The following is a 576,716-nucleotide window of genomic DNA, read 5'->3' on the forward strand; positions in this document are numbered from 1 at the left end:
TACGGCTGGGGTTTCCAGCCTTCCAGCCGGCGCAGACACACCCAGGCTCTGGCGGCAACCCGGCTCCCCTGCTATCCTGGGAGGAAAAGCTCGCTCTCCACCAGCCTCACCCACAGCACTGGACCCATTTACACAGTCTCTGGGGACCCATTTTGTAGCCAAAGAGTTTCCAGCTAAACCCATTCAGGGCATGAAGCCAGAGGACTCCTGTAACCACCTCCAAATGGCTTTCATCTTTTCTTCCCTCCAGCATTGTGAACACTCCACCAGGCCTGGCTAGTCCTCTAGGTAGGTCATGGGCTGCCCACAAAACCCAGTGGCTCTCCATTACCAAGGACGTGCTCAGGTGCAGGGCCTCATGTCATGCAACTCTATAGTACACTCGATAGGCTGTGGTTTGTCTTGTGTATGTGTGGTATACATGTGTATGAGTGGAGTGTATGTGTGTACATGTGTTACCCAAAGCTGAAATCTGGGAGTTGCAGAGGCAAGGTCTCTCACTATACTCAATTCTAGCTAGTTTAGCTAGCTAGGTAGCTAGTTCTAAGTTCCAGCCTCTTATAGGTGGCTAGCACACCTGTCAGACTTTTACATGACATGCTCTAGGGATCCAAACTCTGGTTGCCATGCTTGTGCAGGAGGCATTTTATTAGATAAAGCATGGTCTCAGCCCAATATTCTGATGTACTTAATTACAGTACATTCAAACAGTAGCCACCAACTAGCAGAAAGGGTTTTTAAAGTATTCAACCAAACTACCCACTTTGTCTCTAAGACAAACAAACGCTATGGAGCGGCAGACTGACCTCCTTGTTCACTCACTTGGGCATCTATCTGCTCAGCTGGCCCAGAAAGCAAAGGGTGCAGACAGCAACGTTTTAGTAAAGAGCGTGGAAGGATGACTTACTATCCGCACGTCTCTATCGGCCAGCTGTCCCTCAATGGCACTTTCATGGGTACCCTCATGGGAAGCAACAGTTGAGAAACACTGGCTTAGGAGGGAAAAGGCCTCCTACACTTGTCAATGACCCCTACAAACTGGTTTCCCTTAACCCATACTTCCCAAACTCCATGTTTCTGCCCCTTCCTACCTCAACTAGCCACATGAACTCTGAGCTCAGTTTCCTCTTCCACCCTCCAGCCCCTGAAGAATGACCAGGTCTGGTCCACAAGAGGATATTCATTGACAGTGCCAAGTGTTTGACCTCCTCTCATCTTTTCTGGTAAAATTCATGTAAGGCAGGGACCATGCCTTCAACAGCCTGTGGCCTCAGAGGCTAGCTTACTGCTCTGACAAGCAAAGCTCTTTAAGCCGTGGCTCCTACACATGATAACTTCTGAGCCATCAAACACTGCAAAACTGTTCCCTGCAGCATTGCTGAGCACACAGGACATACGCTGGGAGCACTGTCACCACTGCGCCTCAGGCTGTGTGAGGGAAGGGGCTGGCCTGCAAAGGAAAACGCTGCCAAACTCCCAGAAGCCACAGGGGCTAACCGGATTCCAGACAAGCAGACAGAAAGGGGGTGCACAGACAAGCAGTGAGCACACTGCCCCTCCCCTCCCCCACCTTTCCCAGAGGCCTAGAGCCAGAGCAGAGCAAAAGGAACTGTTATTCAGATTCGAGCGAAGGTAAACGGGGTACTTCAAACCACGCCTTTTGGATTAAGTTTTCACTTTAAGCCATCTTCTACAGCTTTTTGTGTGTACGTGTTCATATGTGTATACAGATGTGTGCACGTGGAAGCAAGAAAATGACATTGGTTGTCTTCCTCTCATTCCCTTTCCACTTTATTTTCTGAGGCAGTCTCTTGTAGCTCGTCAATTTAGTTAGACTAGCCAGCAAGCCCCACAGCCGCAACTTTGTCCATCTCCCCAGTAGTGGCATCACCTTTTACAAGGCACTGCAAACTCAGGTCCTTTGCAGCACTGTACCACCTAGACCACCTTCCTGGCCCAAACGACTTTCAGAAGCGCACTCCAAGTTGCTGCCAAAAGGGATGTGTCAGTTCCATCAACTTCTGGAGGCAGTACCCCAGAAAACTGCCTCTCTTTTCCACAGGAATCACTTAGTGCTCTTTGTCTGAGGCTGATTACTGTGGAGCCTTGGTCTCCCCATCCCTTGGGTTGAGGGAGAATCAGATTTCTGGTGACGTCACCATTCTGAAGCCAGACTGCCCAGTTTCAAATCATGGCTCTGGTTAATTGTCTGCATTTGGAGAAGTTATAGAACCTTGTAGAGGTGATAATTATTGCTATAATTACCAACCAAAGCAGAATATAATTTTACGGATCATTATGGAGACTGGAGGGATATGCCAGTACTACATGGGGCTACAGAACACCTACCTATGTGACAGTGGTCCTGTAAGACTGCAGCACTGCTGCCAATTTCCGATGGTGTGGTAGTACCATGGCACAACGCGCCAACCACACATCTGTGGGACAGGTACACAGGCCGACTGTGCTGCTGCTTACCTGAACACATATACACACTATGAACACTAACTAGGTGTAGAGTTGGCTGGGCCATTTAGGTTAGTACACTCAATGGCATCTGGAGATGAAAAAGGACATTTCTTAGAACTTAGCAGCCTGCTAAGTGGCCTGACTGTGCTAAATGCAATGATGACAACAAGCTGCACCAAGTAAATGCTGGTTCAGGGGCTGAGACGGGGCCGCTATGATAGGAGGAATGATAGGAGGAATCAAGTGGGAGAAAGGATCATCAGTTCAACTCAGAAGAAAGGCATTACCTGGGTGCTCCTCTCTGATTAGCATTTCTCAGTGGGGTGCCCCTATAGCCATCACATCTGCCATTGCTTCTGCCCCTGCAGCAGGAATGAGAGGTAAATGAAGACCTAAAAAAGCACCTCTAAGACAGAAAGATACAGTAATCACTTTGATGAGGTGACTGAAGCCGTGTATGCCCAGGCAATTCAAGATATGGTTTCCTCTCCTCTGTGCCCCACAGTTTCAACTGGGGCAGGGCACAGCCAGATGACCCCACAGCTCTGGCATTCTAGGATCCCATAGCACTAATGTGTCCATGACTTGTGAAGAGCTGTCACTTTACTGCTGTCCTCTCACTACACGGCTGAAATGCCACAACTTTCAAAAGGGCTTTGCAGCAAGCGCCTCTGAGTCGAAGCAGGATCAATCAGGCAGCAGCAGAAGCACATGGGGTCTAGGGGTCCCACTGCACCTTGCTTCACTGCTCACTTCCTATTGCTTCCTTACGGTGCTGCATGCTCACCCCAGGGTGCCACCTCAGCTTTCCAAGATGAAGATGTGTTTCCAGTTGGCAGTGGTAATTCTTCTCCTCCTCTTCCTCTTTTTTGTTTTTTTCGAAACAGGACTTTTTGTGTAGCCCTGGCTGTCCTGGAACTGGCTCCATAAACGAGGTTGGCCTTAAACTCAGAGATCGGCCTGCCTCTGCCTCCTGGGTCCTGAGATTAAAGGTGTGTACCACTGAACCTAGCTGTTGGCAATTCTTTTTATTCTACTTTGCAGATGACTCATGTGGCTCCAGATACCTGGCCATGGCCTCAGCCCGTCTCTCGCTTAACTTGTACTCCTGGTATATCAGAATCCTAGGGCAAAGAGTGCAAAAGATGATCACATGTGTGGATGATTGGAGCCTGGTTGCTTTTCTCCACACAGAGGAAACTACCGGGAGAGTAAAGGAAAGGGCAGTGCATTTTCTGAGCAGAATTCTAGACATCTATAGTAGTATCAAACTGAGTTGTCCCTCCTTCTCCAACTCCATCCTTTACAGACACAAAGTTCTATAAACTGACAAACCCCTAAAATGGACAACTAAAATTTAAGTTAAACCAACCAAACACTTTCACCATGGTTAGGCTTAAGCCAAGGTTACTTCGTCACATTAGCTGTTTTTCTGAAGAGTAGTGTGTTCCTGGAACATTCACACTTGGTGGTCAAGCTTCTGTAGCTCTGAATTGGCAATCCAGCCCCTATCTTTTGGGATATGCCATTCAACAATTATACTAGCATAGCTAGGCTATGAGGGTTTTCATGGTTACAATCTTGCCTAAAACAAAAACACCCATGAATAAGACAAGTGAAGAAATAAGTGGTGATGATGATGATGGTGATGATTTGAGACAGGGTCTTACTAAGCAGCCATGTTTGTCCAGGAACTTGCTATATAAACGAGGGTTACTTTGAGTTCACAAAGATGCTTTTGCCTCCAGGGTGCTGGAATTAGAGGTGAATGCCACCACTCCTGGCTAAAGTAGATTTTATTTCCTTTTTTCAATTTTTTCTTTATTTAAAGTACTAGACATGTTTCTGATAGTAATTTTAAAGGATGACAAAACTTCATTATATATTTTATTACAGAATTAGAAAATGTCAAAAAATATTGTTTGGAACCACAAAATATTAAATTAAAAAGGATTTAATAATTGATTCATCAAAAGGCATTCTAGCTGCTGTTAGCATACTTGCTTTCCTTAGATTATAAATTTTTATGATTTCAGCTGAATACTTTTGATCGTTTCCTTAAGACAGGATTGACTTATTTTTTCTTCAGTATTTCTGTCATTTCAGGAACCACCTAAAAAATAAACACAAAACCAAAACAGTAATTAAGAACATTGAACCCTCCCTCAGGCAGCCACAGAGGCTAAAATCATGGCAGCTCTCTGCTCAGCAACAAGTGCCACCCAGGCGCAGGCATGCCCTGCTCCCTTTGCCCCCCACCCCCGCGAGATGGCAAACCCTCTGTGCGGAGGGCTCACGAGGAACACAGGCTGTCAGAGCCTGTCACCGGTTGCCTAGAGCTAACTCCTGCCCAGATGCCATCTGGCATAACCACAAATGTTTAGGAGGCCCAGTTCTTTCCAGGGCTGGGAGCGGCAGCATCTTCTTACCTTTGTATTTCCCCAGCAGCCTCCCTCCTCTACAGTGCACCTCACTTTCCTTCAAGTCCTCACGCCAGTGTGACTACTCAGAACCACCACCCTCCTTTAGCACTTGCTTTTTCAGTCTTGCATTACACATTTCACAAACATTTTGTTGGCTTTCTCAACATGTTACTGTCACATGGTATATTCATATGAACCGAACATTTAGTATCATCACTTTTCATGAATATGAAGATTTTGTGTCAATGCTGTAGCTGGTCAGCAGACAAAAGAAACCACAGCAAATGCAAATGACTGAGCTAACGCCCATTCTAAAACACAACTAACTGTAACCCTGGGTCCTGTGAGGTTAGTGCCTGACTGCGTGGACAGCAGAGGAGAGCAGAGTGGACTGTGGGTGCACACAGACACTCTGAACACTAGCTGGGCCGCTTGTGTAAAATATCAATTACCCTGTCTTGCAAAGGGCTGTGGGCTGCCCTAGCTCACAAAGATCTCTGTTGACTGTCGCACTGATGAGTGCAACCTCTCAATTATTTAAGAGAGCTACATTTCCACCAGGTGGAAATAATGGGTTCCTACAAAATTTATTAAGGAAATTGTCGACATGTTGTTTCTTCCGAATGTCACTTTGTCTCCAACCTATTAAAAGGCCTGTGCTTACCATGGAGCCAGCAGGCACTCGCTCCGGGCAGCACTAGGTGCTGGCGCCACCTCCCCTGGCTTTCCTCAGTGGAGGAACCATGAGCTCATGCCAGTCATACGGTTGACATGCTCCCAGAACCTCATGTGGGATCAGTGTGTTGCACGAAAAATACGCCTTAACACAACATCTTTCCCCAGAAGGTCAAACATTTAGAACATTTAAATAAACAAACAAACAAATAAATAAATAAGCAAGCAAGCACCCCATAGAATGTCCGCTCATTACACTCCCCACAACAGACACAAGGGGACTTTCTCTTGCCATTGTTTATTAGTCTTAAAAAAAAATTAAACCAACAACAGACTTTACATGGATTCTATATAATCCTTTAGCAAAAAATGCTAAGTAGAAAGGCTGAAAGACCTGGATTCTTATTTTTATTGTCCTTTAGACATTGCACAGGTAGCCAGCCCTACTCAGGAAGAACAAGCCAGAGAAGACTGAATTTAAAAAGAAGGCAGTCTACTGCTATAAACATACGATGCGCACGTTCCCATTTGAGTTGGGGGAGTAGAGAAGTGTCTGCATAGTGGTTTCTCTTCAGTGTGACTAAGTGATGGCTGTGCAGCTCTGTGGACATGCTAAAAGTCAACAAACTATACACTGAGTTTGTTGCAACAATTCTGTTACTAGAGACATATTCTAAATGTGGTCATCTTATACCAGAATGTGGGAGAATGAAAGAAACAGCACTGTGTGCTCCAGATTCAGGGATCTTTAAGAAAGAAGAGACCAGTGTAGCCTAAGAAGATTCAGAACATCATACTAGAGGAGAAAAGAAATGTGGGGAAGAGATAGAGAGCAACAGAGATAAATACTACAGGTTCAAGAGGTAACAGAATATAATGGCTGTGGTGGGAAGACAGGTGGCATAACAAATCCAACCCATGGGAACACCTATGGTCTCTTCAGTAGATAGTGTGGAGCAAATGATAGCCACAGGAAAAGAATGAAGGTGGGTCCCTACTGTACACCATATACAAAAATGTACCCAAAACAGATCAATGACTATAACTATGAAGCTGTTAGAAGAAAACCTAAGAGTGAATCTTCATTACTTTAGGTTGACCATCGACTCTCAGATACAGCAATAAAAGCACAAACAATGAAAGGAAACAACAAGCAGACTGGACTTCAGCAAAAGCATCTGTATATCTGATAGTATCAAAAAAGTTAAAATAAAGTCAGGCACGATGATGGCACCTTTTATCCCAGCACTTGGGAGCAGAGGCAGGGGCAGAGCTATTGAGTTCAAGCTCAGCTTGGTCTACATAGTGAGTTCCAGACCTGCCAAAACTACAAAGTGAGACCCTGTTTCAAAAAAACACACAAAGCAACAATAAAACTATACTCAATGGAAAGAAATATTTGGAAACCATGTATTTGATAAGGGCTTTGTATTGAGAACACACAAAGAACTCTTACAAGCCAACAAAAAGATAAACAACCTAACCAAAGACTTTGGATGTGGCTTAGTATCTAAGTAAGAGCACTTGCCTAAAGTGCATCAAACCCTGGTTTCCACCTCTAGCATGAAAGAAAAGAAAGAGAGAGAGAAAGAGGGAAGAGAGAGGGAAGAAGAAAGAAAGAAAGAAAGAAAGGAAGAAAGGAAGAAAGGAAGGAAGGAAGGAAGAAGGGAAGGAGGAAAGGAAGGAAGGAAGAGAGGAAGGAGAGAAAGGACTTGGGTAGAAATGTTCAGTAAGCATCAGGTACTTGAATGTCCTCAACAACATTAGTTACTGGTGAAAGAGAAATTAAAACTATAACAGAGGTACCACTTCATCCCTAGGATGGCACTAATTAAAGAACAGAAAATTACAAGTGTTGGTGAGGCTGTGGAAAAAGCTTATACATTGCCAGCAGGAATGTGAAATGGTGTCATCTTTGTGAAAGCAGTCTAGAAGGTCTTCAAAAAGCTAAGATGGAATGACTGTATGACCAGGCCATTTTGTTCTGTGTCCATGCAAAGAAAATGAAGGTAGGGATTTGAACATATACTTGAAGCCCAATGATTACTACACTGTATTAGGAAAATTTTCTTTGGTATAAATAACACTTGATATATGTGTTAGGTATATGTAACACTTCTTGTTACATAGGTAACAAAAGATTAAATAACAAATAAACAAACAAACACAAAAAAAACCAGACAAGTACGACTTAACTGAAATTTAAAATGTTTCTACTCTCATGAAAGTGAAAAAGCAACTCAGAACGAGAGACCACACTGGAAACTACTCCTGATAAGGACCTTACTTCTAGCACAAACAACACTTACAACTCAAGAGCAAACGGGAAACAAAATTTTAAGACACTAGAGTCATTTCTACAGAGAGAATATGTAAATGGCCAATGAACACAAAAACAACAGTCAACATCATCAGCTGTCAGGAAAACACAAATCAAAACTGTAAGATGCCACTTCATATCCACAAGGACCTCTCTAACCAGAAAGACAAACAGTTAACATGCACTAGTGAGTGTCTAGAAGACTTGGAGCCACATGTCCTTCTAGTGGGAATGTAAACTGTACAGCTGTGATGAAAGCAGATTGACACAGACTCCTACAGCAATTCCACACGGAGAAAAGAACTCCAAAGAAATAAACATTATTGTCTGTACAGAAATTTACACACTGGTGCTCATAGCATCATTATTCACAATAACAAAAAAGCAGACACAACTGCGTGGACAAACAAATGTAGCCCTGAAATGTGCTATGGCACTATGGCACGGCTGAAACAAGAACTGTAAGCGCAGGGAAAGCAGCCAAAAACATCACAATATTAGTGACTCCAGCTATACAAAGAGGCCAGGATGGGCACGTCTGTGGACTGTAAGTAGAGCTGGGGTTGTACAGCACAGAAATTGTGGACACAGGGCTTCTCTGCAGTGGGATGGAACTATTACTGACATTACATTAGGTTCACTGTACAGCAGCATGGACAGACGGACAATCAACGGATTATGTACTTTATCTACATTTATTTGTAAGTATGAGGACGCATGCCTGTATGTGATCACGTGTGCAGAGGTCAGAGACAACCTTGTGGACAGGAGTGTGCACTCTCATTCTACCAGAGTCCCAGAGACCAGGGCGTCAGTTAAAGTGCCTTTACCTGTTGAGCCACCTTGCTGGCCCTAATTATACATTTTAAAGATATACTAAGAACTGTCTGAGTTGTGCATCTGTGTGGGGTCTGTGCATGTGAATGCAGGTGCCCACAGAGGCCAGACGACAGCACTAGAGCCCTTGGAGCTGGAGTTCCGAGGGGTTGGAAGCTCCCCGCTGTGAAGGTTGGGAAGCAGGCTCAGGACCTCCCCAGAAGCACTATGTGTTGAGCCATCTTCAGCCCTGAATGCTACATTTTTAAAGGGCAAACTTTACAGCATGATAATTTCATATCAGTAAAACCATTATGTTAAAAAAGTCAGGTGATATTTAATGTCCTGTCATTCTAATACCTTTTATGATATTTACCAATTACTTTGAACACCTACTTATATATCTGAACAGGAGAAAATACAAAAAGGTAGGCTGTTTTATTTACAAATTTATTACAAATTGCAGTAGATGCACTGTAATGAAATTTTCATTAGCATCTTTAAGGTAGGCAGTGTAATATATACAGTACTTATGATGAAGGTAACATCCAGCAAGATTAATCTGGCCAAGATTAATAATTTAACTATTATGAAGACAGAACAGAATTTGAATTAGAGCTCTTGGAACCATAGTAATTCCATTCTGTGTCCTATTTCAAAACTTCTGAAGTGTGAAGCTGCCTAGAGACAATAAAAATGTTCTCTTTTATGAGGGTGGGTATGAAGCTCAGTGGTAGAACTTCTAAGTCCCTGACTTAACCTATAGCTACACACACACACACCCCAGCACACCTTCCATCTCATTCACTAAACTCCCCTAACAGTTACACACCTAGGTCACCTCACCTACATGGACTCTAAATTCTTGACATAGAACCTCAGCATCATTGAAGTAGGGTTATATTCTTCCCAAGACAAGACCTAGACCCTTTAGAGGGTCCCCTGAGTGGAAGGATGGACTGTGCTGAACGAGAGCAGCCTCCTAGTTTTTCCAGGCAGTCTGAGCTAACGGTGTTGAAGGGTCTCTATCCATTCCTCACTGCCCTGAGTCAGGCAGGCCTCTTGCTGGGAACTGCCCTGCCTCTAGTCTCAGGCTGCAGCCCCTCCTAAGTGGCTCACACTCCCTCAATGTAGTTCCATGTTGTGGATTCCTATTCTAAGAAACCCATTTCTCCTAGGGCTGAGTGTCAACTTCCCTATGTGTGATTCTGCACAGACAGACCAGGGCAACAAGAGGAGGCTAGGCCAAGCATGAGCTATATACCTTTAAGTGTGGTCAAGTACATTTAAGGTGATCATCAACTATAATTTGCTAAATAAGTTCTATGACTAAAGCAGTCTTTCTCATCGGGAAGTGTCTTCCTACACAGGAAGTGGTAGGGTAAGAATGTTCACAAATGAAGTGTTTAAAATGGGCGGGGGAAGCCCCTGTTTTCCTTAAACCTGTCACATGAGAAAGACCTTAACTTTAAACCCAGTAAATAAAACATTCTTGTTGGGCCAGCTAAACTGGACTTGAGTGCCAACTCTTCCCCTGAAAAGGCTTCATGTCCTCAGCAATCCCTGAATGAGGAGCTTGATGTTCATTTCTTTAGTGTAATTGCCAAATGTGGTTCTAGGTTCTACCTACAGTGTGACATGACACTATGGTGATTTAGTATGTAATATATAAAGAGCCCTGTGGATATTTTACAATCTGGTTTCTTTGAAAGAAAAAAGCTATGTTGTATAGTAACATCACAAAGTTTAAGTTAGGGAGGCTACATTTTAAGTAGGACAAAAACATGTAATATATTAACAGCGTGTATACAGACACCCAACACACATTTTTGTCTACTCATTCATCCTTGACAAAGCCCACTGGATGACAATGTTGGTAATAGCAATCCCTCTTAAGATCAACTTACCTTAAATAAATCTGCGACTATTCCATAATCTGCCACTTGGAAAATTGGAGCTTCTGGGTCTTTGTTAATAGCCACAATTGTCTGTGAAATGAAAACATAGAGTTTGACTTTCATCAAGAAAATAATACACACTATTTGGTGGCTCCATTTTAACCTCCCTCTTACAATACACTAATATTCTTTAAATATCCATCAAGACTAATTTGGAGCTTCTATGCCAAAATTATATATGTATTAGAAGGTTTTGGATTGTATTGTAGTAAAATATCTACCACTTAGCCCATCTCAGAGTAAAGAGTTTAAAATTACTATCTTGTTGAAATTCTTTCTTGACTTAAGGGGGAAAAAAGGTTGATTTTAGATAAAACAGTAACAAATCTCTATCCCAAATCATAGTGTTTGTCAACTTTTGTTTCTTATATATTCTATTCTATTATTCTAAAAATCATCCTGGCTCTGTTCTGAGTATATAAAAGCTAATTATCTTGCCAACTTGCTAAAAAAGAAGAACTTTAAAAAATGTAAAAGTCCTTATATATGCATCAAATACATGTACTAAAACGAAAAAGTTACTGGGTTTCTTGTACAAACCACCAAAGATTAGCCTTACCACCTACAGATACATTCTTAAATATGAAAGCTTGTGGTGGTTACTCACAGGAGGCAGGGGAAATGGTTTGGTATTCCCATAGTTGTTTTGAATTGAACACCATTGCAATTAAGTAAAGTTGTGACTCAAATGTAGTATCATTTTAACAGATAGTAGATTATAAAAATTCAGATCTCTAGAGGTCAAATTTCTAACTACCTGTCATTGTGTTTTGCTGAAATGCACTGGTGTTATTTTGATGCAGTCTAACCTAAAATAAAGGCTTTGGAACATGTGTAATTCCCCTAGTAGGCCTCCTGACCGGGATGGTAGAACATGCCAGAATAACTGAGATTAGAGCTCAGAGAAGCCATGATGATGGCCACCCCAGAGACAACACATGCTTTTCACATGTGAGTCTCAAATCCAAACTTGCGAGGACAAGCACACAGGCCCGTTTTCACTGAGGTGCTTCTCTTCTGGGAATGTTTGCCCTGATTCACAGCTAGAAACAGAGGTTTATCTGATGATGGTTATCAATTCTCCTGGAGGTCACCTAGTCACACATTTAACACCTTAATCATCTGACAGCTTTTTCATCCCACTACATAAAAGTTAGCTTAAAAGAAAGAGCATATAACAATGATATTAAAAAGAGAGTGGATGGGTATGCTTTTCTAGATTACTGAAAGTAGTCTTCTTAAATTATCAACTGTAAAATTGCTATGATAAAGTATTGTTTGCTCTCAATAGCTCCTTGTAAATTCAACCTTTTCCTCCTTCTGTTTTAAATGGACACACTGTATTCAATTACACTACTGAACTATCACTATGCCCATAACTCAGTATATCAACTAATTTGCTACAATAATCAAATCTCACATTCAATTATACTACATGCTAATTAAAACTGCAGCTTACAGACAATGCAATTATCAGATTTAAGGCATTCTAATATCCCATTTTAGAATTTAATCAAAATTACCAATAGAAATCATTGGATCCCTACATAAGAAAGATATAATGGTATTTGATTATTTTTTTCTTTTTCTACCTTTTTTTTTTGAGTCAAGATCTATAGACCAGTCTTGCTTTGATATGATGATTTTTCCTGGCTTGGTTTCCTGGTTTCCTGGTGGTGGGATCAAAGATATGTGCCATCACATCTGATGGATTTTATTCCTTCAATCATTTAATCACATATCTGTTGACTGGGTGAAGAGATGTCACCACTATTTATTCCTCAACTCTGGTCTCCATGTTTCAGCTGTTCCCAGCTTGCTTAGACATACGCTATCAAGTCTGTTTTTTTTGTTTCCTTCAGCAACTAGTCCTGTTGCCAGGTGAGGGGAATTTTCACCAAAGTCTTTGTGGCACACATAATCCTTTATTTTGGAGAAGCAGTGTTCTAGACACATGTGAATTAGTCTAGACAAAAATGTATTGAAGCTTCTGGTACTGGAAAGGGAGTGTGTGTGTGTGTGTGTGTGTGTGTGTGTGTGTGTTAATGCATAAGTCACATTTTCCCCACTGGCACTGATGTTTTCAGAGCTGAGTAAAGAAACCTGCCATCCAACTGTGAAATCTGACTGGGTCTGAACCAATTCATTTAGAAGCTACAAAGAGACAGTGCATGTATTTCTTCAAGTTAGAACTTAAGCCTGTTAAAAGTTTTATTATCTTTTATATCCAGCTTCCATCTGAATGGATAAATGCAGGGTTTCAGATGCATCATGAAAGATAAGTTCATAATTCAAACTGTACATTGTTATGCATGAGTTAATATGTCATACTCTGAAATATATGTTCAGAGTTATTACAGAGGATTTCCAAATGGAGTCCAAGTAGTGAGTTAAAATCAAGTATTTGACTACACAGTGTACCTTCAACAATTACAAAGGCATTAAGATCGCCTGATATTGTAACCCAGTAGTTCTCAACACTCCTAATACTGTGACCCTTTAATACAGTTACTCGTGCTGTGGTGATGCCCAACCATACGATTATTTTTGCTGCTATTTCATTACTGTGATTTTGCTACTGTTATGAATTATAATGCAAATATCTGATATGCAGGATATCTGATATGTGATCCCCATATGGGTCACACCCCACAGGTTGAAAACCACTGTTCTAACCCAAAACGTGTCAGTCACACATTCTGAGCAACCCCAAAGAGAGCAGTTCTAATGGGGCATCAAGGTAGAGGGCCCAGCACAGAGGAATGGCAGTGTAGGTTTCAGCTGTGTCTTTTGATGAGCTGCCCTCCCCTAACAGTACACTTTAGGCAGGGGGTAGCAACTTCAGTCTTTTAGTTTCCAAATCTATATGAACGTGAAGTGTTCAAGTACATACACTAACCACATGTATGTAGAAATGTGAAAGCTTTTCCTTAGCACTCTAATCACAGCACACAATTACCTTGCTGTCCTTCATCCCAGCTAAATGTTGGATGGCTCCAGATATCCCAACAGCAATATAAAGTTCCTGAAACAAGAGACCACATTACTAATAAGCATTTATATTATGTAACACTTTTGAGGCAGTCTTGGGTATCTCAGGCTGTCTCAAACTCACTATGTAGTTGAGGGATGACCTTGAAGTTCTGGCCCTTTTGCCCCTGCTTCCCACGTGCTGGGATTACAGGCATCCAGCATGCCTTCGTTTACGGACTGCTGGAGTCGAGCCTTTGTTCACTATGGCTTTGTGCATACTAGCTTAGCACTCTACCATCTCTGGCCCTATATAACACTTTACAAAATATATACCACTGGCAATGCAAAAGATACGTAAAATGAATTACTCAACACGTACCACTTTAAAAAGTTTTTTTTATTATCATCATTTATTACAATTTATTCAATTTGGCTTTTTATACAATTTATACAATTTATCCTGGCTGTGTGCTGTGTCCCCCTCCCTCATCTCCTCCCAATCCCACCCTCCCTCTCTCTTCTCCCACTATGCCCTTCCCCTAGTCCACTGATAGGTGAGGTCTTCCTCCCCTTCTATTTGATCCTAGTCTATCAGGTCTCATCAGGACTGGTTGCACTGTCTTCCTCTGTGGCTTGGCAAGGTTGCACCCCCCAGGAGGAGGTGATCAGAGAGCCTGCCACTGATAAAGCTCCTGCTCCCCTTATTAGGGAACCCACTTGGAGACTGAGTCTATGGGCTACATCTGAGCCGAGGTTTCAGGTCCTCTTCATGCATTGTCCTTGGTTGGGGTATCAGTCTCTGCAGGGACCCCAGGGCTCAGGGTTTTGTTTTTGTTTTTTTAATGGCTCTGTTGGTATTCTTTTGGAGCTCTTGTCCTCTCTAGGTCTTTCTATCTCCCCATTCTTTCATAAGATTCCCTGCACTCTGCCCAAAGTTTGCTTATGAGTCTCAGTGTCTGCTTCGATACCTCGATCAGTAGAGTCTTTCAGAGGCTGTCTGTGGTAGGCTCCTGTCCTGTTCTTTGTCTTCTCCTGCTTCCAATGTCTATCACATTTGTCCTTCTGAATGAAGGATAGACCATCTTCCCTAGGGTCTTCCTCGTTGTTCAGCTTCTTTAGGAGTACAGATTTTAGTATGTTTATCCTCTAATATATGGCTAATATCCACTTATGAGTGAGTATATACTATGTGTGTCTTTCTGCTTCTGGGTTACCTCATTCAAGATGATCTTTTCTTAGTTCCTACCATTTGCCTGCAAATTTCATGATTTCCTTGTTTTTAATAGCTGAGTAGTATTCTATTGTATAAATGTACCACAATTTCTGGATTTATTCCTCCGTTGAGGGACATCTGGGTTGTTTCCAGATTCTGGCTATTATGAATAGAGTTGCCATGAACATGGTTGAGCAAATGTCCTTGCTGTATAGTTGAGCAAATTTTGGATATATGCCTAGGAGTGGTATAGCTGGATCTTGAGGGAGTACTATTCCTAATTTTCTGAGAAAGTGTCAGATTGATTTCTAAAGCAGTTGTGCAAGTTTACATTCCCACCAGCAGTGGAGGAGGGTTCCCCTTTCTCTACATCCTCTCCAGCATGTGTTGTCACTTGAGTTTTTGATCTTAGCCATTCTGATGAATGTAAGGTGAAATCTCAGGGTTGTTTTGATTTTCATTTCCCTGATGACTAAGGACACTGAACATTTAACATGTACCACTTAAATCATGCTTTTCTTCTCCAACTTTCGTACCACAGTTCTCTTTTTCTAGTGAGTTCCCAAAGTAGTGGTGGTATAAAAATAACATACATACACATCCTGAGCATTTACAATGCACCAAACACTGCTCAGCTCTCACAGCAACCATCCCAGTTTCATACTGGCACCTATGGCACTCACTTGGGTATCACAGTGAAACTCACATATGTTTTATCTATCCACTTACAGCAAGCACACACTGTATATTAATATATAAACACATACTTAAAATAGATTGTTTTGCTTGTTTGCCTTCTTACAAAAGGATATTTGTAAAAATGATAAGGACATACTCATTAAACTTCCTATTTATAAAGGCTAGAAATGCAAATTACTGTCAAGAGGTTCCAAGTATGCTATTTGCAGACAGATGCATGGATAGGTGTACATACACATGAATTAACTTATTGAAAGACTGGATGAGGTTTTTCCAGACCCCAACACAAAGGCTCCCGCTTGGGAGTTTCTGAGTGATGACGGCATCTACACCTATTTCTAACCCTTTCTCCCCAATAATTACAAGAAATCACAGTCAACTACTGTTCTATCCCCTTATCTTAATATTTTTTTAAAAGTACCAATGTTTGAAAATTAAAACTACCATCATGGAAGAGTGATTCAACAAGCGCTTAATTACAAGAGCTTGCTGTTCCACTTTGTCTACTAAGTATAATTACAATGTCAACTGAGAACCTTTCCCACCCATAAATTGGCATGCCCTGGCTTGGGTGGGAGGGGCACTGACCAAGTAACCAGAATGTCACTGCTTTCAGGTGAGTAACGTGGAGCAGCACTGGAGTGGCTCTGCACGCTTGCTTTCATTACAAGGCAAACACTTCAAAGCTACTGGCAGGGTCAGGTGCTCTCAGCTTGTTTTTTCTAATGCTTGTGATCTAATCTTAACAACTTCTCACTATATCAAGAACATTCATCTAGGATATAGGATATATATGGTCCTTCAGTGTTATATTTCATAAAACGCAGGTGTGTTTATGAACATGCATAAGTCCCTTTCCCTCCTGGGGGTCTCAGTCTAGTGGTGCTTTTCCGGGAGTACCCAGGACACTCAAGAGTAACGAGAACTGAATACCATAAGCACAGAGATCCTTCAGCTCTCATGCAGCCCCTCTAGAATGTTGGTAGCATAACCACGAGCCTTCTCTCTAAGAGCATAAAGTGTCCAACTGCTTCCACAACAGCATAGTGTCTCTATATAACCTGAAAGCAGTCTTGTCTCCACAAGGAGTCACTCAAGTTAAAAGAAGCTGAGCATGTTTGCTGAGTCAGCTGCACTAATCTTTCCCCACGTTATTCTTATAAAGAGACCATTTCTATCAGTTGTAAAAAAATACACACACACACACACACACACACACACACACACACACACACAGTGTTAATGTGACTTGGGAGGTGACAGTAAAAGCAATTCTCCTTAAAAGATTTTGTGTCTTGGATGAACGGCTCTAGAAAGGGAAGGTGAACAGCGTCACAAGTTCTGTCCCGAATAAACCAGCACTTGCACGGCTGGATTGCTGCATGTGACCACACCCAGCTGATGTAATTATTCAGACAGACAGTGTCTCACTAGTCCACTCTTTCTGATTACTCTTCTATGTAGATTCTCAAAGCAAGTATTGAAAAAGATCAATAGTCCTATAAATGACTCCTTTTGACATATAAATTAAAATTCAATGTCTTAAAAGCTCCATTTGTAGCATGAAATGCTAATAAAAATGTTAGTTCACTCTGGCAGTAAGTAAACAGAAGCATAATATAAGTAAGTCTACTTTGAACTTCTGCCTCTGTCAAATGAATCCCATTGCTTTTTACCATAAATGTATCAAGGAGACAAAAGAATCTTAGCCAAGGCCAACCCATGGCAGTTGCTTCAGGCTATGACTTTTCTATGACCAACATCAACAGCCTAACGGATCCACCGGATCCACCGGACCAATGGAACTTCATTTTGTTGTCTTGAAACCAGGTTCTCTCAGTAAAAATAAAAGCACTGAAATAAGTGTCAGAAGGAATTGGGGCTTTGGTCTGCTGTGCTGAGGCCTATGGCTCTCAGGAAGGAAGAGAAGCTTTCTTCTTCCTTTAAAAAAAACATGTTTAGGCAATTAGACTAATATCCTAGGATGCTTCCTCAGGCTTCAGAAAGCTTTTTTCTGTATTTCAGTAGCAATAATAATTAGTATGTACAGAACTCTACAGATGCTAATTTATGGAGTGCTTCAGTTACTGCTTCACAGCACAAGGCAATCCCTGCCCTGAGGCACTTTCCTTCTAAATGAGTAAAATAACTGGGAGAGAAAATGAGAGAAGATTTTGGAGGGGAGAACAGCAATTAAGGGTTCAAAAAGAGGTGGGATTAGAGACAGAAAGAGATACTGGGAGAAGGAGGAGGCATCTGAAACTAATCCTAGGGGCTTTAGTAAATGTAGGAAGAGAAAAGAAAAAAGAGACAGGCAGAGGAGAAGGAAAGAATTAGGGAGAGGAGGAAGAGAAGAGGGAGGGCAGATAGAAGGAACACAAGCAGGAATACAAAAAACAGAGCCACCACAGAGCTGGTAGCAGGATGGGTTGGTTACTCTGTTAGGAAATAACTCTGGTAAGTAGCAATGGGATAGAAGGACCAAAGTGATATGGGAGAGAGTGGCACCACTAAGCCTGGTCCAAAGAAAGCTTTACTTCTTTTACTTTTCACAAATGCTAAACAAAAAACAAATACCCTACAGCTACAGACCCATCCAAAGAATCCAGAGACTGAAGTCTCACAACAGATTGTGAGCCAAACACCAAGTCTCAGATGCTGCTTCAGACTTGCACAGAAGAGATGGGAGTTAATAACCCAGGCTCTGGAGACTGTTCGGATCCTAATCAATTATTTAACTTCTCTATGACCCTGCCACTTGCTCATCTTAAGACTAGGATCATAACACTTCCTACTTCTTAGGATTACTGTTGAGGTTTCAGTCTTTAGCACAATATCTGGTTTCCCAAGACACAATGGTGCACCATCTCTTAAAAGTCTGAAATCTGTTCAAACCTTAATTCTCTAATTTCACTGGTGACTTGGGTGAGCAACTGAGCGTGGCCTTAGGACTACTGTGTATGGTTAAACAGGTTGCACACTGAGCTACTCTGGAGAAAGGCACCATTTATGGAAGTCAGTAACAATCTACACTTATATTACAATAACTTTCCAACAGATGGCAGCACAGGAACTTGAGAAAAAGGATACTTTATAATTCAAAAGATTGAATGACATGAAACAGTCAAAATCCCCTGTGATACAAATAATAAAATTATAAGTGTACCAGATCAGGAAAAGGTTCAATGGTAAGGGTTAGCTTATGTTTTTCCTACTTTGTGTGTGCACAGCCTAGTGGCCAGAAGTCAGCACTGTGAGTTGTCTTCAATCTTTTTCCCTTTGACAGGGTCCCTCACTGAACCTGGAACTCAATTTCAATTTGGCTAGGTGGTTGGCCAACAAGCCTCAAAGATCATCCCGTCTCTACTTCCTCAGCACTAGCACTACAGGTATGCGATGTTTCACATGGCTTATCTTGTGTTACAAATACACTTTAACTTTTTCCCTTGGGTATCTCATATACTCATAATGTATTTTGATCACACCCGCCCCACTCCTTCTAGACCCTCCCAACCACACATCCTCTTTTTTAAGAGCACAGTAAGTCCAATCAGTGCTGCCACAGGACCATTCACCAGCGCCTGGGTAGCCTCTCAGAAGCCTCATCCTTGAAGAATTCTAATTCTCCTCCTCCAGCAGTCATCAGCTGCCAACAGCTCCTCAGGTAGGAATGGGGCTTGATCTTGTGCAGATCTTGTGCAAGAAACTACAGCCACTGTGAATTCAGGAGTGCAACAGTCCTATCATGTCCAGAAGACAGTATTTTGCATAGGTCTTACCCAATCTCTGTCTCTCACAATCTTTCTGCCCCTCCTTCTGTGATGTTCCCTGAGCCTTAGGGGCAAGAAGGTATGACACAGATATCTGACTTAGAACTGAGAAATCTATAGTCACTTATTATTCTCTGCATTTTGAGCTGGTATGAGTCTCTGTCTTAATCACCATACACTGCAAAAAGCTTTTCTGATAAGGGTTGAGAGGCACTAATCTATGAGTAATAAAGGTAAGCATTTTGAAACAATTTGATAAGACATCCATTCACTAATAAAAGTAAGTTTTCCTCCAGGATCTATGACTTCCCCAGCCACGGGTTCTTGGCCCAGTTTACAGGATCAGGGGATGAGCTGTGTTCTTTGGAATGAACCTTAAAGTGGTGGATTACCCCCTTCTCACCCTATAACACTACTGTACCGATATACATATCTTGCCATACCACACATTATAACTCACAGATAGCTTACTAGATAAGACTATTTTTTTGGTTGTCAACCTGGATAGCACCATCTGACACTATAAAAGCTAGCCAGAAGAGAAGAAGCTTCTAGACTAGTACTATTTGATTCCTTTGTGTCCTGTGATCCAAATATGCACATCTTCTGCATCAGGGTTGTACCAACAAACTCTGGTGAGTAACCAAGAACAGTAGAAATAGTTTGAAGTGTATGTATGAGTGTGAGTGAGTGAGATGGGGGACATTCCCCTGACCAACAGTTTAAAGGAAAGTATCCTATTGGGCCTTTACATGGATGCTGGGGTGTGAAAACAGGTCCTCCTGTTTGCACAGCAAGTACTTTATGCACTGAGCAATCTCCCCAGCTTGCTTAGCTGACTTTTCTATTGTTGATGCTGTTGAACCTTAAGTAATACAAAGCTGGAACTTCTCTGCCCTTGTCCTCAAGAAGCTTACTGTCTAACAATATAGCTTAAGCAAACTCATAATAAAGTAAGAGGACAATGAATGTGACAGTTCTGGTCTCCTGTGTAAACACTCACTTCTTGATTGACCACTGGGAAGGATAAAGGCCTTTAGGAGCAGAAACCAGATTTTGGGGGATGGGGAGAGCTGGGAAACAGTGTCTTTATCCTTCTACAGTCTATCTGATTTAGTCCTTCAAGCAGCATTTTTTTTTTTAATGGATGTAACTCAACACATATAAGGCTGACTGAAGAAGACCTTAGTACTTCCAGAGAATTCTAAGGACCCTGATGACTTCAACGATCAGTCAGGTCTAGCTTCTTTGGGAAGCCAGGAGCACTGACATCACTGATCCAGATCAGCTGGAACTCTCAGGGATGTAATCTGAGCAGTGCTTCTCCAGGGAAGCTGAGTGCAGAGGCTAAAGGGAACTGTCCCCTGCTTACAACACTGATTGGAGCCTAACACTATTAAGCCTGAAACAGAGATATTCAATAGAGATACCTTGTAAGCCACATGTTTAAAATTTTTAGCTGTGTTATGGTTAAAAAGAAACAGCTGAGACTAATTTTAATAATACAGTATCAACTTAGACTAACCACATTTCCAGTGGCAAAACCCACACATGGCTTACAAATCCAAAATAATTGTAGAAAGAGGACCTCTTCTTATGTTCTTCTATAACATTGTGTGTGGGGTTGTGGTCTAGAGATAGAACTGATGGCTGTTATCTGTTCCAAAAAGGAAGGCCAGCCATGTAGCAGAGGGACAGCAGCACAGTGCGGCCAACAAGAGGGGCCACAGGAGTCTGAACCAACCAACAAATATGCACTGGAATTCTGATAACACGGACCCCTCTGGGAAAACCAAAGGTAGATACAAATTCTACTGGCTTAATACAGGAAGTACACTCTACAAAGCATTTCTACAAATAGTAAATATTATTTCCTAATACTGTATATTATTCTAGAGGGACCAGAAGAATTTATCCTCAAAACCTTATGTATGCCCTCAAAATAAAGACCTGAAGAATCAAAAAAATTAGCATGAAAATTAAAAAAATACCTGGAATAAAACATCAAAAGTGCAGAGTATATCACAATGTGTGGGATTTAGCTAAAGGGATGGTTACAAATACATCAGCCATTTATGTCAGAATTGTTGTCTAATATTAAACTACTACAAGGAAGGTGGGGTGAAGTCCAATATAAATCCTTAACTCTGCGTGTGTGTGTGTGTGTATATATATATATATATGCATATATACATATATTTTATAATATATAAAGCTGAAATTGAAATTAAATTAGTTTATAATATGAACTCATGAATTTTTTTTCTTTTTTTCTGGAACTGGGACAGGGTTCTGCATGGAGCAACTTCAGATCTGCCTTACTTTAAACAATGAAGAATAAAGAGAATTAAACATTTACTTTCTTGTTTATATGAAATATGGATATGAGCAAGAGTGGTTATATCTGGAGTATTTGGAGCAGAAAACTAACTTGGTATTGTTTCTACTCAAAAATTTAATCAGGTTTTAAATTTCTTTTTACCAATAATCTCCCTCTCTAGATAGACATGGGGGAAGGAACATGAAAAACTACATTTTGCCAAAGGAAAAAAATTTAAAACACATTATACAAGTAGTTCTCATTAAATACGTTCAGAGTCATGTACTCAAAAACAAAATCCCTATGCTGCCTGAAACGAGCTTTGCAGAAGAGAAGAGCATTTGAACCTCAGCTCTCTTTATTCAATAGTCTGTAGGCAGAACCTAAGCAGCAACTGTCACACCTACACAGAGCGCAGGACACATGCTAGGTGAGGCTGGAAGTGAATTCATTTCAGCAAACAACAAATGCCTCTTTGAGGAATAGGTTGACTGAACTGTATTTTCTAATTACTGCAAGTCTTCTATGCATTAATGTTGCTATATATCATCCTGCTGTTCATTTTAAAAAAGCTAAACTATCTCCTTTGTTTGCCAAGTTTTGTTTAAGACTTCTTTTGGAAGAGGCTCCAAAAATGCAAAGACAACTATCTCTGGATCTTTTCTCAAGCAGCCCTCTGCCTATATGACCAAACTGTCAGGCACGGTTGTGGCTAAACTATACTTTACATGAATGGGAGTTGGTCTCAGTCTCACAGTAGAGCTGAAATTCTGTCTTATCCACGACCCTCCCATCAGGTTGACTCGTGGTACTGAGACTGCCTCAAGGCTGACCAGGACACAAGATTGCATGCCAATCACACAGATGTGCTGTTAGTGACACAGCACCCGCGCTGTTCTTTGTGTTATTTCACTGGCCTATAAGAACTCTACCAGAAAGAGACTGTTCCCGTTGTGTAAAGAGAAAGCAGAGGCTTAGGCAGGCTTTCTGAGCCACCTAAATTTAGACACACCCAGTGAAATCAGGCTCTTCGTTCCTAGCTTTAAGATATTTTTATACTTACTGCCTCATATTATCACCCTTTTCCTTCTTTTCTTTCCCTTCCTTCCTTCCTTCCTTCCTTCCTTCCTTCCTTCCTTCCTTCCTTCCTTCCTTCCTTCCTTCCTTCCTTCCTTCCTTCCTTCCTTCCTTTTTTCAGAGAGTGAATACTTATGATTCACTCTTAGGGCCAGAGGTATAACTCAGTCAGAGACACTTTGCCTACAAGTGCAATGCTCTGGGCTTGATCCCTAGCACTGAAAAAGTCTTAATAATAACACTCTCAACAAAACTCAAGTATCTAACCTAAAATTAACTACAGCCACTATTATCATTCTGGGCATTAGACTGCCCAGAATTCATTGTTTTTGACAATGAACACGTCATGCCCTTTGGCTCCCCTTTCCCATTCACCACCTCGCCAGCCCCTCTCTGCTCTCTCAAATGGTAAGCTTCTTAACCTAAGCCCTTTGACCCTCAAGTCAGCACACTATCTGCTATTCCATGTACACTAAATGTCATTACAGCACCCTACACGCTTCAAGTAAAGTCACCAGTCAGCTGAAACCGCAGCAAAGAACACACTTACCACAGAGAAAAGCGCTGGAACTTACAGGTCAGATGATTCTGACCCAACAGGTGGCAAGGCTCTGAAGTCACTGCTGTCTTTAGTGTTAATGATGCTTATTTAATTTGCTGATACTTCTTAGTTATGACAATCAATAAAGTCAGTATCTGTTCCCAAATAATCGTTACAAGAAAATGTCTAGTAGCAAAGCCCCTGAGTGGGTACTTCATGACTTAGTAGAGGGAGCTGGTGTTTGTTTATTAGGGAACACATAGCTGTCGTTTCTCAGTAACAGGTTCTCCAAACCCCTAAACTCACCCATTGATATAAATTCCCCATGGATTTTTTACAGTACTCTTTCTCTTCCAAAAGGGCCTTGGAATTGGCATCCTCTTCACAGCCTACTTACAAAACTCTGAAAGCTGGTCATGAACTCACAATGCCCCTGGCACTGCCTTTCAAATTGTTGGGTGATACCACCATACCAGGCTCAAAGCTTTATGAATTTTATTTATTTTCATTTTTACTTTTAACATGGATATTAAATTTTTATAATATAAGTGTTGAAAAATTAAGTATAAACAAGAAAAAAGAAAATTTGCTCTTTTTTTTTAGCTACAGGTTTCAGTTACACAGTATGTATAGAACCTGAAATGTTTTCACATCAAAATATGATTTAATTACCTTGCAATGACATGATTTTCCTTTACCTAATTTGTTTCTATACTAATTTACATTTCTTTCCATTTGGAGAAATATAATTTTAGTAAAATAACAGTAAGTCAAATATGGTCCTGTACACTGCCAAATCTACTTATGTGGTTAACTCATTAAAATGTTTTAGCATAAGGCACAGAATACTAAGATACATAATCAAGTCTATTACAAAGCTTTTTGATTTAGAAAGTCACATACAAAGTTTATTTTGATCACCAAACTGTCATCAGCAAATTTGTTTTGTTTTTTTTAATTTATTCACTTTACATCTGGATTGTAGCACCCTCCCTCCTCTCCTCCCAGCTCCACCTTCCCTCTCTCTCCCCTTCTCCCCCAGTTCTGCTGACAAGGGGAGGTCCCATCACCACCAACAAGCCACTCCAGCACATCAAGTTGCATCATGACTGAGCACACCCTCTTCCCCTGTGGCCTGGCGAGGCAGCCCCACCAGGGGGAAGTGACCAAATAGCAGGCAACAGAGTCCATGTCAGAGATAGTCCAAGCTCCCCTTACTAGGGAACCCTCGTGAAGCCTGAGCTGTCCATTGGGTACATATGTGTAGGGGGCCTAGGTCCAGTCCATGCATAGCCCTTGGTGGATCCTACAGACTCCATAAGCCTCCCTGGGCTCTGTTGGTCTTCTTGTGGAGCTTCTGTCCCCCAGGTCCTTCTATTCTCTCCCACCTTCGCTTTTCCTCAAGACTCCTCGTCCAATGTTTGGGTGTGAATCTCAGCAGCAGTTTTGATCCACTGCTGGGTGCAGTCTCTCAGAGGACAGCTATGCTAGGCTCCTATCAGCAAATTTCTTAATAAATCAAGTCAAAATATATATTTTACTTTTCTGTAGAATTGGGGAGCTGTAAAGGACCACTGTGATAATCTATTTCTTATATTTTAATCAATAAAAATAAATCTAGGCTACAGGAAACAAAGCTGGCTCTGGAAACAGACTCCAGCTTCTAAGCAGTACTCTTCCCATTACTAAGCTGTTCTCTCCACAAACTTCTAAAATCCAGGCCATTGCTTAACACAGTCTTTCTTTTTTTTTCCTGTCTTCCTATTTATTTATTTATTTATTTATTATTTTTCATGGCAGTGTTTTACTGTGTAGCCCTGGCTGTTCTGGAATTCGCTCTATAGACCAGGCTGGCCTTGAACTCAGAGATCCACCTGCCACCGCCTCCTGAGTGCTGTGATTAAAGGCGCCTAGCTAAAGAAGATTTTTCTTGATGTTTAATCTATTGCTACTTAGGTAATTTCTATACGAAAGCAATAAGCGCTACAAAGTAACAGGAGTAAAACTGCACGTCCACTCCTACGTCTAAGACCTACAAGTGACAACAGAGCAGCAGAGGGAGAGAGCCAACTCCACCAAGTTGCCCTCTGACCTCCACATGACACATCACATAGTGTTATGCGCCTACATAACACAAATAGACAGTCACAAGTGATAATAAAGCTATCCCCTTGAAACTTTTACACAATTTTCCACCTTCAAACAATTTAATTCAGGAAATGAGGGTGGGATGGGCAGCTCGACCAGTGATTAAAGCGCTGACCCCACAAGCATGAAGGATAGTTTGGATCCCTAAAAACCCAGGTAAGATGGCTGGCGGTCAAGGTGGCCCACCTGTAACTTCAGTCCCAGGAGACAAGCAGCAAGCCTCAGAACAAGCTGGCTACTGGGACGAGTCAACTCTAGATTTGACTGGGAAATTCTGTCTCGATGCAGAAGGTGGCAGAGCTATTGAGGATAATCTCTGACATCAATTTTGGGCCTGCATGAGCTTTTGTACCTACACATATGCACCCCTGCCCCCAAGACAACATAAAAAATGTGGCCCATCACGATGGCTCAGAGAGTAAAAGCACTTTGCCACACAAGCTTGGCAATCTAAGTTCAAACCCCATATCCCATGTAAAGTGGAAGAAGAGAACCAAATCCACAAAGTTGTCCTCTGACCTCCACATGTGCACCACAGCACACACAAGCCCACACTCGGACAATAATTATAAAGTTAAAAACATTCAAGAATCTCTGGTTTTAATATCTTTGAAAAATCTTCACATGCAATAACAATAGGGGAACCTGGGTATGGTCCTTCCCTGTACTGCCAACTTTTCTGTAAATCTATAATTGTTTTTAAAACCTTATTTAAAAAAATAATTTCACACTCCTGTTTGTATGGAGGTCAGAGACCAGCTTTGGGGAGCTGCCTCCCTCCTTCTACCGTGTGGGCTCTAGAGATCAAACTCAGGTCATCAGGCTTGGCAGCAAGTGCCTTTCCCCACTGAGCCATCTTTCTGGTCCACAAGCGCACCTGTTTCAAAAAGCAATCTAAGTTGGGAAGGTCAGCCAGAGTTATACAAATCCTCCTTTAAGCATCTTCACAAAGTGAAAGGAAACGGAATACAGCTAATACTATGGAGAAAGACAATGTCAGGACAAATATAATAAACCTCCAATACATCTGAGCTAACTAAAGAGCCTCTAAAACAGTTTTCAAAGTAACACTGCAACCCTTTAACACAGTTCCTCATGTTCTAGTGACCCCCAACCAAAAAAGTATTTCGTTGCTCCTTCATAATTGTGATTTTGATACTGTTATGAATCATAATGTAAATCTGCTATACAACCCCTGTGGGGGTCACAACCCACAGGCTGAGAACCACTGCTCTAAGATAATTTCACTTTAGGAGACAGATTGGGCTGGTGGCACATACTTGCAATCATAGCAGTGAGGGAGTAGAAACACAGTGATTGCTACAAGTTCAAGATCACCACTAACCAGCTCCAGGCCAGCCACGGCAATACACTGAGATCCTGCTTCAAAAACAACAAAGGAGCTGGGACATAGACTCCTGTCCTCTGGGGGAAGGGGTAAAAACTATTTCCAAAAATGCTGTTTGTCTTTTAATATTAACATATAAGTAGACTAACTTGTTAACCTTTTTTTTTTCCCTTTCCAGTTTGGTTTCCTGAGACAGGGTCTTGCTCTTAAGATACAGATGGCCTGGATCTATGTATCCTAAACCAGCCTTGAATGTGTAATCCTTCTGCCTCTGCCTCCTAAGCGAAAGCATTACAGCAATATGACACCATACTCAGCTTTAACTTTTTTTTTTTGGTACATTTCTTTGGCCTCAAAGTAAATCCAACTACTTAATTCCATGTGCTAAATCCACTGGCTGTATTTCCATCGGATACAGCCTTTTATCTTTGATATGCAAATGCACACATCAACTTGAAGCCACACACAAAAATAAATTCATTTTTATATGAAAGCCTCCAAACTACAGAGTGTTGCTTTTTCAGAATGGATATTTACAAGTTTTCTTCCTTTCAAGTTACCATATCAGGATGGGTAAAGTAGATTTGCTATCTACTCTAATTGATTTTCATGTCAGCTGTTAAATTAGGTTGACTATGTACAAGACATGCCAATTTATCATTCAGTAGCATGCTTTTAAGCAGATAAATGGGACAGAAAAAAGGGAATGAATGTATGCAATAGTTCCTGAAATTTAAATATTTTAACTTTATACAATAAAGTGGTAATGGGTTAAAAAAAAATCACTGTTCCAAGTCTTCTGGAATAAATGTAAAGAAATTAGCCTGACAAATTTTAGCTAAGAAAATTAACCAAAGATATAAATAGAACTGCTAATTTTTGGCAACTGCACAACCAAACAACGTATATAGGCAACCGCAACCTACAAATGCTATACCTTCTCTTTGTCACTTAAGCTTCCTTGTAGAGGCTTTGATCATCCAGGCCTTGTAATTACCTTTTAAGAAGCATGCTTAGGGTGTTTTCTGGACTGTGGGTCCACACAACATTTCTCTTTGTCCTCTTGGGGACAGAACATCAATTGCTTTCAGCCAAATGCACTCACATATGAATATTTTAGTACAATTTAATGCTTCTATACCAACCCCAAAGGAAAAGCGCATCAATTTGTGAACACAGTTCTCTTAGAGCTAAAAGCCAAGCTAGATAATGCAGTATGAAAGCGGTTGTCAATCTTCAGCTTTTTAGCAAGTTAGAGGGCAGCCCATCCCATAAACTCATTCCCAGTTGTATACAAATAACTCTATAAAGTTTGTTTCCACACTGACTTTTCAACTCTAGTGAATTTTCAAAACAAAGGGCAGAAACAAAACGTACGGTCTTTGTAAATTCTCCTAAACTGCTTACTCATCTGGTAACTTTGATTCTATTTACTTAATGTCAGAATTATAAACAGAAAGTTGATCTGTCAGTAAAAATATAAAAATACAGGCAAAGTAATCCACACCTCCCAGTATGCTGCACTAAGGCTAAGGACACAGTCCCTGGTGACAGCAGATTCTCTGATGATTACAACATGCCTATGTGTTTGGATGGCTGAGAAGGACCAGGTCAGCACCATCAAACACATCACTGAGAGCAATCCAGAAGAGGACCTATTCCTCGATACATCAAGACTTAAAAAGTCACATTAATAAAATCTAGTCACAGTGTAAACCTGAAACTCTGAGTCGGAACAAGTACTAAATGATAATAAAATCCAATGAGCCTGACAAATGTCAGAGAAATAACGATTGTTCATGATTTCAAGCAACAACAGAATCTTCTAAGAATCTGTAGGGCCTGGGAGGTGACCCAGAGGGTTGGAACATTTCCTGCAAAAACAAGAGGATTTCAAATGCACAGTACCACGTAAAAGCTGGGCATAGTCCATGCACCCTGCATCCTGAGCACTGGTTAGTGGTACAGGCAGATACCATGCTTGCTGGCTAGCCAACCTAGCTGCAAAGGGGGACTTCTGATTCAGTTGAGAGGACCTGTCTCAGAAACTACAGTGAAGACCAATAAAGAAAAACAGAAAGCATGTGTAACGCATACCTTATGCGTTAACATATGCAGGTACATACACAGCACACACACACATTATGCAAATATATAAAAAAGATTCTGTGATACTGTAAAAGAAGCTAGTGTACAACATTTGGAACATACCGAGCAGTTTTTTTTTTAATGTGATATACAGTCTCTCATTTAACCTTGTTTTACATTTCTTAACTCATTTATTATTTACAACTCTGTGAAACACGGATGATTATTACCATTATACATATCAGGACTCTGTACCACAAGAGGTTAAGTGATTTATCCAAGGTCAATAGAAAGCAAATGGTATGCTAAGAGCAGAGCTTGACTGGCATTTAGACTCTTTTTTTAAAATAATTTTTATTTTTTTATATTAATCACAGGTTATTTACTTTGTATTCCAACTGTAACCCCTCCCTCATTCCTTCCCAATCCCACCCTCCCTCATCTCCTGCCCCTTTCCAAGTCCACTGATAGAGGAGGTCCTCCTCCCCTTCCATCTACCTGACCCTTGCTTATCAGGTATCTTCAGGACTGGTTGCAATGTCCTCCTCTGTGGCCTAACAAGGTTGTTCCTCCCTCTCGGGCAGGGGAAGGTCAAAGAGCCAGCCATTGAGTTCATGTCAGAAATAGTCCCTGTTCCCCTTACTAGGGAACCTACTTGGATACTGAGCTACCATGGGCTACATCTGAGCAGGGGTTCTAGGTTATATCCATACGTGGTCCTTGGTTGGAGAAAGTCTCATAAAAGACTCTGGTGCCCAGACATATCAGCAGTTAAAAACAAGGAAATCATGAAATTTGCAGGCAAATGGTGGGATCTAGAAAAGATCATCCTGAGTAAGGTATCACAAAAGCAGCAAGACACATATGGTATATACTCACTTATAAGTGGATACCAGTCCTATAAAATAGGATAAACATAATAAAATCTGTACACCTAAAGAAGATAATCAAGAAAGAGGACCCGGGGTCAGATGATCACCCTCACTTAGAAAGACAAATGGGATAGATGTTGGAAGTAGGATAAAACAAGTAACAGGACAGGAGCCTACCACAGAGGCTTCTGAAAGACTCTGTCGAGCAGTGTATCAAAGCAGATGCTGAGACTCATAATCAGACCTTTGGCAGAGTGCAGGGAATCATAAGAAAGAAGGGGGAGTTAGTATGACCTGGAGAGAACAGGAGCCCCACTAGGACCAAATATATCTGGGCATTTAGACTTTTAACCAACCTTTCTTCCTTCCACGCGTCTTTATCCATCCCTCCCCTCTTCTCCTATTGTTTTTTTTTTTTTAAGACAGAGTCTCATGCAGTCCATCCTGTCCTAGAATTATGTACAGTCTGACCCTCTTGACTCCATTTCCCAAGTACTAGGATTAGAAGCCACTATGCCAAATCCCCAATCTGTGCATGTAATGCACGTGTCACTATTATTATTCAAATAAACAAGAATTTACATGAGTGTGCACTGAAAGTGTTTATAAATCTGAGTGAGACTATACAATCAACCCATCAGCTGTTCCTCAGCTCCTCCAAGACTGGATCATGTACCATGTCCACACCATATATGGAAGCGAAGAGAGCATACCCATCCATTTTGGGATTATTTTTTTTATTATTACTTTTTGACTCAAAGCTTTAGACAATGGTTAACAGCCATTTATTTCTAGTATTTCAGTAGCTAAGAAGACCTACCACCTTGCTTCAAATTACCCTGACACCATTGAACAGTTAGTAGAGCTCCTCCTCTCTAATATACAGAACATCTATAAAATATCTATTATAAAATGGATCAAATGTGATATATTCATGTAATGGGATACTATAAATCAATTAAAAAACAGCTGCCTTCATTTACATAGATAAGCCTCAAAAATAAGATTATCTAGGTAAAAAGAACCCACATAGTGTGTTGCTACTGCATATCAGTGCTCTTCAATATTTTTAGGTCCTAGCACACAAATCATGGTAACATAGTATGTTACACTGCAGTAAATGAATACAGTTGGTCATAAAGTCTATAGTTGAAAGGCTGAGAAGATCAGTCTCTGGCATACTTGAGAATCGTCCATAGCAGTCAAAGTTGTTTCCTTCCTTTCTTTCTCAGAATCCTGCTTTATAGCCTATGCTGGAACCAAACTACTCATGGAAATCCTCCTGCTTCATCCTCCTGAGTTCTAGGATTACAGGCACATAATCTGCTAGCTCTACACAGTACTGAAATTGAAAAGTTCAGTCATACACTATTTAGAGATTTGCACAAACACAGTAAAAGTAAAAATGAAATGTATTAAAACAATAATCATCAAATTTAGAATGACAGTTACTTTTGAGGAAAGACTATATATTCAAGGAAAATTTCATGATGTTTTCAATAATGTAACACGGCTTTTGGTTTTTGGGAGTGGGGTGGGGGAGGGGAGGTTCGAGACCGGATTTCTCCATGTAGGCCTGGCTATCCTGGAATTACTCTAGACCAGGCTGGCCTCTAACTCATGAGATCCATCTGCCTCCGCCTCCCTAGCCCTGGGAATAAAGGTGTGTTTCTTAAACTGGTTATTATTTCAATATTATATTATATTATATATGTTCATATAAATATATATAATTTTAGGTGAAAATAATAGGAAGTAAAGTAAATACAGCAAGTGTGAGCACTATTCCAAGCTCAGCTGTAGAATTTTAATCCAGGAACATGGCTACTCTGGTTAGAATACAGACACACATCTTTAGCACACTTTAGCACCACTTTTAATCCCTCTGGCTGGAATACAGACACGCCCTTAGCACACACCTTTAATCCCAAACAATGAAGGTAAAGTTAGTTTGTAGAAAGAAGCACCCATGTTTGAAAGTGATGTCTCATTGAGGAGCAGATAATGTGATGAATCAGACGAAGACTTGACAGATTAGGATATATCAACTCTCAGAAGAGAGAGGAAAGAGAGGCCTTGTTTTGTATACTTTTATAGCAAGTATATTAATTTTACTTCTTTTTGTCCCAGATTTTCTTTACCTTGAGCTTTTGGCTCTAATCATCTTGCAGAGGAAGAGGGCTGAGCCAGCACCTCTATACATTCACCACTTGACTTCAGATTCAGTCAGAATATTTTAATAAAATTCACTTGAAGGGTTTGATAACATAATTGCCAGCCTGCAATTTTACCATAACATAAGCCTAAATAGCAGACACAGAACCAAATAGTTTCTGCCTATCTTAGAAATGCACTTACTATACAATTGGCCCACAGTGAGGGGCATCATAAAAACAACCCTATAAAACTACTGTTCTATTTATAGTAAAGATATTGTTGAGAATGACAATCAATAGTGTCTTCTTTATATGGACTCGAGGGATATATCTCTCTGATCTTGATACCAAGCCAAATGATACTTCCCATGTACAATTAGTTTGTTTTACCTTTGGGACACTGTAAATCAGGGCACTGATCTTATTTCCTAATACGAACTGGCTTCTAGAAAGCCTAATGCCAAATTTGTTGCCCACATCTAGAGAGGGCTATATAGCTTTTTAATCTTTCTTCATTTGCCACCTAAAAAGTCTCAAAATTATTTGAAGTGTCACCTACCACAAAGAGATTGGAAAAGCTTGCCTGCCATAGGGAACAGGGTCATCAACAGAGAAAGCCTAAGACTGAAGTCAAATAAGAACCAAGCACCACTGATCACCACAACCAAGAAACCAAAGGCTAGAGGCATGATAGTGCATGTACTACTTGACCCAAAAGTAGATTCTGTATTGGGGGAAATCAGAACTAGTAATGGGTATGAAGATAAATGATAAAATTGGAATATTAAAATACAGAAAATGGGGGGATTGAAGAGATGGCTCATTGTTTAACTCACTGTTTAAGGACACTGGCTGCTGCTCTTCTAGAGGTCCTTTTTCCCAGAGTTCAATTCCCAGCAACCATATGGTAGCTCACAATGTCTATAATAGGATCTGATGTAATTTTCTGCTGTGTAGAGATACGTACAAAGTACTCATATGCACAAAATAGATAAATAAATAGATCTTTAAAATGCCAGAAAATCAGAATAAAAACACAAACAAAATTTGGATATAAAATATAAGTGTACTAGAGCTGGAGCTGGAGCAATGTTTCAGCAGTTAACAGCTACTCTTCTGGAGGACCCAGTTCAAGTCTCACCATCCACATGGTAGCTTGTAATTCCAGACCCAGGAGATCCAATGCCATCTTCTAGTCTCTGTAGCATCAGGCATGCACATGGTGCACATCTATACACACACACACACACACACACACATTAGTTAGAAAAATAAGGTAAAGCTGGGTGTATTGGCGCACGCTTTCAATCCCAACATTTGGGAGGCAGAGGCAGGTGGATCTCTGAGTTTGAGGCCAGCCTGGTCTACGGAGTGAGTCCAGAATAGCCAGGGCTACACAGAGAAACTCTGTCTCCAAAAACCAAAATAGATAGATAGATAGATAGACAGACAGACAGATAGATAGATAAGGTGGATAGTGATAGAGGAAGACGCTTGCTGTCCACTTACACAAACAGACCACACACACACACGTATACACATGTGCAGGCACACACATACACAAAGTAGTAAGTGTAAGAAAATAAATAAATGTAACTGTACGTCAGATGAGAATATTTTTAGTCTTAAAAAATTATACACAAAGGTATTTAGAGGCAAAAGCCACAATGTTACCTTACCTAATGTAAAAATGTTCAGAAAATATGTACATGTATGTACACATACGTATTATTGTATATACATGTAATATATTGTATTATTTTTTAGTTAATTTTCTAAAGTTGAAATTAACTCCAAATCAAAATTTAATTAGAAATAAAAAGCAGTCATTGTCACAACAGTACACTGTGAATTTTAAGTGTGAAGTTACAAGGACATTGGAAACTGTTTCACGCTTCGTAAATTGTTGTGAATGACAAAAAGAAAAAAAGCCATGTAACTAAATTCAAGGCATATGTGGAGTATTATATATTTTCTCAAATTAATAATAAAAAGTAAAACAATTATTTTATACAGATAACATTAACTTTGAATGTTCTTTTACTTGAAGCAGGGAACTCTTGGCTTCTGAACATCAGAAAAAAAACAGTGGTGATATTTCCCAAAGCTGTCACAAAATGTCAACAAGTCAAAATACTGAATATTCTAATAACAAAATGGGAAAAGAAATAAAGCCTTGAAATGTTCAAAAGTGGCAAAATAGACCCACTAAATAATAAACGAATGTGCTGTGTTTAGCTTTAAAAACAAAGAAGGCTGCATTAGTATTAGTGGAATGGACTTAACAGCACACAGTTCAAATGGGTGGGGGTGGGAAGAGATTTTGGATGTTCAAAAGTGTAATTCTTGCCAATAGTGGGATATGACTGCCAAAACCCAATGCAATATTAAGTAGCATTAATTAAAATATTATTTAGGGTGATAATAACCCAAATCCACACTAGTCAGCGAGCATATCAAGTAATACATTCAATTCTGGGCCTCAGGTTTCCTTTTGGCCCTAAGGGAATAGCTTGTATCAGACATCTTCCTGATAAAACATCATGTTTGGTTCAAATACAGATGGCAATTGTTTAAATATGTTGGAGATCAACAATGACAATAGAATTTGAGGAGCCAAAATTCTGTAGAGGAGGGAAGCATGCAGACATACTTCTCTTTCAACTGAGGTTTCTGCAATTTCTCCACAGGATAAAGACTAATCAGAAATTAAGCCCCTAGCTAAAAACCTGCAGTCTGACTAGTTGAAGAAAATACACAGAAGAAATGTAGCTGTCACACTAGCTGGAAGTGTGGAGAAAGTTCCAGAAAAGAGAAAACCATGGAGAACCATAGACTGCATATAAATGCCATTCACGACGAGAGCTTGCAGCAAATTAGAAACAGCAAAGAAGTTCCTTAGTTAGATGTCATATCAGAAAAACCAACAGGCACACCATAGATATGAAGAAAGTAAACAAAAAACTCACTACTAGAATGTATTTTAAAACTTCCATAATTTAATAATAAAAAGCAATTCAATTAATAAAAACAAACAACTTCAATATACACTTCAAAATACCCAGATGGCCAGTAATATAATAGTTGCCCTATAATCCTGCAGTCCCTCATAATGTGAAAGTAAGACTGAGAAACTAGGGCTGAAGGACTCATGAATCACTCATGTGATTCTAAACTAGTATCATTTACTAGAACAAACATTAATGAAATAACAGGCAAAATCCAAATGGAGTCTGACGACTTGATGGCATTACGTGCCAACGTTACTGTTCTGATTTGCTCTGATTTGAAAGGCTACATTGTGGTTATACAGGAAAATGCATGTATTTGAAGCTGGCAACTTATGCTCAAATGGTCACACACAAGTTCTGTTCTATACTTGCAAAGTGATTGTTTCCCAAAAAAGATTATAGAACCATGGTGTGTGTGTGTGTAAACATAAAACATACATATGAATATACATTTATGCCTGTAATGATCAATCTTCATTGTCAATTTAGAATCACCACGGAAACAAAACATGACTCTGTGAGTGCTTTTTCCAGAAAGGCTTAACAGGGCAGGGAAGGCCCACCCTGAGTGTGGGTGATACTACTATCCCACGGGCCAAGATCCCAGAGAGGATGAAAAGGAGAAATTGAGCTGAGCACCAGTATTTATCTCTGTTTCTTGACTGGATTCAGTGTGACCTTACTAAGCTCTTTCATGATTTCCTCGCTTTAATGGACTATACCCCTAAACTGTGAACCAAAATGTGTTCGTCCTTCCTTCCTTCCTTCCTTCCTTCCTTCCTTCCTTCCTTCCTTCCTTCCTTCCTTCCTTCCTTCTTTCAGTTGCTTGGTATTTTGTCATAGCAACAAGAAGAGGAACTAACACGATGCCCAACTAGAGAATTAATACATTAGGATCCTCTGAAGAGGTGTATGAGCTATGTTAAAGTTTTCAGAGCATTTAATGCTTAATCTCCTCATGAGCAAAATTCAATAGTTTTATAAGACTAATGTTGAATAAAGCTGATACAAGAAAAGATGCCACCAGCCACTCCCTGTACCCTGCTCCTGTTTAATCACTATGAATGCCCCCTTTCTGTCACAGTAAGTCTGCTTGTTACTTCAGGGTACACACTGAATTTCTCATAAAAGTAGTTTTGATTAGGAAGCTGTTGATCTTTTATGAATTCAAGCCTGAATGTGTCTACTCACATAAAACTGTACATGCAAGATTTCCACAAAAAATATATGTGTGCCACACCTAATTAAATGTCACGGACGGCTCCAGCTCATCTGCTCAATAAATCCACTTTCCCAGGCAGACTAATGTGGTTTGACAAGCAAGTCAGTCACACGGCGTTTTGACTTAATTTATGAATAGTTTTAGTGCTTATATTCAGTACTGAGACCCACTCTGCTTCAAGTAAGCTAAGTAACACAAAATATATTAACCAAAGAAGAAAGATTGCTTCATTGAACTTTGTGAAAATGAAACATTTCTGCTTATCAATTGAAAAAGAACAGGAAATCCTAGCATGAGAAAAAAATTCACAGTAAATATCTGAAAAATAATTTGTATGCAAACTATATAAAGAGGCTCTAGAAAGAGACAATAAAAAGATAAATGATCCAACTTTAGAATGACAAAATTGGTTATTTCAAAACAAGCTTCAAAGAGAAGACTTAAAAGAGTTGGGAGAAATTGGGGGAGCAAAAACACGATCAAAATGTTGTGTATAAAAAAGTTTTAAACGCTGATTTTAAAGTCACCATCTAATAGACCAGGGCACTAGAAGACTTAAATGGACATGATACAGTATCTTGATTTGAAATAACAAAAACATTTTGTTAGGAGTTACACAAAAATATTTTCCTCATGTAACATCAATCTAAACTGGTTGAAAAATGACTCAACACATTGCTTAAGAAATATGAACAGTCAGGAAAAGTTTTAGAAGACTCAACTTTCAATTCTACGTTTTCCTTTAAGCTCTGCAAAGGTTTTTAGAATACTGTATCTGGCTAGGTGTGGTGCATAAGCTGGAAATCCTAGCACTTGGAAGCTAAAGAAAGATGACTGCTGAGCTTTTGCCCAGAGAGACTACAGACTGAGATTCTGTGTCATCCTCTCAGCAAAAAGGAATATTCTAGTAGTACTTAGACGGAAGTATCTAAGTATCTCCTGAAATCCATGCGAATAGATAAAAATGTAGAACTAAACGAGGTGGTCAGGTGCACACAAGACTAGAACTATCATTATATTCTAATGACAAAGCCTAACTAAAATAGGCTCAATTAAAATAGGCTAGTTGCCTTAACAGCTTTTGTATCTAAAAGACTTTATGGACAATAAATCTCAGTGTAAGTTTATGCTATAATAGTAAAATAAGTTCGGGATGTAGCTCAGTGGACGAGCACTTGCCACACATAGAGTCCTAGGTTCTCCCTACCACACCATGCACACAAAATAACAACAATGGCAATGACGATAATAACACAGCATTTGACCTCATACTGCTTTAAATCTTTTTGCAAAGTAATTCCTAATTTAAAACTGCTAAGCATTTTATTAAAACCAAAAACCTCCAGACCTTGTGAGGACACATTCACCATCATAATGGCTAGCTGTGTAGGATCACTGAGTAAGATATAAATCACTGAAATTATTGCCCAACAAATATATACAGTGCTGATGCCCACAGAATTCTGCAGGGCATATTTTATTGCAATACTTACTGGCGCTACTATTTTTCCTGTCTGACCAACTTGCATGTCATTGGGAACAAAGCCAGCATCAACAGCAGCACGGGAAGCACCAACTGAAAGGGGAGGAAGCGTCATTATTTTCAAGCTCTATTATTCATCTAGTGAGATATTTACCAAGAACTACAAAGCATCCTAATATTGTACTCAAAAATTATTGTATAAAGGACTTAACTTTTGAAAAAAAAATCCTGATCAAGGATTTGAAACTGACCAAGGATTCTAAATACTAAGTACACACACATTTTTTTTTTAAACAAAGTAATTTCCATTGTGTATTATACTCACAATTTTTTTTTTTTTTAGACAGCATCTCTATGTAGCCCTGGTTATCCTAAAGCTCACTGTGTAGATTACACTGGCCTTGAACTCATAGAAATCCTGCTGTCTCTGCTTCCTGAGTACTGTGTTTAAAAGCATGCGCCACCACTCCAGGCACAAATTTCAATTTTTGAACTTGACTGGTTTCTGATGTTTTTAAAATAAAAATAATAAAGTATCCATAAATTCACATTACAATCTACAATACCCTACAATGTTTCTGTATTAATATCATGATTTTTGGAGAAATGCTGTATAATAACGTTACCTCTTATGAGCAGGTGAAGTCACATTTAACACAAAACTGAGGTTTAACAAGTATCATATTAAATTAACAAATAAAAATGTAACTGGTTTCCTCTCCACAAGGAGATCTATTTTGGGAGTAAAACCATTGCTTCTGGAAAGTGAAAGAAAGGGACTCAGGCATTTTTTTCTGTATACTGTTGCATTAATTTATTCTTCTTGTTCTAGTTCGCTGATAGAAGCTCAGATGACAAAACTTAGATCACCTTTCTTTTCTAATACATATTTAGTACCATACATTTCCCTATGAAAGCTCATCCTGATGGTACAGGCCTGGATTCCTAGCTACACGGGAGGCTGAGGCAAAGGATTACAAGGCCAGCAAGGTGATATGAGTGTGACTCTAGCTGAGACTCCTAATATCTGGGGTCATGCGACTGAAGAGGCCACCTTCTAACTAGACAGAGCTCCTAGTGGACGGAGGGGAACACCAATCCACCCACAAAAACTTCGACCCCAAATTTACCCTGTTTACAAGATAGGCAGAGACAAAAACAAAGCAGAGATTAAGGGAATGCCCAACCAACGACTGGCCCAACCTGAGACTCACCCACGGGAGACAGCCAACCCTGACACAATTAACAATACTCTGCTATGCTTGCAGAGGGATGCCAAGCCTTTGAGTGGCCCCTCCTAGCACCTGATGGAAAGAGATACAGAAACCCACAACCAAACATTGAGTGGAGCACAGGGAATCTTGTGGAAGAGTTGGGGAAAGGATAGAAGGTCCCAGAGAGGACAGGAATTCCACAAGAAGATGAACAGAGCCAATAAGCTAGGGCCCACGGGGGCTTATGGAGACTGAAGCAGCAACCAAGGACTGTACATGGACTGTACCTAGGCACCTACACAGATATGGCTGATGGGCAGCTCGTTCCTCATATGGATCCCTCCAGTAAGGGAAACAGGGGCTGACTATGACATCTGTTGCCTGTTTTTCCATCACCTTGCCCTGGTGTGGCTACCTTGCCAGGCCACAGGAGAAAAGGATTTGCTCAGCCCTGATGCAACTTGACATGCTGGGGTTGGGGTGGGGGTCTCTCCTTCTCTGAGGAGTAGGGTAAGAAGGATAGAGAAAACAGGGAGGAAGGGTGGGACCCAGAGGAGTGGAGGAGGGGGCTACAATTGGGATGTAAAATGAATAAGAATTTTTAAAAAAATTAAAAAGAGACTATCTCAAAGATTTGAAATTTAAAAACAAACAAAGTTGGGGGAGGGACCAGATAGGTATAGCTCACCTGCCATACAGGTATACAGCACCTGCCTAACACGTCAGCTCAATTCCCAATACTTAGAAATAAATTCTTCCCACCCCACACCACTGCTTTTACTGTACCCCACACTTTTTTTCCATTCAGTTCAAAATATTTCTTTTGAGATATTTTCTTTTACTCATATATTACATAGAAGTGTGCTGTTTAATATCTCCATGTATCCTGGGATTTTTCAGTTATGTTTCAGTTATTAACGCCTAGCTCAAGCTAAGAACAGACATCGTACATTCCCTACTACTTTAAATTTATGAAAGTGTTTTATGGTCCCAAATATGGTCTTCCTTGGTGAATGCTCCTGTCAGCTTGAGAATTCACTGTTGAGTAACACGATGACACCAACGGATGTTAATTCAATCCAGTTAACTGTTGAGTTGAACTGAGATTTCCTGTTTGTTCTATATATTTCTAATAGAATCATTGAACTTACAAGGTAAATCAGTAACAGAATCCCTTTTAGTTCTAAAGGATTACTCCACGAGTACAGAATTCTAAGTTGCTCGAAATTGTTCTCTCAATATTTGAAGACTTTTATCCCATTCTTATTTTATTCACATGATTTCTGAAGAAAAGTCAAATATACTTATCTTTGCTATTTTTATAGGGTAAGTCTTTTATTTTTTTTTTTCTCCACTTTGGTTTCTTTCAGGATTTTTATCTTCATCCTTGACTTGTTATAGCTTGCAACTTAGACACACATTTGGTGTTTTCTGAGCTTCCTGGATCTTTCCATGGGTATGATGTGAACTGGATGGAGCACTTCTCAGGCTTCACTGTATCAACCACTCCTGTTCTTTCCTTCCACCTTCCCATCACACCCATTTTTCTTCAGTTGTAGTTCTCTCTCTCCCTCTTTCTCTCCGTCTTTTAGGATTTTTGAGACCATGTTTCCCTGTGCAGCCCTGGCTGTCCTGGAACTCGCTCTGGAAACCAAGTTGGCCTCGAACTCATAGAGATCCACCTGCCTCCCAAGTGCTGGGATTAAAGGCTTGATTGTAGTTATTTTTTACTTTGCTTTTTATGGGGTTACTTGTACTTTTTGAGTGTCCCCTAGTTCCTGGGGTATTTTTAATTCTGTGCTCTTTTTTTTTTTTTTTTTTTTTGCTTTGCTTTTTAGCTTTAAGCATGTTTGTGGCATATCCTCAGGCTCAGAGATTCTTTCCTGGTCCTTCAAGTTTACTCTGTTCATAATATATAATCATTTCTGTTTCTCTGTGTGTGTGTGTGTGTGTTTAAATCTTTATCATTTTTTTCCAGTTCTTTCTCAAAATAAAACAAGGGATATTTATTTAGTAATGTGTATCAGAGCATGTGTGGGGTTGAAGAACAGGTAGCAGGAGTCTGCAGTAGGCTCTGAAGTTGGCAATTCATTACTTTTTGAATAGAAATCAAAACTAGATAGATTCCTAAGATTTAGCAAATGTAAAAAACTGCCACACACATACTTTGAAAATTATTAGGATGCCCGCTCCCCCTTTTCTGAAAAGTTTCAGCATTTATTGGTGGCTTAAAAAAAAAAAATTGCAGAAAGAATGAAATATTGGTCAAAACTAGAAATAATGATAAACAAAATAAGTCAGAGGCAGAAAAGTAAATATCTTATGTTTTTTTCTCATACAGAATCTAGATTAAAAAAATAAGGGCAAGGAAATAGAAAGGAAATGTATGGAAAGAGAAAGAAGAAAAAGAGGAAGGCAGAAGAGAAATAAGTAATCAAGGAAATATGATCAAAGTATGTTATGTACATGAATTGAAATGTCACAACCAAATGTGGCTTTGCATAGATGATAATATGGTTAAACAATAAAGCTAAGTCAATGAAGGAAAAACTAGAAAGCAAAATTACCTAAAGCTTTGGAGGACTTATATATAAACATAATGACAAATATTTCCAACAAAAAGAAGACATCATGTGACAAAGAAAGAGGACATTTACCTGCAGCATGCAGTTGGTCTGCCAGGTCGTACAGCAGCTTAAAGTTCTCTCCACTCTTCAAGCCCCGACCTCATTAAAAAATAAAATCAAATCAGGTATACACAAGTTGCACGCTGTAAAATGTTTGCCATTTTATATGCCCAGCCTAATGTCCGTATTACCAACTGCCACATTAAACACACCACCTCCTCTACAAAACCTTTCCTTGCTTTTATGAAGCATTCAGCACTGCACTTAATTAACTACAGAAAGGACACTATGATGTTTATAGTCTCTCCACTATAGTGAAAACACCTCACAATGCAAGATCCACAGCTCTCTAGGTCACTGATGTATCTGTAGTATTAGCAAACGCTTACTGGCATTTGGTAAATATTCCCTAAATGAAAGTTCCTGCTAGATTTTAAACTCCTTGATAGCAAACACATTCTTTTGTTTTCATCTCTCCAGGAAATAAAAATGCAACAGGCCCATCATAGAACAGATACAGGCTAATATTTCCTAAATATACAAGCCAATAAACAAGACAAACATCTTTGCAAACTATTAAATCATTTCCTCTTAATACCACTTGAGCAATAGATGCCTGTTGGTAACACAAATTATTTTTTTTAAATATTTAATTTGGAAAGATTTTAAAACCACATCAATCATCTTCTCAAAAAGTCAGTCAACAAACGACAAAGTAGCACAGTACACAAAAAGAGGTCAGCTGATGACACACTCAGCCTCTGACATTCACTGTGAAGGGCTTTCCAAGTGTTATCCACACAGACCTGAATAACACTGAAAGCCACTGAAAGTAGAATGGAGCAGGGCATTTATATGTGACTTTGAGATTGAGATTCCAACTGCTGTGTTCACAATTCAGAAGCAACTCAAAGGCCACAGAAAAATGTGGAAGTCTATAAACAAAGACACCATGTGGCAGAGGTGTGGGGATGAGACTTGTGCCCTGCTCCCTAGTGCCAGTGACAGATGTGTGACACTTCGCCCAAATTCTATTTATGGTCTAATTTCATACTCCTGGCAAAATATTACTAATACTTACAATTTACCAACTTCTAACATTTGTAAAGAAAAATTAAAACAAAATCAAACAAAAACCCTATGCTCCAGACTATAGATTCAGCTCAGAAGTTGAGAGTTTCCCTACCATGTACAAGGCCCTGGGTTCCAGCCAGGCATGGTGACACATGCTTGTAACCCAGCACTTCGAGAGGCAGACGCAGGCAGATCTCTGTGAGTTTGAGGCTTGCCTGGTCTACAAAGTGAGTACAGGACAGCCAAGGCTACATAGAAAACCCTGTCTCGAAAAACCAAAAACCAAAACCAAAACAAAACAAAAGACCCTGGGTTCCATCCCCAGCACCACCAAAAAATAGACAAAAAACTAGATAGAAATCATTCCTTTAATGACAGTGAACTACGTAGCTCTGCCATCTTTTAAATTACTAGTGCACTTACCACCAGATACCACCACTTTGGCACCAGTTAGTTCTGGACGATCACTTTTTGTCAATTTCTGGTCAAGCCACTCTGACAGTCCCGCTGGTGAAGAACTTGGTGCTGCATACATTGATAAATAAATTAAAAATGAGGATGACTTGAAGTTATATAGTAATAATTATTTTTAAGACCAACACACAAACACAAGTTCATGCACTTTCATGTTCCCAATCTCATTTTCTTTAATTATGAAGGCTTAAGAGGGCATTGGGGAAGTCAAACACTACCCATAAGTCCATCTGTATAAACCAGAATAGCCCATTCTTTCCAGTGTTCAATAAGATGCCACATGTTAAGATGTTTACTATTATTACATTTTTCTATTATGTTGAGTCACTCAAATATCACAATAGGAAACAGTAATGAGATTAAAAAGGTCCTAACGCAAACATAAAGATTAATCATAATTGATCCTCTCTCCTACTCTTTAATCTACCAGTCATTAAACTTATACCAAGATGATGTGAAACAGACATAAATTATAATTATTTATATAACCTTGGAATGAGTCACTTGAATTTTGTTTTTTTCCCTCTCTTTTGTAATTCTCTTTTTATTTTATGATTTTATCTATTCACTTTACATCCCGATTGTAGGCCCGAGTCAGCTGAATTTTTACTTTGCACTAGGAATTAAACCAGAGGTCGTCCCTTAGTCTAATAAAATCTATGAAGCAAAGAAACAAGAGATGCCCACCTGTCAAAAAGAGCGCATATCAACACTCACCCTTTTCTGAACTGGCACTACCGCCACTTGTTGCTGCAGCCTCAAAAGATGTTCCCCGAACAGAAAACACCTTCACTTTCTCATCACACTTCACTGTACATAATGCATTTCCTGAAACACATTTTATTATGAGGAAGGAATTTTAATTATAAGGAAGTATACCTCTCAGGCTCAGAATTTATTTTATGAAGACGAGGTAAAACTAAGCATGGACAACTGTTTCCTACATCTGCTAAGTATAGGAAAAGAGGAGCACAACAGTGAAAACCTTTCCCAGGGACTATGCATACACCTCCGGGTGTCTTTTCAAGCAAGAGAGTTAAGTTACTGTCTAGATTCAATAAGCTGAACAGGTGGCCACAGTAAGAAGGCACACCTCCTCTATAGGCAGAAGGAATGAAGCTTTTTTTTTTCCCAAACAAGTTAGTCAGTAACCTAAAAATAGGAGCTGCTATACGTTAATACAAACACAACTGCTATACACGCCCAAGAAAGATAACATGAAAGAACAATAGAGCATAAAAACAAGTTCAGAGGATCTAAAGGACTAGAGACACTTCATATTAGGAGTGATGTCACTATGACCAAATACTTGAATGTTACTAAAGATTTCAGGTCTGATTTAAGAATCAACCCGTTTACTAAAACTTTAACCAGAACAAAGGCAGTAACAGAAATTACTTCTTTCTCCAGCCCCACTAGAGATCAATGTGCTTAGAGATGATCAATCAACTAAAGAGATACTGAAATGATAATGCACATGGATGGAAAGAAAAGACTGAGAATACTATTTTTAAAAAGATTTTGCCTTTCAAGGTACTACTTACAAAATATAGCTATTTAAACAAGACCTGAACAATGACAACAGCAATAGACATGCTAATGTGGAAGGAGAAATCTCATGATTCCCACCCCTAGACAACAAACAACTTCTTGTTATTTTCTTGGTTATCCAATACAACTGGCTACCCAGTACAAAAGTAGCCAGCTCTGAAATCATATACACAACAAGCAAACTAAACAGAACCAGGGGGTTGTACTTAGACATCTGTGTGTGTGTGTGTGTGTGTGTGTGTGTGTGTGTGTGTGCGCATTGTAAAGCAAAAACAAAACAGGACATCAACTTGACATAAAGGGGAATGACACAGGAGGGAGTAGAGGGGGAAAGTGATATAATTACATCTCAATTAAAATTTAAAAATACACACACACACACACACACACACACACATATATATATATATATGGCAAGCTTGATTTTTATTAACCACTGGGGGAGAAAATCTTACTCCATAAACTGAAAGGCCTGTATAAAAGCACTGTGTACATGATAAATCTGATAGAATGCCATGTCAGGGTTAGTAGTAATTCTCAACTAAAGCATTTCTCAGAAAACCTTATGATGATCCATTTAATTATAGGTTGTTTCCAAATCCTATTTCTAAGATTTATGTATACTCTGAAAATTAACATGTTGATTAATTATCTTCCTTGGAACTTACCTGCATAGATAGTTCTCACAAATGTGTCAGGTGACTTGATCTCAATGATGTCAGAAACTGGGGCAACATCAAGTTTGGCTGCTACTCTGGGCAGAAGGTTCTATAAGAAAAAGAAGCAATAAGCTACACAAATGCAAGCTGACCAACATAACAATGGTAGCTTCTAAACCCCTTCAAAGAGGGGGTGTATCGTCCACATAAATTTTAACTGAAATTCAAATATTTTATACTTCACATGTATCTTTGAACAAGGGACATTAAGCTCAGCTTTTGAGGTAGTCTTTGAAATTAAGTGCCTACCATTACTCTATATTAAGTTAGAGAAGATTTATAGTAATAAGCTGATTAAAGCTGATAAATTATGGGATCTACCACCCTAATAAATATCAAGTACAAAGTGTGACAGTTATGGAACCCTGAATTTAAACAAGAGAAAGAGAAAAAATTAGAAGAGTAAAATACTGGAAAAGGTTTTATTATATACATTTACTAGAAGATATGAAAGAAACAGTTTTTACAGATGTTACCTTTGTCAAGTTTATGTTGCATAAACAGAGGAAGCACAGCAGCCTGTGTGTCGCACATAAAATGAGGAGCAGAAACAAGCATGCGTGCTCTTGTTGATACAAGCACATAACATTTTAAAGTAAACACTTATAACTTTATGCTTAGTAGCTAGCAACTTTAAGCAAGTCAAAATCTTCTAGAGTCTCAGTTAGCACTTCTCATAGAGGGGGGAGAGAATCTCCACATGGCTAGTTAAAATTCTATGACCCAGCCGGGCATAGTGGTGCACGCCTTTGATCCCAGCACTTGGGAGGCAGAGGCAGGAGTATCTCTGTGAGTTCAAGGCCAGCCTGGTCTAGAAAGCAAGTTCCAGGACAGCCAGGAATACAGAGAAACATGGTCTCAAAAAACAAAAATAACAGCAACAAAAACTCTATGACCCTAGGACTCTAAAGCAGAACAGAGTCACTTAGTGAAGACTGAACTTCCATGTTCTAGACTGAGGTTCTTTTAGATAACATAAGTAATTTTAAAAGTAAAGCACTACTTTTTATCCCGTGTTAACTTCTACATAGCTCATTCCATGACACCTCCCTGATTTCATGCACTGTTTCCAACAGCTATGCTTTCAAGATAATACAAAAAAAAAAAAAGATAATACAACAAAATAATTACAATATATTAGCTGTGACTAGCATGAATTTTTGTGGTAAAATAACTTTTAATATACATGCTGTATGACTCCTAACTAGGATTCTAAGCACCCTGAAGGTAGCAGGTTGTCTTCTAGTTCTCTTCTGTTCCTGTACTGTTTTTACTCACTGACCTCATATAAAGTGATGCTGTAAGTACTGACAGAATCAGCTTCCTTATATCTGCATCAGACAGTAATCCTCTCCCATGAATAGAGAACTCGGGCTTCGATTACTAAAAAGTACCAATGTTCATTTTCTTGCTTTTGTGGATCTTCCTTTCCATCCCCATTTCTACTACCCTTCTACCCCCAGGGTTTCCTTTCCACTTTCTCCTTACTTGTGTTCTATCACCCTGGCCAACTTCCTAAACACTCCCTCTTTTCCTCTGTCATCCACTTTCCACTTTCATGGCCTATAACGGTGTGTGTGTATGTGTGTGTGTGTGTGTGTGTGTGTGTGTGTATCTAGAAACTGCCTGCCAGAGAAAGAGTATGCTGTATCTGTCTTTCTGAGTCTGGGTCATCTCAATGTAAGAACTCCCAAATCCATGTTTTCCTGAAATTTTCATTATTTTTATTTTGTACGGCCATGTACGTACCAAATTTTCTGTATCTATTTATCCGTTGACATCTAGGTTGGTTCTATTTCCTTGCTATTACGAATAATACAGCAGTAAGATGTACACATACCTCTGTGGCAGGGTGTAAGCCTAGGAGTAGTACAGCTGGGTCATAAGGTAGTTCCACTTTTAATTCTCTGAGAAGCCTGGTTTGTATAATGGCTGTACTAATTTATACTTTCACTGGCAGTAAATAAAAGCTCCCTCTTCCTCTATATCCTCACAGAATTCTCTGTCCTTTGGTTTTTTTTGTTTGTTTGTTTTTTGTTTTGTTGTTTTTTTTTTTTATAATGGCTACCTTGATGAGGATGAAGTGGAACCCCAAGTTTTAATATGCATTTTCCTTATGGTGGAAGAGACTGAATATTTTGATGAGTACTTGAATACCCCCTCAAAGCCATGTGTTGAAGGCTTGTTACCAGCCTTTCCTGCTGCTAGAAGATGACAGAACTTTTAGGAGGTAGGACCTATGGCAAGACAGTTGGGAGTGTACCTCAAAGTAGGTATGGAAATGCTCACTCCTTTCTTCCCCCTCCCCTTCCCCTTCCTTTCTCTCTGATTCCTGGCTACTATGATGTTAGTAATTATGTCATGTACTTCCACCATGAGCCATGACTGCCTAATTCACCACAGGGCCAAAGTGTCAGGATGACATGATTGGTACCTCTAAAACCATGAGCCAAGATACATTCTTCCTTCTTTTGCTTTTTTTTACTGACAAAAAAACAATAAACACAATTCACAGGTTTATCACAGACCTACTATCATCTCCCTATGGAACTCCTCCTATGGGCTTCTCTTCACCTCAAATACATTTGTAGGTCAGAGCAGCAGCTATTCCAGGTTCAATTCCTAGCACCCACACGGTAGTTCACAACTGTCTTAGCTACTTTTCTATTGTGGTGACAAAACACCATTACTTAAGGCAACTTATAGAAAGAAAGAAAGAAAGAAAGAAAGAGAGAGAGAGAGAGAGAGAGAGAGAGAGAGAGAGAGAGAGGAGGGACGGAAGAAGGGAAGTAGTACTGGGAGGAGACAGAGGGAGAGGGCTACCGCTGGGATACAGAGTGAATAAATTGTAATAAAGAAAGAAAGAGAAAAGAGAAAGCATTTGATTTGGGAGTCATGGTTCCAGGGGTTAGAGTAGTGACTACCACAGCGGGTAGCATGATGGCAGCTGGCCAGCATGGTGCTGGAGCAGGAGCTGAGAGCTCACGTCACCATCGACAAGCACAAGGCAGAGAACAGCAGCCGGAATGGTGTGGGCTTTCTGAAACCTCAAAGTGCTCCTGCAGTGACACACCTCCTTCATCAAAGCCAACCTCCTAATCCTTATAGGGATCATTCTTACTCAAACCATCACAAGTGTCTGTAACTCTAGTCCCAGGGATTTGATAGCTTCTTTTGTCCTTTGACGGCATTACACCCACAGGGAATTCAGATATACATGTAGGCAAGACAGCCATACACATTTTGTTTTTTAATGAAACAGAACAGAATAAAAGAAAAGGGAACTGAGAGTTAAATTCCTGGGGTCCCATGCATGCTGAGCAAACACCACCTCTGAGGTATACCCCTGTCCCCTTTGTTCTTCCCTCCCTGCTTTTTTTTTTTTTTTTTTTTTTTATGTTTACTTGATATAGATCACTACTCATCTGTGATGGTTACTTTAACTGTCAACTTGACACAATGTAGAACCACCTGGGGCCTGTCAGTGGGCATGCCTGGAAAGGACCTTTCTCCATTACAGTAAATGCTGTGGGAAGAGGAAGCCCACTGTGAGCAACACCCATTCCCTGGGTTTGGTTCTTGAACTACATAAGTGTAAAGAAGGTTTGAGCACAAGTAAGCACGCATCCATTCATCTCTCTCTGCTCTTGACTGTGGGCATAATATGATCTGTTCTCTCAACTCCCTGACACTGTGACTCCCTGTCATGATGGATGTACCTTGGAATTTTAAACTGAATAGACCTTTTCTCCCTTAAAGTTGCTTTTGTCAGGGTATTTTATCAGTGTGTGTGCATGATCAGACTACAGCCCTCTTTAAGGATGTCCTAACCACATCAGAGTCTTTCCCGAATCCCCAGAGTATACAGACCTAGATTCTCTATTATGTCCATCAGCCATCCAAGTAAATCATCTTTTAGGATGAGTAACTAAACTGGGAGGTGATGGCACACACCTTTAATCCCAGCACTTGGGGATTAAAGCAGAGGCAGCAGAGGCAGGTGTTTGAGGGCAGCCTGGTCTATTGAGTGAGTTTCAGGACAGCCAGGACTACACAGAGAAGCCCTGTCTCAAAAAAAAAAAGTAACTAAACAATGTACACACATAAAGAGAATTCAATTTAACAATAGTTCTATCTGGTCCAAATTAGAAAACTTAGAAGTGGCAGGTCAATAAATTATAATAAAATCCTGAAAGAATACTTATCTCTGTGACAAAATCTGAAAATCTGAAATGACATTTAAATAGCAAATTGGATAAAATCTTGAGAGAATAAATCTTAGCAGTATCCCCTTAATACGACTAAGTCAGGGCTGGCTAGCTAAACAAAGACTTTTGCATTCTTGCCTCAGGGAGGCCCATCCTGTTCGAGGAGTGAGGTCAGACTCCACTTCTCACCTTTCCAAACGCTGATGCTCCAGCACAGATGTGTGTGTAATTGAACTGCTTCTGAGTTTCCAAAATCAATGGTGTCAGCTCCTCTGAGAACGAAACACATTTGGTAAAGGCATCTCATGCTATTTTCATAATCATACATTCGAGCAGAACAGGTTCAACATTTCCCACTGGAACACCTCACCTGGAAGGAGGCCTTTGTATGCATCATGCTGAGCCACCAAAACCTTTGCTACGCCAGCTACCTTACAGAGGTCCTGTGCCACCTGTGACAGAGAGAAGAGTGTCTCAGCATCCACTAAGAGAAACACTGAAGCACTGGTGAGTGCTAACCAAGTATAACGTCTTAATGGCCAAGTCTAAACATTATTTTTGTTTGTTCTGAGATGGTGAATGCCGCCCAACAGGCTCACAGTCCCTAGTTGATGAACTATGTGAAAGGATTAGGGGGTGTATCCTTGTTGAGAAAGGGTGTCAGGGTGGATTTGAGGTTTCAAAAGCCCACACTTAACCCAGTTCCTCTCCCTTCCCCTCCCTCCCCGATCAATCATTAAATAAGAAAATGCTCTACAGACTTTCTTATGGAGGCATTTTCTTAATTGAGGCTCCCTTCTCTCTGATGACAACTGTCAAGTTGACATAAAAGTAGCTAGCACAGCCAACAAGAATAATTTTTAAAAAATAATAAAAGTACTGCTTTTTTATTTTGATCTTGTTTTGCATTCTTTTTCCCCAGAAGGGCGTTGCTACCAGCCCTGGCTGGCCTGGTATTCACTATGTAGCCCAGGCTGGCTTGATCTTGCAGCAATCTTCAACCCTCGGTCTCCAGAATAATAGAATTACAAATACATGTCACCAAAGTAGGTTTTTTTAAATTATTCTTTTTTTTTAAATAAACATTTAATTTTTTTTGAAATTATGCATATGGGAGGGCATATATGTGCACAAGGTGTAAGATGCCCTAGAACTGAAACTATAGACAGATGTAAGCTGTCAACATGGGTGCTGGACATCAAACCTGGGTCCTTAGCAAGAGCAGTCTGTATGCTTAAACACTGAGCTATCTCTCCAGCCTTTCTTAAAAAATTCTTTATCAAAGAAAATTGTAAATCAACTGATTTTACTATGAACTGACTGACCTAATTAGTCCCACTACAAAATTCTGAATTAAAAAAACAAAACAAAACAAACAAACAAAAAAAAAAACAACTGGGCTAGAAAGATGGCTCAGCAGCACTTACTGCTCTCAAAGGTGACCTGGGTTCAGTTCTCGGCATCTCCATGGCAGCTCACAAAACTATCTGTAACTAACTCCAGCTCCAAGGATTCTAATAGCCTGTTCTGGCCTCCAGGGCACTGCATTGCCTGATTGCTATACAAACATGCTGACAAAACTCATATGCATAAAACAAAAATAAAACATTTTAATACTAATTGATGAACCCAAATCAGCATAGTCTTTTCCTTAAACTTAGCTGTAAACTATGTTTTTTCCTTGATGCTAACTTAAGTACATTATTTTCGGCAGAGAAAAATGAAAACTGGATGTGGTCCCCAGCATTTGAGAGGATGATGTAGTAGGATCACAAGCTATGCCAGCTTGGGATAGAATGACATCCATCTCACAAATCCAAAAGGAAACAGAAAAAGAAGGGAGAAGAGAAGGAAGAAGGGACAGCTCTGATGAGATCTTCATAGTAACAAAGCCAATGAAACTCTGGACTCAGGACCTGTTAGAAATGAAGACAGAACTTTTCTAATGTCAGTAGCTCTTCCTTTGACAATAATTTTCTGAGAGTATGACTAATAACTCCAAGAAATAGAAATATTTCCCATTTTCAACATGGAGTTTCTGACTACACACAGACTTACGAACAACAAAGCAAAGTGTTTTCTTATTTAACTTCTCATTTTTCCTGTTTGGAATCAAGGGATTCTGAAAAAGCTTTTGACTACTCTGAGTTTCTGTACACAGAAGGCAATTAACATTCTCTCTTTAAAGTAACTTTAATATGAGTGGTTTCTGCTTATCAGTCTCTTCTGCCATTCTGTCTTCCATTTGCTAACTCACTGACGAGTGGACACAGCAAGCTGAGCCTTTGACCCTCTTCCACAGACTAAAAGGCTCCACAGTATCCACTGAAAGGAGGCAGTGGGGCATACTCTGCCAGCTGGGTGATAGGTGGCACACCCACACTGTCTTACAGAGATGCACCAGTGTTAGCATCTCCAGTTTAAAGAAAATTCCTATTAAGAAACCAACTTAACTTGTCAGGCATGGAGACGCATGCCTTTGATCCCAGCATTTGGGAGGCAGACTCTGAGTTCAAGGCTAGCCTGATCCAGAGTTCCAGGACAGCAAGGGCCAGGGCTCTATACACAAAGAAATCCTGTCTCAAAAACAAAAACAAAAACAAAAACAAACAAACAAACAAAAAACTTCTTCTGCTTTCTTTTGCTTTCACTTATTCCTCCCTCCCTCCCTCCCTCTCTCTCTCTCTCCTCTCATGCTCTGCCACTGTCTCTCTGTTTCTACCTGTCTCTTTCTCTCTCCACCTTCAAGGCTTACTCAGGCCCTAACTCTTCTCTCCCTTCCTGCTCTCAAATAAACCTCTTTGTATCAGAAAAAAAGAAAGAGAGGAAAAAAACAAAACAAAACAAAAAACCACGTAATTCCAAAGTTGCTACACAGCAGCTTGGATATAAAGTAAAACATAATTTCTCATTGAAAAAATTTTTTAACTGTCAAAACTTCCAGTATTAAATAGAATAATCACCCTCAGTTTATGATTAACAGCTAAAGAAAACAATAGAAAATTAAAATCTGTCTACATTATCAGACATCTTTCTTAAAAATAAGAACATGACATACACAAGACTGCAACTGATTGAATATCAAGTATGTTAAAGTAATTAGTTAAAAATCACAGCAAACTAAATAAATCTAATATCTGCTTATATTTGAAAACTGAGCAAACAAACAAAAAATTAACCCTATCACCAGACATTGTGGTAAACAGCAACTGTATAAGATTCAATAATCCAATAATCAGCTGGGTGGTGGTGGTACACACCTGTAATCCCAGCACCTGGGAGGCAGAGGCAAATGGATCTCTGAGTAAGGCCAGTCTGATCTACAGAGTGAGTTCCAGGACAGCCAAGGTTACACAGAGAAACCCTGTCTCGAAAAACCAAGCAAAACAAACAGGCAAAAACAAAACAAAACAAAACAAAAAAACAAAAAAAACTAAGTAAAAAAGATTCAGTAATCCTCAAAAGAAAAGAGATAAAAGAAATCCACATAACCCCAAACCTGCTGAATATAGTCTTTTAAATACCAAGTTCATGCAAAGAATTAGAAGTGACACGAGCATTCTGAACTTGCATTACCACCTACTCCACATCAATAATTTAGTAAAATACATGACCTGCTAAAAAAGAAACATTTTCTTTCTACACTCACTCCTTCGTGAGGGCCAAGCTCCCAGTCAAGCTTAGCAACTCCCGACAAGGCGGAGGGGAACTGGGAGCTAAAGCTTTGTGGTCTTAAAAGGCTCTTATCTACTCAGCAGCCTAAGGTACAGACCCTGCAAACCACATTACAGAATAAACTTTCCCAAGAGTTAGCTTCCAACGCTGTCACTTAACAACCACAACAAAACCAACCTTTACTACCAGCTGTAATTTGGGAAGAATTTAAATTCTTCTACTAATTGCATATTAGCACCTCTGATACTTTGCCCAGATTGCCCACTTTCCTGAATTAGAAGCAATTAACAAGTATATTCATCAGATCAAAAGGGATCAGCTATTAACCTCTAAGGGGACTCAGATATTGCATTCTACTTGGTACCTGGTGCACAGGATGGTGCCAGTAGAACTAAATCAAGCATTCCAAATCATTTTGAAATATAAAATGCTTCATGAAAAAACCTTCTGGTTCTTCATTCATACACAGTAATGGTTATGCCACTGGCCATTTAATGAGGATTAGAACTCAGTCTGGGTTAGGGTCCTCAGCATAATTCTCTGTTGCCATCTTTCACAGTCTCTTGATGGAGATTATATTTGCTATGGCTGACCTTAAAAATCTCTCACCTTGTCACATTTGGTTCCAGCTACTAAGCAGGATACTTCCCCTCCAAGACGTCCAGCTGCAGTGATGGTATTTAGAGTAATGGGTGCTAGAGAGTCATTTGCATGCTCAGCTATTACCAAGGTACTCTGAAATCGGAGCAATGAAGCCTAAAAGAAAAAGAGAGCAATGTTAGTATAGTCTTTCAAGGTAACTGTTATTTAGCCTTTCAAGGTAACTGTTTTACCAAGGCACATGGGCTTTAAAGAAAACACTTTGAAATGCAATGCTCAGTTATATAAGGGTATTAATAAAATATTTCCTTGATGCCATAAATTAAGCTGTATCTACATTTAAAATATCAATACCTAACAGAACCCAAAATGCAAGTTTGTTTCTGTGGTAGCTAGTCTTATGTCAACTTGACACAAATTAGAGTTATCTGAAAGGAGGGAACCTTCATTGAGAAAATGCTCTCATAAGATCCAGCTGTAAAAAAAAAAAAAAAAAAAATCCAGATGTAAGGCATTTTCTTAATTAGCAATTGATGGAGGAGGGACCATTGTGGGTGGATCCATCTCAGGGCTGGTGGGCCTAGGTTCAATAACAAAGCAGATGAAGCAAGCCAGTAAGCAACACACTCCATGGCCTCTGTATCAGGTCCTGCCTCCAGGTTCCTACCCTGTTTAAGTTCCTGCCCTGACTTCCTTCAATGGAAGTAGAAGCCAAATAAATCCTTTCCTCCCCAACTTTCTATTTGGTCATGGTGTTTCACTGCAGCAGTAGAACGCCTAAGACTTACTTTTTCTCTCTTTCTCTCTTTCTTTCTTTCTCTTTCTCTTTCTTTCTTTCTTTCTTTCCCTCTCTCCCTCCCTCCCTTCCTTCCTTCCTTTCCTTCTTTCCTCCCATCCTTCCTTTTTTTTTAGATTTTTCTAGACAGGGTTTCTCTGAGTAGCCCTGGCTATCCTGGAACTCTCTCCAGGATAGACCAGGTTGACCAGGCTAGCCTCTAACTCAATGATCCTCCTGCATCTGCCTTCTGAGTGCTGCAATTAAAAGCATGGGCCACCACCACCTGGCTCAAAATGCAAATTTCTTAACATTAGAAAAATACTTATATCAAAACAATTTCCCCACTATGTCCAATAAATAACTGCTCAATTTAAAATCCTTAAATACAATATATTAACTGTCAAGCCAGGAATTGGACAAATTCTATCACCAAGTACATTCAGTTATATACCAGACTTCTAATAAGAATATTAAGACATGAGTATATTCAGAAATAATGGGTTTAAAATCAGTTACTGAAGTTGATTCCCATTGATGGGGGGGGGGGCAGAATCATTCCATATAAAAGTAACTAAGAATAGAAACCTGTTTTTAAAAGATGACATGAAAGGTTGGAGATGGCTCACTTGGCAAAGGCACTTGCCTATGCCTCGGGTCCTGAGTTCCACCTCAGGTTCACATGGTGGAAAGGCGGCACTGATCCTACAAGTTGTCTTCTGACCTCCATGTGTGTACTGTGGCATATACATGCACCTTCCACCAAAAGATGTAATTTTCAAAAGTTTTAAAGATATTAATCAGCAATTTTTGCTGGGGTTTCAACTGTTTGAATATGCTTTTGAATTAAAAGGGGGTGGGCTGAATGCAAACCTAGCCCTATCTAACAAAGACTATCAAACTACCACCAAGACACAGTTCATGGTCACCCACCATGGTTCCTTGGTTCAAACACCAAGGAAGAAAAAGAAGAGTGAACAAGAATAGTCCCCATGCTCAAAGATTTCATGGAAAATAAGACTTGTCCTTTTCCGTTTGATGGACTTCAGCAGGGGCCTGGAGTTGGCTTCTGGATGGAGAACGAGGGGGGCAGTTCGTTTCTCTCAAGGGCAGCTAGAGCACTTTAGGGAGATGCCCATGTGCTAAGCTGGGGTGTGGAAATGTGTTTAGGTCTTTTAGAATGAGATCGCCAGTGGCAGTGGAAACTCAGGGATTCCAAAGTCTGTGGTGATACAAAAGTGTTACAGCTCTTGGTTAAGCTGCTGTGCTGAGCATTGGTCAGCTTGCAGCTGAGACCCAGGTCTGGTGAGTCCCAGGCCCAAAGGGCTGGAGGGTGGACCCGGTGAGACTCAGCCTGGTGGGGAATAAATAAGGAATCTCAGGTGGCCATAGTGGAAGGCTGATGGTATCATGCAGCCAGTCTGAAATCAGGGATTTGAAATCAGGGATTTATAAACCTTGGGCGATGGGAAGGATTTCAAGGGTGAATGTGTTTGATTTGCTGGGGTCAGGGGATCAGGAATACTTGATTTACATGTAATGGTACAGTGCCTCCTTTTCATGCATTAGCATGGGCCTATCACAAGAAGGAAAATAAGAGTACTTCATTATCCTAGGAGAGAGGGGAAAATCTCCAAGTACAGTTGAAGGTCACTGCTTAAGACTAAGATCTTAAATGCAGGATGGGCATTTCTAGGAATTCCTAGATGTTTGCTGGAGTGGGTTTTCTTATCAGGTAAGGGTCTGGCCTGTAATCTGCTTCTCAGGTACTAGAATTATTGCAAGTACCAGCAAGCTTTGAAGAATAAGATTTGTTACAGCCAACTCACATATCTATTCATATAAACTACTTTACAACTAAATTTCTTCAGAAAGGAATTCAACTTAAAGTCAGGAATGTTTACACACATCTTAAGATGAGAGATGAAAAAAAAAAAAAGATTAGAGATGAATCAGCAGGGAAAGGCCTAGCTACCTGACTTCAAACCCTGGAACCCATGTAACACTAAAAGAGGGAACCAACTCTACAGCTGTCCTCTGACCCCAACAAACCTCTCCTGGGGCGGGGGCAGTGAGGTGGTGCTTGCTGCAACATGAGCTTGGCATCCTAAGTTCAATCCTTAGAACCCACATAAAGGTGGAAAGAGAGGACTGACTCCAGTCATCCTGACCACCACGTGGATGCCATAGCAGACATGCACCTCCCTTCTCACATACCACACACATATGCATTCATACATACTTCCTAATATTTAGAAACACTGCAAAATTTCCAAGTATTAGAAAGCATCCTTTTTACTACTGTAATGTGTAAATTGACCTCTAAAGAGTCATTTCAGGCCCAAGTCGGCCATTCTCCAGCACTGTTCACTGAGCCCCAGAGAATAACTGAAAAATAGCTAGTTCCATTCTGGAACAAAAGGTAAGAAAACTAACACAGTAGGTTAGTACACAGTTTAAATATCTGTTTCCACCTAACACTGTACCTTCCTTGTCTGGGTTTGGCAGGAAGCTTATTGAGGAAGATTCTAGAGAACAACTCCCTGAAGCCAAGGAGTGGACTGTGCAATAGGTTACACTGAACTGCACCATTGTGTAGAGGCAGCAGAATGCAGGGGAGCTCTAACGCCGACCTAAGCCCTGAGATCTGGAAATGAAAGCAAGGGGCTGTAGTCTCCTTTTTAGACTGTGTCCAGGTATTCCAGGACTTTTCCCTAAGTCCCAAGACCTCTTCTGTGTATTCTACATTACTTTACAAGGAATACACATTTTATTACTTATTATTTACTTACTGATTTATTTGAAGGTTTCTCTGGCTATTCTGTATGTCACTATGAAGACCAGGCTAGCCTTGAACTCACAAGTACTGTCTCTGCCTCCCAAGTACTGAGATTAAAAGGAGTGTGCCACCATGCCCAACTCACATGATTTTTAAACAGCTTCCCCCCGCCTTTTTTTTTTTCATAATATTGAGTACTTGGGAATTTCAAATTATGAACCCCAAGCCCCCTCACTTCCCAGTCCTCCTAGGTCTGGCCCCCACTCTTGGGACTGCTCACCAAAAGAAAAAAGAAAAGAAAGGAAAAGAAAAGAGGACCAATTTATGTGCCCATATACTCACTGGTGTATGTCAAACTCCCAGTGGCCCACCCCTTAAAGAAAACTGAGTTTGAGCTGGGCATGGTGGCACATGCCTTTAATACCAGCATTCAGGAAGCAGAGGCAGGAAGATTTCTGTAAATTCAAGACCATCCTGGTCTTCAAAACAAGTCTGAGACAGCCAAAGCTACACAGAGAAACCCTGTCTCCAAAACAAAACAGAACACCAACCCAACAACAATAACAACAAAGAACAAAAGCAAAAATAACAAAACACAGTTCTTCCCTACCTGTACCCCTACCGAAGCCATCAATTCTCCAGAGTTAGACTTCAGTACCCTTATCAGTTTTTCAGAGTTCTCTTTGATGACTTTCTGTAGAGGCTGTTATTTTAGGGGGGAGAAGGTTGCCACAGAAGCTGTCTATGTCCCTCTTTCTCAACTGAGTCTGCAGTCATCAATACCATGGCAAAAGTGCCTTCCTTGACTTTTACAGACTATGGGAGCATGGATCATGCGCTCCTACACGGCTTCTGGCAACAGTGCAACCACAAACATCCCTGGTGTCAGATGTCACTGACCTCAGCATGGTCTCCTGTGGCAGTATAGACCAGGGACATCAACGTGGCCCTCTGCCACTACATGGGCCAATGGATACCATCACAGCCCATGGCAGCAGTACAGGCCAAGGACATCAACATGGCCTCAGGTGGCAGCATAGCCATGGCCTCATTGGCATGGCGGTACATACCTTTAATCCCAGTACTCAACAGGCAGAGGCAAACAGGCCTGGCCTACAGAGTGAGTTCCAGGACAACCAGGGCTGTTACACAGAGAAAAGCCATCTCAGAAAAAACATGCACACAAACCTCCAGCTTCAACATAGCCTGAGGCAGCAGATTACAGATACCAAAGTGGCCTCCAGGGACAGCACTGACCAAAGGTCTTTTGAAGAGGTCCAATCCAGAAAACGAACCATTCTGCATCCTGGTCAGCCTGTAGCTGCTCAGAACCAGGGCTTTCATGCAACCGGGCAGCATGTTCAGGGGCCAAGTTGGAGTGCAAGCTCCAGGCTATTGCACACCACTCTGTCAGCCTTCATCGTGTGTCCTCTGGTCTCCCTATCCACTGCAGCCTTCTCTAGTTCTGCCTCTCCACTACTCACTCATCGCTCCATGCCTCTATCTTTCCCACCTCTCCATCAAATATTCCTTCATCACAGTGCACTGCCAACAGCAGTATGTCACATGGTATCATTCATTCATTCATTCATTTTGTCCAGTCAGTTCTGCATGCAAATATTCACTGAAAGGAGTTGTTGGTCTGGTTCAAGGATTCTGGTTACCGAAGCACCATAAATATTGGACCATTGCTTAGACTCTTGGATTTTCTGCTGTTGCCCAAAGTCAGGGTGATGCTGCAGCTAGATAGGGCTTTAGGGGCAGGTTCTGTGCAGGTCTTGGCTGCTGCACACCTCTCTGCCATCAACGTCTGCAACCCAAGGCTTGCCAGGCTCGTCCTTTGTGTTTGTAGCCTGTGGGCAGCATTGCTGCTCTGTGCCTTCTATCTCCAGCAGGGCAAGCAGCATAGGCCCCGGCTGGCTGGTGGGCCTAGGGCCAGCCTCATGCAGCAACGACCTGTTTCTACAGGAGCTCCAGGAAGCTGCACATCTCCCCGGGCTGGAATCCCCACTGCTCATCAGGAACAACTTTCATGCTTGTAATCTGCTGGCTAAGACATGGCAGTAAAGGATATAAATTCGTCATTCTCCAAGCCCAGCTCTGTTCTGCTATGTTTCCTTCAGATTTCATGAGTCCACATTTTAACGGCATCTTCTCATTAAGTTCCCCCCCCCACACTAGTTATTGCTGGCCCTGCAGACTCCTTTTCTGCTGCTATATCACCCACAGGGCCTCCATGGATCCCTCAGACCAAGACAAATCTCAGCAGCCACTGTCATTTTTCTCCTTCCCCTTAAATAGTTTTAAATATTCAAATTAATGTGATGGATATTTGTTTCTACTTCATCATCAGAAACACCATACTAAAAATAAAAACATGTTAACACACGACATGAACAAAATCAAAGCAATGGTAAGGTGATTGATTTAAACACACATTTTATTTTTAGATATTTCCGTGTATGTGTATGAATGTTTTATCTGCATGTGTCTATGTGCACTTCCTAGAAACCACAGAGCTCAGAGGAATCCATCACATCTCCAGAATTAGAGTTATGGATGATTGTGAGCCCACTATGTGGGTGCTGGGAGTCCAGCACTCTCACCCACACTGAGGCATCTCTGTGGCCCATTTAAAGAAAAAAGTATTTATTTTGTGTGTATACACACATATACCTCAGTGAGCATGTGGTGATCACAGTATAACCTAAGGGGATTAGTTTTCTTCACCACATAGGTCCCAGGGACACATCAAACTACAGTTGTCAGGCATGATGGCAAGCAGCTCTACTCACTGAACCATCTCAGTGGCCTACTTTTTTGTTTTTTGAGACAGGGTTTCTGTGTAGCCTTGGCTGTCCTGGACTCACTTCATAGACAAGGCTGGCCTTGAACTCACAGAGATTCACCTGCCTCTGCCTCTGCCTCCTCGAGGGCTGGGATTACAGGCATGTGCCACCATTTTTAGTCTAAGAAAAAATCCTAGCTGGGTGGTACAGCCCTGAAATCTCAGCTCCTAATAAGTCTAATATAGGAAGATCACATGTTCAAGGGCAGCCTGGGCTACAAAGTAATACCCTGTCTCAAAATAAAACATAAAAGAGGGTGGGTATAAAGTTTAATGGTAGAACACTTGCCTAACATCCTCAATATCACAAGTAATGTACTAAAACATTAGAGAAAACCATCATTTTTATTATGGTGTAGTAAGAAGCTTAACAAACCTCAGTTTGTTAAGACTATGCAATACCCTTTTAGACTTTCTCTGGCCCCCAAAGGATTTTATGCTTCCCATTTAAACATCTATTTATTCTTCCTACCCTGATGCCACTTACTGTGCCTGGCCTGTATCTTCTCCAGGCTACCTGCACCAAACAGGCAAGGACACGGCCCCATCTTCTTTCCCCCATGAATTTAGTATCTGCTTTGTAAGAGGCACTCAATGAATGTTAAGAGACTAAATGAAAAGGTTTTCCAAAGTATTTGAAAATTTGGAACCTAAAAAGCAACAATTCCTGGATCATCTGAGAGTTAATCACTGTATTAATTATTCTCAGTGATGTGACCCAATAAGAAGCAACTTAATGAAAGAAGGATTTGCTCTGGCTCTGGCTTAAGAAGGTAGAGCTCATTGTGGCAGGGAAAGATGGCAGAATTCACAGGACTGGGAGCATGCTGCTACGATTTGTTCCTGGGGCAGAAGAGAGAAATGAAAGCTGGTATTTGCAGGCTTAGATTTTTATTTAATGTTTTTAAATGCCTTTACCTCCCTTCCAACCCTCCCCCCCACACCTTAGGTAGAGATTAGTAGGGCCAGGGGTTATAGAGCTCTTTACTTCCTGCTGATAAAGGTTAATGGATTCTTTGGAAATTACCAAACTCAGGATACCAGCAGTCTAGCAAAGCAGCAGCAGCAACCCGCATCAACAAGGAAGCATTCAGTAGAAGCAGCTAGACACTGCCCAAATGGCATGAGCCCACCAAAGCGGCAAAACTCCGCCAAAGCATGAGCAGTTTACTCTGGAGCTTTTCTCTCTGCGAAGACCAGCGAAGAATGGAACCGTTGTAAAGTGTAGTAACACAAAAGCGTACAGATGCAGAAAGCATTGTTTCACGTCTGTGGGCTTTCATTTAACCCCTCTCAGAAGCCCACATGAGGATGTTTTGCAGCTCACAAAATCATGCCCCTCGTGCTAGGTAGCTTTCAGCTGACGAACATCACATGCCCTCTCACGGGGGCTATTTTCCGAGGGAACAGTTTTCCACTGGTTAAAAACATTCCCAGATCCCACACTTGGGACCAAAACAAAACTCACATTCATTCACATGACACAACTGAGTTTCCAAGAAACCAAAACCTTCCACTTCAGGTGCTCAAGTGGCTTTCTCCTTTTTCCCTGTTTTTTCCACTTAGAACCTCGGCTCATGGGACGCTGCACTTTCAAGGCAGGTGCTCCCGCTTCAGCTAAACAACTCTGTGAAAACATTAAGAGACAGACCCAAAGATATGCCTGATCAATGCCTCACATGTTTTGTTTTTAAAAAGGGTCTCAGTATATAACCCGATGGCCTGGGATTCAATATGTAGATAAGGCTGACCCCAACTCAGAAGATCTGTATGCCTCCGCCTCCTAAGTGCTGGAATTAAAGACTTGTGTTACCCCGCTGGGCTCCCTAATCCAATCAAATCCAATTGGCCATCACAAGCATCAAAACACATATAAGGATACCTAGGTAGCTAGTACATAACTTGCTAAGTCACTGACATAGATAACCCACCATGCTTCTTGGGAATGTATCTAGATACCAACTACATTTGGTTCCAAACAGTAAAATGTGGTTTTTTTTCTTCTGCAGGTCAGCCGGTATAATGATTGGTCCTCTCAAGCAGCATACTTCTTGAGTGCAGTGTTTAAACAGGTCATCACCGTCCCTATGCCTCTAAGAGCCAAGCTTATTACACCCACAGATCTCCCTGCTATCTCTCTTCTTTCTCTTCTTTACTCACAGCAAGCTGGCTTCCATCTCTACCACAGCATGAAGCCAATCTCTACCACAGCACAAACACTCTTGATTAGTTAGTCCAATGAACTCATCTTGGTCCTTCTGTTATTCAAATTCGACACTGCTAACTCTGCTTTTGCTTTTCAGTTTCTTAGCATTCTCATTACTGCAACTGCACAATCTAGTACCCCTAAAAACCTACTCATAAAGTAGTAAGAAGCATGCTAACCTATTTCTCCCCTAAGCACCTTTAAGAAAGCAAGTGGAACAGGACATAGGGTACAGATATGGAGGGGTAGGGGAACAGACAACGATTTAAAATTTGATTACCTTTTGCTTCTTAAAAAGCAAACAGAAAACAACAGAAATGAGCTATAAAATCTTGCCAAATACTACTTAAAGGGATTAAATAATAATTAAAGTCTCCTATCCCTATTTTAGCATAATTTTCTCATAATAAAACGTATATTACATTTATGTACTTAAACTACTTTAACCTCTTTAGTAATAAAACATAGTAGCTTTTAACGATGACTAGAAATGTCATATGACATTGATTATAATATTAAAAACAGCTGATTTACTTCATTTTAAAAACAGACAAGACTCTTAGTAGACACACTGGCAGGTAGCATAATTTTAATGAAATCATTTATGCAATAAATTTTGTTTCAGAATCACACCAAAATTGGCTCTCTTCTTTCAAACAAAATTTAAATTTGCATGTGAATCATAGAGTTCAATATCATTCATCAATGCTGGGCAATGGGCTCTGAAAAATGTCCTGTCCTTAATAGTTCACAGCTTCTCAATCATGACAGTCTTCCTGTCTGCCAGTGAGCAAAGGAACAAGAACACTTAAATGACCTTAAAGTGTTGCTTCACTTACTACATAAAAATTTTTTTTCTTTGCTCTTACTAATCTACAAAAATGTTTTAAACAAATTAATAAATACCAGTTCATACAATAACTCATCAAGAACACCAACTAACCGAAAATCCTTGGCTATTTTCCTGAGTGGACTATCTAGCTCTATAACTTGGCACAAAACTACCTTCACTGATTGGTGTCCTAACATATCTAATAGGCAGAGACAGGAGGATTACCATGGGTGTCAGGCCAGCCAAGTCTGGACAAGATCTTATTGCAAACAGACAAACAAAAACACCTTATTTTGGATGAGTTTGAGGATCTTCTCCAAAAGGACATTGCTTAGTGACACCAATCAGCCGAAACCAAAATGGCTTACATAGGAAATATGTTATTAGTAAAAACACATATTTGGGTTTTTTTCAAAGAAATCATAGCTACAGAGGTTTTGTTCCTGTTTGATTTTTTTTTAATTTAGAGCAGAAGCTGGAGAGAGCACTCAGTGGATAAAGTGCTTGCCCAGGAAGTATGAGGAACAGGGTATGAATCCCCAGAACCCATGGGGGGGGGGGGGAAGGCAAAGATTTGAGATAAACTATTTTGGCTGTATAGTATCATAAATTTATGTAATTTATATAGCCAGATTAAATTGGTTCCCACTTTATAAATACGGGAAGAACTTGAGTATCAAAATAAGGGTAGTAAGAATGATCTTTTAAACATGGATCCCTGGATCTATAAATATATAAATAGGCAAGAAGGGAAATTTTTTCCTTAGCATAGAATGCTAAGTAATAAACAAAGGAATCGTGGATTAGAAAAATCATGGTATTATTTCTCAATTAAAAATCAAGTGCTAAAACTAGTAGGTAAAAATCTGTGAGAGGGATGGAGAGGTGGCTCAGTAGCCATCTCTGATTAAGAGCACTGGCTGCTGTTCCAGAGGTCCTGAGTTCAATTCCCAGCAGCCATATGGTGGCTCATAACCATCTATAATGAGATTTGGTGTCATCTTCTGGTGTACATGCAGGCAGAACATTGCATACATGATAAATAAAATCTCTTAAAAATCTGTGAGAAACAGAGGCTTCACATAGTCCCCACTCTATCTATCTAATTAGTTTAAAATTACACAGAAGGATATTTACTTAACACTGGGAAAACCTGGCAAACAACTTCTTACCTAAGTAACTAAAGTTAAGATCTTCACTAATGGACAAACTAGTGTCCTGTACCTCCTAATACAATGTTCTGAGAGCATAAACCACACCTGACATACCTGCGTAACAGTCTACAAAACAGAAGTCCTGTGCTCCATAAAAATTCCAATGTCACAAAAGCCAAGTTGAAAGGCTGAGGAGCTTTTCTAAAAAAGACTAAATCGGCCTGAGAACCAGAGGAACTGGGGTACCTTAGAGGGGGTGCTTCAAATCCTTGGAGATTCACTTGCCTGTTTTTGTTGTACTATGAAACTAACAGAAGGCATGGCTCTACTACAGAGCCAGTTCCTTAGCCTCATCCTTGTAAGATACCTAGGGAACCATTTAGAATTAAAGAGTATGTCTAGGATGAATAGTTTAGAAAAACAATGTGTATGTACACTGAGAGGTAAGAGGAATGTGTCAACTGTTAACACCTGGTGAAATTTGAGGACCGGTTCTGGGAAATGTTTGGGGTTTTTTGTTTTTGTTTTGTACTATTCTGGCCACTTTTCTGTACACTCGAAAGTATTTTAAAATTTAAAAAGCTAAATATATGTTTTGTGTGTCCATGAGTGTATTCCAACCATTTGTTTGGTGCTTGCAATTCAAATCTTAAAAATACTAATGACTTCAGAGACAGTACCGTACTAAGTTTGACCTCTAATTTTAAAACAGGCCAAGGTCAGAACTCTTGGCAAATCACAACAAACGTTTGGCAATGTTGCCTATGTATGAATACTGGCTATGTGAATTTTCCCATTAGCTCTGCAAAATTACCAAATCCTAAATTCTCCTTACCACAGTTATGCCAGGCATAAAACTTATCCACAAAATTGCCTTCCAAGTACTGCATAGCTCTTCAAGTCAGTTTCTGGTGGTTGAAATTTCCCCAAAAACACGGTTTTCAGTTGCTTATTAAAGAAAGGGGGTTAAAAAAATCTCGTGGGAGAAAGACTAGGAACAAAGTGTTTTAATTTTTTTTACAAGGAGTGGCAAATTTTATGGAGCAAAGCAGCAACCCCCCCCAACACACGCACAAAGTGTTCAAACTTCCAAGAAGCCTGTGTGTCCCAGAGAGAAAAATCCCAGTGGTAGTGGGGGGGGGGGGGGAGGAAAGACACTAAAATAATAAATAGGAGACAAGTTGCAAGACATCAGGATAATTTCTAGCACAAGGCTGATGATACTGTTTCTCTAGCAATCTAAATGTAAATGAGAAAACCTACAAACTCCTTATTGACTTGGAATTGGTCAGCCTCCAACTGCTGTTCCCTTATGGCACTCACAAAAATGTTTTGTTTCGTTTTTTCTCCTTTCTGCAAGTCCTCGGGAAACAGACGAGTGGTAAACTTTTGTCACCACAGAAAAGGCATCGAAACCTTCGCACTGCCAACAGTTCCCTGACTACTGAAGGTCAAGACTGGACCCCAGGCTGATAGGCCCCAACCCCTCCGCCCTGCCCGGGCCAGCGGGCGTTCAGGGCAGCCAGGGGCGCCCGCCTTCCCAGCTACTCCCGGGAGGCTCCGCGGCGGCACTGGGGACGCAGATCCCTCCGGGCGCCAGACCCTGGAAGCCCCTCGGCGGCCGCGAGGGCCAGGGCCGTGGGAACCCCGGGCTGGGGACGACCCGGAAGCGGTCAAGGGCGGGGGCTCCTGAACTTTGACCCGGGTCTCCGACGCCGCACCGCCGCTCTACGGGGGTGGAAGGAGCCCGTGACCTTCGCCTGACAGGGTCAGCAGGCTGCGGCTCGCACGGCACCTGCTCCGCCCTTCCTGCCGGGACTCACCGCCCGCCGGAGCCGCCCAGGAGCCGCTGCTCGAAACATTGTCTCTCTCTGCTCTAGTCAGCCCAGCGGTACCCTCCGCCTCAGCGACCCGGAGCGCGCGAGAGCCGCCGCCGCCAGACACGCAAACGCTCGCGAGACGCGAGGACGCCCGCGGACGCCCTGGGCCGAGACTGCGGGCTCGCGCCTCCCGCCGGGCCATTGGACGGCCAGGCAGCCAATGAGGGGAGCGGAAAGTTAGAGGCGGGGCTTGGGAGTAGGGCAAAGGTAAAGGTGTGCGCTGGGAGGCTGGCGGTGGAGTGTTCCTAGGAGAACATACCAAAAAGAAAAAAAAGGAAACGTGGGCGCCACAAGGAGAGGGAAAGAGGATGGTAAGACCCCAGTGCAAACCCCGAGGTTGGTGTGCTGCACACGGCGCACACGGGAGGGCAGAACGGGATGGAGGCGAGCCACACCGGCAGGCGAGGTCTGAGGTACGCCCTGATCCCCCGCTCCTCCCTATCCTTGAGCAGCTCCATTTCCACCTCCTGGTGCCGGTGTTTGTGGCTGTTAACGCCTCTCGCTTTTTGGATGGGCCGGTCTAGCCGCCTTCTGGACTGCTCGGGATGACCTACGCAAGCCCTACCGCCCTGAAGTGAATTTCACTTTTAAGAGCTGGCTCACAGTAATATTTCTTCGCTAAGATTTTCCCTGGTGCCATGCAATGAATCTTTGTCTTCTTCACTCGCCTAGGTTTGTGAACCATGTGAGAACCCATCTTATACAAGACCACTCTTCATTTATTTATTTTTTTGAGACAGCGTTTCTCTGTGTAGCCTAGGCTGTCCTGGACTTGCTTTATAGACCAGGCTGGCCGCAAACTGCGCCTGGCTACAAGACCATTCTTGTGGAGGACTGAGACTGTCCACCTAAGCTGTCTGTGGAAGGACATCTAGACCATTTATCATTACTTTCTCTAATGGAACCCCATATTGGGTTCAAATCTAAATCCTACTGAAAGAAGAGAGAAGAATACTTTGAGTAAAATCCAAGAGGGTGTTTTTCTTTAAGGTTCTACATTTTATTACTGGACAAACCCAAACCCCAATTTAGACAGGACTACGTCTCCAGGTTAAAAATGTAAAACTTCATCTAGTAGGATTGATCGATGACCATGATTCAGTATAAATCTTCAGTCTTGTCATTGTGTGAATCCTTACAGACCTAGCCTTGTTCTCCTCCAGTGTCTTCTCTTGGAGTTGTACCTGATTTTGTTAACAGTTTTCATCCAAATCCATTGAGGAATAGGACAATTTTGCTTTTGTTTCTTGGCCAGGAATTGCTTGATTTGGAGAGTCTTGTGAGAAGACACGATGAGAAGTACAGTTAAGTGTACCCAAAAGAGATATTTTTATTAAAAAAAAATTAAATGAGATATGAACTACCTCTTTCCTGCCTCTATGGCAAGGCAAAACACCAAAAAGGAAGGCATCTCCCCTCCCCCATGGGATGTCTCTGGCACATCCCAGGCCCTAGTGAATCAGCAGCGGCTGTGCCCAGGAAAGGCACAATGCCCATGGGGTGTGATGGTTCCAGGCAGAGCAGGGCCAGTGCAAAAGGAGGCACAGAAAATGGCCCAAGTCTGACTCACTCTGAAGCAGGAGAATGTCCTTGAACTTCTAGAGGGAGAGTACAGATGGATGTTCCTACATTTACATGTATGTCAAGCACCAGAGAAATTTGTATGTGAAAGATTGATGTTATGACAATGTTCCCTCTAGGTGTTTGAATGCTTTTCTTTCCCACTCTGTTAGAGATGCTTTGGAGGCAGAAGGCCTAGCATCCATTAGCTAGCTTATGTATGGCTGCTTGCTATTAGTAGAAATAGTTGATTAAAGAACAAAGGAAGGAAGAGAGTAAAAGGAGAGAGGAGAGAGGAATTGCCTTCAGCCAGCCCTTGAAGTCTGATCTACTAATTTATGAACAGCTTCTGCAGGATTCCTTGTGGAAACAGGAGGTTGGTGGGATAATTTGCAGCTCTGGCTGGCAGCTGCCCTTAATGCTTCTCCCTCTGTTAGCATCTTCACTGAGCTTGAGCTAACCAGGATCCTCATACACTGACGACTGGAATCCCTGACCACCAGGCCTTTCTCAAGCCACAGTTACTGTGCTGCACTCAATGCTTAGATCACCATTGCTCAAGATAGCAGCTTTTCTTCCTGACTTCTGGGCCTAGAAGTTCCCAGATGACAGCTGTAGCTTAATAGCACTTATCAGTGCCTCACCCCCCCAAAAACAAACAAACAAACAAACAAAAAAACAACTCAGGACATATGGCTAATTGTGGTGCCTATTAACACACCAAAGTGTCTGCTGGCCTGAAGACTCACTCAGTACCTATGGCTCTTCTCCTCTGGCTCCCTACTCTAAACTTCTTCAGCTCATGGGCTTCCCTCCCTCCAGCTTCTCATTCCTATATAAACATGCCATTTATCACCATGTGTAATAAAGTGAGGACATGGGTGCTCAAATGTACGGTTGAGGAGAAGGTTGTAGATATGAGGAAGAATACAGCCAGGGACATCTGGAATAGTCTAGAGCAGGTAAAGAAAGTAGACTAAACATGGCCAGAAGACTGAACCAGACAGGGGCGGGGGTGTAGAGAGGAAGAGAAGAAAGGAGAGAAAGAGAACACAAAAAGATGAGAGAAGGTCAAGAGAGAGGGGCCCAAAGAAAACCAAGAAAGTGCCAAGAGGTTAGGGTGTAGAGGAATTTTAATCCAGCAATATGGCTGCTCTGGCAAGAGATCACATTCAAATACTTTCTAAGTCTGTGTGATCGGGCTGGAATGACACACCTTTAATCCCTCTGGCTGGAATACAGACGCACGGTTAGTACACACCTTTAATCCCAAACAATGAAGGTAAAGTTAGTTTGCAGAAGGAATCATTCATGTTTGAAAGTGACATTCAATTGGGGGCAGACACAGTGACAAATCAGAGAAAGATCTGACAGAATGAGTCTGAGATAGGATATGCCCAACTCTCCTGAGGACAGGAAAGAGAAACTACTTAGGAGCAGTAGAGTAAATCTCAGACAGTAGAGTAGGTACAGTAGAGAAGGCGACGTAAATCTGAGACAGTAGGTACAGTAGAGAAGACAGTACAGTAGAGTGTGGTAGAGAGTTTGTGGAGACGACAGGAAAGCTCCGGACTTCAGTGCAGTTTGCTGCAAGTCAGTTGAGAGGCAGTGCAGTGAAGTTGAGTTTGTGGCCTTTCAAGTTATGGGGTTCAGAGGCAGTTTTTAACTGGGAGAGTTACAGAGGTTGCAGAGAAAACAAGCTAGACACAGGTAAAGACAGGATAAGCCAGAGAATGAGAAGGAGCCAGAAGATTAGAACAGATTGCTAGAGTTAGTTTGAGGCCAAGCAGAGCAATTCAGTCAGAAGTGAGAGACACCAGTTTGAATCAGTCATCGTGGAGAAAAGTTTGAGCCAGAACAGCTGAGTTGAGCCAGCCAGCCAGCCAGAGTTCAGAATGAACAAGAAAGGATGAGCTCATTCAGCAGTATGTCTCAGAGGCTGAAAACATTCTAGGCTTAGATTAGATTGTATGGAGACTAGAAGCTTCCAGGGCTAGGCCTAGATTAGCAGATGGAGGCAGTAAACCTCGGAGATGAAAATTATAACAGGCAAATAAGATAATTTTACAATAGAGGGCCGCGTTTCTTTTGGACCTGACAAGACCTCCCCCCCCCCCCTTTTTTTTTTCTAGACAGGGTTTCTCTGCGCAGCCCTGGCTGTCCTGGAACTCTGTAGACCAGTTCTGGCTTTGAACTCAAGAGATTCACTGCCCTCTGCCTCCTGAGTGCTGAGATTAAAGGTGTGTGCCACTAGGCATGCACAATAGGACTCTTGGTGAGTCGTCTGGTAGATTTCTCCTTCAGAGATAAGACCTCTAGCCTTGTAGGGCCCAGGGGCACACCACCATAAAAACCTTCAATTCGTGACACTCTGAAAGATGTACCCTTTTCCTTGTAAAGTCCTGCCTGCAAGCTCCGCTCTAAGTGGCTCTCAGCAGGTTATCTACTATCTGTCAGAACCGGAGCAGCTGTATTATCATAAGGCACGACTTGGGATATAGTGATCCTTGACTCACTTCTGTAAATTATAACAAGCTCAGCTGGATCCCTCATTGCTCAGCCGATGGGAGTGCCCCCCTCATTAAGGGAGGGTTTCACCCCTTTGGAAACTTCCTCACAGACACCCCCTGAGGTATATCTTCTAGGTGATTCTAAATCCAGTCAAATTGACAACAAGATTGACTATCACAGATAGCCACCTCAGCTAAGCATGGTGGCACATGCCTTTAACCTCAGCCCTCAGGGAGGCAGAAGCAAGCAGATCTCTGTGAGTTCAGGGCCAGCCTGGTCTACAAAGTGAGTCCAGGACAGCCAAGTATACAAAGAAACCATGTTTCTGAAAAAAACAAAACCAAAAATAAACAAAAAACAAGCAGCCACCTCAAGAATTGTAAGTGGGATCCAAGCTCTTTCTGCCACTGTGATGGTACATTTGTGCCCTTAGGGCCGGCACAGGGTAGGTAATGACAAAAGTGAGTGAGCTAGCCAGGCATTGTTGCATTGGTTTCTCCTCCAAGATGGATTCTTCCATATACTAATTTTCATGCCTCCATCCTAAGCCTTCTTGTTCCTGGCTTTCCAACCCTCTAGTCTCTGCTTTTCTATCTGCATAAAGTGAGTGACCAAACATACCTTTATAAAGCTCTAGCTCTTCCTTCACCATTGTCTTCCAAGACTGTTCCTAAGTAAGGCAGTAGTGAACCTTCCCTCCATTTTTAGCCTGAAATCACATACTCAACAGGCTCCTCATAAGCTACTAAGGTTCCTCCTCTTGTTAGCAGAGTGTAAAGGATCTCCTTCCAGCCATAGTCTTTCCTGAGGCTGGTACAGCAGTGGTCATGGGGACGAAGCTACCAACTTTACAGATTGCCATGCTCTCTGGTTCTACTTGCACTCATTCCTAAATATATCAGTTCCACCCTAGAATAGATTGCCTCTACCTACCTGATCCTATAATTTGATGAACTGCAGCCTGGTTCATGATGGCTAACACCTGACATTTGGTCTCTTGATGTCCTCTGATCAAGCCCAGTATCACACCAGAAGTGTTTTGTTTTGTTTTGTTTTACTGTTGTTATTTGATGATATTTTTTTAGGCAAATACATTTCTACTTCGTATGTCGTTGTTTGACATATGTGTGCTACAGGGGTTTGTGTTGTGACATTCCAGCAGAGTTTGCCATAAAGTCTGCACTATATCTTTTAAAAATCAGGATGTAAACACACATGGCCAAGTAGCTGGACTGTCTTTAATGCAAACTAGATCCCTTGCACTGAGCTCCACTCACATCTGTCCGTCTTTTGTGTCACCTGGTATGTGAGCTGGGGCAGCATTTTTAGGTATAGAATAGACTGCATTCAGAACCCAAAGAGAGCACAGGGTTGTCAAGCATAAGAGTTCCTTCTGCATATTGGGAAGTACAAGATATAGTCTTTTGTCTTTTCATTTGGATGGGATAGCTAGCATGCTTCTGCTTCTGGACCCCTAAATATCTTACGATGCACCAAGCCCCTGGATCTATAGGGCTCTCTCTCGCTCTCTCTCTCTCTCTCTCTCTCTCTCTCTCTCTCTCTCTCGTGTGAGTTGAATGTCTCTGATGTGCTATCCACTTTTGTCCATTCGGCTGAAGTAAAATGACATCATGGTTGTGGTAGTTGTGCTGTGAGTCCAGATGGTGTAGATCTCTTCAGGCTGTTATGACAGATGCTGAATGTTAGCATAGCCCCAGAGCAAAACTGTAAATGTGTAGTGTTGCTTATTGTACGTGGATGCATGGTTCTGAATCTGCTTTTCTCGTAGAGATAAAGCTCGCTCGCCAAACTAGTGCCCATTAAAATGTATTTGGCACTATGTTCATCTACTGTTGCACGGATACCAGGTGAGACCTGGTGACTGCTAGACAACTACTACTTGAATGGGTTCGGGCTCTCTGTCCGTCATTATCCTCCAGGGTTAATCTCACTTTTTCAGGGATAATACTGGTGAGCTAAATGTGCAACAACCCTTAAATGCCAGTTCCTGATGTGTGTTTCATTGTGTACTATCAAGGAGATCTTTTCATTTTAAATGTGGATCTTGACTATTAGCAATTCCTAATTCCTGTGGTATTTTCATAGAGCAGTCTAACCACCCCTCAAGCTGTTTTCTTTGTAGTTACTATCTCCTCCCTTATATTTCTCAGAACGTCTGGTATATGACATAACAGAGCACACAACTCCAATTCAACACCAGTATAAGGTCTAGCATGTGGACTACTACCTTATGCTAAAGGCTGTCTGTGTTCAGCTGCCAGCTGTGGAGGGCTCCTCGGTGCCAGTGCGCCAAAGAGATAGACATCTGAGACCCCATCTTATATTACCGGCTTTTCCAGACACTTCCTGTAGTGTTTGTCTAGAAAGCACACTCTGAGAAAAGGCTAAAGTGCATATTAAGATATGGTCTATGATCCATAGAAATGTTAGGGAGATAATAGAAGCAGAATTGGGCAGAGGTAAAAGCTGGGTTGGTAAACTGAATGATAATCCAATAGAACATGAGTTATTCTGTTGTTAAACTAGATAACAAGACACTGTACATACATGCTAACAGATGTGGTATATGGGTACATTAGCAGACCAAGCACTTACCACAATAGTCTTCATAGACCAGCCGTCAGAAAAACTAGAAAAATGTCCTTAGGATAGAGACTTGGCTCAGTAGTTAAGAGCAGGCATTGCTCTTTCAGAGGACCCGGGTTTGATTCCAAGTACCCATGTCAGGCAGCTCACACCTGCCTATAACTCCAGTTCCAGGGGGAATGTAATAGCTCTGGCCTCTAAGGGTACCTTCATTGATGTGCACACACCACACACACACACACACATATATATATATACACATAATTAAAAATAATAAAAATATATTTTATGACAATCTGAATATCTATTTTTATTTATTCATTAAGTTTTTATTGATTCTTTGTGAATTTCATATCATGCACCCAATCCCACTCGTCCCACCCAATCCCACTTCATCCCTTTGTATTCACCCTCTATCCTTGCAACCTCCCCTCAAAAGAAAACAAGAAATTAAAAATAAATAAATAAATAAATAAATAAATAAGTAGCGTCTTGCCATGGAAGCTGCAGTGTGTTATGCTGTGTCACACAGTACAGCCTTTTGCCCAAACAGCTTTACTTGCAAATGTGCATTGCACTGAGTCACTGGTCTGGTTCCAGGCCAATGGCTTCTGCTGGACCATCAGTCCTGCATCCTCACTGGGCCTCCTCTCTGACACACTGTTGCTGCCTGTGTAATGGATCCTGCAGCCTCGATTCTGTAGGACCAGCCCTTTTGTGTATCCCAGCAGTTCTTAGATGGAGTAGTTGTTGGGATGGGCCAACTCAGTCCTCGACCTGAGCCTTGTTGGAAACTCAGTTGGTTATCCCACCAGCTCTCCTGCACCTGTACTGCCTGGCCATCTCTCCTGCTTCGCTCAGTCGAGGAGCGGGGCCATCTCTCCTGCTTTCAACAACTGGCAAAAAGTAGGACCAGCTGTCCTGTGTTCATACCATTGGGACCAGTTCTCCCAAGCTGCCCAGGGGAGGGTCAGAGCCAGCTCTCCCATACCCCTTCCACCAGGGCCATCATTCCAGCACTGGCCTGGTGAGGGGCAGGTCCAGTTGTGTGCAACCCTCCGACATCAAGAGGGCCTCAGGCAACAGTCCAGACAGAGACATCAGCCTGGCCTTTGGTGGTAACATGGGCCATGGACACTGACACAGACCCCTGCTGCTGCAGGGCCAAGGGCCCAGACATGGTCCTTGGCAGCAGCACAGGCCAGGACCTCCTCAGGCTGCAGTGCAGTCTACTCACATCAGGCTGTTCCTCCCCACCCTGAGTCATCAATTCTGTCTGTCTTCATGGTACACAAGCCGTTCTCATTCTCGCTCTCCCCCGTTTCTCCACCACATACTCAGCATAGAGGTGGCCACGGTGGGCAGGGGCCACAGTGGGCAGTGGTCACGATGGGCAGGCCATGCAGCAGGCAGGCCACATGGCAGGTGGACGCTTCTGGGTTTCTAAAAATGTTTTTTTAATATTATGTTTAAAAAAATAAATCACATGATCATCTCAACAGACGCAAAAAAGTTCTTTGGCAAAGTTCAGCATCCCTTCATGATAAAGCCCTGGAAGAAACTATTAATAAAAGGACAGAATCAACATAATAAAGGCTATAGATGGCAAACCAATAGCCAACAGTACTAAATGGGGAAAGTGGAAAGCATTTGATTTAAAATAAGGAACAAGACATGAATGGCTACTCTCTGCTCTTATTCAATTTAGTGTTCAAAGTTTTAGAAACATCAATAAGACAACAGAAAGAGCTCTCAAATTTATAAATACATTTCACAAAGAGGTAAGGCACAAAAATCAACTTATAAAAACTCAGTAGTTTTCTATAAACCATTAATAATTTTTCAGAAAAAATTCAATTCACATTAGTCTTAAAAACATGTAGAAGTAGCTCTTCTATGATGAAATCTTTCAGACACCAGAGGAACAAGACAGAAGATCCAAAGACTGAGTAGATCTGAAAATGGCTGTCACTGAAAGTACCAAGCTGATTCAACACATCTCCATCAAAACTCAAATGACATTCTCTACCGAATTAAGGATAATATTCCCAAAATTCAAATGGGAGCATGAAAAACCCTAAATAGCCTAAATAAAAAAACCCTAAATCTACACAGCTACAATTACTTGATTTTTGATAGAGTTGTCCAAAACGTACATTGAAAAACAGCCTTTTCAACAAGGAATAGCAGGAAAAATGGATGTCCGTATGTAGAAGGATGAAATGAGAACTTTATCTCTCTCTCTGAACAAGTTCAAAGACTTTAATGTAAGTTCTTAGGTGTTGAAACTTCCAGAAGAAAACATAAATGAAACACCCAAAGATACAGGCTTAGGCAACAGCTTTCTGGAAAGGACTCCAATAGCACAGGACATAATCCTAAGAACTGATGAATGGAGATGCACAGAACCAAAACCCCTCTGCACAGGAAAGGGAACAGCCACCAGAGTGAAGAGACAGCTCATTGAGTGGAAAAGGATTGGGGCTTGAGTTTAGCCCAGTAGCATAGCTCAATGAATGCTTCACTCCCCAGTGCTGCAGTAACAAAACAGCAATGGCCAGACAAACAATAACAATGGGAAAGAGTATTTGACAACGATACACAAGACCAGAATTAATAATCTAAGACATATATGAACCATAAAAATTTGACAGTAAGTAGACTGTCATAAATAGGCTAATGAATGGAATAGACTATTCTCAAAATAAATATGAAGGCTTTGTGATTCTGTCTTACCTCAGTCAGACTGGTTATTATCGCAAAAACAAGTGACAATAGATGCTGGTGAGATGTAGGAAAAGAGGAGCCATTTTTCACTGTTGGTAGAAATTGATAAACTTTATTGAAGCAAAAATATGAGTTAAAGCAAGACAAGTTAAAGTATATAAATGCAGGTGTATTTGGAGCATCTCTCTGCTGCCATGCATGGGGAGAGGCAGAGAGAGGGAGAGAAAGAGGAGGGGGAAGAAGAGGAGAGATGCAGGAAGAGAAAGAGAGAGAAAAGATGGGGGAACCATCTGGATTATATAGTGAAGTGGGGGGAGCCCCTGTCCCTGGGCTGGAGAGTTCAGGGTAGAAGCCAGGGTATGCCAGCGATGCCCTGCCTCAGGTAGGGACCAAGGGATTCTGGGAGAACCTGGAGATCAGGTCTGCCTTGATTGAAAAGGTACATCAGCTACTTGTCCCAATTCTGAAGTCCAACAGAAATGTATTCTGGTGCAGCCACTATGGATATCAATACACTTCAGATTGCTTCAAAACTAAAAATACAATGGCATTATGACCCAGCTCTACCACTCTTGGGCACCAACTCAAAGGACTTTAAGTCAGCACATCACAGAGACACTTGCTCACCCATGTTCACCGCAGCCAAGAAATGTAAGCATCAGCAAACGGATAAAGAAAACATGACATATGCACACAATTGCATCTTGTTCAGCTGTAATAAAAATGAAATCAGAGTGTTTGAAGGACAACGGATGGAACAGGAAATCATTCCATTATGGAAAAGAAACCAAACTCTAAACATGTATGTGAAAGAGAGAGGAGGGACTGAAAGAACATGAGAGGAGAAATTTTTAAGGAATTGGAGAGAGGCAGCATTATTCATAATAGCCCACAAGATAAAACGACCCAATGTCCTTCAACTGATAAAGTGAGATAAGGCCACACAGTGTAGTATTATCTAGTAATAGAGGGTAACACATGGATCTCTGGTGCCATGTAGACGACCTTCGAAAACATGATGCTAATGTCATAGTTAACTTACGCTGTTAAGGTGCCGTAAACCTGGAGTCATCTGGCAAGATGGATTCTCAGTTGAAAACAATTGCCTCCATTAGATTAGCCTGTGGCATGTCAGCAGAGCGTTTTCTCAATTGCTAATTGATAGAAGGTGGTCCAGCCTATGGTGGGCTGTGCCACCCCTACGCAGGTGGTCCTGGGCTGTAGAAGAAAGCTAGTGGAGGGGCTGGAGAGATGACTCGGAGCTTGAGATCACGGGCCGATCTTCAGCCAACTCGGCGTCATCTCTCAGCACCACTTGGTGGCTTACAATCACCTGCAACTACTGTGGCAGGGGACCTGGCCCTCTCCCCTGGCCTCCACAGGCATCGCACACGGAGTTCAGCCATACGTACAGTTCTCTCTCCTCTGTCTATCTGTAAGATTCCAGTTGGTTACAATCCACTCTATGACGGCTCCAGAATGTCTGGATGAGAGAAAGGCTCTGAGTCGTCCAGAAGCTCTGAACGGCTGACTTCCTGTTCTCACGGAGTGTTCGGAGGCTCGTAAAGAGCCCCTGGTCCCGGTTCAGTGGTCCTTCCTTCAATTTGGTGTGGGCCTTAAAGAAGAATATGTGTTCCTCCCAGTTCCACGCTCACGTGTGTTCTCAACATGTGATTATTTTGCAACCCATCCTGCCTTTCTAAACACAGGGAATGAGACTGGACTTATCTTTTTAACAGCACCTGCCAACAGGGTTCCTTTATTTGAGCTGAAAATAGTGCCAGGTGCTCCTGACAGCCATCTCAGGCGTTCGTCTAGGCTCTACTTTCCAGTGCGTGTGTTGTCATCCCTCCACTTGAGAATCATGACCACGAAGTCGAGCATTCATAGGTTATACAAACAGTTTCCCTTGGTATATTTTTAATAATTGTGAGTTTTATTATTACCAGATGTTGAAACCCAAACGGCAACAGAGTGACAGATTTAAAGCTGAGGTTATCTGAGCGGCGAGAGAAATGTAGTGACTGTTCTCTGGGAGATAGATGCCTGGGCTGGGATTGCAGACAGTGCTTTCTGGATTTAGCTGAGATGTTCACAAAGGCTCCTCCATCTCACTGGCATTCCATTCAGAACAGTAAATAGTAAAACAGGAGGCTCACGCCTTCTGCATGGGGGTGGGTGAAAATGTGTGTGATGGTGTGCTGTGCAGCTTGCTGCGCTACCCATTCCTTGCAATGGCAAAACACCTTTGGGGAATGAATGCAAGAAGAAAACTTTGAGCTCGTGGCTTTAGAGGTTATAGAGCGTGGTGCTGGAGGTTGGTCTGATGCGTGTTGCCAGCCCTCAAGATCTGCTTACACCTATCCTTGTTTTGTAAACCTGCCAAAGACATACCTGTTTGGTTTAGGACTGTACATGGGCAGGGCAGAATGGGGTAGGCAAGGCTAAGATTCCTGCGCTTGGAGAGGACAGGAGAATCATGGCAGAAAGACAGATGATGGGAAGAGAGGAGGAAGGAGGACACCATGATGGGTTAGTGTGGAGAAGGAACCACGTGGGCGCAGAGGAAGGACTGCACTGATGGAGAAAACACCAACATGAAAATATAAACAAGTGTTTATAAGATAATGGGTGGACAGTAGACCATATGAGGATGATTAGAGCAGATGGCATTGGATGGGGGCTGAGATGGGTGGTGGGGTTATTGAGACAGTGCAAGTGAAACATCTGCCTGGCCCAAGGTAAATAAGGCAATTCTAAAATCTAACAGGTGCCCACGCCTTATTGTTTGTCACAGTGGGTTGGCTAATACTGCCGTGATAAGCACAGGGCTAATAATAAATATTATATAGTCAGGGAGTCACTGTAAGGTCAGTGTGGTCCCACCTCTCTCTGAAGCCTTCCTTTAAAGGCTCATTCTTGTTATCTTTGAGAAGACTCCGGGACAGAGAAGTAGCTCAGTGTCCCGACACTTACCACGCATGTGTCAAGGCGTGGGCTCCATCCTTAGCACCAGGGAAAGAAATGGTAGTTAGGGTGCTTTCACCCAAAAGTCATGTGCAATACAGGACAGCTGGCACTTTAAAAGCCTGCAAATGGCCAAGAAAAAAATCTCCTAGATCGCTACCTCGCAGACTTTTCATTTTTTAGTTTTTTTTAAACTTTTTATTTTATGTGTATGAGTTTTGCCTGCATAAGCATCTATGCACTGTGTGCATGAAGGATCCATGGTGGCCAGAAGAGGGCACTGAATTTGCCTGGGACTAGAATTAAGAGGTGCTTCCGAGCCACGGAGTGGGTGCTGAGAATCGAACCTGGATTCTGTGAAAGAGCAGCCAGTGCCCTTAACTGCTAAGCCACCTCTCCAGTTCCTCATTTAACCTTTCAAGCAAAACCAGACTTATTTAACAAAATCTTTCCGCAGGCTGTTTGCTAACTTCTCGATGTCCCGTTATACCAGTGTCTTGGCTGTCTGTTTCTGTGATAAAATAGAGTGACCAAAGCACTGGGGAGGAAAGGGCTTCTTTCAGCTTACCACTCACAGGTCATACCCTACCGATGGGGAAGTCGGGGCAGGCTCTCAGGACAGGAAGCTGGAGGCAGGGACGGAAGCACAGACCGTGGTGGAATGCTGCTCACTGGCTTGCTCTGTTTGCTCTCTTATACCATCCAGGCCCACCTGGGCAGGGCGCCACAACCCCACGTGAGCTGTGCCGGCCTCTCGTCAGTCCATAATCAAGAACGTGCTCTACAGGCTTGCCTGCAGGCTAACCTGAGGGAGGCATTTCCTCAATTAAGACTTCCTCTTCCAAGCGGAGCATGGTGGTGCAGGCCTGTGATCCCAGCACTCGGGGATGCAGAGAGGCAGTGGAGCTCTGTGAGTTCAAGGATAGCCTGGTCTACAAAGTGAGTTCAGGACAGCCACAACTACACAGAGAAGCCCTGTCTCAAAAAAACCAAAGCAAACAAATAAAAAGTCAACCAGCACAGCCAGTGAGCCTCCTCCTCCTGCTCTTGCTCTTCTTCCTTCTCTTGCTCCAGCTTCTCCTCTCCTCCTTCTCCTCCTTTGCTCACACTGACATGCCCAGTCCGTGCGGTCATACCCATGGATGAGACATTGAACTCTCAGAGGAAACTTGGAGGTGGTTACTGCTGTGTTTCCTTCTTGTCACTGAGGTGCAGGTGGTTAAGAAACACCATTTTCACAGAGCTTCGGGAGTAGGAAAGCCTGGACCTCTGCCAGCTGCGCTCAGGGCATGAACCCCAGTTCCGAAGCCCTGAGACAGCGCTGCCGCCGTGCACACTCGGTCAGTGTGCACACCCTCCTATCTTTGTTCCCCTTTACGTCCTACTTGCTGGTATTATAAATGACATTTTAGTGTATGAGCCATGGCTAGATATTTAATTATGTGCATTTCCTTAGTATAGTTAGTATATTTCCTTAGTATAATTCTGGCAGGATTGCTAGATCAAAGAGATTAGAATTTGAATTCTTAGATAAATTTGGGTAAATGCTTTTAGAACGCTTCCTGCCTGACATAGCCTCTACAATCTCCCAAAGAGCCGAGTTTCCCACTTTTTGTCCACACAGACTTTTCAGGTTTTTGTTTTTTCAAATCTTTGTTAGTGTGAAAGACAAAACAAAACACAACAACAACAAAACACTAAAGTCAACCCCTATAAAAAACAAAACAAAACAAAAAAACCCAGTCAAGTCATAAAGCTAAAACCTTTTGCTTTTTTTGACTTCTAATGTGACACACGTACCTCCAAGTGACCCCCAATGAGCCATCCCTTATGTTCTAGTACGCTCGGTGATGAATACCATGAACAAAAGCAAGCTGGGGAGGAAAGGGTTTATTTCATCATATATTGCCAGGTCACTGTCCATCCTTTATGGAAATCAGGGCAGGGACTCAAGGCAGGAAACTGGAGGCTGAACACAGAGGAATGCCGCCTAGTGGCTGGTTCTCTGGCGCTTGCTGAACTAGCTTTCTCAAAGGCACAGGACCTCTCTGCCCAAGGGTGCTCCCGCTGTGGGCCGGAACCTACCACATCAGCCTTTAAGACAGTCTCTCACAGACAAGTCCATATGCCAATCAGATCGGACAATCCTTCACCTGAAGCAGTTTCCACATGACAAATGAAGCTATCTAGGATGCCTATGTATATACCCTTAAACGGTTGTGACCTTTCCCCTAATGAACAGAAGCTAAAGAAAGTGAAAGGATTTTTTCAGAAATTATTAGAATCTCTAATCAGTTGAATTTTTGTTAATCAAGGAGAAATTATATAAGATAAACACACCAGTTCTTTTACAGGGTCGCTCAAAGCTAGAACCGGTGTCTCTCTGTCTCTGCCTCTGGCATTGAAGATGCAAACTGACTGTCATAAAATGAACCGCAAGGACATGAGTTCTGACATCAACTGGGCTTTTTGTTTTTGTTTTTCCTGAGACAGGGTTTCTTTGTGTAGCCTTGGCTGTCCTGGAACTAGCTCTGTAGATCAGGTTGGCCTTGGGCTCACAGAAATTTGCCTGCTTCTGCCTCTGGAATGCTAGGATTAAAGGTGTGTGCTTCTGGTGGGTGCTGTCCCACCCAGTAAATTCTGTCACCAGTAAGTCTGAAGGAACCTGGAAGTCCATGCTTCCTCAGTCAGGTCTCAGTTTGAAGTCAGCTGCCTCCTGGGCTTCAGCCCTGTGATACCCAAGAATAGGAAACCCATCTCAGCAAAGCCCAGCTTTCCGACTCAGAAAAACTGAATTTGTGGTGATTTGTTATACAACCTGAGAACTAATACCACTCAGAAAGCTGCAGGTTTTCCATGTTGCTCAGAGGTTTTCTCCCTTCCAACCTATTGTTCCTCATTTTCTTACCAATAGTTGAATTCTTGGTGCTACTGACACTTCTGTCAGGACACCCACCTCTTGCCTGTCATAAACAGTGAGTACCTGGAGTCCGTGTCTCCCCGTCCTGAGCCTTCGTGATAGTGCCACTTGGAGAAGAAGCACACATACGCTTACATAGCACCTCATGTTCATATCATTCCTTGGAATCTTGAATTTATGCAAAAAAGAGTTACGTAAATGGTACACAAAGAAATCTATCTTCCAATGCATCAGCATTGTCTCCCAGGCTTGGGGTGAGGAGCTCAGAGTACAGGATTCCGTGCAAGAGGGTCTGGTACAGTCTCCAACATTAGGGTTATCTATTGGATAGTCATTTCCTTCCATTTAATAACTGTAAGTAAAAGGTCCAATTTTGCCTTTTAAAAGCATTACTTACTTTTTGAGAATTTCATACATGAGAATTATATTTATTTCATTCTGCTCCCATCCTCGCTCCCCTGACTCCTCCTGTGTTCCCCCCCTCCTTCATTCTCTTTTTTAGTTATTATTGTCCCGTATGTATACATACATCTTCATATGTCAGTAGAAGCTGCTGGGTCCACTTAGTGCTGCTCTATGTCCACGGCTTCAGAGGGATCAGAGGACCCATCCCTGGAGAGGAGTGCCTTTCCTGTCAGCAGCCAGTGGCTGCCCGTTGTTCTTCGTGTGGTGGCGGGGCCTTAAGCTTTCCTCCAGCTGCCCTGGTCATTTGGCTTTTCCTGCCTATCACTCAGTCTGCTTTCATCTGTTAACTGTTTCCACTGTTAGAACTTTACCATGCATTTAAGTCTCTGGTAAAAATAAAAATCGCTTTTCTCTTTGATAAATGTATATTGCTCCCTTCTCCTGAAGACTTTCACCTTCACTTTGTCCTCAGAATTATTTTCTCAAACTCCACTGGCAATTTAGTTATATTTGTGCTAGTTATAAATTAGTTATAATTGTTTTTATAGATGTATGTGTCTATTGATTAATTAGAGGGAAAAAACGATCTCCCACAAGTCATACCAGAACATGCTTTGTCATTCTTACAAATTTGCTTTCTTTCCTGGCTAAGAGAGCTTTTTTCATATTAACCTAAAATATTTCTTGTTGAATTAATGACAAGACTTTTAGTATTTTTGTTTAGAATATACTAACTCTAATAGCCAGGCGATGGTGGTACACACCTCTAATCCCAGCACTCAGGAGGCAGAGGCAGGTGAATCTCTGAGTTCGAGGCCAGCCTAGTCTACAGAGTTCCAGGACAACCAGGGCTACACAGAGAAACTCTCTCCAAAAATAATAAACAAACAAACAAACAAACAAATAATATATATACATACTAACTCTAGAATATGTTTATTCTTGTTTATTTCTGGATTATAAATGCAACCATGAATTGCCAAAGTTTGACACAAAGCAAAGTCCTGGGCTGAGGCCAGAGCTCAGTGGTGAGGAGCTTGGCATGGATGAGGCCCTGGATTCCAGTCCCTACCACAATAGATGAAAGTCATAAACTGTATGCCAGGTGGGGGTGGCCCACACCTTTAATCCCAGCGCTGCAGAAGCAGTCAGATCTCTATGAGCTTGAGGTCAGTCTGGTCTACAGAGCAAGTTCCAGGACAGCCAAGGCTATAAAGAGAAGCCTGTCTTGAAAAACCAAAAAACCCTAACCAACCAACCAACCAACCAACCAAAAAAGTTATAAACTGCCTGCAACACTGCCTATTTGTCAGTAAAGAAATAACAAATCTTATTTGTAAAATATAGACTAATTACATGCAACAAGAATTTTTTTCCTAGAGAGCTGGTCCCTAAACCTCTGTCAGTGTCCACTGAGTCGTATTTGTGCCTACACAGGTGAGCCTAAGCCAACATAGGGTTTCCTAGCTCCTTACTGGTGATTGCTTCAGAAATGGGCAAACCTGTTCCAGTCTGAGCTGTTGAGACAGAAAAGAGGCTTTTCTAGGTTCTGAAAACAAGGCATCTTTCCCCACTGGTTGCAGACAAGGAGGCATCTGCTTCTTCTGTTTTGGCAGCCATTTCGAGACCACACAGAAAAACAATTCTTATCGTGAAGCAGGTCTGTGGACAGGGAGCAGAGAAATACAAAAACCTGTTGCTGAGGAGGTTGAGACCCAGCCCACCCATCTCCTGGGCTGACCTGCGATCTGCTCCTGTTTGAGCCAAGCATTTCCTCTTTATATTAGCTTTAACTGGGAATTCTTTTCTACCCCCCAAGAAGCCTAGATGTATGTAATGTATGTAGTCCCAGCTAGTCCCCTACACACAGAGGGAAGGGAGCCACATGCCCCTTCTCACTCACCAGGCTTGCAGCTTTCTCTCTTGCAAGCAAACTCAAATCCCACCTCAGGCAGAGCCGGCAGGCCTTTCTCCGTGGCCACCCTGGTTTCATCTCCTACTACCCGCCCCATGTGAAATCCCGTGAGAGGCAGCGCCCTCCTGCAAGCTTTAAGCAGCCTCCTGGCCCTGGGCTGCTGCACTGGCTCAACTCTCCTCTGATGTTCTAGGTGTGTGATGATGAGGCCTCCGGTGATAAATCTCTCCTTTCTGCAAGCGGTGATGCTGCCGTTCCGCAGTGTGAGGCTGCAACAAGGGGAGCATTATGATTTCGTCCTCAACTGTAAGACATGTCTAAGGCAGCTATAAATAACGCACATTGTCCATAACTCAAGTTGATCAAAATAGAACACAGCGCAGGGATGCAGGGCAGGATCTGCTGCCTCCAAAGCAATCACACACTCCCAGCGGATGAGGCCCTGCCTGGAGTCCCTCCTGCGGCGGGCTAATGCCCATCCCAGTCTCACTAATCACTAATCACAATCTGGCTATGATTAGACCCTGGACAGTCGCCTCAGAGGAGAGGTGACAACCCAGATTCTGTTATCCCCTGCATTACCTGATTTGGGAACCCAAACCTCCAGGAGATGTTTGCAATGACAGGGTCTCTGGAGCGTCTCTGAGAACACTGCGCTGTGGGCCTTGGCTAGAGCCCAGTATTGGGTGCCACTGTATTTCCTGTTTTGATGCAAGGTGATGAATAGGCAAAATAAGACAAGAATCTCTGGTTCCTGTCAGGAGAAAAAAAAATCACATATTTAGTTTCTTGTAAATGTGTGTTGGAAAGAATAAAAGATATTCCTAAAAGCCATTAAAAGGACAATATCTTGATGAAGGGAAAGTCTTGTGTTGAGAGAGTTTTTCATTTGTCATAAACAAATGCAAGCACCTTTGAGCTTTGTTCTAATAGGCTCTCAAGTCTGCAAATTTTAAATCCAAACACATCCTGGAAACCCTCAGACCTTAGTGCAATAATCTGTTATGAGGTGGAGAGACAGCTCAACTGTTAAGAGTGCTTGCTGCTCTTGCAGAGGACCCAAGTTTGGTTCCTAGCACCCAAATTCCAGCTCCAGGGACTGTAACATCCACTTTCGGTTTCTGTGGGTTCCTGCACTCTTGTGACACACACACATAAAAATAAAACAAATAGGACTGGAGAGATGGCTCAGAGGTCAGAAACACTTGCTGTTCTTCCTGAGGTCCTGAGTTCAATTCCCGGCAACCACATGGTGGCACACAGCCATCTATAGTAAGATCTGATGTGCAGGCAGAATGTTGTATAAATGATAAATAAATCTTTAAAAAAAATAAAACAGAATTATTTTGTTACCCTCCTGTGTAAATAAAAAAAATTAAAGGTATCATTAATGCATAAGTTTATGATTCCAGGAATTTGAGTATAGCAATGTTGTTAAGTGGACATCCGAGCTGAGTCTGGACATACAGCCTTGCCTGCTCGGAGGGGGATCAGGAACCTCGTGTGGATTACACATTAGTGAGTTTGAGGCTGGACTAGGGTACATGAGCCCCTGTCTCGGAGAACAAAACTAAATAATGAAAACAAGTACCTAGCTCCAAGCCTGTCTGGTGCCATGGGTCAAATCGGGGGTGGGAGTCGGGGTGGAGCACGCCCAGGCGCCGAACTAGCCTGTTTCCCCCTTCTGGAAAGTTGGGGAACTGCAGCTTTCAAACCAGCGGCCACCGTTCCTCTCTATGGATGGTTCCTTTTCCAGGACCTATCCGGAAGCCTGGCTTCCAGTTCTTTGTGTGTTCCTCCATTTGCCTTTAGGGCGCGACTTCGAAGGAAACAGTGGTTCTGTGTGTGTGTGTGTGTGTATGTGTGTGTGCGCGCGCGCGCGTGTGCGTTCATTTGTCTCCATCTTCTGCAGTGACCCTGTGGTGGCTTTGTTATCCACCTCTCACCCGCATCCTCTCACAGTGACTGCCCCAAGGACAAGGGTGCTGCAGACTGTGGGTTTCTTGTTTGTTTAAACATGGAAGGCTTTTATCCCACGTCTGTCCACTCTAAACAAAGTGACAAACAACACAAAAACATCTGTCTGAACTGACCACAAGTTCATGACTCATCCCACTGCCTGAAGTGGGCCCGAGTCTCGGGCTTATCTCTCGCTTATCTCTCAGTCTTACTGTCCTGGCTTATGAAGGTTATTGATTTTGAGCTGCTTCCGCTGCAAGGCAGAGCTGGCTTCACGGAGCCACAGCCTCTGCAGTCACAAGGGCTCAGGGCTCAGCCATTAGGGTCCTGATGTCCTTGGTGTTGCTTAAGCAGGAGTCTGCAGTTCCACTTGAGTTGGGGTCTGTGGATTATGTGGCTGCTCTTGTTTAGGAGATGTCTGTGTTTTAAGTGGGTGTGACCTGAGACTTAGACCAGGCTTATTCTACAGCAAGAGCTCGGGATACGTCAGGGAGGAGAGAAGGGCCAGTCAGGGGGCACCTCTCCCTTCCCGGGGGGCAGAAGGGGTGGCACAGCAGAAGGGGAGGGTTTGTGTCGGTCTCAGGGGGCCTGACCTGCCAGGCTTCTTCTTTCCCAGCCCTGGCTGCTTCACTGGGGCGCGGTGCCCTCGGCTCCACTCCCTGGAGCCTGTGGTGGGAGCCATGGGTCGTAACGCCTCCCACAGTCTTTAGAGAAAAAGAGAGGTCTGTGAAAGTGGATTTGGAGGGGGTGTGTCAGGAGCAAGATGGTGTAGACCTCTGAGAAGTGCTCGGAGGTCTCAGACCTGGACCAGGGCAGACGGACATCCACAGGCAGGCACTCCAACAGAGACACCTGGGCCTGGCTCAGGCAGTCCGGCTTTCGGCTCCAGTTCTGACATTTACAGGCTGCACAGTGAACCTTAGTTTCCTTTCTGATACTATTTTGGTGTGGATTTAAGATTTCTCGGCAGCTAGCTCATCCAGATTGGTGGCATTGTGGAGAGGCGTTGGATCCTGGGGCTGTCTGACCTAATCAGTAGATCGTAGTTGGTGGGCTATTAGGAGGTGAGCCTGGATGGATGACAGAGGCCAGGTGTCCACGGAAGGCATAATTGCCCTGAGTTTGTCGCTGTCCCCTCCCTCCTGAAGCCACTTGTCCTGATAGTTTCCTCTGCCGCATTGCAGCCACAGAGCGACAGGGCTAACCGTGGACTGAAGCTGTCAGAAAAAAAAAAAACCAAAACTTTCTTCAGCTTGTTTTTTTGTCAACTATTTTGTTATAGTGATGAAAAGACATCCAGAGTGTAGATCAAGGCTCCTGCCCCCAGGAGCAGCTCCCGCTCTGCTCTGTTGGGCAGAGGTCACACTCACCACTCCCTCCGTGAGAGACTGGGAGGTAAAATGCTCCACGACCCCACAAGCAGAGCCTGGACACAGAGCCTGGTTCCGATACTCCTCCCTGTCAGCTGCATGACCTGGTCCAAGTTACTCACCTTTGCCTGCCACTGTCCCTCAGCTGTGACTTGGGACAGTAGGAGCATGGCAACTCATTACTAGGATTTCTCTGAAGAGAATCTCATCTTCCGGCCATGGAGACCGTGTTACCATGGCCTGGCATTCCTTTTTACATCTGTGACTCTATGGAGATCAAACAGGATGGCGGTGGTGCAGAGAGGAAGTTGTTTGTGTGGCTGCATGACGCTGCGTGTGCAGGCCGGCACATGCTACCTGGGTCCCTGGGCCAGACACCGCCTCTGCCCTGGGAGAGCATGAAGGCTCTCTGTCAAACAAGAGCCCACGACAGAGTCCTCAAAGGTGTGTCCTGCTTCCTGGTTTTAGGAGGAAAGAAACAGGAAAGGCAGAAAGGATGGAAAGACTGACTAAGCAAAAAACAAACAAACAAAACCACACACACACAAAAAACAGCCAAACAAAAAACCCAGAAAACAAGTAAAAGCCAGCTTGTTTTCCTGGCCTGTGTAGGTGACTCCCAAGTTTTGGGCAAATGCCAGGGACCCTGTTGCTCTTCCCCTCAAGCAAGGCTTGTTCTCAGGAGGGGACTGTTGTCATTATAAAGTGATTCGTTTCTCAGGGATCTTTTCAGCAGGGTCAGCTCTGGGCAGTTTTATCTATGAGGGAATGGAGGAAGGATTCAAGGGGTTTTCTTTGCCCTTCTTAGTCTTCCCATGTCACAGCCTGTGCTAGGGCTCTCAGGCCACGGCCACTGCTCCCAACAAGGACAAGAGGAAAGAGTCTCTTGGACGCCACAGCCAGGGATGTGGAGAGAAGACAACCCTGTTCCCTCTCAAAGGGGACCCCAGAGGCAGAGAAGCAGTGTTGGACCAGATTAAAGACACCCACGTATGTCACTGATGCCCATCTCATGCCAGCACTGCGCTCCTAGGGTAAAGGACCCAGGAGACCCACCTTACAGCTACAGAGAAACGAAGGCGGGGAGAGGCTCCCGACTCCTCTTGGGTTTCCGGTTGAGAAGGGGATTTTCTAAAGGCAGGAGAGGGTTAAAGGCAGAGCCCAGGATTCCTGCTGAGATCTGCTTCCCTCCTGACGCCACAGCCAGTACCCAGGAGGTTTGTGGGATCTTAAGAGTAATGGGAGCCAGGCGTGGCCCAGGATAGCCCTGGGGTGGAGGGTGAGGTGACAGTGTCCTGCTGTGCCTGGAGCTTCACCCGCAGCAGGCACAGAGCAGAACCCACTCACTGACATCAACAATAAACAAAGCCCACACCTAGGGCCGGCTGGTCCTCCCCGCCGCAGGCAGGCAAACGGAGCAAGCGCCTCCACAAACAAATCACTGACTGTGCTTAGTTAGACTTCACTTCGAGCAAGGCCCCCACAGACACCGTCCCGGCACGGGCTCCCAACAGAGACTGCCGCTACGGTTACCATCCCTACCACACACTGAGCGCCTGCTATGGTACAGGTACGGTTCTAAGGCTTTTCCCGAGATTAGTTTAATTTTTACAAAGCAGAGACAGCTGTTCTAAGTATAACCCATTTTCCACAGGAGGAAAAGTGAGCGAGGGAGAATGAAACGAAACGCCCGAGGTCACAGAGGCCAGCGCAGAGACCCGGGACCCCTTACTTTCCCTCACGGTTTGTGACTTACTAGCGCAGACACATTCATGGAAACTTAGCGCGGCCCCAGGCTCTGACAGGCTCACAGACAGCCAGAGCTGCTGGTAGGAAGGATGGGGAGGAGGTAGGTCTGTTGTTAGGGGTGTAGGCTGCCCCCAAACTCTGCGTCCAGTGAGAGCACTACAGCTGCAAAGGTGGAGACAGGGTCAAAGCCGCAGGAACCGGCTGTGGAGCAGCTGCTTCCGGTGCTGAAGCGTTCCCAAGGAGCGGTTTCTGTGCCCCCACGGCCTACTAACCCGACATTCTGCACAGCCTCCTCAATGCTCTCGGCTGCACCCATTTCCCAGCCCAGCAGCCTTCGGCGGTTAGCAGTTGGACCGCCGTGCCGAATCAGCTCAGGCCCAGAGGCCTCAGAGGTCCGCGTCCAGGGAGACTGGGTGGATGGACTTCATCCCAGGAGCCCACCGCACTCCACCTAGAGAAGCATCAGGTTTTCGGTGTCCTTTTAAACACGGGCTGGGAGGCCAACACTGGAGAAACACCGATTCACCGATACAATTCACCGATTTGTCTTCCAACCCTTTGAAACAAAACTCGTACCGATATTTTTTGTGAAGGAAAAAAAAAATCCCCCAATCCTAGAAGTTGTAGGTTTTCCAAGGATGAAAACGCCACCAGGAAGACGGGAAATTACCCCGGGCCCCACATTTGTCCCTGATTACTTGCGTTGTAATTGGTTTGTGAAACCCAGAATCAGAGTTCGTAAAAATCGTTTATTCTGGACGTGTAACACACCTCAGCAGCTGAGAAAGGAGGGGTGGGGGTCGCGTGGACTTCAGAAGAGCGCAGAAGACGGGGAGAGAGTGCGGCGGCCAGGGGCGAGCAGCACCGCGGCCCGCGAGCGTCGGGGCCCTTCGGGTACCCACCTGCAACCTCGGGTTTCTACGGGCGGCGCGGGGGCAAGTCCGCACCGAGGTTATCCGAACCCCGGTGGTCGGTTCCCGCTCCTGCTCCCCAGCCTGCGCCGCCGAACAAAGGCTCGGGCGCACAGGGCGAAAGGCGGCCGGCTGGACCGCGGACGGCCGGGACCCCGCGGATCCCCTGCTCTCCCTCACGTCCGCCGTCCCCCCGGAGTAATCTTTATAATTTAAAGATGACGAAAGAAGGCCACTGTAGGGGCAAGCGCGCCACCAGCCGCGCCCGGGTGTCCGCGGCCCTGCTGGGCAGCCGAGCGCCCGCGAGCCCGGGGGCAGAGCGGCGCTGCGGCGGCGCCCGCGGGGCGGAGGCCTCCAGGGGACTGCGGGGCCCGGGGCCGCGGGGGGCTGCGGGGGAGGGGGCTGCGCCCCATTGTTCGCCCCCAGCCAATCAGCGCCTCCCCGCCGCCTCTCGGCCAATCTCCCCGCGCCTCGGCCTCCGCCCCGGCCCTCCGCGCGCCCCCTCCCCCGCGGCCCCCGGGGCGGTGGGAGAGCGGGGTGACGCTACAGGTCCCGCCTCCAGCCCGGGCCCCGGGCGAGTGCGTGCTGACGTCATGCTGCGTGCGGGCCGGTGCGGAATCGCTCCTTCAACTCCGCGGGGCCCGAGTTAGTTAGCCAAGAGCCGAGGCTGGGCGCGCGACCCCGCTGCTCCTGCCCCCGGCCGCACGCTTGGCGCACATCTCGCTCTCTGCATGGTGGATATTATTTTTCATTATCCTTTCCTGGGTGCTATGGGGGATCATTCCAAGAGTAAGTCTTTCGGTGTGTGTGGGTGTGTGTGCGTGCTTAATATGCAGCGTTTCCAATGCAGAAGAATGTTTAGCGGATTCTACAAGTGGCCTCTATTTGACAAAATACTTGGGAGAATAAAAGGAAACGAACTAAACGATGCATTTCGCCTGCAACAGTGTTCATCCTTTGGAATCCTGTTTTCTTTTATAATTAGGCATTATGACCCAAGCCGGCCGGGCTGACCTCAGGCTGGGGATTTTTCCTCTTCTCTTTTCTGTGTTTTTTGGTAGGATGCTTAGGTTTGACTTAGGGAGATGGGTCTCTTCTGTTTGCTCGTCTTTCGGGGCTGGAGGTGTTTTCAGTCGCTTGATCTGAGGTGTTTAAATTGAGAACTGTCGGAGAGGCTGAGCGGGGACAGGGCTGATGGCTGCGGTGCTGGGACAAGGGTCGCTGTGAGCGGGAGCGGGCGGAAGTCCGGGCTTGGCCGCAGGGTGGACAGCGGAGTCGGGCGCCCGCTGTCCCCGCGCCGTCCTCCGGCGGGAACGGACGCGGCCGGCGAGGGTGCTGTTCTCGCTTCCTCCTCCCCGGGCCCTTCGGGAGCGCACGGCCCCTGCGGTGGCACCGCCGAGCGCGAGCGCGGGCCGGGCTGGGGCTGCGGCGGCCGGGGCCGGCCGGGGTCCGGCAGGCAGGCCTGACGCGGGCCCCGCGCCCTTCCCCGCCAGAGAAGCCCGGGACGGCCATGTGCGTGGGCTGCGGGAGCCAGATCCACGACCAGTTCATCCTCCGGGTGTCGCCCGACCTCGAGTGGCACGCCGCCTGCCTCAAGTGCGCCGAGTGCAGCCAGTACCTGGACGAGACGTGCACGTGCTTCGTGAGAGACGGGAAGACCTACTGCAAGCGGGACTACGTCAGGTGAGCTGGCGTGGCCCCGGGTTCGGGGCCCGGGGCTGGGGACGCGGCGGCGCGCCCGGGACCCGCGCTGACGCCGCCGCGCCCGGGCCCGCAGGCTGTTCGGCATCAAGTGCGCCCAGTGCCAGGTGGGCTTCAGCAGCAGCGACCTGGTGATGCGGGCGCGGGACAGCGTGTACCACATCGAGTGCTTCCGCTGCTCCGTGTGCAGCCGCCAGCTGCTCCCGGGAGACGAGTTCTCGCTGCGGGAGCACGAGCTGCTCTGCCGAGCCGACCACGGCCTCCTGCTGGAGCGCGCCGCGGCCGGCAGCCCGCGCAGCCCCGGCCCGCTCCCCGGCGCCCGCGGCCTGCATCTGCCAGGTAAGCCTCTCCCCGGCCCGCAGCCGCGCCGCGCCGGGGTGCAGCCGGGCGCCGGGCTTCCGACGGGAAGCCGGTGGGAGAGGCCCCGGGCGCCCGCCTGTGCGGCCGCGTGTGCCGGGGAAATTGCAGGCGTGAGCCTGTGAGCTTCGGGAGTCGTGTTCTTTGCGGCCCGGCCGGGCAGGACGCAGGGCAGCATCCGGAGAGTGGAGGGCCCGGGGTCCTAGGTGGTGCATGTCTGGGCTGTTTAGAATTCCTTTGATGAACCGGTTATCGTCAGGGAGCAAAGATGGTACCCCAGCGGAGCCTACGGGAGAAGGCTAGCCGCGCGGAAGAGGGGCCTGCGCTCTTGTCTGGAGATCCAGCGAGCGTAAAGCTTCAGGGAGTTTATTGACTAGAACCCTGCGGTGGTAGGTGTCCTGCCCGGGAGCTGCCAGGATCAGGGCCACAGGCAGGTGGAGAAGGGGCTCCAGAGACCCCAGCTCCGGGCGGCCGAGAGGTTTGCCGTTCGCCCCCGAGCGTCTAGACCTTGCCTCCCCGAGCTGTGTGGCCCCAGGCCTCCGCCCCTCCCCGCATCTCCAGTTCCACGCTGTGGAAGGAGGAAATTGGTCAGGGTGGGCTATTTGTAAATGTTTACCCAGACCTAGAAATGCCTAGAGGGGACACGAGCGTAAACAGTGCAGCTCGCACCCAATGGGTGTGTGGACCCGGCTGGAAGGGAAGCCGCGGAGTTGGTGTGGAAGGAACCCGAGCTTAGTTCGCCCGGGGGCTCCCCTTTGTTGTGAAAATGTAGGTCTGAGGCGGTTTGAGGTGGGTGCGAATGGCTAAGGTGCCCGGAGCGAAGGGGGGATTCGCGGGCTGACGCCCCCGGCCAGGCAGGCAGGAAGGAGCGGGTCCACGCCCGGAAGGCCTGTGCGGTCCCGACTCGGAGTCTCCCCCGGCAGAGCGTCCCGAGCGAGCGGCGACACAAGCCGCGGCAGGCCATGGCGCGAGAGTCCCCCAGGCCGGGTGGCTCGCTGCGCCGCGCGCCCCAGCCTCTGCCCTCCCTCGGAGGCCGCACTTCGATCCCCACCTCGTCCTCTAAGACCCCACCTCCCCCCAGAGGGCTCGGCCTGTCCGGCCGCTCGCAGTCGGCCTTGCCTAGGGTGTGCTAGTCCCGCAGGCCTAGAGCGGGGCTGCAGAGTCCCGAGGGCTCGGGGAGGTCGCCCCGCGCGGAGGCCGGGCCTGCCGGGACGGAGCAGAGGCCATCCTCTCCCGGGCTAGGGCGAGCGGATGGAGGGGAGACCGAGCCGCAGCCAGACGAACGGAATGAGAGGGGAACGAAATCTGGGGGTGGGGTGGGGCGGCCGGCCCGTCCGACCCGCTGCCCCCTCGGCCCTGCAGACGCCGGCTCGGGCCGGCCGCCCTCGCTGCGCACCCACGTGCACAAGCAGGCGGAGAAGACGACCCGGGTGCGCACCGTGCTCAACGAGAAGCAGCTGCACACCCTGCGGACGTGCTACGCCGCCAACCCGCGGCCCGACGCGCTCATGAAGGAGCAGCTGGTGGAGATGACCGGCCTGAGCCCGCGGGTCATCCGCGTGTGGTTCCAGAACAAGCGCTGCAAGGACAAGAAGAAGTCCATCCTCATGAAGCAGCTCCAGCAGCAGCAGCACAGCGACAAGGCGGTGAGGGGCTGGGGCGGGCGGGGGGCCCGTGCGTCCCGGGGCGTTTTCCGGGGCGCTTCACCGGGAGACCCGGGTGGAGCCACACTCCCCGCGTCCGCGGCACCCGCACCTTCCGAGGAAGGCTGGCTTTGGCTTTCGGGTCGAGGGGGCTGGTGGTGTCTCGTGTCGGCCACAGCCCAGACTGGTGAGGCCCTGGGCGCCGAGACGACAGAGTGGGGTGTGGGACCGCGGGGTCCTACATTTCTTGGGCAGGGATTGAGCGGGGCTTTTCGTTTGTTTGCTTTGGTTGTTGTTTGTTTTTGTTTTTGTTTCCTTCGCACGCCTGGCTAGGGAGGGGCACAGATGCCTCTGTTTCCCTGGCCTGGTGTGTGGTTTCTGGGGTGGCAGGTTGGTAGGCCCTGGGGCACCCCCGCAGCGGGGATTCGTTGTGCGCGTGATGCGCGCCTCCTCCTCAAACCAAAGTAATCCTCAAATCGCCCTCCAGAGCCAGGGGCTCCGTGCTCAAGCGGTGCCAGCGATCGGCCTGACTCACTCCCTGCTGTCGCTTGCCCCCTAGAGCCTCCAGGGACTGACTGGGACGCCCCTGGTGGCGGGCAGCCCCATCCGCCACGAGAGCGCGGTGCAGGGCAGCGCGGTCGAGGTGCAGACGTACCAGCCGCCCTGGAAGGCCCTCAGCGAGTTCGCGCTGCAGAGCGACCTGGACCAACCCGCCTTTCAGCAGCTGGTGAGGCCCGCGCTCTCCGCGGGAGGAGGGGGGCTTCTCATGGGACCCGGGCCCTGGGGACGGAACGGGCGGGCGGGCAGGCCTGCGGGGCCCGCCACCTCGCCGCCGCCGCTGAGCCTGGGTCTAACGTCTCCCCGCAGGGTCTGCCCTGCAGCTCGTCCGCGGGCAGCGCCGCGGGTCCCCAGCAGGTGCCGGGGCAGGGGCCCGGCCTGCGCTCACCTGAGTTCTCCTGCTGCCTGTCCTCCAGGTCTCCTTCTCCGAGTCCGGCTCCCTAGGCAACTCCTCGGGCAGCGACGTGACGTCCCTGTCGTCGCAGCTCCCGGACACCCCCAACAGTATGGTGCCGAGCCCCGTGGAGACGTGAGCGAGGACCCCTCCCCGCCAGCCCGCGGACCTCGCATGCTCCCTGCATGAGACTCACCCACGCTCAGGCCGTTCCGGCTCCGAGAGCCCTCCGGCCCCCGGGATCGTTGTTGGAGCGGCGGCGGCGACGGCGACGGCGGCCAGCAGCGCGGGGACGCGGCCCGCCCCCCGGGCCCGGGCGCCCTGCCGAGGGCTCTCCTGCCTTTCTGTAACTAGCATCGGGGAGTTCCCGGGTTCGCCGCGCCTCGCCCCGCGCCGCGGGGGACCGGCCTCCCCGCGGGGCCTTTCCGTGCGGGCTCCCGCCCCGACCTCGCCCGCGCTCCCCGAGGCGCTGCACCGGCCCCGCCGGCGAGGACGCGACGGCCCCAGGGACCAGGCGCAACCCCCACAGCGCATGACCGCCGGACAGGGTAGAAACCGGACTCAAACATGTCTTAAGTTATCAGTCGACGGAGGACAGTGAGAGCCTTTGCCGAGCAAACGTAAGTTATTGTTATTTATTGTGAAGCGAACAGTGGGACGGATATTTTGATCTTAATAAAGACATCTCCACCCCTGCCACGCCGCGCCTCCAAGTGTGCTGTTGGCGCCGCGGGAGCGGGGCGAAGGCCGCTTCGCGCGTGGGCCTCGTTTCGGCGCCCCCCGCCCTCGTGCCGCGGCGCGACGGGCGCCCGACGGGTGGGCCGGGCGCGGATTGGGCGCCGCCGGGGCGGGACCGACGCGGATTGGGCGCCGCCGGGGCGGGGCGGGTCCGGTGCGGCGTGAGCTGCGAGGCGTTTCCGGAAGCAGGAGCGCCCGGGGCCGGGGCCGCCGGGAGAGCGGTGCCCGGTGGTGGAGTAACTAGTTTGGGCCGCCCCGGGCTCTGCGGCGCGTCCTCCGCGTTGTCCCTGGAGTGGATGCGCGACGTGATCAATCTCGCTGCATTTATTAATTCCCCCGTCTAGACAGGGGAGAAGGCCGGGGCGGCTCCTTATCTGCGTTTGGCATCACCTGCAAGCGATACACTGAAGGAGCCACAACAAGCCCCCGCTAGGATCGCCGCTGCGGGAGAAAATAAGTCCACCCAGAACCAGTCTGGCGTGTCCTTGGTTTATTTTCTTTCCAGGCCCGAAATGGAGAGGGCGGGGGACGGCCCCTGGATATGTCGTGCCCAGGTCACTTGGTGTGACATTTCAAACCCCTGCGACTTGTTTTCTTGAAAACTGGCTTTAGAGATCGCAGGAAATAACCAAGAGATACTGAATCTCCAGCAGGCCCCCCGGGCAAGCAGAAGTTAAAAAAAAAAAAAAAAACAAAAAAAAAAAAAAAACAAAAAAAAAAAAAAACCGGCAGGCTCAGGTTTTACCCTCAACAAATATTTAACCCTTTGGCAGTCTGGGACAGTTCTTTCCAAAAGCCAGCATTTAGCCCTCCCTTCGCTGGTTCAGAAAGCTGCCAACTCACCATCCTGCAACAATCTGACATTTCTATTTCTATGTCCAAGTTTTGTGTTTTGAAGGCGTGCAGTGGCCATCCTAGCTTATAGGTAGCTACCAGTGACAAATGTTCCCAAGGGGAGCTGGGAGAGAGGATAGAGACCTCTGTTAGAAGCAGTTGCTTGGGCTGTCCTGCAGTTTCAACTCCCATTCCAGGAAAGGATGGAAGGCTTCCTTGTCAATTAAAGAAAATGAGAAGAGGTGGGGAAATCGAACCACATTTATAGTTTTCTTCCTGAAAGTCAAGGTGATACTAGCACTTAAAAACGGGAACATTCCCTTTCTTGGGGATTTAGGAAATGGTCTGCAAATGTACAGATAAGATACATATATACAGAGTTAATTAGGGCCAGCTTTACCACTCAAGGCTGGTTCTTTGAGGCGTTATCCCCTTTACTTAGACCATTCCGTCCCAAGCAGAAAAACAGATCTCTTTCTCTCTCTCTCTCCCTTTCTCTCTCCTCTCTGTCTCGTATCTGGTTGATTATTGAATAGGGGAAAAAAACCCTATAATAAATCTTACTTTTGGAAACTTGACTATCAGAATATTGTTTTTTTTTTACTTTTCTTTTTATTAAAAAGAAACAGGTCCTTAGGGAATTTAATTATTAGTACTAAACTTTGGCTTTTGACAGTGTGCAGTATTTTACAAACTATATCTACCTCTTACTATGGTCTTTTCCCTTATCATTCACAACTTCAACAAACTAACAACCCATTTTGACTTGACACTCTCCGTGTGCCTTTCTTACCATGGGAAAATTATCCAGGGAAAGTGGCGGTGGCACGGTGAAATCATCTCAAGCTTTTTCTTGTGTGATGCTCATATGATATATCACAAGCTTTCTCTCCCATTACCCACCTAAAAGAGTGTGTGGTGCTCGCAAGTTCCCAGGGGGAAAGGCTTTCAATGTCCTTGGCAAGCTAGAAGATCTACAGTTAGTTACATTAATAAATAGGAATTTCACTGGTTCCCAGGTCATCTTTAAACATCTTTTGTAATGAAGTAGGGATTTCCTGGTAAATTAAATTACCTGTGACAATTACAACTTTTGTGCTTTTACGCTAACGTTTAGCAGGAGACATCCAGATCTGTAGTAAAATTTCAGCTTGAGGAAAGGGGCTATGGGTGGAAAAATGGAATTATTTAGCGTGATTCATTTCAGAATAAGATTTCCTCAGAAGACTTAACAAATTTGCTTAGCTCTGTGAAATTGAGGCGGGGAAAAGATCCCAGAGGCAGACAAATTTTTGGCCACACAATTTGGTACACATTGTAAGGCTGCTGCACAATTCTGGGAAAATGAATTTTAATATTGAGTATGAGACAGAAATCAGCCTTTCAGTTTTGGATATGGAGTAAGTTAAAGCTCAATCTTGTCAGAGCCAGGAAGGCTGGGTCTAAATGAGCCATTGTTCTACCGCTACCCTCCCCAAATGCCAGACTCTGCCACTTTTGCCTTGGGGTGGGCTTACACTGCCATGCAGTAAGCTGTGTTCACCGAGACAGACAGAGAGAGAGAGAGAGAGAGAGAGAGAGAGAGAGAGAGAGAGAGAGAATTAGCCGAACAGAAGCCTGCTGGGGGGAGAAAACAATGGACGAGTAAGTTTTGCAGAGAAAAAAGTTCCCAATGGAGCTTCGATAAAAGCAGGAAATTCAGAGTTTATTAAGCCGATGCAAGGAAGATTAGAGGCTTTTAACTGTGTGTCTGATTGATGTAAAAGTAAACTTTCTTTAAAATGCTGAGGTTCAGCGCTATAATGAGGACTGTGTGACCAATTACAGGCTAGCACCTTGTTGATTGAGGCTTTGTGAGGAGAATGCAGATAAACAGAGCGAGGTTGAGAGTAGTGATGGGAGCCAGAAAGGGCACAGGGAAGTCCTCCACTCAGACCCAGACGCGCAGCCAGACAGCTCAAGGTCCAAGTTCCTTTGTGCCTTCAGTAGCAATCCCCAGCCAGGCGGGAACGCCAGGTGGGTCTAGCCTTGGTTAAGAAGGCCAGCACCTGAGGGGTGAGGGGGTCATCAGGTGGACTCTGGGGTGGGCAAGAGTCTGCCTCTTGGGAAGCTGGCTCTGTGCTTGAAGCTTGGGGAGGAGAGGAGAAAGACGGGTCCTAGCACACGTCCACCAGAGCTGGGAAGACGCAGATGTTTCTCACAGCTGCGAGAGGACTAAGGAACACAGAGGTTAAGGTTTGGGGCTGGGTCCTGACCTTGGCCACAAGGAGGCCGAGGTCCAGGTTCAAGGTCACAATGCTGGCGGCTGCCAGAGTCTGGCGGGGAGGGGGAGGGGCATTGCGGCTGAGGACCGGCAGGAAGGTCTGACATCTTTGGCTTTAGGAGTGTCTGGCTCTGCAGAGTTTGGGGGTAATTTTGTCATCCCGGGTGCAAAATTTGGTTGCGAATGTTGCTGTTCCTGGCGTCCGAGAAGCTTTTCCTTGCCGGTTTCGAATGCCGGTGGTGTGCCCCTGCTCCAGGAGGAAGCCACTGGCACCACCGGACTGCAGCGGGCGCATCCGGACCATTCGGTTACATGTTTAATTGCGAATTCTGGTACAGCTGCTGCGAGGTTAATCACAGCTGTCTCGATTATTTATGGCTTTCTGGCAAATTTCCGAGCAGATAAGAGGTATATTCCACCGTGAAACGTCTCGCAGGAAACCTTATAAATACTTGATGACCCTCCTGGGCTGTGCGGACCGCCCTCCGCTGGCTCCGTTCGGAACCGGCAACTTAGGCATCCCTCCCTCCATCCCCAGAGAAGGGGTACAGAGCAGGAACACCGGCAGCGCTCAGCAAGGCTGACGTCAGACCTCTTTATTTTCTTTCGGTTTGTAAAACAGCTAAAAAAAATTGAACACACAAAATTGCAGCACCATGAGGTTCCAAAAAGAAGTGCCCAGAAAAAGGAAGGTAAGATTTGAGTTGTTCAGCTTCTTGTGACAATCTAGGTTTTGGGGTCCATTTTCCACAGCCAGATCTTTCTCGGTAATTATTACCAAAGTCACCGCGGCTCAGCTCTGGGTGGGTTGAGGAGCCCTCCTCCCTCCCCCACCAGATGGCCAAAGCTTCGTGCCTTGATGGCTGGACTCAGAGGCCACCCTCACTGTTCGCTTTACTCCCATGTTGTCCCAAATTAATTATTTAAGAAGATGTCTGATGCTCCCAGATTTTAAAAAATTATTTTAGAGACTAAATTTAGCTCAGTAACGCTAAGAGTTCATAGTGCATTCTGCCATGAAGTTCCTGACCAGTGGTTGGGCGCTGTGATTTCAGACAGCCCCGAGGCTTACTCAAAGTGTTAGTTACACAGGTCTCAGCTTCAGGCTTTAGAAGAAAAACTTGGAGCAGGCTTTATAAATGAGTTAACACTTTCTCAAATTTGTGCTGCTTTAATGTGAAAAGTCAACACTGAAAACAGTTACTTAATTACAAGAATGATAGTTGTCTAATTTTACCCATATTACAAATGCAAATTACACAGCATGGTAGTAAACAAACTCCAGAATATTGTGCATAAATGAAACAAACTCAATTTGCAAAATTAGGAAGAACAGTACAGTATGTACAGTCTTTATAAACAGTGCAAAAAGGAACATATCTACAGCAGGAGAGTATAAACAAACCAGGGGTTCCTTAAGAAACAACATAAAACACCAACAATGGTACTCAAATACACAGTTAGCTAAAAAACATTTATTTTTTCTCTTTTTTCAAGAAAAATTGCCGGGCTTCTTCCCAGGCCTGCTGAGGAAATCTGTTAGCCAGTTCCAGGTAGTCTCCGGGGTTCCCACGTTTTCCTGAGGGAGACAGAAAATCTGAGACTAAAAAGTGACTTTTGAAGGCCTAGAAATTAAACTTACTTTGATATCAGAGTGCAAATGGGATCATACATTTCAAGTAAATCGCTATAGTATAAATGTTATAAATATGTATTTTAGCCACAATTCAGTTTGTGCTTCCAACATACTCAAACATTAACCTATATTTAAAACATTATGAAATATTTACCTTGGGACTCCAGAATAAGAAAATGAGTACAGTGACCCTAACAGGGTGACAGCGATGTAATCTTACTTCTGCACGGGTACATCTTATGTAAGTGGTCACTTTTACTATTATAATTAAATATTTGGCACTGGGGACTGAACTTGGGGCTCTGTAAACAAGGACCACCTCTCCCACTGAGTCACAAACCTGGCCTAAACAGTGACTTCTTTTTCCTAAAATAATCTATTTAATGTAAAACATGCATTTAGGTATAACTTTGCAACTGTTCAAAGCTGGCATTCAGTAGCTATCTAGCAGAGCAGAGGTGAACATCAGAGTTTTGCCGGCCCCCAGCATTTGGTGTAGCCCTGGGGCAGTGCACATGAAAGCCAAAACTGCCTCCCAGTGGTGAGAGCCTGGGAAGCCCATAGCTACTTTCACATCCAAGAGGTTGCCTGGACAACAACCTCAAAATGCTTGGCTGCATTTTATTGAGGACTTAATCTGTGACAAAGGTGTAAGCTAAATTGATGTCATCTTAAAAAAAGATCATTAATGTTTTTTGAGTCGGGTATCACTGTCCCCCTGGCTGGCTTATAACCTGCAGAGATCCACCTGCTTCTGCCTGTCGAGTGCTGGGATATTACATATATATCAGAGGCCGGAGGCACTGGATCCCCTAGAGCTGGAGTTGCAGGGGCTGTGAGCTGCCTGATGTGGGTGCTGGGAACTGAACTCTGGTCTTTGGTGAGAGCAGCAGGTGAGCTTGACAGATGGGCATCTCTTCAGCCCTCAAACCATTTCTCTTAAAGTCAGCATATTGTGAACTGTCACTAATTGTGCTCGGAGCAAAGCAGAGAGCACCTGTTCAGCTGCTGTTCTATGTGTGGAGCCTGCTGTACACACACAAGGAAGGCAAAGAAGGTGCCACCCCATGCAAGAAAGAAGGTTGAGACTTCCTCTGGCTTAGCTCAACCAAGCAAAGGGAGGCAGCTTCCGCTTCTGGAACTTGGCTTTCCAGACACTTAGATGGTGACTCATCGGAAGAAAAAGAATAAGTCTACATAGTTATATCAGCAAAAAGAAAAAAATGTTGCTTAATTAAAAAAATAAATACATTAGAATATTTGAAAAAGTATTTTCACATGCTTAAAAATTAAACAGTTGTTTTGTAAGAAATAGTAACAAACTGTACTGATTTCCTTTACATGTCCTAATAGCTTAAAAGAAAGAAAAGAAAAATGGCTGTGACTGCGCCAGGGCAGACCTGAACTTGCTCACTGACTGCTTGAAACAATGGTGCTAACTGAGATGCTGACTTGAGTTTCTGGGAAGTGGCAGAGCTTTGTTTACTTTTCTGAGTACCTGAGTCAATAAAGCCTCACATTTTTTCATGATATTGTAACAGTTCTGTTGTATTTTCTTCTGTGTGCTTTGCAACACCTGCCTACTGCAGATTTTATTTTATTTTGGTATGACAGCCAAATTGTCTACAAGGTGAGTGCCTTAGAGGATACTGTTGGATAGGACTGGGCCTCTGAGCGACCACTATAATACATTTTATTTCATTTTATTTTTTAAGATAGGTTCTCACGTAGCCCAGATTGGCCTCAAACTCACTGTATGGCCAAGGGTGACTTTGAAAGGATTCTCCTGTCTCTACCTCCGAGTGCTGGGATTATAAGCACATGCTACCATGTCCAGTTCTGAAGAACATTTAACACTGTCAAACTAATGAGGACCGGGGGAGAGTCTAGAGTGGGACTTCTCAAGCAGAGACTCTACCACATAGCCAGAGAGCAAGCTGAACTTCCCAGTTCCAGCCCGGGTGGCAGGACGTTTAAGAGGGTAAAAGTGAAGCGTAAAGGCTACATCTCTAACTCTGGTCATGAGCACACTTCAGCAAGAAGAAAATGAACAAATGCCTGTGACCCTTTACTTCCAGAGTTCTGCTAAGTGGCATTAATTTTTCTCAATGTATAGTTATTTCCAATTAAAACAGGTCAAATGCTTGAATTTAGGGGTGCAGCTACTGTCCTGCACTTTTATTTTGAACATGGACAGCGAACCCGTGTTGGGGCCTGGCGCATTTCTGAGTGCGTGCACGGGCCGATGGCAGTGCTACACGGCTGCATTCCCGTTAGGACTGGTCGGCATTTAATGGTTCTTGTAGCAGGTAAGGACACAAGCGGTCTGTGCTTTCCTTTATTTCCAGAGGCTTCTTTGTAGATTCTCATGATATAGCTGATTTCTTTACTCCTCAAGTGCTTGCTGTCTGACCCTCACATACTTGAAGTAACACAGGGATTCCCTAATTGTTCTGGAGGAAAAGAATGCAAACCCGTTCATTTAGCTCCCACATGCATGGGGCAGTCTCAGTAGGACCCACCTTTGGGGTGAGAAGACTGGTTATCCACATGACCCGGAGTCTGTGCAAAGTCCTGTGTGAGAAGAGAGAGGTGAACTGAGACCAGCGTTCTGAACAGAACTGCACACGGTCCCTCTAAGCATGCATCACAGCTGGAGGGATTATCTGGAGCACAGAAGAGCAGCAGAGACCGAGGCTGTGCCGCCAGATTCTTGGAAGGTGAAACTGAGTCTCTTCTGTGAACATGTCAAGGCCAGAGTGCTGTCTGCAACCACCCTGTACCCCCAAGCATGAAACCTAAGCCAAATGGACTATTTCAAGAGAACACCTTAAAGAGGCTTTGGGGGTGGGAAGAGAGGGTTGTGATCTTATTAATATAACTCAGGCTGGACTCAAATGAGTGATCCTCCTGCTTCACTCGGGCTCTTGAGTGCTTGCCTTATAGGTGTGTGTCATTATACCTGGCAAGAGTTTTAAAAACTGCAAATATCAGAGTCCTTATAATCCAGGACAGCCAGGACTGTTACACAAAGAAACCCTGTCTCAAAAAGCTAAGAGACAGAAAAGAAAAAGAAGAGAGAGAGAGAGAGAATTCTCCATCTAAACCTTAAATTTGGTCACTTTACTTTTAGATGGAAATTGAAAAAATGTAGTATATATTGCACACATCTTCAGAAGCCAACGACAGGCCATTTTAACATCACTTTCTAGTGTGTATACTCATAATCTATATATGGAGCTGGGCTTGGTGGCACATGCCTGTGATCCCAGCACTGAGGGAGGCAGAGGCTGGCAGATTCTGTGAGTTCGAGGCCAGCCTGGTCTACAAAGCAAGTCCAGGACAGCCAAGGCTACACTGAGAAACCCTGTCTCAAACAAAACAAAACAAAAATCTATATATGGAACCATGACACATTTATAAGTTAAAGTTCAAAATAACTCATTTTCCTGAGTATAATTACTTACAGAAAAAAAAGATTTAACTTTACTAGTCTAATAATGCCACCCCCCAAAAAAGTAATTTCTGTACCATTTAGTAAAACTGTATTAAACATGGTTTATATGGAATAGTTGATTATTACCCCCAAATGATATATGTAATATTTAATATAGATTTAATATAGATCTCATTTCTATTTCATTATTTAGTAAATAGTGTCTTTTGTTGTTTAGTGAATGGTATTATTCATTGTTACAATTCCAGCGTCTACTGCAGAGCCCGGAACAGAGTAAAAAATTCTAACAGAAAAGATCACCGTCTGAAAATACCTTAAAGTGTGTTTTATACAGAGCGGCTTTCTCTAATCCTGAAGTTCTAAGAAGCGATGAAGAGCCTGTGCTGAAATGATGGCTTCGCAGTGTAAGATTTTTGAGATTTTAATTTAATCATGAGCCAGCCAGTTTGAACTCATGCTTGCGGATCAGAATTTGTGAATTGAATGCATTTTCAGAATTTAGGAGCCAGACTCAAATGCCACGTCACTAAGCTGAAAGGCAGATCTTTCTAAGTCTTACTGACCTGGCTTATTAACTGATCACTGACAGAGAGGGAGGGAGCACTGACTGCCATGCAGTCGGGAAGTCCTTTGCTGTCCTCTGCAGCTCCTGGCAGCTGCACATATTCACACTCTGACAGAGAGAGCCGAACATTAGCCAGCACAGGGACAAGACACACAAACTCCGCTTTCTGTTTCACTGTTAGGAAGAACCGGAAGTGTGTGCAGCAGGGAGTGATTTTAGAGGGGAACATTTGAAAAAAAAAAAAAAAAAAAAAAAAGAGACAGTTTCTAAAATAATCATACACAAAGATACGACAGTTTGGAACTGTCACCTTGACTTTGCTCGTGCCAGCTCAGTGAGCTCATTTGTACGTGGCATTAACACTTTGCACAGCACTGATTCTGATTCCAATCCTATGGAATTTGGTTGGATCAAATACAAGGTTCTACCTCAAACTTTTAGATTAAAAAAAAAAAAGCAATCAAATAGGTTTTCTCTCCCCTATGTACACATATGCAAATCATACTTATTTGAAAATGTTCAAATAAACCTAAATTTTTATCTTCAGCAGTTATCCTCTGTCGCACGCCTAAAAACCCAACACGCGCAGCTGGAGCCTGGTGTCCAGCTCAACAGACTCCTTAGGCCCAAGTTTCCATTTTGTCAACAGCGAACAAGCTCTTTGCTTGAAATCCTCAGGGCAGAAGTATTGTGCACTCCACCCTAATGCCAGCTGTGTGACTTCAGGCTTTAGAAATGGGTTTTTTACACGCAGACATTGGTGGAGATTTAAAAGCAGCTTGGAGGGCGAACACAAAGCTGCCTCACGGTCACTTTTCAGTGTCACAAATTTGCCCACAAAACAGGAGAAGCAAGGAGTAGGTAGAAGTACCTGAATGAATGTGGCCAGTAAAACACAGCTCATGTCTTGCTCCAGAATGAGCTTGTTCTGATGGTTGTTGTGGCTAGCGGCGATAAGTGAAGGGAACAGCACTTTGATGAGCCTTGGGTCACTGAAATACTGGAAGGGCAGCTGGCAGAGCTTCTGTAGCACCGTGGGGTGGCGGCCCGACTGTACAATGACCTGCAACAGAGAAAGAGCTGGGTCAGCGCCCAAAACCCTGGCCTGGACCCCAGCCAATTGTTGTTGGTCTGAACCAGGGACCACGCGGAAGGAGGTAAAGAAAGGGAAGCGTACCTGACCAGAAGCCTTACCAGAGCTTAATGTAAGTGATATTTGAAAAGAGCCAAACTGTGTTTAAAAAAAATCTCATTTCTCAACTTAAGAAAAAGATTCCAAAGATTCTGTGATGAAGGGCACAGCTTCCATGGAAAGAGCCGCCCATAGAACGGATTTAGGATTCGAAGTTTTAGCAGAGAACCATCGGCCCTGCACTCAATCTCCCCTTCTTAACAAAGTAGGATAGAGCCTGAGGGCCCTGCCCACTGCAGTCTCTGCCGAATTTAGCTCACTGCATACACTGCATGCAGCTAGATGGATTCCGTATGTAGACAAGTCCTAGAGAGAAAAGGGCTGATTGTAGGGGAATGGACTGGTTCCAGCTAGTACAGGCACTAAAAGATCCTTCCTCCAATCCCTACTCCTTATCTTGGTTTCCATCAGTGCCATTGAATCTAAAAGGAGAACTGTTTAGATAAATGAGACTGTTGTCTTGAAGCAGTCTGGGTTTACAACTGTGTACACTTTAATAGGGCAATGCAATTAGTGGGCTGGCAGGGAAGCGCTCCTAATTCACTCCCTAGGCTGAAATGATAAACTAAGAAATGCCAAAATCAGATCTGTTTCAAGTAACTTTGATTAGACAATTCTAATATGAAAGGGCAGGGTGACCCAAAGCCCTCTTCGTAGAATGGGAGGAAACCCGGAGAAGGTTAGGGGTACTGCAAAAGCTGAAGGTCAGGACTGTAAATTGTACTCGGAAAAACACAATGTTACAGGTACACACCCAGACAGGACAGCATTCAAATTGAAACCAGAAGGACAGAGCGAAACAGCAGAGGCAGAAGAAACATAAATTACTGGGATTTACAAGTTTTCAAAGCACTTTTAACAATACTTTAAGAACACATTCTCAGCTGATAATGCAGGGTGGTTTAAGAACAGAATCAACAAAGTAATAGTTCACATATTTTCCTTCAATAGCTAAAATGACATCAAAAACCTTTAAAGAATGTTGATAGGGACCTGTTAATACCTTCAAATCCAAAAGGAATTTTAAAGACTCACACTGTGACAATTCTGCACATGGCTGTGTGATGCCATTTCTGACACCAACTGAGAAAAATGTGCTCCACCATCTACCTTATTGATAAAGTTTCCACTTAAATCTTTATTTTAATTATTATCTACATATTTTGTAACACAGCCAAATGGTCACCACTTTAGAATTTACAATGATGCCATTATTGAAACTCCTTCCCTCACCTCCTCTCTGGGCAAAAATTAAGAACTATTTTTTTTTCTTTGAAACTTCATTGTTAAAATGCCATTATTGGACGATTCAGTAATTTAAAAGGTATTAAAAGGGGCCAGTGTGGCTGGCACAGACACAGTGTTAACTCAAAGGCGTCAGCTCTCGAGTCCTGGTAAATTAGCAGAGTGTGAGAGTATCAGTTGAGCACGCTGCTCTCAGCCTCCTGAAGCGGTGTCCCCTGAGGACTGGACATGCCCTTAAGAAAGAGCACTGATTATCCATAACCTCTTTATAAAGTGCGTTTATAGATCTCGCCAGCAGTGTTGGTGACCCTGCTGAGTCACTACCTTTAAGTCTTTGAACCGGGGAAGATGCAGATGGGCACAGCACAGTTTGGCTGCCTTGTGTTAAGGAGCTGGAGCCCTAACACTGACTGTGGTGGGACCCAGCCTTGTTAGCTGTGAAGACTCTGGAAAGGCTGGTGCAACCCTTACCTACTCACACTTGGCTGTAGTCAATGGGACACTTCAGACACTGTGGGAAGGTACTGCCAGGAGGTCCAGAAAGTGCCCCAAGACCTGGTGGGCTAGTTCAGGTGGGCTTGTGGCGCAGAGTGTAATGTAGTGAATGCGAACCGTCAGCTGGATTCCGTAAGCGCTTCCCTTGGGGTTAGGGAAGGAAGTCTGGGGATACAAATTCCAGCACTAGGAGAGCCCCTAAAAGATATCAGGCTAAAGCCAGGCCTCGGTTTTGTTTCATTCCCCCACTCATTCCCATGGCTTAGCTGATCAGTTACCACCCTAGACTGCTTTCCAAACCTTCCCAAATCAGTTAAGAATTTAGTAGAACCATCATGGAACACAAGGGCCTTCCTGGATGTGTGTGACTAATCAGTTCAGACTCACAGTACAGGGTTTCTGTTGACCTTCCTGATGGAGTTGTAGCTGAGTCAGTAACCTTGCCTTTGTTCAGACAAACTGCCCAAGTCCTAAGATGAGTACTGGTCAGGACACACGTCCTACCTTTCAGGATACACTGGTTAACAGGGGATTCCTACAGAGCCTCCTTCCAGAGCGCAGTTGTGATATGAGTGCTCTGGCTCTCAGGTGTATGGCTCTCAGGTGGCTAAAGTCAGAGAGAGCTAGAGCTAGCAAGCCAGGAGCAAGTATAACCTCAGTAAAAGCGAGACGCTCTTTCAAATATGTCGTCTACTTTAAGATGCTGAGCTGGGCTCAAGACCAACAAGAGGAGTCTGGTGAGGTGACTCAGTGGGTGAAGGTGCTTGCCATCACCTGACAACCTGAGTTTGATACCTGGGACCCAAATGAGAAGGAGACATGGTGGAATGAAAGGACCAACCTGTGTAGGTTGTCCTGGGACTGTCACACCAGCACTACTGGCACACAAACACTGAGGCACACTCAGTGTGCACACATGTGTACATACACAAATAAACACATGAATGTAATAGATCCAGGGAGATGGGACGTGACCTTGATTTTAGGCACAATCATGAAATAGGTGCTTGCTGGGTATGGTGGTACATGCCCTTAATCCCAGCACTCCTGAGGCAGAAGGGAGGGGGAGGGGGGTTTCTGTGACTTCAAGGCCAGCCTGGTCTACATAGTGAGTTCCAGGATAGCTCAGACTACACAGAGAGACACTGTCTTGGAAAAAAAAAACCACAAAAAACCAATAAAACGAAATAGGTGCTAATCAAAGAGCAGGTCTGCCTTTACACACAGTAGAGTAGCCTTTGGCAAACTGTTCAATGGGTTTGGGTTTGAAAGTAGACAATGTTTTTAAAAGTATTTTCTTTGACATCCCTCTCCCTCTCATGAATAAAATAGCTCAATTTCACAAAGCAAACAAACAGCAGTATTACCATGCATCCCAATAACGAAAGGAAAAAAATGCCCAAGAATACTGGATTTTTAAACATTCTTTCTCATTGGAAGATTACATTTCTATATTTTAAATTTGAGAAAAATAGTATAAAAACTATTTGACTATATAAGAATACAAGGGAACAATTCGAGGCTTTGCAGCCATCCTTCCATTCTACTCTGGGGACAGCCATGGCAGCATGCTCCTCTGGTCTCTTAAGGAGAAGCCAGGGCCATATTTCTGCATTTTTATCCAGTTGCCTTGCTGACCCATAGGGTTTTCTTCAGTGTCTTTGGTGAGGAATCACTAATAAAGACAGCCCCATGATGACTATTTTTCTTGTTACCAGCCATGAATCTGCAAGTTGTAGCTTTAGAAATAGGAAGCAGAATTCCAGAAATGTGCAGGGAGGACCAGGAGGACCTGGACGCCAGAGAGAAAGGATTCCAGGTAAGAGGATTGTGCGTGTTTATGTGTGTGTGTGTGTGTGTGTGTGTGTGTGCCTGTGTGTGTGTGTGTGGGTGTGGGTGTCCAAGATAGACAAGTGAACTTGGTGGTTCTTAAATTTGTTTTGGATCCTGGCCACCTAGTAGGCCTCTGGTACCAACCAGTGAGTGCTAACTTTAGATATCATTTGTGGTATGTGTCTCATGCCAAGTGATATACTAAGCCATAGGAACAAAAGAGAATAAAGAGTCTTTCTCCTCATACACAGAGAAGATGCAATATGCTAGGCAGGAGTAGTCTGATGCAATATGCTAGGCAGGAGTAGTTTTGTGGGAGATGAGGTATTTATACTAGTGATCGTAATACAAGAAGTCTGGGGAGGATGCTGTAATTGGGAGGACACAGTTCCTTGCCAGATTCTCTAGAAGCTGTATTGACAGGGTGGACTGTACATGGAAGGCTGGATCTGACTGATGCAGGCACTTGGAAATTGTAGGTCAAAGAATTTTTGGTGGAGAGAAACTCACAGATTCAATATCAGATTGTCTTAGCTGACCACAGCAAGACACCATAGGCTAGAGGGACACAAGCAACACACAATTACCTCCTGCTGTTTCTCAGGCTAGAGGTCTGAGGTCAGGGTACCAGCATGGTCAGATCTCTTGACGACCTTTCCTGCTGCCTTGGTATGTGTTCACAGAGCCTTTTTTTGGCTTAGTGCATATGGACGGAGTGATACTTCTGTTAGTCTTGTCATAAAGCCACGGTCCAATGTCCTCAGAATGATGCTCCATTAGAAAGGCAACCATTACTCTGCAGGTACACAGAACTGAAAGCTTTCTCTGGGCTATGTCGCAGGCACAAAAGTGCTGGCTTTAGACAGCTATGGGTTCTAGGTCATGGTCAATACAACCGCTCAGCTAATTTACGTTCAGAGCCCTTTCTATGAAACTGGTGGATGGAAGCTTTCAAGGTTTAAATGCAGACCATTAATGTTTCCATGGCTACAAAGCATAGACAGTGTTGGGAATACTGGTTATCTCGCCAGTCCTCTGCTCTGAGTTTCCTGTTGGAGCAGGAGGAGAGCTTCCACACAGCCCAACAAATGCTTTCTAGCATTCCCCCAACCCCCATTTTCTTAGAGCAGAGAGGGTCTGGCAGAGGCCGCTTCAATCATCAGCGGGCTTAATGTCACCTGAGATGTCATTGCTGAGGTTGCTCCCTGGCCTTGCCTGTGCAGGACAAAGCTATGCAAACAGTGCTTGGGGTGCCAGCCAGGATCTTGTGGTGGTAAAGTCGTAAACGCATTCTGACAGTTATGAAAAGAAAATCCTTGCATAAGCATGATCCAAGAAACACAGGTAAGTGGGACAGAACAACAAAGGCTTAGCATTCTCTGTCTCTCTCTGTGTCTGTCTGTCTGTCTACATGAGTTTGAGGCTACTCTGCTAGTTTTGTTATTATGAAAACTGTTATTGGCTTCCAATTAATATTCAGGACGTACTTCCCTTGACACACTTAAGGAAGTTCTTAAGTGCTGGAAAAAAATCCCAAGCAGCACAGCTATGAAAGTCAGCTCAGCCAGATGCGGTGGTGTGCATCTGTGACTCCAGAACTTGGGAAATTATGGAAGGAGGATCAGAAGGTCAAGGTCAGCCTGAGCTGAGAAGTAGCAAAACTTCCCAAATCTCTCACCTACCACCCCAGGAGCAAACAACAAAATGTTTGGATTTTGTGATACTCTGAGCCACAAAAGATGTTTAGAAGGATGCCAGAACTGATATTCTCAAGGTCCTTTGCACCAGCTACAGAATTTTAGCCTCCCCTTTACAGAATGGGTAATACCGGTGTTTTATGAGGGATGAAAGATATTAAAGTTGTCTAAGGAACTGTACTGCCTGAACCTCAGTATCCTGCAGCTCAGCTGAGAACGTCAGGAGGCTCTGGGCCTAGCCCCTCTATCCATACCATCTGAGGTTGACTCTGAGGCAGCAGGGGTGATTGCTGTTATAATGGGGAACTCAAGCTTCATCAAGTCCAAGAGACTTGCTTTAAGTCCTAGGCCAGTTTGGGCTGGAGCTGGGCCTGGAAAGCTCCAAATGTTGGCTTGTTCTAGCTTCTCATGTCTGATCAGGGCACAGTGCTCACAAGGCTGGCCAGTCCTGGGGAGAGAAGCTCTCACTACCAGTTCTGTGCTTACTCCCATGACAGGCTGTCAGCCAGTGGTGTCTTGTGTGACAATACTGGCCCAGATAAAGATGAGCATGACCCCATGGCCATTCCAAACACTCTAAACCAACCAACATACACAGATTAAATTAACACGAAAGGCCTTTCTTCTAAAACACATGCTTTTCTTGGCTCAGTATCACATGACCAGTTCTTATCTATGTGCTGGGCTGTGCCAAGGGTTTGTTTCAAATGATCGGTTTTATTAATGTGAATAAGAGGAATGATTGGCGACAGAGCAGGACTCCCAGGAGTGAACAGAAATAAGCACTGTCTTGCTGTGGCTGAACACCTGGCCACCTTCTAGAGCATGCTTGTAGTGCTCCACTGCCTACCAACCCTGTCTCTCCCTCATATATATATATATATATACTCACACACACACACACACATATGTATATACATATATACACACATATATGAAGATGATATATAGTTATAAATTCCATATTAGACATTTAAATATATTTTAATGAAAATATCTACTCAACATCTTCAAATAAAAGTGAGTGGCACAATAACACATTTTAATAGTTTTATATATGTGGGTGTTTTACCTGCACGTATATCTGTATACATGTGCGGTTGGTGTTGGCAGAGGCCAGAAGAGGTGTCAAATCCCCTAAGACTAGAATGACAGACACTGGACCGGGTCCTCTGGAAGAACAGCTAGTATTCTCAATTGTTGAGCCACCTCTCCAGCGCTGTAATTTGCATTTCCAATTACAATGCTATGAGGATTTAGCTGTCCGTGGCTCCTCAGGTCCTCCATCCAGCTGCACTGCTCATTCCCCAGCAATCAGCACGGCTCCTCCTCTGTTGGGAGTCTCTGACAACTCCAGGGACTTGCCTCTTAGTAAATGTTTGATGACTTTCAGGTTCTTACTCACTTTATAGAGATAGTCTTGTGAACTTGAGGGAACATACTTTTTCAAATCCATACACCTTTATCTTTCTTCCAATGTTATCACTTTTTAGTAGATGTTGTTCTGGTTAAAACAGTTTGTAGAGTTGTTGGGCTGGGGGTGAGGCAAGTGTTTTTTCTGCAGCCCTCCTACCATATTTTTTTATGTTTTTAAGGCTGACACATCTGAATTCTTAATTGGTGAATTATCTGTGTAAATGAGAGTTCACACATCTTTTACCAGGGTGTGGCCTGATTGGCGACCTCTCAACTTTTGAGTACAAAACTTGTGACTTAGAGCAGCATCTGTTCTCTTTCTAAGCAATACTTACTCCAAGCCTAATCTTAGGCCTTAATATTTAAAAGTAAATGCTGTCACAGAAAATATGTCTAAAATATTAACACTTGGTAGGGCCCTGGTATAGCACTGTCAAAAATCTGAATAGAGAGAGGAGAAAAAAGACATAAAATAAGCAAAGGTAGGCAAGCAGTACTGAGGTTAGTCTGTAGACTTCAGCCCTGTGTGGCAATACGTGTCCCATTCATCCTAGGATCTAAGGAGAGTGGCTAGGAAGGTCGTGAGAGTCATACAAACATGGAAAGTGGCCTGACCTCCTCTCCTTTTGGAGGGCCCCCTTTCTCCAACTGTGACCACCTGGGCTACAGGCAGAGCAAGGGAGGAAGGAAAGATGCAAGCAGGCCTCTGAGCAGAGAGATGAGAAATAGGCATTTACCGAACATCTACACGGCTCAGCACTGGGTGAAGGCACTGACTGAGTCGGAGAACTCTGTATTCTTATACAGCAGACAATCTTCCTACATGATGCAGGCAGTTAGCGCAGGAAGTTCGCACACTCTAACACAATTCATGTTTCAGAAGCCAGCCTAGTAGAACAGGCTTTCTGGTCTCCAGTAGCTCAGAATAAACAAATCTGAAAAGAGTGCTGAAGAAAAGTAGATAAAACTGACAACAGAAAGAAGCAATGGGGACACAACTAAAAGAAGTAAGGATTAAAATTATTTCAGAAAATAAAAATTCAGAAAGTTGTCTGGAGCCACTTGATGTAAGAGGAAACATCTCTTTTCAATTTGGTCTTAAGAGCATAACTATATTATGGTAACAATATCTTGTTAATTATAATTAATTATCTTCACTTAATACTATATACCTTTAAAAATTATTTCCACAGACATGATGAGCCTCACATAGCTGACATTTCAGAAGGAGCTAATTCCTTAAGGCAGCAAAAATATACAATAAATCAATATAATGTAAAGGCAGGAAGTTAAGATATTTCCTTAAAAGTGACTGTTATGTAGTTAATATCAAACACATATTATGTTTTAAAGGTAATCTGATCACCTAAAAAATTCACTTACTCGGGGGAACATTTCCCTGACCTTATCGAAATGAGAACACGAAACAACAAAACTGCACAAGTGCTGTGTGGTTGCTTGTCAACTCCTCCTCTACACACTGGTTTATAATCTATAGGTGCTGGAATAAAACACACAGCGCTGGGAAATTCATCCACAAGAGAAAGGCAACAACAGCAACAAAACCAGCAGTTTTCAGGCTTAGACAGACTCAAGTGAACCCCCGTTGGTACAAGTCTCCAGACTGTGCTGAGGACAAGAACTACCCTTTGCCACTGCTCCATGTCATCATGCCTAGCAGAGTGCCTGGCAAACATAGCTTTTCCCCCAACTATCTGGGAAAAGAATGAGTTTTGACTTCTACGCCAAGCTATAAATTAGATTTGATTCTAAGTTATTTCAGAAGCTTGCCAAGGGTCTGCGCACTATAGGGCCTTCAAGGCCCTCAGCTAACACTGTCTTTGAATCTGTAACGGCAGAAGATAAAGCTATTTGGCATCTTGGCACAGTGGTAAAGGGAGTCAGGTGTGTGTGTGTGTGTGTGTGTGTGTGTGATGTGGAAGGGGGAAGTTTTGTCAATATGCATTGAAAGTTGTTCTGTCAAACTTAACACCAGACCAGTTCTGGCCATCGGTGTGGTGGGAAAAAAGTATATAGAGGAATGAATGCAAATAGTTAAATTTCCCAGGGCAAATTCCTTGTGCCTAAGAATTCCCAATTTGTTTTTTTCCCTTTTCTTGTCAGAGACAAGATGTCCTCAACTCAGGGGCAAAAATAGGTGTCTAGACATCTAAATTCATTAACACAGACAGCTGGGAGAGTCTGTAAATCATTGGAACAAAGAATATTTTTCTAGCAGAGCAGAAACAAAGTGGTTGGTGCATTCCTTTCTGCAAACCTGGGCTTGCACAATGCTAGAGCAAAGAGGTAGCAGTGGTAGTAGCCAGGTTCGTCAGTTACTGCTCTTGCCAGTTTGTCATACCTGGAACCAAGGCTCATGACAGCAGCAATGCAACAAGAACATCCTTGAGGCCAGAAATGTCTCCATTTTAAAAATGACATTTCCTAGACACACCCTTGTTCTTTAATCCAATGCCTTGTGGGGCAGGGTGGAGTGGTGGCTTTAACATCTCAGTAGAAAAATGAGAAGATGTGTCTACATATCAAATCACAGTGAAAGCAAAGAAACCCATGTGCTCCTTTGTATAGTCTTGCAATAATTTCCTCTCTTTCCAAGCTTGGCTCTTCCACAGATATTTCTGGGCTAGGGTTAAGTCTTACAGACCATATAAGAGGTCACAGCTTTTGCATAGCAGCCTTCTTAGTGGTGGTCCTGGATTCACTGCTGTGTAGCAGCAGTAGAGAATTCAGGAAGGAGGAAGAGAGAGGAGAGAAAATAAAGAGAGGAAGCCTGGGTTAAGAGAAACAAATTTACAGTAGTTGGGGACTTGGTCTCTTCTAAATACTAGGAACCAGGTGACCCTAGAGAAAGGGGTCTTCCCATGTAGAGAGGGGGAAGTGGCTGTCTATGTTCCATTGGGGAAAATGAGAAGGCCCTTAATTAGCTTCTTGAGGAAAGATGGTTATCTGCTAGTGTCACTAGCAGAGGAATAGGACAGAACCTCTGGGCTGGGTCGCTCACCCCACTTTTGCAGTGGAGAGTAATGACTCAGGACTATTGGTACCAGGTCCTGGATGAGAGGCATCCAGAGGTCTGACCACTAAGATACCCATTCTCCAAATACTAGACTGTGAGCCATGTGTCAGCTGATCAGCCACATGCTAACAGTATCAGGCTCCTCAATCTCCCAGTACTTGGTCATGACACTGGACCCACATGAACTGGGCTCTGCCTCATCTCAGGCTTAGCTCTTGTCCTCTTTCACTTTCTCAGTTTCAGCCACAACAGACTGCAGTTCCTTGTGCCTGCAGGCTGTTTCATACCTCAGTACCTTTGCCTATGCTCTTTCCTATGCATATGACCACTGGGTGACCCAGGAGCCTCATTTTACTTTTATGCACCAGCACAAGCATTGCATCTGTTGTGGAGTATCTCCATCACAAACCTGAGCGGTTTTTCTTTTTCTTCTTGAACTTCATTGTTCAAAACTTTAGCAACATGAGGGCAAAGACATGGTCTATTTTGTTTCCTACCATCATGTGTCTAGAATAATCCCCGGTGTATTCCAGGCAACTTGCAATGTTTGCTGAAGGAGTTCAACACTAATGGCACAGTGCCTGGCCTGTGGACTCCTCAAAAAATTGCGGACTGTAGGCATTTCTGCATCTCTTGGCAAGTGGTTTAAAACATGATGACTAGTAAATGTCTAAAGGGCCACTAAATTCTTTCCCCCAAGAATAAATCATCCTTTTGTCTTCTGTTGCATGACAGACCCTCTTTTTTGATTATTTCTCAAATCCTCTGTGAGGAAAAGAGCTATAGTTTAAAAGCAGCACATTTTAAATTACTTTCAAACATATCCTGCAGCAGAAGCTTGTGCTAGGTTGCTCACTTGGCCAACACTAAGAGCCGCCAGTTCTATGGTTTGCCAGAGATTATTCTTCAACCCTGCTTCCATTTTAATTTACATCTGAGAAGCAGGTCTGCTTGCAGAGCACTGACCTTGGAAACTATGCAGACTCATCATATCATGATCAATTTGGGTTTTTTTATGTGCATATATCTCCATATCCCATTTGCTGCTTGGATAGAGGAGAATGAGCGAAGGCTGCTCACTGCAAGCTCTGGACAGGGTATCGGGAGAATTAGCTCTTTTCTTCGGCCACAAGGGGCGTTGGCTAGACGATCTTTGAAGGCCTCCAAATTCCCAGACATCATCCTGTCCTGTGTTATGAGCATGCTCACATGGACACACCCTAAGCTGACCACACCTGCAGATACTACATGTAAACACGGTAAAAGGAGATGGGTTTAGAACATTTTTTTTTTCTCAAAAAGAAATAAAGGAAGTTATTTCATGAAACATGCCAATTCAATTCAAACCTCAGAGCCCAGGGTCTGATATTTAAAATCCTGCTTCTCTAAGAAAAATAAAGAACACATATGTATGACATACACAATACATACATACACACACACAAACACACATGGAGAGAGAGAGATAAAGAGAGAGAGACTGATTTTGCCCATTGCAAATGGCAGGGTGTGGGGGATGGGGAAGAGAGCTAAGTGGAAGCACAGAATCTCTTAACACCGTAAAAACAAATACTCCAGCGGCCCTTGCCAGCAGAGCTGGGTAAGCTCTGCCTCCCCTAAGCTGCTGTGTGGTGTGAGAACGGCAGGGTTAACAGATGCAGCGCACAGGCTGATAGGTTTTCTGGCCATAACCTAACAGCTGCCAGAGACTATGGGTGCATTCCATGGAGCATTTATGGGCTCAACAGCACTAGTCTATGACAATTTTATTTAATCATAAAAATATAATAGTAGTCAAATCTTTTTGTAGTTTCAGTTTACTGCTTTCTCAAGTAAAATAAATGGTCTCTCAGATTTCTTCTGCTTTCATCTCTCTGCTCTAAGAATAGTAGGATAAGGTTCCAATTAAGGCCCATTAAACGTCCACATTGATTCATGTGAGCCGTTTTCTAGTTTCTCTTCCTAACACAATCTCAATGCACCTCTCAGTAATCTCAGTGCTTTTCAGTTGGCTGTGAGGTCGTCTTCCCCTGTACCTACCTTCACTGCTTTCCAGACAAGCATATACCGACTAGTCAGGCAGGTTCAGCTGAACCAGCCATGGCTTGTTGGCCAGAGGCAGACTGACTATCCTGGGACTCCTTGGTGGCTGGGTCAGAGCAGTGTCTGTAGCAACAGCCCAGAGGCCCAGCTATGGGAAGAAAACCCCATGCTTTGGGGTCCGCAGAGGAACCTTGGAGACAGGAGACTCAGAGTTTTCTCCATCTTCTCAGCAGATGGGAGAACATACTCTGACAGCAGAGCTAACCTACTTAAGATGGTATTAAGTGTCAGAGCTGACTTGATGGATACAGGGGCTTTTCTCATTACGAGCGGGAATCTGGGGGAGACAACAATAGTTTCAACAATATCACAAGTTGGCTCTGGGCCAGGGAATGTGCTAATTACTAAGCAACTGATTTAACTCACTGTGCATAACAAGCACATGGCATGTTATTGATATGATATACATAGCACAGATAAGGATGTATACACCGGGAAGGTAAGTGGCTTGCCTAGGAGCACAGAGCTACAGAATGGAACAGCTGGTAATATAGTCAATCAATATACTCATGGTCAAAGCCCTATGTTCTTTTCATCAAGCTTTAAGAGCAAACTATTAATCCCTTAAAGCAGGGACATAATGAGGATTCCAGCGTATCAGGTACCAGGAGGTGGCAAAGGCAGCAGAAGACTATAGGGCCGTGATGCTTTACCCTGTCAGTCTGATTAGACTGAGAGCTTCTGAGGATATTAGTAAGCATTTGTGTGTCTGTAAGGGTGTTCCCGCAGATGACTAACTCAGGGTTGGGAGGACATGCCCTGAATGTGAGCAACACCCTCTCAGAGGCTGGGTGCAGACGACAGAACAGAATGGGAATAAGGAAGAAGACCACTAGCAGGGGTAGATCTCTGCCTCTTGGCTGTCAAAAAGTAAGCAGTGTCTACTTCGTCCTAATTGTCCACTAGGCCTCAAACCTTCCAAACTACTATTACTTGGGCAATGATAAGGTCTACAGTAATGACCCTCCCACGGCCTTGGACTCAAATCCCAGGGTTGGGAGGATTGGAGCTAGGATTGGAGCTAGGAGCTAGGATTGGAGCTAGGATTGGAGCTAGGATTGGATCTAGGATCTAGGATTGGATCTAGGATCTAGGATTGGATCTATTTTGTCATACTGGTAGAAAGTCTTGCCCACAATAGAAAATCAGGATCTAGAGGTGGGACTATTGCCGTGACTACCTGAGCCTGTGATCCCTGAGCCACTGGAACTAGTCTGTGGAGGAAATTTGGAGGTAGACTACAGAAGCCCTAGAATGTTGAAAGGTGAGCTCGGTGGTCAATTCTGGTAAGAGCTGAGGATGTTGACAGGAATGTGCAGATTATAGACTGTTATGAGGTTTCAGACGAGAGTCAGGTACTCTGGCAGGAGTTGGACCAGAAGCCCTGCGTGTTACACTCTGGCAGAGACTAACTGACATTATATCCATGGCAGGGGACTTTGTGGGATGAGGAGTTTAACGTGATGAACTAATGCATCTGGTGGAGGAAAGTTCGAGGCAGCCCAGCATTCAGGTTGGGGTGTGGGTGGCATTGACTGCTCTGAACCAAGTTTACAGGAAGAGTTGGAAGCAAAAAGAAGTGGGCAAAGTTCAGTCAAGTTTGTGGACTGGCTAGAAAAGAAACACATTTAAAGCTGCCAGCAAGGAAGGCATAGTTATTAAGGGAATTCATATTATTAAAAAGAAACTAAACACTTGGCACTAGGGCAAAGTAAAAATGTCTTAAAGATACTTCAGAAACAAAAAGGACCCTACCCTTTTCAAGGCAAGGAATATAAAAGGGTAAACTCAGTTGAAAGCTTTTGCTCTAAGGAGACAGCTTTGTGGCATCCTGTACACCCAAGGGTGGCCAGTCGTCCACCCCCTGGAATTTGAGTCCATTTTTCCCATGACCCAAGGCTGGGGGAGGGTCAGTACCATCTGACCTGGTGGCAGACCTTATCATCGCCCAAGTGATGCCGGTTTTTTTTTTTTTTTTAGACAGGGTTTCTCTGTGTAGCCTTGGCTGTCCTGGACTCTCTCTGTAGACCAGGCTGGCCTTGAACTCACAGAGATCCATCTGCCTCTGCCTCCCAAATGCTTCAAGCATGTGCCACCACACCCAGCAAAAAGCTTCTTAAATCAACTCATTCAAAGTCAGAGCAGATTTACTGTGATATTGCCACCAAGATAGGGAGAAAGAACCCACCTTAAAAGTAGAGCCACTGTTTCAGAGCACGAGTCAGACAAACTGTGACCTGGCTAACAAGGTGATATTTAATTTTTACAATGACCTCATGAGTTAGGGCCATTGTCTCGACAGCAGGGAAATCAACACTCAGATAACACATCATAGCCCAGATACTCTCTGTGAGAGGAGAGGATGAGGTAGGACCCTAGTCCTTTAACACTCCTCACAGTGCCACTTTTCAAATACAAAGGCGGCTACATCCTGACAAAATTGTTTTCTTTGGCCCTAGAAGTCAGCAGTTACAACTGTGACATTTCTTTTAGAAAGATAAATTATAATGCCAAAGAAATGGCTAAAGTAAATTTTAACTATTAAGTTTAGATTTGGTCAGTAAATGGAATATTTCAAAATCTAGTCATTTTGACCTTTTCTGTAAGATCACACATACAGAGAGACTTCTGCCATCTTGCCATCCAATATTTATTCAGGATATAGTTAATGTGCCTGGCACTGACATACGTACTACTAATGAGGACTTTGTTCTTAAGGTGTTTAACATTTTAGCAGGGTAAAAAGACAAAATGAAACAGATAAAATAATTGAACATTGGGGGTAACAAATAAGTGAAGGAAAATAAAGTATGGAAATTGAGAAACAGTGACTGCGTGTCTGGCCCATAGGTTAGAACCTTGGCAGATGCTATGATAACAGGACAGGTAAGAACAAAACTTTTGGAAGTGAGCACCAGAAATTATGGTGATTTCTGAGAGGAAGAAAGCAGCAAGGACGAAGGCCTGAGTAGAGAGTAAGGAACAGCCAGAAAACAAATGTAACTAAAGTAGTTGTGATTCTTATCCTTCGAAATGAACAGGGCTGGAGAGATGGCTTAGCAGGTAAGAGCACTTTCTGCTTTTTCAGAGGACTTGAGTTTGCATCCCAGGATCCATGTCATGTACATAACTACTTGTAACTCTACCTGTAACTCTAGCTCCAAGAGACCCTAGATCCTGTTCTGGTCTTCTCAACCACCCAGATACACAAAGTGTACGCACAAAGACACAGATACGGACACAGACGCACAGGTACACACACACACACACACACACACATTAACAAAATGAAAATAATTAAACTTATCTGAATGCTAGTCTGGTCACAGCTTAGCAATTCATCTTAGAAGTATAAGTATAAATTCATCTTTGCTAGAGCTGTAAGAAGCAAGAGCTTTTTACTTGCTGAGCTATCTTGCTGGCCTTCTTAATTCTTTTTATAGACAGTCCAGAGATTGGCTGTGACTTGCCCAGTGCCACACAGATATAGAAGGATACTAGTGAAGCCATTATGGCTCCTTTTGGGACTGATAATAGTAATATAAAAGTTTCTTATTTCGGGTGACCTTGAGTAAAGACTAGACCTTTATAGTCTATACCTGTGTATTTTATTTAAAAAGTTCCTCTATGGCCAAAAGCATAGATTCAGAAAAAAAATTGAATTATCATCATTTGTGAGTTAAACTGACAAAAGAGTCCTTCTAATTTTGGGCATACATGACAGCCCAAAAGATTTTTTAAGTGAGCAAAAGATAGGCCTGTGAACACTGCTGAACATCTGTCTTTGCACCTTGGGCAAGGGATCTGGGTTGGGCAATCCTTTGTCCATCTTCTGATGCTTTGAAGCAGGCCTAGCCTTAAAATGCACATGTAAGTTATTAATCTATGTCACCCTTGTGGCTAAACTAAACCACTGAATTAAAAATTGAGGCTTAATAACTTGCACAGGGTCACAGTGCTTAGGTGTCAAAGCCAGCTGACCTTAGAGCCTATGCTCAGAATCACCATAGCATTTAACTTTTTGTATGATTGAGTTAAGTTCAACATTTCAATTGTATATTCATCCAGAGCCTATTTAGAGCCTCCTCTCCTGCTACTGTGTCAGCCAAGGCAAGAATGCCTGGAGCAACTCTATTACTTATCAAGAAGCAATCCCCATAATGGTCCTTGCACAAAGAAGTGTGATAGTCTTAAGGTCTTTCTTTAAGAACTGAGGCTTGAGGCTGCATGTAGATTCCGGCATTGCCTGCTGTCTACTCCACTTTGTTCCTTGCAAGGCAGCCACTGTCAAGCCAGGAGTTTCTTAGGAACTCTCAGGTGGTTTGTAAAATAAATGAATGTGTGTATATATATATATATATATATATATATATATATTCCCCCCTTTGGGCTTTTCTTTAGACATGATGGACCCCATCTTATAGCTACCATAAGGAAGAAAATGTAGAAAGGTGAGTGCTGATGTGACAGGTGAAGAAGAATGAGTTGCTGACACTGGGAGAACAGGAAGGCCTTGAGTGATGGACGTTCTCTTCACTCTCAGCCCAATGCAGCACATGGGCTAGATGAGGTCAGTATGTACCAAGTAGGTGTGACCCGGGATGGATCACTTGCCTTTGAGAAAGACAAAGAGTGAGATAAGGATGTTTGAGCAGGACTTAGACCAGCTCTGAGTGCTCTAAAAGCTGGACTGTGATTCTGGAAACTGCCAGGCAAGCAAGCACTCTATTTCCGTATTAACTGCCATTCTTAAAACACAGCTGAAGCCAGGGATGTAAAGCTCAGCAGAAGAGCACTTGCCTACCATGTATGAGGCTCTGATTTCAAGCCCTACCATGGCAAACAAAATAACACAAAACTTCACAAAGGGCCGTGAGATGGCTCAGCCAGTGAAAGTGCTTGCTGCCAAGCCTGAGTTCCCAGAACTCACAGGGTAGGAGAGAACTGACTTCCATAAACTGTTCTCTGATTTATATGCATACACACAAATTAAAAATAAACTAAAATAAAATACAACAGCACAAAGAAAAGTATGAGGCTCTAGCTTAGTGGCAAATAACCTGTTAAGCTACTGCAACAAATGACAACCGAGTCTTTCTCAACTGAAGATGAAATAAAATGAATAAATTACTTATGTGTGCAGGGAAATGCCTGACATGAGTGTAACAGATTCCTTCAGAAATTATCATTAAAAAAATGGCAAGGCAGCCAGGTATGGTGGCACACATCTTTATTCCCAGCTCTCAGGAGGCAGAGGCAGGTGGATCTCTGTGAGTTCAAGGCCAGCCTGGTCCAGGACAGCCAAGGCTACACAGAAAAACCCTGTTTTGAAAAACAAAACAAAACAAACCCCAAACACCTTGGCTCTGATTCAACACTATTATATTTGATATGAAATAAAGTATTTTTACCACATATGCAAAGTTTTCTGCTCTTACAGAAACATTACAGTTTAACTGCAGAAAACAGAGACTTCTAATATTTTCCTGTCATGTAAGTATCAAGTTAGTGTATCTTTGTAGTGTGTTTGATTTTAAAAAATGCTGTTGGAGTTGCTGACTTTTGAGTTTCTTTTTTTTAAAAATAATTTATTTAACTTTATTTTATGTGCATTAGTATAAAGGTCAGATCCCTTGGAAGGGACAAATGGACAGTTGTGAGCTGCCATGTGGGTGCTGGGAATTGACCCTGTCCTTTGGAAGAACAGACAGTGCTCTTAACCACTGAGCCATCTCTCCAGCCCCTGAGTTTCTTAAAAAATCAAAAAACAAACAAACCGCTATGATATGAATTTGTCTTCAGGTTAGGACAGAATTTCCAGTAATTTCAAAGGCCCTAAGCATACTCTAAAAAATTTATGTTAGCTGGGCATGGTGGCCCACGCCTGTAATCCCAGCCCTTAGGGAGGCAGAGGCATTTGGATTGCTGTGAGTTCAAGGCCAGCCTGGTCTACAAAGTGAGTCAGGTCAGCCAGGACTACACAGAGAAACCCTGTCTCAAAACAACAACAACAAGAACAACAAGAACAACAACAAAATAACAAATACAATTTTATTTTTGAAATTATATTTAATTACATTTCTCCCTTCCCGTTCCTTCCTCCAAACCCTTCCATATACCCCTCCCTTTTTTCCCTCAAATTCGTGGCTTCTTTTTTCACTAATTGTTATTGCATACATTTATGTATTTGCATATGCATATATATTCCTAAATACAACCTGATGAATAATGTTACGTGTATGTACATTTGAAGGGTTGGCCTTGTAGTACTGAACAAACCAGTTGGTATGATCCTCCCTGTGGAAAGCTACCCTTCCTACTAAACACACTTTTTTCATTCTGCACTATGTATGTATATGAAGTGATGTCATAATACTGATGAGTATAAATATCAATCAACTTTGAAAACTGCTGAAGATGCTCTATCATCTATGGTATCAAATATTCAGTGAATATTAATTTTTATGTAAAAATAAATAGGCATACCCATCTAATTAGTATCACATTTGCCCCAATTTTTAGCAAACAGTGAAGTTGTATGCATACTAAGGATTGTTTTTAAAATAAATTTCTTTATGATTTGCTATCAGTAAATGTTTGCTTTCTATACCTATTTTATATACCTATTCACTTAGGGTCATGAAACAATTTCTTGGACAAAAAACTTTCCTGAGTTGAGAAAGTATAAAGCTCTGATCTGTGTTTATGGTACTATAGAGAGGCTGGACGGGCCAGGTGGGGAAAGTGATCTTTCCTTTCAATTATCCTAAGACTGTAGTTGGGGTACCTGGACTCCATCAGGCCTTTCCAAGTGAGACAGGCAGTCACTAATCAAAATCAATATGCAAAAGTGCTTACTCCCAGGACAGTAATATTCAGACAGTCACACAATCTTTCATTTGAGTTAATTTAATTATCAGACCAAATTTAATTATCCAATACAATGTAAATAAAGTGAGATTCTGACAGCACATATTAATTATGTTCATTATAATAATTAAATGGGAAAGAATTTAGAAAGTTACGAAATGTTATAAAACACAGGGAAGCTTTTGATTAAAACATCATTTTAATTAGACACTGTAAACCTATAGGAAACAGATGATTGGTTCCATCACGGACAGGGCATTACTTTTTATTATCTGGCTTACTCTTCTGAAGTGATCTGTGGTATCATGGGGCTTAGCCCTTCTAGTTAATTGACTAAGTGGCAGCAAGTTTAAAAAAAAAGGCCAGTCCTTTATGCAAAGCAGTTACCTAATCAAACACACTTAGGCTGCAAGAAGATTTCAGGCCCACAGTTTTGTAGAGAAACATGCTGTTTCCCTAGTAGGAAATAAAGACTTCTCTCTGGAAAAACATGCCCAGCGATTTAACATGAAACTTTCTCCCAGAAGGCTGAGAACAGGGGTGGATGAGAAGGACAGCATGGGGCGTGCCTGTGAGGTGAGGCTGCCCAGGTGACCAGATACAAGCTCTACAGACATGGACAATGGCGCAGAGCTTAGAGCTGGTCTTACCACGTCTCCTTAGCAAATGGTCACTTCCAAATTCCTGGGTTTGTGCCAGAGAGAAAGGGAATTAAAGAGTTCCACTCTAAAGGAAAGCAAACACACAGAAACTCCCCAGTTTCACTGGAGACAAGTAGTTGTCACTTCAGTGACGTGTGGCTGTCTGCCTTATGCTGTCCTCTATGTAGCCTAACCAGAGCCTGCCACAGATCCCCACTTGGGCTAGAGGACACATCAGATAAAACAACTGTGGCTGCTGACGGTGTGGACACATGCAAAGCCTAACAGGTCATCTATGAGAAGTCTGTTGTGTCTGCCAATGGTTCTTGTTCTCCTCAGTTCATGCCAGGGAAACAGAGGTACACTGAGCTTCAAATGACAAGGTGCCACCAAAGGCAGGCAGCTTACTAAGCTGCCTGCTGCTGACAGACACCAGAGGGGAGTAGAAGGATCTAAAATCCACAGGGGCGGAGAATCCTCCTGAAATCAGAATGCTAGTTTGTCTACGGTTCTAGTTGCCGAGTGTTAAGGGCATAGGCTCAAGACATTTTTAGGCAAGAATATCTATGAATAAGCTTTCTCATCCTCTCTTTGTTTATCAGGTGAAGTATACATAATTTAGCAGTCGAAACATTTTGCCCTGCAATTTAGCAACACACATACACACGTCACTGCTCTCAAGAAGTACTCTACTTTTCAAAAGTCACAGATCCAAAAAAGTAAAGGGGGAGGATTCATGTAAGATCACATAAGTAGGGTAGAAGCAGAGCTGAGCTAAAACTCAGGCTCTCAACTTGCTAAATTGTGTTCTGGGTTTATTTACACCTTCCTAGAATCCTTAGGGGCCTCTGGAACACACACGCACGCCCAGAAGCTCTTGGAATATGGAGGGCAAAGTGGTAGCTTGTAGCATACCGCCATCTCATACAAGCTGCCCAAGGCGTCCATCAGTGAGCACAAGTGGATGGCCTGTCACACACTCGACTTTCTCAAGTCTCCCAGCGCCTTTCTTTGTTTCCGGAGCTTTAACTTGCCTCTTAGAACACTGGTGCCTACCTAACCACCTGAAGCAGGAGTTAACTTTGTACTGATGGCTTCACTGTAGTGCTGAAGAGGTGAGAAAAAGCACCTGGGCACAAGAGCACCAACATGTCTACAGGACAAGGGTGATGCTTACAAATTGCATTGCTACAAACTTTTGCTTATCACAATTGTTATCCTTTGTATCAGTTTTTAATTTCTTTTTGTCATGTTCTGCTCTCTCCTCATAAACTGTGCATTTCAGCAACTCTCTCAGCGCTGAACCGGCTCTCTGATTCTGGTTTACTGATGACCAGTTTAGTACTTTGCCCTTGTGGGTGGTAAGGTACCAAAGCACAAGGTCTGGCTTTATTCACTTTTCTAATTTCATTTTCTGAGTGACATCATCTTTTAACAGTGACCTCCAAATCTTCCTGCATCCTTTTCTTCTTCCAGCGAGGCCTGATGGGGCAGTGGCTGCTGCTACCACCTCCTCCTTCACTTCTTTCCCCTCCTAACACCCATTTTCTCCTCTTCCACTCCCACTCCTATGTTCTCTCTACCCATTGCAGCTGCTTTTTCCTTACCACTTCAAATATATGTTCCCATGTCCATCTCTGTTCACTCTGGTGAGACCACAGACACTAAAGTGAAGATGGTGAAGGGGAGAACTGCTGTATGACCTAGCAGCAGCAAGAAAAGCTCAGAAATCCCACAGAATCCTGAATTCCATAAACTTACCATAATAGAGTTGGCTCATGCAAAAAGTTTCAAAGCATAGTTGCATGAGATACACTGAAAGAATGGAACCTCTTGGCATAGAACTACACACAACCAAACAGCACACTCACAAACTGCTCAGCTCTCTACACATGCAGCCATTGTGCCATGATACATGGCGCAAGTCACTTACATATAACAGGAAGTTGAAAGGTAAACCAAGAGTGTCCACACAAGGAAAAGCCATTAAAGATGATATTCTGGTGTAATATGAAATGCAGAAAGTAGGACATGAGTACAAATGCAATATGACTTCAACTACATGAAGTCATTCACTGAGAAGACTCTGGAAGGAAAACTGCTAGTGGCCATTTCAGATACTGAGACCAGAAACGACGGGGATTCCATTTTATTCTTTATATTCTCCATATCTTTTCATTAAAAATAAGGAATGCCTTGTGGTCATAACCATGAGAAGAAGCTTTAAAGTGAGATAAAAGTCATCCCATAGACTGACACACACACAAAGGGAAGAAATCCACGCAGGAGGGTCCCCTCAACCAATCTTTTCCTGAGTAGTTCTTTTTTCTTTCTTTCTAATTAAAAAATATTTTATTTATTTTATGTATATGCATGTTCTATCTTCATGTACACTTACATGCCAGAAAAAAAGGGCATCAGATCTCAATATAGACAGTTGCGAGCCACCATGTGGCTACTGGGAATTGAACTCAAGACCTCTGCAAGAACAGCCAATGCTCTTAACGGCTGAGCCACCTCTCCAACTCCTGAGTAATTCTTAAGAGCTTTGTCAACCTACTGGGCCTGGTCTTTAGAAACAACAAAAACCTGGCTGTTTGCAAGGGAAGAAGCTTCCTGAATATTTCCACAGTGGGAGGTGACAAACATTTGCTTACTGCCAACAGTGTGTGGGAAAAAGAAATAATATTGTTCCTCTACACACCGAGGTCTTCTACATGTTAATCACAGGAATGCTTTTTCTGAGATGGACTGCCCATTCCGTACCCTTCTTAAAGAGCGTGCCCTGAAGGCCCACTTTGCCGCCATGCTTCCTAAGGGTGAGTGCTCCTATGGGTGAGTGCTCCTAAGGGTGAGTGCTCCTATGGACCTATAAGACTGCCTTGTGCTCGCTATCGTCACAGACACGCAGCGGCAGCTCTCCGTGGGCGGCTCCTTGCCCAGGCTACGACAGTACACTGGTCTCTTGTTTTCCTCGTGTGTGTTCTTGGCTGGCAAATCTAATAGGCACATTTATTTGAGAGTCGCTTACAATGAAAACAGTGAGCTTAGAGTAAAAGTTAGTAGGACGTTCAGATCTTTTTCTGAGTTATAATCCATACAATCAAGTGTCTGTCTAGATAAAACAATATAAATGAGGTGCTTAAGTATTAGTTTGATATGTTAGTTGTGCATGATTTATTTAAAAAATAAAGTGAAAAGAGAAAGAAAGTGCCTCATTATCATCTTCTAATTTGTAACAAACATTCTACCTTCATAAAGCAGGAGAATGCAGTCATAGAAGCCCTCATCAGAAACCAAATAAAGCAGCCAGAAGCAAAACTATGCTTGTCACTCAATCAGGAGAAGCCAGAACCTTGCCGTCCTAGTTTCTGCCCCAAACCATCTGGAAGCTTCTGAACACGCAGGCAGAGCAAGGCCAAGGACAGCTTTATATGTTTTGCTCAGCGATCTGAGCCAAGAGATGCAGAAGCTTCCTTATCCCAGTAAAAGCACTGGAGTCCATATGGTGTGGGAGTCGAAGCTGGCTGAATAGGAGGGAATGGATGCTTCTGTGTACTTTAAGATGTTTCACTAGAAGACTTTACCTTTATAGCTCTAAGAGGAGGCCCTTGTGCTATCTGGAGCAGATCAAGTATCTTTTTAAAGATAAAGCCAGAAGCATATCCTGGGAGCCTGGCTAAGGGCCTTCACCTAGGACAGATGGGCTCCAGCAGGCTAGCCTGTCTTTTCTCACTTGAATACCCCACACCCTCAGTGCTGGGAGTAATCTAAGGTACCTTCCAGAGCCTCTTACCTGGTTATCTGGGTGGTTGACAGTGAAGTAGCCCACACAGACGATGACCTCATGAAGGAGGCTTTCACAGGAGACTTGACTGCAGTGGCCCAGCAGGGAGCTAGCCATGTGCCGGAATGCAAGGGACAAGCCCTCGGCCCCTACAATAGACTGACAGACAAGGAGCAGTTAGAACTCCCAGCCCAGGGAGAGCCAGGACTGCACAGCAAACAGCAAGACCGGGCTCTGCACACTCTTGTGTGGCAGAGGGACATGACATTTTCTTTCTCTCTTTTTTAAAACATTTGTAAGTAGCATGTATTTAATAACAGAGGTCCTGATTTTAGAACAATGGAGAAAAGAAACTAATGGTACAAGCTAGAGAGAAAAGCTAATAGCCTAGTTGTCAAATGTTTGTAGGGAAGTTTGCTTGAACCTGGAGCTTTATTTATTTTATTTTTAAAATTTCTATATGAATTTTTTATTGGAAAAAAATTCATACACTATTTTCATTTCCCCTTTCCAAACTCTCTAAGAATCTTCCTACCCAAGTCCACATGCTTTCTCTCTTTAAAAAACAAAAACAAAAACAAAGGAAGCTTCCCCAGACACACACAATGGAAACCAACAGTATCATGAACTTGCCTACGGTACTACGGATAGCAGTCAGTTCAGGGGTTCTTAATCTAATAAATGTCCCAAATAAATGTAATGTTTAACCTGAAGGACAGAAAATAGAGCAGAACAAATGCCCACAGCACACCTATCGAAACACTCTCCACCTAAAGCAGTTATTTATTCCATGCTTAATAACTTACATTTTCTCATTAGATAAGAATTCGTATTGTAGAAAATATGTAGAAATGTAAATACTAAAATTTATCTGTGAATGTGCTGTGTAAGCTAATTTCTAACATTTTTTTTTCTTAAGAGTGAAATCTTTTCTTGTGCACAGCAAAGACTCTTTCGTGTCTGTAGGCTCTGGAGACAGTGCCCAGGGGCCTCCCTACTCTAAGGAGATAGTCCATCACTGGGCTATGTCCCCCGCCTTTGTACAGGGATAAATACCCATTTCTAATTATTTACTTATGCTCTAAGAGAAAGAGAAATCTAAATAAGGATCTATTATTCAAATAAAGAGGGCTCTAAAACAAAGGCTACTGAGAAAATGTGAAAAACCAAACCAAATCAAAATAAAATATCCTTACCCCAAACTAGGGAGCCCTTCTGGGATTTTTTTTTTTTTTTTTTTGCTTCTGGGATCTTTTCTCCAGACAGGCTACGGGCTGTCAGTGGTGGGCGACTTGGGAGGAGAGGCTGAGTCTGCCTGTGCAGCCTGAAGCTTCTATTTAATAAACATGTCAAGCAGACGGAGCGACAGGAGGGCAAAGGGGAGAGGCGAAGCCCACAGAACACACTTGCAGCCCACACTGGAATGAGGCTCTGCTGCTGCCTGTGGGAAAGGCACTGTTTTACACTCATCTCTTTATTTGAGGTCTTCTTGGGTTTGAAACCAGGTCAGATGACTGTAGCTTGGAAATTCAGTTAGTTCACCATCTAGCTGCAGTGAAACATAGCCCTCCAGGTGGGCACTGCTGTAACGCTGTGACTGCTGCCTTTAAGAGTGTCTTCTGTCACAGTTCTATTGTAATGCTAGGACTGCTGACCTTAAGAGTGTCTTCTGTCACAGTTCTATTTCGCCAAGGCAACCCCCATCCCAAGTACTTTCAAGCCCCAGACATGTCAGGAGGGCCTTGTTCCTTTAAATCAAGTCTTGACACCTTCTCAGTTCAGCCCTTATTTAATTAGTTGCGTCCAGCTTGCTGTGACCTAGTGCCCTCTGTTTAACCTTCTCTGATAAGAGCAGGTCAAGGGGCATGTATGTTTGAATATAAAAATCAAACCATTTTTTTCAAGGAAACTATATTTCCTTTCTAGCTGGAATTAATTGCCAAGTCAGTACATTGATTTGTTTCTTGAGACCACCTTCAATTGTTAAAAACTGTCACTGCAAATGCAATATACAAGTATCACTGACCTCTAGGCCACCTGTGCCCATATGATTCCAGGGTGAACTCGCACTCTTTGTTGAGGGGAGAGATATTTTAATAGCCTTATTGGCATATGATGAAAAGGTTTTAGTGGATAACCCTTTTGTTGTTGTCACATGATAGGTTTTTCACACAAAACAAGCACACAGATGCATGGCTGTGAACAAACGGAGAGTAGCATGAATGCTACATTTGGCACTTTCTGATTCAACATCTGCCAGGAGGCTGAGTAAATGCTTTATCTTCATAAGCCACATAGTAAGGAACTCAGAAACAGCCTCCACAGAAACACCCTCCAAAGTGGGTTGTCAAAGGGCGGGCCTAGACGCAGAGACTACAGGGTTTCACGCCATGTGTCTGGGGCCTAGCAAAGGATGACTAGCACAGCACCACTGTGATGTAGATGTTTCATGAGGCAGATGTTTCTAATTTGCTTTAGATGAAGGTGCTGAACATAATACTCAGATGGTGGGACTGTTGAGTCAGTCAGGCTCCATCTCAGGGGTCTGATGAGCATGAGCGTCTATGGCACTCTGAATTCCTGTGATGGTGGGGGGTGTGAGGAGGAAGCCAACATCCTCCTCAATCATCTTGTCCTCACATCATCTTCTTCAGTAGCTTAGGCCACCTGCCTCATTTCAGTTTTCTTCTTTAGTTCCTGCTAGCCTTTAAGCTTCACTTCCAAGTTTTCTCAAGTCCGATCCCTGCTGAGATGCACATTTTCTTTCACTCCTCTGGAAATCTCTTTCCCCATCCTTCATGAAGTCTTATCTTTGACATAAAGCTGTCTCTATGAGCTAGACCATGAATATTTCTGATCATATCTATCATGAAAATAGTATTTTCTTCCCAAACTCTTTCACTATTGTACAATACAAACACTTGTAAACTTATCTGAGCTTTACATACTTGATCATCAGTGGTGTCTGTTTGGACAGATGTGTCACTTAGTTTGCCAAACAGTGGTGCAGGTCCTAAATGCTACCAAATATTTGACAATTCTCTTACTAAAGGTGGGACCTATGTCCCTCTTTCAACCTGGGAAGATTATGAGTGATTCAACTAGTATGTACGTATATACATATATATGTATACTCATATGCTTGTTGTTGTTGCTGTTATTTTTTGAGACAGTCTCATGGAGCCTGGGCTTGCCCCTAGCTCATTATGTAACCGAGGTCTTCAACTCCTGTCTTTTGTTGTTGTTGTTTTGCAGGACAGGGTTTCTCTCTGTAGCCTTGGCTATCCTGGACTTTGTAGACCAGGCTGGCCTTGAACTCATAGAGATCTGTCTGCCTCTCTCTGCTTTCCCTAGTGCTGGGATTCAAGGCATGTGCCACCATGCCTGGCAGGAACTCCTGTCTTCTTGCTGTCCGTCTTCTCCCCTTTCTTTCTTCTAACCGTTATCAGGCTTTTAAAATTATTGTTATTTTAAAAAGATATATTAACTTATATGTACACATGAGTGCTTGCAATTCATGTACATATGTGTACCAAATGGATACCTGGTGCCTACAGAAGCCAGAAGAGGCCGTGTGATCTCCTGAAACTGAATGTACATGTGGTTGTCAACTTCATATGGTGCTGCGAACTCAGCGTGAGCCTTCTAAGGAGCAGCCGGTGATCCTAGCCCTGAGCATCTCTCAGTCCCCTTAACATTATTTTTGAGACAAGGCCTAACAATGTAGTACATGACTACATTGCAGTACAAATTTGTAGTAATCCTGTGCCTCAGTTTCCAAGTACTAACTACAGTGAGTGTGCTTGATATATAGCTATATGGCTTCTGAAGCCAGGTCATAAAAGCCATGCAGCTGCTGTCTGGTTCTTTTGGAACATGTGCTTTTCAGAAGCTTCCTTTTAGGACCCTCCCTCTCAGGACTCTGGCATGATCTCTTGAGAAGCCAGTATCATCAAGATAAGCTGTATATAGGTACTCTGGCTGACTGTCCTACACAAACACAGTCTTTGAAGTGTCCCAGGCATCAACCATGAGTGAAGGAGTCTCTGGATAACTTCAGTTCCTAGTTCTACAAGGCACACTTACCTTCTCTCCCTTCTCCTCCTTCAGCCTTGTGATTCTCTTGTCATCAGGGAAGAGAGCCAAGCCATCCTGATGAACTAGGAAGAGCTCTATACAAACTGTGGACTCAGGGTCTGAGATCATAATAAAGCTGATCACACTGCTATTGTTTACTCCATTAAGCTCAAGTATTTGTTTTTAAATGCATAAAAATAACTGGTTTAGGTATGTACTTTTTCATAATCTGTGATAAAAAGGAAATCATTTTATTTGAGTCTAAGTGATTGGAAGACTGATGGGCCCTATATTCTGAGGTCCTCTGATAAAAAACAAATGTCATATGCAACCAAAATAAGAATCACTGGCATTTTCTGGAGCAGATAGCTCTCATTTAGGTGTGTCCGTAAAATTCTCCAACTGCTTTGGAAGCAGAAATACGTTAATCCGACAGGAGGGACTTCTGCTCTTGTGATGGATAAAGTAACTCTACAAAGTTAAAAAATACAAGTTCCTATGATACAACTCACCGTCTTCCTTTCTGAGCAGAATCCTAGGAAGACAGTGATTACCTGAATGTGGGTCATCAGTTTCACAACAGAGGTGCTTCTTCCAGTTCAGGGCAGTGGAGGCCACTATCTGCACAATGCAGCTCCAAAGCCCCTTTTCCTTTTAATAAGTAATTCATCTAAATTATGAGTTCATCATCTGCCAAGTTTGTTCCTTTTTTAATGAAATCAATTGACAGTTAATAAATGGACAGGGAAAATCTATTCCTTGGGGCCTGCTCTGTTCTACAGGTTCAGTGTTTTCGAAAATTAGATTTCCTACTAGAAAAAAGTCTGTTTTTAAGCTGTGGTATTTAAAAAAAGCCATTTTCTTTCTTTAGCTATAAAAAATTAATTTATAGGGGTTTGCACAGTTATATATAAATGAATTTTACTTTGGACACAAATCAGTTAAATCATCTATAGAGCATTATATCAATCAAAATAATTAATAAATTTTGGTTCTATTTCTATAAGAAATCATTAGTTTCCTTAATACTTAAAAGTTAATGGGATGATAATACCTTTACCTAAAGAATTCAAGACAGAAGATTTATAAGCAGTAGTGTGGCATAGGTTAAATTTAAGGAGAGTCTTGTTTCAGCTAAGTAAGACCTTAAGCAAATTATTTGCCAGCTTTTCCATCTGTAAAATGGGTACAATAATTTTTTTTGTAATAGTTATCAGAATAAATGAGAAAGCATGGCAACAGAAATCAGAAGCTTAATGAATTATATACTTTGCAATTCTATTTATTGCAATCTGGGATCTCAAATTCCAGAGAAGAACCTCCCATTATATATACATTAAAATATAAACTTTTTGGAGTCTAGAAAGATGGCTCAGCAGTTGGTAACACTAGTTGTTCTTCTAGGTTTAATTCTAAGCACCCATATGGTGGCTAGCAACTGTCTATAACTCCAGTTTTAGGGGGGATCTGATGCCCCCCCCGCTTTTACACATGGTGCATAGACACACATGCAGGAACATCATAGAAATGAAAATATATAAATCTGTGAAAGGTTTAAAAACAGATGAACTTTGCGGGGCTTGGGAGACAGGTCAGTGAATAAAGTGTTCACTGTGCAGGAAGGAGGACTATAAGCTCAGATTTCCAGCCCCAGTGTAAAAAGTCTGGCATGCTCACGAGCGCCCATCACCCTGTGCTAGGAGTGCGGGAGACGGGCTGATTCCAGGGGCTTGCTGGCCAGCAAGTCTACCATAAATGGTGAGCTCCAAGTTCAGTGAGAGACTGTCTCCAGTCTCAAAAAAAAAAAGGTAGGGCCAGGCATGCATGGTGGCACACACCTTTAATCCCAGTACTCCAGAGGCAGAGGCAGGTAGAGCTCTGTAAATCTGAGGCCAACTGGTCTATGCAGGAGTCCCAGCAAAGACTACACAGTGAGATACATAGTGAGACTGTCTCAAAAAAAAAAAAAAAAAGATGGAGAGGGAGTACTCAGCTTCCACATGCACATGCGAGGATGCGAGGACACATACAGACTCATGCATGTGCACACACATACTAACTTTTTGTTGATTTTAACATCGCCTGAACCACAGTTTAGTACCTGAAAAGCAGGCAAGTTAAGAACTGCGAAACTGTTGAAGAAACGTAAACTCTGAATGGCGACTTGGATGGTGTTCTGGGTGTAGCTGTCCTTGGGGCTGGCAGTGCTGGGCTCTGAGATGGAGCCGTGGAAGAGGATACAGTAGAGCATGTGTAGAACTCCAGCCAAGTCTGTGGCTTGAAGAGCAGCTGTCAGCCCTGTGGGATCCTGGTGATTATTGTCAAATATGCTGTAGGACCTGACAAAGAAACACACAACTCTGAGAAAGAGCTAGTTAAAGGATGTTATCATTTTTATTAGGCTAAATGGAACACAACAAGTCGACCGTTAAAAATAAACCATCTGAGTGGTGTAATGAGGTAACAAGAAACCCACAGAAACAAATGTAGCCTCCCCACTGAGGGACTGGGGGCTTCCCTTTCCTTCCCCCGGGCGATGAACCTCCTGCAGCAGCGCTAACTCAACACCTTGGAATTTGGCAGCCCAGGACAACCCCACTATCTCCAGGGCCTACATCTGGGCAAACTGCACAGTCTGTGAGAGCTCTGTGGACTCAGAGATGCAGAATATTGTAGTTTCCTTTTCTAGATCTTCAAAGGGAATCTTCTGAGGGTAAGCAGCTACCAGGAAAACACAGGCGTTCAAAACCCTGCAGTCCCACTGAGGGGAGATATTTTGAAGGCACTCAATACTGAAACAGTATTAGCGGGAGATATTGTGGAGGCCATAGTCCCCAAAACAGTCAGATTAGGTCTACCATGAAATCAGCTTAGTCACCAAGTTATGTACCTCTACTGATGAAACAGAAGAGGCAGTTCAGTGGTAAATGAATTCTTCAAGTCAATAGTTAGACAGCAAAGTTTTCCTAAATCTCTCTCATTCCTGAACTAAGGCATACAAAGCCTCAGGATCCAAGAGTATGCAGTCAAAGCATAGACAGCTGCCGAGTACTCACTCACCTCCGCACCCTCAGCTTCCAGCCAGAAACAACCAAGATTACTCTGAAGAAACGCCCCTCCTTACCTCACTGCTAGCGTGTTTGATGGGCCTTCCTTATTTACTCTAGCACAAGGGTGCCTAGGCCCAAGCTTAAGCTGTGCATTTTATTTCCCTAGCTGTTCAGCACATGACACACTCTGAGCTACCAGGCTACAGAGGGGCACTTTTGTCACTGTACTTCGAAAGGATTCTTACCTTAGCTGGCTCTGAGGAGATCTGAGTTTTGGAGGTGTGATAGACAGGGCCTCCATCTAGAGGGACGAACTCTAATGGCCCTCGGTTCTGTTACAAGCAGGTCAGTTACTCTCTCTTTTCATGGGACCTGACTTTTCTCTGAGAAGCTGTAAGGCTCTGCTCAGTGTCTTTCCTTAGTACTGTGCCATTGGTCCAGCCCTCAGCAGACGTCCCCATGCTGCTCTGCCGCCATGCAATGACACCCTTCCCTGTTCTTAACACTAACAGATTCTCCTTTACCATTTGTCGTCCTTCAAGCTCAAGTGTAGAAGGGAGAGAGGCACTCAAGATCTGTGCTTAGGGGCTGGAGAGAGGGCTCAGTAGTTAAGAGCACTGTCTGCCCTCCCCAAGGACCTGGGTTCAATTCCCAGCACCCACATGGCAGCTCACAACTGTCTGGAACTCCAGTTCCAAGGGATCTGACACCTTCACAGTAATGCACATAAAATTAAAAATAAATAAATAAGATCTGTGCTTACTTACCTCATTATCTTGCTAAGACATTCAGAGGATATCACTAATTAAGTAAGAACTGGAAGAGCTGGCTGGTGAATTTCTAGTACCTTGTCTAAAGGGATCATTTTATTGGTTTTAGTTTTGTAGTTGCATTGAAGTAGAGTTTTATTGATAACCCTGGTCTACATTATGTCTCAGATGCATTCTGTTTCAGATGCTGCTCAGAACAGAACCATAGAATATCACATATCCCTGCAATCCTTGTACCCTTCTTGTGGAATACTATTACCTCATGCACATACTGGCAGAATCTTCTCATAGTTGGTAGGGAAGGTACTACCCTCATGTACAATGTAACAACTATAACCTAAAGCAGATCACTTAAGCTTCCTAAGCAGCTGAGGCAGGGGCATGATACAGGGCTTATTACTTGTGATCTGCCAAAGGACCAGAACAAGATGTAACTAAAGCCTTTTCTTTAGTTAGAATTTTGTAAATAACTGAATATTGTTAAATATAATGCACTTTTGTATCATCACAAAAGTGTAGTATGTTACCTGAAAATTCAAATTTTAAAAACGACTTTTATTTGATGATAGGCACATTTCTAACACTTATTATAAAACTTGTTAGTGAATATCAGTTGGTCCTTACTTCCTGCCATTAAAGTTAAAAGAATTAGGGGTCAGACCCTAACTAAAGACATGAGAAGAGATTACTTTGTCTGCAGTTATTGTATAGGTTCCAAAAGGAGATCCATGTTTGGATACAGCTGACTGCTTGCTCAAACAGAGCAAGACAGAAGGCAGTTCTCTCCTAATCGGCTTTCAGAACCTTGAGAATGTGTGCCACTGGTGACAAGAGTTTTACTATCTACGAGTCTGAATGCTGACTTCCCCTTTCTGTGTCTGCTGAGTTCAACAGATTAGCGTATTCTAATGCAGACATTCAAGAATACAGCTTCATTGCTAAAAAACATTGTCATAACCTTTCTTAGCAATTACTAAATGACATGAACTTACTACTTTTTTTCTTCTGAAGACTAAATGCAAAAAAACCAACCAACCAACTAACCAACCAACCAACCAACCGACCAACCAACCAACCAACCAACCAACCAACCAACCAACCCAAACAAAAACCTTAAAGGAAAGGTCATCAGGCAAGGACTGATTTGACAGCTAATAAAACAACACAGTTTCAGTAAGGAGAGAAAAATGTTGGTAGAGGAAAATCAACCATGCATTTAGGGACCAAGTTGTGGAGATGGTTCAAAACTGCATATAATATTGCTTTGAGAAAAAGTATATTTCCCTTAAAGTGAGCTCATGGACTATAAAAAGGCTGTGAGGGCTTGTGTGGCTCTTGGCTTCCATGGACTAATGCAGAACTGCTGAAGGGACACTGGAAAATATTTACTTTAAGTTCTTATCAATCAATCAATCAATCAGTCAATCACTTAGTCACTCTATTTCTTTCTATATTGATTTATGTGTGTATACGCACACATGTACATGTGTGTATGCACTATAGCACATATATGGAGATCAGAGGATAACTTGTAGGAGTTGGTTTTCTCCTTCTACCACATGGGTCCTGGGTCAAGCTCAGGTTGTCAGGCTTGGAGTCAGTGCCTTTCCCTGCTGAACCATCTCACTGGTTCAGTGTTTACTGCTGAGTCAGCCTAAAATACAATTTGTCCATTAGCAGACTCCTGGCTCCTGTTTGGTCTTAACTGCTAGTTATCCAGTCTCTTTAATACCAAATGTTTATTTAAAAAAAAGGCTTTATGCATATCAGACAGACATTATAAAGTTTTCTTTAAAAAATACATGTTATTAAGAAAAAAAGACACAAAAGGGGGCAGGAAATTTGGGGGTAGTTCTGAGAGGAGTTGAGAAAAATAGGGGTGAATGTAATCAAAATACATTGTATACAAACCTTAAAAATGAATAAAAATACTTTAAAAATACAGGAAAGATGATAAAAATTAGATGTGAAGTTTGTATACCATACTTTAAAATTTAAAAACTCATCAATTTTTACCAGATTTTAAGAGGTTTTTATTTGGACTCCAGACTTTAGTGAAGTATTTATTTATGTTGCCGAAACTAGGTCTGAGTGAGAGTAAGTAAACTTATTCATCACTGCCATACAGTACCTGAAACCCAACACTGCTTTGTAGGAGTGTAGTGTTAGGTAAAAAAGTAGTAGTTTGCGTGGACATGAATTATGGGCCATCCACTACACAGCTGACTTCAACTAGTCTGAAATAGCCTAAATAGTGCATACACACACACACACACACACACACACACACACACACACGTTCTTTAGACTCTATAAACCCTCCCCTCCCATTTGTTCCTAGCTTGTCTATGTTTATCTTCCTGGCTTCAGCAGAGCTAGTGAGCATCCGGACTATTCCCACTGTTTCTGGAATTTTGTTTCATTCAACCTTGACTTCTAGAATCTCCGAGGCATCTTGTGAAACTTCCATTTCCATTAATCGCCACCTTTTTCCTTCTCTCCAATACATCATTCATACAGTACTTGTCAATGCTTCAAAATTTGTTGTTTTAGCAGGCCATGTTTCTCCTCAAAGGCTATTAATGACACTGTTGTCACCACAAGATAACAGAAAATAATTTATATTTTTACATTTTAACCTTATCATCATCTGGAAGGCATTACAACCACCACCAAACATTGGGTATTATTCATGTTTTTCTGTCTTTTTTGCTTATGCTATTTTCTGTTATTTATCTTTTCCTCAGATCTATATTCCTTATCTTTTCCATATTTCAGGTCCTGGACTAAATTTTAGCTACTCTAGACAATTATTTAATTCTTCTAAGCTCAGAGTGGCCTCTTCCTCCTCTGGGTGCCTCTGATGACGACAGTGGCCACCATTTATTGAGTGTTTACATGTGCCAGGCAGCCTGCTCAGCACACGCACTCACTGCAGTCTACTTTCCTTCTCATCTTTTTTTATCATGGATATTTGTATCTGCACCTTATTTTCCTCTTAACTTATTGGGCCCTTGAGAACATAATGGGAGTGCTGACTCATTTCTGCTTTCTCCCGAGTCTAGAACAGGACCTGGCATAGAGCAAGTGCTACATAAATATTTGTTCAATGAATAAATAGACAGGTAGGGAGGCAGAATTAAAAGTTTACTTTTGTTTGAACAAATGGTTTGGAAGGATCCTTAAACACTTGAGAAGCACTCATTTATATCCACATAATTAATGGGCTAAATTATAAATCATTCTGATCTTTTATGACATTGGATTCCAAATGCCATTTGGTAACAACTAATTTTGTTAGCATAGTTTGGATATGAAAATAGAAATGGAAAAACATATACATATCAACAAAATTCCTTTTTATAAAATGATTTTAAAATTCAGATGTCTCCTCCAGCCAATCATTATCAACCATGTCTTACAAGCTCTTCCCTCAGAGTCGAAAGGTTTGCAAGCATTACAGTATTAATATATATGTTTGCTTGTTTACTTTACTATTGCTTACTGCTTCTTGGTCCTCAATCACTACTGCACACCTGGAAGTGTAGTTATGAATTTGGTCAGTCACTGCAGGGTAAGTGAAGAGCTCCATGCTGACTGTGATTTAGAAAGCTCATTACTTTCTGGTCCTCTTAGTGCTGCTGAGGAACCCACACCTTAGAGGCTAAACTCAGTGGATTGTAGATTAGGATGCTGCCTGGGACCTGAAACTATCCTTTTCTTTTTACTTTCTGTAAGACCAAGAATGGAAAACTGATAGCAATAAAGGCTAAAACATAAGCATTTCTGAAAATCCTACAATAAATAGTTCAGCTTTTTTTGAGTGAGTAAGAATTACTGTTTGTATCTAATTTTCATTTTAAAATTCTGTAATAATCCTAAACTAAAACCAATTCTTTTATCACATTTTCACTTTTTACTTAAATAAAGACAAGTTTATTGTTCAAAATCAAGCCAGTATAGAAATCATGGGCCCATGCTTTCTACTCCCATATTGAAGCATAGATTAACAGCGCAAATTCTGACACCCAAATTGTCTTTCAGAACACCTAGGTAAAAATTAGAAGATTAAGGGCACAATAGGAGAGGAGGCCAAACGTGAACCTTCTCAATCTCCATCACAAAAGGCTGGCTGCTGGCAGACTGCAGAGTGTTTACTCAAAGCCTGAGCTATCAATTAGTTTCCTTAATTATCTCAGGCTCTGCCAGTTCAAGAGGCAACTTTTAAAGGCCTCTGAGGCTCTTCTTTGTCTTTTATTCCGGCTACTCACAAAAGGGCTTTAAGGACATGCCTTCCTTGACATTCTGGCTCTAGCTAGTCTCTGGTAGCCAAAACAGGCATTATGTAAACTATTACAATAAAGCAAAACCCACAGACCCTACTTCTCAGACTAGGCTGTGAGCTAGCACAGACATTCTAAAGCATGAAACAAAATGCTTGAAAGGGTCACTGTAGTTCATAGTTTAGAAATATACTTTCTATGAAGACAGGGAACAGCGCAAGTGACCTGTAAACATCAGACAGGAGCAAATCTGAGTGGTAGAATAGCCCCATACACTGGTCTGTGGTGTTCAGGAAATGCTGGGAGACAGAAAAATGACAAGAGTAATTAGGGATCATTTTTCCCACTTTGAGGATAGCAGCTTACACAAAAATCTACTAGAATATCCTGGACCTATTTTTATGTACAGGATACTCTGCTTTTGCAATAAGTTCTAACAGAAATTGCTAAGCAACTGAAGTTGAACAAAAATTATATTGAAGGTAACTAAGAATTTTTAGAAACTATCAAGAGTAAATTACTATCAACTACTTAATCTTTCCTAATTTGGAGACTACACTCATTTACTGTTCAAAACTCTAAGTCAGAAGCCTGAAGATTCACCCAGATCCTTCCCCTCATCTCTCGTATCAACAAGCCGTTTGCTATCTAATTTATTCTACCTCATCTTACTGTATCTGCCCTCTTTATTTTCACCGGGTCTAGAGGCACTCAAATTTTTCACATGGACTATGACAAAAGTCTCTTTGCTAACCCTCTGGCTACAGCCATCTCTATACTTTTCAGGAGTGCACATTCTAGAATAGAAATTTGATCCTGCTCAAACAACTCAGTGGCAGTAGGCCTCTGTTTTCCTTTGAGCCTCACAAGAACTAACATTAAGGAGCTCAATTAATGGCCCCTTATTCTCCATGAAACTGAACACAAAACGCTACAGAGTTTTAAATATCCATGTATTTTAGCTTGGGCTGTCCCCAAAGCAGGTCTTTACACAAGGATACAGGCATAAACGTATTTTTGTGTATCTGTGAAAAAGTCGAGCAGGTGAAAGGTTGCCCAAGGAATTATTAATAAATAGGCTATTGCTGGGAACCCTGTGAGACATGCATCAGAACTGTTCCAGTGAGGCGTCGGAAAGCAGGTTCACTGGTTCACTGAGGGTTAGTCCCCCCTCTCTGGCAGAGAACAACCTCAGGTGGAGAAACAGGACTGTCAGGTGGGCTAACAGCACGATACCACCTGCTTCACCATACTCTGTACTGCATTTCCCTTCAGCTTCACAGTTCAGCCTCACAGCTTTAATCTCAGCACTGAGGAGGCAGAGGCAGGCCAAATCTACGAATCTGAGGCTAGCCTGCTCTACATAAGGAGTTGCAGAGGGGCAACAAAGTGAGACTTGTTTTAACAACCCCCCCCCCCCCCGAATTCATTCTACTGAAGTGTTTCTTAACCTTCTCTGGAGGTGTTTTCCTTCCTCTGTGTGCAGTCTCTTTTGCTGTAGCCGATCATTTGTATGTCTGACTCTATCTTAGACTCTGGGCTCCTCACGGACAGTGTTATTAGTATCAAACCTAACATCCAACACAGGAGAAGCTCAGTGAGTGCCCCATGACAAGATCAAGATCAAATATGAAAGACAAGAATTCTTTTCTCCGTATATATAAATGAGAAAATTCAAATAAGTACATGTGTTAACATTCTGAGTAATATCAAGTCCGGTGTAGTGATAGAAATACCAATGCAGAAATCTTGAGTACTAACTCACATCAGTTTGGCTCAGTTGCTTTCCCTATGGAAATGAGACCTTTATATTTCTTTCAAGTGCCATAGACTTCAAATGACTGAATTTGTATAATCAAGAGGTAAAGACCACAGACTACAGAAACACATGCTTACCTTGGTGATGGTCATTTCAATTCAAAATGAGCCCAGCTAACACAGACAAAAATGCTGCCAAGTTTGAACTAGTGTGTACTACAGGTAGAAGGGTTTGCTGGGTAAGAGACAACCACGGAGAACTGACTGTACAGGGCAGAGGGCTCTAAGCTGGTGCCAATGTCCAGACAACTATTCCTATGTCTAAACTCTCTGCAGTGTGGTAATGTCTATTCCTGATTCTAGTCTAAGAAAGGCAGACTTCAGTTATATTCCTAGGCAGAAACAAACTGAAATACTGAACACTTTGCTTCCCTGAAATCTCAGACAGTTTTAATCTTCCTATAAATGTCTTGGAGGTGAGGGACTGGATCAGCAGTATTTGCTGAGACTCATAGCCAAACTTTGGGCAAAGTGCAGGGAATATTATGAAAGGGGGAGATAGAAAGACCTAGAGGGGACAGGAGCTCCACAAAGAGAGCAAAAGAAGCAAAAAAATCTGGGGAAAGGGGTCTTCTCTGAGACTGATACTCCCACCAAGAACCATTCATGGGGATAACCTAGAACCCCTGCACAGATGTAGCCCATGACAGCCCAGTCTCCAAGTGGATTCCCTAGTAAGGGGAACAGGGACTGTCTCTGACATGAACTCAGTGGCTGGCTCTTTGATCACCTCACTCTGATTTTGGGGGCGGGCAGTCTTACCAGGCCACAGATCACGACAATTCAGCCAGTCCTGATGAGACCTGATAGTCTAGGGTCAGACAGAAGGGCAGGAGGACTGGGAGAGGGGCAAAAGGGGAGAAGAGGGAGAAAGGACAGGATTGGGAAGGAATGAGGGAGGGAACTACAGCTGGGATACAAAGTGAATAAATTGTAGCAAATTAAAAAAATAAATTAAAAATACAAAGCTTAGGTGAGTTTAGGAATCCTATGTGTAATGGACTGAACCAATATTTATTTTAGAAGAAATGCCTTTCTAATTAAACACCATGTACACAGCACTTACATTCTGTATGCTATGATAAGATGGGTCAATTTTCTTTAAGAAGCTAGATTATTTAAGCTTCAAATAATGTTTTGTGACAAAACTTTAAAATATGTAATGAAAGAAAATTCAAAATACAAGTAAGTGGTATTTAGAATTTAATTTTAAGCAAACTACTTTACTGAATGTCTTTGCTATACTCCAGTGATATATCATAGTCCTATCAAAACACTAAGTCTCTGTGAGTGAATGACTCTTACTAACAGAGAAAAAGAACACCCAAGAGAGGCCATATCTTTTGTAGAGAACTTTTGCTTTTTAATTTATTAATTTTATTGTGTGTGTGAGTTCTGGACACTTATACACAACAATGTACAAGTGGAAGTCAGAGGGCAAGTTTTGAGATTTCTCTCTTTTAACCCTGAGGTCTGGGGATCAAAGTCAAGTCATAAGGCTTGTGTGGGTGTTAACCACTGAACCGTCCTGTTGTCCTGAGAATTATTTCTGAGGATACCTTTTGTTCCCTTTTAAAAAATTAATTATTATATCCCTTATCTCTTCCCAACCCCACCCTTCCTCCCTCTTCTCTCCCTATGCCCCTCCCCTAGTCCACTGATAAGGTAGGTCCTCCTCCCCTTCTATCCGACCCTAGCCTATCAGGTCTCATCAAGACTGGCTGCATTGTCTTCCTCTGTGGCCTGGCAAGACTATACCCTCCAGGGGAAGGTGATCAGAGAGCCTGTCACTGAGTTCATGCCAGAGAAAGCCCTTGTTCTCCTTAGTAGGGAATCCACTTGCAAACTGAGGCTACATTTGAGCAGGGGTTTTAGGTCCTCTCTACATTGTCCTTCTTTGGGGTATCAGTCTCTGCAGGGTGGCCAGGACCCAGCATTTTTTTTTTTTTTTTTTTTTGGCTTTGTTGGTCTCCTTTTTGAGCTCCTGTCCCTGTCCAGGTCTTTCTATCCTCTCCTTCTTTCAAAAAATTCCATGCATTCTGCCCGAAGTTTGTCTTGAATCTCAGCCTCTGCTTCGATACCTTCTGAGGATAACTTACAGGGTGGTGTTCAAGTCCATAGCAGTCCCTGGCACTTTGCTTTAAAAAGTAGAGACAAGAATGATCTAGGAGATTCACTGAAAGGAGATGAGTGGCAGCAATGTCATGGTGAGGCTGTGCTGTTCTGGGCAAATTGCCTGGTTTGGTTTGGTTTATGTTTTGTCACTGGCTCACTGACTGCTGGAGGACCATCTGCCATCTCTGGGTCTAAGTAGAAGAGGAACTGGCTGCATTCAGGTCTTTAGACAGTCAAGTTTATAACACCAGTGAAAAACCAGACTCTGACAGGAACATCCATCCCACCCTCAAAGAAAATGCAATACATGTCTCAATGTGGAAAACCAATGACAAGGGAAATACAGGAGAGGAGGCCAAGTGACTGCCACACAGCAGTGAAATCCAAAGACAGGCAAAACTTAAGAGATGCTCGAACACGTGGGTCTTACCTTCCAGTGACAGCAAAGCACAGCATACACAGCCCACGTAAAAATCCTGCAGCATGCTGCAGAAACGTGGCCATCTTGGGATTCTCATCCACGGGGCCTTGCACTGAGAGGAAGCAGCCATGCAGTCTGTCAATCAGACCCATGTTCACCACATAGCTAGTGAGAGAGAACAGTATGTCTCAGTCTGCACAGATGGCAATGTCTTTATCTTCCATGAGAAATCTTAGCACATCCAGGCCTGGATCCCTCAACATACAGACAGAACATAGGTTTGAAGAACAGAACTCAAGAACCAATATTCTTAGATTTAGTACTAAATAATCAGCCATTCTCTGATCATTCTTCCCGATCTGAAGACTCTGACAATAGGTAAAAAAAAAATCTGTAATGATCTCTATGGTCTTAACAAAGGACTAGGGAACCAAATTTACCACAACATAGGGACTTAGAAGACAAGTTGATGCTTTCCAGATACACTTTCAAAAACTAATTTATTCTTTACAGTCATACAAACATACCCACACACACCCACACACATATACACTACACTCTGCTCCAACTGACCACCTCACAATTTCTTATCCTCTTCTCCCAATAAAAACCCCTCCCACTACCATGTGTTTTGTGGTCCACTGAGTTTACCCAGGACTGTCCACATGGGCCTGCTACACAAATACTCTTGTTACCAATTTAAAGTTCTAATGCTAATTGTAGTTTCCCCATTAAAATACAATCACTGTTAAGAACATAAGAAACATTAAGACTCCTACTTGTCAAAATAAAAAGATGCATAACCTTAATTGAATCAGGAGGGCAAACTAGGAATGTTCCACAAAATAACTTGCCATGCCCACTGAAAACTGGATATCATAAAAAACAGAGATACTAAGAATGAAAATAATTCAAATTAAAGATCACTAAAGAGATATAGCAAGTAAGCTCAATGTGTGATACTAGACAGGACTGTGGACAAGAAAAAAGACATATGTAACGACACCACATATAAGTCACAGTCAGAGGACTTAGAGAAATCAAGTCATCCCCAGTGACTGGTTTTCACAGTGCTAGAAGGGTCTATGCATGCTACTGGGGAAGAGAAGTAGTCAACAATCTTACCCAGCTATAAACCCTGTGGGGTACAATAACTGGCCTGCCAATATATACCAACATTGTGCAAATGTCAGGAGGCTCACCGAGTACTTTCCCTAGTTAAAGCCCCCTCTAAAAGACAGAACTCATGCCTGGCAGCATTTACTAGGCCTCTGGGGCTAGTGAGGTCATTGCCCTAGGGCAGAACCTAATACTATTATTCTGCTAAATGGACATAGGCATAAACTGCCTTCTAAATTCTTATTTTTATGCCCATAGATTAATGCATTTAACAGCCCTGATCACAGAATCATTTTTTTTGTAGTAGATGGTGATTAATATAGAGATCCATAATTAGTCCATGTGTAGAGCATAAGAGACCATGGAGTGATGTTCTAACTGGGACACCTATACCATCCTTCTACCCACTGCAAGGCTTAGGGGTCACTGAAGAAGAGGGGATGGAAAGATCATCCTCAGCACAACAGTGTTTGTTAGACATGACAACAACGTTACACACGAACTCACAGCAGCTATGACAGCATGCCAACACTTCCATGAAATCAAGTCAGCCAAAATCCCAACATGATAGGGAAAGGGTTACTGGGTCCCACCCCTAGTTGAGGAGCTACTGGCAAGTGAGGGCTGCTGAGAGAAGGAGTGTCAGTTTTCTTAAGGGACGAGGCTGCTGACACCTTCCTGCTCCTACACTATGTGTATCCTATATACTGTAGCACCAAATGGATTTGAAACAAAAACACATGAAGTTGGGAGAAAAAAGTGGTGGTGGAGAGATAGAGGAATTGGGAGGGAAAGAATTAGGGAGTTTCCTCAGCTGTGACAAAGATTTACTTTATGTGCAACACCTACTTGGTTAGGCCCGCTGTTGTTCCTGTGAAACTTGGGCAAAACCAAATCCAACTCTTGAGAGTAACAAAATTCTTTTTCTCTACACTAGGGTACCTTGTCTCTTTTGTTGTCATCCATGAAACTGTAGCAGGTTAATAGTTTAGCTTGACAGAAAGGTACAATCTTTGACTGTAGAAGGAATCTCTTGTGTTTCGTATAGATGAAATTAAAAATCTCATGGCTTATGGCTGAGGCAGAATATAGGTGGGACATCTGTCAGGCAGAAGGAATTCTGGGTTAAAGCTAGGTGTGTGATGATGGCAAGCTGTGAGGAAGAGGAGCATATAGTACCTGAGCTCAGGTAACCAGCCGCATGACAGAATGTAAATTAGTATAAATGACTTACTTTAAGTTATGAGCTAGGCAGAAAAGAGCCTAGCCATATGGCTAACGTATTTGTACAATAATAAATAAGCCTCATGAGTCGTTATTCTGGGATCTTTCAGCAGGAGAAAAAAACCCACTTACAATATCTGACCTTTTATTATCTTTCCTTGACAAGCAATTAATATGGGCTAAAATATTAAAATAGTGCTCCATTTTAAGAATAAATCACACTTGGTCATCTTTTAATATGCTGCAGGATTTAACTGCTTAAAGTTTGTCAGGGATTCCTTTGCTACCTTCATCATAAGGGACACTGATGTGGGATTTTTGTCAGACTTAGTTATTAGTGTTTCTATTGACATCATAAAGTAAAGTGGTAAGTGTTATTTCCTCTTCTTTGAGAGAGAATCTGTGTGATTGGTAGCATTTTTTTTTTAAACTTAGTTTCACAGCCAGAACTCTTACCCACTGAGCAATCTCCTCAGTCCCTTGGTCTATCAGAATTCTTCATTTTTAAGGAGTTAGTAGTCCTTGATGTGTACACATATAATAGTCCTACAGTTTTACATTATTGTTTTAGGAGTTCCTAGAGACCCAACATAGATAATTTTGTAGGCACCTAATTTTCTACATTTAATCCTTTCAATTTAAATTTGTTACAGTAGGTTCTGTTTTCTACAACGAAATTCTGATTCATGTGATAGTGAGGAACAGTGTTCCACCTCAGTAATGAACAGCACAACGTAAATGAAGAGAATAGCCACTTATCATTTTATATCTATGAGAATTGCAGAAGCACGAATACGGGAAACGGGAAGTCCTACTTTTTGATGATAGAAATGGAAAATTATACATTTATTATGGAGAACAATGTGGTATTAACTGGTAAAGATTAATATTAATTTATCCTATTATCCATGAATGCCTCCTGTAAATATATGTCCTTGAAACTCTTACAAACACAGAACATGTCTACAAAGATATCAGCTCCAATTTTTAATGAAAAGTGAATGGGAGGAATCAGTTTCCTATGGGAACAGGTAAGTAAATATTATGAGCTTATTCATACAGCAGAATTGTAGAACAGCTAAAACTAGTAACATTAAAAACATGTTGAATTAATTGTAGCAATTAGTAATTGGCAAATACTATCAGAGTATTTATATAAATTTTAAGAAGTCATAAAATTTAAAGTAGAATATATTGTTTATGGATGTTCACACATACTCATACAGGCACATAGAACAGGCGTGGAAATGGTGTGTGCCAGCTCTAAGGTAATGACGTGGGTCTTAGAAGACAGTGAATGGGTAAAGGGTGACTATAAGGAGGTAGTCCTTGATGTGCCATTTGTTTTATTTACAATAAGAAAAAATCTAAAATCTGAGATTAATAAAGAAAAAAAGTTACCAGCTGTTGGAACACAGTATCTACAACATTGTTTCTGTGCATGTTGATATATTTTAAAAAACTAGAACATTTAAACGCTGAAAACAACATATTCGTGCCTGTTCTGTGCCAGGTAAGAAGAAAGAGACCTGTGAGGTCTCTTTGCTCAAGACCCATCTCAGGGGCAAGTCAGACAACAGCTCCAGAGACTGCAATGACACCTTTCCACTTAGCTTTACAGGTGACAACATTGCCCGTGAGGCACAGAGATAAAGTATGGTCTCCTGTGAGTTCCTATTTGCGAAGGTGAGGAAACAAATATGGAAATAAATACATGCTCTGTGTGCTATGTGAGGCATCCTCAAAGGGCAAAGTGAGCATGTTCCGTAAAATCATCAAAAGTGACTGATAAGATGTGAAACAAGGGGCTGGGCAAATCAATATTATAACTCATTATGTTCAAGAAAACAACTTTCTGCAATGTTGTTCAAGTAGGGGAAAGACTGCCAAGTGTTTGGGCTTGTGTAATCACCTCTTCAAAGCCACCCATTATCTGGCCTGACAGCAGAGCACTACTACTTTCCCCACAATACCGTCCTCCCTTAAGAAGGATTTGGTAACTTAGTAACATGTGCATTTTCTCCTAGAAGGTGGACTGGAATTGTGTGGAAGCATTAGGCTGGGCCTTCTGCCTCATCACAGTCAAGGCATGGGGCTAAACTGTCTGGGTGACAGGAATGCAGGGGCTGCTGCATCACAAAATAGCCTAGGGGAGATTGCTGGGACACAACAGCATTCATCAGCAGGGATGGCTAAATGCTACAATGACCAAAAGGACAGGAAGGAAATTGAATGGGATCAAGCAACTGAGAGAAAGGGCAGGGAGGGTAAAAGTCAAGTGCTCTAAGATAAATGGTTGTGGACCCAAAGGGCCTGGTGCTCTCTAGTAATAAATATGCTTGGGAAAGTGGGTAGACAGATGAAGGGGTAAGCAAAGGAAGTAATCATGAGTAAGAAAGATACTGAATGAAACTATTCCCCCAAAATCAGTACAAGCCAGAGGAAATTTATGAGCTGTAAAAGAAACAAATGCAGAGTAGGCCATTTTCTTTCTCTATTAACCTACCACAAGTTTCATAGAAAAACAAATTGCATGGATTTGGAATCCAAAGATCAGTGCAGACCACAGAAGGCTTGCTGAGTGGTGGAACAGTAACTGATTAACACCAGATGGAACCCTGCTGGGAAATTAAACATTCTACCTGATTCAAGATTCACAAGTAACAAAAAGTTCAGACACTAAAGTAGGAGTAAATTTCCCTGGAGCAAAAGAGACCTTTGAAGGAAGCAGGGCAGGCCCCAACAGGTGTCAGAAAAGGCCACATTTGTGTGGAGGAAAGTGTACAGATGTTGAGAGTCTAACTAGATGTGAGCTCCAGTCTCAGCTGTCCTCACTACTTTTTAACACATTACATAGTCTTCATCAAAGCACTCAACCTCCCCCAACAATTTCTTCATCTAGTCTAAATTAGAAGCTGTATGCTTGTAGAACTGCAGACTTCAACATTTTACCTGCAAGAAGTGCTCCATAAATGGTACTCTAGCTATATTAAGGCTGAAGTAAACATGTGACTGTGAGCGAGGAGCCCTCAGATACTTCTGATAGGAAAGTGTTGCTAGTGAGGAGTTGTGGGACTATGGGACCACATCTGAGAGTGGCAGCTGAGCTCTACGTTGTTTTTCCTTCTTTCCACAAACGATGGTATAGATCCTACGAAACATTTATGGACAATGCTGCAAAAACTACAGCTATCTCATGGGCCCTAACTTCATATTATTTTAAAATCTTTAAGAAAAAAAACATTTAAAGAAATGTAATGATTTACCTGATAAGGTCTTGAACTCGGCTGTTAAAAGCATCACCTTGCAAGGGTTTGTTTTTCATTTCCTGTGTTGATATTTTTGGTGTAGCTGGCCGGCTGTTTTCATCTGGTCGGTTGGCAATCAGACAGCTAAAAACCACAGCACCAGCTCTGAGAAGTCCAGTTGTCAAGCCTTCAAAAACTTGTTTATTTGTGTTTCTTCCCAAAACAGCATTATTTTCATCTGGAACATAAACCTAGGAAAACAAAAACAAAAACAAAAACCAGTAAATATGCTTTAGTGAAGTCATGAAAATTGGACAGAGAAGATATGGGATATTTCTAGAATCATAAATAATTTCTGAAATTCTACCCAAGGCAATGAGAAATTCAAGTGTGTTGGCTCTGAGGTTAGGTGTCCAGTTCAAATTTCAGTTTTGCCTTTATTAGTCAGGTGGCATTGGGAACATTATTTACTGTTCTAACTTTACATCTAGAAAACAGGGATAATGACATGCCAACATTACAGGTTCCTGAAAGGGCTAAATTAATTAATGTGTACAAATGCTTAGGCACACAGAACTAGTATTAAATCAACTATATTAAAATTTTGTATGAACTTAAATTTATACACTCATAACATTGTTTCATGTGAGAATGGATTCTTAAAAATACCTAATTTAACTCACCAATAAAACCTATGACCCCAAATGTGTCCTACCTATAAGAATTGTGGTGAGAAAAGTGGAGCAGAGACTGAGGGAATGGCCAACTAATGACTGGCCCAACGTGAGACCCATGGGAGAGAGCCCACCCCACACTATTAATGATTTTCTGCTATGACTGCAGGCACCTAGCATAGCTGTCTTCTGAGAGGCTTCATCCAGCAGCTGATGGAAACAGATGCAGAGACCCACAGCCAAACAACAGGCCAGGCTGGGGGAGTTTTGCAGAAGAGTGGGAGGAAGGATTGAGGGAACTGGAAGGGTCAAGGCCACCACAAGAAGACCTACAGGGTAAACTAACCTGAGCCAATAGGGGCTCGCAGAGACCGACCCACCAAGCAAAAAGCATGACCTCGTTCCCCTACATACATGCAGCAGACGTGCAGCTTGGTCATTATGTGGGTCCACAACTGGAGTAGGGCTGTCCCTGACTCTGTTTCCCATAGCTGTGCTGACTTGTTTGGCCTCAGTGGGAGTGGATGCACTTAGTCCTGCTGCGACTAGATGTGCCAGGGGTTGGTACCCGTGGGGGGGCCTTCACGTCTCTGAGGAAGGGAGTGGGAAATGGAGGGAGGGGAGTGTGAGAGTGGTGGAGGGGAGGGGGAGGGAGCTGAGATCCGGGTGTAAGGAAATTAAACAAATCAATAAAAAACTAATTTAAATATCTCTATTAGAATAAGGTTTGCATGCCTTATTAAAACATGGCAAAAAGTTCTTTTTCTAACACACGGGGTCACCTTGTGTCGTTCCTCAGGCACCTACAACCTTGTTTGAGATATGGCTGGTCTCTTATTGGTGGCAAGCTTCCAGGGATCCGCCTGTCTCGTCCTCCCCATATTGCTGTTGGCGTGATCACAGGCATATGCTATTGCACCTGGCTTTCTATGTGGGTCTTAGCCAAGCAAACTCAGGTCCTCATGCTTTCGAGGTAAGCACTTTACTGATTTGGCATCTTCCTAGCTCTTCCATGATGATTTTCATTTAATTAATTATATCTTTAATTTTGTAAAATTGGGTGTTTTAAACTAAAGAAAAATTCATTTTAAAGGACACTTTTAAAAAATATCTTGCATGACCTCTGCTTCCTCTGAGTTTTCTCTGTATTTTATGCGCAGCCTTTCTTTAAATATAAATAATCATATCTTGGAGACAATCCCCAGTAAGGCACTGAATAGCCCAGGTGGGCAGAGCACCCCCAAGATCATCACACCTGCGGACTTGGGCATGCGCAGGGCATAGCACTCCTAAGACAACTCCAGACACCCAGAGGCTCTTGATACTGTAAGATAAGCAAGTAAGTGGTAGAGAGATGGAAGGGAAAGAGATGCAGAAAGATGTGTGCACAATGAAGTGAGGAAGAAGCTAAGGCCACGGTGAGGTCCTGGCCTATGTTCCCATGGAGGGCCATGTCTAGGTCCATGGCCCTGCAACAGCAGGGGTCTGTTACCACCAAAAGCTAGGTACATACCCCTGGACTGGGCTGCTTCCTGGGGCCATGTTGATGTCTGATGGCTGTGTAGAGCTGGCCCCAACCCTTGCCTAGGCATTGTGGGAGAGCTGTCCATGAAGGCATGACAGCTGGAGAGCTGACCATACCCCGCACCAGCTGTAAATCTTGGAGAGTGGGCCCTGCACCTCTCCTGGGCAGCACAGTAGAACTGGCCCTGTGGGTGTTGCCCCGAGGGTCTGAGAGCTGGCTCTGTCCCTTGCTGGCTGTGGTACTAATGAGCTAGCTGGGGCAGTACAGGAAAGCTGGTAGGCTGACCATCTCAGCTATCACTCAGGCACATAACCAGGGCTTTGACTTGGCCCACCCAAACAATTATGTCATTGATGAACTGCTGGAGTGCAAGAAGGGGCCGGTCCTGTAGACCCCAAACTGTAGGATCTCCATGACACAGGGTAACAACAGAATATCAGAGAGGAGGCCCAATGAGGATCCAGGATTGATAGTGTAGCAGAAGCCAGAGGCCTGGAGCCAGACCAATGGATTCACTGCAATGCACATTTGCAAGTAAAGAAGTGGACAAAAGGGTGCACCGTGTGACAGACCGTGACATATTATAGCTTCCGTGAGGGTTTTTTTTCTCTTCTTTTGAAAGGGGGTTTGTCAAGAATGAAGGGTGGGTATAAGGGGACAGGGAGATGAGTTAGATTGGGGTACATGATGTGAAATTTACAGAGAATAAATAAAAAGTTAAAAAACCCATAGTGACCTTGATTTAAACAAAAAATCATATTAAAGATTCATGCCCAGGTATGTCAATCCACATATTATAGCCTGGATCCAGTAAAAATCTGTTTGACAAGAACTGTGTGGCAGGCTTCAATATGCCCTACTGGTAGATTCTAACTATTAAGATTTTTAAGCCTGTTGTCTTGGACCAATCAGTTTAACTATACAGAACTCTGTATTCTTCAGACCTGAAGTGTGCAACATGCTGCCCAGGAGGCAGAGGTTCCTAGAAGTCCAAGTGTCACTCATCTGAGAAAAGATTTAATTTTTTTAATCGATTCTTTGTGAATTTCATATCATGCACCCCAATCTCACTCACCTCCTTATCCCTTTGTACCCATCCCCTACCATTGCAACCTGCCCCCGCCAAAAACCAAACTAAACCAAAACAAAAAACAAAATCTTGCCAAGGAAGCTGCAGTGTGTCACGGTCTGTCACACGGTGCACCCTTTTGTCCACTTCTTTACTTGCAAATGTGCATTGCAGTGAGTCACTGGTCTGGCTCCAGGCCTCTGGCTTCTGCTGCACTGTCAGTCCTGGCTCCTCACTGGGCCTCCTCTCTGATACACTGTTGTTGCCCTGTGTCATGGAGATGCTGCGGCTTTGGGTCTGCAGGCCGCCCCCTTAATGTGCTCCAGCAGCTGGGGAGATGCTGGGGTGGGACAACTCAAAGCCCTGGACAATAGCTGGGTTGGGCAGCCTGCCAGCATTCCTGCGCCTGAGTCATTATAGTCGGCTCTTCTGCTTGCCCAGGTGAGGGGCAAGGATAGCTCTCCCATACCCATACCACCAAGGCTAGCTCTCCAGCATTGCCCTGGCTAGCTCACCCAAATGCTGCAGCTGAAAATGGGTGGGGCCAGCTCTCCTGCTGGAAAAAGATCATCACATTTTGGTATGGCTGGCTGGTGTCCCCAAGTCCTGAAAAACTGTCTCAAAATTTTCTGTGAGGGCTGGGGAGAAACAAATACTTGGATGCCCTCATAGCTCTTTTAAAACATTTTATGTGCTTATGTGTGTGCCTGTGTGCGTGCATTCGTGCTATATGCACTGAGTGTACACTGGTACCTGAGGTAGCCAGAAGGTAGTGTGCCATCTTCTAAAACTGGTACTACAGGGGCTGTTAGCCACCATGTGGATTCTGGGAACTAAACTCACATCCTCTTCAAGAGTAGTAGGAACTCTCAACCACTGGAATCTTCTCTCTTGCCTATAAACTGTCCTTTATTTACATTTCCAGACAATTCAACTCCTGGTTTATTTTAAGGTGTATGTGTGTGTGCATGTGTGTGCGTATGCATGAACATGAGAGCAGAGGCCACAAACACCTGATCTTTCTGGCTCTGGAGTCACAGGCATTTGTGAGCCATCTAGTGTGGGTGTTAGGAACAGGTGTCTTACTTACTGACCCCAGCTCCCAGTCCTACTCTTTTCAGGCCACCACATGCACCTTCTTTTGATGTCCTCCCTCTTGTTCTCTTTCTTCTCTTTTCTAGTATAGCCTTACAGCAGCCCCACACTCCCCTTCCTCCTGCCTTAGCCTTGGGAGGTCTGGGTTCCAGGCGTGGGCACTGTGCTTACAGTGTACTCTCATTTTCTGACATTGTTCGCAACACTCACTCTTAACCATTTGGGGTTTGGTGGTATAAATTTTCTTCTAACATAGCCGGACATAGTGGTGGCACATACCTTTAACCCAGAACTCAATGGGAAGAGGCAGGCAGATCTCTGTGAGTTCCAGGCCAGCCTGGTCTACAGAGCAAGTTCCAGGAAGAAAAAAAAAAAAAAGGAAAAAAAAAAAAACCTGTCTCAGAAAGAAAAAAAAAAAAAGTTAACTCAATAGAGGCAAAACTTTCTGATTCTTTCATATACTATAGAAGAATATGAGTAATCTATTTATTGGTAATGTAGGAGGGCTATCAATTTTTATAGTTTTGAACAAAATTATACTACTTCTTATCATGAAATGTTTAAAATAGAGCAGTATTTATGAATGAAGGTGTTTTTTAAAAGAAACCCTTTGATTATCCAGAAGTGTTTTATCTAGTAATTCTACCATTTAAGAATATAGTTAATAAAAAGGAAGAAAGAATTCTGAGATATAAAGTTAATGGCCCTTACTTAAATGGCTGTTTATCTCGCCTTTAAAACCTGCTAAACACATGGCGAAGGGAACAGAGCAGTACTCTCCCCACCCTTGAGTTTTTATTAGTTTCCCTTATGAAGGTTGTGTCTACGGGGGCATTTGATGACAATAACAAAAGTAAGTAACATAGGGGAAGGATAAAACGTAATGCTCGCTGTAGTTTTCAATGTAAGCATTATCCTTGCATCATCCATTTCATGTCAGTTTTGCAGATTAAGGAATCAAAGTTCAGAGATTTCAAGCAACACCCAAATTTCAGTTTTTTTTTTGTTTTTGTTTTTTTGTTTTTTTAAACAGAAGAGTAGGGCCTTGAACCTGGTCTGCTCTATTCTAAAGCCCACATCAGTATGCTTTTCTGATCTAGCACTCACTCCTTCTCCAATCAGGCATTTCTTTGAAGAGTTTGGAGAAGCTTTGTCTGTGGAGGACAGAAGTGAAAATTGGTCACAAGTCAAACATTGCTTCATTGATGTTTTTTAAAACCTAGTGAGTTCCACAAGAGCTTTACTGTTGGCTAAAGAAAAAGCCAATATTAAATGGTTGTTGTGGAAATACTGGCTGAAATATACTAATCTCATTGTTCAGAAGCTGTAAACGTCATTTGAGAAACAAATGTTTCTTTATCTGCCTCAAAAAAAAAAAAAAAGGTTAATGTAAACCACTTACCAGTTTTCATGCTGCTTCTATTCTCTCCCTATCTCTCTATAGTTGACAGCTTTTGAAACTTACAAATATAGTTTTTGCCATGGTTTCATAACGTAGCACAAAGAAGGCAGCCTCCCTTGTGAGGCTTGTTGGACAAACTCTGCAACCTCAGGCCCGGCTCTACAGAAAGAACTTCAATACACAAGACAGTATATAACTTTTTTTTTTTTTAACCACGATTGTCTGTTTTTCAAATGTCTACAATCTTTAAATCTGATTCAACCAATTTTCTATGTTTTTGCGTTTAGCACTCTCCCCCATCTCTATTTTCCTCCTTTGAGTATTAGCCCTTTTACTGATGAGAATTGGGTTGGCTACTTTTATGTCAACTCAACCCAAGCTGGAGCCATTTTGGAAGAGAGAACCTCAGTAGAAAGTGCCTATACCAGATTGGCCTGTGGGCTGACTGGAGCTCATTTTTTTTTTTTTAGCTGTATTTATTTATTTATGTATTTTTTTTTTTCAATGCAGTTTATTCAGGAACATTGAACAATCCTCGGACCCTGGGGAAAGCCAGCCCACAGCTTAAATAGCCTCTGGGTAGCCAACCCAGGCGTGCCACGGGGGCAATGCAGATAGGTCCACATACATGGAAGCAAGCCAGATCCTCGGCCTTAGCCAAATGTGGAGTTGTTCGTGACAGAGAGCACTCACCATCGGGAAGGTGGAAGGCGGAAACCAGCTCCATCTTTAAGGCATAGCATTCCGCAGCTCTCTACAGTTCCCCCTTTTTGTTTTAGACGCATCAGGCAAGAGTAGAGGTCTGATCTCTGATATTAGAAATAAATTGGGACTTTGTACAGATGTTCATTTAGGTGTCATCCACCCAAAGAGCATCAGACCCTTCTGATACCTTTTTCTCAGAGGCGGGACCTGGGGCATCAACCCGCATGCAATCAGACATGCTCTTCTCTGGGTCCAAAGCGGCTGACCCTGAGTGCAGTGCTTAGCCTCGCATCCTGAGCTTATCATTTTAGCTTTTTATGGTATCCAACCATGCTTGGGGAGAATGTCCTGCTTCAATGGTTGTAAAGGCCTGAATGATCATGGCTGCATCACACTGTTGTGAGACTCTAATCTTGCATATATACCACAGGCAAACCAAGGAGACCAACACCAGAAAGCCTGCTAACGCTCCCATGCCCGCCCATTCCTTCAGATGATTCATGGCTGCAGCAATCCATGATGATAATCCTGTGGCTAGTCCTGCGTCCACTCTGGTAGAATTTACTGTGACAATGGCCACTCTCAGCTGCTCCATCGTAGTATCGAATTCTCCAGTCCAATTACCTAAAATATAGCTCGACAATTGTTTAGACAGATTTGCAGCACAGGAAAAATTCTCATGTTGTATGCTAGTGACACAAAGTCCAGCATACTTTCATTGACAGCCAGGTTGAGTGATTTGCCATAGGGTATCAATTTGCTCCTGCAAGAGGTCAATCCTCTGATTGAACACCATCAAGCTTCCTTTTAGTTGAGCATTAATTCCTTTATGTACAACTAAGGCATGAGCTACATTGGCTAAATGATTATTCAGGGTCTGAGCAGTCTGCCCAGTATGACTCATGGCTAATGCCCTGGTGGTTGGAGCTCATTTTTTAAATTACTAATCCATGTGGGAGGGTCCCGGTCCTGCCTATTGTGAGCGGTGCTATCTCTCTGCAGATCGTCCTTGGGTGTATAAGAAAGCAGGATGAACAAGCCATGAGAGCAAGTCAGTAAACAGCAATCCTCCGAGGCCTTTGCTTGAGTTCCTATCCTGAGTTCCCTCAGTGATAACTATTACTGAAAGTATAAGCCAAATAAAAGAAATCCTTTCTTCTCCAAGTTGTTTTTTGTTCATGAAGTTTTATCCCAGCAATAGGAACCATAACCAAGATAAGATTAGTGTTTTCTGGGCAACATTTGGTTAAATCATTTTATTCAAATGCCCAAAGACATTTTCTTTCTCCCTCTGGATAAATCTTTTCTCTCAGTTATAATTTATGGCAGTGTTTCAATAGAAAACCGTATTTCAGCTAGGAAAAAATGTCAAAATTGCCAGAATTAAGAGGCTTAGCTTCAGTGGAACAAGACAACTCTTCAGAAAGTCGTCAAAAACAAGTTTTGTTACAAAGAAAAACAAGTAGAACTCTATCGACAAGGTACACACACTGCCGAAGACAATTATTCAAAGCAGCACACTACTTCCTTTCCATATCACTTGCAGAGGTGACATGTAAGCAGCTTGCCCTTCCTGGACACTCCAATAGCTGAGGATAGAGTTACAGAGACTTGTTATCAATTTGAATTCGCTTCCTACAGAGCAGCTAGCCCAAGGGCAATACTGTTCAACTACATCACACAACATTAGTTTTTTGTCCACCCCCACTGTCTAAGTCATAATGCACAGAATACTCTGGACGCCCTGAGTTCACAGACCTCTTAAAACCTCCACACGGACCCCTTAGCTTTGAGTCTTTTTCCACTGCTGCAATAGAAAAATTAGTTATTCCCATACCCTGTTTCCTGTATTAAGAGTTGCCTGTTTTGGGGAAGGAAAGATGCCTTAGTGGTTACGAACACTGACTGCTTTTCCAGAGGACTTGGGTTCAATTCTCAGCACCCAATTCTCTGTATGTAACTTTAAGACCTGACAGCCTCACAGAGACATACATGCAGGCAAAATACCAATACACATAAAATAAATAAATTCTTAAAGAATTGGCTGTTTCAACTTAACACCAGTCTACTGTGACTGTTACATATATTGGTTCCCATGTTGGGGTTGTTTACCCATCTCAGTTGTATGCACATTTACTATGCCTGTTTCTATGCCTCTCATAACTGGATTCCTATGAACACAAGGATTAAGCCCAAAGGTTCTAAATCCATACAGCTACCAAAACCACACTGAAGTATATTTGGCCAAAACAACATTTATGATTTTTTAGCCATGCAACCTATGACATTTAAAAACAGGCACCGCTGGGTCTAATAAGATACATTAGGTAGTGTAACAGATTATCTGTGTGCCACACATGGTGAACTACCTGTGACTGTGAAACTCTTTACTTCCTAGCATGTAAATGGGAAATTCCTAAATCAATTATTTAGCATTTTACACCAAATAATATCCCTTCTGCTCATTCACTAAAGATCCTGTAGACAGAAACATAATCCTTAACTACAAAAGGTTCTCCTGGCAACAACCAGGTTTTCTTCCATTGTTAAACTTTTATTAGTTTATTTACCTAATTTATTTTATTTTAAATTGAAATATAATTAGTTTCTGCATCCCTCTCACCTCCATCTCTCGAACTCATTCCTATTTTCTTTAATTATCATTATGTATCTTTATCTACATAAATGATAAACATTTAAACACAACCTGTTGAGTCTGTTTAGTGTTGCTCATATGTATACATTTTAGAGCTGACTGCTTGGTTCTGAATAACCAACTGGGGGCTCATCTCTGAGGAAAACTAGTTCTCTCTCTCTCTCTGCAGCTGTTAATTGCGTATAACTCTTCAAAAAAAAATAGCACTACTATCCTTCTAGGTGCAAAATCCAGATACCTGAGCTCTGTCTCTCTCTCTCATCCTACGTATCTAACTAAAAATACTTATCAAGTACACATCTTAACATTCTTCTTTTAAAAAATATCATTTGTTTAGTAGGTCAAAACAGACACTGTTATTTAAAATTAAATGAATGATTCTTAATTAACACCAATTATTAATATCATAGTAAGTAGGAACAATTTCCAAATCGTATCTTCTTAAACAAATTTACCCATTAGAATCTGAGTTAGCAGTGCTGATTTCTTGTTAAAAAGCATTGCTGAAGTTTAGATATTTCTGACCCCTTCTTTTGCACATGCCACCCACCCTCACGGATGAAACGACCATTTCCCTTCTCGGGACTATTGAAGTCATCTTCTAGTGCGTCTCTTGAACCCTCTAATTCACCTCAGGATAAGTATGTGATACTTACCTGTCACAAAATTTTCAGTAGTATCTTACTACATAGAAGATTAAAGTCCAAAATCCTTAATTTGGTTTACAAAGTCCAATATGCTCTATTTCCCATATATCACTGACTTCCTGTTCACTTCTTGTACATGAGTATTAAGCTTCAACACTCTGATTCACTGAGCTCAAGATCATTTTTCTTTCTCAGGATCTGTTCCCATAGCCCAGACCAACTTTCAACCTCTGTACTTTTGTCCCATTAATATTATCCTTCAGGGTTCAGTCTGAATATCATTTATTCAGAGAAGCCTTTTGATATTCCTGCTGGCTCAGACTATGTTTATGCCCACGCAAGATCTTGTATCTCTCGTCTCTGTAGCATGTATCACATACATTCAATTGCATGGCCTTTTTTTTTTTCTTAATTGGAAAATATAAGCTCTATGACTATTAGGACAAATTTTGGTTCACCACTTAGTTCCTAGAATATACTTTCTTGTAGATTATCTGTGCTTCGTAAAAGTCCTTCAAGAATCAACAATCCAATTACTATTACCAATTACTATTACTATACAATCCAATTACTATTTTTAAATGTTTTAGATAGAAAGGAATTTCTTAAGACTTAGAAAATAGCTAACCATAGAGTTGGAATTTGAACCCAGGTAGTTTTGAATTCACTGTATTTTACCTTTTAAACTTTTTATTGGTTTTGTGAATTTCACATTATACATCCCAAACCCACTCATCTCCCCGTTCCCTCATACCTGCCTTCCACCCTTGCAACCTCCCAAAAGAAAAAAAGAACCTTGTTGCAGAAGCTGTGGTGTATGACAGCATGACAGTGTGTTCCACAGCACACCCTTCTGTCCACATTTCTTTGCTTGCAGATGTTCACTGCAGTGAGTCGTTGGTCTAGTCTGAGGCCTCTGGCTTCTGCTGCACCATCAATAGTGGATCCTCACCAGAACTCCTCTCAGATATTCTGCTGTTGCCTGTGTCGTAAAGATCTGTAGTTTTGGGTCTGTAGGAGCAGCACCTTCATGCATTCCAGCACTGCACTGATGGAATAGATGTTGAGGTAGACTCAAAGCCCTGGATCTGAGCCTGAGAGGTATCTGAGCTGGTCGGCCCACCAGCTCTCCTGCACCCGTTTCATCGGATGCTCTGGCTAGGTTATCCAATGCTACAGCCAGCAAGGGGCAGAGCTAGCTTTTTTGCTCTTCAGCCCTTGAGGCCAGTTCTCCCACTGGCCAGGGGGTGAGGAATTATTGGTGGCACTGCAGAGTAGACAAGTTGCAGGGTCAGCTCTCCCACACTCATGCTCCAGGGGCGGCTCAACCATGCCCCTGCCACCAAAGTCAGCTCTACTGTGCTGCCCAGGTGAGGTGCAGGGTCTGCTCTCCAAAGTGCTGCAGCAGGTTGGGGGCTCTCCTGCTCCGATGGCCTAGGGCCAGCTCTTCTGCCTGCCATATCTATCTACCTACCTACCTACCTTTCATCTTGCCTGTTCCCAATGGTTAATTTATATAGTACAACATAAAATCTAGGAATTGGAATAGCTATGAGCACAATGAACACACAGAATTATCTTGGCACCATAAATACACCACTTTATAACAAGTAACATATGCTTTCTTTTTACTTTCATCTAGCAACTAATACTTTTTTTTTTAAAGAGATGTATTTACTATGTATACAATGTTTTGTCTGCATGTGAGCCAGAAGAAGACACAAGATCTCATTGTTGATGGTTATAAGCCACCATGTGGCTGCTGGGAATTGAACTCAGGACCTTTGGAAGAAAAGACAGAGCTCTTAACCTCTGCGCCATCTCTCCATCTCTCCAGGCCCCCTGCAACTAATACTTATTTTCATCTTTATGTAACATTTTTTGCTTTTGAGAGTATCATGTAAATGGAATAAATCAGCATGTGACCTTTGGAGACTGACATTTTAATTCAAAAGGATGCCAAGAGCTTGTGCATATGAGTAGCTCACTAGTGTTCACTGAATATTATACCACACTATGGATGTACTAAAGCTTAACAATTTCTCATTAAATAATATCCTTGTTGCTCTCATTTTGGGACAAAAAAATTAAATCACTCATACTTAATATATTACTGATGTGTGAGGGCTTATATTCATCACTTAATTCTTTGTTCATTCTGGGAATGCTTTGTTCAGTTTATGGCATCTATACATTATATCTTTGGGTAATTTGAGGCAGTCTCTCTTATGACCTCTTGATGTACTTTTCAGTCATATCTTTTTTCTCCTGTGTCTGATGACATGAATGTTAGATATTTTGTTACAGACCTCTCAGTCCCTGAGATTTGGTTCATGTGTTTTTTATGCTAGTATCTTCTTTATTTAATTTTTATTAAGTATGATTCATTTACTTTATATCCCAGCTGTAGCCCCTTCCCCTTTCCCCTCTCTATCCCATCCTCCCTCCCTCTTCTTCTCCTATGCCTCTCCCCCAGTCCAATGATAGGGAGGTCCTCCTCTACTTCCATCTGACCCTAGTTTATCATGTCTCACCAGGACTGGCTTCTTTGTCTTCCTCTGTGGACTGCTAAGGCTGCTCCCCTCTCAGGTGGAGGTAATCAAAGAGCCAGATACTGAGTTCATGTCAGAGACAGTCCCTGTTCCCATTACTGGGGAACCCACTTGGACAATGAGCTGCCATGAGCTACATCTGTGCAGGGGTTCTAGGTTATCTCCATGCATGGTCCTTATTTGGAATATCAGTCTCAGAAAAGACCCCTGTGCCCAGAATTTTTGGTTCTGTTGCTCTCCCTGTGGCATTTCTGTCCCCTCCATGTCTTTCTATCTCCCCCTTCTTTCATAAGATTTCCTGCACTCTGCCCAAAGTTTGGCTATGAGTCTCAGCATATGTTTTGATACTCTGCTGGGTAGAGTCTCTCAGAGGCACTCTGTGGTAGGCTCATGTCCTGTTCCCTATTTTCTCCCTCTTCCGATGTCTGTCCTGTTTGCCTTTCTGAATGAAGATTGATTGAGCATCTTACCCAAGGTCCTCCTTCTTGATTAGATTCCTTAGGTGTACAGATTTTAGTATGATTATCCTATATTATATGTCTAATATCCACTTATAAGTGAGTATATACCATGTGTGTCTTCCTGCTTCTGGGATACCTCACTCTGTATCATCTTTTCTAGTTCCCACCATTTGCCTGCAAATTTCATGATTTCCTTGTTTTAAATAGCGGAGTAGTGTTCCATTGTATAAATGTACCACAATTTCTATATCCATTCCTCTGTTGAGGGACATCTAGGTTCTTTCCGGATTCTGACTATTATAAACAAAACTGCTATGAACATAGTTGAGCCAATGTCCTTGTTGAAAGGTGGAGCATGTTTCAGGTATATGGATAGAAGTAGAGGTGGATCTTGAGGTAGCACTATTCTCAGTTTTCTGAGAAAGTGCCAGATTGATTTCCAAAGTGGTTATAGAAATTTGCACTCTCACCAGCAATGGAGGAGGGTTCTCCTTTCTCCAAATCGTCTCCAGCATGTGTTGTCACTTGAGTTTTTGATCTTAGCCATTCTGATGGGGGTAAAGTGAAATCTCAGGGTCGTTTTGATTTGCATTTCCCTGATGACTAAGGATGTTGAGCATTTCTTTGTTCGATGTTCCTCTATTGAGAATTCTCTGTTTAGTTCTGTATCCCATTTTTTAATTGGATTACTTGATTTGTTGCTGTTTAATTTCTTGAGTTCTTTATATATACTGGATATTAGCCCTCTGTCAGATATAAGGTTGGTTAAAATCCTTTCCCCATCTGTAGACTCTTGTTTTGTTCTGATGACAATGTCCTTTGCTTTAAAGAAAGTTTTCAGTTTCATGAGGTCCTATTTATTGATTGTTGATCTTAGAGCCTGTGCTGTTGGTGTTCTATTCAGGAAGTTGTCTCCTGTGCCAATGAGTTCAAGGCTCTTATCCACTTTTTCTTCTAACAGGTTTAGTATGTCTGTTTTTATATTGAGGTCTTTGATCCACTTGGATTTTAGTTTTGTGCAGGGTAAAAAGTATGGATCTATTTGCATTTTTCTACACGTGGACATCCAGTTAGACCAGCACCATTTGTTGAAGATGCTTTCTTTTTTCCATTGTATGGTTTTGGCATCTTTGTCAAAAATCAGGTGCCCATAGGTGCATGGGTTTATTTCTGGTTCTTCTTTTTGATTCCATTGATCCACCAGCCTGTTTCTATGGCAGCACCATGAAGTTTTTATTACTGTTGCTTGAGATCAGGGATGGAGATACCTCCAGAAAGATCTTTTATTGTAGAGGATTGTTTTAGCAATTCTGGGTTTCTTGTTATTCCATATGAAATTGAGAATTTTTCTTTCAAGGTCTGTAAAGAATCATTATTAAGGTGTATTTTCTCTGCTCTTCAAATTGGATATTAGGCTGTTCTGTTTTCAAATTTATATTTTCATTCTCTACATTCTATTACTAAGTCTTTACACTGACTTTAAAATTTTTCCTTCACTATCAGTTTTAGTTGTAATGTTTCTTTTTAATTATTCTTCATTTTTGTACTTGCTAAAACCATTTTCATTTGCTTATACATATTAATAATTACATGATGAAGTATTTTTATAATGGCTGCCTTAAAACCTTTGTGCAAAAAAAAAAAAAAATGTAGCCTCAATAAGCTATCTTTCTTGGTTGAGATTTCCCTAGTTCTTATCATGTTGAATGATTTTATTTTCAATGCAGCTTGAAAATTTTGGGTATTCTAAGATTCTGTGTTCTCTTCAAATCTTGTATTTTAGAAAGTGTCTTCCTGACATGATGTTAGCGGTGGGGCAAGACCTGCCATCTCATCACTGTCAGATGAGGGTGGAAGCCCAGGTATTTCACTGACCTTCACTGACATTCCTGATAGTAGTGATGCTGCCTTGTTATTTTGGGCTAAGATAAGAATTCACGTTAGTGCAAAGACACAGCATGTCACGTCTTCCTAAGTTATCTTCACAAGACAAGGACTGGGTTTGCTACCAAGGATGGGTGGTACCTTTACTAATATCTAACTTAGTTCCTGTTGATGAATCCTGGAAAGGGGGCAGTCTGTGTGGTTCTCATTTCTTTATTTCTGAAAAATGTGTATCAGTAAGACATAGAACAGATCAATACTTGTCAAAGCCAGGGAGAAAAAGTGACATTGACTTCAAAGGGAGCATTTACAGGGTAATAAAACTGTTCTAGATCTAGACTATAATAGTTCTCCAGTACGTAGGCTTTTGAATCTGGGTTTCTAAACCCAATGTTTTCAGGAATTCAGAATAATTAATTTATGTTTGTGTGTATCATTACTTCATTCATTTTTATTGTTAAGTGCACAATATATCCTATTCTGTTTATAACCTTACCTGTTGATAGATATGTATGTTGTTTAGCACAGTTAGTTATTTATGGATAGGACTTCTAAGATCGTTCTCGAAGAAGTGTTTGTGAAGAAATGTTTTAGTTTTTCTTGGATAAATAGCTAGGAATGGGATTGCTAGGATATAGCTAGTTAAGTGCACATTTTAAAGAACTTTCCAAACCTAAAGCATGTTTCTTTTTTTGTTTGTTTTAAATACAGGATCTGTTAAACTGTACTGCTAACATTTAAGAGGAAGGAAGTTGTCTTTCACGGAATAGGAATGCTGGAGCATAGGTATGGTAAGACTTTCAATTACTGCAGTCAGAGGTGTTAATGAGACCCAATGTTGCTGATTTTCTCTAAACAGAGTGCTTTTACAGGTGAGAATGAGCTGAGCTGGAGTAGAGGCTAACCATAAAGAATGCATTTAGTCCATTCTCAGATCTCATAAAACCCCAAGAGGAACAGGAAGGGCACAGAAACAGGAACTTAGCTGTGTGCACGACCACTTTAATGTCTGCTCTTCCTATTTCTTTCATTTACTAGGAAAACAATGCCCATTGCTTTCTACCTACATGAACTTGTATCTCCACATGAACACCATGATGCTGGACCGTAAGTGTCAGGAGGGCAGGCCAAGACTGAGTTCTTACAGGGTTCTGCGGAAGGCCTGAGCAGGGTTGCCTGTATTCACTCTTCTCATTTCCACCCACCCTGCACCCCAGACTCAACATGTATTACTCTCTTCTCCAGTCCACCTTCCTTTCCTAGCCCTGTCTTCACTGTTTGTTCTCCTGGTCTTCCTTTTGTTTAAGTCTTCCACTTTTTTTCACCTCTGAATTTTCTGAACATGTACACATGTGGGCCTTTGTATAACTCTTTACCTTCCTAGGTCCTCTGTTACTTGCTTCAGCTTTCTCCTAGTTTTTGCTTTTGGACAGTGGCTACCAAGCCATCCCCAGCTACATTAGCTAGGGGGCAACTGAACCACCTGCCATTGCTGATAGCCTCTTACTTTCAGCTGTAGTCATCCCCGTGCAGCCAGACCAGCCACATCTTACTACAAGATACCCGTATTACCTATTTCCCATCTGGATATTGGGAATGCCTATTTTTCCGACTTTCTGTGTTCTGGTTAGTTTGTACTGTCAACTTGACATAACCTAGAATCCTCTGACAAGAGGGAACCACAACTGAGGAACTGTGATTGGTCTATCACTGGCCTCAAACTCACAGAGCCCCACCTGCCTCTGCCTCCCAAGTGTCAGAGTTAAAGGAGTGTGACACCATTCGTGGCGTATACTTACATAAGTTATATTTCTTTACATTTCAAATATATCTCATGTAGATAATAACTGGTTCCTTCTTTTTTCAGTTTCAATAGTTTTTGCTTTATAATGAGGGTAAATATTCATTTATATATTTATTGTTACTTTAGGTCCTCTGTTTAGTTTTATGTCCACTGATTCATTATTGTTTTGTTTTCCTCCTGTTTTATTTTCTAGTTCTTATTCTCCTTTCTGTTGAATTTTTGGGTGTTTTAGAAGCCAATTTCAGTTTTATCTATTGAATTCTAAGTTAATTTGCTTGTAGTTTGCTCTAAAGGTATTAATACACACAATCTTAACTTTTCACTATACACTTGAAACTGATATTATGCAACTTTTTGAAAAAATGTAGAATAATAGGGCTGGAGAGAAGGCTCAGCTATTTAAGCACTGGCTGTTCTTCCAGAGGACCTAGGTTGAATTCCTACCATCCACATAGTGTCTCACTGTCTAACAGAGCATTCTAACCCCCTCTTCTGGCCTATGCAAACACTGTATGCAAGTGCTACAGGGACATGCATGCAGGCAAAATACTTACATAAAAAGAAAACGTAGTAATATAGATTCTCCCTGAATCTTTACAATATGTAGGATGATATGTACAATATCATGTGCAGCAAAAATGACAAATATTATACAACCCTGTAAGACAATGTTGACATTTTTGCTTTAAATTATGTTTTTAAAAATTTAGGTACTACAGACTTTCCATTTGTACTGCTCTTCATTCTTTCCTAAAGAATTTTCTTATCTAGCAGTGTGTGTGTCTGTGTGTGTGCATGCACGCATGCTGTTGGTGACTGAACCTGGGGTCTTACTACCAGTGAGCTACAACACAAGCCTAGTACAAGTGTGCTAGCAACTAATCTTGTGATGTATATATTTTCAATATAAAAATATTAAGTATATATAAATATGTGTAAATTCATAAAATTTCATTTTTACATTTATTTTTAGAACCTACAGCAACTGTGTGTGTGTGTGTGCGTGCATGTGTGTAAGGGGGGTCGTACAGACCACAGCATACATGTGGAGGTCAGGAGCAACCTGAAAGAGTCAGTTCTTTTCCTTTACTACAGTGGTCCCAGGGATTGTATTAGACTGTCAGGCCTGGGGCCAAGAACCTTTACCTATGGCAAATCTTAACACCCCTTGCATTTATTTCTGACGCATATCTTTGCAGATGTATAAATCAAGGACCGTAACATTTTTCCTTCAGCATTTGAAAGATGAATTTGTATTCTAATTACACTAGTAACAAATTATGGAACTTTGGTGAGCATCTTACCTCACACATCTCCCATCTAACTTTTGACATCCCTGTCATCTTTCTACAGCAGATGGACTGAACTCGACCAGAAGTTATGAAGGTCTCCTCTCTAGTTCTATAACTCTCTTTCAAGAAGATACATAGCTTGGTGAACACAAACTGAGCTTGTCTTTTGATGAAGGAAAAGGCAAGGTATATGAGACACCTAAGCAAGTGCCACATGATGAAGCAAAAAGGAAAAATGATGCAACTGGCATCAGGAAGAGTACAGATCCCTTCACTGCTGAGATTTCTGCACCCATGTAATTAACTATGGAACCCCTGTTCTGGTTGCTCAGGATAAAGAAAACAATTTGGCAACCAGGGAGTTCCAGGCCTCGCTGCTATAATGAAAGTCAAACAGGCACCTGGAAGGGTCTGCACATGGTTAAGTGAAAAACAATCTGAGACTCTAAGACTGCACTTATGCTTCCTTTGTTTGCATCCAGGGCTTTCCTGTCACCTGAAAAGCCCAACAGCTTCGTTGGTCAACAGTATCATATCAATTATTTAAGCTTTGTACATTACTTTTCAATTAACAGCCTCCTTAGCTCCAGAAAATACATACCTATAATTTATCAGCATATTTTTCTGAATATTTCAAAATAAAAGGTCACTATGAATCAGAAATAAGACTGCTAATAAAATATTTAATGCATTTAAAAACAGAAGGAACCATCAAGACGTTAAAATCTTTTAATTAAATGATTCTTTACTATATCCTACTCAAGTGACAATATTAAACATAAAATCAAAGTCACAAAAGTTTTTGCTGTTTCATTTTTATAGTTAATAAAGTAAGGACACAATTCAGTCTATAGCAGGAGTGCGGGACAAGCACTAGGAAAACAGGGGGTCACGATTCTGCCTGTGTATAGCTCTGGGGCCCCTTCTCCACATCAACCTGCTCCTCAGATTGTTGAGCTGCTCTGCTCCCATCCAACATTAAATGCCTGTCAGTTCACAGCACTGAGTAGCACCATCAGTGTTTTGTTTAATGGCATAAAACACAAAGCAATCCTCTTATAAATCTTAAGTATCTATTACAAAATTGTTGATTTATATAAACATGGTTGTGAAACATACCTTGAATTTTCTTCACTCATGACTGATGTCCTACTTAAACACATCTTATTGTTTTATAAGAGTCTGATCATTTTTGATACTTAATTCTGAAATTAATCCAGTATTTTAATTGTGTTGTGATTTGAATGTGAAATACTCTGGATAGGCAATTGTGTCTGAACACGTGGTCATCAGCTGGTAGAGATGTTTTGGAAGAACATTTAGGGTGGGCATTGATACTTCCTGTCCATTCTGTTTCCTTCCTTCTTCCCTACTGTGAAAAACTGCATCCCTTCAAACTGTAAGCCTAAGTAAATACCTGCTTATCAGGTATTTGGCCACAAGTAATAATTTCACTTGAAACTAGCCGTAAAGTCAGTATTCATTCATGTTGTGGCTTTTTAAGTCTTAGTAATGTTTTCTTTGTATATATCATTTTTTTAAAATCTACTCATCTATTGAGGGCATATAGGTTATTCCAACCTCTTGGCCTTGTGAATATACAATGAACATGACAATACAGGTTTTATTCAAGATCCCAATTTTAATTCTTTTGACTAGATGTTCAAAAGCTATGATCACATAGCAGTTCCATTAAAAACAATGATGGACATCAAACAGTTTTCCTCAGCGACTGTATCACCTCACGTTCCCAGTGATGCAGAAGGTTCTAGTTTAGCCATATCCTAACCGGTGACTGCTACTTTCTGATTTAAAAAGCAAGTGTGGCCATCTTAAAAGCGCGAAGTAATATATCACAGTGTTTTGGATTAGCGATTTACTAATCCTGGAGGATTAGCAAGTTAGATCATCTCTTCACATACCTGTTGTCTTTTAATTATCTTCTTTTAAGGAATGCTAGTTAAGCCTCTGATTTAAATTTGCAGCTTTCTTTGCTTAAGGGAGCTGTGGAATCTGTTGTAGAATTACTATAGTGAAATTTTTAGTGCATGTATTATTTTCTTCACTTCTAACTCTGGTTAGTTCTTTTAAATATATGTTTTATCTTTGTTGATAATCTCATGATACAATAACCCTGTCATGTCTAAAAGATACTATCTTGCAGTAGTCATTCCAACTTATTGGCTCTTATTCTCACAATCTTTTTTGACCCTTCTTTGTTGATGCTAAATGAGATTTAGGTGTAGAGGTTATGTTATAACTGTCTTCTATGGGTCTGGGCACTCCACCATAGTCTGTATTTCGATCAGTTAAGATTCTCTGGAATAGCCTCTGTCTTCTGATGAGGCATGAGGGCTCCACTTATTCAGATAATGCGTGAATGCCTCTCCACCTTATTTTTGAAACAGTTTCTCATTGAAGTTGTGGACTACTAATTAGCTAGGGCAATTGGCTAGCAAGCCCAATGAATCCTTCTGTCTTTGTGTTTCCAGTGAGGGGTTTTGATGGGTGCTAGGGTTCTGAACCCCTGTCCTGATGCTTATACAGCATGTACTTTACCATCCTGAGCCATTTTACCAGCACATTAGTGACTTCTTTAAGCAAAATTCTGTCTCATTTTCTCTTCCCTGTCTGGAACTTTCATAATGTATGTATTGGCCAGTTTGAGGGTCTCTGTAAGTCATTTAAGATGTCATCCCCCTTTTTGTTGCTCCTTCTCTTTTAGTTCTTCTTTCTAGATCATTTCAGACCACCTGATTTAAACTTGTAGCTCTCTTTGCTTAATGGAACTTGGAACATGTTGTGGACAATCACCACAGTAAAATTTTCAGTGCATTTATTATATTCACTTCTAAATCTGCTTGGTTCTTTTAAATATATGTTTTATCTTTGCTGATATTCTCATTTTCCCATCAGTATTTTTTCAAGTTTATAAACTATCTTTATAACAGCTGTTTGTTTGTTTGTTTTTCCTCAGTCCATGTGCTTCTGTTTCCTTAGGACCTTCATTTATAGATTTAGCTGGCTCTTTTGTTAGGACATGATTCTGTTTCTTTGTTTTGTTTTGTTTTGAGACAGGGTTTCTCTGTGTTTCCTTGGCTGTCCTGGACCTCACTCTGTAGACCAGGCTGGCCTCAAACTTAGAGATCTGCCAGCCTCTGCCTCCCAAGTGTTGGGATTAGAGGCATGTGCCGCCACTGCCTGGTCATTTTTGTAACTTTTGTTGAACTTTGTGCAATTGAAAATCTGCGTCCTCTTCTAGTCTGGCTTCCAAATGGAAAGATTCTAAAGAATAAACTGACACAGAGATTGTGGGGCCTCTGGAATCTCTTTTGGAAGATACAAACTTCTCTGAGTCATATGAATACCCTGTTAGGATGAAGATAAACACTTTTTAAGTCAGAAAGATATCTATGAACATTCTCTGGTTAATGTTCTAGGTATCCTTGCTGTCTCTTGTTCTCAGTAATCTCCACAGTAGAACCCCAAGAGAAGTGACTGAGATAAACGTAGTCCTTCAGGTAGTTCCCTGAAAGCTGGAATACTGAAGTAACTAATGGCTTCACTCTTCTAACTCCAGCAGAAAAGCTGAGAGTTGCGTGTCTTCTGAGCACAGCCTCTAAGGCACTTTGGTGCTACAGCTTGCTGTCTCTCTTGCCGTTAGATTCAGTAGTCCCTATCCATCAGGGCATGCTGGTTCTTTCCAAGCCTTTGGGTATGGAAAGACAGAAATCAGTCTGCTAGAACTTCTGTCTCCACTAACTCTGTCCTGGAAAAGCTGTGAGCTAAACCTTGGCATTGAGCTGTGGTAGTCTGACAAAGTATAATCTTGGGTAAAGTGAAAGGGATCTTTTTACTTGCTTCATCTCAGTGTGAATTCTCAGTCAGGTTGTATGGTGCACTGTAACTTCTTAATTGGTCTCTGGAGTTTCCATAAAGGTATACTGGCCAGTATATTTAGTCACTGTCTTTGTTGGGGAATGAGACATCAGGCTTCCTTTTCTGCCATCTTGACTTTTTTTTTTTTTTTTTTTTTTTTTGGTTAGCCTTTTTATTGTGTTCCGCTGAGTTTTTCTAGAACCCTTAAGGAGACATATGCCATTCTATACTCTGGGATGAACTAGACTTAGAGAAGATGTTTAATTACTTCATAGAGAAAGAAATCCACTTTAATATGTTTAAACCTTTCATGTTTCACTGAAGATACTATCCCAGTGTTAGCTTCCATTCTTAGGGAAAACTTGTCATAATGAACTGTCTTTTGCAGCACTCCAAATAAATTCCCACAAAGCATATCCTAAAAATACTACTTTGTCTTAACACTGCAAGAAGCATTACTTGTATTGTGTTATAAATGCTGGTTTATATATTTTAAAATTATGAAACCAGAAGTATAGAAACTTCATTTCTTTTTTTCTTTTTTTAAATTTTATTTTATTTTATTTTTTCAATGCAGTTTATTCAGGAACCTTGAACAATCATCTGACCCTTGGTAAAGCCAGCCCACTTTAAATAGCCTCTGGGTAGCCAACCTCAGCATGCCACGTGGGCAATGCAGATAGGTCCACATACATGGAAGCAAGCCAGATCCTCGGCCTTAGCCAAATGTGGAGTTGTTCGTGACAGAGAGCACTCACCATCGGGAAGGTGGAAGGCGGAAACCAGCTCCATCTTTCAGGCGCGGCATTACGCAGCTCTCTACAGTTCCCCCTTTTTGTTTTAGAAGCATCAGGCAAAAGTAGAGGTCTGATCTCTGATATTAGAAATAAATTGGGACTTTGTACTGATGTTCATTTAGGTGTCATCCACCATGAGTCATACTGGGCAGACTGCTCAGACCCTGAATAACCTTTTAGCCAATGTAGCTCATGCCTTAGATGTACAAAAAGGAGTTAATGCTCAACTAAAAGGAGGTTTGATGGTGTTCAATCAGAGGATTGACCTCGTGCAGGACCAAATTGATACCCTATGGCAAATTGCTCAACTTGGCTGTCAATGAAAGTATGCTGGACTTTGAGTCACTAGCATACAACATGAGAATTTTCCCTGTGCTGCAAATCTGTCTAAACAATTGTCTAGCTATATTTTAGGTAATTGGACTGGAGAATTCAATACTACGACGGAGCAGCTGAGAGTGGCCATTGTCACGGTAAATTCTACCAGAGTGGACGCAGGACTAGCCACAGGATTATCATCATGGATTGCTGCAGCCATGAATCATCTGAAGGAATGGGCGGGCATGGGAGCGTTAGCAGGCCTTCTGGTGTTGGTCACCTTGGTTTGCCTGTGGTATACATGCAAGATTAGAGTCTCACAACAGAGTAATGCAGCCATGACCATTCAGGCCTTTACAGCCATTGAAGCAGGACAGTCTCCCCAAGCATGGTTGGCTACCATAAAAAGCCAAAATGCTACGCTCAGGATGTGAAGCTAAGCACTGCACTCAGGGTCAGCCGCTTTCGACCCAGAGAAGAGCATGTCTGATTGCATGCGGGTTGATGCCCCAGGTCCCGCCTCTGAGAAAAAGAAACTTCATTTCTAGGCATATTTAAATTTACCTTCTCAAAATGCCACATGGCATAATAGTCCTTCCATCTGTCAACCTCTAACAAGCACCATTTTGTGCTGAACACTAAGAGTTTCTGATATCTTGTAAGTTCCTTTCTTCTCAGCTGCAGGCTTCTAGAATAAGGACTTGTGTTAAATTTTGTAACTGTGTCATCTGAACAGTACTAAAGAGGTCACTGAAATGAAATGTAAGAGTTTAGAGCAAATTTCAAGCAGCCAGAGGGTATAAAAATGTCTTCTAAAGCATTTGGGTTTATCAAGAACCAAGAAGTCTGAAGTGCCTAATATTTAAGTGTCTTATAAATTCTACTGGGTCACAATTAGCTTCTTTTATCCATTTTCTATCACTTCTGAACAATGTTGGTGACTACTCCTTACCCCTATTTAAGAGGTCTCATCAAATTAATGATCCGTATTTCAGTTATATGTACATGAAAACCACTTACGAGGACAGACAGAAATGCACTCAAGTTCTCAAATTACTACTAGAAACATAAAAGTAACCACCAAAATCCACCCTAAACTAGGAAACACACCTTTCTTCCTTCACGGCTACAAAACCAGTCACAGCACTAGGCAACTGACAATTCTAATATGACAAGCCTGTAAGAAACAGAAATAATCAGAATGAAAAAGGAGGGCTAAAATACGTTTGACAAAGCAGTTGTTCCTGGATCCAACCCGAGAAAAATTAACAGCAAAAGAAACACACAATGGGATGGAATCTATTACTGCAAAACTAAAAGTGTTTCTGAGTGATCACAAGCAAGAGAATATTCAAAGGAAGTAAGGACTTTCAAACAAGAGAGAAATAAGTTACTTAAGACTTTGGCTGATAGCTGGCACTGAGTAAATAAATGATACTAAGAGTCAGCTCAAGTGTCCCTTGTGACAGACCAGGTAGAATCACAGAATGTTTTCTTCCACCGTTCCACAGCTCTTTACAAAGAAGGTCATCCCACCATTTCTATATGATAAATCAAAGACTGTGATCTTCTCAAGTCAAGTGAATTTTAATCTGTAAATCTGATATATGCAGGTGAATTGAGAGGTAATTAATTCCTATAGGCAGAGCCTTCAGGAACGGGGATCAGTGCCCTCCGAGCAGGCAGCTAAGGAGCTAGTTTGCTCTTCTCTGCCAGGTGAAGCTTCTGCATAAGAGGACCTGCACAGGAACCTATGTTACCTGACCTTAGATGTCTAGCTTTTAGCACAATGTATAAAAGCTACACATCTACAGTGTTATGGTCAGAGCTGCCCAAGCCAAGATGTCACCTATCTTATCCCCTATGCAGGGATTTCCTAGAAGGCTGGGATCACAGCCTCGTTTTACTGTCTCAATCATTTCTATTAATAAAGCTTTTTCCCTTAAAAAGTATGATAGAATTTATTACTGTAAGATATTTTGTTCATTCTTTCATATTTCAAATGCCATTCTATTCAGTTCCCTGTTCTATTTAAAGCAATGTTCCCTCTTACAGTATCAACAGAAGAAATTCTTCCAAACTATTATAGTGTACAACTGAGGGGAAATATTGGGATTTAGTATTTTTCCTCATTCTCATTTTAAAATAATTTTAGATCAACAAATCCATTAAAAAAAAAGTAGACTAAGGCCAGGCCTGGTGACACATGCCTTTAATTCCAACACTCAGAGAGGCAGAGGCAGGCAGATCCCTATGAGTTCAAGGCCAACCTGGTCTACAAAGTGAGTTCAGGACAGCCGAGGCTACACAGAAACCCTGTCTTGAAAAACCAAAAACCAAAAAGAAAAAAAATGAAATGTAGACCCAGTTAACCCAGTGTCCCCCATTATCAATAAAACCACAGTACAATCATTGAGAAGTTAGGATTAAGTCACTAAAATGAACTGTTTTACAAAACTTATTTAAATCCCTCATTTCCCCCACTAATCAATCCCTCTTCCCCCCACCCCTGAATCATAGTCTCATCTTATATTTAATGGCTGCATCTCCTTAGTCTCTCCATATAGTGGTGGTTATCACATTAACCCTGTCTTTCACAGCACTGATATTGTTAAAAACTATCAGTCAGTTCTACTGTATAGGTGGTCCCTGAATTTAGATTTTTATAGATCTAGATTTGACTCCCAATTATGTGATTCTGATCTACAAAGCCTTAAAGTCAGATTCTCAGGGACTCAAATTTATTTGTTAAACAGGTAACAAGGACTTTTAAGACTATTCTGAAAATTAAAATTAAATCTGAGATAAAAGATATTAAGTCTTTCTGCCTATTCTTGAAGATTTTTTTTTTTTTTTTTTTTTTTTTTTTTTTTTTTTTTTTTTTACTATGAGAAAGATACTTTAGTAACTTATTTTGTAAATAAAACCATGCACAATTTAGCCTTGGATCCACACACAATGCCATCACTGTAAACAGTTGGCGTTATCATGTGTGGCAGTGCTGGTGGTCTGCATCTTTGCTTGCTGTTTCACACTGCTCTCTCTAATTCTTGCTGGCTACATATAAGGCTTCAGAGTCACTATGAGTTTTAGCTTGTGATCACTGATCAGTAAGGATTAATATAGTTACTCATACACAACGATCTATCAAATCTACTATCCTCTGTTAGGATATTGGGCATAGTAATAAGCTACTTGTCTTCATGGATTTAGTGGTAAAACAGACAAGTAAATAATTATAATTCAGTATAACCAGGTCTATGAGATGTGATATCTAGGGTTACATAAAAAAGCATTCTTAAACCTGGGATTGGGAAAACAGCTTTGTGATTTCATCAAGAAGATGCTCTTGTGTGTAAATTAAGGCCACAGAATGCAGAGGAAAGAAGGGAAGAAAAGGGACAAAGGTGTGGCATGGAAGGAGAGCAATTAGAACTAGGGGGGGTAGAAGCTGGCTTGGAAATCTCCTGTGTTGTAAACCTGCAGTGCCAATACTTCAGGGGCTCAGAAAACTCATCAGGAAACTTCTGGTCCCAGGGCTCCAAAGACTGCAGTTGGTAGACCTAAACCTTGGGATATTACACTGCGCTTACCTCATTTAACATCTGTGAATGGAGGTAAAATTTAAGGTGAAAATGGGCTGCTCGTTCACATCGTAAGTAAGTTTGCCCTTTCTCACAAGGACATTTCCTACATTTTCTTTTATGTGTAAATGGTCATGGAAAATTTCTTTTAAAATAGGCCCTTTGACATATGCTGATGAGAGGCTCTGAGGCCCTCTCAGTTTTCTCTTTCTGATACCCATTCCTGTGGCTATGGAGGTTTGGCATTGGATCCACCTGACTCCAGAGTCAAGTTTAACATATAAACTTCTGTTCTTCACAAGCGTTGCATAGCTGTTACTCATTAAACATTAGAACTTAAAAGACTCTGACACAAAATGTTCAATAACTCAGAGCTTTCACTGTCAGTTCCTATTGTACATTTGTAACCATCTTCACACCCCTTGACCCCTTTTCAATCTGGACAGTAAATGGGCTGAGTTCTTAGATTTTGCTACAGGAGTATTTCTCAAACCTTAACAGCTTCTTACTCAAGGCACTGATATTACATACCGTCAACTGGTGTATCAGGAGATCCATTAAGAAGGTAATCTTGTTACTAAACAGAACATCAGTGCAGTTTTCTGAACAGTTACTGCAGGTGAGGTTGTAAACATTGATTGCATTGCAGAGAGACCTAATAGGAAGGAAAACACCATTTGTAAAACCCAAGTAACTCTTCTCCCAACAATTTAAAATACATAAAGTCAATGGGACAGAAGGAACAGGCATGAGATGGAAGCTGATCTATAAAACCAACCCGAACCCTGTCAGGCACAGGCCCATCACCTCAACATAAAAGGGGGTTATTTTCATACAAGAGCAGTGCTCATTAGTACCTAACAGCTCTCACTAATAGCCATTAGCTACAGGGCAGACAATGCAAATAATTTCCCAGCTTTTCTGATAATGTCTTCATTTAAGACGAGATATGTGGGGTTTTTTTTTCTCTATGTTGTTGAGAATTTTTCTTTCAAGATCTGTAAAGAATTGTGTAAGTATTTTGATGGGAAATGCACTGAATCTGTAGATTGCTTTTGGTAAGATGGCCATTTTTACTATGTTAATCTTACTGAGCCATGAGCATGGGAGATCTTTCCTTCTTCTGATATCTTCTTCAATTTCTTACTTCAGAGACTTGAGGTTGTTTTTTTGTTTGTTTGTTTGTTTTGTTTTCCAAACGAGTCTTTCACTTTGACAGTTAGAGTTACAACAAGGTACTTTATGTTATTTGTGGCTATTGTGAAGGGTGTTGTTTCCCTAATTTCTTTCTCATCCCGTTTGTCTTTTATATACAGGAGGGCTACTGATTTTTTTGAGTTAACGTTTTATCCAGCCACTTTGCTGAAGGTGTTTATCAGCTTTAGGAGAAACCCAGAATAGCTAAAACAATCCTCTACAATAAAAGATCTTCTGGAGTTATCTCTATCCCTGATCTCAGGCTGTACTATAAAGCAACAGGAATAAGAACTGCATGGTGCTGGCATAGAAACAGACTGGTGGATCAATGGAATAAAAAAGAAGAACCAGAAATAAATCCATGCACCTATGGACACCTGTTTTTTGACAAAGAAGCCAAAACCACACAAAGGAAAAAAAAGAAAGCCTCTTCAACAAATGGTGCTGTTCTAACTGGATGTCCACATGTGGAAAAATGCAAATAGATCCATATCTAGCATCCTGCACAAAATTAAAGTTCAGTGGATCAAAGACCTTAATATATAACCAGAGACACTAAATCTATTAGAAGAGAAAGTGGGGAAGAACCTTGAGCTCATTGGCACAGGAGACAACTTTCTAAACAGAACACCAGCAGCTCAACACCTCAATTAATAAATGGGCCCTCATGAAACTGAAAAGCTTCTGTAAAGCAAAGGACACTGCAACAGAACAAAACAACAGCCTACAGATTGGGAAAAGATCTTCACCAACCCTATATCTGACAGAGGGCTAATATCCAGTATATATAAAGAACTCAAGAAGTTAAACAGGAACAAATCAAGTAATCCAATAAAAAATGGGATACAGAGCTAAACAGAGAATTTTCAATAAAAGAATATGGAATGGTGGAGAAACACTTAAAGAAAGGCTCAACATCCTTAGTCAACAAGGAAATGCAAATCAATGACTATAAGATTCCATCTTACACCCATCAGAATGGCTAAGATCAAAAACTCAAGTGACAACACATGCTGGAGACGATTTGGAGAAAGGAGAACCCTCCTCCATTGCTGGTGAGAGTGCAAATTTCTATAACCACTTTGGAAATCAATCTGGCACTTTCTCAGAAAACTGAGAATAGTGCTACCTCAAGATCCACCTCTACTTCTATCCATATACCTGAAACATGCTCCACCTTTCAACAAGGACATTGGCTCAACTATGTTCATAGCAGTTTTGTTTATAATAGTCAGAATCCGGAAAGAACCTAGATGTCCCTCAACAGAGGAATGGATATAGAAATTGTGGTATATTTATACAATGGAACACTACTCCGCTATTTAAAACAAGGAAATCATGAAATTTGCAGGCAAATGGTGGGAACTAGAAAAGATGATACAGAGTGAGGTATCCCAGAAGCAGGAAGACACACATGGTATATACTCACTTATAAGTGGATATTAGACATATAATATAGGATAATCATACTAAAATCTGTACACCTAAGGAATCTAATCAAGAAGGAGGAAAGGAGGACCTTGGGTAAGATGCTCAATCAATCTTCATTCAGAAAGGCAAACGGGACAGACATCGGAAGAGGGAGAAAATAAGGAACAGGACATGAGCCTACCACAGAGTGCCTCTGAGAGACTCTACCCAGCAGGGTATCAAAACATATGCTGAGACTCATAGCCAAACTTTGGGTAGAGTGCAGGAAATCTTATGAAAGAAGGGGGAGATAGAAAGACATGGAGGGGACAGGAGCGCCACAGGGAGAGCAACAGAACCAAAAAAATCTGGGCACAGGGGTCTTTTCTGAGACTGATACTCCAAAGAAGGACCATGCATGGAGATAACCTAGAACCCCTGCACAGATGTAGCCCATGGCAACTCATTGTCCAAGTGGGTTCCCCAGTAATGGGAACAGGGACTGTCTCTGACATGAACTCAGTATCTGGCTCTTTGATCACCTTTCCCTGATTGGAGAGCAGCCTTACCAGGCCACAGAGGAAGACAATGCAGTCAGTCCTGATGAGACCTGATAGGCTAGTGTCAAAGTGATGGGGAGGAGGACATCCTTTATCAGTGGACTTAGGGAGGGGGATGGGAGGAGATGAGGAAGACAGGATGGGACTGGGAGGAGATGAGGAAGACAGGATGGGACTGGGAGGAGATGAGGGAGAGGGTACAGTAGAGATTCAAAGTGAGTAAAATATAATTAATAAAAATAAATAAACTAAAAAAATTGGAAAAAAGAAATGTAAATGGCCAAGCTCCACTGCATACCCAGTAAACAGAAACTTGTATCTTAAAAAATTCTGCAGCCAGAGATGAAAACCACAGGTCTCAGAAACACCATTTGAGCATTAATCAATCAGTTAATTAATTCACCATATACTGCAGGTCCCTGACACTGATCATGCATTGTGCAATGGAGATAAGCCAGGGAAGCGTCACAGTGCTGATGTTTTTATTGGGAAAAAGAAGGTGAGGAGAGCCCCTGCTATAGCAATGTCTGATACAGTTGGATGTGACCACACAATTGGTGGATTCCTGGAAGTTGATTACAGCATAGTGCACCACTGAAGAGTACAGCTGCAGGGACCAGATACTTCCTGTTACCATTTAAGATTTTCCCAAGTTTCTAACGTAGCATTTCATCACTTATTTCACATGTTTAAAAACAAGAACATATGTACACTTCCTGTGACTGTCATGAGATTTAAGTGAGATAATATAGTACTCAGGTCACTACTTAATAAGTAGAACTCATTATGGTTACAAGAATAAGACTTCATTTTTTTTTTTCTGTAAGGTAAAAATAGGTGTTTAGGATTATAAAAATAATTATATTTGAGAAGGGTATGTATGAAGATATGATAAAAATGATAAGAGAAAATTTACTATTTGTAATGCCATTCTTTCTCTGATACTTGGTGTCTCCTTTAGCACTAGCTTTGAATTTTTAAAAGAGAAGCAGAATCTTGCTGAGAAGCACAAAACACAGACTAGAAAACAAGAGCTGTCCTGGCTGAAGTGGAAGATGGAGTGCTCTCCCTTCTCAAAGAACCGGAAAGCTTCCTTAGGCATATTCTCTTGGAATGCAGGGGATATGACTGCACTAAGATGCAGCTAAAGTGTAATTTTTGGGTAACTAAGGACAATCACAGTGTAACAGCTATGTAGGGAGTGTCAGCTTGGCTCCTTCCTAACGGGTGTGCCCTCAGATGGACCAGCACCCAGGGCATGTTCGGCAGCACTGTTTTTGGAGTCAGTGTCAGAAGTCTCCCAGTACTTTGCTGAGTCACATCCTCTGTGAATTCCTTTCTGAAAAAGGACAAACTGAAAAATGAATAATTTTTAGAATGCTGAACTTTGTTTTATCCACGGTCATAGCAATTTAGTTGAACCACTCTCTCAGTACTGTGTCCAACTTTCAATAGCATAATAATGTTCTTTGTTGTAAACTGCTGGAGAAAAGCTCCAGGTGATTTAAACAGAAAAACTGACAGGACAATTCTGTACATACTAGAATCTGGAGAATGCTTCTAGGTCTGATAACCAATTAAACACTATTAAGCTGGCCTAAACAAGCAAAACAAAACCAAAATATGACCTGGTATGATATGCCTCTCCTTGACTGTGACTTTGGGCTTTACAAACACTAGCCTCCAATTGTTAGACTAGAGTTTGGATATCCCTGCTTTATTTGTTAGCTCCAAAGTAAAAGCCTGGCTTTAAGCCTCAATCACCTGCCTGCACAGATGCATGAAGTCTGAAAGCAAATCTGCCTGCTTCTTTCATACTTGCTGGTTTCGATGAAATGGGTAAAAGGAACTGAGCGTTTTTAAGGTTTTCAAACACTGCCAAATTCAAACTGACTTCCACGAAAAAATTTTAAACCAATTTTTACTATGAGAAAGGCATCCCCTGCTCCATGTTATGGCCAATACTGACTACATCTTCAAAAATTTGATAGCTAAATAAAAAAAAGTTATTTTTTGTTTTATTTTTCTAAATAAGCATACAATGCAATGTCTTATTATATTTGTTTCCACATATAATTGTTCTGCAGAGCTGTCCCCTGGCGCCCTGCTTTAACTCTTCTACCCCTGGTCTTCACTTTCATGCGATACATACTCTATTATACACTGCATGAAAGTGTTCCTCCTCACGGTCCCCTTTCTAGTTTTAGGATTAATACACACACATACACACACACACACACACAAACACACACACACACACACACACACACACACACACACACACTCTCACATATAGAGCCAGGATCCACAAATAAAAGAAGAATATGCAATATTTATCTTTCTGGGTCTGGACCTTACTCAATATAAGAATATTCAGATCCAGCAATTTTGGGGCAATTTTTAATATTTTATTCTCTTCTGGTTCTTCTTCCTCCTCCTTTTATTTTTTGAGACAGAGTTTCACTTTGTATAGCCTTGGCTGTCCTGGACTCACTTTGTAGATTGCTGTGGCATTGAGTTTACAGGAATCCACCTGCCTCTGCCTCCCAAGTGCTGGGATTACAGAAATGTGCCACCACACCTGGCTTTATTTCATTTTTCTTGATAGTCTAATAAACTGCACAGTGTGTGTATGTACATTTTATTCATCCCTTCATTAGCTGATGTACATCTAAGCTGATTTCCTTGTTTCTAATTTTTGCTTTCTTTGTATGATTTAAAAGTACTTTAAGCTAAAAAATTAGGTACTTACTCATGTATTTTTAAAGTTATTACTAAGTGCTGATTCACTTAATCAGTGCACTGCAAATTTATTTTCTGTGATATATGTAACAGCTGCCTCAAGTCACTTTATCCCTACTTAGGGGAGTGATAAGCTTCCCTCCATATATTTGCAATGACACACAGGTAGAATATATTCCTTTGTTTCTTTGTCTAATTGATAATTGTCTTTATGCTAATATTGTAGTATATACTATATTATGTAAGTTAATGGCTGGGTTAATAAATAAATTATAGATCAAGTATTATGAGGCATAAGGAAATACACATAAAAAAGCAAACAACTTCTGGTATGGAGTGTAACTTCTTTTAACATCCTGTGTTCAAAAAAGAAAACATCCTCTCTGGTAAAGAAGAATGTGCATCTAAACAGCCTTATGTTCACTTAACTGTTCAACAAACTGTTTCTAATGAAGAAGAAAGGGAGAGGGAAGAAAAACTCGCAGGGTGAGAAAAAAATTTGTGTATGCAGTGAACATACTTGAAAGACAATCTTTATTTGAAGAGCACCTGGTTTAAGTGCACACTGCTCTGAACCCAGCTTGGGTGGTCTGTCCAGCAGCCCTCTCTGTAATTTTAAACGTGAATGACTTGAAGCACTTTTTGACATCAAACAGAAAGCCCCAACGTTTCCAAGTATCTTCTCACTGCACATTCTGTCAAGAGTATGCGGTGGTGGTGTTGGGGAGCCAAGATACAGACTTTCTTGCCCTGAGTATTCTTATGAATAAAGTTTCTTTTGTCAGAAAATTTTCTAAAAACACAGGTTAGAAAAAAGCATCATGAAACCAAGCCTTTTAGTGAGTGGTGCAGGAACACATATGAAAAAAGATTTAATACAGTTCAAGTACATACTGAGTAGATTAAGAATCACTTAAATGTAGGTCCTGACACAACAGTCATGGGATAGTTCAATACCATACTCTCATATGCAGAGAAGTCTAGCAAATTGAAAATCAGCAAAGAAATCGCAGAGCTATATTATATTATAGAGCAACTGGTTGTAATGGTATCTATATCTATGTCTTCTATAGAAGATGCCGCTTATCAGAGAATAAACATTTTTTAAAAAAGCAGGTGAGCCTTTCTCTACAATTGATCATATGAGAGGCAGTAAAGTAACCCTTAACAATATGCAGAAAAATAAAAACTAAATTTTAACTTATCAAAGCTACCATGGAATAGAACTAGAAATTAACAAGAGAAACCTCAGAAAACATATAAAGATATGGAGACAGAACATTTATGAAGCAACAGGGAATCAATAAAGAAAGAAAAAAAGGAAGTTAAAACTTTTTAGAACCTGCTGGGCATGGTGACAAATACCTTTAATGCCAACACAAGTACAGACAGGTGGGTCTCTGTAATTCAGGGCCAGCCTAGTGTACACAGCAAGTTCCAGGCTATATAGTGAGACCCTGTCTCAAACAGAACTCCTACAAGCAAATGAAAATGATAACAGAATCTTTTCAGAATTCCCGGGTTACAGCCACAGCAGTCCTAACCAGAAACTTAACAGCTGTAAATACATTAAAAACATTAGCAAGAGCTCAAAATAATACTGATGTGCCTCAAAACTCTAATAAAAGCCAGAAACAAAGCCAGAGGAATTAATGAAACAGAAAAGAATATATACTATCAACAAAATAAGAGTTACTCTTAAAAAATTGGTAAAACTCTTGGGCGTTGGTAGTATACACCTTTAATCTCAGCAATCAGGGGGCAGAGGCTGGTGGATCTCTTCGAATTCAAGGCCAACCTGGTCTACAGAGTGAGTCCAGGATAGCCAAGGCTACACAGAGAAACCCGTCTCAAAAAAACAACAAAAAAGGAAAAAATTCATAAGGCTGATGAAAGAATGAGAGACAGAGAGAGAGAGTGAGAGAGAACAGACAGACAGAAGGATCTAAACTCAACTTAATCAAATAAGAACTGAAAATTTGTTACAACAGACTCCACTGAAATCCAGAAAATCATTTGGGGATACTTTGAAAGCTTACATTTAAAAAAGCTGAAAAAGGAAGGAGAGGAGGACCTCCCCTATCAGTGGACTTGGGGAGGGGCATGCGTGAAGAAGGGGGAGGGAGGATGGGACCGGGAGGAGAGGAGGGAGGGCTTTATGGGGGGGATACAAAGTGAATAAACTGTAATTAATAAAAATAAATAAATTTTAAAAAAGCTTATTATGTAAAAAAAGCTGAAAAATATGAAATAGATTTCTAAACTACTAAAATTAAATTCAGAATATATAACGAACTTAGACTACTAACAAGCAACAAGAGTGAAAGTGAAGCAGTAATTAAGACTCTGTAGAGAAAAGCTCATGGCCATACGGATCCACTACTTAGTCTATTGAACATTCAAAGAAGCTCTAACACATCAAACTGCTTTACAGAATAGAAAGGAAAGAAACACTACCAAATTCATTATGGGGCCAGAACTACCCTGATATTAAACTAGATCAAAACTTTACAAGAAAAGAAAGTACAGAGTAATTTCCCTGATGAACATATATGTCAATAATCTCATACATGTATATGTATGTTTACATATATTTCTATATCTATATTATCTTAAAAGAAGTTCTGCCATTTGGCTTGATAATGCTTTTCATAAGAGTCACAGACTAACAGAAACTCAGTTTCAGGCACGAGAAACTTCCTTTCAAGTTGTTTGGTCAGGGTAATCCAACAGACACCCAAAACAATATAGGATATGGCTGTTTTCCATAGTTGTGCCCCAGAGGTGGAAGAGAATGAGTCCCTATTGTTGCAGTCACCACAGAACTCAGAAGATTCTACCTAGATCAGGCCTGCAAGCTTCTTGCCTGAGGACTAGTTTTTAATGGAATCAGAAAGTAGTGCTAATGCAAACTGACGAGAGGGTGTGCTGTCTATAAATTACAACAATTACCAGTATGGCAAGACAGCCCTCAGAGTGCAACACTGGACTCACACTTTAGCAGTAACAAACCGTTGTCTAAGTGGAAGCAAGGCTTGCTCAACAGGAAGGAAATCATACCTAGTACTGTATAGCCAGGCAACCACCAAAGGTTAACAAGGTTTTGTATCTTAGAAAAGAACCCACCACTGCTACCTTACTAGACCAGCTTCATTTCTAATTCCTTTCAAACATATCTGTGGGTAAGTAGAGTTCCCTCATCAAAAAAGCTTCTCTTTGCAACATGGAATTACAGAAAACCATTAACTGGTCAAAATATAAAGATCAAATGGTCTTGGGATGTCGAGCCCCAGTTGATAGGCTGACAATACAACTCTTATATATAAGGCTCAGGAAATAAAATAGAGGAGTGGCAGAAACACTGTAAGAGCCAGAGGACCAGACAATCTGTAAGTGAGACTGTATATCCTAAAAGTGACAAGAAAGATTCATCCATGACACCTGAACAACATGGTTGCTCAAGTAAGACCTGAACAAGGACAATACTGACAAACATGATAAATGAAAAAGAAAGATCTTATGGGGTTCTATCCCTAAACAAACCACAGGCAGCTAATGACCACCAAGAGAGGGAGAATGCTTCTCTCCTCAGATGAGTCCCTGAGCTGGTTATCCAACACCAAGTGGTAAACCCTGAAATTCTATTCATATAAGCAACACTAAACAAACTCGGCAGGTTGTATTAAAGGGAGGAAAGAGAAGAGGGAAAACGATGTAATTATATTTTAATTAAAATAAAAAATTCTCAAAAAACTCCCCATAATTAGGTTCAAGTGTACATTAAGAACGTCATACAACAAGACAGGTTGGTTTCATTCCAGGGATGAAAGCTTAGTTTAACATACGGAAATCAATAAATATAAAATACCATGTAAACAAATTTAAGGACAACAATCAAGCAAGTATTTTAATAAATGTACACAAGACACCTGACAAAGTTCAATGTACTTTCATGATTAAAATCTGGAGAAAATTAGGATCAGACAGAACATGTTTCGACATAATAAAGGAAGGAGTATAACAAACCTGTAGTAATCATACTAACTGCACAAAAACTGAATGAGTTCAGGGCACCCACTCCCAACTTTTATTCAAAATAGTAACCAAATCTTAGAGGAAGCAATTACTCAAGAGAAATACATATATAAAAGGAAGAAATCAAACTACCTCTACTTGCAGATAATATGGTTCTATACTTAAAGGGCCTTACAGATTTCATCAGAAAGTTTTTAGACATAACAGACACTTTTAAGTAAAGTTATAAGATATACAATTAACTTGAAAAAATTAGTAGCCTTTCTATATGACAATAACAAAACTGCTAAGGACAAAATTACCTAAAATAACCCAAACACAGCAGCTTCCAAAAAAATGAAATACCTAGGAATACACTTAAGCAAAGAGGTCAAAGTCCTTTACAATGAAACCTTCAAGACAGTAGAAAAAAAAATAAATTGAAAAAAAAAAACATCAGATGACAGAAAGAGCCTCATGTGCTTGGACTATATTTAATAATGTGAAAACTGGTTATGTCATCAAAAGTATCTACAGAATTAAAGCATTCTCATCAAAACTCAAATGACAATTTTCATAGCACTAGAAAGAAAAACCTAAAATTAGTATAGGAACACAAAAGATCATGGATACTCAAAGTAATCCTCTGAAGAAAGAATAAATAATCCTGGAGGTACCACAATATTTGACTTCAAATTATTCTTCAGAGCCACAGTGAAAGACAAAATTTTTATTGGTACAAAAACAGACTTCCAGAGGAATGAAACAGCACCCATTATAGAACTCCCCAAAACAAATTCAAAGAGAGTTATGGACTTCTAATATTTGACAAAAGCATAAAAAACATACATTGGAAATAGGCCTATCCAACAAATAATACTGGAAAAGTGGATATAGACACAGAAAGAACTGAAATTAGATCCACATTTCTCTTCGTCAGCACAAAAATCAATTCAAGATGGATGAAAGACCTTACCTCAAATCCTGAGATGCTGAAACTGCTAGGAGAAAACCTCTCAAAATACTGGCAAAGGTGAGGACCTAAGTTCAATCCCTAGATCCCACCTAAAAAGAATGGCAGTGTCCACTTGTAACCCTAGAGCTGGGTGGCAGAGAAAGGTAGATCCTAGCTAACCTAGCTTAATTAGCAAATCCCAAGCCAGTGACAGAACCTGTCTCAAAGGAGGAGGAGGACAGAGCTTAAGGAATGAGAGTGAAGGTTGGTACCTGTTTAGCCTGTGCACACCTGTGCATATGTACCTGTACACACACATATGAATACACACATGCACACAGCCTTTCTAAAAAAGATTCCATTATCACCTGAAATAACATCACAAATTGACTAATGGATTTCATAAAATTAAAAAGCTTTTTTTTGTATCACCAAAGTGAAGAAATGGCCTAAAGATTGAAATTTATTTCCTCAGATAAAGGATTCACATCTGGAATATATAAAGGGTGGCAAAAACCAGACATCAAATCATTAATTCAACAAATAGACTAATGAAGTGATCATGCAGTTCTCAAAGAATTATAATGGTTAGAAAGTATTTGAAAAAGTGTTCAACATCCTTAGCCATTAAGAAAATACAAACTATAACCACTTTGAGATTCTACCTCATTCCAGGCAGGATGTAAAATCTGGAAATAAATGACAACAGATGAAATTGAAGATGAAGGGAAAGAGGACCTCGCTTCACTGTTGGCAGAAATGGTGTAAACTGTTACAACTGCTATGAAAATCATCATGAAATCTTTTTATAAAATCAAGAGCAAAACTACTGTATGGCTCTACTGTATCATTTCTGGGCATGCATCTGTGACTTCAATTCCACAGTCATATGCATGTCACCACTGCATTAGTCACAAAAGCTAAGAAACAGAACTGGTCCATCACAGATGTGACACCTGCATACAATGGAACTGTATGTGTCTATAAGAAATGAGATCAGGACATCTGTATGAAAACGAGAAGAGGACATCTTGTTTCATTCTGTTAAATGAGACAAGCCAGTCTCAGAAACACAAATACTGTGTTTCTCGGAGAGGCAGACTCTAGACTTGAATTTATATATGTTTCTAAATGTGTGTGTGTGTGTGTGTGTTTGTGTCTATGTCTCTGTGTGTGTGCTTGCATGTCTAGGTCTCAAAATCAGAAAAGGAAATGTGAAAACAGAGGAAGAGATTTTATACGAGAAGGAGAAAGAGTATGTCTGACATGAAAGCACAAGGGGAACAATTTAAGAAAAAAGGGGAGGGGGACCAGCAAGATGTGGGAAGAGAGAGAATATGGTAAAGAGAGAATAAGAAGAATAAAATATACATGTATGCAACTACAATAACAAATATCATTATTTTTTATGTTAACTTAAAAAATTAAAAAGTTAAGCCAGTCATGGTGGTGAACTCCTGTAATCCCAGCACTTGAGGAAACAGAGGTAGGCGGAGCTCTGTAAGTTTGAGGCCAGGCTGGTCTACAAAGCAAGTCTAAGACAGCCAAGGCTACACAGAGAAACCCTGTCTTGAAAAACCATTAAAAAATTAAAAAGACATTTTCATGAATAGAAACACCGTAGAGTTCATGTTTTTTTGATAACTTGTAAAAAAGATGTCTCACCACTAAGAAACTTAGAGAAAGAATGATGTTAAAGTCTAAACAGAAAAAAGCTTTTCAATTTTGACATTTCTGACAAAAAAGAATTTAGATTTGTGACATATTTTGGTAGGTTTTTACTGACACTGATAATTTTGACAGTTGGGTCAGAGTACTAGTTGTGGATGAAAGATTCAAATCAGCAGCATTTGTCCTGTTCTGTTCTCTACATTGCGTTTTAAAATCGCATTTATTTCCCATGGGCCACCACGGAATTATGGTCAGAGGACAACCTGTGCGAGTCCTTTCTGTCCTTCTACCATGTGGGCTCCAAAGACCAAACACAGAGCCCCAGGCAGAGCTCTCTCAAAGGCCCAGACCCTGCTTTAACCAGTATATATCTACCCTGCCTCTCCCACACCCTGCTTTAACCAGTATACATCTACCCTGCCTCTCCCACACCCTGCTTTAACCAGTATACATCTACCCTGCCTCTCCCACACCCTGCTTTAACCAGTATACATCTACCCTGCCTCTCCCACACCCTACTCTGTGCTTTCAGGTGCTGGGATGGTGCAGACTGAGGGGGGCAGTGAATGACTTCAACACCTCAACAGCCATCCATTCAAGAAGGATCTTTCCAGGATGCTAATCCTGTCTGTTTACTAATCAACTTTCACTGCATCAACATTAATATTGCATTACATATATAATTAAATGTAAAATGTCAATGAAATTAAGCTTAACTTTAAAATAATTTTCCTAACTATAAGGATTCCTCAGAGCAAAGAGTAAGAAATTTTCAACAAGGTATGATTTTCAAAGGTTTTATTTTAAACTGATAATTAGATGCAAACAGAATAGGCAATTTCAGTATTCCATAAAGGCAAATTTTAATTTTAGATGAGAAATCAAATGTACTTAAAGCACTGACTGAATAAACCATTCTTTACTTACTCAAATTAACCTCTCACTTAGAAAGTACTACATTGAAAGGTTACAATACTGCATTAAAATTTTTAGGTTGAATAGCAAATTAGTATATTATTTTTCAATTCTAGTGCTAAGGCATTACTTTTACTGCTAATATTAATTTGATACAAGGCAGCTATTATTATAAAGTCTTTAAAAATGCTCTTAAATAGGACCCCATTATGTAATTTAAAGTTCACAATAAAACAAGCTGGCTCTGGAGGAGACCCCAGGTGGTTTGCAGTGCTAAATAGAAGATTAAAGTTGACACAACTAATTTCTTTACTTTAATCTTATTAGTGGTTCAACAGCTGTCAACTGTAACCATCTCTGCAAAAAAGCCTTTGAGACGTAAACAAAATACCTTAGTATGTCAAATAAAGAAATGAATTTATCAATCACTATGGCTAATTACTTTGTCTACTGGAGAAAGTTACTTTTTAAAAAATAAATTGCTATTTAATACATTATGTAACATTCCCACGTATAATCAGTTATGTTCTAAATCTGGTGAATAGTACTTTATTAACATCACTGAAGGTCTATGACATAGCAGAGAAGCTGGATGCAACATGGATCCCACCCTGTGAAAAGCTACATCTGGACTTAGAAGGAAAGTCTTTGATAAATTGATCCTAAAAAATGGTAGCCAATAAACAGAAATCTTTCACTTCTTTTTCTGAATATAACTGTTACATTTATCCTGAACGTGATGTTTTCTACACACAGTTACAAGTGATTTTGGTTCACCTACGTACCAGTGAGTCCAATTCCTAGCCTACAAGGTGAAAAAAAATGAATGTATAGACCATCTCCCATACAAAACACTCATACCCAACTACAAAAAGCGTAAACCCAAATCAATTACTCAAACAATGGTCTTCCCACATAATAGGAAGCTCTGCTTACCTGCTTGTCACATACCATGAGCACAGGACACTGTCATTTTGGAGTCCCTGTTTATCACAGTTTTTAAAGTTATGGCAATGAAATGTTCTCCTTTTATTAAAGCTGTAAGCATTACATTACACAATAGCACAAATACACAATTCAGCAGTACAGATAGCACCACTATCCCATAAATATCATTAGATAGTCAACCAAGGTCCTCAGATACTAATGCTTTAAATGATATCACCCTGTTTTGTTTTGCTGTATGATGTGATACAGAACATATTTATTAGTCTCATATTCTCTAAAGTGGTAAAAGGTGTTTGTTTTTTGTGACAGAAATCATACAGATCTCAGAATAAAATAAATTCAACAAAAACCGGTTGGTAAAGTTATTCTTTGGTGACACCAGGCAGGCAATATGGCACAGATGAGACAAGATGACAGTCTCAGTTCAGCTAATGTGATGATGGGGAGAAAAGCAGTTCTTTTAAACTTCTTTATCTACGTAAAATGATAGTTCGGTAGACAAACAGAGCCTACAGTTACTAGACACATGTGTTCTGTGACGGCCTCTGTGGAGAACGAGTGCCTTCGGCGGTCAGCTCACAGCTAATCCGCAGCACTGCTGCTTTCACCCAGCACAGGACCCAAGACCTTGTCATGTAACTTCTCCCTGTCACACATGAGTGTCATTCCTAGCAGCAGTTTGGTGCACAGCTGAACAGCTATCCTTCCTTGCATGAAGTATGCCTCACTTTTCAAATACGAGAGGAATAAAAAAATGGTTCAGTACCCTGAAACCTTGTGTCTACTGCTTGAACGCACCGTGTTTTAGGTAGATGGATAATATGGTTTCTTTGAGATGAACAGAATTGTAATAAAAAAAGTCTGTTCTGAAATGGTACAATCCAATTATTCATTTTTTGTTAAATGCTATAAATTTTTACATATTCATTAAACACTGTCTTATAAAATATAGTACTTATTTTCTCATTGTTAAAATTATGGCTAATTCTAATAAAAGTACATTATTAATGTACAAAAAGAGCTTTATGCTGTAACTGCAGGATTAAAGAGGCACCTCTCCAGCCCAAATTATTCCTTTTATGAAGTTTTTTTGAGATAGGGTTTCTCTGTGTAGCTTTGGCTGTTCTGGAACTTGCTCTGTAGACCAGGCTGGCCTTGAATTCACAGAGATCTGCCTGCCTCTGCCTCCAATGTGCTGGGATTAAAGATGTGAGCTACTACCACCTTGCTCCTTGTATAAAGTCTCATGTGTACTTCCAGGGCAGCTGTTTTGTAAATATAGTGATGTTTAGAGTTTATTACTTCTCATTTCCATGTCTATAAACTCCAAAGATAAAGGTCTGTCTCAATCTCATTTCTATGTCTGTGTGCACAAAACTGATCCTTAGAAAAAAATTCCTAGAACACTGTACCCTTGAGCATCAGAACAGGAAGCCTTAGGTTTTAACTGCTTCCATCAAACAAAGGCATTCCTCTCTTCCACTCTAAGATAACTTTATCACTCTCTGTACAAGCTCCATGAAAGGGAACAGAGGCTTTGAAAACAAAACTTGCAACAATCAAGAGACAGCCATTTTGAACATTCTTCTGCCACTGGAAAGAAGAAATGCTCCTTCCAATGAGATGCCATGTTCATCACCCTAACCCGAGAGTGGGCTAGGCATGTGCTTGCTGGTGATTATTAAGGTAAATAAAGTAATAATGCATGCAAAGCATCAGCCGTAGTTCTCGGTAGTAAGAGCACTCTCCATAATGTTAGCTACCATCTTATCAATTCAAAGGGCAAGTAGATAAAATACTGACAAATGAATAAATTAACATCGATGATGACTAGCTTTAATTATCAACTTGATGCAACTTGGACATCCTGAATTTCTATGTGTGACTGTCGACACTGGGTTGGCTTTCGGGCATATCTGTGGGGGACTGTTTTAACTAAGTGAATTATGTGGGAAGACCCTGCCCACCGTGGGTGGTACCATCCCTTAGGCAGCAAATCTTGAACTGAGTGAGTGGAGAAATGGTGCTGAGTACAAGCAAGCAAGTGAGCATGGATGCACTGACTTCTCTGTGCTCTTGAGAGAAAACATAATGTGACTGGCTGGCTCAAGCTTCTGCTGCCATGAGCTTCCCTGCAGTGAAGAAGTATTACCTGAAATTGTAAGTTCAAATAAATCCTTTCTCCCTAAGTTGATTTCCCCCCAGGTTTTTTTCTTTAATCATAGCAACAGACACGAAACTAGAATAATATCGTAAGTTTTCTTTTCCTATGAAAATCAACTTGTGATATTCTGTTATAAATTACCATTTTAGTAAGCTCTATTTAGTCTCATTCTAAGTTATTTTTTATTATATTAAAATACTTTACTTGATTTACTACAAGGAGATAAATGTATAAATGGTAAGAAAACAAAATGTACCTTTACTAATTTGTATGATATAAACTTATATATTTTTCTAAATGCCACAGTAGTGGGGTGGATCGTTTTTTCTTTACGGAAGGAAAATTTAAAAATATTAGGCCTACTGATATATTCTGATTCTAAAACTGTGGTAAGGATAATGACTAGGAATATAGTTCTAACATTTTATTTCGCCTTTTAAGTGATATCTAAAGCTCAGTAGTAATGCAGAATACTAGAAAGTCAGGACAGCAATGAATATAATAAATTCCCAAATGACAGAAAAGAAATTGAGAGATAGAACAAAGTATCCCACCCCAAATCCGTTGCCTAACGATCAACTAACAGAGCTGTCAAATGAGGAAGGCCACATGAGACGGAGATGCTTATCTCTGAAAATCAATACAAAGTCTGAACATTTGGAAAGGCCTGAACATTTAAAATTAGCTCAGCAAAATGGCTCAGCAGGTCAAGGCTCTTGCCATGAAGCCAGATGAAGAGAGTTTGATCCCGAGGACCCAAATAGAAGGGGAGAATAAACTGTTCCAAGTTGTCCTCTGGACTTCACTGCTGTGGTACACATACCTTCATAATGCATAGCCCCCCCCTAAAACAAATTGAATAAAAAATTAAGAGAAAAATCTTAAATATTACTTCCCTGTCCCTTTTGAGACAAGGAAGGTCTCATGTAGCCAAGGCTGGCCTTGAACTCATTATATAATCAAGATGGCTCCTGTGGTGGTTTGAATGAGAATGGCTTGCATGGTTACTCAACAGGGAATGGCATTACTTGAGAACACATAAGATGTGTGACCTGGTTGGAGTAGGTGTGGCCTTGTTAGAGAAATTGTGTCACTGGGAGTGGGTTCTGAAGTTTCAAAAGCCTAAGCTAGGCTCAGAGTCTCTATGTTCCTTCCTGCTGCTTGTGGATGTAGAACTCTCCGCACCATGTCTGTCTGCATGCTGTCATGATACCAACCATGACAATGGACTAAACTGAAACTTTAAGCAAGCCCCAATCAAATGCTTTCGTTGCCATGGTCATAGTGCCTCTTTACAGTATTAGAAAATTGACTAAGACAGCTCCTAAGAGATCCTCTTGACTTTGCTTCCTCAGTACTGGTATTATAGACATGTGCCACCATGCCCAGCTATATGCAGCTATGGGAATCCAACCTAGGACTTCATTAATGGTAATGGCAGGCAAGCATTCTACTAATTGAAGTACATCTCTAGCCCCATGATTGTTTTTTAAACAATATTTTTAGTAATTCTTTATTTCATACTATGTATTTTGAATATATTCACTCTCTTCCCAAATTTCACCATAATTTTCCTTTCCACCATCCCAATCCCATCCCATCCCATCCCATCCCACCCCATCCCATCCCATCCAACTTAGAAGTGGGAGCTAGAAAGACCTGGAGGGGACTGGAGCTCTACAAGCAGAGCAACAGAACCAAAAAATCTGGGCACAGGGGCCTTTTCTGAGACTGATACTCCAACCAAGGACCATGCATGGAGATAACCTAGAACCCCTGCACAGATGTAGCCCATGGCAGCTCAGTGTCCAAGTGGGTTCTCTAGTAATAGCAACAGGGACTGTCTCTGACATAAACTCAGTGTCTGGCTCTTTGATTACCCCACCCCCCCATGGGGGAGGCAGCCTTATCAGGCCACAGAGGAAGATAATGCAGTCAGTCCTGATGAGACCTGATAGACTAGGGTCAGATGAAAGGGGAGGAGGACCTCCCCTCTCAGTGGACATGGGAAGGGGCATGGGAGAAAAAAGGGAGGGAGCATGGGATTCGGAGGAAATGAGGGAGGAGGCTACAGCTGAGATACAAAGTGAACAAATTGTAATTAATAAAAAATTAATTCTTCCAATTCTATCTTCAGATCTTGAACCGTGATTTCCTTCACCTGTCTGACTGTATTTTCCTTCAATTCCTTCAGCTGTTTGTTTGAACATTCCTCTGTTTCTTTTACTTCACAATTTTTTACAGACCTTAAAAGAAAAATTCTCACCTTCATATGGAACAACAAGAAACCCAGAATTGCTAAAACAATTCTCTACAGTAAAAGATCTTCTGGAGTTATCTCCATCCCTGATCTCAAGCTGTACTATAGAGCAACAATACTAAAAACTGCATGGTACTGGCATAGAAACAGATTGGTGGATCAATGGAATCGAATAGAAGACCCTGATATAAATCCACATACTTATGGACACCTGATTTTTGACAAAGATGCCAAATCCATTGAATGGAAAAAAGACAGCATCTTCAACAAATGGTGCTGGTCTAACTGGAAGTCTACATGTAGAAAAATGCAAATAGATCCATACTTATCACCCTGCACAAAACTAAAGTCCAAGTGGATCAAAGACCTCAACATAAAACCAGACACACTAAACCGCTTAGAAGAAAAAGTGGGGAATACCCTTGAACTCATTGCCATAGGAGACAGCTTCCTGAACAGAACACCAACAGCACAAGCTCTAAGAGCAATAATCAATAAATGGGACCTCATGAAACTGAAAATCTTCTGTAAAGCAAAGGATACTGTCCTCAGAACAAAATGATAACCTACAGATTGGGAAAAGATCTTCACCAACCCTATATCTGACAGAGGGCTAATATCCAGTATATATAAAGAACTAAAGAAGTTAAACAGCAAAATATCAAGTAATCCAATAAAAAAGTGGGGTACAGAGCTAAATAGAGAATTCTCTGCAGAGGAATATTGAATGGCAGAGAAACACTTAAAGAAATGCTCAACGTCATTAGCCATCAGGAAAATGAAAATCAAAACGACCCTAGGATTTCACCTTACACCCATCAGAATAGCTAAGATCAAAAACTCAAGAGACAACACATGCTGGAGAGGTTGTGGAGAAAGGGGAACCCTCCTCCACTGCTGGTGGGAATGTAAACTTGTACAATCACTCCGGAAAGCAATCTGGTGCTTCCTCAGACAACTAGGAATAGCGCTTCCTCAGGATCCAGCTATACCACTCCTAGGCATATATCCAAAAGAGGCTCAAGTACACAATAAGGACATTTGCTCAACCATGTTTGTAGCAGCCTTATTTGTAATAGCCAGAAGCTGGAAACAGCCCAGATGGCCCTCAGTGTAGGAATGGATGCACAAATTGTGGTATATCTACACAATGGAATATTACTCAGCAATAAAAAAAACAAGGAAATCATGAAATTTGCAGGTAAATAGTGGGATCTGGAAAAGATCATCCTGAATGAGCTATCCCAGAAGCAGAAAGATGCACATGGTATATACTCACTCATATAGACCTATAATATAGGATAAACCTACTAAAATCTGTACACCTAAAGAAACTAATCAAGAGGGAGGACTCTTGCTAAAATGCTCAATTCCTATCCAGAAAGGCAAAGAGGCTGGACATCAAAAGAAGGAGAAAAAAGGGAACAAGTCAGGAGCCAGACACAGAGGACCTCTGAAAGGCTCTGCCTTGCAGACTATCAATGTAGATGCTGAGACTTGTGGGCAACCTTTGGGCAGAGTGCAGGGAATCTTAGGAAAGAAATGGGAAACAGTAAGATCTGGAGAGGACAGGAACTCCACAAGCAGAGCAACAGAACCAAAAAATCTGAACACAGGGGTCTTTCCTGAGACTGCTATTCCAACCAAGGACTATGCATGGAGATAACCTAAGACCCCTGCACAGATGTAGCCCATGGCAGTTCAGTATCCAAGTGGGTTCCATTGTAATAGGAACAGGGACTGTCTCTGACATGAACTGATTGGCCTGCTCTTTAATTACCTCCCCCTGAGAGGGAAGCAGCATTACCAGGCCACAGAAGAAAACAATGCAGCCACTCCTGATGAGACCTAATTGACTAGGATCAGAAGGAAGGAAAAGAAGTCCTCCCCCATCAGTGGACTTGGGGAGGGGCATGCATGCAGAGGGTGGAGGAAGGGAGGGGTTGCGATGGCAGGAGGGAGAGAACCGCAGGGGGGATAAAAAGTGAATAAAGTGTAATTAATAAAGAAAAAAAGAACAAAAGGCAAAAAAAATAATTAAAAGAAGATTTTTTTTTCCTTTTTCTTTCTTTCCCTTTTGAATCTAGTTTGAATTGCCTAGTTTAAGGAGTATGGTCTATAGTGGCATGTGATTGTCCTACAAGGGTTAGTCACCTCATTAAAGAAAACTGACTTCCCACCTCCCAGCAGGAGAACTAATAGCCCCTCAGCTAGTGGGGACAATCTGTGCCCACCGTCTCTATCCTCTGCTCAGGTCTTGTCTGGCTGGAGCTTAAAAGGAGCTTGTGCATGATATCATGATTTGTGATCATTTCTATCTGCAGCTTTCCTGGTGTGTCTGGAAAACAGTTTCCTTGGTGTTACCCATAAACCCTGGCTCTTACAATCTTCCTGAAACCTCCTCCATGGAGATCTCTGAACCCTGAGGGAACGAGTGTGATAAGACTATTTAGGGCTGAGAACTCATTAGTCTATTTTCTGTACTTTAAGAAGTTGAGGGTCTCTATGTTAATTATCATCTACCGAAATCGCGTATCTCAACCCTTCTAGGAGGAGGGTTGAGAGATATTCTATGCTGAGTATAGCAGCTGTCTCAGTTACTTTTCTATTGCTGTAAGAAAACATATCCAAAACAACTTATAAAAGAAAGCACTGAGTTTTTGGCTTATGTTTCCAAGGGGTCAGAGTCCAAGAACATCATGGAAAAACAGGTTGCTGACATGGTCCCAAAGCAAGTAGCTGAGAGCTTACTACTGGGTCCAAAAGCAGCAGCAGAGAGAAAACTAACTGAGGATTGTGTGGGGTTTTGAAACCTCAAAGCCATCCAACCTTCTAATTCTACCCAAACATTTCTACCAACTGGGGACGAAGTATTTAAATATATGAGCCTATGGGGACCATTCTCATTCAAACCACCATATTCTATTTCCTCACCACCATAGACTATTGGCCATGTCATAGATCATAATGCAAAAATGCACTTAGTCCAACAGCCAGTCCCCCACAGTCTTTCAGAATTAAGGGTATTTAAAATTACTGTCTCTTTTGTTAACCAAGGCACTCTTTCAATTGTAACCCCTTGTAAAATATAAAGCAAATCACATACTTCCAATATACAATGGCAGAGGATATACGTTATTGCTCTAAATGGGAGAAATAGAGCATAGTGAGGAAATACGGACAAAAGCAAGACAGACATAGCCAGGCAAACTCCAGATCCTGTAGCTCTATGTCCAATGTCCAGGGCTCAAGTGGCTCCGCCCTTCCAGCTTTGCTAACTGCAACACACTTCTCTCTTGGGCTGGTTCCATCCCATTTGCAGCTTTCCTTGGTGGTATCCCATAACTCTGGCATTTTCAACATCTTGTGATCTCTAACACAATCCAGGCTTCACCTTCACAGCTTCAGCAGTTGCCTCTCAGAAAACCATGTAAGGACTCTTCTACACATGCCTGGCTTTGGTAGCTTTTCTTAGCCTCAGAGGAAGACTCCACAGACCCTTTACTCTTACCATATGATCATAGGACCAAAGCAGTCAAGTTCTGCTGCCTGCTAGGGCTGGAGACAGACCCCCATCTTGACTTACACTTGTATAAGCATTTCTTTGTAGCTTTATAGGAACATATAATTCCTTAGGCCATTTCTTCTTCTAAATTGCAGAATTAGCTGGGTGGGATCTCAACCTGAGGGGATCTCAACCGAAGTGGATCTCACCATTCCCTTTATTTCATTTCTCATCTCTTTAGCACAAACCTTGCATCCAACATTAAGCTCCATGAAGCTCTTTTTCTCCTCAATGTACATTCTGTGTTTCTTTTTGCCCCACTTCCTCTTCTTCATTATAGACGTACCTAAGAATGATCACTAATAACTCCATTATAGAATCAGTATTAGGTTGTCTTGAACTCTTTGCCTAAGAATTAGTCCCAAACTCTTCAATTTAGCTGGAGGCAGATTATTCTTAGGACGAGGTTAACAAGTATCCACAATCTTTGCCAAAATCTCACGAGAATGGTCTCCAACACAGCTGCTACTGTTTTTCTCTCTGAAACTCTTGAGCTGGGCCTCACACTCCACACTGATCTCTACAGTCTTCCAAGTTCCTAATAGAAATGGTCCTTTAAGCTCTGCTTGCTTACAGCATTTAACTGCTTTCCTGGCCCAAAGTTCCAAATTCTTTCATATGTCTCCAAAGGACATCATGGTCAGACTTGTCATATCAATAATCCACTTCCGGTACCAACTTCTGTTTTAGTTACTTTTCTACAAACACCATGACCAAGGGAACTTATAAAAGAAGTCATTTAATTTGAGGTTCATTGTTCCAGAGGGTTAGAGTCCAAGACCATTGTGGCTGGGAACATGGCCACAGGCAAGCAGGCAGGAAGGCATGGTGCCGGATCAGTAGTTCCGTAATAGGAAGAAATAGAGAACTAAGTGGGAAATGTGTGGGTTTTAAAAATTTCACAGTCTACCCCCAGTGACATATCTTCTTCCACCAAGGCCACACACCCTAATCCTTTGTAAACAGTTCCACCAACTGGGGACCACATATTCAAATATATGACCCTGAGGGAGCCATTTCAAAGAACCACAGCAAGAAATCATGAGGAGTCATTTTAACACCATGTCCACTTAGCAGAAGTTTCAGGTTCTTCCCAAGGGACTACGGCCTACCAGGCACAGGTTCGTGGACCTTTAATAGTGCCAGGTATTGGTTTCATCTCATCACCTAGGCCTTGGACCCAACCAGATAATGGTTGGTTAGTCCTGTAACATTTGTGTCACTATTGCACTAGTGGTCATATTTTTAAAAAATGTTCAAAACCTTTAGCCATCAGGAAAATGTAAATTAAAGCTACTCTGAGATTTCACCTTATCCTAGTCAGAATGGCCGTGATCAAATGAACAATTGATAATTGATCTGGTGTGATGTGGAAAAAGGGCAACACTTAAATGCTGCTGGTGAATGCAACCTTGTATCACAGCTCTGGAAATTCTTCACAAAACTGAAACTAAATCTACCGCATGATCAAGACACACTGTATTCTTGGGTATATACCCCAAGGACTCTGCGTCATATCAGAGATCGTTGTTCTTTCATGTTCATTGCTGCTCTATTTACAATAACCAGGAAGTGGAAACACCCAAGATATCCATCAACTACTGAATGGGTACTGAAAATACAGTACATGTACATGATATAGTATTATTATTCTACTGCTAAGAAAAACCAACTTATGAAATCCCTAGTTCCATAATTCTTAATTTCACTTTAAGAAATCTTTAGGGTGCACTGGGACAGGGGAAGTACTGAAGAATGACTCTGAGATTGAGAGATAGCTTCCTGCTTTTACAGAGAAAAGAAGTGATTTTTAATCCCCAGTGCCCATAACAAGCAATTCACAATCAACTGTTACACCAGCTCCAGGTGATACAATTGCTTCTTCCTGCTTTTGTGAGTATCTGTACACATGTATGCACACACACACACACACACACACACAGATTCATATAAATAAAAATAAAATAAATCCTCAAAAAAAAAAGATGGAAGAAAATACTATTATCAGGAAGCCACATAACTATGGGGCAAAGCAAAGCTATGGAGTCACTATGGTCACTATGTGAAATAACTGAAATGTAAAGGGTGTTAAGAAAAAAGGAAGCAGGGAAAGGTTCATCCATGCACACACAACTCAGAGATGCTTGCCAGGGATACACCAGGCTTATAGTCAGTCAGTCATAGAACTCCGGAGTTCAAAATGGTGACTATTTATAGACAATGGCTTAAGTGTGATGCTTATCATGACGAAAACTAAATAATGCAGGATAGCCTGAACTGCCAGCTCTCTGGGTAAGAGTCATATAATAACACAGGAAGTGGAAAACAGTGACACAGAATGAGCTGAGATGAATAAAAGGTTCACGGAGTTGAGTAATAAGAACTAATCAGGGATGAGAAAGGAGATGTGGGCAGTCTGCGAGCAAATGGGGTACCAAGCCACCATGGACAGTTTGGGGCCACATTAGGAGTTTGTGCAGAAGAGTAGCTGGGAAGACAATGAGGAAGTATTTTTGAATTTATACACTAGTATATCTTCAGTAGCCTGCTCCACAGTTAAAGCTATAGTAGCTGAAGAGCTTTTCTCACTCTTCTGTGACTAAGCAGCACATACACTCCATTCTAACACTTTAGCGCTTATGATCTTTGAGTTTATGCTCAGACAAGGAAATTCAGATTCACTACAAGATGTCCATAGCTCCCAATGCTGATTTCTATCTATGGGCAGTATGAAGCTGAAAACTCAAATCTATCGGCAATGAAACAGGTTCTCATCCTGGCAAAGGGTCAGCTGCGGCTGACAGGTGAGGGCACGGGTGTAGACTTCCAGGACTCCTGGCTCCTTTCCAATGGGAGCACACTGCTACTCATACAGTCTTTTTAGGGACTGTGGAAACTCTCTTCTGCTCTATTAAGGAGAGACACAGATGAGCATAAAAACATGTTCTTTGCCTATGGCAAAAGAGGCTTTTAAGAAATAGCATTTAATTTAGGTTGCTAATTTGAGACCTCGGTCATGTGCCTTGAAGCCCACCAGAAAGCAAACTGCTAAAAACAAAAAGCAAATTTTAAAACCTCAAGATAAATTTAAGATAGGCAACATGAATTATTAATGATTATCAAAGCAGTGGACCAAAGGATCAGACGCTGTTTCACTTTTTAATCTTAAATACTTTTCACATGTCTGAATCCTCCTTTCCTCCTTCCTTTCTTGCCAATCAACACAGAAGGGACTCTTATCTCTCATACTCAGCAACTCTACCTAGGTAGACTCCATTTTGACAAGAAATGCCTCAAGATCATAGAAACCATTTTGCCTGCTGCAGCTATCTGATGTGGCACTTTCTACCACACAGAAAGATAGTACGAACTGAAGGCTATACATTCCCTTCAATTCACTCTACTTTGTCAGTAGAGCAAAGAAACCGATGCTAATTGTCAAGAAATGTACATTACTAACAAGTATCTCATACAGACAATAATTTAAATCAGGGAAAACTGCTACTTAAGATACTATCACCTAATAGTTGTAAAACACTTGACACAGCTTGCAGAGAGTTCTTACATACACTCTACCCAAATATGAAAATAGCTGCGAAGTGACCAAGGCACTTGCTGGGTAAACAAGTCCTACATTTGTGGGTTTCTGAAGCCAATGTGGCGAGTAGCTATTTTTTAATCTTACTAAGATGTACCTTAGGAAAAAATAAACAAATGGTTGTGCTTTTTATCCCTCCTCTGCATCCAAAGGAAGTGGAACGTTCTTTCTTTCTTTTAACAAATGCTTTATTGACATATAATAATTGACAAAATATTAGTATCTTCATTTCTGGGCTTCATGGCCACCTACAGACTGTGTCTTTGGAATAGGGAGAAAACAAAAAGATTCTGCATTCCCAGAACGGTAAAGCTGCCCCACTCAGTGCAGATCTATGTTCATCTAGTGCAAGATGCTCCATCCAAGCCCATAGGCTTGTTCCCTTTACTGACTTCTCTGCCTGGATCACTCACAGAAGAAACGCTGGCAGCATCAATATTTAGCAGCATGTTCAGCCTTGAACCCAACCATCTTATCAGCCCAGTAATTTCTATACAATTACTTCCACATAGAAGATACAGTCACCCCAATTTCCATAAGTGAGCGTTTCTTTCCTTTTCTCCCTTCCCCCTTTTTTCCTGAAGACTTGAAGAACATTTTTAAAACAATAAAAGGTACAGAGTGGGCTCAAGACAGTCCGAGCAGTTGTTAGCAAAGGGAGCCTGCTGCCGGCTAAGTTCCGGGGATGAAGGAAGGGACTGGATCCAGTCACCTAGTTCTCAGAGGAAGTTAGAAGGGTGAATGCAGAAACTACCCTGTTACTGAAGAGCCTGGGAAGGGGAAAAGTAACCTTTTCTCAGGAGTGTAGATAAAATGTTATCAAAACTCATTTAAACTACAAATTAGAATCTCTGTAAACTGCCTAGAAATTGTATATACTAACTGAAAACAATACTTCTGAAATAACACTTTCTGATATCATACCACAAATGGACAGAGACTAAAGTAGGACTTGACAAAACAAAACAAAACAAAACAAAACAAAAAAACAGAGATTAGACCCACATGCTACACAGGATCTTTATGACAAAGAACTATTTACCATTAGTGACTGAAGTGCAATTCAGTTCCCAGCAATTTGGCTGGGTCTCCAGACTTTGGCAGTCTTGGCCTCAGAATGTTCTTCCTGAGTTTGAGGATTTCCGTAGATTTCCAAGCTCAAGCCCAGAATATGGACTTACTTCTTTCACATAACACACAAAACGTTAGGTTTCTGTCACTCCTATTTCAGAGCTTCATCACTTCTTCTTGTTTTATTATTACAGTCAATCACTAAAAGATTTCCTTATAAGACTTTCTAGGCTCAATTTGAATTCTGTAAATGAAGTCAAGCACCCCTGTTTTTCTCCTTAAGGTAAGGTGTAAACTCTTGCTATTCAAGCCTAAGTATATATATAATTTTCCTGTGGTTCCCCCATAAGGAAACCACAGGGCAGAAATTACATACAAATGAAACGTGAAAGACAGATTAAGAAACTCTACTTACTTAGGAGGAATTCGTGAAACTGTGTTCGTGTTTGTGGCTGGAGCCACTACTTGAAGAATGTGTTCCAGGGCTGTTAATCCACCGGCAACTTGAAATGCAATCTGATCTGCCACATTCTAGACAGAAACACAAACAGAAGTTAGCCTAATATCCCAGGCATAAAATTCTAAGCAAATGAAGTATTCAGTTGCACAGTAGAGATATTTGCTGAATGATTTCTCAGTGCAGGAAAATGAAGGCAAACAGTGAATTTAAGACATGGTCACTCTGAGTTATGAAGTTTAAAGTCTGACAATGGGACAAATAAAAATCACGCCATTATAAATGACTGTCCTTAGTTAATTCTCTGAGGGAAGGCAAAGGTTTGTATAAGAATAGGTGGCCAATCTGTTTTGAGAAGACCAGGACATCCTTCTAGAGACAGGCAGAAAGAAGTAAGGGAGGTGGCCCGGCATAGCAGCAGGGAGATGACAAGACACATTTATCAGGAAGAGGAAATGTGTTATTTTGTAATCCTAACTCCTACCTAATTAGAGCAACTGACTTCCACAGAGGTTTTCTCCGCTGGAATGTTCTTCAGTAATACCAGACAATCTAACACTTTTGCTGTATGTATGTCTTTCTTTAGCTATTTTAGAGGATATTAAGATTTTAGAACTCAACCTATGATTACTAACAATCTATGATTATTCCTATATAATCTCTGAATTATATATAACTTCTCTAAGTTCTTTGTATTATTATGGCATTGGAAAAAGCCTTTTTCCATTATACTATTTTAGTTTTTAAGTACCATGTATGTAAGAAACAGGACAGAAACCTGTTCTGGCCCCTATACATATGCTGAAGTCCAAAACTCAGACAATAATAGCATTTAAGCTATTTGAAGAAATGATTAAATGAAAACAAAGCTGTAAGGGTTCTACAATGTGACTGGTACCCTAACAAAAACAACAACCACTACAACAACACAAGGGATATGCCTGCAAACAAACAAACAAACAAACAAACAGGCCATGTAAGGACAGAGTTAGAGCCCCTCGATGGGCAGGGAGAGACCGCAGGAAAAATCCAACCTGTGACAGCTGATCTTGAACTTTCTAGCCCCTAGAGATGTGAGAAAACAATTTCTGTTGTTTGACTACCTAGTCTGTAATTCTTTGTTACAGCAGCCCTAGAGATAAATACATTCATCTTCATTACCATACCCACTCTATCTCGTTTAGTAGTGTTCTACATTTCACAAGCTTGGATGCTTTTTGAAGTACTATGATGTGTGTGTGTGTGTGTGTGCGTGTGTGTGTTGGGGAAGGGTCAAATACAAGTATGTATTATTAGCTCTATCACACAGGTGTGCCTGAATCTTTTAATGCTCTGAACACTAATAACCTATCAATCAATGGCTCAGTTGATCTAGATTCTAGGAGTAAAAGCAACTATATATTCTAATGACTCATTTGCTATTTTTATTTGTGCTACAATAAGCTCACTTTGAAAACTAGGTAAATCAGACCTTTAAAATCAATAATTTAAAAAGATTAAAAATTAATAATTTATTATTTTTCTTTTATTTAAAGACATTTTAATAGATTATGTATTTCCTGTAAACACTTTTTTGTACAATTTTATTTTTAATTTTAATTTTATTTACATATTTATTTATTACCATTTATTCCCTTTGTATCCCTGCTGCAGGTCCCTCCCTCATCTCCTCCCAGTCTCACCCACCCTCCCTCTTCCCCCCACCATGCCCTTTCCCTGGTCCCCTGATAGAGAAGGACCTCCTCTCCTTCTATCTGACCCTAACCTATCAGGTCTCATCAAGGCTGTGTACAGTAACAAAGTGCACTAGATTTTAAAAACAAAAACAAGAATAAAAACATTTTAAAAATGGTTACACGTTAAAATAACATTTTGTTAATAGTTGAGTTAAACACATCATGAAAAGAATTTCACCTGATTCTTCCAATAGTTTTAGGTTTTATAATTTTTGGTTTTTTTATTGCAAGGAGTACTTTTCCATTAATAATAAATCAATTAACTATGTTAATTATAATAACTTATAATAACTAATAAATTATGAAAAATTATAAAACTCAGATTTTTAGTAATTTGTTTTATTTATGTAAAAAACTAAAATAATCCAATTAAAAATGGGATACAGATCTAAATAAAGAATTCTCAACAGAGGAATCTCTAATGGCTGAGAAGTACTTAAAGAAATGTTCAGCATTCTTAGTCAACAAGGTAATGCAAATCAGATTCCATCTTATACCTGCTAGAAGGCTAAGATAAAAACCTCAAGCGAGAGCACATGCTGGAGAGGATGTGGAGCAAGGGGAACACTTCTCCACTGCTGGTGAAAGTACATACTTATTCAACCACTCTAGAAATTAATTTGGCAGTTTTTCAGAAAATTGAGAATAGTTCTACCTTAAGACCCAGTTATACCACTCCTGGGCATACAACCAAAAGATGCTCCACCATACAACAAGGACATTTGCTCAACCATTTTCATAGCAGCTTTATTCATATTAGCCAGAAAATGGAAACAACCTAGATGTCCCTCAGCTGAAGAAAGGATTAAGAAAATGTGGTACATTTACACAATGGAATATTATTCAGCTATTAAAAATGATATCATGAAATTGATGGAACTAGAAAAGATCATCCTGAGTGAGGTAATCCAGTCCCAGAAGGAAAAACATGGTGTGTACTCACTTATAAGTGGAGATTAGCTATAAAATACAGGATAACCACGATGCAATCCATAGACCCCCAAAACACTAAGTAACAAGGAGGGACCAAGGGGGAATGCTCGAGATGGGAAAACAGAATAGACAATTGGGGTGGACGGAGGAAGAAGACTGGGTGGGTTAGGGGTGGGGAAGAAGGGATCAAGGGGGTGAGGACTGAGGGAGAGTACTGGGAGAGTGAACTGGAATTGGCAGTGAGGGGGCATCTCTAGGTCCCCTACGAAAGACTGCTTGTAACAGGTGATATGAAGCCTGAATTATCCATATCCTGTAACCAGGGGAGACTTAGAATGGAGTGATTGGGACACTAACCAGCCATAAAACCCCAGACCCACAATTTGTCCTGCCTACAAGATGGTCAGGGGTGAAAATGGAGCAGATATTGAGGGAATGACCAACCAATGACTGGCCCAACTTGAGACCCATGCCCTGAGAGAGAGAGAGAGTCCACCCCTGACACTATTAATGATACTCTGGTATACTTGTAGTCAGGAACCTAGTATAACTATCCTCTGAGAGGCTTCGTTCAGCAAGTGATGCAAATAGATGCAGAGACCCACAGACAAATATTAGGTATAGCCTGGGGAAACCTGTGGAAGGGGTAGGGGGAATGACAAAAGGAAGCAGTAAGGTAAAGGACACCACAAGAAAATCCATGGAATGAACCCACAGGGCTCACAGACACTGAACTAGAGAGCATACATGGGACTGACCTAGGCTCCCTACACACATGTAACAGATATGCAGCTTGGTCTTCAGGTGGGACTCCTAATAGCAGAATCAGGGCTGTCTCTGACTCTTTTGTCTGCTCTGGATCCCGTTCCCCAAACTAGGTTGCTCTGTCTAGTCAGTTCTACTGCAACTTGATATACCAAGACTGCTGGGAATCCAGGGCAGGCCTCCCTTTTATGAAGAAAAAAGGAGGGTGGGGGAAGTGAGAGAGAGGGACTGGAGGACAGGAGGGAGGGGAAGCTGCACTCGGGATGTAACATAAATACATTAGTTAATTAAATAAAAACAAAAAATAACTCCAAAACAAAAATGTTTTATTTATTTATTTTTGAGTGTTTATGTTGTGTTTTATGTATTAATTTCATCCATGATAAAACTATCCTTATTCTACTCACCCTCCTCATCTGTCACCTTTAAAGCCTCCTTTTCCTCTTTCACGTTCTTCTTTTCAGTTTCCTGGCCTCTGTACACACACACACACACACACACACACACACACACACACACATACATATATACACATATACTCAGGTATATATACACACAACACATACACACACATACGTTCTCTCTCTCTCAAGCTTGATTCTGTTTTCTTGCTATTGAGAATAGAACACTAATGAACATGGATATGCAAGTCTGTAGCAGGATTTAAATTCCTTTGGGCATATTCCCAGGAGTGGTACAGATGGTATGAATGGGTCATGTGGCAGCTCTACTTTTAGTTTTTAATGAAATCTTCTTACTTATTTCTATAGTAGTTGCACCAGTTTATACTCCTACCAAAAATAAATATGATTTACTCTTTCTCTACTTCCTTGTCATTTGTCATTGGTTTTCTGAATGACAGTCATTTGGACTGTGGTGAAATAGAATCTCAAAGTGGTTTTAATATCCATTTTGATAAGCTTATAACTTTGAACAGAGGTAATATATTCACTAGTTATTGGCTATTTGTATTTTTTTTAGAACTCTGTTGAGTTACTTCTTTAAATTTTTTAAACTGGGTTGTTTTCATGCTTAAAATTTTTTACTTATTTATATATTCTCGATATTAATCTTCTGGAAGATGAATATCTGTGAAAAGTTTCTCCCATCTCTAGGCTCTCATTTCATTAAACGTTTCCATTGCTGTATTCTATAGAAGCCTTTTATTTTTATGAGGTTCCATTGGACAATACTGCTTTAAATATTTAGCACAGAAGATGGGTCGAGCATATGCTTAAGAGTGGAACTTCTGGGTCACAACTATGCAGAACCCGTTTTACTAGTTATGGGCAAACAATGTTATAAACTGTTTAAATCAGTCTCTGCACATTCTGCAACACGCTGTTCATTTCAGTTAGTCCATATTCTTTCCTAAGTTTGCTTCTATCAATCTGTCTAACTTCAGTCCTCTCAAAAGTATGTGCTGATATTTTTGTGAGGTTTCTATTTGTCTTTTCTTTATACCCAGAGAATGAATATCTTTGTTTGTTGGCTATTTATGGCTTGGTAGTTTTCGAATTTCCTGTTATTTGGTGAAAATCTGAGGTTTTTTTTGTTTGTTTCTTTATTATTATTATTATTACTACAATTTATTCAATTTGTATCCCGGCTGTGTCCCCTTCCCTAATCTCCTCCCAATCCCACCCTCCCTCCTTCTTTTCCCCCTATGCCCCTCTACTAGTCCAGTGACAGGTGAGTTCTTCCTCCGCTTCTGTTTGACCCTAACCTATCAGGTCTCATCAGGACTGGTTGCATTGTCTTCCTCTGTGGCCTGGCAAGGCTGCACAACACCCCCCCCCCCCAACCCAAGGGGGACCTGATCAAAAAGCCAGCCACTGAGTTCATGTTAGAGACAGTCCCTGTACTGCTTTGTTAGAGAACCCACTGAGTCTATGGGCTACAGCTGAGCCGGGGGTTTTAGGTTTTCCCCATGCACTGTCCTTGGCTGGGGTATGAGTCTCTGCAGGAGCTCCAGGGCTCTTTTTTTTTTTTTGGCTCTGCTGGTTTTCTTGTGGAGCTCCTATCTCTTCCAGGCCTTTCTACCTCCTCCTTCTTTCATAAGATTCCCTGTACTCTGCCCAAAATTTGGCTGTGAGTCTCAGTCTCTGTTGCGATACCTCGATCAGTAGAGTCTTTCAGAGGCTGTCTGTGGTAGGCTCCTGTCCTGTTCTTTGTCTTCTCCTGCTTCCAATGTCTATCACATTTGTCCTTCTGAATGAAGGATAGACCATCTTCCCTAGTGTCTTCCTCGTTGTTTAGCTTCTTTAGGAGTATAGATTTTAGTATGTTTATCCTATATTATATGGCTAATATCCACTTGTGAGTGAGTATATACCATGTGTGTCTTTCTGCTTCTGGGTTACCTCACTTGAGACGATCTTTTCTAGTTCCCACCATTTGTCTGCAAATTTCATGATTTCCTTGTTTTTAATAGCTGAGTAGTATTCCATTGTGTAAATGTACCACAATTTCTGTATCCATTCCTCAACTGAGGGACATCTAGGTTGTTTAGCCAGAAGCTGAAAATCCGAGATCTTAATTAGATTTAGTATTCAGTTAAATCTGACAAATGCTTATCAAGTCCCAACTACTTCTTTTAAAATTTTTTATTTAACTTTTATTAATTACACTTTATTCACTTTGTATCCCCCCATAAGCCCCTCCCTCCTCCCCTCCCAGTCCCACCCTCCTTCCCCCTTCTCCATGCATGCCCCTCCCCAAGTCCACTGATAGGGGAGGTCCTCCTCTCCTTCCTTCTGATCTTAGTCTATCAGATCACACCAGAAGTGGCTGCATTGTCATCTTCTGTGGCCTGGTAAGGCTGCTCCCCCATCAGGGGGAGGTGATCAAAGAGCAGGCCAATCTGATTATGTCAGAGGCAGTCCCTCTTCCCATTACTATGGAACCCACTTGGACACTGAACTGTCATGAAGACCCAACTACTTCTATACCCCAAGAAAGTTCCCTCATTTCTCTTTTGCAGCCAAAACCTCCTCCATAGTAATATCATGATATCTCATTAATAATACTGTAAATTAGATCTGTCTATTATGGAATTTCATACAAATAAAAGCTGTGTTTTATATATGAATATTATTTGGATTAATTTGGTAGTAAGTATTTATTATAGTTACTAGTTTTAGCCCAATGGCACCATGAGACAGGAGAAATCAAAGAAAGATGGTGAAGAGACTTTGTATCAAGAAGTAAACACAGCTGAGCATGGGGGCACATGTCTTTAATCCTATTAGTTCAAGGCCAGCCTGGTCTACACAGCAAATTTCAGGATAGCTAGGACTACATAGAGACACCTTGTCTTTAAATGAAAAGTCTTTTGTATCACATACAAATTATACATACAATATCTAAAATAGATAAAAATATTAAAATAAGCAAAATACATCTGTAAAGCACAGTAATTAGCACTGAGGGCTTAACACATTTCAAAACATCCACTCTTTAAACTCTTATTTTCCTCCATTCTCACAGTGCTCAGGCCTTCAGATTCTGATAATCTTGTATCTGTTACATCTCTTGACTGCTGCCTCCTGTCCAAGCCTACTGTTCCCATATTCACTTTAGATTCGCATGTTCTCCTGCTCGAGGGAGGAGCCTAAATCATTACTGTAAATGGAGGGGAAAGGACTGAGTAAAAGCAGACCTGCTTAATGTATACAATTATGAAAAAACGGCCTCAAAGCCTTTTATGATATGCCAACATGGCTGTGATCTGAAGATCTTAAGCCACTGACTCTAATGGTTATTTAGCAGGACAAAACCCAGGAATTTAAAAAACTATAAAGGCCATTCAAAGACATCTTTTTACTCATATAACTGAAAATAGAAAATTTATCTTTTAAAGAAAATAAAGCAAAAAACACAATCAACTGCAAAATTAAAAAAACAAAAAATAGAAACAAGCCAGTTTCTCTAGCAGTCAAACTGATGCACACTTCTGAATTAGATATACAGTGAGAAATCTCTGATCTCTTCCAGTAGGCACAGTCAAATGGGCACTTTGCTTAGCATACGTCTAACCTCTTTCCTGCTCCACTGTCAACTCCTATGCACTTTATCGGTTCTCTTCTTCCCTACGGTCTGCAAGCTCCTTATGAGCAACTCACTTACCTCTCCATCCTAGTGGTAGAGAAGGGTAACTTGTTGGATAGGTGGCTCAACTAAATATTTGTCTCAGACAACGAAACACTCCATGAGATATGATGGATAAACTCAAAACAGAGGCTTGTCACTATAAGAAGGATGATGCCCCGCCCCTTGCCTCGTGGATCCCAGTCCTTAACACAGCAATACCAACAGCTCTTTTCCCTCTCTGAACATTAACAGTAGACATAATAATTTTACAATATCTGAGATTATTTTGTTGTTGTTGTTTGGAATTAAAGGCATGAGCCTGGCTTGAGATTATTACTTCTTTACCTCATAGGAATGGATACGGAAATTGTGGTACTTTTACACAATGGAATACTACTCAGAAATTAAAAACAAGGAAATAATGAAATTTGCAGGCAAATGGTGGGATCTAGAAAAGATCATCTGAGTGAGGTATCTCAGAAGCAGAAAGACACACATGGCATATACTCAATTATAAGTGGGTACTAGACCTATAAGATAGGATAAACATACTAAAATCTGTACACCTAAAGAAGCTAAACAAGAAAGAGGACCCAGGGTAAGATGATCAATCCTCACTTAGAAAGACAAATGGGATGGACATTGGAAATAGGTTCTAAAAAAGGAAATCAAGGTAGCTCAATTAAGAATCATTTCAAATGTTGAAATTAAAAGGATAAAAAAAGAACTTTTCAAGTATGTGGCATTAAGTGTATAAATGAAAAAAAAAACAACTAACTAACTTTCACACAATAACCCAGACAAATGTAGGAGCAGTAGATAGCCTTCCTGTCTATTCCCAAGTTTTGTCACATTAATTTCTTGTGCCTATCACTTGGCACTTGCTATTCTCTTCACATTTTGGCACCTCACTGCCCTAATAATGAGACACTCTTCCAAGCACTGTTTTATTCCTGTCTCTGTCTTCAGCATGCACAGAAATTGATTACCAAAATTACTTTCTCCATCAGAACTGCTGCCTCCTCAGCCTGTAGTGCTCACATGTCATCTTTTAAGCCTCTAAGACCCAGATGAAATGTTACTTCTTCCCGTGAGATTTTCTAATCCTTTCAACTAAAGTCAAAGTCTTCTATGTATTTAACTCTATTTTTGTGGCTATCATTTTGAATTTTATTTAAAGATATTTGTGTCTATGTGTTAAATGATCAGCTTAAATACTCTGGTCTCTGTGTTCCCACCTAGGGTCAAGCATGGGATATATACAAAAGCCTTAGCAAGTAAAGATTACTTCTTAGTTGAAATCACTTTATTCTAGGAGCGAACTGAGTGTACCTACTCCCTTTACCCCTTTTGCAAACACTCTGCATTTAGAATGGAAAGCCAGAGAATAATTTCACAAAGAGTTTTTTTAAAAAAGCTTTATAATTATGATTTGATTAAGAAAAAAATACCTGTAAGGACAGAATGCACTGCTCTCCTTTCTGTATCTGACATAACATCTTAATAGCTCTGCCTCCCCCTGCTCTCTCCCACCATGGACTGACAACTAATAGGATTAGTAGCTTCATTCTAATAACCCAGCTTAGTTAAAAGCCAGGAAAAAAAAAGATAGTCTCAATCTGAATTACATGGCCTGGGAATCCACCCAATTATTAAGTAGAGTAACTGTTATTAGCTCTCCTAATCAAAGGAGAGGCAGCTGCTCATCTCTGGTGACCTGCAAGGGCCGCTAGCCTTTGTACTTGACTTCTCTGTACACAGTGATTATGTTCTTTGTGATCATGGAAGAAGGCCTTCCTGGCTTTTTAGAGAGGCAGCAGATGGGGGAAGCTGTTTGCATGTTCATTAGCAGGATAGGTTAGGCATTTGTTCTGAGCATCTGTGGCACCTTAAGACCCATTTAAAGATAGTTCTGAGAAATGCGTATATTTGGAACTCAGCCCAATTTCTTTATAGACATGAGGAGCCTGGAAATGAAACTTTTTATGATTGTTCTCTGCATGCAAAGCTCCGCATACACTTCCAGAACACACTTCTCTACTCCCTTACTATCCTCACATGTCAATGCTAGCTTAAAAAGAAGCAAGCAGAATGAGCTGATATTCCCTCCCCCTGTTCTTTTACCCTTAAAGCTTTCAGCCAGTTTTGCTGGCTTCCCCACATTCTTATAATCTGAGTAAGTGCCTATGCTCAGATTTCTAGCTGTAGGTGCGAACACCAAAAGAACTAAGGTTCTAAGGGCAAAGAAATCACAAGACTGAAATTCTAAACTTGTGGGAATCTGGTGCCAAAAAGATTGAAATTCTAAAGTATATTTTGAAAGCTTAGGTAACATGGTGAGACTGAGGAAGTCTAGAGAAGCTTCGCCAAGAAGAGGGAACAACTACCTTGCGATGCTAATTAGAATGTGGACCCCTTAGAAAGCTCCCTCAGTGGGTGCTGGATTGTGCCATTTCTAACACATTTGGGCTAAGGGTGAAGGGAGTAGGGTGGGAGATGAAGAGACACTAATGGAGAATAACAGCAGGACAACAAAGGCATGATCAGGCTTTCTCTCTCTTCTTTTTAATTTTAATTTAAAAATTATTTTATTTAAGTTTATTTACATCCCAAGGGCAGCCCCTTCCCTCCTCTCTTCTCAGCCCCCGACTTTTCCTTTTTTGAGAGCTGTTGTGTGAAAGATGACCAAAAATTAGCATGGAGTTCATTGCTATCATCCACGATGAAGTGGTTTTTATCTTATTCTCAAGCTCCCCAAAGTGAACAGACACTGGGTTGGTCCTAGCACTCATAGTCTAGTGAGGGACAAACTTAAAAATTCACGCAATACAATAAGATAAAAGCAAGAATGAAAGGATATATATACAGAGTGGCCCAGACAAAGGAAATGATTACTTTGGTAATTTCTTTAATACTCAAATGGTGTCAATATGTGCAATTTTCTAAGTTATCACTCTACTACTTAAATAACAATGGGCACTAGGCATGGTTACACATGCTATAATCCTAGCACAGGTAGATGGAAACAGAAGGTTCAGGAGCTTAAGTCCAGCCTAGACTACACAGTGATTTTAGCTTGAAGCCTGCCTAGGTTATCTAAAATCCTGTCTTAAAACCAAAACCAAAACCAAAACCAAAACCAAAACCAAAACCAAAACACAGACAGACAGACAGACAGACAGACAGACAGACAGACAGACAGACAGACATACACACACACAGTCAAAACCCAAACACAATGGACTCAGGCTCAACTGTCCTGCAACAGTTTTGCAAACCAAACCATTTCTTCTTTCCTGGAGGTCAGTAAATCTGCACATCTCTGGAGGTTCTGATTCTCACTTCAGCAAGGTCTTGGTTGTTCTTTGGTTTGGGGGAGCAGCTGGCTTAAGCCTTGTGATGGGACACAAGGAAATAAAGCACAACCATATTAGAAGTGATTCTGCTAGCAAGCCCTGGGTCTGCTCGATTAGTCTAGAGGAAATGAAAGGAAGTAAGTAGCTAGTGATAAACAATGTCAGAGATTTCTACAGGGATTATTTGAAATCTTTCTAGTTTAGCATTAAAAAGGGCATATGGGAGAAACTGAGAAGGAAAAACACTCTAAAATATTCTCAGGAGACTACTTGATGCAAAATGAGGTTTAGGGAACTTCTAGGTATCCCTATGCTTTGCTCATGGATGAAAAGTGGGTAACATAAACACCAAAACTCTGTTATTCATCGAAATGTTCCAAACAATATCCTCCTGTGTGTAGAACAGTGTGATGGGTCTTTCTAAGATTTGTGTTCTTTCTTCTGGCCTTTGCTAAGGGAATATGAACAGATGTTTGCAGAATGGGTAATACTGTTCCACTGAATTCTTGTATTAGAGCTGAGCTTTGCTGCTACTTGTGGTGAGTGAAAATAAGGCTTTCCTAAGGGGATGAGATATTTTAAAGTCTGCTTATTTAAGGCGAATAAAACTCAGAGGTGTCATTAAGTCTGAAGAACAGACAACCATGATACATTATGCTTTGGGAAATACAAATATAAATCTCTTTCCCATTGCAAGCATACTTGAAAGATAAATTTGATGGCCAATTTATACTTTAAAGAGGCTTGTAAATCTGAATTGGAGATAGACTCTTGCTTTAATTCAATGTAAGTTTATATAACCACAACACAAAGAAATAAACCTATTGTATGAAACAGAATGTAAGGATGCTAAAAAGCAACTGTAGTGGGAGCCCACAAAGCCATTCTAGCAAGAATGGAGAAGTGGGGATCTGAAAATACTAGTAGAAATAATATACTGCATGGAAGAGGAGAGAGTGAGGCACAAAGAACATTTAAAAGACCAGTGCTCTAACCCCTGAGCTAAGGAGCCGTCATCTACAAGGAACATTTAGAATAGCCAACTTTGTGATATAGAAGATTGCAAAGTAAGTCTTTCCATATCAGATGGAGTATAGAGAAATTATGTACTCTGGACTGTGATCACCTTGTGGTAAGAAGTGGGTCTTACTCAATGTTTGAGGCTGTAAGCACAGGAACTATGAATGTAACTTATGGGATAACAGTTTGGGCCCCACAAAACATCAAAATAGTTAATTCTCTTTATTTCTCAGTGCTCTGACACATAAGGCTAGTTTCTATGTTAAGTGGTAACTGAGAGGATTAATTAAATTAATCTGCAAACATGTTTCCAACATCTTCCTTTTAAGTTTTAATTTTTCATATATTTTGATCATATTTTTCCTCTTTTCTAAATCTTCCCAGAATGCTTCCCTTCCCATCCAATTTCATGTTTTATTTTCTCTCTCTCTCTCTCAAAAAAAAAAAAAACCCTCCCAGACAAAACAAGAAAAATCCTCTAAATGACAAAAATTAACAACCAAAACAAACTAACAGCATCAATAGCAACCCTCCCCCCTCACAAAAACATGGAGTCTGTCTTTTTTGGCTAACTACACTTGGGTACTAGGCCTGCCCTGCACGTTTTTGTTTATTTAGTTTACACACATGCAACACACACTTGCATGAGCTTGTTCTTAGGGTTTGAATTCAGGTTGTCAAGCTTGGTGTCAAGTGCTGTTACCTGCTGGGACATCTCACCAGGTTTTTAAATTTCCTTTATACTCCTTAAGTAAGTACTTAGAATACTGTCATTACGTGAATATCAGTTCTACCTGATAAGACTTCTTACATTTTGCTTCATATTTTATTCTCAATTCATTAAAATGTCCAATGATAAATCTTCATAAATATCTATATCCACCAATCTACTAGCCTGTCTATCTATCTATCTATCTATCTATCTATCTATCTATCTATCTATCATCTGTCTACCCATCTACGTACCTTTCTCTTTCTTCTTTCCTTCCTTCCTTCCTTCCTTCCTTCCTTCCTTCCTTCCTTCCTTCCTTCCTTCCTTTTTCTTTCCAGGAAGAGGAGTTTTCTGTCTGTCTCTCTGTCCATCCATCTATCTATCTTTACAGAAAGGGTTGGCTTCAAAACTCTATGCAGCTGAGAGCTGAGGAGAGCCTTGAATTCCTAATCACCCTGCCTCCCCATGCGTGGCTTACAAGTTTGTGCTACTATAACTAGCTTAAAACCATGGATCTTCAATGTCCTGAAAAATATATTATGAGACCTTTGTGACATCTGAAAACTGTACTGAAGTGTGGTTCTCTAATAAATACCTCTCCTTTATCTAAGACTTCACCTACTTACTCTATTAGCCTCAGCTTTAATATTACTTACTGGAAGGGGCCTTGTCTTCTCTGACATTTGTTTATTTTGTTCAGTGTTCCTAAATACCCATGAGCAGCTCTATTTCTTCATAAGAGCAGTTTGTGGATGCATTTCGTCTACTGTCATATAAATTAAAGTGACTTACAGAAGTAAATCTCATTTTCACTCATGTCCTCAAGTGAGGACATTCAAACAATGTATTTAAGATATTTAGGTTTGTAGAGAAAATTTCAATCTAACAGTTTGACTTTCCAATTTACCTTGAAATCACCATCATTCTTCTATTGCCTTATTCTAAAAAGGCAAGCAAGATGCTATAGCCTATGGACTGTGAGGTAGTATGAGTCACAGACCATCTGCAATATGATAACTGTATTTCTTTCCTCAACAGAGGAGAGAAGGGTAGACAGAAATGTATTTAACAAAAACACACACTCTGAGGAGGTCATGGTCATCTCTGGAGCATCTGGTAGCTTTCAAAGCTTAAATATTTCTGGATGACAGCCAAGGCTTAGAAAACAATCACATGGTCATGCAGAAATCATTCTGCTATAGGCCATCCTGGACGGTTTTGATGACTCTGAGTCAGTATAGGTGACACAGGGCTGCTAGAGCTGGGATTGCTCTATTGAGAGAAAAAAAAAAAGTTCCCAATTTCTGTGTGCAAGCATTCAAGAGAGCAGTAGGACCTATGTTGTAATAGACAGTCCAGGAATCCTTTCCCGTGAATTCAAATAACAGAGAGAGGTGAGTAGGAGTCGCTGCTGGAGGACACCGCATCTAGTATAGGATGTCAGTCAGAAGAAAACTGCCTTTCCCATCAAAAGCATACTTCTGGTTCTTCCTTCCTCCCCTTCCAATTTCACTTCCCCTTCTTCACTGAAATTCTCTTATTGAATTGTGACAGCTAGTAAATGACAAATAAAGCATAATATGCCTTAAGTGCAGACCTCAGAAGCCAATATTCTACTGACAAAGATTTCAATGACAATTAAATGGGTTCTCACAGTATTTTAAATAATAATGAATTTACATAGAGGGGCATCAGGTTTCTCCCTTTTGTTTGACTGGCCTCTGGAGCCTATGATTGATACTCCTTATTTGGCACTTACACACCAAGTCAGAACCTGTGAGATTCTTTTAATGTCAGTTTACCCTTGAATTTTTGAAGGATTATATTATGATACTAGACCACTAGTTTGTTTTATATATCAAATCCTTTGTTCTTTTTTAAAATTTTCTTTATTGTTATTATTATTACTTATTACTATTTATTCACATTGTATACCAACCATAGCCCCCTCCCTCATCTCCTCCCAGTCCACCTCCCTCCCTCTTTTCCCTCTATGTCCCTTTCCTAGTCCACTGATAGGGGAGGTCCTCCTAGCTTATCAGGTCTAATCAGGACTGTCTGGGTCCTCTTTCTCTGTGGCCTAATTAGGCCACCTAACCAGAGGAAGGTGATCAAAGAGCTAGCCACTGAGTCCATGTCAGAGACAGCCCCTGTTACCCACTTTGTTCTTTTTTTTTTTTTTAAAGAACAATGCTTGATAAATTAGCTTTCCTTTCTCCCTGTACCTAAACCTGATTAATTTGCTCTTCCATATAGCTTTTAGTCAGCTAGTATTTCTTCCATTTCAATATGCTGGAATTAGAGGCGGTACTGTATAGCTTTTGTAAACTTGACACCAACTACAGACATTTGGAAAGAGGGAACCTCAACAGATAGGCCTGGGGCAAGTCTGTGGGCACTTTCTAGCTTAATGGCTGGTGTGAAAGGGCCCAAACCACTGTGAGTCATGCCATCCGAGAGCCTTCGGTTACCAGAGAGTGTAAACTAGGTAAGTCAAGAAGAGTAAGACAGTATTTCAACACCACTCATTTGTACCATTAATTTAGGTTTCTGATCATTAACCACTGTTTGCTAGAACACACGTTTTCCAGGACTCCCAAATGCGCCTGTTCTTTCGGCTTTGCCATTGATGTAAGGAAATAGTAACAGCTGAGTAATTCTATTCCCTGCATTAAATTGGGCCTCCTGTTTTACATATGCCATGATTTTAATTTCTTCCTTGCAATCCCCATCTATAATACCTGGATGCACAATATAACCTCGAGAAGTTAATCCATGTCTTCCCAAAATCATCCCTACTGTACCTGAAGGCAAAGGACCATAAACACCAGTGGTTATTTTGTAACATCCAACTCTTGGGGAGATAGTCTAAGAGACAAATCTGTGGCCAGATCCAAAGCCCTACTGCCTTTAGTGGCATGGGTAAAATCAGCAATTTTTAGTTTTGATCTTCATCCCTGCTTGTCACCTCCTGGCTGACCAAAGGAGGTCAGCTCATATTTTTTGCTGTGGGTCCTCGAGCTGACAGGCCCCTCCATCCATTTAACGGTGCCAAGAGGCTACCCTTTAAATTCCTTTTAGGTATATACTCATTACTCCAATGCTTTCCCTTCTTACAATACCCACAAATTCTGGGGAATGTGGGCACTTGAACATTTCAGCCAGAAGCCATTTTACCACAGGTAAAATTACTGTATTTCTCCTAGTTAATGTAGCTGCTATTTTGAGCTTTGAAGTCTCCAGCCTGACAATTTCTTTGGAAATGGCCAAAGTTGCCACAATTAAGGCACTGGGCATTTTGATTTCTGAGACTTCTAGCTACAGCTTGTCCTGTGATCTTGGCACGATGTTCCTGAGACAATACCAGTAGTCTCTCAACCATTCTTCTGTTGGGGCTTCTCGTGCTCTTAATGGTCTAAGTACTCTCTTGCATTCAGTATTTGCATTCTCGTGAGCCATTATCTGTGTCAATACCTGTATGGCTCTATTTAGAGTTGGACCAAATCTCTGTAAGAAGCTGATAAATGCTTCTCCAGGGCCTTGAATTACCTTAGTAAATGAGGTGGTTGTTTTACCAGGTTCCTCAACCATATCCCATGTTCTTAACACTGCAACATGACATTGTTCAATCACTACATCATCAGATCGGATTCGTTCTCGTAAGTCAGTATAACGGCTTTCACCAAGCAGTTGATATTTAACAATATTTATCCCTCTTGTTATATTTTGTTGTTCTATTTTTGTGGCTTCATTTGTCCACCATGATAACCATTGTAACTACTGACCAGTTTCTAACACAGTGGAGAGCGACCCTTTCTAGTCTTGGGGAATAAGCCTATTTTGTGTAGCCCAGTTAGTTAACATTTGTCTAACAAAATCTGAATGCATTCCATACCTCATGATAGCCTCTTTAAAATGCTTTACATCTAGCCTTTCAACTGGACTCCACATCATTTCACTGTCAGCCTCACCACCATCATTACCAGGCATATGTTGCACAAAGACTGGGAAAGCTGATGCTGCCTATGTAGCCAAAGGCTGTTCCTCTAGTGGAGCACTTGGCTCCAGAGCTCTTCTTCCTGTTCTTCTCTGCCCCTGCAGCACTCAGGTGCTCTGAACACGTGGTACATGGAGCGGGTGGTAAGGGCAGGGAAATTCCCATTTTTTTCAGTGGCTATTTGCTTACTAAGTGCTTCAACCTCTACCTGTAAACTTTCCTGTTGAGCTGCCAACTCTGTAATCCTTTCAAGAGCAACAGAATTGAGTGACACTTCCAGTTTTGTATCTCATCCATCATTCTTCCAATCATTTAAAAATCAGAATACAATGGAATACTACTCAGCAATCAAAAAGGAGGAAATCATGAAATTTGCAGGCAAATGGTGGGATCTAGAAAAGATCATTCTGAGTGAAGTATCCCAGAAGGAGAAAGACAAACATGGAATATACTCGCTTATATAGACCTAAAAGATAGGATAAACATAATGAAATCTGTATAACTAAAGAAGATAATCAAAAAAGCAGACATGGGGTATGATGATCTATCCTCATTTAGAAAGACAAATGGGATATGCATTGAACGTATGACAGGAGTCTACCGCAGAAAGCATCTGAAAGACTCTACCTAGCAGTGCTCCAAAGTAGATACTAAGACTCATAACCAAACCTTCGGCAGAGTGCAGGGAATCATATGAAAGAAGGGGAGTTTGATGTGGAAAGGATAGGAGCTCCACAAGGACCAAACGTATCTGGGCACAGGGTCTTTTCTGAGATGGACACTCAACCAAAGTCCATGAGAGGATAAAACCTAGAACCTCTGTTCAGATGTGACCCGTGATAGCTCAGTAATCAATTGGTTTCCCATAGTAAGGGGAACAAGGACTATTTCTAACAGGAACTCAATGACTGGCTCTTTGACCTCCCCACCTCCCAAGGGAGGAGCAGTACTGTTAGGCCACAGAGGAGGACTTTGCAGCCAGTCCTGAAAATACCTGACAAAAGGGAGTCATATGAAAGGGGAGGAGGTCCTCCCCTATCAGTGGACTTGGAAAGGGGCAGGGAGGAGATGAGGGACGGAGGGTGGCATTGGGGAGGGAATGAGGGAGACAGCTGGGATACAGAATTAACAAAATGTAACTAATGAGAAAAATAAAATTATAGAAAAAAAAGAAAACAAGGCTTTACGTAAATCAAATAAATAAATAAAAATCAGAATATAGGGAGAAAACAAAGCAAAACCAGAAAATTCCCTCTGGGAGCATTTTGGGAGAAAACCTGGCAGCAGCCACTGCTAAAACCTTTTAGTGACATCTTCATAACTTTGCTGTCTCCTGTACAGCATCAAAAACCAAGTTCCTAATTATTCCTAAGCCACATCTGGGTGTCAGTAGTTAGCTTTTTTTTTTTTTTTTAATCTTATCAACCATGTTGGGTACCACCTATAGCACTCTTTTTTATAAATTCTCTTTACTTGGGGTATTTAGGACTCTACCTACCTTCTATCAACCCCCCAACCTTAAGCAGAAGAGAGAAAAAGTTAGTGGGTAGAAGGGGCCAATGGTCCAATGGTCAGAACTGAAGAAGCTCCAGAAGGTGGATCTTCGGCCTAAAATCCCACCTAGCAGGCTGAAATGCTAAGTCAAAAGGGGCTCCCTGGCATTAGCTATTATCTTGGGCATCTGCTTAGCTGAAATGGAAACTAGTATTGCAGCAACTGGACTAAAAGCCTAGAGAGACCCTAGAGAGAAAGGATAATAGTTCTCTTTGGCTTACTACCCCTATATCCACCCTGAAGGGACCCCCACTCATTTTGATTTTTGTCTTTGAGCCTTGTATTTTAAATTGCTTGATGGCTCTCATGAAAAAAGATGTTTGGGAGCAATACACTAATGGTACTCAGATCCCATTGTAAAAAGGTAAACAAGGGGTCATACCTGGAAGACCCAAGATTGGGTCTTCAAATGATCATGGGAAGGGGGGAATGAGAGACCAAAAAGATTAAAAATTAGCAGCTATTATTAAGGCCTGAACTAAGTGGGTAGAGAAGTCCAGTAATGCCCTGAGGGGAAGAACCTGTCATACTGCATTCTTTCCCCACCCACTAGAGATACAGTTGCTAGGAAACTGGCCCATTCCCCTAAGGAGGAACACTAGACCATTAATGGTCTGGGGACCTTCCTGTAGCCAATCATTTCAAAATGTAGCATTTTGACCAACAGATGCTTGCCAGGCAGGAATCACCCCTACCTTGGGCATGCTGGGAGGGACCAGAATCTTTAAATTCCCCAACTAACCTGAGCACAGGGCTCTCGGCTCTCACTGCTTCGGCAGTGGGGGGGTGTGAGCTCGAGCTACAGCTTGTAATTTGTAATAAAAAAATCCTCATGTGGTTTGCAATGGACTTGGCTCCTGGTGGTGGTCTTTTGGGGTATCGCGATTTGGGCACAACACTGTGTTCAGCCCTTGAGTTCTAGGGCTATTTAAAATTGTTTGAATGCATATTGCTAGCTCTACCTCTTTTCCTGAAATGTTTGGCTGGCTTACCACCCTTTCTTTTTGATTGTTTCCCCTTATATTTTCTTTCCCCCTTTCAATGTTTCCTCTGTAGCTCTAATACAAATTCCTAGTCTGTTCAGTGTATTTTCTTTCCACTCCTACCCAGAGTAACTAATATCTTACTGTACACACTATCCTACCCATTGAGATCAAGCTAATCTCTGTTCTAAGTTGCTCTATACTGTACTAAACAGGTCATGTATTTCCCCAGGGGACTCCATTTTACAAGTAGCTTTTGACTTCATTTTGAGAATAAAGGATGACCACAGTCCACGCATACCCAAAAAATATAGCATCTGTCAGGCATGATACATGCAGCATAGACTGATACTTATTCCTGGAAGTATAAAGGGAGCTACCATAGAAGTTTAAACCATAAGGGCACAAAGTGCAATAAACTCCTATCAAAAAAAAAAAAAAAAAAAAGGCCCAAAAACTTACTGGACATGACAGACTAAAAAAAGGGTGCAACTTTTTCACATAACACTGCAAAAACATGGCCCCACACGAACCATCACTTGATACCTGGTGTGTGCATCAAGGACCAATACAAGAAGGACTCCTTGACTGCCCTTGGATCTTCAGCTTGTATAGGACCCATGCTGCTGCTATGGCCTGCTATAAGAGTACAACTTTACACCCCAGCAACTGCTGCAGCAACCCTTCTCTTAGACACTCACAGGCATCTTACTGAGACATTCTTTGTGACTCCATCGCTAACAGATGCTCAGATGCCAGAACCTTTTGCCTGGGGAGTTTATATTCAAAAGGGTATTGGTGTCTGCATACCCTTTAGAATCCCTTTTCCCACTTCCTTTCTGGGAATCAGAAAAGCCTAGATATGGGCTTGTATTTAAAATCCTCCCATGTAGAGAAAGACAAAGAGAGATTTGAGCGAGAGTCCAACCCAAAAGATAGTGTTGGCAGACAGTTGATTCTGGCTTCTATAGGCATACTCAGACACATATGCATGCGGACCTGCATGAACACATGCACTTCACCTCCATTACCATGCATACCATGCGTGTGCACACACACAAACGCAATAAACTCAACAAATCTAACTATACATCAAGAAGATCATTCACCAATAATAAGGCTTCATTCCAGGGGTGTGAAGATGGCCCAACATATGCAAATAAATAAATGTAATATTTCACATCAACAGACTCAAAGATAGAACTAACATGACATCATCCTCCCAGATCTGCCAAGGGCCTTTGCTAACGTCCAATGTACCTTTTTGATAAAAGCCATGGAGAAACTAGGACTAGAAGGGGGCATCTCATTGCAGTAAGGCCACATGACAGATACAGGCCCCACATATTATCCTGAAAGTCAGGGAACCCAGAACAACCTCACTACACAGGAATAACAAGGGCATCTACTTGGCCTACTAATATTCAAAACAGCCTTTGAAATAGCAAAGCAATGAGACAAAAGAAATAAATAAAAAGGATTAAGTGAAAAAGGAAGATATCAAACTATCCCTATCTGCGTACAATATGATTCTGTACATAAGAAATTATAAAAATTCTACCAGAAGCTCTTTGAAGTGATGAAGACTCTCAGTAATGAAAGAAATGAAAAAGACTCTCATTCACAATAGTTTAAAAAAAAATACAGATTTTAACTAGGATATGAACGACTTCTACAATAACTTTAGAACACTGAAAAAAGAAAATCAAAACTAGAAGATGAAAAGATCTGCCATTATTGTTCATAGACTGACAAAATTAATATAGTGAAAATGGGTATTACCAAAAGGGCTCTACAAAGTCAATGTAATCCACATCAAAATGACAGTGACATTCTTTGAAGAAATAGAAGATGCAATCCTAAAATTCATATAAAAGCACAAGAGACCTGGGAGGCACTTATGCAGTCTAAAACAAAAAGAACAATGGTAGATTACAGAGCCACAGTGACGAAAAGAGAATAGCCCTGATGAAACAGAGACTTGTAAATCAACAGAATAACATAAAGGATGCAGAAATAAACCTACACAGCTATAGTTACATGACTGTTAAATGAATGCAAAAGATATATTGGAGAAATGACAGCTTCCTCAATAAATGATGCTGAAAAAACTACCCACTTCTAAATGGATAAAAACCAAACTCTTAAATTCTAGAAATGTTAGGGGGAAAGGTGGAGGTATGAGCATTTTTTTTTTTTTAATTTTAATGTCTTCGGAACTAACACCAGTAATTGAAACTGGGATTATATGGAGTGAAAAGGCTTCAGTATAATAAAAGAATTATTGTGAAGAAACAGCCTTCATAATGGATTAAATATGTCTGAGCTATATATCTGACAAACAATTAGTACCTGGATTCTATAAAGTGACCCTCTGGCTTTCATGTTAGGTGCTAGGGACAGAGAAACCGATGTTCTTGCCACTGTGGGGTTTTCATCCTAGGATTCTCATCCCAAATAATTAATCTGTACTCATAAAGGGTAAGGATTATAAACATAGTAAAAGAAAAGTAATGAAGCATTACTCAATTCTCCAGTTTGAATCTTTTATAGAAAACACCCCCAAAATGTTAACATCACTTTAAGTTAACCAATTTATAAAAAGTGATTTTCATGAGAGCAAGGAAAGATATACAGAAGGTACAGAAGGAGGAAAGGTAAGGGAGAAATGGTACTTTAACTTCAAAAATAAAACAGTAATCTTCATTAGTACATCAGTAAAAAAGGATGGTTGGCCCCTCACAGATGTACCTGAGTAACATATACAACTGTAATTTATTTCTGCATGACACAAAACATACATGACACAGCAGTATACAAAATATGCAGAGAGAGTAGAGAAGATGAGTTTCCAAAGCTTTTCTGAGATTGTTATATATTTACCTAAGTCCTCATTTGAACTGGATGAGAAATTTATTAAACTTGCTTCTGGGGCACTTGATACAGACAGAAGAAAAGCCTTAAAATTCCTGAATCAAATGGACTTAGATGTCTAATCACAACTTGTCTATTCCCAGATATGAGGCTACCAATATGTTTATCACTGGCCCTGACTATAAGGATGTTAATGTAGTATTCATAAGTACCTATACCTTTTATAACAGTGACAGTAATATCAGCATAAATAACATAGGTAAAAGAATATATTGTGTTTCTGAAAAGTGATTTACGTAACATTTTCAATCATAGGAACAGAATATGAACGGATAAAACACTTGTCATTTACAGAGTTTTCTATTGAGAAAATCTAAAATGGATTTTGGCTTTTTAATGCTTATCTAAGTTTATATAAAATTTATGTCAAGAGGTATGTTCAGAATACCTAATAAGAACAAAGTGTGTATGCATGTGAGAGAGAGAGAGAGAGAGAGAGAGAGAGAGAGATCACTGAGACATGTCTGACTCAACCAGTTAGAATGGTGCTGTTAGTTCTGTCAACAAAGCAATGGTTCCTCTTCAAACAACATTTATTATTTTACTTTGCCAATTTATGAATTATCTAATTCATTTTTGTCTTCCATTCTTGAAATTCTGGCTTTCATTTTATTCTTTCTACTCAAGAGGTTTTCCACTATATTCTGTATTTGACTTAATGAGGTTTTCATTTATAAAATTTTAATCTCATTTATTGTCTCTTTTGTTTTATGCTTTTCTTTTTACATTCAGTGAGTTTAGTTTGAAATCAAAGGTAATTTTGATCACTGAAACATTTCAACAATATAGAGAGGGTTTCTATGTAGTGCTTACACTGTTCTAAAGCAATGTGACAAGTCAAGTGAATCAACCAATCTCTTTTAAGCAGTTTCATTAAATAAAGCACCATTAATATGAACTTTGGTGAAATAATGGCTGTTCTTAAAGATCTATTTTCTCTTAAATTAAAATAGATCTTCCAGAACACCAACCTACCAACAAAAGCTTCAATTCAAAACTTACCCTGTCTACAATACCTACAGGGAGGACAGAACAGATAAAGCAGGGATTTATTTGAGGGAATGTCCAACCAACGCCTGGCCTAACCCACGACCCACCCCACGGAAGAGAGCCAACCCCTGACACTATTAATGATACTGTGCTACACTTGCTGACAGGGGCCTATCAGAGTTATCTTCTGAGAGGCTCTACCCAGCAATTGTTTGAAATAGATGTGGAGACTCACGGCCAAACACTGGGTGAAGCACAGGGAGTCTAGTGGAAAGTGGGGTAAGGATAAAAGGACTAGAGGTGACAAGAGCTCCACAAGAAGACTAACAGAGCAAATCAACCAGGGCCTAGAGAAAGAAGCCTATGGAGTCTGAAGTACCAACCAAGGACCATGCATGGACTGGACCTATGTCCTCTACATATTTGTAGCCAATGGGCAGCTCAGCAAACGTAGGTCCACTAGTATGGAGACTGGGGGTTGTCTTTGACATGGACTCTATTGCCAGCTTTTTAATCACATCCCCATGATGGGACTGCCTTACCAGGCCATAAGGGAGGAAGATGAACTCAGTCCTCCTGTGACTAAAAGAGCTGGGGTGGGGAGTGGGTAGGGCTCCTCTTTTCTGAGGAATTAGGGAGGGGTTGGGGAAGGGGGGGGTGAGACTGGCAGGAGAGGAGGAAGGGAGCTACGACCTGGATGTAAAGTGAATAAATAAATAATTAAAATATAAAAATCTTCCAACCAAAATTATTACAATGTAACTGAAAAACATCATGACAGGCTTTGCTCTGTTCATCTCCAAGCATGGCCTACACAGTCAATTCTAAGTTATGAACAGCTGTCAGGCCAGACGTAAAAAGTTAGCAAAGTTACATTTTATGCCCATTTTATAAGTGTTTCTATCTCTTTATTGAAATCTTCTAACTTGTAGATTTCCTTTATTCATTCAGCTGGTTAAAAATTCTCTTTGAAAAATTAAAAAATAATAAAAATAAAAATTAATTCTCTTTGAAGTCACTTAGGAGTTTGTTTATATATTGTTAAATTTTGTTGAACATTTTTACAATTTTTCTTTTGTGTTCTTTGTCTGGGATTTCATTTAATTCACTCCCATTGCAAGCCATTATAATGTAATTGCTATGTTTTTCAAAGAAATCACACTGCCGTGATTTTGTTGTTGTGGTTGTTCTTGCATTTCTGCATTGCGACTTACACATCTGAATTAATTTTGTTAGTTGGATTAAAAATAATCAGCTGTATTTCAAATATTTGCAATGTTCATGTTGGAGACGAAGATATAGCAGGGCAGAAGTGTCGTCCCTCCAGTGACTTGGGGAGTTTTGCTCTGAACTCCATGTTCTTCCAGGGCATGGGTACCAATACCTTACGAGAGTAGAAGCCCATTTTGCAGATATTATAACACTTCACTAAAAACAGCTCTTCAACTAACTTTGAAAGTTTCAGGGGGTAAATTAACAAATTATGGTGTACAGTAAGACATTAATTATAAAAGGAGAAATGTAAAGGGAAATTGGTGAAATAAGTATTGCTATTAGATCAACTGAAAGAATATCAAGGAGAAAAAAGTAGATGAAAGGGAAAGTTGTGATACTGTTAGGAGTCACAGAGTTGAAAGATTATTTAAAGCTATGAAAGTAATAGTTAAGGAATAAAAAGAGGAGGGGATAGAGAAAAGTGAGGGAATGGGGTAGGAATTCCAGGGAAAGCATATGGGTTCTTCTTAACAAGAACAGTAGACAGTACAAAACAAAAACACAACAATCCAAAAGCCAAGCTGTTCAATCTAAGAACTAAAGCAGGACCATTAGGAAGACATCTTTCTGCATAAAAGACAAGATGGAATAAAAGTAAAATAGATAAAAACATGCATTACTCAATAACTTTCCTTACTACAGTGGGTTTTGGATGTCTTTTTCTCAGTGATATTTCATGTAACAAACTGCTGATGGGGAAGATGGTTTGCAACTTCAGTTCAGTGGTGTGAAACCACATATCCCAGTGGAGTTCAAACAAACTGCCTTTTAGATTGAGTTTCTGCTCAGTCCCCAGTAGGTGTCAGGCCTTCCTTGGCTTTTGCTTAGCTTTTTACCACAAAATGTTGCTTTTGGGAGCTTCCCATCAGTTACTTTTCCACATGTGCTAGATGGAATTCGTCCACTTTGGTTTCTAAGTCTGAGGCACTGAGACAGCCATGGCCATACTGCTGTCTCCTTTGCTGGCTGGGAACGTTGTCAGCTCTTGCTGCTGTCTTGGTGTCTGCTTCCACTGTCCCATGCAGCTCTAGCTGGGGCAGACCATGTGTTAAGAAAGTGTGGTTCCAATACAACCAAACTGCTTGCTGCAGGGTTCTCAGTTCCTGCACTGTCACCTGGCAATGACTGGACCTGCAATGAAAGACTCGCCAACCATACCCACATCCATTTCCATCCCATGGATTGGTTTATGTCTCTTCACATGTTGTGTCTTTAGGCAATGGTCACCTTTCTTGTTTTTAAACAGATGCTTTCATTAATTGGAACATACTAAATATACTTTTTCTTTTTTACTTGCAAATCAAAATCTACCTGTCAGGTAGTTTATTTTAGACTATTTTCTTGGGTAATTAGAATGTCCTAAGTCATTTGGGATATATTTTCTCGTGTCTTCAGGAGAATGAACCCAATCATTAGAACCAAAGAAGCGCTGGCTGAGGCATGTGACTGTCAGAGGACAACTTGTTTCCATTCTTTCCTTCTACCATGTGGGTTCTAGGAACTGAACTCGGTGTCAACTTTGATGGGAAGCACCTTTACCAACTAATCTATCTCACTGGCCTTTTTTTTTTCTTTGTGAAATTTAAATTAAAATATAATTACATCATTCCTGCCTTCCTCTTGCCTCTCCCAAGACAACCCCCAAATTAATGGTGGTGTCTTCTTCAAAAACTGTTGCTACATAAACATATAAACAAGCATATAAATACCACCTGCTGACTCTGTTCAGCGGTGCCTGCATGAGTGTGTTTCTAGGACTGACACTTGAGTATTGGATAACCTAATCAGGGGCTAATCCCTGGGGAAGACTAATTCTCCCCTTCTCAGCAGTTTTAATTGCTTGTAGCTCTTCATCTGGGACAGAGGATAGTGTGATTTCCTCCATCTATGTTGAGTTGCCAACTGGTATTGGAATTGTTCAGGTCTTGATAGGCAGCCGTGTTGCGATATCATGGCTGTAGCTTTTTGGTCAGTTAGAAGGAACAATCTTACAGCAGCCCTCCTGCCTAGACATTCTTTCAGCTCCCACTTCCATGCTGTTCCCTGGGCCTTGGCTGCAGGAGGTATGTTGCAGACCTACAGGTTAGGGCTAGGTACTTCATGATCAGCTAAGTATACATTTTCATTTTCTGAGACAAGGATTCATTTGCCCAGGCTGGCCCTAAATTCATGATCTTTCCACCTCAGCTTCCTGAGTGTTAGGATTACAAATGTACACCAGCACACCTGGTTAAAACCCTCTTTGCTGGTGACATTTCCTAAGGCACAACCTTAGTAAGTTTTTATGTTTACTGTCACCAGGGCTCCAGGTCCCATGAATGACCACTGTGAGGGTTTCTTCAGTAGAGCCACTGTACACTGTTTTTAGTTACTGAGTCGGCAGATGTTTGGTTCAGTTCGTGGTTGTGAAGCATTGGGCCCTCTCCTTTGTAAACACTCAAGCTTCCTATAAGCTGCTGCACTAGGTAGCATTTGTTTTAATTTTTCTTCAACGCCTTTTCATGTGTGGAAGAGACCTGATTTGACTCTAGCCTTGTGAACATGACTCAGTATAAGACATTTGGCATTCTTTTATTCAACAAGACTCCAAACACAATCATTAGTTTACAGATCCAAGAATGTGTCACAATTATGGCTTCTTTATGCTTCTACTGATTCCTTTTCAGATCTACAGAAATGACAATTTTGTTTTTAAACTTATGCTCTATATTTAATTTTATTTATTTTTATGCATTTGCAGTAAATAAAATGCACTGGTGAATGTTTTGTATGTGCTGGTTAGTTTTTAATTAACTCAACAAAAGCTAGAGTTGTATGAGAACAGAAAACCACAATTGAGAATCAGAGTGGCCTGTAGGCAAGTCTATAGGGCATTCTCTTCATTGATGATTGATGCTGGAGGGCCTAGCCCACCTGGGGTGATGCCACCCCTAGGCAGATGGGCCTGAGTTATAGAAGAAGACAGGGTGGGGAAGCTAGTAGGAAAAAGCCAATAAGCAACACTCTTCTGTGGACTCTGCTTCAGTTTCTGCCTCTAGGCCCCTGCTTTGAATTTCTCCTCTTATTTTCCTTCACTATGGACTATGATCAGAAAGTGTAGCTCAAATATAAACTCTTACACCTCCAAGTTGTTTTTTGGACATGGTGTTTCCCACAGCAATAGACTAGCTAACTGGGACACACATGCACTAAAAAGGAGTAGTGGGCCAGATCTGCTGCCCTAGGTTTAGTTTATGAATTCCTGCTTTTGTCCGACTGTTTATTATCAGGACTCTGATGATCTCTGTAGCATTATGTTTGCCATGTCCAATGCCATGCTCCAGATACTATAAATCACTAAGGTACCATACTCCCTCCATCTCTCTGGCCTTTCTTTGCAAGGCTGTTCTGAAACATTCTTTAAAATCTTCTTATTCCTCCAGGCATTTGAGAAACTTTAGCTTTACCATAAGTTAAATGTCTTCTTTGATGTCAATGACCAGACAATAGCTCTCATGGCATCTTACATTTAATTTTACTGACTCAAAATGTAATTACTAAGCACAGACAAAAATTCCTATTTTTTAGAAGTTTTATTCTATTTGGTGTGGAAAGTTATTAACAAAGTCATTTTAAACAGTGCAGGAGAAACCCTTTTAAGATCACATTTGAGCCAAGACCTAAAGATCAAGAAATAAGCCATGCAGCAACTGATGGAAGAGCTTTCCAGCAGAGGGATGGACCAATGTGAAGGACCGATTATGAAAGAGTGCTAACAGGTCAGAGGGATGCACATTCCGAAAGCTGCAGCACAGTGAGCGAGGACAGAGCGCTAAGTGATGAGGTCAGACACAGGTGGAGCATGTTCCCGTTCCCGAGGCCACTGCAGTATCTCAGCTTTTACCTAGACAAGGTAAAGAAGCACTGACGGGTACTGGGTCAGGGATGAAACCTGGCTCATGGACCACCCCTGACAGAGGAGCTAGGCACTGAACAGCTTATAATACTGTAGTTTTCACAGTTATCAAAGTGCCTTTTGGAAAGGATCTGAAGCATAGGCATTTACTGTTGCTGAAAAAAATGATCTCTTTACTAAGGATCTAGCTTCAATGTGGTTCTTAGGTTGAAAAACATGCTATATTACATAATAAAGACTATTATGCTTTTTGTGGAGACAAAAAACCTTCTGAAGTAAAAAATGCAGCATGTGTCACTATAGGACTTCATTGACTAAATTATATATATATAGGCTACAACCCGTCTTTTTGTTTCAATGACTAGGTGACTGTTTGATTTGTGTGAACTACAAATAATTCTTGGCTCTTAGGCATTTTATTTACTTTTCAGACATTGCACCTTTTTGAAGGGACAGTGTTCAGAGAAAGAGAAAACAATTAAAGCATCATGTGCTAGCTTCATTGACAGGAAGGATCTATGTCAAAGTGAGTATGCTACGTTTATTCAGCCCTTATAGTCATACTTAAGAGTATCTTGGGATAGCTCACTCAGGATGATCTTTTCCAGATCCCACCATTTACCTGCAAATTTCATGATTTCCTTGTTTTTTAATGCTGAGTAATATTTCATTGTGTAGATATGCCACAATTTGTGCATCCATTCCTCCACTGAGGGCCATCTGGGCTGTTTCCATCTTCTGGCTATTACAAATAAGGCTGCTACAAACATGGTTGAGCAAATGTCCTTATTGTGTACTTGAGAATCCCAGAAGCAGAAAGATGCACATGGTATATACTCACTCATATAGACATTTAATATAGGATAAACCTACTAAAATCTGTACACCTAAAGAAACTAATCAAGAGGGAGGACTCTTGCTAAAATGCTCAATTCCTATCCAGAAAGGCAAAGAGGCTGGACATCAGAAGAAAGAGAAAAGAGGGAACAAGTCAGGAGCCTGACACAGAGGACCTCTGAAAAGCTCTGCCCTGTAGACTATCAATGTAGATGCTGAGACTTATGGGCAACCTTTGGGCAGAGTGCAGGGAATCTTAGGAAAGAAGTGGGAAACAGTAAGATCTGGAGAGGACAGGAACTCTACAAGCAGAGCAACAGAACCAAAAAATCTGAACACAGGGGTCTTTCCTGAGACCCAAGGACTCCAACCAAGGACTATGCATGAAGATAACCTAAGACCCCTGCATAGATGTAGCCCATGGCAGTTCAGTATCCAAGTGGGTTCATTTGTAATAGGAACAGGGACTGTCTCTGACATGAACTGATTGGCCTGCTCTTTAATTACCTCCCTCTGAGGGGGAAGCAGCATTACCAGGCCACAGAAGAAAACAATGCAGCCACTCCTGATGAGACCTAATTGACTAGGATCAGAAGGAAGGAAAAGAAGTCCTCCCCTATCAGTGGACTTGGTGAGGGGCATGCATGTAGAGGGTGGAGGAAGGGAGGGATTGGGACGGGAGGAGGGAGGGAGGAACCACGGTGTGGGGGGGAGATACAAAGTGAATAAAGTGTAATTAATAAAGAAAAAAAAAAAGGAAGAGAGGGTTAGTCAGACTTAAGCAAGTAGGATGTTAAATGTAAGTAGAACGTGCTATTCTACATACGTGTTTTGATAGCTGTAGGCAAGTTACTGTGACGGGTTATAGAAAGAAGCTAGATGAGCCTGCCCAGACTCCTAAGAGTAGGAAGTGATGAGCTAGATTCTAGATGCTAGAACAAGAGGCCACGAGGAACCGGGGCAAGCCAGAGATGCTATAAAAGGGTACATGAAAACCCAAAAGTCGGGGCTGCAGAGATGGATCAATTGTCAAGAGTACTCGCTGTTCTTGCAACGTGGGTTCAATTTTCACCATCCACATGGTGGCTCACAACTGTTTGTAACTGCAGCTCCATGGGAATCAATGTTCTTTTCTGGCTTTCTCAGGCACCAGACACAGACATACACGTAATCAAAACACCCATACACACAAAATAATAAAGTAAAAATTTTTAAATCTCAAAGTACATTTTTGTGATGAGAACATTATATGTAATGTGAAGAATATGTCAATAAAAGCTTAAATAGACAAAAAAAGAGTATCCTGTTCTTTGAATGCTTTTTCCCAAACAACTGAATTTTATGAGTATTTGTAACCTAAGTTTGGCTTCTGGGTTTGCAGCGCAGGAACTTGAGAACATGTTTTCATGGCTTATGTCTCTGGAAATCATCATGAGTGTATGTTACTTATGGACAGATTGAGTATCCCATATCTAAAATGCCTAAATGACAGAAAATTTTCAGAATTCAAACTTTTTTCAGATTTTGAAATAATTGTGTATGCATTATGAATTGTCTTAGAGAAAACAAGTCTATACATAATCTGAAAATAATTCTATTAATAGTTTTTACCAGAATTGTGTTAGTTCACTTTCACCTGATGTGGCAACATATATGACATAAACAACTCAAAAGCAGGAAAAGCTTATTTTGGATCACATTTTCAGGTGTTCGGTGTATCACGTTGGGCCTGTGGTGAGACAGACCACCATGGTGGAACACATTATTGAGCAAAGCCATTCACCCAATGACAGCCAGGAAAACAACAACAGAGAGAGGGAAAGGAAGAGGGAGACTCCTGCCATTCTCACCAGTCTGTAAGAGCCCAAGATCAGGAAGCTGAAGTCTGCAAAGTGACTACTGCATAGAAAACGCTGGCTGAGAGGGTTTCCAAATCTGCCAGATCACGAGCCGAGGTAAGCACTGAGGCAGGCGCCAAGGCTCATCTTCTAGCATTGCTTGATTCACACAGAAGGCCGCACCATCAGCAGAAGAGGCAGATGGTTAATGCTCAAGTGCTCCAAGATTGTTTTCCCCAGTGCCCACTTTTTTCTTTCATTCAGCATGATTTTTCTCTTTTGAATATCCAGCTTCAAAAGGACTTTTTGTTTATTAACTTCATCATTCATTCATTTTCCAGTAAGTACTCTAGGACCTAAAGCACTCATCAACTCTATGACATTAAAGAAATGGAATAAATTACAAGGTTTCTGAAGGAAATGCACCTCGATACAATACTGAAAGCAGCAAGCAGAGATAAATAGAAAAAATGCGGGCCTATAAGAAACACACCACCAATAAATGAAGAAATGATGGAAGGTACAAGCATCATACATGATGTTCCTGTTCCTTAGAGGAACAGGAAAGGAAAGATTAAGAAAAGGAGGCCCATGAATGCTAGCCACATATAGCAGAAGAAAAATGCCCTAAATTAACTAATTCACTATTTGACCCTATTATATGCAGAATACTGTTTTTGTTTTTAACTAATGATACAAGCTTAAATAAAGTAGTTTTGCCTTTTATGAACTTATACTTTAGTAGGAAAAACAAACATGATAATCAGCAACTACTAATATGCAGTAAAAGTGATCCATTATATAGCTATGATATAGCTGGGCAAGCTGAGGCAAATGGAGGAGTTGGGGAAAGCTTCATTTTTGGTAGAGATTATTGACTTTATTTTGAAGGATAAGGGGGGGGTTGGCTTAAAGGACTGGGTATTTTTGAAAAGGAAATTGTGTAGACATTCAGGAAGAAAAAAATGCCAGTAAAGTTGGTCATTTTTATACATGTATGATTTATAGACATATAAAAATATTAAGTTTATTCACACATTTTTCTTATTCCCACTTAATACCTGATAGGGTTAATAAATGAAACCACCAAATAGCTTTTAACAAGCTTTCTACTGTGTCTACTGCCAGCAGTTTGGTTCTGGCGACCTTAGGGATGCTGGGAAAGCCCGAAAGCACATGTGAACCGCACGCTGCGCTCTGGGGACAGCACCAATCACACCTCTGCTGCGGCAGTGTCTGCCGCTTTAGAAAACACCACTATAAAATACAGCTCTGAAGACTAATTCAGAGCAATCTATATAAAACCCGTGTGCTATTCATCTCATCCTGCTGTAAGTGGTCACTCTAGTGAGCAGGCTTGACAGTTTGTAGATTAAAATGTAAACACTGGGTTTGACTCAGTTATGTTGAGGCCAACTGTTCCTGACAGTCTCTGCAACATGATAAACACCGTCTGTCTACAGTTCCCCAGTATTTGAAAGTTATGACAAACATTTTGCTGAAATGTAAACAACCGACATCATGACGAGTGAAGCAGCACACTGCAAATTTATCTAAAATCAAGAAAGCAAAGATCTTGTTTGACACCAGATAAACCATTAGTGCTCACCAAGGGAGCAGCTCTGGGAGGTCATAAGTGTTGTCATCAGTCTTCAAAAAATATGCACTAAAGACATCGCTTTAACTTGGTTCAAGAGAGAATAATTTAAGAAATAAAAAGATTAGAAGCCAGAATAAAACAGAAAACATTTCTCTTTAAAGGGCAATTTTAAACTAAAGACTTTAAATATTTATTCACTCTAATTTCTGTGTTTTCAATGATTTTTAAGTGAAAGAGCATAAACTAAACTAAAACGTGTCTTATTTTTTAATAAAATATATACTTTCTTCTACTTCAGTTTTATAGAGAAGAATATTATTAATCCTTTTACAACTTTCATAAAAGGTTGTGTAATTCCAAAGAAATGAACAATTAAAGACCTTAAGTTACTTTAAATTTAATACTATCCTGCAATTCAAAGTCCATTCTTTTCTAATTATATACTATAAGGTTAAAGCAAATTATATTTATAAATTATAACTTTGTAAAATTATGAGGTTAAAATATTGCTGACTGCATTAGTCTAAAATGTTTATTAACTCTACATCTTTACACTTAGAGATTAATTAGGACTTTTAATATAGAGGTAAATATATTAATATTTTTGTTTCTAAAAATGTTAAATAGTGGTCAAAGGGGAATGGATGTCACTTCACAACATGGTAACAAATTTATTTAAAAAAACATGCTCATACCAAATTCTTATCTTGACATCGGACATTATAAAATCAAAGACAAAGGATGGATTTGTTTCTTTTTTTTTTTTTTTTGTGAGTCCAACTGGTTAGTTCAGACTATTTCTTTTAGATATCGAAAATATGTCAAACTTTCTAGTTTCCTTTATCTGCCACAGATGGGGTTGGGGAGCTGGCACAGTCAGTAGAGTGCTCCATGCAGCCCTGAGGAGGACTGGCTCTCCAGCACATAGCCACACACAGTGGAACAGAGTGGCCAGCATCTCTAGTCCCAGTGCTGGGGTGGTGTAAGGGAGGTGGGTGCAGGAGCCTGGCCAGTCATTCCAGCTGAATCCATGAGCTCCAGGGTCAGTGAGTGACCGTAGCTGAGGAACAGACCTAATATCAACTTTTGGCCTTCAGATACAAATGTACACACATACACATATCTCACTCTTTCACAACCACTAAAAACAAACAAACAAACAAACGAACAAACAAACACAACTGCCAGATATCTGTGAATATGTCTAATAGTACAAAACAGGAATGTGACAGCATTCTCAGGCACAGGCTCGCGCTAACTCTTGGTTCTCTTCTTTCAGCTGGAGCTCACGGTGCTGCTCGGGTAGCACTGAGCTATGAACAGTTGTCCTGCTTCAGGCCAGGTGGCAGAGACAGGTGTGTGTCATCAATTATGACTGGGTCTAACTTCTTGCTCAATCTACATGATGCTTTTTCATCTACATCTGTTCTCAGCTTTTTCTTCTGTTTCTCCCTTTCTTGCTCTCTGTACTAGCCAAGTTGCCCAGAGCTACTGTTTTTTGTCCCTAAGGTCTTGATTATACTAGAATATTCTCAGATAATCACAGTGCCTTATTGTGCCAACTTATTAATCTAGGACCATATTTTCTTTTAAATCTTTCCTGGCCGTAAACGTAGACATTGTACTATGGATGGCTTTAGCTTAACTCCCAATGCACAGGAAAAAAAAAAAAAAATCCCTCAACTAACAGTGATGCGAAAGCAAGCTCATATCTTCCATGAATAACTTACTTACTTAGCTTAATATTCTTTATATGTAAGAAAGTTAGAGCAAAGTTAGAGCAAAAAGTACACGAATACATACTATATGAAATTGTACATTCTGGTCTATTTCTCATTCTCTCGTCAAATAATAGCATAACTGATCTTAAAAAAAACCTTCTGGAACTATAAGTTCTATTATCTTGTTAGATTTTCTTAGTTAACTAAATAATCTTAGTTGTGCATTCATTCAATTTGTAGCTTCTGCAATGTGTCTATAGAGCCTCTTTGACATGTCATGTATCAGAATACCTTGTAGTGACACAGAGACCAACAGGCCGTCAATGACTCAACAGTAGTGGAGGAATAAACCAGTCAATGTACTGTTTATACGTGCGGGTGATTTTCTTAGTTACACCTCAGCATTATTGGATATTTTTATTTTTTTGGTCTGTGTGGTCTAAAGTTTCTTTTTCAATTTTTAGTCTAAAAATTTCAAACACAGCCAAGCATAATGGTATATGCTTATATTCTCAAGTCTTGGGATGCTGAGGCAGGTGGGATGCTATGGATTCAAGGCAAGTCTAGGGCACATAGTGGGATCTCACCACACAGAAAGTTTAAAACAATACAATAAAAAGGACAGAATTACCCAGTCCCACATTTACTGTTTAAATTTACTGTTCTTCATTCTAAGGAACTAAGTATTGCTGAATAAACTAACAGTAAGTGCCAAGGTGATACTGCTTTTTTTGTTGTTTTTGTTTGTTTGTTTGTTTTGTTAGCTTCCATTGATGCATAGAAACACAATTGTACCAGGGATCCCCAGTGGCCACATTGGGCTAAGATTCAGGTATGCAATTTGCTCTAATCTTCCAGCCCTCCATTCCAAATTTCTTTAGACTTATTCTTAGTTCTGCTGTGGGTTGTCTATAAGAACATTCACTCCAACCTTACCTCCATTCCCTAGAGTCTCTGTTTTTTTTTTTTTTTTTTTTTTGATGCAAATCCATAGTCCCCTAATTCTTTCCCCTGATCACTTTTAGTCTTTCATTCTACCCATCTCCATTACTTTGATACACACCTGCTAGCCCACAACCATCACACTTGGCTAGATTCCAGAGTGGGAAACAATACCAAAGAACAAAACATCCAATCAACCAACAAGGAAGAGACTAAATAGCTACCCCAAGAGACATTTCAAACACCATAGTTCCAGATGCCTAGATTCCAGCACAAAACACAAACATGAACAGTTAACACAATATGCCTCCTCCAGAAGCCAGCAACTTTACTGCAATAGGCACCAAGAAATGCAATTTAGCTGGAGCACAATACAAGGACTTCAAAATAGAAATTATGAACATGTTCAAGAACCTCAAAGAGAATATGAATAACCCCCTAATGAAGACTCAGGAAAACACAAACAGTTGAATGAAATAAGAAAAATAACGAAAGTAGAATCTAACAAATAAATAGAATCACACCCCCCACACATACAAAATCCCACAAAAAAAAACCAAACCAAAACAACAACAAAAAAACCCATCAAACAACAACAACAAAAAAAAAAAACCCCACATTGAAATAAAACTGGAAATAAAACCTTGACCAAACTAAAACTCATCAACATATTAGAAGCCATGGAAATGAGAATTTTAAGTCTTACAGACAAGTTAGAACATTAAATCTACAAAAATCCAAGTACAAAATGCACAGGAAATCTAAGATAGTGAGAAAAGATCAAACCTATGAATAATATAGAGGAAGAAGAAACACAGGTCAAAAACATAGAAAATACTTTTAACAAAATCATATAAGAAAATTTCTCCAATCTAAAGAAAAAGATGCTTATAAAGGTATAAGAGGGTGTACACAGAGAGCTAAAATTTCCCACAACACATAATTAAAACATGTACAGAACAAAGAAAGGATATTGAAATCTACAAAGGAAAATGATCAAGTCACTTATAAAGACAGTCCACTGGAATAATACCTGACTTTCCAATTGAAACACTAAAAACCAAAGGGTCTCAACAGATGGTCTGCAAATCCTGTGAAACCACATATATCAGGCCATTTTACTATTCCCAGCAAAACTATCAACTACAATTGATGGAGAATGAAAAACATTCCATAAACAAACAAAAACCAAATGTAAGAAATTTTTATCCATCAATACAGCCTCAGTCTGAAGAGGCTAACTAAGGGACACAAGAAATAAAATAAAAAAAAAAAAATGCAAGAACAGTAAATTTTTTAAAAGGGAGAGGATCAAACACTTATACCACCACAGTAAAATATCAGTAATCAATAAAAATTTCTCATTAATAACTCTGACATGAACTCTGTTGCCCACTTTTTGATCACATCCTGTTGGAGGGGAGGTCTTGCCAGTGCACAAAGGAAGAGGATGCAGGCAGTCCTGATGAGACTTGATAACCTAGAGTCAGATTGTAGGGGAGGAGGGCTCCCTCTTTCTGTGGATTAGAGAATGGGGGGAAGAAGGTGGAAGCATGGGACTGGGAGGGAAATGAGAGAGGGGGCTACAATCAGGATATAAAGTGAATAAATTATTTAAAAACCTCACTATTAATAATATCAATTCTGAATAAAGAGACAGAGACTAACAGAGTATGTTAGAAAGTAAGTTCCATTTTTCTGCTGCATCCAAGAAATACATCTCACTGTCAACCACAGATATTACCTCCGGGTAAAAGATTAAAAAGGTATTCCAAGCAATTGAACCCACAAATCCAGTATGTGTAGTTATTTTAAAACCTGACAAAATAGATTTCACACCAAAACTAATGAGAAGATATAGGATAGGACATTAAAGACTCATTAAATGAAAAATCTACCAAAAGGAAATTGCAACTCTTAATATTTATGCACCAAACACAAGGTCCATAAAAGAAACACTACTTCAGCTAACATCACACATTGACCCTCACGCAGTGATGGCGGGCGACGTCAATACCCTACTTCTGCCAATAGAAAGTAATCAGCAAAATCTAAACAGAGAAATGCTGGGGTTAAATTATATCATAAATCAGACAGACCTAGCAGGCCTCTACAGAACATTCCATCCAAACATTAAACAATATACTTTTTTCACAACAACTAATGGTACTTCCTCCAAAATTGACCACATATTAGGATACAATGGAAGTCTCGACAGATAAAAGAAAACTGAATATTATTTGACCATCATGGGAAGGCTGGATATCAACAGCAACAGAAATAACCAAATGTATACAAACTCATGGAAACTGAACAATTCACTAAGTGAAAACTGGGTTAAGAGAAAAACCAAGAAGGAAGTGAAAATCCTTTTAGAATTGAGTGAAAATTAAAACACAATATACTCAAACCTGTAAGACACAACAAAGGCATTTCTAAGAGGGTAGTTCAGGGCACTAAGTCTCTTCATAAAAAACACTGGAGAGATTTCACATTAATAATCTAATGGCACAGCCTAAAGTTCTAGAAAAAGAAACAAGAAATAATACCGAAAAAGAGTAGACAAGAAGAAGTAAACTCAGGGCTGAAATCAATGGGAAAAAAAAAAAAGACCAAAAAACAAGACAAAGAATCAATAAAACAAAGTGTTGGTTATTTAAGAAAATTAAGATTGACAAACCCTTGGTCAAATTAACCAAAAATGGGAAGAGATGATGCAAGTTAATAAAATTAGATATGAAAGAAAGAACATTACCACAGACACCAGTGAAATTAAGGGAGCCATAAGGACATATTTCAAAAATCTGTACTTGACCAAACTGGAAAAACTTCAAGAAATGAGTGAAAAACAAGATTTACAGTAGATATGCTAGGTGCACTGTTGTCACCATGGCCTTCTTCTGCAGGCTACATTTTCTTGGCTCTATTACGACTGTGGTGGAGAAGGAACTACAGCCCTTGAGGTTCTGGACTGCTGAAGGGCACTTTGGTGCCTTAGGGTTTCCTCCCAACCTGAAGATCTCAAAAGAAAACAGAATGAGAGCCTCTCAGAAAAGGCAGGAATGACTGCTGGGCGGCAGGCTACTCCACTCCTACAAATTCTTCCTTCTGGGCACTACACCTATACCCAGAAAGATCTTTTTTTCTTTTAGAGAAAAAGTTAGGAGCATAAGGTAAAAATAAAGAATAGCTTTTCTCTGGAATTGTAATGTGCAAAATGTGACATCAGGGGTGGGGTATCACAGAGCCTATTTCTATATTTAACAATACTATTTTACTTCTTGAGAATATGACAGTGAAGTATAAACATCTTATTCCTATGATGAGCTAACCCCCTCTACTGTACTCTTAGAGAATCAGGCACGTACATGTTACACAAAGATACATGCAAACAAAATACTTTTACACACAAAATAAAAAACTTTTTTTAAAACCTGGGAAGCAGCATTTGTAGACAATCTATTATTAATACAATATACTATTAATATTATGAATAGGCTTTATTTCAGAAAAACTAAATGAAACTCCAAAGAGCCATTCACAAAGAAAATTCTTGCTCCTGCATCAGAAGACTATGAACAAATATATCCTCCAATGGTTTGACCAAATAAAAATATTTGAGGATTTGGCCACCATTTACTTTGGTTTCCTTGTTTGGCTTTCAAACCCACCCAAGCAGCTGCTGACAGTAACTATGCTGAGAGAAAAGGTTACTACTTAGAACATTCCAGAAGGATAATATGTTTTTTTGTCCTTATATCAAAATTTTATTGTAATTTCTGATCGGAAATTATACTATTGAGTCAAAGTAACAAGAGCTGCATGGTACTGGCATAAAAACAAACTTATAAAAGCAGTGGGACAGCATACAAGATGCAGAAATAAACTCAAATAGCTGGAGACCTAATTTTCAGCAAAGGAATTAAAACACATAGTAAGGAAAAAGTTTCTTCAACAAATGGACATGTGGGAAAACTGAATATCCACATGCAGGAAAATGCAGTATGATGCACATGCCTCACACTGCACAAAATAACTCAAATGCAAACTTGAAAACTTGAGGACCTAAAACTCAGAAACCTCCAGAAGAAAGCTTAGGTAACAATTCCTTAAGTATCAGGCAGAGGCAAGGACTCCCTGAAAAGGAATCTATAATACAGAATCCCAAGAAATGAGAAATAGGCTCATGAAATAAAGAAGCTCCTGCAAATCAAAAGGAAAGTGATAGGAGAATGAAGTAACAGCCTAGAATGAGGGAAACCTTTGTTAATTATATATCAGACAGGAGATTACTATTTACAATATAAAGGACAGTAAAAAATAAAACATCCTCCCCCCAAAAAAAAATCCAATCAATAAAAGTGTAAAAAAATACAGAAACAGCTGAAAAAAAATACTTGAAAAGATGTTCGATATCCTTAGCTACTAGGATCAATGCCAATTAAAACTGCTTTGATGGTCTATCTTCCGCTTGTCAGAATAGTTATCATCAACACAACAAACAAAAAACAATTGATGTGGGCTAGAGAGAAGAGCATATACCCACTGGCATAGGACCCAAATTTGGTTCCCAACAGACATACTAGGTGATTCACAACTGTCTGCAACTTTAGCTCCAGGAGTTTTGACACCCTCCCCTCAATCTGCATACACTGGCACAGACCCACTATTTAATGAATAGTAGTAAAAATAAATCTAAAAGAAATGACAATAAATGCTGGTGAGGATCCTATATACTCCTATATAATCCTATATACTGCTGAAGTTGTTAAGATCTGCAGCTACAGTGGAAGTCAGCATGGAAGCTCTTCATATAACTAAAGATAAAAAACTATTTACATAACTTAGTAATATCATTCCTGATTATATACCTGAAGGGTTCTATGTCAATATACCACAGAGATACTTATGCACCCATGTTTACGACTGTAATATTTATAACAGCTAGAAACCCAAACAAATTTAGAAAGCCACAAACAAATAGATGGATAAAAGAAATGTGATACACATACACATGGAATTTTATTTAGCCAAGGAAAAATAAAATCACAATATATTCTAGGAAAATGGATATAACTAGAGAATATTGGCAAGACTCAGAAACACAAACATTATACATTTTCTATCATACTCAGTTGCTTTAAATTTATACAGGTATATACATTTAATAACATCTATATAATTATATGTGTATGTATACATCTGTGCATGCTTGTGTGTGTGTGTGTGTGTGTGTGTGTGTGTGTGTGTGTGTGTAGGCCCCGAAGCAGAAAGAGAACTGTGAGAGGGAAGGAAGAGATCTTAAGGAAAAGGAGAGGGAAGAAAAAAGAAGAATGGAGTGCATGTGACAAGGCAATAAGGAAAAATGAAGAACAGAGGGTAGAGGAAGGAAGAATAAGAAAATATAATGGCATATATGAATAAAATGTCATAATGAAATCTATTACTTGCTATGTATAATTTCAATTTTTACATCCAACTCTCTATCCTGGAAAATAATTCCCAGTATATGGTGCAATATTTACAGAAAAAAAAAACCTCCAAACAACTGAAATAAGAATTTGTTCATAAAGAAACTGAAAAGTAAGTAAATAATACAAAAAATATATCAATGGAATACTACGCAGACTTTAAAACATTAAAACAGTAGAGTTTCTCTTTTGAATGGTGTAAGTCATGTGTAGCATCCTTTTTAAATAAAAAATAAATCTAGCAAATTAAAAATTAATTAAGTAGATCTTTACCAATTAATATAGAATAATTTTCATATACTACTTTGGAAAAAGCACTATATTATAATGTATACATGAATAAAATATGTGCATATATATGAAAACTAATATACATAGAAACAATGCTACATTGTAAAGAGCTAACATTTCTGATACAGAAAAAGAAGGCTAGAAGACAAAACTGAAAAGGACTTCATTCACTCCTTTTCTATACTTCTGTATTGTCTATTTTAAAAATTATGTATCTTAGCCATTTTGATGGGTAGAAGGTGAAATTTTAGGGTCGTTTTGATTTGCATCTCTCTGATGGCTAAGGATGTTGAGCATCTCTTTTAAGTGTTTCTCTGCCATTCTACACTCCTCTACAGAGAAGTCTCTGTTTAGCTCCATACCCCATTTTTTAATTGGATTACTTGATTTATTACTTGATTTATTTACTTTTTAACTTCTTTAGTTCTTTATATATTCTGGATATCAGCCCTCTGTCAGATATAGGGTTGGTGAAGATCCTTTCCCAGTCCGTAGGCTATCGTTTTGTTCTGATGACAATGTCTTTTGCTTTACAGAAGCTTTTCAGTTTCATGAGGTACCATTTATTGATTGTTGCTCTTAAAGCCTGTGCTGTTGGTGTTCTGTTCAGAAAGTTGTCTCCTGTGCCAATGAGTTCAAGGCTCTTCCCCACTTTTTCTTCTAACTGATTTAGAGTATCTGGTTTTATGTTGAGTTCTTTGATCCACTTGGACTTTAGTTTTGTGCAGGGTGATAAATATGGGTCTATTTTCATTTTTCTGCATGTATACATCCAGTTAGATCAGCAAAATAAAAAAAAAAAACTCAAATGACAACACATGCTGGAGAGGTTGTGGAGAAAGGGGAACCCTCCTCCATTGCTGGTGGGAATGTAAACTCGTACAACCACTTTGGAAATCAATCTGGCACTTTCTCAGACAATTAGGAATAGTGCTTCCTCAAGACCCAGCTATACCACTCCTAGGCATATACTACCCAAAATTTGCTCAAGTACACAACAAGGACATTTGCTTAACCATGTTTGTAGCAGCTTTATTTGTAATAGCCAGAACCTGGAACCAACCCAGATGTCCAGCAACGGAGGAATGGATACAGAAATTGTGGTATTTTTACACAATGGAATACTACTCAGTAATCAAAAACGAGGAAGTCATGAAATCTGCAGGCAAAAGGTGGGATGCAGAAAAGACCATTTTGAGTGACGTATCCCAGAAGCAGAAAGACAGACATGGTATATACTCACTTATATAGACCTATAAGATATGATAAATAAAATGAAATCTATACACCTAAAAAAAAGAAACAAGAAAGAGAACCTAGGGTAAGATGATCAGTCCTCACTTAGAAAGACAAATGGGATGTGCATTGGACGTAGGAGAAAACAAGTAACAGGACAGGAGCCTACCACAGAGGGCCCCTGAAAGACTCTAACTAGCAGTGTATCAAAGCAGATACTAAGACTCACAACCAAACCTTCGGCAGAGTGCAGGGAACCATATGAAAGAAGGGGGAGTTAGTATGACCTGGAGAAGACAGGAGCTCCACAAGGACCAAATATATCTGGGCACAGGGGTCTTTTCTGAGACTGACACTCCACCAAGGACCATGTATGGATATAACCTAGAACCTCTGCTCGGATATAGCCTGTGGTAGCTCAGTATCCAAGTGGGTTGCCCTAGTAAGAGCAACAGGGACTATTTCTGACATGAACTCAATGGCAGGCTCTTTGACCTCCCCACCCCCCAAGGGAGGAGCTAGGCCACAGAGGAGGACTTTGCAGCCAGCCCTGAAGATACCTGATAAAACAGGGTCAGTTGAAAGGAGAGGAGGTCCTCCCCAATCAGTGGACTTGGAAAGGGGCAGAGAGTAGATGAGGGAGGGAGGGGAGGGTTTGGGAAGGAATGAGGGAATGGGATACAGCTGGGATACAGAGTTAATAAAATGTAACTAATAATAAAAATAAAAAATAAAAATAATGTATCATAATAGCATAGATCATTTTTTTAAAAAAGGTCTTGTGAACCTAAATGTCAAGCTAGAGATTAGCCAAATCAATTACAGTACTCCTACATGACAGAATATAATGTGCTCCTTTCACTCACATTTATAAGGAATGAAAAAAATTTTGTATGTTACCCATTTTCTATAACACACATTATTTGAATAGACTAAAAGTATGATGTTTTGTTTTTAATTTAAATACATAGTTATTTCTTAAGTCCTGGCAAAAAAAGAGGTACTGCAATTCTTAAGGACAATTCATTTTCAAGTCTAGTCCATTAGTAGAGGAAATCAATGCAGCCAACTTAACCATGTTAGACTTGTATAGAGTTGTTCCCTGTCCTCTTCCCACATGGTACATCTTTGTTCATTCTCTTTAGGACAATTCAATTAGCAGTATTAATGTCCTCCTCTGTCAGTGATAGACAACACAGAGATTCTCCTTACCACGCAAAGACAAGTAAGCAGGCTTCCTGATCCTCTGACTTGCTAGTTAACAGAATTAATTACTGCTTCTTCTATAAATGACTCTATGTATCTTGTCATAAACACAATGACAGCTTCTGAAATCAATCTTTCATGACCTTATTGATTAGGACACTTAGAAATAATGAGACTTCACTGGTAGCAGAATAATGCTTAGAAAAAATGAAAAAAAAATTCTAGTGGGGGCTTGTCTATTAACGTCTCTAAATCCACCTCTCCACCCCTCCTCTCCTCTTACACTCCCCTCGATCCAAGCAGGACAATTCAATCTCCATTTTCCTGTGCATGTGTTCTTTTAATACTTGGTAGCATTTTAAAAATTACAATAAATTGGCTTTAAGTATTTTTGCTCATTGTTTTTCTAAGCTATAAATTCAAAGGGAACACCAGGATTTTTGTTTTTTTTTGTTTTTTTTTTTTTTTTTTTGAGACTGAGTCAGGAAAAAGTCACTGAAGGAAAACTGAACATCAAAGAAGCTTTAAAACTGTTTTAGTCATCTCAACATTTAATAATTTAAGCACAAAATCAAATATTTTTAGAGGTCAAAGTTCTAACTCAATTTACTTCTGTAGTGTATATATTAAAACAAAGCAAAACTGCAGCCCAGAGAGGAGCAGTGCCACACTGCAGGTCCCACTAGACTCTTCGTGAATTCTGGGATGAAATGCCTTTAACCTCTTCCTTCAACTGAAGAGCTTAGCTGATTAGTAAAGACAATGGAAGGAGAACCCTCCTTTTATTTTCCTATAACTTAGGTCACCTCGGAAAATGTAAAAAAAAAAAAAAAAATCACATTTTATTTAAAATATGAGCCTACGGAGATGTGTGCCCACACAGGGTGACAGAAGCTCCGGATCCCAGTCAACATACCTTCTGCAGGATTTCCTAAGCTTTACTTTTTTTTGGTGGCAGAATGGATCTTAACATTTTGGTTCTTTTGTTTTGTAAAGGGGAGAGTTTTGACTGCCAGGACTCCTCTAGTCTTGGTCTCCACAGCAGCTAGAATGACAGGCACAAATACTACTACTGGGCTTAGATTGCCTCTTAGTTTTTAGTAGATGAACTGCTTTGAATGTTTCAACACAAAGTTGAACTACAGGATAAAGACGCCATTGAGAAGGTGAAAGAAGGTGGGAGACAATACCTGCGATATCTACATTGAGAACAAGTTAAAAAGGCTTAATGCAGAGCACAGGAAGAAGAGTGAGAAAGCTATTTTAAATTTAAGACAGCTTAACACACTGTTTTTTTCAAATCTGCACAAAAAGTAATGGATTTCATTGTGTCATTTTCATACATAAATTGTATCACAACCAGTAGGATAGCTATATTTAAAAGGACAGTATTAAGACAAGCAGAAACTGAAAATTTTCTACACTAATAATAGAAATAAGAATGTAAAATAGTGCAGTGATTTTGGAAAACTGCCAGTTTCTCAAAAAGTTAAAATAGGATTAAGATATAAGTTGAACACCCCTAAAGAAGCCATATCTCCAAACAAAAATTTGTGAATGAGTGTTTACAGTAACACTAATAGCCCAAAGCAGGAACAAGTTACGAAACTTCAAAGAAAATAAAATGTGCTATATAATGGAATAACACTGTATGTGTGTGTGTATAATAGTCTATTATTTAACAATAAAAAGAAATAAAATATAATCTGTTCAATCTATATAAAACTACCCATAAGTATGTTTTTAGGGCTGACCACTTGGCACTGGACAGCCAATTGCTGTGTTCTTCTCGTGGGGAAGACCACCTCTCTTGTTCCCAGTTTTCCTCAGTTTGTACACACTTTTTATCTCCATTCACTTTAACGATCAGAACACAAGTTCAATAACTCAAAAGAATGTATACAGTTACCTTCATATCCTCAGTAACTAGAGAGAATTTGCTATATGGCGGAAAGCTAATCTGAAAGGACGCAAGGATGTTCTGTGGCATTCTATCACATGCTGCTGCAAACATACCCATTCTCCTACTACCATCCTTCTACTCAGGCACATTTATGTTGTTTTCAAGTTCATACTCTAAAGACAATGCCAAGATGGCATAATAACCCTAAGGCACTCACAGCTTCGCAGTAACCAACCACTCTCTAATTGGACTTAAGACCACTCTATGGTGGTTAACTCATGCCAGGTACTGCAAACCCACCTGACCACTCAGTGTGAACAAAGTCATGTCTATCAAAGGAGAAACCACGATCTCTAATTTACTAAAGCAGCATAATCCTTAACAACAATCTATAAACATTGCCCTTATGCCCACAGACAGGTGTAGTCTTCATTTCTCATCAAGGAAACTTCTCTTCTTGATAGACAAGAGACCACCACAGAAAACTCGACCAATCAAAGTGTTGAGCTGTGGAGTCCAATCCCAACAGATACATCTACAAAACACTCCCACACCGAAGGCTCAGGGAACACTGCAGAAGAGGGGGTAGGAAGAAAGTAAAAGCAGAGATCATGGAGTTTGCTGTGAGATTGTGTCTCTCAATAATATCAGATGCTACACCCATAATGTCTCACCAACACACCTGTCCAAATAGCAGACGAACCAATGGATATGTTAAGCTGGATAAAGAAAAGCCCCCAAGGCCTCAACACTACACAAAGAACTACAGGCAACTGAAGAAAGCTGGGAAGAGGAAAGGTGATCCTCCCCCAGGAAAGAACACACCAATTGGCTGTCCAGTGCCAAATAGTTAGTCCTAAACACACACATATGGTTCTGAACACAAACATACATACATACATACATACATACATACATACATACATTCAGTAACATTATATGAATGAAACAGGTTATATTTATGAGTGTGTGTGTGTATTTTTGAAGGAGAATGGGGAGGAACATACAGGAGGAGGGAGAAAAGGGAGAGAGGAAAGGGAAGGGGGAAATGTTGCAATTAAATTAAAATTTCAAGGGGCTGGAGAGAAGGCTCAGAGGTTAAGAACACTGGCTGCTTTTCCAAAGGTCTTGAGTTCAATTCCCATCAACCACATGATGGCTCTCAACCATCTATACTGGGATCTGGTGCCCTCTTCTGGCATGCAGGCAGGTGTACATGCAGACAGAACGTTGTATACATAATAAATAAATCTTAAAAAAACAAAAACAAAAACAAAACACTAAATCTCAAAAGTAAAGTAAAAAATATCAAAAAACATAAACATTAAAAGAAAAGGATAGTGCAACACAAATCCTTTAATACATGTTGTTACATTCAAGTATATTAGTTTCCCTAAGGTGTTAACCCGAAAAAACAATTTTTGGGTCAAACAAAAAACACAGCTTAAAACTTCACCAGGCTTGTCTTTTAAAGTTGTCTCCCAATTTACATGCCACCAGCATTTAAGAGTTCCTTCTCTAAGCCTTTCTAACACTTGGTATGTCATGTTTGCAAATTTCTTTTGCTGCAGAAACTGCAGTGATATGTTTATCGTGCTTACAGGTCTGAAACTCTGGTTGTTAATGCTGCTGAGCATCTTATCAAATATTTATTGGATATCTGAACATCTTATTTGCATTCTTGGCATTTATTTTTGCTCATGCTGAATGACTTTTTCCCTTAAAATTTATATTTATTTATTCTTCTTGAAAATAAATGTTCAATAATGTTAAAAATAGGAATGACTTAAATTTTAATTTGTGCCCTATTTCTACAAAAAATTCTTAGGTTGCCTCTAATGTACAAAGATAAGAATTCATATTTTTAAATGAGTTATAATCCTCTAATTCACATGACTATTATGACTATTATATGTTACTAAACCATCACAACTCAATAAGACTGATAACCTATGATTACTTTTCAAAGAAGGAAACTAAAGCCTACAAAGGTTTATTCGAACCAGAAAATCTTCAGTATTAAAAAAGAATAGATACAGAGGGCCTTTGAAAGACTCTACCCAGCAAGGTATCAAAGCAGATCCTGAGTCTCATAGCCAAACTTTGGGCAGAGTGCAGGGAATCTTACGAAAGAAAGGGAGATAGAAAGACCTGGAGGGGACAGGAGCTCCATAAGGAGAGCAACAGAACCAAAAAAATCTGGCCATAGGGGTCTTTTCTGAGACTGATACTCCAACCAAGGACCATGCATAGAGATAACCTAGAACCCCTGCACAGCCCATGGCAGCTCAGTGTCCAAGTGGGTTCCCTAAGAATGGGAACAGGGACTGTCTCTGACATGAACTCAGTGGTTGGCTCTTTAATCACCTGCCCCTACCAGGCCACGGAGGAAAACAATAAAGCCAGTCCTGATGAGACCTGATAGGCTAGGGTCAGATGTAAGTGGAAGAGGTCCTCCCCTAACAATGGACTTGGGGAGGGGCATGGGAGGAGATGAGGGAAGGATGGTAGGACTGGGAGGGGATGAGGGAGGGGCTACATCTGTGATACAAAGTGAATAAACTGTAATTTATTAAAAATAAATAAATACATAGTAGGTACCTGATAAAGAGTTACTTCCTGAGTCCTGGCCTGCTTTTTTTTTTTTTTTTTCAATGCAGTTTATTCAGGAACATTGAACAATCCTTGGACCCCGGGGAAAGTCAGCCCACAGCTTAAATAGCCTCTGGGTAGCCAACCCAGGCGTGCCACGGGGGCAATGCAGATAGGTCCACCTACATGGAAGCAAGCCAGATCCTCGGCCTTAGCCAAATGTGGAGTTGTTCGTGACAGAGAGCACTCACCATCGGGAAGGTGGAAGGCGGAAACCAGCTCCATCTTTAAGGCATAGCATTCCGCAGCTCTCTACAGTTCCCCCTTTTTGTTTTAGACGCATCAGGCAAGAGTAGAGGTCTGATCTCTGATATTAGAAATAAATTGGGACTTTGTACAGATGTTCATTTAGGTGTCATCCACCCAAAGAGCATCAGACCCGTGCACAGAGAAGTAAAGGCTAGAAAGGTACCTATACCAAGAGAGATCTCTGACAGCAATGTCGGATTGGATACTACAAAAATTGTGATCAACTGCAATTCAAGTACCTAAGAATCCCATTTAAGCATCTTCCCAAATGTACTGATCTTGTATTAAACTTGCTTTTCGACCTGGATAGGTAAAGAACTCCACAAGGAGAAGAACATAGCTAAAATACTTGGGCCCAGGGCACCTGCAGGGATGAATACTTCAACCAAGGACCATGCATGAAGAGGACCTAGAACCTCTGTTCAAAGGAAGCCCATAGGCTGCTCAGTTTCAAGTGGGTTTCCTATTAAGGAGTACAGAGGCTGTCTCAGACATGAACTCAGTGCCTGGCTCTTTGACCACCTCATCCTGTGGGGTACAGCCTTGCCAGGCCACAGAGGAAGATGATGCTGCCAGCTCTGATAAGCCCTGATAGTCTAGGGTTAGATAGAAGGGGGAAGGACCTTCCCTATCAAGGACTAGGGAAAGGGCATAGAGGGAGAAGAGGGAGGGAGGGTAAGACTTGGAGGAGATGAGGGAGGGGGCTGCAGCTGGGATACAAAAAAAAAAAAAAAAAAAAAAGAAAGAAAGAAAAAAAAACTTGCTTTTCTTTAAGCATTGATATGCAGCAAAAATAAAAACCTTCTCATGGTTGTTTCACACTTAAAATAAATAAATAAATAAAATTTAAAAAATAAAAAGAAAGTGATTTCTACTTACCTTATTTAATACTAGTTAACATTTCCCAAGAAATCTGCTCATGCAAAAGAACTCAGTTAAATTGAAGAAAGCTGGCATCAAGTTCCACACACAGGTATTGTTGTTATTATTCTGTCATTATTTTCAAGAACCCTGACTCAGATAAATGTGGTTAAAAACAGTAAGTGTTTACCGACCGCATGAAGCCATCAATCACAATCAAACACTAAGGTGAGCCCCAGCAGAATAACACATGATGAAATACTGTAAGGCTGCAATGGGAGAAAGCATAAAGAAGCGCGTCTTACAAGAGGCCAAAATTACTCAACATCACATCTGTTAAGGTCAAAGGCCCCACGTGCTAATAGTTATTTATTTGTTTGTTTGTTTTATAATTAGTGAGAAAAAGGTCTGTAATTTGTTCTTCTCATTAGAAATATCATTTCCAGGTCTTATAGATAGGGGAAGTTTTGGGCTGCAGTTTTTGTGTTTGGGTTGGTGATCTCCTCTGTCCACTCCGAGGTCTTGTTAGATAAAGGTGTCCTCTTCAGTCTCCATGGCCCCGGCTACCTGGAGTCTTAGCTAGAGCCCCCTCATATTCTTCCTGGAGCCTGCTCTGATGTAGGTGTGCAGCCTATTAAGAGATGCCCCCACCTGCTGTTCTCTCCTCTATGAGAATCTTCTGCTCTCCTCCCCTATTCTCCCCAGATCCCATCTCCACCCTTATTTCTCTCTGAGCTCTCTCTTCTACCTTGTTCCTATTCTTCAACCACTACCTCTGTCTATTCTAGTTCCCCGTTTTAGTGAGTTTTATGTGTCCTCCCTGTTACTTGTCTTCTTGGGGTCTGTGCATTGTAGTATATCTATTTTGCAATATATGGCTAAAATCTGCTTAGAAGTGAGTACATACCATGTGTGTCTTTCTGGGTCTGGGTTACCTCACTCAGTATGATCTTTTCTAGTTCCATCCACTTGCCTACAAATTTCATGGTTTTTAATGGCTGAGTAGTATTTCATTGTATACATTTATCACAGTTTCTTCATCCATTCTTTAGTTGAGGGACTTCTAGGTTCTTTTCAGTTTCTGGCTATTACAAACAAAGCTGCTATGACCATAGTTGAGCAAATGTTCTTATTGTATGGTAGAGCATCTTTTGGGTGTATGCCCAGAGTGGTATAGCTGGGTCTTGAGGTAGGGCTATTCCCAGTTTTCTGAGAAAGCACCAGATTGATTTTCAAAACTTACCCTATCTACAAGACCTGCAGGGACAGATAGAACAAATAGAGCAGATATTAAGTGAATGAGCAACCAATGCTAGGCCCAACCCTAAGACCCACCACAGAAAGCCAGCCCCTATCACTATGAACGATACTCTGATGTGCTTCAGACAGGAGCGACCAGAGTTGTCCTCTTAGAGGCTCCACCCAGCAATGGTTACAAACAGATGCTGAGACTCACAGCCAAACACTGGCTAAAGCATAGGAAGTCTACTGGAAAAGAGGCAGAAGGATAAATGGACCTAGAAGTGACAAAAGCTCCACAAGAAGAGCATTAGAGCCAATCAACCAGGGCCCAGAGGGGCTTATGAAGTCTGAAGCACCAACCAAGGACAACACATGGTCTGGATCTAGTTTTTCTACTTACAAGGAGCCAATGGGCATCTTAGGTTTCATGTTGGCCCACTAGTTAGGGGAGGGGGGGATATCTCTGACATGGACTATGTTGCCTGATTTTTGATCATTTCCAGCTGATGGGACTGCCCTACCAGGCCACAGGAGAGGAAGATGAACTCAGTCCTCATGTGAATAGAAAAGCTGGGGTGTCTAGATAAGGAGAGTTCCTCTATTCTCAGGAATAGGGGTGCGGGAATACAGGAGGGAGGGGCCTATGTCTGAGATGTAAATTGAATTAGTTAAAAGAAAAAATTTAAAATTGATATGAAAATACAAAAAAATTATTACTATTTCCAGAAATGTAAGAGTAAATAATTCATGGTTATTTTCATGACACTTCTTCTATTAATGTTACAATAACATGGGCTTACTGAAATTTTTGTATAAATTATTTTACAAAAGTATTTTAGAAAATTAACTTTTTTCAAGATACATGATTAAAATGGTCTTTTGCAAATGTGGAAAAAATTTTCTAAAGAATCTAAAGGTTGTTTAAATTCTTCCTTGATATATTTGACTAGAAGACGAACTTGAAGGCTGATAAGTAAGGCAGTTTGGTGGGTATCAGTACTTGCTGCCAAGCCTGCTAGCCCTAGTTCCATCCCTGAACGGAGTCCTTCAGCTGACCTGTGGCCTTCACATTAAGCCATAGTATGTGTGCTCACCCCACAAATAAATACAGAATAAAATTTAAAATGAAAACTTAAGGAAGTTTTCAATTTGTATACAACACTCTTGAGTACTTCCCCTAGTACTGTTTTAGAAAAACAAAAGAGTTTTAGGTTTAACCTGCCTATAATGAGTAGTGAATATGGTTTAGATCTGTTATGTCTAAACTTCTGTAGACAAGCAACACTCTGTTTCTAGGAAGACAACAAACAGCCACCCCAAGAGGATGTAAGGCCTATTTAGTTTAAAAGGCAACTCTAGGGCTGGGAAGATGCTTAGTATATAAGTATTTGCTGTGCAATTAGCAGGATTTGAATTCAAATCCTAAGAAACCTTATAAAAAGCTGGACATAACCCCAGCACTGCTGGAACCAGGGAGAAGTAAGAACCAGGAGGACCCCTGGTTGTCTGCTAGCCTCCAGCCTAGCTTCAGAGCGAGTAAGAGACTGTGCTTTAAGGGAACACAGTGGCGAATGATAAAGTAGAGCACCTGACATCCTCCTTGGGAGGTGGCTCTCCCACCCCGCAGTGCTAAGGGAAAGTTCACAGCACTAAGTGCCTTCATACAGAAACGGCAAAATCCTCATACTAGCAATTTAAAAGCACACCTAAGAGCTTTAGGACAAAAAGAAGCAAAACTCACCCACGAGGAGTAGACAGCAGGAAATAATCAAACTCAGGGCTGAAATCAATACTTTAAGAACAAAGAACTTGTACAACCACTCTGGAAATCAATCTGGCGCTTTCTCAGACAACTAGGAATAGCGCTTCCTCGAGATCCAGCCATACCACTCCTAGGCATGTATCCAACAGAGGCTCAAGTACACAAAAAGGACATTTGCTCAACCATGTTTGTAGCAGCTTTATTTGTAATAGCCAGAAGCTGGAAACGACCCAGATGCCACTCAACTGAAGAATGGATGCAGAAATTGTGGTACACCTATACAATGGAATATTACTCCATTGAATAATCCTTCAAGCTACACTTGATGATTCTTGAGAGACATTTAGGCTTTGAGCTTGGAGTGAATGGCTCCAGAAATATAACAGTCTTAGTATCTTCTCAAAGTAAATGAAGTATTTCCAAAATCAAGCACCATCACATCCCAAACACTGTTCTGATCATAAGGGTGAGGTCTCCCTTATGATATATAGGGAGATTATGAAAAATGAAAAATAAGGAATGAAAAATAAGGAAATCATGAAATTTGCAGGTAAATGGTGGGACCTGGAAAGGATCAACCTGAGTGAGTTGTCCCAGAAGCAAAAAGACACACACGGTATATACTCACTCATATAGACATACAACATAGGACAAACCCACTAAAATCTGTGCATCTAAAGAAACTAAGCAAGAGAGAGGACCCTAACTAAAACACTTAATCCCCATCCTGAAAGGCAAAGAGGATGGACATCAGAAGAAGAAGAAAACAGGAAACAACCTAGGAACCTGCTACAGAGGGCCTCTGAAAGCCAGAAGAAGAAAACAGGAAACAACCTAGGAACCTGCCACAGAGGGCCTCTGAAAGCCTCTGCCCTGTAGACTATCAAAGCAGATGCTGAGCCTGACGGCCAACTGTCGGGCAGAGTGAATGGAATTTTATGTAAGAAGTGGGAAATAGTAAGAGCTGGAGAGGATAGGGTCTCCACAAGGAGAGCAACAGAACAAGAAAATTTGAGCACAGGGAACTTCCCAGAGACTCATATTCCAACCAGGGACTATTCATGGAGATAACCTAGAACCCCTGCACAGATGTAGCCCATGGCAGTTCAGTGTCCAAGTGGGTTCCATAGTAATGGGAAGAGGGACTGCCTCTGACATAATCTGATTGGCCTGCTCTTTGATCACCTCCCCCTGAGGGGGGAGCAGCCTTACCAGGCCACAGTAGAGGACAATGCAGCCACTTTTGATGAGAACTGATAGACTAAGATCAGAAAGGAGAGGAGAACCTCCCCTATCAGTGGAATTGGGGAGGGGCATGCATGCAGAAAGGGGAGGGAGGGCGGGATTGGGAGGGGAGGAGGGAGGGGCTTATGGGGGGATACAAAATGAATAAAGTGTAATTAAAAAAAAAAAGAACAAAGAGAACAATACAAAGAATCAATGTGAACAAGAGCTGGTTCTTTGAGAAAAATCAACAAGACAGGCAAACCCCTAGCCAAACTGCCTAAAAGGCAGAGAGATAGTATACAAATTAACAAAATCAGAAACAAAAAGGGGGATATAACAACAGACCCTGAGGCAATCTAAAGAATCAAAACCTGTATTCTACAGATTTTCTAAATGAAGCTATGCACTGGGCTCAGTCAACCATGGCATGTCTCATTTTCTATTCAACCGAATCCTCTACTTACAATCTATTTGTAAGAATAAGATGGTATATGCTATTTTCCAACATCTGAAAAAAGGCTCAATATCAACAGGCTGATGTTGCATTACACAAATTACTAATTTAATTAGAATATCCAATTCACAAAACTCTGGATTTATATACTGTTTTTTGATTTTGATATATTTTTATACCATCAGAAGGACTTCACAGTTCAAAAATGACAAACTGGTTAAGTAAGGCAAGATTTCTGTTGAAAACAAATGATAAAAAAATGAATACCCTAACAAAAACTAAAGCTATCAGATAGACAGCTACCAGTCAACAACTCAGGAGCAGGTGAAACTCTGGAGAGTGATGCACAGGGATCCTTCAAGCTATACTTGATGATTCTTGAGAGACATTTAGGCTTTGAGCTTGGAGTGAATGGCTCCAGAAATATAACAGTCTTAGTATCTTCTCAAAGTAAATGAAGTATTTCCAAAATCAAGCACCATCACATCCCAAACACTGTTCTGATCATAAGGGTGAGGTCTCCCTTATGATATATAGGGAGATTATGATCTCCCTAGATGAAGAGCTTTGATCAGACTTATGAGTACCAGGCATGTATTTCCTTCTGTGGAGCAGGTTTCATATCCAATCTGAAAGCCATTAGTTACTGCCATCAAACTATCGCACCAGTGGGCACATCGTGCCTGTGGAATTGAGTTTCACGGGGTTCATAGCAGGGTAGGAGAAGAAAATTAATGGCTTGTTTTCCCCAGCAGCCTGTATAGTGTATTGTAGCACAATGTAAGCTGGCCACTAGGGAAGAAATGTCTGGCTCAGTTCTAGCTTACTCTCGATATCTATTATATAGTTCTGGTGGGGACCCAAGAGAGACAGCAGCAGCCTGTACTGTCTGGGGGACCCCTGGGACCTCCCTGACCAACATCTCCTAAGCAGGGACCCCATACTTGGCAATGGAATTTTTTGTTTGAAAAACAATGGCTTCTAGGACCAGCATTGTGCAGGTACTCAAGATATTAGCTTTCTAGCTTATTTTTTTAATAGGCTTAAAGCAGTAGGTTTTCATGTGGCTTTTTCATATGTCCATTACTTTTGGCTAACCCCGCCTCCCTAGCCTTTCATCTCGACTGTCCCCAACCACATCCTTATTTGAATCTTGCCACACTTAGTATTACCCTTCTCTCCCCACAGCCAAATTCTGTATTTCTTCTTTGTAAGATAATATTTTATTTGACTATTTGGGAATTTCATATCATACACCCCAATCATCCTTACTTCCCAGTCTTCTAAGGTCCGTACCTCCCAACCATGTGGCCTCCCAACCAAAAATAAAATAAAATGCCCCCATACAAATGAAGTCCAATTTGTCTTGTCCGCATAGTCAGTGGAGCATGGTCAAACTCCTGGTGGCCTGTCCCTTAAAGAAAAGTGAGTCCTTCTCCACCTCAGCCCCACCAGTAGCCATCTATTACAGAGAGCTACACTTCAGCACCCTTATCCCAATTCTTAAGAGTTCCCTTCCATGGCTTATTATCTAAGTTGTTACTTTTTCGGGAGGCGGGGGTAGAGGTTGTCACAGAACCTTCAACGTCTCTCTTAACTGTGAGTCTGCAGCGACCAATATCACTGCATAAGAAGCTTCCTTGTCCTTTATAGCCAGCAGGAGCATGGATCATTGAGTTCCACGTGGTATGCGGTAAGAGCACAGACCACAGACATTCACCTGGCCTCCAGTGTCAGTGCATGCCATGGACCTCAGTATGGTCTCTGGTGGCAGTACAGGCCAGGAACACCAACAGGGCTTCAGGTGGCAGCATAGATCATGGGCATTCATATGGCACCCCAACTGTAGCAGGATCACAGACCCCCAACATGGGCCTCTGCAGCAGCATGACCCATGGACACCAATGTGGACTCAGTTGGCAGCACAGACTACTCATATTTGCACAGCCCCCAACTGCATCATAGCCCACAGACATCAACATGGCCTCTCCATGGTACCTCAGGCCTTGGATATCGACATGGTCCAGCCTCTTTCCACCTCCACTACAAATTCATGTTGCAATGGCACTGGAAAGTGCAGCGTATCACTCAGCATACTTTTTGCTCACACAGCTTGACATGCAAATACCATTGCCATAAGTCATTGGTATGGCTCTGGGCCTCTAGTCTCTGAAGCACGATAAATATCAGACCACCGCAGAGACTTCTTTGATCATAGCCGTGCTTCAGGTATTCTTGCGTGGCAATCACGTGCTCCCAGATCTGGTTCTGCACACTTGCTCCTCATCCTGGTCCAGCAGCTTGGAGATAACATAGGTGAAGACCAACTTGAAGCACTGGATCTGGCTGCCAAGTTGGTCAGGCCACCTTGCCTGGACACTCTGTTGGGCAATGGGCTCTTCCTGGCAGCTGCCCTACCAAGCAGCTAGTACTACTCTTCTTCATTTTTATTTCATCTACGTTATATTAGCTCCCCTCCCTTAAGCCATGGCTCCAGCAGTGGCCACTTTCTAATTTCCTGGCATCTCCAGGTGTTCCAAGTTAAGCATATGAAACTAAGGATTCAAAGTTAAGATCTACATATAGAAACCACAGGTCATGTGTGGCGGCACAGACTGTAAACCCAGCACTGGGGCACAGACTAACCAGATTCTCTGGTGACAGCCTAGCAGAGTTATTACACTTCAGGTTGAGGGAATGATGCTGTTTCTCAAAATAAGGTACAGAAGCAAATGAAGGAGACATCTAGACATCTATCTCTGGTTTACACACACAACACACACACACACAAGGACCACAGCAGATTAAAAAAAAACAAATCAATTTCTGGATATGAAGGATAAAATATAATTATAACTAACCACTCATTTGACTGTTTTAAAAATAAATCAGAATAATTAGACAGAAATTAATAAAGTAGAAATGATTAAGGTTTCTGAAGTTGTAAAAGCTAGAAACCATTAAAAGGAACAGTACAAATGTTAAGAAAAGAGAATATAACACATGCTCATAAACTTTTGGTTTATAATAGAGCAGGCAACAAAAAGCAGTGGAGAAAATCATTCTTGTCAATAATCATCTGAATGGAGAAAAAAATTAAATTAACTTTCTCACATTAGAAAGAGAAATTAATTCCAGATGGATACTAGGCTAAAAGAAAAGGCAAAGTACGGTCTTAAAAATATAGAAGGTGATAACTCAAGTGACAACACATGTTGGAGAGGATGTGGAGAAAGGGGAACCCTCCTCCATTGCTGGTGGGAATGTAAACTCGTACAACCACTTTGGAAATCTATCTGGCACTTTCTCAGACAATTAGGAATAGTGCTTCCCCAAGATCAGCTATACCATTCCTAAGCATATACCCAAAATTTACTCAAGTACACAAGGACATTTGCTCAACCATGTTTGTAGCAGCTTTATTTGTAATAGCCAGAACCTGGAACCAACCCAGATGTCCCTCAACGGAGGAATGGATACAGAAATTGTGGTATTTTTACACAATGGAATACTACTCAGTAATCAAAAACGAGGAAGTCATGAAATTTTCAAATGGTAGGATCTAGAAAAGATGATTCTGAGTGAAGTATCCCAGAAGGAGAAAGACACACATGGTATATACTCACTCATATAGACCTATAAGATATGATAAACATAATGAAATCTATACACCTAAAGAAGAGAAACAAGAAAGAGGACCCAGGGTAAGATGATCAATCCTCACTTAGAAAGACAAATGGGAGGTGCATTGGATGTAGGAGAAAACAAGCAACAGGATAGGAGCCTACCACAGAGGGCCTCTGAAAGACTCTACCTAGCAGTGTATCAAAGCAGATACTAAGACTCACAACCAAACCTTTGGCAGAGTGCAGGGAACCATATGAAAGAAGGGGGAGTCATTATGACCTGGAGAGGACAGGAGCTTCACAAGGACCAAATATATCTGGGCACAGGGGTCTTTTCTGAGACTGACACTCCACCAAGGACCATGTATGGATATAACCTAGAACCTCTGTTCGGATGAAGCCCGTGGTAGCTCAGCAACCAATTGGTTTTCCATAGTAAGGGGAAAAGGGACTATTTCTGACACTAACTCAATGGCAGGCTCTTTGACCTCCCCACCCCCCAAGGGAGGAGCAGTCCTGCTAGGCCACAGAGGAGGACTTTGCAGCCAGTCCTGAAGATACTTGATAAAACAGGGTCAGATGAAAGGGGAGGAGGTCCTCCCCAATCAGTGGACTTGGAAAGGGGCAGAGAGGAGATGAGGGAGGGAGGGGAAGGTTTGGGAGGGAATGAGGGAGTGGGATACAGCTGGGATACAGAGTTAATAAAATGTAACTAATAAAAAATAAATAAAAGAAAGAAAGAAAGAGACAAAAAAATATATATAGAAGGTGGGAGAATATTTACTAAGAAGGTAAAAACTATTAACACAAAAAAAGAGATCAATCAATCTGACACACTTAAAATAGCAACTTCTATCAAAAGGCAGCCAAATGGAAGCTCAAGCATGAAAGCAGATGCCTTTGGGACACTTGAATACCTAAGAATGGTGTCTGAACTTACAAGGAAATTCTTACGAAACAGTAGAAATTCAGAAAAATTTAAACAGGTATTCCATAAAAAAATTCAAATCCCCCCCAAAAGGAAAAGTGCTTGAACCTTCCAATAAAGAATTCCACATGAAAACTATGAAAGATACATATAATAGCCACAAGAGTAATAGAAATTTAAATCTTACAGTCATAAATATTTTAAGAGAAAACAGAGGCAGCCTTTACATACTAATAGGAAGGCAAACTGGTAAAATTGCTTTGGAAAACTGCTACCATGTTATAAAGGAAGGTGAAGGGTATAACCTGAGAGCTGCACTCCTCGGGAGTTCTCATCATGGAGTGCCAGGACACACACTTGAAAGTGCACTTTAGTAACTGAACCCGGGGCTTCTGAGTCCAATGGGGGATGAGGACTTGTGTCCAAGTGAACACTAGGATTGCTGTCTTGTTACTCCAAGCTTCTTACCCTAAATCACCAACCGTCACGAGCTCTACATGCCAGCACATGTCTCCCAGGAGACGCTGAGTGCTGCTGCTGCCTCTGCTGCTGCAGCCGCCACAGCCAACGCACCAACCAGCGCAGTAATCTCACCAGAAATGCTCATAGGAGGAACAATGGGAGGTTCGGGAGCAGCGGAGTGGGCTGTTGATGACCAAACAGGAGAGTGATTGGGGCATAGTCAGCAGAAGAATTTGTAGGGGGGTGTAGTCTTAGAACCGGAACCTCAGATAGATAGACAGAACAACTCTCTTAATACCCCAGCATTGATGGACAGCAGATGTGTGTAGTGACCCCTAACACAACATCCTCATTACACTGCACACAGGCGTGTAGGTGTGCAGTCCTGGACTACCACTTGGGATTATGAATCACAGAAAGCCCTGCTCACGGGGAGTGCAATCTCGAACTTGCCATGAGAAGACCGGAATGTGCTAGGCTGTGGGAACTCTTGCCAGTGAATCCTAACACAAGTCTGTGCTCACACACATCTGGGGTACAGTGATGCGGCTTGTCTAATTAATGCGACTGGCATTCTACCCCCGCATCTGTGGAAAACTATACAAGTGACGACTCAGGACGAGGAAGGATGGCAGCATCCCCATGAGGGGACAATATTTACACAGAGTTTGCTACCTTCTGTTTCACGTCACTGCCGATTTAAAGTTAAAAAAAAGAAACACCTTTTTAGTTGTATCAGTTTTTCATAGTTTTGTTATCACTTCCAATTGTTATAGCTTCATTGTTAATCTACTGTTTTAACTTGCATCTCACCAGAAATGGTATTTCTGACTATCCCTTGTTTCTTCACATTGAAAAAAAATCTTGGATGTTGAGTTTCCTCATCAACAACAGTTTGTCTGTTACTTCTCAGAATTCTAACTCACTCATTACCTCCTCCTTTCTTTCTTTACAACTTAAATATACGTTTAGCCCTCTGAATGGCCTAATTTTCCCCAACTAATAACCCAAACGAAGCTTGGTGAATCAATGAGTTGTATTTCAGTTACTCATAGGAGTATGGGCATGGGGTTACTAATAAGGGCAGAAATGACTCCAAGACAGCTGTATCACCAAAGCCCACCTGGGCATGAGTGCCCGCTCAGGAAGCTGGGGACCTGGAGGCCACTGTACAGCCTGCAGGCAGGCTGGAAGTATCTTTTGCAGGTGCCTCGCTGGTCTGTTTCCTCCTGGTTTCTGGGCTTATAGACACTTGTCTAATTACCACCTGAAACAACATGCATGGCATTTCTATCATCCTTTCCAGAAAGAGCTTGCTGCTTCTTTAAGGGTCGATTTTCTTCACCTTAAAAATGTCCTTTCTTAGCTGGGTGGTGGTGGCACATACCTTTAATTCAAGCACTCAGGAAGCAGAGACAGATGGATCTCTGTATGTCCAAGGCCAGCCTGGTCTACAGAGCAAGTTCCAGGACAGCCAGGGCTACACAAAGAAACCCTGTCTCAATAACCAAAACTAACCTCCCCCACCAAAAAACAAAACAAAACAAAAAAATCCTTTCCTATATAAGACAAATCTTTGTCAGATTGTAGACATAACAACCCCATGTGTCAGTACATTAGTATTCTAACTCAAGGTAGCTAAGGAATAGCTAACACACATTTCTTTTACTTTGAGCTACAGATTATCAATTTCTGACACAATATGGAGCCACAGAAGCTAATTCCGTTAATTACCAACTATTCTGCTGAAGCAGCTGGGTAAGCTGAGAACACTAAAAACATAAAATGAAATTTCTGGTATTGAATACTTTCCAGATTTTCCACTTCTACACTGAAAAGTTCCAGCTGAAAATAAAAGACATAAAACCAAACAAGACCGTGGGCTGTGGCAGCCTGGCAATGTCTAGAACACAATGCTCTGATTAAATTAGGTAGTGAAAGTTCTCAAGGCTTAGTGATTTATTCTCTCTCAGCCTAGGTGTGTGGGAAGTACCTACAAATAGCTGGAAAAAAGGTAAGGTGGAATTTTCATGTCTGTTCTTTGTGTGTTAGTATGAACTTCCAAGATGAAACTCGAAAACTTCCTGCATGGTAGGCTTGGCTAAAGACAATACAAAGTAAATTATGATTTGACTTTCCTCACTTCAGTTCAAACTGTGAATCCTGTCAGCTATGTGGCTTGCTTATTCAGGTTTAAGAGATTAACAGCTGAATCTCTATTTAAATTTTGGCAGCCATCTAAAAGCTTAGTAAGGGCAATTGGACAAATTCCACATCCAGTCTCTCTGCTTAAACTGTTTACTTACAGTAATAGCATACAAATGTCTCATGTTACTGATAAACCACAGAAAGTTTTTGGGACGCTATTCCTATCCAATCATAAAAGTAATGTTCATCATCACAGAGTAATGAGAGAAGTCAAAGCAAATACAAATCATGCTCTTGTACCAAATGCAACACTATAGTAAAAATAGGGGAAATGCCTTTCTGAACACAAAATGTTTTAGAAATACATAGGAAATAACTGAGCATTTCTATAATAAAATTATTTTGCTTAAAGCAATTTATTTTATCTTGAATTTGTAATGATAGTTTTATGCTGAAATATAGTTTTAGGAACAAAGTAAAGAATGGTTGTTAGATGATACCAATACGTCTGTGAAAAGAGTAGAAGCAGTCAAGAGTGTAAGCTCTGTATAATGTTGGGTACCTATAGTTGCAGCACTTGCGAGACTGAGTCAAGAAGATCACTTGAGTTTAGGAATTTTAGATCAGCCTGCGCAACAACAATAACGATATTTCAAAAATAAAAAACAACAAAAATCAAAGCCACCTGGGTAATGCTTCTTGGATACACTTCCTTCTCTGAGTAATCACTATTGTGGGAAAACATCAAGTATTTTCTTTCTATTTTACCACCTATGTATAAACTGTAAAATACATGTGTGTGTGTGTGAGAGACAGAGAAGCATTTTTTATGTTGTCCTTGTATCTAATGGCCTTACTCTAAACTTGTCAGTTATCATAATTTGTATGAAATAATTCATGCACAATTCAATCACTAGCCAATAAAGGTTTACTTTTTTTTTTTTTTTTGAAAATCTTATAGGCTTTCTTTTTTTATTAAACAGTACTTAAGAAGTATTAGTGGCAGGCACCCCCTTTCTGCTCTCAATTTTACAAGGGCCATTTTTAACCTTTCCCAGGAGGGTTTTGATATACACTGTTTTGTGGATGTATTTTGTCAGACTAAGGAAATTTCAATTTCATCACATCATCAATCTTTAAAATGACTTTGTATACAACTTACCCAATGCTTTGGCTGTATTTCTCAAATGATCTTTTTGTTTGTTTGTTTTTGGTTTTACCAAATGCTTTGGCTGTATTTCTCAAATGATCTTTTTGTTTGTTTGTTTTTGGTTTTTTGTTAATTTAATTTTCCAATGTTAGTCCAACTGTATCTTCAATGAATACAGTTTTGTTATGAAACACTAGTTTGTTTTAAAACACACACACAAACATATACAATACACAATGCAGTCTGCTAAAATTCCGTTTAGGAATTCTGAATACAAGTCTGTGAATGATAGTGCCTTATAAGGGGACCCTCCCACCCTCTTTATTATGATATTGAATGGACTTCATGTGGATCTTAAATCTGCAAGTTAACTTGTAGGGTGGGAGGACCCTGCTGTTTGAGGTTGCAGTCCTCCCCGTCCAGTTAGCCACTCTGAGCTCCGCATTAAGGTGCAGGACTCCCTCTCCCCAAAAGGGCTTCCTACTCTCTGCCTGACTTGAGGAGAGTGTCACTAGACATAGATACCACATTTGATAGATGGTCTTGACACAGTCCCTGCTAACTCTCCCCTCCCTGTGCCTATAGGATAATTAGGGACTGTGTTCATATGATAGGAGCATGCTGTTTAATGCAAATCGAGCATCCTTAAAGTGCCTAATTTAAATCAATCATGTATATCTATCTCTGAAGCCTCCCACCCACTCCCCAAGGGGAATATAGCCTTTGTTCTCTGGAATTAAAATTGAATTAGCTCCCTGAGGTGGTTCCCAGAGTATCTGATTTCTGTACATGCTCACAAGCCTTCCAAGCTCTGTGCCTTGTCTCCTGGCCCCCAGGAGAGGAGAACCACATTATAGTTCTTGAAACATTCCTAGTAACAATTACTTCAAATTACCATTCAATCACTGTTGCCATTTTTTGCCCCAGTCTCCTTCGAGAGCCCTGGTTCTCTACCAGTGAGTCATGATGGACAGAAGTCATTTATCAGACGTCCTGCATATCAGATTCACACTGCAATCTATTATAGTAGCAAACTCCCACTTATGAAGGAGCACTGAAGTAATTATCTGGTTGAGGGTCAGCGCAACGTGAGGAGCTGTATTGGGGTCACCGTTAGGGGGGCTGAGGGCCGCTGTTCTGCAGTGCTGGCTACACAATCCTAGAACATTCACTGCATATCATGCCCGTAACGCTCTTCTCTCACTTTCCTATTCCCCTCTACAAGCTTAGTCTAGATCCCTTCTTAGGAACCACCACTGAGAACACTAATTCCACATCTGACAACTTTGATTACTATTTTTATTACTATTATTTTTAATCACTATAATTTTCAGGTCTCAAATGTCTATTTTCTTTTAAACACGCTACATGTCTTTAAGGAAAAAAAAGTAATTTAGCCTTGCATTTTTTTAAAGCATAGTTGAGGAACATCGATAATCTGCTTATATTGTGTTTTATCACTCCATTGTTCTCTTTGTGTGCCTAATTAATATTTTACTATGCAATGTTCTATTTGGAAATTTTGTTGAAACGATTTGAAATCAAGACTGTTATTATCATTATTCAGCATAAACTTTACATCTGCTTCTGTTAGATTCTTAAATTACTAACTCAAAATCATTTCAGTCTTTTCTGCAGTAATCTGGAACTCCCTAGTCACCTTGATGAGCATAGACTCAGCTCTGTAATGATGGACATACTTCCACCCATCAGCTCTGCTTGAGCATTCTTAAAATTCTAATTCAAGACATGAGTTTTCTTCACTTTTGACCATTTATGTTCTGGGACTCCAAAGATTCTTCCCCTCAAGCTGAACAAATATGTCAACAGTACTACTGAGTCTCTCGTCCATACCTTCTGAGTCACTAACTGAACTCAGCCACAAATTCGTTACCTTTTTAACAATTAACTCATTTATATATTTCCTTTGCCTAGTGTTCAACTCTGTCCCTACTGCTAATTTAATTCTTATAGGTAATTTCAAGCTTGTATTTCATACTGCATTTCCTTAATAGCCAGTGAGTGTATCTCTATAGCCCTGGCTAGGAATTACAATCCTGTACTCACGGTTTCTTGTTTGACTCATCACAGCTTACTTGTTTCTATGCTTCCTTCCTTCCTTCTTCTTTTTTTTTTTTTTAAGTGTGTTTGGTCTATTTATTCTTCTAAAATTATTTAACAGAAATTGTCTGAGGCAGGCCAGTGAGATGGCTCAGCAGTTGAAGGCTCTTGCTACAAAACCTGACTCCATCCCTGAGACCCACATGGTGGGAAGAACTGACTCCTGTAAATTGTCCTCTGACCTGCACATGCATACACACACACACACACACACACACACACACACACACACACATGCGCGCGCGCGCGCACATGCACTACAGTAAAAAACAGAAATTATCTAAGGCCTAAGATGAAATATCTGTGTTTATTTTATCATGAGAAATACCATTTCATTGATCTCAGACTACTTCAAACTTAACTCACAATTTGAAATAACAAAAGTGTTTGTGAAACAGGGTTGCAAGTAACTTTGGGTTATAATTTTTATACTGTGCCAAGATGCATTCTTCATAGTCTCTGGCAGTAAATAAGAGGTTCATTGTATGAGGAAGCAGATGTTTTGGTCTTATTACGGAGGGAAAATCTTCTATTAGACATTCCTCAGCAGCCCTTAGACTTTGCCTTTTCCAACAGCACTCAGGCTGGCAAGTACTCATGCGTACACAGAAACACAGCTTTCTCATTTTTTTTCTTTCTTTAAAGAAAACCCCCCTTTCTCCATGTAAATTTTTTGAGAGAGTTGATGCAAATCCACCTGAGACCATACCTATACACACTTGGAAGTTGTGAGGTATTTTTTAAAAGAATTACACATGGAATAAAGCTTATACATGGTTCATTTCTGAACAGAATAACAACCACAAACCCTTGGAAAACCTGACAATCCCACGAGTTTATATTCGAGCAGAAATAAAAACAAGACAAGAGACATTTTGTGAATAAATTTAAATTCTCAAAACCTCAGAAAAATTATCTAAAGAACTGTATCAAAGCAGTAACAGAAAACACTAGTGCTTTGGTCTGAATTAAGAGAAGAGTCCTTAGCCAGTCATAGTGTGTATGTCTTTGATTCCAGCACTTGGGGGACAGAGGAAGGTGGATGGATCTCTGAGTTACAAGGCCAGCTTGGTCTACGTAGTGAGTTCCAGGTCAGCTAGAGCTACATAGTGAGACACCCCCTTCTTTTTAGAAATTTTTTTTCTTTCTTAAAAAATTTTATGTATGTAATTATTACAATTGACTCACTTTGTATCCTGCCTGTAGCCCCCTCCCTTTTCTGCCCCTATACCCCTTTCTTAGTCCACTGATAGGGGAGATCCTTCTCCCCTTCTCACTGACCATAACCTATCATGTCTCATCAGGGATATCTTCATCATCTTCCTCTGTGGCCTGCTAAGGCTGCACCCCCCAGGAGCAGGTGAACAAAGAGCCAGCCACTGAGTTCATGTCAGAGACAGCCCCTGCTTCCTTTATTAGGGCACCTATTTGGAAACTGAGCAGCCTATGGGCTTCCTCTGAGCACGGAATCTGGTCCTCTCCATGCATGGTCATTGGTTGGAGTATCGGTCTCTGCAGGAACCCCTGGGCCCAGGTTGTTTGGCTCTGTTGCTCTCCTTGTGGAGTTCCTGTCCCCTCCAGGTCTTTCTATCTCCCCCTTTTTGCATAAGATTCCCTGCACTTTGCCCAAAGTTTGGCTATGAGTCTCAGCATCTCTTTCGATATCCTCATGGGTAGAGTTTTCAGAGGCCCCCTGTGAAAGGCTCCTGCCCTGTTCCTTGTCTTCTCCTACTTCTGATGGCTATCCTGTTTGCCCTTCTGAGTGAGATTTCATCCTCTTCCCTAGGGTCCTCCTTGTGGTTCAGCTTCTTAAGGACATAGATTTTAATATGTTTATCCTGTATTATATGGCTAATATCCACTTATAAGTGAGTATATACCGTGTGTGTCTTTCTGCTTATGGTTACCTCACTCAGGATGATATTTTCTAGTTCCCACCATTTGCCTGAAATTTCATGATTTCCTTGTTTTTAATTGCTGAGTAGTATTCCACTGTGTAAATGTACCACAATTTCTGCATCCATTCTTCAGTTGAAGAACATCTAGGCATCTTCAACAAATGGTGCTGGTCTAACTAGATGTCTACATGTAGAAAAATGCAAATAGACCCATATTTATCATCCTGCACAAAATTAAAGCCCAAGTGGATCAAAGACCTCAACTTAAAACCAGCAAACTAAAATCTGTTAGAAGAAAAAGTGGGCAAGAGCCTCAAACTCATTGACACAGGAGACAACTTACTGAACATAACACCAGCAGCTCAGGCTCTAAGATCAACAATTAATAAATGGGACCTCATGAAACTGTAAAGCAAAGGAGACTGTTAACAGAACAAAACAACAACCTACAGACTGGGAAAAATTCTTCACCAACACTACATCTGACAGAGACCTTGTTTTGAAGAGAGACAGATAGACAGAGACAGAGACAGAAATGGGGGGGGGAAGGGGAGAGAGAGAGGGGAGTGAGAAAGATTCTCAAAATTAAATTTTTCTTTTAATCATTTTCAGTATGGGTGTGCTCCTATTCCTGTCACTGACAGGCTGGTTTCAAATCATTTTCTGAGGTTTTGTTACTCCAGGCAGCTTCCCAAACAGAAGAATGGTTATTTATAATTCCTAGACCTGAATTACAACACCATCAGCTGAATTACGCTGCAATGTCAGTGAAGCTCTACAGAACAGAGGTCTCTATACAGTCAGTGTGTCTTGGCGAGGTGAAAGGAATTCCGTTATAGAAGCAGAAGGGTCTTTCTGCGGCTCATTTTACACTCTGGGGAGTAGTGCAGGATGTGCTCTTAGCACGGCTTCACAGCCAGGCTCCTCATACACACCATTTAGACTGGGACCCAGGCTACACTGCTTTCTCCTTTAAATTATATAAAATCAGTGGTATACTGCCACTGGTAAATTGTCCCTTTGTGCATTAAACAATACCTTTTTAAAAATAACGATCATGTTAACTTTTTTCTTAAAATTTCTTTAAATAATTCAATATAAAATGCTTTTTCTACAACAGTGGTATCTTTAAACAAATACTGTTTAATTTAAATTTCAAAAATGATCAGTATATAATATTTAAGTTTTTTCATGCCACATCAAACTTCTAAATACTGAGTGCATGCTGACAAGTGCCAATTCATGAGCGTGTCAACACTCTGAGAGTGAGACTCACCATGTGTTTCTGCCACAGGAAGTTTTGACTATGCTACTACTGGTTACCACGGTTACTGTACTGTCTATGCCAAAGTGCAACAGCAGGTTTGTCATTCATCTACCTGAGAACCTAGCAATTCCAGACCTAAGGCATGTGCCCCAGCCTACAGCACTAGTTCTCAAACTAAGGTTTTCTCTACCCTCTCCTGGGGACACATTAGACAGTAAATCTTGGACCCACCCTCAATCCATTAAATCAGAAATGTAACATGTGTCTTAACAAGTCCTCTAGTGACTCTGATGTCTGATAAACGGGTTAAGTGTAGTGTTAACACAATCACGAACTTTGTAATACAGAAGAGGAATGAAAACATTCCAGCCACATTTATAACACCAATAAAACTAGAACATAGATCTGACAGATAACCTAAGTCTATGATATACTTTGTAGAGGTCAAACAAGCAACAAGGGTATATTCTTTAAGAAAGAAAAATTTGCATGATAAAGCAATAAACTATTTTTAACACAAGGAAATGTTTTAACAATAAAACTATTTTTAAAACAAAATATCTTTCATTCTTTACAGTGTACCTGGGAGGAAGCAGGGGGACAGGTAAGGAAGTCATTTCCAGGAACTACAACTATACTGACAACAATTTATCTGTTAGGTTAAGTGATAAGGTCACTGGCTTTCCAATACCATTCTTATTACCAAATAACCCTATGTATATCAAATACTGCATAATCTATTTTAAGTCCAGAAAATAAAAATAAAAATACTGCTAATAATTATAGATAGCCATTACCTTAAATGGTAAATGAGATTTCACCCAAATGTTAACAAATTATTAACTTATGATACTGTCATTCAGTTACATGGAAATGATTTAAGTATGGTATGAAATTCTCAAAACAGAATTTAAAAATTATTTTAAAAGAAAATTTAAAAATATGAAATTAGCCAAAAATGGAGTAAATGCACAAAAAAGGACTAGAAAATATAAAGTGACATGTTACCAATTAATAATATTACATAAAACTTTACTTCTTATATACTTAACATTTTCTTCTGTGTATAATAAATTGTTAGAATTGTTATAGATTTCAAAGTATTGCTGAGACAACAAGTAAATTTTAAATGATTTTTTAAAACTACCAAATTTTCTATCCAAAATGGACAAGAAACTCGCATTTCATAGATATTTGGTTTTAATATTTAAGGTATATAATTCAAAGTTTTGTATTTTCTGCCATAAAATTACATATCTGCATAGCTATCACTTCTGATTAAACAATTTCATTTATTTGTAAGAAGAAACTATCACAGAAAATCATGGCATAATTAGAACTTTACTAAAAAAAAACAACTTAAAAAATTTTAATTTATTTATTGGGTTGAAGAAATGGCTGAGTTGTTAAGAGCACTGGCTGCTCTTGTAGAGGATCCCAGAACCCACATGGTGGCCTACAACCAACTGTAAAGGGATCTGATTCCCTGTTGTGATATGCATGAAGACACAGCACTCATATACATAAAATAAGTATTAAAATTATTTATCAAATGTTGACTAGCTTTTATTAATACAGAAGGAAGGAACAAATTCTGTCATATTTCCTGTCATAGTGAGTCATCATCATGAAGGTCAAGGGTCAGGCAACAAAGGTATGTTACATACCTCTTTCTCCAATATTCTAGCAATCTCACCAAGGGTCCGATCCAAAGCTGAAGCTTTATTGTTTGCCCAGGAACCACTGTCTTGTACTTGAAGTTGTTTTACAAGATCTTTGGCTAGTCTCTGAAGCCTTGAAAACAAAATGAAAAGTGGCATTACTTAATTATGTGTGTGAGGTATATATATATATACACACACACATGAGCATTTATACTTATTTGTAGGTTATAGACTTAATAAAACATGTGAAACACATGTTATTTTCCAATATTCTACCTGAAACTTGTCCAGAGAACAGCCAGGGGAGGCAAACAGAGTTCGTCTTTAAGACCACCCAATTACTCTTCATCTAAGGAAACAACTAGCAGACAACATCAGCCGTGGCTGCAGTAATTGAAAACATTCTTTTTGTGTGATCCTCAAATTAGAAAAGAATTGGGAGTGGGAGAAACTGACAGGATGATGATCTGGAACATGAGTAAAGAACCTGAGAAGGCTTCACGTCCTGATCTGATACTCCTGTTAGGCTCAGGCACAGAAGCACTGCAAATTCCCACAGTCTCAGTCTTCCCAAGGCCCACTTTGTAGGACCATTTGGTGTTAATTACCAGAACAAAAGAGTACTCACTCATTTGCTTTTTATCTAGGGATGCCATACATTTTCTATACTATAAGCCTCCTCAGAGGGACTGAGGTTAGCATCTCACAGCAGACCTCCCTTTGTTCTCCTTCACCTCCTGGCACCATTCTTTGTTCCTGCTTATTTGCTTCATCAGCTGATGGGCTACCAGAAGGTCTTCCAGACATTCCTTCTCTTGTCTGTTTTTAAACTTTTCAAATATGGTAGATTCCACAAGACAGAACTATAATCAAATTCTTAAAATTTTCTTTCACATTCCCTCTGTTATTTCTTTTGTTAATTACATTAGACAAGCCCCAGCAATACTAATAATGTCAATTTAGCTCCTACCTTGGGATGACCAACCTTGAATACATTGATTTATTTAGTTGACTTGGTTAAAAACACCTATGAGTCTTTTCCACTCATGACTCTCTGAGAAAGTCACTCAATGCTGAAGATTCACACTCTCACTTTATCTCATAATCTGCCAGTTCCCCAGCCTCCACATACTTGGTTCACACCATTCTTTAGAATGTAAGCCTTTCTTTTTCTCTCTTTTGCTTTTATAAGAGTTTATATTTCACAGAGAGAAGAAAGCTACTAGAAGAAAAATGAGCCTCACCATTATCTCTAGTCACCCATCTCTCCTTGTTTCTCTTATTACATCTCAGGAAGGTCCCCTCTTCATCAGGGGAGTTAAACCCTCTACACAACTGTAAGGCATGAGGCCCTTCTGGATTTCAATCCTTTTTTTCCTTGGTGTTTTTGAGAATGCTCTTCATTTCCTCCTAATGTTTTCTCTACTCTCAAATTACAAAGGGAATTCCTACTTATCTCTCTATTTTTAGCATAGTAGTCACATTCTCTACTTTGGATGTTTCTTTAATGCACTCATCACAAGAAAATTAAGTACTTAACTAGCTGTTTAATGTGCTTTTCCCATGAAGAGCTTTCTACAATGACATATATGTTCTTTATTTGCATAATCCAACATGGTCATTGCTAGGTCCATGTTGCTATTGAGCACATGGCATGTATTACGGCCCAAACACTAAGTTGTACTGAATTTTAATAATTTAGTGGAAATATGTGACTAGAAGCTATTGAATTGGGCAGTGAAGAAGCAGATGTATTTACATTCTATTGCTCATCTATTGTGTGCTGGTTGAGTTATCAGAGAAGCTGGCTCTGAAAGTGGGGTAATCCCCACAACTTCAGAACCAAACATGCTGATGGCAGGTTTTCCCTAAACCCTGGTCTGGGTCAGGTTGGCCTCTTTCTCTGTAACAGAGAGAGTAAAATACAAAAAGCTTGGGGTATTAAAAACTGTGTCCTCAAAAACAGATAGAAAGTAAGCCACTTCTAACAGAGGTGACTATTATTTACCCCCCAATATGAAAATATCTGCAGTGGGAACATGAAGTCAGATATTTAGCCACAGGAAGCACATCCATGGACAAAAATTCAGTCAGGTACTCTAGATGACTGCTCAACTTCCTCTGGATGTTGTGAACACCAGCTGTCCATATGCTGTCATTTGTCATTTTACTTGAAACCCTCAACTATGGGGATGCCCTGCTCTGCCCTGGGACTCCCTTAATAGGAACCCCAAGTGACTCCCTCAACATGACTTTCCCAGTCAATTTCTGTTAGATCCTTGTAAGTCCTGAAACTGATGATGTAACTTTTTGCTTGCTCTCTTCTCAACTGAGCTACTCACTTGTCTCTGTTGGATGGTTTGAACAAGCCAATTTGACAATGTTTTGCTATATATCTGCTGCATCCTCTATTTTTCATGCACTATTTAGTGTTTGTTCATTATATACTTAATAGACTCACTCACTTAAAATGGAAAGTATAACTGTTACAGATCATTCTCTAGACTGTGCAGAATTTTAGAGTGTCAAGTTGATGAAAAAAGATTCCTTATATACCTCCTAACACATGAGCTGGACAGAAATGTACTCTAGTTATTTATTGAGTGAATAGTGTTGACAAGAAATTTAATCTTAATAATATGCATTAACCTTATAGGCTTCACAATAACTTAATGTACAGGATCTTCTTAGGTCACCCTAGCAACACTGTCAGTTAGTACTGACTCTGAAACCTGAGGAAGCCAAGGTTCAGGGAAGTGATATGACTTTCTCAGGGTCAATCAGCTGACAAAATGTACTCCTGGGACTCAAACATTTGATCTCCAACTCTTTTTTTTCTTTTTTATTAATTACACTTTATTCACTTTGTATCCCCCCATAAGTCCCTCCCTCCTCCCCTGCCAATATTACCCTCCCTCCCTCTTCTTCACGCACGCCCCTCCCCAAGTCCACTGATAGGGGAGGTTCTCCTCTTCTTCCTTCTGATCTCAGTCTATCAGTCATCAAAACAAAACGACTGCCTACAGATTGGGATCTACAGATTTATCTGACAGAGGGCTAATATCCAGTATATATAAAGAACTAAAGAAGCTGAAAAGCAGCAAAGCAAGTAATCCAATTAAAAAATGGGGAACAGAGCTAAACAGAGAATTCTCTGTAGAGGAATATCGAATGGCAGAGAAACACTTAGAGAAATGCTCAACGTCATTAGCCATTAGGGAAATGCAAATCAAAATGACCCTGAGATTTCACCTTGCACCCATCAGAATGGCCAAGATGAAAAACTCAAGTGACAACACATGCTGGAGAAGCTGTGGAGAAAGGGGAACCCTCCTCCACTGCTGGTGGGAATGTAAACTTGTACAACCATTCTGGAAAACAATCTGGCACTTTCTCAGACAACTAGGAATAGCACTTCCTCAAGATCCAGCCATACCTAGACATATATCCAAAAAAGGCTCAAGTACAATAAGGACATTTGCTCAACCATGTTTGTAGCAGCTTTATTTGTAACAGTCAGAAGCTGGAAACAGCCCAGATGCCCCTCAACTGAAGAATGGATACAGAAATTGTGGTACTTCTACACAATGGAGTATTACTCAGCAATGAAAAACAAGGAAATCATGAAATTTGCAGGTAAATGGTGGGACCTGGAAAGGATCATCCTGAGTGAGCTGTCCCAGAAGCAGAAAGACACACATGTAGACATATAGACATGTAATATACGATAAACCTACTAAAATCTGTACATCTAAAGAAACTAATCAAAAGAGAGGACCCTGACTAAAACACTCAATCCCCATCCTGAAAGGCAAAAAGGAAGGACATCAGAAGAAGAAAACAGGAAACAACCTAGAAACCTGCCACAGAGGGCCTCTGAAAGGCTCTGCCCTGCAGACTATCAAAGCAGATGCTGAGACTTATGGCCAACTGTTGGGCAGTGTGCATGGAATCTTATGTAAGAAGTGGGAAATAGTAAGATCTGGAGAGGACAGGAACTCCACAAGGAGAGCAACAGAACCAGAAATTTGAACACAGGGTTCTTCCCAGAGACTCATACTCCAACCAAGGACCATGCATGGAGATAACCTAGAACCCCTGCACAGATGTAGCCCGTGGCAGTTTAGTGTCCAAGTGGGTTATATAGTAATGGGAAGAGGGACTGCCTCTGACATAATCTGATTGGCCTGCTCTTTGTTCACCTCCCCTTGAGGGGGGAGCAGCCTTACCAGGACACAGAAGATGACAATGCAGCCACTCCTGATCTCCAACTCTTATGCCACATTGGTCAACTCAAATAAAGAAGATCAGCTCACAAATGAGTAATCTCATAGAATAAAATTTTACTTAAAATTTATTCATTTAAATTTAAAAATTTGTTAAAGAATACAAATAAGTAAGTACAACTCAAAAAAGCAGCAGTGGGCTATAGTCTAAGGTTCATCTATCTATATGTTTATTTCAGTAAGTTTGAAAAAACATCCAAACTCTAAAACCCAAAGTAGCTAAGCTTGAAATCTGGAGCCAGTACATTTCAGGTGAATTAACCTTAAGGATGTTATTTAACTTTTCTACATTATGATTTCTTTATCTTAAAAGCTGGAAAAAACAAACCTCTCCATCTCTCCTTCCTTTCTCTTTCTCCCTCCCTTTTCCTCTCTAGACTCTTTGAAACTGTACTTAATACCATTCACTATAATAGACAATGAATAACTCATTAAATAAATCAACTATCATACTCTACCTTAAGGAGAGGTCTGGACCTAACAAAAGGAAAAAGGAATACAAAATATAAAACAATACCAGCATCATTTCCCTTCTAATCTAGTATAAAATAGACTCCCATCTGACACTAGTTATTGACTCTACCATGGAGCTCACTAGCAGCAAACTTCACTGTGCGGTAGATAAGTAGCTACTTTGGCTCTTGGTTGAATAAAGTTTACAGAATATGTAACTGAATATCTAGCCATAACAGAAGCTAGCAGTATTCTTACCAAGAATGCTTACATTCCATTAGAAACCAGAAGTATTTAGGAAAGTACAAGGACCATTTTAATTCACAGAAGGAAAGGAGCTCGTATTTCACTGAGTTAAATCAATCTGAGGTTTACATGAACCTACTTTCAAGGAAAAATGCCAAATCAAGGGCATACTTTAGTAACATGAGCTAAATCTCAGTGTCATTCCCTATCTCTATTCAAGCACCACAGACAAAAGAGTCCCTTTCAGGAAAAGACAACACATCAGATTTTGATGGTTATTATCAATAATTATAGAGCACTTCAGCAGTCAAGCTGAAACCTGTATCATTCCTAAAGTCTTAAGAAAAGAGAATGCAGCTTTCAACAAATTGTAAATTGTTACTGGGGTTACTTTTGGCAGGTAATTTTTTGTTTGTTTGTTTGGCAAAAAGCAAGAATAGAGAATAATTCCTTGCCTGATGCATGGGAAGTATCTGTCATATAAACAGCTTTGTAGAGAATATTAAAGATGGACATTTTATTCTTAAAAATATGAACAAATTCTAACAACTCTAAGCTCAAATTTGCCACTGACAGATATAAATACAAAACAATTTCTAGGGAATTACATAATTTTATGTTTACTTAAAGTTACACATAATATATGTATATATTATACAATAAATATTATATATATTACACACAGTTACACACACACAAACCAAAGTCACACCACTTGGGTAACCACACTTTTCCCCCACACTAAGGATTATCTAACAAAAGGTCCAGAGGCAGGCATGGGAAACCTCCTTTTGAGTTGTTGGTCAGGAAAGTACAAAAGATTTTCCTAAGACAATGTAGGCTGTTGCTGCTGCCATTGGTGCTTTCCAGAAAAAAGAAAATAAGAGCCTGTTGCTGAAGACACCCATATTTTGGATCCTGTGGATGATGGATCTGGTTATGATCTTGGAGCTTCTTCCCTGAGGACTAGCTTTCATAATGCAGTAAGAAGCCATGGAAGCTGCCAAGGGGGAAAAGCATTCAGCATTCCTATCCCAATCAACATCTATGAACCACAGCAATGACACAAATGGCAAGATATTCCAAAGGTGCAATAGTGAAACTTAAATCCTGGAGGTAACCAACAGCCACTTAACTAGATTTAAAATCTGCTCAATAGGAGAGAATTCACACCTGGCCCTGGAAATTTAGCCAACTAGCCATGGCTAGTGAGGCTGGAACTTGGAGAGTACCCCCACTACTGCCACTTTCCTAAACCAGTATAATCTCTAACCACATTCTGAACACGTATCTTTACACCTGCTATTAACGTAACGCTCACCCCTCTTTTGCTGTTGGTGCCTCTTGCTATGGAAAACCACAGCATGTTCTGTTTTAAGGAACTATGCAAGCCACACACCCAGATGACTATACTGGGTGTGCCTGTCATCAATTGTTCCGCTACTAAGCACCTCTTCAATGAGAAGAGCTAGGGAATGGCTGCACACTATTTTACATATTTTACATAAATCCATAACTATATTTATTCTTATATACTAGAAGACACATATTTTCTTTCTTATTTTTAAATTTTTTATTTATATTTTTTACAATTTATTCACTTTATATTACAATTGTAGCCCCCTTCCTCATGGTCTCCTGGTTCCATCCTCTCTTTGTCTTTTCCCCCATCCCCTTCCCTACTCCACTTGAAAAGGGGAGTCCTCCTCAACCTGCCATGACCCTAGCCTATCAAGTCTCATCAGGACTGCAAGGATCCTTTTCCTCTGTGGCCTGGTAAGTCCACACTGCCAGGGGAAAGTGATCAAAGAGAAGGCAACCAAGTTCTTGTCAGAGATAGGCACTGCTCCTCTTACTAAAGAACCTACATGGAGACTGAGCTGCTATGGGCTACACCTGAGCAGAGAGTTTCTAGGTTATCAACATGCATGGTCCTTGAGTGCTGCATTAGTTTCTGCAGGTGGCCTTGGGCCCAGATTTTTGGCACTGTTGGTCTCCTTGTGGAGCTCTTGTCACCTCCAGGTCCTTCTATCTCCCATTATTCCATAAGATTCCCTGCCCTCTGCCCAAAGTTTGCCTCTGAGTCTGCTTCTGCTTCCATCCCTATTGGATGGAACCTTTCAGAAGACCTTTATGGTAGCGTCCCCTCCTGTTCCCTCTCTTCTACCACTCTGTTGCCATTCTGAATAAGAATTAAGCATCCTCCCTAGGGTCCTCCTTATTATGGGTTGGTCTGATGCTTGTATTTTGAGGCTAATTTCTGGCCTTCAAGATCTGGTTATAACCTGGATAAACCTATCCTGTGTAAATCTGCCTAAGACACTATACCCAATTGGGTGATTAAAGGCCTAAAACCTCAGCAGGGTAGAATGGCTAAGTATGGCTAAGGTTCCTGGGCTTTGGGTTCAAAAGATGGACAGAAAGAGAGGAAGGAGGACGCTGCTATGGGTTAACGTGGAAAAGAAACTGTGTAGGCTGGGAGGAAGGACTCCAAGGATGGCATGAATGGAAAAAAACACCAAATATAAACAAGTATTCCTAAGATTATGGATGGAAGATAGTCCGGATAAGGATGGTTAAGTCTGATGGCATTGGGGACGGGGAGTTGGATGCTGAGGTTGTTTAGACAGCACAGGCGAAATATCTGCCCAGCCCAAAATAAATAAGGCAATTATAAAATTTATCAGGTGTCTGGGTCTTATTATTTATGATAGCGAGTGAAATAATACTGCTGTGACAATCTCAGGGCAAATAATAATATATAGCCCAGTATAATTTTTAATTTTCAACAACACCTCCCTGTTATTTCGCTTCTTTAGGTCTGTAGATTGTAGTATGGTTATTCTATATTATATGGCTAATATCCACTTCTAGGTGAGTACATACCATGTGTGTCTTTCTGGTTCTGGTTTACCTCACTCAGAATGATCTTTTCTAGTTCCATCCATTTGCCTGATTTCCTTGTTTTTAATAACTGAGTAATATTCTGTCGTGTAAATGTGGCATAATTTCTGTATCCATTCCTCTGTTGAGGGACATCTAGGTTGTTTCTAGATTCTGGTTATTATGAATAAAGCTGCTATGAACAAGGCTGAGCAAATGTCCTTGCTGAATGATGGAGCACCTCTTGGGTATATGCCCAGGAGTGGTATAACTGGGTGTTGAGGTAGTGCTACTCCCAATTTTCTGAGAAAGTGTCAGGTTGATTTTCAAAGTAGTTGTACAAGTTTGCAGTACCACCAGCAATGGAGGCAGGTTCCCTTTTCTCCACACCCTTGCCAGCATGTGTGGTCACATGAATTTTTGATCATAGCCAATCTGATTGGTGTAAGATGGAATCTCGGAGTCTTTTTGATTTTCACTTCCTTAGTGACTAAGGACACTGATATTTAAGTGTTTTCCCAAAATCTGATATCCTTCTGTTGAGAATTTTGTTTAACTCTGTACCCCATATTTTAATTGGATTATTTGGTTTATTGCTGTTTAATTTCTTGAATTCTTTATATATTCTAGATATTAGCCCGCTGTCAGGGATGGTAAAGACCTTTTTCTAGTCTGTAGGCTGTTGTTTTGTTCTGTTGACAGTGTCCTTTGCTTTACAGATTTTTTTCAGCTTCATGAGGTCCTGTTTATTGATTGTTGATCTTAGAGCCTGAGCTGTTGGTGTCCTGTTCAGGAAGTTGTCTCCTGTGCCAATGAGTTTGAAACTCTTGCCCACTTTTTCTTCCAACAGATTTAGTGTGTCTGGTTTTATGTTGAGGTCTTTGATCTACTTGGATTTTAATTTTGTGCAGGGTGATAGATATGGGTCTATCTGCATTTTTCCAGTTCGACCAGCACCATTTGCTGATGATCTTTTTTCATTGCATGGTTTTGGTTTCTCTGTCAAAAATCAAGTGCCCGTAGGTGTTTGAGTTTATTTCTGGGTCCTCAATTCGATTCCATTGATCCACCAGTCTGTTTCTATGCCAGCACAATGCAGTTTTTAATACTGTTGCTCTATGGTACAGAGTGAGACCTGGGATGGAGATACCTCCAGAAGATCTTTAATTGTATAGGATTGTTTTAGCTATTCTGGGTTTTTTGTTTTTCCATATGAGGTTGAGAATCGTTCTTTCTATCAGTCTGTAAATGATTGTGTTGGTATTTTGATGGGAACTGCATTGAATCTGTAGACTGCTTTTGGCAGGATGGCCATTTTTACTTTTACTTTGTTAATCCTACCGATCCATGAGCATGGGAGATCTTTCCATCTTCTGATATCTTCTTCAATTTCTTTCTTAAGGGACTTGAAGTTTTTTTCATACAAGTCTTTCACTTGCTTGGACAGAGTTACACCAAGATATTTTATGGTTTTTTTTTTTTTTTTTTTTTTTTTTTTTTGTGGCTATTGTGAAGGATGTTGTTGCCCTATTCATGTTCTCAGCCCGTTTGTGTTTTATATTCAGAAGGGCTACTGTCCCCCCCCCCTTTTTTTGAGTTAATTTTGTATCTAGACACTTTGCCGAAGGTGTTTATCAACTGTAGGAGTTCCCAGGTAGAATTTTTGGGGTCACTCATGTACACTATATCATCTTCTAATACTGATACTTTCACTTCTTCATTTCTGATTTGCATCCCCTCAATCTCCTTTAGTTGTCTTATTACTCTAGCTAGGACTTCAAGTACTATGTTGAAGAGCTATAGAGAGAGGGGGCAGCCTTGCCTTGTCCCTGATTTCAGTGGGATTGTTTTAAGTTCCTCTCCATTTAGTTTGATGTTGGCTATAGGCTTGCTGTATATTGCCTTTACTATGTTCAGGTATATACCTTGTAACCGTGATCTAAGACTTTAAACATGAACAGGTGTTAGATTTTATCAAATGCTTTTTCAGCATTTAAGGAGATGATCATTTTTTTCTTCTTTCAGTTTGTCTATATAGTGGATTACATTGATGGATTTCTGTATATCGAACCACCCCTGCATGCCTGGGGTGAAGCTTACTTGGTCATAGTGAATCATATCTTTGATTCAGTTTGTATGTTACTGAGTATTTCTGCATCAATGTTCATAGTAAAATTGGTCTGAAATTCTCTTTCTTTGTTGGGTCTTTGTGCAGCTAGGGTATTTAGGTGAGGGTAGCCTCAGAAAATGATTATGGTCATGTTCCTTCTGTTTCTATTTTGCAGAATAATTTGAAGAGTACTGGTATTCTCTCTTCTTTGATGGTCTGGTAGAATTCTGTGCTGGCCTTGGGTTTTGTTTTTTTTTTTTTTTTTGATGGGAGACTTTTGATGACTGCTTCTATTTCCTTGGGGGATACAGGACTATTTATTTACCTGATCTTGATTCAACTTTTTTAAGTGGAATCTATCAAGAAAATTGTCCATTTCATTCAGATTTTCAAATTTTGTAGCATATAGGCTTTTGAAGAAAGAACTAATGAGTCTTTGGATTTCCTCAGTGTCTGTCGTTATATTCCCATTTTCACTTCTTATTTTGTTGATTTGGATAGTGGCTCTCTGCCTGTTAGTTAGTTTGGATAGTGGTTTGTCTAACTTGTTGATTTTCTCAAAGCAGCTCTTGGTTTTGTTGATTCTTTTAATTGTTTTGTTTCTAATTTATTGATTTCAGCTCTGAGTTTAATTAGTTCCATCTGTTACTTCTCTTGGGTGTGTCTGCTTCTGTTTTTCTAGGGCTTCCAGATGTGCCATTAAGTTGCTTGTATGAGATGTCTTCAATTTCTTTATGATGGCATTTAGTGCTATGAACTTTCCTCCTTAGCACTGTTTTCATTGTATTGTGTAAAAATTTAGGTATGTTGTGCCTTCATTTTCATTGAATTCTAGGAAGTCTTTAATTTTTTTATTTCTTCCTTGACCCAGCTGTCTTTGAGTAGAGAGTTGTTCAGTTTCCATGTGTGCGCATTGCTATTTCTGTTGTTGCTGAGGTCCAGCTTAATCCATGGTGGTTTGATAGGATACAAGGGATTATTTAAATCTTCTTGTATCTCTTGAGGCTTGCTTTGTGATCGACTATATGGTCTATTTTGGAGATGGTTCCATGAAGTGCTGAGAAAAAGGTATATTCTTTTGTGTTTGGGTGAAAAGTTCTGTAGATTTCTGTTAGGTCCATTTGATTCATGACATCTGTTAGTATCATTGTTTCTTTGTTTAATTTCTGTTTTGTTGACCTGTCCTTTGGTGAGAATGGGGTGTTGAATGTTTATGTGTGGGGATCTATGTGTGGTTTAAGCTATATTAATGTTTCTTTTACAAATGTGTGTGCCCATGTATTTGGGGCAGATGTTCAGATGTTCAGAATCAAGATGTCTTCTTGGTGGAATTTTCCTTTGATGAATATGAAGTGTCCTCCCTCATCTCTTTTAATTTTGGTTAAAAGTCTATTAGATATCAGAATAGCTACTCCTGCTTGTTTCTTGGGTCCGTTTGTTTGGAATGCCTTCTTCTAGCCCTTTACTCTCAGATAACGTCTATCTTTGTGGCTGAGGTGTATTTCTTGTATGCAGCAGAATGTTAGGTCCTCTTTACATATCCATTCTATTAGTCTGTGTCTTTTTATTGGAGAATTGAGTCCATTGATGTTGAAAGAGATTAATGACCAGTAACTGATAGTTCCTTTTATTTTGATGTCAGTTGTGGTAGTGTGTTTGTGTGCTTGTCTACTTTAGTTTTGTTGTAGTGAAGTTATTTATCTCCTGTGTTTTACTGGGTATAGTTAGCCTTCTTGGGGTGTATTTTTAATTCTAGTATCTTCTGTGGGGCTGAATTTGTGGATAAGTACTGTTTTATTTTTATTTTATTTTTTTTGTCGTGCAGTATCTTGTTTTCTCTATGTATGATAATTGAAGGTTTTGCTGGTATAGTAATCTGTGTTCTCTTACAGTCTGCATGACATCTGTCCATGCCCTCTGGCTTTATAATCTCTGTTGAGAAGCCAGGTGTGATTCTGATGAGTTTGCCATTATATATTACGGCCTTTTTAATTTGCAGCTTTTAGTACTTTCTCTTTGTTCTGTACATTTAATGTTTTGATTATTATGTGGAAGGAGGATTTTCTTTTCTGGTCTAATCTATTAGGTGTTCTGTAGGCCTCTCATATGGTTATAGGCATCTCTTTCTTAAATTAGGAAATTTTTCTTCTAATTTGTTGAAAATATTTTCTGAGTATTGAAAATGGGAATCTTCTTTTTCCTCTATTTATATTATTCTTAGGTTTTGTCTTTTCATGGTGTCCTGATTTCTTAAATGTTTTATGTCAGGAATTTTTCAGATTTAACATTTTCTTTGATAGATGCATCAGTTTCTTCCATTTTATCTTGAACACCTGAGATTCTTTCTTCTATCTCTTGTATTCTGTTGGAGATACTTACCTCTGTGGTTCCCGTTTTCTTCCCTAAATTTCTCCCTCTCCAGGATTTCTTCTGTTTGTGTTTTTTTTTAATGTTTCCTTTTTGAGATCTTGAACTGTTTTGTTGATTTCCTTCACCTGTTTGAACTTTCTTTCAGTGATTCAATTATTTCTTCTCTAAAGGCCATAATCTGTTTGACTGCATCTTCCTGTATTTCTTTACGGATTTTATTCATTTTCTTTCTTATCACCTTCATAAGCATAGATTCAAGGTTATTTTCTTGAGTTTCACTTGTGCTAGGGTATCTAGGGCTGCTTGCCCTTGGATATCTGGGTTCTGGAGAGAACATATTACTTTGGATTTTGTTGATTATGTTTTTATTCCTGCCTTTATCCATCCGTTTGTTTCAGGTATTGGCTGGTAGTTTCTGGTGCCTGCTGGAGTCGGGGAGTGGGGAAAGCAGGGGTGGTGCTAGAAATCCCGTGGGCAGGAAGCTGGATGTTCCCACTAGAGCCCTCCTCAGATTGGTGGGTATGGTCTCCAACTGGTGGGTGGTGCTCAGGGAATTGCTGAGGCTCTCCTCAGGTGTATGATCCTCTGGGTTAACTGGACTACTCAGAGGTCCAGGGGTTTGCCTCTCTCTAGGGAAGTCCCTGAAACAGCTACCCTGCCACTGGCTTTTTTGCACTGAAGTTAATGAGCTGCAGCTACTCAGATACTGTGTTTGATGGGTGCAGCCATCTTGAAGAACAAGTGGGCCCAGAGCTTTGGTCGGTCTCCTTAGAAAGACAGGTTGAGCAACTTCCCTAGGGTCCTCCTTCTTGCTTAGCTTCTTTAGCTGTACAGATTTTAGTATGTTTATCATATAGTATATGTCTAATATCCACATATGAGTGAGTATATACCATGTGTGTCTTTCTGCTTCTGGGATACCTCACTCAGGATGATCTCTTTTAGATCCCACCATTTGCCTGCAAATTTCATGATTTCCTTGTTTTTAATTGCTGATTTTAATTCCATTGTGTAAATGTACCACAGTTTCTGTATCCATTCTTCAGTTGAGGGACATCTCGGTTGTTTCCAGATTCTGGCTATTAAAAATAAAGCTGCTGCGAACACTGTTGAGCAAATGTCCTTATTGTATATTTGAGCACATTTTGGATATATGCTTAGGAATGGTATAGCCGAATCTTGAGGCACCAGTGTTCCTAATTTTCTAAAAAATGCCATATTGATTTCCAAAGTGGTTGTATATGTTTACATTCCCACCAGCAATGGAGGAGGATTCCCCTTTCTCCACATCCTCTCCAGCATGTGTTGTCACTTGAGTTTTTGATCTTAGCCATTCTGGTGGGTTTAAGGTAAAATCTCAGGGTCGTTTTGATTTGCATTTCCCTGATGACTAAGGACACCAGGGAAATTGCTCAATCCTCATTCAGAAAGGTAAATGGGATAGATATCAGTGCCGATAACACTGTGACATGGCTGTGGTTGCCTCACTTAATGGTGATGATTTTCTTTGGAAAGAAGAAAAATAAAACTAGAGGAAGAAAGTATTGCTTTTATTTATAAGCAGGAATAACTCTAAAAGAAATTCTTTACTTGTGCTATTTAGTTACCAAGTTCATAGAACAAAGGAAGAAAAATATCTGACTCATTCCCTTTCTTTTTTGGTTTTATTATCTTTCAGAAGTAATAAATTAACTTTTAAATGTTATTAAGTCATAGATTTCACTTGTTTCCTGTGTTTTAATCAATCAGTGCAATTAATTATCTTTCGTGAAATTCTAATTGCCATGAGAATGAGACCCTTCAAGTTCATGCCTGAGTTCTTTAATAGCACAACAGTGGTCTTTAACAGTCTTCACAAGCTGTGTGACAATATAGTCAGATATGGAATCTCCCAATTATAAATACCCGTATGTTTGAAGGTATGAACAGACTTGCAAAAATATACAAGTTGCATGTTTTAAAAAGATAAAACAGCTTGCAAATTCAATCAGTTGTTAGCGATTTCTATTATATTTTACCAACCTCCTTTTTTCAAGGCTGAGAACTCCATTTCTCTGGGTCACATATGTTAAAGAATTCTAGTCTCAAAGATGGAAATCATGTTTGATACTCTTAGTTTGGCCAAGATCCCATGGTTGGGGATGTCATAAGCTTAAGGAGAGAACTTACTATTACTGCGAAATGCACATAGCATTAAAACTGCCTCCTAAGTATTTATCTTTGCACCCATAGATTAGTCTATCACTTAACACTCATCAGAGAAGCTTCCTCTTGTAATAGATGGCAGTTACAACAGAAACCCACAAATTGTCAACATGAAGAGACTAGAGACTTCAGGGTAATCAGCTCTATATGGGACAATTAGATTACAATTCCTCACAGTCTGTTCCCCACAGGGCAACCAGCAGGAACAACAGTCGCAGACTTTTAAAGTAACTTCAATCTTTACATCAAAACTAAAGAACAAAATTCTTTTCCCAACCCAAGGCTCAGGGATAATCCTGGAAGATGGGGTAGATTTTAAGAGTCAAAGGGAGGGGCCAACAACAGCAAATATGACTTCCAGGTACAACAGGGCTGTCGCACACAAGAACTCATAGCAGCTCACAGTTCCAGACGGTTAATAAATTGACCATTATGGCAGGCAGGCAAACATGGCATTTGCATGTGATCCACATACATGGGCCAGGGAGAGAGCTAATTGAATGGTGTAGGCTTTTGAAACCTCAAACCCACCCCTGGGGATCCACCTTCTTCAAGAAGGCCATACCTCCTAATCCTTCTCAAACACTTCTACCTCCTAATCCTTCTCACATTCTTCCAACACCCAAGGACCAAGTAGTCAAACATTTGAGCCTATTGTAGCCATTGTCATTCAAGCCCCTACAGAGAGGGTACTGAAGTTCTATTCCTAATTGAGGAGCAGCTGGTAACTGATGTCTGCTGGGAGAGGGAGTCAGTTTCCTCAAGGGATGTGGCTCCATGCTCCAGCAGATGGCCCTTCACAAGCGCATATACTGCCAGTACTGAATGGACTCAGTAGGCTAAAAAAAAGTAGCACAAAAAGTTAAGAGGGAAAAATGGTGGGAGGGGATGGGGAGGTATTGAAAAGGAATGAAAGGGTGGTGGATTTGATCAGAACACAACATTCATGTATGAAGTTCTCAAACAATAAAAATGTGAATATTCATTCAATTACCCCCCGTTCCAGTTCAAAATAGGTAAAGAAATGAAGACAATTGCTGGCTTATAAATAAGAAATGTTGGGAAGAACAAGGATTTGAGCTTCCATCATCTCCTTTATCTCATACATAGACACAACAGCCTCAGAGGAGCAGTATTACTAAAATTATCACAGGTACAAAAATTAATCTTTGGTAAATATATTTACTCATTGTCCAATCTTTAAATATCAATACTACAAATTATAATATATATTATTAATTATAGCCATTTTATACATATTATCTTCCTTCTGGGAACTGGTTAATTTTACTTCTAAAAAATGCTAAGAATGCTCATTCTTATCCTTATTTGATGTTATCTTTTTTTATTTTATTAATTACACTTTATTCATTTTGTATCCCCCCCATAAGCCCCTCCCTCCTCTCCTCCTGATCCCACCCTCCCTCCCTATTTTATGTTATCTTGATTACCTAAAGTTTATTAGCTTTCAGTTTTTACTCCAAATATTAAATTGTAAATAATTATAAAAATATATTATAAAATATTATAAATAATTATAAAAAATTTTACATTTGCAGAAATACTGAGCAAAAATTATCCAGTAGTTGTTAAGATCGAAGGAAAAAAATGTGTACATTGCCTACAGGTCTAAAACTGAAAGCTATGCAAAAGCAAGAATTGAAAGCATTGTGTTCCTTTAATTTTGAAATGAAGACTGAAAATATTTTAAAGTATGCTTCTGTCACTCTTGCTGGTTGCCCTATGAGGAATGACTATTAGGAAGAGTAAAAGCTGTAAGACTACTGGGTTACAGAGCAATCCAGAGGACAAAGGAAAACAGGGTAAGCTCCACTCCAGCTTCTAGAGCCTTGGGTTCTAACTCCATGCAGAAAAGGAAGACTGGTACCAGCAAAAGGCTTCTGAATGCAAAAACCAAAACTTAATTCAAAATTAAATGAATATGAGCTGTTTCTGCCAGTGCTTACCCACTTAGCAGCATGTAACTTCACTGCAGCCTTGGTTCTGAGCATACAATATTCAAACGTGCACTGTACATGTTGTCACGCCACATTAAACCAACGAAAAAATTACATGAAAAACCTTGGCACAGATTCAGGACTACTGTATGTTGTGAACTGCAGTGTTTTTATACATATAAAGTTTTTTGCTTTCATACAAATATAATGTTTTAATTATGAAAAATTCACAATTGTGTAGATGTCATTTCTCAGCACTGAAGTATCAAATTAAAGCATATTTGCAGTTTACTGAGCTTAAATGTTTGGTTTTCTTTTTTTTAATTTAATTTTTTTGTTATTAGTTAAATTTTATTAACTCTGTATCCCAGGTGTATCCGCTCCCTCATTCCCTCCCAATCCCACCCTCCCTCCCTCATCTCCTCCCTGCCCCTTTCCAAGTCCACTGATTGGGGAGGACCTCCTCCCCTTTCATCTGACCCTGTTTTATCAGGTATCTCCAGAGTCCTCTTCTGTGGCCTAGCAGGGCTGCTCCTCCCTTGGGGAGTGGGGAGGTCAAAGAGCCAGCCATTGAGTTCCTGTCAGAAATAGTCCCTGTTCCCCTTACTATGGGAAACCAATTGGTTACTGAGCTTACATTTCTTTAATGGACACAGGCCCAAGTCTGTTCTGCATTTTCTTGTATAAATTGGCAGATTGTGCCTTTTGAGGAATAACCTCTTTCATCTAAGCAATCAAACTAGAGGATAACAGTTACTGCTTTTATTGACATATTATCCTTTTAATGACCTTGGGCTCTACAGTGTTGTCTTATTTGATTTGTTGACATTAGTTATGCTGTATCCTATCTTTCAGTTTTTGTTAGCCTAGTTTGTCAATTTTATCTTTATATATTATTGTATACTAGTTGTACAAAGGGGTTTCACTGTGACATTTCCAAGCATGGGCATGATAAACTTTATGATCATATTCACTCCCCGTGTTACCTTTCTTGTCCCCCTACTTGTTCATCATTCTCTTCCCAATTCCTAAAGATACACCATATCCTTTACCTTTCCTCACCACCACACTGGATTCCAAACAAGAAACATTGGAGGGCTGGCGAGATGGCTCAGAGGTTAAGAGCACTGTCTGCTCTCCCAGAGGTCCTGAGTTCAGTTCCCAGCAACCACATGGTGGCTCATAACCATCTATTACAAGATCTGGTGCTCTCTTCTGGTGTGCAAGTGTGCATAACATTTTGTACATAATAAAATAAATAAATCTTAAAAAAAAAGAAACATTGGTATCCTTGTAGTATTGGCTTATTTTACTTAAAACAAAGAGCTTTAGTTTCATTAATTTTACCACAGCATCATTATTTAATATTTCATGGTTGAGTAAAACTCTACTGTTTCTATCACCTTTGATGATGAGACAGAAGCTAAGCCGATTCCACAGCATGGCTAAGACAAACTGTGCCATAACAACCGAGTATGGAGCAATCCTCCACAGAAGGCTGGCTGTGGTTGTTCCAACCACATACCCCAGAACTGGTAAAAAGAATCATGTCAGAGGTCTATCTTTAGTTCTTGGAGAAGCCTTCATAATGATTTTCATATTGGCTAGACTAATCCCATTGGTGGTAATTAAGAGTTTCTTTTTCCTACCTCCTCATGCTATCATTTTCCTGGTGACAGCCATTCTAACAGGAAAGGAGAGAATCTCAGTATAATTTTAATGTGGATAAAGATACCATAAAGTGTCCTATATATTTATTGGTCAGGTGTACTTTCCATGTTGAAAAGTATCTGCTCAGTTCTACTGCCTGGGTTTGTTGACTGGTCTTCCAGAAATGAATTTCTTGTATTTTGTAAGCTACCTTTACTTTGTTTCTTTTGCTATGCAAAACATTTTTTTTCTGCTTTCACCTCTTTTATTCAACAAATAGTCTAGCCAGAACAATTAGTCAAGGAAAAAAAAAAAAGAATAACAAAGAACTCACAAATTATTAAGAACTACCCAAAATAAAATGGTCTCTATTTACAGATGGCATGATTCATAATCTCGTATTTAGAAAATACAGAGATTCCATAAAAATAAAAAATACAAAAAAAAAATATAGCTCGACAATTGTTTAGACAGATTTGCAGCACAGGAAAAATTCTCATGTTGTATGCTAGTGACACAAAGTCCAGCATACTTTCATTGACAGCCAGGTTGAGCGATTTGCCATAGGGTATCAATTTGCTCCTGCAAGAGGTCAATCCTCTGATTGACCACCATCAAGCTTCCTTTTAGTTGAGCATTAATTCCTTTATGTACAACTAAGGCATGAGCTACATTGGCTAAATGATTATTCAGGGTCTGAGCAGTCTGCCTAGTATGACTCATGGCTAATGCCCTGGTGGTAGCTCCAACAGCCGCCAATGAGATGGTAGTAACAATGGTGGCTGTAGTTCCAAGATCCCTTTTCTGTCTGAAGAGAGTCATAGCGTGAGGAGCATCAATGGGCACAGGCACCCAGTGAGGCATGCAAGTAACCGGGATTGTTCAAGGTTCCTGAATAAACTGCATTGAAGAAAAAAAAAAAAAAAGAACAAAAAAAAAGAGAAGGAAAAATAAATAAATAGAAAAAAGAAATACATAAAATGTATGTAACATTAAGGGATTAAGATGATCTCTGAGAATCAAGATTCTAGGATTATGAAATGTTATATAGTAAATAAATGTAGAAAATCTGAAAAAAAAATACAAAAAAAAAAAAACCAAACCATCCTTACCCTTATCTGAGCTAACAAATAAAGCTGGCTAGCCCAGTTGCAAAACATACGATCAACACACGAAAAACATATATATATATATATATATATATATATATGAACAATCTGAAAAATAAACATTTCCACTTAAAATAATCTCAAAAAGAAAGACTTTGTTTTTAAGTTTCATACAATCTCATTTGTCAATTCTTGATCTCATTACCTAAGACAGTGAAATTCTATTTAGACAGTCATTGCCTATACCTATTACCTAGAAGCGTTCTCTAATGTTTTCTTCTAGTACTTTCAAATTTCTATCATTTTGTTTTCTGGTCCCTTCCATACAGTTTAAATTGATTTTTGTATTGTGTGAGGGAAAGGAATCTAGATCTAATGTTTTTACATTTCAATAGCCTGTTTTCCTACCACCCTGACTTAAACAGCTTTTCTTGCCTATGTCCTTTTTGGGTTCCTTAGTGAAAAATAAATAGAATTTCAGGCTTACTTTTAGATCAACTACACTATTCATCAGTCTACATGCCTGTTTTTATTTCAGTACCATGCTGGTTTTGTGAAGTCAGGTGTTGTGATATATTCAACAGAGATTATAGTTCAGGATTTATTTGGCTATTCAAGGTCTTCTTTCCATATGAAATTCAGGTGTATATTCTACTTCTGTGGCATTTTGATTATGATTGCATTAAATCTATATATTGGTTTAGTATTGCCATTGTAACAACAGTCTGTCAAACCATGAACATGAGAGGTCTCTGCATGTTCTGGTGTCTTCTTCAATTTCTTTTTTCAGTGTCATACAGTTTCCTCTTTATATCTGGCTAAGTTTATTCCTAGGTGTTTAATTTTTTTAAGATGATTGTAGGAATTAGCTGTTGATATATAGAAAAAGCATCCAATCTCTAAGCTGATTTGTGTCCTGTCACTCTCTTTGAAGCATTTAGGATACCCAAGAACCTTCTGGTAGAGGTTTAGGGCTTCAATTATAGGATTCTATCATTTGCAAACTAGGAAATTTGACTTCTTTTCCTATTTGTATCTCTCTGATTTCTTTTTTTGCTTTTATTTTTGTGGCTATGATTTCCTCTTTCTCTCCTCCTCCCTCCCCACACCTCTTCAAAAAGAGAAGTGATGGTGGATGTTGACTTTAGAGAAAATGCTTTGCATTTTTTTCTCCCCATTCAATAAAACTACAGATCTGCCACATAGAACCTTATTGTATTGAAGTATTACCCTATTACTTGTTTCTTGAAATCCTTATCAAGGCAGAAAGTTGGATTTTGTCAGAGGCTTTTTCTCCATCTTTTAACATGCTTATTGACTATTATCCATTATGTTTATAAATGATATTAAGTTTATCATGCTACATATGTTGAACCATCCTTAAATTACTGTTATGAATTCAACTTGATTATGATTTATGATTCTTTTAAACGTGTAATAAATTTAGCATACATGTTACATTTTAGAGAATTTTTACATTGATGTTATCAATATTTTTATTTTCATGTTGGTATCCAAGGCATTACTGGCTTCATAGAATGAGTCTGGAATTGTTCCTTTTTATTTCGTGGAATGGTCTAAGAAGTAATGCTGCCAGTTCTTCTTTAAAGATACTGTAGGACTCAGCAGCTAACCCATATAGGCCTCAGCTTTTTTGTTTGGAAAATAACAATATTACAATTTCAATAATTTTGCTCCGCAGACTTCAGGACATCTGTGTTTTAAAACAGAAAATCTGCTTGGCAATGAGGTAAGTATTGTGTTCTCAGTACCGGTCCCTCATCTCTTTGGCCTGCGGCCAAGGCCACTTTTGTCGCTATACCTCCTGAAGATCTCTTTTCTTGTTCTGCTCACCAAAATTTCTGGTTTCAATTTGTCTTCAAGTAAGATTGTTACTTCACAGCTAAATTACAATGGACATTTTTGAGGCTCTTAGTTTGTTTCTTTTGTCTGTGTCTACCTTCTGCACCTGGGCTTGCTGTATGCACTGGAACCATCTCTCTTTCCCTCAGTTTCTGTTCCTGAAATCTTTGGTTTTTAAAATATGCTTGTGACTGTTTGCTATGGAAACTGCCTTTACACTATCAACCACATCCAAACAGCTTTCCTGCTGTTTTCAGCCTATTCCACAGAAACACTAACATCGGTGATTCGTACTCGACCAGGCCACCATCTTCTGCCATCTAAGTCACTAATACACTTCTGGCGTTCAGAGTACACTGTTCTCCCTATCACTCTCCAGGTATCAGAACATCAAACAGTAAGAGTGGATGCAACAGAGGCCCTTGGACCCACTAAACAGATGAGACAGAGCCTGGAGACAGAACACATACTTTCCAAAGTACGGGTTTATGGATACCTCCCTCCTTCCCCTAAGAATCTATTTCAATTCCCACTGAAAATTACACTTCTTCCAATTTCAATCATTTATTTTCTTCTGTTCAAGTTCACTCTTCTTTTATAGTATTTGAAGGTGGGAGTGCAGATAACTCATTTTAGGCCTTCTTTTCTCACATGTACAACTAATGCTATTAATTTCCTTGTAGGCATTTTCACTGCATCTCACAGATTCTGTTTGTATTATTTAAGTTTCTGTTTATTTCAAAAGATTTAAGATTTTCTTCTCAGACTTTGTATCTGAGCCATGTGTTACTTAATCTTGTTTTATCCGCAAGTATTTGTGAATTTTCCAATTACCTTTCTGTTACTGTTTCTGGGGCACTTTCATTATAATTAGAGAGCAGATACTGCAACATTTCTGCTCTTTTTAACTTATGTTTTTCTTTCATATTCTAATTAAAATGTTCTCAAACTTCTGCTTGAGGCCATTCCTTAATTGTTTTTATTAACAAGACTAAGGACCCAAAAGGGAATCCCAATTTCCCGAGTAACTGTATGATAATTCAGACACCGTTATTTTAAAAGCAGAAACAAAGGAGAAATATAACTAAAATGTGGGTAAAATACTCACTTTGCTTTATAAGGTGAATCGGAGCCAGAACTTTTGTTTTCTACTAAACTTTCATATTCTTTAGCCCTAAAGAGAAAAAAAAATATTAGCTTTTTTTTTTATAGCCAGTTATTTAATGATCCAAAACTTTAGCTCAGGTTTTCTTTTCATAGTACAGAATCACACTGTTACTGTGACAACCTGTCTCACCTCTAAAATCCCTTTCTTAGATTACATAAATGCCACCCTCAGAGACTGAAGCACACACTCCATCATCGGATACAGATCTCACCCAGTAAGAGCACTGATGACTTTATAGCCTTGACTGAGTTAAGAACTGTGGTGATTAAATTTGAAGGCTGTATGATTCCAACAAAGTAACTGAGGCAGCTACCTTTCTATGTATCACAAGAAATGTGTAGTATAAACTTAAGTACAAGGTAAATAATTTTCATTTAAGTTGACTATAGAAATGAGCTGAGCTGACCCTCAAAGGTCTGTCCTGTTGTTTATACTGACTACACATTAAGGCCCATTTAAATCCATGCTGCCTCTTCTTTGCCACTATCTATGTTTTAGCTAGTCTAGAGCAGGAGGTGACAGCCATCATGAGGAAAGTCTCACTAAAGCAATGGATTAATATTGAGTTAATATACACATTTCTTCTTTCTTTTTTTGAAAACAAAAGAGAAACCTTCAATGTTAAGTATGGGCTAGAGCAATTGTGTGAGCTACAAAGGGTTAAGGACCTGAATTTCAGGTCCTTAATCCCAAGAAAAGCCAGGTATAAAAGCACAAATTAATAACCCAGTGCTCCTTCAGCAAGATGGAAGGTTCAGGCAGAAGTCCAACATACCAGCGGACCAGCTAGCCAGATGCACAGTGGTGAACAAGAGACCCAGTCTCTAGCAAGTCCAACATACCAGCAGACCAGCTAGCCAGACGCACAGTGGTGAACAAGAGACCCAGTCTCTAGCAAGGTGGAAGGTAAGGACCAACACATGAGATTGCCCTTTGGCCTCCAAAGACCCACACTCACAAACACAAACTCTCTTCTCTCTAAGATTAAAAGCTGGTATCACTTCATCTTTATCTTGTAACATTTTTGCCATGAAGTCTGTTACGTTCCCTATATTACTCTCTTTACGGAATTGTTTGTTGAAAATATGTATGTCATTTTATCTTAAATATAGTCACATGTCTCTATCTGAAGTGACCCTCTGGAAGATATGACGCATTTTCATATCCTTTCTGAAAACGTGCTTTTCCTGGGAGCTTAATGTACTTACACGCCGCGTAGTTCCAGGACGGAAAGGCTCTCTTCTACCGTTTGCCACCGTTTTCTGTGTCCTCTCACCTTTGCCTCTTAAGGGCTCCATCATTGCTTTTTAGAATGCTAAATCACTATTCTCTGTCCCTCACCTCTCATGAGTACGGCTGTGTGGTATGTGTATGTATATGCGTTTACACGTGGGGAAACATATGTGCGCCATTATGAATAAAAACCTCTGAAACTGTTTCTAAATTGTTGTCATGAGGAATGTCACTAATGAGTAACTGACTAACTCATACAGAATATCTTTCCAAATTATTTTCTAAAAATGTTTTACAAAATATTTTGTGTTTCATAGAATCCATGGATGCCACTGATATTGTGAACCATCTGTGCAAATGACACACAGTGTGCTCACTGACAGAGTTTTAGTCTATTGTACACAATTGTCTTTAAAATCAAACATAAAAACCAGACAGTAAAAATCAAGATATACTAACATTGAATTTTGTAATTATCTAAATAGTTGCCTTTACAATGTTGGGTTGTGTGTTTGCTTTTGTTTCTACAAAGATTCAAACTACTGTATAGTTCATTTCTATATTTAATTTTTTTTAATTCAAATTTTTCATACAGTATATTTTGATCATATTTTTCTCTCCCCCTCCTACTCCTCCAAAAGCCTCTCTTCTTACCTACTAGCCTTCAACTCAAATGCCTATTAAGGGATGACTGACCAAAGGTTTTGATATTATCTATATGATCCAACTATCTTAGAAAAAAAAGTACTCAGTAAGAGGCAGCAGCAAGAGATCATGATTTTGAATATAAAAATTTATAGAACAAAAAAAAAGCAGTCTATAATTACAGAAAGCATGTAAGGGATTGCCAAGGGCCAATGTAGTAGGTTAATAATTGAAAGGACATATAAGAGTCAGGTATGGTCCAGCACACCTATTTTCCTAGCACTCAGGAAAGCAGAGGCAGAAAAACTGCTATTCAGGGCCAGCTAGAGCCACACAGTGAGATACTGTATAATAATAATTAATAATAATAATAACAACAACAATAAAAGCATCTGTGAACAACTCAGTGTTGTACTGACTTGTCATGCATAAAACTTTGGGTTCAATATCCACTGGAAAAGTGATGGGCAAGAAAAAGGCAGAAGGAAAAAGAAAGAGAAGAAAAGAGGGGAGGGGAAAGGAAAAGGAAAAAAGGAAATAAAGAGGAAAAGAGGAAAGAAGAAAGGGTATAAAGGAAATGGAAGCAAAGAGAATGGAGGGGACAAGTATTGCAGGGCAATGCAGGTGGTCTACATTTTAAAAACTATTTATTATTTATTGTATATACTAGTATCTGCCTGCATGTGTGTATGTACGCCCTGCGTTTAAGGCTGGTGCTCAAGAATGCCAGACGACAGCGTCAGAGATCCCTGGAACTGGAGCTACAGATTGCTATAGCCACTGTGTGGGTAACATGACTAAACCTGAGTCACCGGAAAAGGCAGTCAAGTGCTCTTAACTGCTAAGTCAACTGTCCAGCTCCATTCTGTACCTCTCCTCCCCACGCTGAGATTTAGTCGGGCTTGAGCTCCTGCAGACATTTTGAACCGAGCATTATTTGAATGAGTATGTGGTTTGTGTCAAGTGGGAGGTCAAGGGCGACTTAAAAGGGCCTGACTAGGGCAATGATAACAGAATGCTGAATTCCTTATAGTGACAAGACAATGTTGAGGGCAGATATCAGAGGGAGATGAGTGGTTTATTTTGAGCATATTAAATTTCACTTAAAGGTGTAAAATTTGTAATCAGCAAGTATAGGGTATATAAAATCAGAACTTAGCAGGAGCGTACCCAAAGGAGAAAACAGAACCAAATAACAAGAGCCAGGAGTCAAAAGCTCTCAGCAGGAACTTCAGATGAAGCCAGTAATACCCTGAAGTAAACTATGAAAATATTTTAAGAAATATATAGTGACTGCACATCTTAAATTCAAGAAAGCCTTTTCTGTTCACTGTATAAAACCTCATCCTTAGCTGAATACAAGAAATACATGGTACTTCCTTCTTTTGTGAAGTCAAATCAGGAAACATTACTATTTTCTAACTATTCATTTTCAAAGAAACAGAACACTCTGGAGTTACATCTTTGAGATAAAACATATTCCTTGACGGGCCACAATTTGGATTTTGAAATTACAGACAACCACATCACTGAGAATTATTGCTTTTAAAAACAGTTAATTAATTAATATATTTATTTATTCACTTTACACCCCAATCATACCTTCTCTCTCCAATCCTCTCAGTCCCACCTTCAATATCTCCTACCCCATCCCCCTCCTCTACTCCTCAGAGAAGGGGAGTCCCCAACCCATCTAAGCACACCAAGCCACATGGGGAGAGGAACTTCACTCAGCATTATTCTTGTTCCACATTTTTATAAATAATTCCACAAGCTAAGTGTCTCCTCCCTTTGAGACACTCATGATAAAAGATACGTTCAGCTCATTCAGCACAGGAGACAGAACAGAACAACAACAACTCAGGTTTTCAGATCAACAATTCATAAATGGGATCTCATGAAACTAAAAGGCTTCTGTAAGGCAAAGGACACTGTCAACAGAACAAAACTGCAGCCTACAGATCGAGAAAAGATCTTCAACATCTCACAAAGGGCTAATATCCAAAACATATAAAGAACACAAGAAATTAAACACCAACAAACAAAATAATACAATTTAAAAAAGTAGTACAAAGCTAAATAGAAAATTCTCAACAGAGGAATCTCAAATAGCTGAGAAGCACTTAAAGAAATGCTCAAATTCCCTTTTTTTAAATTTTTCATCAATTACACTTTATTCATTCTGCATCCCCCCATAAGCCCCTCCCTCCTCCCCTCCCAATCCCACCCTCCCTCCTCCCTCTGCTTGCATGCCACTCCCCAAGTCCACTAATAGGGGAGGTTCTCCTCTCCTTTCTGATCGTAGTCTGTCAGTTCACATCAAAAGTGGCTGCATTGTCCTCTACTATGGCCTGGTAAGGCTGCTCCCCCCCAGAGGGAGGTGATCAAAGAGCAGGCCAATCAGATTATGTCAGAGGCAGTCCCTCTTCACATTACTATGTAACCCAATTGGACTCTGAACTGCTCTGGGCTACATCTGTGCAGGGGTTCTGGGTTATCTCCATGAATAGTCCTTGGTTGGAGTATGAGTCTCTGAGAAGAGCATGTCTGGTTGCATGCGGGTTGATGCTCCAGGTCCCGCCTCTGAGAAAAAGGTATCGGACGGGTCTGATGCTCTTTGGGTGGATGACACCTAAATGAACATCAGTACAAAGTCCCAATTTATTTCTAATATCAGAGATCAGACCTCTACTCTTGCCTGATGCGTCTAAAAAAAAAGGGGGAACTGTAGAGAGCTGCGGAATGCTATGCCTTAAAGATGGAGCTGGTTTCCGCCTTCCACCTTCCCGACGGTGAGTGCTCTCTGTCACGAACAATTCCACATTTGGCTAAGGCTTGCTTCCATGTATGTGGACCTATCTGCATTGCCCATGTGGCACGCCTGGGTTGGCTACCCAGAGGCTATTTAAGCTGTGGGCTGGCTTTCCCAGGGTCCGAGGATTGTTCAAGGTTTCTGAATAAACTGCATGGAAAAAAAAAAAAAAAAAAGAAACAGAACAAAAACAAAAACCTAAAAAAAAAAGAAATGCTCAAATTCTTTACTCATCAGAGAAATGCAAATCAAAATGACTCTGAGATTCCATCTTACACCAGTCAGAATAGCTAAGATCAAAAAACTCAAGTGACAGCACATGCTGGCAAGGATGTGGAGAAAGGAGAACACTCTTCCATTGCTGGTGGGAGTGCCAACTTTTACAACCACCTTGGAAATCAATCTGGTGTTTTCTCAGAAAGTTGGGAATAGCTCTACATCAAGACCAGCTATACCATTCCTGAGCATACACCCAAAAGATGCTCCACCATACCACAAGGATGTTTGCTCAGCCATGTTCACAGCAGCTCTATTCATAATAGCCAGAAACTGGAAACAACCCAGATGTCCCTCAATCGCGAAATGGATAAAGAAACTGTGGTACATTTGCATAATGAAATACTATCCAGCTATTAAAAAAAATTCATGAAATCTGCACGCAAATGGACAGAACTAGAAAAGATCATCCTGAGTGAGGTAACCCAGACCCAGGAAGACACACACGGTATGTACTCACTTATGAGCAGGTATTAGCCATATAGTACTGGATAACCATTATCACAATTCACAGACCCAAAGATTAAGTAACAAGGAGGGTTCAAGGGAGGATGCTCAAAACTCACTCAGAAGGGGAAACAGAATAGACAGTGGAAGTAGTTGAGGGAACAGGATAGGAGACAGTGATGAAGGAAATGAGGTTGAAGAGGAGAGTGGAGATGGGAGGACAGAGGGCCTGCAGAGAGAAGAGAAACCATGGTAGGGTCATCTCTGAGACAAGTTGGAGACCTATGATAGGTTAAGCTCCTGGGAGGACATGGGGTGACTAACTGAGACCCCTAGTAACGGAGTTAATGGAGACTGAAGAGGCCACCCTTTAACCAAACAGGATTCCTAGTGGAGAGAGGGGAACTACAACCCACCCACAAAAACTTCCACCCAAAATTTACCCTACCTATAAGGGACAAAGATAGAGCAGAGATTGAGGGAATGTCTAATTGATGCCTGACCCAACCTGAGACCCATTCCAAAGGACAGAGCCAACCCAACACTATTAAGGACACTCTACTATACTTGCTGACAGGAGCCTAATATAGCTGTCCTCTGAGAGGCCCCACCCAGGATTGCTCAAAACAGATGCTGAGACTCACAGCCAAACATTGGGTGGAGGAGTGCAAGGAGCCCTGTGGAAAAGTTGGGGCAAGTATAGAAGGACCTGGAGGGTACAGGCACTCCACAAGAAAACCAACAGAGCCAACTAACTTGGGCCCTGGGGTGCTTGTGGAGACAAAAGCACTAAGCACGGACCATGCATGGACAGGACCTAGGACCCCCACACATATGTACCCGATGGGCAGCTTGGTCTCCATGTGAGTTCCATAGTAAGGGGGTAGGGGGCTGTCTCTGGCAAGGATTCTGTTGCATGCTTTTCAATCACTTCCCCCTGGTGGGGCTGCCTCACCAGGCCATGGAGGAAGAGGATGTGCTCAGTCCTGATGTGACTTGATGTGCTGGGTGGGTTGGTGGTGGACTCCCCTTTTCTGAGGGAGGGGGGTTTAGGGGAAGAGGGAGAGATTGTGGGACTGGGAGAAGAGGGAGGTGGCTACGATTAGAATGTAAAGTGAATAGATAAATTAAAAAAAATTACTCTAACTAGAAAGGGAAGTTTTGGAATGCTTCCTCTCAAATGCTAAAGGTATCAACTAAGAAAGAACTGTATTTGTGTCCTCAAACAAGCCCATCAGTCACTTTATGACACTTAAAGCTTGTGAGGTAATGTACTACACAGCTGTCTGATCTCAGATGTCACTTTGGAGGCTGATGATAAACTACAGGTCTGATAACTCACTTTCCATTTTAAGATATTTCTTGAACTTTTCCTGTTGTGACAGGCAACCAAATTAATTAAACCCTGTCATGGGCTTTGACACCACAGCCAGCTGACTTCTATTTGTTGATTGCTATTGATTTTCTTTGATACTTCATTTAAAAATCAATAGCTGGAAAGAAAAATAGGCTTAGTTTACAAATATTTAAATGTACCATTGTAGGCTGGAAGAGGCACAAGTTTGGCATGGCCTTGGCGTCTAATTATAAGAAGAGCCCTTGAGTAGGTGAAAGCGAGGGCTTTGGATCAATACTTAGTTTCTTTCTCAATCAAAGAAAGTGGCTATAAATTTGGTTCACTGGTGTTTTTTCCAAAGCGTTTTGAAGCAAACAAGTTTAAATGTTTTTCTTTTCTTTCATTAAATTAAATGATCCATACTTAAGGGCTTTTGTTTTGTATTTAAGGACATTTATGTTACCTGGAGTTCATCCGTGCTTTTATCTTTTTTGCTTTTTTCTTATTCTTTTGCCGTTCTTCTACATCCTTCACTGGCTCTGGTGGAGCTGTACTTTCAATTACAATGTCAACAACATACTTTTTCAAAGACAGATGTTCCTGCAAAATAAACATTGAAATGATGACGGTGATAATATTTTAAAATAATACAAGATCACTACAGAATAGTAAACAGAATAGATTATAAAGAAGAAAATAACAGTAATCCCTAGGCAATAATGGCTTTCTAAATTACTCTGAAACACACTAAAAAAAAATTCTATCTTAGTTGAGATTTTCCATGACTCACTAAACCTTTGGTGAACAGCAAATGGACTACATGCTAAGAATATATGGACAAACGGAAAGGAAAATATATGCAGGAAATGACCGTACCATATAAGTATTCAGTTAGCCATTTAATGTCCTGTATGAGCCTAAGGGAAAGCAGGACAGGTAGTCACTGAAGGTAAAGACAGAAGACTGCAATGAGGCAGTACAATGTCTGCTGTTCCTTCAGTGTGAATAGGATCTGAGCAGATGCTATATTTGTATGTGTCCATCTGGACAAGAGTAGGACAAAGGGAGAAAGGAGAGAAAGTGAAGTCATCTCAGAAAACACATGTCAGGGGAAGTGGAATGTAGCACTGGAGACAGTTTTGGTTTGGTTGGAATGCAGAATGGCTTGTTTCCTTTCTCATCGTCTTAGATTTAAGTCTTCTCACTGTAACTACTCCACTTCAGGCACTCAATTCCTTTGCCTTTCTCTTCATTCATACCTACACAACGAATCCCAACTCTACACCACCCTCTCCAACTATTCTGTGCCTATAGCTATAGAATAGTAATGTATCTATAGGAGAAACTGTGTCAACTACTTTCACTTTTTAAGATACTATACCTCAAGTGTACATACAGTCAAGTATGCGTACATTACCTTATCTACATACTCATCTTCCTAGAAATTGTTTTTAGAACCTTTCTTCAAATCTCAAACACTTGTTATTCTTTCCCCATATCTCCCAGGTGAAGCCAGTGTTTCTTTAACTAAGGAGAGTAGCATTATTTAGAAGAGAAATCCCATACACTCACAGGACCAATTTACCAACCACTCTGTGTGACTGTACACTTTGTCTTTTCTCCACTATGCTATATACACACTCATGTTTCCGTCAAGGTTAAGACTTCCAAAAGTACACTAAATCTTATTCCTTCTCCACAACTTACTTCACTATCTCTCTGATTCTTCCCACTTTATTTTTTCTTTCTACTTATGTCCCTTAAACCCTTTCCCTTGAAATCATCTCAAAAGAATCCCTTTTCTTGTTCTTCTAAAGCGACTACCCTATGGAACCAGAATGTGCTGCAAGTGGAGCCTCTGTCTTTACTGCTTTGATTCTGCTCAATTCTCTTGAACTCATGAGTCCTGCAAAGGACTCACCAACACTAACCAATCTGCAAACTGCCCTTGTTTAAAAACCAACATCAAGGCCAACTCTCAGTTATATCTCTTCCAGCCTCTGCCCTACAGACCTCTTCCTCCTCCCCAAGAATCTTTCATCACAAGGCTTCTTGATATCACATTATCCTCCTAATCCAAAATACCATGCCTATAAAACTTTTAAGCTCCCCATGTCCATACATTGTGCCATTTTTATGTAATTGCTCAATCTAATACATTAGCAAAACTTATCCATTCTCTTTTCAAATACAACCCAAGGTCCATTCCAAGTCTACCCACTAATCCTCATTAATGTCAGCAAGCTTAACCCATCATTGAGTGACATCTGTATAACCAAAATAACGCTTCAACTCATATCTCAATTTCTAATTAGACTTGTACACTTTTCCTGCATGTGTGTTGTATGTGTGCAGTGTGCATGCACCTTTGCGCACAGGTATGTGTGCATGGAGACCAGTCTGCCTACCAAGCAAGCCCCAGTAATCCTCCTGAATCTGCACCATGTCTCCCAACCCATACCTTGCACTATGGTTATAGACATGTGTGGCCATAATCAGCTTTTCATGGCAGTATCAGGATCAGAACCCAGGTGCTTCTTCAGGAGCTCTTCCCCAATAAGCCATCTGCCCAGCTCTCCTAGGTATTTTTTATATATAAAACAGCCGGTTATTTTTAAATATAAATCAAATCTTAAAATTACTCTTATCAAAACTTCCTCAAAGCCAGGTTGATACTTCAGTCAGTAAAGTGCTTGTCACGCAAGCCTGAGACCTGAGTTCAATCCTCCAGAAACCACATTAAAAAAAGAAAAGGGAAAAAAAAGTATGTAGTGGTGAATGTGCTTATGTCCCCCAGCCCCACCCACAACCCTTACTGGGGATATGAAGACAAAAGGATTCCTGACATTCCCTGTTAGCCAGCCTAGTCTATTCAACAAGTTCTAGGCCAATCCGTGGCCTGTGACAAAAGACAAAGGTAGATGGTAACCGTGGACGCTCAGCTGATGCTGTCCTCTGGCTCCACATACAAGCACACCTACATATAGACCCACACACTTGTCCAATTTAGCTTCCACAGTACCAAAGAGCACTACACAAGCTGTCAAGGAAGGGATGAAATCAACAGTCCTATCTGCCTGTGACATCTATGAGACGTAACAATGACCAGCATGGTACATAGCCCTAAAGGAGCAGTAGTGGCACTCATATCTTGGTGATAACCAAAAGCTGTCTACTTGGAAACAAGACACACTGAGCAGGAGGGAAATCATGTCTGGTACTAGAAACCTAGCCAACTACCCACGGATCCCAGAAGAGAGCTTACGACTGCTACTTTACTCGCATAATTCCTAAGAAAATTCTACAACAAAGCCTCCTATCCATAGATGAGTGTAACTCTCACCCCTCCTCAAAGATGCTTCTCTCTACAACAAATGGAAAACCACAGCTGGACACCATGCAGTGCTCACTGGGTTACAAGGAGCCAGGCCCAGTGGATACATCTGAAATTCAAATCTTGCACCTCAAGTGCCAGAAACATCAAGGGAGAAGGGACAGAAAGACTATAAAAGCCAGAGGACCAGGGAGTTTCCTGTGGGATTGTCTCCTAGAAATGACAGAGCAGCTTCACCCAATACCTCAACAACATGGGTGCCTGAACAAGGACAGTATCAACACACATGCTCATGTGGTGGAGTAATAATCTCAGAGCCCCACCCCTAGACAAAGAACTACAGACTGCTGAGAGAAGACTCAGCCTCCCCCAGGGATGACCACCCCTTGATTATCCAGTAGAAAGTGGTCATCCCTGAAATCACTGACATACAAACAAAAGGAGACTCAGCAGATTGTATTTATATATTTGTGAACACACACACAAACATGCAACAATAAAAATCAAAGAAAAAACAGCCATCAATTTGAGAGGGAAACAGGGTAGGAACATGGAGAACATAAGAGAGGAATAAGGATGGAAGGAGAAAAATGATCATAAAGTATATTTCCTCCCTAGTTTGAGAAAGAGGAAAGAATATAGTTTGTATCTTTTGTAAAAATAAAATGCCATAACTTTAATACACATATACTCTGGATACTTACAGATACACATACACACACAAGTAAATAAACTGAAAAAAAAAATCTAAAACCCTGGGGGCTAGAGAGAAGGCTCAGTGGGTAAAGTGCTTGCTGTGCAAACATGGGGACCTGACGTAGCAGCCCAGCATCAATGGGAAAGCAAGGTGTAAGAATGGCAGCATGTGGCTGTAGTTCCACCTCAAGAGATGGGGACAGGTAGGTCCCAGAGGCAACTGGGCCAGCCAGCCCGGGTAAAAACGGTAAACTCTGGTTTTATTGATTGTCTCAACACCACACACACACACAGACACACACACAGTTGTAGAGCAATAGAAAAGGTACCTTAAGTTGACCTCTGACCTCCACATGCACACAGGTGATTGCACTCCTACCTGTGTATGTATACTACATACATACTTGTTTTCATCACACTAGGCTAAGATAAAATTTCTGTGCCACAGAGGGTGGTATTCCTCTCTCTCATGCTCATCAGAAACATTACTGTCTCAGAATTGCATGCTGTTCCTTAGCCAGTAATATTCCTTCACCAGAAATATTCACATTCTCAACTAAATAAAGAACCTTAGGCAATGAGCTATATTGTTTGCTATACCCTTACTCTGTTTACTTTCTTCTAGAGCTTGCAAAACAGCACATCTTTACTCATAGTCACTAATAAAACAGAATTTCTGTTTATAATTGTGCCTGGTATATGGTAGACATTTAATGTTTTAAATGAGCAAATAAAAACAATGACACAATACCAATTTAGTAAAGTGTTTTACATAAAAGTCATTCATTTAGTCCTTAGAAATAAATTTAAGAAACAATGAGAAAGGATATAATTTTATTTTCTCCATTCCAAGTAATAGAAGAACAGTCTCAAAGGAGTACAAAAATAGCCAAAACCTTGACTGAGTAACAAAGACCAAACTTAAAACCAAACGATGACTGGGAAACTCTTGGATGTCCGATAGTGTTGGAAATGAGTATGAACTCTGGAAATGTGCTCATATTCTTCTCATATCACCATAAAAAAGAAGGAAAGAGGATAAAGGAAGTCCAATAAACCAAAAAAAGGGGAAGCACTTTTTCACAAGCAGGAGTGACTTGATAACTTTGCCTGTTACATAGAACACCTTTATATTTTGGCATTAATCACAAACAATCATCCAAGTGGTGATTATATATACAGTTACATGAATGTAATTGAAAATTCAATCCATTTCTAGAACTAACTATGGACCTAGAGTGGCCATAAACTCATGATCTTCTTGAGTGCTGTGCTTATGGGCTGCGCCACCATGTCTAGCTCCTGATTTGGACTTTTTCTTGTTTAATTGTTCTGGTTAAAAATTTAACAGTGTTGAATAGAACTAGTAAAAGTGGGAATTATCTTTATCCTTAAAGGTCTAAGACTTTAGGTCTGACCTAAAAGTCTCAAGTGGGCTGGGAAACTCCAGACACTGTGAGAATCCAGAAAGCTTCGGGTAAGATCAACAAATCAGCATTCCTTGGCATCTACCACTTTAATGCTACAAGGAATTGACCTGCAGATAGACTCTTCCATCCCCAATGCCACCTTTTTTATCCTACAAATCCCCGAGACCCAATGCCACCTGTCCAGTCTCCACTTCCTCAGAGATTGGTGTCCTTCAGTTGTTCTTACTAAAGGAACAAGTCTGTCTCTAGAGAGACCAGCTTTGTTTTCGTTCATTTAGACATCACTGCCATCAACCCAGATCTAACAATCTTGACTTTAGGGGAAAAGCTTGCAACCTTCCATGATTTTTGGTTGTGTTATTGCTATTTTCTTATTCTTATTTTCCATGCATTTAAAAATTATTTTATACAATATTTTGACCATGTTTTTCTATCTCCCAACTCCTCCTATATCCTCCCCACCTCCCTACTATCATCAACTTTATATTCTCTCTCTTTCAAAAAACAAAACTCCACAAAAATCAAAACAGGCAAAAGACTAATAAAAAAAAGATGCCAAAACTAAACAAATGGTACACACACAGTCGCAGTCTCCTTCAAAATTATGTTCATTTGTGTTTGCCAACTGCTCCTGGGCATGGGGCCTGCCGTGGTGACACTAACTGGAGAAAAGCAGTTGTCCTTTACCAGCAGATATCAAGCAAATGGCTTCTTGGTTAGGAGTGGATCTCCATGTCCGCTCCCCTCTCTCAGCGCTGGGGCACAGTCTGGCTTTAACTTGTTATTGTGCCATAAGAACAGAGCAATATAATGATTCCTAATGACGTACTTCTATACCCATAGATCAGTGCCTCTTTCAAGCCACATCAGAGAAACTTCTTCGTGAAGTAGACATGGAATTAAGACAGACACGCATAACTGGAAAATGTGCAGAGTGAGAGACTTTGGAGCAATCAGCCTTAATTGAGCTATCTTCCTTGAAGCCCTCCGCTCAAAGCTCAGAGGTCTATATGGAAGAGGTGGTAGAAAGACAAAGAGCTAGAGGGAATGGTTGACTCCAAAAAATGTGTTTCCCAGACACAAAAGAACTGATGAACATATGACTTCACAGAGGCTGTGGAGGTATGCAAGACCTGCACAAGACAAGCTTTTTCTAATACTCCAGATCCCTTCCCTCTATACTGCTCAAACGATCTACACTCTAATATGTCATTTCTAGTCCTATACTACAGAAAAGGAATGCCCCAATGACATCTTTAATTTCACAAAAGGTCCAATTATATTATTGTTAAGTGCACAGAAATGCTACCCACATATCTATTAGAGATCCCCCAGGGTCCTATATCCAATGAAAGATACTATTTAAAAAAGAATCAGACCCTAACTAGAACTACCAAGAACCTTACCTTTTTTACAGGTGTGGTGATGCACACCTGTAATAGAAGACCTGAAAGGCTAAGGTAGGAAGGCTGTCATGAAGTTGAGGCCACTCTGGGCTATACTGTGAGTGTACAGAGGTAGAGTATGACCCCCCCATCATACTTTTAAAATAGACAATACATTGGTGTATGAATTGACATATACAATATATACATTCTAATAAAGTTTTTAAAATCTAAAAATTAAAAATTAGGATGTTTTTATTTGATTGACTAATAACTTTACTTAATATAAAGCCAAGACATGTTAATCATAGGAAAGCTAATAAAATTAAAAGGAAATTTTCTTTTGACACTTACCACCCAAAATAACAATTATTTTAGAACATAATCTAGAGATATTTTCTTTGTGTGTGTTTAATAAAAACAGGATTATCATAATGATTTATGAGCCATTTTCAAACAAATATCAAAAACATACTCTTCCTCCTAAATTTTCTACAACATAAGTTAATGAATGCAGCGAGATTAAATGTAGCTGTGTGGCTGGTGTCTCACTGTTAATCATGCGGGCAGCTTAAAACTTCCAATATAAAAACAAATTTACTCCCGTAGTTGTGTTTGGCTTTTTGTTATGAGCAAGACCACCCTATTTTTTTTTCCCTCTCCATGCCCCACATCACCTTTTGATATTTAAAAAAGATACACTATTGGGTATGACAACAGTATAATAAGCAGTTGTTTTAAATCAAACTGGGAAGAACTATATAGGAAGTGAGTTTTGACAGGACTCATGGATTTGAAAGTGAAATAAAGACTTCAACACTGAGGACCAGTTCAGTAAAATCACAGTATATTTCTGAGAAAGTATTAGGCATTAAAATCCTTATCAAGATTCTGAAAAAAAGCTGACAATAGGACAAGAATTTTAAGATGATCTGAATTATAGAGAATTTAGTAAGAAAATCCACAAAAAATATTTATAATAAAACAAAGTAACAAGGAACAGCCATAGCTACAAATAAAAACAGGTAGAACCAACCACCATCACATGACCAGGAGTCATGTGTCTTTCCAAGGAACATGAAGCTAGCCAGCCAGTGAAGAGCTCAGCAGGTCACTTGAGAACAGTATTTGGAAGGAGAGGGGTGACTGAAAAGTGTAAATATAGAGGAAAACCATCGCCTGCAGAAATATAAAAATAATGAGGTGCTTTATAAGAGAAATGATACATGTGCACTGATCCAATCATCTTTCTTGACTGACTCTTACGTATAACTCATGGAACAGGGCAAAAGTTAACTGCCAACCACAGAGTAACACAGAAATTGAACGTACACTAAATAACTGCTGGCCAAAATGTCCCTCCTGCTTGCAGTAGCTTAGTTTGCTAAGGTTCAAATGCCTTTCACTTAATCCCATGGCTGAGCACTAAAAGGAAGCTTGTCTGCAAGAGCTACCCACTAGCTGGTAGGCTGCAGTTTTGCTCTCCCTGGTCTAAGTTCAGAATCCACTAACCTGAGTAGTGTTGGGTTAAAGTGGGTCCCCACTATAGCAGTGTTGGTGACAATGTCCTAAACAGAAGGACTCTGACAAGGTAATCGGAAGGACCATTATGGGTAAACAGAAACCTGAACTCCGCATTCCTCAGGAACCCCACAGGAAGGTTACTTTTTTTGCCAGGAAAGGCCCTACTATCATTCTCCATGCCAGTGCCAGTGGCCAGTTCCCTCATGCAAGGGCATCTAGTACCTGATTAAACAAACAACTTACAACAGATCAAAGCCCCACTGCTAAATCCCAACTTGTTCTGACCTGCACCTCTCTTCATGCCACTACCTGTCCTCTTAAAACTGAAAGGTTTTCTCGGCCTCTCAACAGACAAGGTGGCAGTATGACCCCTGTAAACTTTTCTTCCTATCCACAACGGGATCTAGAATGATGGATTCACTTCGAAGTGGCTTATAGTAGAGCTTGAGCACCTGTGAGCAGGAAGGCAGCATTCTCCTCCATCTTCAGTTGTGGTCAATTCCATGAGATTAGGGTTTTAGGTATGGTTTCTCCCTTCTCACAGGTTATTCTCATTGTGATGTGAGCTGTGCACAAAATCCTAGAACAGAACTTTTGATTCTGATCCTTTTTAAAAATCACACTCCAACATTACTTTCCCACACCTCATTGTTCTGTAATGGCTAAAATCAGGTAAGTCAGGCTTGGTGTGGTGGTACACACCTTTAATCCCTAAAACTAAGGGCATAGGCAGGGGAATTTCTGCATAGGAAGTTCCAGGCCAGCCAAGGCTACACAGTTAAGACTGTTTATTTAAAAAGAAAAATTAGAAAAACCGAGCAATCTTAGTTCTTACATCAAATCATCTAGAGTTCTAACAAGTAAAAATGAGGCTGTTCTTTAGATACTGGTATGCCTGTCTCTGTTCACAGACTGGTGTTGCTAACACATATAGTTCACTTTGCTAAACAAGCTCTACCGCCTTGTCTGCTTAACATTTAATAAATGTGCAGTTAAAAAAAGCTATTTCAAATAATTTTACTTCAGTAGAATTAGCATAAGAAAACAGAGGCACTACAAAGAAACTCACTGTAGTAGATACATGAGAAAACAGTAGACAATTTATATAATTATGGCATATATGTTAAAGTTAATTTTTTAAGAACTATTCACATTTCTAAAATATGCATTACACAATCTTAAATAAGTTTCAGGGTTCAAATCTGTGTAACACATTGTATATATGTTTAATTATGATTTAAATATCAGCATATAATGAGTATACATAGATCAAAATGTTAACAGCAGACATTACTTTGCTTTCCTACTTTGATAACTTTTTATAATGCATATTAGTATATTCATAATGATTAAAATTAGAGAAATGCAAAGAAAAGCAGCGTCTTCAAAGAAAGTCGATTTACAAAAGTTGCAGTTCCTTCAGGACGATTTACTCCAGGGAAGAACGAGCATCACTGATCTCCAGCTGCTCAGAACTGTAATTACGGTGGCACGTGCACAGTAAGGTTTGGTCAGAAGATAAAGCGATGAGCACCAGCTCTCATCCTAAAGCAGCCCTGAATCTCACTCTTTCCTAACAGGTTTTTTATTATCAATTTTAGCCCTATGGAAGTCCTCAGAAATGATCCACAGAGCATTTCATACTGTTGATTCTGAGGAAGCACTAAAAGGCCCCCCTGTTCTATTTGTATCTGTGATGAGTAGGAGGAAGTCAGACACTGAGCTCTCCGTCAGATTTGCAACTCAGCACAGTGACTTTTCCTGGTCTTGCTCGCTTAGTAAACTGAAGAGATCAAAAGAGAAATCTGAAATTCCCATCCAAATATTTTAAACGTCAACGTGATAAGTGCAAAACCTAACCAATGATACCTAATTCTACAGCTAATTCTACATACATGCATTAAGCCTAGTTCTTAAGTCATAACTGAATTGTTAACTAATTATTATTATAACATGGAAGACAAATAATGTATATAGAACTTTAATACTTATACATCTTGTCAAAGTTTGTATCTTCTTAATATTTTCATTACCCTTTTCTGCATATACTATACCCTCTCCAGTATCACAGCTCTCAAAGTTTATGATACTGATATTTATCTGTCTCTTCCTAATGGCTCCATGTTCCTTATTTTACAAAAAGACACACAAAAACTGAGCTACATAGATAAGAATCATGATCTGTGGGAAATAATATTCTAAAATGAATAAGCATAAAAATGTGATAAAAATACAGAAGTTTTAACCATTGATAGTACAACTTTTCAAATAAAGACATTTCATAAAATATGAGACATAAAGTATATAATCCACTTCACATCTTCACATCTTAAAATACTAGTTTTTAAGAATGTTGATTTTCATAGATCCTTTAAAAGGATCTGAATGTCTACTTTGAAAAAACTCACTATAATAATGTATTTTTATTTTTTATTCCTATACAAAATGAAATACATTTACTGTTGCGCTGCATTTAAGTTGTCCAGAGCCCAGGCTCCTGTTCAGGGTGAGGCGGGGCTGGGCACTAACCTGCACAGGCAGGGAGCTAGTAGTGTCAGGTGCACATTTCCCCCAACTTCACCCTGTAACTTCTGAATAAAGTTTGGAATCTAAAATTCAATATTATTTTACTGAAGAATAAAATGTTATTTTCTTAATTATTAAAATGACTACATATTTCAAAGAAATCATATTTTAAAAAATATGAAAAATGAGAGGTACTTTCACAACAGCCCCTCACTGTCTTCTATGAAAAGTAAGGAGTCTACTCCTTGTAGACAGAGGATTTAAACTCTACATTTATTGTGTTCTCAGGATGGCAAGGCAAAAGCAACTAGTAGAATCAAAGGTAAAAAAGATAAGGGAATAAGGACAGGGATGACAGTATGCAGAATAGAAAGAAGAGGAAGAAGAAAGTTAAGAGGAAACAGAGAAAACGGGCAGATAAAGTAACATTCCATTTAAAACATGGCATGTTTAGACAGGTCAGTATTTCAGACTGTGCTCACAAATACAGCACACTGAATACAATGCATATATAAGCTTTAGCTCAAATCCCGAACATTTAGCTCAAAACCTACTATGTGACAAGAACTTAGGCTAGCAGCTTCTGTTAAAGAGGAACAATTTTCTGGACATCAGAGTTTTAGCTAGATGTTGAAAAAAATCTATACCAAACTCTTGCTGACATCATTCCTCATAAATGATTTTATCTGTAAGAAACAGTTTGGAGAAACTCTTTAAAGGTGATTTATAACTACTGATGGCTTTTGTTGGATATGTGCAAAGTGTTCCTGGGTGTCAACTGAACATTATCTAAAATGAAGGTACTATACAGAGCAGTTAATTCACACTACACCAAAGGTGTTGGGAGATTTAAGAAACTGTAACATGCATCAGAGCTGGGTTCATATGACCACTTGCTTTTGTTCCCTGGTAAGGGTCCAATGCAATGTACAAGTAACTTCTTAATACTTGAAGAAATAAAGGTTTAAGAGTTCCATTATATTTATGGTTTATAAATTTGTCAAACAGTAAATTTGAGAAAGCCTGAAATGCAGTATCCTCTGTCAAAATGATGCCCTTAGTGACAGCATCCTTTGAAAAATGAAATTAAATATATATGGCACTGACAAGTTTAAACTAGAAAGGGCATTTTAATTATACAAAAGGCTCAACTCTGTTATGGACCCTGACTTCAGATGTAGACCACACTAGACGTTTATCAATTACAATCTATGTATTATATTGTTTGAAGTGACAGATGAGAAAAATGAAGCTAATGAAATACAGTGAAAAAGACACCAAATAAAAGAGAAAAAGCCATCCCCTGATAAGGATTATAGTCCACCATCTGTCCCCTTTCCACTCAGTGACATTGCAAATGCTCCATCAGTTTCCTAGCAGGTGAAGATGATGAATGGGTCAAGGGCTTCCTGTGCAGATTCTGATTTTCCTTTTGATCTAATCTGAGACTTAACAGATGACTCAAAAAAAAAAAAGGCTCAGAATTCAACAACCTCATTACTAGATCATGGTGTAGAGACTGAGGAAGGTCTGAAGTTCTGCAGTGAGACATAGTTCAACTGTAATAATCCAAGTCTTATAAGTAAGTAAAAGGAATTTTCTTAGAATGCTCAGATCTAGTAACTGGGACCATTGTTAGCACCATCCTTAGAAATTGGTTCAGCAACAGTGATAGCACATGTCGAAAAAAAAAAAAAAGCATCACCCTCTAGATTCACAGTCAAAGTGGAGGTGATCATCAGAGCCCATGCCGCTCTATCTCCAGTGGGGCACAGCTACGGCAACAAGGCTGGACAACAGCCAGCAGCTTCCCATCAGCCACAGAAACCAAACAAGTATCTCTTTAAATGGATACATGCAAAAACAGGACACAAAAGCAAACAGCAAATTAGGGAGTGGTTATAGCAATATGAGGCAAGGCAGATTTTTTTCAAAGCAAAAAAATATGACCAAGGATAGAGAGGTAATGTTTCACTAATTAAGGAGCCAATCAAGAAGACAAAAGTTTTTGGCATTTATACAAACATCTAAGCACAAAAATGAATTCTACACAAAACAAAGAAACTGATAAACCTACTATTAAAAACAGAAACCTCAAAATCCTTCTCTAAAAACTGGGGGAACAAAGAGACAATGGTAGCAGAAGTACAGAACAGGGCTAGCTGAGAACAGGGCTGGGTGTGCTCGCTGTCTGGACTGCGAGTGTGTGCAGGTGCCAAGCTATCCTATTATGCGGTTAAGAGCAAAGTAGAACATGACAGTCAGAGAACTAGCGCTTTAGAAATAAAAAAAAATGCTTCTATTCCTTTAACTGAAAAATTTATCTGTCAATTTTGTATAAGCTGCAAACTGTAATGAAACAAGGCACTGTAGAATATACTACAATATTAAAAAATACTGAACACTTTATAAGAACAAAACATGGAAGAAAGCTACTTGAGAGATTTACCTAAAATCAAATAAAGAACAAAAATAATTATTAGGACTAAGGGTGGGTTACATATACAAATCAAGTAGAGAATTAAAAAAATACAAGAATACTCAGTAGCTATAAGAAATTTAATTTTAAAGGTATAAAATAATTTCTTGGAACTAGCATGAGAAAATCAAGGAGAAAGAAAATGTTTTCATACTTTAGTTCATTAAATATGCTTAAAAATAAATCTTCCCATAGGGAGAAGTCGAAGAAGAAATGAATTTTTACAGGCAAGTTCTTTAAAATCTTCAAAGCAAAAGGTCTGGGATCATAGTTCAAAGGCAGAGCCCATGTAAGCTCAATGTAGTTAACAGACTCTCTTCCAAGTTTTTTTTCCATGAAAAGACAATCCATATACGTATATATCTTCTGAACACCAAAATAAAAAATAGATCTCACCTTACTCTGTGTGTATGAGCCTGATAACAGAACTAGGTACTGAAGATGAAACAGATTAAAAAGCTACATTAGCCACAAATTTAGATATAGGAAATTTTGGCTTGAAAAATAAATAATATACCATTAATACATAAAGACTCTATCAGTATGACAAATATAATATTAAAAATAAATAAATGTAATCATTACATTAAAAGATTACATGAATAAGATAAATAATAAGCTAGAATTCAAAATTTATTATACCAAAACAGCATCAAACATCTAGAGAAAACACTTAAAATATGAAAACACTAGAATCAGACAATTTGCAATCAGAACTGATACTATATATGTTAAACAGTGGTACTATAGAGATGAAACAAGGTGAAAAAATTAAGTATATTCATCATAAGCAAAAAGAAAAATAAAACAGAAGCAAAAATAAACTCTAGAAAGGAGTAAAAAGGAAATAATAAAATCATGAGCTGATGTTATAAAAAACAGGACCTGGAGAAATGACTCAGTGGTCAAGAGGACCTGGGTTTCATTCTCAGTACCCAGATGGTTGCTAACAACCATCCATAATTCCAGGTCTAGGGGATCAGAACCTCTTCTGATCTCTATGGCCAACAAGCATGTATGTGGTGCATGTGTGGACGGATAGATAAACAGAAAGACAGAGAGACACTTTGATAAAAGATTTACTTGGGGATAATATATCTACAAGAATCCAAGCAGGAGCTTTAAAAAACTGAACTGTGGTATGGTGGAAACCATGCTCACAGCACTTGACTTTCTGACAACAGCAGACATGCCTTTCTCTACTGAAAGCATAACTAAAATTCACTGACTCAGATGACTTACACAGAACTATTGCAGAAATAGCTTTCTATATATGTATTAATTTAACTGTATTATAGGATGTGTATAGGAATCACAAAAGAGTCTTTGCTAAAAATTAAATGGTTTAATTTCTCAACTGCATTTGTTACCGACTTAAAATTTTATTTTATGGACCTCAGTCGGTAAAGCTTATTGTGCAAGTATTAGGACCTAGAGTTCATCTCCCGAATACACATAAACAGCCGGGTGCAATGGAGTCAGCTATGTATTTGTGTATTTGCACAGGTGGGTAGAGCCCTAGAACTCACAGGCTACTCAACCTACCTGAGTTTCAGGCCAGTCTGAGATTCTGTCATTATGGGGATGCTCACCTACAAACACATGAACCTGCACACAAGCACACAAATACACACAACATATATACACACACTTTGACTTTGAAATAAATCAACTGCCTAAAAGAAATACATATAAAAGGAAAGTTTCCATAGATGATCTTTGGATTTCCAAACCTAAATCTTTAGTGATATTTCCAAAACTTAATTATTTTAAAAAATTTAGATCTATTTTATTGAGTATGACTGTTTTTTCTGCATGTATGTATACCATATGTATGCCTGCAGGTCAGAAGATGGCATTAGATTTCCTGTGAGCTACCACATAGATGATGGGAATCAAATCCAGGTCCTCTGAAGAGCAACAAGTACTCTTAATAGCTGGGCCATCTCTCCAGCACATACCCCCCCCCCAACTAAACTTTTAATGTAAGAAAAAACAGCATATAATGTACCTCTAATTGTTAGTATTAATAATAAAAGTAGAGGCTAGAGAAATGGCTCATTAGGTAAAGGTGTTAGGCCACTAAGCCTCAACCTAAAACTGAGTACAATACCCATAATCCACATGTTGAAGGAAAGAACCAGCTCCCATACGTTGTCCATTGATGTCCACATACATGTTCACACACACACATTTATATATTGAGAAATAAAATAATTTCCCAAATTGACTTAAACTTCCTATCCCTACTGAAGCACAGAATGGGAAAATTGAAGAACTGAATGATTTAGAATAGCTGTTTTCAACCTGTGGGTCATGAACTTTTTGGGGAACAGAATGGCCCTTTCACAGGGGACAGCTAACACTATCTTGCATATCAGATATTTCCATTACAATTCATAACAGTAGCAAAATTACAGTTATGAAGTAGAATCAAAAATTCTTTTATGGCTGGAGGTCACCACAACACGAGAAACTGTATTAAAGGGCCGCAGTATTGAAAAAGCTGAGACCCACTAACTTAGAGTTTGTTCATTTACTTTGCTTTCCTGTTGACAGTTACATAGCACTCGCCTTAACAAGTGAGTAAAGGCTTCTGTTACTACAAAGGAAAAGTAAGGAAATGAGCAAGTCACTGTGCAGCTTTCTGTTTCCCAGATGGATCAACACTTCTTCCACAATGCCGGATGCCAAACAACCTCACCAATGAGCTCAGCCTGTATTTCATAAGATGCAGTGAATTTTTTATGCTTTTACTGATATAAAAGTTAATTTTGAAACCTGAAATTTCCATCCATCACTTAATTAGCAAAATATAAATTGAGCATTAAAAAAAAAATCTCTTTTGATTGCAACTATCCAATGAACTTTGGTGACTTTAAGACCGTTCATGAAGATCCTGCACATAGTTTTCAGGAAACAAGTGAAATAAACTGTTATTTTCCTTAATATTTGAGAATGCAGCATAAAATTAGAACTTGTCTAAGTCACATGTTTTGAACAAAAGCATCTATATTATGTGCTTCATTAGATAGTATGAGACAGGACAGTGAAGAAATCAAACATTAAAGCTAATGCTGTTTCTCTAGTAATACATGTAAAGATTTTCACTTTAGAATATTTATAACTAGCTCTCCTTTTTGATCTTTACAAATACAATTATTAGAATTATAAAATCACTAAAATACAAAATACACATCAGTTCTTTTGTGAGAAGTCCTTTAAAATGTATGAAAATTTCTCCAGATAAATTAGATAAAAACACAAAACAATAAAGCTTTCTTACTCAGCAGCTACCTATTATGTTTAACAGGCTTAAAATAAAATGTGTCAAAGATCAAGAGTAAGTTATCTGAGATGTCAAGTGCACTGGGTCAAAGGTACAATTTTATTAGGTCAGAAGTGATATAAATAAAATCTTATATGCCAAAGAAGAAGGGTAATAGACACGGTGTATATAATGTAAGGACATCACAGGTGACAAGCAATAAGTTTAAGTAGAGCAAGTGGTTTACTATAGACACCTTCACTGATTAAAAACGAAACTTCCATGTGAGTAATATAGAACAGCCTTTCTGTATTCTATAGCTCATATGCCTGTATTACCAACTTTTAAAGGAGGAAGAAGCTTTCACTAACAATAGTTACATAGATTAAGAAGTTAAATTTTTTAATTATTTAAACTGATAATATACACAAAATGAACACATCAATCAAATCTCAATCCACCAAGAGATCACTACAATAGAAATTTGCACATTGGTCCACACTGTTTAGTCTACTATTCTTTACTTTTCATTTCTTCTCATTGAGATGAAGATATAAATTTTATATCTGAGTTTATGAAATAGTATACTGCAGAATATTTTTTCCACTCTAGGGATAAAACTGAGGATAAGTGGATACATAAGCACTCTCACCAAGCTGGCCCACAACCCCAGAAAACTTTTTAAGCTTTAATTTTAATTTGCTTCAAAATAAACAATATATTTAGCTTTATCAAGAAAAACTACAACTAATTTTTTAAAATGAATTTATTTTGGGGAGAAATTTAGTATCCCCATAATTTAGAGCAGCAATCCTCATTTAAAACAAATTATATCTATAAGAATGGATAAAGGTCTCTGGTTTGTTTGTTTGTTTGCTTGCTTGCTTGTTTGTTATCTGACAGTCTCAGCCCCAGCTGGCCTAGAATTCTAGATCCTCCTGCCTCTGCCTTCGAAGTACTGGGATGCAGGAATATGCCACCATACCCCCTGGGTGGCTACAATTCTAAAAGCAAATTCAAACACAAAATAGGACTATTTGTAAGAAATTAAACTTAAAAAATCCATACCACCATTTCTAAAAATACTCATATAATCTCAGTAAAAATCATAAAATTATTTACATCAAATATAAATCCGTAAGAATTCAACTCTGGAGACTTAATTACAGGCACAATCAAGTGGCTACTACTACATTTGTCTTCCAACTCCAAAGGCCACACAAAATGCACCAAGCAAGCAAAGTCCATGTAGTAAGAAGCAGCCAAACAGCCAGAACTTGTGACAGGGATCTCAGAGGATAAGCAACCCAGAAAGTACGCCTCTACCCTGATTCTTCCTTAAGGGCTTATGCTGGTTGTTGGTACAGGAGAATAACACCAAGTACAGGTGAGAATTAGGAAGCTGAGGAGACACAATCCAGAGTTCAGAGCTATCAAAGGAAGACATCACAGAGAATGCAGCCCAATTACTTTTGTGCAATTTCCCTTTAACCATCTATTATATCCAGAAAATCCTGAGAAAATAGCCATTTCATTCCTTCCACTTATTTTTACAAAGCTTTATTAAGAAACTAGCCACAAAATTATTCACTTTCTCAGAGTATTCAACCCAGAAAAATGCATTCAACCCAGAGCAATGCCTTATCTGCTGGAATCTCCCAACCCCATCATCTCCAATAGCCAAAGTCTATACAAGGCCTTTCTAATACCTCCTACTGAGAAGTAATGCAATTACCCATCGAGTGTTTTCCTTTCCTGGAAATAAAACATCATTAAATAATGTTATTAAGCTCCGATGTGTTACTGATGGGTTTTGCCTACAGGGTATTAAGAAAAATCTAGTAACACGATTGCTGCAGTTTCACAGAAGAGCCAGTCTCTCGCTAAAAAGGGAGAAAGACACAGGAAAGTACATGCCATGCAGTATCGTCTCTACAAAGCTCCAGAATAGGCAGAACTAACTGACGATATCAACACACTAGTCATAGTGTAGGAACATATCTGTGAGTGGGCAAAAAGGAATCCTCTGGGTGACAGGGTATTATATCTTGTTCTAGGTGATGTAACACCAGTGTTTACATCTACAAACGTCTTGTAAATGCTTGAGATTTGTGTACTTAACTAATGTTTGACATACAATTTAAAAAAGCTAACATAGGCAGCATCAGCACCCAGCTCTCCTCAGAAGGAGTCTGGGTCCCTATGACCGTGACTGCTGTCTGAGCCACTCAGCCCCACCAGCCCTGCTTGGGTTGGAGTCCATGAGTCTGGACAGCATAGAGCCTGTCGCCATGAAGTCAGCAAAAGCTAAGATGGCTAGAGAACCCATAATTTGAAACAAAGAATAAGGATCCCAGACAAAACCTTAAAGGTCCAACTGGAGGGTACTGTAAGGTACTCCCAAAAGCTTTCCTGATCAGGAGCACTGCGTAGGCGTGGCCAATAATACAACTGTGTGGCTCCATACTGCTGAGGGCTCCCGACTCAACAGAAAAGAAGACTAGCAGACTTGGTATTCATTTAGGCAACTCACACCTTCCAGAAGGCACTTTTTGATGCTGTTCATAATCCTTTGGTAGATGGCCTCATTCATGGTAATAATGGTCTTCTGTTTCTATATGGTGTGGCTGGAAGTAGAAAAGCTCACACAAAGACAGCCTCCAGCGGATGAAGGACTACTCCCTCATTGTTTGGACATGATTTTCAACAGCACATGTCATTTCAAATCTAATGATAGGAATAGTATGGACATACAGTACTAAATTAGTGCCTTACTGGAACAACAGAAAACAGAAGTTGTGCCCACTCCAAAGACTCCGAAGTTTGCAGATTATGGTAAATTACAGCATATTGTCTCTTACATTGAAATCTATAGTAATTACATATATTATCTATGGAAGAGGAGCGGTCCGATCCCATGAAGCCCAAGTCCAATAGCTGCTGTACAACTGTAAGAACTCAGAGTCTGTACTCCCACAATCTAAAATGTTCCAAGAGGAACCGCAGTCTGTGTGCTGCAGGGTGTACAGAAGTAGAAGGAGGCATCTGAAGCTTTTTAGGAAGTCAGAAAAAGAGACATGTTGTTAACACCCATTTGAATAGAGCCCATCCTTTCCCATACATGTTCAGCACTAAACTAGTCAAAGCTCTCCTGGATGTCAGGAGAGACAAATTACAGGAAAAAGAACAAATTACTATGAGCCAGTTGTCTCTGGTGGATCTTTCTGGATGTGTACAAACTGGCCAGACTGAAGCCGTAGGGAAGAGGTCATGTGAAGCTGGTGACGTCAACCAGTCAGCAGGGATGCTAAGAAGCAGCTGCAGGGGACAAACAAGATGGCTCCACATCAACACTCAAAGTTACCCATCTGTTCAAGAACTACTTCGATGGGGAGGAGAAGGGACAGATTGTGTGTAATTACAAATGCAGAAGACTTGGCAGAAACCTTCTAAATCATGAGATTTGCTGACACAACCCAAGAGGTGAAGTAGTGAGACCGGTAGACAAGATGATGTGTGGCTTGACACCAGAAGGCAAAATAAACCTTCATGTTAGGAAGGCCGGGTAGAAATGAGCAATGACACAAATGATCCTACAGATTTCTCACAATTGCTCCTGTGCAAACTTCTGGATATCAGTAAGAGACGCTTCCAAAGGTGATCAAACTTTTGGAGAAATGACATCCATTTATGACAATGGATGACTGAAGAGCTTAGCAAACAATGAATTACTTTCAAGGTTTTATTAAAAGAATTTGACAATGATGTTTCAAATAAAGAAAACTACACTCAAGAAAAACCAATGAAAAAGAAAAGTTGATCTCAAAACTGAAATTGGAAATAGAATGCCTGGAAAGGAAAAAACAAAACTTTGAAGTACAAGGCTGAGATTTTGGAGAAAGCACCTATGATCTATGAAGACGATAAACACAACCCTGCAGCTGAAGCCTCAAAGACAGAATCAGAAGTTTCAGTGAAAGGTTTTTGACAAGCACAAATAAAGGCCAGTTTGCAAGTCATGGTGAGAGATGAAGTGGCAGAAAGAATGTGAGCATCAGGTAGCATCTACCCGGCTGGAGAATAAACTGTGTCAGCGATGAAAAGCTCAAGCAGTTGAAGGCCAGTGGAACTGAACCTAAACCTGTGACCCAAAAAAAAAAAAAATAACTCAGAGATCTGTGTCTATATCAATCATGCCTCATACCCCAAGTCCTCTATGACACAGACAGTCCTGCTCTGCAGGGAGAGGATGGGTAGATCATAAGCCTGCCTCTAACGTGCAAACTGAGAGTCATGCAGCCACATGACCCTCATGCTGTCACAGTGTCTGTTGCAAATGAAAAGGTACTACTTAAGTGTGAGATGTACATGCTAACCCACAAGAAAGGTGCCTCTGATAGGGAGGTTGTGACTAAAGTCATTAAGGTTGATGTTAACAAGGTAGTGGGCAATCTGTTCAGTGTATGAATGAACAGATTGAGATTTTGAAACAAGAATCACCAACCAGTGGTTAAAAAACAAAGATCATCCACAGTGGTACCTAACTAACTAGAGGGTATAGAGTCTGACTGGACCAGGGTAGAAACAAGGTGTTCCCTGGCTGTGAAGATGAAGGCAGGACCTCAGCTCATATCCCAATACCATCATCATGCACAACCAAAGTAGAAAGAGGCCTTGAACTGACAGCCCTTCGCATCAGAATGTTTTTGTTCATGTTGGTGATTTCTCTAAAGCAGTGGCAGAAGCAGTGTCTGAGTTGTCTTGCAGAAAAATATATCTATAGCACATTTAGTTTTTGCAACTTTTCCAACTGTTCTAATGATTTCCTAGGGTTTCTTAAACAAACCAAAAAATGTTACTAATAATTAAATGCAATAATGTACTTTAAACAAATGGTGAAACCATTTTAGGAAATGTTTAGAATTCTGTACATACATCGCTTTCTGACCTTCAGATATGGCAAAGGAATTGAAATAAAAAAACACAAGAAGTGTACACATGGCCGGTAAGATGGCTCTGTGAGAAAAAGTGCTTGCTGTGCAACCCTGATAAAAACCCGAATTCAACAGCTGTCAGTGAGCTATTCCTATGGTGAAACGGGAGAAAGAGAACCTCCAGAAGCTTGAGTATGCAGGGCAGTGGCCACCTTAAACAGAGAAACTCCGCCTCAAGAACAAAGTAGAAGGAAAGAACCAACCCACTCAAGTTTCCTGGCCTCCAGCCCACAACACTCACAAAGTAACTAAGTAAGAATAAATGTTAAGTTTAACATACAATAACATCTACAAACAGGTACTGCTCTCAAATAAACCACAATAATCTTTCCTGGGCACCTTAATGAGCATAAATTTCACATTCTTTAGTAGCTTCAGACATTTTGTATAATAAAGAGAGCAAACAAGAACAGTTAATACAAAATTATAAACATATTTATAAAACTATATCCAGTACACAATGGTTACAGGTAAATAATACATTCCTAAAACTTTGTAAATGGTTTATCAAACCAATATTAACCACTTATATGAAATAGACATTGATCTATGTTTTCTAAAACATTTGGTAAATCACTGATGAATTCTTATCTCAAATTACAAAATATTATAACTTCTCTTTTTTTTCCTCCCCCCCCGCCCCCGCCCAAGACAGAGTTTCTCTGCGCAATGACCAAGCTGTCCTGGACTCATTTTGTAGACCAGGCTAGCCTTAAACCCACAGAGCTCCACCTGCCTCTGTCTCCCAAGTACTGGGATTAAAGGTGCACAACACTACGTCCAGCCCAACGTCTCTTTTTTAAAGATCCACTTATTTTTATGTGTATGGTGTGTGCCTGTGTGCATCTACATGCAGCATGTAGGTGCCCACAGAGGCCAGATGAGGGCATCAGATCTCCTAGGGCTGGAATTACAGGCAGTTGTGAGCCACCCAATGTGGAAGCTCAGAAACAAATTCTGGTTCCCGACAAACTCTGGTGCTCTTAACTGCAGAGACACTTCTGGAGCACCTGATTATAACTTATTAAAAATCTTTTAAAATGCTTTATTCATTCATGGTGTGTGTGTGCATGCCATGGCATGTGGTAAGGGTTAGAGGACAATTTGAAAGAGTCAATTTTCTCCTTCTACCACTGAGTGTCAGGGATCAAACAGGTTGACAGGTTTGACTGGATGTGCCTTTATCCTCTGAGCTAGCTAGCTCACCAGCACAAAATATTGTAACTTTTTCTTGTATAAAAAATATGTACGTAATCGAAAATCTTGCTTGTATAGTTAATAATATGTATAGTAAAATAATAAAAGACCTGTCTACTCATATAGATATTAACTGCTAAATAAGGTTCTAAATAGTTATACCAATACACATATACACAAAACATATAATAAAAGAGTACATCCCAGGTAATCAATTAATAATGGTAAAAGGACAAAAGTAAAGCTTAAAGCTTACCACTTCTTCATCTGAAAGTTCACGGCCTTGGATACTGCTATTCTCTCTCACAGCTTGCTGATGTTTTTTCCCTTTAATGTGGCTAAAGAGATATACTTCAGAAGCAATCTAAAAGCACAAAATCAAAGAAGCTGTATCAACCAACATACCATTTTATCCAATAGTCAGAACAAAACATTCAAGCCAGTACATTATATAAAGTTCAGATCACTTTAGGATATATGTATTAAGCTCAAAATACTTTCCTTAGAATGCAGTTCTGAGACTAAGTTTAAAGATTCAAGTCTCAGCATTGAAAAACTGCGTTTTGGTTTTTGGTTGTACCAATACGCTAAAATATTGACTTAGTCTACCATTAAGCAGGTAAACAAAAGCTTTAGTACTACCTGGAAGCAATGGCACATTGCACTGGCATTCCTAAATGCTATTATTTTAATACTTACTTTTCATTTAGGATCCTCAAAGTCAAGAGCAAGCACTTAGTAGATGCCTTAGCACAAGATTTAAAAGGCTAAGAGCCTTTAAATAAATTTTAGCAATAAATTATATCACCAGACTATTAATAATGACAACCACCTACCAGGACATTGCAGAGAGAACACTGCTTCTTTCTTTCATAAGGGGTCAGTTTAGGGGCATAATCAGTATTTGCATGCCGCCCACTGCTTAACTCAGCAGCTTTTTCTTTCCTTTGCTCAATCTGTTCCATGTGCCTTCGAATGCTTTCATCATGCTGTAGGCAGGGTCAAAATGTGAGAAAATTTAAAAGTATTTAGATTATAACAAGAACTTGGAAATTTGGGGGAGTTAATACGACCTGGAGAGGACAGGAGTTCCACAAGGACCAAATATATCTGGGCACAGGGGTCTTTTATGAGACTGTTTCTCCAAACAAGAACCATGTATGGATGCAACCTAGAGCCCCTGCTCAGATGTAGCCTTTCGTAGCTCAGTACCCAAGTGGGTACCCTAATAAGGGGAACAGGAATTATTTCTGATATGAATTCAATGGTGGGCTCTTTGACCTCCCCCCGCCCCCCGGAGGAGCAGCCTTGCTGGGCCACAGAGGAGGACTTTGCAGCCAGTCCTGAAGACACCTGATAAACCAGTATAAGATGTAAGGGGAGGAGGTTCTCCCTTATCAGTGGACTTTGAAAGGGGCAGGGAGGAGATGAAAGTGGGAGGGTGGGATTGGGAGGGAAAGAAGGAGTGGGATAGGATACAGCAGGGATACAAAGTTAACAAACTGTAACTAATATTAAAAAAATAAAAATAAAAATAAATAAAAAGAAAACTTTCTAAAATAATCCAAAAGTACCTTGTTTTGATATTAACTTTCACACTAAATAACAAAGCTCAGTGTTTTACCATATCACACATGCACAACATTGCTTCCTAAGATGTGCCCTAGAGCATGCTAGTACATGATTTGTGGGACTAGTTTCATAGACAAGTTTGAAAAACTAAGTTAAAGATGAACAGATGTTTAACTTCATACATGTTCTAGTGTGCCACTATGCTCACACTCAACACCACTGGTTACTGGGAGGTAGAATTTGATAAAATTTTACCCACCACTTCTTTGGTTACCCATCAAACACTGTGAGAAGTGCTAACCCACAGAAACACTCAGGCTGAGTCACACAGCAGAAAAGTGACAATGGCCTAGACCTACTCCAGCTCTATTACTTCTTTTTCATCCCAAACCACTACCCTAGGAAAATATTTTTTGTGTTTTGGCTATACTAAATAGCCAGAACACATCTTACTCAACTGTACTTTCTACATTCAACTCTTCTTTTCAAGATTAAACTGAGTAACTATTCTTCCTGATCTTTCATAGGCATATGAAACCAAAGAGCCCATCCTCCATTCTATATAACCTTACCTCTATTTTGCATAAGTTATCCACTTAATCTCTGAATGTCAACTAGATTAGACACTTCCTGAAAATGGAATCCTATCTTATCTGTAAATATTTACTGCACTAACTTTAAATGAATGAGAAGTTCCTCTGACTCTATAAATAGAAAACTATAGTCTTTCAAATTAAAAAGTTCTATCTCTACAAGGAGCCAACATGTAAATCACTGTGATACGGTATAAAGTGCTCAGATAGCAGAGACCACCTACATGTTATAACATGGGAAATTTTTTCTAGAAAGTAACAGTTTTTCATAGTCTTCCAAGTTAGAGCTATGCAATTCAAAAGCATTGAAGTCAAATAATTAGATAATAAACTATATAAATAAAATAACAAAATACTACTAGTAATGCCTTCGAGTTATTTATTAAAAAGAGGATATATTAAATTTCTTATTGTTGTCCTACAATGATCCTATGATATCAAAATAAATTTGTAAGAAAATAAATTTAGTTTTCAAATAACCAATTTTAAGTCAGTCTAACTCAATCATAAAAGATGATAAATACAAATTAATTCAATTCTTATCCTACAAAATTTTATAGTGTGCTCCAAATTACGAGCTCTAAACTTTCGAATGAAAATAACACGCCATGCCAACCTTGAGCTGAATCTTCTTCTGCAGCTCCTCCATAGCCTCCTGCTGCGCCGCTGTCAGTGCCGCCAACCGCTCCTCCCTGTCCCTGTAAGAACAGTCAGACCTGTATGTTCAGCCGCCTGGAGCACATGCCTCAGCCTCATGAAACCAAACAACAACGACAGTGTGGAGGCCAGGCTTCTATATCCTGATAGGCCATTATTTGAAAAATATTCTGAATGTGTATCATGTGTTAGGCATATTGTCTCATAAATATGCAAGAAGCAACAAATGCTTGTTTCATTTAGTTTGCTTTTGGTGGTAAAGCAACATAGAAGATGAGCTATGAAAATAAGTTTTTGAACCAAAAATGGTTCAGAACTATCATTAAATACAAAATGTTGAAAACGTATTTGATATTTATCCTCTCGTAAAATCTTACTAACATCAAAAGAAAACGGAAAGAAAGGTGTACACTGACAAGCAAAGAGAACAGGAGAGAAAACCAGGCTGCACAATGAGCATCAGTATTTCATACTGAAAAGCGAAACAGAGAATACCGGTATCTAAACTATCAGGGAGAAATTAGCATAGAAGGCATTTTGATCAGAAGAATTTCAAAAAAGCTCAAAAAAATGTTAAAAAAAAAATCAGGCCATAAGTCTAAAAAAATAAAAAATGATAACTCTGTTAAAATTAGAATGAAAATTCACAAAAGCTAAAAACAAAGCGAAAGTATAAGAAAATGAGGAGAATGAACTCAAGATAGCCAACAACTCTGTTGTGTGTTGTGTGCTACATGCCTGTGGTGGTCAGAGGTCAAAGGCAGGTGTCTTTCCCTATTGTTCTCCACCTTAGAAATAAGTTGTAAAGATTCCCAGGGAAAGGGAAGCAGATAGGCTACCTGCAGGCTTTCACCTCTTCCTTTTCTCTCCAAATCCAACTGTAGCCAACTACCAGCTACAGCCTCCCCCTCTGCTTTGCCCCCACCTGCAGTGGATCAAGCAGATATTTTCCTCTAGCCTTCCTACCCATGCATCCTGTTATTCTAGCCCCCAACTCCAGTAAGCTCTCTCAGGAACTTGCCAACCAAGCCTGACAGAAAAGCAAATTACCCAGTGGTTCTCAACCTTTGGGCTGCGACCCCCTGGGGGAGGGAGGGTCAAACAAGCAGTTTATGGGGGCCACACATCAAATACCCTGCACACTAGATACTTACATTACAATTCATAACAGTAGCAAAATTACACTTCTGACACAGCAACAAAATAATTTTATGGTTAGGGGTTATCACAGCATAAGAAACTGTATTAAAGGTTCACAACATTAGGAAGGTGGAGAATCACTGTAAGCCATTAAAGCAATTAGATAAGCTTCAGATTTTCACTCTCCTCTCTCCTCCACAGCCAATCCCCATTCTCACTCCTAGTTGTGACCACTTCTCACCCTGTGCCCCCATTTCCAGGGGACTAAGAAGATCTTAGTGGACATCCTGCTTCCTCCCTCCTGTGGACTCTCTCACAACCGTGCTCCTAGCCCACCCCCATTCCTAGGTTTCAGCTCCCAAAATCTGAAAAAACATTTTACCTGGAATCCTCAGTGGCCACATAAATCAGGATCCCAGAAGAATCTCACACAGGCACTAGACTCTCCCAAGAACCAGAGAGGGCAACCAAAACCAAGGAACAAAACACTCACCTAACAACAACAGACATTAGCACCTAGAATTACAAATCTTAACGAACTAAAATGCCTAGATGCCAGCTTTAAAACACAATCAATAGCAACCAGGACAAAATGTCTCCACTACAGCCCAGCAGCCCTACGATGGTAGGCCTAGGCCCTGTGCACTGCAACAAAGCTGAAGCACAAGACAAAAAATTCAAAGTAGCCTTTATGAATGATAGAGGTCCTTAAAGAGACATAAACAAATACCTTAAGGACATCTATGAAAACAAAAACAAATAGTACAAACCAATTAATAAAACAGTTCAAGATCTGAAAGTAGAAAAAGAATCAATAAAGATAAATTCAAACTGAGGGAAATCTAGAAAAGAAAAATTTAGAAACTTGAACAAGAACCTCAGAGACAAGCCTTTCCAACAAAATTCAAGACACAGAAAGAGAATCTTAGGCATTGAAGAGATGACAGAAGAAATGGATACCTCAAAAAAAAATTAAATCTAAGGGGGAAAAAATCCCAAGAAATCTACAACACTGTGAAAAGACCAAATCTCAAATATTGGACTGCAAAGATAGTTATAGGCAGTTAAGAGCACTGGGCATTCTTCCAGAGGACCAAGGTTCAATTCCCAGTACACACATGGCTCCTCATAACCGATTTTAACTCCAATTGCATGATATCCAAGGCCATCTCCTGGACTCTGTGGACACTGGGATCACACAGACACAAATGTATGCAAAAGATCCACACACATAAAATAAGTAATTTAAAAATTCTGAATATTACTCCCTAAAACTTTGAAATCACAACCCCTAGAAAGCCTATGAAACCATCATAATTGGAATCATTTCCTAATTTTAACTTTACCAAATGTATCTGGGCACAGGGTCTTTTCTGAGACTGACATTCAACCAAGGACCATGTATGGATATAACCTAGAACCTCCACTCAGATGTAGCCTGTGGTAGCTCAGTAACCAATTGGTTTCCCAAAGTGAGGGGAACAGGGACTATTTCTAACAGGAACTCAATGACTGGCTCTTTGGTCTCCCCACCCCCGAAGGGAGGAGCAGTCCTGTTAGGCCACAGAGGAGGGCTTTGCAGCCAGTCCTGAAGATACCTGATAAAACAGGATCAGATGAATGGGGAGGAGGTCCCCCCTATCAGTGGACTTGGAAAGGGACACGATGGAGATGAGGGAGGGAGGGAGGGACTGGGAGGGAATGAGGGATCGGGACATGGCTGGGATACAGAGTTAATAAAATGTAACTGATAAAAAAAATAAAAAAAAATAAAAAAAATGAAAAAAAAAACATATTAATATACAGAACAAGAGAAATAAGAGGATCACTAGAAAAATCATTCTCAAACTAGTAAAAGACAGAATGATTATTGTGTGATCATGAAGAAAAGAAACAATTTACCATATTAGGGGAAAACAACAGGGGTAAAGGCAGAGTTCTCATTGGAAACAAAAAGAAACACAAGTCAAAATTTTTAAAGAAACATTTAACATGGAAGAAATTTTTGGGGTCACTTATGTATACTATTATATCATCTGTGAATAGTGATACTTTGACTTCTTTCTTTCCAACTTTTATCCCCTTGATCTCTTTTCATTTTCATATTGCTCTAGCTAGAATTTCAAATACTATATTGAAGATACATGGAGAGGGTGGGCAGCCTCATCTAGTCTCTGAATTTAGTGGAACTGCTCTGAGTTTCTCTCCATTTAATTTGAAGTTGGCTATTGACTTGATATACATTGCTTTTATTATGTTTAGGTATGGATCTTGTATCCCCAATCTCTCCAAGACTTTTATCATTAAAGGGTATTGGATTTTGTCAAAGGCTTTTTTAGCATGTAATAAGATAATCATGTGATTTTTTTTTCTTTCAGTTTGTGTATATGGTGGATTACATTGATGGATTTTCGTAAGATGAACCATACCCACAGTTGGGTAGTGGTGGCACATGCCTTCATTCCCAGCACTCGGGAGACAGAGGCAGGCCAATCACTGAGTTTAAGGCTAGCCTGGTCTACAGAGAGAGCATCATGACAACCAAAGTTCCACAGAGAAACCATGTCTTGAAAAAACAAAAACAAAAAACCCAGAACCATCCCTGCATCCCTGGGATGAAGCCTACTTGATCATGTATTTGATGTGTTCTTGGATTCAGTTTGCAAAAAACTGGTCTAAAATTTTCCTTTGTGCAGTTTTTGAATCTTTGAGTCTTTGTGTGGTTTAAGTACCAGGGTGACTGTGGCTTCACAAAATGAGTTTGGCAATGTTCCTTTAGTTTCTATTTTTGTGGAATAGTTTGAGGAGTATTGGTATTAGCCCTTTCCTTACTAGAGAACTACAGCTGATAAACACGTTCAGCAAGTGGCTGGATACAAAATTAACTCAAAAAAAATCAGTAGTCCTCCTATATACAAATGACAAATTAGCGGAGAAAGAAATTAGGGAGGCAACACCATTCACAATAGCCACAAATTGGTATGATTCTAACCAAGGAAGTCAAAGACCTGAATACAAGAACTTCAAGTCTCTGAAGAAATAAATTTAAGAAGCTATCAGATGGAAAGATCTCCTATGGTCATGGACCTGTAGGATTAACAAACAAAAAATGGCCATCTTACCAAAAGCACTCTACAGATTCAATGTAATTTCCATCAAAATACCAACACAATTCTCTACAGACATTGAAAGAACATTTCTCAACTTCATATGGAAAAACAAAAGCCCAGAATAACTAAAATAATCCTCTACAATAAAAGAAATTCTGGAGGTATCTCCATCCCTGACTTCAAGCTGTACTATAGAGCAACTGTAATAAAAACTGCATGATGATGGCATAGAAAGAGACTGGTGGATCAATGGAATGAAAATGAACACACAGACAAATCTGTACACCTACGAACACTTGATTTTTGCCAAAACTATACAATGGAAAAAAGAAAGCATCTTCAACAAATGGTGCAGGTCTAACTGGATGTCTACATGTAGAAAAATGCAAATACATCTATACTTGTCACCCTGCACAAAACTCAAGTCCAAGTAAATCAAAGACCTCAACATAAAACTAGAAATACTAAATCTATTAGTAGAGAAAGTGGGGAAGAGCCTTGAACTCATTGGCACAGGAGACAACTTCCTGAACAGAACACCAGCAGCTCAAGCTCTAAGATCAACAATTAATAATTGGGACCTCATGAAACTGAAAAGCTTCTGTAAAGCAAAGGACACTATCAACAGAATGAAATGGTAGCCCGCAGATTAGAATAAGATCTTCACCAACCTTACATCTATCTGACAAAGGGCTAATATCCAAAATATATAAAGAACTCAAGTAATTAAACACTAACAAACAACCTAATTAAAAAATGGTGCACAGAGCTAAACAGAGAATTCTCAACAGAAGAACCTCAAATGGCCAAGAAGCACTTAAAGAAATGCTCAACGTCATTAGTCATAAGAGAAATGCAAATCAAAATGACTCTCAGATTCCACCTTGCAACCATCAGAATGACTAAGATCAAAACTTCAAGTAACACCACATAGTGGCAAAGATGTGGAGAAAGGGGAACCGTTCTTCATTGCTGGTGGGAATGCAAATTTTTACAAACACTTTGGAAATCAAACTGACACTTTCTCAGAAAATTGAGAATGGCCCTAACTCAAGACCCAGCTTTACCACTCCTGGGCATATATCTAAGAGATGCTCCATCATTCAACAAGGACATTTGCTCACCTATGTTCACAGCAGCTTTATTTGTAATAGCCAGAAACTGGAAACAACCCAGATGTCCCTCAACTGAAGAATGAATAAAGAAACTGTGGTATATTTACACAATGGAATACTACTCAGCTATTTAAAAAAAGGAAATCATGAAATCTGCAGGCAAAAAGACAGAACTAGAAAAGATCACCCTGAGTGAGATAACCCAGACCCAGGAAGTATATACTCACTTATGAGCAGATATTAGCCATATAGTACTGGATAACCATATCACAATTCACAGACCCAAAGAAGATAAGTAACAAGGAGGGTTTAAAGGAGGATCCTCAAAACTCACTCAGAAGGGGAAATAGAATAGACAGTGGAAGTAGTTGAAGAGAGGGAACAGGCTAGGAGAGGGAACACCGAGGGAAATGAGGGTGGAAATCAGATGTAGGGCAGGGGCAGGAGGACAGGGAGCTTGCAGAGAGAGCAGAAACCATGAGTTTGGGCATGTCTTAGACAAGCTAGAGATCTGCAACAGGGCGGGTTCCTGGGAGGATATGGGGGTGACTCTAGCTGAGACCCCTCGTGGCAGGGGTCATGGAGACAGGAAAGGCTACCCTCTAACAAAACAGGATTCTGAGTGGAGGGAGGGGAACACAAACACCTACAAAAACTTCCACCTAGAATTTGCCCTGCCTACAAGATGTGCAGGGATGAAAAGAAGAGATGGAGACACTGTGCAACCAATGCCTGGCCCAACCTGAGACCCACTCAGTGGGAGAGAGCCAACTCCTGACACTATTGAGAGCACTCTACTGTGTTTGCAGAGCAGAGCCTAGCATGGTTGTTCTCTGAAAGGCTCCATTCAGAAAGGGATTGAAACAGAAACAACTGAAACTCACAGCCAAATATTGGGCGGAGCATAGAGAGCCTTATAGAAGAGTAGGAGAAAGGATAGAATGACCTACAGGTGATAGGAGTTCCATAAGAGCAACAGTCCCAACTAACCTGGGCTCAGAGGGACTTGTGGAGACTGAAGCACCCACTAAGGACAATGCATGGACCAGACCTAGGCCCTCTATACATATATATCCAATGGGCAGTTTAGCCTCCATATGGGTCCCCCAGAAAGGAAATGGGGAGCTGTCTCCATGGTCTCTGTTACATACTTTTCGATCACTTCCCCCTGATGGGGCTGCCTTGCTAGGACACTGTCAAAGAGGAAGTATACAGTCCTGATGAGATTGGATGGGCTGGGGGGCAGGTTGTAGGAGATTCCCCTTTTTGAGGGACAGGGGAGGGAAATAGGGGGTAAAGGAGGGATGGAGGAGAGAGACCAGGAAGAGAGGAGGGAGGAAGCTATGATTGAGATGTAAACTAGATAGATAGATAGATAGATAGATAGATAGATAGATAGATAGACAGATAGATAGATGAAAGAAATTAAAATAGTCCCAGATGAATGAGTATCCATGAACATTAAATCATTTGCAAAAATTCTACAGTCCCATCAACTAAAAACAACAAAAAACCTGAATAAAAAGAAATGGTGCATATCAGAAATGATTAATAAATGCATAAAAAACACAAAGGAAAGCAAAAATGCTTTCTGGTTTCATTTTATAGTTTCTTTTAAATATATAGAACAGCATAAAAAAATAATTGCAATACACATTATTCTGTTTGTCACATACAGAGATGCAAAATTGTGACAATAAGGACATGAAAGGAAAAAAACAAAGTTGCTGCATTTACTATAAGTAATATAGCCAAAAATTGAAGTGTATATTAAATCAAAATGAATTCTATAGTCCAGACAACAACTAGTAAGAAAATAATTAAAGTAATGTACCTTTAAGACACAATAGAGAGCTGTGATGGAGAAGCTGCCTCTCCCAGATAGGGCTACAATCACTTCTGAGTGGCATTGTCTTGACTGCTGATTGAGACAAAAAGGGCCGCCCCACCATGGGCCATGTCAACCCTAGGCAGGTGGGCCTGAGCTCTCTAAGGAAGGTGGCTGAATGTAAGCAAGCCAGCGAGCAGCATTCCCACGGATGCTGCTTCAGTTCCTGCCTTGGTTTCCACGGGCAATGGATTATACCTGCAAGCCAAATAAAGCCTTCCTTCTCCAGGTTGCTGCTTGTCACTGTTTTATCACAGTAACAGAAAGCAAACTGGAAAAATGGTTACAAATTATCTACCCCAAAACTTTAGTTTAACAAAGAGCAAAGCAGTAAATAGTGACACAGGGATGACAAGTGACACTTGGTAGACACAGGAATGCCAGATCTAAAACTGGCAGCAAAAAAAAAAACCCAATAATATTAAAAAATGACATCAAGTGAAGTAGAATAGACATATGAATCAGAAGGCAGAAAAAAAATAAGCAGATTTCAGAAAAGTAAAGTGCATGTTTAAGAAACAAAATCACAACAGGATAAAAGTAAAAGGACAGAAGACAAACTAAATAAATAGTAACTATGGTTATATTTATAACAAAAAAATGACCTTCATACTAGAAATATTTTTAGAGCCAAAGAGAAGCATTTCAAAATGAAGAATCAGTATCTCAGTAAGATACAGACAAAACAATGTACGCACTTGAAGAATCAAGACACGTGAAGTTGCCAATTAGCTACTATACTTAGAGCCCGGGCAGACTGAACAGAAAGCCAGCAGACACAGAAGTAGAGGGCTCTGCACAGGTCTCAGTTGGCAAGCAGAGGATACCCTAACCAATTATCTCCAAAGGCACAGAGAACGGTATGCAGTACAGTCCATATCTGAGGCTATAAACATGGTCTCCACAAATATAAAAGCACCAAAAATATGTAGAGTATATTCCGCAAATGACAAAACTTCATTAGAAGCCAGTGATAGAAAGCAATGTGATATTCAAAGCTAAATACATACTCCTAAATAACTACAAGTCAAAAGGATCTAGATATCGTAGGAATCAGAAGAAAAATCTGCAATTTATCACCCTTTGTTATGCAAGTATCTTGAAAGACAATTCCTTTTCACTGAAGCTAACTGGAGTCAAATATATATTTGTGTATATATATTTTTTTCAGACAAAAAGAGGCTTCAAATAACTTTCTCAGCCAACAAAAAGTTTCAAAAGTTCTCCACCTTGAATGTAATGTCAAATATCCCAGAAATTTGGCACATTTATAAACTTGTGGTATTTCTAAAATATATGTAAGACATCAGTGGTGTTAAGATCTGATATAAGTATTTGCTCAGTGGCAAACTGTTCATCAAGACCAAAACCAAGATAGGAAATTATACCTAGCTCTCTCCCGGGCTGCATCTTCACGGGCTTTCTCCTTCTCTTGCCTCTGTTGCTCAATTCGGGCTTCTTGCTCTTTTCTTTTCATCAACAATTCCTCCACACGGGCCTGCCGTTCTGCCTCTAAGGCTCTCTTGCGTTCCTGATGTTAAAAAGCTTAAAGTGATCAGAATTATGTGTGCAATTAAAATGATCCAAGGTGATATAACTTTGACACAAAAAGCAATGACGTGGTTTTCACACGTCATTTACCAGTGTCACACAAAATTATAATAACATGATTTTGTTAGGATTTTGGAACCAAACTGCCTTCTGAGTTGCCTAGTAACCTATGATGTCACCGGCCAGGTGGCCACACCTGGAAGGTGTGGTTACCTTGCCCCTTAAAGGGACTAGCCGGCCATGTGGTCTTTCTCTTGGTCCTTTCTCTCTTGGTCTCTCTTGCTCCTGGCCCCTTGTCTTGGCCTCTCTTGGCCCTCTCTCCTTTCTCTGTCCTGTCGCCTCTCTCTTTCCCCCATTATATCCTGCTCTCCCTTATCTCTCTCTCTTCATCTGCACCCAATAAACCACTTCCATAGAAAATGTGTTATAATCATCATGATTTAATTCATCCCCTTACAGATCTTGTATGTATTAAATCCTAAGAAATACATGCACCCTTATATGCATACCTCATGACACAAAAAACAAGTTTAATCAAGGTTGATGATTCATGATTCACAAAAATATATCAACTATATTTCTACAAAGTAATAAGGAATAATTTGAAAATATAGTTAGGTGAAAATTCCATTTAAAATAGTGTGATGGTTAATCTTGGCTGTCAGTTTAACTAAATCTGAAATTAACTAAGAGCCAACCAAGCAACTGGCACATTTAGGAGTGATTTTTCTTGGTTGAATCAAGGTAGAAAAACCTACCCTAAATCCGGGCCACAACCTCTGGTGTCAGCCCACATAAAAGCACATGGAAGAACAAAGTGCTTGCTTTTCGCCTGGTTGTCCTCACTTTCACTGGGAAGTTCATCATCCATGCTGATGCTAGAACCTATTTCCTCAGGATTCCAACATGGACTGAAAACCAACAGCTCTCCAGGACCGCCTTAGACTCAAGCAACAGATTGGGACTGCTAAGACGGTCAGTCTCATGGACTGAACAACTATCAGATACTTGGCTTTTCTGTCAGGACAGAGCCACTGTTGCACTATCTAGTCTGTAAGCCACTCTACCACACACACACGCATACACACACACACACAAATTTCTGAGAGACAATGAGGAAAGAGGAGAAGCTTTACTCCTGTCTGAATCTTCAGCCTGACTCAGAGCCTGAGATTCGAAAGATGCTCAGGAAATGCAGAGTAGGATCCTACCTGCACAGCTTCATCACGAGCTTGCTTTTCTTCTTGTCTTCTCTGACGCTCTTCCTGCAATTCATTAAGCCTCTGCTCATATTCCTTCAACTTTGATAGAACATCATGACGTTTATTCTGAGCTTCAAGGGTATTTATGAAGGCAATCTCATTTACCTTCAACGAGAACAAACAGTCAAATTTCAATTAATTCTTAAAAGAGAAAGTATGTATGTATGTGTGCGCGTGTGCATGCGTGTGCATGTATACATGTGTTTGTGCATATATATGGGTGCAGTTGCCCACAGAGTTCCTGGAGCTAAAGTTACAGGCGTCCACGAGCTATCTAACATGTGTGCATGAGGACAAAATTCAGGTCCTCTGAAAGAGCAGTACATACTCTTAACTACTGAGACACTTCTCTAACCCCTCAATTTAATTCTTATAAAAATACAAAAATTAACAACGATTTTATACAATAATATTTGAATTATCAGTAAGGCCCACGGAAAAATAACTGATAAAGTTTTCCTGCCAGTATTTGCCTCAAAATAAGCAAGCATAATGACACACCCACAAGTTTGTTTTAAGCTGATAGGTTTCTCTCCTTAGACTCAGTCTGTGGGTGTGTTTACCAGTGACTGTTTCTGGGAGACAGTAGGAAGTTGTAGGTTTTAATTTCCTGTGGATACTATGGACAGGATTATTTATTTTCTCTAAGTTTAGATGTTAGGCAACTAACAGTGTCTTCCACTGTGTTTTTTTATTTGACTTAGTTTTATTTCTAACATTTCTATTTTAAAACAGGAAACAATTTAGTATTTGAGACTATTTTACAAAGTTTTGTTTAATATAAATTCATAATGACACAAAACAAAGTACAGATAATTAGGTATGTTCGTATTATTCTAGGGAAAATTTATTTTTTAATCTGATATACAAAGTAATGCATTTTATGATACCCATGAGTAATGGAATTTTCATACAAGTAATTACAAGTTGTCCTAATAGGTCTCCTCCCTCCAACTTTCCCATGCCTGTACCCATCACTGTCTGATTAGCTCCATCACTCAGGCAATCTGCTCTTCTACTTTCGTGACATGTATTCCATTACCCTCTCTCCTTGCCTTAACGTCTCTTCCTCTCTCACAGTTCCTTTTTCATCTTTATTAAACTATTCATATGCAGAATCTTTAAACAAGTTTCTTTATATGAAATTTTAACTAATCAGGCTTATCTTGCTTAGCTTAATGGCTTCCAATTCCATCCATTTTCTGCAAATATCATGATATCATCTTTTTATGGCTAAGTAAAATTCTATTATGAATATGCACCAATTTTTACTTATCTATTCATTTATCAACAGACAAATAAGCTGGCCTCACTTCACATCATATGGAGCTATAAAATGGATGTGCAGGTATCTCTCTGATATGTGGTATGACCTTAGAGCACTTCAGTTATACTATGGCTAGATTATATGGCAGTTGTACTTTTAGCTTTTTCAGCTGCACAAATTTATATTTTCAACAATACCACCTGAAGGTGCCTATCTCCCAGCAATCTCCCTTTTATTTAACCATCTCTTCTGTAACTCCTAGTTTGGGGAAATATTTCCAAAGGCCTCCATAATGAGCCTCCTGATTTCACTTGGAAAGAGCCATGCATCTTTAATTTTACTAACTTGGTTATTCTCTCTAGTTAGCTTTACTAGAGGTTTATTGGTTTCGTTTTCTCTAAAGACAATTTTATTATTCATTCTAAGTATTACTAAGTATTTATTCTTAAGCATTACTCTTTTCATCTCTACTTCATAATTTCTATTCTGATCTTTTTAATTTCTTGGTCCCTACTGCTTTTTAGTTGGATTGTTCTTCTTTTCCTAAGATCTTGTGGTATAATAACTTATTATTTGAGAACTTCTGGAGTTATCTGTCAACATAAACATACCTAGCTATATATGTTCATCTTAGAATGGACATCTTTCTGTTGTTGTTGTTTTGTTTTGTTTTTCAAGACAAGGTTTCACTGTGCAACAGCCCTGGTTGTCCTGGAATGCACCTTTTAGACCAGGCTGGCCTTAAACTCAGAGAGATCTACCTGCTTCTGCCTCCTGAGTGCTGGCATTAAAGGCATGTGCCACTGCTGCCCAGCTTTGATATATCTTAAAGGTTCTAGAAAGCTATCCCTTCATTTTTTATTGAATTTTTAAAAATTTAACTTCATGATTTCTTCAATGAGTACTAATCAAGACAGTGCTGTTCAACTGCCATGTACCTACATAGTTCCTATAGGGAATTGGGCTTTTTGTTGCTTTTCTTTTGTTATTGATTTTAGTTTGATTATACTATGATCTACGATGATAAAAGAAATTATTTTAATTGTTTAGTATCTGGGAAGACTTGATTTAGATGACACTTGTAAGAATGTGGTCTAATTTTAGGGAACAATGCATATATCAGTATCTGTTTGATGGACTATTTTATATATTGGGACGCTCAGTCCATTTGATCTGTAGTGAACTTTTAATTCTGATGGTAGATGCCTTATCAACAGATTAGAATGTGGTATTGAAATAATCTATCACTATTGTATTAGCAACTGTTAGACCTTTTGTGTTCATCAGTGCTTGTTTTGTAAAATTAGGTATATCAATTTCATATGCACATAATATTTTAATTATTATAATTATATATAATATTTTATTATAAGCATCTCCTCAATGAGTTGTTCCATTTCTTAGTAGAAAAACTACCCTGGTTTGTTTTAAGCTGATAGATTTTCTCCTTAGACTCAGTCTGTGGGTGGCTTTACCAGTGACTCTGTTTCTGGGAGACAATAGGAAGTTGTACGTTTTAATTTCTTGTGGATACTGTGGACAGGATAATTTATTTTCTCTAACTAATTTTTTATTTTAGGCCACTGGCAGTGTCTTCCACTGTGTTTTTTATTTGACTTAGTTTTATTTCTAACATTTCTATTTTTGTTTCTTTAAAAATCTCAATTTTGTTCCAAATTTTTATTGCCTATTGCTGACTTTTCTATCTATATTTCTGGCTTTTTTTTTCTGTGTTGCTGACTTCCTCCCAAGATCATGGATTAAATTCATCTCTATGTTTCTCTGCACTTTCAGGTAATTAATTGATCATTTTCATCTATAAGCTTTTGAAATGTTCATCTATTTCAATACCTTTGATTCAACAACTAAGTTATGATCTTTGGAAAAGTCATGTTGTTTTGCCTTTTCATGTTTTTAATGTTTCTTTGTGGCAGTTTGTACATCTGTTGGTTTGGCTATCCCAGGTTCATTTTTTGGGGGGTAGGAAAGGTAACTGTCTTACTGTTCAGCCTAAACCACCACCAGCGCAAACCACTGACTCAGAGTAGAAAAAGCAAGGCTGTTTAGCTCTGGTCTCCCCTCCACTTCTCTGTATCCTTTTACTTGTGGCTTCCCCGTAGCCTGTTCTCTCTGAATGGGTGTCTATTCTAAACCTGATTCCTATTAAGAAGCATTGTCTATAATGAAAGGCTCTGTATAAAGTTGTCCACGCATGCAGCATAAAAATAGTTCTGAACCTAAATAGTAGATGCTGTTTTTTATAGTGAGGTTTAACTTTATTTGCTATATTGCTAAAATTTTTTAAAATAATATATAAGTGACAATGTAACCACTGTTGTGAATATAACATGATATTGAAGAAAGCCAGAGTAATACATTTACATTAAAACTGAAAGGCAAGGTCAATGAGATGGCTCAGTGGGTAAAGCACTCATCACAGATGCCTAGTGACCTAATAAAATCAACTGAAACCCATTTAAAAGTAGGAGGAACTGACTCCACACAAACTTCATGGTTCATACATACACCATACATAATAATACATAATTTTTTAAACTTGAAGGCAAAGGGAAAATCCCTGATGGTTCTTCACCTGAATGCTATCAATAATCACAACTTTTGGAACTAGGAAGGGCAAAAGATAAAAATATCAACAGCAAGTATTTAGGGAGTATATAAAAATAACTAAAGTACAGCTGAAATGGGAAAAATAAACACATGGCTAACAATGAGAAATAAGATTACAGATGAACTGAAATGAGCTCCCAGAAGTGAGAAAAGACTAGTTTGATTTTGTGTAGTTGTATTCCTTATAAATAAAAGCTGGTTTTTAAAATGCAGTGATTATTTATAATACGCTATTAATAATCATCAGCCAAAATGAAGAGTTTTAGAAAACCAAATGATCTGGGGGAAGGGGAAAGGACAAATAGAGAACTGACTGAGTCCCATACCACTCAGCCATAAGGTAGCTTAAGTGTAGGACCCAGTGGTTGAGACTAAATATTCATATTTAAGATTCACCATGGTAAAGCCTTGAAATCTTAGTTGCTGTGCTGAGAAGGAAAACAGCAACTGAAGCAAAATGAATTCATGAAAGAATCACTGCCCTGATCATACTAGTCAAAATTCTGTCAGTCTTTTTGATTAATACAATTAATCAAAATCTAAAACTGTAACAGTTCCATAAATTTCAATATTGTACAGAAATTTAAAGTCATGTGTATAGGTGGTTCATTAACATTTTAAACATTTTTAATATATGAGAGCCCATTCTTGAATAAACTACAGGTTCACTCTCTGGAATAAGTACTAGGAGCTTATTATTTAAAATATGATTGCAGCTGCTCACCACTCCATGTGTCCTGGTACACACACAGAGGTGCAGCTGCATCTCTGACAGGCAGCACAATATTGCATGTTGGCAGACTGTTATTAGAGAAATATATGTGTACGGATGTAGTTTTCTACACCACCTGAATTAAGTGGCATGTATTAGTTGGTCAATCAGTTTGGTTCTTAGAAATTTTTTTAAACAGAATAGGCAATCAATTCAAAAAGTGTAGAAAATGAGAAAACCTAAAGGAAGTGAAAAAAAAAAAAGAGGAGACATATCAGATCAACAAATCCTGTTACAGTAAAACCTCAGAATGAAAAAGTGTATAGAATAATCTGTCTTATTAGCACTGATGGAATTATTCTCAATTCTACCAAATTTCTCAATGTATAAAGATGGCGGTATATTGTGTTCATATGAGACCCATTGCATTTCCCTCATTATTAGTACTAATGCCTCTTCCAACATACTTTTCTTCTCTTTCCTATTTTACCTTTTTCATTTCCCTCAAGCCCCCTTTTAAAATTAGGATATTATGAGCTCATTTAAGTACTAATTTTTGTGAGGAAGTGGAAGGGGGTGTTCGTGTGTGGCTGTGTGAATGTGGCACACTTGTGTTTGGGTTAACCATGGTGTCCGACAGGAGCTATATACCTTGCCTTTTTGTTTAATTTCTTTCTTGTTTGTTTGTTCATTATGCCTTGGTGTCCGTTGGGAACTATATACCTTGCTTTTTATTATATTTGTTTGATTGTTTATGTGGGGTGTGGTTCACATGCCACATTGTCCTATAGAGACTAGAGGATAACGTGCAGAAGGTGGTTCTATAGACCATGTGGGCTCCAGGGATTGAACTCAGGTCCTCGGGGATGGTGCATGGAACTTTACTGCCTGAGCTGCCATGCATGCCAGCCCAAGCCTGCTTGTGAGGCAAGGTCTGTCACTGAAACCTAGGATTACTGACTAAGACAGCTTAGCTGGCATTGCACTCCAGACCCGCCTGTCACCATTCTGGAATTATGAGTACACACTTCCAAGACCAGTTTTTTTTTTAACTAGTTAACTGCAAACTATAATCTTAGTTGTTTTATGACACTATAACTATAATTAATCAGTCTCATAGAAGACAACTCTAGGAACCTTCATACTATCCTATAACTTGGCTATTCTATGCATTATAAAATTCTATGTATAGTTCACTCTTCAGAGCCTCAATAATATTGTTTATATTTCAAAATAAATTGTTACTTAGTGACAATAGACTTATATCATTTCCCCTCCTGCCTGTCCTTCCTATCTCTACCCCATACACTTTCAATTCATGGCTTCTTATTCTTTTGTTACATAGTTTATTTTACTTTATGCACACATACATATAGTCTGCATGTGTGTGTGTGTGTGTGTGCGCGCACGTGCGTGCTTTATATACATGCCTGGTGCACACAGAGGCCAGACGAAGGTGCTCAAGTTACAAACTATTGTGAGCTACTATATGAATGTTACAAATTGAACCCAGGTCCCCTGGATGAACAGCCAGTGCTCTTAACCACTGAACCATTCCTCCAGCCTTATTGTTTACACACGCACACACACACACACACACACACACACTAATAATAATAATAATAATAATGCAATCTGCTGAGTCTAGTTCATGTTTCTAGGTAGTTTCTTTGTAAGGGCTGAACATTTGGGAAGTGGCTTCTTAAACTTGGAGACTGGCCTTTTACATGGGTACTGTTGACCAATCTTAGCAATTCATGCTTCCTAACCCATTTATTACTTTTCAACTTCCTAATCAACGTATTTTGTCTTGGCTCATTGCCTGTCTACCACTTTCAACCACCTGACACCCATGTCAAGCAGCTTACAACCACTTATAACTCCAAGCTCTAGGGATCCAACAACAACCTCTGGACTTTGCAGGAATCTTCATGCATGTATGTGTGTGTGCACATAAACACAGAGAGAAAAATAAATCTTTTTTAATAAATCTTTTAATATATTAAAATATTTGGCTTGTTTCTATGCTGTTGTTAGCACAGTATGCGTCCTAATCCCTGAGTTCTAGTGGGGAATGAACTACACTGAAGATCAGAGATATGCTTACTAGGAAGACAGTCTTAGAAAAGTAGTAGAGGCAACAAGACCTGAGTTCGGTTCCCTAGAAATAATGTAGAAGGTTGGACACTGAGTCTTGTGTTTGGTACCTGAGTTCTAGCGATGCAATACATATCCCAGGCAGGTTCTTGGCTCTCATGAGCTACCCAGCCTGGCTAAAAGATGAGCTTCTAGGTTTACTGAGAAATCCGGTTTTTACACACATGCACACAGGTCCATGTATACCAGTATGGACACATATACACACCTACATAAACATATACCAGCACCCTAAATACACCAATAAATGTTCAAGATACCTATTCTAACAAATACACAAATGACAATAAAGAAGCAATATGAAAAATGAAGAAAAACAAAAAAATTGAGAAAACAAGGCACTGAGCCCTCTGAAAGTCTACAACTATTCAATAATCCAAATATACCATTAGGGATGAAGTGAGAAACAATGTAAAACATCAAATAAGAAAAAAAATTATCAGGCTTGAAGACAAAATAAGAAAATGTTACACTTAAATAGCAGTTTAAAACAAAAACCAATCATGATCACAACTTTCCAAAAATGCTATTTAAATGCCAGGGGTAATAATCAAAGAAAGGAAACTGAACACCATGAGACTAGCTTCAAATCACTGAGAGAAATCTATCAGAGTAAGACTAACTCCTCAGAATAAACCCGAAAAGCCACAGAGTTGAAGGCCTGAAAGTAAATAATTGATAAGAAGATCACTATAGGCAGCAAAGTTCCCACTGAAAACCACTGGAAAATAAAGACTTCTGAAGTAACAACAAGCTACAGCAATTCATCACCTAAGCTCTTCCCACCAAAGATACTGAAAGAAACCCCAGTCAGAAAAGGAGGAAGAAAGACATGTATAATCCTAAGATTCCAGAAAGAATAATCTCAATAGAATAAGCAAATGATTTTTTTTTTCACAGAAGCAAGCAAGATAATCAAGGAGAAAGAAAAGAACACAGAGCACTTGAATCAACCAGGTAAACAAAGACAAGGAGTTACCATACACTGGCAATGACCACCATACAACCAAAGGACAGACGAGTGGAAGTATGAGTGGGAACATAGCTCAGTAGCAGGGGGCCTATATGTGCCAAAGCCCTACATTCAATGCCAACACCACTTACACGCACACGCACACACACACACACACTCACACAACTTGCTTAAAAATTTAAAAAGTTTAACATGTATTGAGGCAGATGTTGAGACTCATAGCCAAACTCTGGGCAGAGTGCAGGGAATCTTATGAAAGAAGTGGGAGATTGTAAGACCTGGAGAGGACAGGAGCTCCACAAGGACAGCGACAGATCCTAAAAGTCTGGGCAGAGGGATCTTTTCTGAAACTGATACTCCAGCCAAGGACCACTCATGGAGATGGCCTGGAACCCCTGCACAGATGTAGACCGTGACAGTTCAGTGTCCATGTGGGTTCCATAGTAATGGGAACAGGGACTGTCTCTGACAGGAACTGATTGGCCTGCTCTTTGATCACCTACCTCCGAGGGGAGAACAACCTTACCAGGCCACAGAAGAAAACAATGCAGCCATTCCTGATGAGACCTGATAGACTAGGATCAGAGGGAAGGGGAGGAAGACCTCCCTTTTCAGTAGACTGAGAGAGGGATATGGGTGGGGAAGAGGGAGGGTGGGATTGGGAGGGGAGGAGGGAGAGAGGTACAGGGGGGATACAAAGTAAATAAACTGTAATTAATAAAAATAAAAAAAAATTTGGAAAAAAGTTTAACATGAAAAACAAGCCTTAGAGAAAGAAGTACCACATGCTCTCTCTCATATGTGGATTCTAGAACATAAAATAATATAAAAACATGACAGGATTACGGAAGGCTTTTATAGAAGAAAGAAAGTGGTCAGGTGAGGGGGTAAGAAAGATAGAGGAGTGGATGTGATTAATATGTACTATGTGCAAACATGAACATGAAACAACGCAGCACTGTCCAATAGAACTAGATATGCTTCATATTAAAATGTTAGACATGAAGCCAGCAAAATGATTGCCTGGGTAAAGACACTTGCTGCCAAGACTGACAACCTGACTTTGAACCACAACAACCGATCTGTTGGAAAGACAGAGCTGACTCCTGAAATGGTTCTTTCATCTCTACATATATACTACAGCATGCACATGAAATTTGCACAAGCACATGGAAACAAATGCACAAAAAATAAATAAGTGTAAAAAGTTAAACACAAACTTACTGTAAGCCTGTCAACCCTCTCTAAGTATTTACAAAAACAAACAACAAAAACGGAAAGCAAGCATCACCTAAAAGCTTGATAAAGGAATTCTCATAGCAGTTATCCTGGAATAGACAAAAACTATGAGAAAACAAACACCCATGAACAGGTTACCGGATGAAAAAACGATGGCTTTTGCACACGGTGGTAATATTTCATGGCAATAAAAAAGGAAGACATGAACAGTACATACAACAACATGAAATTCAAATAATGATGAGCAAAAGAAGCCAGAAGAAAGGGTACATTCTATGTGATCCATTCATGTAGTTCTAGAAAATTCAAACACCTACAGGGACAGAAAGCAGACCAGCAACTGCACAATTACCGAGGTGAAGAGAAAGATGAATTCCAGAGACTTATGACTGTTCACTGTACTGATAGTCGGAGAGATATACACATGACAAAACTCATCAAACTTAGTGTTTTACAGCTGTGCTGCTTCTCCTCTCAACAGTCCTGCTTTTTATGAAGGTTAAGATTGTACCTAGTAAATTCTAAGTAAACCACTGAAATCTCTTATCCTAAAATAAAATGATACTTAGATAACTTGTTATACTATTATACATTATGAAGTACTACGTGATTAAATACTTTAATACACCGCACCTTAGCTTCTTCCTCTTGAGCTTTCTTCACAATTGCTTGCAGCTGGACCTCTCGTTTAAATTCAGCATGAAGTAATTTCTCTTCCATCATCCTACGCCGTTGATCTAGTAATTCTTCCTTCCACTTTCGTACATCTTTCTCCTATGTGTGAAAAATTATCACATCATTAACTTCAAAATATACAATAATTTAGCAGAAGACCAAGGAGTAAATAGAAAAACTCATGAGTGTGATTAATGATTAAAAACCAACTGCACAGTCAGAAAACAGTGCCATGATTCTCTGGCCACTTAACAGCTGTCTACTCTTGGCAACAGTGTAGCTGATGTCTCAATTTTCTTATATGCAAAAAAGGAGAATAATACTCATCCCTAGTCAACAAATTTTTATCACCTCACCTAAGGCTCAGAAATATCACAAGAGAGTGGAAGATAAGAGCGGGATGACAGGGAGAAGGGTTGCAAAATGCTGTCTTTTGGGCACAACACAGTCACCACAGTCAGTTGTAACTTAAAGCAGCTGCGGTTGCATTCACTGGGCATGCACGAAACCTGCATGGATGGGGAGATCACGGGAACCCACCTCTCCATGAGGAACTATTTGATATTAATGGTTGCCTGGAAGAGGAGGCAGGTCTTCAGTTGTGTACCTGTTTAGTGAGCCCACTAAGCTCCAAAGGACAGTTCCACATCCATGTTCACATGGGTGGCCCTGGTAAAGCCTAAGAGATCACAAAACAAACAGACACTGTGGGGAAAAGAGGACTACTGGGATTGGGGTAGACAGAGGCAGAAGGGAGATAAGCAAGGTGAGAATAACAGTAATCAGGATATATATAAACAGGTATGAATTTGTTAATATGTGTGTGTGTGTGTGTGTGTGTGTGTGTGTGTGTGTCAGTAAAATAATACTTCTATCAAAGAAGGTAAAGGAAAACTAAAACGGTACTTGACTGGGTTATTTTCAAGATTTAATTAAATGAATAAATCTCTTAGGACAGATTTTCAAGTCTGGCATGGAAGAAGGAAAACCCCAGAACCCATCAGGTTTTCAAGTTTTAACCCTTTCGTTTCCTAGTCAGTGAAAGGACCTTTCTGTTTATCATGTAAACTCAGAGTTGGGAGATATTTTGCACAAGGAACTGTTTTGAGAGCAATTCTGCTGAGAGGAGACCAGGGAGGGGGCTACAGTCGGGATAAAAAGTGAATAAATTTTAATGAATGATAATAAAAAAAGGAGAAAAAAATCTCTTAGGACAGTGAGTTAGATATGACTTTATTTGCAGATACATATTATTGCACTGAACCATAAACACTGTGTATGATATTTAATATTCATGATCAGCCTGATTAGGTCTACAAGTACCTACCAGCCAAACCTCTTGTAAGGAAGGCTAGGTTAACTCTGGCAGAAAAACCTAACATAACAGTGGACCATAGCGATTCATGGGCTGGAGTCCCACCCAGATCAAAAAAAGAAAAAAAGGAAGCTGAATACTAACATTCACTTCTCTGCTTCCTGACTACAGATGTGTGTAAACTGCAGCCTCAGGTCCTGCTACTACGACTTCTGTGCTGTGATGAACTATACCCTCAAACTGTGAGCCAAAATAAAAGCTTCCATTCCTGAGTTTGTTTTGTCAGCATTGTATTTCAGCAATTAGAACTGGAAATTAATACACAGTGTATTTCTTTTCTTTACAAACTTTAGCATTTCTAGAAAACAATCTATAATCAAGAAAAATACTTTTCATTCTTAACATTTCAAACAAGGAAAGTAAAAGACGTATTCAGTGCCTCAGGAAATCAGATTCAGTATGAAGGCAGATGTACATGAATAGAAAAAGCAATGAACCTGTCAGCTGGATTTTATTTAAAATCCATAATTACATGGTGAGCCACATAAATAAGTTTGTAGAAATATACTTTACTATACTATAGTAGGAACTATATAGTATTATAGCATGCTATAATACTACATATTATACTATGATTATAATATATAATTATATATTATAAAATATATTTTATATAATTATATATCATAATAAATATAATACTATAATTACTAGAATAAGAACTACTCCTTAAATTTTGAGCTCTGAACACTGCTCCTCATGTGACACTAAAAACTCACTTGTATTCTCACAGATTCAGTTTTCATATATGTAAAATGAGGAACACCTACACTGTGCACCACACAGTTACTGTGGTCAGATGAAACCTTTACTTAGAACAATGTTGATATAAGAACCTATTATAAAATTGGAAAATAGAATACTACTAAAGTTAGAAAATACATAGGGAAAGTCGATTAAACCCAAGAATCTATACAATTATAATTCAATCTCTGAATTGTTCACATAAATACGTAGAAATCATACTATTAATGCAAAAATACACTGTGAAAGTTTCTTCATATTTTTAAAAATATGGCTATTCTAGAATATTAAATCTGGGGTTTCCAGATTCTGGCTATAATAAATAAAGCTGCTACAAACATGGTTGAGCAAATGTCCTTGTTGTGCACTTGAGCATCTTTTGGATATATGCCTAGGAGAGGTATAGCTGGATCTTGAAGAAGCACTATTCCTAATTGTCTGAGAAAGCAACATCCTGATTTCCAAAGTGGTTGTACAAGTTTGCATTCCCACCAGCAGTGGAGGAGAGTTCCCCTTTCTCAACATCCTCTCCAGCATGTGTTGTCACTTGAGTTTTTGATCTTAGCCATTCTGATGTGTGTAAGGTAAAATCTTAGGGTCGTTTTGATTTGCATCTCTCTGATGGCTTAAGGACATTGAACATTTCTTTAAGTATTTCTCTGCCATTCTGTATTCCTCTACTGAGAATTCTCTGTTTAGCTATGTACTCCATTTTTTAATTGGATTACTTGATTTGTTGTTGTTTAACTTCTTGAGTTCTTTATATATACTGGATATTAATCTTCAGATATAGGGTTGGTGAAGATCCTTTCCCAGTCTGTAGGCTATTGTTTTGTTCTGACAACAGTGTCTTTTGCTTTACAGAAGCTTTTCAGTTTCATAAGGTCCCATTTATTGATTGTTGCTCTTAGAGCCTGTGTTGTTGGTGCTCTGTTCAGGAAGTTGTCTCCTGTGCCAGTGAGTTCTAGGCTCTTCCCCACTTTTTCTTCTAACCGATTTAGTGTGTCTGGTTTTATATTGAGGTCTTTGATCCACTTGAACTTTAGGTTTGTGCAGGGTGATAAATATGTACCTATTTTCATTTTTCTGCATGTAGACATCCAGTTGGACTAGCACCATTTGTTGAAGATGCTGTCTTTTATCCTTTGAATGGTTTTGGCTTCTTTGTCAAAAATCAAGTATCCTTAGGTGTGTGGGTTTATTTCTGGGTCTTCTATTTGGTTCCATTGATCCACTATTCTGTTTCTATGCCAATACCATGCAGTTTTTATTACTATTGCTCTGTAGTACAGCTTGAGATCAGGGATGGAGATACCTCGAGATGATACCTCGAGATACCTCAAGATGTTGTTGTACAGAATCGTTTTGGAGATTCTGGGTTGTTTGTTTCTCCATATGAAGTTGATAATTTTTCTCTCAAGGTCTATAAAGAATTGTGTTGGTATTTTGATGGGAATTGCATTGAATCTGCAGATTGCTTTTGGGAGAATAATCATTTTCACTATGTTAATCCCACCAATCCATGTCTTTTGCCATTTTCATTGGGAGATTTCTTTCGGTAGGCCTGCCCAGAATACAGAACTACTTGCCAGGAGAGTTTTGAAGTTAAAATTCTAGGCTTGTTGTGTGTTCCTGCTTGTGGGGCTAGCCCTGGTTTCTGCTCTGGCTTAGAGTTTTGCTACTGTGAGTTGTGGCTCTGGCTATTTCCCTTAGCTAGAGGCATAAGATAACTTCTCCTCAGCTAGAAACTTATGAACTGAAAACCTTATGAAACTGAAAAGCTTCTGTACAGCAAAGGACACTGTCGTCAGAACAAAATGACTGCCTATAGATTGGGAAAGGATCTTCACCAATCCTATATCTGAAGATTAATATCCAGTATATATAAAAAGAACTCAAGAAATTAAACAACAACAAATTAAGTAATCCAATTAAAAAATGGAGTACAGAGCTAAACAGAGAAGTCTCAATAGTGGAATATTGAATGGGAGAGAAACACTTAAAGAAATGTTCAATGTCCTTAGTCATAAGGGAAATTCAAATCAAAACGATCCTAAGATTTCACCTTATACCCACCAGAATGACTAAGATAAAAAACTACACAGATGTAGCCCATGGGAGTTTAGTGTCCAAGTGGCTTACATAGTGATGGGAAGAGGGACTGCCTCTGACATAAACTGATTGGCCTGCTCTTTGATCACCTCCCCCTGAGGGGGGAGCAGCCTTACCAGGCCACAGAAGAAGACAATGCAGCCATTCCTGATGTGATCTGATAGACTACGATCAGAAGGAAGGAGAGGAGGACCTCCCCTATCAGTGGACGTGGGGAGGAGCATGCATGCAGAAAGGGGAGGTAGGGTGGGAGCGGGAGGGGGAGGAGGGAGGGGCTTATGGGAGAATACAAAATGAATAAAGTGTAATTAATAATAATAATAATAATAATAAAAAACCTCAAGTGACAAGAAGTTGTGGAAAAAGGGGAACCGTCCTCCATTGCTGGTGGGAATGTAAACTGGTACAACCACTCTGGAAATCAATCTGGCGCTTCCTCAGACAACTAGGAATAGCACTTCCTCAGGATGCAGCTATACCACTCCTAGGCATCTACCCAAAAGAGGCTCAAGTAAACAATAAGGACATTTGCTCAACCATGTTTGTAGCAGCTTTATTTGTAATAGCCAGAACCTGGAAACAACCCAGATGTCTATCAATGGAGGAATGGATACAGAAATTGTGGTATTTTTACACAATGGAATACTACTCAGCAATCAAAAACGAGGAAATCATGAAATTAGTAGGCAAATGGTGGGATCTAGGAAAGATCATTATGAGTAAGGTAACCCAGAAGGAGAAAAACATACATGGTATATATTCACTTATATAGACCTGTAAGATAGGATAAACATAATGAAATCTATACACCTACAGAAGAGAAACAAGAAAGAAGATCCAGAGTAAGATGATCAATCCTCACTTAGAAAGACAAATGGGATGGGCATTGGATGTAGGAGAAAACAAGTAACAGGCCAGGAGCCTACCACAGAGGGCCCCTGAAAGACTCTACCCAGGAGTGTATCAAAGCAGATACTAAGACTCATAACCAAACCTTCGGCAGAGTGCAGGGAATCATATGAAAGAAGGGGGAGTTAGTATGACGTGGAGAGGATAGGAGCTCCACAAGGACCAAATATATCTGGGCTCAGGGGTCTTATATGAGACTGTTTCTCTAACCAAGGACCATGTATTGATATAACCTAGAACCTCTGCTCGGATGTAGCCTGTGGTAGCCCAGTAACCAAGTGGGTTTCCCTACTAAGGGGAACAGGGACTATTTCTGACATGAATTCAATGGCAGGCTCTTTGACCTCCCCATCCCCCAAGGGGTGGCCACAGAGGAAGACTTTGCAACCAGTCCTGAAGATACCTGATAAAACAGGGTCAGATGAAAGGGGAGGAGGTCCTCCTCTATCAGTGGACTTAGAAAGGGGCAGGGAGGTGATGAGGGAGGGAGGCTGGGATTGGGAGGGAATGACGGAGGAGGATACAGCTGGGATACAGAGTTAATAAAATATAACTAATAATAAAACTTTAAAAATAAATAAATAAATAAATAAATAAATAAAAATAAAATGGCAAAAGACAAAGAACATCTTTAAAAAAAAAACTTGTAAACCATCCATGAACTAGATAGTTTAAGAAAAAAACAAAGTCTTTAAAAAAAAACTATATTACAACATTACTTATTTGACTTTTAGTACCAGAACAACTACTTGAAAAACTACTTGAAAGCAGTCCACCAATTGATGATCATCATTTAATTTTTAAAAATGTAAAAGCTCACCCTTTCTAACAACTTCTGAAGCTTTAGTGTCTTCTCTTCACGTAGCTTTTCCCTTAACTGTTGAGCTTTCATGTGCTTCTCTTCATATTTCTTCTTAGATTCTGCGATAGTCCTGTAAATATATACAAATAAAGAAGAAACACACATGTTCATAAGACAAGCCTAAAACCAGGGATCTTTAGACTTCAAAAGTCTCAAGGTATACAAGGTGCATTTCTGCTAATGCTTGTCAGTTCCAATAGATATGGAATGCCCTGATATAAAATGCCAAATAAGTACGGTCAACTCCAGGCAATAATCAGGATTTCTTACTATCAATCATTTCAAAGGAAAGTTCAAAGGCCAGACCTTTTACGAGATGGTGAGGAAAGTTTTTCATGCATGTGAATTCCATGCCCTGGAAGTCTAGCAGGCTCCTCTTCTACAATATCCCCCCAGGATGTATTCTGACGCCATGATTCACGAGCTAACAGGGGAAAAGAAAATAAAAACAAAAACCAGTTAGTATTTAACCATATACTTCCTTAAAGCTAACTTGACATATTTTTCTTTTTTAAATTTTTATCATTAATTATAATTTGTTCAATCTATATCCCAGCTATGGCCCCCTCCCTCCTTCTTATCCCTCTGTGCACATTCCTCAGTCCACTGATAGGGGAGGTCCTCCTCCCCTTCTATCTGACCCTAGCCTATCAGGTCTCATCTGGACGGGTTGCATTGCCTTCCTCTGTGGCCTGGCAAGGCTGCACCCCCCTGGGGGCTGTGATCAGAGAGCCTGCTACTGAGTTCATGCCAGAGAGAGTCCCTGTTCCCTTAACTAGGGACCCCACTTGGAGACTGAGTCTATGGGTTACATCTGAGCCAGGGTTTTTGGTCCTCTCCATCCATTGTCCTTGGTTGGGGTATCATTCTCTTCAGTGGCCCCAGGGCTCAGTTTTTATGGCTCTGTTGGTCTCCTTTTGGAGCTCCTGTGCCCTCCAGATCTTTCTATCTCCCCCTTCTTTTCTAAGATTCCCTGCACTCTGCCCAAAGTTTGGCTGTGAGTCTCAGCCTCTGCTTGATCAGTAGTCTTTCAGAGGCCATCTGTGTTAGGCTTCTGTCCTGTTTCCTGTCTTCTCCTGCTTCCAAAATCTATTGGGTTTGCCATTCTGAATGAGGATTGAGCATCTTCCCTAGGGTCTTTCTTGTTGTTTAGCTTCTTTAGCAGTATAGATTTTAGTATGTTTATTGTATATTATATGGCTAATATCCACTTATGAGTGAGTATATACTATGTGTGTCTTTCTGCTTCTGGGTTACCTCACTCAAGATGATCTTTTCTAGTTCCCACCATTTGCCTGCAAATTTCATGATTTCCTTGTTTGTAATTTCTGAGTAGTATTCCACTGTGTAAATGTACCACAATTTCTGTATCCATTCCTCAAATGAAGGGTATTTGGGTTATTTACAGCTTCTGGCTATTACAAATAAAGCTGCTATTAACATGGTTGAGCAAATCTCCTTGTTGTGTACTTGAGCATATTTTGGATATATGCCTAGGAGCGGTTTAGCTGGCCCTTGAGGTAGCACTATTTCTAATTTTCTGAAAAAGCATCAGATTGATTTCCAAAGTGGTTGTTTATATTCCCACCAGCAACAGAGGAGGGTTCCCCTTTCTCCACATCCTCTCCAGCATGTGTAGTCACTTGAGTTTTTGATTTTAGCTATTCTGATGGGTATAGAAATCTCACGGTTGTTTTGATTTGCATCTCCCTAATGACTAAGGACGTTGAACATTTCTTTAAGTGTTTCTCTCCAATTCTATATTCCTCTATTGAGAATTCTCTGTTTAGCTCTGTACACCATTTTTTAATTGGATTACTTGATTTGTTGCTGTTTAACTTCTTGAGTTCTTTATATATACTGGATATTAATCCTCTGTCAGATATAGAGCTGGTGAAGATCCTTTCCCAGTCTGTAGGCTATTGTTTTGTTCTGACAACAGTATCCTTTGCTTTGCATAAGCTTTTCAGTTTCATCAGGTCTCATTTATTGATTGTTCATCTTAGAGCCTGTGCTGTTGGTGTTCTGTTCAGGAAGTTGTCTCCTATGCCAATGCGTTCAAGGCTCTTCTCCACTTTTTCTTCTAACAGGTTTAATTTGTCTGGTTTTATGTTGAGATCTTTGATCCATTTAGACTTTAGTTTTGTGCAGGGCGATTAATATGGATCTATTTGCATTTTTCTACATGTAGACATCCAGTTAGACCAGCACCATTTGTTGAAGATGCTATCCTTTTTCCATTTTATTGATTTGGCTTCTTTGTCAAAATTCAAGTATCCACAGGGAGATTAAAAAAAATATACCCATGTATATATATGTACATGGGAACTGAAGGACAGTCTCCGACTTCATCCTCAGAAACCCTGCCTACTTCCTTTGTCATAGAATCTCTCACTGTCCTAGAGTTCTCCAATTAGGCTATGCTGCCTGGTCAGCAAACCCCAGAGATACACCTGGCCTGCTGCCCAGTGCCGGGTACAGAAGCATGCACAAATATGCTTCCCATATGCACTTGGGATTTGGGGACCGACCTCCAGCGCGCACGCTTGTAAGGCATGCACTTTATTGACTGAACTATCACCACAAAAACAAGACTTTTAAAAGCATTTCTCCCTAAAATTATTTTTCCTAAAACCTGCATATAAGATGATATAGTATATCCCACTGTGCCTACCAACCAAATAGTCAAAGGCACACTATAAACACAATACCTTCATAATCTGCAAGAACATCATTCCAGTCCAGAGACATACCACAGAAAGACAGACTCCCACTGCCCATGCTGGCCTAGAAAGGAATTAAAAAAACAAAAAACAAAAAACTTTAGATTTCTCTAAACTAAAACCAAAACAAAACCACAGGCCTTTTACAGTCCTAACTACCATGTTAAAATACACAGAAGGTGTTTTTTAAGAGATTAGGCATTCACAGGAACAAATGCATTATATTTTAAAACAGGTAAAGTAGTCTTGTACAAAATATACAATGAAATTCAAACTTATTTGGTAGTAATTAACAGAAAAAATGAAACATAAAACTTATTGTTTTATTCAACATATTCCTCCGTTAACATGTCTACCCTGTGGACTTTGCAACAAAGCAATGCATCATTTACTATTCACTAGAAGAACAAAACAAGAATAATACCTTTAACCTTCCCTAAAAATTACATTCTGAAGAATAGTGGATTCTTACTTTCTGACAAACACAATTTCTTGATTTTTAAAGTGAAAATGTCCGCTTCCTATTTATCACCTGCATCATACTTGAAAATACTTTGTAATAAGTAATATTAAAAAGATTTTCTATTGCTTAATATCTAAACAACCGTGATAAATTTTACTATTATTCAAGACTTAAAAAAGCTCACAGAGAAGTCACTGTCGTTGTCAGTCTCGATGTTAATGTCATTATTTTCTTCAGCTTCAATTTCTCTAGTTAACTGTTCTTCTTCAGCAATAGCACTGGCAATGGCTTCTTCATTGGCCTTTTCTAGGCGATCTGCTAGCTCTTCCTTTTTAGCAAGAACTTCTGCCATGGACTATAAAGTTTTTTTAAAAACAGGGCAGAATCATGAAACATTAATGAATATTTTTTCTCTTTCATGATAATTGTAACCTAACAATGTATACATATTTATAATGTATATAAACATATTTACTATATATTACATATGCACACTACATATATATATATATATATACATATATATGTATATATATATATATATATACACACACACACACACACACACATATACATATACTTTATACCTAGAATCAGAAAACCTGAATCCAATACAGGCTCAAGCACTTAGTAACAATATAACTTACAAGGTGCATGAAGCCAGGGACTTATTTATTGCTCCATGAAATGCAACAACAATCCATACCTGACCTTCTTTACCAGACTCCCTTGTATGACAAGCCATGAAGTTACATAATAACAGATATTATCCATGGAAAGTAGGAATTTCACATGAATGCCCAAATTCAATAAAATTGCAGATCAAATATTTTCCTTAAAAATGAAGCAAGGATAGTATGCTGTGATAGGAACATTTAAAAAACACAGGCTACAGAGGAGTTGGGGGGTTAGGGAGGGAAGGTGAAACCGGGAGGAGATGAGGAGGGGGGCTACAGCCAAGATACAATGTGAATAAATTGTAATAAATAATAATAACATTTAAATTTTTTAAAAATGCAGGCTACAAAGATGATTTTATAGTTTGAACATGTTTTTGTAAACTAAAATAATTATAATTAAACAATATGCCTGAGAACTATCTGTTAATAAGTCCCATGAGTAACTCAGGATTCACACTATAAACTCTAAAGCAAACACTAAAATAACAAAATGAAGGTTTATGCTTAGCCAACCAACAAAGATGTAAAACAGAATTTTAAAGAGCAAAAACAAACAAACAAAAAACAAGATACACATGAGTCAAAGGGTAAAGCAAATACTAAGCTGGTAATTGAGAACAAATCATATTACATGCAAATAGCCTAAGCGTCACCAATTAAACAGCAGATACTATCAAACTAGATCAAAAGCAACACCCAGCTATGTTTTTCATAAGAAACTTAGAGACACAGAGTAAAAGTGAAAAATAAATAAGTACATAATAAAGACAAAAAAACCGAGATAGTGCGCATGTAGGGATTGACTGAGAAGGGCTGTAAGGAGTAAAGGGAAATGATGCAATCATATTTTAATTCAGAAAATAAAAAAAAAACTGAGACAGTCATATCAAAGTCAGTTTTCAGAGCAAAAACTACCACTAGGAACATCATTTCATAAAAGGACAATTTATCATGAATGCACATCTCAAAATCTAATTAACTTAAAAAGTTTCAAACTATGAGGCAAAGCCTAAGCCATAAGAGACCTATGAACAAAAAACTGTGTAACTTCCTTAGAAAAAAACCTGACAGTTCTTCAAATAATGAAGCATGTAATTTATATGGCCCATCAGATTTAAAATTCATATATATATGTATGAACATATATTTATACAGGAGAAATAACAACATATATAGACAGAAAACTTGCATGCAGACACTTGCGTAGAGTTACTGAGACTAACAGCCAAACAATAGAAACAACTTAAGTGCACAACTGAAGCATAGATAAGTACAGTATTGCATATTCATGTAATGGAATGAAATGCAACACGAAGACAAAAATAAGTATGACTGCAGAAGACATGAAAATATAATCAATAACACTGCACTAGATATTGCCCAAGTGAAATGACAACACATGTTCACACAAAGCTGTGTGCATAGGACTAGGAATATTGCTCAGTGGCAGAACACCTACAAGGCCCTGGGTTCAATCCTCAGTGCTGCAAATTAAGAAATTTACACAAGGTGCCAGTGATGGCTCATGCCTTTAATGCCAGCACTCAGAAGGCAGAGACAGGCAGGATCTCTGTGAGTTCAAGGCCACCCTGATCTACACAGCCAAGGCTACACAGTGAGACTCTATCTCAAGAAAAAAAAAAAAAAAAAACCCAAAAGAAGAGAAAAAAGAAATGTACACAAACATTGATGCCATTTTCAACCATAAAAAATAAAAACTAGAATCAACTCAGATGTAAGTAAATGAATGAACAAACATTCAAGAAACAAGCTACTACTGAAGTTGAGAAAGCAACAAACTATATCACATACTTCATGAATGAACCTAGAAACAACTCTGCTATTGAAAAATGCCAAAAAAAAGAACACAGGACTGCATTTATATAAAATTCTGAAAACACAAACTTCAATATAGTGAAAGATAGGAGAAGAGGATACAGGGAAGAGGGAAAATGGAAGGCTGGAAGGAAGGGTGTAGAGAGGAATGCAGCACTCACTGTGTTCAGGATCTTGGTTATAGTGACGGTTTCAAAGGTATAAGCACAAATAAAAGTTCATTTGCTAAATATGCAAATCTGTATTTGCTAAATATGCAAGGACTGCTAAAAATCAATTATAACTCAATGTATTTCAAACTGCAAATGCTTAAATCTCAGGTTATGAGTAATTTGGAATAGAAACTATATATCTATATTTTTTCAGTGGCTCCTCTCATTTAGTCACAAGCCCCCTTCAAAACACAGAAGGGACAAGGGTTGTCTCCAAGAAGTCTCAAAGTCCTACAGACAGCAGCTGTTATTACTGTGCCACACAAAGGTAACAATACCTAAATTTCAAACGTCAAAAGTGTGTGCGTGTTTGTGTGTTTGTGGGTGTGCTAGCAAAAGATAAGTTAGTATATAAATCTATTTTCTTTATTTTCTCAATTTTATATTTTCTGGAATATAATTTTATTTATGAAAATCTGAAGAGTCAAACCTTGTACCACAGCTTATGAATGATACACTGATTTAGTCATCCATACACAACTTTGTTATCAGATAGTGAGAGATACATGATTTACAATTTTTTAAATAACTTTTAAAGAAAATTTGAAAACGCAATTCCAAAAAGTTAGGAATAATATAAGCTAGGTTTATTATAGCATATTATTATTATTATTATTATTTTAGCAAAAATTAGCTTTTTCTTTTCAAAATTACTTTATTTGCAGATATTCATTAGATATAATAATATAATTATGGGGCTTATTATGACATTTTAATGTACATATATAATGTATTTTATATTTTATTACATAATGTATTTTATTAATTATTTGAGAATTTCAAAAGCATATGAAATTCCCATTGACCATCTCTTCACATCTAAGTTGGGATTTTCCTTCTTCCTCCTCCTCCTCCTCCTCCTCCTTCTCCTTCTTCTTCTGCTGCTGTTTCTTCTTTTCCTTTTTTCTCTTCATCATCTTCTTCCTCTTCCTTTGCTTCTGCTTCTTCTACTTCTTTTTCTTTCCCCATGAAGCTGAGTTTGGGTAGACCAGCTAGTCTTGGGAATAGGGCCTGCTTTATCAAGTGTTTGACTTCATTAAAGAATTATGATCACATCATTAAAAAACACTGACTCTTCCTCTCCCAGAAGCACCAGATGCCTTAGCTTTCTGAGCTAGTGGTGGAATTTCATGTCCACCCCCAGCCCCACCCTGTGCTGGGATTTTAGTCTGGCTAGAGCTCAAGACAATCTTATGCATACTGTCACAGTTGCTGTGAGTTCATATGTGCAGCTACCGTGTTGTGTCTGGGAGAATATTGTTTTCTTGGTGTTATTGACCACCCCTGGCTTTTACATCTTTTCAAGGCTCATGGATCTTTGTAGAAAAGGTCGACTTTTTTAACACTAAGACTAAACTCAGGGACACACACATGTCAAACAAGTACCCTATTACTAAGAAAGATTCTAGTAATTTTTTGGTAATGGTTCTATAAAGCAGGTGAACAACAAGTAATTTGTGTTTTGTTTTACTTTGAATAGCCCTATGACAATGTCATACTGAGAAACAAATTAAAACATTTTCTCATCATTGCAAGAAATTACTACCAACCTAAGAAACTACATAAGACACTAATCTAAAGCAGCCTATGAGAGCACCCTCCCATAATCACAAGATAAACAACTTACTATGCTTTCTAGCTGCAGAAACAAAAAGTGCAAATACACTGTAGTTAAAGCAATTACTTGCTTGTTCTTAATTAGGTTAATTTTTTTAAAGTTCATTTCTAGAAGACACAAGAAAAGAAAAATTTATATAGCCTTATTAAAGGAACTTAAACTTATTTTTGTTATTGTTGTCATGTTCCTATCTTTTTCTTCATTTAAACATCGCATATCAATTTCCTACTATATTTACTGTGATTATGTCTTTAAGATATAGAATGTCACCTAATGCCACTTGCAGATATCATGTTATTAATATTTTTTAAATATTATATACAATTAATTGCCTCTAAAAGTAAAATGAAGGACCAGGAGATGGCTTATTTGGTAAAGCACCTGCTGCTCCAGTGTGAGGGCCTGACTTCAGGTGTCTAGCACACACACAAAACTCAGGCACAGCAGTACACATCTGTAACCTGGGAATAGAGATGGAGGGCAGGAGCGTGCCAGGAACAGGCAGGTCCCTGGAGTTCATTGCCCAGTCATCCTACCCACCCCATGAGCTCCAGGATTAGTGAGTCTCTATCTCACTTAAGGAGGGGAGCAATAGAGGAAGACACAGTGACTGACTCCCACTAGTAGCCTCCACACACATGTAAACATATGTACATATGCCATATATGTACGTACATTCACAAAGGAAAAAGTCAAAAGTAAAACTTGAACCATAATGTACCTCATTTACATATGTGCTCTTTTCTTTACAAAGTTACTTACACAAAGCTAGTTAAGTGCTAGTCTGGATTAGCCACAGGGTAAGGTGCACCAATACTAAAATGAGCAATATAAAACCACAGCTAACCAATGTGCTTTCAAAGACTTGGGACTAAAGATAAATACATCTCATTTTAAAGACCAACTCCAGCTGGTTCTGAAGGCTCACTCTTGCAATCCTAAGACTTGGGAGGTATAAACAGGGAATCAGGAGTTCAATGTCATGTTCAGCTACATAACAAATTCAAGGCCAGCCTAGATGACATGAAAACCTTGATTTAAAAAAATAAAAATAAAAAAAGGCAAAAGACTAGCAGGCATCCTTTCTCACCAATGGGATTACCAGATGCCAAAGGGAAAAAAAGCCTTTCTGGCTTATTTTTAATGCGGATGCTAGGTTGTTAAAATGCATTTGATCAAATCACATACACACTTATTCTGAACAAGTTTTTAACTGTTATATTATCATTTTCATCCTCTACAATACAGTAAGAATCTTAACTATATGAGAATACTAAAATGACATCACATAAAATGCTTTATTAAACCTGTCTTGTAGAATATAAAGTTGTAATACAGATCACTATTACTTAAATGTACACTTTTTTAATCCACTCCTACAGAATTCTGAGAAGTTGTTCTTACCAAGTCAGCAGCACTCACATTTGAAATATCTGAAGGGTCCGTCTCAGTCGCCATCCCTGCTTCCTCGGCTGGAGCTCCGTCTCTGTCTGTTGGCAAAGCTGTGGTGGCTTGCTGAGTAACGGCAACGCATAGTGCATCACTGTGAACGGCTGGGATTTCAGAAGCATGCACTGAACTATCTTGACTACTACCAGAATTCTTGACATCATCCAACACACTCACTGTGAACTAAAAACACGATCCTTTAGAAAAGACCAAGGAGGAGTTTCAAATCTATCAAATATTAGATTCTGTAAGAGCTAGTTCTACTTAACCCATCAACTGTGAAGCAGCACTTACCTGTCTACTAGAAAATTTTTTGAAAATTAAAATACCTTTTAATTAAAAATGGAAAATGGACTCACGTGAAAATTAGTCTTTATTTGATCATGAAAATTTACAGAAATATCCCTAATATTTATAGACTGTCAACCAAAGAAAAATATGAGTAAAAGTCACTTAATCCCACTTGATGACTATGGAATTGAAAAAAGAAATAGCCATCTTAATCAGGCTTTGAGAGTTGATTGTATCCTCAATGAAAAGGAGGCAGAGGTGTGATCTCTGTGTTCAGAGCCAGCCTGATGTACACAGTGAGTTCCAGGACAGCCAGGGCTACACAGAGAAATCCTGTTCTCTGTGTGTGGAGCATAGCGGGAGAAAAGAAATGAGTTGCAGAGACTTTATCTACATGCCTGCTATGTGTTGAGCATCAGATTCAGCACTCTCTAAAATAACGTTTCATAAACTGTAACATTCCATTTCAGTACACTAGTTTTTATTCATTTTTAACATTTCTCAATTATGCACATCTGTATGTGTGTACACATGTTCACACATGTCACTGAGCTTGTGTGAGCAGAGGACAACTTGCCTGAGTGGATTCTCTGCACTATGTGGGTTCTGGACACTAAACCAGGTCACTGAGCTTGGTAGTAAGTACCTTTACTTACTGAGTCATCTCGTCAGCCCTCTAGGCTACTTCTTAATGAGCATCTCATTTATCTCCCAAGGAATTCTAGTCACATGCACAATGCTGACTGTTGCACTCATTTATGCAGTCTTTTTGTAAAATATCTAATATCAAATGGAAGAGTCAGCATCCTGAAAATATTCTGAAACCATTTCTAAAATATATTTTGGGACACTTTACTCAAAATTACCAAACTTGTCTTCTTAAAAACATGACTTCATAAATTTTTGAAATTTTGAAAAAAACAAACAAACAAACAAACAAACAAAAAAACAACACCCTAGAATAGTCTCAAGAAAAAAAAAAGGTTGAGCTAAGAAGACACATTTCCTCATGCAGTTCATACACTTTACACTTAGATATCCCAGATTCCTCTCAAGAATAACTCACACATAGGCTGGCCTTGAACTCAAAGCAATCTACCTGCTACTGCCTTCCTGAGTGCTGGGATTAAAGGCGTACAACATCACACCCAACTTACATATCCATTTTTTTTTTTTTTATCTAACTCAGTAAAAATAAGCAAGTTTATTTTCACATTTGGTGCTTTGTATTCCAATTATACTTCAGGTCAAAGAACTAAAACTGATTATTATGAATTTAATCCTCACATCACTTCTAAATAAACATAGACAAACACTGCAGAAGCCATAAAGCTCCCAGTTTGATGAACTGTTTCTAAAAATATTAAACTTGACTAAGTCTCATAAGCTACTCTAGACATTCTACTATTCGTCAGAATATAGCAACCAAAGTGTTGATTTTAGCATAAGCATCATTTAAACTGGATCATACTGTTTACAGTGGTTTACAGTGCTATCAACATTATTAACCTGTCAGTCATTGTGGTTTATAATCTTCTTGACAATATTTACACCAGCATTACTTATGTTTACAGCATAGCTAACTGTTTATTAAAAACTCAGTATCATTCATTTATCTAAGAAATCAAAACTAAACCATAAAACAGAAAAAATATAAATGCCCTAATTCAATTTTTAGAGTAAGAGTGAAGAATATGAATACTGCTATGACTTTGACTTCCATTAGAACTAAGTTCTCACACTGAAACACTACAGCAACTATTTTAATTATTCAAACATTCTCTCTATGGACTACTCTTGAAATTTCCAAAATCAAATATATGTATTTCAAACATATATACAAAAAATATACAAAAAAATAGCACTAATTTTAATACCAGATTATAGTTTTATGTAAGACACATCATTCTTATGGTAGGTAAAATTAAAAAGTGATTTCTTCCCAGGCATGGTGATAAAAGCTTAGAATCCCAGCACTGGAAAGGTAGAAGCAGGAAGAACATGAAGATAATGGGTGACAGTGTAAGACCCTATCTCAAAAGCACCAAGAACGGGGGTGCCACACACTTTCGATCCCAGCACTAAGGAGACAAAGGCAAGAGAAATCCAGGGTAGCCTGGTCCACATAGTAAATTCCAGGCCCACCAGGGCTATGTAGTGAGACCCTGTTTGAAAATAAAAAGCAGAAAGAGAAGGAAGTAGGAAAGTAGGGAAGGACAGAGAAGGAAAAAAGAAGAAAGAGATGGAGGAAATGAGAGAAAGGGGAAAAAAAAAGTAAAGCGGAAGGAGAAAGGATTTTGTCACTAATTATCTCCAGGCATTCAAGTTTCTTAAATTTGCATCCAATAAATATATACTCACTATTTTCTACATGTCTAGGGGTCTTACATATTGTCTCAAATTAGAACACTACGTAAGGCATCGCTTTGAAGAAGCGTCTCACAAAGACATAAAATACACAGTAAAGAGTACTGTAGTCTTAGAGCCTGTCACAACCAGGCTTGGCAGGGCATGCCTGTGGTTCCAGGTACTCAGGAGGCTGAGAAGAGGAGCACAAGTTCAAAATCAGCCTGGGCTACAACCATTCTGTCTCCAAACAAAAAACAAAACAAAACAAAAGGTTACCAAAACAACAACAACAAACAAAAAAACATAGCTCAGGGGTAGTGCACTCGCCCAGCATGTGCACACGACCCCTAGGTTCATTCACCAACACTGAAAAAGTAAAAACAAGAAGGAAAAAGCAAGACCAGGAAGTTAAGGATTATTTCCAATGGGAAAAATATCTTTTGACTAACGATTAACTTAAACAATATCATTCTAAACTGAAAATATTATAACTATTTTGTGAATGATATGTTTAGATCCTTTCTTCTGATACTAAAGAATATGTCACTATTCATTTTACATAACAATTACACCAAATGAATGAGAATATTTACATAAATATCCTAAAAGCATGAGTTCATAAGTCAAAGAGAAAAAAATAATGGGAACCTTAACTTCACAGAAGATATTTAACATTGCTAGCTGTAGACAGTTAAAGCAAAACAATCTCAATGTCACTCTTTAATGATTCTAAACCCCAAATGAAGCAAGAGAGAACACCATTTGAGCTGACTAATAATAAACCTTGTCAAATTACAATCATTGTGACATTAAGTACAATCACTTCATTTCTGTCATAAAGGGATAAAACAAACTGAACTATAGACAAGGAATGAATAAACAAAGAACAGTTTACAAAGCAAAGGAAAGCAAAGCAAAACAAAACGCTGCAATGAGTTCTTCAAGACACTTAAAGCCATGAAAGCCTAAGAGAGATGAGGAACGGTCCCTAATGATAAACAGTAAAGAAACAAAACCAAATGTACTACAAGATTCTAGATGAGATCTTAAATCAGAAAACAAATAAAAAAAAAATGATAAGCACAGCCATGCATACTAACATATTCTTGCAGTCCCAGAACTCAAGAAGATTAAAAAAAGATGATCAGGAGTTTTTGAAGCCAGCTTGGGCTACTCAGAAGACTATCTCAAAATAAAATAGCAAACAACAAAAGCAGCCAAGCATGGTAGGCTATAACTACCCTTAAAAGGCTAAAGCAGGAGGACACTGAAGTTCTAGGTCAGCCTGGGATACACATTAAGACCCTGCCTTTAAACCATATACCAAGGGGTGGGCAAGATGGCTCTGTGGGTAAAATGCTAAGCCTGATGGCTTGAGTTCAAAACTCCAAACCAAGATATCAGAAGGAGAAACCAACTCCTATGTGTTGTCCTCTGACCTCCACAGGTACATCACAGCACATACTCATAATAAGTGTAATCCTGAAAACAATTTTAAAGCCTTTTAAATTTTAACATACTACAAAAAGTCTGAGACAGCAAGAAAAATTTAAATATTGACTATATTAGATATTATATAAATGTTAAATTCATTTCATAATATAATTACATAAAAGAGTGTAAGTGTTCTTAGAAGACACATGCTATGTTATAAAAGTGGGTGGCTTTGATGTTGGCACATTAATCTCAAGGGTTTAGCAGAGTAAAGACAGACATACAGGACATCTGTGGTGTGTTTCCTCTCTTCTACTGCTTCTGGTGTCTATTGCGTTTTCCTTCCTGAATGAGAATTAAGCATCTTCCCTAGAGTCCTCCTTGTTCTTTAGCTTCTTTAGGTCTGTAGATTTTAATATGTTTATCCTAAATTATGTGGCTAATATTCACCGATGAGTACATATCATGTTTGTCTTTCTGCTTCTGGGATACCTCACTCAGCATGATCTTTTCTAGTTCCATCCATTTGCCTGCAAATTTCATTATTTCCTTGTTTTTAATTGCTGAGTAATATTCCATTGAGTAAATGTATCACAATTTCTGTATCCATTCCTCAACTGAGGGGCATCTAGGTTGTTTCCAGATTCTGGCTATTACGAATAAAGCTGCTATGAACATGGTTGAGCAAATGTCCTTGTTGTATGGTTGAGCATCTTTTGGATATATGCCTAGGAGTAGTATAGCTGGATCTTGAGGTAGCATTATTTCCAGTTTTCTGAGGAAGTGCCAGGTTGATTTCCAAAGTGGTTGTACAAGTTTACATTCCCACCAGAAATGGAGGAGGGTTCCCCTTTCTCCACATCCTCTCCAGCATGTGTTGTCACTTGAGTTTTTGATCTTAGCCATTATGATTGGCGTGAGGTGGAATCTAAGAAATGTTGTGATTTGCATTTCCTGATGACAAAGGATGTTGAGCATTTGTTTCTCTGCCATTCAATATTCCTCTATTGAGAATTCTCTGTTTAGCTCTGTACCCCATTTTTAAATTGGATTATTTTGGTTTGTTGGTGTTTCATTTCTTGAATTAAATTTATTTAATCAAATTAAGTTCTTTATCTATTCTGGACATTAGCCCTCTGTCAAATGTAGGGTTGGTGAAGATCTTTTCCCAGTCTGTGGGCCATTGTTTTGTTTTATAGACCGTGTCCTTTGCTTTACAGAAGCTTTTCAGTTTCATAAGGTTCCATTAATTTATTGCTGATCTTAGAGCCTGAGCTCTTGGTGTTCTGTCCAGGAAGTTGTCTCCTGTGCCAATGCATTCAAGGTTCTTCCCCACTTTTTCTTCTAACAGATTAAGAGTGTCTGGTTTTACCACGCTGTCTTCTAAAAGACTCCACCCAGAAGGGTATCGAAGCAGATGCAGAGACTCGAAGCCAAACTCTGGACAGTGTTCAGTTGGTTGAAGGGGAATATAAAAGAACCAGAGGGACAGGAGCTACCCAAGGTGACCAACAAAACTAAAAAATGCAGGGCCCGGGAGGGCGGGGGGAGCTACGGAGACTGATGCATTAACCAAAGAACAAGCATAAAGGGGACCTAGGACCCCTCCCCATGCTGCTCAGAAGTAGCCCATAGACAGCTCAGTCTCCATGTGGGTTCCCTAAGGAGAAGAGACAGTCTCTGACATAACTTGGTTGTTGTCTGCCTCTTGATCACCTCTTCCTGGTGGGGTGACCTAGCCAGCCCAAAGAGGAAGAGGAACCAAGCAGTCCTGATGGGATCTAATAGGCTAGGATCAGACAATAGGGGAGAAGGACTTCCCCTCTCAGTGGACTAGGGAAGAGGGATAGGGGAGGAAAAAGGAGGGAGAGTGGGACCTGGAAAAGATGAGGGAGAGGGCTACAACTGGGATACAAAGTGAACAAATTGTAAATAATAATAATAACAATCAAAAAATAAAAAGACAGACACAAAAATGCAATAAATATAAATCTGTGAGTCTAATTAAATTTTATTTATCTAAGTAAAATTTGTGAATCTAAGTAAAATTTGTGAATCTAAGAAGTGGTAGATTAACCAATCTAATCTTAAACTTTTCTTAATATCTCAAATTTTAAATGAAGAGTAAAGTGGAAAGGATAAGACATTCTAGCACAGACTGATGTCTTTGAAGACAATAGTAAGGATTTTCAGAATACATTACCTGCGTTCTCTCAGAAAGAGGATGGTCAGAAGAGTGTAAGGAATCTTTGGATAGAGATTCAACAGTAGAACATCTGTCCTCAGCAAGTTCCCCTTTCTGTATCCTTTCTTCAGGTAAAAGACATATGTTTTCCTTATCACTGTCATCCTTTGGCCTTAAGGTTTCTGTCACTAGTGAAGCTCTTGGCATCATGGCTGTCCATCGGGAACGAACTGGCCGTCCTCTCTGAACAGTCTCCCATCCCTCAGCATCTTTCCGTTCTATGCAGTTAAGGGAAGAAAATAAATCAATTTTTCTTTAGATGATAAAAAATTGGGAAACCTATAAAATAAAAATGTTTTCTAATTTAATTACTTTCTCCTTCCTTATTTTTCCTAAAATATTTTAAGGCAAATTCTAGACATTGTTACACTTTTTCTATAAATACTCAGTTGGTTTCTTAACAGAAAGCATCTTTAATACTATGAAGTACAACCAGAAAAGGGAATAATGCTATAAATCATACCAATTCTATATTCAGCATTTTGTCATGCTTAGCTTTATCAAAACATAGTACATGTTATTAGGTATATCTTGTTTATACTTTAAAATAATGCAAATTAAATGAGAAACCATAAAATGAGTATAAACCACACAAGGAGAAAAAACTGAATTATAAAATTAGAAGAGTTTAACAAAAGATTTTAGTCCCAGTTAATTTAGCCAGTTCCTCTTTAAACCGTGATGATTAATCTCTTCATTCTTTAAAAGAAAGAAAAGCACAACTGAAAATTTGGACCTAATCCATTAGCCAAGACAGCCAACTCAAACACTATCATATAATTAAATAATTGAAGCAAGTAAAAAGGAGTATTTAAAAAAAAAGAAAAAGAAAAAAAAAAAAAGCTCTACCAAGGTTCCTTGGAAACAAAAAATAAAAGGCTACAGACAAATTACATCTTCAATGAACCTTGAGGGAAATAGTATTTATAAATTATTTCCATAATAATGAATGTTTAAGGACAGCAAATCATGCATTAAACTGTCTGAGCCACTCCAAGTAGAATATTAGAAGAAAAGTATAAAAACTAAAGATTACATCTCCTTTCCCAATCTTATATAAATAAATTTTCCAATACTAGAAATGTCATTAGTAAAGTTACATTCAATTCAATTCAATACAACCACTACCTGAGTAAGAATTAAAATATCCTACATGATTGTGATACATTAACTTTTTAATCATAGTATTTAATTCATTAATGCTTGGTTAAAATATTTACATCACTGTTTAAGTGACAACCTTCCTGCAATTTCCATGTTAGTCTTGGTGTTCAGATTATGTTAACATCATAAAATATGATCTATTTTTTCTCCTAGAACAAATTTTCATAGGCTTGATATTTTTATTTTACAAGTTTAGAAAAATGCACATGTTCAGCCCTATTGATCTAGAATCTTATTTGTGAAAAGATATTTCAAAATCACATTCTTTCAAGGTACTTAAGCTTCTCTAATTCTTCTGATGTAAATTTGAAAATGTTTTAAATTTTTTTCAATTTCTTCTGATTTTCCAAATCTGCAGTATAATGCTGCTTTTCATACCTGATTACTGCCTTGTCAATATTGCCACGGTCTCTACAATGCTCCCTATTTCTTCCTTAACATAAACCTTTGTCTCTTCTTTCATCTATATTACTAAAATGTGGTTATTTTATTCATGTATCTGAAAAATACCTTTTAACTTTACAGCTATCTCTGTATTTTTCTTTTTAATCTCCTTAAACTTAACCATTTTTTGCAAATTCAAAAGGGTACTTTAGTTTTACTTCTTTATCTCAAAAGTTCTTAAACATTCATGTTTATTCATTTTTCAAATTTTCATTGATGCCCTTTTTGACATTATTCAAAAGTGTATTATGAATTCCCAAAATTTTCAGAATTATACAGCTATCTTCTTGCAATTTGTTTCTACCTCAATTCCATGTGGTTAGTAACAAAATACGTTATCTCTATCACAGAGGGTGCCAAATGTGCGTGCCTGGGGAGTGCACTGCACACGGTGCTCATGTGCAGATCAGAGAACGTTCAAGCGTTGCTTCTCTCTTTGTACCATGTGGATCCCAGGAACCAAGCTCAGGTCATCAGCCTTGGCAGCAAGTTCTTTACCTACTGAGCTATCTTGCCAGCACCACCCCATCTCCCAAATGATTTAAATCACCTAAAATTTCATGACTTTCTAACAACCCAGCATGTTTTAAATTGAGTAAATGTTCCATGCATGCATACATATTTAGACTCAATAGTTCAGGTCATAAAAAAAACAAGGACTTAAATTAAATTTTGTCTTTTTCTTGCCAAAAACAGCCATAAAAAAAAAACTAGACAAAATATATAAATGAACTGTTTAAAGGCACTGGAAAGCAACCAGCATAAGCATCTCTTGAGAAACTATAATTCCTGAGTGAAGGGAATGGCAGCATGAGACCCACATTCACCTAAGCATTTTGACTGAAGACATTTGGGACTGAGTACAGTGAAGTGAGTTCTAGCAAAAGCCAACATTCCTGGCTGGCTGAAGCAGACTAGAATCCAGGGGCAACACCTTACAGAAAGTGAGGGATGCTACAGAGAAATGAGCTCCCACAACAACAACAACAAATCTGCATCCAATCTTCTCCCAAGGTGCTGACAACCACTCAGCTTTCCGTATACAAGGCAAGACTCCAAAAAAAGCAGCAGAAAGCAGCAGCTGGTATGTTAACGAGCTAAGCAGAAACTGTACAATGCTGGAAAAAAAAAAACTGGAATACAGGGATGTAATGGTTTCTGTGAATAGTCTGGGGTTTTCAGTGAAAATCTCAAAAGGAGTAATAGACCTTAATATAATCTCAAACCAAACCCTGAAAAGATTAGGAACACAGTTCTCTCTCTCTCTCTCTCTGGGTGTGTGTGTGTGTGTGTGTGTGAGAGAGAGAGAGAGAGAGAGAGAGAGAGAGAGAGAGAGAGAGTATGAGTGAGTGTGTGTGTCCGCCATGGCAAGCACTGCCACTGTAGCCTTATTTATCACCAGCTTGGCCTGCTGGCTACATACAGCCTAGAAGGACTGGGATATAAATGTAGGACTGTAGCTTTGTACCATTCACAGCACTGTTCCAAGTTCTACAACAATCGCGAGTCAGGCATAAGGTCCAAATGTAGGCTTTGAATTATAGAAGTCAGGGCCTTCTGTTGAAGTGTGTGTTGGGGGGATCTCTCCTCTTTATTCTCTCACCTAGGCCTTAGTGAGAATTGCTGCAGGAGAAAAATCACTAAGCTCAGGATAGCTGAAGTTGCTTCAAGTTGTCTCAAGCAGCCATGGCGAGTGAAGGGCCTTCTGAAATAGGAGTCACAGCTTCAGGTGCAGCGGTTCCTAGAGCTGAAATGAAGCATTCCTACACGGTAGAGGACGATCTAAAACAGCAGGCTGACTTGGAGACAGTCTCACAATTTGCCACGGGGCTGTTTGTCAGCTTCACACTTGAAGCAGCCAGACATTAAAATGGATCTGAAAACTGCCTCTCAGAAAGTTGAAAGGTTGCTTCTAAACAGCTTAAGGTGTTAAAGGGTGTATGTGTACATGTACTCGAAGAGTTCAAGGATTAACTATATCAAGGAATTCATATTAAATCAGCATTCTTAACAGTGCTTATCAGGACCTTTTTCCTAGTGTGTTGAAGACCTTTTAACTCTCTACTAAGTATCTTTAAGGAGGGTTAGATACATCCAGGCTCTTTCAGAGAAATTATCCTTTTTCAACAGTGGGCTATCAGGGAAAACAATCTTTTAAGAATTTGAAAATGACCACAGTATAAAATGTCTGAAACGTGCAGATGGTTAGATGGAAGAGACAGTTCACCATACTGACTGGATTAATGCATGGACACACATGGATTGAAATTAACCACACAAAGAAGCACCAGTTCTACAGACTAGGAAAATATTATAAGGAAAGCTAAAGAGAAGGTCAGAGAGTTAAAACTTACCAAAACCCTATTTTAAAGAAAGCGCATACAATTTGGGTATTGGGGTGGGGTTTTTTGTTGTTTGTTTGTATTTGTTTTTTTTCAGGTACAGATGTTTCAAAATGTCTGTGATGAGTGTGAAAAGACAAGGATAATGAGCAGATACTGAAAACCTTTTATTTTTTAATTGATTCAAATCCTAACATGTACCCAAACATAAGTACATATCTGTGAGAAAGCTGACTTTAAGTTGAGCATGTGAGATGTTTGTTTCTATGGTTTATCACAAATACATGATTCAACACAGATTTACATTTGTTCTTATTTTGTTATTGTCACACTTAGATAGAATTTTTTTAAAACTCCAATACTGTATTTTCAAGAGCCATCAATATTTCATGTAGTTTAAAATTTTTTGTCTGAAAATTTCATACATGCTTGTAATGTGTCTGTCAATCCTACTCCTATTCTCTCTTCTCTAATTTTTCCCTATTCCATCTACACCTTTCCCCTCCTAACTTAATGTGCTCTTCTGTGAACATACTGGGTCCCCAGTATTAGAGTATCTTCATGAATGTAGGGCATGAGAGGGCCATTGCACATATTCATAACTCCTAACAGCTGTGTCTGTGTAACACAAGATCACAGGATGAAGAAAGGATAGTATTTAAAATAAGTGAACATGGCAGAAATCAAAATGGAAAAATAAAATGAAGTACATCTGTAGTACTGGAAAAGGAATGTCTAGACGTCAACTCAGGATATCCCATATGCTAAAGAAATACTCTACTAATGATTTACCACATTGAGCAACCCTGTATTTTCTGATTTTAACTAATAGAGATCAATATGACATAGGTAAGGCGAAAAAATATAAATATATAAACATATTAGGAGCAAGTTTGTTTTGTTTTTGTTGGTTTGTTTTTTGTTTGTTTGAGACAAGGTTTCTCTGTTCCACCTAGGCTGTCCTTGACACACTTTGTAGACCAGGCAGGCCTCGAACTCACAGAGATCTGCCTGCCTCTGAGTGCTCGGATCACAAGCGTGCGCCAGCGCATTCAGCTAAGTTGCAGGGGGAAGGGGGGATTGTTTTTCAAGACCGGGTTTCACTGTGTAACAGCTCTGGCTGTCCCGGAACTCACTCTGTAGATCAGCATGGCCTCAAACTCACAGAGATCCACCTGCCTCGGCCTTCAGAGTGCTAGGATTAAAGGCGTGTGCCACCACCACCCTTAAAGGCCAAGTTTTTAATTTTAGTACAAATATCCCTTTATAACAACAGGCAGCTAAAACATGAATAAATAAAAATTTTAAAAAGCGAACTCAAAATCACTTGCCATTTCTGCGGGCAGTCTTCTGCACTGTCGTTGCACAGGGCTGAGCAGGTGTTACATCGGAAGTGGTAGAAACAGTATGATGAGCCTTGACCTTGTCTGCCCAGCTGACACCTGTGGGAGCCAGACATGGGGCAGTTACTGCGCCAGGTAAACTCCTATTGAGAAAGGTAAACAAATATAATAAATAAAGAGCAAAGTAATTATTGTAAAATCGCACCACTTATATAGAAGTATCTAAATTTGTCCTTCTACTACTAGTTTTCGTAAGTAACGACGCATGTTAATAAGTCATTCTTGACACAGGCAATACTAAGACTGTTCCTTCTCTGTGTATGTTTCTTTCATAAACTACTACACACATGATGCTACATTGGCAACATTCAATTTTGGGTCTTTAAAAATTAAGTAATACTATTATCTAAAGTTATATTTCTCAAATCTTCATAGCTATCCTATTCATTCCTTCTACAGTCACTTTAATAGCTCACATTTATCAAAAATCTGCTGCTGGCTTAGTCTGAATTATCTTCCTCCATCGACTAAAGACTCAGGACACAATGAAAGCAAATTATTGGTACACATTACAGACTACTCAGGTCTGAGGAGGCACCAAGGGCTGTGAGACCACTAAAGGGCTCAAGTTTTTCTTCAGCTCAAATACAACCCAACAATGATATCCTTCCTCTCTCACATATTGGTCCACACCACCCTGCGCTACAACCAAAAATAGGTCCTGAATTTGTTGCACTGACACGGTGTAGTACTGGCTGGCCGGGGACAGGGTAGCTTCCAACCTCCCTTCCATCTGTGGCGTCACAGGCAAAGAGAACTTATTGCAGGTAAGGAGACATGGTCTACTTTCCCTCCCACCCTTTCCCTTCCCTGGACCCATGGCTTTAAAGGCTCCCAAAAATCTTCCCCCCCCCCCAGAAAAAGTGACTCTGCTCTTATACATAGTAAATGGTTTACATACTATTTAAATTTTGAGTTAAAATAATGAACAAAACCCAAACTTTATAACTAACATTTCAGTTAGTAAAGCACAACCCAAGCAGCATGAGATGCAGGCAGGTAATAAGGGCGGGCGGCCTATGAACTGCATTAGGAAGTAAAAGAGGCAATACATTATACAATGATAGTGAATGGGACCCCACGAAGAGCACTGTAGGAGCGTTATGCATGTAGGCGTTGCCATAGCGAACACTGTCAGCTTGACAGCGTCTAGAACCACCTAGTAGACAACCCTCTGGGTATGCCTATGAGGGAGTTTCTGACAGGATTAACAAATGAGGCTAGCACCCCTGCATGGGCTGGGGGCCCAGACTGAGGAGAAGGCAAGCATATGTTAGCATTCATCTCTCTCTGCGTCCTGACTGCAGACAGTGTGATCAGGCCCTTCACATTCCCTACCATGATAAACTGTCCCATCCAAGTAAACCCTTCCAAACTCCCCTAAGTTTCTTTTGCCAGATATCTGTTACCAGCCATGAGAAAAAGTAACTAAGGCATACATTAAAACACTCCAGCACTAAAGTAAGTCTACACTAAAACATACTCAGCAAACAGACTAATACACTGCAGTAGACAGCAAGTTTGGAAGAATGCATTTGGTTCTTTCCGTTTATGTATATTTTCCCACCTGCCTAAGGTCCAAATATTATATGACTCTTAAGCCTGTCACACATCAAAGGAAACACTTTCTAGGAACTCCACAAAAAAAAGATTGAAAGCAAAAGTCTAATTCTACTGAACAAGAATCAGCTTGCACTAAATGCCAGCTACTATGTTAGGATGCTTAACATACACAGATATGTCAAAGATCTTGCCTCAAAGATGATAATAGCAGAGAAAATTGGCATTAAAATTATAATGCTTGGGAGAGAGCTCAGTTGGTAAAGCATTCATCATGCAAGTATTAGGACCCTTCACATACATGAACACCTTCACATGCCTATACACACATAAAACATGTAAAACCTAGCATGGTGATGCATACGAGCACTTGGGAGGCTAAAGAAGAATTATCAGTCAAAAGTCACTCTGTGGTATACAGTGGGACCCCTGCCTTAAAAATACAGCGATGCTTTCCAATTGCAATAATAAAACAAGCATATCCAAGATAATAATAGGTAAAAAGCTGTGGGATGGTGAGTGTGACAGATAGGGCAATGTCAACAATGATCAGGTTTGGGGGCCAGAGATGGCTCAGTGGTTAAGAACACTTACTACTCAATCATGAGGTGCTGAGTTCAAAGTCTAACATTCACACTGGGAAGCTCACAAATGCCTGTGATTCCAGCTCCAGGAATCTGATACACTTTCCTAGGCTCCACGGGCACCCACACATACATTCTGCTTTTACTAATACAGACACACACCCATGCACAAATAAATAAAATAATAATTTAGAGGAAAAAAGGAATATTAGGAAATAGAGGAAAGAGAACTGATAAAGCAAGCACTTACCAACCTTTTATTAAAATACTATACATTAAGGCTTATATTAGTAAAAGAAAAATGTTTTAAAAGCAAATTTCCCACAAAGACATAGTAGTACATGATTATGATACCATCTTGGGAGCTGAAGTTAGGAGAATCATGAACTCAGTATCATCCTCAGCTGACTAGCAAGTAAGAGACAGTCTGGAAAGACCATTTTTTGAAGTCATGAAGTTAACAGTAATGATAACAGTCACAATAATAATGCTGCAAAGCATATCATTAATTTATATGGCATCCATGTTTTATTTAAACTTCTAGTTGAAACAAATGAAAATCACATTCACAAAAAATATGCAAAATGTTATGGCCCATGTATAAAACATAGTAACAGAATTTAACAGACTTAGTTTTAAATCATGTGGTATCATGTTTAAAGAACACCATGTAAACCCCTCACCTCGTGCCATATCCTGGGCTATAACTCCTGCAGAAGATCCCTACTCTATCCGAGGCCACCCCAGTAACAGGAACCCCAGGTAAGGCACTACGCTCTATCTACCAACAATCCTTGAAGCCCACCCAACAGTCCCCTACAGCACCCACCCCCCTTGGCTGTATATCCAGGCCCACAACTCCCACAGAAGACCCTCCTCTGCCAGATGCCATGCCACTTGCAGGAACCCCAGAGGCCAAGCCAATACATGGAACACCGGAGACCACACGGGTACTGGGAACCCCAGAGGTCACACCACTTCCCAGAACCCCAGAACCCCAAAAGTCATGCAAGCTGCCAAAACCTAAGTAAAGACCCCTTACTGGAACTGAAGAATTGCTGGTCACCAGAACCACAGCCACTCAGGCCAAAAGACCAGAGAGGAAACAGAAACCAAGATAAAAACACATCTAAAAACCCAGAGAAGAGCATGTCTGATTGCATGCGGGTTGATGCCCCAGGTCCCGCCTCTGAGAAAAAGGTATCGGACGGGTCTGATGCTCTTTGGGTGGATGACACCTAAATGAACATCTGTACAAAGTCCCAATTTATTTCTAATATCAGAGATCAGACCTCTACTCTTGCCTGATGCGTCTAAAACAAAAAGGGGGAACTGTAGAGAGCTGCGGAATGCTATGCCTTAAAGATGGAGCTGGTTTCCGCCTTCCACCTTCCCGATGGTGAGTGCTCTCTGTCACGAACAACTCCACATTTGGCTAAGGCCGAGGATCTGGCTTGCTTCCATGTATGTGGACCTATCTGCATTGCCCACGTGGCACGCCTGGGTTGGCTACCCAGAGGTTATTTAAGCTGGGGGCTGGCTTTCCCCGGGGTCTGAGGATTGTTCAATGTTCCTGAATAAACTGCATTGAAAAAAAAAAAAAGATTTCCAAGTACACATGAATTTTAAGAACTATAAAAAAAAATAAAAAAAAAATAAAAAAACATCCATCATCATAGATAAATTCAGGAACCAGCATCTCAACCTATAATAACCCCAAACACAGATGACTAGAGGCCAGCGTAAGAATATAATCAACAACAGCTAGGATAATATGGTACCACCATAGTCCAACTAACTATCCTACTACAGCAAGCCCTACCTATTTCAACACAGCTGAAGCACAGGAAAATGACCTTAAAACAAAAAAAAGAAAATAATAATCCCTTGAAGAAATCCAAGAAAACACAAAAAACAGGTGAAGGAAATGAATAAAACTGTTCAAGATTTGAAAATAAAAACAGAAGCAATAAAGAAAACACAAAATGAAGGAATCTTGGCGATGAAAAATCTAGGTAAACAAACAAGAACTACAGAAAGGCAAGCATCACCAATAGAATACAAGAGATGGAAGAGAGAATCTCCGGTGTTTAAGATTAGGAACAGAATGAGGAAATTCCCCAGCTCAAAGGCCCAGAAAGTATTTTCAACAGAATCATAGAAGAAAGTTTTCTTGCTCTAAAGAAGGAGATGTCTATAAAGACACAAGAAGGTTATAGAACACCAAATAGATTAGACCAGAAAAGAAAGTCCCCCTGCCACATAATAATCAAAACACAAAACGTACAGAACAAGAAAGAATATTAAAAGCTGCCAGGGAAAATGAGCAAGTAACATATAAAGGTAGAACTATTTAGAATTATACTGTCTTCTCAAGAGATAGATACTCTAAAAGCAAGAAGGCCCTGGGCGGGAGTCTTGCAAACTCTAAGAGACCACAGATGCCAACACAGACTACTGTAGACAACAAAATTTTCAATCACCATAGACAGATAAAACAAAATATTCTGTGACAAAGTCAAATCTACACAGTATCTATCCACAAATCTAGCACTACAGAAAGTAACAGAAGAAAAACTGCAACCCATGGAAGTTAACTACACCCATGAAAACACGGGAGATAATTTCACACCAGCAAAAGCAGGGAAGCAAGCACAGAACGGATGTGAAAACAGGATACGTTCTTCTGCCGAATGCAAGAAACAAACCTGAACATCGAAGATAAACATTATCCCAGAGTAAAAGGTTAGAAAAACAGTTTTCAAGTAAATGGACCCAAGAAGCAAGATGGTATAGCCATGCTAATATTTAACAAATTAGACTTTCAACCAAAATTAATCAAAAGAGATGAAAATTTAACATCTATGCCCCAAATATAAGATACTAACATTTGTATAAGAAATATTACTAAAGCTTAAGTCACACATCGAACCCCACATATTAATAGTGAGAGAGTTTAATACCTTACTCTCACCAATAGACAAGCCATCCCAACAAAAACTAAATAGAGAAATTAACAGACATTAAGAGTCAAATAGACCTAACAGAACATGCCACCCAAACACAAAAGAATACACCTCTTCTCAGCACCTCATGGAACCTTCCCCACGATTGACCACATACTCGTTCAAAAAACAAGTCTCAACAGATACAAGAAAACTGAACTAACACCTGAATCTTTTCAGGCCACCACTGACTAAAGTTGGATTTCAAAAACAACAGAAATAACAGAAAGCCTACAAACTAGTGAAAACTGAACAAGTCTCTACTGTATGACCACTGGTCAAGGCAGAAATAAAGATATTAAAAACTTCTAAAAATACAATGAAAATGAATGCACAACATACCCAAACTTGTAGAACACATGAAAGCAATGCTAAGGGAAAGTTCACAGCACTAAGTGTGCTAATAAAGAAATTAGAGAGATCTCATACCTGTGACTTAACAGTATACCTGAAAGCTCTAGAACAACCCACCCCCCAGAGGAGGAGAGGGCAGAAAATAATCAAACTCTGGGCTAAAATCAGTAACATAGAAACAAACAATACAAAGAATCAACAAAAGCAAGAGCTGATTCTTTGAGAAAAATCAATAATATAGACAAACCCTTATTCAAACTAACTAAAGGACACACAAGAGAATATCCAAATAAACAAAATCAAAGATGAAAACAGGGACACAACAGACATCAAGGAAATCCAATAAACCACTAGGTCATAGGTTGGTATAATGTTCTTTTGGAATGTATATACCTTACCCTGTTAATTCAAATGTTGATTTCTCTCCCCCACTACCTGGTTTCAATCCGGACATTGCATTGTGATATTTATTCTAAGCATCACCTGTCTCAAGTTCGTGTAAACATGCCACTATTTGTTCTCTAAATTGTCAATTAAAACAACCAGCCACGATGTTAAGCAATAGAAAAGAGAGGATGGGATATCCCAGTTCAGAGTGGGAGGAGAGGAAGGAAGAGGAGGACAAGAAGGAGTAGGAGGGAGAGAGGAGTAGAAGCTGGGAGAGCAGAAGCTGGAGGAAAGGTCTTAGAATGATATGGAGAAATGAACCAGACCTAAGATAGCACTAAAAGCAAGTATAATGGGTGAGTCTGAAAGGCAGGAGACCATGTGGGCTGGAGGTTTAGGATGGAGTAACTATTACCCAGCATTGTGTTCTAGGTTAACTAAATAAATCCTAGTCTCTGTGTGGTGATTTGGTTATACAGCTGTTTAAGATTAACCACAGCTTTACTAAAAGATATATCAATAGTGAATATTAATCACCAAATACAACAGTCATACTTCAAAAACTTTAATTTCAGAAAACTGAAAAAATCAGAAAGAAATGGGCGATTTTCTTAATAGATACCATTTGCCAAAGTTAATTCAAGATCAGATAAACAATTTAAATAGACCTGTAACCCCTAAGGAAATAGAAGCAGTAATTAAACGTCTCCCAACCAAAAAATTTAAAAAGCCCAGGTCCAAATGCTTTTAGCACAGAATTCTAACAGACTTTTAAAGAAGAGCTAATACCAATATTCCTCAAATTATTCCACAAAATGGAAACAGATGGAACATTGCCAAACTCATTCTGTGAGGCCACAATTACCCTGATACCTAAACCACATAAAGACTCCACAAAGAAATTACAGACCAGTTTCCCTCATGAACACTGATAAAAACAAACAAACAAAAAATTACTTAATAAAATACTTGCAAACTGAATTCAAGAACACAATCAAAAATATCAACCATTATGATCAATTAGGCTTCATCCCAAAGATGCAGGGATGGTTCAAAATATGGGAATCTGGATGGAGAGATGGCTCAGAAGTTAGGAGCACTGGCTACTCTTCCAAAGGTCCTGAGTTCAATTCCCAGCAACCACATGGTGGCTCACAACCATCTATCTGCTGCCCTCTTCTGGTGCACAGGCATACATGCAGACAGAACTCTGTATACATAATAAATAAATAAATCTTTTTTAAAAAATCATCCATCATGATCAATTAGGCTTCATCCCAAAGATGCATGTGATTCAACATATGGGAATCTGAAAAACAAACTGAAAAAACCACATGATCACATCATTAGATGCTGAAAAAGGCAAAATCCAACAACCCTCCATGATTAAAGTATTGGAATACACCAAAACATAATTAAAGCAATTTACAGCAAGTCAATAGCCAACATCAATTTAAACAAAGAGAAACTCAAAGCAATTCCACTAAAATCAGGCACAATATGAGGCTGCCTACTCTCTCTGATATAGTTGAAGTTTTACCTGAAGCAATAAGACAATTAAAAGAAATCAAAGGGATTAAATTGTTAAGAAGTTAAAGTATTGCTTTTTCCAGATGACATATAATAGTATACATAGGTGACCCCACAAATTCTACTAGTAAGCTCCTACAACTGTATACTTACAGTGAAATGGTTGGAGACATGATTAACTAAAAAAAAAAAAAAAAAAAAAAAGTAGCCCTCATGTAGACAAATAAGATAAAATATCTTGGTGCAACTCTAACCAAGCAAGTGAAAGACCTGTATGACAACTTCAAATCTTTGGAGAGAGAAATTGGAAAGGTATCAGAAGAGGAGAAGATCTGCCATGCTCATGGATCAGTAGAATTAACATAGTAAAAATGGCCATCTTACCAAAAGCAATCTACAGATTCAATGCAACCCCATCAAAATTCCATCACAATTTTTTTCTTTTTATTAATTATTTATTCACTTTACAACCCAATCATAGCCCCTTCCTCCTCTCCTCCCAGTCCCACCCTCCCTTTCTCTTCTCCATCCCTCCTTCCCTATTTCTCAAAAAGGATCCCTCCCTACAAGCCACATCAGGACTGAGCATGTCTTCTTCCTCTGTGACCTGGCAAGGCAGCCCCACTATGGGGTAGTGATCAAAAATCAGGCAACAGAGTCCATGTCAGAGACACCCCTGCTCCCCTTACTAGGGACCCACATGAAGCCTGAGCCATTGGCTACATCTGTGTCTAGGTCCAGTCTATGTATGGTCCTTGGTTGGTGCTTCAGTCTCTGCAACCACCTCCGGGACCTGATTAGTTGGCTCTACCAGTCCTCTTGTGAAACTCCTGTTATCTCCAGGTCCTTCTATCCTTCCCCATACTTTCCACAAGACTTCCTACGCTTCACCCAACATTTGGCTGTGAGTCTCAGCATCTGTTTCGATCTGCTCCTGAGTGGAGCCTATCAGAGGACAGCTATGCTACCCTCCCATCTGCAAGCACAGCAGAATCATTAATAGTGTCAGGGATTGGCTCTCTCAGGTTGGGCAAGGAATTGGCCAGACATTCCCTCAACCTCTGCACATTTTCCCTGTACATCTTGTAGGCAGGGTAAATTTTGGGTTGAAGTTCTGTGGGAAGGTTGGTGTCCCCCTCCTTCTACTAGGAATCCTGTCTAGTTAGAAGGTATCCTCTTCAGTCTCCATGGCCCCTGCTACTAGGAGTCTCAGCTAGAGTTACCCCCATATCCTCCCAAAAGCCTACCCTGTCTTAGATCTCCAGCTTGTCACATAGATGCCCCTGCCCATGGTTTCTCTTCTTTCTGTAGGCCCTCTGTCCTCTCACCCCCATTCCTCCCAGGTCTGGTCTCTATCCTTATTTCTCTCTGCACTCCCTCTCCTACACTTTGTTCCCTCTCTTCAATCACTTCCACTGTCTATTCCATTTTCCCATCTGAGTGAAATTTAAGCACCCTCCCTTGTGTCCTCATTGTTACTTCTCTTCTTTGTGTCTATGAATTGTAGTATGTTTACCATGTGCTGTATGGCTTATAAGTGAATATATACTGTGAGTGTCTTTCTGGGTCTGGGTTATTTCACTCAGGATAATCTTTGCTATTCATTTGTCTGAAAATTGCATGATTTCCTTCTTTTTAATGGTTGAGTACATTGTGTAAATGTACCACAATTTCTTTATCCATTCTTCAGTTGAGGGACGTGTAGGGTGTTTCCAGATTCATCTGAGATTTTATCTTACACCCATTGAATGGCTAAGATCAAAAACTCAAATGGCAGTTCATGCTGATGAGGATGTGGAACAAGGGAAACACTCCTCCATTGCTGGTGGTAGTGCAATCTTGTACAGCCACTTTGGAAATCAATATGGCAGTTTCTCAGAAAATTGGGAATTGACCTACCACAAGACCCAGATATACCATTATTAGGCTTAGAAAGATGTTCCATTCTACCACAAAAGACATTTGCTCAACTGTGTTCATAGCAGCTTTATTCCTAATAGCCAGAAACTAGAAACAAACCAAATGTCCCTCAATCAAAGAATGGATAAAGAAAATGTTGGGTATTTACACAGTGAAATAATACTCAGTTGTTTAAAAAAATCATGAAATTTGCAAACAAAAGGATAGAACAAGAAAAAGAAATAATCTTGAGTGAGGTAACCCAGACCTAAGAAGACAAACATGGTATGTACTCACCTGTAAGTGGATATTAACTGTAAAGGATAATCATGCTACAATCCACAGACCTAGAAAGGCTAAGTAACAAGAAGAGCTCAAGGGGGAAAGTATAAATCTGTCCGGGAAGGGGAAATAGAATAGATACTGTGGGTAGACTGGGGTTAGGTAGGGATGGGAAGAGGAGGAAATGGGGTTAGGGAGAAAATATTGTAAGAGTCAGTTGGAACTGGGGAGCAATTCAGGGGCAAGGTAGAAACCTAGTGCAATAAAAACTCCCAGAAATTGGGATGATCATAGAGCTAAGACTCCTAGTAATAGGAGATACAGAACCTGAAATGGCCATCTCCTATAACCAATCAGGACTTCTAATGAAAGGATTAAGACACAAACAGGCTCTCACATCTGTCCACCTCCTTCTGCATAGATCTTTTGAGCTTAGGGGAGGGGTTTGGTAAAGGCTTCTCATTTAGGGTTGATTGCACCGGAGTCACTCTGTACATTGTCTGCTGGATGTGGGTCTCTGTATAAAGCACCATCTCTTACAAAAAGAGCTTCTCTGCTGAGGGTTGAGTGGTGCACTCATCTGAGTGTAGCATTGTGTCCTGAGGAGTCACTTACTGTGTTCCCGGTTGCCCTCCACAAGCTGAATGTTCTACATGCTTTTGAACATGGAGAAATCGAGCTGGTGCTCAACTGGGAGCTTTACCCCAATGGCTAGTCTTTTTTTCTGACATCCTACTTTGTCCAATCAGTGCTGCTCATGAGTGCATGAGTGTGGGGCCATCCACTGCCATGGAACAACCTACAATGGCCACACCTTCAAAGAAAAGTAACTATCCTTCCCCTGCTGACAGCAATGGCCAACAGTTCTCAGCCTACGGACGGGGACTTGTGGGCCCCTTCCCTGTCCATGCTGAGGTTTGGCTGTCTTGAGCTCATGCAGGGTCTTGTGTAGGTAACCACAGCAGCTATGCATTCATGAATGCAACGGCCATGTCACATCCTCAAGGATAGAATTTTACAGCATTCCTCCCAATCCTCCAACTCCTAGGTTCTCTTCTGGTCCCTCTTCTGTGGTATTCCATGGTCCTTGACGGGGAAGGACACTGATTTAGAGTTGAGCACTCACAGTCGACTGTTCCTTTGTGTTTGGGTTTGTGCATGTGCGCATGTTGGTATGCATGTGTGTGGAGCTCTGAGAAGAAACTGTTGAGTACGTCTTGGAAATGATAAATGGTTTTTCCTCTGTGGGGTTGACACCTACGTGTATTTTTCTCTTGAAATACCCTGGTTTTAAACAACTATGAGTATTTTCATCTCACCCAAAGTTTAAGCTTCTTCTTGCAGTTGAGGTTGCATTCATTCTATCTGTTGATGGGCTTGGAATCACATGGCGTCCTGGAGACATCTTCTTTACTTCCCATGCCAGGGAGGTTGGTCTGACAATTCAGAACATAGAGCAGATTACTTTAACAGAGAAAAGGAGAAAAAACTAATCTTTCCTTTTAGCTGTTACTAAGTAAAAGAAATGGTCAAATCTTACCTTCTACCTGTAGCCCTGCTTACCAGGAAGGTACCACACTGACAAGTGAGCAATCACTGATGGTTCTTGGTACATAATTCCTCACACAATGAAACAACACAAGCACTACTTCCCTCAAAAAGGCCATGGGGTTACAGAAGACATGAGCTGCACTGTTTGTTTGCTAGTTTTGAGACACGGTACAGGTCTGGCTGGCCAGGGACCTGCTACGTAAATCAGGCTGGTCTGGAACTCAAGACATCCTCCTGCCTCTACCTCGTGAATACTGACATTAAAAGATAAACCTGTTAACAATTTACAAGCTTCTCCACATACACAGAAAAATAAATTAAAGCAATAATATTAATTCAGGTTATTTTGTCTGAAAAAATTAGGTTTATGGAAAAATAATCAAAACAAAGGAAATAGCAAGGGCTAGAAGAAGACGCAAGAAAGCATGCAATCTCTACCTCTGAATCACCATATAGTAGAAACATAAAGACACACTGCTCTTTATGGAGAAGCTAAGGGTGTAAACGGCCTTCTGTTCCTATTTATCCTCTGTCCCACGTCAGCTGACAGGGCACATATCCTACTCAAATGTTTGTCTAAGCTACAGCCTATATTCTAAGTCTACCATTCCAGTCAGTCTCTCTACAGCTTACTTTCCATGTGATACAGTCATTAGATATTTTTCCTCCCCACTCAAAAAAGAAACACATAAAACTGATTACTTATAGAAAACAAGAGAATTCAGATAAAACATTTTTCAAAAGCCCAAAGATTTGGATAAGTTATAACCAAATCAACTTTCTTAAAGAAGTCATAGCCCTACCAGATGAAAGATGCTCATTCTCAAACAGCCTTGCCAACACTTGGTATCTTTTATTGAAAAAAAAATGGTATCAACAAAATGGTACAACACTGTCTTTATTTTTTAATTGTGCATGTTTAGTACTCTAACTCGTAAGAATAACATGGTATGGCCATTTGAAGTTTTTCTTTAGGACTTTACATATCGGTATCTTTGGATCACTGTTTCTATATTAGAATTTGTGTCATTTTCTGAATGATTTAAGAAAATGTATTGCTGCTGCTATCATAATTATCAAGGCTATAGACACACTGTTACTGTTGTTGTAAGATTTCTTTACATTTTAGATTTACATATAGGTTTATTCTTGTTAAATCAAGTGAGTCAGTATTTTTTGGTAGTTTCTAATTTTATTTCAAAATCCTTACTTAAAATATATAACTGCTTACCAGTGTTTATATATATACTTTATGTGTGTGTGTTCAATCCTAATCTTTAACCCCCAAGTCTGCATGATTTGAAGAATACACAAAAGCTAATGCCATCAACAGGAAATTTAAGGTTTTCCATATGTTCGAGCTGCTTCACGAGGCCAAAAGAAGGCACGCTGGTAACTGGTTAACGTAAAAAGTGATGCGTGCCAAAAGAAGACACGCTGGTAACTGGTTAACGTAAAAAGTGATACGTGCCAGGTGTGGCAGTGCATGCCCTTGGTGCCAGCACTGGGGAGGCCAAGGCGGGCGGATCTCACTCGAGCCCAGCCTGGTCCACAAAGCGAGTTTTAGGGCAGCCAGGGTTGTTAAACCCTTTCTTAAAAAACCAAAAGAGATGTCCCGAGTGCTAAGGAAATGGCTCAGTGGGTAAAGTGCAATCATGCAATCATGAAGACCTGAATCTGGATCCCAAGTACCCCGTTAGGAGCCAGGTATAGTGATGTGCATCCATAATTCCAGACCAGGAGGAACAGAGGCAGGCAGGTCTCTGGTGCTTCCTGGCCAGCCGCTCTGGCTAAGCCTGACAAGCTCCAGGTTCAATGAGAGACCTTTCTCAAAACATGTGGTAGAAAGCGACAGAGGAGGACACCCAATACTAACTTCTAGCCTCCACATGTACACACAAGTGTGCATGCACAAATACTTGCATGCACCCAAATAACACACAAAATTTCGGTACTTGAGCACAATTTATACTTATATTCTGTCCTATTCAGCTGGTAATTTAATACAGTAGGCTAAGAACGCTACTGCATGCCAGAATACACAGTATCACAATAATTTTGAACAACTTATGTACAATAATGATAAGAATTTGAGACATATTTCTCTCCTTGCATTTCCTACCTTGTCACTAGTAACTTTTAAGCGATTTATATAGTTAGAATGAACATGAATGACTTTTCATGAATATGCATGATTAAATTTACTCAAAGAATCAATGAGTCTCAAATATTCTCATGTGCTTAGACCGTTAGTCTAAGAAATAAAATATAATAACTTGAAGCGATGTAAAAAGAATATTGAATTAATAACTATAGTATAATAATAATCAGCATATATAATTAGGCTTTTTAGATTTTAAAGTTACAACCAAATGAAATCTTTTTTAAAGATTTATTTATTTATTATGTATGCAGTGTTCAGCCTGAATATACACCTGAACACCAGAAGAGGGCACCAGATCTCATTATAGATGGTTGTGAGCCACCATGTGGTTGCTGGGAATTGAACTCAGGACTTTTGGAAGAACAGCCAGTGCTCCTAACCTCTGAGCCATCTCTCCAGCCCCACAAAAGGAAATCTTGATGTGGTATTCTATTAGCAAGTTAATGAATATAGAGAAGCTAATAAACAATCAATCTCCTTACTGCTCACCACAATGAGAAAATATATTATACCTTCCCAGAAATTTTTACTTTGAAGATTGTTTTTACTTTGAATATTTCCTACACTTACAGAACTGTTTGATTTGTTATCTTTGTCTTAAATGCTAGCAATCCACCCTCCTAAAACCTTATTATCCATAAACAGCACTGTGTATAAATGCTTTGTGTCATATGTAGCAACTTAATTTCTGTACTAAATAATATGGCTTGCACTAGCAGTTGCATTAACAATAAATATTTGTAACTGATTCAAATGAGAAGTAGTAGATTGTTACAGGTTTTGAATCAACCTGGTATTAAGTCCACTGTCAATTTCAATGCTTGCTACTGAATTTAAGGTGCCTACAAATATAAGTACCAGAGTTTGTTACCTGCTTTGAGCATCTGTCTTCTCTAACTTTTCCTGAAGTTGAATCCAGTCAATCAATGCTTTGAAATCTCTTACATAGTAATCCAGCATCATTAACACCTCCTAATTTAGATAAGAAAACATTAACTATTATTCTGTGGAAAAAAAAAAACTGTGAAAAGAAAAGCTTTAGGAAAAATTATCAAAGTGATAGGCTTTCAGGGTAACAATTTTTACATATACGTTCATTAAAGAAGACATGTACAACCTACTGATCTAATTTTTGTTCTTTTGAAATTGCTGCTTGGTTTTTATTCTGTTGTTAAGATAATGTAAAGCACTTTATGTCTAGAGCTTAAAGACCAAAAAAATGGCATTAACACATCTTCTCAAGGCCTTAATCATTTTAATACTTTTATTGTGCAGTTCCTATACAGAAAAGAGCATAAGTAATACATGTAAATTGTTTAAAAAATCATGTGAACAACACCAAACACACAAGCATGTAAGTCACTCATGACATTCAATATAATATGCAAACTTCTTGGTGTACCCTCCCAAGCTCCACCCCAGCCCTCTGCCAAGGTAACCAGTGACTCTAGTATAAGACCAACTACGGCTACCAAGAGAAGCCTTTATTTCCTGATTCCAGAGACAGGAAAGCTTTCAGGCTTACACCATTAAATATAATTTTTGTTCGGATTTCTCACATACTCATCATTGGGCTTAGGAACTCACCTTCTGTCTTTCCACCACCTTTCTTTACCTCAGTTCCGGGAATCAAACTTGAGTTGCCAGGTTTGGGCAGCAAGCACCAACACCTTCTGAGACAACTTACCATTCTTTCATTTTCATTCTAAAAAGGTCCTATTCTATATGACTCAGTCTCCATCCCATATTTATCATTATTCAGATTTTTTTATTTCTACCACAATATCTCATTTAACAAATAAATTATTCTAAAATGTTTTCCTGAGCTTCTCTGTTCAAAGTATTTTCTGGGTCAAGCCCCAAAAACTGTTTAGATAGAAGACTCCTTCACTACTCTAAATCTTTCTAAAGAATTACTACAATTCAACTAGACCCTGTCTTCGGTGGGAGAACTGGTCTGAATTACGCATTCTAGCCTTCAAGAGAATTTGATTTAAACAGACTTTCTGTTGGAAATGTTTAAAAAAACAGACACCAAAAAAAAAAAATCTTTACAAAGAAAATAACAGAGGTCAGATACACAGCTGTACAGAAAGAAAGGTACAATATCAAAGAAATAAAAGTGAAAGAAAATTCTTATTCATATTAATGGTTTTAGCAAACAAGGGTTGTTTGTTTTTTTTTTTTTTCAAAATAAAAATGTCAACATTGTATACCATTAAGTATACATGTGCGTTTATGTCAAAAGATCATTGTTTAATTATTATGTTAAGTGTTCAAGAGGTTTGTCTCCAAGCATGTTGATGCATCACATGTGTGACTTGGGCCAATAGAGGCCAGAAGAGGGTGTCAGATTCCCTGGAACTGGAGCTACAAGACAGTTATAAACCACCATGTAAGTTATGGGAATTGAACTCAAGTCCTCTGGGAGAGCAGCCAGTGCTCTTAAGTACTGAGCCATCTCTCCAGCCTCTACCCTGTGTCTTATAATATATTAAAACAAAGTAATATATGGAAAGGAAATGAGGAATTAAAATTATTTTGCTATTATAAGAATGTACTATAAAGTAGAATAAAGCTACGTGAAAGTAGAAGTATTCATAAATATATATTGCAAATTCTAACCACTGAAAAACAATAACAATAAATAAAACAACCAAAATACTATAATCCAAATTTCAGTTAAACGCATATAAAGAATAAAACTTGAGAGCAGGGTTAAAATGGGAGCTCCTCAGGACATCCTTACTGGGGTTCGGTCTGATGCTTGTATTTGATGCTAATTACCTGCTCTCAAGATCTGGTTACTGTCCTATCCTTGTTGTGTAAACCTGCCTAAGACATTATTCCTGTAAAAAAAAGGCCTGTACCTGGGCAGGATGGAAGGAGGTAGGCGTGGATAAGGTTCCTGGGCTATGGGGACAGGAGAATCACAGGAGACAGACAGGAAAAAGGAGGAAGAAGGACACCACAGTGGGTTAGGATGGAGAAGGAACCACGTAGGCTGGGAGGAAGGACTCCAATAATGTCATGGAAAGGCCCAGATGAAGAGTATAAGCAAGTATCTTGGGGTTATGGATAGGATGGACGGTAACCCAGATAGAAATGGATAAGGCAGATGGCATGGGAAGGAGCCAGAAGAAACAAGACAGTGTAGGTGAAATATCTACCCAGACAAAGGTAAATAAGGCAATTATAACATCTAACAGGTGTCTATGTCTTATTAATTGTGACAGTGGGTTAAATAATACCACCGTGATAATTATAAGGCAAATAATAAAGTCTATAACCCGACACCATTTTATTTCCAACAGCACTCCTCAGATGCTTTCACCCTGGGGATGAACAACAGGGTGCAGTAGGGGCCAGAGAAATACTCAAGACAGACCACTACCCTCTCCATTATGCTTGCTGCATGGTTGAGGGAGACAAACTCAAGCTGAAGGGAACAAATGGAGATGTGGCTCATCGGGCACAGGCAACCAACATACACACACACATACACACACATACACACACATGTGTTAATTTTTTTAACTAACATAACTGCAAGAAGAAAAAGATCAATGTGTTACAGTATTTGCAGAGCTCAATATCTATCAGAAATGTACAGAACACACAGGTAGTAAGCCAGTAAGAACAAAGGTGAGCTCCACAAAGTCAGCATTCAACTAGATGATAACTGAATGGGAGGAGCATTTAGCAATGTCAGAATACACATTCTTTCAGAACTCACACAGAGTATCTACCAACATAGAGCCCACTGTGACAAAAAAAAAAATATAAGACAGAAATCATGCAATATTTGCTCTTAGACAATAATGAATTTAAACTATAAATAACTTGAAAAATCTCAGAACACGTGGAATTACAATCTATGTGTGTATTACCACTTTAAAATATTCATATTTTCCAATGCAATCCATTACCAAAAATCTCATTGCATTTTTCACAAAAATAGTTCCACAATTGTAGAATTCAAATAAAATAAAATAACAAAAAGATTTGAAATGGTCAAAGCAATCCTGAGGGGAAAATCAAATGAAGACAGCATAATTCCTATTTCAAGTTATTTATAAAAATTAAAATAAGCAAGTATAGTAGTACTAACATAAACCATACAAACTTTATAAAACAAAACACTGCATAAAAACAAACATATATTGATATCAACTTTTTGACAAAAATATTAAGGACAGTATCATCAATAAAAGGTGTTAAGAAAACCAAAAGAATAAAAACAGTCCCTGTCTTCACCATAAAAAAAGACCTGAATTTGTAAAAGTTCTAGGAGAAAACAAAGTAGAAAATTTCCTTGACATTGACCTTGGCAATGATCTACACCATTCCAGAAGCTTAGACAACAAAAGCAAAATGAACTCTATAAAACCTCTAAAATGAAATATTTACTAGAATGAAAATATCTTTAAATAACAAAAGTATTAATAATTAAAGTATTCATAACAGGTGGGAAATACAGTCATAATGACATATATCTGACATGGTACTAATTCTCAAAATATGTAAGTAACTCACATAACTCAACAGCAAGGAAAAACAACCTGATTTCAAAATGGGCAAAGGAAGGAAATAAGCAGAGGACCTATACAGTTTTCCTAAAGGAAATAAAGATGGAATATACATGTACATGTATATGTATATGTATATCTACAAAAGTGATGTACAGTATTACTTGTAAGAAAAATGCACATTGCAACCCCAAAGGGGCACACCCTATTAGGCTGGCTACTACCAAGAGGACTGGCGGTAGTAAGTACTGGCTGAGGAAGGAGAGAGAATCTTCCCATGGTTAGTGGGATGACCGAGAGTGAAGCCGTTCTACAGAGCAGTGGGAAAGGCCTCACGAAGTTGCCACTACACTCACCATATATCCCAGCTGTCCCTCTGCTGAGCATCTACCCAGAGAGTCAAATCAGCACCTTGAGGAGACATCTGCACTTCCACGTTCCCTGCACCATTATATGGATGAATAAAGGAATTGTGAGACAGTGTTTAGCCTTCGGGGGTGGGGGGTATGACATTCGCAGCAACACGGCTGAACCTAAGAGACACTATTCTAAGCAAAATAAGCTAAATGAGAGGAGAAAGCAGTTTATCATGTAGGGGAAAGCTAGCATAACACACACACACACACACACACACACAAATATAATTAAGGTTACCATGAACAAGAAGCAGAAGAAATGGAGAGACTATAGGAGAAAAAGAACAAATTTCTAGTTACATATATAAGCCTAAAGGTCTACTGTAAAACATGACTAGAGCTAAAAGTGTTGCAATATATACTGAAAATTAAATAAATGTTGATACAATTACTACACACACACACACAAAAGGAACAATAAGGTAGTGACTATTAATTAGCTTATCCATAATAATCATTTCATTATAAATAGCAAAACATAAGTATAAAACAAAATGTATTTATAACAAGTACATGTATATATAAATAAATAACATAATACCATCTACAATGGTAGATCTGAAATCTACGGAATATTATACATATAAATCTAATAAAAGCCGGGCCTGGTGGTGTACACCTGTAATCCCAGCACTCAGGGAGGCAGAGGAAGGTGAATCTCTGTGAGTTCGAGGCCAGCCTGGTCTACAAAGCCAGTCCATGACAGCCAAGGCTATGTAGAGAAACCATGTCTTTAAAAATAATAATAATAATAAAAGTCCAGTGACCAGTATTGTTTCTGCATGAGAAGGTACTTAAGAGTACCCAAAACAACACTGAACCATGCCACAGAAGACAAGTAAATTTAGTAGGAAATGCTTGTGTTGGTATATATTAAATCACAGAAAGTTTCAAAAAGAATAGCTGTGTGCAGAAAATAAATGTAAACATTCTGTCTGAGGAAAATCATGCCCCCTATCCCAAATGAATCTATTCACAATACAGGACCTCAAAATGTCGTTTGTGATTTTGGAAATTAGCCAGTTCTTATGAACTACCTGTATATAAATGTCGCAATAAACCTTTCCGTGTGTCAACATTTGGTTTTTCTGCTTTTTTGCTTTTCATCTTAAGCATTTTATCCACTAGTATAATAATCAGCAGTATTAGAAACAATTTACTATGTTGTGTAAATTTTCCAGTGCATGAAGTATATGCTTCTATACTGTCCTCTAAATTTTGTTGTAAGCCTAAAATTGATATACTCTAAATCACTGGTTCTCAACCTTCCCAATGCGGCAGCCCTTTAATACAGCTCTTCATGTTGTCGTGACTCCCAACCATAAAATTATTTCATTGCTACATCATAACTGTAATTTTGCTCCTTTATGAAGTCAATGTAAATATGATGTCCAGGATATCTGAAAATAAGACCCCCCAAAGGGGTGGTGAGCCACAGGTTGAGAGCCTCTGCTCTAAAACTTGTATCAACAGATGAGCATCATCAAAGAAGCCTTTTTTTACAGCAAATTGAGACCAACATTCACAACCATAACTAAAACAATACAGAGATCAATGGATCACTGGGAGGACAGCACCACGAGATACATCTACGGTTCAAGGAACATGGTAGAAGAGGAGACAAAAATGACTATAAAGGCCAGAATACTAGGAACTGTGCTGTGAAACAGTCTCTACTAGAAACAGATGCATAAACAAGACTCACACAATGGCAGTATCAACAGACATGTTAATGTGAGAATAGTCCCACCGACTTTAGACAAAGAGGTACAGGCAACTAATGAATGAATGCTGGAGAAGAGTTATCCTCTCCCAGGAATGAGCCTCTTAATTGGTTGTCTAATACAGAGTGGCCAGCCCAGAAGCCATTTACACACCCCCACGCCCCCACCCCCACATACACACGTAAGTAACAATAATTAAAAAAAGAGAGGCTATCAACTTGAGAGGGGGTCATAGGAGGGGGTTGGAGGTAAAAGGTGAGGGAGAAAGTAATGTATTTATATTTAATTTCTTTAAAATAGGAGAAATCCAATCAAATACAAATGAAACTCCTGGCTCAAAAAAGTTATTTTTTAAAAGTAGTAAATGCAAAAAACAAACAAACAAACAAACAAAACAACTAAAAGTAGTAAATGCTTCACATTTTTAAATTTTTTTTCATTTATTACAATTTATTCACTTTGTATCCCAGCTGTAGCCCCCTCCCTCATCCCTCCTAATCCCACCCTCCCTCTTTTTTCTCCTCCCATGACCCTCCCCGAGTCCACTAATAGGGGAGGTCCTCCTCTCTTTCCATCTGACCCTAGTCTATCAGGTCTCATCAGGACTGGCTGCATTGTCTTCCTCTGTGGCCTAGTAAGGCTGCCCCTAATTGGGGGAGGTGAAGAGCCAGCCACTGAGTTAATATCAAAGACAAATGCTTAACATTTTACCATCATTTCTTATGTGGTTGGTACAAACTCAAATGAGGCTGTAAGCAATGAGTTAGATATGATGTAACCAAAGAAATTGCAGCTTTAGCTTAGCAGCTGTGTCTCTTGGTTAGGCAAGAAGACAGAGGTGAGGAATGCAAGAAAAGTTAGTGCTGCTTCTCATACTGGTCAAAATGTTCCTTTGAACTTCCAAACACAAATACTAAATTCACTGACTAGGACAGAAACATTTTAAGACCAACTTATCTTGAATTAACATACCATCTCTGTTCTCTGTCCACTTCATAATTACCATTATTGCATTCTAGGACTCTTCTAGTTTTATGTATGTGTGGATGTATATTCACATGCATTTGTGGGTATGTAAATACATGTATACATATAAATACAAAACAAGTACCTTGCTAAACTAGAAGCTCACTGTTTCAACTCAGCTGACTAAGCAACAACCTTCCAGAAAATACCTGTCTTTGCCTACCAACACTGGAGTTATAGCTATGCCTGGCCATGCCTAGATTTTTACATATGGATGTAAAGTCTGGTAGGGATTTAAAGGTGCCTGCTTGAAAACAAAGTGCTCTGTGGTGATCTGAATGAGAATGGCCCCCACCTAACATATTTGACTGTTTCCCAGTTGGCACACTGTTTGAGAAGGACTAGGAAGTATGGCTTTGGAGGAAGTGTCAGTAGGGGTGGGCTCTGAGGTTTCAAAAGCCTATGTTAGGCGAGTTCCAGTCTCTCTGCCTCCCCTTTGTGGATCTCCCATGTAATCTCTATGCTCCGGCGCCATCCTTGCCTGTCCGCTGCCATACTCCCTGCCATGACAGTAACAGATGAATTCACCCTCTGAAAAGGTAAGCAAGTCTCAAATTAAATGTTTTCTTTTATAAGTTGCCTTGGTCATGATGTCTCTTCAGAGCAATAGAAGAGTAACTTAGACATGCTCCTACCCACTAGGCCTTTTCCCCATCACCCACCATATTTTTTGAGGCAGGATCTCTCCCTGAGCATGGAGCTCAGTGACTGGCTACACAGGTGGGCCAGCAGGAACCAGGTTCCTTCTTGTCTCTGCCTCTCAACACTGGAATTATATATACATGCCACCAACCCTGACTCTCCATATGGGTGCTGGGAATGCAAACTCAGGTCCTTGGCTTGCACAGCATTTATATTCTCAGCCATCTCCCTGGGCCCAAGTTTTCTTCTTTAGATGACCCAAAATTATGCTAGTTTAACAATATATTCTATACCTCTCACAAACGTAATCTTTTGTAATGGGCTCATTGTACATCTAGATCTCAAATTTTATTTTGTGTAAGAAATTAATGTAAAGCACAAGTCACTAATATACCCCTTTGCCCTATAAGGAAATTGTAAAGTATAACTAAATATATAAACATTGTTTCACCAGCCAAAGCTGACATTTAGATGCATAAAACAAAGAAATGTAAATTTCTTTCTATTCATTATACCATCCTAGACCATCCTCCCTAAGAGATGTCAGTCACAAGAGTGGCTCAGCAGGTATGAGTATTTACTGTTCTTCCAGAGGACTAGGATTCAGCTACCAACACTCTCATGGCAGCGAACAAGCACCCTCTTCTGGCATCTACCAGCGCCAAAATGTAGATGTTGCACATATACATACACATACAAACATTCAGAAACATAATTTTTTAAAAATCTTTTTAAAATTCCAGCCTCACTTTACTATAAAGACTTTACAACAGGAGGTATCAGAAAATGCAAGCCATCATTTACATAATGAACTTTTCCATAGCTAAGTTTAGATCAACTTTGTAGAATCCACAGTAAATACCTTAAAAGTACACGCAGAAATATACTTCATAAATCAGACCCAGTATTAATTTGTCAAGTTATTTACAAATGAAATGAAGTCCCACCCTTAATAGTCATAGAAAGTATATTCTACTTTAAAACTCTCCTGAACAAGGAACTATTGTTTATTTCCTTTCAAAGGTAGTCGTTGGTGCCAAATTACTGGTAATGAAAGTCTTCTACAATCAGGAAAGGGACAAATTAAAAAAGTTAGTTGGCTTCCTTCTTTCAATTTTACTAATATAACTCAAATTGTCTAATTAAATTCATTCTACTTAAACTACCTACATTAGGGCACAGAAAGATTTAATTTTGGATGATTTATTTTAAAAATTTTCAACTGATTTCCCTTTTGCTTGAAAAAAATATTACATGGCAAAACTACAGCAGCTGTATTTCTGAAACTAGTTGGCAGAGAGACAGTGCATCTGGTGGTTAGACAGCATACTTTAAGGAGTGTTTAGCCCAATGTTATCAAAATGATCAGAATGGTAGTGTGCAGCTGGAACCTGAGCCATGTGTGCAAATGAGCAACTACAGACAGGAGAGGAGCTGCAGGAGCTCCTCTCAGTCACTGATGCACATCCGTCTCCCTGAAGCTATGAAGGCCATTTTGTCAAGCAAGATGAAACAGAACAAAATTGCCTCTGAGAATGATGTTATAGACATTCAGATAACTGCATACAGAAACACAGCTAAAATTACCAATTAGTTTACCAATTGGCTGCAACGGATTCAATTGGTTCATAATTAATTCTAGTTACTGGCACAGAAAACAGGATGGTTGACGCCATCCTCCAGACACACAATACTGGTGCACAGACCCTTGGGTCCAGAACATCAATACGGCCCTCCATTTGAGCTACAGGAATGAGCACAGTGGGTGCCTGTGGTGATGAAGAGGTAGAAACATACATCACAAGAAATCAGTGCCAAAAGAGAAGTTTATAGAAGCACTGCTTTGTAATAACTCCTTAGTTTGTGAAAGGCTATTACTAAAACCATACTTCAAGAAAGAAATCAGCAAAAAAAAAAAAAGATGGGTAAGTAATTTTAATTTTCAAAACTATCTAATAATAGCTCATTCTCTTCTTTCAAATATTGCTTCTTAATTTTCAACATAAGAACCTAGAATGTCACATAAATATATTTATCAAACTCCTGGGGGGGACAAGAAATGAAAATCTGCTAGTAGAAGCCATTCTCCCATAATTTCATCAGCAGCACATGTGAGCAAATTAAAGCTGCCGCTGTTATTAACACAGAAACATCTTATTATAACTGCCAACCACCTTAACTCAGCAGCAAGTTGTCTTCCCATATGTTTTTCTTACAGATTCCCCGCTGCTGAGGTGTTGCCAGTTTAAAGTCTGCCCCTAACATCGTTTCATGTGCTAAATGACTGGTGCCCAAGGTGGCAATATGGAAGGTACTCGAACCTTAAAAATGGGTCTTAGTAAAAGGTCTTTAAACCAAATAAGGCATGTCCTCAGAAGATGTGGGATCCCAGTCTCTGTGGGTTCCAGTTCTGAGACGTGATTCCTTCCACACACACATACTCCTGCAATGGCAAGAGCCATAGACATGTAACACAGACAAAAGGTTATACAGCAAATCAAATCTTTAGAACGATGAGTTAAATTGACCTTTTTTCTCTATAAACATTGCTCATCTGTGGAATTTCATTATGGTAAGAAAAACTGAATACACCTACTAAGAAAATGCAAAGACCTAATGCCTATAAAAATAAAGACAAAGATAAGTTACAAGGTTCACAATCAACACACCCAAACTCAAATTCCCCATTGTTTACCTCAAACAATTGCTTAGGGCATTTACTCTGCCTATGATAGTCTCCCGAATAGCAAATAATAAATTTATGTGAAAGCTGAAAGGTCTTCAGACCTCATCTAGACCAACTTGCTCATCCAAAAATTAAAGTTAAATAATGTTATTGACTTTTATCCAAAGTCACACAAAAAGGAAATTCTGCTTTCCATTTAGGAAACATCACAGATTTCACATACACAGCCTCCTATGACCAAAAATGAGAAATGACCACTCTTATAAACATTATCAAGTAAAATAACCAATGTTATTATACCATAATAACAATGTAACCAATGCTGAACACTCTCAAGTGTCATGCAAATAAGTCTTTTCTCTTTCAAACTATTGACATTATATTAACATATCACACTGTCTAAGCCACTGCAAGAAAAGTGTTTTTCAGAAAATCTTTGCAGCACTGTGCATAGAAAAGCAGAAATTATTCTGTCATATAAAATACTAAACAGCCTTTCTTACCAAAAAGCAAATCTGAATTTGTTTGAATAACACAAGAGATGATATGATTATTAGATACAATCTTTGCTATAATGTGTTATGGTCTGAGCAACAAGAACTGCTTTCTATAATGAAGTGACTTGACAGTATTAATGAAAAATTTGTGAGGAAAAAAACAAAAAAACAAACAGAATCTTTCACCAAAAAGTGTAGATGACCAAAGATCACATCACTGAAGGAATATAAACATAGACGTTCTCTCTTTAGCAAAAACCTACACATAAATAAAAAAGAAAATCTCTGGTGTTTGAATCAACATGGGTTGAGGGTAATTTAGGGGTAATTTAATTGCAGTTACACTTTCTTTAGGTCCTATAAGCAGCACCAAGAGTACACATTTCTGAAATAAATAAATGCTGATGGTCAGGCAGGGTGACACACACTTTAATCACTACACTCAGAAAGCACAGTCATGTGGATCCCTGTGAGATCAAGGCCTGCCTAGCTACATGGCAAGTTCCAGGACAGGTAGGGCTACATAATGACACTGTCTCAAAAGCTGAAACGAAAACAAGTAAGTGTCAAAAATAGTATTGTTGGAAACCAATGTTGGAGTAATCAATAAATAGTGCTTTGCAAAGAATTGTCCACTTCAGCTCCAGTCCGCAGGCCTGCTGCTGATTGACCACGTAATTTCAGAGCTGCTAATACTTTTATAGTCCCTCGTCAATACATAGGCATGCTGGAGCCTATGATTTATAAGATGACATTTACATATTATTATGATGATTTCTATTTCACCTCTGTCACGTTTCTGAATTACCAATCATTCTTTTTTTTTTTTTAATCTAAACTTTCGTATTTCTCCACTCTTGTTTTACGTTGAGCATCAGTATGTGCACATATGCAAGCATGCTATGGTTTACAAGGGGAGGCCAGAGGACATTTTGCAGGAGTTGGTTTACTCCTCCTATACAGGTTCTGTGATGTCCAAAGCAGGCCCCAAAAATGGCAGTGCTGCTAACAATGTTCTGAATGACAGTGTGGGCTCAGCTCGGGCTGTACTCTGACTGGAGTAAACAGAAAGACTGCTACCTGAACTCAGCATTCCTCAGAAATCTTGTGAAGCAGGTTTCTTTTTGTCAGGAAAAGCCATTATTAATTCCCTTATGTGCCCCCATAGCCAACTACCTCTGGCAAGAAAGCACATCTAGTTCCTGATTAACCCAAACAAGCCCGTAACAGATCAAATCCCCATGGTAGGTCAGAGGCTGTTCCGGTTCATATGCCTTCCCCACACTGCAACCTGTCTCTTTAAAATTGGCAAGGCTTGTCTGCTTTTTGTTGTTCTGTGCTGCAAACAAAGCTGAACTAAAGACTCTACACTGATGCAGCTAGTAGATAAAAGATAAAACTCCAGGGTTATTTTAAAAATTCTATAGCCAGCAAAACCAGCTCTTCTGAGAAAAATAAGCACCGTTATGTAGGCTCTGGGGATTTAAAATGTGGCATACTGCCACAACCAAGAACTGTGACCAGTTTACCAGCCCTACTGAAGAAAGCCCAGGAAAAAAAAACCAAAGAGAAAAGCCAAGTGCATGCTTTGTCATTGGAAAGCACTGTTGCAAATCAAACCTAGTGCCTTAGACATACTAACATACAATATACATACTAAGCTCTAGCAGCAGCCTAAGAATAGGCATTTCTGAGGAACCTCACCCTTTCATAGAAAACTACACTTCTGCTATCAGCTAGCCTGTCTAGGATGGCTATCTAGGACCGCCCTCTCTAAACTTTTCAGGGAGAAGTTTAAATGTCTAACTTATCATTCCTCATGATCCTTTCTCATCCATGTTAAAACAGAATATACACTGACCCAGATCTACAACTTATTTTCAGATCATAACCATCTTTCAGAGCACTGCAAAATAACTTTGTAAAACACACATGAGCAACACCAAGGTAATAAGTCCTACTCTGGCGCCTGAGTAAAAAGATCTTATTAAATTTTTTCTCTCCATTCCTGAAATCTATTGTTCCCTACATCTGCTTTCAGAAACTTCTCGATGCCTTAAACACATAGATATTTTGAAATACTTACACTTTAAAATCAATTACTTTTCTACTGCTGTGATAAAACACCATAACCGACTTATAGAAAAAGGTTTATTTTGGGGCTTATGGTTCCAGAGGTTAGAGTCCACGATGGCAGGGTAGAATTAGCAAACAGCGGGAGGCTGCAACTGCAGCTCAACAGGAAATAAACAAAGCACTCAAAAATTTGAAACCTTAAAGCCCACCCCCAGTGAAGTTAATATTGGAGTTATTAAAAAGAAGTGTATGTCCATCATTTTGTTGCTTTTCTTGTTTGTTATTAGACCTCTATTGATTTAGTATTCTGGAATTGTTTTTGTTCATTGTGCCTTCTTGAACATGCTTAACCTCCTCTTTGGTCTAAGTATTCATTCTAGATTCTCCACAGAATTTGTTTAAGGTCATAAGTTCCTTAAATCCATTGTTGTCATGGAAAGTTTTTCTTTCTCCTTTGAGAACAGCGAGTTTTGATGGACACAGAAGTCTGAACTAGCATCTGTAGACTTTCAGAACATTAGTCTAAACTGTTCTGGCATCCAGAGCCTCCATTGAAACAGCAGTGGTTGGAAAACAAGACTCAAGAGCAGAGCCACAGCCCACTATGAGGAGCCTGAGAGAATGGAGGCTTTAGGGAGAGACAAAGGAATGGAGGATGAAGCTGTAGAGCTCGAAATATCTCTGAAACAACTTTTAAAAGGCAGGTCTTATAGGAAGATGCATTTAAAACATGGCTTCATGGAACTGGGGGAAAAGATGGTGGAATGGAGTGGCACACACACTGGACAAAGGGAGCATGTTCTTGCAGAGCAGGGCTAGTCCTATATCTGCTGAGAGGCTCAGGCCACCACGAGGCCATCTCATCCCATCACCTCCCACTAGGCCAAGGCCACCACTCCACCTGCAGGCCCAGCCACTGGCGTGGAGCTTCGCAAGGGCTGCACAATGGTCGTGTCCCGGTGGGGCAGCAGTGCCAAGGGCACGATGGTGTGCAGTGACCTGGAGCTCAAGCAGGTCCTGCCAACACACATGATGCTCAACTGTGCAATCACCCTGACTCTGGGTAACAACAAGATATGTGAAATGAAGACTGGTTCATTTTCTGTATTAAGTCTCCTCAAAAGACTTCCATGGTCCACGCTGTCAAAGGTAGCCAGGTTGATGTCCTTAGTCTCTGCTGTTGCTGGAAGCCATGTTAATATCTGGGGTCTGTGCTACCACCACCAGAGGCCATGATGATATCCTTGATCAGTGCTACCAATGGAAATATGCTGAAGTCCACAATCTATGCTGGCACTGTTATGGGCAAGGAGGCTTCTTTTGTAGTATTATGGGTGACTGCAGACTCATAACTGAGAATGAGACACAGAAAGCTTCTGTGACAATCCCTCCCCACTCCAAAAAAAAGAAGCAATGATCCAGATGTTTTTAAAAACTGTGATAAAGATGCTGAAGTGTAGCTCCTGGGTGGGAGAAGGGGGAAGGAGGCACGGAATGGGACAGGACAGTTTTCTTTAAGAGGATGTCCACTTAGGTTTGAACCATGCTCCAATGAGTATAGCTAGAGCAACATAAATTGGACTTGGTTTTCTGAGAAGGCATAGGTGCAAGGGTGGGAGGATAGACTTGGAAGGAATAGAAAGCAAGTGTGAGTAGGCTGCATTGTGGCTGGCTCTTTGATCACCTTCTCCTGGCAGGTACAGTCTTACCAGGCCACAGAGGAAGATGATGCATCCAGCCTTGATGAGACCTGATAAGCTAGGGTCAGAGAGAAGGGGAGGAGGACCTCCCCTATCAGTGGACTAGGAAAAGGGCTAGGGGGAGAAGAGGGAGGGTGGATAGGACTGGGAGGAGATGAGGGAGGGGGATACAGAGGGGATACAAAGTGAATAAATTATAAGAAATAAATAAATTTTAAATAAATAAAATTTTTAAAGAGAACTATGCTGGGAGGAAGTAGCGTTTATTCCTACCTTTGTATGTACCTGATCTTTCTTACAGCTTTTACTATACTTTTTAACTTACTTCATATTAGTGCTTTGGCTATTATATGTAGTGCAAGACTGTTTGTTTTTTCTGGTCTCATCTATTTAGTGTTCTCTATACCTCTTAGATCTTGATAGGCATCTCTTAGATTAAGGACATTTTATTCTATGATTTTCTTAAAATATTCGCTGTGCCTTTGACCTGTGCTATTTGTCTTCTGTATCTATTATTGATAGGCTTGGGTAATGATAGTGTCCCAAAGTTCATGCATGTTCTGTTCCCGGATTCTTTGGGACTTAACATGGTCTTTGGTTACTCCAATTTTTCTTCTTTGTCTTTAGGATTTACTTTTCTCTCTTCCACTTAATACAATATGTTAATGAGGCTTTTCTCTGAATTTTTGGAATGAATTTCTGAGATTTTAATTTCATTTTTTGGTTTTTCTGATTGTCTATCTCTTTATTAAATGCCATTTTCTTATCTTGAATTGGTTCCATTATTGCATTCAGGAATGTATCAGGATGCAAAATTGACACATAAAAATCTGTAGTTTTTCCTATATACAAATGACAAGCATACTGAGAAAGAAATCAGGAAAATAACACCACTCAAAATAACAAAATGCATTGCAAAATAAAATTAACAAAGAAAATGGAAGACTTACATAATGAGAACTTCAGGCATTTATTTTAAAAATGAAGACAAAAAGAAGATGTAAAGACCTCCCATGCTCATAGACTGGTAGCATTAAAACTGTAAAAATGGCATCAAAATGGCATACCAAAAGCCTACTAACACAATCCCCATCAAAATTACAACACAATTAACAGACATTTTTTAAAAAAGAATATTACTCAGCAATGAAAAATAAGGAAATCATGAAATTTGCAGGTAAATGGTGGGATCTGGAAAGGATCATCCTGAGTGAGTTGTCCCAGAAGCAAAAAGACACACATGGTATATACTCACTCATATAGACATACAACATAGGACAAACCCACTAAAACCTGTGCATCTAAAGAAACTAAGCAAGAGAGAGGACCCTAACTAAAATGTCCAATCCCCATCTGGAAAAGCAAAGAGGATGGACATCAGAAGAAGAAGAAAACAGGAAACAACCTAGGAACCTACCACAGAGGGCCTCTGAAAGCCTCTGCCCTGCAGACTGTCAAAGCAGATGCTGAGCCTGATGGGCAACTGTTGGGCAGAGTGAATGGAATTTTAGGTAAGAACTGGGAAATAGTAAGAGCTGGAGAGGACAGGGTCTCCACAAGGAGAGCAACAGAACAAGAAAATTTGAACACAGGGAACTTCCCAGAGACTCATACTCCAACCAGGGACTATTCATGGAGATAACCCAGAACCCCTGCACAGATGTAGCCCAGGGCAGTTCAGAGTCCAATTGGGTTACATAGTAATGTGAAGAGGGACTGCTTCTGACATAATCTGATTGGCCTGCTCTTTGATCACCTCCCTCTGGGGGGGAGCAGCCTTACCAGGCCATAGTAGAGGACAATGCAGCCACTTTTGATGTGAACTGACAGACTAAGATCAGAAAGGAGAGGAGAACCTCCCCTATTAGTGGACTTGGGGAGTGGCATGCAAGCAGAGGGAGGAGGGAGGGTGCGATTGGGAGGGGAGGAGGGAGGGGCTTACGGGGGGATGCAGAATGAATAAAGTGTAATTGATGAAAAATTAAAAAAAAAAGTAAATTTCACGTGGAAACAGAAATAACTCAAGAAAGCCAAAATACTCATAACAATAAAAAGCTACTCAAGGTATCACCACCCCATCTTTTCAGTTTAACTTCAGAGCTGTAGCAGCAGTGCATAAATGTAAGCCCACATTCTTAGACTGCCTGATTTTCTTTAATAAAGAGGCCAAGGATACACACTGGAAAAAAGAAAGCATTTCAACAAATTGTATTTGTCAAGCTGGGAAGCTCTATGTAGAAGAATCAAATAGATCCTGTTCTTTCACCCTGCACAAAACTTAACCCCAAATGGATCAAAGACCTGAACACAAGACTTGATGCCCTAAATATGATAAGAGGAGAAAGTAGGGAATATGCCTGAACTGACAGGCACAGGAAAAGACTTCCTGAACAGGACTCTAGTAACACAGGCATTAAGATACAGACTTAATAAATAAGAACCCATAAAACTAAAGTTTTTCTTTTTTGTTGTTGCTGTTGTTGGTTGGTTGGTTGGTTGGTTGGTTGGTTGGTTGGTTGGTTTGGTTTTTCAAGACAGGGTTTCCTTGTGTAATGACCCTTGCTGTCCTAGAACTTCCTTTATAGATCCGGCTGGCCTCAAACTCACAGAGATCCGCCTGCATCTGCCTCCTGAGTGCTGAGGCACTCAGGCGTGAGGCACCATACCCAGCAAAACTGAATTTTTGCACAGCAAAAGGTGTCTTAGAGTTATTACTGCTGTAATAAAAATACTATGGTCGAAGCAAATTGGGGAAGACAAGGTCTATTTCACTCACAGTTCCATTTAACTGTTCATCAAAAAGTAGTAAGGGCAGAAACTCAATCAGGACAGGAACCTGGAGGCAGGAGCTGATGCAGAGACCATGGAAAAATAATGTTTACTGTCTTATCGTCTGTCCGTCCCCCCCACCCCGGGCTTACTCAGCCCGATTTCTTACAGAACCCAGGACCACCAGCCCATGGGTAGCCCCATACACAAAGGACTGGGACCTCCCACATCAATTACTAATTAAGAAAATGCCCTACTGGCTTTTCTACAGCCTGAATTTATGGAGGCCTTTTCTCAAATAAGGATCCCTTCTTTGTGATGACTCTAGCTTGTGTCAAGTTGACATAAAACTAGCCAGTACAAAAAAAAAAAAAAAAAACACGCCAACATTCAAGTGAAAAGGCAGACTGAGGGAAAAATCTTTACTAGCAAAACATCTGACCACGTGTTAGTATCTAAAATACTCAAAGAACTAAAAAGCAAGTAAGCGTCAAAAGACCAAACAAACCAATTAAAAGATGCGACATAGATCTAAACTGAGATGAAATATAAATGGCTGAAAATACTTTTTAATATTCAAAAATCCTTTGCTATCATGGAAATGCAAATTAAAACTACTTTGAGATTCCATCTTAACCCAGTCAGAATGACTAAGCCTTTTAAAAAGGAAAAAAATAATAAAAATAATGATGGCAAGTGCTAGTTAATACGTGAGGAAGAGGACATCTATTCACTGCGGGAGTGAGTGAGTAAGGCAAGCTGGCACAGCCATTATGAAAATCAGTGTGAAGGTTACTCAGAAAGCTAGAATAAATCCACCACACGATCCAGCTAGGCTTTTCTTGAGCATATATCCCAATATAGGGTATTTCTATACCCTACTACAGAAATAAATGGCCATGCATGTACATAGCTGTATTCACAATAACCTGAAAATGGAAATGGCCTACATGTTCATCAACAGATGAATGAACAATGCCAATGCGGTAGACTTTCAAAATGGAACATCATTCAGGTGTTAAGAAAAATGAATTCATGAAATTTGTGGGTAAATTAATGAGAACTGGAAACAATCCTCCTGAGTAACCCAGCCCAAAAAGACAAACATCACAAAGAATTGCACTCAAGGCTTCATACATGCTAGGAAACCACTACAGCATGAAAATATGTCTCCAGTTCTCTCTCTCTCTTTTTTTTTTTTGTGACAGGGTTTCTCTCTGTAGCCCTGGCTATCCTGGAACTCACTCTGTAGACCAAGCTGGCCTCACACTCAAAACAATCGGCCTGCCTCTAACTCCCCGAGTGCTGGGATTACAGGTACGTGCCACCATACCCAGCCTTTTTTTTCCACTTTTTATTTTGAGAGAGGGCTCACTAATATGTCTAGACTAGCCTTAAACTCACTCTGCAGTCCAGAAGGACTTAAACTTGTTATTCCCCTACATCAGCTTCTTGAGTACCTGGGATTACAGGCCTCTGGCAGCAAGTCTAGTTCAACACATTTTGAACTTTCCTTAACTTACTGAATTGAGAAATCTCAACTCATTGAAATATAAACATAAAATAATTCTTACTTTTTTCCATAACTACTCAGCTGAATCCTCAACTTGTTGAATATGATTACAAGAATGCCATTTTTTTCAGCACTAGTCAATTACCAGAACTGGATGGTGAGATAACTTTATTTTCTGAAGACACCACATGTCTTGGTTTCTCCAGCTTGGAGAAATCAAGCTGGAGCTGAGCTGGAAAAATCTCCCTCGTGGCTAGCTTTCATAGTGCTAGAAGGTATTATTCAGGCTGCTGGGGAAAAGAGGTATCAATGGTCTTACTTAGCTGTGAACCCCACAAACTACAAACCTAAGAGGCAGGACAATGCACCCACTTATGTAACAGTGATATAGGGTAACTAACTTCTCTCTGCTGAATCTGAGGTCCACACCACAGAAGGAAATTCATGCCTGATACTGTAAATACACTTAAACTCATGGTAGAAGAGGTCAAGGGTCCTACAGGGGACTTAATTCTGTTGCACCGCTAAACTGACATAGTGTATAACTCCTTTCTTAGTGTTTATGTATAAACATAAATATACAATTACTACTCTCGGCCTTAATTAGAGAAGGTTCTTTCTCCATAAACTGCAGTGAATACAAAGACTCAGAGCTGAACAACGTTCTGGAAGTAACTGACAGTTGGGTGCTCAGCCCTAAACAACACATTTACATCACCTTCTCCAAGGCTCAGAGAACACTAGGGAAGGGGACAGAAAGACTAAGAGCCAGAAGAAAGGAGAAGGGCCATGAGATGCCATCTTCTGGGTAATACACAACCATTGCAATCATGAAATCTCAACTGTGGATGAATGCCTTGAATCTGTACAAGAATGACTCCATCAACAACCAAGTATGCAGGAGGGACTCAAGAGGCCCTACTGCTGAACTATAGATGAACTCAAGGAAAGGGAGGGGTTACTACCTTCAGTTGTGTACCCACTGGTGACCCCCAAAGGTCCAAATGGGTAGACCCAATCCAACAATTACACAGATGTTCCTGGTTAAACTAAAAAGTCACAAAACAAATCTAAAAGTCATTAATCTGTGAAAAGAACAGGTATGGAGGGTGTACTGAGAGAAATGGGATGTTCATCACAATGTGTGGGAAGAGTGACTGGAATGTATGTATGAAATCAAAGAACTTAACTAATTAAAATCTTATTTAGTTATCCAACTAATACACAACTATAATTATACCTGTATGGGATAGAATAAGATCATTAAAAAACGGGTAACTAACATTTTTTAAAACTGGTTTTTAAATCATCAATTGACTCCCTTCTTCATTAGCACAAGTGGTGGGAAAGAGTATAACTGTTCTTACTGGCCCTCTCTTTCCTTCATCCTCCACAGCTCCCCTTCTCTCTTTTCTTTACAAACTTCTATGCTCTGCCCTAAGGGGCACCTACAGAAACAGCAACATTCTACTCACGCAGCCTGCCAGACACACTGATGGTCCACCACAGTCATCAGCCAGCCCTCTGTAGAAGCTTAACTGATGTCAGTTGCCAACAAAAGTGCTCCCAGGACAAGATGTGTTTAGGCTCTTCTCTCTGACTCAATTTGAAGTCAGTAGCCTCAACCTTGTGCAGACTGCATAGATAGTGGTTTCTGCACAGGTACCATATGTAATCTCCAGACCGTGTACGTTCACAGTAGATCCCTCTCCTCAAACCTGCCAGAATTTTTCATGCTTTCACTTAACCAAATGTTCAAGCATCCTTCAAGGGTCATGGGCTACTACAGCAAGTTTATTACACCATACACTCTCTAAAGCAGAGGTAATACTCTGTTAGCAAACCTGCCAAGCTACAACAAATTGATACCTAGTTCCCCACACTCCAAATTCAAGTGGGAAACATGGAAAGGAAGAAAATGTACTCTCAACATTCTTTAACTCATTCCAGAGACATCACAATCAAGGCAAACATCCATCCAGAGAAGATGGTATCATTCTCTCTGTGAGGTTAGACCTACAAATATCCCAACAAAATCCTCTTTGTTTTCACCTTAAACTTTACTGTGAACAAACAGGAGGGCTGGCCACCTACACACTTTTAAATTCACATCCTCACTTTTAGGCTCAAGCACTTACTTTTAGACTCACACACTCAGTGTCAGACTCACACACTCACCTTTGGACTCACACACTCACTTTTAGGCTCATCCATTCACTTTGTAGAAGAAGCTGCACCCAAAACCAAATACAGTAATTTTTTTTCTACCACAACATCCTGACTCATTATACTCAAGTGTTATGATTTTAAGTAAAAGTATTGTTCTTTGGGTAGCAAGATGAGTGACCAAATTAAGATGCTTGCTGTCTCCTAACCTGAGACTGATCCTCAGACCCACACAGTAAAAAGAGAAAATCAATTGCCACAAGTTGTCCTCTGACTTCCACATGTGTCATGGCACATACAAACACACTAAAATTAACTTTTAAAAATTAAATTATTTTTTAAAAAACTTAAAAGTTTTATATAGCTAATATTAGTTGTAACCACCACACTACATATTTGATTAATTCCAACTATTCATTTTAGAGCATGCTTCTAATGAACCATATTTTCAAGCTAGTATAACACTATCTTGGCTGTTTCCAATTAAAGAGGAAACAAACACTGTCTCAACCTGTAACTTTCCTTTGACTCATCATGTATTGCAAAAACTAAATAATGAGCCATGATCACCATCAAAACCACAGTTACTTTTAAAACATGAACTCAGTTATCTCTCTGATGATTCTGTGAAAATGTACCATTGATTTTAAGATTTTCCTAGGTAAGGATTAACATCGTATATAGCTTGTATCTCCTAAAAGGCTGTTTAGTGGTTTTCAGAGCAGACTATGCTACACAGCTGTTTAAAATTTTTACAAACACAAGGTGATCTACAATCAGAAAGCACACCTTATAAGAATATCCTAACCCCACTCTGGATTGTTTATAGTTAGCTATCAATCTCTTTTCTCTAACCAGAATGAATTAGAAGCACACTGATTATCTCAGCATAGTGCAATTCCCAACTATAAAATGAAACCAATGACTAAGAAAATCTCACTATAACTACTAACAGTAGCCAACGAAAATGCAAATAGGACTTTTAAAATCCTCTGGGAGTACCTGCATGTGTGTGTATGCATGCATGTATGTATTTTGATTCCTTCCCTAGGACTATGAGTTAAGACAGCTGTCTACTAAACCTTTCACAGACAAAGAGAAGTCATGTATTACATCAAATAAACAAAAAAAAAAATTTTAATTTAAAAAAGTAAAAAATCAAGAAAGCCTCAAGCATATGTCTATCTGAGAGTAAAGACTAAAAGACTAATTCTCATTACCCAGTAATGAAGTAAAAATTATACAATTAAAACTCAGAAAAGTGAAATAAACAAGTCAGGTGTTGGAAAACACTTGAAGCACCTCCCTGTAGATGAACAAACCCCAAAGCGCCCTTACCTTACATTCCACCACACTCTGATCTGACTCACAAGTCACATAGATTTCATCTACTGCCCGGCGAAGATTGTCAAAAAGAAATGCCCAGTAGCGAGCTCTTAGGTCAATTTTCCGTGGATGCCTTGCTTTTGTGGGACTTTTATCAAAATGTTTCTCTCCAGTTGTGGATGTTATTTTACATTCTACTGCAGTATTCTGATGAAATAAATGGACCAATAAAAAGGTAAGTATAAGGCTTCTACAAACTAATTTCTTTATAAAACAAACTTTCGACATAAATACGTAAGACATTCTTTTCAGCTTATATCACACTTGAGTTCACCAAATACATTTCTGTTCTGAACAAGAGGCAGGTTTTTCCAGTAAAAATTCCAGCATGGAAGGGAAGGAAGCCCCAGGGCCCCACCATTAGCTGAGGAGCTGATGGCTATCAAAGGGTACTGAGAAAGCAAGAGTCCATGTGCATGCATCCATGTGTCCACAAGCATATATGCCACAGTGCAAGTATGGAGGCAGAGGTCAACTGGCGGGAGTCAGTCTTCTTCATCACATGGGTTCCCAAGATCAAAGCCAAATTCCAAGCTTGTTAGCAAGCACTTTACCCATGAGTCATCTTGCCAAGCCAGCTGATCTCATGTTTTGGTGAGGATATTATTTATGGGATAACAAACCCATTCCTGTGATATTGGCATAAAACTCTCTGCCAGACTGAGCCAGCAAGAAGATTCTCACCCAGTTGGGTTCAAATCTTAGCTTTCTCATGAATGTCTATTGCTTTTAAATTACCCATTTTGTGGAAGTTTGTTTCAGGAGCACAAAATAGACCAAAGCAATGGTCAACAATGAAGTCTTTGCATCTCTGAAACTGACTTTATTTCACTTCTAAATGGGATAATCATCTGACTAGCACAGAGCTTGAGCTGAAGAGTTTTGTGGTTCTGCTGGCCTTAGAACCCGGAGGTACTCCTCTACTGTTTTGAGACAAACAAAGGCTGCTAATAACCTGTAATCCTCTGTGGTGTCACTTTTTGGTAAGTTTAAAGATTTTCTTTTACCCCAATGTTCAGAAGACTGTGAAATAGACCTAAGTGTAAATCTGCTTTTGTTTATACTGTTCAGCTCTTTATTCTAAAGCCTTTGAGAATTCTGCAAGTAAAAAATACTCTCAATGCATCACTTCTTTTCTCCTTTTGGAAGCCTGAGAAGACGTGTGCTAGAAATTCTCTCAGATTTTCTCTCTCATCTCCCATGTCTTCAGTCCTTTCCTAGTCTAAATCCTCCTCAGAGCACCTTCCAGCTCCTAAATTTTCCTGTCTCCTTTCAACATGCCATTTATTTATTAATTGCAGTTTTTCAGAATTTCACTGTCACGTGAATACATGTCTGAAGCTAATAGCTAACTTCTTTATTTCATAATTTATCAAATTTCCTGTATAGCTACTCTTCCCTTGAGGAACTTAAATGCATTTCTTGGAAGCTGTCTTTCGAGTAGTGTGTTTCACTTTCTGTTACCTAAGGAGTAAATTCGCATTTCTATAAAGTACTGACTATGTCTTACGACATTTCTTTCATATACTTTGATATTTTATTTGGCAAACTCAAAATTTTGAGTTTCATGCCTTTCATTTTCTTACTTTGCTCACCTTTAGATACCATCAATCTGATCCACTTTAGTTCTACTTCCTGGGGTCTTTTACTGGAGCCTACAGCTCTCTCCCTTAAGGAATATGACAGACTGAGTCTTCAATCAGAAGATTACCACGAAAGCAGTCTCCACTGACTTTAGACATCAGCGGTCATCAGCTACACCCCCAAAAGGGTATATCTTTTTCAGTGTAATAATGCACAGTACTGTACAGGCGTAAGTTTTCAAATCAGACCCTGGTTTTCTTTCCCACCATAAATGGCATCCAGCCTCTATCTCACTGGAAGTCATCTTCTAGATGCTTTGACCATTTAGTTTGTGTCCCCAACTCCACTTACTTCTGAATAGAATGTTTAATTTTCCTTCTACCTGTAGGTATTTACCTTATATTTAAAATATTCTTTATTCATATCTAAAAATATTATCATTGATGCATGTGTAAGATGGACTCTTTGTGAACTCACAACGATGGCATGATTTACACTGTTTTCTTCATATTAAGTTTTTGATTTATATAAATATATAATATCAAATTAAAATAAAAAATAAAGAAAAGGCTATAGAAAAACTATAATTATCCTGAACATTTTAAAAATAAGAGGTAGGGCTAGATTCTGTACAGCTTCAATGAATCTATTTGGAAACTTTTAGAGTTACTAAATTGTGACTTCTACAAACTGAAAGTATCATTTCTTAAAAAAAAAAAAATAACATCACATATCCCCCCACATACAAAATGCAAGTATTTGAGAGAAGTAAGGAGATAAACTGAAAGCTGGCCGTATGGGCTGAAACACTGTCTGGCTGTCACTTACTAGAATGCTATACAGTCTCTCTGAGCTTCTGTTTCTCTTCATACGGTGACTTCACGTTCTTGCTGACATTACTGAATGTTGCACACATGCATGTGGGTGTTTGCCCCATGTACACACAGGTAGAGGCCAAAGGTGCACAGGTGTCTTTCTGTACTACTATCTACCTTATTCAAAACTGCTCTTTTGGCCAGACAGGCTAGCTAGCCAGAGTGAGCGCCTACAAGCTGCCTGGATCTGCCTTTCGAAACTGGAGCTACAGGCACATAATGCCGTATCTGGCTTTTTCTTTTAATATGGATTTGAATATAGGTCCTCATGCTTGCACAGCCAATCGGTCATCTCCCCAGCCCATAACTTCATTTTGTTAAGCGAAGAAAATAAGGCCTATACCAAAGGGTTACTATGAGAACAACAAATTTTAAAGTACTTAGGACTAGCCATATAGAGATTAAAGAATCCACCTTTTTAAACTTAAAAATGTTATAGTGAATTTTTATGTAAACAAGATACGTAATACTCAAATCCTGAGATTTAAAAATTTGTATAATTGATAATATACTCAGGAAACTAATTAAAACAAATTAGTAAAAAATTGTATATGCTCTACCTGTTTAGTGGTTTTATGAGTGCCTTGAATTGTCCTCTTTGATTTTCCACCAGTTTGACATTTAGGTTTTCCTTCAAGGCATGAAAAGGAAATAAACACATAAATCAAAAGAGATAACATAACTAAACTATAGGTGATATATAACATACAACTAAACAATATAAGGCATTCAGGCATTCCTAGTATATAATTTCCACCCAGAAACTATAGAACAGTACAATGTCATTCCTTGTCAATGAAGATGAACTGGTGGTGGGTTTTTGAGGTTTTTGTTTTGTTTTTTAAAATCTATGTTCTCAAGTCCAAGAGACTGTTTTACTCAATGGCTTTCTTGGAGAGGAATCTTCAGCTCTGGGTTTTGTTTTTTAACCATGACTTTAAACATAAGCATTTACTATGGAGTTATTACCCAAACCTGAGGTGCATTCTTAGTTATCTTGAAGCATCCTATTTTGTAAAGCTGTTCTAAAAAAAAAGAAAGAAAGAGAGAGAGAGAGAGAAAGAGAGAGAGAGAGAAAGAAAGAAAGAAAGAAAGAAAGAAAGAAAGAAAGAAAAGGATGTACAAAGGAAACAGGAAAACCAAGAATCTCCCAGTAGTAAAGTCTAAGACAATCTAAACATCAAAAAAGAGTCAGAGTATACCCAATTAAATAAGAAGTCATAAAACTACACAAATTTAAAAATACATACACTTTAAAATAAATGGGAAAAAGAAAAGCTATTCTTTATATTAGAAGAATACTGATAAATGCAGAAGAAATTATGAAGTTAGTAAATCATCATTTCAACTACCAGAGTAATAGCTAAATAACTTCATTATTTCTTAAAACAGTAAATGAAAAGAAAAACTTTTTAAACTATTTCTGTACAAAACAAATTTTATTTAATATGCCAGTTTGTTGCAGAATTCTAATTGTGAATATTCAGTTTAAATCTACCTATTCTCTAAAACTAAATAAGTGCTTATCCATTTTGCTTTGTTTCATTTTGTTCCGACAGGGCCTTGTTATACTGCCGAGGCTTTATAAGGCTGATCCTCTTGCCTCCAGTCTTCCACACAAGCACATTCACCTGTTCTCCCCATTTACCCTGAAGGAAAAGCTAACTTTGAGAATACATACCATCATCATCTTTGCTTTCTAGTGGGACACTCCAAGCTATCAGGTTTCTTGCTGTGCGACCCTCCTCAGCAACAATTCTTCTCACTTTGTCATGACTATTGGAGCGCTGGAAGGAAGCCTAGACATATTGAAACAAGAATATTTATGAGGCTATTAGGTATCAACCTCATTTAGCATATATTTGACAAGTTCATTATTCTCCATACTTATTCAAAATCAAATACTTAAAAAGTAATTTGAGAGGCTTGAGAGACGGCCAATAGATAAAATACTTGTTGTACAAGCATGATGAAATGAGTTCAGGTCTCCAAGATCCATGTAAAAACTGAGTGAGGATTATAACTGTAATCCTAGTATAGTAAGGGGAGAGGCTGATAACCAGTTTAGTCAAAATAGGAATTTCCAGGTCCAGTGAGAGACTCTGCCTCAAAATATAGGTGGGCCAAGCAGATGGCTCAGTGGCAAAGACTGTAGCCAACAAGTCTCAGGACCTGAGTACAATTCCCCAATACCCACATAGTAAAAGGGCAGAACCAACTTCCACAGTTGTCCTCTGACCTCCACACAAGTGCTGTGGCACTTGCATGCACATGGGTGCGCACACACACAAATAAATACATAATAAATTCAAAAATAAAAGAAGGAACTGCTTGGATGGTGGTTTAATGTGTTAAGTTCTTACTGATACCAACAAAAATAGCAAAAAAATTAAGACAGAGCATATCATATTTTTATGTTCCCTGAAAGAATCCAAGAAAGGAATTGTCAGTTTTATAGGGTAAAGAGAATAACATGCCAGCTAAATCTATAAATATGGTGGCCTCAATTTAGTTCACTACACGCCAGGTAAAAAGCTAGGCATGTCAACATACGCCAGAATCCCAGAACTGGAAGAAACAAGAAGATCCCAAGGGCTCCTGGCCAACAGGAACTCCGGGTTCAATGAGAAACACTATCTCAAAAACAAGGTGGAAAGCAAGAGTAAGATACCCAACGTTGACCTCTAACTCACACACACATGCGGATTCCAAGCATGCACCATAATAACAATGTGGAGAGAGAGAGGAAGATATCCAAAGTCAATTTCTGGCCTCCACATCATGCACATACAAACCAATCTGAAATTTGAAATGTGGTTCATCAGACATCAAGACTCTTTTCAGGTTAAAAACCCTAAAATTAAAACTTTAAACCACTTCCAAAACAGTCTGAAGCCTGAACAGCCACAGCAAGCAGCAGAACCGCCACTCTGCACCTACGCCAGTGCCACAGCTTCCACATCCACAGGTCTACTGGGTGGAGTGACAATCAAAATGCTCACAAAAGAAAGTTCAAAAGAGCAGGGTCTTGAGAGAATAGACATAGACCCTAGAGCTAAAATCTCTTGTTGGAGTTTTACCTTAAAGAAAAACAAAAAAAGTAAGAAAGAAAAGCAGGATTTTTTTAAAGAAAGAAAATATTTTTATACTTGTGTAAGAATCTGGTACAGAGAAATTTTGTTGTATAAGGGAAAGGCAAGCATCCCTGCTAAATCTATGAGTAACAAAAATAAAGTTTCAGTACATAAATGAATGAACTTACTACTAAAAATCATAAACTGCTGCAAAAATACCACCTATTTGAATACTTTGATCAGAGACTAATTCCTTATCTTCTCTCCAGAACTCTTAATCTTCTACTTAATGTCTATATTTATAGCCCTTTACTCTTCTGGCCTTACACTAAAAATCCCAGAGGCAGTTACCTAATTAAAGCTTTCACAGGAATCTGTTACACTGTGCTCACTAGATTCGCAAAATTCACAAATCTCTACTTAACTCTCATGCTTCTCAATGATGTAACACTGTAAAACTCCCTCTGTTTGACTGAACTTAATGCTATCATTTCAATTACCTAAAGCATAGTTTTAAATAAAAGGATCACTATTGACTCTAGGCCAAATGAACAAGTTTAAATAGATGTCTTACTTTCAGCTCTTTCAGCTAATTCCCTTATTCCCCTGTAGGAAATCTTACAGGTAGAGACATCAGGGCATAAAACTCACTATTCCTACGTCATATTCTGAGTCCTCATCAAGTGATAAGCTTCCAAGAACTAAAGCAGATGTCCTCGCTGTCCCAATACTGCAACACCACTAACTGAAGCTTCTGACTGAATGCTCCTTTCTCCTCCTTTCTCCTCTGAAGATCAGCATTATCAACTCAGTTCTTTTGTACTCAGTACAGACAGACAGAGAAAAAGACAGCAGCTTGAGACTTTGTACTTATCCTTTATTCTAATATTAAACATGTAAAAATATTACTCTTCATCTTGTATGTGCTTAGAACACTTTTCTCTTTATATTACAGATGCTTTCTGTAACATGCTGAATAGACTTCTTTCAGTAAAAACTCAAAATCTGATCATTTTTAACAATTCTTATAAACATGTCAATAACATACTGCTTTTAATCACTTTGGCATATGCACCAAGGCTTGAAATGCAATCAATGAGTCTCAGATATGTCATTACCTTACAGATGTCTATTTCAGCTGCATTCTTACTCAGGTTCAGATCACAACAAAATTTTTACTCAAAGTTAAAGTGTGCCACCTAGTGTTACATGGAGATTTTACACAGGCTTGTTCAAATACTTCATGTTTCAAATAAAAGCAACAAACATCAGCTTTGAGTTATATTCAAATCTTGCCCAACACACTGTAAGAAATCAAATACTGCACTCATTCACCACAGCCTACACACTTCTGAGATTTGCTCCTATTTACAAAGTCCCAAAGAAGGGACTTAGGCAAGACTGCATTCCCTCTTCCTAAGCCTTTCATTTGAGTGGTTTAAGGGATATAGAAGTGACTGAAAATACTGAGTTGTAAACGTGTGAGGGATGAGAACATGTTCCTTCTGTTTAGGCTCCCTACTCCAGTGCCCATCCTGGATCAGGGCAGTCCAGGAAGTTAGCTCTCCTGTTTTCCTACCCACACCCCACAGGTGTCAGATCAAGGCAGCAGCCGTGCTTGACGCAGCGACTAAGACTGCAGTCAAAATATGACAAATAGATGGCAGGAAATACGACATAAGACGCAAACAAGAAGCATGGGAAAACCTAAACTTGGTTTTTAAAACAGCTCGATCGTAATAGCTAGCAGGACAGCTCAGTGAGTAAAGGCCCTTGCTGCCAAGCCCAACGACCTGTTTGAGCCCCAGGAGCCATGTTGTGAAAGGAGAGAGTCAATTCCTGTAACCTCTCCTCCGATCTTCTTACGCACACACTATGGCACATGTGGACACAGAGAAGCAAACAAACAAATATAATAAAAAAAAGCTCTACTTACCATCATTCTTTAATTCTCTTCTGTGGCAAGATCTTTTACCAAATAATCCCATGGGTTATAATTCCTGCAATTAAAATATATGTATGTATATATATATACATATACATCCTTAGTTACAGCATTATCATAAATTATATGTAATCATCAAAAGATAAAATCTTACCAAGTCCCTCATAACATTAAATATTAAACAATGAATAAAACTATATTTTATTGTCTGTTAGTATGCATAGGATACAGTAAGCTTTAAATACTCCACACTGAATAGTGTCTTAGTACTTCAAAATAGAAAAACAAGATGGAAAAAAACAATGCTGATTACAGGACTATAATCCTAATCCAGATGCATCAAGCTTGTTTTTAGTATAACTCTTTAACAAAACACACATACATACATTTTATATGCTTGAAAAGTTTATTTTATTTAATGTGTGTAAGTGTTTGCCTGCATGTATATAATACATACAGAGCATATGTACCTGCAAAGGCCAGAAAAGGGCTTTTCTACCAGTGAACTGGAACCACAGGTGGCTACCCTCTGTGGGTAGTAGGAACCAAACCTGGTCCTGTGTAAGAGCAATAAGTGCTCTTAACCGCTGAGCCACTCTCTAGCCCCACAGTTCGTATCTTAACCCAATTTATAATGTTTAAAGGACAAGCTCATGAACATGTATCCCTATTGTGAGAAATCCACTCTTGCCTTCTCTATTCTATTTCATGTTCCCACTTATTTATTTATTTAATGTCTTTATAGCCTGATCACAGCCCCCTTCTTCCTCTCCTCCCAGTCCTACTCTCACGGTCTTCTCCCCTATATCCCCTCTCCCTTTTCTCAGAGAAGGGGAGGCCCCCAAGGAGTACCAACCTACCCTAGCACCTCAAGTCACAACAGGACTAAGTGCATCCTCTCCCTGGGGCCTGACAAGGCAGCTCAGCTAGGGAAAGGGATACAAAGCAAGCAGCAGAGTTGGTGACAGCCCCTACTCCCATTGTTAGGGGACCCACATAATGTTCATTCACTTGACTCATTAATGAGAATCAACTTAAAACAGAAAATCATGTGTAACCTCTCCTTAAGAATTTCAATAAAACAGAGGCTGGAGAGATGGTTCAATGTTTATGGGAACTTGTTGCTCTTGCAGAAGACCCAGGCTACAGTAGATACACAATAAAAACCAAAACAAAAGCTTATCATTATTTAAAAAACATAAAATCATAAAGGAAAATATCAAGAAAGAAACTGAACATGAAAGAACTATTAAGTTAGAACGTAATTACAGTAGTAAGAGCTTTTTACCATTAACTGTGAATGGATCACACTCGCCAATTAAAACATAAGAGTGGCTAAGTCAACTTTCAATCATGCTCAAACAGCACACTGCCTATAAGAAACTGTGGTTTTCAAGAAGAAAATGGGCTGAAAACGGAAGGACTGAAAAAAATATTCCATGTAAATGCTATCCTAAAGAAATCAGAGTTATTTTACCAGTCAAGACAGATTTTTGTCACACAAAATTACCACACACAAAAGACATAATATATAAATAAAAATCAATTAATCAAGAAAATATAGTAATTATACAAATATCTCAAGCACTCAGGAGGTAAAGGCAGGAAGATCTCTGTGAGTTCGAGGCCAGCCTGGTCTACAGAGCGAGTCTCAGGACATCCAAAGCTACAGAAAGAAACTCTGTCAAAAAAAAAAAAAAAAGAAAAAAAATCATATATGTATATATAATATATATCACAAACTCAGAGTAACATTTTAAAAAATTACATTTACTTATTTCTTGGGGACATACAACAATTCTCTCCTTCTACCATGTGGATTTTAGGGATCAGCATCTTACCTACCTAGCCCTCTCACCCACCCAGTACCTCACTTTAAAGGATAGATCATCAGGGCATACAGCCATTAAGGAAAAAGTAAACATGAACAATAGTACAGATAAAATGAACCTGAAAAACATATTTAGAATATTTTACTCAACAACAGAGTACACACTATTTTTTTTTCTTTTTGAATACACACTATTTTTAAACACAAATGGAACACTGTCTAGATTATATGCTAAGTCACAAAACAAATGTTAATAAATTTAAGGTTTTAAGTGGTAATTTTTTTAATTTCTTTTATTTTATTTTTCTTTATTAATTACACTTTACTCACTTTGTATCCCCCCTGTGGTTCCCTCCTTCCTCCCGTCCCAATCCCTCCCTTCCTCCACCCTCTGCATGCATGCCCCTTCCCAAGTCCACTGATTGAAGAGGACTTCTTTTCCTTCCTTCTGATCCTAGTCAATTAGGTCGCATCAGGAGTGGCTGCCTTGTCTTCTTCTGTGGCCTGGTAATACTGCTTCCCCCTCAGGAGGAGGTAATTAAACACCAGGCCAATCAGTTCATGTCAGAGACAGTCCCTGTTCCTATTACAATAGAACCCACTTGGATACTGAACTACCATGGGCTACATCTGTGCAGGGGTCTTAGGTTATCTCCATGCATAGTCCTTGGTTAGAATAGCAGTCTCAGGAAGGACCCCTGTGCTCAGATTTTTTGGTTCTGTTGCTCTCCTTATGAAGTTCCTGTCCTCTCCAGATCTTACTGTTTCCCACTTCTTTCATAAGATTCCCTGCACTCTGCCCAAAGGTTGGCCATAAGTCTCAGTATCTACATTGATAGTCTGCAAGGCAGAGCTTTTCAGAGGTCCTCTGTGTCAGGCTCCTGACTTGTTCCCTTTTTTCTCCTTCTTTTGATGTCCAGCCTCTTTGCCTTTCTGGATAGGAATTGAGCATTTTAGCAAGAGTCCTCCCTCTTGATTAGTTTCTTTAGGTGTACAGATTTTAGCAGGTTTATCCTATATTATATGTCTATATGAGTGAGTATATACCGTGTGCATCTTTCTGATTCTGGGATAGCTCACTCAGTATGATCTTTTCCAGATCCCACCATTTACCTGAAAATTTCATGATTTCCTTGTTTTTTATTGCTGAGTAATATTCCATTATGTAGATATACCACAATTTGTGCATCCATTCCTCCACTGAGGGGCATCTGGGCTGTTTCCAGCTTCTGGCTATTACAAATAAGGCTGCTACAAACATGGTTGAGCAAATGTCCTTATTGTGTACTTGAGAATCTTTTGGATATATGCCTAGGAGTGGTATAGCTGGATCTTGAGGAAGCACTATTCCTAGTTGTCTGAGAAAGCACCAGATTGCTTTCCAGAAAGATTGTACAAGTTTACATTCCCACCAGCAGTGGAGGAGGGTTCCCCTTTCTCCACAACCTCTCCAGCATGTGTTGTCTCTTGAGTTTTTGATCTTAGCTATTCTGATGGGTGTAAGGTGAAATCCTAGGGTCGTTTTGATTTTCATTTTCCTGATGGCTAATGACGTTGAGCATTTCTTTAAGTGTTTCTCTGCCATTCAATATTCCTCTGCAGAGAATTCTCTGTTTAGCTCTGTACCCCATTTTTTTATTGGATTACTTGATTTTTTCCGGTTTAACTTCTTTAGTTCCTTATATATACTGGATATTAGCCCTCTGTCAGATATAGGGTTGGTGAAGATCTTTTCCCAATCTGTAGGTTATCATTTTGTTCTGAGGACAGTATCCTTTGCTTTACAGAAGATTTTCAGTTTCATGAGGTCCCATTTATTGATTGTTGCTCTTAGAGCTGTGCTGTTGGTGTTCTGTTCAGGAAGCTGTCTCCTATGGCAATGAGTTCAAGGGTATTCCCCACTTTTTTTCTAAGCGGTTTAGTGTGTCTGGTTTTATGTTGAGGTCTTTGATCCACTTGGACTTTAGTTTTGTGCAGGGTGATAAGTATGGATCTATTTGCATTTTTCTACATGTAGACTTCCAGTTAGACCAGCACCATTTGTTGAAGATGCTGTCTTTTTTCCATTCAATGGATTTGGCATCTTTGTCAAAGATCAGGTGTCCATAAGTATGTGGATTTATGTCAGGGTCTTCTATTCGATTCTATTGATCCACCAGTCTGTTTCTATGCCAGTACCATGCAGTTTTTAGTATTGTTGCTCTATAGTACAGCTTGAGATCAGGGATGGAGATACCTCCTGAAGATCTTTTACTGTAGAGCACTGTTTTAGCAATTCTGGGTTTCTTGTTGTTCCATATGAAGGTGAGAATTTTTCTTTTAAGATCTGTAAAGAATTGTGTTGGTAATTTGATGGGAATTGCATTGAATCTGTAGATTGCTTTTGGTAAGATGGCCATTTTTACTATGTTAATCCTGCCAAGCCATGAGCATGAGAGATCTTTCCATCTTCTGATATCTTCTTTTAATTCTTTCTTCAGAGACTGGAAATTTTTTCCATACAAGTCTTTGACTTGCTTGGTTAGGTTCACACCAAGGTACTTTATGTCCTTTGTGGCTATTGTGAAGGGTGTTGTTTCCCTAATTTCTTTCTTGGCCCTTTTGTCCTTTGTATACAGGAAGGCTACTGATTTTTCTTTTTTTGAGTTAATTTTGTATCCAGCCACTTTGCTGAAGGTGTTAATCAGCTGTAGGAGTTCCCTGGTAGAGTTCTTGGGGTCACTCAGGTATACTATCATATCATCTGCAAATAGTGATACTTTGACTTCTTCCTTTCCAATTTGTATCCCTTTGATCTCCTTCAATTGTCTTATTGCTCTAGGTAGGACTTCAAGAACAATGTTGAAAAGATATGGAGAGAATGGACAGCCTTGCCTTGTCCCTGATTTCAGTGGGAATGATTTAAGTTTCTCTCCATTGAGTTTGATCTTGGCTACAGGCTTGCTATATATCGCCTTTACTATGTTCAGGTATGTGCCCTGTATCCCTGATCTCTCCAAGACTTTAAACATGAATGGATGTTGGATTTTGTCAAATGCCTTTTCAGCATCTAAGGAGATGATCATGTGGTTTTTCTCCTTCAGTTTGTTTATGTGGTGGATCACATTGATGGATTTCGTATATTGAACCACCCCTGCATGCCTGGGATGAAGCCTACTTGGTCGTAGTGGATGATGTCTTTGATGTGTTCTTGGATTCGGTTTGCAAGTATTTTGTTGATTATTTTTGCATCAATGTTCATGAGGAAGATTGGCCTGAAATTCTCTTTCATTCTTGAGTCTTTGTGAGGTTTAGGTACCAAGGTGACTGTGGCTTCATAGAATGAGTTTGGTAGTGTTCCTTCTGTTTTTATCTTGTGGAATAGTTTGAAGAGTATTTGTGTTAGCTCTTCTTTGAATGTCTGGTAGAACTCGACGCTGAAACTATCTGGCCCTGAACATCTATGCCCCAAATGCAAGGGCACCCACATATGTAAAAGAAACTAATAAAACTTAAACCACACATAGACCCCACACACATTAATAGTGGGAGACTTCAACACCCCACTCTCAACAAAGGACAGGTCAACAAAACAGAAGTTAAACAAAGAAACAATAACTCTGACAGAGGTCATGAATCAAATGGACCTCACAGACATCTACAGAACCTTTCACCCAAACTCAAAAGAATTTACCTTCTTCTCAGCACCTCATGGAACCTTCTCCAAAATAGACCATAGAGTTGGTCACAAAGCAAGCCTAAACAGATACAAGAAGATTGAAATAATCCTTTGTATCCTATCTGATCACCATGGACTAAAACTGGACCTCAATGACAAAAATAGCAAAAGGCCTATACACACATGAAAACTGAACAACTTGCTTCTAAATGACAGCTGGGTCAGAGAAGAAATAAAGAAAGAAATTAAAGACTTCCTAGAATTCAATGAAAATGAAGGCACAACATACCCAAACTTATGGGACACAATGAAAGCAGTGCTAAGAGGAAAGTTCATAGCACTAAGTGCCTTCAAAAAGAAATTCGAAACATCTCATGCAAGCAACTTAATGGCTCACTTAAAAGCCCTAGAAAAAAAAAAAGAAGCAAACACACCGAAGAGGAATAGATGGCTGGGAATAATCTAACTCAGGGCTGAAATCAATAAATTAGAAACAAATAAAACAATTCAAAGAATCAATGAAACCAAGAGCTGGTTCTTTGAGAAAATCAACAAGATAGACAAACCCTTAGCCAAACTAACTAAAAGGCAGAGAGAAACTATCCAAATCAACAAAATCAGAAACAAAAAGGGGGACATAACCACAGACACTGAAGAAATCCAAACAATAATTAGGTCTTACTTCCAAAGTCTATATGCCACAAAATTTGAAAATCTAAATGAAATGGACAATTTTCTTGACCAATTCTACATGCCAAAGCTGAATCAAGACCAGATAAACCAATTAAATACTCCTACATCCCCTAAGGAAATATAAGCTGTCATCAAAAGTCTACCATGCAAGTGGTAATAATTTTTTCTGACACAGATGGTTTGAAACTATTACAGGAATCAATGATGAGATGAAAAATTTTAAATTCATAAATATGTGGAAACTGAGCAATGTATTTCCCAACAACATATTCCCCAATAACCTACAGGTTAAAGAAATCAAAGCAGAAATAATAAAATCCCAAGGGATAAACTAAAATGAATACAAACAACAAGGCACAGATGTTGGAACAGTCCAATGGAGCCATGTGAGAATTTCTGAGTGCTTGTGAGAAAACTCTAGAAAGACAAGAGTCTTGTGACCATGGTTTCTTCAAAAGCAAATTATTCTTCAGTTGTGCTTTCATGCCTCTCCAGGTGTAGCACATCGAAGAGAGTTTACTTCAGATTATTCATTACCCCTGGCTATTATTTCTTTATATGCCTCTACAGAAAAACATGTTTTTGCCTTGTGCAACTTTCCCTCCACGCTCAGCTTGCTCACACTTTACTCATGTGACTCTTCTTAACCCCCAGAATATAAACTGTCTGATGCTCTGAATGAAGTCGGCTATTACAGGAGGCTTTAGTCCCTCTCACTTTTCGGCTCCATTCTCCTAGGTCCCACCGTCTCTAGAGTAGTAAACACATATGAACATGTCAAAAGCATTTCTAAAAGGAGATTTTAAAACAATGAATGCCTAATTAAGAAAAAGAAATAACAAATTAACTATACAACCTAAAGGTTTAGAAAAAGATCAAAACTCAAAGACAAGAAACTAAAAATCAAAATAGAACTTAGTGAAAAAATAAAAAGTCCAGAAAACAGGTAAGATCAATGATTCTAAAAGCTAGTGTTTCAAAAGAAAGAGGAAAAATGTCTGATTAGACTAAGAAACCTGGCAAAAAGCTAGAAACAAGAACTGAAGCAGGAGTAATGGAGGAAAGTTGCTTACTGACTTCCTGGTTGCTTTCCTTTTTTTTCCCCAGGGTTTCTCTGTGTAGCCTTGCCTGTCCTGGACTCACTCTGTAGACCTGCCTCTGCCTGCTGAAGCGCCATCATGCCAACTTCAGTCTGCTTTCTTATGCTACCTAGGACTACCTGCTGGGGGTGGCACCACCTTCCGGTGGGCTGGGAGCTCTCTCATCGACCATTAATTAATCAAGAAAATGGCCCACAGGCAACCTGCCGCAGGGATTTTCTCATTTCAGTTGCCTCTAACCCAGTGGTTCAGCCATCCTAATGTTGACCCTTTAATACAGTTTGTCAGGTTGTGATGACTCCCAACCATAAAATCATCTTCACTGCTACTTCGTAACTGTAATTTTGCTACTGTTAGGAATCATAATGCAAATATTTTTGGAAATAGTTTGCCAAAGGAGCCAGACCCACAACTTGAGAACCACTGTTGTTGCCAGATATGTCTAGGTTTGTGTCAAGCTGAGAAAAAAAATACAACCAGAACAGATTCTATATATAAATTCTCAAGATTCTGCCAAAACCCAGCTAGATATAATTAAATTAATTAGGAAAAGTTTCTGGGGTCTGGAGCAGCGACTCCCCATGTAGGAGCAATGTACTGCTCTTGTAGAGGGCCCAGTTTTCAGTGCTAGAATATGCACATGATGCTCACAGTTCTCATTCACTCCAGTTCTGGTGGATCTAACACTCTCTTCTGGCCTCTGCAGGCACACACACGGTGCACATACATCCAAGCAGGCAAACACTTATATACATGAAACAAAAATAAATATCGTTTATAGTTTCAGGATACAAAATGTATATAGCCACAGATGACCTTGAGCTTTCAGACCTATCACCACTACCCAAAGGCTAGGATACAGGCATGTACCAGCAAGACTTGGGGTTTCATAGGTAAAACTGACAAATATTTTAGATCCAAACTAATAAAGAAAAAGAGAGAGAGAACAAATAAAACAAAAATGACATTACAACAGATTCCACAGTAAATATAAAAGATCACTGGGCACTACTATAAACAGCCTTGAAAGCCTAGAAGGGTGAATACATTAATCATAAGAATACATAAGAATCATAAAACATTAATAGTAAGAAAACCTGAACAGAGCAATAATGAGTGAAAAAGCCCAGGACCTGAGGTTTTACTGCTGAATTTTATCCAGCTTTAAAGATGCTGGAAGAGAACCTTTTCAACCTTGGTCTATGCCAAAACTAAACATACAGGGAGGAAGGGAAAGATAAAGGAAGGAGATTATAAGCCAATAAAGCTGATGAATGTAGATGCAAGACCTCTTAGGACTACCGAACCCAAGCAACACATCCTGAAAATTATACAGGATCGAATGGTATTTATCCCAAAGATGTCACAAGAAAAAGAAGCCATTTCCATCATTATTTGGAACGTAAATTTGTGCAGCCTTTATGGAAAACAGTACAGAGATTCCTTAAAGTTTTTTTAAATACTATATGATTCAATAATCATCACTTCTGATAAATATCCAAATGAAATGAAATAATAATATCAAAGATACATCTGCATTAAACGTTCTTTTCAGCATTAATCACAAACTCCAAGATAATCAACCTCCGTGACTGCCAATAAATGATTACATAAAGAAAATGTGCTGTTTGTCTAAGGGTATGGAATAGTACTCAATATTACGCTAAGAAGAAAGGGCAGGCATGTAGGTGTGACTACTGTGCTGCTGAAACTGCTCTCGTAGAGTGGGTACATTTTTAAATGAGTTACACCTCAGTATGTACATACGTATGTAGGTATTTGGTTTTTCGAGACAGGGTTTCTCTGTGTAGTCTTGGCTGTCCTGGACTGGCTTTGGAGACAAGACTGGCCTTGAACTCACAGAGATCCACCTGCCTCTTCCTCCCCAAGTGCTGGAATTACAGGCATGTGCCACTATGCCAGGCTATCCCTCAATATTTTTAAAGGGCACAATACTTAGAAAAAGTAATGGCTAACTCTATCACAATTTTATCAGGAGAACTAGAGGAGATAAACATATCCTGAAATAAACTCATACAGCAGAGAAGAGTATATACTGTGGGACCGACCTCCAATTTATCTATTAACTAGAATCATAATTATGTAATTTCAGATATGTTACTGTTCCCTTGGGACGTTCTTTCCCCTAATATAAAATAACATCTACTTTACAAAGTTAAATGGAAGTGTGCTAGAGTGAAAATTCACACCAGATGATATAAAGATGCCCAAATAATTTCTGAAATATTACAGAAAATCGGGCACATGATAAAATGTTGCCCTCTTTCTCCCAAATCTCTCACATTTCAAGGCCCTGAGCATCAGTATCAGTATCTGAAAGACCTCTCCCCTACTAGAGTCACCTAGAGCAAAAAGACTCTGCCAGAAAGGAAGAATGCAGCACTGAAAAACTCACTGGTTAAGCAGAAATACCTCCTTTCAGTCACTGCAGAACCAGTCTATGAAGCTGTGAACTCTACAAGCCTTCCCAATAAAGAGAATTTTAGAGTACACACACTTTGCAAGCAGATACAAAATCCTATGGCCTTATAAACTAAACTGTAAGGAAAGAGAGAACAATGTGGTACCTACTGGAAGACAGAGCTGATGTCCACAGGAAACAGTGAGAAGAATGTGATCTTTGAAGTCAGACTCACATATACCCCAAGACTGCCATGTACAAATTATACAATCTTTAGGAAAGTGATCTAATTGCTTTTAACACAGTGCATAGTTCACAGTTAGACAATGAAAGTAAAAACATCTACCCTATAGAGTTATTTTCAAAGCAAAAAAAATTTGTGTGAAGAACCTGACAGCACAGAACCACCCACTCATTGTACCTGGTAATGGTACAATATAGAGATTATGAGTGACTGTTCAGCAATAGTTTCCTGATATTCTGAACTATAGCTACACTACAATTACAAACACCAAAGACTATAATTATTAAATTTTTTAAAAATACTTTCAAATTACAGAATAAGAATAATGGCTCCAAACAGAATCATAATCTCTTTAGTCCTACCTGATCCTGATTTATTCCAAATCTTATCACTGTGCCTTGGACACTATTGTTCAATTTTGGTACTTCAAAGATTATTATCTCTATCTTCAAACTTGTCTCAGAATAAAAATTTATGATTTTCTTTCTTCTAGTAAAAATCAAGATATTTTTTTTCTGCACAAAAAGAAAACGACTTCAATGTGTACACTAATAAACATGAGTAGGTGATGTGTGCTTCATAAGAGAGCATCTCAAGATTGCAAAGGATTTCTGGGAAGCAATCCCTTTAATGACATGAATTTTAAAAAAGAATTCAAAGAAAGCAAGAGTGAAACACATTTCAAATTAAAATAGAAGCACTATGTAGGTTAAAGGGCCATGTCCTCATTTCTGCAAAAGAGATGTTCAAATTACTAACAAGTGCAAGAAAAGATTTTCAAATCACTAGGAACACAAATCAAAAGCACAATAAGGTATCGCTTCATATCACCCAGATATCTACAATCAAAAACACAGGACTAGCATGTCAAAGGAAACCAAGACACTGGAACCTCCCTCACCCACTGCGGTGGGATGTAAGCTGGTACAGCTGACCTAGCACGGTGAGTTGGGCATAAAGTTGTCATACAGCCCAACAATTCCACTCACAAGAAATGAACACACAAGACCACACAAACCTTATACAAGAATGTCCACAGCAACACTGTCCTAACAACCAAAAATATAAACATGCAGATGATCAAGAATCATTCAATGGGTAAATAAAATGTGGTATACCTATACAATAGAATGCTAGTTACTCATAAAAAGGAGTAAAGTGCTGTATTTTTTCTGAATCTGGTACTTAATGTTGTTATAGATAGATTCAAAAGCTATCAATAACTCATTTTTGATGAATACAAACTAAGCGTATAGGAGAAAAAAATGAGTATCATTAAGGGTAATAGAGAAACTTTGTAATTCCTAATCATTTAAAGAGTTTTTCAATTGCTTCAGTACATCCTGCCATGAATACATCAACCAAGAAGTGTTTTTCCTGTCAATATGGCATGACCCAGTGAAAATGACAACACTACCTCATTCTTGCTATACTGTATTTAAAAGCAAGCCAATATACCAAAATTTTCAAAATGAAATGCGGAGGTGGGTAGCATTTATGGGAAAACATACATCATGTGTAGACTGCTTAAACAGCCTAATATACAGCAGCTCAATTTTCCATTTCTACAATCCTTCAAAATACATAATAAACCTGCTATTAAATTAAGGTCTGGCTGAGCTACAAAGACCTGTCCAGATCCAGGACAAAAACAGATGCAGGAGCCGGGAAGAGATCTCAGCCAGTAAAGTGCTTATCACACAGCATGAGCATGGGACTCCAACTCTCAGGGCCCATGAAAGACCAAGTGTGCTTGGTTACCCACGGCTGTAATCCCGGGACCAGCGAGCAGAAACAGGACTGCCGAGTCTTGCTGACCAGCCAGCCTGTCTAGCCAGATAAGCAAGGCCCAGGCCCAGCAAAAGCCCGTCTCAGAAAAACAAAGTGGCCAGCTCCTGAGGACTGGCAGCCAAGGTGGGATCTGGCTCCAACTACACCACTACATACAAACAGAAAGGAACCACTTAACATTCATAAAACCCTTAGTATGTAAGACACAAATGTTTTAAGGACATTAAGCACCAGCACTGAGCTGCAGATCTGTTCTGTCTAAATCTCTCCAAGTTCGCTTTCCATTGCTGTAATAAGAGAGCATGACCAAAAGATGGGAAGGGGACTGGAGGGTGGTTTTCACCTTAACGATTACAGTTGGTCAAGAAGGAGAGTCCGGACAGCACTCAATTTGGGTGCAGGAACTGAAGCAGAGGTCACAAAGAAATGATGCCTACTGGCTTGCTCTTGGCTGGCTCAGCTTGCTTTTTTGTACTACCCAGGACCACCTGCCCAAGGGTGACACCACACACAGTGGGCTGGGCCTTCTCACATTAATCATCAATTAAGAAAATGCCCCACAGACTTGCCTAGAGGCCAATCTGATTGAGGAATTCTTCAATTTAAATTCCATTTTCTCAAATGATTAGTCAAGCTTGGGGGGAGGGAAGCCGGGCAATGTTGGCAACATTGTCCTAGTAAGTTCTAGGTAGACCAAGGCTATACCAAGATACTGTCTCAAAAAAGAAAAAAACAAAAACAAAAACAAAAAAAAACAGCAAAAATTTAAAATGCAAGAAGAATTATATTGGCTTAATTTTTATTAAATAAACCATTTCCAATATTTTTATTTTTGTTATGTGTATGTCTATGCACAACCTGCATGTCTAGTATTTGAGGAGACCAGCAGAGGGCATTGGATCCTTCAGAACTGGTAATGAGCCATCATACGGTTGCTGGGAATTAAACCTGGGTCCTCTAGAAGAGCAACTGGTGCTCTTGAACCTCTGAGCCATTTCTCCAGCCTCAGACATTTGTAATTTTTATGTCTACAGTTTCAACAATGACAATTCCACTGTAATTATACTGCACCACTAGAGAAGACTGTTATATTACCTAGAATATAACAGTACATCCTGTGTACAAGCATGCAAATGTGTGGGGGTAGGTATAAATGAGTGTGGACACCAGAGGTTAATGTCAGATGTTTATTCAATCACTTATTATTTGGTGACTGGAGGAATAATGCATGTGTGCACACATGTGCAAATGTGAAGGCCAGAGTTCGACACTGGGTATCTTCCTCAATCACTGTCAACTCTTTTTGAGACCAGGTCTCTCACTGAATATGGAGCTCTGTCTCAGCTGGTCTGGCTCGTCAAGGCCCTGGGATCTACCTCTCTCTGCCACAACGACCATCACTCCAGTAATGGGGCTACAGATGTCACATCTGGCTTTTATGTGGATTGTGGGATCCAAACCTGGTCAAAAACTTTACCCACTGAGACATCTGTCCAGCTACTCTACCTTCTGAGAGGGGAATAGCAGGACAGGGTCTCTCACTGAATTAGGCTAGACTGGCTGGCCAGGGATCCTTCTGTCTCTGCTTCCCAGCACTGTGATTACAGATGTGCACCCATGCGCCTGATGTGTACATGAGTGCTGAACTCAGGTCCTCATGCTGACACTGCATTTTACCTACTGAGAAATCTCCCTAGCCCTGACAGCATCAATTTCTAATGATTCAAGAATATTCCCACATAATTCACAAAGGATTTCTGCTCTAAAAGTGGTTTGGATTGTGGGGGTCGGGGAAGCACAAGGATGAAACTAAAGAATTCCTATAAAGCACTCATGAAGGCATTAATTACTATCGGTCAATTTTCAGTGATCTCTGGAGCACAGAGGAAAAACATTTTTAAAATCTGTATAAAACAACCAAGCCTTGGGACCCCAGCAACCCTGGTTTTGGCATAAACACATCAGGTATTTAATCACAGTGCTATGTGCTCAATGTTTGCGTCCCCTCAAAATTCATGTTGAGATCCTAGCTTTCCAAAGTGATAGTATCAGATGAATGCTTTGGGAGGTAACTAAGAGCAACAGTCTTCATAAATGAGACTGATGCCCTTATAAAATGGGTTAAAGAAAGAGCCCTGTCCCTCCTCAGTGAGGATATATAGGTGTCACCTATAATCAGAAAGCAGGATGTCACCAAACATAGAAACAGTTACCACCTTCATCTTGGACTTCCCCAAGCAGAACTGTGAGAAATCAATCACTGTTCTTTATACACTTCCCAATCTAGGGTATTTTGTTATAGCACCCAAACAGACTAACACGGGGAATTTTACAAATACTGCTCAAGGGAATGGAGAAAGAAAAGGAACAGGGCATTTGCTGAAGGCTTACTATGAACTAGAAGCCGTTCTTTATAGAAACAATATTTTCTGCTAGTAACAATTTTATAGGCTGGGTGGTATCCAAAGGAGGGGCACCAAAAGACAAAAGCCACCATATCACACTTTCTCCCCACAACAAAATACCCCACATGTCATTTTTAAAGGGCTCTGTACTAAAGATATTTAGATGTCAGAACATTCTCAAGTCATTTGTGTGTTTGCTGTAAGCATTTTACAGAAAGTCATGGTTAACAGAAAAAATACCAATGCAAAGTACCAACACGGGCCATGGTGGGATAACGCTATTAACCTTAACTCAGAAATCTCCCACATCACCTCCAAGTGACCTGGGTAAGAATCTCTGAGCCCCAGGTTCCCTATTCATAAATGTCCACAGCACCTATCTCTTCTTCAATACAATGCTGATAAAATATGTAAGGAATTATCTGTTCAGAAAGATGACTGTAATGAATTGCTATTTCTTGGACAATAACTTGGCGCACCTGAGTGGCTTGGCACACATAAGAAATACTGTCGCGACCATCAGACTAGCTGGGCCTCCTCAGAGGAAGCCTCTGGGACAGCAGCAAGTGCTGCCTGGAGAACAATTTTTCTGGCTGCTTTCTAACCAAACCAAAACTCAACGGAGTCACCTACCGACGCTAACCGGCTTCCGTGACTAGGACTGCAAACCTGAGCAGAAGAGAGACGCTAGTAAAGCACTGGGGCAAGCACCGAGGCAGGAAGCTGGCAGGTGAGGGAAGCCTTGCTTTGCACCTGAGGCCCCAACGTTAAGCATTTGTAAAATGAAAATTAAAAAAAAAAAAAAAATCCCCTCTTTCCTTCCCTAAGAAAGCTAAAGCCTAAATCAATGGAAACTGTGGTAAACCCCTGGAGGAAAAGATGCTGAAGGCGATTAACTGCCAAACGCAGGCAAGCAGCAGCTGCGGAGGACCCCGCACCCCGCAGGACGGACATTCCAGAAGCCTCGACTACCCTCTAGAGACAGCCTCCTGCTCCGGCCCCGGCCCCGACGGTCACAGTCCACGACCCTCACAGCCCCGGGGGCTGCGGGGCCAGCTCGACCCTCCCCTCCCCGTCCCGGCCCGGCCTCCCCGGTGAACCTCGCGGCTCCCCTCCCCCGGCCACACGCCCAGGTGAGGGCGGAGGTGGAAGGGTGTTCCGCCGCCATCTTGTCCCCTCAGCCCCGCAACCTGGGCTGCCCGCGCCCTTCCTGGGCCCGTCCGGGTCGAGGCGACGCGCGCCCCTCGCGGACACTTACCCGGACCGCCCTGCGCACTTCGGGGCGGCTCCCAGCGTCCCGGCGGGAAAGGGGCGGGGTGGGGCGGGGCGGCCGCGGAGGGCCGGGCGGGGCGGACTGCCGGCGCACCACGTGACGGCAGCGGAGCCTCGCCACGCCCCCGAGGCTGTCCTGGGACATTCGCGCAGGCGCAGCCCGGCTCATTCCTTGCACTCAAATAGAAGGAAAGGTGGAGAGTTTGATCCCGGGCTAGGAGCGCCTAATTCTCCGGAGCTGTTCTCTTCCTTGGACTGACGGTCCAGCTCGGCTTCGGCCACACAGGCCCCTTTCTCGGACTCAGCCTTCCCCGGGCCTGTCACGACCTATCAGGTCCACTCAAGAAATCTAAGTGTGATAGCGTTTCACAAAAGCACCTGGGGCTTAACCTAGCAGGGCATAGCCTCCACCTAAAGGCTTGTTGTGCCAGCTAGGCTTGGAAGGATCCAAAGATCTAACAATGTTTAAGCCACTTCAAAGACAGCAAAATGATTATGTGTCGATATTTAAACCACAGTTCTGAACTAAAGAGACTATGCACATCGTCTCTCTTCCATCATCTCTTTCTTTTCTAAAGAAAACCCATTCGTTCAGTTTGACAAATAGTTATGAAGTACCTGCCACATTAGAGATAGATGCTTAGGGTCAATAAATAAACAAAATAGATCCTCCCCCGAAAAAAAAAAATCCTGGGGCAGGGGGGAGGGGGAATGTTTGTTCTTGAGCTGGAAGGAGACACAAATAATAAACATCATAAGTAAATTATATGATAAGCACTATTGGTAATACGGTAAGCGGGGGACAGGAGGAAGGCAGGACAACATAAATGACGGCCAGGGTCTTGTTTCTCTGGTTAATCATCTTCTCTTATTCCCATTAGTAAATAATTTCAATCTCTTTCAATTTCGAATCTCCCAAACTGCTGCCTTCACTTCAGCATGTTTTCATTCCCTTTATATCCTGCCCTTTGTACTTTGCAATTTATAAGATGACTCCACCACTGCAGTTATTATTCAGATCTAGACTTACCGCACTTAAGTTTCTGCTCATTCTTTCCAAAGTCACTAAGAATTTCTCTACTGCAAATCCCCACAACCTGCAGTAGCTTGAATTTTTAATGTTCCCCCAGAGACCCAGGCATTGAAGGCTTTGTTGCTGTGGCAGTGTTTCCTGGGATCAAAGCCACAGAAAACAGTGTGGTGATCCCAAGAAACCACCCCAACAACTCTCCCCAAAACAAAATAGAAAATATGATTAGATCAATGCCTTATTCAGCCACAGAAAACAGTGTGGTGATCCCAAGAAACCACCCCAACAACTCTCCCCAAAACAAAATAGAAAATATGATTAGATCAATGCCTTATTCTGCTGCTTCCTCCTGCAGCAGACCAAATACAGATACTCACAGCCAAACATTGCACAGACATGCAGACCTTAGAACACACAGCTCTAAGCCACATGCCTCCATCAAATCATTCCCCTCAGAGCTGAGAAAAAGGAGGCAGGAGTTGGGGAGACAGAGAGGGAGTAGAGGACACCAATAGGCCCTCTAAAACAACTGAGGAAAGCTTATATGGATTCAGAGGCTGAAGCAGGGAGCACAGTGTCCACACAGGTCTACACTGGGTCCTCTGCACACATAGCTTTCAGTTCAGTTCTTGTATGGGACTCCTGAAAGCATGAACAAGTGGGTCTCAATTCTTGTGCCTTCTCTTGGGTTGGTTTTGTTTTGTTTTGTTTTGTTTTTTCTGTTCCCCTGCCTGGGTTGTCTGTTGTTGGTTATTCATATTTATTCTTGATGTATCCTTTAGTTAAACAGTGGTTATTCCTAAACCAGGTGCATACCTAATTCACCACACAGAGACAGGGATTTATTTAATTAACCTAGAGCACAATGCTGGGTAATAATTACCCCATCCTAAACCTCCAAGCCCATTGGTTTCCTCCCATGCAGATTTCATCCATAATACTTGCTTTTAGTCATATCTTAGGTCTGGTTCATCTCTCCTTGTCCTTTCAAGTCCTGTCCTGCCAATCTCTCCTCTCCTACCTCCCACTCACTTCTTTCTCTTCTCCTCCAGACCAGGATGTCCCACCCTATTCTCTCCTTTGCACATCATTGGCTGGTTGTTTTATTGAAAATACAGAGAACAAATGGTGGCATGTTTACACAAACTTGAGACAGGTGATGCTTAGAATAAACATCACAATGCAATGTCTGGATTGAAATCAGAGAGTGGGGGAGAGAAAACAGCATTTAAATGAACAAGGAAAAATTGTATACATTCCACAAAACATTTCCTCCTTAAGTCCAATAAAAGGCTCCTTTTCTTTCAATACAAAAATAATTATAAAACAGTAATGAAAACTATTATGTAAGATTTACATGTGCAATGTCCAGTCCATGAGTATTTAGCAACTTCGGAGAAAGTATATGTTTATCTATCCTCTCTTGACAATTTTAGAGTTCTATACCTAAATTAACTTTTATCCTAATTGGTATTACTTATATGAAAATATTTTCTTAAATTCTAAACAACTTAAGCTTAATTGTGGAACTATAACTATTTGGTCTTCAACCACACCAGAAACTTGAGAAGGAACAAATTAGTTACTGGGGTAAATAGGAAGTGCATGTTAGCAGCTTCCAAGATTAAAAAGTTGACAAAGACAGTTTGCTGCCTGAACGGTCACCCAAAACTCTTTATAATGTTGGAGCATCATCTTCAGCCTTCTGGCTCAGTATATTTGACAAACATGTATGAGAAGCAGGAACTATTTAGGACTTGCTTACCCTGTCTTGGAAGAGTTCAGCAGTCTACTTGTCCTGATTTAAGCTTGCCCAATTTTGGCAGAATTCTGTCTGTCATGAAATGAGGGCGTTTTCTTTTTGCCCAGGTGGTTCACTTGCCACATTTGAAGCCATCTCCATGCAGAGGTTCTTTGATACTCATCATTGACTTTGAGGTAGGCGGGGTATTACCAGGAGATGACTTGTCTGATTGTCAGAGAAACTTTAAAATAATAAAGACATTTTTAAATGCCATATTCTGTAGGTCTCTGAAGTTTTTGAAGACTTACCTATCTATATGTAATCAACCTATCTACTAAGTCATATCAATCTGTTAAACCTAGGATGTATACTCCTGTAATAAATTAGACTAGTATCTGACATTAACTAACAATTAACTTGTAATTAACTAACAATTAACTAACATTTAACTAACAATTAATTAACTAACAATTACCTAATAGCCTAAACAGTTTGTAATAGCAGTTTCAAAGTATTGGAAGTAACCTTGAATTTGTATCAACATACTAAAATTTACTAATGTATTAAAATTAGACTTATTTTTGCATCAATATACAAAATCCTATACCAGAGTTAAAAATAACCTTATTGGATAATAACAAATAAAGCCTTAAATTGAGTAGATTCAATAATCTACCTTTTGTCTTATTGTTCCTATAAGATATTCCTGTATTCCCCTTTTTTTCCTTTCAACTCCTTTTTTCCTTATCTAAGAAAGAAAGAGAAAAGAAAAAGGAAAAGACAGAAATCCCTGTGTCTAACCTTGTTTTCTCTCTGAATAAGATTTAAACTTATAACTTATAACCATCTCCCAATGACAATAAATATTCATAGCCACAGAAAACAAGCAAAAACCTACCCAACCCCCTTTAAAGGAAATTGGACGTTGTTCCCCCTTTAAATGAATTTTTTCTAGCTGACTTTTTGGATACACAGAAATCCTGTCAGGAGGCCCAAAGGAAATTGGGAAAAATGGTTAATTAAGCAAGCATTAACATTTGTGATCCAGTCTTTGAATGTTGAGAAATTTCAGACTTAATAGAAGTCCTGTTTGGAACAGTCTAAAATGCCAGACCAACTGAGATTATCAGCTTTCTTCAAAGCTCTCTTGAGAGCAGGCTTTGATGAGAAACAGCAATTGAAGCAGTTGAGGCAGGAACAAGCAGAATGCTGGAACATGCAAGAAGCTGGAACAGATGTGTCAATGTCTCAGCATGCTGGAATGATGAATTCTGTCAGGTTTGTTCTAGAGTCTCCTGTATCCAGTCCTTTTGTATATATAATTTCTCACAAGCATTACACAGCCCTAAAATTATAAATGTATAAGATGTGCAGGACGAAACTAAACTATAAACCAATTTTATCTATGGTAATTAAAAGAATAGCATAATAAATTTTGAGGATATTATAGCCAAGGATTTATTGGACATGTATTGTTGAAGTTCTGGCTAGAGACAGTTTTTATGTCTCAGTCAGTTTTAAAGTTGTTCCCATGTGAAGGGGTCATCAATTTATGTTACCTGTTCTGTTTAGTCTTCTTGATTTCTCTCTTCTTGTGTGTGGCCAAGATCTTCAGGTGGTCTTCCTCTGTCATATCTGATTTTTGTTAGTTTTGATGGAGCCCATAATTTCTCTTTTCCTGTATGAACATACACAAAACCTCTTCCCCATCAGAACACATGCTCTGTTCTCCATTTTGGAATTAGGACCTTTACATGCTGCTCTAAATCACTAGCCCTTTCTAAGTTACACTGTGTTTTAGCAGATGTGCTACTTATCTCAGTTAAACATTTTAAAATTGATAACCATTATTTAATCTATTTGGGGAGATATATTTCCCTTCTGTTTTTTGACCATCTTTTTTAAAATTACTGTTAGATATTTTCATAATTGACCTGTAGGGTTATAAATTATATTCATATCAGGTTTCATGTCATAATGTCTAAAATATTGTTGAATTCCAATGGATATACATGCTTGAAGCACCATCAGCCCCAATTTGCAAGGGTATCTCCAAAACATTCATCATCTCTAACAAATGTGTAACCTTAAGATCATGCTCTCCAGAATTTAAGGCAAAATCCCACTGGAATTCTGAAGATGAATCTATGGCATGGTGCATGTATTTCAGTTCTCCAAACTCTGTAAAGTGGAGCACACCAGCCACGGTATGACCTTATTTTAAGACAACCCTAAACAGGATCTGCATTTCTACTTTTGCATATAGCCCTTTATCCAGTAACTGAACCTTGACAATACAGATATAATATCCAGACTGACCAAGCTGGCCTATGGCTGAAGACTTTCTCTTCAGCATTTCAATAGGCTGCTGCCATTTTGCAATATCTTCAAGCCTCTGTGGACTTTTCTCATATGGAACTACCTCTTTTGGCATTATTGTAAATTTCATATTGGATTTCTCTGAAGGCTCTCCATTTTGATTAAAAGATTCCCCGAACCTCTGTTCTATGGCCTTTAATTTAGCATCTATTTTCTCAGTCTCTTCTTTCTCCAGGTCTGTCTTATCCTGATCTTTCCCAAAGAGGATATACAAAACTGAAATCATCAGTGAAAAAAAAATCATTTGTATGCAAAGAGAAACAAACTCAAATGGTAACCCGAAGCATTGTGTCATTGTGTCCTCCTCCATTTTCAACATAGAAAATTATCTTTTTTAATCTTAAAACCTTTCCCTAAGGACTTTACTTTCTTAGACCCTGCTTTCCTTTCAGACCTTACCAGTTCAGATGCTTGAGGCTTCTCTGTCTGTCTCTGGCTCCTGCTTCCAGGGAGGGGTATTTTTTTTTCTGCCTCCCTCACTGGATTCTGACCCCTTCCTCACTCTGGGAAGTTATTGGGTCCACAAATGTTTGCTCTTCAGACCAGCAAGAATCCTTCTCAAAGGGATTTGCTGCCTTGGATTGTAAAGTTTGGCTTTGAGAAGCTTTCTTGTTAAAGAGCCTCTCTCTCTTCTCTCTCTCTCCCTCTCCCTCCCTCTCTCCCCCCTCCTCCTCCCTCTCTCTCTCTCCTCCTCCCTCTCTCTCTCCCCCTCCCTTCCCCCCCTCCCCCTTTCCTCCCTCCCTCCCTCCCTAAAGAAATGGCCTCTCTTGGGTTTGTATGTACCAATTTTTGTTTTTCTGAAGCCTGCTAGAGGCCTTGCTTATCTGTGAGGGTCTGACTACTCAGGAATCTGTGAGCTGCTAGTTTAGGAACTTCCTTTGCTTTGTTTTTGAGGACAGAACTAAAAACTGCTCTCTGGTGTTACTTTCTATGCAAGTTCTTCACTACATTACGGTAAGTTCTGCCACACACGGGCATGCCATTTGTTGTTGGTTATTAATATTTGTTCTTGATTTATCTTTTAGTGAAACAGTGGTTATTCTTAAACCAGCTGTATATCCAATTAACCACACTGAGACTAGGATTTACTTAATTAACCTAGAGCACAATGCTGGGCAATGATTACTCCATCCTAAACCTCCAAGCCCACATAGTTTCCTCCCATTCAGATTTTCCACATTATACTTGCTTTTAGTCACATCTTAGGTCTGGTTCATCTCTCCTCATGGTTCCAAGTCCTCTCCTGCCAACTCTGCTCTCCTACCCTCCCACTCGCTTACTTCTCCTCCCCTCCAGACCAGGATGTCCCGCCCTATTCTCTCCATTGCTCAGCACTGGCTGGTTGTCTTATTGAAGATACAGAGAACAAATGGTGGCATGTTTACACAAACTTGAAACAGGTGATGCTTAGAATAAATATCACAATGCAATGTCCAGATTGAAACCTGATAGTGGGGTAGAGAAATCAGCGTTTGAATAAACAAAGGTAAATTGTATACATTCCACAAGAACATTATACCAACAGTTGTCCAACTTTAATGTGATGGCTTTTGTTTCTTGCTATATGTTATTTTGTTACATTTTGTTGTTATCGCTTAGACTGCTCTTCTTTTCTAATGAGAGACAAAAATGGAGTGGATCCAGATGGAAGAGGAAGTGGGGAGGAACTGAGAGGAGTAGAGGAAAGGAAAATATATTCAGATTATATTGTATGATAAAAGACTATTTAAGTAAAGGGAAAATAAAAGAGAAGATAATGACTAAAAAGCACAGAGAGAAACTCATTGAGGAAAGGTATCTCAAGAACACAGGCATTGCATCAGCCCTGTCTCCTCAGGCACTGACACAGGCCTGACTGATCATTTCTGCACGATGGCTCAGGTGGTGTCCCACAGTGACTATCGCTGTGATGAAACACCATGACCAAAAGCAAGGTGGCCAGGAAAGGGTTCGTTCACCTTACACTTCCAGGGAACAGTCCATTACAGAGGGAATTCAAGGGAAGACCTCAAGGAAGGTAGGAACTTGAGGGCAGGAGCTGATACAGAGGTCATAGAGGAACACTGCTTACTGGCTTGCTCTTCGTGGCTTGCTTAGCCTGCTTTCTTATAGAACCCAGGAACATCAGCCCCAGGGTGGCACTGCCTGCCACAGGCTAGGCCTCTCCTATCAGTCACTAGTTAAGGAAATACCCCACAGGCTTGCCAGCCTACGGCCCTTACAAAAGCACTTTCCAAGCTAAAGTTTCCTACTCTGAAATGATACTAGCTTGTGTCAAGATGACATAAACCAGCCAGCACAGGTAGGTTCTGTCCATAGAAAGTTGTTGTTGGAACACTAATTTTGATGCTTTATGCATCAGACCCATTCCTGGAATCTGAGGTGATTTCAGGTGCAAACTACCCACAGCAAAGGACATGGTTGCAAAATGGAGCTGGAGATGCCATGCATTTACTCTGCTTAGCAAGAAGAGCAGCTGCAGCAAGCAGCATCCTCCCGCAGCCTGAGAGAGCCAAGCTCCTTGGAACCTGGTTAGGTTCCGCTGAAGTCGTCAGCCGTGTCTAGGTAACTCCAGAGGGAAGGAGAGCCACAAACCGTCTATACAGATGCCATCCTGCTAGACCAGCCCTCCAGTGGGACTCAGGCCACCTCTCCAGCTAGTCTCTTGCAGAAAAGCCCCAACCAGTTGCAGAATAGAAAAGTCAAAGGTTTGGGCTGCCTCCTTGAATGGCTGCCCAAGGACCAGTCAGTGGCTATCTCTGCTTTTCCTCACTCTTTTACCTCCCTCATCCCCTCTCTATTATAGCTGTTCACTTCAGATATTTTTAGCAATATACATGAACGAGCGTTCTCTGTTCTTCATTCTTAGGCACACCCCACTTGAGTACCTGCTCTCAGTGGATCTCCCTCTGCGGTGGCTGTAAGGGTTGATGCTGGGACACCTGCTCGAAAAATACTTCAGGCCTCACGTTGAACAGCTACAACTGAGCGTCTCTGGGGTAGGATGCTAAAATGTTTGAACCTCACACCATTTTCTTCTGATTCAGAGAATCAAGGAGACCACTCTTGAAAATATTTCTCCTTGAGGCTCTCTCCAGTTATAATAGGTATAGCCTTAAGATTTTATTCCTGCTTCCATTGCACTGATATCAGCAAGTTACTTTCTCAAAATCTGTGGTTACAGGCACACATGCATATTTGTTCGTGAAGCACTGATGGAAGCTGATCACCGTGCCATAAAGTTACTCATTGTTTTGTCTATAGTTTCACAGTAGTGAATACTGTGAATTAAGTAGCAGCTTTGATTCAGCTAAGGGAGAAGGCAAAAATACTCCAGAGAGAAGCTGTCTAATTCCACTCAGAATCTGCTATAGAACTGGCTGATTTCAACTGGAAACAGTCAGTACACTGCACTCAAGCCTGTGAATTCCAACTTGCTAATTATCTCTAACATTTTGCTTCTACACGATTGCTGTTACTTCTTCATTTTCAACTTTACCACGGGGAAAGCAATATTATTAGCTCATATTGATCAACATGATTAGTAACTGTTGCCTAATTATTTGATATACGTAAATTTGTTATATATTTGTCTGTCTTATATTTGTCTGGGTTGCTGTTTAAAATTCTAGCCAGTTATTTAACATTGTTCCAGTGGAGGTATTTATAGAAATACAGCTGAAATATTTCTGAACAAATAACTTACTGGATACCTTATACAGAACTATTTCCTGTGTTAAAAAAACATTTCCCTCAAAAATATTTATTCTAATTAAAAGCAAGCAAAAACTATGAACATCCTTAGGACACATTTACCTGCAGGCTTTGGGTCCATTTTTGATAGCTGGTTGTTTCTACTTGAGCTTCACGGCCTGCATCCTGCTCTGCAGTGTGTGGCCCTACAGTACTGAACCAAATGCAAGGATGATAAACTCTGTAGCCTCGGCACCTCCTTTGCCAAAGACGCCCCGAGAGATGGACTGGTGGCTGGGGAACCACTGCCTCGGCCAATGAAGCTCACCTAGTCCTCCTTCAGTCCAGACCATACAGACTAGCCGCTCCCACTCCTGAGGAGCTCTTTTGATTTAAAGGCCTTCATATCTTATTTCAAACACAAAGTTGGAATTAAATATCAACATGGGATCTGGGGAGAAGGCTCAGTGAATAAAGAGCTTCCATGCAATCATGAGGACCTCCATTTCAGTCCCTAGAACCCATGCAAGCCTGGGGTGGCAATGCATATCTGTAAAATCTCAATAGAGAAGGTGGAGGACTGAAGAATCCCCTAAAGCTTAAAGGCCCAGAGCCTGGCATGCAGTAGGTGAGGATAACATCAAACAAGGTGAAAAGAGAGTGCCAACATCTGAGGTTGTTCTCTGACCTTTGCAAGTGCATGACTATACTAATTCCCCCCCATACACACACACATACACACACACACACACACACACACACACACACAGAGACGTAATTGTAATTTCATCAGCCATTTCAAATTAAGATTAACAGGGAAGAGTGTAGAACCGAGTTAACTGGATGGAAATGAGCAGTTAAAGAGAAGAGATGCTTACATGGGGCAAAGAAGCAAGTTCATTATTTGTGGATTTATAAATCTAGAGATTTACAGATTTGTAGTCATTTGTTTGGCTTGGCCAAGCTGTTTCTTGTGATCCTCCTACCTTAGGGTGTTGATTATCCAGAACTACTAGAAGATTCAGTACCAGATCCAGCCCTCAATATCTTTCTAAACTCAAAGCCTTATATGAAATAATGAAGTACCTACCATCTCATCCACACTAAGAAATAGGGCAGGTGACTACACCACAGTCTTTTGTGGATGAGGTGGAAGATAGATTCATCATGAGTACTCCCTACTTGAAGGCTGGTAGGGTCTGTGTTGTCAGCGAACAGGAAACTTCCTGAGAACATAGAATGAGAATGATACAAGACAGGTGTCCAGAAATTTTGCCATTCAGGGCTGTTATATTGCATTGCCACTGAAAACTGTAACTTCAAATTGTATATTCATTTGTTGGAAGTGTGTGCCCTCAACTAAATTAGATTGTGAGATTTAAGAGAGTAGAACTATTCCTTTCCCCTCTCCCCCATCTATATCCTCAGTTCAGTTCAATAGGATGAGACCCAAGATCGGGAACAAAAAGTTCATACAAACATCTCAAAGAATAATCAGTTAGAATAAGGTCAATGCTGTTATTCCCATGCTCACAAGTTAAAAGAAAGCCCAAGTTTTAAAAAGGAAACAATACACATGTTTTCACACTTTTAGAATGGGCAGCGAGCACTCAGGAGGCAGACGTAGTTGGATCTCTGAGTTCAAGGCCAGCCTGTTCTACACAGTGACTTCCAGGACAGCCAGGAACAGCTGCACAGAGAAACCCTGGCTCAAAGAAGAATAGAAGAGCACAAATGAATGCAACATAATAAGAATGATGATCTGGGGAAGAAAGACACCCAAGTGTTCTCTATGGGTACAACTATGATGGGTTATACCCATCACATGACGATGGGAAGGAGTACAAGGTGGAGCGATGAGAGAGAAAGCAGAGCTGAGAGGTTCATGCACTGTGGAGAAAAGTGACACTGGAGGCTTGAGGGTGGTGGTAAGGAACAGGCAGATACGAGGGGCCTATGCAACTACCTGAGGCAATGGTGATGTCCTGGCCCTGGCTGCCACTAAAGGCCGTGTGGTCTGTGGTCCTGCTGAAGCTGGGTTTGCGTCCATGTCTGTGGCCTGAGTTACCACCAAAGGCCAAGGGGCTATCAATGGTCTGGACTATTGTCTGAGGCACTGTGCCTTACTCCTCTACCCCTCGTCTGCTTTGGGGTGGCATGGGTGAGGGAGAGACACCCTTCCCTCCTTGCCCCTCTCCACCTGTGACAGGTGGGAGGGCTGGCCCCAAGGTCATAACAGCAGAAGAGCTGGCCCCAACCCTCACTGGCTGCAGCACTTGGGAAAGCGGGACCTGTACCTCACCTGGGCAGCCCAGTAAAGCTGGCCCTGGTCGCATGAGGGCAGGTGAGCTGCCCCTGCCCCTTGCTGGCTGAGGTACTGGGTGAGCTAGCTGGGGTGGTTCTGGAGAGCTCACCCTGGTGGTGCAGGTCCAGGAGACCTGGCGGACTGGCCAGCTCAGCTACTGCCCAGGCCGAGATGCAGGGCTTTGAATTGGCCCACCCAGCATCTACCCTATCCATGATCGGCTGGAGTGTGTGAAGGGCAGGTCCTTCAGAACCAAGGCAGCAGTGCCTCCATGACACAGGCAACAACCTGACAGATCCAGGAGTCCTGGTGAGGATTCAGTACTGTCAGTGTCCCAATAACTCACTGCAGTGAACATTTGCAGCTAAAAACGTGTGGACAGAAGGGGGTGCACTGTGTGATACACTGTGACACACTACGGCTTCTATGAAAGTTTGTTTGTTTGTTTGTTTGTTTGTTTGCTATCCATAAAACTTTTCTTTTGGTGGGAAAGTTGCAAAGGATGAGTTGGACTGGAGTGTGTGACGTGAAATTCACAAAGAATCAATTAAAAGTTTGGAGAGGAAGAGGGAGAGGTTATCTAGGTCTAAAATGGACTTAGTTGCCTCCACAGCCCACACAATCTCCCACACATAGCCCCGCCTTTCTTAGGAAGGGGTAAACCAGGAAAGGATGAGTTTTAGGAGCGTGGCTGTCTTAGGATTTATATTGCTGTGAAGACACATCACCACAGCAGCTCTTACAAAGGAAGACATTTAAATGGGATTTGTACTTTCGAATTCCCTGGAAATGTCCGGATGCCACAGGACACCATACCGAAAGTGCGTGCTTCTCCACTGGAAGGTCCAACCACCATAGATCTACGGCAGAAAAGCACGAAGCTCAGGGTCCAGAGTTCTGCTTCCCTCAGGAACATCGGGCTCGGGTGGGGAAGGGTGGAACACAGAATGAGGTCTGTGTCACAAGACTTCCGGTTCGGCTGGAGATGCGGGAGAAAAAGATTTCTCCACAACAAAGGGTTATGAGTCTTTTAGTTGGACGGCCAGCATTAGACAGCAGCGGAAGCACAACCTGATTCGGGGGAGCAGAATGGCTGCTTTGGGAACAGCAAGCATAGATCACTACCACAGATGGGTACTTTCAGAGCTGAGTGGGACAAAAGGCCACAGCAGATACCCGCGGCAATCAGTGCTGACTTGCCAAGGAACAGCAGGTGCCCGGTGGTGACCAGACCAGCTTCTGCGGTGGCCTCAAAGGTCCTATGGTGACAGCCTGGCTGGCAGTCAAGTACACAGGTCTAATAATACATTCTTCGGGGAGATGGGAAGCCCTTCTTTCCCCAGTGTTACAGCTCAGAATAAAACAGCCAGTCTCAGATGATCTTCATTGGGGTGTTAGATGTGAATGTGCTTCCTTGGCTGGGACTAGGATATTGGCAATACTCTATTTGTATGGGGAAAGATGAGAGGTGACAAGCTCACTAGACTGACCAACTGTAACCACCTTGGGGTTGTGTCACATGTTCCTGAGGCAGGCACAGAAACATGGAAAGAATTTTGTCCCTCACTTTCCGTTCTCAGGATGAGATTTTAAATCTCAAGGTTGAGATTTCAGGGGTTTGAACCTTCTCCATCTCACTAGTTCCATGCCAATTCCCCTAGACACACAGCCCATGATCCCCACAGGGCTGGCTTGCAGTTTTCAGAGGGTTAGTCTATCATCATCTTGGGGAGAAGCATGGCATCATGCAAGCAGATATGGTGCTGGAGTAGGAGCTGAGAGTTTTACATCTTGTTCCATAGGCAGCCGAAGGAGACTGGCTTGAGCTCCATGGGGCGTAGCTTGAGCATACAAGATCTCAAAGCCTGGCTCCACAGTGGCACACTTCCTCCAAAAGGGCCACACCTCCTCCAGGAAGGCCACACCTCCTGATAATGCCACTCCCTATGGGCTAAACATTCAAATACATGAGTCTATGGGGGCCATTTCTGTTCATACTACTACAATGTCATAATTCATTTTGTCTTAAAGAGACAAAACACCACAGAGTGGCTAATGAATAATGCACAGACACATATTGGCTCATTTGAGAAGGTGTAAGTACAAGGTGGAGGGCCTAGCATCTGTTTAGGCCTCCTTATGATGTCATAAAAAGAAGAAATTCAAACTCTCTGTGTCCCAGTGTCTTCCACTCAAATGGATCTGTGTAGCGAACCACAAAAGTGCTATTTGTGCAAAATTTGAAACTCTTACTAAAAACACTACTCAAACAAGCACGAACTTATATCTCAAGTCATTGGCAAAATGACCAACAGGTGGGCATCATAAATGAATGTCCAGATTAGGTTTTTTTCTTGCCATTTTCAAAATAATTTTCTATAAGTGAATATAACTCATATAGGCACATATAGCTATCAGCATGTGTGTGTTGTCTTGGACTTTTTAAATTCTTGTTTTCACTTTTTTGTGGGGAGGTCAAGAGGGGAGTAGAAATGGAAGGACTTGGAAGTGAATGTGATTGGGGCGCATGATGTGAAACTCCCAGAGAATCAGAGAAAAATGATGGTGGCAGCTGCCAGCACTTACCATGGAGTGACTCGGGAGAGTCCCAGGGAGACTCTGAGGAAAAGATGGCAGGCAGCACAGAGCAATGCACAGAGAATGACAAATCTTTGCTGCCCTTTACTGCTGCTGCCCTAACTCAGCCAGCAGGCTGCAAGCACAGAAGTCATTCCTGATGAGCAGCGGGGATGCCAGCACTGACAACAGGGAATATGGCCCCCTGGAGCTCCCATAGAAACAGGTCAATGATGAATAGGGGCGGTCTTAGGCCCTCTGGCAACTCCCAGCATGGAGTCCCAGCCATGGCCTGTGCTGCTTGCCCTGCTGGGAGACAGAAGGCATGGGGCAGGCCCACAGCTACAAACATAAAAGTTGAGCCTGGCAAGCCTTGGGGTGGCAGGCACCAAGGGCAGGGAGGTGTATGGCAGCCAGGAACTTGCACAGCACCCGCCCCAGGAAGGCCTGCACAGCTGCAACATCACCCTGAGTCTGGGCAACGAACAGCAGGATATCTGTCTTGGCAATGATCCAATATTTATGGTGCTTCAGAAACAAGAACCTTGAACCAGGTCAACAACGCATTGCAATGAATATTTGCATGCAAACCTGTCTGGGCCTAATAATATTTTTATTATATTATGTTATGTATTATTTATTATATAAATTATAGTGACACACTGAAGCTCCTACAGCCACTAGGACAAATATTTCATGGAGGTGGAAATGATAAGAGAGTGATGAGTGAGCAGTGGAGAGGTGAAATTGAGGCCATGACAATATCCAGGTCTTTGCTGCCACCGGAGGCCATGCCTGGGTCTGTGGTCCTTCCGCAATCCAGGCCTATGTTGATGCCTGTGGCCGGTGTTACCACCAAAGGCCATTCAGGAGCCTGCAGTCTGTGCTGCAGCCTGAAGCTATGTTGATATCTGTGGGCTATGCTGCTACTGGGGGCCATAGTGATGTGGGTGGCATGTACTGCCACCTGAGGCCATGGTGATGTCTGGGGCTATGCTGCTGCTGAGGGCTGCCTCTGAGTTCATGGTCCTTCTGCAGCCAGCGTTGATGTCTATAGCATGTGTTATTACAGAAGGCCATGGGGACACCCATGGTCTGTGCTGCAGCCTGAAGCCATGTTGATGTCCTTGGCCTTGCTGACGCAGAGGGCCATGTTGACACCTGAGGTCGTCTTGATGTCTTTAGCCTGTGTTGCCATTGTGGGCTATACTGGTCTATGGCCTATGCAATGGTAGAGGTCCAGGTTGATGTTTGTGGTCTGTACTGCCACAAGAGACCATGCAGAAGTCAGTGGCTTACCTGTCACCAGAGTCCATGTGTAAGTCCATGATCCAGGCTCATGCTAAAGACCAGGGGAAATACTTTTGCCATGGTACTACTGACTGCAGACTCACAGTTGAGAAAGAGGGACATAGAAGGTTTTTGTGACAACCCCTGCTCCCACTCCCACTCCCAAAAGTAACAGCCTAGACAGAAAGGCATCAAGGAGAACTCTCAAACATTGCGATAAGGATGCAGAACCCTCCAGAACTGATGGTGTCTGTGGGGGTTCAGGTGGGGAAGGACTGTTTCCTTAAGGGGCTGGTCGCCAAGATTTTGACCATCCTCCACTGAATAGAAAATGAACTTTTTTCTTTGTCTTTTTTTGTTGGGTGTAGGTTCTAATGGTGGGGAAGCAGACCTGGGAGGACTGGGAAGTGAGGGTGCTCTGGGTTTATGATGTGAAATTCCTAAATAATCAACAAAAATATTATGGGGAAAAAAGAAACCAACATATTGGGGCTGAACACAGAGGTGGACAGAGTGCCTGATGTCAGCCTGTTACACAGAAGGCAGGGAGAGGGGGCTAAGAATATTTCTGTCTCTGGTTCTGGCCCAATTTTAAATAAATTTATTTTTATTTAAAAAAAAAAAAAAAGAGTTCAGAAGCTCTCAGCCCAGCCTTGTGGGCTCAGATCCAGTATCCACTCCTGCCCTGGGGCTTCCATGCTAAAGATGGCTTTGGCTGACCAGGAGCTGAAAGGCCAGTGTGGTCCTGAAGCCTACTGGCCCCAAGCAGACGGTGCTGAAGCACTGGCGGGGAAAGTGCCAATGGGCTATGCAACTGGACTGTCAGAATGGGAACAGTCGGGCTGATGCTGGAAGAAGGGGGTGAGGGCCCATGTGACCCATGCCCCAGTGGGGTTCTCTGTTTCCTCCAGGACAGAGTCTAGTGGCTTCCTCATGCCCTCCTGCCTTCAGACTGTCACCTTCTGAGCAGGGTTTGGCCTTCTGTCTCTTCTGTGTCTGCCCTGTGTTCTTTTAAGTGCAGAATTCTGGCCTCAGTGTTAATGTTATCTAGAAAAGGAACAGAGACATCAGAACATACACCTCAAAGTCCCACAGCAAGAGCAGCTCTGCTTGCTCCAGAGCAGCAGACAGCACCTGCAGTGTCACAGCATCACAGACAGCCCATTGACCAGAGCACTGAGAGCTTGCTGAAAGACATGCTCCTTCCCAAGGGACACCAGAGCCCCACCTGGTGAGGAAGCAGCTGGAGAGAAGCTGTATGGGAACAACAGCAAGAGGAACAGAGCCCTTCAGATCAAGAAGCAATGGCGGGGTCCAAAGACCTAGCTCCTGACAGGTTGACCTGGGACATGGAGAAGGATGATGATCATACACAGGAAGCATCTTTCTGCCATGAAACCCACAGTCCAGGAGCCAGAAACATGGATAGACTAGAAGGAGAGAGGAGTCAGAAGGCAGCAAGGGAAGCACAGAAACTCAAGAGAGGGAGGGACAACTCTCTAGGAGCATCCAAAAGCCTGGGAGGGAATGCGGTCTTCAAATCTAGACAGTGGTAAGCAGCTTAAATCCCTGGCTCAGATTCCCAGCAAGCAGGCAGTCCAAGGAAAGGGACCTGATCTCTCTGGGTCCCATAGAAACTAAGGGCATAAAGAGAAGACTGGCTGAGCTCCTCAGTGGCCATGAGCTACCCAAACTCAATACAACATGAACACTGGCATTTTAGCTCAACACAAATGAAAATGTGGAATCAGAAATATGGACAGGCCAACCCCAAGTTCCATGGTAGTTCTTTACCTATGACCTTCTCCATTCTGAACTAGAACTGACAAAGAATCCAGTTGGGGAGGGTACTGAAGTATGATGCTCTGGAAATCGTTGGGCTAGGCTACATTATTAGAAAGTGGGCCTATAGGCAACAAAGACTGCAGAAAGGGGCAAAAGTACCAGGCTCAATTCCCCAACACAGAATGGCCATGCTACCTCAGCAACCCCTGACTGAATAGCTGAATTTTCCCACAACAAGCTGCACGCACCTATAATCCCAGTCCTAGAGAGGCACAACACCATGAGTCTGAGGGTAGTCGAGTCATTCAGTGAGACAGTGTTGCAAAGTTGAGAAGTAAAAAGTGCATATAGAGAACCAGAACAGGGCATCTTTGCAAGGAAAAGGAACAATTCCCTAACTCTGAACAACCTTCCCAGACAGAAAAGTGCCAGGAGACCAGAGAAATGTACATTCAAACAACAGGATTGTGGGGAGAGGGAGGGGGCTTTGCTTGATCCTGGGCATGGAAGATGAACAGGAATGCCCAACTCTCATGAGGAGAGAGGGGAAAGGGAAGCTACTTAAGGGTCAATGCAGAGAAGGAGGAGGCAGTTTGCACCAGGACAGTAATAGAGAAACAGGTTGCAGAGAGAGAACTCAGGTGAAGATGGAATGAGCCAGAGAATGAGAAGGAGTCAGAGATTAGAGCAGATTGCTTGAGTTTGAAGCCAAGCAGAGCAACTCAGGTGCCAAGAGAAATGCCAGATTGAATAAGTTAGCTGGGAGAGGAGTTTGAGCCAGAACAGTTGAGTTGAACCAGCCAGCCATGAGCTCAGTAAGAACAGAAAATGTTCAGCTCATTAAGCAATAAGTTTCAGAGGCTAAAAATACTCTAGGTCTGGGTTAGATTGTGCAGAGACTGGAAGCTTTCAGGACTAGGCCTAGGTTAGCAGACAGAGCCAATAAGCCTCCCAGGCAACAACTGAAACAGGAGACTAAAAGTTCATTTTACCTATGGTGCTCAATGTGGTTGGTAAGAAAACACAAAGTGATTGAAGAAGAAAGCCCACAAACATTGCAGAAGCTGAGGACATCTAAAAGAAACGTCGCAGAGGTCAAGAGACATCTGACAGAAAGCCACAGAGGAGAAATTCGTCTGGGATCATCCCCAGAGAAGGATTTGCTTCTTCAGGTTCAGCTGGATACCCAGAGAGACTCAGGAGACCTCAGGGCAGTGGGATCCTCGAGCCCAGAGCTAGGAGCGCCGTAGGAGCCTCTGAGGCAGTGAAGCTCAGTAAGCAGCGCCATAGGAGCCTCTGAGGCAGTGAAGCTCAGTAAGCCACCCCAAAAGACAATTTGAATTATATAGACAGACTTTTCCTGCATTAAAAATGGGAAACTCCATTTCGGATCCATTGAGAGAAAGGGTAGGAATCGAGGGCATAGAAACGTTACTTGAAAAAGCCATTGCAGTACTCATTGCAATTATGACCACTGAAGCAAGTCCCTCTCTATTGGCAATTGCAATCTTTATATTTTTCATTTTCAAAAAAATGTGGAAACAATAGTTGCACAAGAAAAATTAGCTATGATAATACAAAGCCTTGAGAGACAAGGGACAGAGGAACTAAGAGAGCAGAAAATGCTTAATTGTGAACCCATAGTATCTAATGAAATTGAGGATCAGGTTGGAGAGATGGCTCAGAGGTTAAGAGCACTGTCTGCTCTTCCAGAGGTCCTGAGTTCAATTCCCAGCAACCACATGGTGGCTCACAACCTTCTAGAATGAGATCTGGTGCCCTCTTCTGGCGTGCGCGTGTACATTCAGGCAGGACACTGTATACATAAAAAATAAATAAGTCTTTTTTTTCTTTTTTATTATTAGTTACATTTTATTAACTGTATCCCAGCTGTATCCTGCTCAGTCATTCCCTTCCAATCCCTCCCACCTTCCCTCCCTCATCTCCTCCCTGCCCCTTTCCAAGTCCACTGATTGGGGAGGACCTCCTACCCTTTCATCTGACCCTGTTTTATCGGGTATCTTCAGGACTGGCTGAAAAGTTCTCCTCTGTGGCCTAACAGGACTGCTCCTCCCTTGGGGGGTGGGGAGGTCAAAGAGCCAGCCATTGAGTTCCTGTCAGAAGTAGTCCCTGTTCCCCTTACTAGGGGAATCCACTTGGTTACTGAGCTACCACGGGCTACATCAGAACAGAGGTTATATCCATACATGGTCCTTGGCTGGATAAACAGTCTCAGAAAAGACCCCTGTGCCCAGATATATTTGGTCCTTGTGGAACTCCTATTCTCTCCACGTCATACTAACTCCCCCTTCTTTCATATGATTCCCTGCACTCTGCCGAAGGTCTGGTTATGAGTCTTAGTATCTGCCTTGATACACTCCTGGGTAGTCTTTCAGAGGCCCTCTGTGGTAGGCTACTGTCCTGTTACTTGTTTTCTCCTATGTCCAATGCCCATCCCATTTGTCTTTCTAAGTGAGGATTGATCATCTTACCCCGGGTCCTTTTTCTTGTTTCTCTTCTGTAGGTGTATAGATTTCATTATGTTTATCATATCTTATATATGATATCTTATCTTTATCATATCTTATATATAGGTCTATATAAGTGAGTATATACCATGTGTGTCTTTCTCCTTCTGGGATACCTCACTCAGAATGATCTTTTCTAGATCCCACCATTTGCCTGCAAATTTCATGATTTCCTCGTTTTTGATTGCTGAGTAGTATTCCATTATGTACAAATACCACAATTTCTGTATCCATTCCTCTATTGATGGACATCTGGGTTGGTTCCAGGTTCTGGCTATTACAAATAAAACTGCTGCAAACATAGTTGAGCAAATGTCCTTGTTGTGTACATGAGCAAATTTTGGGTATATGCCTAGGAGTGGTATAGCTGGGTCTTGTGCAAGCACTATTCCTAATTGTCTGAGAAAGCACCAGATTGACTTCCAAAGTGGTTGTACCAGTTTACATTCCCACCAGCAGTAGAGGGAACCACAACCTCTCCAGCATGTGTTGTCATTTGAGTTTTTTATTTTAGCCATTTTGACTGGTGTAAGGTGAAATCTCAGGGTCATTTTGATTTGCATCTCCCTGATGACTAAGGATGTTGAGCATCTCGTGAAGTGTTTCTCTGCCATTCTATATTCCTCTATAGAGAATTCTCTGTTTAGCTCTGTACCCCATTTTTTAATTGGATTACTTTATTTATTGCTTTTTAACTTCTTTAGTTCTTTATATATGCTGGATATATACCCTGTCAGATATAGGGTTGGTGAAGAGCCTCTGCTTTTCCAGAGTTCCTAAATTCAATTCCCAGCAACCACATGGTGGTTCACAACCTTCTAAATGAGATCTGGTGCCCTCTTCTGGCGTGCAGGTGTATATTCAGGCAGGACACTGTATACATAAAAAAATAAATAAATCTTAAAAAAAAAAAAAAAGAAAGAAATTGAGAATCAAGGTAGATAGCCCATCAGTAATGGGCAAGAAGCCTTGCTTGCTTGCTCACTGGCATAGAACTGGACATATAATGAGAGTGCCAAAATATCTAGTTTCTGTGTGGATTCACAAAGACCTAATTGTACCTTGATAAACAGAAAGAGAGAAGAAGATTAACCAAAAGACACTGGATTATAAACTGGGCATGGTAACACACAACTTTAATCCCAGCACTCAGGGGGCAGAGGCAGGGACATCACTGAGTTCAAGGCCAGCCTGATCTACAGGACAGCCAAGGCTACACAGAGAAACCCTGTCTCAGAAAAAAAAAAAAAAAAAAAAAGACACTGGACTCTAAGAAAAAAACTATTGAATTAGATCAACCTGAATACTTTTCTCATCAGAATGGAACTCAGGAAATGTGTTAGGCTGGGAGAGAGGTTTTGCTTACATTTCCATAGGTGATAAAAGTCTATGGGCTTTGTCAAAATTGATAAAGGTAAAATTAAAATAAGAGAAGCTTCCAAAGGAAAGGCACAACTCAGGGAAGAAACACAGAAAGACAGCGAAGCTGATGACACAGAAAGCAGATCCCACTGCATGGAGACATCTTAACAAACCAGCTGAAGAGGAGCAGATAGTTCTTCAGACTGGCAGACTGAAAAACTTGGGTGCTGAAATGGATTGTTGCTGAAGGACAAATAAAGACTGCAGTTATGGAGGATCATCACATCAATGGCTGAGTGGATTTTCATGAGGACATTTAGACTATTAAATTTGTGGGATTGATAATTGTTTCTACTGTAAAAATTAAACTGTGTACAATTTTTAGCTTAAACTGAAAGGGGAAAGTTGTAAAGGGATTTTAATTCCAAACATGGCTGCTCTTGCAAGAGATCATCACATCAAAAGCCCTTCTAGGTCTGTATGATCCAGCTGGAATACAGGCATACCTTTAATCCAGGAGACAGAGGCAAGCAGCTCTGAGTTCAAGGCCAGCCTTGTATGGAGCAAGTTTCAAGAAAGAAAAGTTTAGATCCAGGCATGCTGGCATACACCTTTTATCCCAAACAATGAAGGTAAAGTTGGTTTATAGGAGGAAGCACCCATGTTTGAAAGTGATGTCAACTGAGTGGCAGAAAGAGTGATGAATCAGAGAAAGACTTGACATACAAGGATACGCCCAACTCTCACGAGAGGAGAGAGGAAAGGGAAGCTACTTAAGGGTCAACGCAGAGAAAGAGGAGGCAGTTTGCACCAGGACAGTAATAGAGAGGCAGTTGCGGAGAGAGAGAGAGAGAGAGAGAGAGAGAGAGAGAGAGAGAGAGAGAGAGAGAACTCAGTGAAGATGGAATGAGCCAGAGGATGGGAAGGAGCCAGAGATTAGAGCAGATTGCTTGAGTTAGTTTGAGGCCAAACAGAGCAACTCAGGCACCAAGGGAAATGCCGAATTGAATAAGTTAGCTGGGAGAGAAACAGAACAGCTGAGTTGAACCAGCCAGCCCTGAGCTCAGTAAGAACGAGAGAAAGAGTGAGCTTATTCAGCAGTAATCTCACTTTTACACTATAATTATACCATCTCATAAAAGTATTACTAAGAATACCTCAATTGCTAAAACTACTAGGAAGACTGTTCTTTGCTAACTTAGAGCAGACATAAATTTCTATATAATGTGTCTTTGACCTAATGATTATGAGAACTGCCTGACCAGTTAACTGCTGATTGTCCAGAATTACAATCCTGAGGGGGAAGCTCCTGCAGGGTTCAGGTCCCAAAGAGGAGGTGTGGAGTTGGTGAGGGAAGGAGACTGACACAATCTGACAGTGAATCAGGACAGCTCGTTTATTTAGAGAGAAAAAAAGGCCATACCTTTTATACTCTATATTTGCATAGTAGCTTAATCACAAGTAATGTCAAAAGTAGAGTTAATGATTCCAAGAAATATATGATCTTTTCACAAATTTTTTAAAACCGATTTTAGCCCTGTTTTCAACATCCAGAAAGAGGTAATTAAATTTATTACAGTATTTTCTTTAAAGCAAAAACAGTAAGTTCAGCAAGCATCTAAGCCCCTCTTGTTCTCTAAAGTTCAGCAACCCCACCAGGTGCCCCTTTACACTTTCTCCTGCATGCTGTCAGCCTTCATGATCAGGAGGTGCCAGACATTGAGTCCTGAGAAACAAATCCATAAGAGCAATTTCATTCCTCAGGTTTGCACCATGTAGCATAACAGGCATTGAGCTGTTTCCTAATTGTGTTCTTATGAGCCTTAATCTTATAATATGGGCCTTTTCTCATACACTCCCTAAAGGGAAGGTCTGGATAGCTTATTCTTTTTCCAATACGCCATTTCACCCTAATTCCTTCAATTATGCTCATGTATATTGCAGAGGAGGATCTAGCCAGTTCAACTTCTTAATAGAGTCTGCTTCTCCCAGGCATACCAGCTCTTGCCTTTCATCCTGTAAGTCACATGCACAGGGACTCAGTGGTGAGCACTATACTAAATCATCTTTCCGTTTTCTATTCTTGGTACAAACAGGATGGGGAACAAAGGGGATTCTTCTGTAGGAGTAGGCAGTTTCACACTATACAGTTCCAAGGTGGCAGACTTTTTCCAAAGAATTATTTTGTTTAGAGACTGCCATTGGATACATTCACACCCTCTACCAAATCCCACAACACTGAGTAGAGTCATCAAAGAATAAAGTGAAAAGATGGAGAATTGTGATCTGGTATGTCGATAGGCCGGAACTTGGTCAAGTAGGAGTGGTTACCAGGTGCTCTACACCGCGAAGCTCTTGTGTCTTAGTTTATGTCTTTCTTCTGTGTGTGTGTGTGTGTGTGTGTGTAATGGGGAAAGGGAAGAAAATTGTTAAACCTGAAATTTCTGAAAGAAATAACAGTTCCAAAATTTTGAGCCAAATTTGAAGAAAGCTTTAATTAAATACTGGTCAGGAAAAAAAAGGATTCTGGACAGGTCCACCCCTGGACTTCCCAGGAGTGGTTATGAGTCTCATTTTTTGCAGGGGCTTAAAAAGGCAAACCCCACAATTCATTGCATTTCCCATCAGGTCAAATCAGGGGCAAGCATGCATCCTGATGTATTTCCTGCCCATGTATCTCCCACCTACACTGATCAAGCACATCCTGTGTAGTTGGTTCAAACAAACTTATTTAGGGGAGTGAAAACATGTGGCTTATTATTTTCCAAGAACTACAGCTCCCAGAACTCCAGGAAATTACCTTGTCCTGGGAAAGTGGGGCTTACAGGTTAACTTTGGCTTTTGTAAAACATTACTTAGCAACTAAAAACCTCTACTGTTGTTTCTGGGGGTTGGCCTAGTGCTATGTATACAAATGCTAATTACTGACCCAAAAATCTGATTACAGTCCAGATAAGTACATTCTCAAGTACACCAAATGATGTGCAAACTTTGCCCCCCAATTATCTCTGATTGGTTAATAAAGTTGCTGACAGCCAATTACTGGGCAGGAGAGAAGGAGGTAGAGTGTCAGTTCTTGGGTTGGGAGTCTTAGGTAGGGACTACAAGGCTGAGAGGAGAAGACAGAAAAGAAAGGAGGAAGAAGATGGAGAGAGAGGGTGTGGCCTGATGGAGCAGCCCAGATAGGACCTATATTGGCAAGTAACTTGGGGAGCGCAGCTGGGAGGTAGCCAGACTAGTTTAGAAAATTAATTGTACCTGTCCAGTTAATGTACTAAAGCTGTGTAAATAAACAAATAAGTTTCTGTCTCAAATTATTGGTGAGCTAGCCTGGTCATAGAAAAGCCCTATAGAATTTCAAACTATTCCCAACATTGGATGTTACTATAGGACATTCTATCATAAACTGGCTACTCACATATATAAAGAAGAGTCCCCACAGTTAGGACATCAACCTGTAGTCCCCAGAGCCAGTGGAGGAATGTAGCAGCTGTAAACTCCAGTTTGACCAAGTAGCTCTACTAGATACCTGAGGCCAGCCCTGTCAGCAATCTGAAGCTGTTAAGACTTTCCAGGAATCTTAAGCCCACCAAGCCATTTCAGGAATGCAAATGTCAAGTTACCTCATGCCACAGTATGTTCAGTGTACATCTGCAAGAATGAAGTAATTGTGACTTTTGCCTTTAAAAGCTCCCCTTCCCTTTTAGCTGGGCTGCAATCCTGAATCCAACCAAGTCAGCTCAGCTTAAATAAAAGTTGGCTAATTAAAACGCAATAGAGTCTTTTGGTGTTCTTGAACTCTTGGACAATATTTTAATTTTGGTGCTCTTGTTCTTTGGTGTTCTTGAACTTTGCAACATAATTTTAATTATCAAGCTTTTTGTTGTAAGTTTAAAGCTTTTTTAAAAATTTGCCTGGAATTTTACTATTTTTAATTAAATTTTTATCTTTTTATATTAATTACAGTTTATTCACTTTGTATCCCAGCTGTATCCCCCTCCCTCATTCCCTTCTAATCCTACCCTCCCTCCCTCATCTCCTCCCATGCCCCTCTTCAAGTCCACTACTAGGGTAGGTCCTCTTCTCCTTCCATCTTGACCCTAGCCTATCAGGTCTCATCGGGACTGGCTGCATTGTCTGGCCTGGCAAGGCTGTTCCTCCCCTCAGGAGGAGGTGGTCAAAGAGCCAGCCACTGAGTTCATGTCAAAGACATTCCCTGTTCCCCTTACTAGGGAACCCGCTTGGAGACTGAGCTGCCATGGGCTACATCTGTGCAGGGGTTCTAGGTTATATTCATGAATGGTCCTTGGTTGGAGCATCAGTCTCAGAAAAGACCCCTGTGCTCAGATATTTTGGTTCTGTTGCTCTCCTTGTGGAGTTCCTGTCCTCTCCAGGTCTTATTATTGGCCCTTCTTTCATAGAATTCCCTGCACTCTCCCCAAAGTTTGGTTATGAGTCTCAGCATCTGCTTTGATACTCTACTGCTGGGTAGTCCTTCAAGGACCTCTGTAGTGGGCTCCTGTCCTGTTCCCTGTTTTCTCCCTCTTCTAATGTCCATCCCGTTTGTCTTTCTGAATGAGGATTGATCATCTTATCCAGGGTCCTCCTTCTTGCTTAGCTTCTTTAGGTGTACATATTTTGATATGTTTTTACTATCTTATAGGTATAGTATCCACTTATAGTGAGTATATACTATGTGTCTTTCTGCTTCTGGGATACCTCACTCAGGATGATCTTTCCTAGATCCCACTATTTGCCTGCAAATTTCATGATTTCTTTGTTTTTAATTGCTGAGTAGTATTTCATTGTGTAAATGTACCACAATTTCTGTCTCCATTCCTCCGTTGAGGAACATCTAGGTTGTTTCCAGATTCTGGCTATTACGGATAAAGCTGCTACGAACACGGTTGAGCAAATGTCCTTGTTGAATACTTGAGTATATTTTGGATATATACCTAGGAGTGGTATAGTTGGATCTTGAGAAAGCGCTATTCCTAATTGTCTGAGAAAGCACCAGACTGATTTCCAAAGTGTTTGTACAACTTTACATTCCCACCAGCAATGGAGGAAGGTTCCCCTTTCTCCAAATCCTCTCCAGCATGTGTTGTCACTTGAGTTTTTTATCTTAGCTATTCTGATGGGTGTATGGTGAAATGTCAGGGTTGTTTTTATTTACATCTCCCTGATGACTAAGCACATTGAGCATTTCTTTAAGTGTTTCTCTGCCATTCTATATTCCTCTACAGAGAATTCTCTGTTTAGCTCTGTACCCCATTTTTTAATTGGATTACTTTATTTGTTGTTTTTTAACTTCTTGAGTTCTTTATATATTCTGAATATTAGCCCTCTGTCAGATGTAGAGTTGGTGAAGAACCTTTCCCAGTCTGTAGGCTGTCATTTTGTTCTGACAGCAGTGTCCTTTGCTTTACAGAAGCTTTTCAGTTTCATGAGGTCTCAGTTACTGATTGTTGATCTTAGAGCCTATGTTGTTGGTGTTCTGTTCAGGAAGTTGTCTCCTGTGCCAATGAGGTCAAGCCTCTTCCCCACTTTTTCTTCTAAGCAGTTTAGTGTGTCTGGTTTTATGTTGAGGTCTTTGATCCACTTGGACTTTAGTTTTGTGCAGGGTGATAAATATGGACCTATTTGCATTTTTCTGCATGTAAACATCCAGTTAGACCAGCACCATTTGTTGGAGATGCTGTCTTTTTTTCATTGTACAGTTTTCACTTCTTTGTAAAAAATCAAGTATCCATAGGTGTGTGTATTTATTTCTAGGATTTCTATTCAGTTCCATTGACCCACCATTCTGTTTCTATGCCAATACCATGCAGGTTTTATTACTATTGCTCTGTAGTACAGCTTGAGATCAGGGATAGAGATACCTCCAGACGATCTGTTGTTGTACAGGAACATTTTGTCGATTCTGGGTTTTTTGTTTTTCCATATGAAGTTGAGAATTGTTCTTTCAAGGTCTGTAAAGAATTGTGTTGGTATTTTGATGGGAATTGCATTGAATCTGTAAATTGCTTTTGGCAGGATGTCCATTTTCACTATGTTGATCTTACTGATTCATGAGCATGGGAGATCTTTCCATCTTCTGATGTCTTCTTCAATTTCTCTCTTCAGAGACTTGTAGTTTTTCACTTGTTTGGTTAGAGTCACACCAAGGTACTTTATGTCCTTTGTGGCTGTTGTGAAGGGTGTTGTTTCCCTAATTTCTTTCTTGGTTCTTCTGTCTTTGGTATATAGGAGGGCTTCTGATTTTTTTTTTTTTTTTTTTTTTAGTTAATTTTGTATCCAGCCTCTTTGCTGAAGGTGTTTATCAGCTGAAAGAGTTCTCTGGTTGAATTTTTGGGGTCACTCATGTATACTATCATATCATCTGTGAATAGTGATTCTTACACTTCTTCCTTTCCTATTTGTATCCCCTTGATCTCTTTTAGTTGTGTTATTGTTCTAGCTAGGACTTCAAGTACTAAGTTGAAAAGATATAGATAGAGTGGGCAGCCTTGCCATGTTTTTTATTTCAGTGGGATTGGTTTGAGTTTCTCTCCATTTAGTTTGATATTGGCTACAGGCTTGCTGTATATCACCTTTACTGTGTTCAGGTATGTGCCTTGTATCCCTGATCTCTCCAAGACTTTAAACATGAATCTGTGTTGGATTTTTTCAAATGCTTTTTTGGCATCTAAGGAGATGATCATGTGGTTTTTCTCCTTCAGTTTGTTTATATGGTGGATTACATTGATGGATTTCCATATATTGAACCACCCCTGCATGCCTGGGATGAAGCCTACTTGGTCATGGTAGATGATCTCTTTTATGTGTTCTTGGATTTGGTTTGCAAGTATTTTATTGAGTATGTTTACATCAATGTTCATAAGAGAGATAGGTCTGAAGTTCTCTTTTTTTGTTGGATCTTTGTGTGATTTAGGTATCAAGGTGACTGTGGCTTCATAGAATGAGTTTGGTAATGATCCTTCTATTTCTATTTTGTGAATAGTTTGAAGAGAAGTGGAGTTAGCTCTTCTATGAAGGTCTGGTAGAATTCTGTGCTGAAACCATCTGGCCCTGGGTTTTTTTTTGGAAGACTTTTGGTGACTGCTTCTATTTTCTTGGAGGATGTAGGACTATTCAATCTATTTACCTGATCTTAATTTGATTTTGGTAAATGGAATCTATCAAGAAAATTGTCTATTTCATTTAGATTTTCACATTTTGTGGCATATAAGCTTTTATAGTAAGACCTAATGATTGTTTGGATTTTCTCAGTGCCTATTATGTCCTCCTTTTCATTTCTGATTTTTCTGATTTGGATAGTTTCTCTCTGCCTTTTAATTAGTTTGTTTGTCTATCTTGTTGATTTTCTCAAAGCTCTTGGTTTCATTGATTCTTTGAATTGTTTTATTTGTTTCTAGTTTATTGATTCAGCCCTGATTTTGATTATTTCCAGCTCTCTACTCCTCTTGGGTATGTCTGCTTCTTTTTTTTTCTAGGGCTTTTAAGTGAGCCTGTAAGTTGCTTGTATGAGACGTTTCAAATTTCTTCGTGAAAGAACTTAGTGTTATGAATTTTCCTCTTAGCACTGTGTTCTTTGTGTCCCATACAATTGGGTATGTTGTGCCTTCATTTTCATTGCATTCTAGGAAGTCTTTAATTTCTTTATTTTTTCCCTAATCCACCTGTCATTGAGTAGCAAGTTGTTCTGTTTCCATGTGCATATAGGCTTTTTGCTATTTTTGTTGTTGAGGTCCAGCTGTATTCCATGGTGGTCAGATTGGATACAAGAGATTATTTCAATCTTCTTGTATCTGTTGAGGCTTGCTTTGTGACCAACCATATGGTCTATTTTGGAGAAGGTTCCATGAGGTGCTGTAAAGAAGGTATACTCTTTTGAATTTTGGCGAAAAGTTCTGTAGACATCTAGTAGGTCCATTTGATTTAGGACCTCTGTAATTGCCATTGTTTTCTTATTTATCTTCTGTCTAGATGATCTGTCCCTTGGTGAGAGTGGAGGGTTGAAATCTCCCACTATTAAGGTGTTGGGATCGATGTGTGATTTCAGCTTTTTTTTTTTTTTTTTTACATTTGTAAATGTTTCATTTACATTGTAAATATTTCATTTACAAATGTAGTTGCTCTTGTATTTGGGGCATAGATGTTCAGAATTGTGATGTCCTCCAGTTGGATTTTTCCTTTGATGAGAATGAAATGCCCCTTCCTCATCTTTTTTAATTTTGGTTGAAAGTCTGTTTTATTAGATATTAGGATAGCTACCCCAGCTTGTCTTCTGAGTCCATTTGCTTGAAAAACATTTTTCCAGCCCTTTACTCTGAGGTACTGTTTATCTTTGTTGCAGAGGTGTGTTTCTTGGATGCAGCAGAATGTTGGATCCAGTTTCTGCAACAATTCTGTTGTGTCTGTGTCTTTTTATTGGAGAGTTAAGTCCATTGATGTTTATATATAATAGCGACCAATGAATATTGGTTCCTTTTATTGTGGAGTTGGTTGTATTACTGTGATTTGTTGCTTGTTTTCTTTTAATCTTTTTGTTGTGAAGTTATCTATATCCTGTGTTTTCTTGGGTGTAGTTTTCATTGGATTGGAGTTTTCCTTCTAGTATCTTCTGTAGGGGTCTTATTCTTTGGTGCTCTTGAACTCTGCAACAATACTTTAATTATCAAGCTTTTTTGTTGTAAGTTTAACTTTTTTTTTTAATTTTCCTGGAATTTCACAATTTTTTAAAAAAATCTCCAACCCCATTGCTGGTTGGGCCAACTGGCTAAGGTGACTATTTAAAATATCAAAGCAGAGGTTGGTCTCCAGGTTCTCCCTGCCTCCCTCAGTCCCTATCTGTTACAGAGTCATCCTGGCAGGCATGCCCTCCCCCTACCTTGACTCTCCAGCCCAGAAGACTGGACTGCTCCTCTTCTCTCTGTAATCCAACCATTTTGGTCACAGGGTACAAAGTTCTCTTTGTACTTTGGGCCTCCTGGCTGCTGTACCTGGTTCCCCTCTCTTCTCCCTCCTCTCCCTACATGGCAGAGCTCAGTCTGGTCATGATCACTCTGGCCTCTCTCAGATGTCCCCGCCTCTGCCTCTAACTATGTTCTCCCTTTTATCTGTAATGAAGTTCTCCTCCATCATACCTAGAAGAAGTCATGTTTCCTTTGTATAATTTCTTTATTTTTTTTTTCACTCATGATCTTACAGATCCTGATAGGAAGAATGTTAGTGTCCAGGCAATTCTGCTGGCCTGCCCTCAGGGACTTAGGAATTGCTTTGGTCATGACCTGCTGCTGTTGCTGCTGCTAAATGCAACAGATAAGTGTGGCTGGATGAAAGACTGCTGGCCCAGCCAACCCAGCTCTCTGTTCCTGGTGATTTCTCGGAGTGTCTCTCTCTCTGTCCTCAATGCCATCTCTTTACCTCTCTGCCCCCATTTTCTTTGACTTCATGGCTCCGCCCCTGTCTTCATGTCTATCCTTTCTCCAGGTCCTCACTGTTCTCTCTTCTCCCAATAAACCTCCTTATTTCAGATCTGTTGCACAGCCTAATTTCTCAGGGGCACATCTTGGCATGGGCCTACCATGCTATCCCCTAAACACATTATGTCTCATAACATTTGGTGACCTCTGAGGCTTCTCTTGCCACTTCTGCCTCTACACCCACCCGAAACAAATTTGCTTTCAGTGCATTCCACTGAAACACCAGCAATGGGTGAGTTCTCTAATTCTGCCTAAATGTTCTTCTGAGTCTTCATTACTTTTCCAGCATGGTTTCTCTCTTTGGCTTCTCTTGAAAATCGTGGTATCGGGTAAACCATATGTGTTCATACTTTTAGTGAAGAGATCAAAGAATTAAAAATTAGTTTTTTGAGGTATTGGCTTAAAGTTTAAAGTACAAGCCTGAACAAAGGCCAGCCAGGTCTCCACATGTCCAGCCACCTGTGGGGACGAACCAGCTGTACTGCATTCTTTTCCTGCCCAGTAAAAATACACTTGCTAGGAAACTGGCCCAGATAGCCCCTCTCCTCTAAGACAACCAAACAAGGGAAGCCAGACCATTAATGGTTTTGGGGCCTTCCTATAGCCAATCAATTCAAAATGCAACATCCTGTTTTGTTTTTCAACCAATAGATGCTTGCCAGACAGGAATTCCCCTGCTTTGGGCATGCTGGGAGGGACGGGAATCTTTAAATCAACCACCTAACCTAAGCATGAAGCTCTTGGCTCTCAACCACTGCTGCAGTGGTGAGGGTGTGAGCCCAAGCTATAGCTTGTAATAAAAAGATCCTCATGTATTTTGCAACGGACTCAACTCCTGGTGGTCTTTTGGGGTCTCACGAATCTGGCACAACATTAGCACTGGCCCCTGTCTGAGTGAATGATGATTTACATTTACAGCTTGTGTCTTGTTAGTTCAGTCTCCCCCGGGTTACCTGGGACGCCTGGGACCAAGGCTTGGGACCACATCTATCAGAACTGTGTCTATACCTCGCTTCTGAAAGTATTGAAACTGGCTTCAATATAGCACCCAAGTGATAGGGGAGGGAGAGGGGACATGAAATTTTTTTTTCTCTATTCCCTTTTCATTCATATTTCCTTTCTTTTCCATTTTTTGTTTTTCATCCCCCATGATCTTACAGATACTGATAAGTAGAAACTTTACGTTTCAGCAAGAGCTTCAAAGATATCAATGATCTTGAACAGGGGACTATTGTTTGTAAATAAGAACAAGATGGGTAGCCAGTAACCTCTAATTATATTTAGCCATTTTAACCTTTATCTCTCTTGATTTAAAAAAAAAAAAAATTGAGTACCATGAGACAGAATAACATCGACAAATCTATAGTTTGTTGTAAGAAATTTCTTCTAAGGTGGGAGGGTCTTAGGCAGCATCTGGGGCCTCAAAGTATACATAAGAGCTTTCACACAGCTGCATAAGTGATCCCATCTCCCCTCTTAATTTTTAATCATTGTACCTTCGTTTTTCCAGAAACCTATGAGGGCTAATACAGTTAGGGCCTAACTGAATGCAGCCAGCTGGGAGGAGTGACTGTGCTCGTGTGAAAGCCTACTGACCTCGTCTACTTCCTCTTCCTGAGGGAAATTAACAGTTAACGAGGCCAGCTGTGACTTTTCTAAGCAGGCTCAGCAGAAGTTATTGAGCAATTTTAGACAGAGGGTATTTTTTTTTTTTAGAAACAGATTTAAAAAAAATTTTTTTAGTTATATTTTATTCACTTTGTATCCCAGCTGTATCCCACTCACTCATTCCCTCCCAATCCCACCTTCCCTCCCTCATCTCCTCCCTGCCCCTTTCCAAGTCCACTGATTGGGGAGGACCTCCTACCCTTTCATCTGACCCTGTTTTATCGGGTATCTTCAGGACTGGCTGAAAAGTTCTCCTCTGTGGCCTAGCAGGGCTGCTCCTCCCTTGGGGGGGGGGAGGTCAAAGAGCCTGCCATTGAGTTCATTGCCACGGACCGGCCCAGTCGGGCTCCCGTCGTCTGCGGGAGAACAAGGCTTTAGACAGGAAGACACGGTTTCGGCGAAGAATTGACAGACAGAGACACCTTGATGGTTTTGACTCTGCTGCAACTTTACTGAAATCAAGCTAGTATTTTTATAATGATTTCACAAAAGGCACCTTAAAATTGGCATACTTCCCAGAACATTCAGACTTTTACCAAGAATACAAAGTTTACATTTTAACTCAAAATGCAATCAAACATAAAGCAGTACCCACGAATAATCTTGGCCTAAAAACTTTTTGATCAGAGCAAACAAAGGAAAAGAAACCTCAAATATAGTTTCATTATTGCTAACCAATGAAGAGGAAAGTCAGGAGCTAAGTCAGATGCCTGTCAAAGTCCCTCTCTATATCAAAATCTAACTACACCTTTGTTAACCCTCCTCCCATATGTCCTGCCCAAGATTTATGATCTTCCTTAGGAACAAGGCACTGAAGGGAGGGGGAAACTCCCGCCAGCTGCACCTCTCATGCTATTATTTCTTAAGAAGGAGCCTATTATTATTTTACTATTTTTAATGACTATTAATACTAAATCTAATTCATTACTTTCCTTAAACTTATTTTTATTAAAGCCTTTAACAATCTACTAATAATAAATTTCTTTATAAAGTTAGTTGTGCTGTTTCAGGTGTCACAGGGAAAGATCAAAGAATTCATTATTCCAGCCCCAGAGCCACAACTGAAGAAGCGTAGAAATCTCAGAACACGTCTCTTTTCCAAGTGGGATGAGTTTGCCAGGGACCTTCCAGGAGGCATTATTTCCGGGGAAATCATATCCCCCGCCCTGTAGCTTATGCTACTATGGCGACACTGGCGTGGGTATGGCAGTTCATGTCAAAAATAGTTCCCCTTACTAGAGAACACACTTGGATACTGAGCTACCATGGGCTACATCTGAGCAGAGGTTCTAGGTTATATCCATACATGGTCCTTGGCTGGATAAACAGTCTCAGAAAAGACCCCTGTGCCCAGATATATTTGGTCCTTGTGGGGCTCCTGTCCTCTCCAGGTCATATATATATTTTTTTAATTAAATTTTTTCTTTTTTTTATTTTATTATTATTTTTTTTATCAGTTACATTTTATTAACTCTGTATCCCAGCCGTGTCCAGGTCATATTATATCACTCTTCTTTCATATGATTCCCTGCACTCTGCCAAAGGTTTGGTTATGAGTCTCAGTATCTGCTTTGATACACTGCTAGGTAGAGTCTTTCAGAGGCCCTTTGTGGTAGGCTCCTGTCCTGTTACTTATTTGACAGAGGGTAGTTTAAAACATTAAAAATTTTTAAATACATTTCTTTTTATGTATGAGCATCTCATAAGCTGTTTTTAAGGGCACAATCTTTCTCTTCCTCTCTCCTTCCCTTTCTCCCTCCCTCCCTTCCTGTTACAGAGTCAGAGTCTAGCCTGACCCAGAACAGGAGGTTTGGAGGAAAGGTTGAGACAAACCTATCTGGGTCTGAAGATGGTAGGCCAGATCCCAGCTCCAGAGCTAGCTTTTCAGTGAGCCCAAAGAGGGTAGGATGATATTTTTAAAAATATTATTGCTACCCGAAAGACCCTTGTTTCTCTATGACTGAAAATAGAAGTGAAAACAAAAGTCTTGGGGCAAAACCAAAACTGGACCACAAGCACAGGACAAGGGATCTCAGGAATGCAGGAAATATCCTATCTCAGAGGAAGCAGACTTGGAGACCCATGGAAAGCATCCAGCCTACTCCTTGTCTCCAGGCTCCTGTCCCCTTCGGCTACTCTAAGGAGGGGTCCCAGACTCATTGGCTGGCGAGGCTGCGGAGTCTCAGCAGAATGAACTAAGTGGAGAGGACTGCTCCATCCCTGCCCACATTGCATGTCCTGCTCCCGTGACTCCTGCAGGCACAACGGGCCCAGGGCCACAGGCCAGCCTGTCCCAGCTGGGACCTACTGTACAGTGCTTGGCTGGTGAGACTTTATGACTTGCTCCTTTAGGAGAAGAGAGCCAGGAATTGAGTAGGCTCAGGCTCTGAGCAATGGTATAAGCAAGAGATGTAGTAGAGAAACTGCCAACATGACCACTTCAAGGGTAGGAGCAAGGGAAACATTTTTTTTAAAGATTTGTTTATTTATGTATAATACTACTCTATTTTCATGTATGCCTGCATGACAGAAGAGGGCATCAGATCTCAGTATAGATGATTGTGAGCCACTATGTGGGTGCTGGGAACTGAGCTCAGAGCCTCTGGAAGAGCAGATAGTACTCTTAACCACTGAGATATCTCTCCAGCCCAAGGAAAAGGTTTGTTGTTGTTGTTGTTGTTTTTAACTGTGTATGAGAGGGAAAATATCCAGAGTCATCTGGAAGAGTCCAGAGCAGAGAGAAGAGAAAACAGACTGGATATAGACAGTCAGGGCTATCTGTAAGAGAAGGAAAAATAGGGCAGGAGGGTGGGGACCTTACTGTTCTAAAGAGAACAAATGGTGTCTGGGAGGAGGCAAGCCTGGGGAGGTGAGAAGGGCCAGGATGCATGGACTCTGAAGTGTATACCAAGTTCTTGTGAGTAGGGAATGAGGGTGCTTGAAGGCCAGGCTTGGGCTTTGATATGCAACCACTGTGTGTCAATGGAGACATGGGTTTCTTCTGCCAGAGGTAAGGGAAATGACTCTCTTTGGCAGAGGGGAACCAGTTTAATAAGTTCCTGGGGGATGGTGGCTCTTATCCAATTGCCCCAAATGCTCCTACAGTCCAGGCTGAGCTCATTTTTGGATACATGGACAGCCTGTTGGTCTGCTGAGGCCTAACAAATGGGAAATGAGCTTCTGGGATGAGAGGCAAGTGAGGAGAGGAGGAGACTGGGAGCCTAAGAAGGAAAAGCAAGAGGCAGCTCGGAAGTCTGAGGATGAAAGACAAAACAGGACCAGAGGACAGGATTCCCTGGAACTGTCAGTATAACCCCAGAAAGAGGTTATTAGCACCATTAACGCAGGCAGCAAGGGCAGGGCCTCCCTCAAGAGGGAGGTATGTATCCTAAGTTGGCTTCTGGTTGCTAAGAAGTCAAGTGAGCTTGGAGAATAGACCAGCTCTCCTGTCCTAAGACAAGCAGTCAAAGGAGACAAGATGAGACAGAGACGCCAACAACAAAAATGACTCTCCAGAGAGGACCTATCCAGAGTTCATTCAGTCACTCGCACAATAATTTGGCTGGCCAACCACTCAAAACCCAAGTCTCCCATATACTCATGGAGGTGAAATCAGAAAACCAGGTTCTCTGCTACTGGCAGCCCATTAAAGCAAGGTAGGACAAAGGGGGGTTCCTCAAAAGGCTTCTCTTTTTTTTTTTTTTTTCTCTGTCAACTTTTTATTTTTTTTTATTTTATTATTTTTATTTATTTATTTTTTTTTATCAGTTACATTTTATTAACTCTGTATCCCAGCCGTGTCCCGATCCCTCATTCCCTCCCAGTCCCTCCCTCCCTCCCTCCCTCCCTCATCTCCACCGTGCCCCTTTCCAAGTCCACTGATGGGGGGGGACCTCCTCCCCATTCATCTGATCCTGTTTTATCAGGTATCTTCAGGACTGGCTGCAAAGCCCTCCTCTGTGGCCTAACAGGACTGCTCCTCCCTTCGGGGGTGGGGAGACCAAAGAGCCAATCATCGAGTTCCTGTTAGAAATAGTCCCTGTTCCCCTCACTTTGGGAAACCAATTGGTTACTGAGCTACCACAGGCTACATCTGAGTGGAGGTTCTAGGTTATGTCCATACATGGTCCTTGGTTGAATGTCAGTCTCAGAAAAGACCCTGTGCCCAGATATATTTGGTCCTTGTGGAGCTCCTAACCTTTCCCCATCAGACTAACTCCCCTTCTTTCTTATGATTCCCTGTACTCTGCCAAAGGTTTGGTCATGAGTCTTTGCTTTGAAAACACTGCTAGTTAGAGTCTTTCAGATGCGCTCAGTAGACTCCAGTCATACGTTCAATGCACATCCCATCTGTCTTTCTAAATGAGGATTGATCATCTTACCCCATGTTCGCTCAATTGATTATCTTTTTTAGGTGTATAGATTTCATTATGTTTATCATATCTTATAGGTCTATATAAGTGAGTATATCCCATGTTTGTCTTTCTCCTTCTGGGATATTCTGAATTCAAGTACATGGGCTTCTCTTTCTTAACCAGAACTGAATTCAAGTACATGGGCTCCTATGACTGTCGGAAGGACCCAACCCATTCTAGTGACAGGAAACATGGCAGTCATTCTCAACCTCTCTGGGTGCAGTGGGAGCCTCTTCAGGGGGTGCCTTCCCTGTAACCTCCCCACCATTCAGCAGACCCAAAGCAAGACTGAGTCCTATATGCATGCGGTAATATCACTGGGGACTTCCGTATGTTATAGTCCAGGGGAGAAAGGTTCAGACCACCACACATATAAAGCCAAGAAAGTCCTTTATTACCCAGCAACTGAGCAGGCTTTCAGTGCAAAGCCCTTTCAGCACTGAAGCTCAGAGGAAGAGCATTAATAAAGGAAACCAATAAATAGAAACCAAGATGACATTATTGTCAGATAGAGGGCAGGGGAACCGGCTACTATTGTTTTGAAAGAACACATTGGTTGTTTGGGGTATACATCTGGGCAGGGTCAGAGAAAGTCAAATGTGTTGTCAAGGCAGACATAACTGTCAGGACAAGAAGACATCACCTTGGTCACTTCAGTGTGTGTGTGTGTGTGTGTGTGTGTGTGTGTGTGTGTGTGTTCATATGTGCATGTGTACCATGACATGTGGGTAGAAGTTAGAGGACAAACTGGATAAACTGAGGGAGTCCGTGTCTCCTTACATCGTGTGAGGTCTGGGGATCAAATTCAGACAGGTGTGGCAGCAAGTATCTTTACCCACTGTGTGGTCCCCTGGCCCTGACTTTTAGTTAAGTTTTGAAAGATTAAAAAATTAATAAAAATCCTGTTAAGTGGGTAGACCTCCAACTAACAAAAAAAGGGACTACTGAGATGGTTACAATCATCAGAGGTAAGTGATGTTATTGGTGAGATTATAATGAAAGATGTATGTAGATTTATAAAGTTAGAAATGTTAAGATAGTTACTAGAATGTAAGTCAGGAAATTGATACTTAATAACTGGTGAGAACATTTTAGATGAATAGAAGTTGATGCAGCTCTCTGGCATGCTTCCAGAGTCCTTGGTCACCTCTGCAGCCAAAAGTGAAACAGAATTAGGCTTAGTTTTATTACTGAAGTTAGTAGTATGTTACATATGAGCATACTCTTACTTAGAAGAGATATCTTTTAATAAGGAGATTTGATACATAAGAATTACAGAAAAACGTGTGATGCATAGTGGCTACTGTAACAGTATAAGGAGCTGGAAAGATAGTTCAGTTGAACAAATTTGGGAACTTTAGAAGGAAGTGAGGACGTCAGGAGCCATACACAGGCCATGGGGGCAGGCAGACTGTGCCACCTTCCCTTTACCAAAATCCTCCTTAGCCAAAGCCTGAACACAGACACATTTGGAAGTACCAGGTTCAGTAATGATGCCATGCAGTCACACTTCTGTCAGATCTGACTCTGTACATCCAGGGAGTGGATGCTAGCTCTATGCATCTGCTCCTTCTGCTCACACCAGTCAACACAGAGTCTGACCTTCTCTGCTGGGAAGTATTTTTAGGCTCTGAGTCTAGCATGTCTTTGAAATGGTATGGTCAAGGAGCCCTGAGTGAGAACCTGGCTTTGACTGGAGTTCCCAGTATACAGGAAGCCTTGGTAGACTGTGTGGCCCTAGGCCTGCACAAAATGGTCTTCAGATTGCTGGTGCATTCCACAAGTTCTCAATGATCTATGTTGAAACGGAACCCAATTATGCCATGCGTTCCCCCTTGCTTTTGGATGTCTACCCCTCCTCTTGCCTGTTTCACTGTGACTAGAAGCACATGGGCATCTTTCTGGACAATGGATGGTTTCCACCCAGCATCTCTTGTGACAGCCTAGGCTGGCCTAGAAAAGCCTGAGCCTAGACATGACCTTGAGCCTCCGAGCTGCCATGGGCCACAACACCCCAGTTTCTGCAGCACTCGGGATCAAACCCAGGATCTCTTGAGTGGAATGCTGCGGGTCCATGTCCCAGCACACCTGGCCTTTCTTCACAGCTGTGAAGATCCGTGGCAGGTGCCATGGGTGTTTCATGTGTGGGTGGCAGCAATGGCAGGGCTTGTGTTCTCTGTTCCAGGCTTTTGCTTGAAAGCTGACCTCTTCCCTGGTGACCAACGTCCTGGTGAGGCATTAGGTGGAGGCTGTAATTTTGAGTGTGCTTTTGATACCACACATTTGGTACCCCATTTGTTCTTGTTCTCCATAGGAAGCCTGCTGGATCAGTTACCTCTGGGTCTTGGTCTGTTCTAAGTGGTGAAGCTAAGCTGAGAAATCTACCGTACCTGACTGGCCTGAGGGTGGAACAAAGAAATGTAGGTAAAGGGGAACTATGACTTTTTTTTTTTTTCACTAAGAAGATTGAGTTGTATGACTGGGAAAGCTGATAGTGGAATCACACGCAGACATTTCCCCAAAACAAGTTCCCACGGGGGAATGCAGAGGCTCCTGGGACATGAGCGATGAGTTGTGACGTGGGGTGCCAGTTGCTGTTTGCTTGGACTATGCTGGCTATCTTCATTGCCAGCCAGTTTCTCAGAATATAATGGTGCACCTCACAAAAGACAACCAGTGTTTACACCGTTCTTCTCTAAAATTGTGTCTTAGGGAAGCCATGCCAGAATACATACAGCATCTTCTCCTTTGAGACTGGACCTGAAATTCAGAGAACATGAGTTTAGGACAACATCATTATGAACTCTGGTCGCACATATTTGTGGTTCCCTTGACGATTTCTTTTGTTAAACCTTATTCATTTGTATTTTGCTCACATGAGCTTATTTCCTGAAGTATGCGATTGTACCATGCTGTGTGCAGTGCCTCTGCAGATAAGGATAAAGCATGACCCCACAGAACTGAGTGATTGTTGCGACCCGCATAATTGTCTCACCAGCAAGAATGCACGCGGACAACAGGATCCTTCTGCAGCAAGCTTTATTACAGTCAAGCAATGAAAGGAGGAAGACCCCGAGCCCCGAAGTGGCGCTGTTTATATAAGCCCTGCTCGCACCAGAGTGGTGTGAGATGATGTATCATTCCCTGATTGGCTGCTCACCCATGGTGTGAGATGACGTATCATCCCCTGATTGGCTGCTCACCCATCACCCCATATGACGCCCCGGGCTGGGCTCGTGACTTGGCGTGCTATTGCCGAACAGTCAAGCACTCTAGGACTTGCTTACCAGTTTTGAGGGTGGAAGCCAGCACCATGGCGACCAAACCCCAGCTCTCCACATCTCCCCCTTTTTTATTTTGTTTGAACAGTAAGCTTCCTACTGTCAATACAGCATTATGCCAGAAAGCCAACATCTGAGCCTGGTGGAAGGCAATGCTTCAGCCGTTGCCCGTCATTGGAGCAACCTCCTCACTGTGAGGCTGTCCTGTCTTAGGTCGGTGAAGACTTATTTGCACTCTTCCGTCACTGACTTTCCAGATCATTTGTCAAGAGAAAAATTGTGATTTACACCCATCCCCGTGCAATGGGAAACAGATCCCCAGGGAGTGCAAGGGCTGTAAATCCAAATTGTGGCATGTGCCTGCAAAGACAGAGGCAACCTTGTCAAACATTAATTTTTCAGCATGGATAACCAAATATTGGGGGAGGTGGCTTGCTCCAGAGCGGCTAGCACCTGTGCAATCACCACCTTGTCACATTTTTGTTGGGTTTTGAGTTTGCAGAACAACCAGAGGACAAATATTAAACCACAGCACAGGGCAGCGCCAAACATCCCAACGCCCACCCATTCCTTAAAATAAGAAAAGGCGGAAGAAACCCAGGATAATAAGCCATCTGTGAGCGATAAATCCACTCGAGTAGAATTAATGGTCACCACCGCCGCCCTTAGCTCTTCAAGTAGTTGCAGGTATATTCGTTGAAAGATCATCTTCAGCGGCCGCGAGCTTTCGCGTGAGGTGCTCCGGTACCCAGAATGGATTGTTTTCTTCCTGTGGGAAAACACAGACAGCTCCCCTGGATCTTATTAAGATAGGATCCAGGCCTTTTCATTAACCAATCAAGACATCCTTCCGTTTGACCATTTCCTTAGGCCTATCAGGCTCTACAGGGCACGGCTTGCAGCCGGTGTTAAGGCTCTGGGTGAAAAACTATGAGCATCCCCTTCCAAAATATCAAATAGGGGTTTTAATTCAGCAGAAGGAATCTTTAAAAATGGCCTAAGCCAATTTCTATCACCTAATAATTTTTAAAAATCATTTAAGGTATATAAATGGTCCCTGCGAATTTCTATTTTTTGAGGAACTATTTTGTCCAGGTAAATGACCGTTCCCAAAAAGGAACCTACCTCTGAAATCTAGACCTTTTCAGTGGCAATATGCAATCCCCATTGCTGCAGGGTTTTTTGCAACAAAGGATACGCATCTTGCAAAATGGCTAACTCCTCATGGCACAAGAGACTATCATCCATATAATGAATCAGCAACAAGGAAAGAAATTGCTGTCTAACTGGTTCAAGAGCCATCTGCACATACAATTGACACATGATGGGGCTATTAGCCATGCCTTGAGGTAAAACCCTCCATTGATATCTTTCTGGTTTATGATGATTAACAGAGGGTAATGTAAAGGCAAATCTTTGTCTGTCTTGTGGGCACAATGGAATGGAGAAAAAACAATCCCTGATATCTATTATTATAATTCTCCATTGCTTAGGCAGGGCTGAAAGCAGAGGCAAGCCTCATTGCACTGTTCCAAATAATCACATCTGTGCATTAATAGCCCTCAAATCATGGAGAAGTCTCCATTTTCCTGATTTCTTTTTTTTATAACAAAAATGGGTGTATTCCATGAAGAGGCAGAGGGCTCCAAATGACCAAGCTAAGTTTGTTCTTCCTTTAATTGAGTGGCAGCCTCTAACTTTTCAGAGGAAAGGGGCCATTGAGGAACCCATACGGCCTCCTCTGTGAGCCAGGATATGGGCATAGAACCCTCAATGGCGGCTAATGAAAACTCAAGCCCTGTCTTCCTTTATTATTTTCTTGTGAAATTGGGTCTATTCTCCCTTGTTCTTTCTTGGCAAGACCTTCGGCATTCATTAGCCCAGTGATTGCCTTTTCTACACTTAGGGCAAAGTCCAGGAACTTTCTTTTGCACAGACATACGACAGTCTCTTTTTAAATGACCCATTTTGCCGCAATTAAAACAAACTTTATTGTTTCCAGAACTTGGGCGGTTCTTGCTTTGTAATATGGCTGCCGCCAGGCCGGCGTTGGTAAGCGGGCCTCCGAGTCCTCGGCAAACTTTTATCCAATCTGTTAGCCCTTTGCTCCTTCTGGGGGTAATGACTGCCTTGCATTCTGGCGAAGCATTCTCATACACCAGTTGCTCTATCATTGGTCGGACCCGTTCCGGGTCTCCAAATATTCTGCCTGCTGCGTCTGTCATTCTGGCCACAAATTCTGGGAATGACTCCTGAGGACCCTGGATAATTTTTGTTAAATGGCTTTCGGTCCCACCCTTCTTTGAAAGGGCCTTCCATGCTTTAATTGCAGCGGCAGAAATCTGGCCGTACGCTCCCCAATCATAATTTGTCTGTCGCTGAACATGTGGACCTTGTCCTGTTAGTAGGTCAAAGGTCCAATTTCGTTGATTGTCCTCTGCATTAACATTAGCCCTAGCCTGGGACTGACAGGCATCATGCCATAAAGCTTTCCATTCCAAATACACTCCCATATTGGGGAGGGCAGCTTTTACTACAGTCTGCCAATCATTTGGGGTCATTGCTGTAGAGCCCAGCCTCTCAAGCTGCATGATTGTAAAATTAGCATCCACCCCATACTTGTTAACTGATTCTGCCAGTTCTTTGACTATGGGGTAGTCTATAGGCGCGTAGACACGGCCTCCCTCCACGTCTTCGAATACTGGAAAAGTCTGAAAAATTTTATGTCTATCTTTTGTTGAAAAGGAGGAGTCAGGACAGTACCTCCCGATGTAGGGAGGAGGAGCACTAGGGACAACAGGAGCGGCTGACAGAGAAAGTGCATGCTTCCTGTTTCTCAGTAGTGGCCGCTCATCCAGGTGGTATCGTTCTTCCTCATAGCGGGCTGCTTCCTCCTCTAGATTTGACTCCTCGGAGGGACTTAACTCCTCCGACTCAGAATTGCCAATTTCTAAAGCCTCTAGTTCTTTTATTGGATAGAGAGGCTCCTTTTTAGATTTTTTCTTCTCCTTATCATGTTTCTCTGCCAGGGTGTCCTTTCCCTTGCTTTTCGCTCCCGCGGCTTTACCGTCCGTGGAAGGGTCTTTATCCTTAGGGACATCTTTAGAGACATCCTTTTCCTTTTTTGTAAGAGCTCTTAACCTTTTATCCCATTCTGTTTCTGACATGCTGTCTTGTATCTCCTCCAACACTTCCTGACCAGCCTTAATAGAGGAACAACAGTTTTCATCTTCCAAGCAAGATTTAACCAAAAGCCACAGTGATCTAGTACCTGCTCTTAGCTTTCCGTTAATCTCTTCCCTTTCGAGATCGCCCTCAAACTTGTACAAAACCAAAAGAAAAAGGACGAGGGCAACAGTCACAACAGGGAAAGCAATAAGGGCTCCTGCTAGCTGAGGTGAAAGATGAGATAAATCAAGACCAAACATACCTCTCAGAACTTACCTCGATGCTGCAGTTCTGAATCCTCCCCGCAAACGGGGGGTCTCCTCGGCACCGGCAATGGCAGGCTCCTGGCGTCCTGGGTTTCGGCACCAGATGTTGCGACCCGCGTAATGGTCTCGCCAGCAAGAATGCACGCGGACAACAGGATCCTTCTGCAGCAAGCTTTATTACAGTCAAGCAATGAAAGGAGGAAGACCCCGAGCCCCGAAGTGGCGCTGTTTATATAAGCCCTGCTCGCAGCAGAGTGGTGTGAGATGATGTATCATTCCCTGATTGGCTGCTCACCCATGGTGTGAGATGACGTATCATCCCCTGATTGGCTGCTTACCCATCACCCCATATGACGCCCCGGGCTGGGCTCGTGACTTGGCGCGCTATTGCCGAACAGTCATGCGCTCTAGGACTTGTTTACTAGTTTTGAGGGTGAAAGCCAGTGCCATGGCGACCAAACCCCGGCTCTCCACAACAGATAGTTTGGAACCACATCATGGGTGTGGGAAACTGAACCCAGGTCCTTCGCAAGACCATTCAGTGCCCTCAGCACCCAAGCCATATTTCCAGCCGCTTCTGATGATTTTGACAATGGTGCACCAACTTGTAAGACTGCTTGAATTGAGATTCTGGGTTAATCTGGTGTGTGATGCTGTCCCAAAGACCTGAGATTGCCACCATGTGACTACAAGTGTCGCTCGCACTTTTGCCTGTCCTTTCAGATCATGCAACTCTAACTTTGGCTGTGCTTGGAGTCTCCCGAAGCTACCCTGAAGTATGGCACAGAAGCCACCTGCTCTTATTAGAGGAATCCTTCCCCACACAATATGCCTAAGACATAGAAATCACTTACTATATTGGAGAACACAGCTCAAATGCCTTAACCTTAGAAGTTTCCAGAAGATTGGTGCACCACAGCTCCAGAAGGCCCTCATGGACCAAGCATTGGGCCCTGGCTGCTGGGTGCAGCAGAAGCTAATGTGGGTAATGTTATGGGGTGCTTTGAGAAGCAGGGCTTCAAGCTTCTGGGGATGAAGATGTCCCAGGCACCAGAGAATATCCTTTCTGTACAGTTCTGGGACCTGCAGAGAAAGTTGATCTTCCTAGCCATTATCAGCCAAATGAGCTTTTGGCCTGTGGTGGTCTTGGAAGGGAACACTATGTTTCATGTCTCAATGGCTACTATTGGGCACATTCAGTCACCTGAGGTAGATCCCGGGATCATGAGGGGAGGCTTAAGTGTTCAGATTAGCAGGATTATCATCCTGCTGAAATAGTGAACCTGTGTTGGGGTCGAGAGGGAGATCCAGCTATGGTCCAAGAGCACTGAGCTTGCTTTTAATTGCTGTTCTGTGGTTCTAGCCCAAGATTATGAGATTTGAACCTATATTATATGCACAATGTTCAAAATAAATAGATTTAATGCCATGGACAAGATGAATTTTGATGGATTGCTTTTTGCTTTGGTGTGCAATAGGTGAAAGAGTGGAAGATGCTGATATTATATTTTCAAAAAGCTCGTATCATCTATCTACTTCTGTTTTCCTTTGTTAGGCCATCCTTTGTGGATGTGTAGGTTTAGAGTGGCCAACTCAAATTTAGGTTCACAGAAGGATGTTCTTTCCCTGCTGACCTCTGAGAGAAAGTTCTGCACCACACCTCCACATGGGTTTCCAAACAGGTGAGGCATCAGGTAAATGCTGCTGCTTTAGGGACTCCTGTGTCACTGTCTTCACTGGACACATCACTTAGCCTCAGAACTATTAATCACAGGTTATTTGCTTTGTATCCCAGCTGTAGCCCCCTCCTTTATTCCCTCCCAATTCCACCCTCCCTTCCTTATCTCCTCCCTGCCCCTTTCCAAGTCCACTGCTAGGGGAAGTCCTCCTCCCCTTCCGTCTGACCCTAGCTTACCAGGTATCTTCAGGAATGGCTGCCATGTCCTCCTCTGTGGCCTCACAAGATGGTTCCTCCCTTGTTGGGGGGAGGGTAGGGGGTAAAGGAGCCAGTCGTTGGGTTCATGTCAGAAATAGTTCCTGTTCCCCTTACTAGGGAAACCTACTTGGATACTGAGCTACCAAGGGCTATATCTGAGCCAAGAGCTGGTTCTTTGAGAAAATCAACAAGATAGGCAAACCCTTAGCCAAACTTACTATAAAAGGCAGAGAGAAACTATCCAAATCAGCAAAATCAGAAATGAAAAGGGGGACATAACTATGTACACTGAGGAAATCCAAACGATCATTAGGTCTTACTACAAAAGCCTATATGTCACAAAATTTGAAAATCTAAATGAAACGGACAATTTTCTTGATTGATTCCATCTAAGTCACGCTCAGGTAGAAAGATTGAATAGCCCTGTATCCCCCCAAGGAAACTGAAGCAGTCATCAACAGTCTTCCTTCCAAAAGAAAGCCCTGGGCCAGATGGTTTCAGCACAGAATTCTACCAGACCTTCAAAGAAGTGCTAATTCAAATTCTCTTCAAACTATTCCACAAAATAGAAACAGAAGGATCATTACCAAACTCATTCTATGAAGCCACAGTCACCTTGATACCTAAACCACACAAAGATCCAACAACAAAAAAAGAGAACTTCAGACCTATCTCTCTTATGAACATTGATGCAAAAATACTCAATACTTGCAAACTGAATCTGAGAACACGTAAAAGATAACATTCACCATGACCAAGTAGGCTTCATCCCAGGCATGCAAGGATGGTTCAGTGTACGGAAATCCATCAATGTAATCCACCATATAAACAAACTGAAGGAGAAAAACCGCATGATCATCTCCTTAGATGCCAAAAAAGCATTTGACAAAGTCCAACACTCATTCATGTTTAAAGTCTTGGAGAGATCAGGGATACAAGGCACATACCTGAACATAGTAAAGGCGATATACAGCCTCAGAACTTCTTAAAGACACTTATCTTACTAATGTCAATAACAGGTTTCACCTTTTCTGAAGGGCTTCAGAGCAGGTTTCATGGATAATCCAGTGTTCACAGAGAATGAGTATTCCCAGTGGTAAGCATCAACACTACCATCAGCATTGGTTCTAAGGCTGTCCACATCTCTACTATGATGGAAGCCTGACATCCCAGCAGTGATATCTGAGCTCGACTCTGGTAGATAAAATTCTCCCTCATCACATGTAATTCAATAGACTGAAGAAATCCAGTTATTTACACAGAAGAAGATGGACCTTCATGAAGGGATAATGATGCTATAGGTGGAAAATGAGCAGACACCAACAGTTTAGGGCCTCAGAATCATGGTCCACACAGGTGATGCCAAATTCGGCCTTTTTATCAGAGCACCATGAAGTTGGGTCCATTCACTTAAGTGTCTCTTTAATGACAGCCAAAACAACAACAAAAAAAACCAAAAAAGCAAAAAACAAAAACAAACAAACAAACAAACAAAAAACAATGTGCATCACAAGCAAAGGACACACAGTTGTGCTGTTCCTCAGTGGCTTAATGAATGTAAGGCATGTGAGGTAAATGTTTAGAAGTTTCAGTTATTGGCAGAAGCTCCTGCCACAGACCTCACAGGTTAGCCTTCTTGACAGACTCACAAAAGCCCTGGTTTCCAATACTCAAGCCGCTGTTCTTCTGTGACACGTCTGCTTCTCCAGAAACAGGCGCAACAGAGTCAGATAAAAGGTTTTAAATGCTGTCTCTGTTAGCTTTTACACATACTCTGTGTCCACTTCTTAAGTAAGGTCAGCAGGATTCTTGAGACTGTTCCATTTCCTCATCATGGTCCTCAGGTCCTGTTTGAAAGAGATGAGCCCCAGGATGCTGTGTAGAGTGAAGCCCAATTTTGATAGTCTAGTCATGAAAGGCCAGCAAACCTGGCATCTTTTATTATTAATGCCTTCAAATAGGAGTGCTTCTCCATGTAGCCATTGATTGAGTCATGGGAAAGTTCTGAACATGAAACCAGGCACTTCATTGCCTAAGCTGTCCACCTGGCCTTCTGTGGGGAGATAGAGGAAACAGAATCAAGTGTTTACAGACAGAAGCCTGACCTTTTCCCATGATACAGGAAGTCTTCCCATTCATTTCCGTGCCATTGGAAATTCAAAATGATGTCAAATTCTCCTTCCATTTTTCATTCTTTGATAGATGTGCATCCTGTGTGGCATCCCTGACGTCACAAAAGATTCTGGATTTCACACATGTGGTTTCAACTAGAGGTAATGCATATGCAATGACTGAACTACATAAAAGCACCATGAGGATGAGAGGTCAGACGCACTTGGAACATACTATCTTCTTCAGTGGAAAGATGATAAAAATGCATCACACAAGAGAATGAGTCCTTGTATTTCTGAAAATCCATTACGTGGCATGAGATGATCAATTTATACAAGGTCCTAAAGCACAGTGCTTGTGTTCTGGTTTTGAAAGAGAAATGTCCCCCACAGCCTTATGTGTTTGAACTAGCTGGGGGTTGCAAAAGAGTAGTGTCTGGAACCTTTAGAAGATGGAGACTCTCTGAAGGAGGTGAGTACTGCAGGAAGACTAGAGGGTTAAGAGTGGGGCCCGGTTCTCTTTTCTCTGCTTCCTGGATGGGGGTACAGGGTGACCAGCCTGCTCCCTGGACCCCTTACCACACCTTCTCTGCCCTCTGCCAAGTCTTTCCTTCCAGGAGGAAATGATATCCTTGAAGCACAATCCAGAACGAAGCCCCCTCTACCTCAAATTGTTTCTTGTTGGTCCTTTGGTTGTAGAGATTAATCACTATTCCAGCCAGACTGGGGAGTCTGTCATTTGCTTCCCCACTTCCTCTACCTCTCTCCTCAGCAGGGACAAGCCTCTTCAAATGCACTCTGTCCCAAGAACTTGACTCAGAATGCCAATACCTCCTGAGCACTCCCCCTTGTTTGCTTGGAGACTCCTCACACTTGCAATGCTACCCTGCAAGATTGCCTCTCACTGTTTCTCATATTCATGCACCTATTCCCTATCTGGACAGTCAGTAGAGAGAGTGTCTCACACATGTTGGTATTGACAGAAGGGGAATCGGAACCGCCTTTTATAAGAGCCCAAGTTTTTCTCTGCTACATAGCATCCAATAGGAAGGTAAATGAACATTTAAATGCATTAGAAAACAAAAAACCTTTGGTGGTGGTTCTGCATATGAGTTTGCTGAACTCATTAGGGTTTCTATTGCTGTGATGAGCACCATGTCCATCGCACTTGAAAAAAAACCTTTCATTGGACAAGCCTACAGGTCAGAGGGTTAGTGCACATGTGGCTGCACACAGGTAGACATGGCACTGGGGAAGGAGCCAAGAGCTCTACATCCTGATTGGCATGCAACAGCAGTGGAGGGTGGCCATGGCTGGAACTTCTGAAACTTTAAAGCCCTCACCCCCAGTGACAGACACACTTCCCCAAATAAGGCCACAACAAGGCCACATGTCCTAATCTTTCAAATACCACCACTCCTTATGAGCCTGTGGGGGACATTTTAACTCAAATTAACATACTAGTTGAAGTCACACTTCCATGCGCAGTCCTGTCTGCACCTGCTGTGTGGGACTCCTGCATCCACGCCGTCGAGCCAGTGCCTCCTTAACAGCACTGAAGTGGCATTTTACCAGCTGGCCTCATCCAAATAGCTTTAATAGACACTTGAACACAGGGAAATTTGTGCAATTCCAAAGTTCTTCATTTTGTCTGTCTATACTGCGGCTTCTCTGTTGACAGTGAGCCACAGATGGTATCACAGAGGGATGTGTGCAGTTTGAACTATCTGTCAATAGTTCTCAACAAATGAACAGAACATGCATCGTGGGTATTTAGGGGCTAGGAGAGAACAGAGTGAAAGTGGCACTTGATACTCTGAAATCCTGGTCCAATCTCAAGGGTTCTGGACGACTGCATGAGGAGTAAGAGTTACTTCTTGTAGCACCGTTCAGGAAGGTGATCAGGACACGCAGGAGTGCAGCTCTGGTCTGGCGACCTAGTGCCTGAGCATACCACTCCTAGGCATAAAGATCCAAAAAAGGCTCAAGTACACAACAAGGACATTTGCTCAAGCATGTTTGTAGCAGCTTTATTTGTAATAGTCAGAAGCTGGAAACAACCCAGATGCCCCTCAACTGAAGAATGGATACAGAAATTGTGGTACATCTACACAATGGAATATTACTCAGCAATGAAAAACAAGAAAATCATGACATTTGCAGGTAAATGGTGGGAACTGGAAAGGATCATACTGAGTGAGCTGCCCCAGAAACAGAAAGATGCACACAGTATATACTCACTCATATAGACATATAATATAGGATAAACCTACTAAAATCTATACATCTAAAGAAACTAATCAAGAGGGAGGACTCTTGCTAAAATGCTCAATCCTTATCCAAAAAGGCAAAGAGGATGGACATCAGAAGAAAAAGAAAACAGGAAATGACCTAGAAACCTGCCACAGAGGGCCTCTGAAAGGCTCTGCCCTGTAGACTATCAAAGCAGATGCTGAGACTTATGGTCAACTGTTGGGCAGAGTGCATGGAATATTATGAAAGAAGTGGGAAATAGTAAGATCTGGAGAGGACAGGAACTACACAAGGAGAGCAACAGAACCAGAAAATTTTAACACAGGGGTCTTCCCAGAGACTCATACTCCAACCAAGGACTATTCATGGAGATAACCTAGAACCCCTGCACAGATGTAGTAGCCCATGGCAGTTCAGTGTCCAAGTGGGTTACAGAGTAATGGGAAGAGGGACTGTCTCTGACATAAACTGATTGGCCTGCTCTTTGATCACCTCCCCCTGAGGGGGGAGCAGCCTTACCAGGCCACAGAGGAAGACAATGCAGCCACTCCTGATAAGATCTGATAGACTAAGATCAGAAGGAAGGAGAGGGGGACTTCCTCTATCAGTGTACTTGGGGAGGGGCATGGGTGAAGAAGGAGGAAGGAAGGTGGGATCAGGAGGGGAGGAGGGAGGGGCTTATGGGGGGATACAAAGTGAATAAAGTGTAACTAATAAAAGTTAAAAAAGTTACTTAATATTTTTATGGTCCTCCAAGGCGTGATGTGGGAATCCAACAGGAACCACCCCCATCAAAACTGAATCTGGAAATGGGAAGGAATTTAGTCCAGAGACACAGATGAGGTTTTGGCCAAGTTTTGTCACATTGTTAGACATTCCCTGGAAAGATCAAGGTGACCCCTTGAGGTGCCTTCTTCCCTGCTACCCCCAAGTTTGGGGAAGTTTCTGTTGGTGTTGACTCTTTTCCGTGTCTGTTCTCATGCTTAAGATTAGCACTTCTCCTATGTTATATGTCTATATGAGTGAATATATACCGTGTGTGTTTTTCTACTTCTGGGACAGCTCACTCAGGATGATCCTTTCTAGGTCCTACTATTTACCTGCAAATTTCATGATTTCCCTATTTTTCATTGCTGAGTAATACTCCATTGTGTAGATGTACCACAATTTCTGCATCCATTCTTCAGTTGAGGGGCATCTGGGCTGTTTCCAGCTTGGGCTATTACAAATAAAGCTGCTACAAACATGGCTGAGCAAATGTCCACTTCTCCTACTAAAATCTGTACATCTAAAGAAACTAATCAAGAGAGAGGACCCTGACTAAAACACTCAATCCCCATCCTGAAAGGCAAAGAGGTTGGACATCAGAAGAAGAAAACAGGAAACAACCTAGGAACCTGCCACAGAGGGCCTCTGAAAGCCTCTGCCCTGGAGACTATCAAAAGCAGACACTGAGACTTATAGCCAACTGTTGGGCAGAGTGCATGGAATCTTATGTAAGAAGTGGGAAATAGTAAGAGCTGGAGAGGATGGGAACTCCACAAAGAGAGCAACAGAACCAGAAAATCTGCACACAGTGAACTTCCCAGAGACTCATACTCCAACCAAGGGCTATTCAGGGAAATAACCTAGAACACCTGCACAGATGTAGCACATGACAGTTCAGTGTCCAAGTGGGTTACCTAGTAATGGGAAGAGGGACTGCCTCTGACATAATCTGATTGGCCTGCTCTTTGATCACCTCTCCCTGAGGGGGGAGCAGCCTTACCAGGCCACAGAAGATGACAATGCAGCCACTCCTGATAAGATCTGATAGACTAAGATCAGAAAGAAGGAGAGGAAGACCTCCCCTATCAGTGTACTTGGGGAGGGGCATGGGTGAAGAAGGGGGAGGGAGGGTGGGATCAGGAGGGGAGGAGGGAGAGGCTTATGGGGGGATACAAAGTGAATAAAGTGTAATTAATAATAAAAATAAATAAATAAAAATAGAAAAAAAAAGACTAGCACTTCTCGCTGCACTGAACTCTTCCCTTTGGTGCAGTTCTCCTGCTCCAACAGCTGCTCACCAGCAGCCTTCATATCTGCCCCAGTAAAAGGAGCAACTGGGGTGACATCCTAAGTCTCAAATGTCTGTCTTCCTAGGAACACTTCAGTGAAGCGTTCAGTTCTGTCCTCTCACCATTGGGCTCATGGCCACATGTGCAGCTTTGTGAGGAGTCAAGAGGACATTGACTCCTGAGGGACAAGGTACCCTGACAGGGAAGAAAGGCTGAATGAAGAGCTATTAATAAAGAACCGGGTTCTGCGGATGGGAGCATGTAACAGAGCCTTAGTTCAGGTCATCTGGGCAACGAGACCAGGGACCCAAAGTCAGATGCAAAGTAGCAGGTGAAGAAGATCCCAAAGTCTCTGTGGACTGTCAGGCAGAGAAAACACTGGCAAACTGACTCAGCATCTGCTCTGATACCCTGCAGGGTAGAGTCTTTCAGAGAGGGGAGGCTTGGGTAAGAGATAATCAGGAAAGGGTGATGGAGGATGTGGCCGGGTCTCGAGGGGCTAAAGCCGGTCACACAGGACAGATTCAGTGCATGAACAGTGAGAGAATGTGGGCCAGGTCTTCACACTCTGTTGTAAGCAAAGGCTGTGACATTACTGCAGAGGCTCCTGGGAAGACAACGGGAGGAAGAATACTTAGCCTCCACACTAGTGCCCACAGAACTGAAGAAACAGCTCAGGACTCCCTTGAGTGGAACCCACAGAAGATCCACAGATGTCAGGGGACAACCAGAAGTCTCAGGCAGCCTTGTGACAGAGACAGGAGGAGAACAGTGAGGTTTGGACATGTGCAAGTCTATGGCCACAGAGTTCCAAGGAGAGGTGATGCCCAAGTGTTCAGGCATTTTAGCTCTGTTCCATAGCTACAAGAGTTGTATGGAGGACACCAAAGTCCGTCCTCTGCATCTTACCTACTCAAACAAAAATATTAGAAACCAGGCAAAACTGGATCAAAAGTGATCCCTCATCTCTAGGTATGAGACTCCCAGTGGGCAGGCCCAACCCCCCTTGCCTGGTACACAAGCCCCTCTGGGGTGCAGGCTAGAAATAAGGGGGAAGTAAGCTCTGCGCTCACCTCCCAGATGCCACGGTGGAGAACTAGCAAGAGTCACTGTGTTCTTACCCCAGGTGTACCCTTTAAAGTGGGGCTAGAAGGACCAAGAGGACAGAAAAAGCCTTCATGTGGCTCTACACGTATGGACAGAGCAGAACGAGGTCTTCCTTGCCCTGACGGGCCCAAACTGGAAGACTCAGGTTTCCAATTTTGTGCCAAGTGCCCATAGAGAGCTGTGCCTCTCCCTGCCCCCCAGGTAGATTACATCTATCACGGGTCAGTATCCCAAAGTCAAAACAGACTTCAATGGACACAATTGGCTAGAGATTGACAACAAAGGAAACAGGCGGGAGTAGGTGCTGCTGCAAAGATCATGTTGAAATGGCAGAGCGCCAGCAGGCACACAGGAGCCCACCTAGAGCACTGCTCAGCCTCAGGCACTGAAAGGAAGAAGCAGGCGCCACGGGTCTCACCGCCTCCTCTGCTCCCTCAGCCTCTGAAGCACCAGGGTGACCCGGATGCCCCTGGGCCCTCTTGCTGCATCCACAGGGATGCTTGGCCTTCCCTCACTCTCCTCCTACCTCCTCAGGGCAGGGACAATGTCCCATAGCGGCTATATTTGAAAAATGAGCACAGGCTGGCTCTCTCATTCCTGCCTGTGCCCAGTGAAGCCAGGCTGGTTCTCCCACAAGATCAACTTCAGTTTTTCTCTGTCATGGAACTTCCATAGAATTTTCAAAATACTAACACACAACAATTTAAAAATAGTCAGTGATGAGACTAGAGAGCTGAAACAGGTGAAACCAGAGCTGAGACAGGCATTTCACAAACACCTGTAGTCTCAGCTCCAGGGGATCTAACACCAGTTCTGACCTCCCAGGCACTGGGGGCATGTATGTACCCGCGTTTGTGCACACACAAACACACACACACACACACAATGAAAAAAAAAGTCCTCAAGTATTTCTCACATCTCTGTGTGCATGCCTTTTGTTACTCTATGATGAGTCAAGGTTTCTGGTTACTCTCCCTAAAGTTGCAGTACCCTTGAGCTCTGCCTTCGTTCACAGGGGTCAAACTTATGGAACTTCTGTCCCCACTCACAGCTGGCATTATAAACTGCCACACATTGTGTAAAGGGTTAAACTCAAGTCCACACAAGGGCTTGACTAGCTGAGCTATCTTCCAGATACTGAAGATGACATCAGATCTTGGGGACACCTGATCTTACACAAAGACTGGTGCTTTTGCATCCGATGTCTACTCTGTATCATATACAAATGATTTTTAAGACTTTACAGGTTTTAAGACTTTCACATGTTTGTTGTTTTTCTCCAGTGTCAAAACAGATTATATGTGGCTCTCTACAAAAGAAAACATACAATAAGTAACTAAAATTCTTATAAATGCAAGTAAAAGGACGGAAGGAAAGTAACTTGCATTGATTTGAAAATAACAAACTACTTTAAAATTTTGGGCAGATGACCCAGGCATTACTGTCTCCCTAGATTACACAATCTTCCTTTGTTGACAAAGGACAAAGAAGAAAGTATTAAATGGGAAACTGAGCCCTCGTGTCTACCCTCAGACAACAGTATATGGAACATGCAGTGGTCATTCTCTCTGAGCCACACTTTGCTTCAGTGAGGCCGCTGCAGCATGGCCTCTGCCCATCTCCAAGACTATTGAGCTGACTTACCCTCCCTTTACCACCCAAAAGAAGGTGTAACCTCACCACTCCGGGGTCCTTTGCCATTGAATCCTGTCAGGGCTGCATTACTTACCGTTATTGCTTTCTGTGATGTTCATGGTTAGAACGCTAGCCAGGTCTTCATTATTATCTGGAATAAGCCGTTACAGGAAACAGCTTACACACACATTCTTGCCCATGGTAGAAGAAGCCACATGGCTTCATGAAAGGACAACCTCAGCTGTCCTTTGATTCATCTCATTCAATAAGAATTAATATGGATGATGAAATACATTTCTATTTTAAATCCCATGGTTAAAGTTCTACTGGTGGCTAAGGTTATGAACACAAATATTTTAGACATCTTTTTTTTTGTTTTTTGTTTTTAATCTATAAGATGCAGAGCATCCTGTGACTATTCTAAAAAATTTTGAAGTAATTATAGAAATTATCTTGGGTCAAAAGGTGTGGAGATAAATGTTATTGTTAAAGGACAGATTTCTATCACTTTCTCAGAACATTTTCAAATCGGGAAAATGAACACTATTTAAAAAAATCACTCAAACCTCTTTTCTCCACCCCAGACAAAAGAGGTTATATATGTGCACATATATTTTTTTAACTGCATGTAGAATATATATATATATTGCATTTGTTAACCATATAAGACTATTTTAATTGCTTTTATAATATTATCGATTGTTATTGCTGTGTATGTACGTGACATTGAGGAATGATAGTTATTGGCAGACTGTGTTGGCATAGATCACATAACTTAGGTTTATAGACACAGAACCCCCCAGATAACACATTCTCCAGCAACTGTTCTTCTGGGAGATTTCCACACTTATTAGAAAGTGTTCATTTTAATTTCACATGGACCTGGGCTGGACAGTAATAAGAAAGCTTAAAACTGTCCCTATATTGGCCTGCGTGCATACTCAAGAATCTATTCCTAACAGAGGCCACCATTATTCTCCATAATGTTGCATATTCTTAACTACATTTGAATGAGAACTCAGGAACATAGGGTAGATTTAAATTATGTATTAAAATGGCTACTATGGTTATACCTGGAAAACCGGCCATCATACATTATTAATACCCTACAAATAGGAGGGTTTCTGTTGAGCCACTGGCCAACTCATAGCCAAGTCCTTGTTTCTCAAGGCAAGCACTGTATCTCCTGAGCTACCCACACGGCCCCCTAAATCTAAATCTAAATCTAACTCATCTCCACAGAGTTTGCTGAGGAAATAAATAGATATTTCTCCCTTCTTAATTCACTATACCATGTGGAATTCAGCAAAAAGTGGCACATAAATAACTAAAATATGAAATTCTGAAAACTCATGTCAGGACAAGGACATGGGAGAAAATGGGCTTTGGTTTGAGGAACTAAATGAAAACAAACAGAAACACATCAATGTCTTCATACTTAGAACATATCTTGTGGAAGATGACAAAAAAATAAATAAAAGATGAAGTGTGTCCTTTTTGTTTAGATTACACATTCATGACATAATGTGGTTAGTTCCTATGAGGCCATGAATCCTATGAGTTTTAATTAGAATGTAGCCTTGTATGTTTGCACATGTACCATGAAGCTGGTGGCACTGTTTAAGAAGGGCTTGGAACCTTTAGAGGCACAGCCTCCAAGTCATTGGTGATGACTTTCAGGCTTTGAAGACAGCCCCACTTTCATTATTTCTGCCTTCTGATTGTGGACTGTGAATTCAATGTGACCAGGTCAATGTGACCAGCCAGTCCCCTGTACCTACAGCCACCCCTTCCCTGCCAGCTACCATGTCTTTTCCAGCATGATGCTATCATCCACTTTAACAGTAGAGCCTTCCTCCATTAAATTGTTTCTTGTCACTTATTTCATCACAGCAATGAAAAAAGCAAGTAAAACACATTGAATTGGGAATAGACGCTGGTCATTGTTGCTGCCCATTTGGAAGACACTTCAACTCACTTTCTCTCTTCCTCTGCCCTCCAAGCAGAAGGAACACATGATTGCCGCTAGACTGGTCATTGGATCTGACCAGCAATGCTATTACCTACCACTAAGAAATTCGTCATTTTGCAGGCTGTCCTTGCTACCAAGGCCTTCTCACTATTGTGTTCTTTCATGTCTACAGTATCTGGAAGAAAGTAGAGAGTTGGATCTGACCAGGAATGAACTATCATTACCAAAGGGCTGTTCTCCCTACCAATGTCATCCTCAGCATTTTCCTCATCCTGGTCTCTAGTATCTGGAAAAAAGTTGTGGACAGTTGAATCTGACCAGAAATGCCATTACCTCCCACCACCAAGGTCATCACTTTGAAGGCTGTTCTCCCTACCAACGCCATCCTCAGTGTTGTCCTCAAACATATGTGGAAGAAAGTCAGTGGAGAGAGTGACTCACACCTGAGTGAGTGAGCAGTGCAGCCACACCGCCTCACACAAGAACAAACTCCGTTTTCCTTTGGTTCACATCGTTCACTGGGAACCACAGTAGACATTCCAATAACGAGATAAAATATGGCTTCACATGTTAAAAGTACTGCAAGACATATTCATTTGTTGATGTAGAGGACACAATCTATTTACAGCTCCTATTAATAACAAACTAGGAGCTTGAGAGATGACTCAGGGGTTAAGAGCACTGCTCTTGCAGAAGACTAGGGTTTGATTCCCACCACCCGCATGGTAGTTCACTACCATGTGTAACTCCAATTCCAGGGGATCCAGTGCCCTCTTTAGGCTTCCACTGGCATCGGTGACATGTGGTGCACCAACATATATGAAGAAAATATACATTAAAATTACTTTTTTTAAGAACTCAAACATTATTGAATTTCCATCATACCGTCATGTGTGCTGCAGGCCTTTTCTGCTGTGTGAACAGTCTTTGTTTGAATGATGTTACTGTCTTCAGAATCCTGGGCACATCTGAAACCCAGTCTTTTCAAGATAGCAGAAACTGGAATGCATTCACGAACAAAAACAGGTTAGCCGAATCACATAAAATAAAAGAAAAACTGGCCATTGTTCTGTGCTCAAACATTTTATCCCATTACTGATTTGCAAGCACATTTGTTTGATTTGGAATGTCACTTCTGGAAGGTCAGGGACCTCATTTATTAAAGCACATATAACATGGTCAGTGTAGGTAAGATCTCAACCCATGTGGATGAGATGAGATGGACAGAGAGCATTTGGCAGAGTATGCAGGATGGCCAGCATGCAAATTAGTTTAAGGGCCATGTGAACACAAGGAAATTAGAGCAATTCCTTGCTTCTCAGTTCTTGAAACTATGGAATTCCAACTTCCTAAAAAGTCCCATTAAGACTAATGAATCTAAAAGAGAAAATGAATGTCAAGCCCTAAAGAAAATCACTAGCTCTAAAAAGGGAGCTCTGTGGTGTTTGCTAAAGGCCAGAAAAATCAGCAAGAGGCCACAGTTAGGTTCAGACAGTGCATGTACATGCCAGATCAGTGGGTAGTGGTTTTACCGCTCATATAACATGTTTTACAGTTTGCAAACAATACATAAATCACCAAGAGAGAGGTGCTAGTAAGGAACCATCTGTACTTCCTGCTTCTACCGAGGGCATGGTAATAGTTATAGACCAAATTATAGACTTATTATCATAGACCAAACTATCAGACAGAAAAAAGAAACAAGGGTGCATGTTCTACATTTCCAACCCTGACCCTGGCGCCTCTCCCCCAAAAATGAACATTTCGTTTTAAAGAAGCAATATGCAGAACCAGCATTCAATGTGAAGCAAAATGCATATTTAAATCCTTGGTGGTTTTCCCTTGATAAGCTAGGTAAAGTCACACTTTTATACAGTAAAGCACAGTGCTACATGTGAGATGCTAAATATAATCCAATAGTGTGATGTTCATGTTACCCTTTCATTTGGACAGTACCTTTTTGCATAGTGCTTCAATGTTTTTATTGTTTGGTTTTGTTTCTGGGAACAAACGGCCAAAGATAATTAGGATTTCCCAAAAAGCTTAAAAGGGAAGCAAGAGTTAAGGTTTGAGGAAAGGAAAGTTGGTATTAAGAAAGCAAACTGAGGTGACAGAAGTATCTGTCCCCACGTATGTGATGGGGAGATAACCTGGTTTTCATTGTTGCTGTTGTTGTCCTTATAGCTGTTTTAAATCCTAGGGAGGATAGGAAAGGTGTTAATTGATCCTCATTTGGGCACAGGGAGGTTAGAGCCTCTACACACCAAGATATCGTCCATATGATGTGTAATACATGGCAATTTAAACAACTTTGGCTTAGTGCTTCATACCTTGCTTGTGATTGCTTTGGTACTAGAACTGTATCTCCCCTAAATTTTTTCTCTCATGAGTGACTTACTCCCACTATTTGGGAAGAAAACAATTCCCATGAAGGGACATTTACTACTATTTCCAATAGTAGGGAAAAATGAAAAAATATTGAAAAAGACTGAAGCAAAGACTCAAGAAAATTCTCAGTTCTGGGCCAGTTGTGTTATCTCAGGCTGCAGTAGCAAAACCTGCCCATCATTCTTGAACCTCACACTGCTTTGTGCTCGCAGGCTTTTAGCAAGAATAACTGACAGGTGTCTTGCAGCCAGAGAGCGCCTATGCCTAGTTCCAGCTGAAGTAGTAAGTTTCTTCTTTTTGGGGTGTGTGTGTGTGGTGTGGTTGGATACAAGGTCCAGTACATGATTGTCCTCTTGACATCTGTCATCATCAGAGTCATATGATGGCAGGGCTGTAGCATTCTTGGCAGGCCCCCGGCTTACAGGGACCCACACTGTACAGGGACTAAAGCTGTAATGGGCAGAAAACGGAGGGATGGGGCTTTCCTGTCTAGTCTGGGCAGCAGGCTAGAGGAGTGACCCAAGTATGTGTGTCAGGGTCATAGGGGTCTACTGCTGCCATCAGGATGGCTGTGTCAAGGACCTCTTCCCAAAAGAGATGGCTTCCCCTTGGTAAGTTTTATGCCACTGGTCTTGAGCAGGACCCACAGGCCTGTAGTTTGGGATTCCTTTTGATATGATGAGGTATTTGCCATGATGGAGAAGACTTGGAAGCCCTAAGGCAGAGGCAAGGTTCCCAGGGGGCCATGTGGCCTGCTTCTCCTCCAGTAGTCGTGTGCTCAAGATTACAACACGAGGAATCTAAGACAGTCATTTTGAGTTGTGTTTCTCTGATGAGTAAAGACGTTGAGCATTTCCTTAAGTGCTTCTCAGCCATTGGATAGTCCTCAGTTGAGAATTCTCTGTTTAGCTTTAAATTGGATTATTTGGTTTGTTGGTGTTTAATTTTTTGAGCTCTTTATATAGTTTGGATATTAGCCCTCTGTCAGATGTAGAGTTGGTGAAGAACTTTTCCCAGTCTGTAGGCTGTCGTTTTGTTCTATTGACAGTGTCTTTTGCTTTACAGAAGCTTTTCAGTTTCATGAGGGACCATTTATTAATTGTTGATTCTAGAGCCTGGGCTCTTGGTGTTCTGTTCAGAAAGCTGTCTCCTGTGCCACTGAGTTCAAGGCTCTTCCCCACTTTCTCTTCTAAGTAGATTTAGTGTGTCTGGTTTTGCACTGAGGCCCCTCATCCACTTGGCCTTTAGTTTGGGAAAGGTGATGACTATGGATCTATTTGCATTTCTCTACATGTGACATCCACTTAGTCCAGCACCATTGTTGAAGATGCTGCCTTTTGCCCATTGTGCTTTTGGCTCCTTTGTCAAAAATCAAGTGTCTGTAGGTGTGTGGGTTTATTTCTGGGTCTTCAATTCGATCCCATGATGCACCAGTCTGTTTCTATGCCAGCACCATGCAGTTATTACAGTTGCTCTATAGTACAGTTTGAGATCACAAAGGGAGATACCTCCAGAAGATTTGTATTGTACAGGATTGTTTTAACTATTCTAGGGGTTTTTTTTTTGTTTTGTTTTGTTTTGTTTTTTTGTTTTGTTTTTCCAAATGAAGTTCAGAATAGTTCTCTAAAGGTCTGTAAAGAACTGTGTTGGTATTTTAGTGGGAATTGCATGGAAACTGTAGATTGCTTTTGGTAAGAAGCCATTTTCACTACATTAATCCTACTGATCCATGAGCCTGGGAGATCTTTCTATCCTCTGATATCTTCTTCTGCTTGCTCTCTGCTTCCTGGGTTGGATGCAATGTGACCAGCCTGCTCCCTGGACCTGTCACCTGCTCTGCCTTCTGTCCCTTCTTCCTTTCTAGGAGGGAACCCTAGCCTTGAAGCACAGTCCAGAATGTTTGTCTTTCTCACATTGCTCTTTGTTGGCCTTTGTGCACATTCCCATTGCTATTTCACCCCGACTTGGGCATCCTTGACATTTGCTTTCCCACTGGCTCTTCCTTTCTCATAGGAAGAGACAACCAGCACCTCCTGCACTCTGTCTCAGGGATCTGACTCGGTATGCCACTATCTGCTGAGGAGCAGTTGGTGATCCTCACACTTGCTGTGTCATTCTTCAAAAATGAGTTCATTGTTCTTGATGTCTGGAAGGAAGTCAGTGGGGAGATGACTCCTGTTGGTGTCTACAGCAGGTAAAGGCACACTGCCTCCTATTAGAAGAACCTCAGTTCTCCTCTTGTTCGCAGCATTGAGTGGGAAGCGAAATACATATTTAAATGCTTTCCTTGGTGGTTTCCCCTGGATAAGCTAGGTAAAGTCACACTCTTGGGAGGCAACTTCGGGAGACAGCTAGGTTACTGGGGGAACAAAGGCCACTTTGTGGGGTAAGTGCTTTCAGGGTGAGTGCACATCCTTGGCTTAGACAGTGTGCTGGGAATGCCTCATTTGCATAAAGAGGAATTCCAGGAGTTGCTGGGCAAGCCCTGATAAGGGGAGAGGAAATGTAATCTGGCTACTGGGCTGCATGACCTCCAGGAAGATGGCAAAGGTGGGCTGCAGGGCTATTTGTGCAGGGACATGCAGGCCTGGGGCACGATGGGAGCCATCCTATTCCTGCCAATGTCAGGACAAATTTCTGTGGTTTGGAGATGCCTTGCCTCCACTCGGACTCTGGACCTGCTCCCCACCACTGGACCAGTAACTTCCAAAAAACTAAAGCTGTTGGACCCTCACCCCTGTTGTATGCCAAAATGTTAGTTCTATCTTATAAAATTGTGTTTCTCTCTCAGCATGGCTATCACCCATAGAATTAAGACTCTGTTCTATTACTTGTTAAAACAAGTTTCATCACACAATAACTGAGCAGTTATTTTCAATTCTTAACCCTTTTAGCTAACTGAGCTTCCTCCCATAGTATAACCCAGACATACTTGCACTTTGTACCCTTGCTACTCCAGTTTCTCTCTGCTGATATCCCTTGTCCTCTCCAGGGACTGAAGCCCCTCTTTTCTCCTCTTATTTTCTCTCTCCTGAATGGCAGAATGTCAAGCCTTATTCTGTCCCTTGCTCAGCAATTGGCTGTAAGCTGCTTTATTGGCATGTCAGGAACAATTGGGGAGCAGTGTTAACACAATGCTGAAATAGGAGATTCTCAGAGCAATGATTGCATTCAGATATGCAGGATGCAGATCAGAATTTTAATTGCTCAGCATGATACAACATGGGAACAGTCGGGCTGATGATAGAAAAAAGGCAAGAGAACATGTGACCCATGCCCCAGTGGGGTTCTCTGTTTCCTCCAGGACAGAGTCTAGTGGCTTCCTCATGCCTTCCTGCCTTCAGACTGTCACCTTCTGAGCAGGGTTTGGCCTTCTGTCTCTTCTGTGTCTGCCCTGTGTTCTTTTAAGTGCAGAATTCTGGCCTCAGTGTTAATGTTATCTAGAAAAGGAACAGAGACACCAGAACATACACCTCAAAGTCCCACAGCAAGAGCAGCTCTGCTTGCTCCAGAGCAGCAGACAGCACCTGCAGTGTCACAGCATCACAGACAGCCCATTGACCAGACCACTGAGAGCTTGCTGAAAGACATGCTCCTTCCCAAGGGACACCAGAGCCCCACCTGGTGAGGATGCAGCTGGAGAGAAGCTGTATGGGAACAACAGCAAGAGGAACAGAGCCCTTCAGATCAAGAAGCAATGGCGGGGTCCAAAGACCTAGCTCCTGACAGGTTGACCTGGGACATGGAGAAGGACGATGATCATACACAGGAAGCATCTTTCTGCCATGAAACCCACAGTCCAGGAGCCAGAAACATGGATAGACTAGAAGGAGAGAGGAGTCAGAAGGCAGCAAGGGAAGCACAGAAACTCAGAGAGGGAGGGACAACTCTCTAGGAGCATCCAAAAGCCTGGGAGGGAATGCGGTCTTCAAATCTAGACAGTGGTAAGCAGATTAACTCCCTGGCTCAGATTCCCAGCAAGCAGGCAGTCCAAGGAAAGGGACCTGTTCTCTCTGGGTCCCGTAGAGACTAAGGGCATAAAGAGAAGACTGGCTGAGCTCCTCAGTGGCCATGAGCTACCCACACTCAATACAACATGAACACTGGCATTTCAGCTCAACAAAAATGAAAATGTGGGATCAGGAATATGGACAGGCCAACCCCAAGTTCCATGGTAGTACTTTACCTATGACCTTCTTTATTCTGAGCTAGAAACCCATGGCCAAGAATCCAGTTGGGGAGGGTACTGGAATATGACATTTTGGAAATGGCTGGGCAGAATCTATGTCGTTAGAATGTGAGGCTGCAGGCAGCAATGACTATAGAAAGGACCAAGGGTCCCAGATCCAATTCTCCAAGACAGTAACTCCTGGCTGAGTAACTTAGTTTCCCCACCACAGAATATTGCAGTATTTCTGTGTTCTCTGGGACATTCAATAAACAGAGAGATTTAAAAAGCAAGCTGCAAATTAAAAAGAAGCAAATCATGAAATTTGCAGGCAAAGGAATGGAACTAGAAAAGATCATCCTGAGTGATGTATCCCAGAAGGAGAAATACACATATGATACTCACTAATAAGTATATATTAGCCATATAATATAGGATAAACATAATAAAATCTATACTCCTTAAGAAGCTAAACAGGAAGGACCCTAGTGAAAATGCTTAATCCTCATTCAGAAGGCCAAACAGGAAAGACATTGGAAATAGGAGAAGACAGGCAATAGGACAGGAGTCTTCCTGAGAAACTCTTCCCAGCACTGTAGTGAAACAGATGCTGAGACCCATAGCCAAACTTTGGGTAGAGTGCAGGGCACCTTATGGAAGAAGGGGGAGATAGAAAGACCTGGAGGCCCTAGGAGCTCCACAAGGAGACCAACAGAGCTAAAAAAAAAAAATTGGTCCCAGAGGATTTTGCAGAGACTAATGAATCTACCAAGGACCATGCATGGAGAGGACCCATGCACCTTGCTCAGATGTAGCCCATGGACAGCTCAGTCTCCATGTGGGTTCCCTCATGAGGGAAGCAGGGGCAGTCACTGGCATGAACTTGGTTGCCTGCTCTTTGATCACCTCCCCCCAGTGAGGTGGCCTTACCAGGCCACAGAGAAAAAGATCCACATAGTCCTGATGAGAACTGATAAACTAGGGTCACATAGAAGGGGAGGAGAACCTCCCTATCAGTGGACTAGGGGAGGAACACAGGGGGGCAAGTGGGAGGAAATGTGGGACAGGGAGGAGATGAGGGAGAGGGCTACAGCTGGGATACAAAGTGAATAAACTGTAATAAATAATAATAATAATAATAATAATGATGATGATGATGATGATGAAAAAAGCAAGCTGCAAACAGTTTGGTGGCACACATCGATAATCCTAGTCCTAGGGAGACAGGAACACCAGGAGTCTGAGGCTAGTCTGAGTTATTCAGTGAGACAGTGTTGCACAATGAGAAAGAGAAGGGTACAGCTAGAGAAAAGAACAAGAACAAGTCATCATTGCAAGGAAAAAGAGAAACACAATCAATCATTGAGGCAGCCTTCCCATGTAGACAAGTGCCAGGAGACCAGAGAAATGGACATTCAAACAGCAGGATTTGTGGGGAGGAGGATGGGGCTCTGCTTGATTCTGGGCATGGAAGGTGAGCAGGGATGCTTCACCAGGATGGGAAAGACTGCAGGCAGGAAGAAAGCTGGAAGCAAAGTGAAGGTGTGTGGACTGTGATGAGGACACAGTGGGATCCCCAGTACCAAGAGCCAGCATGCAGTGGGTTGTTTGGGGCTAGAGCTAAGACAGGGAAACATGGAAGGGAAAAGCTCAGGGGGAGAAAAGGCCCAGGAAGCAGCTTACCCAAGACACAGAAGGTATAAGCACATGAAGTGGGCATCCAGGAAGAAACTGACAGTTTTCTTAAAAACAAAGGTGCCTGATAAACGTTTAGAGGGTCAAAAAGGGTGAGGGGAACCATAATGCCCCAGCAAACCGAACCATTGCCCAATTTAAGTTCATAGAATCACTCAGCCCTCCCTTTATCCATCCACAGAGCCCACGCACTTGTCACCCAATTTCACAAATAGTTCTAGTGTCTGCAGGGCTGCCCCATGCTTACCTAACACAGCATAGCAGTGCAGGGCCGGCAGGTCAGGGCAGATGTTCAGCAGCATGATAGCAGCTTCACCATGTGTGAGATGCAGTCGTGGAGGGCGCCATTCTGAAGCTGGTTCCCCCAAGAGGGTGGTGGACAAGCTTCAGGGGGTTTCATTGTGCAGGAATTGGTACCCAGTGGTGGCTGGCAGTCAAGAGCTGCTCTTGTGAATGGGCAGTCACAGACAGCACACGTGTATGTGGGAGAGGTGCACAGTTCTGTGCACATGAACCGCTGAAGATGAAAGAGCAGTTTGTTTGCCAGGTAGTACCACACGGAGGCAGCCCTGATGCACAAACTGGTCAGCCCCAACGCTGCAGCTTCTCTGTTTACAGCGAGCCACAGGTGGCGTGTGTGCACACAGCAATGCGGGATGTGTGCAGTTTGTTACCTGCACCTCCCAATAGTTCTCAACAGAGGTCCATCCATGATGGGCACTGATGGGCTAGGAGACAACAGGGCTTAGAGTGGCACTTGAAATGCTGGCGCCACCTCCAGGATTCTCGGGGAAGGCATGAGGAACAGTTACTTCTTGGCAGTCTTGTCCTCCCAAGCAACATGTGGAGGTCCCATAGGGGCTGCCTCTGGCTCAGTTGAATCTGGATATGGGAAGGAATTTAGTCCAGAGACACAGATGAGGTTTTGGCCAAGTTTTGTCACAAGGTTAGTTGTTCCCTGGAAGGATCAAGGTGACCCCCTGAGGTGCCTTCTTCCCTGCTATCCCCAAGTTTGGGAAGTTTCTGCTGGTGTTGACTCTTTTCCATGTCTGTTCTCATGCTTAAGACTGGCACTTCTCACTGCACTGAACTCTTCCCTTTGGTGCAGTTCTCCTGCTCCAACAGCTGGTCACCAGCAGCCTTCATATCTGCCCCAGTAAAAGGAGCAACTGGGGTGACATCCTAAGTCTCAAATGTCTGTCTTCCTAGCAACACTTCAGTGAAGCGTTCAGTTCTGTCCTCTCACCATTGGGCTCATGGCCGCATGTGCAGCTTTGTGAGGGAGTCAAGAGGACATTGACTCCTGAGGGACAATGTACCCTGACAGGGAATAAAGGCTGAATAAAGAGCTAGTAATAAAGCACTGGGTTTGGAAGTTGGGGGAGCATGCAACAGAGCCTTACTGGGAAAGAGCATTCATTGCTCTAGCAGTTGACTTTGGTTCATATCCATCTGTAGCTCCAGTTCCAGGGAATCTGATATCCTCTTCTGACCTCCTGGGTACAGACATGCACATGGTACATTTACATGCATTCAGGACAACCGTATACACATACATTTTCAAAGGATAAAGTCATTCATTTAAAGCCTCCTAGAGCTACAAAAGCAACACAACCTGCCTGTGAGAACATCCACAAGGGAAGACCGTGAAGAAGTTTCCTGGTAGCTTGAATGTTATCCTTTGTCTTGGAGAAAGTTGATAATTTAGAGAACAAGAAATAAAACCACATCAGAATCTTGATTGCCTTGGAATGACCATGAAGGAAAGGGTGAAGGCTCTGAAGCATTCACTGGTTGTTTCGATACTGGTAAAACAAGGCAATGCAGTGAGTATTTTACATTTAGGATTCTCCCAACGACATGCCGAGTTTTACACTGCACAGAAACAGGCAAAAGTGCCAAAGCAGAAAGCTTTGGAAAACACACTGAAGAAATCCGCTCGCAAATGAGAACACACAAACACTAGGTCATGGCAACATCTTACAGTGCTCTTGCCACACACCTTTAGAGTGACCAAAGCCCAGAAAACTGACCTCACCAAATTCTGCGGGAAGTAGAACAGCAGCAGGACCCGCCTTCTTGAGGAGGAGGAGATGTGATACACTGATAGAACGCCAGCTGTGCTCAGGTCCTTTCTAAACAGAAAATGCCTGAGATCCATAAATCACACTTCTTATCTACCCAAACACTTGTGCTCACAAAACTGCACTCAGATATTTGTAGACACTTCGTGTGTAACTGCTAAGATGTGAAAACAAGATATAATTTAGCAGATAAAAGGAAAAGCTGTTACCCAGACAATGGTAATGTCATTCAACACTTAAGAGAAATTAGGCATAGGGCAGGGGAGATGGCATAAGACTATAAGCCAGGTGCTTTGAAACTGGAGTGGGAAGCTCAAGAATTCAGCGGCAGGGCCTGCACACCAGCAGAGGCAGAGCCAGCCTCACTCACAAGCTGACCAGCGGGGCTACCATCTGTGCCCAGACCTGGTGCTTGAGTCAGTTCACTCCAACATCTACCCTATCTTCGAGCTGCTGGAGTGCATGAAGGGGCCTGTCCTGCAGAACCAGAGCTTCAGGACAACAGGACTCGTGACAGCAGCAGGATAGCTGAGACGAGTCTTGGCAATGGTCCAGGGCTGATGATGTGCCAGAAACCAGAAACCGTGAACCAAACCAATGACTCCTTGCAAGAGACAGTTCATAGTGTCTCAGTCCTGAAGAAATCAAGAACAACGTCGTAGCCTTTTTGGAGAAGATAGGAATCGTAGGTGAAGCTGAGGCTGCCAGAATGGACAGGAGAAAGGCACTTTCTGGAAAGCCATTGCCAAGGTGATTGTTGAAGCAAAGGGGTTGGGTTAGCAGTTTCCAGTGCCACTATGAGGGGTGAGTATTCAATGAAGAGCGGGAAAGAGAGTAACAGAGCAGTGGATGAGCGCTGGGAGAGGCAGAACTAGAGAGCTTTCCTTGGTGATAGGTGTGAGGAAGACTGTCTGGACAGGGGAGCATTTCATTGTTGAGTGGGGCTGACAGGGTGCTGTGCAGCAGTCTGGAGTGTCATCACACACCACCTCAGACCCCGAGCACACCACCAAGTGCCGAGATCACCCTGGCTCTGAGCACAGACAGGATGTCCAAGATGAAGCATGGTTCATTTTCTGAAGCACTGCCCCATGCTGCCCTGGAAGGCCGCTTTGGTATCTACGGTCCTACAGCAGCCAGGAGCCACATTGGCGTCTCTGGTCCGAGTTAGCACTGAAGGCTGAGGCCATTCTGATGTCCAAGGGCCATGCTTCTGCCAAGGGCCATGTTGATGTGCAAGGCCTGTGCTGCCACCTGAGGACATTGTATGTTCAGGTCATTGCTGCCATTAAAGGCCATGTCTGGGTCTGTGATCCTGCTGAGGCCAAGGTCTGTATTGATGACTGTGGCCTATGTTGTCACTGAATGTCATGTGGATGTCAGTGGTCTGTGCTGTAACCTTAAACCCTGTTGATGTCCATAGGTCATGCTTACTGCTGGAGGCCATAGTGATATGAGCAGCCTGCACTATCACTGAGGCCATGTTGATGGCCTTGGCCCATGCTGCCACTGAGGGCTATGATGGCGTCCATGCCCAGTGCTGCAACAGAGGGCTGGTCTGTCCTGACCCCTGAGACCGTGCTGAGGTCTGTGGCACAGGCTGACACAGGTGATCAGGAGGAAGACATGACCTGTGCTGTCACCCGGAAACCATTACAAGTCCATGATCTGTGCTCCCACTGACAGTAAAGGGTGAGGAATCTACTTTTGCTGTGGTACTGCTGACTGCAGACTCACAGTTAAGAAACGGGGACATACAAGGCTTTAGTGACAACTCCTACCCCCAACCACCCCAAATAGGTAAGAGATTAGCAAGAAAGCCACTGAAGTGAACTCTTAAATATTGTTATGCTGACGGTCTCAACTGATAAGTTCTGGCGAGGGTGCTGGTAATGAGGAGCTTAGCTGTATTTAAGAGGCTGGCCACCTAAGACTGACCGTGCGTCAGCGAGTACATAGGCAACACAAAAGACTGTTTTCTTCCTTTCTACTTCATTTCTGGGTGTTAGAGGTTACAGGGGTGGGATAGGGGTAGACACAGGAGGACTGGCAGGTGAGTGTGCTTTGGGATCATGATGAGAAATACACAAATAATAATTTTTAAAAATTTATACAAAAAATTTATTGGCAGGCCAGGCTACAAAATAAACTCAAGCAATGGGTAAGCAATTGGAAAGGACTTGCCCTAAGGAAAAATAACTAAAAATGATAGACGCTTTTATTCTTTTTTTTTTTTGACATTGTAATGTCAGTATTATTTTATTTTTTTTATTATTAATTGCACTTTATTCACTTTGTATCCCCCCATAAGCCCCTCCCTCCTCTCCTCCCGACCCCACCCTCCTTCCCCCTTTTTCACCCATGCCCCTCCCCAAGTCCACTGATTCCTTCTGATCTTAGTCTATCAGAGCTCATCAGGAGTGGCTGCATTGTCATCTTCTGTGGCCTGGTAAGGCTGCTCCCCCCTCAGGAAGAGGTAATCAAAGAGCAGGCCAATCAGATTATGTCAGAGACAGTCCCTCTTCCCATTACTCTGTAACCCACTTGGACACTAAACTGCCATGGACTACATCTGTGCAGGGGTTCTAGGTTATCTCCATGAATAGTCCTTGGTTGGAGTATGAGTTTCTGGGAAGACCCCTGTGTTAAAATTTTCTGGTTCTGTTGCTCTCCTTGTGGGGTTCCCGTCCTCTTCAGCTCTTACTCTTTCCCACTTCTTAGATAAGATTCCATGCACTCTGCCCAACAGTTGGCTATAAGTCTCAGCGTCTGCTTTGATAGTCCAAAGGGCAGAGGCTTTTGGAGGCCCTAAGTGGCAGGTTCCTAGGTTGTTTCCTGTTTTCTTCCTCTTCTTCTGAGGTCCAACCACTTTGCCTTTCAGGATGGGGATTGAGCGTTTTAGGGGGGGTCCTCTCTCTTGCTTAGTTTCTTTAGATGTACAGTTTTTAGTAGATTTATCCTATGTTGTATGTCTATATGAGTCAGTATAAGCATGTGAATATGACACTCACTGCCTTCCACAGTTTTGTGTGTCCGCTAGTGTGTATGAGCAACACATGCATGCCCGGTACTTAAGGGCTGTTAGATCCCCTGAAACTGCAGTTAAAGACAGTTTTCATGAGGCAGGTGGATCCCCTGTACCCAAAATAGATCCCGATGAAAGCCTGACCCATCCCCACAACACAGGAAGTTTTCCTATTCATTTTATGCCATAAATATGCAAAATATTGTAAAAATTTCCATCAATTTCGTTGCTTTGATATATGCGTATGCTGTTATCACAAAAGATTGTGGGTTTCACGTGTCTGGTTTCAACTAGAGGTAACGCATGAGCAAAGAATGAGCTACTTATTAATAAAGAGAGTATCCCATGAGGAGGAGGATGCAGTTTTGTACTCAGAACATACCATATTCTTCAGTGGAAGAAGGATGATGAAAGGCATCACATAAAAAAAAAAAATGAGTCCTAATTCTACTGAGAATTCCCCACATGGCATGAGATGGACAATTTACACAAGGTACTAAAACCACATAGCTTGAGCTCTGGTTTTGAAAGAGAAATGTTCCCCACAGCCTCATGTGTGTGAACACAGCTGAGGGTTCCAAAAGTTAGGGGCTGGAACCCGTAGAAGTTTGAGAATTCCTGAAGGAAGTGAGCACTGCAGGAAGATGGATGCTTAACAGTGGAGTCCCAGTTCTGTTTGCCCTCTGCTGCCTGGGTGGGGGTGCAGGATGACCAGCCTGCTCCCTAGACCTCTAACACACCTTCTCTGCCCTCAGAAAGTCTTCCCTTACAGGAAGAAATGATAGCCTTGAAGCACAATCCGAAATGAGACTCCTCTAACTCAAATTGTTCTTTGCTGGGCCTTTGTTCATACCTTCTCATTATCTCACCCCGACTGGGGAGGCATTGTCATTTGCTTCCCCACTTCCTCTACTAGGAAGAGACAAACAATGCCTCCTGCGCTCTGTCCCAGGAATCTGACTAGGAATGCCATTACCTACCAATGACCCCTTCCTTGCTTTGGAGGCTCCTCACACTTGGTGAATCTTCTGTTAATGTGAGAACCTACTCTTCAATGCAAGGAAGAAAGACAGTAGAGAGAGAGGCTCACACATGCGTTCATGTCCACATGGGTTTCCTCAGAGGTGATGCATCAGATAAATCCTAGTGAGCTACTCTAAGGAATCCTGTGTCACTTCTAGTTGGACACATCACTTAGGCTCAGACCTTCTTACACACTAATGTCTTACCTTACTCCTAATGTCAATAACAGACCTGGACATTTCTGAAAGGCTTTAGGGCAGGTTTCAGAAATGACCCAGGGCCACAGAGAATGGGCATCCTGAATGCTGAGCATCAACACTATGATCTTCATTGCTTCACTCTATGGGCTATTCTTATCTGTACTGTGATGGAAACCTGATATCAAAGCAGCAAAAACTCCACCCAACTATGGTAGTTAGGATTCTCCCTTATCACATGAAATTCAGTGGACTGCAGAAATCCAGTTATTCTAACCAAAATTGGACATTCGTGTATGGATCATGAAGTGGTGAAAAAGCAGGTACCCACAGTGTAGGACCTCAGAATCCCTACCAGCAGGTGCTGTCACTTGAGTTTTTGATCTTAGCCATTCAGATGGGTGTAGGATGGAATCTCAGAGTCATTTTGAGTTGTGTTTCTCTGATGAGTTAAGACGTTGAGCATTTCCTTAAGTGCTTCTCAGCCATTGGATAGTCCTCAGTTGAGAATTCTCTGTTTAGCTTTACCTATGTACCCTATTTTTAAATTGGATTATTCCGTTTGTTGGTGTTTAATTTCTTGAGCTCTTTATATAGTTTGGATATTAGCCCTCTGTCAGATGTAGAGTTGGTGAAGAACTTTTCCCAGTCTGTAGGCTGTCGTTTTGTTCTATTGACAGTGTCTTTTGATTTACAGAAGCTTTTCAGTTTCATGAGGGACCATTTATTAATTGTTGATTCTAGAGCCTGGGCTCTTGGTGTTCTGTTCAGAAAGCTGTCTCCTGTGCCACTGAGTTCAAGGCTCTTCCCCACTTTCTCTCCTAAGTAGATTTAGTGTGTCTGGTTTTGCACTGAGGCCCCTCACCCACTTGGCCTTTAGTTTGGGAAAGGTGATGACTATGGATCTATTTGCATTTCTCTACATGTGACATCCACTTAGTCCAGCACCATTGTTGAAGATGCTGCCTTTTGCCCATTGTGCTTTTGGCTCCTTTGTCAAAAATCAAGTGTCTGTAGGTGTGTGGGTTTATTTCTGGGTCTTCAATTCGATCCCATGATGCACCAGTCTGTTTCTATGCCAGCACCATGCAGTTATTACAGTTGCTCTATAGTACAGCTTGAGATCACAAAGGGAAATACCTCCAGAAGATTTGTATTGTACAGGATTGTTTTAACTATTGTAGGGTTTGGTTTTTTTGTTTGTTTGTTTTTGTTTTGTTTTTCCAAATGAAGTTTTTCAAATGAAGTTCAGACCTTGAGAAGTTCTCTCAAGGTCTGTAAAGAACTGTGTTGGTATTTTGGTGGGAACTGCATAGAAACTGTAGATTGCTTTTGGTAAGAAGCCATTTTCACTACATTAATCCTACTGACCCATAAGCCTGTAGACCTTTCCATCCTCTGATATCTTCTTCTGTTTGCTCTCTGCTTCCTGGGTTGGATGCAATGTGACCAGCCTGCTCCCTGGACCTGTCACCTGCTCTGCCTTCTGCCCCTTCTTCCTTTCTAGGAGGGAACCCTAGCCTTGAAGCACAGTCCAGAATGTTTGTCTTTCCCACATTGCTCTTTGTTGGCCTTTGTGCACATTCCCATTGCTATTTCACCCCGACTTGGGCATCCTTGACATTTGCTTTCCCACTGGCTCTTCCTTTCTCATAGGAAGAGACAACCAGCACCTCCTGCACTCTGTCTCAGGGATCTGACTCGGTATGCCACTATCTGCTGAGGAGCAGTTGGTGGTCCTCACACTTGCTGTGTCATTCTTCAAAAATGAGTTCATTGTTCTTGATGTCTGGAAGGAAGTCAGTGGGGAGATGACTCCTGTTGGTGTCTACAGCAGGTAAAGGCACACTGCCTCCTATTAAAGAAACCTCCTCTTCTTCATAGCATTGAGTGGGAAGCGAAATACATATTTGAATGTTTTCCTTGGTGTTTCCCCTTGATAACTAGGGAACGTCACACTTTTATACAGTAAAGCACAGTGCTACATGTGAGATGCTAAATATAATCCAATAGTGTGATGTTCATGTTACCCTTTCATTTGGACAGTACCTTTTTGCATAGTGCTTCAATGTTTTTATTGTTTGGTTTTGTTTCTGGGAATAAACGGCCAAAGATAATTAGGATTTCCCAAAAAAGCTTAAAAGGGAAGCAAGAGTTAAGGTTTGAGGAAAGGAAAGTTGGTATTAAGAAAGCAAACTGAGGTGACAGAAATATCTGTCCCCACGTATGTGATGGGGGGATAACCTGGTTTTGATTGTTGCTGTTGTTGTCCTTATAGCTGTTTTAAATCCTAGGGAGGATAGGAAAGGTGTTAATTGATCCTCATTTGGGCACAGGGAGGTTAGAGCTTCTACACACCAAGATATCGTCCATATGATGTGTAATACATGGCAATTTAAACAACTTTGGCTTAGTGCTTTATACCTTGCTTGTGATTGCTTTGGTACTAGAACTGTATCTCCCCTAAATTTTTCCTCCCATGAAGGGACCACTTGAGTGAGTTATTCCCACTATTAGGGAAGAAAACAATTCGCATGAAGGGACATTTACTACTGAGTTATTTCCAATAGTAGGGAAAAATGAAAAAATATTGAAAAAGACTGAAGCAAAGACTCAAGAAAATTCTCAGTTCTGGACCAGTTGTGTTATCTCAGGCTGCAGTAGCAAAACCTGCCCATCATTCTTGAACCTCACACTGCTTTGTGCTCGCAGGCTTTTAGCAAGAATAACTGACAGGTGTCTTGCAGCCAGAGAGCGCCTATGCCTAGTTCCAGCTGAAGTAGTAAGTTTCTTCTTTTTGGGGTGTGTGTGTGTGGTGTGGTTGGATACAAGGTCCAGTACATGATTGTCCTCTTGACATCTGTCATCATCAGAGTCATATGATGGCAGGGCTGTAGCATTCTTGGCAGGCCCCCAGCTTACAGGGACCCACACTGTACAGGGACCAAAGCTGTAATGGGCAGAAAACGGAGGGATGGGGCTTTCCTTCCTGTCTAGTCTGGGCAGCAGACTAGAGGAGTGACCCAAGTATGTGTGTCAGGGTCATAGGGGTCTACTGCTGCCATCAGGATGGCTGTGTCAAGGACCTCTTCCCAAAAGAGATGGCTTCCCCTTGGTAAGTTTTATGCCACTGGTCTTGAGCAGGACCCACAGGCCTGTAGTTTGGGATTCCTTTTGATATGATGAGGTATTTGCCATGATGGAGAAGACTTGGAAGCCCTAAGGCAGAGGCAAGGTTCCCAGGGGGCCATGTGGCCTGCTTCTCCTCCAGTAGTCGTGTGCTCAAGATTACAACACGAGGAGTCTAAGACAGTCAGTGACATTGAGGAGAACAGACTCTTGGGAGGTAACTTCGGGAGACAGCTAGGTTACTGGGGGAACAAAGGCCACTTTGTGGGGTAAGTGATTTCAGGGTGAGTGAACATCCTTGGCTTAGACAGTGTGCTGGGAATGCCTCATTTGCATAAAGAGGAATTCCAGGGGTTGCTGGGCAAGCCCTGATAAGGGGAGAGGAAATGTAATCTGGCTACCGGGCTGCATGACCTCCAGGAAGATGGCAAAGGTGGGCTGCAGGGCTATTTGTGCAGGGACATGCAGGCCTGGGGCACGATGGGAGCCATCCTATTCCTGCCAATGTCAGGACAAATTTCTGTGGTTTGCAGATGCCTTGGTACACTCTGACTCTGGACATGATCCCTCCACAGCTTCCCCTGGTTCCAAGACTACCCTGGCCCCACAAGGGCCAGTGCCATCTGGATCCTCCTCACCCAAAGCTGAGAATGCTGAGACACTGGCTCTTCCAATTCAATAGACTATGCAACTGGACTCCTGCATCCACTCTGTCGTGCCAGTGCCTCCTTAACAGCATTGAAGTGGCATTTTACATCAGCAGGATATTGCAGTGCAGCTACTACTGTTTGCCTCAGTGAGTCTTAGGCCTCATACACTCTAGGCATCATGGTGGAAACTGGAATGCAGTCACAACAAAAGGTCAGCTGAATGCCAGCAAGAAAAGCAGACAAACTGATGACTACTCTCTGTCTGAGAGGAGATGCTTCTGGACGAGCACACTTCACACATGTACTACATGTACTGTAGTTGATATGGGTGGGACAGGGGACCCAGAAGAGCAGTGTGACTGTGGGTGTGGACATGGTACCAGCTGGCCTCATCCAAATAGCTTTAATAGACACTTGAACACAGGGAAATTTGTGCAGTTTCTCAGTTTTCCATTTTGGCAAAGATGACACTAACACCTCCTAAGGACTTTTAAGCCCAGTGAGCCTTAGAAAACCCCAACGAACGTGAACCCTAAAATAAATAAATAAATAAATAAATAAATAAATAAATAAATAAATGAATGCACAAGCTCCACAGAAGTGCTCTCTAAGTCCTGCTAAGAGCCAAAGAGTCAGCTGAGGTGCAGGAGATGGATCTACATTGGTGTTTCCATGGCCTTCTCTTCATTCTGTATACCCCAGTGATATTTCCAGTTGGCCAGGAAATTCCTGAACCAGAGATGACCTTGAGCCTCTCGTATGCGCACATCCTGCCATGCATTCTCCATTCTCCTGCAATCACCCCCTTGAACTCTCATCTAGAGCAAACCCTTCCTTCTCTAAACGCTTCTCATCAGGCCTTTGATGCCAGCAATGAGATAAATAAGGAACACATAATGATTCGCAGGTAGAGATCCATCGTTGCTCTTGTCTGTTTCGGGGTACCTGAGACTGGCTTGTTCTTTCCCGCTGTCTCTCAAGCAGCTGTTACCTGACTGTTCCTGGACTCTCCCATGGAGTTCAGCTAGGAATGCCATCCTTTTCTACCTGCTAACCCCACCTCCCCCTGCAGGTCCCTCAGAGATGCCCTGCATCTTGTTACTCTGTTTAGACCTGCACACATTGCTGGCTGGAAGAAAGACAGAAGAGAGTGGCTCACACACACCACTCTCTGTAGTAGGTGAAGAGCAGACTCATATTTCCTGTGCTCCATAGCATTCAAAAAGAACAAAATACACTGGGCAGCGGTGGTGGCACAAGCCTTTAATCCCAGCACTCAAGATGCAAAAATATCTGAATTTGAGCCCAGCCTGGTCTATAGAATGAGTTCCAAGACAGCCAATGCTACACAGTAAGACCATGTCTGGTAAACAAAAACCAAAACAAAATCTGAGAACAAAATGTATGTTTAAATGCAATATATATATGTATATATATATATATATATATATATATATATATATATGTCTGTGTTGTGTGCATGTATGTCTGTAGCACATGCATGCATTTTGTGGTGCCTGTGGAGGCCAGAAAGGGGGAGTCAGATCTCTTTGAACAGGGGTTTACAGATGGTTATCAGCTACCATGTGTGCTGGGAATCAATCCTGGGTCCTTTGCAAATGCAGTCAGTGCTCCAAATCACCTGCAAATTCAGATCCTTTAAGTTCATTTTTATTAAAAATTTAAAGAGTTAATCATTTTATATCCTAATAATAGCCCCTTCCCTCATCTCATCCTCCTCCTACCCTCCTTTTCTCTTCCTTCCCTCTCTCCCACCTCTAGTCCTCAGAAAGGGGAGCCCTTCTCCTCTACCAACTGACCCCAGCTGTCCCTCCTCCCCTAACAACTGAGTCCAGCTTTCAAGTCTCATCAAGACTGGCTGCATCCTCTTCCTCCAAAGCCTGGCAAGGTTGCCCCATCAGAGGGAAGTGATTGAGAAGCAGACAACAGAGTCCATGTCAGAGACAGCCCCTGATTCCTTGTGGAGAGCCGAGAGAATGCAATCGCCATTACAAGATGGCGCCAACATCCGGCCTGGGCCCTAGTAAACAAGTAATAGAGCACATGTGCAAGTTGCGAAAGCGTGCCAAGTCACTGCCCAGCCCGGGGCGTCATATGGGGCAATGAGCAAGCAGCCAATCAGCGGAATACACGCCGCCCTAGGATGTATTTAAGCAGCACCATTTTGGGACTTGGGGGGGTCTTCCTCCTTTCATCGCTTGACTGCAATAAAGCTTGCTGCAGAAGGATCCTGTTGTCTGCGTGCGTTCTTGCTGGCGAGACCATTACTTGGGTCGCAACATCTGGTGCCGAAACCCGGGATGCCGGGAGCCTGCCATTGCCGGTGCCGAGGAGACCCCCCATTCACGGGGAGGATTCAGAACTGCAGCATCGAGGTAAGTTCTGAGAGGTATGTTTGGTCTTGATTTATCTCATCTTTCACCTCAGCTAGCAGGAGCCCTTATTGCTTTCCCTGTTGTGACTGTTGCCCTCGTCCTTTTTCTTTTGGTTTTGTACAAGCTTGAGGGCGATCTCGAAAGGGAAGAGATTAACGGAAAGCTAAGAGCAGGTACTAGATCACTGTGGCTTTTGGTTAAATCTTGCTTGGAAGATGAAAACTGTTGTTCCTCTATTAAGGCTGGTCAGGAAGTGTTGGAGGAGATACAAGACAGCATGTCAGAAACAGAACGGGATAAAAGGTTAAGAGCTCTTACAAAAAAGGAAAAGGATGTCTCTAAAGATGTCCCTAAGGATAAAGACCCTTCCATGGACGGTAAAGCCGCGGGAGCGAAAGGCAAGGGAAAGGACGCCCTGGGAGAGAAAGGTGAAAAGGGAAGGAGAAACCCAAAAAAGAAGCCTCTTTATCCGATAAAAGAATTGGAGGCTTTGGGGCTTGATAGTTCTGAATCTGAGCAGCTGAATCCCTCTGAGGAAGAGGACTTAGAGGAGGAAGCAGCCCGCTATGAGGAAGAACGATACCACCTGGATGAGCGGCCACTACTGAGAAATAGGAAGCGTGCACTTTCTCGGTCGGCCGCTCCTGTTGTCCCTAGTGCTCCTCCTCCTCCCTACATCGGGAGGTACTGCAGGGACCATTTACATACCTTAAATGATTTTTAAAAATTATTAGGTGATATAAATTGGCTTAGGCCATTTTTAAAGATTCCTTCTGCTGAATTAAAACCCCTATTTGATATTTTGGAAGGGGATGCTCATATTTCTTCACCCAGAGCCTTAACACCGGCTGCAAGCCGTGCCCTGGAGAGCCTGATAGGCCTAAGGAAATGGTCAAATGGAAGGATGTCTTGACTGGTTAATGGAAAGGCCCGGATCCTATCTTAATAAGATCCAGGGGAGCTGTCTGTGTTTTCCCACAGGAAGAAAACAATCCATTCTGGGTACCAGAGCGCCTCACGCGAAAGCTCGAGGCAGCTGAAGATGATCTTTCAACGAATATACCTGCAACTACTTGAAGAGCTAAGGGCAGCGGTGGTGACCATTAATTCTACTCGAGTGGATTTATCGCTCACAGATGGCTTATTATCCTGGGTTTCTTCCGCTTATTATCCTGGGTTTCTTTCTTTTCTTATTTTAAGGAATGGGTGGGGGTAGGGTTGTTTGGTGCCACCCTATGTTGTGGCTTAGTGTTTCTGCTCTGGTTGGTCTGTAAGCTCAGAGCTCAACAACGACGTGACAAGGTCGTGATCGCGCAAGCACTTGTGGCCTTGGAGCAAGGATCATCTCCCGAAATTTGGTTATCCATGTTAAAAAATTAAAACAGACTGTGACACTCAGTCGATGCACCTCAGGGGTTTTACCCATTGCACTGAGTCGATGAGTGATCCAAGTCACAATGTTGCCTTTGCCTAAGCGGCTATGGTACCTTGATAGGAGGATGACAGCCCTTGCACTCCCTGGAATTTTATTCCATTGCACGGGAATGGGTGTCACCTCCATTTTTAATCTTCTCCCTTAGCCCCTGCACCCAGAGGACTTGTCTCCATTGCACCTGGTGGGGTAAGGGAGTAATCTAAAGCTCTTGATCGCTTACTCCCCAAAGAAGGAGTTCGCTTGATCGAGCTTAGGGCTTTCTTGTGCCGCGCTTACAAGGCTTTGAGGCAGTTTTCATCTATTAAAACAAAAAGGGGGAGATGTGGAGAGCCAAGAGAATGCAATCGCCATTACAAGATGGCGCCAACATCCGGCCTTGGCCCTAGTAAACAAGTAATAGAGCGCATGTGCAAGTTGCGAACGCGCCAAGTCACTGTCCAGCCCGGGGCGTCATATGGGGCAATGAGCAAGCAGCCAATCAGCGGAGTACACGCTGCCCTAGGATGTATTTAAGCAGCACCATTTTGGGGCTTGGGGTCCTTCCTCTTTTCATTGTATTAAAGCTTGCTGCAGAAGGATCCTGTTGTCCGCGTGCGTTCTTGCTGGCATGACAATTACGCGGGTCGCAACAATTCCTTGCTAAAAAATCCACATGAAGCCTGAGTTTGTTTATGCTGTGGTTATAGCTCTCATGAGTTAGATGACTTAACATTCACAATTAAGAAGAACTGCCTGTCACCTTCATCCCTTTTACATATGAGATACAGTACAATCTGTGACTATAGTAAACAAAAAAATCTAATCTTTTCACTTTTCCTCCAATGTTCAAAAGTGCTTCAGTTTCGTGCTTCGATGCAGTTTTACTTCGACTACAGCTCTGTGCATCGGGATTTATTTCTTAAGGCTTAGTCTTCTCACAATAGCTGAAAATGGAATGTGTTCAAAACAAAGAGTTAGACTAGCTGAGTGGATCTAAAACTATTGTCCATTTTATGTCTTCAGGTACTTTATTGCAGGCACACATGTAAGTTTGACTTTGTGCTCCTAGGTGCTAGAGAAGGCAGTAACATCCTCCTGAGAAATGGTCATGGGAGTAGGGAAAGTCTGAGATGGGATCCAGATTAGACATGGTATGAGACAGAGGCTTAAGGTCTCCCAAAGAACCCAGAAGGGATGTGGGTAGAATGTTAAGGCAGGATTGTTAAGGTCGACAGAATTTATGCCTTCCCCACTGGATCTACCTGAGAACAGGTGAAAATACTTAAATTAGGCATGTCCCTAATTAGGTATGTCCCTTTCCTGGAGCCCTCTGGCTCTCTGGAAGCCTCGTGGGTCTGGGCTGAGGAGAGTAGGCAGCTAAGACAGTGGCCACAGCTTCTCCACTGCACACCACAGTCCTGAGAAGATCCAGTCTTGACATCCACTGAGAGCCGAGGCTGTGTCGCAACCATGTGCGTCTCTTCCTCTTTTCCCCTCTTAGACATGTGGTGACAGGGCACAGAGCCTGAAGGCCCACAGGTAGTGAGATGGACAGGAAGCCCAGTGAGGTGGCAGAAAACTGCTACACATCCCTGGACCCTCGAGGCTTCTAGAGCTGGAAAGAGGCAAAGAGGCTCCTGTTGGCCCAGGACGCACCCCTGACTGACAGGAGCTCCCACCTTCTGGCCAGATGCCTATATGCATGCTGCCCCAGCCACACACACAAGAGGTGAAGTGGGATTCTCCATGGCTCTGGGGAGTCTGTAGGATGCCAGCTGGCAAGAGGCACCCATCGGAAGTGCCAATACCTCCATGGAAGCCTTCTGCCTAGAGGGACCCAGGAGATGCTTCTGCTTGTCAAGCTCAGTCCCAGGAACTAGGGCTTGAGTACAGCACCCTGGGACCATTACAATATAGTCTAACTGCTTGTGTATAGATTTTGGAAGAACCGGGAGAAAAAAGGGTAATAGTTGTGGGTCTTCCAGGACATAAGGTACTTTGGTGGGCAGATAGCCACCCATGGGTGAAATGCGAGGATCCTGGGTTATGCCCCCTGAGATCTCTGGCACAACTTCTAAGAGGAAGAAGAGACAGAAAACAGTTTTTGAAGGTACCAGGCATTTCCTTTGCACTTTTGGGGCCTCCTGGAGGACTAGGGCCACTCCAGAGGGGTGGCCCTCAGAGCCCCAGGGAAAGACACTGCTACTGGAACTACAAGAAAGCAGGTGTGGGCACCATTCATCACAAGGGATGCTGGTGCTGATGAGGGCTGGGAGAGGAAAACCTCTGACATCCTCGAGGTCTCTCTGGGCCAGCATTTGGTGGCTTCCACCCTGGCTTCCTGGTGTTGGGGGCTGGTGATTCCTGAGCCAGGGCTTTGTTTTGTGGCTCATCTGTTGCCACTGAGGACCCTGACGTGGCACAGCTCTGCCCTCAGTGTGAAAAGGAAGACATCAGCAGACTGCAGATTTGATTCCTCCAGGTCTCACCTCCTGTAGAACCCAGGCACACAGAACTACAGTTCTGCTGTCTCGGTTTCACCATATGCCAAGAGCAGTGGGAAAGCAGTGTCACACTCATCACAGACCCCTCGTCTTTACACCTGCCCATTGACCCCAGGTGTGGGAACTTCCTGAAAAGACACACTCCTTGACAGCAGCCTTCCGGTAGGGAAGGTCACTCCCTCCCTCCCATGTGGGAAGGTCACTGATGTGTGTGCACGTAAACACAGCAGCTTAGACAGCAATTCACTCGCATTCCCTAAACTCTTGGAAGTCCTGGCTCGCAGCCCAGTGGTCTGAATCATGGACATGCTTTTCCGGTAAGCATGGCCAAAGAGCCACTGATGTCATTGCAGCTCTGTAACCAGCATGTCTTTGACGATTCCCACACAGGAGTATGTCATCAGGGCCACTTGAAAACTACAATAGGCATTTTGAGAATGCTAGTGCCAATACTTTCTGCTTCTGGGGAAGATATGAAGACTGACACACTGATTGCATTATTGCCCTTTCATGCTTCTCTTGGAAGTTCCACCAGGGCTGCCTCCGGGACATCTGACTCAGTGGACAGAGTGTTGATAGTGAGGAGACAGGGATGGGTTGTGTTGCTCTTGATGGTTGGATGTTTTCGATACAGGTTCTCACTATGTAGGCCTAGCTGGCTTGGAACTCCCTATGAAGATCAGGATGGACATGAACTCGCAGAGATCTGCTTTCTCTGCCTCCCAAGTTCTGTAACCTACAGTGTGTGCCATCATGCCTAGCTTGGAATGAAGTTTTGCTCGAATTTGTGTCATGGTCTCAGATTGTGACTGTGTACTCTTGCTGAGGCTGTCTCAAGTTTAACTAGAATTTGATCTTTTGTCTTTTTAATAATTTATTTTATTATTCTTTATGTGCATTGGTGTGTAGCCTGCATCTGGGTCTTGGCACAGGGTATTGGCACAGACAACTGTGAGTTGCCATGTGTGTGCTGGAAGAGCAGTCTGTGCTTTTAACCACTGATCCATCTCTCCACTCCCAGAATTTGACCTTTTTGATGGAGAATACCATGGAAAGAGACCAATCTCTATTCTAGGACCCAAGGTCAAGAAGCCCCAGCTAGCTTTACACAGCTTCCTTCAAACTGCCTGCTTGGTTCTTTAGAACCCTAACTACTTAGCAGTTTCCGTTAAACTGCCTGTTCCTTTGGAACCCTCGCCAGCCAATTGCTTATCTTAGCTTCTGTTGAACTGTCTGCTTCTCAAGCCTCTTGCTGCTGCTGAGCAAGATGCCAGCATGTGCTTTTTGTCTTCAAAACCCTCCTGCTCTAGACTCTCAGGACTACACCTGGATACCTGAGTGTAGTCCTAGCCAGCTGGAATAAAGACTTGAAATTGGCTATGAACTGCGTCTGAGTGGTCATCGCTGGTGGGCTTCCTGTAACAGGGTGTGCCATGGAGGAACCACAGTGACCACCCTAGGTGTCTCTTTTCCCATCCTTCCCTGCTATTCCCAGTTTGGGAAAGTCTCTTGGCTGGCTTGGTTTTTCTCTGTGTCTGTCTTGTCTTGTGCTGGGGGGGGGGGGGCTCTTTCTTGGCGCTGAGCTCTGCCTCTAAGTGCTGCTCTCCTGTTTGAACAGCTGGTTGTCAGCAGCTCTTTTTCATATTTGTACTCAAGTAAAAGGACTGAAGCAGGTGACAGAAGAATCCTAGATCAATGTCTTTGTAGGAACTATCCCCAAGAAATGCTCAGTTCTGTCCTCTCACCATTGGGCTTAAGTCTGTGTGAGCAGCTCTGTGAGGGAGTCAAGTAGGGCCATGATTCAAAAAGTTTTGAGGCTGGGGAAGCACCCCACAGAGGTTTAGGTCAAGACATGTTGGCAATGAGAATGGGGACATGAGTTCAGGAGCAAGGTAGCAGGAGAAACTGATCTCCCAGCCTCCCTGACTGCCAGGCAGAGAACTCAGTGCCTACAATGGCTGAGGGCAGCAGGAGGAAGAGTGAGGAGGCTCTGTAAGAGGTCATCAGAGAAGGAGTGGAAGCCAGGGGTGGTGGTTTGTGGGCTGTGAAGGACATGATGCAAGGCAGGAGCACCTAGGACATACAGAGCATGAACGCTGAGAGACTGTGAGCCTGACAGTCATATTTTTGATGAGAAGACAATTGACAGACATGTGTCTCAGAACTGAGACAGCATGAAGGCAGCCAAGTGCGGTGCTCATGGTAGGGGTGGGAGTATGGGGGAAGGTTGGAGGGTGGGACTGGGAGGAGAGGAGGAGGGTGGGACTGGGAGGAGGGGAGGGAGTGATGTTTCGATTGGGATGTAAAATTAATGAAAAAAAGAATTTGAGTTCTCTGCTGCCTAAGTGCCCAAGAAAACAGAGACAGAGAAATGGTTGGTGAAGTAACTGTGCCATGTCTATCTTTCATGAAAATATTCTTCAAATGATTTTAATTAATTAATTTTTATTACAATTTATTCACTTTGTATCCCGCATCCCCTTCTAATCCTCTTCTCCTCTCTTGCCTCTACGCCAGTCCACTGATAGGGGAGGTTCTCCTCCCCTTCCATCTGACTCTATCCTATCAGACCTCATCAGGACTGGCTGCATTGTTTTCCTCTGTGACTTAGTAAGGCTGCTTCCCATTCAGAGGTAGGTGATCAAAGGGCTTCTTATAGAGTTCCTGTATCCTCCAGGTCCTTCTGTCTCCCCACTCTTCTATAAGACTCCCTGTGTTCTGCCCAAAGTTTCGCTGTGAGTCTCAGCATCTACCTTGATGCCCTGGTGGGTGGAGTCTTTCAGAGCACATCTATGGTAGGTTTCCATCCGGTTCCCTGTCTTCAACTGCTTCAGGTGCCCAGTCTCTCTGCCCTTTGAATGAGAATGAAGCATCCTCCCTAGGGTCCTCCTTGTTACTTAGGGTCTTTAGGTCTGTGGGTTACAGTATGGTTCTCCTGTATTATAGAGCTAATATCCACTTATGAGTATACGCCAGGCTTGTCTTTCTGGGTCTGGGTTAACTCACTCTGGATGATCTTTTCCAGACCCTTCCATTTGCCTGTCAATTCCATTATGTCCTTGTTTTTAATAGTCGAATAGTATTATGTTGTGTAATGTGCCATAGTTTGTCATTTCTTCAGTTGAGAGACATATGGCATGAATAAAGCTACTTTGTACCTAGTTGAGCAAACATTCGTGTTGTATAGTGGAGCATCTTTTGGGTTTCCGCCCAGGAGTGGTGTAGCTGGGTCTTGGGGTAGACACATTCCCAATTATCTGAGAGCAAGACAGGTTGATTTACAAAGTGGTCGTACAGTTTTAACTCCCACCAGCCATGGGTTCCCCGTTCTTCACAACCTCACCAGCATGTGTTGTCACTTGAGTTTTTGATCTTAGCCATTCAGATGGGTGTAGGATGGAATCGCAGAGTCATTTTGAGTTGTGTTTCTCTGATGAGTAAAGACGTTGAGCATTTCCTTAAGTGCTTCTCAGCCATTGGATAGTCCTCGATTGAGAATTCTCTGTTTAGCTTTAAATTGGATTATTTGGTTTGTTGGTGTTTAATTTCTTGAGCTCTTTATATAGTTTGGATATTAGCCCTCTGTCAGATGTAGAGTTGGTGAAGAACTTTTCCCAGTCTGTAGGCTGTCTTTTGTTCTATTGACAGTGTCTTTTGCTTTACAGAAGCTTTTCAGTTTCATGAGGGCCCATTTATTAATTGTTGATTCTAGAGCCTGGGCTCTTGGTGTTCTGTTCAGAAAGCTGTCTCCTGTGCCACTGAGTTCAAGGCTCTTCCCCACTTTCTCTTCTAAGTAGATTTAGTGTGTCTGGTTTTGCACTGAGGCCCCTCATCCACTTGGCCTTTAGTTTGGGAAAGGTGATGACTATGGATCTATTTGCATTTCTCTACATGTGACATCCACTTAGTCCAGCACCATTGTTGAAGATGCTGCCTTTTGCCCATTGTGCTTTTGGCTCCTTTGTCAAAAATCAAGTGTCTGTAGGTGTGTGGGTTTATTTCTGGGTCTTCAATTCGATCCCATTGATGCACCAGTCTGTTTCTATGCCAGCACCATGCAGTTATTACAGTTGCTCTATAGTACAGCTTGAGATCACAAAGGGAGATACCTCCAGAAGATTTGTATTGTACAGGATTGTTTTAACTATTCTAGGGGTTTTTTTTTGTTTTGTTTTGTTTTTTGTTTTGTTTTTCCAAATGAAGTTCAGAACAGTTCTCTCAAGGTCTGTAAAGAACTGTGTTGGTATTTTGGTGGGAATTGCATAGAAACTGTAGATTGCTTTTGGTAAGAAGCCATTTTCACTACATTAATCCTACTGACCCATAAGCCTGTAGACCTTTCCATCCTCTGATATCTTCTTCTGCTTGCTCTCTGCTTCCTGGGTTGGATGCAATATGACCAGCCTGCTCCCTGGACCTGTCACCTGCTCTGCCTTCTGCCCCTTCTTCTTTTCTAGGAGGGAACCCTAGCCTTGAAGCACAGTCCAGAATGTTTGTCTTTCTCACATTGCTCTTTGTTGGCCTTTGTGCACATTCCCATTGCTATTTCACCCCGACTTGGGCATCCTTGACATTTGCTTTCCCACTGGCTCTTCCTTTCTCATAGGAAGAGACAACCAGCGCCTCCTGCACTCTGTCTCAGGCATCTGACTCGGTATGCCACTATTTGCTGAGGAGCAGTTGGTGATCCTCACACTTGCTGTGTTATTCTTCAAAAATGAGTTCATTGTTCTTGATGTCTGGAAGGAAGTCAGTGGGGAGATGACTCCTGTTGGTGTCTACAGCAGGTAAAGGCACACTGTCTCCTATTAGAAGAACCTCAGTTCTCCTCTTGTTCGCAGCATTGAGTGGGAAGCGAAATACATATTTAAATGCTTTCCTTGGTGGTTTCCCCTGGATAAGCTAGGTAAAGTCACACTCTTGGGAGGCAACTTCGGGAGACAGCTAGGTTAGTGGGGAAACAAAGGCCACTTTAACCTTTGTGGGGTAAGTGCTTTCAGGGTGAGTGCACATCCTTGGCTTAGACAGTGTGCTGGGAATGCCTCATTTGCATAAAGAGGAATTCCAGGAGTTGCTGGGCAAGCCCTGATAAGGGGAGAGGAAATGTAATCTGGCTACTGGGCTGCATGACCTCCAGGAAGATGGCAAAGGTGGGCTGCAGGGCTATTTGTGCAGGGACATGCAGGCCTGGGGCATGATGGGAGCCATCCTATTCCTGCCAATGTCAGGACAAATTTCTGTGGTTTGGAGATGCCTTGCCTCCACTCGGACTCTGGACCTAATTCCTCCACTGCTTCCACTGGCTTCACAACTCCCTGGCCCCACAAAGGCCAGTGCCATCTGGAGCCTGCCCACCCAAAGCAGAGAGTACTGAAGCACTGGACCAGTAACTTCCAGCAGACTAATGCTGTTGGACCCTCACCCCTGTTGTATGCCAAAATGTTAGTTCTATCTTATAAAATTGTGTTTCTCTCTCAGCATGGCTATCACCCATAGAATTAAGACTCTGTTCTATTACTTGTTAAAACAAGTTTCATCACACAATAACTGAGCAGTTATTTTCAATTCTTAACCCTTTTAGCTAATTGAGCTTCCTCCCATAGTATAACCCAGACATACTTGCACTTTGTACCTTTGCTACTCCAGTTTCTCTCTGCTGATATCCCTTGTCCTCTCCAGGGACTGAAGCCCCTCTTTTCTCCTCTTATTTTCTCTCTCCTGAATGGCAGAAAGTCAAGCCTTATTCTGTCCCTTGCTCAGCAATTGGCTGTAAGCTGCTTTATTGGCATGTCAGGGAACAATTGTGAAGCATTGTTAACACAATGCTGAAATAGGAGATTCTAAGAGCAATGATTGCAATCAGAGCTACAGGATACAAAAATCAAAATTTTATTGTTCAGCTTTAGATAGTGTGGGAGCAGTTGGGCTCATGCTAGAATAAAAAGGCAAGAGAAAATGTGACCCATGCCCCAGTGGGGTTCTCTGTTTCCTCCAGGACAGAGTCTAGTGGCTTCCTCATGCCCTCCTGCCTTCAGACTGTCACCTTCTGAGCAGGGTTTGGCCTTCTGTCTCTTCTGTGCCTGCCCTGTGTTCTTTTAAGTGCAGAATTCTGGCCTCAGTGTTAATGTTATCTAGAAAAGGAACAGAGACACCAGAACATACACCTCAAAGTCCCACAGCAAGAGCAGCTCTGCTTGCTCCAGAGCAGCAGACAGCACCTGCAGTGTCACAGCATCACAGACAGCCCATTGACCAGACCACTGAGAGCTTGCTGAAAGACATGCTCCTTCCCAAGGGACACCAGAGCCCCACCTGGTGAGGATGCAGCTGGAGAGAAGCTGTATGGGAACAACAGCAAGAGGAACAGAGCCCTTCAGATCAAGAAGCAATGGCGGGGTCCAAAGACCTAGCTCCTGACAGGTTGAACTGGGACATGGAGAAGGACAGGAAGCATCTTTCTGCCATGAAACTCACAGTCCAGGAGCCAGAAACATGGATAGACTAGAAGGAAAGAGGAGTCAGAAGGCAGCAAGGGAAGCACAGAAACTCAAGAGAGGGAGGGACAACTCTCTAGGAGCATCCAAAAGCCTGGGAGGGAATGCGGTCTTCAAATCTAGACAGTGGTAAGCACTTAAATCCCTGGCTCAGATTCCCAGCAAGCAGGCAGTCCAAGGAAAGGGACCTGATCTCTCTGGGTCCCGTAGAGACTAAGGGCATAAAGAGAAGACTGGCTGAGCTCCTCAGTGGCCATGAGCTACCCACACTCAATACAACATGAACACTGGCATTTCAGCTCAACAAAAATGAAAATGTGGGATCAGGAATATGGACAGGCCAACCCCAAGTTCCATGGTAGTACTTTACATATGACCTTCTCATTCTGAACTAGAAACCCATGGCCAAGAATCCAGTTGGGGAGGGTACTGGATTATGACATTCTTGAAATGGCTGGGCAGAAGCTATGTCGTTAGAATGTGGGGCTACAGGCAGCAATGACTATAGAAAGGACCAAGGGTCACAGACCCAGTTCTCCAAGACAGTAACTCCTGGCTGAGTAAGGTGGTTTCCCCACCACAGAATATTGCAATATATCTGTGTTCTCTGGGACATCCAATAAACAGAGATTTAAAAAGCAATCTGCAAATTAAAAAGAAGCAAATCATGAAATATGCAGGCAAATGAATGGAACTAGAAAAGATCATCCTGAGTGAGGTATCCCAGAAGCAGAAAGACACATATGATATATACTCACTAATAAGTGGATATTAGCCATATAATATAGGATAAACATAATGAACATATACTCCTTAAGAAGCTAAACAACAAGGAGGACCCTAGTAAAAATGCTTAATCCCCATTCAGAAGGCCAGACATTGGAAATAGGAGAAGACAGGAAATAGGACAGGAGTCTTCCTGAAAAACTCTACCCAGCACTGTATTGAAACAGATGCTGAGATTCATAGCCAAATTTTGTGTAGGGTACAGGGAACTTTATGGAAGAAGGGGGAGATAGAAAGACCTGGAGGGCCTAGGAGCTCCACAAGGAGACCAACAGAGTGAAAATAAATATGGTCCCAGGGGTCCTGCAGAGACTAATGAATCTACCAAGGACCATGCATGGAGAGGACCCAAGCACCCTGTTCAGATGTAGCCCATGGACAGCTCAGTCTCCATGTGGGTTCCCTCGTGAGGGAAGCAGGGGCAGTCACTGGCATGAACTTGGTTGCCTGCTCTTTGATCACCTCCCCCCAGTGAGGTGGCCTTACCAGGCCACAGAGAAAAAGATCCACATAGTCCTGATGAGAACTGATAAGCTAGGGTCAAATAGAAGGGGAGGATGACCTCCCTATCAGTGGACTAGGGGAGGAACACAGGGGGGCAAGTGGGAGGAAATGTGGGACAGGGAGGAGATGAGGGAGAGGGCTACAGCTAGGATACAAAGTGAATAAACTGTAATAAATAATGATGATGATGATGATGATGAAAAAAGCAAGCTGCAAACAGTTTGGTGGCACACATCGATAATCCTAGTCCTAGGAAGACAGGAACACCAGGAGTCTGAGGCTAGTCTGAGTTATTATTCAGTGAGACAGTGTTGCACAATGAGAAAGAGAAGGGTACAGCTAGAGAAAAGAACAAGAACAAGTCATCATTGCAAGGAAAAAGAGAAACACAATCAATCATTGAGGCAGCCTTCCCATGTAGACAAGTGCCAGGAGACCAGAGAAATGGAGATTCAAACAGCAGGATTTGTGGGGAGGAGGATGGGGCTCTGCTTGATTCTGGGCATGGAAGGTGAGCAGGGATGCTTCACCAGGATGGGAAAGACTGCAGGCAGGAAGAAAGCTGGAAGCAAAGTGAAGGTGTGTGGACTGTGATGAGGACACAGTGGGATCCCCAGTACCAAGAGCCAGCATGCAGTGGGTTGTTTGGGGCTAGAGCTAAGACAGGGAAACATAGAAGAGAAAAGCTCAGGGGGAGGAAAGGCCCAGGAAGCAGCTTACCCAAGACACAGAAGGTATAAGCACATGAAGTGGGCATCCAGGAAGAAACTGACAGTTTTCTTAAAAACAAAGGTGCCTGATAAACGTTTAGAGGGTCAAAAAGGGTGAGGGGAACCATAATGCCCCAGCAAACCAAACCATTGCCCAATTTAAGTTCATAGAATCCCTCAGCCCTCCCTTTATCCATCCACAGAGCCCACGCACTTGTCACCCAATTTCACAAATAGTTCTAGTGTCTGCAGGGCTGCCCCATGCTTACCTAACACAGCATAGCAGTGCAGGGCCGGCAGGTCAGGGCAGATGTTCAGCAGCGTGATAGCAGCTTCACCATGTGTGAGATGGCAGTCGTGGAGGGCGCCATTCTGAAGCTGGTTCCCCCAAGAGGGTGGTGGACAAGCTTCGGGGTGTTTCATTGTGCAGGAATTGGTACCCAGTGGTCGCTGGCAGTCAAGAGCTGCTCTCGTTAATGTGCAGTCACAGCACACATGCACATGTGAGAGGTTCACATGAACCTCTCCAGGTGGGAGAGCCGTTTACCAGGTAGCCTCATATGCAGGCGTACAAAGTGGTGTGCCCCAACGCTGCAGCTTCTCTGTTTACAGCGAGGCACAGGTGGCTTCTGAGCACACAGAACTGTGGGATGTGTGCAGTTTGTTACCTGCACCTCCCAATAGTTCTCAGCAGAGGTCCATCCATGATGGGCACTGATGGGCTAGGAGACAGCAGGGCTAGAGTGGCACTTGAAATGCTGGCGCCACCTCTGGAATTCTGGGGGAGGGCGTGTAGTAACCGTAGTTACTTGTTGTCCCCCCAAGCAGTACGTGGGGGTCCGATAGGGCCTGGCTCCGGCTCATTTGAATCTGGAAATGGGAAGGAATTTAGTCCAGAGACACAGATGAGGTTTTGGACAAGTTTTGTCACATTGTTAGACATTCCCTGGAAGGATCAAGGTGACCCCCTGAGGTGCCTTCTTCCCTGCTACACCCAAGTTTGGGGAAGTTTCTGCTGGTGTTGCCTCTTTTCCATGTCTGTTCTCATGCTTAATACTGGCACTTCTCACTGCACTGAACTCTTCCCTTTGGTGCAGTTCTCCTGCTCCAACAGCTGGTCACCAGCAGCCTTCATATCTGCCCCAGTAAAAGGAGCAACTGGGGTGACATCCTAAGTCTCAAATGTCTGTCTTCCTAGGAACACTTCAGTGAAGCGTTCAGTTCTGTCCTCTCTCCATTGGACTCATGGCCGCATGTGCAGCTTTGTGAGGAGTCAAGAGGACATTGACTCCTGAGGGACAAGGTACCCTGACAGGGACTAGAGCCTGAATGAAGAGCTATTAATAAAGCATTGGGTTCTGAAGATGGGGGAGCATGTAATATAGCCTTACTTCAGGTCATCTGGGCATCGAGACCAGGGACCCAAAGTCAGAAGCAAAGTAGCAGGTGAAGAAGGTCCCAAAGTCTCTGCAGACTGCCAGGCAGAGAAAACACTGGCAAACTGACTCAGCATCTGCTCTGATACCCTGCAGGGTAGAGTCTTTCAAAGAGGGGAGGCTTGGGTAAGAGATAATCAGGAAAGGGTGATGGAGGATGTGGCCGGGTCTCGAGGGGCTAAAGCCGGTCACACAGGACAGATTCAGTGCATGAACAGTGAGAGAATGTGGGCCAGGTCTTCACACTCTGTGGTGAGCAAAGGCTGTGACATTACTGCAGAGGCTCCTTGGAAGACAACAGGAGGAAGAATACTTAGCCTTCACACTAGTGCCCACAGAACTGAAGAAACAGCTCAGGACTCCCTTGAGTGGAACCCACAAAAGATCCACAGATGTCAGGGGACAACCAGAAGTCTCAGGCAGCCTTGTGACAGAGACAGGAGGAGGACAGTGAGGTTTGGACATGTGCAAGTCTATGGCCACAGAGTTCCAAGGAGAGGTGATGCCCAAGTGTTCAGGCATTTTAGCTCTGTTCCATAGCTACAAGAGTTGTATGGAGGACACCAAAGTCCATCCTCTGCATCTTACCTACTCAAACAAAAATATTAGAAACCAGGCAAAACTGGATCAAAAGTGATCCCTCATCTCTAGGTATGAGACTCCCAGTAGGCAGGCCTAACCACCCTTGCCTGGTACACAAGCCCCTCAGGAGTGCAGGCTAGAAACAAGGGGGAAAGTAAGCTCTGCGCTCACCTCCCAGATGCCACGGTGGAGAACAAGCAAGAGTGACTGTGTTCTTGCCCCAGGTGTACCCTTTAAAGTGGGGCTAGAAGGACCAAGAGGACAGAAAGAAGCCTTCATGTGGCTCTACACGTATGGACAGAGCAGAACGAGGTCTGCTTCGCTTGCCCTGACGGGCCCAAACTAGAAGACTCAGGTCTCCAATCTTGTGCCAAGTGCGCATGAGAGAGCTGTGCCCCAGCCCCCCCTTGCAGATTACCTCTATCACGGGTCAGTATCCCAAAGTCAAAACAGACTTTTATGGACACAATTGGCTAGAGATTGACCAAGCACAACAGAGGAAACAGGCGGGAGTAGGTGCTGCTGCAAAGATCATGTTGGAATGGCAGAGCGCCAGCAGGCACACAGGGGCCCACCGAGAGCACTGCTCAGCCTCAGGCACTGAAAGGAAGAAGCAGGCATAGCTCCACAGGTCTCACCGCCTCCTCTGCTCCCTCAGCCTCTGAAGCACCAGGGTGACCCTGATGCCCCTGGGCCCTCTTGCTGCATCCACAGGGATGCTTGGCCTTCCCTCACTCTCCTCCTACCTCCTCAGGGCAGGGACAATGTCCCATAGCGGCTATATTTGAAAAATGAGCACAGGCTCGCTCTCTCATTCCTGCCTGTGCCCAGTGAAGCCAGGCTGGTTCTCCCACAAGATCAACTTCAGTTTTTCTCTGTCATGGAACTTCCATAGAATTTTCAAAATACTAACACACAACAATTTAAAAATAGTCAGTGATGAGACTAGAGAGCTGAAACAGGTGAAACCAGAGCTGAGACAGGCATTTCACAAATACCTGTAGTCTCAACTCCAGGGGATCTAACACCAGTTCTGACCTCCCAGGCACTGGGGGCATGTATGTACCCGCGTTTGTGCACACACAAACACACACACATAATGAAAAAAAAATTGAAACATTAAAAAAGTCCTCAAGTATTTCTCACATCTCTGTGTGCATGCCTTTTGTTACTCTATGATGAGTCAAGGTTTCTGGTTACTCTCCCTAAAGTTACTCTATGATGAGTCAAGGTTTCTGGTTACTCTCCCTAAAGTTGCAGTACCCTTGAGCTCTGCCTTCGTTCACAGGGGTCAAACTTATGGAACTTCTGTCCCCACTCACGGCTGGCATTATAAACTGCCACACATTGTGTAAAGGGCTAAACTCAAGTCCACACAAGGGCTTGACTAGCTGAGCTATCTTCCAGATACTGAAGATGACATCAGATCTTGGGGACACCTGATCTTACACAAAGACTGGTGCTTTCCCATCCGATGTCCACTCTGTATCATATACAAATGATTTTTAAGACTTTACAGGTTTTAAGATTTTCACATGTTTGTTGTTTTTTTCAGTGTCAAAACAGATTATATGTGGCTCTCTACAAAAGACAACACACAATAAGTAACTAAAATTCTTATAAATGCAAGTAAAAGGACAGAAAGCAACTTGGGTTGATTTGAAAATAACAAAATACTTTAAAATTTTGGCCAGATGACCCAGGCATTACTGTCTCCCTAGATTACACAATTTTCCTTTGGTGACAAAGGACAAAGAAGAAAGTATTAAATGGGAAACTGAGCCCTCATGTCTACCCTCAGACAACAGTATATGGAACATGCAGTGGTCATTCTCTCTGAGCCACACTTTGCTTCAGTGAGGCCGCTGCAGCATGGCCTCTGCCCATGAGCTGACTTACCCTCCCTTTACCACCCAAAAGAAGGTGTAACTCACCACTCCAGGGTCCTTTCCCATTGAATCCTGTCAGGGCTGCATTACTTACCGTTATTGCTTTCTGTGATGTTCATGGTTAGAACGCTAGCCAGGTCTTCATTATTGTCTGGAATAAGCCGTTACAGGAAACAGCTTACACACACATTCTTGCCCATGGTAGAAGAAGCCACATGGCTTCATGAAAGGACAACCTCAGCTGTCCTTTGATTCATCTCATTCAATAAGAATTAATATGGATGATGAAATACATTTCTATTTTAAATCCCATGGTTAAAGTTCTACTGGTGGCTAAGGTTACGAACACAAATATTTTAGACTTTTTTTTTTTTTTTTATCTATAAGATGAAGAGCATCCTGTGACTATTCTAAAAATTTTGAAGTAATTATAGAAATTATCTTGGGTTAAAAGGTGTGGAGATAAATGTTATTGTTAAAGGACAGATTTCTATCACTTTCTCAGAACATTTTCAAATCGGGAAAATGAACACTATTTAAAAAAATCACTCAAACCTCTTTTCTCCACCCCAGACAAAAGAGGTTATATATGTGCACATATATTTTTTTAACTGCATGTAGAATATATATATATTGCATTTGTTAACCATATAAGACTATTTTAATTGCTTTTATAATATTATCGATTGTTATTGCTGTGTATGTACGTGACGTTGAGGAATGATAGTTATTGGCAGACTGTGTTGGCATAGATCACATAACTTAGGTTTATAGACACAGAACCCCCCAGATAACACATTCTCCAGCAACTGTTGTTCTGGGACATTTCCACACTTATTAGAAAGTGTTCATTTTAATTTCACATGGACCTGGGCTGGACAGTAATAGGAAAGCTTAAAACTGTCCCTAAGTTGGCCTGAGTGCATACTCAAGAATCTATTCCTAACAGAGGCCACCATTGTTCTCCATAATGTTGCATATTCCTAACTACATTTGAATGAGAACTCAGGAACACTGGGAAGATTTAAATTATGTATTAAAATGTCTACTATGGTTACACCTGGAAAACCGGCCATCATACATTATTAATACCCTACAAATAGGAGGGTTTCTGTTGAGCCACTGGCCAACTCATAGCCAAGTCCTTGTTCCTCAAGGCAAGCACTGTATCTCCTGAGCTACCCACACAGTCCCCTAAATCTAAATCTAAATCTAACTCATCTCCACAGAGTTTGCTGAGGAAATAGATATTTCTCCCTTCTTAATTCACTATACCACGTGGAATTCAGCAAAAGGTGGCGCATAAATAACTAAAATATGAAATTCTGAAAACTCATGTCAGGACAAGGACACGGGAGAAAATGGGCTTTGGTTTGAGGAACTAAATGAAAACAAACAGAAACACATCAATGTCTTCATACTTAGAACATATCTTGTGGAAGATGACAAAAAATAAATAAAAGATGAAGTATGTCCTTTCTGTTTAGATTACACATTCATGACATAATGTGGTTAGTTCCTATGAGGCCATGAATCCTATGAGTTTTAATTAGAATGTAGCCTTGTATGTTTGCACATGTACCATGAAGCTGGTGGCACTGTTTAAGAAGGGCTTGGAACCTTTAGAGGCACAGCCTCCAAGTCATTGGTGATGACTTTCAGGCTTTGAAGACAGCCCCACTTTCATTATTTCTGCCTTCTGATTGTGGACTGTGAATTCAATGTGACCAGGTCAATGTGACCAGCCAGTCCCCTGTACCTACAGCCACCCCTTCCCTGCCAGCTACCATGTCTTTTCCAGCATGATGCTATCATCCACTTTAACAGTAGAGCCTTCCTCCATTAAATTGTTTCTTGTCACTTATTTCATCACAGCAACGAAAAAAGCAAGTAAAACACATTGAATTGGGAATAGACGCTGGTCATTGTTGCTGCCCATTTGGAAGACACTTCAACTCACTTTCTCTCTTCCTCTGCCCTCCAAGCAGAAGGAACACATGATTGCCGCTAGACTGGTCATTGGATCTGACCAGCAATGCTATTACCTACCACTAAGAAATTCGTCATTTTGCAGGCTGTCCTTGCTACCAAGGCCTTCTCACTATTGTGTTCTTTCATGTCTACAGTATCTGGAAGAAAGTAGAGAGTTGGATCTGACCAGGAATGAACTATCATTACCAAAGGGCTGTTCTCCCTACCAATGTCATCCTCAGCATTTTCCTCATCCTGGTCTCTAGTATCTGGAAGAAAGTTGTGGACAGTTGAATCTGACCAGGAATGCCATTACCTCCCACCACCAAGGTCATCACTTTGAAGGCTGTTCTCCCTACCAACGCCATCCTCAGTGTTGTCCTCAAACATATGTGGAAGAAAGTCAGTGGAGAGAGTGACTCACACCTGAGTGAGTGAGCAATGCAGCCACACCGCCTCACACAAGAACAAACTCCGTTTTCCTTTGGTTCACATCGTTCACTGGGAACCACAGTAGACATTCCAATAACGAGATAAAATATGGCTTCACATGTTAAAAGTACTGCAAGACATATTCATATGTTGACGTAGAGGACACAATCTATTTACAGCTCCTATTAATAACAAACTAGGAGCTTGAGAGATGGCTCAGGGGTTAGGAGCACTGCTCTTGCAGAAGACTAGGGTTTGATTCCCAGCACCCGCATGGTAGTTCACTACCATGTGTAACTCCAATTCCAGGGGATCCAGTGACCTCTTTTGGCTTCCACTGGCATCGGTGACATGTGGTGTACCAACATATATGAAGAAAATATACATTAAAATTACTTTTTTTAAGAACTCAAACATTATTGAATTTCCATCATACCATCATGTGTGCTGCAGGCCTTTTCTGCTGTGTGCACAGTCTTTGTTTGAATGATGTTACTGTCTTCAGAATCCTGGGCACATCTGAAACCCAGTCTTTTCAAGATAGCAGAAACTGGAATGCATTCACGAACAAAAACAGGTTAGCCGAATCACATAAAATAAAAGAAAAACTGGCCATTGTTCTGTGCTCAAACATTTTATCCCATTACTGATTTGCAAGCACATTTGTTTGATTTGGAATGTCACTTCTGGAAGGTCAGGGACCTCATTTATTAAAGCACATATAACATGGTCAGTGTAGGTAAGATCTCAACCCATGTGGATGAGATGAGATGGACAGAGAGCATTTGGCAGAGTATGCAGGATGGCCAGCATGCAAATTAGTTTAAGGGCCATGTGAACACAAGGAAATTAGAGCAATTCCTTGCTTCTCAGTTCTTGAAACTATGGAATTCCAACTTCCTAAAAAGTCCCATTAAGACTAATGAATCTAAAAGAGAAAATGAATGTCAAGCCCTAAAGAAAATCACTAGCTCTAAAAAGGGAGCTCTGTGGTGTTTGCTAAAGGCCAGAAAAATCAGCAAGAGGCCACAGTTAGGTTCAGACAGTGCATGTACATGCCAGATCAGTGGGTAGTGGTTTTACCGCTCATATAACATGTTTTACAGTTTGCAAACAATATATAAATCACCAAGAGAGAGGTGCTAGTAAGGAACCATCTGTACTTCCTGCTTCTACCGAGGGCATGGTAATAGTTATAGACCAAATTATAGACTTATTATCATAGACCAAACTATCAGACAGAAAAAAGAAACAAGGGTGCATGTTCTACATTTCCAACCCTGACCCTGGCGCCTCTCCCCCAAAAATGAACATTTCGTTTTAAAGAAGCAATATGCAGAACCAGCATTCAATGTGAAGCAAAATGCATATTTAAATCCTTGGTGGTTTTCCCTTGATAAGCTAGGTAAAGTCACACTTTTATACAGTAAAGCACAGTGCTACATGTGAGATGCTAAATATAATCCAATAGTGTGATGTTCATGTTACCCTTTCATTTGGACAGTACCTTTTTGCATAGTGCTTCAATGTTTTTATTGTTTGGTTTTGTTTCTGGGAACAAACGGCCAAAGATAATTAGGATTTCCCAAAAAGCTTAAAAGGGAAGCAAGAGTTAAGGTTTGAGGAAAGGAAAGTTGGTATTAAGAAAGCAAACTGAGGTGACAGAAGTATCTGTCCCCACGTATGTGATGGGGAGATAACCTGGTTTTCATTGTTGCTGTTGTTGTCCTTATAGCTGTTTTAAATCCTAGGGAGGATAGGAAAGGTGTTAATTGATCCTCATTTGGGCACAGGGAGGTTAGAGCCTCTACACACCAAGATATCGTCCATATGATGTGTAATACATGGCAATTTAAACAACTTTGGCTTAGTGCTTCATACCTTGCTTGTGATTGCTTTGGTACTAGAACTGTATCTCCCCTAAATTTTTCCTCCCATGAAGGGACCACTTGAGTGAGTTATTCCCACTATTAGGGAAGAAAACAATTCCCATGAAGGGACATTTACTACTGAGTTATTTCCAATAGTAGGGAAAAATGAAAAAATATTGAAAAAGACTGAAGCAAAGACTCAAGAAAATTCTCAGTTCTGGGCCAGTTGTGTTATCTCAGGCTGCAGTAGCAAAACCTGCCCATCATTCTTGAACCTCACACTGCTTTGTGCTCACAGGCTTTTAGCAAGAATAACTGACAGGTGTCTTGCAGCCAGAGAGCGCCTATGCCTAGTTCCAGCTGAAGTAGTAAGTTTCTTCTTTTTGGTGTGTGTGTGTGTGGTGTGGTTGGATACAAGGTCCAGTACATGATTGTCCTCTTGACATCTGTCATCATCAGAGTCATATGATAGCAGGGCTATAGCATTCTTGGCAGGCCCCCGGCTTACAGGGACCCACACTGTACAGGGACCAAAGCTGTAATGGGCAGAAAACGGAGGGATGGGGCTTTCCTGTCTAGTCTGGGCAGCAGGCTAGAGGAGTGACCCAAGTATGTGTGTCAGGGTCATAGGGATCTACTGCTGCCATCAGGATGGCTGTGTCAAGGACCTCTTCCCAAAAGAGATGGCTTCCCCTTGGTAAGTTTTATGCCACTGGTCTTGAGCAGGACCCACAGGCCTGTAGTTTGGGATTCCTTTTGATATGATGAGGTATTTGCCATGATGGAGAAGACTTGGAAGCCCTAAGGCAGAGGCAAGGTTCCCAGGGGGCCATGTGGCCTGCTTCTCCTCCAGTAGTCGTGTGCTCAAGATTACAACACGAGGAGTCTAAGACAGTCATTTTGAGTTGTGTTTCTCTGATGAGTAAAGACGTTGAGCATTTCCTTAAGTGCTTCTCAGCCATTGGATAGTCCTCGATTGAGAATTCTCTGTTTAGCTTTAAATTGGATTATTTGTTTTGTTGGTGTTTAATTTTTTGAGCTCTTTATATAGTTTGGATATTAGCCCTCTGTCAGATGTAGAGTTGGTGAAGAACTTTTCCCAGTCTGTAGGCTGTCGTTTTGTTCTATTGACAGTGTCTTTTGCTTTACAGAAGCTTTTCAGTTTCATGAGGGCCCATTTATTAATTGTTGATTCTAGAGCCTGGGCTCTTGGTGTTCTGTTCAGAAAGCTGTCTCCTGTGCCACTGAGTTCAAGGCTCTTCCCCATTTTTTCTTCTAAGTAGATTTAGTGTGTCTGGTTTTGCACTGAGGCCCCTCATCCACTTAGCCTTTAGTTTGGGAAAGGTGATGACTATGGATCTATTTGCATTTCTCTACATGTGACATCCACTTAGTCCAGCACCATTGTTGAAGATGCTGCCTTTTGCCCATTGTGCTTTTGGCTCCTTTGTCAAAAATCAAGTGTCTGTAGGTGTGTGGGTTTATTTCTGGGTCTTCAATTCGATCCCATTGATGCACCAGTCTGTTTCTATGCCAGCACCATGCAGTTATTACAGTTGCTCTATAGTACAGCTTGAGATCACAAAGGGAGATACCTCCAGAAGATTTGTATTGTACAGGTTTGTTTTAACTATTCTAGGGTTTTTTGTTTTGTTTTGCTTTGTTTTTCCAAATGAAGTTCAGAATAGTTCTCTCAAGGTCTGTAAAGAACTGTGTTGGTATTTTAGTGGGAATTGCATGGAAACTGTGGATTGCTTTTGGTAAGAAGCCATTTTCACTACATTAATCCTACTGATCCATGAGCCTGGGAGATCTTTCTATCCTCTGATATCTTCTTCTGCTTGCTCTCTGCTTCCTGGGTTGGATGCAATGTGACCAGCCTGCTCCCTGGACCTGTCACCTGCTCTGCCTTCTGCCCCTTCTTCCTTTCTAGGAGGGAACCCTAGCCTTGAAGCACAGTCCAGAATGTTTGTCTTTCTCACATTGCTCTTTGTTGGCCTTTGTGCACATTCCCATTGCTATTTCACCCCGATTTGGGCATCCTTGACATTTGCTTTCCCACTGGCTCTTCCTTTCTAGTAGGAAGAGACAACCAGCACCTCCTGCACTCTGTCTCAGGGATCTGACTCGGTATGCCACTATCTGCTGAGGAGCAGTTGGTGATCCTCACACTTGCTGTGTCATTCTTCAAAAATGAGTTCATTGTTCTTGATGTCTGGAAGGAAGTCAGTGGGGAGATGACTCCTGTTGGTGTCTACAGCAGGTGAAAGGCACACTGCCTCCTATTAGAAGAACCTCAGTTCTCCTCTTGTTCGCAGCATTGAGTGGGAAGCGAAATACATATTTAAATGCTTTCCTTGGTGGTTTCCCCTGGATAAGCTAGGTAAAGTCACACTCTTGGGAGGCAACTTCGGGAGACAGCTAGGTTACTGGGGGAACAAAGGCCACTTTGTGGGGTAAGTGCTTTCAGGGTGAGTGCACATCCTTGGCTTAGACAGTGTGCTGGGAATGCCTCATTTGCATAAAGAGGAATTCCAGGAGTTGCTGGACAAGCCCTGATAAGGGGAGAGGACATGTAATCTGGCTACTGGGCTGCATGACCAGAAGATGGCAAAGGTGGGCTGCAGGGCTATTTGTGCAGGGACATGCAGGCCTGGGGCACGATGGGAGCCATCCTATTCCTGCCAATGTCAGGACAAATTTCTGTGGTTTGGAGATGCCTTGCCTCCACTCGGACTCTGGACCTGCTCCCCACCACTGGACCAGTAACTTCCAACAAACTAAAGCTGTTGGACCCTCACCCCTGTTGTATGCCAAAATGTTAGTTCTATCTTATAAAATTGTGTTTCTCTCTCAGCATGGCTATCACCCATAGAATTAAGACTCTGTTCTATTACTTGTTAAAACAAGTTTCATCACACAATAACTGAGCAGTTGCGCTGCAAATCTGTCTAAACAATTGTCGAGCTATATTTTAGGTAATTGGACTGGAGAATTCGATACTACGATGGAGCAGCTGAGAGTGGCCATTGTCACAGTAAATTCTACCGGAGTGGACGCAGGACTAGCCACAGGATTATCAACATGGATTGCTGCAGCCATGAATCATCTGAAGGAATGGGCGGGCATGGGAGAGTTAGCAGGCCTTCTGGTGTTGGTCTCCTTGGTTTGCCTGTGGTATATATGCAAGATTAGAGTCTCACAACAGTGTGATGCAGCCATGATCATTCAGGCCTTTACAGCCATTGAAGCAGGACATTCTCCCCAAGCATGGTTGGATACCATAAAAAGCTAAAATGATACGCTCAGGATGCGAGGCTAAGCACTGCACTCAGGGTCAGCCGCTTTGGACCCAGAGAAGAGCATGTCTGATTGCATGCGGGTTGATGCCCCAGGTCCCGCCTCTGAGAAAAAGGTATCGGACGGGTCTGATGCTCTTTGGGTGGATGACACCTAAATGAACATCTGTACAAAGTCCCAATTTATTTCTAATATCAGAGATCAGACCTCTACTCTTGCCTGATGCGTCTAAAACAAAAAGGGGGAACTGTAGAGAGCTGCGGAATGCTATGCCTTAAAGATGGAGCTGGTTTCCGCCTTCCACCTTCCCGATGGTGAGTGCTCTCTGTCACAAACAACTCCACATTTGGCTAAGGCCGAGGATCTGGCTTGCTTCCATGTATGTGGACCTATCTGCATTGCCCCCGTGGCACGCCTGGGTTGGCTACCCAGAGGCTATTTAAGCTGTGGGCTGGCTTTCCCCGGGGTCCGAGGATTGTTCAATGTTCCTGAATAAACTGCATTGAAAAAAAAAATTAAAAAAAAAAAATAACTGAGCAGTTATTTTCAATTCTTAACCCTTTTAGCTAACTGAGCTTCCTCCCATAGTATAGCCCAGACATACTTGCACTTTGTACCTTTGCTACTCCAGTTTCTCTCTGCTGATATCCCTTGTCCTCTCCAGGGACTGAAGCCCCTCTTTTCTCCTCTTATTTTCTCTCTCCTGAATGGCAGAAAGTCAAGCCTTATTCTGTCCCTTGCTCAGCAATTGGCTGTAAGCTGCTTTATTGGCATGTCAGGAACAATTGGGGAGCAGTGTTAACACAATGCTGAAATAGGAGATTCTCAGAGCAATGATTGCATTCAGATATGCAGGATGCAGATCAGAATTTTAATTGCTCAGCATGATACAACATGGGAACAGTCGGGCTGATGATAGAAAAAAGGCAAGAGAACATGTGACCCATGCCCCAGTGGGGTTCTCTGTTTCCTCCAGGACAGAGTCTAGTGGCTTCCTCATGCCTTCCTGCCTTCAGACTGTCACCTTCTGAGCAGGGTTTGGCCTTCTGTCTCTTCTGTGTCTGCCCTGTGTTCTTTTAAGTGCAGAATTCTGGCCTCAGTGTTAATGTTATCTAGAAAAGGAACAGAGACACCAGAACATACACCTCAAAGTCCCACAGCAAGAGCAGCTCTGCTTGCTCCAGAGCAGCAGACAGCACCTGCAGTGTCACAGCATCACAGACAGCCCATTGACCAGACCACTGAGAGCTTGCTGAAAGACATGCTCCTTCCCAAGGGACACCAGAGCCCCACCTGGTGAGGAAGCAGCTGGAGAGAAGCTGTATGGGAACAACAGCAAGAGGAACAGAGCCCTTCAGATCAAGAAGCAATGGCGGGGTCCAAAGACCTAGCTCCTGACAGGTTGACCTGGGACATGGAGAAGGACGATGATCATACACAGGAAGCATCTTTCTGCCATGAAACCCACAGCCAAGGAGCCAGAAACATGGATAGACTAGAAGGAAAGAGGAGTCAGAAGGCAGCAAGGGAAGCACAGAAACTCAAGAGAGGGAGGGACAACTCTCTAGGAGCATCCAAAAGCCTGGGAGGGAATGCGGTCTTCAAATCTAGACAGTGGTAAGCAGATCAACTCCCTGGCTCAGATTCCCAGCAAGCAGACAGTCCAAGGAAAGGGACCTGTTCTCTCTGGGTCCCATAGAAACTAAGGGCATAAAGAGAAGACTGGCTGAGCTCCTCAGTGGCCATGAGCTACCCACACTCAATACAACATGAACACTGGCATTTCAGCTCAACAAAAATGAAAATGTGGGATCAGGAATATGGACAGGCCAACCCCAAGTTCCATGGTAGTACTTTACCTATGACCTTCTTTATTCTGAGCTAGAAACCCATGGCCAAGAATCCAGTTGGGGAGGGTAATGGAATATGACATTTTGGAAATGGCTGGGCAGAATCTATGTCGTTAGAATGTGAGGCTGCAGGCAGCAATGACTATAGAAAGGACCAAGGGTCCCAGATCCAATTCTCCAAGACAGTAACTCCTGGCTGAGTAACTTAGTTTCCCCACCACAGAATATTGCAGTATTTCTGTGTTCTCTGGGACATTCAATAAACAGAGAGATTTAAAAAGCAAGCTGCAAATTAAAAAGAAGCAAATCATGAAATTTGCAGGCAAAGGAATGGAACTAGAAAAGATCATCCTGAGTGATGTATCCCAGAAGGAGAAATACACATATGATATATACTCACTAATAAGTATATATTAGCCATATAATATAGGATAAACATAATAAAATCTATACTCCTTAAGAAGCTAAACAGGAAGGACCCTAGTGAAAATGCTTAATCCTCATTCAGAAGGCCAAACAGGAAAGACATTGGAAATAGGAGAAGACAGGCAATAGGACAGGAGTCTTCCTGAGAAACTCTTCCCAGCACTGTATTGAAACAGATTCTGAGACCCATAGCCAAACTTTGGGTAGAGTGCAGGGCACCTTATGGAAGAAGGGGGAGATAGAAAGACCTGGAGGGCCTAGGAGCTCCACAAGGAGACCAACAGAGCTAAAAAAAAATTTGGTCCCAGAGGATTTTGCAGAGACTAATGAATCTACCAAGGACCATGCATGGAGAGGACCCATGCACCTTGCTCAGATGTAGCCCATGGACAGCTCAGTCTCCGTGTGGGTTCCCTCATGAGGGAAGCAGGGGCAGTCACTGGCATGAACTTGGTTGCCTGCTCTTTGATCACCTCCCCCCAGTGAGGTGGCCTTACCAGGCCACAGAGAAAAAGATCCACATAGTCCTGATGAGAACTGATAAGCTAGGGTCAAATAGAAGGGGAGGAGAACCTCCCTATCAGTGGACTAAGGGAGGAACACAGGGGGGCAAGTGGGAGGAAATGTGGGACAGGGAGGAGATGAGGGAGAGGGCTACAGCTGGGATACAAAGTGAATAAACTGCAATAAATAATAATAATAATAATAATGATGATGACGATGATGATGATGATGATGATGAAAAAAGCAAGCTGCAAACAGTTTGGTGGCACACATCGATAATCCTAGTCCTAGGAAGACAGGAACACCAGGAGTCTGAGGCTAGTCTGAGTTATTCAGTGAGACAGTGTTGCACAATGAGAAAGAGAAGGGTACAGCTAGAGAAAAGAACAAGAACAAGTCATCATTGCAAGGAAAAAAGAGAAACACAATCAATCATTGAGGCAGCCTTCCCATGTAGACAAGTGCCAGGAGACCAGAGAAATGGACATTCAAACAGCAGGATTTGTGGGGAGGAGGATGGGGCTCTGCTTGATTCTGGGCATGGAAGGTGAGCAGGGATGCTTCATCAGGATGGGAAAGACTGCAGGCAGGAAGAAAGCTGGAAGCAAAGTGAAGGTGTGTGGACTGTGATGAGGACACAGTGGGATCCCCAGTACCAAGAGCCAGCATGCAGTGGGTTGTTTGGGGCTAGAGCTAAGACAGGGAAACATAGAAGAGAAAAGCTCAGGGGGAGAAAAGGCCCAGGAAGCAGCTTACCCAAGACACAGAAGGTATAAGCACATGAAGTGGGCATCCAGGTAGAAACTGACAGTTTTCTTAAAAACAAAGGTGCCTGATAAACGTTTAGAGGGTCAAGAGGGTGAGGGGAGCCATAATGTCCCAGGAAACCAAACCATTGCCCAATTAAGTTCATAGAATCCCTCAGCCCTCCCTTTATCCATCCACAGAGCCCACGCACTTGTCACCCAATTTCACAAATAGTTCTAGTGTCTGCAGGGCTGCCCCATGCTTACCTAACACAGCATAGCAGTGCAGGGCCGGCAGGTCAGGGCAGATGTTCAGCAGCGTGACAGCAGCTTCACCATGTGTGAGATGCAGTCGTGGAGGGCGCCATTCTGAAGCTGGTTCCCCCAAGAGGGTGGTGGACAAGCTTCAGGGGGTTTCATTGTGCAGGAATTGGTACCCAGTGGTGGCTGGCAGTCAAGTGCTGCTCTTGTGAATGGGCAGTCACAGACAGCACACGTGTATGTGGGAGAGGTGCACAGTTCTGTGCACATGAACTGCTGAAGATGAAAGAGCAGTTTGTTTGCCAGGTAGTACCACACGGAGGCAGCCCTGATGCACAAACTGGTCAGCCCCAACGCTGCAGCTTCTCTGTTTACAGCGAGCCACAGGTGGCGTGTGTGCACACAGCAATGCGGGATGTGTGCAGTTTGTTACCTGCACCTCCCAATAGTTCTCAACAGAGGTCCATCCATGATGGGCACTGATGGGCTAGGAGACAACAGGGCTTAGAGTGGCACTTGAAATGCTGGCGCCACCTCCAGGATTCTCGGGGAAGGCATGAGGAACAGTTACTTCTTGGCAGTCTTGTCCTTCCAAGCAACATGTGGAGGTCCCATAGGGGCTGCCTCTGGCTCAGTTGAATCTGGATATGGGAAGGAATTTAGTCCAGAGACACAGATGAGGTTTTGGCCAAGTTTTGTCACAAGGTTAGTTGTTCCCTGGAAGGATCAAGGTGACCCCCTGAGGTGCCTTCTTCCCTGCTATCCCCAAGTTTGGGAAGTTTCTGCTGGTGTTGACTCTTTTCCGTGTCTGTTCTCATGCTTAAGACTGGCACTTCTCACTGCACTGAACTCTTCCCTTTGGTGCAGTTCTCCTGCTCCAACAGCTGGTCACCAGCAGCCTTCATATCTGCCCCAGTAAAAGGAGCAACTGGGGTGACATCCTAAGTCTCAAATGTCTGTCTTCCTAGCAACACTTCAGTGAAGCGTTCAGTTCTGTCCTCTCACCATTGGGCTCATGGCCGCATGTGCAGCTTTGTGAGGGAATCAAGAGGACATTGACTCATGAGGGACAATGTACCCTGACAGGGAATAAAGGCTGAATAAAGAGCTAGTAATAAAGCACTGGGTTTGGAAGTTGGGGGAGCATGCAACAGAGCCTTACTGGGAAAGAGCATTCATTGCTCTAGCAGTTGACTTTGGTTCATATCCATCTGTAGCTCCAGTTCCAGGGAATCTGATATCCTCTTCTGACCTCCTGGGTACAGACATGCACATGGTACATTTACATGCATTCAGGAAAACCGTATACACATACATTTTCAAAGGATAAAGTCATTCATTTAAAGCCTCCTAGAGCTACAAAAGCAACACAACCTGCCTGTGAGAACATCCACAAGGGAAGACCGTGAAGAAGTTTCCTGGTAGCTTGAATGTTATCCTTTGTCTTGGAGAAAGTTGATAATTTAGAGAACAAGAAATAAAACCACATCAGAATCTTGATTGGCTTGGAATGACCATGAAGGAAAGGGTGAAGGCTCTGAAGCATTCACTGGTTGTTTCGATACTGGTAAAACAAGGCAATGCAGTGAGTATTTTACATTTAGGATTCTCCAAACGACATGCCGAGTTTTACACTGCACAGAAACAGGCAAAAGTGCCAAAGCAGAAAGCTTTGGAAAACACACTGAAGAAATCCGCTCGCAAATGAGAACACACAAACACTAGGTCATGGCAACATCTTACAGTGCTCTTGCTACACACCTTTAGAGTGACCAAAGCCCAGAAAACTGACCTCACCAAATTCTGCGGGAAGTAGAACAGCAGCAGGACCCGCCTTCTTGAGGAGGAGGAGATGTGATACACTGATAGAACGCCAGCTGTGCTCAGGTCCTTTCTAAACAGAAAATACCTGTGATCCATAAATCACACTTCTTATCTACCCAAATGAGTTGAAAACACTTGTGCTCACAAAACTGCACTCAGATATTTGTAGACACTTCGTGTGTAACTGCTAAGATGTGAAAACAAGATATAATTTAGCAGATAAAAGGAAAAGCTGTTACCCAGACAATGGTAATGTCATTCAACACTTACGAGAAATTAGGCATAGGGCAGGGGAGATGGCATAAGACTATAAGCCAGGTGCTTTGAAACTGGAGTGGGAAGCTCAAGAATTCAGCGGCAGGGCCTGCACACCAGCAGAGGCAGAGCCAGCCTCACTCACAAGCTGACCAGCGGGGCTACCATCTGTGCCCAGACCTGGTGCTTGAGTCAGTTCACTCCAACATCTACCCTATCTTCGAGCTGCTGGAGTGCATGAAGGGGCCTGTCCTGCAGAACCAGAGCTTCAGGACAACAGGACTCGTGACAGCAGCAGGATAGCTGAGACGAGTCTTGGCAATGGTCCAGGGCTGATGATGTGCCAGAAACCAGAAACCGTGAACCAAACCAATGACTCCTTGCAAGAGACAGTTCATAGTGTCTCAGTCCTGAAGAAATCAAGAACAACGTCGTAGCCTTTTTGGAGAAGATAGGAATTGTAGGTGAAGCTGAGGCTGCCAGAATGGACAGGAGAAAGGCACTTTCTGGAAAGCCATTGCCAAGGTGACTGTTGAAGCAAAGGGGTTGGGTTAGCAGTTTCCAGTGCCACTATGAGGGGTGAGTATTCAATGAAGAGCGGGAAAGAGAGTAACAGAGCAGTGGATGAGCGCTGGGAGAGGCAGAACTAGAGAGCTTTCCTTGGTGATAGGTGTGAGGAAGACTGTCTGGACAGGGGAGCATTTCATTGTTGAGTGGGGCTGACAGGGTGCTGTGCAGCAGTCTGGAGTGTCATCACACACCACCTCAGACCCCGAGCACACCACCAAGTGCCGAGATCACCCTGGCTCTGAGCACAGACAGGATGTCCAAGATGAAGCATGGTTCATTTTCTGAAGCACTGCCCCATGCTGCCCTGGAAGGCCGCTTTGGTATCTACGGTCCTACAGCAGCCAGGAGCCACATTGGCGTCTCTGGTCCGAGTTAGCACTGAAGGCTGAGGCCATTCTGATGTCCAAGGGCCATGCTTCTGCCAAGGGCCATGTTGATGTGCAAGGCCTGTGCTGCCACCTGAGGACATTGTATGTTCAGGTCATTGCTGCCATTAAAGGCCATGTCTGGGTCTGTGATCCTGCTGAGGCCAAGGTCTGTATTGATGACTGTGGCCTATGTTGTCACTGAATGTCATGTGGATGTCAGTGGTCTGTGCTGTAACCTTAAACCCTGTTGATGTCCATAGGTCATGCTTACTGCTGGAGGCCATAGTGATATGAGCAGCCTGCACTATCACTGAGGCCATGTTGATGGCCTTGGCCCATGCTGCCACTGAGGGCTATGATGGCGTCCATGCCCAGTGCTGCAACAGAGGGCTGGTCTGTCCTGACCCCTGAGACCGTGCTGAGGTCTGTGGCACAGGCTGACACAGGTGATCAGGAGGAAGACATGACCTGTGCTGTCACCCGGAAACCATTACAAGTCCATGATCTGTGCTCCCACTGACAGTAAAGGGTGAGGAATCTACTTTTGCTGTGGTACTGCTGACTGCAGACTCACAGTTAAGAAACGGGGACATACAAGGCTTTAGTGACAACTCCTACCCCCAACCACCCCAAATAGGTAAGAGATTAGCAAGAAAGCCACTGAAGTGAACTCTTAAATATTGTTATGCTGACGGTCTCAACTGATAAGTTCTGGCGAGGGTGCTGGTAATGAGGAGCTTAGCTGTATTTAAGAGGCTGGCCACCTAAGACTGACCGTGCGTCAGCGAGTACATAGGCAACACAAAAGACTGTTTTCTTCCTTTCTACTTCATTTCTGGGTGTTAGAGGTTACAGGGGTGGGATAGGGGTAGACACAGGAGGACTGGCAGGTGAGTGTGCTTTGGGATCATGATGAGAAATACACAAATAATAATTTTTAAAAATTTATACAAAAAATTTATTGGCAGGCCAGGCTACAAAATAAACTCAAGCAATGGGTAAGCAATTGGAAAGGACTTGCCCTAAGGAAAAATAACTAAAAATGATAGACGCTTTTATTCTTTTTTTTTTTTGACATTGTAATGTCAGTATTATTTTATTTTTTTTATTATTAATTGCACTTTATTCACTTTGTATCCCCCCATAAGCCCCTCCCTCCTCTCCTCCCGACCCCACCCTCCTTCCCCCTTTTTCACCCATGCCCCTCCCCAAGTCCACTGATTCCTTCTGATCTTAGTCTATCAGAGCTCATCAGGAGTGGCTGCATTGTCATCTTCTGTGGCCTGGTAAGGCTGCTCCCCCCTCAGGAAGAGGTAATCAAAGAGCAGGCCAATCAGATTATGTCAGAGACAGTCCCTCTTCCCATTACTCTGTAACCCACTTGGACACTAAACTGCCATGGACTACATCTGTGCAGGGGTTCTAGGTTATCTCCATGAATAGTCCTTGGTTGGAGTATGAGTCTCTGGGAAGACCCCTGTGTTAAAATTTTCTGGTTCTGTTGCTCTCCTTGTGGGGTTCCCGTCCTCTTCAGCTCTTACTCTTTCCCACTTCTTAGATAAGATTCCATGCACTCTGCCCAACAGTTGGCTATAAGTCTCAGCGTCTGCTTTGATAGTCCAAAGGGCAGAGGCTTTTGGAGGCCCTAAGTGGCAGGTTCCTAGGTTGTTTCCTGTTTTCTTCCTCTTCTTCTGAGGTCCAACCACTTTGCCTTTCAGGATGGGGATTGAGCGTTTTAGGGGGGGTCCTCTCTCTTGCTTAGTTTCTTTAGATGTACAGTTTTTAGTAGGTTTATCCTATGTTGTATGTCTGTATGAGTCAGTATAAGCATGTGAATATAACACTCACTGCCTTCCACAGTTTTGTGTGTCCGCTAGTGTGTATGAGCAACACATGCATGCCTGGTACTTAAGGGCTGTTAGATCCCCTGAAACTGCAGTTAAAGACAGTTTTCATGAGGCAGGTGGATCCCCTGTACCCAAAATAGATCCCGATGAAAGCCTGACCCATCCCCACAACACAGGAAGTTTTCCTATTCATTTTATGCCATAAATATGCAAAATATTGTAAAAATTTCCATCAATTTCGTTGCTTTGATATATGCGTATGCTGTTATCACAAAAGATTGTGGGTTTCACGTGTCTGGTTTCAACTAGAGGTAACACATGAGCAAAGAATGAGCTACTTATTAATAAAGAGAGTATCCCATGAGGAGGAGGATGCAGTTTTGTACTCAGAACATACCATATTCTTCAGTGGAAGAAGGATGATGAAAGGCATCACATAAAAAAAAATGAGTCCTAATTCTACTGAGAATTCCCCACATGGCATGAGATGGACAATTTACACAAGGTACTAAAACCACATAGCTTGAGCTCTGGTTTTGAAAGAGAAATGTTCCCCACAGCCTCATGTGTGTGAACACAGCTGAGGGTTCCAAAAGTTAGGGGCTGGAACCCGTAGAAGTTTGAGAATTCCTGAAGGAAGTGAGCACTGCAGGAAGATGGATGCTTAACAGTGGAGTCCCAGTTCTGTTTGCCCTCTGCTGCCTGGGTGGGGGTGCAGGATGACCAACCTGCTCCCTAGACCTCTAACACACCTTCTCTGCCCTCAGAAAGTCTTCCCTTACAGGAAGAAATGATAGCCTTGAAGCACAATCCGAAATGAGACTCCTCTAACTCAAATTGTTCTTTGCTGGGCCTTTGTTCATACCTTCTCATTATCTCACCCCGACTGGGGAGGCATTGTCATTTGCTTCCCCACTTCCTCTACTAGGAAGAGACAAACAATGCCTCCTGCGCTCTGTCCCAGGAATCTGACTAGGAATGCCATTACCTACCAATGACCCCTTCCTTGCTTTGGAGGCTCCTCACACTTGGTGAATCTTCTGTTAATGTGAGAACCTACTCTTCAATGCAAGGAAGAAAGACAGTAGAGAGAGAGGCTCACACATGCGTTCATGTCCACATGGGTTTCCTCAGAGGTGATGCATCAGATAAATCCTAGTGAGCTACTCTAAGGAATCCTGTGTCACTTCTAGTTGGACACATCACTTAGGCTCAGACCTTCTTACACACTAATGTCTTACCTTACTCCTAATGTCAATAACAGACCTGGACATTTCTGAAAGGCTTTAGGGCAGGTTTCAGAAATGACCCAGGGCCACAGAGAATGGGCATCCTGAATGCTGAGCATCAACACTATGATCTTCATTGCTTCACTCTATGGGCTATTCTTATCTGTACTGTGATGGAAACCTGATATCAAAGCAGCAAAAACTCCACCCAACTATGGTAGTTAGGATTCTCCCTTATCACATGAAATTCAGTGGACTGCAGAAATCCAGTTATTCTAACCAAAATTGGACATTCGTGTATGGATCATGAAGTGGTGAAAAAGCAGGTACCCACAGTGTAGGACCTCAGAATCCCTACCAGCAGGTGCTGTCACTTGAGTTTTTGATCTTAGCCATTCAGATGGGTGTAGGATGGAATCTCAGAGTCATTTTGAGTTGTGTTTCTCTGATGAGTTAAGACGTTGAGCATTTCCTTAAGTGCTTCTCAGCCATTGGATAGTCCTCAGTTGAGAATTCTCTGTTTAGCTTTACCTATGTACCCTATTTTTAAATTGGATTATTCCGTTTGTTGGTGTTTAATTTCTTGAGCTCTTTATATAGTTTGGATATTAGCCCTCTGTCAGATGTAGAGTTGGTGAAGAACTTTTCCCAGTCTGTAGGCTGTCGTTTTGTTCTATTGACAGTGTCTTTTGATTTACAGAAGCTTTTCAGTTTCATGAGGGCCCATTTATTAATTGTTGATTCTAGAGCCTGGGCTCTTGGTGTTCTGTTCAGAAAGCTGTCTCCTGTGCCACTGAGTTCAAGGCTCTTCCCCACTTTCTCTTCTAAGTAGATTTAGTGTGTCTGGTTTTGCACTGAGGCCCCTCACCCACTTGGCCTTTAGTTTGGGAAAGGTGATGACTATGGATCTATTTGCATTTCTCTACATGTGACATCCACTTAGTCCAGCACCATTGTTGAAGATGCTGCCTTTTGCCCATTGTGCTTTTGGCTCCTTTGTCAAAAATCAAGTGTCTGTAGGTGTGTGGGTTTATTTCTGGGTCTTCAATTCGATCCCATGATGCACCAGTCTGTTTCTATGCCAGCACCATGCAGTTATTACAGTTGCTCTATAGTACAGCTTGAGATCACAAAGGGAAATACCTCCAGAAGATTTGTATTGTACAGGATTGTTTTAACTATTGTAGGGTTTGGTTTTTTGTTTGTTTTTGTTTTGTTTTTCCAAATGAAGTTTTTCAAATGAAGTTCAGACCTTGAGAAGTTCTCTCAAGGTCTGTAAAGAACTGTGTTGGTATTTTGGTGGGAACTGCATAGAAACTGTAGATTGCTTTTGGTAAGAAGCCATTTTCACTACATTAATCCTACTGACCCATAAGCCTGTAGACCTTTCCATCCTCTGATATCTTCTTCTGTTTGCTCTCTGCTTCCTGGGTTGGATGCAATGTGACCAGCCTGCTCCCTGGACCTGTCACCTGCTCTGCCTTCTGCCCCTTCTTCCTTTCTAGGAGGGAACCCTAGCCTTGAAGCACAGTCCAGAATGTTTGTCTTTCCCACATTGCTCTTTGTTGGCCTTTGTGCACATTCCCATTGCTATTTCACCCCGACTTGGGCATCCTTGACATTTGCTTTCCCACTGGCTCTTCCTTTCTCATAGGAAGAGACAACCAGCACCTCCTGCACTCTGTCTCAGGGATCTGACTCGGTATGCCACTATCTGCTGAGGAGCAGTTGGTGGTCCTCACACTTGCTGTGTCATTCTTCAAAAATGAGTTCATTGTTCTTGATGTCTGGAAGGAAGTCAGTGGGGAGATGACTCCTGTTGGTGTCTACAGCAGGTAAAGGCACACTGCCTCCTATTAAAGAAACCTCCTCTTCTTCATAGCATTGAGTGGGAAGCGAAATACATATTTGAATGTTTTCCTTGGTGTTTCCCCTTGATAACCTAGGGAACGTCACACTTTTATACAGTAAAGCACAGTGCTACATGTGAGATGCTAAATATAATCCAATAGTGTGATGTTCATGTTACCCTTTCATTTGGACAGTACCTTTTTGCATAGTGCTTCAATGTTTTTATTGTTTGGTTTTGTTTCTGGGAATAAACGGCCAAAGATAATTAGGATTTCCCAAAAAAGCTTAAAAGGGAAGCAAGAGTTAAGGTTTGAGGAAAGGAAAGTTGGTATTAAGAAAGCAAACTGAGGTGACAGAAATATCTGTCCCCATGTATGTGATGGGGGGATAACCTGGTTTTGATTGTTGCTGTTGTTGTCCTTATAGCTGTTTTAAATCCTAGGGAGGATAGGAAAGGTGTTAATTGATCCTCATTTGGGCACAGGGAGGTTAGAGCTTCTACACACCAAGATATCGTCCATATGATGTGTAATACATGGCAATTTAAACAACTTTGGCTTAGTGCTTTATACCTTGCTTGTGATTGCTTTGGTACTAGAACTGTATCTCCCCTAAATTTTTCCTCCCATGAAGGGACCACTTGAGTGAGTTATTCCCACTATTAGGGAAGAAAACAATTCCCATGAAGGGACATTTACTACTGAGTTATTTCCAATAGTAGGGAAAAATGAAAAAATATTGAAAAAGACTGAAGCAAAGACTCAAGAAAATTCTCAGTTCTGGACCAGTTGTGTTATCTCAGGCTGCAGTAGCAAAACCTGCCCATCATTCTTGAACCTCACACTGCTTTGTGCTCGCAGGCTTTTAGCAAGAATAACTGACAGGTGTCTTGCAGCCAGAGAGCGCCTATGCCTAGTTCCAGCTGAAGTAGTAAGTTTCTTCTTTTTGGGGTGTGTGTGTGTGGTGTGGTTGGATACAAGGTCCAGTACATGATTGTCCTCTTGACATCTGTCATCATCAGAGTCATATGATGGCAGGGCTGTAGCATTCTTGGCAGGCCCCCAGCTTACAGGGACCCACACTGTACAGGGACCAAAGCTGTAATGGGCAGAAAACGGAGGGATGGGGCTTTCCTTCCTGTCTAGTCTGGGCAGCAGACTAGAGGAGTGACCCAAGTATGTGTGTCAGGGTCATAGGGGTCTACTGCTGCCATCAGGATGGCTGTGTCAAGGACCTCTTCCCAAAAGAGATGGCTTCCCCTTGGTAAGTTTTATGCCACTGGTCTTGAGCAGGACCCACAGGCCTGTAGTTTGGGATTCCTTTTGATATGATGAGGTATTTGCCATGATGGAGAAGACTTGGAAGCCCTAAGGCAGAGGCAAGGTTCCCAGGGGGCCATGTGGCCTGCTTCTCCTCCAATAGTCGTGTGCTCAAGATTACAACACGAGGAGTCTAAGACAGTCAGTGACATTGAGGAGAACAGACTCTTGGGAGGTAACTTCGGGAGACAGCTAGGTTACTGGGGGAACAAAGGCCACTTTGTGGGGTAAGTGATTTCAGGGTGAGTGAACATCCTTGGCTTAGACAGTGTGCTGGGAATGCCTCATTTGCATAAAGAGGAATTCCAGGGGTTGCTGGGCAAGCCCTGATAAGGGGAGAGGAAATGTAATCTGGCTACTGGGCTGCATGACCTCCAGGAAGATGGCAAAGGTGGGCTGCAGGGCTATTTGTGCAGGGACATGCAGGCCTGGGGCACGATGGGAGCCATCCTATTCCTGCCAATGTCAGGACAAATTTCTGTGGTTTGCAGATGCCTTGGTACACTCTGACTCTGGACATGATCCCTCCACAGCTTCCCCTGGTTCCAAGACTACCCTGGCCCCACAAGGGCCAGTGCCATCTGGATCCTCCTCACCCAAAGCTGAGAATGCTGAGACACTGGCTCTTCCAATTCAATAGACTATGCAACTGGACTCCTGCATCCACTCTGTCGTGCCAGTGCCTCCTTAACAGCATTGAAGTGGCATTTTACATCAGCAGGATATTGCAGTGCAGCTACTACTGTTTGCCTCAGTGAGTCTTAGGCCTCATACACTCTAGGCATCATGGTGGAAACTGGAATGCAGTCACAACAAAAGGTCAGCTGAATGCCAGCAAGAAAAGCAGACAAACTGATGACTACTCTCTGTCTGAGAGGAGATGCTTCTGGACGAGCACACTTCACACATGTACTACATGTACTGTAGTTGATATGGGTGGGACAGGGGACCCAGAAGAGCAGTGTGACTGTGGGTGTGGACATGGTACCAGCTGGCCTCATCCAAATAGCTTTAATAGACACTTGAACACAGGGAAATTTGTGCAGTTTCTCAGTTTTCCATTTTGGCAAAGATGACACTAACACCTCCTAAGGACTTTTAAGCCCAGTGAGCCTTAGAAAACCCCAACGAACGTGAACCCTAAAATAAATAAATAAATAAATAAATAAATAAATGCACAAGCTCCACAGAAGTGCTCTCTAAGTCCTGCTAAGAGCCAAAGAGTCAGCTGAGGTGCAGGAGATGGATCTACATTGGTGTTTCCATGGCCTTCTCTTCATTCTGTATACCCCAGTGATATTTCCAGTTGGCCAGGAAATTCCTGAACCAGAGATGACCTTGAACCTCTCGTATGCGCACATCCTGCCATGCATTCTCCATTCTCCTGCAATCACCCCCTTGAACTCTCATCTAGAGCAAACCCTTCCTTCTCTAAACGCTTCTCATCAGGCCTTTGATGCCAGCAATGAGATAAATAAGGAACACATAATGATTCGCAGGTAGAGATCCATCGTTGCTCTTGTCTGTTTCAGGGTACCTGAGACTGGCTTGTTCTTTCCCGCTGTCTCTCAAGCAGCTGTTACCTGACTGTTCCTGGACTCTCCCATGGAGTTCAGCTAGGAATGCCATCCTTTTCTACCTGCTAACCCCACCTCCCCCTGCAGGTCCCTCAGAGATGCCCTGCATCTTGTTACTCTGTTTAGACCTGCACACATTGCTGGCTGGAAGAAAGACAGAAGAGAGTGGCTCACACACACCACTCTCTGTAGTAGGTGAAGAGCAGACTCATATTTCCTGTGCTCCATAGCATTCAAAAAGAACAAAATACACTGGGCAGCGGTGGTGGCACAAGCCTTTAATCCCAGCACTCAAGATGCAAAAATATCTGAATTTGAGCCCAGCCTGGTCTATAGAATGAGTTCCAAGACAGCCAATGCTACACAGTAAGACCATGTCTGGTAAACAAAAACCAAAACAAAATCTGAGAACAAAATGTATGTTTAAATGCAATATATATATATATATATATATATATATATATATATATATATGTCTGTGTTGTGTGCATGTATGTCTGTAGCACATGCATGCATTTTGTGGTGCCTGTGGAGGCCAGAAAGGGGGAGTCAGATCTCTTTGAACAGGGGTTTACAGATGGTTATCAGCTACCATGTGTGCTGGGAATCAATCCTGGGTCCTTTGCAAATGCAGTCAGTGCTCCAAATCACCTGCAAATTCAGATCCTTTAAGTTCATTTTTATTAAAAATTTAAAGAGTTAATCATTTTATATCCTAATCATAGCCCCTTCCCTCATCTCATCCTCCTCCTACCCTCCTTTTCTCTTCCTTCCCTCTCTCCCACCTCTAGTCCTCAGAAAGGGGGAGCCCTTCTCCTCTACCAACTGACCCCAGCTGTCCCTCCTCCCCTAACAACTGAGTCCAGCTTTCAAGTCTCATCAAGACTGGCTGCATCCTCTTCCTCCAAAGCCTGGCAAGGTTGCCCCATCAGAGGGAAGTGATTGAGAAGCAGACAACAGAGTCCATGTCAGAGACAGCCCCTGATTCCTTGTGGAGAGCCGAGAGAATGCAATCGCCATTACAAGATGGCGTCAACATCCGGCCTGGGCCCTAGTAAACAAGTAATAGAGCACATGTGCAAGTTGCGAAAGTGCGCCAAGTCACTGCCCAGCCCAGGGCGTCATATGGGGCAATGAGCAAGCAGCCAATCAGCGGAATACACGCCGCCCTAGGATGTATTTAAGCAGCACCATTTTGGGACTTGGGGGTCTTCCTCCTTTCATCGCTTGACTGCAATAAAGCTTGCTGCAGAAGGATCCTGTTGTCTGCGTGCGTTCTTGCTGGCGAGACCATTACTTGGGTCGCAACATCTGGTGCCGAAACCCGGGATGCCGGGAGCCTGCCATTGCCGGTGCCGAGGAGACCCCCCATTCACGGGGAGGATTCAGAACTGCAGCATCGAGGTAAGTTCTGAGAGGTATGTTTGGTCTTGATTTATCTCATCTTTCACCTCAGCTAGCAGGAGCCCTTATTGCTTTCCCTGTTGTGACTGTTGCCCTCGTCCTTTTTCTTTTGGTTTTGTACAAGCTTGAGGGCGATCTCGAAAGGGAAGAGATTAACGGAAAGCTAAGAGCAGGTACTAGATCACTGTGGCTTTTGGTTAAATCTTGCTTGGAAGATGAAAACTGTTGTTCCTCTATTAAGGCTGGTCAGGAAGTGTTGGAGGAGATACAAGACAGCATGTCAGAAACAGAACGGGATAAAAGGTTAAGAGCTCTTACAAAAAAGGAAAAGGATGTCTCTAAAGATGTCCCTAAGGATAAAGACCCTTCCATGGACGGTAAAGCCGCGGGAGCGAAAGGCAAGGGAAAGGACGCCCTGGGAGAGAAAGGTGAAAAGGGAAGGAGAAACCCAAAAAAGAAGCCTCTTTATCCGATAAAAGAATTGGAGGCTTTGGGGCTTGATAGTTCTGAATCTGAGCAGCTGAATCCCTCTGAGGAAGAGGACTTAGAGGAGGAAGCAGCCCGCTATGAGGAAGAACGATACCACCTGGATGAGCGGCCACTACTGAGAAATAGGAAGCGTGCACTTTCTCGGTCGGCCGCTCCTGTTGTCCCTAGTGCTCCTCCTCCTCCCTACATCGGGAGGTACTGCAGGGACCATTTACATACCTTAAATGATTTTTAAAAATTATTAGGTGATATAAATTGGCTTAGGCCATTTTTAAAGATTCCTTCTGCTGAATTAAAACCCCTATTTGATATTTTGGAAGGGGATGCTCATATTTCTTCACCCAGAGCCTTAACACCGGCTGCAAGCCGTGCCCTGGAGAGCCTGATAGGCCTAAGGAAATGGTCAAATGGAAGGATGTCTTGACTGGTTAATGGAAAGGCCCGGATCCTATCTTAATAAGATCCAGGGGAGCTGTCTGTGTTTTCCCACAGGAAGAAAACAATCCATTCTGGGTACCAGAGTGCCTCACGCGAAAGCTCGAGGCAGCTGAAGATGATCTTTCAACGAATATACCTGCAACTACTTGAAGAGCTAAGGGCAGCGGTGGTGACCATTAATTCTACTCGAGTGGATTTATCGCTCACAGATGGCTTATTATCCTGGGTTTCTTCCGCTTATTATCCTGGGTTTCTTTCTTTTCTTATTTTAAGGAATGGGTGGGGGTAGGGTTGTTTGGTGCCACCCTATGTTGTGGCTTAGTGTTTCTGCTCTGGTTGGTCTGTAAGCTCAGAGCTCAACAACGACGTGACAAGGTCGTGATCGCGCAAGCACTTGTGGCCTTGGAGCAAGGATCATCTCCCGAAATTTGGTTATCCATGTTAAAAAATTAAAACAGACTGTGACACTCAGTCGATGCACCTCAGGGGTTTTACCCATTGCACTGAGTCGATGAGTGATCCAAGTCACAATGTTGCCTTTGCCTAAGCGGCTATGGTACCTTGATAGGAGGATGACAGCCCTTGCACTCCCTGGAATTTTATTCCATTGCACGGGAATGGGTGTCACCTCCATTTTTAATCTTCTCCCTTAGCCCCTGCACCCAGAGGACTTGTCTCCATTGCACCTGGTGGGGTAAGGGAGTAATCTAAAGCTCTTGATCGCTTACTCCCCAAAGAAGGAGTTCGCTTGATCGAGCTTAGGGCTTTCTTGTGCCGCGCTTACAAGGCTTTGAGGCAGTTTTCATCTATTAAAACAAAAAGGGGGAGATGTGGAGAGCCAAGAGAATGCAATCGCCATTACAAGATGGCGCCAACATCCGGCCTGGGCCCTAGTAAACAAGTAATAGAGCACATGTGCAAGTTGCGAAAGCGCGCCAAGTCACTGCCCAGCCCGGGGCGTCATATGGGGCAATGAGCAAGCAGCCAATCAGCGGAGTACACGCTGCCCTAGGATGTATTTAAGCAGCACCATTTTGGGGCTTGGGGTCCTTCCTCTTTTCATTGTATTAAAGCTTGCTGCAGAAGGATCCTGTTGTCCGCGTGCGTTCTTGCTGGCATGACAATTACGCGGGTCGCAACAATTCCTTGCTAAAAAATCCACATGAAGCCTGAGTTTGTTTATGCTGTGGTTATAGCTCTCATGAGTTAGATGACTTAACATTCACAATTAAGAAGAACTGCCTGTCACCTTCATCCCTTTTACATATGAGATACAGTACAATCTGTGACTATAGTAAACAAAAAAATCTAATCTTTTCACTTTTCCTCCAATGTTCAAAAGTGCTTCAGTTTCGTGCTTCGATGCAGTTTTACTTCGACTACAGCTCTGTGTATCGGGATTTATTTCTTAAGGCTTAGTCTTCTCACAATAGCTGAAAATGGAATGTGTTCAAAACAAAGAGTTAGACTAGCTGAGTGGATCTAAAACTATTGTCCATTTTATGTCTTCAGGTACTTTATTGCAGGCACACATGTAAGTTTGACTTTGTGCTCCTAGGTGCTAGAGAAGGCAGTAACATCCTCCTGAGAAATGGTCATGGGAGTAGGGAAAGTCTGAGATGGGATCCAGATTAGACATGGTATGAGACAGAGGCTTAAGGTCTCCCAAAGAACCCAGAAGGGATGTGGGTAGAATGTTAAGGCAGGATTGTTAAGGTCGACAGAATTTATGCCTTCCCCACTGGATCTACCTGAGAACAGGTGAAAATACTTAAATTAGGCATGTCCCTAATTAGGTATGTCCCTTTCCTGGAGCCCTCTGGCTCTCTGGAAGCCTCGTGGGTCTGGGCTGAGGAGAGTAGGCAGCTAAGACAGTGGCCACAGCTTCTCCACTGCACACCACAGTCCTGAGAAGATCCAGTCTTGACATCCACTGAGAGCCGAGGCTGTGTCGCAACCATGTGCGTCTCTTCCTCTTTTCCCCTCTTAGACATGTGGTGACAGGGCACAGAGCCTGAAGGCCCACAGGTAGTGAGATGGACAGGAAGCCCAGTGAGGTGGCAGAAAACTGCTACACATCCCTGGACCCTCGAGGCTTCTAGAGCTGGAAAGAGGCAAAGAGGCTCCTGTTGGCCCAGGACGCACCCCTGACTGACAGGAGCTCCCACCTTCTGGCCAGATGCCTATATGCATGCTGCCCCAGCCACACACACAAGAGGTGAAGTGGGATTCTCCATGGCTCTGGGGAGTCTGTAGGATGCCAGCTGGCAAGAGGCACCCATCGGAAGTGCCAATACCTCCATGGAAGCCTTCTGCCTAGAGGGACCCAGGAGATGCTTCTGCTTGTCAAGCTCAGTCCCAGGAACTAGGGCTTGAGTACAGCACCCTGGGACCATTACAATATGGTCTAACTGCTTGTGTATAGATTTTGGAAGAACCGGGAGAAAAAAGGGTAATAGTTGTGGGTCTTCCAGGACATAAGGTACTTTGGTGGGCAGATAGCCACCCATGGGTGAAATGCGAGGATCCTGGGTTATGCCCCCTGAGATCTCTGGCACAACTTCTAAGAGGAAGAAGAGACAGAAAACAGTTTTTGAAGGTACCAGGCATTTCCTTTGCACTTTTGGGGCCTCCTGGAGGACTAGGGCCACTCCAGAGGGGTGGCCCTCAGAGCCCCAGGGAAAGACACTGCTACTGGAACTACAAGAAAGCAGGTGTGGGCACCATTCATCACAAGGGATGCTGGTGCTGATGAGGGCTGGGAGAGGAAAACCTCTGACATCCTCGAGGTCTCTCTGGGCCAGCATTTGGTGGCTTCCACCCTGGCTTCCTGGTGTTGGGGGCTGGTGATTCCTGAGCCAGGGCTTTGTTTTGTGGCTCATCTGTTGCCACTGAGGACCCTGACGTGGCACAGCTCTGCCCTCAGTGTGAAAAGGAAGACATCAGCAGACTGCAGATTTGATTCCTCCAGGTCTCACCTCCTGTAGAACCCAGGCACACAGAACTACAGTTCTGCTGTCTCGGTTTCACCATATGCCAAGAGCAGTGGGAAAGCAGTGTCACACTCATCACAGACCCCTCGTCTTTACACCTGCCCATTGACCCCAGGTGTGGGAACTTCCTGAAAAGACACACTCCTTGACAGCAGCCTTCCGGTAGGGAAGGTCACTCCCTCCCTCCCATGTGGGAAGGTCACTGATGTGTGTGCACGTAAACACAGCAGCTTAGACAGCAATTCACTCGCATTCCCTAAACTCTTGGAAGTCCTGGCTCGCAGCCCAGTGGTCTGAATCATGGACATGCTTTTCCGGTAAGCATGGCCAAAGAGCCACTGATGTCATTGCAGCTCTGTAACCAGCATGTCTTTGATGATTCCCACACAGGAGTATGTCATCAGGGCCACTTGAAAACTACAATAGGCATTTTGAGAATGCTAGTGCCAATACTTTCTGCTTCTGGGGAAGATATGAAGACTGACACACTGATTGCATTATTGCCCTTTCATGCTTCTCTTGGAAGTTCCACCAGGGCTGCCTCCGGGACATCTGACTCAGTGGACAGAGTGTTGATAGTGAGGAGACAGGGATGGGTTGTGTTGCTCTTGATGGTTGGATGTTTTCGATACAGGTTCTCACTATGTAGGCCTAGCTGGCTTGGAACTCCCTATGAAGATCAGGATGGACATGAACTCGCAGAGATCTGCTTTCTCTGCCTCCCAAGTTCTGTAACCTACAGTGTGTGCCATCATGCCTAGCTTGGAATGAAGTTTTGCTCGAATTTGTGTCATGGTCTCAGATTGTGACTGTGTACTCTTGCTGAGGCTGTCTCAAGTTTAACTAGAATTTGATCTTTTGTCTTTTTAATAATTTATTTTATTATTCTTTATGTGCATTGGTGTGTAGCCTGCATCTGGGTCTGTGTGAGGGTATTGGCACAGACAACTGTGAGTTGCCATGTGTGTGCTGGAAGAGCAGTCTGTGCTTTTAACCACTGATCCATCTCTCCACTCCCAGAATTTGACCTTTTTGATGGAGAATACCATGGAAAGAGACCAATCTCTATTCTAGGACCCAAGGTCAAGAAGCCCCAGCTAGCTTTACACAGCTTCCTTCAAACTGCCTGCTTGGTTCTTTAGAACCCTAACTACTTAGCAGTTTCCGTTAAACTGCCTGTTCCTTTGGAACCCTCGCCAGCCAATTGCTTATCTTAGCTTCTGTTGAACTGTCTGCTTCTCAAGCCTCTTGCTGCTGCTGAGCAAGATGCCAGCATGTGCTTTTTGTCTTCAAAACCCTCCTGCTCTAGACTCTCAGGACTACACCTGGATACCTGAGTGTAGTCCTAGCCAGCTGGAATAAAGACTTGAAATTGGCTATGAACTGCGTCTGAGTGGTCATCGCTGGTGGGCTTCCTGTAACAGGGTGTGCCATGGAGGAACCACAGTGACCACCCTAGGTGTCTCTTTTCCCATCCTTCCCTGCTATTCCCAGTTTGGGAAAGTCTCTTGGCTGGCTTGGTTTTTCTCTGTGTCTGTCTTGTCTTGTGCTGGGGGGGGGGGCTCTTTCTTGGCGCTGAGCTCTGCCTCTAAGTGCTGCTCTCCTGTTTGAACAGCTGGTTGTCAGCAGCTCTTTTTCATATTTGTACTCAAGTAAAAGGACTGAAGCAGGTGACAGAAGAATCCTAGATCAATGTCTTTGTAGGAACTATCCCCAAGAAATGCTCAGTTCTGTCCTCTCACCATTGGGCTTAAGTCTGTGTGAGCAGCTCTGTGAGGGAGTCAAGTAGGGCCATGATTCAAAAAGTTTTGAGGCTGGGGAAGCACCCCACAGAGGTTTAGGTCAAGACATGTTGGCAATGAGAATGGGGACATGAGTTCAGGAGCAAGGTAGCAGGAGAAACTGATCTCCCAGCCTCCCTGACTGCCAGGCAGAGAACTCAGTGCCTACAATGGCTGAGGGCAGCAGGAGGAAGAGTGAGGAGGCTCTGTAAGAGGTCATCAGAGAAGGAGTGGAAGCCAGGGGTGGTGGTTTGTGGGCTGTGAAGGACATGATGCAAGGCAGGAGCACCTAGGACATACAGAGCATGAACGCTGAGAGACTGTGAGCCTGACAGTCATATTTTTGATGAGAAGACAATTGACAGACATGTGTCTCAGAACTGAGACAGCATGAAGGCAGCCAAGTGCGGTGCTCATGGTAGGGGTGGGAGTATGGGGGAAGGTTGGAGGGTGGGACTGGGAGGAGAGGAGGAGGGTGGGACTGGGAGGAGGGGAGGGAGTGATGTTTCGATTGGGATGTAAAATTAATGAAAAAAAGAATTTGAGTTCTCTGCTGCCTAAGTGCCCAAGAAAACAGAGACAGAGAAATGGTTGGTGAAGTAACTGTGCCATGTCTATCTTTCATGAAAATATTCTTCAAATGATTTTAATTAATTAATTTTTATTACAATTTATTCACTTTGTATCCCGCATCCCCTCCTAATCCTCTTCTCCTCTCTTGCCTCTACCCCAGTCCACTGATAGGGGAGGTTCTCCTCCCCTTCCATCTGACTCTATCCTATCAGACCTCATCAGGACTGGCTGCATTGTTTTCCTCTGTGACTTAGTAAGGCTGCTTCCCATTCAGAGGTAGGTGATCAAAGGGCTTCTTATAGAGTTCCTGTATCCTCCAGGTCCTTCTGTCTCCCCACTCTTCTATAAGACTCCCTGTGTTCTGCCCAAAGTTTCGCTGTGAGTCTCAGCATCTGCCTTGATGCCCTGGTGGGTGGAGTCTTTCAGAGCACATCTATGGTAGGTTTCCATCCGGTTCCCTGTCTTCAACTGCTTCAGGTGCCCAGTCTCTCTGCCCTTTGAATGAGAATGAAGCATCCTCCCTAGGGTCCTCCTTGTTACTTAGGGTCTTTAGGTCTGTGGGTTACAGTATGGTTCTCCTGTATTATAGAGCTAATGTCCACTTATGAGTATACGCCAGGCTTGTCTTTCTGGGTCTGGGTTAACTCACTCTGGATGATCTTTTCCAGACCCTTCCATTTGCCTGTCAATTCCATTATGTCCTTGTTTTTAATAGTCGAATAGTATTATGTTGTGTAATGTGCCATAGTTTGTCATTTCTTCAGTTGAGAGACATATGGCATGAATAAAGCTACTTTGTACCTAGTTGAGCAAACATTCGTGTTGTATAGTGGAGCTTCTTTTGGGTTTCCGCCCAGGAGTGGTGTAGCTGGGTCTTGGGGTAGACACATTCCCAATTATCTGAGAGCAAGACAGGTTGATTTACAAAGTGGTCGTACAGTTTTAACTCCCACCAGCCATGGGTTCCCCGTTCTTCACAACCTCACCAGCATGTGTTGTCACTTGAGTTTTTGATCTTAGCCATTCAGATGGGTGTAGGATGGAATCGCAGAGTCATTTTGAGTTGTGTTTCTCTGATGAGTAAAGACGTTGAGCATTTCCTTAAGTGCTTCTCAGCCATTGGATAGTCCTCGATTGAGAATTCTCTGTTTAGCTTTAAATTGGATTATTTGGTTTGTTGGTGTTTAATTTCTTGAGCTCTTTATATAGTTTGGATATTAGCCCTCTGTCAGATGTAGAGTTGGTGAAGAACTTTTCCCAGTCTGTAGGCTGTCGTTTTGTTCTATTGACAGTGTCTTTTGCTTTACAGAAGCTTTTCAGTTTCATGAGGGCCCATTTATTAATTGTTGATTCTAGAGCCTGGGCTCTTGGTGTTCTGTTCAGAAAGCTGTCTCCTGTGCCACTGAGTTCAAGGCTCTTCCCCACTTTCTCTTCTAAGTAGATTTAGTGTGTCTGGTTTTGCACTGAGGCCCCTCATCCACTTGGCCTTTAGTTTGGGAAAGGTGATGACTATGGATCTATTTGCATTTCTCTACATGTGACATCCACTTAGTCCAGCACCATTGTTGAAGATGCTGCCTTTTGCCCATTGTGCTTTTGGCTCCTTTGTCAAAAATCAAGTGTCTGTAGGTGTGTGGGTTTATTTCTGGGTCTTCAATTCGATCCCATTGATGCACCAGTCTGTTTCTATGCCAGCACCATGCAGTTATTACAGTTGCTCTATAGTACAGCTTGAGATCACAAAGGGAGATACCTCCAGAAGATTTGTATTGTACAGGATTGTTTTAACTATTCTAGGGGTTTTTTTTTGTTTTGTTTTGTTTTTTGTTTTGTTTTTCCAAATGAAGTTCAGAACAGTTCTCTCAAGGTCTGTAAAGAACTGTGTTGGTATTTTGGTGGGAATTGCATAGAAACTGTAGATTGCTTTTGGTAAGAAGCCATTTTCACTACATTAATCCTACTGACCCATAAGCCTGTAGACCTTTCCATCCTCTGATATCTTCTGCTTGCTCTCTGCTTCCTGGGTTGGATGCAATATGACCAGCCTGCTCCCTGGACCTGTCACCTGCTCTGCCTTCTGCCCCTTCTTCCTTTCTAGGAGGGAACCCTAGCCTTGAAGCACAGTCCAGAATGTTTGTCTTTCTCACATTGCTCTTTGTTGGCCTTTGTGCACATTCCCATTGCTATTTCACCCCGACTTGGGCATCCTTGACATTTGCTTTCCCACTGGCTCTTCCTTTCTCATAGGAAGAGACAACCAGCGCCTCCTGCACTCTGTCTCAGGCATCTGACTCGGTATGCCACTATTTGCTGAGGAGCAGTTGGTGATCCTCACACTTGCTGTGTTATTCTTCAAAAATGAGTTCATTGTTCTTGATGTCTGGAAGGAAGTCAGTGGGGAGATGACTCCTGTTGGTGTCTACAGCAGGTAAAGGCACACTGCCTCCTATTAGAAGAACCTCAGTTCTCCTCTTGTTCGCAGCATTGAGTGGGAAGCGAAATACATATTTAAATGCTTTCCTTGGTGGTTTCCCCTGGATAAGCTAGGTAAAGTCACACTCTTGGGAGGCAACTTCGGGAGACAGCTAGGTTAGTGGGGAAACAAAGGCCACTTTAACCTTTGTGGGGTAAGTGCTTTCAGGGTGAGTGCACATCCTTGGCTTAGACAGTGTGCTGGGAATGCCTCATTTGCATAAAGAGGAATTCCAGGAGTTGCTGGGCAAGCCCTGATAAGGGGAGAGGAAATGTAATCTGGCTACTGGGCTGCATGACCTCCAGGAAGATGGCAAAGGTGGGCTGCAGGGCTATTTGTGCAGGGACATGCAGGCCTGGGGCATGATGGGAGCCATCCTATTCCTGCCAATGTCAGGACAAATTTCTGTGGTTTGGAGATGCCTTGCCTCCACTCGGACTCTGGACCTAATTCCTCCACTGCTTCCACTGGCTTCACAACTCCCTGGCCCCACAAAGGCCAGTGCCATCTGGAGCCTGCCCACCCAAAGCAGAGAGTACTGAAGCACTGGACCAGTAACTTCCAGCAGACTAATGCTGTTGGACCCTCACCCCTGTTGTATGCCAAAATGTTAGTTCTATCTTATAAAATTGTGTTTCTCTCTCAGCATGGCTATCACCCATAGAATTAAGACTCTGTTCTATTACTAGTTAAAACAAGTTTCATCACACAATAACTGAGCAGTTATTTTCAATTCTTAACCCTTTTAGCTAATTGAGCTTCCTCCCATAGTATAACCCAGACATACTTGCACTTTGTACCTTTGCTACTCCAGTTTCTCTCTGCTGATATCCCTTGTCCTCTCCAGGGACTGAAGCCCCTCTTTTCTCCTCTTATTTTCTCTCTCCTGAATGGCAGAAAGTCAAGCCTTATTCTGTCCCTTGCTCAGCAATTGGCTGTAAGCTGCTTTATTGGCATGTCAGGGAACAATTGTGAAGCATTGTTAACACAATGCTGAAATAGGAGATTCTAAGAGCAATGATTGCAATCAGAGCTACAGGATACAAAAATCAAAATTTTATTGTTCAGCTTTAGATAGTGTGGGAGCAGTTGGGCTCATGCTAGAATAAAAAGGCAAGAGAAAATGTGACCCATGCCCCAGTGGGGTTCTCTGTTTCCTCCAGGACAGAGTCTAGTGGCTTCCTCATGCCCTCCTGCCTTCAGACTGTCACCTTCTGAGCAGGGTTTGGCCTTCTGTCTCTTCTGTGTCTGCCCTGTGTTCTTTTAAGTGCAGAATTCTGGCCTCAGTGTTAATGTTATCTAGAAAAGGAACAGAGACACCAGAACATACACCTCAAAGTCCCACAGCAAGAGCAGCTCTGCTTGCTCCAGAGCAGCAGACAGCACCTGCAGTGTCACAGCATCACAGACAGCCCATTGACCAGACCACTGAGAGCTTGCTGAAAGACATGCTCCTTCCCAAGGGACACCAGAGCCCCACCTGGTGAGGATGCAGCTGGAGAGAAGCTGTATGGGAACAACAGCAAGAGGAACAGAGCCCTTCAGATCAAGAAGCAATGGCGGGGTCCAAAGACCTAGCTCCTGACAGGTTGAACTGGGACATGGAGAAGGACAGGAAGCATCTTTCTGCCATGAAACTCACAGTCCAGGAGCCAGAAACATAGATAGACTAGAAGGAAAGAGGAGTCAGAAGGCAGCAAGGGAAGCACAGAAACTCAAGAGAGGGAGGGACAACTCTCTAGGAGCATCCAAAAGCCTGGGAGGGAATGCGGTCTTCAAATCTAGACAGTGGTAAGCACTTAAATCCCTGGCTCAGATTCCCAGCAAGCAGGCAGTCCAAGGAAAGGGACCTGATCTCTCTGGGTCCCGTAGAGACTAAGGGCATAAAGAGAAGACTGGCTGAGCTCCTCAGTGGCCATGAGCTACCCACACTCAATACAACATGAACACTGGCATTTCAGCTCAACAAAAATGAAAATGTGGGATCAGGAATATGGACAGGCCAACCCCAAGTTCCATGGTAGTACTTTACATATGACCTTCTCATTCTGAACTAGAAACCCATGGCCAAGAATCCAGTTGGGGAGGGTACTGGATTATGACATTCTTGAAATGGCTGGGCAGAAGCTATGTCGTTAGAATGTGGGGCTGCAGGCAGCAATGACTATAGAAAGGACCAAGGGTCACAGACCCAGTTCTCCAAGACAGTAACTCCTGGCTGAGTAAGGTGGTTTCCCCACCACAGAATATTGCAATATATCTGTGTTCTCTGGGACATCCAATAAACAGAGATTTAAAAAGCAATCTGCAAATTAAAAAGAAGCAAATCATGAAATATGCAGGCAAATGAATGGAACTAGAAAAGATCATCCTGAGTGAGGTATCCCAGAAGCAGAAAGACACATATGATATATACTCACTAATAAGTGGATATTAGCCATATAATATAGGATAAACATAATGAACATATACTCCTTAAGAAGCTAAACAACAAGGAGGACCCTAGTAAAAATGCTTAATCCCCATTCAGAAGGCCAGACATTGGAAATAGGAGAAGACAGGAAATAGGACAGGAGTCTTCCTGAAAAACTCTACCCAGCACTGTATTGAAACAGATGCTGAGATTCATAGCCAAATTTTGTGTAGGGTACAGGGAACTTTATGGAAGAAGGGGGAGATAGAAAGACTTGGAGGGCCTAGGAGCTCCACAAGGAGACCAACAGAGTGAAAATAAATATGGTCCCAGGGGTCTTGCAGAGACTAATGAATCTACCAAGGACCATGCATGGAGAGGACCCAAGCACCCTGTTCAGATGTAGCCCATGGACAGCTCAGTCTCCATGTGGGTTCCCTCGTGAGGGAAGCAGGGGCAGTCACTGGCATGAACTTGGTTGCCTGCTCTTTGATCACCTCCCCCCAGTGAGGTGGCCTTACCAGGCCACAGAGAAAAAGATCCACATAGTCCTGATGAGAACTGATAAGCTAGGGTCAAATAGAAGGGGAGGATGACCTCCCTATCAGTGGACTAGGGGAGGAACACAGGGGGGCAAGTGGGAGGAAATGTGGGACAGGGAGGAGATGAGGGAGAGGGCTACAGCTAGGATACAAAGTGAATAAACTGTAATAAATAATGATGATGATGATGATGATGAAAAAAGCAAGCTGCAAACAGTTTGGTGGCACACATCGATAATCCTAGTCCTAGGAAGACAGGAACACCAGGAGTCTGAGGCTAGTCTGAGTTATTCAGTGAGACAGTGTTGCACAATGAGAAAGAGAAGGGTACAGCTAGAGAAAAGAACAAGAACAAGTCATCATTGCAAGGAAAAAGAGAAACACAATCAATCATTGAGGCAGCCTTCCCATGTAGACAAGTGCCAGGAGACCAGAGAAATGGACATTCAAACAGCAGGATTTGTGGGGAGGAGGATGGGGCTCTGCTTGATTCTGGGCATGGAAGGTGAGCAGGGATGCTTCACCAGGACGGGAAAGACTGCAGGCAGGAAGAAAGCTGGAAGCAAAGTGAAGGTGTGTGGACTGTGATGAGGACACAGTGGGATCCCCAGTACCAAGAGCCAGCATGCAGTGGGTTGTTTGGGGCTAGAGCTAAAACAGGGAAACATGGAAGGGAAAAGCTCAGGGGGAGAAAATGCCCAGGAAGCAGCTTACCCAAGACACAGAAGGTATAAGCACATGAAGTGGGCATCCAGGTAGAAACTGACAGAAGTTTTCTTAAAAACAAAGGTGCCTGATAAACGTTTAGAGGGTCAAAAAGGGTGAGGGGAACCATAATGCCCCAGGGAACCAAACCATTGCCCAATTTAAGTTCATAGAATCACTCAGCCCTCCCTTTATCCATCCACAGAGCCCACGCACTTGTCACCCAATTTCACAAATAGTTCTAGTGTCTGCAGGGCTGCCCCATGCTTACCTAACACAGCATAGCAGTGCAGGGCCGGCAGGTCAGGGCAGATGTTCAGCAGCGTGACAGCAGCTTCACCATGTGTGAGATGGCAGTCGTGGAGGGCGCCATTCTGAAGCTGGTTCCCCCAAGAGGGTGGTGGACAAGCTTCAGGGGGTTTCATTGTGCAGGAATTGGTACCCAGTGGTCGCTGGCAGTCAAGAGCTGCTCTCGTTAATGTGCAGTCACAGCACACATGCACATGTGAGAGGTTCACATGAACCTCTCCAGGTGGGAGAGCCGTTTACCAGGTAGCCTCATATGCAGGCGTACAAACTGGTGTGCCCCAACGCTGCAGCTTCTCTGTTTACAGCGAGGCACAGGTGGCTTCTGAGCACACAGAACTGTGGGATGTGTGCAGTTTGTTACCTGCACCTCCCAATAGTTCTCAGCAGAGGTCCATCCATGATGGGCACTGATGGGCTAGGAGACAGCAGGGCTAGAGTGGCACTTGAAATGCTGGCGCCACCTCTGGAATTCTGGGGGAGGGCGTGTAGTAACCGTAGTTACTTGTTGTCCCCCCAAGCAGTACGTGGGGGTCCGATAGGGCCTGGCTCCGGCTCATTTGAATCTGGAAATGGGAAGGAATTTAGTCCAGAGACACAGATGAGGTTTTGGACAAGTTTTGTCACATTGTTAGACATTCCCTGGAAGGATCAAGGTGACCCCCTGAGGTGCCTTCTTCCCTGCTACACCCAAGTTTGGGGAAGTTTCTGCTGGTGTTGCCTCTTTTCCATGTCTGTTCTCATGCTTAATACTGGCACTTCTCACTGCACTGAACTCTTCCCTTTGGTGCAGTTCTCCTGCTCCAACAGCTGGTCACCAGCAGCCTTCATATCTGCCCCAGTAAAAGGAGCAACTGGGGTGACATCCTAAGTCTCAAATGTCTGTCTTCCTAGGAACACTTCAGTGAAGCGTTCAGTTCTGTCCTCTCTCCATTGGACTCATGGCCGCATGTGCAGCTTTGTGAGGAGTCAAGAGGACATTGACTCCTGAGGGACAAGGTACCCTGACAGGGACTAGAGCCTGAATGAAGAGCTATTAATAAAGCATTGGGTTCTGAAGATGGGGGAGCATGTAATATAGCCTTACTTCAGGTCATCTGGGCATCGAGACCAGGGACCCAAAGTCAGAAGCAAAGTAGCAGGTGAAGAAGGTCCCAAAGTCTCTGCAGACTGCCAGGCAGAGAAAACACTGGCAAACTGATTCAGCATCTGCTCTGATACCCTGCAGGGTAGAGTCTTTCAAAGAGGGGAGGCTTGGGTAAGAGATAATCAGGAAAGGGTGATGGAGGATGTGGCCGGGTCTCGAGGGGCTAAAGCCGGTCACACAGGACAGATTCAGTGCATGAACAGTGAGAGAATGTGGGCCAGGTCTTCACACTCTGTGGTGAGCAAAGGCTGTGACATTACTGCAGAGGCTCCTTGGAAGACAACAGGAGGAAGAATACTTAGCCTTCACACTAGTGCCCACAGAACTGAAGAAACAGCTCAGGACTCCCTTGAGTGGAACCCACAAAAGATCCACAGATGTCAGGGGACAACCAGAAGTCTCAGGCAGCCTTGTGACAGAGACAGGAGGAGGACAGTGAGGTTTGGACATGTGCAAGTCTATGGCCACAGAGTTCCAAGGAGAGGTGATGCCCAAGTGTTCAGGCATTTTAGCTCTGTTCCATAGCTACAAGAGTTGTATGGAGGACACCAAAGTCCATCCTCTGCATCTTACCTACTCAAACAAAAATATTAGAAACCAGGCAAAACTGGATCAAAAGTGATCCCTCATCTCTAGGTATGAGACTCCCAGTAGGCAGGCCTAACCACCCTTGCCTGGTACACAAGCCCCTCAGGAGTGCAGGCTAGAAACAAGGGGGAAAGTAAGCTCTGCGCTCACCTCCCAGATGCCACGGTGGAGAACAAGCAAGAGTGACTGTGTTCTTGCCCCAGGTGTACCCTTTAAAGTGGGGCTGGAAGGACCAAGAGGACAGAAAGAAGCCTTCATGTGGCTCTACACGTATGGACAGAGCAGAACGAGGTCTGCTTCGCTTGCCCTGACGGGCCCAAACTAGAAGACTCAGGTCTCCAATCTTGTGCCAAGTGCGCATGAGAGAGCTGTGCCCCAGCCCCCCCTTGCAGATTACCTCTATCACGGGTCAGTATCCCAAAGTCAAAACAGACTTTTATGGACACAATTGGCTAGAGATTGACCAAGCACAACAGAGGAAACAGGCGGGAGTAGGTGCTGCTGCAAAGATCATGTTGGAATGGCAGAGCGCCAGCAGGCACACAGGGGCCCACCGAGAGCACTGCTCAGCCTCAGGCACTGAAAGGAAGAAGCAGGCATAGCTCCACAGGTCTCACCGCCTCCTCTGCTCCCTCAGCCTCTGAAGCACCAGGGTGACCCTGATGCCCCTGGGCCCTCTTGCTGCATCCACAGGGATGCTTGGCCTTCCCTCACTCTCCTCCTACCTCCTCAGGGCAGGGACAATGTCCCATAGCGGCTATATTTGAAAAATGAGCACAGGCTGGCTCTCTCATTCCTGCCTGTGCCCAGTGAAGCCAGGCTGGTTCTCCCACAAGATCAACTTCAGTTTTTCTCTGTCATGGAACTTCCATAGAATTTTCAAAATACTAACACACAACAATTTAAAAATAGTCAGTGATGAGACTAGAGAGCTGAAACAGGTGAAACCAGAGCTGAGACAGGCATTTCACAAATACCTGTAGTCTCAACTCCAGGGGATCTAACACCAGTTCTGACCTCCCAGGCACTGGGGGCATGTATGTACCCGCGTTTGTGCACACACAAACACACACACACACACATAATGAAAAAAAAATTGAAACATTAAAAAAGTCCTCAAGTATTTCTCACATCTCTGTGTGCATGCCTTTTGTTACTCTATGATGAGTCAAGGTTTCTGGTTACTCTCCCTAAAGTTACTCTATGATGAGTCAAGGTTTCTGGTTACTCTCCCTAAAGTTGCAGTACCCTTGAGCTCTGCCTTCGTTCACAGGGGTCAAACTTATGGAACTTCTGTCCCCACTCACGGCTGGCATTATAAACTGCCACACATTGTGTAAAGGGCTAAACTCAAGTCCACACAAGGGCTTGACTAGCTGAGCTATCTTCCAGATACTGAAGATGACATCAGATCTTGGGGACACCTGATCTTACACAAAGACTGGTGCTTTCCCATCCGATGTCCACTCTGTATCATATACAAATGATTTTTAAGACTTTACAGGTTTTAAGACTTTCACATGTTTGTTGTTTTTTTCAGTGTCAAAACAGATTATATGTGGCTCTCTACAAAAGACAACACACAATAAGTAACTAAAATTCTTATAAATGCAAGTAAAAGGACAGAAAGCAACTTGGGTTGATTTGAAAATAACAAAATACTTTAAAATTTTGGGCAGATGACCCAGGCATTACTGTCTCCCTAGATTACACAATTTTCCTTTGGTGACAAAGGACAAAGAAGAAAGTATTAAATGGGAAACTGAGCCCTCATGTCTACCCTCAGACAACAGTATATGGAACATGCAGTGGTCATTCTCTCTGAGCCACACTTTGCTTCAGTGAGGCCGCTGCAGCATGGCCTCTGCCCATGAGCTGACTTACCCTCCCTTTACCACCCAAAAGAAGGTGTAACTCACCACTCCAGGGTCCTTTCCCATTGAATCCTGTCAGGGCTGCATTACTTACCATTATTGCTTTCTGTGATGTTCATGGTTAGAACGCTAGCCAGGTCTTCATTATTGTCTGGAATAAGCCGTTACAGGAAACAGCTTACACACACATTCTTGCCCATGGTAGAAGAAGCCACATGGCTTCATGAAAGGACAACCTCAGCTGTCCTTTGATTCATCTCATTCAATAAGAATTAATATGGATGATGAAATACATTTCTATTTTAAATCCCATGGTTAAAGTTCTACTGGTGGCTAAGGTTACGAACACAAATATTTTAGACATGTTTTTTTTTTTTTTTATCTATAAGATGAAGAGCATCCTTTGACTATTCTAAAAATTTTGAAGTAATTATAGAAATTATCTTGGGTTAAAAGGTGTGGAGATAAATGTTATTGTTAAAGGACAGATTTCTATCACTTTCTCAGAACATTTTCAAATCGGGAAAATGAACACTATTTAAAAAAATCACTCAAACCTCTTTTCTCCACCCCAGACAAAAGAGGTTATATATGTGCACATATATTTTTTTAACTGCATGTAGAATATATATATATATTGCATTTGTTAACCATATAAGACTATTTTAATTGCTTTTATAATATTATCGATTGTTATTGCTGTGTATGTACGTGACGTTGAGGAATGATAGTTATTGGCAGACTGTGTTGGCATAGATCACATAACTTAGGTTTATAGACACAGAACCCCCCAGATAACACATTCTCCAGCAACTGTTGTTCTGGGACATTTCCACACTTATTAGAAAGTGTTCATTTTAATTTCACATGGACCTGGGCTGGACAGTAATAGGAAAGCTTAAAACTGTCCCTAAGTTGGCCTGAGTGCATACTCAAGAATCTATTCCTAACAGAGGCCACCATTGTTCTCCATAATGTTGCATATTCCTAACTACATTTGAATGAGAACTCAGGAACACTGGGAAGATTTAAATTATGTATTAAAATGTCTACTATGGTTACACCTGGAAAACCGGCCATCATACATTATTAATACCCTACAAATAGGAGGGTTTCTGTTGAGCCACTGGCCAATTCATAGCCAAGTCCTTGTTCCTCAAGGCAAGCACTGTATCTCCTGAGCTACCCACACAGTCCCCTAAATCTAAATCTAAATCTAACTCATCTCCACAGAGTTTGCTGAGGAAATAGATATTTCTCCCTTCTTAATTCACTATACCACGTGGAATTCAGCAAAAGGTGGCGCATAAATAACTAAAATATGAAATTCTGAAAACTCATGTCAGGACAAGGACACGGGAGAAAATGGGCTTTGGTTTGAGGAACTAAATGAAAACAAACAGAAACACATCAATGTCTTCATACTTAGAACATATCTTGTGGAAGATGACAAAAAATAAATAAAAGATGAAGTATGTCCTTTCTGTTTAGATTACACATTCATGACATAATGTGGTTAGTTCCTATGAGGCCATGAATCCTATGAGTTTTAATTAGAATGTAGCCTTGTATGTTTGCACATGTACCATGAAGCTGGTGGCACTGTTTAAGAAGGGCTTGGAACCTTTAGAGGCACAGCCTCCAAGTCATTGGTGATGACTTTCAGGCTTTGAAGACAGCCCCACTTTCATTATTTCTGCCTTCTGATTGTGGACTGTGAATTCAATGTGACCAGGTCAATGTGACCAGCCAGTCCCCTGTACCTACAGCCACCCCTTCCCTGCCAGCTGCCATGTCTTTTCCAGCATGATGCTATCATCCACTTTAACAGTAGAGCCTTCCTCCATTAAATTGTTTCTTGTCACTTATTTCATCACAGCAACGAAAAAAGCAAGTAAAACACATTGAATTGGGAATAGACACTGGTCATTGTTGCTGCCCATTTGGAAGACACTTCAACTCATTTTCTCTCTTCCTCTGCCCTCCAAGCAGAAGGAACACATGATTGCCGCTAGACTGGTCATTGGATCTGACCAGCAATGCTATTACCTACCACTAAGAAATTCGTCATTTTGCAGGCTGTCCTAGCTACCAAGGCCTTCTCACTATTGTGTTCTTTCATGTCTACAGTATCTGGAAGAAAGTAGAGAGTTGGATCTGACCAGGAATGAACTATCATTACCAAAGGGCTGTTCTCCCTACCAATGTCATCCTCAGCATTTTCCTCATCCTGGTCTCTAGTATCTGGAAGAAAGTTGTGGACAGTTGAATCTGACCAGGAATGCCATTACCTCCCACCACCAAGGTCATCACTTTGAAGGCTGTTCTCCCTACCAACGCCATCCTCAGTGTTGTCCTCAAACATATGTGGAAAAAGGTCAGTGGAGAGAGTGACTCACACCTGAGTGAGTGAGCAGTGCAGCCACACCGCCTCACACAAGAACAAACTCCGTTTTCCTTTGGTTCACATCGTTCACTGGGAACCACAGTAGACATTCCAATAACGAGATAAAATACGGCTTCACATGTTAAAAGTACTGCAAGACATATTCATTTGTTGACTTAGAGGACACAATCTATTTGCAGCTCCTATTAATAACAAACTAGGAGCTTGAGAGATGGCTCAGGGGTTAGGAGCACTGCTCTTGCAGAAGACTAGGGTTTGATTCCCAGCACCCGCATGGTAGTTCACTACCATGTGTAACTCCAATTTCAGGGGATCCAGTGCCCTCTTTTGGCTTCCACTGGCATCGGTGACATGTGGTGCACCAACATATATGCAGAAAATATACATTAAAATTGATTAATTTTAAGAACTCAAACATTATTGAATTTCCATCATACCGTCACGCGTGCTGCAGGCCTTTTCTGCTGTGTGCACAGTCTTTGTTTGAATGATGTTACTGTCTTCAGAATCCTGGGCACATCTGAAACCCAGTCTTTTCAAGATAGCAGAAACTGGAATGCATTCACGAACAAAAACAGGTTAGCCGAATCACATAAAATAAAAGAAAAACTGGCCATTGTTCTGTGCTCAAACATTTTATCCCATTGCTGATTTGCAAGCACATTTGTTTGATTTGGAATGTCACTTCTGGAAGGTCAGGGACCTCATTTATTAAAGTACATATAACATGGTCAGTGTAGGTAAGATCTCAACCCATGTGGATGAGATGAGATGGACAGAGAGCATTTGGTGGAGTATGAAGGATGGCCAGCATGCAAATTAGTTTAAGGGCCATGTAAACACAGGGAAATTAGTGCAATTCGTTGTTTCTCAGTTCTTGAAACTATGGCATTACAGCTTCCGAAAAAGCCCCATTAAGACTAATGAAACCCTCTCAGGAAAGATCTCTGTGCTCAGATTTTTTGGTCTGTTGCTCTCCTTGTGGAGTTCCTGTCCTCTCCATATCTTACTGTTTCCCACTCCTTTCCTAAGATTCCCTGCACTCTGCCCAAAGGTTGGCCATAAGTCTTAGCATCTGCACTGATAGTCTGCAGGGCAGAGCCTTTCAGAGGTCCTCTGTGTCAGGCTCCTGACTCGTTCCCTCTTTTCTCCTTCTTCTGATGTCCATCCTCTTTGCCTTTCTGGATAAGAGTTGAGCATTTTAGCCAGAGTCCTCCCTCTTGATTAGTTTCTTTAGGTATATAGAAGGTTTATCCTATATTGTATGTCTATATGAGTGAGTATATACTGTGTGCGTCTTTCTGCTTCTGGGATAGCTCACTCAGGATGATCTTTTCCATATCCCACCATTTACCTGCAAATTTCACAATTTCCTTGTTTTTTATTGCTGAGTAATATTCCATTGTGTAGATATACCACAATTTGTGCATCCATTCCTCCACTGAGGGCCATCTGGGCTGTTTCCAGCTTCTGGCTATTACAAATAAAGCTGCTACAAACATGGTTGAGCTAATGTCCTTACTGTGTACTTAAGCCTCTTTTGGATATATGCCTAGGAGTGGTATATCTTGAGGAAGCACTATTCCTAGTTGTCTGAAGAAGCGCCAGATTGCTTTCCAGAGTGGTTGTACAGTGGAGGAGCGTTCTCCTTTCTCCACAACCTCCCCAGCATGTGTTGTCACTTGAGTTTTTGGTCTTAGCCATTCTGATGGGTGTAAGGTGAAATCTTAAGGTCGTTTTGATTTGCATTGCCCTTATGACTCAGGACCTTGAACATTTCTTTAAGTGTTTCTCTGTCATTTGATATTTCTCTATTGAGTATTCTCTGTTTAGCTCTGTACTCCATTTTTTAATAGGGTTGATTTGTTGCTATTTAACTTCTTGAGTTCTTTATATATACTGGATATTAGTCCTCTGTCAGATATAGGGTTGGTGAAGATCCTTTCCCAATCTGTTGGCAGTCGTTTTACTCCAACCAAAGGACCATGCCTGGAGATTACTTAAAATGTAACCCATGGCAGTTCCATAGTAATAGGAACAGGGACTGTCTCTAACATGAACTGATTGGCCTGCTCTTTAATTACCTCCCCTGAGGGGAGAGCAGCATTACCAGGCCACAGAAAAAGACAATGCAGCCACTCCTGATGAGACTTAATTGACTAGTATCAGAAGGAAGGAAAAGACCACCTCCCCTATCAGTGGACTTGGGGAGGGGCATGCATGCAGGGGGGGGGAGGGAGGGATTGGGACAGGAGGAGGGAGAGAATCACAGGGGGGATACAAAGTGAATAAAGTGTAATTAATATAAAGAATTTTTTAAAAAGATTAATGAATCTAAAAGAGAAAATGAATGTCAAGCCCTAAAGAAAATCACTAGCTCTAAAAAGGGAGCTCTGTGGTGTTTGCTAAAGGCCAGAAAAATCAGCAAGAGGCCACAGTTAGGTTCAGACAGTGCGTGTACATGCCAGATCAGTGGGTAGTGGTTTTACTGCTCACATAACATGATGTTTTACAGTTTGCGAACAATACATAAATCACCAAGAGAGAGGTGCTGGTAAGGGACCATCTGTACTTCCTGCTTCTGCCGAGGGCATGGTAATAGTTATAGACCAAATTATAGACATATTGTGATAGACCAAACTGTCAGACAGAAAAAAGAAACAAGGGTGCATGTTCTACATTTCCAGCCCTGACCCTGGCGCCTCTCCCCCAAAAATGAACATTTCGTTTTGAAGAAGCAATATGGAGAACCAGGTTAGTTCAAATGTGCGGCATTTTTTTCACCACTATGTTAGCCCTCTCCATGGCCTCTCAGTGCAATTTCTAATGATCAGACATTAGGAGAAGAATTCCCCCATGAGTTTGACTCCACATCATTCTAAACCACTTGTCTCATGATGGCTGAGAAAAAAAAAATACTGCCTTCAATCCACAAACCCTGCATAAGCTCTCAATGTAAACTGCAGGCCAAGAATCCTGGTGATTTAAAGGACTGCATCTATGCATATCACTTTTTTGGTGACAATATCCCTCAGCACTGTCTGTGTGGCCTGGACTAAACATCCCTAAGAGAAGGGTAATGGCTTTACAAGCTCAAAGTATACAGCTAACCTTGCTTGCTCCTTCCCAAGTTTCTGCTGTACAGAATCTTCTGTCCATACTGTATCCAAGAGCAAGATGCATAGTCCCATCCCTTTAACCAAAATCCTCCTTACCTAATGCCTTACTATGTAGACACCCCTTGAGGAAAAAGGCATCCTAGAAATGTTGACTGCGTGGATCCACTGACTGCATGAGCTCCCAGTGTTCTCACTTACCAGCCAGCATGGAGACTGACCATCAGGGAGGGAAGTACTTTGGAGGGACAGAGTCCAGATAAGCTTGAAAAATTTATGGTCAAAAGAATGATTGAGACCAGATTAACGACTTCAGTGTGGACTGGAGTTCTTAGTGGACAGGAGCCCTGAACTGGGTGGGGTTTGGACTCATGGTAACAGGTTCTACTATGCTGAAGTATTTCCCCTGTTCCGTTGAAGAGACACAAATCCATCATGTTTTCTGTCATGACTATGACTACATGAAGGTAGACCTTTTGTTGTGGTGGTGGTAGTGGTAAGGTAGACCTTTTGTTGTTGTGGTGGTGGTGGTAAGGTAGACCTTTTGTGGTGGTGGTGGTGGTGGTAAGGTAGACCTTTTGTTGTGGTGGTGGTGGTGGTAAGGTAGACCTTTTGTTGTTGTGGTGGTGGTGGTGGTGGTGATGGCAGTTGCTGTTTTGGGGCAGGGTCTGTATCACAACTTGGGCTATTCAGAAAATGCCCAAGACTGAAGATGACACTAAATTCCAGACCACACTGAATTCCTTTTAGAATGCTAAGGTTACAAACCTATGTGCCAACACCCTAGTTTCTGCAGTGTTGAGTACCAGTCTCCAGCTTTCCCCATGACAGCCTGGTATTCCAATAGCTGAGCTTCAAAAAAGGAGCTATAACACCTGAGCTATCTTCAGCCTGAAGCATGGAAGGTAGCTTCAGCTCTTGACTGCGGGAATGGCCATGGTACTATCTAAGGCTTGTTCTGCATCTATGCTGGAAAGCTGAGATTTCTACATAGTTTATACACAAAGGTTATAAACTGAAGTGTTATGTGTATCCCATATGTCTGTGAAGACATATTGCTCTTGAACTCCCTAGCAATCCACCTTGATCACTTATCTCCCTTCCTGGCTGGCTCTTTGCAGCAGGGTTTGCTAAGAAATTCATCCACCATCCACGGCTGTGATGAGCTATGACTTATCTACTTTAGCAAAAGTGTGAACTCTGATTTCTTTCACTAACAAAACTGACAATGGAAAGTGGTTTGGAAAGATAAGAGAAACAGTCATTTCATGATACTCAAAATCTCAAAGCACAGCTAAAGTGAGTGAGGTAACTATAGACTCATGACCATAATTTGTTATGTAGACTATCAGTTGTGGTTTTAAACTATACTCTAAACCCTCATTGCCAGCAGGTTGCTCTGTAAACACAGGGATCAGACAAAGACAAATAAGAGCACAGCTCTTATCTACAGTGTGTCCTAAGAAAGCCATTCCAGAATACATACGGCAACTGCTTTTCTTCAGCGGGACCTGCAAGTCAGAGAAAACACCCTTAGGCCCAGGTTGCATTGAGTTATGTTTGATTCTCATGTTTTACTGGAGAACTAATAAAGAGGGAGAATTTGGCAAGTTGAAAAAAATCTGTATTATCTGATGTTGTCACAAAATGTCAGAAGCCAGCTACTGTGTAAAGAAAACAAGTATTTTTCTCATCTTTTATCCAGCATGATCAGGCAAACCTATATCTTTGTCTTCTATAAAGGATTTCCTAAAAGCTACCTTGATGATCCTATCTTGTGAGATGAATTTCTTCTAAGGAGTGCCACTTTGTCCTCAGTATCAACTTTAACTTTGCGTTTTTAATGACTCACCACCTCAGTGTTCCTTAATGGACATCAGAACCTTTTACCATATCAACATTTGGGTAAGCTTATTCCAAGTGTGTTAACCTTAGGAGTCCCCAGCAGAAAGTCAAGAAGACAGCTGCAGAAAACCAGGCACTTTTCTATTACAATATGTCCGACAGCTTGTATACATGTTCTAATCTAAACAGGAAAATGTTTGTTAAAAGAAAAGCTTCCTGACAGGCTCTATGGAACCTGATGCAGTTTGTAATCTCTCATGCTGTGTTGTGTCATGGGTGACTAGGCATATTTCCTCCTTTTCCTGAGAATATATACTGTTTAAGCTGTCAGCATTATTATTCAAATGTGGTATCTATTTAAAAATGTAATAATGGAGCTAACCTTTCTATCTTAGGAAAAGAGGCCATCTTACCTCAACCAATGGCGGTCTTCTCTGCTCTTGTGAGGTCTTCATTTGGGTCTGCTCATGCACCACTAGAGGACACAAAATGACTCTGAGTCATGGTACTGCTTGACATATACCTAGGGTTGTTAGCTTGATAACGACAACGGCTTGAGTCTACGTGCCCAGCCTTGATAGATACACATGACAGACATGGTTGGGTTGCTCCTATACTATCCCATGGAAGGAAAAAGGAAAGCAAAGGAAGACCTGAAAAATCAATGAAGAACAAGACATTTTTCCTCAAAGTAATGGGTATGAAATGTAATATAAAATAGTCCCCTTCTTGGATTGGGAAAACTGAAATAAATGTTAAAATTAAAGTGACACATCTTTTTCATTTCTTCAGGCCATTTCTAAGTCAAGAAAACTGACATTTCTAGAGAGCTCGATTTTTTTAATCTACCACAAATCAAGACTGGCAAACAGCATTCATTAATGATATACAAATTTATTTTTAATTACTTTCACTTATTATTGTCATTATACCTGTGTATATATATGAAGTGTGTGTGTTGAGTACACGTCATGGAACATGTAGGGGGTTCAGAAGACAACTTGGGGGAGATGGTTGACTCCTTTCATCTTTATGTAGGTTCCAGGACTCAAACTCAGATAACAGTTATAAAAGGCAAGTACATTTAGCAGTGGAGCTCTCTCACCAACCCTAACACAGATGATTTAAATCTCCACAGAGTACACACTTGTTCTAGAAAAGGGAATACACTATCAAGCACATGAGGTATCACTATACAGTAACATACTGTTTATACAGTAATAGCTTATTGGAGAGTGAGAGATACTTAGAGTATTACATTTAAAATACAACACTGCACATCATTTATTTCTCCTGGCTTTCTTTACAATGGCACCAACTGCATTCAGTACTTAAAGCATCCATCCAGGTTAAGACCAGCAAACTGACATTACAGTGGGGAAGAAAGGTGAGGTGATTTGGCCCCTGCTGAATGCTGAGATGTGGTAACACAGTTCCACGTGGGGCCCTATTCCGCAAGCACTGGGCTGCTATAGTCTGAGTACTTACCTACTTCTGTCCCAGGGGTGTGGCTCACACAGCCTTGCCACCTCTGGGTGATACACTACCTTTACATAGCACTCAAGGATCTTCCCATTACTAAAGGCCTTTAGGACAGGGATGAGGAGGGATCCAGTTCTCACAGGGTGTGGCTTTCCCAAATGGTGAGCCCCACCACTCCGTTTCAGCATCAGTCCTTTCTATGTGCTACCCACATCGCCACAACTATGAAATCAAGATTCTTGCAGCAATACCTACCCTGGGCTATGCGACCTCACACTACACCTTAGCAGATGGATTTATATTGGCTTTGGAAATTCAGAAATTCACACAGACTACAGAACCTCTTGTATGGTTGACAACAGTTCAGAGCCTCCAAATCCGGGTTCCCATGTCTGAGTCCCACATTGGCCCTTTTATATAATAGCACTGGGTGCTTCTGTTCACTGTGTCTCTTTGATTCCACACAGGGAGTGCATATCTTAATTGAAGATGAATATTCTGTGCCATTCCTAAGTTCCTAAGCAGCTTAATGAGCTAAGGCATGGGATGTAAACGCTGAGGCGGTTAGTCACTGCAGAAGGTGCTGTCGCAGAGGGCACATGGTCTCACAGAAAGCCTCCATAACTAAAGTGCTTGTTCCCCAGCACACCCATGCTTATCAAGAGAGCAGTGTGCTCTCACAGAGCTGGGTTGGACAGAGTCAAATTCAACTTTTAAAATAATCCTTGTGCTTGCCTTCGTGCACACTCAGTGTCCACCTCTAAGTAAAGTCAGTAATATTCTCCAGAAGGTTCCAGTTGCATAACCATGCTGACTAGATCCTCTTTGAACGACATGAGCTCAGAACACTAGAAAGATTAGCACCATATATGAAAATGTCTCATACTGGTAGTCCTGAAAAACTCACCATCTTACACTTTTAATGCCTCATAAATATGAGGGTTTCCCCCCCTTTGGCCACTGGCCAGTTTGTAGAAGCAGAAGAAGCCCTGAATGAGAGAAGCCTCGAGTTGACAAGGACCCAGGGGAAACTGGCAAAGCCTTTCTCCCGTGTGGGCCAGGCTCAAAGTTGGCAAAGACTCCTTCTGCTCCAATTAGAAGTGTGGAGTGATGTCTGATCGGTGTGTGCAAACGCTAGCAACT

The 576,716-nt window shown here is 41.3% G+C and overlaps 3 protein-coding genes and 1 pseudogene across 6 annotated transcripts; 2 read left to right on the forward strand and 2 right to left on the reverse strand.

Moving 5' to 3' along the window:
- Nucleotides 1-4,343: 4,343 nt before the first annotated feature.
- On the reverse strand, nucleotides 4,344-66,315 carry Etfa (electron transfer flavoprotein subunit alpha). 2 transcript variants are annotated; one of them, XM_021656239.2, is made up of 12 exons: nucleotides 66,142-66,311; nucleotides 53,734-53,880; nucleotides 49,820-49,901; nucleotides 49,639-49,721; nucleotides 45,191-45,290; nucleotides 43,689-43,799; nucleotides 42,921-43,022; nucleotides 41,454-41,522; nucleotides 37,593-37,675; nucleotides 13,621-13,686; nucleotides 10,611-10,691; nucleotides 4,344-4,582 (listed from the first exon to the last, which is right to left on the reverse strand). In XM_021656239.2, exons 1-12 carry the CDS (start codon nucleotides 66,178-66,180, stop codon nucleotides 4,544-4,546), a joined length of 1,002 nt encoding a protein of 333 aa, XP_021511914.1. In that variant the 5' UTR covers nucleotides 66,181-66,311; the 3' UTR covers nucleotides 4,344-4,543. The 2 variants fall into 2 exon arrangements, with proteins under 2 accessions (XP_021511914.1, XP_060230194.1); XM_060374211.1 differs by lacking the exons at nucleotides 4,344-4,582; nucleotides 10,611-10,691; nucleotides 13,621-13,686 and adding an exon at nucleotides 14,526-14,747 and having other exon boundaries at nucleotides 66,142-66,315.
- Nucleotides 66,316-90,414: 24,099 nt separating this feature from the next.
- Nucleotides 90,415-95,105, forward strand: Isl2 (ISL LIM homeobox 2). The gene is made up of 6 exons (XM_021656236.2): nucleotides 90,415-90,588; nucleotides 91,293-91,482; nucleotides 91,577-91,839; nucleotides 93,220-93,503; nucleotides 94,060-94,227; nucleotides 94,475-95,105. Exons 1-6 carry the CDS (start codon nucleotides 90,531-90,533, stop codon nucleotides 94,589-94,591), a joined length of 1,080 nt encoding a protein of 359 aa, XP_021511911.1. The 5' UTR covers nucleotides 90,415-90,530; the 3' UTR covers nucleotides 94,592-95,105.
- Nucleotides 95,106-98,868: 3,763 nt separating this feature from the next.
- On the reverse strand, nucleotides 98,869-433,775 carry Scaper (S-phase cyclin A associated protein in the ER). 3 transcript variants are annotated; one of them, XM_060374232.1, is made up of 32 exons: nucleotides 433,659-433,775; nucleotides 418,248-418,311; nucleotides 414,919-415,036; nucleotides 413,798-413,868; nucleotides 410,731-410,925; nucleotides 388,520-388,620; nucleotides 385,253-385,369; nucleotides 374,261-374,415; nucleotides 368,938-369,197; nucleotides 362,634-362,843; nucleotides 357,050-357,220; nucleotides 356,391-356,466; nucleotides 353,986-354,103; nucleotides 353,638-353,749; nucleotides 347,636-347,776; nucleotides 337,976-338,131; nucleotides 336,602-336,744; nucleotides 327,920-328,001; nucleotides 325,975-326,127; nucleotides 325,395-325,502; nucleotides 302,769-302,905; nucleotides 295,497-295,562; nucleotides 273,259-273,385; nucleotides 204,216-204,331; nucleotides 177,262-177,385; nucleotides 150,405-150,637; nucleotides 144,805-144,960; nucleotides 134,440-134,677; nucleotides 128,271-128,420; nucleotides 104,817-105,008; nucleotides 102,446-102,497; nucleotides 98,869-99,866 (listed from the first exon to the last, which is right to left on the reverse strand). In XM_060374232.1, exons 2-32 carry the CDS (start codon nucleotides 418,251-418,253, stop codon nucleotides 99,763-99,765), a joined length of 4,188 nt encoding a protein of 1,395 aa, XP_060230215.1. In that variant the 5' UTR covers nucleotides 418,254-418,311; nucleotides 433,659-433,775; the 3' UTR covers nucleotides 98,869-99,762. The 3 variants fall into 3 exon arrangements, with proteins under 3 accessions (XP_060230215.1, XP_060230205.1, XP_060230218.1); XM_060374222.1 differs by having other exon boundaries at nucleotides 362,616-362,843; XM_060374235.1 differs by lacking the exon at nucleotides 362,634-362,843.
- Nucleotides 321,239-323,612, forward strand: LOC110540917 (kinesin-like protein KIF23; annotated as a pseudogene).
- Nucleotides 433,776-576,716: the final 142,941 nt, after the last annotated feature.

The sequence above is a fragment of the Meriones unguiculatus genome, chromosome 1, assembly GCF_030254825.1.
Source record: "Meriones unguiculatus strain TT.TT164.6M chromosome 1, Bangor_MerUng_6.1, whole genome shotgun sequence".
NCBI classification, from domain to species: Eukaryota; Metazoa; Chordata; class Mammalia; order Rodentia; family Muridae; genus Meriones; species Meriones unguiculatus.

Excerpts from the sequence above, each read along its gene's own strand:
- Etfa (XM_060374211.1), bottom strand. The coding sequence starts at position 66,180 with ATGTTTCGAGCAGCGGCTCCTGGGCGGCTCCGGCGGGCG. Across the intron at positions 49,722-49,819 it reads ATACAAAGGCCTCCTTCCAG|AGGAGCTGACACCATTGATT; the intron begins GTGAGGTGTTCC and ends TTTCGTTCTCAG. Across the intron at positions 43,800-45,190 it reads TGTGAGAACTATCTATGCAG|GAAATGCATTATGTACAGTG; the intron begins GTAAGTTCCAAG and ends AATGTGTTTCAG.
- Isl2 (XM_021656236.2), top strand. The coding sequence starts at position 90,531 with ATGGTGGATATTATTTTTCATTATCCTTTCCTGGGTGCTATGGGGGAT. Across the intron at positions 90,589-91,292 it reads TATGGGGGATCATTCCAAGA|AGAAGCCCGGGACGGCCATG; the intron begins GTAAGTCTTTCG and ends CTTCCCCGCCAG. Across the intron at positions 91,840-93,219 it reads CCGCGGCCTGCATCTGCCAG|ACGCCGGCTCGGGCCGGCCG; the intron begins GTAAGCCTCTCC and ends TCGGCCCTGCAG.
- Scaper (XM_060374222.1), bottom strand. Across the intron at positions 354,104-356,390 it reads TGTTCTTGCAGATTATGAAG|CTCGTGAATCATGGCGTCAG; the intron begins GTATTGTGTTTA and ends TTCCCCTGTTAG. Across the intron at positions 150,638-177,261 it reads TCCTGATACACCAGTTGACG|GTTTATGTTCCAGATGAAAA; the intron begins GTATGTAATATC and ends TTGTTTTCCTAG.